The following is a 531,228-nucleotide window of genomic DNA, read 5'->3' on the forward strand; positions in this document are numbered from 1 at the left end:
ATACAGAGCAAAGCTCCATCACAGAGTCCCAAGCACAGCTCCACCACAGAGCACAGCTCTATCACAGAACACAGCTCCACCACAGAGCCCTGAGCGCAGCATCACCACAGAGCACACCTCCACCACAGAGCCCTGAGCATCGGTCCACCACAAAGCACAGCTCCATCACAGAGCCCTGAGCACAGCTCCACCACAGAGCACAGCTCCATCGCAGAGCAAAGCTACACTACAAAACCCTGAGCACAGCTACACCAGAGCCCATAGCATAGCTCAGCCACTGAGCCCACAGCATAGCTCCGCCACAGAGCCCGGAACAGAGCTCTGACCACAGAACTCAGCTCTACCACAGAGTCATGAGCACAGCTCCACCACAGAGCACAGCTCCACCACAGAGCCCTGAGCACAGCGCCAATACAGAGCACAGCTCCATCACAGAGCACAGCTCCACCACAGAGAACAGCTACATCACAGAGAACAGCTCCATCACAGAGCACAGCTCTATCAGAGAGCACAGCTCTATCACAGAGCACAGCTCTATCACAGGGCACAGCTCCATCACAGAGCTCAGCTCCATCGCAGAGCACATCTCCGCCACAAAGCACAGCTCCACCACAGAGCTCAGCTCCATCATAGAGCACAGCTCTATCACAGGGCACAGCTCCATCACAGAGCTCAGCACCATCACAGAGCACAGCTCCGCCACAGAGCACAGCTCCACCACAGAGCTCAGCTCCATCACAGAGCTCAGCTCCATCACAGAGCACAGCTCCGCCACAGAGCTCAGCTCCATCACAGAGCACAGCTCCGCCACAGAGCTCAGCTCCATCACAGAGCACAGCTCCGCCACAGAGCACAGCTCCACCACAGAGCCCTGAGTCCTCAACGCTTCCAGGAAAGCCTCTGCCACAGTGCCGGGGCGCTGCTCTCTGATAGTCACACTGCACCAAAGAATCCACTCTGGGATTCCTCAGCACCGCTCTGCGTATTTCAAAATCCATTCGACAGCCATCTCCTCGCGGAGGCAGCACAAAGCCCCAAATCCGGCAGAGGGATATCGCCTGACTTGAGGTTCAGCCACTTCATTCCTGGGCAGGTATCAGAGTGAGCCGCTGGCTCCGGGATAGGAGGACACTCAGCGCTTACTCAGCAGTGCAGATGTCCGAGCTGCAGTCCAGCATGGAAACGAGCAGGAGCCACCATCACTTCAGCCCAGCAGCACTGCACATACTAGCCTTCATTCTCAGTGAGTACATACTGGAAAAGGCAGTGATACTGCACGGGCACCGAGAGATTGGACATTTTACACAAACATAATGTATGGGGGGGGGGGGGGGGGGGTCTGTGGACTCAATCAAGGCAAATCTATTTTAAGGTTATGTCACAGGCTTGGAATGTGTTAAGAACATGTATAAAGGTATCAAAACCGACCAGCTAAGCATTATCCGCAGTTTTACACATATTAACCCTTGGAGAACTGAAAGATTTTTTTCCCGCTGGGTTCACGTTAAACGTTCCCATTGTGAACAGACTGAGACAGAGAAAGTATCGGATCTCATTGAGGGGAAGGGTGTCTTATCCTGCTCAGTAAGTGAACCGATTTATCGCCATTAATTGCATTTGGAGAAAGTACTGCAGTCTTCAGAGGGGAGACCCCAATGGCGTCCCCGGGTACTTCTGAATCCGGATTGAGGTAAAAGCAGACGGCACAATTTTATTTGTAAAGTAAGAAGAGGGATGTCAGAGGCTGCTTGCGGGAAATGTGTGTGGGACGTTAATGCGAGTCGGTCAGCTTGGCAGGGTTGTTAGCTGCGCCTGGCCGGGACATTGAAGTACAGCAGCCCCCTGCCCTCCTCCGTTTCACTGGCATCATTCGGGCTGAACATGTTTGACTTTCCCTCCTGCTAATCTCCCATTTGAAAGATGCAAAGGCTGCAACCATTTCCTTACATTTTCTAACAACGAATCATTGGCTTCACAGACCAGTCAATAAATCGTTACGGAACGAGTCGTGTTTAAATATTGTGTGTGTCTCGGGAAAAACAATGTTCATGGAGCTTTTTGTGCTTGGTGGAAATGTGAGACATCTTGTCACTTTTTCACAGATGTCCTTCCGGGGGCCGCTGCGGAACTGGAGACTGAGAATCTTTCCGGGCTTTCGACCGATCCCTATAAAGATATTTTTGTGGTTCGGGAAAACGGGACGACGTGCCTGATGGCGGAGTTTGCAGCGAAATTCAGTGTCGCCTACGATGCACGGGCCAGTAACTATGTGGATGTATGTGGAAACACTATACAACACATACACACAACATACAATACATACCATACAGCACATACACACAACATACAACACACACACACAACATACAACACATACACACAACATACAACACACACACCATAAAACACACATACACCATACAACACACACACACCATACAACACACACACCATACAACACACACACCATACAACACACACACACCATACAACACACACACCATACAACACACACACCACATACAACACACACACAGCATACAACACACACACCATACAACACACACACACCATACAACACCCACACACCATACAACACACACACAGCATACAACACACACACAGCATACAACACACACACCATGCAACACACAACATACAGCACACACCATACACCACACAACATACAACACACACCATACAACACACAGCATACAACACACACCATACAACACATGCCACACAACACACACATCATACAACATATAAGCCATACAACACACACCATACAATGCACACCATACAACACACGCGCCATATAACACACACACCATACAACATACACCATACAACACACACCATACAAAATGCACAGTATACAACACACACCATACAACACACACACGCCATATAACACACACACCATAACAACACACATAACATACAACACACCACACACACATGCACTACATACAACACACACCACACACAACATACAACACACACCACACACACAACATAAAACAAACAGAACAAACATGCAAAGAACCTCATACACAACACACACGGCACACACACAGCATGCAACAAATACACAACATACACCATACACGCCACACACAACATACAACACACACAAAACATGCAACATATGCACAACATACCACACATACAACATACCACACACAACACACACACAACATACAGCACTCAGACAAAGCATACATCACACACCCCGCACACACAACATATAACACACATAAAACATACACAACACTCACAACATACCACACACACCACAGAGCATACAACACACACCCAACATACAACATACACACACCAAAGCATACAACACACACACCACACACATTCGACAACGTCCTAATTGAAATTAGCAGACTAACAACCCCCCCCCCTTGTGTTCCAAAGAAACTAATTGTGTTAAATTGCTCTTAAGATATTCGCGCATTGTATCTTTCACTGATTTCACTGGCCTTGTTCATTTCACCTTTCAATTTCTCATTTGACACACGTTTGACTCCACGTTTGACCTTGTGTGGCCTTTAGCTGATTACAGAACAAGCCGGTGTTTCGATTCCACGTGGAGCAGAGGTGATGGGAAAATGTGGGAACAATGAGTCGGAATTGCAGATTTCCTGGCTGGACAGTGCTTACAGCTTCACGCTCTTTTTTGTGAAGGTAAATTGACTCTCCTCCACCACTGGAAGTAAAAGTGCCCAGAGAGACGCTCACTCCGCCAAGCTGCCTCTTGGGCAGAATCCGGCGAGTGAAGATGCCCGAATCCTGAGGACCAGCAGAGTAAAAAGGCAGAACAAATGCTGGCAGCGTGTGTGGAGAGATTGAGGGAGAGGGAAAGCAAGTCAGTGGCCCTTCATCAGGACTGGGAAAGTGGAGGTGTCAGAGGTTAGAGCCAGGGCTGTGTGGCACACGGACCAAAGGAAGGTCCTGTGAGAGGGCGGGGTTGGCTGCAGAGATTGGAGGGTTTAATCTCCGAGGGTCAGAAAGGGAAATGGAGATAGACAATCCCCCCCTCCCCCCACACAACTAATCGCAAAACATTGGAAAGAAAATGAAAGCATGGGGAGGGGAGTGACAGAGTTTCCACTCTGAAATGGTTAAACTCAATGTTGGGTGGGGACTGTGCCCAGTTCAAAGGCGATGACCTGCTCCCAGTTCCCTGATGAAAGGTCACAGACCTGGATAATCCTGTCGCCACAAAAGCTGCCAGACCCACGGTGTGTTCCCAGCATTTCTTGTATTTTCAGGATCCCGCAGGACTCCGTTTTTTCCCCCCATTCCCGGTCGACCAATCATCTCTCCAGGAGCCTAAACAAGCGAGTTGCAGTGGCAAATAACTTTGCAAATCCAGAAAGGTCCAGGTTAAGGACGGACGGAGCGCCTGTCAATGTGGCCAGGGCTGTGAGTGTTATTAAGGGGTTTGATTCGAGATCTGTAAAATAGGTATTTGATACAATCTGGTGCATTGTCGTCTTGTGATAGGACATCTTTGGACTTCTTACAGGAGACGCGCAACATGTCAACAAGGCAAGACCATTCCTGGAAAATTAACAAGCTTCAATTCGTTTACGACCTATCTGATCCCGGTCACTTCAAGGACGCGGCGAGCAGTGAGTCCGGTTAATAAGGTTCCCTCTCTGAACGCGGTGTTAAACCACAATTCTCGCCCCTTGCTTTCAAGATGTCACAATCACCCCCACTTCGTTAGGGATTTGGGAATGCGGTTGAAGTTACTGCTTCGAGATTCCCAACAGACAATTAAATATCATTGCTTCAACTGCACCACGAGCAGGTTTCATTGAGAAGCTGGGGCCATTCTTGGATTATCTTTAATATGTGCCTGGCCCCTGATCACCCACCGTGACTGAGCAGATTTGTGGAAAGGGCCAACTGAACTCAGTAACACATTCCCAGAACCATCACATCAGGAATGTGTGGATAGTACGATTTTAAAAAATTGAGTAGAAAAAATACACCAAACGGTGCACATTTCGGGCCGTCCAAAATTTCTGTTGACTATCTCACATTCTCGATTAGACATAAACTACTGCAGAGACCGGCTAGGAATGAAAGGTTAGGCTTAAATCACGCTGACAACATATTGTACATGGAATGAGCACTTTTCCACATTTAAGATGGTTTTTAACCATGAAATGTACCTTAGAATATTCACAAAATATTGCCCTCGCAAACATTTACCCCTGTAACCTGTCTTGTGTTTGGAGATATTTATAGCGTTCAGTCTATTTTAAATGGTGTTCTCTCTGTTGCAAGAGGGTTTTTTCTTTGGTGGGGGAGGTGTGTCGCTTGGAAATTGCCCCCGGATGAACGAGGATTTCTTTCTGCAGGCGGCAGGCACACTGCCACATCTCGCCGTCTGTCTCTCTTTGTCACCCCGGCGGGCAGGTCGTTCAAATGCGAGGCTCAGGAAACCATCTCCCTCATCTCCAGTGACCACCAGAAAGTGGTGACCATCATCCTGTCTCAGATCCACATCCAGCCGTTCGGCATCAAGCGCGACTTCATATTTAGCGAAGGTAAGAGCGGGACTCGCCCACACTGACCTTCGCTCGTCTTCAATTGTGACTTGGGGCGTTGGAAAGATTCGAATGTGGATAACTTTGTGATGAAGCATATGGTGCATTTATATTTAGAATTAGCTCCCAAAATATACCTGACCCAAGTCTCTAATTGTTTTTAAAGTATATCTATATTTATATAGGTTAAAAGTCGAACACAGATGCCGGCAGATGTTTGCATTTCCAGATGTTTATTTCTTGTTGCCTGTATTTTCTCCCTCAGCCTCGAAGTGTGTCGTGGACGAGCAGGAGCAGTTAGAGGAGACTCTGCCCCTGATTCTGGGACTGACCCTGGGACTCCTCATTGTCGTGATCCTGTCCGTGTACCACATCCACCACAAACTCACCGCCAGCAGCCAAGTGCAGCTACCCAGAGACAGGTCCGAGTACAAACACATGTAATCGAAGACAGCGAGGAGGAGGCGGAATCTCACAGCCAGATAGCACAAGCAAACCTGCTGCAGCTTCCCATTCCACCCACAACAGCCAATTGTCACCCATTCACCCGGAGAACCCTGTGTACAATGCAGGACTGTGTAAATACAAACGGCCCCGGTGTATTGCTGTACATAGTTTAAAGCTCTCGGTTTGATTGAAGTTAAGAATGGTATCCGCGGAGGCTGCAAAGGCATCCTCCTCACCAATACCGTCACATTAGATCAAAGCACCATTTAAAACGATTGCAAGTTTACGAATTCGATGTCAGTGTATAGGCATTACTTGTTGGAAAGTTACATTGCTGCAATTATTTCGAAACTGCCATTAATCAGAAGGTCCAATTGAATTCGGTTCCTTCACATGCTTTTTGCTGATATACTGTAGTCAGGGCAAGCTCGGATCATCAGTGAAATGTACATATTGTCATCGCTGTTTCAGGCCATTCAATCCGGGGAGGGGGGGGGGGGGGGATGCAAAATTGTTCAGCTCATGGTCCGGAATGCGAGTTTAGCTCATGAAATAAATCGAAATCATGTTTTTTTTAAACTGGTGTCTTGGGGTTTAATCTCTGGATTCATTCAGAATTGTTTTATTCTGCAGCCTGGGAGATAGCTTGCTTCGCGTTCTTGTTTTTAAGTTTGGGCGAACATATTGTACATTGGGGAACTTGAGCGCGGGTCCGGGGCTCAGGCTGAACGCCGCTTCACGGAGGTCGCTGCCGGGTTGAACACGGATCATCTACTACTCGGGAATGGTCGCGAATTCCCTCCGCTCCGGACAAGTGGCGGCTGGAAAGGTTCAGCATTTCAAACAGGGACTCACACCCGGTGCTTGTGTGGTCAAACATGTCAGAAAGTCTTGGTGACACCCTTCCAGTGTTCAGGAAAACAAGGTCATATTGTGAGGAGGTACAGAGAGGTAAGTTTTACACTTACCGATTCTTTTGGGGGCTGGTGGGGGAGTAAGGGGATCCTGCACAAATGCATCTTACAAATCGGTATATATATATGTTAAATCTATACCTTCGGGGAATATGCAGATAATCTCTAATATGCGTTAGGATCCATCTGGAATGTGGCTTGCTGCCTTGCTCGTCAATGGTTTCCTTTCTGTCCACACCTAGTTTATTATCTAGGTGTACAGCCCAGCTCATAGGCTGCCCTGGAATGAATATAGAAAGTGGTGGACAAAACTCAGCGGACCCGGCAGCAGCTGTGGAGTGAGACGGAGAAACAGAGTTAGCAAGACTCTTTCAGAATTCCAGCACCCGCAGTATTCCATGTTTGTTTCCCATTTAATAAGCGGCTCTCCCTGTTTATTTGGTTAATGGAGAATCTCCCCACCCACTCTCCCCATATCAGGACCGAGGAGGGGCTAAATCTCGGTAACTGCAATTTGGGGTTATTTGGAAACGCTCTGATCTTCCCATCTTACGAATGCAAGGCTATCGTTACCGGGGTTTGAAACAAAAGATTGCAAAAAAAAAGTTGGTCGAATTCAAGGGGATTTTAAAATTGGAAGTGATTAATTCGCTGCCAATTTTGCGGTGTTTCCTCTCACCCCCTCCCTCCCTCCAGAGCTTAACTAGTCCAGTTCAGGTCTATCATGTCCTGTGTGCTGAGCAATGAGGGTTCCCCACTGTTACTCACTCAGTTATACACGTGTAGGGAGGACATTTCATGATGTCAGTGCGATTTGACTGATTACCAGCTCCCAGTCATGAAGCTACTGTCGCCTGGAATGCTGCTGTCCATTCGTTTTAAATTCGGGAGGAACATTTAAACAGATGGCGCAGCACAATTCATATGAACTGTGGCGGATTGTTAGATGAAGAAAAATACATATTTAAATAGTAAGTCAAATGAACCATAGGTTTAAATGTATTGGTATGTTTTGTTCTGCAATATAATTAAAGGAATATACCATTCCATCAGTAAGCTAACCAATAAAACTGGTTGTACAAACTTTTCAATTTTGTTTTGAGTTTGCTGTTACATTAATGGGACTTATACTTCAAATTAAATCAAATGGATACAGTTTTCCTTTGCTAGTTTATACCCAGAATTGTAATTAAAATTGATGCACGTTCATTTTCTTCTAGGCATTTAAAAGTTTCTGTTAAGAGTCAGCAAAACAGGAATATAACGAGGACAATATTATCATCAAGACCTCGAACCTTTTGAAATTATATTAGTTACAGCTTCAAGTAGGAAACAATGTGAAATATATGTTCAGCACTGAATGTGCATAACACTTGTTCTCATTCTAAACCAAAATCAACCGTGTTCTAGTAATTGAGATATTTTGGTAGACATTCAACTGGAATGTGTCTTACAGGCGTTATGTCTATTTTTCATAATGAGGATAAATCATTTTTAAAAACGTAGGTGAAGAACATTATTTACATCACCTATCATATTCTGCTGTCGGGGAGAATGATTGTGTTGTATGAATGCACATTTCTTAAAACAACTGTTTGCCGCTAAAAGAAAATTATTCAAAGCAATTTTTGGTAAAAGGTTTAGTCTCCATTCCACTGCGATCAGTGGCCAATAATAAATAATGTGACCATTAACTTAGCAGCTTGTGTATCCTGCATATTCATAGCTGAACGCAGTCTGGGGGAAAAGTAAATTGCTTCTGTACTAACCAGTTGTCATTTTGTGAGACTTCAACATTTTCTTCATTGCGTCTGCCCTGGAGTAGAGTACTCAGTTTATTTTGTTCTGTCGCTGAGGAAAGCTGTATATATTCTTCATTTATAACATTTTTGGAGGGGTAGGTATCCTTAGGTTAGTACAAGTACAAATAGTCCATTATTGTTTTTTACTGACATATCTGGATGTATAATGACTTTTTGCTGATGAGGAGTAGGAGGAGGGGAGAGCGTCGGTAGTCGCTGTACTCAAAGCGTGGTGATTTTAATCCCGTGCCCCATTTTATTAACAACTCATCCATAAATATCACCCATAGATAGTTCCTGCGTTTGACATCTTAGAGTCAAGGCACTGACTTTCTTTCCACGTATTCTGCGCTCAACAGCCATAATTGTTTGTTGCCAGGTCCCAGCACCAACATTGGAGGAACAGGTCAGAGTGCAAACTCTATGGGGCACATTTTCTTTATCTGGCAACAATCTAATATGGTTCAATCACAACACGAGAAAGAAACGGGTGTCACCAATATTGTATTAAGCCACCTGAAAAGCAAAATTGCAGGTTAAGATTTTGAGAGTCTGTTTTATCCTCACATGCAGAATGCTGTGCAAGATGAGGCCGATATTACTGTTCTGCATTATTAACATTCCTTGCTACATCCATTTATCATGTGCATCCGTTTTATTTACTCACAAGTGCACTTTAGACACGTGCATTCTGTGAAACCCCATCATTTGATTGAAATGTAGCCACATGAAGCTTACTTGTAAAATCATTCTGGAGTGTTCATATATTGTCCTTCATTTACAGACAGCTCAAGTCATTTGATTAAGGTTCATTACTTGCTGGATCTAGTCGAGTGTCTTCACCACTTTGATAGCAGCCTGTCAAGGACAAGACTACCGAGAGTCATGCCCCATCTCTGAAGACGGTATACCGTTCAGCCAGAGCACCATGATATTTATTTTCTTTATTCTTTCATGTGATGTGGGTGTCACTGGCGAGGTCAGCATTTGCTGCCCATCCCCTAATTGTTCTTGAACTAAGCGGCTTGTTGAGCTGTTTCAGAGGGCACAGTCACACAACATAAGGATGCCAACTTTCCTTCCCTAAAGGACAATAGTGAACCAGGTGTTTGTTTTTTTACAACAATTGGTGATAGTCGGCATTACTGAGACTAGCTTTATATGCCAGGTTTATTTAATTAAATTTAAATTCCACCAGCTGCCCCGAAAAATAAAACATGACCGTCTCCTACGTTACAACAGTGAACACACTTCAAAAGTACTTAATCGGCTCCGAAATGCTTTTTATAAGGCTCAATTTACCTGCCTCAATGCTATTATCGACTGTAGGAAAAGTTTTCTTCAAGGGGCAATTTAGCCTGGCCAATCCATCTACCCTGCACATCTTTTGGGTTGTCGGTGTGAGACCCACGCAGACAGAGAGTATGTGCAAAGACTGCAGGACAAGTTAGTTAATCAATGAGGGCCTATCTTAATATTTGCTCATGAATGCAGAATATCATTGTATCTATTGGACTGATCAAGAAATGTTTTCATAAATTGGAATTCTTGGCATAAAGAAAATAGAATCAGGCAGAATAAAATGCGATAATGAGTATTGCCCTATTAAATCTTTGCTGTGATTAATCTGGTTCAACTGTACTTTTAATTCCAACAATAAATTGTTTTTATATGGAGCCTTGGTTGTAGTACACATGCAAAGGCATTTTACAGGAGCATCATAAAGTAAGATGTGACTCTGAACCACATAATGCAATATTATGGTAGATTGGTCAAGCAACATTTTATAGGAGGAAAGAAGTAGAGAGGTTGAGACAGAAAGTGCCGGAAAAACTCAACAGGACTGGCAACATCGGTGTAGGGAGAAACAGAGTCTACATTTCGAGTCCAATATGGCTTCCTTGGAATTGAAGAGAGGTAGGAATATGATGGAGTTTAAGCTGTTGCAATAAAGGCAAGGGGGTGATGGAAAGAGGTCAGGGCTAGGTAAAGGGCAGGGAAAACCAAATGACAAGGACGTAATGGAATAAAAGATGTAGCGAGTGGTAATGATGTTAATAAACGTGTGTGGGGTGGCAAGGAGAGGTAGTATCATTACCATTCCCTTTTGTTCCATGACACCGTTGTCATTTAATTTCCATCCATCTTCCAACCTATCCCTCTTTTGCTCCATCTACCCCATCCCACTTTTTTTAAACAACATAAAATCCCATCCTACCTCTCTTCAGTCCCAATGAACGCTTATATTGGAGTCGAGACATTAACTCGGTTTCTCTCTCCACAGATGCTGCCAGACCTGCTGAGTTCCTCCTACCAGTTCTATATTTATTTTAGATCTCCAGCATCTGGAGTATTTTGCTATTATAATTAGAGGGGCATAATGAGAGATTTCCGCAGTTTAGGGCTTGGGCAGATGAAGGCATGGCCTCCAGCGATGGAGTGATTAAATTCAGAGATGTGCAAGAGAGCAGAATTAGAGGAGATCTTGGAGAGTTGTAGGGTGAGTTTCGTCGATATTACAGAGATGGTGATGAGCAAAGTCATGGAGTGATTTGAAAGCAAGGATACAAAATTTAGATTTGAAATGTTGTTTAACCAAAAACTAGGTCAGCATGCGCAGGCATGATGTATGAATGGAACTTGGTGCGAGTTTGATTTCATAGACATTCATAACATCCATTCCTCATTGTTTACTTCCCTGATGGTACATCCAATTTTCTAGTTAATGGCAAAATTACTAGAACAAAGATAACCACAACAATCTTACAGCACCCTAGGTGGTATCATTTGATTGAATAGTTATACATGTTGTAAAGTGCAAACTTAGATATTTCATTGTGTTTTATGAATGTTGAGACAAAGCAATGGCATTAATTTTTTAATAAATAACCAGCATCATTTATTTCCTCTGCAGAGGTGCACAGGTTTCACTCTATTGCAGCACTATAGATTACTAAGTTTCCATCAAACTTTGCATGACTGTTAAAACATGCAACCACATTTAACAAACATCACATTAAATTTAATGTTATAAACATTCACCAACGAGTGGACAGCAGCAAAAATATTTTTTAAAAATCATAAAGTAACATGTGGTCAAGCAAATTATGTTAATGTATCAAAATGAACAAGTTATTTAATGTTAATGCAGTGCAAGTCAGAAACAAATTGTTTCAGTAAATAAATTTGGAACAAGTTCATTAATGTATGCAACTGAAAGCATTTCCTCCTACGAAGTGACAAACCACCACCCATGTAAAGGTATTGTTAATGTCCCTGAAAATATTCTCTTAATACTGATTGTTATCACAACAGTTACTTCACCACAAAATACTGTTAGTTTATCAGAGAGAAAAAAATGTAGATAAGATACAAATCCAATCCAAAATACATTGCACGTCTAGTGTGGAAAAAGTGCTTACCAAAGAAATAAAAGTCATTATCATAGAAATACAAATTCCATACATTTCACTGAGCAAGACCCTGCAGGAGAGTCCTGAATGCGTTGCAATCTATTACAATGTCTGAGCCTTAGAACCTGATATCAATTCCATCCCCTGCACATGTTGAAAGACAGACAAATTGGCATCCCGAGGAAACTAAGCTCCGGAGGGTACTGCTTGAAGTCACCAGCCAAGTCATGAGAAATACATCTCACGACCGCCTGATTGATTATACTGCGGCACTATGCACCTGAATTGGCACTCCAGCAGCTCAGGGAACTGGAGTACAACACATGTTACATATTCCTTTATTTTGCTTTGTGTATCTTTGACCAACAGTTTCAAGAAAGATCATAATCTGATTTCACTGTGATATCCTCCAATCGTCTTCATTCACATTTTCTGGTGCTATCGTTTAATTCTCATTTCAATGATGTGCTCGGAGGTCTTCTCCATTCAGCGATATCTGTATTGTCTCATAAGAGGCACAATACAAGACGGGGGCCCGGCTAGCTTGAGGAAAGAATGCTTTAATAATTCCGGTGCGGATGCCCTTTGTAAAGGATCCCTTACTAACATCAAATCCAGGAAGACTCGCAGCACAGATGAAGCCTAAAGTACATCAGAAGAAAAAAAACATGAAATAAAGGTTATAAAAATGGAGAATATTCCAGATTACTTTTTAAAAAATAAACATTTTATTGAGGTATTTATGGTTTTATAACAACAACAGAAGAAACAATGTACATACAAATAAAAACACAATGCAAAGGCAGTCTTCCTCCCTCACAGGTCCCACCTTTCTTACACACTAATCTAAACTAAACTAAACCCCAACTCCCCCCCCCCCCCCCAACCCTCTGCTGACGGTTAATTTTCCCCAAAGAAGTCGACGATCGGCTGCCACCTCCCACCTCCGGACGAACCCTGACATGGACCCTCTCAAAGCAAACTTGATTTTCTCCAGACAGAGAAAGCCAGCCTTGTCAGTAAGCCAGGTCTCAGACGTTGGGGGCTTTGAGTCCCTCCAAGCTAATAGTATCCGTCTCCGGGCTACCAGGGAGGCAAAGGCTTGAACGTCTGCCTCTTTCTCCTCCTGGATTCCCGGATCTTCCGACAGTCTGAAAATCACCACCTTTGGACTCGGTGCCACCCTTGTTTTTAACACCTTGGACATGACATCTGCAAACTCCTGCCAGAATCCCCTAAGCTTCAGGCATGCCCAGAACATATAAACATGGTTCGTTGGTCCCTCCGCACACCTTGCGTACCTGTCTTCTACCCCAAAGAACCTGCTCATCCGGGCCACTGTCATGTGTGCCCGGTGAATGACCTTAAACTGTATCAGGCTAAGCCTGGCACATGTTGTGGACGCATTGAGTCTACTCAACGCATCCGCCCAGAGACCATCCTCTATCTCTCCTCCTAACTCCTCTTCCCATTTGTGTTTCAGCTCCTAGGTCTGCATTTCCTCTGACCCCATGAGTTCTTTATAAATGTCCAAAACCCTCCCTTCTCTCACCCACATTCTGGAAACTACCCTGTTCTGTATCCCCCTTGGTGGTAAGAGCAGGAAGGTTGAGACCTGCCTGCATAGGAAATCTCGCACCTGCAGGTACCTAAACTCATTTCCACCCGTCAATTCAAATTTTTCCTCCAACTCCCTCAGGCTGGGGAAGCTCCCCTCTATAAACAGATCTCCCATTCTCTCGATCCCTGCTCTTTGCCATCTCCGAAACCCTTCATCCAGCCTCCCCAGGGTAAACGGATGGTTATTGCAGATTGGAGACCAGACCAATGCTCCCTCTGCTTCCACAGGTTTCCTCCATTACCCCCAGACTCAAAGGGCCGCCACCACCATGGGACTGGTGGAATACCGTGCCGACGGAAATGGCAGAGGCGCCGTTACCAATGCCCCCAAACTCCTGCCTTACATGATGCCGCCTCTACTCGCTCCCACATCGACCCACCCCCACCCACTTCGTAATCATGGCTATATTTGCCGCCCAATAATAATTACTAAAGTTTGGCAGCGCCAGTCCGCCCCCCCCCCCCCCCCCCCGGCTACGATGCAGCATCCCCTTTTACATTCGCGGGGTCTTATCCGCCCACACAAAGCCAGAGATCACCTTGTTAACCCGTTTAAAGAAGATCCGTGGAATAAAGATGGGAAGACACTGAAACACAAACAGGAATCTCGGGAGGACCGTCATTTTCACTGTCTGTACCCTCCAAGCCAATGATAGCGGGAGCATGTCCCACCTTCGGAAGTCTTACTTCATTTGGTTTACTACACAGGTCAAATTTAACTTATGTAGCCATTCCCATTCCCGTGTCACCTGGATGCCTAGGTACCAAAAGCTTCCCCCTACCACTCTAAACGGCAGCCCCCCCCAGTCGCCTCTCCTGCCCCCTTGCCTGGATTGCGAACATCTCACTTTTCCCCATGTTCAATTTACAACCCTGAAAACCGGCCAAATTCCCCCAGAATCCTCAATTTCTCTCATCTCTTCTAATTGGTCCAAAACATATAGTAGCAGGTTATCTGCATATAGCAAGACTGTGTTCCACCCTCCCCGAACCAGCCCCTTGAGGTTCTCAGTGCAATTGCCAGCAGGTCTCTGGCCAGCGTGAACAGCAGTGCGGAGAGGTGGCATCCCTGTCTCGTCCCCCGGTGCAGCCTAAAATAGCCCAATGTCAACCTGTTCATCCGTACACTTGCCATGGGCGCCTTATACAGCAGCCTAACCCAGTCGATGAAGCCCCGTCCAAACCCAAACCGCCCCAGCACCTCCCACAAATAATCCCATTCCACCCGATCAAATGCCTTCTCTGCGTCCATTGCGACCACTGCCTCTACGTCCATACCCTCTGGGGGCATCATGATTACATTCAGCAGCCTTCTTACGTTGGCCAGCAACTGCCTGCCCTTAACGAATCCCGTTTGGTCCTCCCCAATCATGTCTGGAACGCAGTCTTCGATCCTAGAGGACAAGATTTTGGCCAACAGTTGGCGTCCACATTTAATAAGGAGATCAGTTTATAGAACCCGCATAGCTCCGGGTCCTTAACCCACTTCAGGATCAATGAGATCGTGGCCTGTGACATCGTCGGAGGAAGCCCCCCTCTCTCCCTTGCCTCATTAAATGTCCTCCTCAGCAGCAGCCCCAGCATCCCAGAGAACTTTTTATAAAACTCCACTGGGTACCCGTTCGGTCCCGGGGCTTTACCTGACTGCATGGCCGTCAGCCCTTCTGCTATTTCATCCATCCCGATTGGGGCACCAAGCCCTTTTACCAACCCTTCGACCACCTTCAGGAACCTCAGCACCCCTAAGAATTGTCTCATCCCCTCCGGCCCAGCTGGGGGTTCCGACTCATACAGCCTCCTATAAAACACCTTGAACGCCCTATTAACCCCCACTGAATCTCTGACCTGGTTCCCATCCCTGTCCCTTACTTTCCCAATCTCCCTGGCTGCCTCCCTCTTTCTGAGCTGCTGTGCAAGTATTCTGCTGGCCTTCTCTCCATATTCATATATCGCCCTCCTCAGCTACCCCACCGCCTTCCCTGTAGTTAACACGCCAAACTCCACCTGTAGCCTCCATCGTTCCCTTAAAAGCCCTGCCTCTGGGGTCTCCGCATATCTCCGGTCGACCTGAAGTATTTCCCTTATCAGTCGGTCCGTCTCTGCTCTGTCTACCTTCGCCCTGTGGACCTGTATCGAGATCAGCACCCCTCTGACCACCACCTTCAGCGCCTCCCAAACCATTGCAGCCGAGGCATACCCCATATCATTAACTTCCAGATAGTTCTGGATACATTTCCTCACCCACCCGCACACCACCTCATCTGCTAACAGTCCGACATCCAATCTCCAACGTGGGTGTTGGCCCCCCTCCTCGCTCACCTGTAGGTCCACCCAGTGCGGGGAATGATCCGAGACCGTGATCGCTGAATACTCACTACCCCCGTCAGTACAGCCCTGTTCAAGATGAAGAAGTCGATCCGGGAGTACACTTTATGCACGTGCGAGTAAAAGGAGAACTCCTTCACTCTCGGCCGCCCAAACCTCCATGGGTCCATGCCCCCCATAAACCCCTTTAGCTCCTTTGCCATTACTGGCACCCTGCCTGTCCTTGAGCTCAACCGGTCTAGCCTTGGGTCAATGACTGTGTTGAAGTCCCCCCCCCCCCCCATGACCAACTTAAGCAAATCCAGATCCGGGATCTTCCCCAACATCCTCCTTATGAACTCCACATCATCCCAATTTGGCGCGTACGCATTCACGAGTTCCACCGGCAGCCCTTCCAGCTTTCCACTAACCATGATGTAACAACTTCCCACATCCGCAACTTTTCTTCCCGCCTCGAATGACACTCGCATATTAATCAGGATATCGACCCCTCTAGTCTTAGAGTCTAACCCCGAGTGAAATACCTGCCCGACCCATCCCTTCCTTAATCTAGTCTGATCGGTTACCCTAAGATGCGTCTCCTGTAACATTGCCACATCCGCCATCAATCCCCTCAAATGCGCAAAGACGCGTGCCCTCTTAACTGGCCCATTTAGCCCTCTAACGTTCCATGCGATCAGCCTGATTGGGGGGGCCTCTCATTCCCCCCCCCCCCTCTCCCATCAACAGAACAGTTCCCCCTTCACCCCCTCCCAATAACAGCACTATACAAACTGCCCCCTTCAACAAGCATAACATCCGCTCACCCTCCACTGCGCTTCCGTGAGCCAGCCCGCCCAGTTAGCTTGGTAGCCCCCGCCCATGGCGCCAGACATTTTCCTACTTATTGTTCCCCCCCGCTCGACCACACATATGCAAATGAAAACAATCCTAGCCCAGTTGACCAAAAGAAATACAAAGAAAAGCAAAAAAACCACATCGAAAATTCACACCTCCATCCCACATCAGTACAAATGCAAACGTTAACTTACACAAATATGCGGCAGCCCCAGGATCAATACAGAAGGCATTACAGATATAGTCCAAAATCAATTTTTTTTAAAACGTGAACGCTGCAGCAAAGTTCAAACACGTCAGTCCACTGCCAACCCTTTCCTTCTGGCGAAGTCCATCGCTTCCTCGGGCGACTCAAAGTAGAAATGTTGCTCCTCATAAGTGACCCAAAGACGGGCCGGATACAGCAGTCCAAACTTCACCGTCTTCTGATAGGGTTGACTTTATTTGGTTGAACCCTGCTCTTCTCCTGACTACGTCCGCGCGCAGATCTTGGTAGATACGCAGGATGCTATTCTCCCACTTACAGCTCCGTATCTGCCTGGCCCACTGCAAAATACTCTCCTTGTCCAAGTACCTGTGGAATCTCACCACCATCGCCCTCGGGGGGTCACCTACACTCGGCTTCCTTGCTAGCGCTCTGTGATCCCTGTCCACCTCCAAGGGTCGGATGAACATCCCATCCCCCATTAGCTTCTCGAACATGCCCACTATGCCCCTGCGTCCGCTCCTTTGGACCCCTCCGGGAGACCAACGATTCTCAAGTTCTGCCGGTGGGACGTATTCTTTAGATCCTCCACCTTCTCCTTCCTGGAGCCTTTTCTGCTGTTTTCTCAGCATCCCCACCTCCACCTTCATTGTTGTTTGGTGTTCCTCCTGCTCAGCCAGTGCCGTCTCTACTTTCTGGATCGCCCGATCTTGAGCATCCAGTCTATGTTCCAGCCGAGCGATCGATTCCTCAATCGGTCCAAGCATTCCTGTTTCTGCTTGGCGATGCCCTCTTGTATTAACTGCATCAGCTGCTCCGTCGGCCGCTGGGTCGTCGAGCCAGGACTCCGGTCATCCGCCGTGCTTTCTCCCGCTGCAGCTTCAATCCAGGCCCTCTCTGTTCGCCTATTTCTTCCTTTGCAAGCACTCCTGGTCCGCCTCTCCATGCACTGATGTGGGATTCCTCCTCACAATTACGTCCACCATCAATTTTCTGAGTAAAATCCGAGAAAAAATCGGGGAAAAGGTCCAAAGGTCCGACCCGAACTGGAGCCACCAAATGTGCGACCTACTCCTTCATGGCCGTCACCGGAAACGTCATTCCAGATTACTTTTTAACTGGAGGTTAGTGGCTTTCCCACCAAGACAAGAAGAGCAGTCACAGTTTCAAAAATGCAAGGGCAGAAGCACACCTTATGCCCCACATTGAAAGTTTAAGCCTCATGTGTCACAGGCCTCTCCCCACCTGACCACTAGCACCACCCAAATCCTCCCTTGGTAATTTATCGGAGTGCTGCTTCCCACGGGGAATGAGTGGGAGATTGACAGGTTTATATATGCAAAGCCTAGGCGATAAATTCCCCTTTGAGTTTTTGTGTGATCATAATTAGGAGTTTTCCTCTTGCCTTGGATCCCACATGGATGGCTGCTGCTTCAAGTTTCAATGGGGACTTTCAACTCCATCACTCTCCCTAACAGTCTTTCTAAATCTCTCTCTCCATATGTGTGTGTACGCGCCTCTCCCTCTTTCCCATATTGTTCCTCTCCCAATGTGTCCCTGTTGGGTCGGTTTAGCTCACTTGACTAGACAACTGGTTTGTGATGCAGAGAGCAAGGCCAGCAGCACGGGTTAAATTCCCATACTGGCTGAGGTTGTTCATGAAGGCCTCGCCCTCTCAATCATGCCCCTCGTCTGAAGTGTGGTGATCCTCAGGTTAAATCACCACCAGCTCTACACCTCAAAGTGGAAAGCAGCATATGGTCATCTGAGACTATAGTGACTTTACCTTACCTTTGTGCATCTGTTTCTGAAGCTATGTCATTCTCTCATTCTAATTTTTGAACCTTCCTGTTACTTTTAATGTCTGCCTTTGTGCTTCTCTGCTATTCTTCTGTATTCTGTGTGCATTTATCTATTCCTCTCTCTGCAATCCCTGTCTACCTACCATTCTCTTCCATTCGCTTCCAGTCTGTGTTTTTCTCTGGATTGAATTCTCTTTGCCTGTCTTTATCATAGAATTTACAGTGCAGAAGGAGGCCATTCGGCCCATCGAGTCTGCACCAGCTCTTGGAAAGAGCACCCTACCCAAGGTCAACACCTCCACCCTATCCCCATAACCCAATAACCCCACCCATCACTAAGGGCAATTTTGGACACTAAGGGCAATTTATCATGGCCAATCTACCTAACCTGCACATCTTTGGACTGTGGGAGGAAACCGGAGCACCCGGAGGAAATCCACGCACACACGGGGAGGATGTGCAGATTCCGCACAGCCAGCGACCCAAGCAGTTATCGATCTTGGGACCCTGGAGCTGTGAAGCAATTGTGCTATCCACAATGCTACCGTGCTGCCCTAAAGTCTTGTTCTTAGTTGTCTCTGGATCACTATCTTTCCTTGTGTGTGGTTTCCTCTCCCATGGCTTTTCTCTGGATCATGGTCTCTCCGTGCTATTTATCCTGTGTGAGCATATATATATATATATATATACACACACACACAGGTGTGTGTCTTTTTCCTGAGTGTTGCACGCTTTCTGATTTCCTGTCTAGCCCCAGCATTATTTAAGAATCCATCTTTAGAAAGTAGTGCTTCTATCAAAACATACCTTCATAAAATATTTCATAGTTCATATTTTGCTTTGGGGTTCTAAGGCGAGATTCTCTGGCCTTCCCGCGTCATGTTTCTCGGTGGCAGGAGCCAGCCCGCCGTTGGCCGGCAGCAGGATCATCTGGTCCCGCCGCGGTCAATGGGATTTCTCATTGAATCCATCCCTACTCTGCCGGGAAACCCACAGCAGGGGTGCGGCATTGGCAGGACTGGAAGATCCTGCTGGCGTGAACAGCCGGAAGATCTTGCCCTTTAAGTTACTACCCATAGCCTTTCTCTCTTCAAGTTTTAACCTGCACTGCACATTTGTAGCACCGCTTAAAACCTGAAGCATGTTCTCTGCAGTGAAAATACTCAAATTGCAACATGTGGCAAATTATAGATATAAGTGCTCGGTAAATTGAGAGGTAACTTATATCATGGCAAAGCCATGAACTTCAAATTTTCAGCTTTTCAGAGAGGCTGAGATATTTGATGACAAATGTGGTGAACCACTGTAATAGGAGATGCAAGGTCGGACCTGCACTACAGGTTCGCCGGTAGCTCCTGCCGGCTGGCTCCGCCCACGGAGAACTGTATAAATATGCATGACCTCCAGTTCCCTGCCATTTCGCCAGCTGCAGCAGGAGGCCACGCATCTCACTGCAATAAAGCCACAGTTGTACCCAACTTTAGCCTTTGTGCAATTGATCGTGCATCAATTTATTACAGTCAGATTTTCCACAGAATGGATATCTGAATTAAGCCCGATCGCCTGCAGCTGGATCCGCACTCGCCCGACGCCAGGACTTTGCTCACTGGCTAGCATGTTTTGAGGCTTACATCAACACGGCGGACCCCGCGCCAACGGAGGCTCAGAAGATAAATGTCCTGTACTCCAGACTGAGCTCCAGCATGTTCCCGTTGATCCAAGACGCCTCGAATTACACAAACGCAATGGAACTCCTTAAGGAACACTACGCGCAGAAGGCGAACACGCTCTTCGCCAGGCATGTACTCGCCACCCGCTCGCAACTACCTGCTGAGTCCATCGAAGACTTCTGGCGGGCCCTAATTCCACTCGTCTGGGACTGTGATTGTCAGGCCGTTACGGCCGCCAAACACGCGAATCTCCTCATGCGCGATGCCTTCGTGACGGGGATTGCGTCGGACCGCATCCAAGAACGATTACTGGAAGGGGCCATGCTCGAACTGGCGGAGACGAAAACCTTGGCGCACTCCATGACGGTTGCATCCTGTAACGTACAATCGTACCCCTCCCGCTGCGCTGCCCACCCTTCTACTCCTTCCTACCCCTCCTGGACCCCGCCGACGACTCGCTGGCTTTAAAAGCAGACCAAGGCAGGCCTGCAGCATGGTTCAATTCCCGTACCAGCCTCCCCGAACAGGCGCCGGAATGTGGCGACTAGGGGCTTTTCACAGTAACTTCATTTGAAGCCTACTTGTGACAATAAGCGATTTTCATTTCATTTCAATGGGAGCCACCATCTTCTCCTCCCGGGTCCATGTGCGACCAATGGGCGCCGCCATCTTGTCCCTCTTCGGCCACGTGTGCCCCATGGGTGCTGCCATCTTGTACCGACCCCGCAATGTGCGCACCATGGGTGCCGCCATCTTGTCCTGACCCCGCAATGTGCGCACCAAGGGCGCCGCCATCTTGTCCCCCACAGGGTCTCCGGATATCCCGACATCGGAACCGCACACACTCGCCACCCGAAGCATCCGATGGCTACCCGCAGCTCGCTTCGATGACGCTGGACCAATCTCACCCGCAAAACCTGGCCACCGCGTTGATGACGTTTAAAATCAACGGCCACGCGACCTCGTGTCTGCTGGACTCCGGGAGCACCGAAAGTTTTGTTCACCCAGATACGGTAAGGCGCTGCTCCCTCGCGGACTACCCTGCCAATCCAAGGATCTCCCTAGCCTCCGGATCCCACTCCGTCCCGATCCGAGGCTTTCCAGGTCCAGGGCGTAGAATTTAGTAACTTCCGCTTCTATGTCCTTCCTAATCTCTGCGCTGTACTCCTGTTGGGCCTGGATTTCCAGTGCAACCTCCAGAGCCTCACCCTCAAATTCGGCGGGCCCTTACCCCCCCCTTACCGTTTGCGGCCTCGCGACCCTCAAGGTCGATCCCCCCTCCCTTTTTGCCAATCTAACTGCGGATTGTAAGCCCGTTACCACTAGGAGCAGACGGTACAGCACCCAGGACAAGACTTTCATCAGGTCCGAAGTCCAGCGGCTGCTTAAGGAGGGTATTATCGAGGCCAGCAACAGCCCCTGGAGAGCCCAAGTGGTAGTGGTTAAAACTGGGGAGAAACACAGGATGGTCGTGGACTCCAGCAAGACCATCAATCGGTACACGCAGCTCGACGCGTACCCCCTCCCACGCATATCTGATATGGTCAATCAGATTGCGCAGTACCGGGTCTTCTCAACAATTGACTTGAAATCCGCCTACCACCAGCTCCCCATCCGGAAGTCGGACCAGCCATACACTACCTTCGAGGCGGATGGTCGCCTCTACCACTTCCTTAGGGTCCCTTTCGGTGTCACAAATGGGGTCTCGGTCTTCCAAAGAGAGATGAACCGAATGGTCGACCAGTACGGTTTGCTGGCCACCTTTCCGTACTTAGATAATGTCACCATCTGTGGTCATGACCAGAAGAACCACGATGCTAACCTCGATAAATTCCGCCGCACTGCCACTCTTCTCAACCTGACCTACAACAAAGAGAAGTGTGTGTTCAGCACGACTCGGTTAGCCATTCTCGGCTATATAGTCCAAAACGGACTTCTCGGGCCCGACCCCCAGCCGCATGTGACCCCTCATGGAACTTCCCCTCCCCCACTGCCCCAAGGCCCTCAAACGCTGCCTGGGGCTCTTTTCCTACTACGCTCAGTGGGTCCCAAACTATGCAGGCAAGGCCTGCCCACTGTGTAGAAGATTGTAGTTTAGTCGGGCAGCATGGTCGGCACGGGCTTGGAGGGCCGAAGGGCCTGTTCCTGTGCTGTACATTTCTTTGTTCTTTGTTCACTCATTCAGTCCACCCAATTCCCCCTCGCGGCCGAGGCACAACATGCGTTCGCCCGCATCAGAGCAGACATCGCCAAGGCCGGGATGCGCGCAGTGGACGAGTCACTGCCTTTCCAAGTAGAAAGCGACGCTTCAGACGTCGCCCTTGCCGCCACTCTAACCAGGCAGGCAGACCTGTGGCATTCTTTTCCTGCACCCTTCATCCCTCTGAAATTCGACACTCATCCATCGAAAAGGAGGCCCAAGCTATCGTTGAAGCTGTGCGGCATTGGAGGCATTACCTGGCCGGTAAGAGATTCACTCTCCTTACGGACCAATGGTCGGTAGCCTTCATGTTCAATAACACACAGCGGGGCAAGATCAAAAATGATAAAATCTTGCGGTGGAGAATCGAGCTCACCACCCATAATTACGAGATCTTGTATCGCCCCGGTAAACTCAACGAGCCCCCAGACGCCCTTTCCCGAGGTGCAAGTGCCAGCGCACAAGTGGACCAACTCCGGGCCCTACACGACAACCTTTGTCACCCGGGGGTCACTCGATTGTACCATCTGGTCAAAGCTCGCAATCTGCCCTACTCCGTCGAGGAAGTAAGGACAGTCACCAGGGACTGCCAGGTCTGTGTGGAGTGCAAGCCGCACGTCTACCGGCCAGACCATGTGCGCCTGGTGAAGGCTTCCCGCCCCTTTGAACGCCTCAGCGTGGATTTCAAAGTGCCCCTCCCCTCCACCGACCGTAACACGTACATTCTCAGTGTGGTCAATGAGTACTCCAGATTCCCCTTCGCCATCCCATGCCCCGATATGAAGTCTTCCACCGTCATCAAGGCCCTCAGCACCATCTTCGCTCTGTTCAGTTTCCCCGCCTACATCCACAGTGACAGGGGATCCTCATTCATGAGCGATGAGCTGCGTCAGTTCCTGCTCAGCAGGGGTATAGCCTCCAGCAGGACAACCAGCTGCAACCCCCGGGAAACGGGTAAGTAGAACGGGAGAATGGGACAGTTTGGAGGGCCGTCCAGGAACCTCCCAGCCTCTCGCTGGCAGGAGTCCTCCCTGACGCTCTACACTCCATCCGGTCACTATTGTGCACCGCCACTAATAACACACCCCATGAACGTGTTTTTACCTTCTCCAGGAAGTCCACATCCGGGTTGTCGCTCCGGACTTGGTTCGCTGCTCCAGGACCGGTCCTTCTCTGTAGGCATGTCCGACTCCACAAGGCGGACCCCTTGGTGGACAGGGTTCACCTGCTCCACGCTAACCCTCAATATGCCTACGTTGAGTTCCCCGACGGCCGCCAAGATACTGTCTCACTCAGGGACCTGGCACCGTCAGGTTCCACCCCAACACCCCCCCCCCCCCCCACCAATGCGCCACCCCTCCCACCGCGCCGCCAATATTGACCCCACCAGACCACCCCCCCTCCCCTTTTCCGCACAAGAGGACGAAGAGGACTTCGGCACGCTCCCGGAGTTCCCCGATGACTGGCCAGCATCAGCACCGCCACCATAGCCATCGGTGCCACCTGCACCACCGCCAGCACTGACTTCGCCGCCACCGTTACGCCGCTCCAAAGCACCGGATCGGCTGAACCTTTGACGGACTCCGGACCGTCAACATGGACTTTTCGTTCCCTACCACTGTACATAATTGCACTAATTGTATATAGTTTCACGTCACCCCCGCCGGACTCATTTTAACAGGGGGTGAATGTGGTGAATCACTGTAATAGGAGATGTAAGGTAGGACCTGCACTACAGGTTCGCCGGTAGCTCCTGCCGGCTGGCTCCACCCAGGGAGAACTGTGTAAATATGCATGACCTCCAGTGCCCTGCCATTTCGCCAGCTGCAGCAGGAGGCCACGCATCTGACTGTAATAAAGCCACAGTTGTACCCAATTTTAGTCTTTGTGCAATTGATCGTGCATCAACAAACAAATAATTAAACACAGGAAATTAAATTGGATAGGCAAGTTTAATTATTTGTTTGCAAATCTTGTAGGGCGGGATTTTCTGCGCAACCCACCACATGTTTTTCGATGACAGAGCTGGCCTACCAGCAGGTTCTTCTGGTCCTGCCATTGTCAGTGGGATTCCCCGTTGCATGCAGCCCTTATCGCCGGGCAACCCGAGGCGATGGTGTGCCATTGGTGGGGCCGGAGGATCCCGCTCGCGTGAACAGCCGGTAAATTCCGGCTGTAATTTCTTAATATCTTCACCTGCAGAAGTAACCTGTCTAAGCTAGTGGAGAATGCAAATAAGCAGTTAAAAATATTTTGCAAAGCCGACTTCCGGTGGCGACAATGGAGTGAGAGGTCGCATATTTGGCAGCTCCTGCTCATGGTGGTCTTTTTGTGGCCTTTACGTCGGTTTGTCGCAGGACGTTTGCAAGAAAAAGGTGTAGAAGTGGGAGCAGAGGAGAGTGACCCCTAGTTCATGGAGCTGCGGTCCAGAAGTGCTCGGAAAAATGCAAATCAGTTGGTTGAGGCGAGCGAGAAGCAGACAACGCACGCGGAGATGGCGGATGTGCAGGGTCTGGCCCTGTCGGCTCAGTGGTCAATGGACCAGTTGGTGAGTTTCCTGAATCAGAAGTTCACCCAACAGCGGAAGGCAAGTGCGGAGGACCAGGCCCTGGCGGTGGACTCGATCAAGGTGTTGGTTGACCGCGAGGTGACGAGACTGGAGGCCCAGGGACAGGCGATCCAGAGGCTGGAGGAGCTGGCAGGGATGCAGGAGGAACAGTTCACCTCGATGGCAGCAGAAATTGGGCTGACACGTGACCAGCAGAAATGACTGCTGGAGAAAGTGGACAACCTGGAGAACCGTTTTCAGAGGCAGAACATCCGATCGTGGGTCTGCCGGAGGGAATCGAAGGATCGGATATGTGTGTGTACATTGGGAAGATGCTGGAGAAGCTGCTTGGGGAAGGTGCATTCGACCGGCCTTTGGAGGTGGATCGGGCCCACAGGGCACTGATGCGCAAACCCCAGGGGTGCGAACCACCGAAGGCGATGGTGGTGAGATTGCATCGGTTCCTGGACAAGGAACGCATCATGAGGTGGGCCAGGCAGACAAGGCGATGCACTTGGGAAGATGTGGAGAGTCGGGTGTACCAAGACCTGGGAGCAGAGCTCGCAAAGAGGAGGGTGAGTTTTAATAAGGTCAAGTCAGCCCTGTATAAGAAGGGCAAAAAGTTTGGATTGGATTGGATTGGATTTGTTTATTGTCACGTGTACCGAGGTACAGTGAAAAGTATTTTTCTGCGAGCAGCTCAACAGATCATTAAGTACATGAGAAGAAAAGGGAATAAAAGAAAATACATAATAGGGCAACACAACATATACAATGTAACTACATAAGCACTGGCATCGGATGAAGCATACAGGGTGTAGCGTTAATGAAGTCAGTCCATAAGAGGGTCATTTAGGAGTCTGGTAACAGTGGGGAAGAAGCTGTTTTTGAGACTGTTCGTGCGTGTTCTCAGACTTCTGTACCTCCTGCCCGATGGAAGAAGTTGGAAGAGTGAGTAAGCCGGGTGGGAGGGATCTTTGATTATACTGCCTGCTTTCCCCAGGCAGCGGGACTACTGTACCCGGTCTGCCTGTGGGTGACCTAAGGGGTCCGGGAGTTGTACATTGGCTCGGCGGAGGAAGCAGCGGATTTTATGAATGAGAATGGACTGGCAGGAGAAGGATGACCTGGAACTTTGATTGAGGAGAACTGAACTATATTGTGAAAAACTTTCGTTTTTTCCCCCCCATTTTTCGGTTCTGTTTGGGGTTAGGCCGGTAACTGTGCTTTGTTCAGGGATGAGGGGTGGGCCTTTGTGTTCAGACCTTCGGAGGGATTGTTTGTTTGTTTTGACTTCTTGTCTTCGTTTTGACTGTTTGCACTAAGAGCGGGGGGGGGTGGGGGGGGAGAGAGGAATCAATGGGAGGTAGGATGCTAGGCGACATGGGCGGGGGCTGCCAGGTTAGCCGGGCGGGCTAGTTCATGGAAGCAAAGTGGGGGGCGAGCTGAAGATCGATGTGGGGGGTGCATGGGAGGGGTAGTGGGAGTGGGGACGTTGTGTGTGTGGGGGGGGGTATTATACTGCTGGCGGGGAGGGGGCTTTCAAAGTGGAGGAGGAGGAGGGTTGATGACGGTAGTTGCCCGACGGCGAGCAAGGGGAGATCCGGGACATGGGCCACAGACTGGCCGAGGAGAGGTTATGATTGATCGCCAGGGTAGGGGGAGACGGGGTGCCCCCCGACCAGGCTGATCAAGTGGAACGTTCGGGGACTGAATGGGCCAGTCAAAAGGGCCCGTGAGTTCGTGCACTTGAGGCAACTGAAGGCGTACATGGCCATGTGGCAGGAGACACATTTGAAGGTGGGGGAACAGATTAGGTTAAGAAGGGATGGGTTGGGCAGGTGTTCCATTCGGGATTAGATTCTAAAACGAGGGGGGTGCCGATCTTGGTTCATAATCGGGTGGCATTTGAGGTGGGGTGGCATTCGAGGTGGGGAATATAGAAACAGACCCGGGGAAGATATGTTATGGTTAGTGAGAAGTTGAAGCGAATGGCCATGGTATTGGTAAATATATACGCTCGGAATGGGATGACGCTGAGTTTGTTAGGCGGGTACCGGGGAAGATTCCGGACCTGGATTCACATCGACCGATTATGGGGGTAGATTTCAATACCATCCTGGAGCCAAGGCTGGACAGGTCTAGTGCCAGGTCTGGGAAGGTATCAGCACTGAAGGCGCTTATTGGTGGGAATGTATCTCAATTCGGGCCCAAAAGGAGAAGGCTGAGCTGGCGGAGTTGGACAGACTGGTAGGCGAGATTTTACAGGTGGACAGGAGGTATGCGGAGTCTCTGGATGACGGGCTTTTGAAGGAGCATCAGAGACTGCAGCTGGAATTTAGGCTCCTGTCCACAGGTAAGGCGGAGGGACAGCTGAGGAGAGTAAAGGGGGCGGTGTATGAATATGGGGAAAATGCCAGCAGGATGCTGGCGCACCAGCTGTGGAAACAGGAGGCGGCGAGAGAGATTGGGAAAGTGAAGGGTACAGGGGGGAACTTGGTTCTGGATCCGGCGGGGGTGAGCACCACGTTTCGAGAGTTTAATAGTAAATTGTATAAATCGGAACTCCCAGCCGGGGAGGAGGCTATGAAGCGATTTTTTGGGGGGCTGGAGTTCCCGAGGATCGATGAGAAGTTGGTGGAGGATTTGGGTGCCCCAATTGGGCTTGGGGAGGTTATAGATGGGTTGGGGGCGATGCAATCGGGTAAAGCCCCGGGACCAGACGGATACCCGGTTGAGTTTTATAAACGTTTTCTGGGCTGTTGGGGCTGCTCCTGGTAAAGGCTTTTAATGAATCAAAGGAGCTGGAAGGGCTCCCCCTAACGTTATCGCAGGCATCGATTTCCCTAATTTTGAAGCAGGATAAGGATCCAGAGAGCTGTGGTTCGTATAAGCCAATCTCCCTGCTAAATGTGGATGCGAAATGGCTGGCAAAAATCCTGGCCACACGCATAGAGGATTGTGTTCCTGCGGTAATAGGGGAGGATCAGACTGGATTTGATAAGGGACGACACCTGACGCCCAACATTAGGCGGCTCCTAAATGTAATAATGATGCCTGCGGAGGGGCGCGTGGTTGAGGTGGTGGTGGTCATGGATGCAGAAAAAGCCTTTGATCGGGTGGAGTGGAAGTATTTGTGGGATATTCTTGGAAGGTTTGGGTTCGGACAGGGATTCGTGGATTGGGTCCGGTTGCTATATTAGGCATCGGTGGCGAATGCAAGGACAAACCGGGTTCGATCAGAATATTTTAGCCTGTCCCGGGGGACTAGACAGGGGCGTCCACTCTCCCCACTACTGCTTGCCCTGGCCATAGAGTGTTTGGCAATGGCGCTGAGAGCATCGAACATTTGGCGGGGGATAGTGAGAGGGAGAGTGGAACATAGGGTCTCACTCTATACAGACGATTTGCTCCTTTATATAACAGACACGTTGGGGGGAGTTGCAGGAATTATGGGGATACTGGAGGAATTTGGTCGGTTCTCAGGTTACAAACTGAATATGAGCAAGAGTGAGGATATGAGCAAGGGGGCAGGAGAGGAGACTGAGGGAGATGCCGTTTAAAGTGTTGGGAGGGAGTTTCAGGAACCTGGGGATTCAAGTGGCACGGGACTGAGGTCAGCTTCATAAACTAAATTTGGGCAGGTTGATTGAGCAAATGAAAGGGGACTTCCATAGGTGGGAAGTGCTCCCGCTGTCATTGGCGGGGAGGGTAGACTGTGAAAATGACAGTCCTCCTGAGATTGCTGTTCGTGTTTCAGTGAATTCCAATCTTCATCCCCAAAACATTTTTTAGGAGGATGAATGGGCCGGGAAAACCCCGAGGGTGAAGAATGTCCTTGTTGAGCGGAGGATGTGGGGAGGGAGGATGGCCCTTCCAAACTTTATTAATTACTACTGGGCAGCTAATATATCGATGGTTAGGAAATGGGTAGTGGGGGATGTGTCGGTGTGGGAGCGAGTGGAGGTGGCATCTTGTAAGGGCACCAGTATGAAGGCTTTGTTAACGGCACCTAGACAGATATGAGTCCGTTCTCACCGACTCGGTACTTTACACGGCCAGTGGTAGTGGCAGCCCTGAGAGTGTGGGGGCAATGGAGGCAGCACCGATCTGTGACAATCACCGGTTTGCTCCGGAGGGCCTGGATGGAGGCTTCACGAGGTGGCAGCAGACAGGGATTGAGAGATTTGGAGATCTCTTCATTGAGGAGGGTTTCCCGAGCCTGGAGGAGCTAGAGGAGCAGTTTGAGTTACCAAGAGGGAATGGGTTCCGGTACCTGCAGGTACAGGATTTTGTTCGGAGGCAGGTCCCGAGCTTCCCTCGCCTCCCACTATGGGGTCTACAGGAAAAGGTGATGTCTAAAATAGGGATTGGGGAGGGGAGGGGAGGGTCTCGGAAATATACAAGGGACTGATGGAGTGGGAAGGGAGGTGAATTGGGGAGGTGAAGAGGAAGTGGGAGGAAGAGCTGCGAGGAGAGTTGGAAGTCGGCTTCTGGGAGAAGGCCCTGAGGAGAATCAATGCGTCCTCGTTGTGTGCCAGGCTTAGCCAGATCCAGTTCAAGGTGGTCCACAGGGCTCATATGGCTGTGGCCCAGATGAATAGGTTTGGAGGACAGATATGAGTCCTGCGAATCATGTACACATGTTTTGGGCATGTCCGAGGCTGAGGGGATTTGGCAGGAATTTTCAGATGTCATGTCAGAGGTCACCTCTGGACGGCAATATTTGGAGTGTCGGATGATCTGGCAGCCCGGGGGGGGTTTGGCCCATTGCCTCCCTGGTGGCCCGGAGACGGATATTGCTGGGATGGAGGGACTCAGAGCCTCCAAAGTCCGGTGTTTGGGTCAGTACATGGCAGGGTATTTTAGGCTAGAGAAAATTAAGTTTGCCTTAAGGGGTTCATTACAGGGGTTCGCTCGGAGGTGGCAGCCGTTCATAGACTTCTTCCAGGTAAATTGACCATCAGCTGAAAGGGATGGAGGGATGGGGGGGTGGGGGAGAAGGGGGAGGCACGGAAGTGACGAATAAGGGCAGGGAATTTAATGTCTGGCTCATTAGGGTTTAGGGCTGGGGGGAGTTGGGTCTGTTATTTTGGGGGGTTTGCGTGTGTTGAATGTCTCTGTTGTTTAAAATGTTAAAATTCTAAATGCCTCAATAAAGTATTTTCTAAAAAAAATATTTTGCAATAATATTTTATTTGATTGATTCCACGTTGTTTCTTTGGTTGGTTATTTCTAAATGGAAGTTGTTTGACAGAGCTGACTATTAATTCCTGGTTTCTGTGTGCTGATTGGCATAACTGTTTGTGATTTGTTGCCATTTAACTGCAAATTTCTTGAGCCAATCCAGTGCAAGGAATTTGCCTACACACCTAAAAATAAAGTTAAATATTTGCAGATTTGCCTAAAGACAAGATTGACCTCTAGTTAGAGCAGAAGATAAGCAAAGGACTAGAATTCAATTACCAACATTAATTACACTTCACAGGTAATCATCCTTGATCTAAAAGGTGGTGTATCCGCCACTCATAGTTTCAATTAAATTTCTTCTCAGCGTTTGAGTCATGCTCACATTGAAAAACTCAATGAAGATATTACATCACAGGAACACGATAGAAAGCCCCAATATGAATGATAAATAATATATCTTTAAGGTCTCAAAATCAAAAAAGGAACATGCAGTTTTAATTAAAACATGCCATGATGCGCAATTCTGACTTTACAAAATGCTGTACGAATTGATCATGAAGTGGCATTACAGAGTTGATGAGAGATTTATAGATATTGAATAACCTTTCTTGTCTAATTAGTTTGAGGATCTGATTTATATCAGATTTTCAGTTATGTCTATGGGCTTGATTTAAATCCACCCTGCCCAGGGGCAACACTAGCTGTCATGTAAACTACAGACCTCATTCTTGGAGCCACAATACATATTGGAAGCAGAGGGGTGCCTTATCAATGCTTACAAATTAGAGTCTGATTGAGCGCACCCATCAGCAACATAGTTTATTAAATACTGGGGCACCATTTTTAAAGGCAACCCCAATGCACTGAAGTTCATATGGACCCCCCCCCCCCCCCCCCATACCCAGGCAACAATTCCGACACGACCCGGGCATGAACACACTCCTCTTCTTCCCCCCCCCTCCCCCCCCCGAGCGATACACTCACCTGAGCTCCTCTGGGAGGCCTGCCCACCAAGTGCACACTGTAGTAGACCAGTTGTAATTCACATCAGACTGCCCTGATGCCGAGCCAAATGGACTTGCCGACGGGGAGGGGAGAGAATGATTCAGGCGCAAAGGCCTGATAATGATGTATAAATGTATATCGTAGAATCAGAGAATTAACAGTGCAGGAGGAGGCCATTTGGCCCATCGAGTCTGCACCGGCCCTTGGAAAGAGCACCCTACCTAAGCCTACACCTCCACCCAGTAACCCAACCTAACCTTTTTTGGACACGAAGGGCAATTTAGCATGGCCAATCCACCTAACGTGCACATCTTTGGACTGTGGGAGGAAACCGGAGCATCCAGGGGAAACCCACGCAGACACGGGGAGAATGTGCAAACTCCACACAGACAGTGACCCAAGCCGGGAATCGAACCTGGGACCCTAGAGTTGTGAAGCAACTGTGCTAACTACTGTGCTACCGTGGCCTGTATAGTGATGATGTTCCTGATGTCAAACACCGGGAATCCCATTACGACACTGGTAGGGGAGCGGGCCAATTACGTCATGCTTTACATTAGTATGAAACGCGATTTGGGTGCCTTAAGAGATTTTCCACTCCTGCCGCCAATCCCACCCTGCAAAACTGGTAGCAGAAAGTCCCCCACCTCACATGCTGTTGTGATGATGCTGATTGTTAGCAAAATAAAGGTAGGTTTAAGGGATTTATATTGGTAAACATTAGAAATAAAGTACAGTTTTAAGTGGGTTTAATTTAAAATTTCTGTGCCTGGAAGGGTAAAGTCTATAGTTAGATTCATGCTGGACAAATGTGTTTGTATGTATGGGGGTTGGTTTTAATTACAACTGTGATTCTATTATGCTTAGGGAGGCCTACAGTGTGAGAGTAAATGAACCAGCAGTGGTTGCTTAGCAACTGGGGCTTTGTAAGATAGGGAAGCTTTTAAGCCTTAGTTTAGTTAATTTAATTGCAGTTGGCGATATGTAGTGAGAGAGAAGGTGGCTCTCAGCTCTGCAAGAAGCAGTTGGTGTTAGAAGGCTAAAGAAGGAACATCTCTCTTAGTCTTGCGAGAAGAAACACCATACTATGGAGTAAAGGTTAGGAAAACAGATGCTGGAAACCTAAAGTCCAGCTAGTTAAGGAAACTAGAGAAATTAAGGGAAGTTTCCAAGCAGTCCGGAGTTAACAGAACAGATGAACCAGAGCAGATTACATTCAGTAAAATCACAGAGTTGAAAACGCATTGGGTTGTGAGAGGATGGAAAGATATCTTCAGTAGTGCTACGGTTTGTGAGAAATTACTAGTTTGGGAGCCATTATTTGAAACAATTGTGCAAATTGGTGGCTGGACCTCGGAGTTTGTGTGGAAGCCTTTAAGACAAAAGAAACCTGAAGAGAGAGGTGTAAAACCTGAAAGTGAAACCTTGATGGAAGTAGTGGAGGGAAAGCATAATTTAAAAGTGAAATTTGAAATTATTTGTCTGGAGGTCGGAGACAAGGCGGCTCACGGTATAAGAATCATCTGGGGGGATTTTGAGGAGAAATCCACAGACATTTACTTGGGTTCAGAGAGGAGTGAATCTTACCACAGTCATCTTGTGTGCTTTAAAGGGACTTTGTGGATTATTGAGACCATTGGAGCTTAATATATACTTTGCAATCCATGTTAATCTTAAAATTTGTGTGTAATTGTTAATCTAAAAGGGGAGTAAAGGATTATCGTATCATAATCCAATTTTTTTCATGCTAATATATTTTTTCTTGTTAAAACTAATTAGAGTCCTGTGATTCCATTCTTCCATGTTTAATTTGAAAAAGTTACAGTCTTTGAGCCAAGGTTATATTCTGGGATCTTCCCATCCAGTTATAACACCAACTGGGATAATAACAAGATCATGAACACTGCCCAGTGGTCAACCTGCTGAGTAAAATCTCATGGCATTGGCTTCAGACGCTGCCTCACTGGGAGCACTATTTAAGAGGCACTCACATTACAGCAAGCCATGTTCTACTGTAATCACTGGGTTTTCAAGGGATTTTTAAGTTTAGTAATGACTTGATTTTGCCTTTGATTGCCTTATGAACTTCTCACAGCTCAACATGGGTATCCATTGCTTTGGATGATGGAACAGCTGGAAGAGGAGGAAAAGCAGGAGGAGCAGCCCCAATAATCAGATGAAGACAGTAGGTGGGAGGGCGCTGCTCACAAAAGGCGTTATGCAGGCTACCATTGTCCAGTGCATATTCTACAACTGGACTCACTGATCCAGGCAGCTATGCTGTGCCAGTGACTGTCAAGTCATCACTGCCATTTGCCTAGGTTCCTAACAGACTGCTAACAGCGATACCAACTGCATCTCCCAGCTTACGGCACATAAGCAATACTGTGCTCCATAAAGTTTCTGACGGGGAATTCTGGGAGGGGGGGGGGGGGGGGGAGAAGGGGTTTGATGTTAATAATGGATAGGGGCGGGTCAGGCTCATGGGGCATGGCCCGGTGGTATGATGATGATGGATAAGAAGGTGGGGGAGGGGGGGGGAGGAGGGGGGGAGGAGAGTGAGAGACCCCCAGTTAGGATAGTCACGTGGAATGTGAGGGGGTTAGGAGGTCCAGTCAAGAGGTCAAGGGTGCTTGCGCATCTTCAAAGTTTGAAAGCCGATGTAGCAATGCTGCAGGAGACTCACATGTGGGTGAAGGACCAGGTGAGACTTAAAAAGGGCTGGGTTAGGTCAGGTGTTTCACTCTGGATTTGACGGAAGGGCTTGAGGGGTAGCGGTAATGGTCAGCAAAAGAGTACGGTTCCAGATGGAGAATGTGGTTGCAGATCAGGGGGATAGATATGTGATTGTGACAGGGGTGCTGGAGGGGAGGTTAGTGGCGCTGGTAAGTGTATACGGTCCCAATTGGGATGATGTGGGATTTGCGAAGAAGGTGTTTGGGGCCATCCCCGACGTGGACACACATGAAATGAGAGTGGGGAGGGGGGACTGGAACTTGGTGCAGGAGCCGAATATGCACAGGTCACGGCCGCGCTCGCTGGTCCCATCGGGGGTGGGGGGGGGGGGGGGGGGGGGCGAAGGCGCTGGCTGGGCTAATGGTGGAAATGGGAGGGGTGGACCCTTGGAGGTTTCTGCACCCGAGGGAGTACTCGTTTTTCTCAGCAGTCCATAAGGTATACTCGCGGATCAACGTTTTTGTGGTGGGGAAGGCTTTGCTGGCTGGGGTTAAGGGGTCGGAGTACTCGGCAATTGCAGTATCAGATCGTGCTCCGCATTGGGTGGCTATGGCACTGGAGAAGGGGGTAGCGCAGAGGGCCGGGGTGGAAATTAGATGTGGGACTGTTGGGGGACCGAGGGTTCTGTGAGAAAATTGAAAGGGTAATTGAGGAATATGTAGGTTTCAACTGTATGGGTGAGGTGGCGATGGCAGTTATCTGGGAGGCTCTAAAGGCGGTGGTGAGGGGTGAGGTGATCTCATTTTAGGCCAGGGTGGACAAAGAGAAGAGGTTGGAGCGGCAGAGGGTAATAGATGAGATGCTGGAGGTTATGCAGAAGATGGGGACCCAGCGAAGTTGGAAAAGAGGAAGGAACTATTGGCGAGCTTTGACCGACTATCTACCAGGAAGGCGGTGTGCCAACTCAGGCGAGCAAGGGGTGCAGTTTACGAGCATGGAGAGAAGGTGTAGTTAGCGGGTCAACTGCGGAGGGAGGCGGCGGGAAGGGAAATTGTTCAGGTGAGGGACAGGGCGGGGAAGTTGGTGGTGCCTCCGGAACTGATTAACAAGGTCTTTGAGGAATTCTATGAGAGGTTGTACAGGTCAGAGCCACCTGGGGGAGATCGGGAGATGCGGGAATTTCTAGATGGACTGGAGTACCCGAGGTTCAGGGAGGGGGACAGGGCTACATTAGAAGGAGCGATAGTGGAGCAGGAGATAAAAGATGCGATTGGGAGGATGCAGTCGGGGAAGGTGGCAGGGTTTTCGGTGGAATATTATAAAAAATTCAAGGACAAGCTGGCACCCCTGATGGTGGGGATGTTTGAGGAGGCGATAGGGAAGGGGGTGTTACCACAAACTTTGGGGCAGGCATCGATTTCCCTGTTGCTTAAAAAAGATAAGGATCGGACGGAGAGTAGGTCGTATAGGCCCATATCACTTTTAAACGTGGACGCAAAAGTATTGGCGAAGGTATTGACAGGTAGGCTAGGTGAGTGCCTCCCGATGGTGATCGGTGAAGATCAGATGGGGTTCGTGAGAGGGAGGCAGCTCTTTTCAAATGTTAGAAGGGTATTGAACATCGTTATGGCACCGGCAGAGGGGAAGGAAACAGTTGGTTGTGGCATTGGATGCCGAGAAGGCATTTGACCGGGTAGAATGGGGTAATTGATGGCTGTTCTGGAGTGGTTTAGGAATGGACAAAGATTTGTGGACTGGGTAAGGCTATTGAGTGTCCGCACCAATAACATCAGCTCGAGATACTTTTCTCTCCACGTGGGACCAGGCAGGGATGTCCTATGTCCCCCCTGCTGTTTGCACTCGCGATTGAGCCGTTGGCCATCACATTAAGATGTTCGAGAGTATGGAAAGGGATAGTGCGGGGGCGGGGGAGGTGTAGAGCATAGGGTGTCCTTATATGCCGATGACTTGTTGTTATACGTGACGGAACCGAGTGTGTCAATAGGGGAAATATTGGAGCTGCTTTGGGTGTTTGGGTCTTTCTCGGGGTAAAAATTAAACCTGGACAAGAGTGAGTGTTTTGTGGTGCCTCGGCCGTGGCTGGGGTGGAGGGGCTGCCATTCCGTAGGGCAGAGACTCACTTTAGATACCTGGGGATGCAGGTTGCCCGGGAGTTGGGGGGGGGGGTTCTGTAGGTGCAAAATTTCTAGTTTGGTGGGGAGAGTGAAAGCTGATCTAGCACGGTGGGATGGTCTCCCTCTGTCACTGGAGGTCGGGTGCAGGCGGTTAAAATGAACATGTTGCCACAATTTCTGTTTATTTTCCAATGCCTACCGATTTTCCTGGCAAAGGCATTTTTCAGAGAGATTGAAGGAATGATTACCTCGGAGGGAAGGTGGCCAGAGTTAGAAAGGTGCTGCGACAGAGGGGAAGGCAGACAGGGGATTTGGGTCTTCCTAACCTGATGTATTATTACTGGGCGGCGAATGTGGAGAAGGTGTGGAACTGAGTCAGAGGGGTTGTTTCCCAGTGGGTCAGAATGGAGGAGAGTTTGTGCAGGGGGTCGGGATGAAGGCACTAGCAACAACGCCGCTCCCGATGGCCCCGGGGAAATACTCAGGGAGTCCGGTAATAATAGCTTCATTGAGAATTTGGAGGCAGTTTCGTCAACACTTTGGGTTGGGGGCAGGGTCACGGGAAATGCTGATTCGGGGGAACCACAGATTTGAGCCAGGGAATGGGCTGGAAATTTTCGGAAATGGGAGGAGAAGGAGATTAAGACACTAAAAGATTTGTTTCTTGGGGGTTGGTTTGCAGGATTGAAGGAGCTGGAAGCGAAGTATGGGCTGGAGTAGGGGGAAATGTTTAGATACATGCAGGTTCGAGATTTTGCCAGAAAGGAGATACAGAGCTTCCCGGTGGAGCTGGCCTCCACATTGCTGGAGGAGGTGCTGACGACAGGGGGACTGGAGAAGGGGGTAGTGTCGGCGGTTTACGGGGCTATTTTGGAAGAGGAGAAGGCACCACTGGAACGGATCAAAGCAAAGTGGGAGGAAGAGTTGGGAGAGGATATGGAGGAGGGGTTCTGGTGTGAGGTGCTCCGGACAGTGAACACCTCCACCTCGTGCACGAGGTTAGGGCTGATACAGCTGAAGGTGGTATATAGAGCACGCCTCACAAGGGCGAGGATGAGCCGGTTCTTTGAGGGGGAAGAGGATGTGTGTGAACATTGCGTGGGGGAGCCCCGCAAATCACGTTCATGTGTTTTGGTCCTGTCCAAAGCTGGGGGATTACTGGAAGGAGGTTTTTAGGATAATCTCTAAAGTGGAACACGTGAAACTGGACCCAGGTCCTCAGGAGGCCATATTCGGGGTGTCGGGATTGGAAACGGATGTGGGGGCAAATGTTGTAGCCTTCGCCTCGTTGATCGGCCGAAGACGGATCCTGATGGGTTGGAGAGCAACCTCTCCACCCTGTGCCCTGACGTGGCGGGGGGACCTGTTGGAATTCTTGACTCTTGAGAAGGTTAAGTTTGAACTGAGGAGAAGGATGGAGGGGTTCTACAATTCATGGGCGTTATTCATTATGCACTTTTACGACTAGATAACATCGAACATTAGTTGGGGGGGGGGGATTGGGAGGGTTGGGGGAGGGGGACTGTATGTGTTAATGGTGACTGTGGGTGATTCCGGATTCCTTTTTGTCATTTGTTTATGTTAACATGTGGGCTAACGTTTGGGGGTTTGGTGGGAGAATGGGATCGTTGTTATTGATATGGGGATTGACATTATATTCGTTACAGCTTATTGTTTATTGTTGGTGGGTGCAGATTTGGGAGAAAATGTGAAAAAGGAGAATAACAATATTTTAAAAAATATATTTTCTGACAATCACAAGGCACTGTTAGCTGCTCAGGTGGGATGTTGATGCAAACTGGTATCAACAGGCACTTTGGAGGCGGTAGTCCTTTGTCCACCAAGCAGACATCTTTCCTGGAAGAGTGAACTGTTGGAGGATTGATCATCAGGGCACGAATGAGCACTATTTTCCAGGACTAACCAATACATCACCTTTCTCAGGCGAAGGACAGAACCCTGGAATTTGCAGCACTGACTCGGTTCCCTCGTCCCTGGGCATTTTTGACTGCATTCATGGAACCACCAAGATAAGCAAAATTAACCAACAGCTCCAGTCAATAGGAAATTATTCCACTAGATTTGTGTGATTACCACAGAAGGAGCAAGTAACGATTTCCTTCTGTAACACACATCTATCCTCCAACTCTTCATTCTCCCAAGAACGTAGGAGGATGGCTGGTTGTGGACCCCCCTACACATATGCCCGATAACACTCCTTAGCAACCATAGGAACTGGAGTAGATCATTCATCCTCTCAAGTCTGTCCTGCCATTCAGTTACATCATGGCTGTTCTGTATCCGAACTCCATCTACCCACCTCGGTTCCACACTACTTAATAGTGTGCACTTAATACACACTACTTGGCTAACAAAAATTTACCAGCTTCAACTTTGAAATTTTCAATTGAACCCCAGCATCAGCAGTTTTGGGGGAGAGATTTATAGATTTCCACTATTGTGATGTAGCCTTAATGGTCTAATTCTATTTTTAAGGTTATACTTGCTTGCTCTGGGCTGGCCGAACAAGAGAAATAGTTTTGCCCCATAGAACATAGAAAAATACAGCACAGAACAGGCCCTTCAACCCACGATGTTGTGCCGAACCTTTGACCTAGATTAATCATAGATTATCAAAGAATTTACAGTGCATCTGCAGAGGCACAATGGAGGAAGGCGCAGGGTGTACAGTATGAATATGGGGAGAAGGCGAGCAGATTGCTGGCACACCAATTGAGGAAAAGGGGAGCAGCGAGGGAAATAGGGGGAGTGAGGGACGAGGAAGGAGAGATGGAACGGGGAGCGGAGAGAGTGAATGAAGTGTTCAAGACATTTTATAAAAAATTATATGAAGCTCAACCCCCAGATGGGAGGGAGAGAATGATGGACTTTTTGGATCGGCTGGAAATTCCCAAGGTGAAAGAGCAGGAAAGGGTGGGACTGGGAGCACAGATCGAGGTAGAAGAAGTGGTGAAAGGAATTAGGAATATGCAGACGGGAAAGGCCCCGGGACCGGACGGATTCCCAGTTGAATTCTACAGAAGATATTTGGACTTGCTCGCCCCGGTACTGACGAGGACCTTTAACGAGGCAAAGGAAAGGGGACAACTGCCCCCGACTATGTCTGAAGCAACGATATCGCTTCTCTTAAAGAAGGAAAAGGACCCGCTACAATGCGGGTCCTACAGACCAATTTCCCTCCGAAATGTGGATGCCAAGGGCCTGGCCAAGGTAATGGCAACGAGAATAGAGGAATGTGTCCCGGGGGTGGTTCACGAGGACCAAACTGGGTTTGTGAAGGGGAGACAGCTGAACACGAATATACGGAGGCTGTTAGGGGTAATGATGATGGCCCCACCAGAGGGTGAAACGTAGATAGTAGTGGCGATGGATGCCGAGAAAGCATTTGATAGAGTGGAATGGGATTATTTGTGGGAGGTGTTGAGGAGATTTGGTTTTGGAGAGGGGTATGTTAGATGGGTGCAGCTATTGTATAGGGCCCCAGTGGCGAGTGTGGTCACGAATGGACGGGGATCGGCATATTTTCGGCTCCATAGAGGGACAAGGCAGGGATGTCCTCTGTCCCCATTACTGTTTGCACTGGCGATTGAGCCCCTGGCGATAGCGCTGAGGGGTTCCAAGAGATGGAGGGGAGTACTTAGGGGAGGAGAAGAACACCGGGTATCTTTGTATGCGGATGACTTGCTATATGTGGCGGATCCGGCGGAGGGGATGCCAGAAATAATGCGGATACTTGGGGAGTTCGGGGATTTCTCAGGGTATAAATTGAACATGGGGAAGAGTGAGCTGTTTGTGGTGCATCCAGGGGAGCAGAGTAGAGAAATAGAGGACCTACCGTTGAGGAAGGTAACAAGAGATTTTCGTTACCTGGGGATCCAGATAGCTAAGAATTGGGGCACATTGCACAGGCTAAATTTAACGCGGTTGGTGGAACAGATGGAGGATGATTTCAAGAGATGGGATATGGTAGCCCTGTCAATGGCAGGGAGGGTGCAGGCGGTTAAGATGGTGGTCCTCCCGAGATTCCTCTTTGTGTTTCAGTGCCTCCCGGTGGTGATCACGAAGGCTTTTTTTAAAAGGATAGAAAAGAGCATCATGGGTTTTGTTTGGGCCGGGAAGACTCCGAGAGTGAGGAAGGGAATCTTACAGCGTAGTAGGGATAGGGGGGGGCTGGCACTACCGAGCCTAAGTGAGTACTATTGGGCCGCTAATATTTCAATGGTGAGTAAGTGGATGGGAGAGGAAGAGGGAGCGGCGTGGAAGAGATTAGAGAGGGCGTCCTGTAGGGGGACTAGCCTGCAGGCTATGGTGACAGCCCCATTGCCGTTCTCACCGAGGAACTACACCACAAGCCCGGTGGTGGTAGCTACACTGAAGATTTGGGGACAGTGGAGACGACATAGGGGAAAGACTGGAGCAATGGGGGGGTCCCCGATAAGAAACAACCATAGGTTTGCCCCGGGGGGAATGGATGGGGGATATGGAATGTGGCAAAGAGCAGGAATAACGCAACTGAAAGATCTATTTGTGGATGGGAAGTTCGCGAGTCTGGGAGCGCTGACCGAGAAATATGGGTTGCCCCAAGGGAATGCATTCAGGTATATGCAATTGAGGGCTTTTGCGAGGCAACAGGTGAGGGAATTTCCGCAGCTCCCGACACAAGAGGTGCAGGACAGAGTGATCTCAAAGAAATGGGTGGGGGATGGTAAAGTGTCAGATATATATAGGGAAATGAGGGACGAAGGGGAGACTATGGTGGATGAACTAAAAGGGAAATGGGAAGAAGAGCTAGGGGTGGAGATCGAGGAGGGGCTGTGGGCAGATGCCCTAAGCAGGGTAAACTCGTCGTCCTCGTGTGCCAGGCTAGGCCTGATTCAGTTTAAGGTATTACACAGGGCGCATATGACTGGAGCACGGCTCAGTAAATTTTTTGGGGTGGAGGATAGGTGTGCGAGGTGCTCGAGAAGCCCAGCGAATCATACCCATATGTTTTGGTCATGCCCAGCACTACAGGGGTTTTGGATGGGGGTGACAAAGGCGCTTTCAAAAGTAGTAGGAGTCCGGGTCGAACCAAGCTGGGGGTTGGCTATATTTGGGGTTGCACAAGAGCCGGGAGTGCAGGAGGCGAGAGAGGCCGATGTTTTGGCCTTTGCGTCCCTAGTAGCCCGGCGCAGGATATTGTTAATGTGGAAAGAAGCCAAGCCCCCGGGGGTGGAGACCTGGATAAATGACATGGCGGGGTTCATAAAGCTAGAGCGGATTAAGTTCGTCCTAAGGGGGTCGGCTCAAGGGTTCACCAGGCGGTGGCAACCGTTCGTCGAATATCTTGCGGATAGATAGATGGGGGAAAAAAAAAGAAGGCAGCAGCAGCAACCCAGGATTGGGGGGATGGGGGGGGGGGGGGGGGGTGGGCGGGGGGGGGTGTAGCTTGTGACAAGGCAGTTGCCAATTAGGGTTAGTTTTCATTTTTGTTATTTAATATTTATTTATTTTTTGTTTTTTGTTTATATAAAATAGGTCATTGTTATCTGTGTTGTTATAATGTTGTGTAAAGGATGCACAATGTACTGTGTTGGTTGACCAAAAATTTTCAATAAAATATTTATTTAAAAAAAAAGAATTTACAGTGCAGGAGGCCACCCGGCCCATCGAGTCTGCACCGGCTCCTGGAAAGAGCACCCGACCCAAGGTCAACACCTCCACCCTATCCCCACAACCCAGCAACCCCACCCAACACTAAGGGCAATTTTGGACACTAAGGGCAATTTATCACGGCCAATCCACCTAACCTGCACATCTTTGGACTGTGGGAGGAAGCCGGAGCACCCGGAGTAAACCCACGCACACACGGGGAAGACGTGCAGACTCCGCACAGACAGTGACCCAAGCCGGAATCGAACCTGGGACCCTTGAGCTGTGAAGCAATTGTGCTATCCACAATGCTACCCTGCTGCCCTAAAGAACAAATTAATCGACACTATATCATTCTACCGTAACCCATGTACCTATCCAATAGCTGCTTGAAGGTCCCTCATGTTTCCGACTCAACTACTTCCACAGGCAGTGCATTCCATGCCCCCACTACTCTCTGGGTAAAGAACCTACCTCTGACATCCCCCCTATATCTTCCACCATTCACCTTAAATTTATGTCCCCTTGTAATGGTTTGTTCCACCCAGGGAAAAAGTCTCTGACTGTCTACTCTATCTATTCCCCTGATCATCTTATAAACCTCTATCAAGTCGCCCCTCATCCTTTTCTGTTCTAATGAGAAAAGGCCTAGCACCCTCAACCTTTCCTCGTAAGACCTACCCTCCATTCCAGGCAACATCCTGGTAAATCTCCTTTGCACCTTTTCCAAAGCTTCCACATCCTTCCTAAAATGAGGCGACCAGAACTGCACACAGTACTCCAAATGTGGCCTTACCAAAGTTTTGTACAGCTGCATCATCACCTCACAGCTCTTAAATTCAATCCCTCTGTTAATGAACGCTAGCACACCATAGGCTTTCTTCACAACTCTATCCACTTGAGTGGCAACTTTCAAAGGTGTATGAACAAAGACCCCAAGATCTCTCTGCTCCTCCATATTGCCAAGAACTCTACCGTTAACCCTGTATTCCGCATTCATATTTGTCCTTCCAAAATGGACAACCTCACACTTTTCAGGGTTAAACTCCATCTGCCACTTCTCAGCCCAGCTCTGCATCCTATCTATGTCTCTTTGCAGCCGACAACAGCCCTCCTCACTATCCACAACTTCACCAATCTTCATATCGTCTGCAAATTTACTAACCCACCATTCAACTCCCTCATCCAAGTCATTAATGAAAATCACAAACAGCAGAGGACCCAGAACTGATCCCTGCGGTACGCCACTGGTAACTGGGCTCCAGGCTGAATATTTGCCATCGACCACCACTCTCTGACTTCTATCGGTTAGCCAGTTTGTTATCCAACTGGCCAAATTTCCCATTATCCCATGCCTCCTTACTTTCTGCATAAGCCTACCATGGGGAACCTTATCAAATGCCTTACTAAAATCCATGTACACTACATCCACTGCTTTACCTTCATCCACATGCTTGGTCACCTCCTCAAAGAATTCAATAAGACTTGTAAGGCAAGACCTACCCCTCACAAATCCGTGCTGACTATCCCTAATCAAGCAGTGTCTTTCCAGGTGCTCAGAAATCCTATCCTTCAGTACCCTTTCCATTACTTTGCCTACCACCGAAATAAGACTAACTGGCCTGTAATTCCCAGGGTTATCCCTAGTCCCTTTTTTGACCAGGGGCACGACATTCGCCACTCTCCAATCCCCTGGTACCACCCCTGTTGAAGGGGAGGACGAAAAGATCATTGCCAACGGCTGCAATTTCATCTCTTGCTTCCATAGAATCCTTGGATATATCCCGTCAGGCCCGGGGAACTTGTCTATCCTCAAGTTTTTCAAAATGCCCAACACATCTTCCTTCCTAACAAGAATTTCCTCGAGCTTACCAGTCTGTTTCACACTGTCCTCTCCAACAATATGGCCCCTCTCATTTATAAATACAGAAGAAAAGTACTCGTTCAACTCGTTAAGTGGTGTCCTGAATATCGGCTACCTTAGTTGCTGGACTACAAATCCGGTTCCCATTCCCCTGCCAAATTAGTTTAAACCCTCCCGAAGAGTACTAGAAAACCTCCCTCCCAGGATATTGGTGCCCCTCTGGTTCAGATGCAACCCGTCCTGCTTGTACAGGTCACACCTTTCCCAGAATGCGCTCCAATTATCCAAATACCTGAAGCCCTCCCTCCTACACCATTCCTGCAGCCACGTGTTCAAATGCACTCTCTCCCTATTCCTAGCCTCGCTATCACATGGCACCGGCAACAAACCATAGATGACAACTCTGTCTGTCCTGGCTTTTAACTTCCAGCCTAACTCCCTAAACTTGTTTATTACCTCCACACCCCTTTTCCTACCTATGTCGTTGGTACCAATGTGCACCATGACTTCTGGCTGCTCCCCCTCCCCCTTAAGGATCCTGAAGACACGATCCGAGACATCCATGGCCCTGGCACCCGGGAGGCAACATACCTTCCGGAAGTCTCGCTCGCGACCACAGAATCTCCTATCTATTCCCCTAACCATTGAATCTCCTACTACTATTGCTTTTCTATTCTCCCCCCTTGCCTTCTGAGCCCGAGAGCCAGATTTAGTGCCAGAGATATGGCCGCTAGGGCCTTCCTCCGATAGGTCATCCCCCCAACAGCATCCAAAACGGTATACTTGTTTTGAAGGGGAATGGCCACGAGGGATCCCTGCACTGTCTGCCTGTTTGTTTTCTTTCCCCTGACTGTAACCCAGCTACTCTTGTCCTGTACCTTGGGTGTGGTTACCTCCCTGTAACTCCTCTCTATCACCCCCTCTGCCTCCCGGATGATCCGAAGTTCCTCCAGCTCCAGCTCCAGTTCCCTAACACGGTCTCTGAGGAGCTGGAGTTGGGTGCACTTCCCGCAGGTATAGTCAGCGGGGACACCGGTGGTATCCCTCACCACCCACATATTACAGGAGGAGCATGCAACTGGCCTAGCCTCCATTCCCTCTTACCTTTCAGAATAGAACTGCCCTGTGGACCAACTGGACCTCCGCCCTCCGACTCTGCTCCCAGTCAGCTGCGCTCTCTGTAAACTCCTGGCTCCCTTCTAGCTCTTTGCGGAAATATAGGAAACAAAATGAAAGGAGCACCTTACTCCCTCCTCACCTAACTCCCTCAGTCACCAAACTCTCACTATAGCACTCAAATGCACCAAATTCAGCACTCCCTCAGTCACCAAACTCTCACTATAGCACTCAAATGCACCAAATTCAGCACTCCCTCAGTCACCAAACTCTCACTATAGCACTCAAATGCACCAAATTCAGCACTCCCTCAGTCACCAAACTCTCACTATAGCACTCAAATGCACCAAATTCAGCACTCAGTGCAAACAAAGTCTGCACTGTAGTGGATCACTTTTATACTGTGAATCTACCCTCTGAAAACTGGCCTAATCCAATTAACTAATTAACAAGCTCCAGCTGCAAGTACCTACAAGTAGAATCTTTGCTTGAAGCTGATTGAAAATTTACCTTCTTCTAAATCAAACAGCAACTTTTAAGTTAATTAACTAAATAAAAGAAAGACTAGATTTGAGATAAAAATGAACTCTTATACTCCCTCAGTCACCAAACTCTCACTATAGCACTCAAATGCACCAAATTCAGCTCTCAGTGCAAACCGTCATCTATACTAACTACTCCTTTGATCATTTTAAATCTCAATTAGATCACCCCTTAATCTTCTATATTCAAGATAATGCAAGCCTAGACTATACAATCTGTCCTCATGATTAACCTTTTAGCCCTAGTATCATTCTGGTAAATCTGCACTCCAACCCCCTTAGGCCAATGGGCACAATTCAGTGGCTTCATTTTGTTCGAGCGAGACTAGGCTGGTGAGTAGCGGGAGAGATCAAAAACGAGAACCGTGCTGGGTGCCAAACTGTTTGCGATGCAACCAGCCTGCTTCTCTAGGCAAAATTGGGATTCCGCCATAGCCTGGTGTGAAACCAATAATCACCACTTAAGGCCTATTTCCATACAATTAACAGGAGCCACCCCATACCCAATGGCCTCCCGTCATTCATTGGCCTCCCCAGCAAGTAGTCACGCTGGCGCCGATTAGTATTCCTTTTTAAAAACATGAACCTGGCAGAAGGGCTGCTGCGGGGACCCTATGAGATGAGTAACCATCTTCACTCGCAGGCAATGAGCCCAGGGGCATTGGGCTTATCGTTCCTGTACTCGGGGGGATGTTGCCATGGGAGGCTAGATTCGGGGGGGGGGGCACTGCTATGGGAGACAACCGTGCCCGGGTCCTCCATGCCAACCCCTGGATCATTACGTACCCGTTTTTTGTAAGGGCCACGAAGAATCCAGCACGAGTTTTAAGGATACAAAATAATAACGTTTATTTACTATAACAATATATATATATAACAGTAGCAGTAACTTCCCTTGCTACCTTCTTCTTCCTGCTGGTTCCTGAACTGGCCAGCTTATTTATACTAGGAGTTTCTCCGCCCCCCTTATTGGGGAAGTTCATACTCCTGTAGGATTATGGGATAGTCATTAGTCCCCAGCCAATCGTAAGTAGGCAGGTTATAACATCCCTCCCCCCCAAAGTCCAAGGAATCCACCGAAGACCCTGGCGAAGGAAGGCGTCGAACTTGTTTGGCCGCAGGCCGGACGCCATTTGCACGCGGCGCTGGATCAGGCGGCGTGTAACGAGACGGAGACCGGCGCTTCCGTGATGAACGGCGCGGTTGTACATCCACGGCCTGTGGACCCGAGGATTCCCCCTCTGATTCATCCTGTGTCTCCATCTTGGAGTCAGAGTCTGCTGCCTCTGTCATGTCAGCGTCTCTATCTCCATTCGGTCCCGTAACGACCTGCGCAGGCTTCGAGTGAGGCACCAGTGGAAGATTTTGAGGACTACCTTCCCTTGTCTCTGGTCTTTGCGGCTGTTGAAATGAGCTCCGGGGGCGGGGAATCTTTTGAGGGGATGATCTTCTGGACCGGACGTGGTCTACATGTTTTCGCTGGAGACGACCCTGGGCTTGCACTTGGTAAGATATAGGGCCCGTTTGGCGAAAGATTACACCAGGAACCCATTGGGCACCACCAGCAAAATTCCGCACGAATACTGGGTCACCGGGCGCAAACTGCCGAATCGGACGATGCCGAGACAATCCCTGTCGTTCTTGTGTGCGGCGTACTTTTGCGCCAATGTCCGGGAAGACCATACTAAGGCGGGTGCGAAGTCTTCGGCCCATTAGGAGTTCTGCGGGAGCTACCCCAGTCACTGCATGGGGGGTGGTCCTGTACGTAAACAAAAAGCGAGCCAGTCTCGTGTCCATTGATCCGGAAGACTGCTTCTTTAGGCCTCTTTTGAATGTTTGCACTGCACGCTCTGCCAACCCATTTGAAGCCGGGTGGTAAGGGGCAGTGCGGATATGGCGGATGCCGTTCATCTTTGTAAACCTAGCAAACTCCTCACTCGTGAATGGAGTGCCATTATCCGTGACCAGCACCTCGGGGAGACCATGCGTACTAAATGATAAACGCATCTTTTCAATTGTTGCGCAGGACCTTGTCCCCTGCATCTTATGCACCTCCAGCCATTTGGACTGGGCGTCAATTAGTAGAAGGAACATGGATCCCTGAAAAGGGCCTGCAAAATCTGCATGCAAGCGTGCCCAAGGCCGCCCTGGCCATTCCCGGTGATGTATGGGCGCGGCCGGCGGAAGCTTCTGATGCTCCTGGCAAATGGAGCAGTTTTGGGCCACCTTCTCAATGTCGGTGTCGAGGCCTGGCCACCAGACATAACTCCGGGCCAACATTTTCATCTTGGTCACGCCCGGATGCCCATTGTGCAAGTCTGATAATATCAGCTCCTGGCCTTTTTCCGGGACAATCACACGCGTCCCCCACAAGAGGATGCCGTCTTCCACGCTGAACTCTGACAGCTTGGAGGAAAATGCCCGCAACTTGCCTGGGAGCTGTCTATGCTGCCCACCATACAGGACTACGTGCCGAACCTTTGACAAGACTGGCTCCGTCTGGGTCCACTCACGGATCTGTGATGCCGTGACAGGCAAGGTGTCCATAAAATTTAGGGTTGCAACCACCTCACTAGTCGTGGGGGTCGACATGGGGCCGGTCGATAAAGGCAATCGGCTCAGTGCGTCGGCATTTGCTATCTGCGTACCTGGTTTGTGCTCCAGAGAATACTCATATGCAGCAAGCAACAAAGCCCAGCGCTGGATCCGTGCAGAAGCAATGGGCGGTATTGGCTTATCCTCTTTGAAGAGTCCCAGCAGGGGCTTATGATCAGTCACGATAGTGAAATGGCGGCCGTACACATACTGGTGGAAGCGTTTCACCGCGAAAACCACTGCCAGGCCCTCCTTCTCGATCTGCGCATACTTTTTCTCCGCTGCAGTCAATGTGCGGGAGGCGAAAGCTATCGGTCGCTCGGCCCCGTTCTCCATTTTGTGGGACAGGACAGCCCCAATACCATACGGGGATGCATCACATGTGACGAGCAAAGGCTTTCCCGGATCATAGTGGGTTAGTAACCCAGACGACGACAATTGTTGCTTTACCTGCCGGAAAGCGGTTTCTTGCGGCTGACCCCAAACCCAGGTGTGATTTTTCTTTAGCAGCAGGTGCAAGGGGGCCAGCGTAGTTGCCAGATTGGGGAGGAACTTCCCGTAATAGTTTACGAGACCGAGAAAAGAATGAAGATGCAAAGTGTCAGTCGGGGTGGGGGCACCTTCTCTGCGACGGGGTGCAGACCCTCGCGGTCCACCCGATAACCTAGGTAGACTACTTCTTTTGCCTGAAATACGCACTTTGTGTGACGTAAATGGACTCCAGCCTCCGAAAGGCGTCTAAGGACAGCCTCCAGATTTTCCAAATGCTCTTGCTCCGACGTCCCTGTAATCAACACGTCATCTAGGTAGACAGCCACACGTGATAAACCTCTCAAAATGCCCTCCATAACACGTTGAAAAATTGCGCAGGCAGAGGATACTCCAAAGGGCAACCGTGTATATTCATACAGGCCCCGGTGTGTGTTAATTGTTACATATGGTCGGGAGGCAGGGTCCAGCTCCAACTGCAGGTAGGCGTGACTCATATCTAATTTTGTGAATGAGAGTCCACCTGCAAGTTTTGCGTAGAGATCCCCTATGCGAGGCATTGGGTATCGGTCGAGTCGGGAAACTGTATTCACTGTAAGTTTATAGTTGCCACACAAGCGAACTGTGGCATCTGGCTTCATTACTGGTACAATTGGTGCTGCCCAGTCAGCAAAACGGACGGGCCTGATAATACCCAAACTCTCCAAACGAGTGAGCTCCCCTTCTACCTTCTCGAGCAAAGCGTAAGGCACTGGGCGCGCCCGGAAATAGCGTGGCATGGCTCCTGGTTCAACTTGGATACGGGCTACGGCCCCTTTTATTTTCCCCAAACCAGGCTGGAATACATCTGGGTATCATCCTAGCACCTCAGTCAACCCTCCAGAAACTGTTTGGAGGATGTGCTGCCATTGCAACCGCAAATAGCGCAACCAGTCCCGACCCAACAGGCTGGGCCCATGGCCACGCACTACGATAAGTGGGAAACGCCCCTCCTGGCGTCCATAGACAACAGGGGTCATTGTAGTTCCTGCAATGTCCAGTGGTTCCCCCGTGTAGGTGGCCAACCTGGCCTGTGAGTCAGTTAATGTAAGGGTCTGTATACCCTGCTTGATGCGGTCGAATGTCCTCTGGGCGATCACGGAGACCGCTGCGCCAGTATCCAACTCCATCTCCAGCGGGTGGCCATTGACCCGTACTGTCACCTTAATGGGGGCCACACGGGGAGCTGCCACGCAATGCAGCTGCAGGCAGTCGTCCTCCGTCTCCACGTCCTCAGGAGTGGTCGCCGCAGGTTCATCCACATGGAAGGTACGGCCTCTGGGCTGGTCCCAGTTATGGCCCCTGGGCTGGTCCCAGTTTCGGTCGGAACGACGGCGCCTCTGGCGTCCCCAGGACCGCCGTCCGCGACGGGGTCGGCGCCTAAAGTCTGACACGGACATGGCTCCTCATCCATTGGCTCTGGAGAAGGCTCCCTTCGGGGAGGAATGTCCGATGGCCACTGGCGTCGGTCCGGTCGTTGCCCCGCCCAAGGTACCACAGGAGTGCAGGGGGACGTTTTTGGACGGAAAGGGTTGCACCCCAAGGCACGCACTTCCATTCCCTGTAGCTCCTGTACTCCTCGCTCTGCGCTCTCTCGGGACAAGACTATTTGTATTGCCTGTTGAAAAGTCAATGTTGGCTCCGCTAACAACTTTCTCTGGGTTGCTGCATTGTTAATACCGCAAACCAAACGGTCACGTAACATTATTGTTTGCCCGGAAATAGTAACGCATCCGTTGTGTGTACTGGTTCCAGCTTTCCAGCGCAGCATCAAAAACATCCAAACGTCCGTACAGAGGCATGGTATAATAGAAAACAACTTCCAACCTGTATCCAACAAAAATCCAGGGAGGTGGCTTCAGCAGTGTAGACAGCTATTCACTTTTGCCTTCGTCGCCAGTTTTGTAAGGGCCACGAAGAATCCAGCACGAGTTTTAAGGATACAAAATAATAACGTTTATTTACTATAACAATATATATATATATATATATATATATATATAACAGTAGCAGTAACTTCCCTTGCTACCTTCTCCTTCCTGCTGGTTCCTGAACTGGCCAGCTTATTTATACGAGGAGTTTCTCCGCCCCCCTCATTGGGGAAGTTCATACTCCCATAGAATTGTGGGATAGTCATTAGTCCCCAGCCAATCGTAAGTAGGCAGGTTATAACACCGTTCCAGGGGCAACCCTAGTGCCTGCCTGTCTACCCCCACTGATGTAGCCACGTAAAATGGCTGCTTCCCGATTAATTTGGCCAAAACCCGATTTAAAATGGCAAACCGGAAAGGCTGCTGGGAAAAGCAGGTAACAAGACACAAACGGACAGCTGCAGACAGAATAGCATATTCGGCTCTGGGGAAGTTGGCCCTGATCGATACTCAGGGCTATTAACAGCCCATCAACCCAGACATTTGCAGTACATTCAGGACTCTTAACAGCCCATCCACCCAGACATCTGCAGTTTAATCGGCTATCCCCGGGAACAAGTGCAACATATTAGCAATTGAATACCGGGCCAGACCTGTCGGCGCCTGCAGTGGCCGAAACAAAGGCCACCCCCCGATCGGGGAATCGCCTCGCAATTGGACGTATCGAACCCAGTGATTGGGAACAAGTCCAATCACTTGGGACTCAGGGTCAAGGGCCGCCCCGGGAGCCGGGAAGCCCCTGGGCCCTATAAAGTGAGGGGCCAAGTTAAGATCTCTCTCTCTCTCCCTTCTTCGCCTGCTCGAGACCTCCGCAAGAACAGCAACCGGCAACCGTAAGTTTGAGTCCAGCGATCGCTATCCGATAAAGACTCCTAGCCATCGACCTGTAGCAGCCTTTTGAACCCCGCTGGCCAGATCCGATTGGATAAGCCATTCGTTTCCCTGACCTGGTGCGCTCTTCCTAAAGTTAAGTATTGGCCAGTAGTGATAGGTTTATTATATAGATAGTAGGATTATTGTGTAAACATTACTTGTTGTATATAATAAATGACCATTGATTTCAATCTTACTAAGCGGTGTGCTGACTTATTAATCATAACTTGAACTTGAACCACGTGGTGGTATCAGAAAGATGCCTGGCGACTCGTGAGCAAAGGTGGCGTAATCAGAGCTAATAAACTAAGGCTAAAAAGAGCAACACTGACCACCCACAAGTCCCACTGACCACGGAGGTCTCTGGCCATGCGGCTCAATTTAATTACCAATAGGGATTTGTCAATTGTGCTCAAGGGAGCACTTCACACATCCCAAGTGGATCCCTGTAGATGGTCGTGCCATGTAGCATGTGGGGCTCATTGCCTAGCATTCCAATCACACCTTGATTCATGGACTGTGCGAGGCAGCACCACAGAAGCAATAGGCAACCTCCGAACACCCAGGGGATGGGCCCCAGCCCGGGCACATGTCCGCAGCCAAGGTTTGGCGACGTTCTGTTTGGGTATTTGGAGCACAGAGTGTGCGGTCCGTGGAGCAGAGCCCCTCCCCCTCTGCAGCTGGATGTGCGTGGGCAGGGCGTGTCCGTTCGGGGGGGGGGGGGGGAGAGGGGGGAGGGGCACGACCCATGTCAGTGGGATGGGTCATGGGGTTGGTGGTCGGCCTGCATCGCGGATCAAAAAGCCAGAGGCGTTATACTGGTTGTGGTGAGGGAATTTTATTTGTCTCGTACAAGTACACACCATTGTCCCACTCTCCCAAAGGTGCAGCCCCACTCTCTCAACCTTCCCCCCCCCCCCCCCCCCCCCCCACCCTCTCAGTGATCCTCAACGTGCTTGGCCTTCCTTGCTCTAGGTGTATCCCCAGGATGCACATCAGAGGGAGGCAGCCGCACGATCCTGGCGAATTGGCTGGCGAGCCTTCATTTGCGGCGTGACACCCGTGGGGCCTCGTTAAGTGGGCCAATTAACCTTGTATTGCATTGCTGGCCTTGCCGGGCCGAGCGCCGGGAAGCTCGTGGCACTTCTTGCTAGCTACCAAATATTTCCAGAGAATCTCGCCCGATTTCTCCTTCCTGAGGTGCAGATGGGGTCTAACCAGAGCTCTGTACACTTGGAACAAAGCCTCCTTTGTATTACTGTCTTCTAGAGATAAAGGCCAATACGCCATTAGTCCTTTTAACCACATCCTGCCTGAACAGCTCAGGTATAATCACCGGTGTGGGGTTACCTGGAACATTGCTGAGCAGGGCACTGCACTATTGAAGCAAACGGTTCAAGTGGCTGAATAAATCTGGGGGCTTGCTACAAAATGGGACGCACGAATGTGCGCTGCATCATTGTAGTGTGCTGCCTACTCCACCACCTGGAATTACGGAGAGAATTGCAGTTTCCTTGGGCAAAGCAATAGGAGGAGGCATCGTTTTAGATTTAAAGATTGGGGAAAGATGAGGGAGAAAGAGAGGAAAAAGGCCAGTGCAACTGATTGCAGCCACTGAGAGGTCAGGGAGTAATTTATGAGAGCACCACCTCTGGTGACCTACTCATTCTGAAATGTTGCATAAAGCCCCTCCTTGTTAACTCCCTAATCACTTCATTGAAGCTGGCCTGAAACCTAGGACAGGGAATGTTTATTTGGGCTCATCCCACTCCGTGTTAAAACCAAGCCCTGCTTGCTGAAAGCTAAATTTTATGTGATATTTGAAAGAAATAGTTTGGAAATTCCACCTTGTGTACATCCTTTAATCGTGGGGGCAGATTGTCTCGTATCCTCCTCATGGCTTGGAGAGGTGGCTCATTGAAGTACGGTGGTTCACCATCCACCATTTCTATTACCATGACACCAAGAGACCATATATCCACCTGAAAAATAATTTAATTTTGTCCATTAAAACACATAACAATAACCTAATATGTTGATCACAGCCACTGAAGCTATAGTCTGGATGGAATTCAAAGTTTAATGAGTCAATGTGGTTCCTGCAATTGATGATATAATTTAGAAACCAGAAAGTCTGGTTTCACGGAGAACCATGCTGCACAACCCCAGGTGGTCTTATCCTTACTTCAGTTCCATACGGTAATCTGGAGATCACCTCTGGTGCCATCCAGTATGGGGTTCCAACCAGGGACTTCCTCCTGGGAACTTCTTTTGACACTTGAGCACAGAACCCAAAATCTGACAATTTAATCTAAAAATAAAACATAAAATAGTCAAGTCAATTTCCTGTGCTAAATACCATTTACTATCATCCTCAAAGTTTTTCTTTTGGAAGTCAAACAACTTAAACTGTAAATGTTGGGAGTAAAGGAGTTCTGTGGTTGCTCACTGTTTATTAAATATATTAACATTCTATTAACCAAACCTGAAAGAGGGATACGTTGCTGAAGTTTTTAATCTTGCACTCATCATGACAAGAATGCCTAATTTCAAACTATCACAGCAATGATAAAGGATGCTGATTGGTTGGTACGCTGACTCCGTCTGGCCAAGACATTGCCAGCGAGAATGCGGCAGGAAAATATAGATTCCCTAAGCTCCCAAATAGTTCAAAAAAGGTGAAAGGCTTGAACATATTCCCTATGTTTGTAGAGAATGGGCCCCTTGTATGAATGTACGTCACTTCTACCGAGCCCCATTATGAGTTTGACTGATTATCATAAATTAATTGCTAGTGTATAGTTATTGGTACACTCAGGATAGTTCAGCCAGTGCTGCCAATTGTGAAATGACAAGTATTAATCACATTCCATTAATTACTTCATCATCCAATTATGACACAAATGGAGATATCTAATGGTATGAGGAAAAGCATCAAAAATATTGCTTACCCTGCCGTCACTGGTTAGAAGTATAGAGTCACTTTTTATATCCCTGTGGATAACCCCCTGAGAATGAAGGTATGCTAGAGCCTTCAAAACAGAAAAGCAAACTGTTGCTATTTGTTCTTCATTCATTCTGCAATTTAAACAAAAAACAATCATGGTTACAACCATTTGCTCTGAAATAGAAAAAAATTCCTTCCACTCTATCCCAACCTTTGCCACACAGCAGGTTTTTATTGCTGATTATATGAATTAATACATTTGCTATCGGGGTGGCTGGTGGGTTAGGGACCAAAGTTAGATTTTGTATTATTCCAACTCTATTCCAAATTGAATAAGGTTTGTTCAGGATCTGTTTTCCTCTCTCCTCCACCCAATGGAAATGAATAAAAATGACATTATTTAATTCTTTGATCGTATTTGACCAGCTTGCTGCTTGAACTTTCTAACGATATAGCTGTGCACTGTGAATTGTGTGCAATCAGTAAAACAAGGCAGACTTTCTATCCTGGATAATAGAGTTGGTTTTGATCTTAATGATTACCTGTGCTCTCCTCTTTGATGAATATACTCTCCTCCTTCCAATTGAACCAGACTAAAATTTTAATCTAATTTGCTCTTTCAAATATTGATTAGCCCGCTGTGGAACATCGGTCAGTGGTTCAGCTTTCATTTTACTCTTTGTTACATCCAAATAGTTCAGTATGTAATCTTTAATTTTTCTTAATACAATTTAGAAATGTAATTTGGACAAATAGAGGATTCATTGACACCTGGGGCAAAATTCTCCCGAAACGGCGCGATGTCCGCCGACTGGCGCCCAAAACGGCGCCAATCAGACGGGCATTGCGCCGCCCCAAAGGTGCGGAATGCTCCGCATCTTTGGGGGCCGAGCCCCAACATTGAGGGGCTAGGCCGACGCCGGAGGAATTTCCGCCCCGCCAGCTGGCGGAAACGGCCTTTGTTGCCCCGCCAGCTGGCGCGGAAATGACATCCCCGGGCGGCGCATGCGCGGGAGCGTCAGCGGCCGCTGACAGTTTCCCACGCATGCGCAGTGGAGGGAGTCTCTTCCGCCTCCACCATGGTGGAGACCGTGGCGGAGGCGGAAGGGAAAGAGTGCCCCCACGGCACAGGCCCGCCCGCGGATCGGTGGGCCCCGATTGCGGGCCAGGCCACCGTGGGGGCACCCCCTGGGACCAGATCACCCCGCGCACCCCCCAGGACCCCGGAGCCCGCCCACGCTGCCTTGTCCCGCCATTCAAAAGGTGGTTTAATCCACGCCGGCGGGACAGGCAATTTATCGGCGGGACTTGAGAATCGAGCGGGGGGGCCCGCCAACCGGCGCGGCGCGATTCCCGCCCCCGCTGAATCTCCGGTGCCGGAGACTTCGGCAACCGGCGGGGGCGGGATTCACGCCAGCCCCCAGCGATTCTCCGACCCGGCGGGGGGTCGGAGAATGAAGCCCATGGTGTTGCATGAAATTGAAATATGTTTACGGTTGAATATTTTGTCCAGGGCAAAATCCAAAGCATGAAACAATCATATTTTGCAAAACATAAAATACAGCAAAGAAAATGTAATTCTTAGGCTTTTAATTACAAAAAATAAATAATGATGTCAATAAGCCAACAGAAAAGGGTTTGGAAACGCAATGCAAAAAGTATCATTAACACACTGAGAGATGGTTCAGTGTATTCAATCAGCCAAATGACGTTACAAACCATCTGTTCAAAAAACTGACTACAGGAAAAATATGGGGGTTGAACTAACACGAACATTGCAAAGTTAAAACTGTAGTCAAAATATTGTTAAATATTTATTTTAAAAATCAAATTGCCACATTTAGAACATATTTCTTGTTTCCTTTCTTGATGTGAGGCTACATGGGTCACATTGTTTAATAATTCATATCAGCATGGCTGGTAAGGCCAGCATTTGTTATCCATCCCTAATTACCCTTTGATGCTCGATCAATAACTCCAGAAGCGAGATTGGAGACAATTGAAGACTTTATTACACTAGATGTTTCCCCCAGCAGCGCAGGTACAGAAGGCAGCTGCTGGGGAGACACGGGCTCTTATACTCCGCCTTACTGGGCGGAACCAGCAGGCAGGCTCAACCAATGAAAACAGTACCTCCTACACCAATGGTCTTACAGCATTACAGGGTACCGTAATACCTCTAATACCGACTACCACACCCTTGAACTGAGTGGCTTGCTGGGCCATTTCAGGGGGTATTTCATGCTGTGGGCCTAGAGTCATGTGTCGGCCAGACCAGGTAAGGATGGCAGATTTCCTTCTCTAAAGGACATTAGTGAACCAGCTGGGTTTTTATGACAATCGACAATAGCTTTGTGGTCCCAGAACATTAGCCTGGGCCTCTGGATTGGGCCTCTAGATAAAAATAGATTCAACAAGAAGGCAACTCCTAAATAATGCTCTACAGTTTTGTTAACTGAATCAATTGTAGAAGACAGAGCAGAATTTACATATTGCTGCTGGAAGCATGGTTGACATAGGACAAGTAGTAATTGAATCCGCTTTCACATTTTGTCAATTGACCAACACACCATTTAAATTTTCCCATTTACACTGAATGGACCCAATAAACAAGAGGAAAGGCTTGCAGAATTTTCAATATTCTACTGGGTAATTTCTGATATAACACTGGTTTTCGGCAAAGCTAAATTTGATGGTTATAAAGGCACCAATTACCAGCATGTTGTTACCATGGTAGCAATGTAAACTCGTTAAAACATTTGCAATTTTGAAATTAACTCCTTTCTGGCTGATAAAATCACCAAGCATAGACTAGGCTCCAGAGACCTTGGGCGGGATTCTCCGAACCCCCGCCGGATCGGAGAATCGCCGGGGGGGGGGGGGGGGGGGGGGGGGGGGCGTGAATCCGGCCCCCGAATTCTCCGGCACTGGAGATTCGGCGGGGGTGGGAATCGCACCGCGCCGGTCCCCCCCAGCTATTCTCCGGGCCCCCTGCAGGCGATTCTCCGGCCCACGATAGGCCGAAGTCCCGCTGCTTGTGTCAAAATTTAGAAACTCAGATCCTCCCAAAGAATAGGGGCGTCATTCTCCGACTCCTGCCGGGTCGGAGAATGGCCGTTGGCCGGCGTGAATCCCGCCCCCGCCGAAGTCTCTGGTACCGGAGATTGGGCGGGGGCGGGAATCGGGCCGCGCCAGTTGGCGGGACCCCCCGCTCAATTCTCCAGCCCGGATGGGCCGAAGTCCCGCCCAGAAATTGCCTGTCCCGCCGGCGTAAATTAAACCTGGTATTTACCGGCGGGACCAGGCTGCGTGGGCAGGCTCCGGGGTCCTGGGGGGGGCGCGGGGCGATCTGACCCCGGGCGGTGCCCCCACGGTGGCCTGGCCCGCGATCGGGGCCCACTGATCCGCGGGCGGGCCTGTGCCGTGGGGGCACTCTTTCCCTTCCGCCTCCGCCACGGCCTCCACCATGGCAGAGGCGGAAGTGACTCTCCCCACTGCGCATGCGTGGGAAACTTTCAGCGGCCGCTGACGCTCCCGCGCATGCGCCGCATTTCTGCGCCAGCTGGCGGGGCAACAAACGACATTTCCGTCAGCTGGCGGGGCGGAAATCCCTCCGGCGTCGGCCTAGCCCCTCAATGTTGGGGCTCGGCCCCCAAAGATGCGGAGCATTCCGCACCTTTGGGCCGGCGCGATGCCCGTCTGATTGGCGCTGTCTTTGGCGCCAGTCGGCGGACATCGCGCCGTTGGGGGAGAATTTTGCCCTAGATGTCTCAAGCTCTTGTATTCCATGCCAGACGACACACATTGCTTTTTCGATAAGCAAAGGTTGGACTGACCAATCTGATCCCACCCCACAGAAAAAGTGTGACAGGGTGACACAGTGGTTAGAACTGCTGCCTCACAGCACCAGGCACCCGGGTTTGATTCTGGATGGTTGGATTTGTTTATCGTCACTGAGGTACAATGAAAAGTATTTTTCTGTGAGCAGCTGAAACAGATCATTAAGTACATGAAAATAAAATAAAAAGAAAATACATCATGGGGCAACACAAGGTACACAATGTAAATACATAGAAAAGATTGGTACGATTATAAGAGATGTAAAAAGAGGATCTGTTTGGGAGAGTTCGCAGAGAGTTGCCACACTCCTGCCCAATCTTGGGACCTTTTTCTGGCCTTGGGTCTGACCTGGTCTTAGGTGGAGCCTTAGGTGGAGCTTGCACGTTCTTCCTGTGACTCTGTGGGTTTCCTCCAGGTGCTCTGGTTTACTCCCACAATCCAAAGATGTGCAGGTTAAACAGCTTGCCATGGTCAATGAATGGCGTTATGGGGATAGGGTGGGACGTGGGCCTAGGTAGAATGCTCTTTCGGAGGGTCGGTGCAGGCTCAATGGGCCGAATGGTCTCTTTCTGCATTGTAGGGATTGGGCCAACCGTTAGGCACCAGCAGCATCATGAAGAAATCCACACCTTACTTTGGCCCCGAATGTTTTGACTATATGAGCAAATGTATCGGCAGATGGCAGCAATGAGAATTTAACAGAGGTGAACATTGCGATACACACAATAAAAATGCTCAAAAGTTAACATTGTCTATTTTGAATCTTTATATTCCACTGCACACAAGGAAACTATCACAATTATTGTGATTGAAGAAGGCTTAGTTTCTCTGTCTTCAATCTAATTTTGCCAACATAGTTTAACGCAGTTCTTTAATTGAAACAAAATGCTGCAGAAAAAACGTAATTGCTGCATCATTGCATCTAAGATAATAGAAGTTAAACATAAAAAAGTTAATGAACTAGAGTTTTGATGGTGAATCTCCACAAAAAATGGGCTATTGCTGGTTCCCTAGAGGGACAGTGTGTATAGAGCTGAAAAGAAAATCTTGCTCGTGGCCTTATTGCTGCCCGCTGAGATTCCTTACTATCAAAAATAGTCACCTGACATTCTGCAGACATCAAGCGGCTATGAAATCAGAGGAAGCTGAATAACCCATCTCCTACTCATTTCAATGGAAAACGTAATCAACCTTCGGAAATTCAGAAAAAGTGAACTATAAAGTGTTAATAACTCGAGTGAGTTAGCGAGAATCTTTTGCAAAGTTCAAGAGTCACTTTTAATGACTAGTTACATGAACACAGCAAACTGAAAATGTAATCGCTTCTGAGTTTTAACAAAAAAGAGACTTGATACACATTCAGCTAATCATGCATATTACCCAACTGCTATAACAACTCCAAATATAATTTTGGGGTAAGGAAATGTAGTTTCTGGTAGGCCTGTTCAATTGTTGTGGAATATTACTGAGTGCTAAATATACACGTATATCTGAGAAAAACAAAAAGTTAGGAGGCATTTGAGTTATAAACTGAAAACAAAATTCCAATTAAGGGGCAATTTAGCGTGGCCAATCCACCGACCCTGCACATCTTTTTGTGGGGATGAGACCCACGCAGATACGGGTAGAATGTGCAAACTCCACACGGACAGTGATCCGGGGTAGGGGACCAGAGTCCTCAGCACCACTGCACCGCCCTGGAGTTATAAACTTATGGGCAATAATATGAAGCTGCAATGTTCAGTGTCATTAATGAAGAATCCTCGGCAGGATTCTCCGTCAGTGGATACTGGATTTGCGAAACGCGATTGGGCGGAGAATCGGCCGTGACGCCAAAATCAAGGTGGGCGCCAATACGTTCTCCACCTTACGCATAGTAAGCGCCTTTTGCATATTATTAGTGGTCCCGACCCGTTATTCTCCAGGGGCATGACAATACTCTACCTCCTATGGGGGGGAATTACCAACGGCAAGTTTCACTTGTGGTTTTAAAAATCGGGAAATAGGCGCTGTGGCTGATGAGGGAGAGAGAGGAGGTAGGACATGCAGAAGCATGACCGGGGGCTGCCAGGGTTGACTGGATAGAGGGGATCCTCAGCCAGGCCTGGGGGGGCAGCGAGGAGTGACAGGGGTGACCACGGAATTGACTGTGGAGTCGAGGTGACCCCCAAGGACCACCATTGCTGCAGGCTTTGCTGCGCACCCCACTGACTGCCCTCTGTGGCCCGTGGTTGTACAGAGTGACATCGGCTGTAAGGTTGCCCCCACCCCGCCACCCCATCCCACACCCTCCACCCCACCAACTCTCCCACCGCCCTCCCCCATCCAGCAGCCCACCCACCGGTGGGGCAACACACAGCCCATCCAAGGGCAACATACACAGTAGCCCCTGCAGGAGGGTGCCAGATGTGAGCCGCGGAGCGTACCGCTGGCATGGGTAGGGTCAGCCCTGGTACCCCTGGCAGTAGGGGCGGGCGCCAGGGGCCAAGGCACCCGCAGTGCCAGGCATCGATGGGGCTCGAGGTGCGAAGAGCAGAATGCCAGGTGGAAAGGCCGTGGGTAGATATGGGGACATAGGGAGGGAGGGGAGGTGGACAAGTGGGGGCAGGGCCTGCAGTGCAGACCAGTGCCACCATGTAGCCAGGTGGATCTGGTTGGGCACGGGGGTATGCACCATGCTAACATGTCTGCCTTTCACACCCTGAAGACAATGGACTTCGGAATTCAACCAGGAACCGCGGCCTTCATCCTAGACGCCGCAATCCTGGGGGATGAACTGAGCCTGTCTGAGCTGGAGCTGCTCGAGGAAGACGCTGAAGCGGAGCTTGCCCCAGAGGAACGGGAGGCAGCAGGTGAGGATGAAGAGCCGGCCGCCCCAAAGGCCGAGAGGAGGAGAAGGTGCCGCATGAGGCCCTGTATGTACCGGCAGTGCCCATCATTCAAGGACCTGCCAGATCGGGCATGTCGTCAAAGACTCCAGTTGAGCAGGAGTACAGTGCCAGGTCAAGGCGCACCTGGGGAGGACACCCGCTCCCGGTGGCCGTCAAGGTGACGGGCGCCCTGAATGTTTACATCACGGCGTCCTTCCAGGCGGCGAGTGGGGACCTGTCTGGAATCTCACAGATCTCAGTCCACAGGTGTATCTGTGCCGTCACGGAGGTCCTATATGGCCAAAACCTTCACCCCCAAGGCCTCCACCCCTGACGCCACCCATGTGGTGTTGGCCTGGGTGGCTCGCATGGTCAGCCCTGCCCCCTGCTCCTGCAGGCGGTACGAACTCTCCAATTGCATCTGCAGGTGCTGGATGGTTGTCGACACCCCCTCATCCAGTCCCTAGCTCTGCTACTGCATCTCCACTAAAGATAGGACCGCCCTTGCCAGAAGCCTGAAACCCATCCGGATGGCAACTAGTCCCTGGGGTCAGGCCACCCTCTCGGGGGTTCCTACCTCCACCTGCTGTACCATAGCACGTGTGTGGTGTGCGCCAGATGGTGCCCCAGGAGCCTCTTCACTAACATGCCCAACCGAGGTGAGTGTCTCTGGGATGGTGGAGGATGTTGGAGACAGTTGTGATGGAAAGTCAGTGTCATCCCCGGACTGGTGCTCTGGGGTGTCTCGGACTTCGGGTCAAGGGCTCCCATAGGTGTCCGTTTTCTCCTCCTCGCTGCTCTCCTCCTGGGGTTGTGGCTGTGGTCAGGGGTGGGGAGCAGCAGAATGGCCCGCCTCATTGCCAGGGGATCCTGTAAGACACAAGACAAGATGCATGTTTGGTTGGGCTGGCAGGTGGTGGTGGTGATTGGCTGGGGGGGGGGGGGGGTTGCGTGGATAGATTGAGCGGGGGGTGCATGTGGCGGTGGAGGGGGCGGCATGCAGGGGTGGTGGAGGGGGCAGCATGGGGGGTGGTGGATGTGGTGACACACATGCCATCAACCTCAACTCAGCGGGCTCTGACTTGCTCGCTGAATGCCGGCCTCCACCTCGGTGACCACCCTTCTCCCTGAGCCCAGCGATCAGGTCCAGTGTCCATTGTTCTGCTGCGATGAGGCGCTGCAGGTCTTGGAGTTCCCCCCCGTGGTCTTATCCCTCTCCCAGAGGTTGTGGGCTGACTACTCCTGAAGGTGGGGGAAGAGACAGAAAATGAGGAGTGTGAGTTGGATGCATCACTCAGCACAGGTGGCCGGTATGGGTGCTGCCAGGTGGTGCAGGGTGGGAGTTCGGTCGCCCTATAGGTGGGGGAGGGTGGGCGGGGTTACGGGTGTGTTGGTTAGGGATTGGCACAGTGCTGCTTACTCACGCTGGCCGTTCTGAGGAGGTTGTTCAGTTTCTTGCAGTACTGCTGGCCGGTCCTGGCAGTGTTGCCCATGGAACTCACAGCCTCTGCCACCTGCGCCCAGGCCCAGTGCACGGCTGCAGTGGCAACCTCCTCCCCTCCCTGACAGGGTGGCCCGCCTTTCCTCCACTGCATCCAGTAGAATCTATAGTTCCACGTCTGTGAACCGCGGGTGCCACTCTTCTTGCGGCCATCTTGACGGCTGGGGCGGTGTGTGTGGGGAGTGAAGTGCTTAAAAGCAGCTGAAGCTTGTCAGCCTCTCGAGTTTCAATCCTGACTCTGGCGAATCAGACATCGCTTTTCATTGGAATCGGTTATCTTTCCCATGGTGCCAGTGCTAGCCCATTAACAGTTGAATTGTTCTGGGAATGGCACCAATTTTCCCGTTGTCGAATACCACCCATTCAGTCGCGGCATCAACGCTTAGTCTCTGAAACTGAGGATCCCACCGCTTTAGCTTTTAAGCTTCAGTTGAAGTTCTTGCACATGGAGTTTTCAGTCATTGTCCATGATATTCGCAGAGGTGGGTTTTCTGTGATCAAGTGAGGAGTTTTGGTTGGGAAGTAAGTCTGGGTTTCCCCACATATTGTAAAATGTTTACCTCACCTGACCCTCATCCATTTTGGGGGATTAAAATTGCCCTCTTTGTATTGATGTACATCTGGCTGGAATTCCCCAGTTGTCGGGATTCACTTTTCCTGCCAGCAGTGCACTCCCGACAGCGGGTTTCACGGCAGAGTGGGGTACAATCAACAGGGGATCCCCCCTCACCACCACTGCATAAGTATTGCCCGCGTTTACACTCCTCCCCCCTTCTCCATCAGTAGCTACTCCCCTCTGCCATGCCTGCAAATTCCCTCCTCATTTCCTGTTCTCCACCTCCCACCACACATACATAGAACCACTCCCATGGGGCTACGACGAGGGCCCACCCTGGCACTACCCCATGGCACTTGTTGGCACTGCAAGGGTGGCAATCACACGCTTAAGTGATGGAATGCATTAGTGCTTGGAATGCACTTACCTCTTTGATGTGGTCAATGTTTGTAAACATTGGGGTTTCACCACTTCGAAACACTGATCCACGAAGAGAGATGAATGAATCAAGGCTGCAGCTGGTTTGTGGAAGCTGTCAATCTCAGCCCACTACTGGAAAGTTATGAATGGTTTGCAGCTAATGGATTTGCGGTGTTGAAACACAGGTCACAGCTGTTCTCCTTTGAGGAATGGACACGTGGAGCCTCCAGGTAAGTGTTACAGGTGTAATTTCATTCACCCACGCTGTCTGGACCGCTCTCTAGCTTCCACACAGGGGTCTCCTTTATGTGGAGGGGAGGGGGGGGGGGGGGGGGAGAAAGAAGTCTGTGGAGGGGGATCTTTTAGTCACAGGGGTCCCTGGAGGGTCTCCCTACTGCAGGTATCCTTGGGGAGTGGGGGTGTCTGCCCTTACAGGGGTCTCTGAGGGGGTCTCCTTATTGCAGAGTCCCTGGGGGGTCTCCCTATTCCAAGGGTCACGGGGGGGGGGGGGGTGGGGGGGGTGTCTCCCTATTACAGGGGTCTCTCTATTGCAGATATCCCTGGGGGGATCTCTCTATTGCAGATGTCCCTGGGGAGGCGTCTCCATAATATAGGGGTCCCTGGGGGAGTGGTCTCCCTCTTTAGGGGGTGCAGGTCAGGTCATCCCATACTTGGGAGAAGGAGGGCACCCAGGCAATCCAGGGTGTCTGGCTGCAGGACTTCACTATTGGGCCTTCCGCTCAAGATGGCAGCTTGATGGTATTCCTCACCATGCATAAATTTGCATGGCAAAGGATACTAATTGCATCCCGATTTGTGCTCCCAGGGTGATCATAAATCAGTTGCAATTCTCCTTTGACGGAAGAATCTCCCAAACGGAGAATTCACCCCACAATGTTTGGCCTCAATTACTTTCTGTGGTAGCAAATCCCACATGGAGACCACTCTCTGGTGAAGAAATTATTCCTCATCTCGGTCCTAACGGTCTACCCTGTATCCTTAGACTGTGACCCATGATTCTGGACTCTCCCACCATCTGGAACATTTTTCTTTCATCGACCTCGTCTAGTCTTGTCAGAATTTTACAGGTTTTATGAGATCACCCCCCCCCCCCCCCCCCCCCCCCCCCCAGCCCTCCTCATTCTTCTGAACTCCAGCGAATACAATCCTAACTGACTCAATCTCTCTCCATACGTCAGTCCTGCCATCCCAGGAATCAGTCTGGTAAACCTTCTCCGCAATCCCTCTGGAGCAAGAACATCCTTCCTCAGATAAGGAGACCAAAACTGCACACAATATTCCAGGTGTGGCATCACCAAGGCCATGTACAATTGCAGCAAGAAATCCCTGCTCATGCACTCGAATCCTCTCGTTATGAGGGACAGCATACTATTTGCCTTCTTTACCGCCTGCTGCACCTGCATGCTTACCTTCAACAACTGATGTATGAGGACACCCAGGTATCGTTGAACATTCCCCTCTCCTAATTTATGACCATTCAGAAAAATATCTGCTGTCCTGTTTTTGCCACCGAAGTGGATAACCTCACATTTATCCAAATTATATTGCATCTGCCAATCATTTGCCCACTCACTCAACTGACGAAAATCACACTGAAGGATCTCTGCCTCCTCCTAACAGCTCGCCTTCCCACCCAGTTTTGTGTTCTCTGCAAATTTGGAGATATTGGGTGCGATTCTCCCAAAAACGTTCAAAGTTAATTTGTGGTGGGTTTTTCAGAGAGTTTCCTGCCGGCTCTGCCGGTGGATTCCCCACCGTTATTAAATGACACTTAGTCACATTTTTGGGCCCTGGGGAATTTCTCACTGGTTTAGCCCACATTTAGAATTTTTTTTAACACTGGGGAGCTGAACTCCAAGATCGGGTCACCATTTTGAAAGGGTGTCCCAGTCTCTAAGTGAGCTTGCACCCTCACTCATGGGCAATGTCACCTGCTACACACATGGACACTAACCCCCCCCCCCCCCCCGCCCCCAAGTGAGGATACCTTGCTATGGGGTCCCTGGGGGTCCCCCCTCTTCAGCCCCCCCCTAAGCATCCTTACAGCACCCCCTCCTTTCTAGGACCCCCACCCACCACATCTCCCCGAGGCCACTACTTACCTGCCCTACACTCATCACCCTTCAAACCCCCCCTCCACCTGCATTTCATGGGCATGTCCCCCCTCGCCCCTGGCAATGCCACCCTGGCACCCAGGCTCCTGCTAACTTGGCAGTGCCATCCGGCATCTGGGCAGTGCCAGGGTGGCAGTGCCAAGGTGTCTGCTGGGCAGTGCCAAGGTGCCCGCCTTCGAGAGGGAGTGCCGGGGTACCACCCTGCACTTGCCTTGACCACCCTGGGGTCTCCGATAGCCCGGGAGAACCCCCTTGGTGCCGTCCTGCCTGGTCCACGTTTGTTTGGACCAGCACTGATCGGCGCCTGGCTGCAGCCTCCCTGGGGAGGCTGAACAATCGATGGAGGCCGGAAGATCCCACACAGTTAGGTTGTAAGTCAGTTTACGACTTACTTCCACGTGAGTCATTCGGTCCTGCCCATTTGTGGCGGGGTTCCGACGTTTCGCGGGACTTCAGAGAATCCCGGAAGGCACGGAGCCTGTCGGGAGGCTTGCTGCAAGCCTCTCCTGGCATTCTCCGGCCATGTTGTGCTCAAGCAAGAGCCCAACGCTGCCGGAGAATCATTTCCATTATATTTCATTCCCTCATCTAAATCATATATATATATATAGTGAATAGCTGGAGTCCCAGCAGCGATCCCTCTGGTACCCCACTAGTCACTGTCTGCCATCCCCGTTTATTTCTACTCTTTATCTCCTGTCTGCCAACCAGTTTTCTATCCATCTGAATACAGCACCCACTCTAATCTAATCTTTTATGGGGACTTTGTCAAAAGCCTTCTGAAAGTCAAAATAAACCACATCAACTGGCTCCCCCTCATCAACTCTATTAGTTACATCCTTAAAGAATTCCAGTAGATTTGTCAAGAATGATTTCCCCTTCATAACTCCATGCTGACTGTGTCCGATCCTGCCACTGTTTTTCAAGTGCTCTGCTATAGAATCTTTGAAAATGGATTCTAAAATTTTCCCCACAACCGGCGTCAGACTTATTGGTCTATAATTCCCTGGTTTCTCTCTACTCCCCCCCCCTTTTTTTAAATAGTGGGGTTGGATTAGCTATCCTCCAATCTGTAAGAACTGTTCCAGAGTCTATAAAATCTTGGAAGGTGACCACCAATGCATCCATTATTTCTTGGGCCACCTCCTTAAGTGCTTTGGGATGTAGATTATCAGGTCCTGGGGATTTATTGGCCATCAATCCTGTCAGTTTCCAAAACAATATTTCTCAGTTTTGCTGAATTTGGTGCATTTGAGTGCGATGGTGAGAGTTTGGTGACCGAGCGAGTATAAGGCTTCATTTTTATCTAAAGTTTAGTCTTTCTTTTATTTAGTTAATTAACTTAAAAGTTGCTGTTTGGTTAGAAGAAGGTGAGTTTTCAATAAGCTTTAAACAGGCTTCGACTTGTAGGCACTTGCAGCTGGAGCTTGTTAATTAGTTAATTGGATTAGGCCAGTTTTCTGAGGCTAGATTCACAGTATACAAGTGATCCCCTACAGTGCAGACTTTGTTTGCACTGAGTGCTGAATTTGGTGCATTTGAGTGCGATAGTGAGAGTTTGGTGACCGAGGGAGTGCTGAATTTGGTGCATTTGAGTGCTATAGTGAGAGTTTGGTGACTGAGGGAGTGCTGAATTTGGTGCATTTGAGTGCGATAGTGAGAGTTTGGTGACTGAGGGAGTGCTGAATTTGGTGCATTTGAGTGCGATAGTGAGAGTTTGGTGACCGAGGGAGTGCTGAATTTGGTGCATTTGAGTGCTATAGTGAGAGTTTGGTGACTGAGGGAGTTAGGTGAGGAGGGAGTAAGGTGCTCCTTTCATTTTGTTTCCTACATTTCCGCAAAGAGCGAGAAGGGAGCCAGGAGTTTACAGAAAGTGTAGCTGACTGGGAGCAGGGTCGGAGGGCGGAGATCTAGTTAGTCCACAGGGCAGCTATATTCTGTCAGGTAAGAGGGGATGGAGGCTAGGCCAGTTACATGCTCCTCCTGTAGGATGTGGGTGGTGAGGGATACCACCGGTGCCCCCACTGACTATACCTGCGGGAAGTGCACCCAACTTCAGCTCCTCAAAGACCGTGTTAGGGAACTGGAGCTGAAGCTGGATGAACTTCGGATCATCCGGGAGGCAGAGGGGGTGATTGAGAAGAGTTACAAGGAGGTAACCACACCCAAGGTACAGGACAAGAATAGCTGGGTTACAGTCAGGGGGAAAAAAACAAACAGGCAGAAAGTGCAGGGATCCCTCGTGGCCGTTCCCCTTCAAAACAAGTATACCGTTTTGGATGCTGTTGGGGGGGATGACCTACCGGGGGAAGGCCCTAGCGGCCAGGTCTCTGGCACTGAGTCTGGCTCTGGGGCTCAGAAGGGAAGGGGGGAGAATAGAAAAGCAATAGTTGTAGGAGATTCAATGGTTAGGGGAATAGATAGGAGATTCTGTGGTCGCGAGCGAGACCCCCGGAAGGTATGTTGCCTCCCGGGTGCCAGGGCCAGGGATGTCTCGGATCGTGTCTTCAGGATCCTTAAGGGGGAGGGGGAGCAGCCAGAAGTCGTGGTGCACATTGGTACCAACGACATAGGTAGGAAAAGGGGTGTGGAGGTAATAAACACGTTTAGGGAGTTAGGCTGGAAGTTAAAAGCCAGGACAGACAGAGTTGTCATCTCTGGTTTGTTGCCGGTGCCACGTGATAGCGAGGCTAGGAATAGGGAGAGAGTGCAGTTGAACACGTGGCTGCAGGAATGGTGTAGGAGGGAGGGCTTCAGGTATTTGGATAATTGGAGCGCATTCTGGGGAAGGTGGGACCTGTACAAGCAGGAGGGTTGCATCTGAACCAGAGGGGCATCAATATCCTGGGAGGGAGGTTTTCTAGTACTCTTCGGGAGGGTTTAAACTAATTTGGCAGGGGAATGGGAACCGGATTTGTAGTCCAGCAACTAAGGTAGCCGATATTCAGGACGCCAAAGCGTGTAATGAGGCAGTGGGGAAGGGAACACTGACAAAGGAGAGTACTTGCAGGCACGGAGATGGGTTGAAGTGTGTATAATTCAACGCAAGAAGCATCAGGAATAAGGTGGGTGAACTTAAGGCATGGATCGGTACTTGGGACTACGATGTGGTGGCCATCACGGAAACTTGGATAGAAGAGGGGCAGAAATGGTTGTTGGAGGTCCCTGGTTATAGATGTTTCAATAAGATTAGGGAGGGTGGGAAAAGAGGTGGGGCGTGACATTGTTAATTAGAGATAGTATAACAGCTGCAGAAAGGCAGTTCGAGGAGTATCACCCTATTGAGGTAGTATGGGTTGAAGTCAGAAATAGGAAAGGAGCAGTCACCTTGTTAGGAGTTTTCTATCGGCCCCCCAATAGTAGCAGAGATGTGGAGGAACAGATTGGGAAACAGATTTTGGAAAGGTGCAGAAGTCATAGGGTAGTAGTCATGGGCGACTTTAACTTCCCAAATATTGAGTGGAAACTCTTTAGATCGATGGAGGTGGTGTTTGTGCACTGTGTCCAGGAAGCTTTTCTAACACAGTATGTAGATTGTCCGACCAGAGGAGGGGCAATATTGGATTTAGTACTGGGTAATGAGCCAGGGCAAGTGATAGATTTGTTAGTGGGGGAGCATTTTGGAGAGAGTGACCACAATTCTGTGACTTTCACTTTAGTAATGGAGAGGGATAGGTACGTGCAACAGGGCAAGGTTTACAATTGGGGGAAGGGTAAATACGATGTTGTCAGACAAGAATTGAAGTGCATAAGTTGGGAACATAGGCTGGCAGGGAAGGACACAAGTGAAATGTGGAACTTGTTCAAGGAACAGGTGCTACGTGTCCTTGATATGTATGTCCCTGTCAGGCAGGGAAGAGATGGTCGAGTGAGGGAACCATGGTTGACAAGAGAGGTTGAATGTCTTGTTAAGAGGAAAAAGGTGACTTATGTAAGGCTGAGGAAACAAGGTTCAGACAGGGCATTGGAGGGATACAAGATAGCCACGAGGGAACTGAAGAAAGGGATTAGGAGAGCTAAGAGAGGGCATGAACAATCTTTGGCGGGTAGGATCAAGGAAACCCCAAGGCCTTTTACACATATGTGAGAAATATGAGAATGACTAGAGCGAGGGTAGGTCCGATCATGGACAGTAGCGGGAGATTGTGTATTGAGTCTGAAGAGATAGGAGAGGTCTTGAACGAGTACTTTTCTTCTGTATTTACAAATGAGAGGGGCGATATTGTTGGAGAGGACAGTGTGAAACAGATTGGTAAGCTCGAGGAAATACTTGTTAGGAAGGAAGATGTGTTGGGCATTTTGAAAAACTTGAGGATAGACAAGTCCCCCGGGCCTGACGGGATATATCCAAGGATTCTATGGGAAGCAAGAGATGAAATTGCAGAGCCGTTGGCAATGATCTTTTCGTCCTCACTGTCAACAGGGGTGGTACCAGGGGATTGGAGAGTGGCGAATGTCGTGCCCCTGTTCAAAAAAGGGACTAGGGATAACCCTGGGAATTACAGGCCAGTTAGTCTAACTTCGGTGGTAGGCAAAGTAATGGAAAGGGTACTGAAGGATAGGATTTCTGAGCATCTGGAAAGACACTGCTTGATTAGGGATAGTCAGCACGGATTTGTGAGGGGTAGGTCTTGCCTTACAAATCTTATTGAATTCTTTGAGGAGGTGACCAAGCATGTGGATGAAGGTAAAGCAGTGGATGTAGTGTACATGGATTTTAGTAAGGCATTTCATAAAGTTCCCCATGGTAGGCTTCTGCAGAAAGTAAGGAGGCATGGGGTAGTGGGAAATTTGGCCAGTTGGATAATGAACTGGCTAACCGATAGAAGTCAGAGAGTGGTGGTGGATGGCAAATATTCAGCCTGGAGCCCAGTTACCAGTGGCGTACCGCAGGGATCAGTTCTGGGTCCTCTGCTGTTTGTGATTTTCATTAATGACTTGGATGAGGGAGTTGAAGGGTGGGTCAGTAAATTTGCAGACGATACGAAGATTGGTGGAGTCGTGGATAGTAAGGAGGGCTGTTGTCGGCTGCAAAGAGACATAGATAGGATGCAGAGCTGGGCTGAGAAGTGGCAGATGGAGTTTAACCCTGAAAAGTGTGAGGTTGTCCATTTTGGAAGGACAAATATGAATGCGGAATACAGGGTTAACGGTAGGGTTCTTGGCAATGTGGAGGAGCAGAGAGATCTTGGGGTCTATGTTCATATATCTTTGAAAGTTGCCACTCAAGTGGATAGAGCTGTGAAGAAGGCCTATGGTGTGCTCGCGTTCATTAACAGAGGGATTGAATTTAAGAGCTGTGAGGTGATGATGCAGCTGTACAAAACTTTGGTAAGGCCACATTTGGAATATTGTGTACAGTTTTGGTCGCCTCATTTTAGGAAGGATGTGGAAGCTTTGGAAAAGGTGCAAAGAAGATTTACCAGGATGTTGCCTGGAATGGAAGTAGGTCTTACGAGGAAAGGTTGAGGGTGCTAGGCCTTTTCTCATTAGAACGGAGAAGGATGAGGGGCGACTTGATAGAGGTTTATAAGATGATCAGGGGAATAGATAGAGTAGACAGTCAGAGACTTTTTCCCCGGGTGGAACAAACCATTACAAGGGGACATAAATTTAAGGTGAAAGGTGGAAGATATAGGAGGGATATCAGAGGTAGGTTCTTTACCCAGAGAGTAGTGGGGGCTTGGAATGCACTGCCTGTGGAAGTAGTTGAGTCGGGAACATTAGGGACCTTCAAGCAGCTATTGGATAGGTACATGGATTAATTTGTAGATTTATTTGTTCTCAAGGGCAGCACGGTAGCATTGTGGATAGCACAATTGCTTCACAGCTCCAGGGTCCCAGGTTCGATTCCGGCTTGGGTCACTGTCTGTGCGGAGTCTGCACGTCCTCCCTGTGTCTGCGTGGGTTTCCTCCGGGTGCTCCGGTTTCCTCCCACAGTCCAAAGATGTGCGGGTTAGGTGAATTGGCCAATGATAAATTGCCCTTAATGTCCAAATTGCCCTTGGTGTTGGGTGGAGGTGTTGAGTTTGGGTAGGGTGCTCTTTCCAAGAGCCGGTGCAGACTCAAAGGGCCGAATGGCCTCCTTCTGCACTGTAAATTCAATGATAATCTATGATTAATCTAGGACAAAGGTTCGGCACAACATCGTGGGCCGAAGGGCCTGTTCTGTGCTGTATTTTCTATGTTCTATGTTCAACTGATACTGATCTTCTTCAGCTCCTCCCTCTTACTAAACCCTGCCTACCCCCAATATGTCTGGTATCTTATTTGTATCCTCCTTTGTGAAGACAGAACCAAAGTATGTATTTAGGTGGTCAGCAATTTTTTGTTCCCCATTATAAATTCCCCATTTTCTGACATTTGTCTTCACCGATCTTTTTCTCTTCAGATACCTATAGAAACTTTTACAGTCAATTTTTATGTTCCAGCAAGCTTACTCTCGACTCTATTTTCCCCTTCTTAATCAAGGCTTTTCACAGTAACTTCATTGCAGTGTTAATGTAAGCTTACTTGTGACAATAAAGATTATTAGTTTAAAAATCCCTTGGTCCTCCTTTATTGAATTTTAAACTGGTCCCAATTCTCAGGTCCGTTGCTTTTTTTGGCCAATTTGTATGCTTCTTTCTTGGATCTAATACTATCTCTAACTTCCTTTGTAAGCCATAGTTTGGCCACCGTTCCTATTTTACTTTTGCACCAGACAGGAATAAACAATTGTTGCAATTCACCATGACAACTGGATCCTTCTCCCCAATACCCCAACTTACCCGATAGGGGGTCCTCAACCCACCGACTTCATCCTATCTCATAAAAATAGGCCTGAACCCTGGCAGTGCCAATCTGGCACCTGAGCAACTTGGCACTGCCAGACAAGCACCCTGGAATTGCCAGAGTGGCACTGCCAGAGTGCCTGGATAGTGCCAAGGTGATCAGGTGGCAGCAAGAGTGCCAGGCTACCATCCTGACCAGAACACAACCACCCGGGGCCCTCCAATGGCCTGGGAGACCCTGGGAGAACCCCCCCCTCCCCACTGTTGAGATCTACCATACGGATTTAGTAGCACTTGCGAACACTAAAACTCAGTAGAAATTTGAGTTAACACTTCTCAGGTGCAAATAAGAATTGTTTTATTTGTCTCTATTGATTACAATTGAGAATCATTTAAAGTCTTATTCTCTAATAAGTCCAGCTAGCAAAGGACTCAAGAGAAGCAATTTTGTAGACAATTCAACTTTCAAATAATACAGAAATGATCTTCTTGCTTACGGCAAAATAGCTTGCATTTACTTCAAGAGTCAGAGTTGGAAAGTGAAAGTATAAAAGGTAGAGAGACTGCGAGTAAGTTAGATCGAAGTATAGATGATTCATGAAGTAAAAAAAAAATGGCCGTACGATATACCACGGTTATACTAAATCATATCAGACTTTCGCCATCTAGCTATACCCCGATGTAATCCTAATTGGTTTGGGTTAGAATCAAATAAGTTTAATTCGATGCTCAGCCGTCTGTCATTAATAGGCAACATTAACTTAAATGCATTCTTGTATGAGCTTTGGAATGCGATTCGGCTTCCTTATCGCATACAGCTTGAACCAGTTTCTTGCTGACTTGCTTGTTAGGACAATGGTCTCTATGCTGTTGCCATGGAGCTTGCCTTGTCCTTGGGTTATTTTATCTTGTTAGCTGCATATGAATGTCGTTTTTAATCTATAATGCTGTGTTCTGTTGAAGCTATGTTTTGAAATGCTGAATGTGTGTTTTGAAATGACCTGAGGTTATGAGTGAGTTTTTTTAAATGGTCAATAGACCAATGCTAAATAGCTATCTTTTAACTATCACTTTTACCTATTAGATGTATTAGAAAACAGCAGGCTTCTACACCCACCCAAAGTGCCATCACACCAGGTCCATGTTCGTGTGGACCAGTGGTAAACGGCATCATTGAGAGGTCTGGTAGGCATGGGTGTTCAATCATGGGTGATGGAGAATCCGGTGCAGCCATATTTAAGTGAGGCTAACTGCTCACTTAAATATGCAATGGGCAGGATCCAGATTTTCATATTTAAGTGAGCAGTTAACTTAAATATATAAATCTGGATTCCGCCCAGTGAGGGCAAGATCCAGATCGCGACGTCTTGTGAGATCTTGTTAAATCTCGTGAGGCGTCCCGAGCATCGTAAATCTTGTGAGGCCTCCCGTGAGATTTAACAGCATCGTTATGTTCCGAGCCGGGTGTAACAAGGCCGTTCGATTGGGCTCATATCATTTCATGCACTTTACTCAGGCCCGTCCAGTATTTCATTATTGGAGGTAACATTATCAGAAGGGCTAACGGGCAGAGAGTGGATGCAGCTCCTTTTATGCTACCATTGCCGAACAAATTGCTAACATCAGTTCCCACAAGGATTTCATTTGTACGGCTCAAACCAAATTAACTTTTTAATTAATTATGTTTGGAGCTAAACCACCTTATATTTTAAAATGTTTTAAGTTTTAGCTAGCTTCGGTAGCCAGTGAAATTCGGAGATTTGAAAACATACCTCGTATGTGTAACAATGTCTGTTAATGCACCACCTTCCAGAAACTCCATAACTACCCACAACTCATCTCCAACCAAGTAACTGTTGTACATGTCCACCACATTTTCATGGTGGTAATCACGCATAATGACAACCTGTATGTTGAAAAAAAAGCACAAAATCAGAAAATCATTGATCTCTGAAACAAATTAACCATGTAGTCAGCTTACATTTTAAAGTTGTATAATTGTGGGGTTTTGTGATTCCGCAGTGGTAATGCGCATATTACCACACAACATCCAGAATGCAGAAGATAGTGGTACGCTAAAGAGGACACTGGAGAGCCCAAAAGCTGCAATTTTCCAACTTAACATTGAGTAACAAAAGTCTTTATTCTGCACTTGTGCAGTCACAAAAAGCCTCGAGTGCCGAGTTCCATTAAAAATGAAAGAGGGTACAAATAACATGAATTTGGGATATTTTGCTCTGCACCATCAGAACAGGCAGGGATGTCCTATGCCCCCCACCCCCCTGTTGTTTGCGCTTGCGATTGAGATGTTGGCCATCACATTGAGGAGTTAGGAGGTGTGGAAAGGGGGCTGTTGAGCATAGGGTATCTTTGTATGCGGACGACTTGCTGTTGTATGTATCGGAACCGAGCGTGTCATGGGGGACAAATTGGAGCTGCTTTGAGTCTTTTTCGGGACATAAGCTAAATTTAGATAAAGCTGAATATTTGTGGTGTCTCGGCCAGGGGTGGGGGCAGGGGTGGGAGGGCTACCATTCCGTAGAGTGGGGACTTGCTTGAGAAATCTGGGGGAGCAGGTGGCACGGGGATGTGGGAGGAGGGGGGGGGGGGCTCCGTAGGTAGAACATTACTAGTCTGATGGGGAGGGTGAAAGCGGATCTGACAAGCTGGGATGGTCTCCCTCCGTCGCTAACAGGTCAGGTACAGGTAATTAAAATGGAGGTTGAAAAGATGATTACCTCGTTTACATGGGGGTGGGGGTGGTGCTGCCGAGACGACAGCAGTCAGGGGGATTGGGTCTTCCGAATTTACTATATTATCATTGGGCGGCGAACGCAGAGAAGGTGAGGAGCTGGGTTAGAGGGGGAGGGGGGTGGGGGACTCCCAGTGGGTTAGAATGGAGGAGAGTCTGTGTAGGGAGTCGGGGCTGAGGGCATTAGCAACAGCGTCGTTCCCGATGGCCCCAGGGAAATACTCAGGGAGTCCGGTAGTAGTAGCGACGTTGAAAATCTGGAGGCAGTTACCCTATCACTTTAGGCTGGGGGCGGGGTCAAGGGAAATGCCGATTCGGGGGAATCCCAGATTTGAGCCAGGGAAGTGGGATGGGAGTTTTCGGAGATGGGAGGAGAAGGGAGTCAGGGCATTAAAGGATTTGTTTCTAGGGGGCCGGCTTGCGGGATTGAAGGAGCTGATGGCGAAATATGGGCTGGGGCAGGGGGAAATGTTTAGGTATTTGCAGGTCCGAGATTTCGCTAAGAAGGAGATACAGAGCTTTCCGGTGGCGCCGGCCCCCACACAGTTGGAAGAGATGCTGGCGACAGGGGGAATGGAGAAGGGGGTGGTGTCAGTGATTTATGGGGCGCTTCTGGGAGAGGAGAAGGCACCGCTGGAGGGGATTAAGACAAAGTGGGAGGAAGAGTTGGGAAAGGGCATATAGGAGGGGTTGTGGTGTGAGGTGCTCAGGAGGGTGAATGCTTAAACTTTGCGTGCGAGGTTGGGGCTGATACAGCTGAAAGTGGTGTATGGGGCACACGTCACAAAGGTGAGGGTGAGCCAACTCTTTGAGGGGGTAGAGGATGTTTGTGAATATTGCGGGCGGAGTCCCGCAAACCACGTTCACATGTTTTTGTCCTGTCCAAAGTTGGAGGGATATTGGAGGGAGGTGTTCAGTGTAATTTTGAAGGTGGTACATGTGAGGCTTGAGCACGGTCCTCTGGAGGCCATATTCGGGGTATTGGAATGGCTGGGATTGGGTGCAGAGGCAGATGTTTTAGCCTTCGCCTCGCTGATTGCCCGAAGGTGGATCCTGTTGGGGTGGAGGTCAATTTCTCCACCCTGTGCCCTGGCGTGACGGGGGTATCTGTTGGCGTTTTTAACACTCGAGAAGGTGAAGTTTGAGTTGAGGGGAAGATGGAAGGGTTCTACAATTCATGGGCTTTGTTTAATTTGCACTTTCAAGAATCGGATGACATCAAACATTACAGGGGGGTTGGACAGTGTATGCTGTTTATGACTATGTATGGGTGGATGGTGGATTCCTGATTCATTTTCTTTGATGTTTGTATTTAAAATGTTGAGGGTTGTTTGGGGGTTGGTGGGAGGGAGGAATTGTTGGCCAGGGGGTTGACATTGTATTTGTTACCGTTGATTGTTTGTTGGTGGGTGTAAATTTAGGTGAAAATGTGAAAAAGGAGAATAAAAATATTTTTTTTTAAATGAAAGAAGGAGCACACCCGATCATTTCTCAAAGCATATAGCAGACAGCCAATTAGTCATGTGTGTCCTTCAGAAAATATTATAAATGAGAACAAAAGTAGCAAGGCAGAAGAAATTATCCTGCAGTACCAGTGGACAAAAACTAAGGGCGAGATGTTCTGCGCAACCCACAACGTGTTTTTCGGTGAAGGAGGCGGTCTGCCAGTGGGATCTTCTGGTCCCGCCGTTGTCAGCGGGATTTGCCGTTGAATGCACCTCTTGTCACCAGGAAACCCGAGGCGGGGATGCACCGTCAGTGGCAGCAGAATATCCCACCGGCGTGAACAGCCAATAAATTCTGCCCTAAAGCTTCAAGGTTCCGAGGATAAGCTCCCAATAGAACCTCTGTTAAAATGAAACTTGTTTTCCATATGGGTTGAAGAAAAGAAAGAAATCATGTGTATGAGAGAGGGTACATGAAAGAGAGAGAGATTCCCAAACAGATTTATGTTTTGCGGCTGTAAAGGAAGTATCTTCTGAACAGGTATTTTAAAAAGTGGGAATACCAAATGTCATGGGCCAGCTACATCTCAATATTCCATGTGACTTGTATGTAATTCAATTAATGTTTGTTCTATTGTAATAATTGTTTTTTGCATTCAAATTACTGTCAGATAATGTTTTCCTCAGGTTAGGCAATTAGGGTTATATGTAGCAATCGCTACTTCCTTCCCAGTACTGGCCACAGTACTTGGCTTTACCAAGTTTTATAAATCACTTTACTCAACAGTTTCACTTGCTGTCTAATCACTTTGGATAAAAATGCACATAGATGCCTCTTTTGGCTCCCTCACCTCCCCATGGGCCCCACTGCACCCTCAAGTCTATTCTCCAAGTGCATGCAACCAACACAGACAAATCAACATTCTCACATTAATACATGACCGAACCAAACTGTATCAGAGAGAACAGAATGGGTTTAATTTCAATCTCTGCCACTATTAGGATGTTCGGTTAGCTACTTCCCAGCACTTTTCACAGCTAACCACATTATTTCAAGGAATTACTGGACAGAAGAAAGTTAAGGATGCACAACGAGACTTTAAGCTTGGGCACGTTTCTTCAATCTATGCAGCTATCTCTACTTTTTAATCTCCAAGTTGATCTTAGCATATACTGGGCCTTTGACATCAATTGGCTGCCAGAGATAGGTGTGAAAATCCCTGCACCACATTGCCACATCTTTTGAGTTTTGCATGGCATAATTAATATGCAGAGAACCAGTTTTCATCACCATTTTAGGCAAGAGTGTTGTAACTCCGAGTTGAGAAAATTTCTCCTCAGCTCCTCTCTAAGTGTTTTGCCAATTATTTTGAATCTTTGACATCTAATTATTATTGACCCACTCGTCAGAGGAATAACCCGTCCCCATCTATTTTGTCAAACCCCCTTATCTTCGAAGCATCCAAGAAGTCAGATCTTAGCCTCCTCTGTTCCAAGGAGAACATTCCGAACTTTTCCAACCTTTCCCCAAACTGAACTCCCACATTTCTGGAAACCTCCTAGTAAACCTCCCTGTATCCCACTGAGAGGTGATGCCCAGAATTGTGTATCATACTTAGGTTGAAGTCAAACTTGTGATTTTTAAAGTTGTAGCACGATCTCTTGTATTCTTTTACTTTGTTTGTAAACCCAACTGATTTTTTTTTTTAATGCCTTTCTTATCCTGCCATCTGTAAGAAATTGTGTACTTGGACACACTGCTCATCTGCATTTCTCAAAATTGTGTACTATTTGTAGTACTGCAGAAAAAAGACATTTTGTTGAAGCTTTTCATCTTGCCCTCACAAGAACAATCGCAGGAGTACCAACGTCAGTGGAAACAACAACATTGTACTATACGAAGAGGGTGCTGATTGGTTGGCAAGTGGACTCTGATTGGTGAAGACATTGCCATGGAGAGTGCATCAGTTGATGGTGAATGATCATTAACTGCTGAGCAATTTTTGCAATTTAAACCAAGCAGCTTAATGCTGATTGGTCAAGGCACTGCCCTGTGACTTCCGGTTGCGGCTATGCGGAGCGAAGTCGCACGTTCGGCAGCTCCCGACAGAAACGGACTTTTGGGCTCTTTTTAGGGCCCCCAGCGGCATTTGTTCGACAGTTCCCAGTGTGGGAAGGTGTGAGTAACATTTCCCCAGCACTGTACGGATTGGACCAGAAGTGGAGCGGTGAAAAAAGTAGTTTTGGAGCAGCAAAAAGTGCGAGGGAGGAAAATCAAAATGGCGCTGGGTGGAGACCAGGCAGCGTGGGCGCAGGAACAGCAGGAGTTTCTCCAGCGCTGCTTCACGGAATTGAAGGCAGAGCTGCTGGAGCCGATGAAGGCTTCGATAGACAAGCTGCTTGAGACCCAGAAGGCCCAAGGGGCGGCGATCCGGGAGGTGCGGCAAAAGGCCTCGGAGAACGAGGACAAGATCTTGGGCCTGGCGGTGAAGGTAGAGGTGCACGAGGCGATGCATAAGAAATGGCAGGAGAAGTTTGAGGACATGGAGAGCCGGTCGAGGAGGAAGAACCTGCGGATTCTGGGTCTCCCGGAGGGGTCGGATGTTGGAGCATATGCGGTCACGATGCTGAACACGTTGATGGGTGCGGGGGCCTTCCCGGGGCCCCTGGAGCTGTAGGGGGCCAACCGAGTCCTGGCGAGGAGGCCCAAGCCCAACGAACCGCCGCGGGCGGTGCTGGTACAGTTCCACCGCTTCGTGGACAAGGAGTGTGTCCTAAGATGGGCAAAGGAGCGGAGCAGCAGATGGGAGAATGCAGAGGTCCGGATATACCAAGACTGGAGCGCGGAGGTGGCCAAAAAGAGGGCCGGGTACAATCGGGCTAAGGCAGCTCTGCATCGGAAGTAGGTGAAATTTGGAATGTTGCAGCCGGCGCGACTGTGGGACACTTTCAAGGACCGCCACCACTACTTCGAGACGCCGGAGGAGGCATGGACCTTTATCCAGGCCGAAAAGGTGGACTCGGATTGAGGGTTGGATGTGAGGGGATGTCGAGAGGGGATTGATGTGATTGTTGTGTTTTGGAGGGATGTTCTGTTCAGTTTGGTACTATTTTTCTTTGGGTGCTGGATGGGGTAGGGTGAAATGGTTCGTAGTGGGGGTTTAGTGAGAGTGCGGGCGTCAGTGGTTGGAAGAGGGGACCCCATTGGGGGGGGGGGGGGAGAGAAGGGAGGCCCGAGGTGAGGGAGCTGGGATCAGACTGCGAAAGGGAGCTGCACCTGAGGGGGTGGGGCCGGCTTGGTGGAAAGCGCGGGTTTTATTTTTCCCGCGCTAGGGAAGGAAGGGGGCGGGGTCAGGGGGAGGGGTGGTGCTGGAGAGGAGCGCCCGCTGATGGATAGGAGGGGGGGAATTCTCACACTGGGGGAGTCGATGGAGTGGCGGGAGCGGCCGGGGTCAGCAGGAGTCAGCTGACTTACGGGCGAGCTATGGGGGGAGCAACGCAGCTAGGGGGGGACCTAGCCCGGGGGGGGGGGGGGGGGGGGAAAGAAGAGGACTGGGTTGGCCAAAGGGGAGCTGGAGCCTGAAGAGAGAGTCGGGGCAGGGGTCTGCCACTGGGGGGAATGGAGAGTGTGGGAGGCGCAGGCACGCGGCTGGCCTAGAAAGGGAGATGGCTAATCGGCAGGGGGGGGCAGCCCCCGATCTGGCTGATAACTTGGAATGTGAGAGGCCTGAACGGGCCGGTCAAGAGGGCCCGTGTGTTCGCGCACCTGAAGGGACTGAAGGCAGATGTGGTCACGCTCCAGGAGACGCATTTGAGGGTAGCAGACCAGGTTAGGCTGAGAAAGGGGTGGGTAGGGCAGGTTTTCCACTCGGGGTTGGACGCAAAGAATCGAGGAGTGGCGATTTTGGTGGGGAAGCGAGTGTCGTTTGAGGCGCTGAGCATCACGGCAGACAATGGAGGTAGGTACGTGATGGTGAGTGGTAAGCTGCAGGGGCTGCAGGTGGTCTTGGTGAATGTGTATGCCCCGAATTGGGATGATGCCGGATTTATGTGGCGCATGTTGGGCAGGATTCCAGACCTGGAGGCAGGGAGCTTGATAATGGGGGAGGACTTTAATACGGTATTGGATCCGGCATTGGACCGCTCTAGATCCAGGACAGGTAAGAGGCTGGCGGCGGCCAAGGTGTTGAGGGGGTTTATGGACCAGATGGGAGGAGTGGACCCATGGAGGTTTGTTAGGCCGGGGGCCAGGGAATTCTCTTTCTTTTCCCATGTCCATAAAGCCTACTCCCGGATTGACTTCTTTGTTTTGAGCAGGGCACTGATCCAGAGGGTGGAGGACACGGAGTATTTGGCCATAGCCATCTCAGACTCCCACACTGGGTGGAGCTCGAGCTATGGGAGGAGAGAGACCAGCGCCCGCTGTGGCGCCTGGAGGTGGGTTTGCTGGCGGATGAGGTGGTGAGCGGGTGGATCCGGGAGTGCATTGAAAGATACCTAGAGGTGAACGATAATGGGGAGGTGCAGGTAGGGGTGGTCTGGGAGGTGCCGACGGCGGTGATTAGGGGAGAGCTAATCTCCACTAGGGCCCACAAGGAGGGGAAGGAAAGGAGAGAGAGGGAGAGGTTGAGGGGAGAGATTTTAAGGGTAGATAGGAGGTATGCAGAGGTCCCCGATGAGGGACTACTCAAGGAGCGACGAAGCCTCCCGACCGAGTTCGACCTATTGACTACCAAGAAGGCAGAGGTGCAGTGGAGGAAGGTGCAAGGGGCGGTGTATGAATACAGGGAGAAGGCTAGCCGGATGCTGGCACACCAGCTGCGGAAGCGGGAGGCGGCGAGGGAGATTGGGGGAGTTAGGGATAAAGGGGGGGAATCACGGTGCGGAGTGCGGTGGGAATAAATGGGGTATTTAGAGACTTCTTTGAGGGGCTGTATAGGTCTGAGCCCTCGACGGAGGAGGGGGGGGATGCGTCATTTTCTGGACCAGCTGAGGTTCCCGAGGGTAGAGGAGGGGCAGGTGGCGGGGATTGGGGCACCGGGAGGGCTGGAGGAGTTGACTAAGGGGCTGGGGAGTATGCAGGCGGGGAAGGCACCGGGGCCAGATGGGTTCCCGGTGGAATTTTACAGGAAGTATATGGACCTGTTGGGCCCACTACTAGTGAGGACTTTCAATGAGGCGAGGGAGTGGGGGGGGCCTACCCCCGACGATGTCCAGGGCGCTGATCTCGCTGATCTTGAAGCGGGACAAGGACCCTTTACAGTGCGGGTCGTAGAGGCCAATCTCGCTCCTCAACGTGGATGCGAAGCTGTTAGCGAAGGTGTTGGCTACCAGAATTGAGGACTGTGTTCCGGGGGTGATCCACGAGGACCAGGCGGGTTTTGTGAAGGGAAGGCAGCTAAACACCAATGTGCGGAAGCTCCTAAATGTAATCATGATGCCTGCAGTGGAAGGGGAAGCGGAGATAGTGGCGGCTATGGATGCGGAGAAGGCCTTCGATAGGGTGGAGTGGGGGTACCTGTGGGAAGTGTTGAGGAGGTTCGGGTTTGTGGAGGGGTTCGTTAGTTGGGTTAGGTTACTGTACGAAGCCCCGGTGGCGAGTGTGGCCACAAATCGGAAGAGGTCGGAATACTTTCGGCTGTACCGGGGGTCAAGGCAGGGGTGCCCCCTATCCCCTCTGCTATTTGCATTGGCAATTGAACCTTTGGCGATGGCTTTGAGGGAGTCCAGGAACTGGAGGGGGCTGGTGCGGGGGTGGGGGGGTGAGAGGAACACCGGGTATCACTGTATGCAGACGACCTGTTACCGTATGTGGCGGGCCCGGTGGGGGGGATGCTGGAGGTGATGCGGATCCTCAGGGAGTTTGGAGACTTTTCCGGGTATAAGCTCAACATGGGGAAGAGTGAGCTATTCGTGATACACCCAGGGGACCAGGGAAGGGGGATTTTCGAGCTTCCACTGAAGAGGGCGGAAAGGAGTTTTCGGTACCTAGGGATCCAGGTGGCCAGGAGCTGGGGGGCCCTACACAAGCTCAACTTGATGAGGCTGGTGGAGCAGATGGAGGAGGAGTTTAAAAGGTGGGATATGCTGCCACTCTCCCTGGCGGGTAGGGTACAGTCGGTGAAGATGACGGTGCTCCCGAGGTTCCATTTTATATTCCAGTGCCTCCCCATCCTGATCCCCAAGGCCTTTTTTAAGCGGGTCAGCAGGAGCATCATAGGGTTTGTATGGGCGAAAAAGACCCCGAGGGTGAGAAGGGTGTTTCTGGAATGGAGCAGGGATAGAGGAGGGCTAGCGTTGCCTAATCTGTGTGGGTACTACTGGGCTGCTAATGTGGCGATGATACGCAAGTGGGTAATGTAGGGGGCGTCGTGGAAGAGGCTGGAGATGGCGTCCTGTGTGGGCACGAACCTGAGAGCGCTGGTGATGGCATCGCTGCTGCTCCCGCCGACAAGGTACACCAGGAGTCCAGTGGTGGCGGCGACCCTCAAAATTTGGGGGCAGTGGAGGCGCCACAGGGGTAAGGCAGAGGCTTCGGTGTGGTCCCCGATCTGTGAGAACCATCGGTTTGTCCCGGGGAGAATGGATGGGGGGTTCCCGAGCTGGCACAGGGCAGGTATTAGAAGGATGGGGGACCTGTTTATAGATGGGACGTTTGCGAGCCTTGGGGCGCTGGAGGAAAGATTTGGGCTCCCCCCTGGAAATGCCTTCAGGTACATGCAGGTACGGGCGTTTGGAAGACATCAGGTGAGGGAATTTCCGCTGCTGCCAGCACGTAGGATCCAGGATAGGGTGCTCTCGGGGGTGTGGGTTGGAGAAGGCAAGGTCTCGGCGATCTACCAGGAGATGCAGGAGGAGGAGGAGGCCTTGGTTGAGGAGCTGAAAGGTAAATGGGAGGAGGAGCTGGGGGAGGACATAGACGAGGGTACATGAGCGGACGCCCTGGGTAGGGTAAATTCTTCGTCCTCTTGCGCCAGGCTTAGCCTGATACAATTTAAGGTTCTGCACAGGGCGCACATGACGGGGACAAGGCTGAGTCGGTTTTTTAGAGTGGAGGACAGGTGTGTGAGGTGTTCGGGGAGACCAGCAAATCATGCCCACATATTCTAGGCGTGCCCAGCGCTGGATGAGTTCTGGAGGGACGTTGCGAGTACAGTGTCTAAGGTGGTAAACACCCGGGTTAAGCCGAGTTGGGGGCTCGCACTATTTGGGGTATCGGACAAGCCGGGAGTGTAGGAGGCGAAAGAGGCCGGTATTCTAGCCTTTGTGTCCCTGGTAGCCCGGCGGAGGATTCTGCTACAGTGGAAGGATGCGAGGCCCCCAAGCGTGGAAGCTTGGATCAGAGACATGGCAGGGTTCATTAAATTGGAGAGGGTAAAATTTGCCTTAAGAGGATCTGTGCAAGGGTTCTTCAGGCGGTGGCAACCGTTCCTAGACTTTCTAGCGGAGCGTTAGGAGGTGGTCAGCAGCAGCAGCAACCCAGGGGGTGGGGGCGGGGGAGGTACTTGGTGTTTACTACTGTGTTTATTATAATTTAATGGGGGGCTTGTATATTGGGGGAATACGTGGCATAGCTATGTTTATTTATGTGTTCTTTGTTTTTTCTTATTTCTGTGAATTTCTGTGTTTGTTGAAAATGTAAAAAATTTGAATAAAAATATTTTTTTTTAAAAAAGGCACCGCCCTGCGGAATGAGCCAGCGAATGACTATCACTTATTTTGTTTAGCTGAAACAAGCACAATGTGTGCACATGTTCTTTCTGTCTGCACAGAACAGGGACCTGTGTCACTTCTAGCACACACCAATGTACTGCATTGCACACCCAACTGACAGACACAAATTGGTTGCTGGTATAATTTTTAGTACACTGAGGATTATTTATCAAATGTTGCCCAATCACATCTAATGGTTTTTAAAAAATATTTTTATTCTCCTTTTTCACATTTTCTCCCAAATTTACACCCACCAACAATAAACAATAAGCTGTAACAAATATAATGTCAATCCCCATATCAACAACAATCCCATCCTCCCACCAACCCCCAAACAACTGCCCTCATGTTAACATAAGCAAGTAACAAAAAGGAATCAGGAATCACCCATAGTCACCATTAACACATACAGTCACCCTCCCCCTCCACTAATGTTCGATGTTATCCAATTCTTGAAAGTGCATAATGAATAACGCCCATGAATTGTAGAACCCCTCCATCCTTCCCCTCAGTTCAAACTTAACCTTCTCAAGAGTCAAGAATTCCAGCAGGTCCCCCCACCACGCCAGGGCACAGGGTGGAGAGGTTGCTCTCCATCCCAACAGGATCTGCCTTCGGGCGATCAACGAGGCGAAGGCTACAACATCTGCCTCCGCACCCGTTTCCAGCCCCGGCTGGTCCAACACCCAGAATATGGCCTCCTGAGGGCCCTTATCCAGTTTGACGTGTACCACTTTAGAGATTACCCTAAAAACCTTCTTCCTGTAATCTTCCAGCTTTGGACAGGACCAAAACATATGAACATGATTCCCCCCCCCCCCCCCGCCCCCCCAACAACATTCAAACACTTCTTCTACCCCCTCAAAGAGCCGGCTCATCCTCGCCTTTGTGAGGTGTGCTCTACCACTTTCAGCTGTATCAGCCCCAACCTCGCGCACGAGGTGGAGGCGTTCACTCTCCGGAGCACCTCACACCAGAACCCCTCCTCTCCATACCCTCTCCCAACTCTTCCTCCCACTTTGCTTCGATCCCTTCCAGTGGTGCCTTCTCCTCTTCCAAAATAGCTCCGCTAACCGCTGACACTACCCCCTTCTCCAGTCCAATCAATCACATCTAATGTGAAATGAAAATCGCTTATTGTCACAAGTAGGTTTCAATGAAGTTACTGTGAAAAGCCCCTAGTTGCCACATTCCGGCGCCTGTTCGGGGAGGCTGGTACGGGAATTGAACCGTGCTGCTGGCCTGCTTTAAAAGCCAGCGATTTAGCCCAGTGTGCTAAACCAGCCCCTCATGTTGGACACTGTTTTGTATTATGCCAGCGTGGGTTGGTTGGGTACGATCTGTACTTGGCTAGTTGTAAACAACGGAAGGGACATGTTGTTTAATATGATCCATCAGTCTTTGAGATGCATGCCTTACATACCTCACTGGCAAATTACCCATTTGTGTGTTGGGCAGACTGTCCTTTTGGCTTGACATTGGCAACCTGTTAGTGGCGAATACCACTCCTGTTGCTACTGCATAGAAGCAACATGAAAGAGCTAGCTTCACCCATTGCTCAAACTTTAAGATACTTTGCTCATCTCCATGGCAATTACTCCACCAATCAGAGTCCATTTGCCAACCAATCAGCACCCTCTTCTCATACAGCATAACGGTGTTGTTTCCCCTGACATTGGCATTCTTGTGATTGCACTGACAAGTGTAAGATGGAAAGCTTCAACGAGATGTCTATTTTCAGCAATACTCAAGGTCTGTACTACCAAATGACCAATTGTACTATACGGTCTTTCCATACTGGCCATCCCAAAGTGTGTCAGTTCACACTTGCCTGTATTGAGCTCCATCTGTTGTGTTTCTGTTCATTTCACCCTCAAGGCTTACCAAGTTTCAATGCATCTGCAAACTTTTTCATCCAACCACACAATCCCAGGGTGCTTATAAAATGGACACCAGACTGACAATTGGAGAATATCAAGTTAATATTTTTATGTTTTTAGAATAAAAAAATAATGTCCCAAAGTGATCATACACAAAAAAATGATAAGGAAGCAGACACTGAACCATGCAGGAAGAGATTAGGAGGAGAGGCTGCAAACTGGATCGAAATTATGGGCTTTGAGAAGGTTATTGAAGGTGCAGGGAGAAGTGGGGGCAGATCAGGAGGGAGCTTCAGAGAATGGAATGTCACTAACAGTTGGCTGAAATGGTAGCACGTGCGTAAGTCCAGCGCAAAAGACCAAGGGTGTGAGTGGGATATAAATCTGAAGTAGTTGCTGAGATAAGGTGGGGTAAGATGATGCAGAGGAGGAAATTTATTTTAAACCACTGAGCCTAACCCTTTTCTTAAAAGAAAAAGCCCCTTTTTCTCAGATGAACCTCTGAGGACAATATTAACAGTGTCCACTGAGAAGGCCACAGAATAGAGACCATGGAGGAAGACGAGAGTGATGGAGGGCTACCTTGCTTGATGGGGTCCAGAAAAACAATTATGGGAGAAATATTTTTTCGGAATCGGGGCCAGCGCTGGTTTGATGCTGGTTTGTGATTCTCTGCCCCCTCCAAAATGGCGTTGTGACGCCCGCCGCGCGCAGTTGCAATGCCGTTGCTGCCTCATCGGTTGGCCCACTTGCGATGCTCCGCCTCCGGTGGGTTGAGTTCCAATGGCGCGGGACAAATGTGCTCACACAAATCGTGAACCCGGCATGGCGGCTGTGGACTGTGTCCAGTGCCGCCACACTCGGCCAGGATGCGTGACACTGGCCGGGAGGGGCTTCTGCGAGGGCTGGGAGGACTGGTGGGGATTGGCCAGCAGGTGGGTTGAGTCTGCGCATAGCTGGCGCCATGTTGCATGGTGTGACCCCTGCAGGTAGTCAGCCGTGCGCATGTGCAGCCTGTGACCCGGCCATTCTCCGGCCGTTTTCGGCGCAGGTGGCGGGAGTTTTGGTTGGCGCCAGTGCTAACCCCTCACCGGTACCGGAATCGGTGAGGGTTTTGCGACGATTTTTTTTCACGTATACCTCCCCACGGATTCTCTGTTCGAGCCGGCACTTAGTCACGGGAATGGAGAATCCTACTCAACATTTTTAGGGTACAGGTATGTCCAAAGTTTTATTTTGTTTTACTGTTTCTAGAAGCGAACAGACACTTCTGTGCATTTACAGCTTTTTCTTGTTTTATTCAAGATTTACCCCACTTGCAGTTCTTTTATTTATAATCTTTTATTTTTAATGCTGTAGATTTTAAGATTTCTGCACTAACCCAAAAGGGCACCTCTGGTACTTGAAATAATTTTGTTGTCAGTCAATTGCTGATTGAATGACAATATAGAAAATTTCACATCAAATCAAAAATAAAATGCACAATCTTATCCTCACAACCTATAGTTATGGGGCGCGATTCTCTGAGCCCCACGCCGGGCCGGAGAATTGCCGTGACCGCGCCACGACGCACGATTCGCCGAGGTGGGGAGAATCAGCGCCATTTGTGCTGGCGCGTTTGACGCGGCGCTGGCCACGGGCCACTGGAATCGGCGGGGCTGACGATTCTCCGGCCTGGATGGGCCCAGCGGCCGCGCGGAAAAAGCAGAGTCCCGCCGGCGCCGTTCACCCCTGGTCGCTGCCGGCAGAAACTCTGCGCGAAGGGTCGGGGGGCGGCCTGTGGGGCGGGGAAAAGCGCTCCTTCACCGGGGGGCCTCCGATGGGGTCTGGCCCACGATCGGGGCCCCCTGTGGAGGACAGAATCACTTGTCCCCGCGCCCGTTTCGCGCCGTCGTGAAACGCGATGGCGTTCATGACGGCGCGGACACTCTGCCTCCATTTTGGAGAATTGCCCTCATTGTTTTGGCAATCGAACATTCACATAAAAATAAAACAGGATGGTTCCTGGTTCTGAAAGCTCAAAACATTTAGTAATTAATCACAATCCATACGAGAAAGAATGAAGCAGCAGAGCACTATAACACTTCCAATTTGCATCAGCACATATGTCTTGATGGGGAAAACTCTGGTCAGATAATGACAAAGAGAAATAATTTTAATCAATCCTACTGGCCCAATCAAATTTTGAAAATTATTCATATTGAATCCAAGGATGTTCTCATGTATGAAAAAGACATTTTCTCTAACCTCGTTGAAGAGCAGTTCCCTCCTCTGCTGTTTCCTCAGGTCCATTTTCTTCACTGCCACTCGTTTCCCAGTGTGCTTCTCTGTTACAATACCAACGATGCCTGTGGAGCCTTCTCCGATCTTGATGAAGTTTTCCAAGTACTCCCGTGGATCACCTGTGTTAACCACGAGTTGCAGGGCAGCTCTGAACTGCTCATGGGATACACGTGTGGGCTGCTGTTGTGTCGACGAACTCCAGCTTGGATACTGGTAAGCACCTTGGTTAACATACTGAAAATTCGACTGAGGCGGCGCATTGTGATATTGAGATGTTTTGCAGTATGATGATGGAAAATAATGGCTAGATGTTGCGTAGATGGGGTTGGCTGGACACTGAGGTAGTTTTGATGGGCCTCGAGGATAGGTGTCTGACCAAGTCATCTGAGGACTTACACTCCTTTGTAGTTTTTCATAATCCACCTACAACACACACAAAAAAAAAACTAACGGATAATTCAATTAAGCTCATGTTCTTTCTAAAACCTTACAGCTTGCTGCAACCCAATAATCCCTATTGACATGGACTAACCTCTTTATGACAAAATGTACACAGTCTCAATGGAAGGCCTTAGACACTGCCTCATGATGTATCACAATTGCAAATAATTACAGCCACTGATTCATTCAATCAATCACTTTCACCAGTGGTGCTCGGGGATGGACAGGACATAAACGCAACACTATCAATTGCCAGCACCGCTACTGGCTGTCTGCCAAGAGCCCCCTGATCCATGTTAGTTAAATGCACATTAATCTGAATTTGGCAGAGTAATCAAGGACCCAACTGAACTGTGAAATTGAATTCTGCAGTGGAACATCATTTGCTCGCTTTATGTTAAGACAGCAGGAGAGAAATACTATGGCATCAATTTGTCACTGCTATCTGCTGTTAAGATGGAGAGGACTGAGTGTCCAATACGGTTAGATAACATTGTATTTTGGAGCTAACAGGAAACAAAATTATCATTGATAAAAGATCAGCATTTGAAGGAGAAATTCATTGCCCATCTCAAAATGGAAAATTTGATAGAAATTTGCATATTAAAAACCATGCTTTCTTGAATGATTCCCTTTCTTAACAGAGGCATGCCATTGCTGATAAGATAAATTATAGAGTTCCTCACTAAACTAGTATTCATATTAATGCTGTGTTAAAAACAGTGGTAAAAAAAAACACTGCTGTAGACTGTGGGGTGGCAGCACAGCAAACCAGGCAACATGCTGGATCATACTCTCGCGCATCTCAAGTTCATTACCCCCGACCCACTATATTGGTCGTATCTGAACTGTGGCACTCAAAGTTTGCAACCTGTTCTATGGTGTTCATTAACTCATTCCGCCTTATTTATAATTGCCGTTTGCTGGTTTTTCCTGTTTGAATTTAATGGCTTTGGAAATTTAGACCGAGTGATTCTTATCATAACTACGTCACTGATGGAATGATGGATCTGCTGTTTGAAATGTATGCCATTTAATAATAATAACAATCGTTTATTGTCACAAGTAGGCTTCAATGAAGTTACTGTGAAAAGGCCCTAGTCGCCACATTCCGGCGCATGTTCGGGGAGGCCGGTACGGGAATTGAACCCGCGCTGCTGGCCTTGTTCTGCATTACAAGCCAGCTGTTTAGCCCACTGTGCTAATCCAGTCCCATTTAATGGGAACATGGATTTAAAACTTGATATATGGCTTTCAAAAGTCCATTAGACACATCTATGGGCTCAATACCAGAAGCTTGGGCACCCTGCCATCACATGCTAAGCTGCATTGCTATAATGAGAGAACAACTGGAGGCCAGTCGAGAATGGAAGGAGGGTAAACAATCAGCAGGCTGCTCGTTTACACACACTAGCAGCTGTTTTCATTGCAGCATTGGTGTGGTCTTTGATGTCAGTCATGCAGTTCCCTTCAATTGGCATGGATAGTGTGCAGTTTAGGGTCAACAAGAAATTAAATAATAATCTTTATTAGTGTCACAAGTAGCTTACATTAACACTGCAATGAAGTTACTGTGAAAATCCCCTCGTCGCCACACTATGGCACCTGTTCGGGTACACAGAGGGAGAATTCAGAATGCCCAAATCACCTAACAAGCACGTCTTTCATGACTTGTGGAGAAAACCGGAGCACCCGGAGGAAACCCACGCAGACACGGGGAGAACGTGCAGACACCGCACAGACAGAGACCCAAGCTGGGAATAAACCCGGGTCCCTGGCATTGTGAAGCAACAGTGCTAATCACTGTACTACCATGCTGGCCAATGGGGTGAAGAATGAACCGAAATACACAGAATTGTTGGATAAATTAACTATTACTGCTTTCCATTATTGGATTAGAACCGCTCAAGTCACAAAAATAATTTAGACTCTCAATCATCATGGCTCAGTGGCATATGATGTGTAATTTTTGATCTAAAAGAAAATGTTCAGGATTTCTCACTAATTGGCAGTGTTCTGTGGAGATTTGTGCTGTAATATATTCTGCTCTAACGTGGCAGGATACAGGTTTGAGTGTGCAATTTCCCAGGATCCTAGCAATGTCATTAGGAAGCTTTGTTAAGTGGATGAAGGGCAATTCTTCATGGTAAAGTCTTAAAAGCTGGAAATCCAAATTACCTGGGCTGTTCTTACAAAGAAACCTCTTTGAGGTTCCCCGGAGCAGGTCAGAGGTTAGGAATCCTGCAGCAAACAACTTACCTCCCGACTCCTCAAAGCCTGCCCATCATCTACAAGGCATAAGTGAGGAGTGTGATGCAATATTTTTCCCTTGCCAGCATGAGTGCAGCTCTAACAACATTCAGAAGCTCGACACCATCCAGGACAAATCAATCCACTTGATTGACACCCTTTCCACAATCATTCACCCCCTCCAACACCGACACACAGTAGCAGATGTGTATATCATCTACAAGGTGCGCTGCAGGAACTCACCAAGGCTCCTTCGGTAGCACCTTCCAAACTACTACCATCTAGGAGGATAAGGGCAACAGAAACATTGGAACACCAACCACCTAGTAGATGTTCTCTTCCAAGCCACTCATCATCGTGACTTGGAACTGTATCACCGTTCCTTCACTGTCACTGGATCAAAGTCCTGGAACTCCCTCCCTAACAACACTATGGGTGTACCTACACCAGATGGACTGCAGTGGTTCAAGAAGGCAGCACACTACCACCACCTCAAGGGCCTTAAGGATGGGCAATAAATGCTGGCCTAGCCAGCGAAGCCCATATCCCACGAATAAATTAAAATCTTTGCGAAAGCTGGGAGCAGGTTGCCTTGCCCTTATCTTGTCATTGCAATGTGATGACGTGAGAAGCAGCTAAAATGAGGCAAGATGAATGAACGAAGTAGAACAAATTAAAAAAATTGTAGCTGATGTAATTTGGAATTTGTATTTAACATTTGTTTAATTTGTTTCTCCTAATAATCAGCATTCAACAGAATGGTATTTCCCTCCCCTTCCACCTGCAACTTATAAGTTTCCAAAGTAAATCAAATTAAATTCACATTTGCTAGATGTGTATTCCAAGGAAACTGTAAAGCAAGGCACAGAAATGATCAATGTTCAAATCTTTCCATTCTGCAAAACGGAGTCTGTTATTGTCAGTCAGCATGCTTGGGCACTTTTCACAAATAGTTGCATTATTTAAACAGAAAGAAAGTAGATTAAAACAAATGAAATCCTTCCTACTGTATATTTAGCATTTTCAAAATAGAAATTATTTTATATAGATATAGATATATACAACACATACACAAACATATTAATACACATGAAGTATAAGGCATTCTATTAAGAAAGCATTTGAGAAAACAAGAAACATTTTAGAGCTATTACCAGAGAACAGAAAATGGTACTATTACACAACAACAAAAGCCACCAATGTTTTGGTCAATTGCTGTATTAGTATGTCACTTCAGACCTGTGTAGTGAAAATATGCAATGCGTTTTTCTACTTAACTATGCTACTGCTCAATGTACATCAATAGTGTTTGCGTATTGCTGAGACTGATTCACTCCCCAAGGAAATCCTTTCACAGCTTGTAAATACAGCCTGCATTCAAGATCAAGTCAACAGTGAAGATTATGTCCTGACATGGCATATATCACAGAAAGCTCAGGAAAATAGAACTGATGCTGCAGAATGACTCCCGAGGGCTGTTTTTATTCCTGATCCACCACCATTAAAGAGGCAGTATGCCCCTTTTGCAACAGAACCAAATATCTGGCTGCAAAACGGTGAGTGGGCTATGACACCAAATAAATCTGATCCAGAAAATCTTCCTGGCAAATTAACATTAGATGGAAAAGCTTGCTCAACTATATATTTTTGCGGAGTGTCACCATAGTAACAGGCTTTTGTGTGACCCGAGGAAAAAGAGAAAAAGAACTACAGTGCTGCCCTGGGGTCTGCGACAGAACTTTGCTAAATCGACAAAAATCAGGCCTCTATTGCACAAGAAAAGAGCAAGGGGCATCTAGCAAAAATAACTAAGAGAATTGAATGCTTGTAATATAAGAGGAATGGGAGAAGGAGATAGGGCAAAGCAGAGCTGCTTCAGGAAGGTATGGTGGACTCCTTCCTGATTTGTGAGTCCTGTACATCCCTCCTCTTTTGGACCTCCAGCGTTGCATCAGAGAATCTGTCTGCCTTCTTGCTTGGTCCCTGAGCCATCCTGAAATCTACTGCCATTTGTTGGCTAGCCCAGTGCATACCTTCAATGGAAGTGGGTGAGTGCAGCCCACATATACTGATTCACAAAAATTGTACCAGATCAGCACAAATGCTGAAGTTTGAAGTTTGTTATTTTAGTGTTTCCACAAATTCAAATTATGGTAATAAGCCTTTGGGACCAAAGTTGTGAGCTAAAACCAGACCTTAAATGACACCCATTCAGCACCTGTTTTCACAAAAATAACCATCCCCGGCACCTTTGGCTGCTGTGCACTCAATGTTAATCTCTAGCCTCACCTTTCAAAAAGCCTTTGACCAGTTACCACGCAGGAGACTACTGGAGATAATTATTGAGTATAAAATTAGAGAACAGGAGACAAACTGGATTAACATAGTCACAACAGAAAATAGGAGTTTAGACAGTCTCTCGAGAATTGCTGGATGTAAAGTGGTTTCACATAGTGTTCTGTTCTGGAATTACTTCTATTCACCATCAACATCAGAGAGTTAGCTGCAGGACTAGACTAAATGGTGTCCAAATTTGCAGATTTACTAAAATAGGAATAAATAGTTGTGAGGATCAAAGGAAGCTACACGGGGATATTGATAAGATGGTTGAGTGGGTTAAATAAGACAGATGCAATTTAATATATTTATAAATGGCATGTGTTGTATTTTGGTTAAAGAAAACGGCAAAAATTATACTTTAAATGGAGGAAGGTTAGGTGATAAGAGAGAGTGGGGAGATTTGGGGGTTTAGGCTAGCAAGACTTTAAAGGAAACATAAATGACTTTAGATCATAAAAATGACAAACAGAAAATTACATTTTATGGCAAGAGGCATAAAATATAAAACTCGAAATTCAAGGTGAACCGACATAAAACGTTTGCAATTACGCCCACGGTTCATAGAATCTCTACAGTGCAGAAAGAGGCCATTTGGCCCATTAAGTCTGCACCAACTCTCTGAAAGACCACACTACCTAGGCTGTCCTAAGCCCATAACACCGCCTAACCTGCACATCTTTGAAATGTGGGAGGAAACCGGAGGACCCGGAGGAAACCCACGCAGACACGGGGAGAAAGTGCAAACTCCACACAGCCTTTGAAGCAGCTGTGTTAACCATTGTACTACCATGCCACCCCAGTGAGAATACCGCGTGCAGTTTTTGGAACTAATGGTATAGGGAAGCTGTATAATTCACCAGGAATTACAACAGATTCACTGGAATGCTGCCTGGTATGAGAAAATATAAGTATAAAGAGAAGCTTGAAAATTTGAGGCTATTTTTGTTAGAGCTAAGGCGATTACAGGCTGATTTGCATTCCGCTGTTTAAAATTAAGGTGGGATAGGGCTGGGTAGATAAAAACAGATCATTTAGTGGGACTCCAATTACAGCTGCACTCGGGCCCAAGCGGAAAAACCAAACGCCTATCCTGCTTTGGGCTGGAGTTGTGAGGCAACTGTGCTCACCACTGTGCATTGGTGTGTTATATATTGTAACCAATGTCCTTCTGTATAGTATGTCACATGATACGTGTTAACATCACTACAGGCACTTGGGAGATTTCCCTCTCTTTCACCTAGGACCATTAGCAAGCAACACCTCTGTAATAAACTCTGACAACTGGTTTATTAACTCTGAGAACATAACCTACATTAAGTAACCTACGGTGGATCAAACTGGTTATCCTTTACCTCTATTGTGAAGTAAAAGCAAAACCCCCTAAAATATAGCATGGTGGTTCTCAGGTAATAACCATGGTGGGGTCTGTACATGCACCCAGCTGTTGACGTCTTTATGTTCGTATTGAGGACTGCCATGGATGTGGATCTATACTTCATAATAGACCTAGTCACTGATAAATGCTCTGCTTACAACAGCTGAAACTGCTGGTGCATTTGACTAATAATAATTACAGACAGAAGATATTATTTTACTCCCAGTGGTCACAGGGTGAGGGTCCAATTAAGGGTAAAATGAAAGTCCTCTGACCCTGCTTTATTGGACCAAAATCCGTCTACTGAACTTGAAGAAATTTAAAGCTTTTCCACATGTCTCAGCTCAAAGAGGTGACACACATAAATCAGTGGTTTGAGCTCATGGGTATACTTTGCATCTTAAAGACTGAATGAATCACTCTTATCAGTGGAATCACTGCAGAAGAATTTGTGGCAGTCAACTGTAAAAGCAACAAAACACATCGCACGGTTTAGTCTAAGCCCATAAAATGGAGCTACTCATGGCCACTGCAGTTAAGGGGAGACTTTCACCACCACTGGACATTCCAAGTGCTTTACAGCCACTGAAGTACTTTTGAAAAAAAAAAACCTGATTCACTATTGTCCTTTAGGGAATGAAATCTGCCACCCATAACTGGTCTGACCTACATATGACTCCAGATACACAGCCATGACTCTTACAGCCCAGTTCCAGAGCAAGTAGGGATGGATAATAAATACAGGCCCATCCAGTGATGCCCACATCCCATGAACAAATTTAAAAAATCTTGTAAGTGAGAATCAAAAGAGATGATTTGAAAATTATCTGCTCTTTTGCAATTCTGTGACAGGTGTGGATTTTGAGATAAAGATGTGAGAGACTAATACATGTTAGGAGTATTTAAATCATACATGCCCCTCTCCAGTATGATCAAGTCCAAGTATTTTACAATATGTAATTGTCATTAAATGTTCAAGAGATCAAGAGTTCAGATAAGCAGGAAAGTATGTCTTCATGTGGGCAGTAAAAAATTACATTTTGTTTTGGAACATTAAAGGGAAAATCTGATTTTACATGCCTGGAGGGTGAGAGCTTCTTAGAGATACTTGTGATGGTTAAATCTCCTCTCTTTTAATGTTGTTCCACAAATTCAGCCATATTATTTTAGTGCCCCAATTCTTTTTACTATCACCTCAATGTGTCAGCCATCTGACGTGATGACGATATAAACACTTTATCAGCATGACTTAATCATAACATTCAGCCTCTGAGTCAGAAAGGACTTGAGAACAAAGCCTACATGAACATGACACTTTGCTGCAGTACTGACAAAGTGGTTCAACTGGGGCACCATCTGTTTATTGAAGAGCATATAAACATCCATTGCATTGTTCGAAGATGAGCAGAACATTTGTTTGGTGTGGTGGCTGACATTTATAATCACAGCCAACATAAAATATGATCTGATCATTTATCTCATTGTTGTTTGTAGGACCTTGCTATTCTGAAACTGGCTATCATTTTTAGCTGTGTTACAATGGGCGGGATTCTCCTGTCTCCCAGCTGCCTGTTTCTCAGCTGCGTGCCGTTCGCTGGTGGGGTAACCACCCCATGCTGCCCCGAAGACTGCTGGCAGTGGTGCGTTCCTGGCAGGAAAAGCGAATCACAACGACCGGAGAATTCCGGCCAATGTCTGTACTTTAAAAATAATTCACTGGGACGTTCTGAGGATGCGAAAAGTTCAATACAAGTGTAAGTTCTTTATTTTAAGAAAAATATTCAACCCAATGTGATTCTAAAGACGTATACACTAGAATCACACTTTTCTGCATGCCTTGTTTTTAAGATATCAAGCAACTGTTGAACGATTGTCCTCTAACAAGTATGGTGAAACTCCAGTTGAACACTGGGTGGTATTCAATGGAGACACCAGCTGGGTAGAGAGCTTGTGGGAGCCCGCAATGGATCTTTTAGGGAAGGCTACTGAATTAAGTGCTATTCAGATGCTTAACTGGACAGTGGCCGACCTTCACTAGCGATACACAATCAATACGCTTGAGTCCACGTGGAGTCATATCGATTCAGCTTTAATCAGATAGAACTGTACCCAGCAGCGGTGTTACAGAAGTGGAGGCTGCTGGGACGGCATCGGTTCTTATACCCTGCCTCTCAGGGCGGGGCTATTTCCATTGCCCAATGGTAGACCCCACGGTCTAGCCAATGGTTATTCCTCTCTCTGGTACCGCAATACCTGGTATTACCACATTCACCCCGTTAAAAAAAAGTCAGCGGGGTGATGGCCAGTATTACTGTCGCCTTTTCATGGGAGGACCAGGTATTGCAGGTACCCTGCTATCGAGGGTTGCTGAGAAAGTTCTTGCGTTGTTAATTTTCCTCATGGTGCTGCAATCAGACGATCGGGCGGCCTGGTCGTCCTACTGGAGAGTCTAAGTTTCGGTGGTGATCCTGGTGAGGGCCCCGTCAGTAGTGACTCCGGGAACGTGGTGTCTTCCTCCCAGGCAGTTTCTGGGATCCTTGATCCCTAGGCGGCGCTGTAAGGTCGAAAGATGGGCAGAAGGAAGGGGTGCCTGTATAGGGGGCGTCGGTGCCTGCTCGGCTCTGGGTCGGGGTTCTGGCGGCAGTACTGACCCTCCGGTCAGGTACGGAGGGGGGGGGGGGGGGGGGTGGCAGTGGCTCGGGCGCGCGTGGTGCTCCGGCGGGCGCCAGGTCCCGGAGGGAGACCGTATCTTGGCGTCCGTCGGGGAACGCTACGTAGGCGTACTGGGGGGTGGCATGCCACAGGTGGACCCTTTCGACAGAGCAGGTCCGACTTGTGCGCCCTCGCATGTTTCCGCAGCAGGACAGTTCCGGGTGTTGCTAGCCAGGTTGGGAGCGAGGTCCCCAAGGAGGACTTCCTGGAGAAAACAAGGAGACGTTCATGAGGTGTCTGGTTCGTGGTAGTACATAGCAGTGACCGAATGGAGTGCAGGGCCACTGGGAGGACTTCTTGCCAGCGGGAGACTGGGAGATTCCTGGACCGAAGGGCCAGCAGGACGGTCTTCCAGACCGTTCTGTTCTCCCTTTCTACCTGCCCGTTTCCCCGGGGGTTGTAGCTGGTCGTCCTGCTCGAGGCGATGCCTTTGCTAAGCAGAAACTGGCGCAGCTCGTCGCTCATAAAGGAGGACCCCCTATCACTGTGGGTGTATGCGGGGAAACCGAACAGTGTAAAAATAGTTTGGAGTGCCTTGATGACGGTGGTTGTGGTCATGTCCGGGCAGGAGATGGCGAATGGGAACCGGGAGTACTCATCAATCACGTTCAGGAAATACGTGTCGCGGTCAGTGGAGCCTGGGACGGTCGGGACGTGGCAGAACGGCTGTGGTTGCGCAGCGGGCAGCTGGAGGAATGGCTGAGGGTAGTCATTGGACACCGCGTTCACCGCGCGGGCGAGGCAGACCGCGGCATAGTGGCCTTTCTTGCCGCACCCTTTGCAGGTGACGGTGCGGGCAGCGCGCGCGCAGGTGATTCGCGCAGAAGAAGCAGCGTTGGCCGACGGCGGTAGCGGGGCGCCTTGCCGCGCACGCCTGCGGAGTTAGCGGGTAAGTCTGGGGGTTAAGCGGGTAAGTCTGGGGGGCTGCCGCGGCGGGGTGCCACGCAGCCCAGGGGGGCGCGGTGCGCGCGGGGGCGTACGCAAGGGCGTTTTTGTACGCCACGTCCATGGACCCTGCCAGGGCCCGGGCCTCGGTGAGGCCCAGCGTCTCCATTTCGAGCAGCCTTCGGCGAATGTCGGGGGAGATCATACCTGCCATGAAAGCGTCTCGAATTAAAAGTTCGGAGTGCTCGTTTGCCGTCACCGCTGGGCAGACGCAGTTTTGGCCCAGCACGATCAGTGCCCTGTAGAAATCTTCTAGCGTCTCATCTGGGCTCTGCCATCTCGTTGCCAGCAGGTGACGGGCGTAGACCTGATTAAGTGGACGAATGTAGTGTCCTTCCAGCAGTTCCATGGCTTTATCATAGTTCGCCGCCCCTTCGATCAGGGGGTAGATCGCCGGGCTGACCCGCGAGCGTAGGAGGTGCATTTTCTGCCTTTCCATGGGGGTGTCGGCAGCCGTCTCGAGGTAGCTCTGGAAGCATGCCAGCCAATGCTTAAAAATCTCGGTAGAGTTTTCTGCGTGCGGGCTGAGCTGAAGGCACGCCGGCTTGATGCGGAGATCCATCCTTCAAAAGTACTTATCTGATTAAATTGATACACAATCAATACGTTTGAGTCCACGTGGAGTCATATCGATTCAGCTTTAATCAGATAGAACTGTACCCAGCAGCAATGTTACAGAAGTGGAGGCTGCTGGGATGGCATCGGTTCTTATACCCCGCCTCTCAGGGCGGGGCTATGTACATTGCCCAATGGTAGACCCCGCGATCTAGCCAATGGTTGTTCCTCTCTCTGGTACCGCAATACCTGGTATTACCACAACTAGGATCAAGGATCCAGGGTCGGAGGTCCTGCATGCCAAGAGCTGAAAACCAGCCAGAGGCCAGCAGCTCTATTGAAGGCAGCATCAGTGGGGAGGTGGTGGAAGCTGCCTCTATGACAACAACATGAGTCCTGGTACTGTGGCTGGATCCCAGAATCAGGGAGTGGCTCTCAGAGGGCTCCCCTGTATCCCAGTGGCGCTCAGCGGGCACCCTCGTATCCCAATGCGGCACCGAGTGCATATGAATGAGGGAGCCGCCACTCCCCCAACCCCCCCCCATCAGATGTCCGCAAGCAACCCCACAGAGGCTTGCTTGTAATGCTCCCTATGTGGTGAGTCCCCCAGCTGCCACTGGGGTTAATACAAACAGCACTGGGATACAGCCCTCAAGTGGGCATTAGTTGCCACACAGGGGCCTTCCCACCACAGACTGAGGTGAGATGGAGGTGGGAAGGTAGCAGAGTGCCCATTCGCCTCCCTCCTGCCTGATTAAATGCGCCCCGCCATTAAACTCACCATTGAGGAAGTGGAGGAGGGCATTAAAATCTGCCCATTGTTTAAATATTTCTCCCTTATAACCTGAGTTAGTGCTTCCTCCTTCAGGTTTCTAGTGAGACAATATAGGCAAAACAACCATCAAAACTGTCCTCCAACTAAATAAATGGTGTGCCTCTGCGTATAAATGCCATTTTAGAAAGATTCACCATTATAACCTAATGGGCAATAACTTGACATCAAAATAATATTGCTGCTAGTCACACTCACTTTGATTTATTCACAAGTGGTATCACTAATTCAGGCAAATGAAAGAAGTGCAGATAAATTCAAAAATCCAAAAGTTGCAATTCGAATTGTAACATTCTGTCATTAGTTTCACAACAATGGCATCCACCCTGTAGCTCATCACTTAGATGCACTGAATGGCCTGAAGTTTCTTTATTTTCAAGTTACATAAGAACAAGATTTGTGACAAAACATATCTTTTTCAATTTGAGTACCCTTTTAATGGTGAAAGTGTTTGTTACTGTCAATCAACCTCTCTAGGACTGAAAATGAACTATTACGGGGGCGATTGTCCCATGCCATGCCGTCTGGGAGAATCGCTGTTCACGCCAGTTTTTCACGCGACGCCGGTCCAACGCCGTTCCGCCATTCTCCCAACCGGCGAGAATAGCTTCATCGAGGTTAGTGCCGCGCATGCCAGAGAATCTGCCGAGCAGGCAGTAGAGCTGATTCTCCCAGCCCCCTGCTATTCTCCGGCCAGGATGAGCCAAAGACCTGGGGTCACGCGTCGCCATTCACCCCTGCTAAATAAATTTGGCTGACGAAGCGGATGAGGGAGGTGAGTAGGCGGGCCCATCCCAGGAACCAGGAAGTAGCGTCCACGGCCGGTGATGGCGGGTGGGGTGGGGGGTAGGGGAGGGCTGTCCGAAACGTTTGCCGCGATCCCCCATGGGGGGGGGGGGGAGAAAGAGAGAGAGTAGTGAAGGGCGGATGTGGTTGGGGGGAGGGGGGGGGGGGGGAGTAGGGAAGGGTGGATGTGGTTGGGGGGAGTGGGGAAGGGTGGATGTGGTTGGGGGCGGAGTGGGGAAGGGGGGTGGGGAAGGATGGATGTGGTTGGGGGGAGGGGAGGGTTGGGATGGGCGACGACAGGGCTAAGGAGGATGGGCTGTGTAAAGGAGTACAGGGAAGGAGGGATGGAATAGGAGAAGGGGGTGGGGCTGGGGGATTGAGAAGGGGGTGGGGCAAATGATGCCACCATCCTGCCGGGTTGGGGAGGGCCCTCCACGGTTGCCTGCGGTACCGAGACCCCCAGCTGGAGTGCCGTGGCAGGAAGGTGGCGAAGACACCCTTCCAATTCGAGGGCATGGTGATGGGCTGTGTCCGCTGGCGCTGCGATGAGGAGGGATGGGTTGAACTGTGTGGGATACGGATACTGTGGGCAGGTGGCACGGTGTGTGTCTGAATGAACAATGACCAGGCAGCCGGGGCACCCATTCATCTAAAGGGCCCTGGCTGCCTACATGCCAAAGCACCCTCCTTACAAATGTCGTTGCCTCTCCCTCCCAAACCTACCCCCCCCCTTCAAGTTCATGATATATCCGCAGCAGCCATCGATGTTCGCCTCCGTGGAGGCAACGGCAGCCATGCAGATGCGCATCCGTCGTGGGCGAGCACGGCGGCTCAGGGAGGGTGCTGCAGAGGTGGGTGTAGCAGAGGGAGCGGCTGCGGACTGCCCTATGCCAGCTGCTGCTGCAGGCCATCACGCCCAACAAGTCCAAGAGGAGGCGGAGGGTGCGGATCGCCTCCACGTCGTCGTCCAGGAAGAGGGCGACGACACCAATCCTGATGGGTCACCAGGGGATGAGCACGAGCAGGTGATCGTGCCAAGGCGGCGGAGGCGTCCCATGCGTCATCAGGTGTACAGGGACCACATTTCCTTCGAGGACCTAACGGAGGCGGCATGCAGGAGGAGACTCCGATTGAGCTGTGAGACGGTCGGCCATATATGCCACCTAATGGCGCACCTGAAACCACGTGGAACTGGGGGAAGACATGCCATCCCAGTGAGGGTGAAGGTGACGGTCGCCCTGAATGTCTTCGCAACTGGCTCCTTCCAGCCGCCGAGCGGGGACCTTTGCGGTATCAGTCAGGCCTCGGTGCACCGGTGCATCCGGGCAGTCACCGACGGCCTTTATGCAGTTGCAGCACGATACATCAATTTCCCAGAGGACCACGCGCACCAGGCTGGCAGGGCATCGCAATTCGCCTCAGTAGCCGGCATCCCGATGGTACAGGGCGTCGTGGATGGTGTGCACATCAACCTGCGTGCACCAACGCGGGACAGGGACGTCTTCCTAAACAGGAAGGGCACATATTCGATGAACGTCCAGGTAGTGTGCGACCAGGGAATGAGAATAATGCACGTGTGCACCCAGTACCCGGGAAGCATGCATGACGGCTTTATATTGGCGCAGTCCTACATTGCCGCAATTTTCGAGGGTCACCCACCCTGGATGAGGGGCTGGTTGCTGGGCGACAGGGGTTATCCGTTGCGGCCGTGGCTGATGACACCCATACGGAGGCCACAGATCCAAGCTGAGAGCTGGTACAATGAGGCCCATGCAGCACCTAGGGGTGTAGGAGAGAGGTGCTTCGGCCTCCTTAAAATGAGGTTCCGGTGCCTGGACCGCTCAGGAGGCGCTCTGCAGTATGACCCCAACAGGGTCGGAAGGATCTTCGTCGCCTGTTGCGTCTTGCACAACATCGCCTAACAGAGGGGCGTTGTGATGGAGGAGGAAGAATCAGGTGAGCCCGAAGAGGCCAGCGACTCTGAACAGGAGGATGAGGAGGAGGAGGAGGAGCGGGAGGAGGAGGAGGGAGGATGGGAGGGCAGCGGGGCACAGACACATGGGGGCGCGGGATATGGCCAGGAGGCCGCACAAAGCCACCGTTTGGGACAGCGGGCATGCGATGCATTGATCGCCGCACGATTCGCACACTAGGGGAGGGCATCGTTGTTCAGGGTACTCACACCATTGACCGCGCGCACTGTCACCACCCAGCACCCTCCTCCCGCACCATCGCACAACCCTACCACACATGGCACCACTCTCAAGCAACACTACACCTGCGGTACCTTGTTACGGTCGGTAGATTTTGACTTCCGTAAGCGGGTATGAACAATGCCATGTTGGATGATGACAACTCGGTCTGCGCTGAGCTGTGAGCTACAGATTGCTACTAAATGTCTGACTCATGGCCATATCTGAACACCCACACCTCGGTGTCCCCTCTATGCGTCACGGACACTCCATCACATGTCCATGTGGGGCAGCGGACGTCGGTGCACTGAGGACGACGGCGTGTTTGGGGGAGGAGGGGGGGGCACTGCCGGCCTCACCCTTGCAATGATCCTCGAACACCACCGTCACTGGGCACCGTCACTGGGCACCGTCACTGGGTACCCTCACATCCCGCCCCCCCCCCCCCCCCCCCCCACCCGGCCCGGCACCGGATATAGGATAGACGCATGAAGGTTTGGTGTGACAACTTCTAATTGTGACATTGAAAGACACGTGCCCTAGCCCCTATAACTAATCTGTGCACTGCACCCGTGCCAACCTACTACGTGTCTAACATTTTGGCCTTATGGGCTCTACCACTACGTCTAGGTGTCTCCCCAGACGGTACATCAGGAGTGGAGGTGGACTGCTGAGAATCCTGCCCTTCGACGTGGCTCCCTGTCGGCGTGCGCTTCCCGGGGTGGCCCGGCCTGGATGGGTCAGGCTGCTCGGCGGAGTGCTGGATGGCATGATGCCACCCTCCTCTGCCCACTGCCCAGCAGATGCACCAGGGACAGGACGGCAGGAGTGTGAGTGTTCCGCTCCCTCCCTTGCAGTGGTTACTGGGCCAGGCACCGGGACCTCCTCCTCCCTCGGGGAGCCCGTTGGCCCCCGGGCCTCTCGAAGGGACGATGGTACGTGCAGAGCCAAGCCCCGTTGCTCCACCGACACCTCACGCTGCCAGTCCTGGAGGCCCGCTGTGGAATCGACCAAGGTCTGAACGTTCCCGGTGATGGAGCTGAGGGAGTGCGACATCCCTGTCAGGGACAGCGCTACCTCCCGCTGTGTCTGGCCGTCTCCATCCATCACATGGACAAGGCCGCCGATGCTCTCAGCGATGGCCTGCTGAGACTGTGCCAGACCCCAGAGCGCGGCGGCAATGTCCATGTGGCTCTGGCGCATGGCTGCCTGTGAGAGGGCAGCCTGTCAATGGCCACGGATGACACGTGCACACTAAGCCCCACGCCCTGAAGAACCTGACCCCATTGCCTCCATCGCGGACGCCACCCATGCGGTGTCAGCCTGGGTTGCAGCCATGACTGGCACCAGTCCCTGCTCCTGGACGCAAATGGACCCCTCCAGCTGCGTCTGCAGTTGCCGGAAGACAGCCGTCATCCCGTCGTCTGGTCCCTGGGGTAGCAAATGCATCGGCTCTGTGGATGGGCCTGAATTGCCCAGGGACCCGGGAGCTGTCTGGGTAGCAGCTGGGTGCTGGTCCTGGCCTGCCCTCCGACCGTCCAGCCCCTCGGCTGCTCCTACCTCCACCTGCTGTACCGATTCAGCTGTGTGGGGCGTACCAGGCTGTGAACCAGAAGCCTCGTCACTTACTTGCCCAACCGAGGTGGGTGTATCTGCGATGTTGGAGGGTGTGGGTGACAGCAGTGCCGTGGCCGCTAGGTCCTCGTCAGTCCCCAGCTCTGGTGTCTCCTGTGTGGAATCTTGGCCTGGTGCATTCAGACCACGGCCGATGCCAGGTGCCGTGCTCTTGTGCCTCGAATGTCGCGACGTCCTCTGTGCGTCACTGTCCGGCTCGCTGTCCCCTCCTCGTCCATCTCACTGTCATAAGAGTCATTACTGTGCGTCCTGACGCCTGTCTGTCCTCTTATGCATCAGGCCTCGATGGCCCGGCCTCAGAGGATGGCCCTCCTGCCCGTGATCGTTCCCCTCTGTCCCATGCGTCCCTGTGGCCAGAAGAGGTTGGGGCTGTACGGCGGCGGTGTGAACGGGCAGTTCCACGGCGGTGCTCGTGTGGCCCTGGAGAACACAGTAAAGCACGTTTCGTTAGACATGCAGGGTCATATGTGAGGTGGTGGAGGGGGTGTTGTGAGGGTGTGCACTGTGGGGGTGGTGCGGTGTCAGGCGGTGGGGTGTGAGGGTGTGGACTGTGGAGGTGGTGCAGTGTCAGGCGGTGGGGTGTGAGGGTGTGGACTGTGGAGGTGGTGCAGTGTCAGGCGGTGGGGTGTGAAGGTGTGGACTGTGGGGATGGTGCAGTGTCAGGCGGTGGGGTGTGAGGGTGTGGACTGTGGGGGTGGTGCGGTGTCAGGTGGTGGGGTGTGAGGGTGTGGACTGTGGGGGTGGTGCAGTGTCAGGTGGTGGGGTGTGAGAGTGTGAACTGTGGGGGTGGTGCAGTGTCAGGCGGCAGGGTGTGAGGGGGAGTGAGGGTACTGATGGGCTGAAGGACTGCATGCATACAGTGGAGCTTCGCCTCTGACCTGACACAATGCTACCTCCCGGCTGGTGGCTCCCCCAGCAAGGTCCAGTGCCCTTTGCTCATACACGGTCAGGGGGTGCAGCTCAGGTGATCCCCCTCCGGTTCTTGCACGCTCCCTGTAATTGTGAGCTGTCTTGCCCTTGGGGGGGGGGGGGGGGGGGGGGGGGGCGCGGGAGGGAAGATGAACCTCAGGGTTAGGCAGACATTGGCAGGACGCATACATGAACGCCACATTATCACAAGGTGGGGACACTACGACCCACGCCATAACACCTGCCCACTGGGTGGGGTGGGGGGTTCCACATGTGTCCCGGGTGCAACGTGGGATCCCAGCCACCCCCCCCACCCCCTGGCGTGGGCAGGGGGGGTGGGGGCGTTGTCCGGGGGGAGTGTCAAGTACTTACCCTCGCTGCCCTCGTGTGATCGTGCAGTTTCTTCCTGCACTGGTCTCCCATGCAGGGGATGTGCCCCACAGCGTGACTGCCGTCCCGACCTCTCGTCATCCACACCTCATGGTGCTGCATGGCTGCCGGTGTCCACGTCTGGGAAAGAGGATGGCCCGGCGCTCCTCCACTGCCTCCAGGTCGCTGTCCCGGAAGCGGGGAGCGGCGCGTCAGGGCTCATCCATGTCGGGCCCCAGTGTGTATGTGCCGATCCGCGCACTTCCTTATACGTAGCGCGGAGTCATCCTGGCGTCGCGCGATGATGCCTCTGATCCTGCGCAATGCCCACCGTGTTTATCGCGGCGCCGCTGCTGGCCCCTTTTCTGGCTGTGAATCAGTCGCGGCGGGGCCTGTTCGCGCCTTCGTGAAACGCGACGGCGTTCACGGCGGCGCGGGCACTTAGCCCCGCGATCGGAGAATCGCCCCCTACAAGTGTGAACTCTCATTTTGTCAAGTTTCAATTGTTGGGAATTTTACAAAATTTGCGAACATGAGGCAAATTGGATAAACACACTCGCAAAGGATTTAAGATTTAAAACAATAAAGTTTCCAAAACTGATTTGATATTGAGTTCACCCAATCTAATTTACCCTTCCTTTTCAGTCCTTACACTGTTAATTTCATAAACCTTCAATTTGATACATGGTTGCTTGCCCTGTTCACTCAGGTTCCAGATGTGTCTTTTCCCTCTCATTGCACCATTACCAACTCAGACTTCCAGCAACCTGTCAGGCAAAAAATGCAAAAGCTTAAACATGCAATTTTGTGGCACCTTGAGATGCCCTGCAATATCAAATTATGGCCTGGTAAAAACAAAATTAAACTTGCTACTTCGTCCAACTTATCTGGGCTGGAATTTTCTGGTCATCGGGATTCTCTTTTCCTGTCGGCAGGGCACCCCTGCCCGCAGGTTTCCCGGCAGCATGGGGTGGCATCAATAGAACATAGAACATTACAGCGCAGTACAGGCCCTTCGGCCCTCGATGTAGCGCCGACCTGTGAAACCACTCTAAAGCCCATTTATACTATTCCTTTATCCCTTATTTCAATGGGAAATCCCATTGACAAGGAGCGGGAAGAGAGAATCCCGCCCGCCAGCGAATGGCGCACTGCCGGCTAGGGGACCGGAGAATCCAGCCTCTGGGTTTCTTGTTTCATCATTGCGACAGAAATTTCAGAAAGCTACTCAATATTCAATTTAATATTCAACACAAAGATAAACAAGATCTCTTTAAAACAGAGATGAGGAGGAATTTCTTCAGCCAGAGGAAGGTGAATCTGTGGAACTCTTTGTCGCAGGAGGCTGTGGAGGCCAATTCACCGAGTGTCTTTAAGACAAAGATAGACAGGTTCATGATTAATAAGGGGATCAGCGGTTATGGGGTGAAGGCAGGAGAATGGGGATGAGAAAAATATCAGCCATGATTGAATGGCGGAGCAGACTCGATGGGTTGAGTGGCCTAATTCTGCTCCTATGTCTTATGGTCTTATGTTTAAAATCCTTTAAATTCTCACCATGACCCAATGACCTAAGTGCTGAGGACCCAGTGGAGGGTTAGGGCTGGGGGGAGGCTACCAATAGGCGCCGTTGCGGAGAGGAAGTGAGAATGTTGGGGTTGGCAATGCTCAAGGAAATGGTGTGGGGCCCAGGAGCACCCTTGTCCCTGCCACTTCCTATCCAGAATCTGAAGGGACAAAGAAAAAAGTTAAAAGAAAGAATGCCAAGCCAGCATCAAACGAGACAAGCTTACTATCCGGTCAATGCCAGCAGCAGGCTCCTGAATCTGGAGGGTTAAATGGAGGCCATCCAGTTCAGAAAGGTGAAGCTTGCAGTTCAAGGGAGCAAGAGGGTACCTCTATTTAACATATATGCCCTCCAATATTTTAAACTCACCATAAATTTGAAAATGTCCTCATCAACCGGGCTACCACTATAGAGGGGAAAGCCCTCCACCAGGTGGCCTGTGACCATGCAGGCGGGGAGGGCCTCAAAGCCTATCTGGAGTTTTGGCTCCCTGATCTGCCACCAGGAGGCCACCTCCCAGGAATCTGGCATGGTATCTGACACCTCAGGGGACCTGCAGGCAGCCTGGAAAATTCTAGTCTACCTGTGACTACAAGTCTTAAGTGGCCATTTAATCCCCTATAATCGGCTACCTGCTGCTCTTGTGTGAGCAACCCTTGTGCAAGGTGGTGTCGGCAAACTGAAACACTGGCTGGCCATGAGAATTTACATGTCTGGCCGCTTTCCTGCTCACCCTCATGTGTGACTAAAAATCTTGACCCAAAGGTTTCTCCAGCCTCTGTTGCAAAGTTTAGAACAAGATTGAAATTGTATGGGTGAAAGGACTAGCAACTTTCACTGTAACTTTATTGTTATTCCAATCCAGAGGGTTAAAAATCAAAGCCTCTGTTCGCTGTATGTAGAAGTCTTACAACACCAGGTTAAAGTCTAACAGGTTTGTTTCGATGTCACTAGCTTTCGGAGCGTTGCTCCTTCCTCAGGTGAATGAAGAGGTATGTTCCAGAAACATATATATATATAGACAGATTCAAAGATGCCAGACAATGCTCGGAATACGCAATGGAATAACCATTGTTTGCAGCAAACTACCCAGCCTTCAGAACAGTGACCACGACACCACACAACCCTGCCATGGCAATCGCTGCAAGACGTGCCAGATCATCGACATGAATACCACCATTACACGTGAGAACACCACCCACCAGGTACGCGGTACATACTCGTGCGACTCGGCCAAAGTTGTCTACCTCATACGCTGCAGAAAAGGATGTCCCGAAGCGTGGTACATTGGCGAGACCATGCAGGCACTGCGACAACGAATGAACGGACATTGCGCGATAATCACCAGGCAGGAATGTTCCCTTCCAGTCGGGGAACACTTCAGCAGTCAAGGGCATTCAGCCTCTGATCTCCGGGTAAGCGTTCTCCAAGGCAGCCTTCAGGACGCGCGACAACGCAGAATCGCCGAGCAGAAACTTATAGCCAAGTCCCGCACACGAGTGCGGTCTCAACCGGGACCTGGGATTCATGTCGCATTACACTCATCCCCCATCATTTGGCCTGCGAAATCCTACCAACTGTCCTGGCTTGACACAATTCACACCTCTTTAACCTGGGGTAACCCCATCTCTGGATCTGTAAAGATTTAATCACCTGCTAATGCTCGTATTCCAAGCATTGTCTGGCATCTTTGAATCTGTATATATATATGTTTCGGGAACATACCTCTTCATTCACCTGAGGAAGGAGCAGCGCTCCGAAAGCTAGTGACATTGAAACAAACCTGTTGGATTTTAACCTGGTGTTGTAAGACGTCTTACTGTGCTCACCCCAGTCCAACGCCGGTATCTCCACATCATCTGTATGTTGTTCATATATTCTGTCTGATCACACGGTTCATGTGAACATTACGTCTCTGCAATATTACTTATTTGAGTCAACGCTTATGTGCAGTCTGTTCTTGTTCCGCTCCCAATACTCAATTACAATTTAACAAGTTTGATCCACTTAATGATTATGTGGTGGATTTTGAGCCTGCACTCGCGGTGTGCAGGATCACAACACAGGCTCAAAATCCAGAGAGAATCGGAAAATGCGAATCTCTCTGGCGAGATTGTGAATTCCGATTTTGAACTCCCCCCGCCGGAAGAGTAACATAAAACACGTCCCGGCCGGAACCTTATTTTAATATATTAGCATGTTATTAGGGGGTACTCACTCTGGGACTTTCACCCTCACAGAATATTCATCGGGCGCCGGTCTGATGTCACATCGTTGTCATTTACAATAGCTTTACATAAACGTGAACCTGGCAAACTCAACTCCAAGGAGGATTTCAGAGGTGAGTGCTCATAGCAGCCGTCACCCTCCAGGGTGTTTAAAGCCCAAGGGGCACCTTGAGGACACGGGGGACTCAGGCAAGTTCAACTTGGGGCCGGGGGTGGGTTTCAGTATTGCGGATTCCGGGGCAGGGGTCGATCGCTTGCAGGTCTTACCTACCCTTCAAGTCGGGGTGACTTTGCTTTAAAGGCGTTTCAAGGCTGGAATGCAGGCAGCACTTTCCGTGTCCTCTTTGCTGGGCTTCTGTCCAAATCGCTGCTGAGGGAGTGCCATTCCATAGACGGAGCTGATAAGTGGGTGGGAGGAGGCAAATATAGAGGGTCAGCACATGGGGCCGATTGTGAGGTTCTTGGGTGGGGTTTCACGAGAGGCCAGGGCGGAGTAGGGACTCAGGAATGGGGAACATTCCTGCCTCATGGAGGCTTGAAGATCCTCTCACTGGGGGGGGGAAGATGACTCCAGCGTGAGTAGAACCCCACTGTGCGGTACGAGCAGCACTGTGAGAACAAAGGAGTTAAGCTGCATGGAAGTTCAAATCCACTTGTCAGGGAAGTTTGACTGTTAGGAATTAGTGTTGGGGTGGATAGCTAAGACTGGTCAACTCTACAGTCTTTGTTCAGTGGCACGGTGGAACAGTGGTTAGCACTGCTGCATCATGGCGCTGAGGACCCGGGTCACTGTCAGTGCGGAGTTTGCCATTCTCACGTTGCACAGGAATGACGCACTGAGTATACGCGTGGTTGCAAAGCATGGCGCCATAAAACGACAGGGTGGAGGATCTGCTGGTGAACAAAAGTGATGTTTAATACAAGAGCTATATTACAATGATAACCTATCTCAACTAGTGCCTAGGTTCACCCGTGCCGACAAGGTGCCTACAGTTCTTACTCATCCACACCCCCATGCTACGTCTAGATGTATCCCCAGGGTCTGTAGCTGAGTTTGAGGCAGCCTGCTGCCATCCATATCCTGTTACCGAAGAAGACCTTGACAGGCGGCCCCTGGGGATCCTGGGCCTTGAGGGTCTGGGCCTACTTTCAGGCACCACGGGTGTTGCAATGCTACCTTTCTTGGTGTGCTGGGCTGGAGGTGTCGCTTACAGGGAGGAGGGGTATTCGATGGCCTGGACACTCCCATGGCATCCAGGGTGGAGGGCCCCAGGTTACGATCCTTCTGATCTTCTTCCCTTCGGGTGCCCGGAACCCCTGTGCTCCGCCATGGGATAGAAGGGCAGCTAGAGTGAGATCCAGAAGCACGCAGTTCTCTGGAGCTGACACTCATGAATTGCCACTAGTGCCTGCACCATGCAGTTGAAGCCCTGCACCATACAGCTCACACCCTCAGCCCCAGAGGTCATGAGCTCAGACATGGAGTGGACATCCCCCACCATGGAGTGCACCTCCTGCGCTAAGGTCTCCACAGCAGACGCCACCCACGCAGTGTTTGTCTTGTTATGTATGAGTAACGGCATCATCCCTTTATTTTTATAATCTTTATTGTCACAAGTAGGCTTACATTAACTCTGCAATGAAGTTACTATGAAAATCCCCAAGTTGCCACATTCTGGCGCCTGTTCGGGTACATCACATAAAAGTTCAAAGGAACATCACCTTGACAATCACCGGGAGCGGGTGTCCTCCCCCCATACCCCCACGGTGCCAGGTTGTGCCATCATCTGTCGCACTGTCTCTCTGCTCAGCCCAAGTCTTTGAAGGCATGCCCAGTCCAGCAGGTCCTTGAATGACAGGCAGTGCCTGTACACAGGAGGCCTCCTTGGCACCTCCTCCAATCCGGACTTTTGGGCGACCGGCTTTCCAATCTCGGCAGCTGCTACCTGCCCCTCTGCGGTACGCTCCACTGCTGCAAGCTCTGCTGCTGCACTTTCCTCCTCGAGCAGCTCCAGCTTGTACAGCCACAAGACATCCCCCAGGACTGTGGCGACTAGCAGGAAGGCCTTCATTGCTGGTTGGATTCCAATATCCATTGTCTGCTGGGGGTGAAAGGCCAACATGTTGGTATTGTGCCTACCCCCGTGCCCTACCAGGTCCACTGGGCTATATGGTGGTCCCACTTGGCAACGCGGGCTCTGCCCCCGGGTGTCCTTCCCCATCCCCGCACCCCTGATCCAGTTGGTGCCCGGCAACGTGGGGGCTTCTGGCCCTGATGCCCGTCCTTGATGTCAGGGGTATCATCAGCTGGCACTGCCCTGCCAGTGGTAGGCTCCGCAGCCCTTGTAGCGCCTACATTGGGTGTTGCCCTGGGTGGGCCACCGGTGGGTGGCGGCTAGGGCGCCCATACAGCCTGTGTCACTCTGCAGAACCAGGAACCAGGATGGGTGGTCAGTGTGTGCACAGCAAGTGGCCACGGTAATGGCAGTCCGTGCCTGGACACTGCTCCACTCCCGTGTGGGGCACTCGTCACCCTCCCTTCCCTGGCCCTGGCAGGGCCCGCACCACCCACCCCAGCCAGTGTCCGTCCCAGCAGCCCAGTCGCTCCTTCCCGTGTCCTACCTCCTCTCTCCTTCATCAGTTGTGACGCTGGTTTCCGGATTTTTAAAAGCACAAGTGAACGCACCGTTGGGAACTCGGCCTATCGGAGGAAGAGAATTGCGGAGACCCCTGACAATACCCGGTCGGACCCGCTAATGATATCCAAACGTTCTTTACTGTACGTGTTCCAATACGCATTGACGCCACTACCGAGTTGACGGAGAATTGTGATTTGGCATCAAATCGGTGCCTGGTGCGATTTTGGCGTCAGAACAGATTCTCCGCCTAATTGAGTTTTGCGATATCCATGTCGGCCAACGGCGAATCCGGCCCAAGGTGACTCAGTGGATATAAATCAATGTCCACTTTCAGGTGATTCACCCCTGCTATTCGCTGGCACTTTGCCAGTGTTTTGGCCTCGTCGAGGCCACACTTAAGCCGATTTCCTGCACTGATGAGCTGAGCTCACCAACAGGACCGGCTCCTCGCAGGACAGATGCCATTTTGACCGGCTACTCCGGTCTCAACAGGCCTCCTCCTCCCCACTTTCAGGACCAACCCCTTTCAAACCCCCAATCTTTTTGTGCCTGCTGGTGGCCTCCTCACCCCCCCCTCTGATAGGCAAGGCCCCCCAGACCCAAACCCTGCCCGGGTGCCAGGGTACAACCCCACCGTGCCCCCAACCACCCAGGGGTACCTAATCGCCTTAAAGACCCAACCCCGGTGATGCCATCATGCCTGGTCCACGTTTGTGAAAAACAGTGCTAGACAACACCCGGTTGAGGTCTTGCAGGCGCAGCTGTTGACTCTTGGGTGCCGGGTGAAAGCGGCATCTGAGCAAGGGCACGATCCAGATAACCCCGGGCGAAACAAGTCGAGTGACTCACGATCAATCCGGCGTCTGGTGCGGAGCCCAATCTGGGGCTCACGCAGGGTTTACCCATTGCGCCCGGATCACACCCATAGAAAATCAGAGCAGTAGTCGGTTATTCGGCTCTTTGAGCCTGCTCCACCATTCAATATGATCATGACTGATCCTCTCTCTCAGTGCCACACTCCTCCATACCCCTTAACATCTTTAGAGTGTAACTGTCTATTTTGTTCTTAAATTCAATGATTTAGCCTCCACAGCCTTCTGTGGTAGAGAATTCCACAGGTTCACTACCCTGAGTGAAGAAGTTTCTCCTCATCTCAGTCCTAAATAGCATACCCCGTATCCTGAGATTGCCTTCTTGTTCTCGACCCCCACCTCCAGAGGAAACAACATCCCTGCATTCAGCCTGTCAGAATTTTAGACATTTCAATAAGATCCCCTCTCATTTTCCCAAACTCCAGTGAACACAGGCCTTTCCTCAAACGACAATCCTGCCATCCCAAGAATCAGTCTGGTGAACCTTTGTATTCCCTTTCTGGCAAATTTATCCTTCGTTAGGCAAGGAGGCCAAAACTGCACACCATATCCTGGTGTGGTCTCATCAAGGCCCTGTACAGATTCCACTAGCAACCTTATAATTCAGGGGCAGCACGGTAGCCTTGTGGATAGCACAATTGCTTCACAGCTCCAGGGTCCCAGGTTCGATTCCGGCTTGGGTCACTGTCTGTGCGGAGTCTGTACATCCTCCTCGTGTGTGCGTGGGTTTCCTCCGGGTGCTCCGGTTTCCTCCCACAGTCCAAAGATGTGCAGGTTAGGTGGATTGGCCATGCTAAATTGCCCTTAGTGTCCAAAATTGCCCTTAGTGTTGGGTGGGGTTACTGGGTTATGGGGATAGGGTGGCGATGCTGACCTTGGGTAGGGTGCTCTTTCCAAGAGCCGGTGCAGACTCGATGGGCCGAATGGCCTCCTTCTGCACTGTAAATTCTATGATTAAAAAAAAGAACAGAATTAAGGCAAGCACAAATTGCTCCCCCATTTTATAATTGGGCTGGTGTTTTGATCACATCAGTGGCTAGAGGAAACTGCACTTGCTATTATTTCCAAATATCATAATCACCCTACTTCTCTGCTGTTATCTTGCTCGATGCTGTGGCTGTGGCAATTAATGCAGATGGTATTTTCAGAAAGTGATAAAAAGATCCTGATCCATAGATGTTTACAGCACAGTAGGAGACCATTTGGGCCTCAGTCTTCAAGCCAGTCAACATCTTGGTCCATGGCCCTGGAGATTATGGCAGCACAAGTGAATATCTAAATTCTTCTTAAATGTTACAAAAGTTTCTGACTTCACTACGCTTTCAGGCAGGGAGTTCCAGGCTCTGATCCGCTCTAAATGAAAAACGTTTCTCCTCAACTCCCCTCTTAAGCCTTCTACCTCTTATCTTAAATCTCTGCCCCCTGGTTATTGATCCCTCTACTAATGGAAAAAGTGCCTTCCTATCCACCCTACCCATGCCTCTCGTAATTTCTATACACCTGTATCAGGTCCCCTCTCAAACTTTCCTGCACCAAAGAAAGTAGCACCAGTCTATCCAATCTTTCCTCATAGCTCAGACCCCCCAGCATCCTGGAAAATCCCCTTTTCACCCTCTCCAGTGCAATCACATCCTTCTTATAATGTACGCAGCACTCCAGTTGTGGCCTATCCAGCGTTCTATACAGTTCTAGCATGACCTCCCTGCTCTTGTATTCTATGCTTCAGTTAACAAAGGCAAATGCCTTCTTAACCACCCTATCTACCTGCCTGCCATCTTCAGGGATCCGTGGATATGCATTCCAAGGTCCCTCTGATCTTCCGTACTTTCCAGGGTCCTACCATTCATAATGTAATCATTTACCTTGTTCACCCTCCCCAAATACCTCACACTTTTCCAGGTTTTCCATTTGTCCTTGATTGGAGAGTAAAAATAAATGGCCAGTGATACTTTTAATATTCTGGTGATATGACATTATTTAGTTCCAACTGCATCCCTTCCATGTGCGTAGCTGTAGAAGATACTTTTGAAACTCATACTTTTGTTTGAAGAAATACTACACATTGAACAGTTTAAAAATAAGCCTGTGCATACAATTAGTAAGAGTCACAATCCTTGATAGCATAACTTGGTTGCTGATCATAACTGAACAGCTTGCATTGATCAGGACAGATGCAAGAACACTAAATTTCAAAAGGAACAATTTATACTACATGAGAAAAGGGTGCTAATTTGGTTCGCAAGTGGATAATTGGTTGAGGCTTAGCTATGGTGACTGTACCAGGGAACAGAACATGTCCAGGCTTTACACCTATTTCAATTGAACAAAAGTATGGGAGACAACTGTTCCCTGATGCATTCCTTTTGGAAACACCTTGATCAGAGTTAACATGCCTTTTTTGAATTTAAACAAAAGCTTGGGGAAATAACTGTTTCCTGGTGCATTCTCCATGGCAACGGCTAGATGAATCAGAATCCACTTGCCAACCAAATAGCAAATGCAGTATAAATTGTTAGTCTTTGACATTTGATATTCTTGCATCTATCCTGATGACTGCAAGACAAAAAGCAGGGGCGAGATTCTCCGACCCCCCGCCGGGTCGGAGAATCGCCGGGGGCTGGCGTGAATCCCGCCCCCGCCGGTTGCCGAATTCTCCGGCACCGCAGATTCGGTGGGGGTGGAAATCGCGCCGCGCCGGTTGGCGGGCCCCCCCGGCGATTCTCCGGCCCGGATGGGCCGAAGTCCTGCTGCTAGAATGCCTGTCCCGCCGGCGTGGATTAAACCACCTCTCTTATCGGCGGGACAAGGCGGCGCGGGCGGGCTCCGGTGTCCTGGGGGAGGCGCGGGGCGATCTGGCCCCGGGGGGGGCCCCCACAGAGGCCTGGCCCGTGATCGGGGCCCATCAATCCGCGGGCGGGCCTGTGCCGTGGGGGCACTCTTTTCCTTCCGCCTTCGCCACGGTCTCCACCATGGCGGAGGCGGAAGCGATTCCCTCCACTGCGCATGTGCGGGGATGCAGTGAGCGGCCGCTGACGCTCCCGCGCATGCGCCGCCCAGCAATGTTATTTCTGCGCCAGCTGGCGGGGCACCAAAGGCCTTTCCTGTCAGCTGGCGGGGTGGAAATCAGTCCGGCGCAGGCCTAGCCCCTCAAGGTTAGGGCTCGGATGCTCAAGGGGCGGAGGATTCCGCACCTCTGGGGCGGCGCGATGCTGGACTGATTCGCGCCACTTTTGGCGCCGGTCGGCGGACATCGCGTCGATTACGGAGAATTTTGCCCCTTATTCTGGTTTGAAAATCATCCCATGGCATTGCCCCTCCTAATTCTATAATCTTCTCCAGCCTCACAACCCTCCAAGATCTTTGTCCCATCAATTCTTGTCTCTTGCACATCACTGGCTTTTGCTGATTCTGCATTGGCGGCCGTGCTTTCAGTTTCCCAGCTCTGGAATTCCCTCTGTAAACCTCTCTGTCTCTCACTTTCTTTAAGATGCTCATTAATACCAACCTCTTTGACTGAGCTTTTGGACCTTTCCTAATATCTCATGTGTTCAGTGTCAACGTATGTTTCATATTGGTCCTGTGATGCACCTGGAGACATTTTAATTATTTTAAAGCTGCTACATATATGCAATTTGGAGTAAAAGGGAGAAATGGACAGCAAAGCCTACAGGCTGGGAAATGTATTGTCAGTGTGTCATCATGGCGAGGTTCCAATTTTAGAGCTGTCCTGCTGGAGACTAAAGTGCGAGTTGCCTACCCATCCTTTTAGTTGCAATACAAATGGGTTCCAGGTGAGACAGCTGGGAATAACTGCTTGATCTTTATTCCCAACAAAAATGGAAAAGCTAAACAGTGTTATATGTCAAACCGTTTTGTATAATGCACTGGCAGCATGGGGTTTCTGCTCTATAATTTCCTACAATGTTGGTTCTCAATCTCATCCTATTTAGGAATACACTTCTGAAAGATGCAGGAAAAGCTGGTAGTTCTGTTGGCCACTCATGCATTTCCTGGTAAGCAGATTAGAGCAGCACTGATTGATGAATGTGCAAAATCTGAATAAAATATAAAATGGTTCTGGGATTTGCAAAAACTCAAAAAATAAATTAGCAAAATGTACAGCATCCTAACCATATAATGCTAATATGATCTCCATGACATAAATTAAATATCTTCAGAACAATCAGGAGGAGGAAGAATTGTTCACAGATTTGATAGTTACTCTACTTTTTCACTTAATTATATTTGTAATATATAACTTCCTTACTTTTCAGAGTTTCTTTAAAAGGTTCATGACTGTATTTTTATTGTTGACTCTTTAAACCCATTAAGACCAAACGACTTTAGAAGAAAGCGTTTGTTTTAAAATTCAAAGAGTACAATTACATTTGAATCAGCTAATAAAAGCGGAGGGGGTGTTAAATTGAAACTAGGGAGGATGGAGATCCAATGAAATCAAACCACACAGTGCCACGCAGTGATGGAATGCAGATGTGAATACAAGTGTTGACGGTTTGAATATGAAAGTGGCCTTTACCTTCGGAATGGATGATACGGCCGTCGGCTCCGACAGCCTTGGATATGTGTATGAACTATATGCATGTCCAGTGGGATGTGTTGACTTAAATGCACTGGCAGCATATGGCACACTTGGTTCCTGCAGTCCAGATCCTGATTTTGATCTCTGTCTCATGGTCGGCTGAGGACTTGTCTGTATGACATAGGATGACTTTGGTCGTTTGTCCAAGTCTTCCCTTTGGGGTTCTGGACCCCAGTCTTTCTCTTTGTATTCCAATTTTTCCCTAGGAATTTCTCTTTGAGCATTTCTAGAAGGTGTACTTTGTTGGTGTCTCCTGTGAACTGGTGGTGATCTTTGAGCTCTTGGGGAGTCCCTGCTTGCCACAATGTGGTCTGTTGGCCTAATTTTTGACACCAAATATGTATAATAGTCTGGTGGCAATCTACCATAATCTGCCTTGTGTGCATTGTCTTCTAAATAATATGTTTCTACAGACCGAACTCTGTTAGAATCCTGGCCATTTTGTTGAGCAGCTTTGTTATATTTGAGATGTCTGTCCCAGTCTTCAGCATGATTGCTCTGTTCTTTGCATTTCCCTGCTGTAAAATCTTTTGAAGGTTCAATATCATATGAATGTCTGAGATAATAATGGCTGTAGCCATTTTCTTCAGGACTGCAGAGGCTATGATTGGAATTTTTCTGAGGTGGAGCAGGAGGACTCTCCCTACGTAGAGAGTTTGAACGAGTTACAGAAATATCATTGAACTCTTCCAAAAGGCCATTTAAAGAGGTGTCTTTCCATGCTCTGTTTCCTCTGACTATAGTCTGTAACAAAAAATAAATCAGTTAATAGAGATGGAGGGTACACTGAATCATGTTTAATATCAGAATACAGCAGTCAATGCTTTAAAGTTCAATGTAATCTTTTGCTTAGAACTTTTAAAAAATGTTTCTCTGAGAAAAATGTTGTTAACAATTTCAAATATTCACACCTATTCTCATTTTAAAATGTCTATCTGGTGTTAGGTTGTGTTGGGCCATCTGTTTGGCATGATCGGATAAGACCATCTATCCAATTCTTTCTACTTGGTCTCAAATATTTCAATGAGAACTGCCAATGAGGTGGTAGATGCCATTCATGTTTGATCAACTGGGCTGGGGTTTGGATGATCGGCAGATAGGGAATGTTAGGAACTCATTGGATTAAATTTTTAGAGTAATAATGGTACTCTCAGTGATGGACTTCTCTCTACAATATTCTTCCATTTGTTTCAGCCCTTTTCTTCAAAGCTGGTTTAGAAATAAAACTGCTACTGCTGAAAATTTGAAATAAGAAACAAAACTGCTGGAAATACACAACACATCTGTCATCATCTGAAAAACAAAGTAATCATGTAATGTTAGGAGTCAGCATCCTTCATCATGGACTTGCTATCTATTTCTAACATTTCCTCTTCTTCTATAAGGTTCTATCTGTCAAATGTGTTCTGTTGAATAATGTCATTGAAATGTTCAAATTAATTTTGATAGTACTTCAGTCACTGAAGTCAAATTGTGGGATAGTTTGAAAATATTATGAATAAAATCATCATTTTGTGTTATTGACATTACTTAATTTGAATTGTTAGAAAATCCAACTTTCACCACAAAAATGTCTGAATGATCAGATAGAGAAAAGAGCTAACGTTTCGAGTCCGTTGACTCTTTGTCAAAGCTTTGACAAAGAGTCATCGGACTCGAAACTTTAGCTCTTTTCTCTCCCTACAGATGCTGCCAGACTTGCTGAGATTTTCCAGCATTTTCTCTTTTATTTCAGATTCCAGCATCCGCAGTAATTTGCTTTTATCCTGAATTATCAGAAATGGGATAGGAAGAACAGCATAGAGAACTCAGCTTACACGGAAATCCCGTAGACATTCACAATTCGAAATGTCAAATTTAAACTTTCGGACAGCATTAAATATATTTGTTCAATACTATGCAACAATATGATTAGTATTTGTCAACAAGCATAAGTTGTTTGTTAGTCATTCTTCAAATGAAGATTTGGAGAACATGCAAATACGTTTTCTAATGTAGCCCTGGGAAACAATGGGAGGAAGCATTTCAATTTTCAGAACTTTTATTCCAGACCTTCTCCCCCTCCCTTCGAGTCCTCTCACCAGGGTTTTCAAATTAACGCATTTACATAAAATTTAGCAATGGTGCTGTGGTAAGAGCACTTCATTCCCCGTCTCCAAATAATAAAAATACATTTTAGTTTTCAGAAGCCATGTTGTAAGAAAGGTAGTTGAACTGATCTTTCCTGTCAAGACTGCAATGAATGCCCCAAACCAGACATTCACCATTGTTATGTTGATGATTGCTGAGTAATTCCAAAGCCGATCTTCTGTAACGCACTTTCCTTTGAACACTTCCTAGCATTTGCATAAGATAGGATTATAGTTAAACCACGTCAACACAGGAATGAATGTAGTTGTTCCACACGGTGTTCTATATTAGGTAGTACATTTAAAGAATATCACATGTCAAATTTGAATGATTATAAGAGTTACATTTCCAGGCGACAACCTTGCATAAATGTGGTTCCATTGGGGGAAAACTCCTCTCTCAATGGTGATAATTCCTTATGACTGATGCAAAAATCTGTATTCATTAAAAGTCTTGTGCATAAGATGTTGCACATTAAATGCTTAGGATGGTGCATTAAAACTGCCTGCAGCACAACAAATATCAAATCTTTCTCTTTAGCTGAAATACTTATTATATTGAAATATGATCAGGAAAGATTTCAGAGAAAAGCAACTAATTCAAATGCCGCAATTTCAACCAATCAGGCTGTCCAATTTAATTCCGAGCCGACTTTGTTTTCTGACCCAGTTGGATACGCAGCCATAGAAGTAACATTGACAGTATGAGAAACATACACAACTAAAATCATTGGGCAGTGGATAAATTCTGAGACGGAGAGGCAAGAGGAAGAAAATGAAGGTGAGAGGAAAGCATGGTAGGTGTTCTAATTTTCAGCATACTGCTGTGGAAAATGATATCAAGAGAGACCAAGAGCCAAGTGGGAAAGGAGTTTTCCAGCAACCCAGGGATTTCGAGCAGCTGTTGACAAATTCTACAGGAGGTCCAGAGAGTAAGGAGTTTTTACCATAGTCATATGGAATTGCAATACCCAGAGTGCACCATTTCAATACGCACAAGAGGCCACGTGAAATATGATAATCATGCTTCAGATATCAGACTAACGCTGTGCACACGACTGGTGATCGGCTAGTATCTATAAGTAAACATACTGTGGATGTCGACATATATGCCAACCATTGAAATCTTGAAGTAATCCTCCAAAACAACAGAAAAGGGCATCTTGAAACCCATCATACAAGGAACGTCCAGCTTCTGTCGCAACACAACGGACTTTCTACAGAAACTCAGCACCCATGGACCAGTTGAACCAGGAACATTCCTCGTCACAATGGACGTCTCGGCACTCTACACCAGCATCCCCCATGACGACGGCATTGCTGCAACAGCCTCAGTACTCAACACCGACAACTGCCAATCTGCAGACGCAATTCTGCAACTCATCCGCTTCATTCCAGATCACAACGTCTTCACCTTCAACAACAAGTTCTTCATCCAGACACACGGAACAGCCATGGGGACCAAATTCGCAACTCAATATGCCAACATCTTCACGCACAAGTTTGAACAAGACCTCCTCACTGCACAGGACCTTCAACTGACGTTACACATCAGATACATGGAAATTTTTTTCCTTTGGACCCATGGCGAAGAATCACTGAAACGACTACACAATGACATCAAACATTCCATCCCACCATCAGACTCACCATGGACTACTCTCCAAAATCGGTTGCATTCTTGGACACGCTCATCTCCATCAAGGACGGTCACCTCAGCACTTCGCTTTACCGCAAGCCCACGGATAACCTCACGATGCTCCACTTTTCCAGCTTCCACCCTAAACACATTAAAGAAGCCATCCCCTATGGACAAGCTCTCCGTATACACAGGATCTGTTCAAATGAGGAGGAGTGTACAGACATCTACAGACGCTGAAAGATGCCCTTGTACGAACGGGATATGGCGCTCGACTCATTGATCGACAGTTCCAACGTGCCATGGCAAAGAACGTGCCACAGCATCGACCTCCTCGGAAGACAAACACGGGACACAACTGACAGAGTACCCTTCATCGTCCAGTACTTCCCCGGAGTGGAGAAACTACGACATCTTCTTTGCAGCCTTCAACACGTCATCGATGAAGATGAACATCTTACCAGGGTCATCCCCACACCCCCACTACTTGCCTTCAAACAACCGCGCAACTTCAACCAAACCATTGTTTGCAGCAAACTACCCAGCCTTCAGAACAGCGACCACGACACCTCAAAACCCTGCCATGGCAATCGCTGCAAATCGTGCCAGATCATCGAAATGGGTACCACCATTACACCCACCAGGTACGCGGTACATACTCGTGCGACTCGGCCAACGTTGTCTACCTCGTACGCTGCAGGAACGGATGTCCCAAAGCGTGGTACATTGGCGAGACCATGCAGACGCTGCGATAATGGATGAACGGACATCGCGCGACAATTGCCAGGCAGGAATGTTCCCTTCCAGTCGGGGGACACTTCAGCAGTCAAGGGTTCGTACAAGGGCATTCAGCCTCTGATCTCCGGATAAACGTTCTCCAAGGCGGCCTTCAGGATGCGCGACAACGCAAAATTGCTGAGCAGAAACTTATAGCCAAGTTCCGCACACGTGAGGTCCTGGCCTCAACCAGGACCTTGGAATAATGTTGCATTACATTCATCCCCCACCATCTGGCCTGGGCTTGCAAAATCCTACCAACTGTCCTGGCTTGGGACAATTCACACCTCTTTAACCTGGGGTTAACCCTATCTCTGGATCTGTAAAGACTTAATTACCTGCAAATGTTCGCATTCAAAGCATTGTCTTGCATCTTTGACTTTGTCTATGTATATATGTTTCTGGAACATACCTCTTCATTCACCTGAGGAAGGAGCAGTGCTCCGAAAGCTAGTGTTTAAAACAAACCTGTGGGACTTCAACCTGGTGTTGTAAGACTTCTTACTGTACTAATGCCAGTGCAGCAAGGCCCCCCGGGCCCGATACCCGGTAGTGCCACCCGGGCACTCTGGCAGTGCCAGGGTAACACTGTCAAGTAGCCTGGGTGTGACTGGCAGTGTGAAGGTACCAGGGTAATATCCTGCCCGGTCTCTACCACCTGGAGTCTCCAATGGCCTGGGAGACTCGCAGATGCCGTTACGCCAGGTCCACATTTGTGTGGACCAGTACTAAATGGTGCCCTGACAAGGACTCCCAGGCACAGTTGTCGAGTCTCGGGCGCCGGGTGAATCTGGCGTCTGGGTATTCAAATGAGCCATACAGTTCATTTAAATATGCAGATCTGCAGACAAGATCCAGATCGCACCAGGTGGAGTGAATTGGGTGACTCGTGATTGGCCTGGCACGGAACCCCATTTTGGCCTTTCGCATGACTCACTCGGATTCACGCCGGCTGCAACGGGTCGCTGAAGTGCGCCCATAGGCTATAGACAGGACACTGGGAGAATTCCCTATTTCCTCTTTGAATAGTACTAGGGGTTGTTTCATATCCACTGGAGAGGTCAGGCGGAATCCTGGCACCTTAGACAATGCAGCTCTCCCTCAGTGCACTGTGCAGGTTAAGAATTGAGCTGGGAAGGGTGAAAACCACTGGAAAACATGCAAAAACATACAGAGTTTTAGCTGAGATTTGCTGGCAGACGTGAAGGGAGATGGAAAAACTTTGGCTGTCACACACCATAATGCTGCTGTGCATGGTATTGGTTGATCTAGGTGTATGCAAACTGTAGGAATACCCACTATTAAATTAATTTTCCCATCAATTGAAGCTAATCTTGAGGTGCAAAGACCACAGGGAAAATTCTATTTAATTTTCCTTAATGAGTTGTGGCCCCTAATTAATAACTACTTAATTAATTTTCACAGTTTTATACTGTTCTTAATATTCTGTAAAGGATTTCCGATTCAATTTGATTGAAGCATTCCTGGCTTCTTCTGTTCTCCACTGCTATTTTACAAACTGAATGTCAAGCTGCAGCGTGCTGAGTTCTAACACTGTCCTTTAGCATCTGAAATACAGGCTTATGCCCAGGTCTAGACTGATGGTCAGAAACTCTTTCTGCTCTGAAAGCTGTTGAGTTCCAAAATAAATAATCCCAGTCAGTCTTTGCAGTTGCCGCCAAGATAAACATGGTATAGTGTAAAATTGCGATAGCATGCAGTTGCATTACTGGTGTAAGCATAGACACAGGTACGACATTTGGAAAATGTTCCATCCCAACCCAAACGCTGTCCGAAGCACAAAACATCCCCCACTAAAAATGACAGCAAATACTTGTTTCACTGGTGGGGTAGCCTAAGACAAGGGGGGAAAGAACCATAACGCAGAGCCAGTCCACTCAAGAGACAAATTAGGGAACAATTTGTCAGGTAAAAAGTGATAGAAGTGTGGAACTTTCTCCCACAGCAATCAAAGGTGCTAGCTCAATTAATAATTTAAAATCCCAAATCAATACACTTTTGCTCAGGATCTGGAGCAAAAACTGTTGGATGGTGTTAAGATACAGATCTCCCTGTATGGTGGAAACAGGTCAGAGGAACAGAATGTCCAAAACCTATTCCTTTGTTCCAATTAATCTGGTATCATCCAAGCATGTCTGCACATAGCAATCCCTTTTACCTTTTTTTCTTGCTGGCTTGTACTTTTTGCCTCTTTTTAGAAAAGAAATACCCAGATTGCCACTGATCAAGTGATTTGTTTCAGAACACATGCTCTTTTGGGTAGACATCTGATACCTGCATGAACAAGGTGCTTGTGAAGGCCAAGGAGGCCTGAGAAGGTCAAATTCAGATCAAAGGAAATAGCTGCTATGGAGGTGTAGACATAATAAATCCCGTTAGGATTACCAGAATGCTGGTCCTGGTCCAGGCCTGCTTTTTCAGAGCAAGGTAATGAGCCCCTGCTGGGCGAGCCTCTGCCCATCAGCAGGGCAGCTCATATTCCACGTGTCCCATGGGGGGATGGACTAGTGTATCCCTGTGAGCCTCGTAAGGGCTATTACACTCCTCTCCCCCCCCCCTCCCCACCCAAGTTTGAACGTTCCGCTCCAGTGGCCAGCTGAGGGGGCCTTCTTCGCTGCAACACACTGTGGGTATTGATGGTAACGTACTTCCCTGATGCTGCATCTAATTCTAGTTGGAGATACGCTTGGCTCATGTCCAGCTTTGTGAACGATGGCCACTGGCCAACCTCACGTACAACTAGATTTCTAAATGCATCACATATTTAAGGTAAAATGTTGTCTTCACAGTAAATGTTATTTCATATTTTACGTATAAAGTTTCTCTTTAGTTTCAATCAAGAAATGTAACCTCACTTGTTTTTCCCTGCATTGAAAAAGCATTTAATGATTTTGCTCTCTCATGTGAGAGTACCTTTAAGAAATGGGTGTTTAAGAAATGTACCTTTAAGAAATGGGTGTTTATCAGTGATGTCAGTGTGTGGGTGGAGCTGGTCTGTCTGTCAGCTTTTTTACTTTCGTTTTAGGCTGTTTGTTGCAGTGTGTGTTTTAGTTTTGTTTCCAGTGTTGGAGCTGAAGCCAGACAAAGCAGGTGTACTGTTGATCTCTCTGCCATGAAACGATTATCTCTTGATCATTTGGTGAATTCAGAATTATAAATGTTCTCAGTAGTGAATGTAAACCTAATGTGCTTCTGTTAAAAGGTGTTTCTTTTGCCTTCTGGATGTTGTTTGGGAAGTTATTAAGGATTACTTAGTGTTGTATTCTTTGGGGGTTGCATTTGATTTAATGGTTGCTAAGATGTTCACTGTATGTTTTAAAAAGGTTAATTGAGTTCATAGAATAAACATTGTTTTGCTTTAAAAAATACTTTTCCATTTCTGCTGCACCACACCTGTAGAGTGGGCCGTGTGCTTCCCATACCACAATCTATTAAAAGTTGTGGGCCAGGTGAACTCCATGATACACTTTGGGGTTCTCTAAACCCTGGCCCATAACAGCTCGCAAATAGTAAATCAATCAAACAGGAATACAGTTATCTCACCAGCTTTAGTTAACCTGTTATTTTACCAGGCCACAAAATTTCACTTAAATATTTACAACCAACTACTTGAATACAGATAGCGTGATTACAGCACCATCTTGTATAAGTAAATTTTTAACCTCAATAAAATTACCAATGTTAATACCCACAATCACTCTTTCTTATAAAAGTACATTTATTAGCTCCAAGCATATTTATCAAGGTAAAGCACATTGAACTGATACAAGATGCAAAGACAAAAGGAAAATTCTAATCATCAAAGACGATCGAGTTTTAAATATCAATGTTTCACAATGTCATCGCATATTTACGAATTAAAGTCAAACGTTTTCAAGTGCCTGCCTTTCATTTCCATTTTATTGCTTTTGGAACTCTTCTGGGGGGTTTGTTCCAGATTTCAGTGACAGTGGCCATTTTTCATGAAGCTCCTTGTGCAGTCTGTTCTTTGATGATAAGCTGCAATGGTTGCAGAAAGACTTGCTTCCTCTCGGCAGCAGAATAAGACTCAAACCAAATTTACCATGAAAAATAGCAGAGTACATAATTAATAACCCTATCCTTTTAATGCCTCTCATCTATTGCAATGCACAAGTTCAACCACCCAATGCACAAAGTTATACCGTAGTAATTCTAAATGAACTGTTAATTGAAGGACAAGATGGCAACTGTTTCCAGCTCTCATTTTCAACACTTCATTCATTTAGATTGTAAATCATCTATGGTAATACTTTTACTTTTAATCATATTACATGAATTCCAAAACTATCAGATTATATTTATTTCCATTACATGCAAAATTTATAAGCATTTATTTTCATTAAACTGTAATCATACTTCATCTTCATGATTACCAGGAAAGAAAATCTAGAAAGGCTAAGGATGGATTTCATCCGTCCCCTACGGCGTCATTTGCGGTGGTTTCCTATTGTTCGCCACCCTCTGCTGCCAGGGAATCTGCAGCATGTGGTCGACGTTGGTGTTATCAGAAGTTCCCCCTGGGGGGGGGAGAATAGCTGAGAAATAGTATTTTATGTTAAAGTGACCCATATGGAATTAAAGCGGCATTTTGTAAGATAATTTTCCATCTTGTCCTTCAATTAAGATTTCTGGCATGGACTGATTCGGCAGAATGACCTGTTTCTGTACCATAAATTCTATGCAATTTACAAACAATCAAATGGGAATAGAATCATACAGTACAGAGGGAGGCCATTTAAGGTTTATAATATCTGTACGTGTCAATGGTTTGAAAAAGTGTTAGACAAGTTCTCCTACTCCACTGTTTTTTCCTCATTAGGGGTATCACAAGTTATGACAGTACTTTTTAGTGGCCCTCAAAACCACCCAGTTGCAACCAGGTTCAGACATGTTCTTGTCAGCCATGACATGATAGAAGCACCACTCTCAACCCGCCAACTGTCAGTACTGTACGAGCAGATATTTCCTCTAGTTACATATTGCTAATACTGAAGTCATTGTCTTCAGTCCTCACAGGAAACTTTGGTCCCAAGCCACTGGCCCCAACCATCACCCTGGCAACAGTTTAAAGCTAAACCAGACTGTTTTGAAACCTTGGATGCCACAGTTCACCACAAGATGAGGTTTGACCACTGAGCTTCTGCCTCTGGTTATCTGTTGCTGAAATCCTCATCCATGATATTCCTGAGGTACAGTAAGAAGTCTTACAACACCAGGTTAAAGTCCAACAAGTTCAAATCACTAGCTTTCAGAGCACTGCTCCTTCCTCAGGTGAATGAAGAGGTAGGTTCCAGAAACAAACACAACCGGGACCTTGGATTCATGTCACATTACATCACCCCCCACCATCTGGCCTGGCCTTGCAAAATCCTACCAACTGTCCTGGCTCTAGACAATTCACCTGGGATTACCCCCCTCTCTGGATCTGTAAAGACTTAATTACCTGCAAGGCTTGCATTCAAAGTATTGTCTTGCATCTTTGACTTTGTCTATATATATGTTTCTTGAACCTACCTCTTCATTCACCTGAGGAAGGAGCAGTGCTCCGAAAGCTAGTGATTTGAAACAAACCTGTTGGACTTTAACCTGGTGTTGTAAGACTTCTTCCTGTGCTCACCGCAGTCCAATGACGGCATCTCCACATCATTCTTGAGGTATACTGTAATGAGAATATGGTGGGTTTTGGTGCAATGAGATCCAATGGGCTGAAAGGCCTTTCCATCTGGACCTATGTTGTGACCTTGAGTTACAATGTAGCACTGCTGGTTGGATCCAAGATAATGTTCATTTGTTACTTAATCAATTCCCAATTAGATATCAAGACAGGTTATCTGGACCTGTTACAGAGCTGAAGGGACTTGAATGCATCATATTAAAGTAGCACAGACACTCTGGGCTAATGGTCGTTTTTACTATTTTTCCCCAGGACCTTTGAGATACCAATCTTCTAAATTGTGGTGGTGACCAGCAGCAATTAAGTCATACGTGTAAAATACAAAGCAAAAATAAATAGATACATTGAAAAAAGGCACCAGAAGCCTGGGAAAATGAAACACAATCATACTATACACTGATCCCCTCAGGAAAATTAATTTGTGACGATAATAATGACACGCATTTTCAAGAGCTCAAAATGGCTGACTGCTACTTCACTTCCGTACTCTTTTTACCTTTTAGGGGGAGATGGTGGCAGAGTGGGAATGTCACTGGACTTAATCCAGAGGCCCAAGCGAATGTTCTGGGAAGAAAAGAATCTTGAATTGGAAGGTGATCATGAAACCATCATCGATCGTCGTAAAAATCCATCTGGTTCACTAACGTCCTTTAGTAAAGGAAATCTTCTGTTCTCACCTGGTCTGGATCTCATGTGACTCCAGACCCACATTACCTCTTAACTGAAATGGCCTCAAAAGCCACTTAGTTCAAGGGCAACAAATGCTGGCCTTGCTGGCAATCCCACATTGAAGAATAAAATAAAAAGAATTAGACACAACATATTTCAGATAAAACAATCTGGGGAGCAGCATGTCAAGGTAATTTAAGCGGCTTTGAATAATTTCTGCAGCCTTAATGAGGGCCGTGGGGAAAATATACAACTCCTCTGGGCTAAGTTAAGGCAAAACTGCATTGAAAAACCAGGGAGGAGCAGACCTAAACGCTGCTCTCCAGAACTCCTATCCCAGTCGTCAGATGAAGATTAGCTGTCCTGGCTATCATGGTCGAGATCAGCCCTATCAACTTAGACCCGCTTGTCAAATTCTTCAAACCCTACTCACCCAGCCATCACCTGCATTAGAAACGTAACTGATGAGAGAATCATCAGGCCCCATTATCTCCAAGCAGGCACCTAATACAGATCTGTCAAGATGAAAATCATGGTTAGGAGAAATGTTAAATGTTTCTTACTTCAATATTTGAAGTTGATCAGTTTCATTATTTGAGAAAAATCTTGCATTTATATAGCATTGCTCAGATTCGTGAAAGTCCAACTTGCTTTACAACCAATAGATTAGTTGTGAAATGCAGCCTCTGTTGTTGAAAATGTGACACTTAGTACCTGTGAACGAGGGACCCCTCCGGTAGCCAACAAGTAAACATGACCACTGTCCCAGCTATTGCTGGTGATGAGGCCCTCAAATGGGCATTAGTTGCCGGGGGGGGAGGGGGTAGGAAGGCTGTCTACAAGCCTTCCATTCCAGACTATATTGGGGTAGAGGCAGGAAGGCAGTGGGGCTCCCTCCCACACCTACGCTTGCCTTTGTAGGAGGACATAACATTTGTCCATTGTGGTTGTGTTGGTTCAGGAAAGGAATGAAAGCCGGTTTAATAATTTACATTTACATAATGTCTTTAATGTTTGAATAGTTCCAGTTGCACTTAATGGGTTCGATTTTGAGCCACGTTAGCGGAGCACGGGAACGCAGGTGCGGACAGAAAACTCAAAATTGGGAAACACTATTCTCTGTGGAGAGATCGGGGCGGGATTCACCGAGCCCCCGCCAGGCCGGAAAATCGCTGGGGGGGGCGGCGGCTTGAATCCCACCCAGCCGCCTTTTGGCGGGGATGGGAATTGCGGCGTGCCAGTCGGGGGCCGTTGGCAGTGGCCCGCCCCGGCGATTCTCCGACCCGCGATGGGCTGAGTGGCCGCCTGTTTTCGGCGGCTCCCGCCGACGTGAAATACACCAGGTCCTTACCGGCGGGACCTGGCTCTGTGGGTGGCCTGTAGAGTCCTCGGGGAGGCATGGGAGCCCCCACGGTGGCCTGGTCCGCGATCGGGGCCCACCGATCCGCGCGCTGGCCTGTGCCGTGGGGGCACTCTTTCCCTCTGCGCCGGCCGGTATAACGGTCCGCCATGGCCGGCGCGGAGAAGAACCACCCTGTGCATGTGCTGATATGACGCCAGCACATGCTGGCACTCCCGCGCATGTGGCAACTCGCGCTGGCCGGCGGAGGCCCTTCGGCGCCAGTTGGCGCGGCGCCAAGCTCTTCGCGCCAACCCCGCTGGCGCCGGCCTAGTCCCTGAAGGTGCAGAGGATTACTCCTCGGCGCGGGTACGGCCCGCCGCACCGGTTAGGGAAGAATCCCGCCCTACGTTTCCCGATTTTCCATGCAGTTCATTGGTGACGTCACGAGGTTCATGCCCACAAAGGGCGATAATCTAATTTTAATATTTTTGAATAAATTTCAATGTAATCACCCAAACCCACCCATCCCATGAAGCCCCTCACTGAATATTCAATTGGTCACATGGTGAGGTTTACACCGACTATTTGAAGATGTGAGTCAGTCGAGGTGATCCCCCTGGGTGTACAAAGATCAGTATAGACTCAGGGGGGGGGGGGGGGAGAGAGGCATGGCCATGCAGTGACTTGGCACTGCCAGGTTGGCACCATATGTTGGCACTGTGTCAACCTGGCAGTGCCAATCTGTGCCAAGGGGCAGTGCCAGGGCGCACAGCCAGGTCAGGCCCTCTGGAGAGCCACATTTTTTTGTGGGAATTTCCCATTGTGTGGTGGGGTGGAAAATGCCCACGGGGGATGGCGAGAGCAGGCAGTCAGAGGAGGGAATCACTGGCGATACTTGGTGGAGGGAATGTCGATGATTGTGTGTGTGTGGGGCGGGGGGGGGAAAGGATTCTGGTAGTACCTCCGTGGTGGGGTGGTTGGAGTCGATCTTCAGTTCTGATTGGGGTGCCTCGATATCGGTGGCGATGGCCTTGCTCGCTCTATCAGACCCCACTCTGCCAGACTGATGCCGTAAATCACGCCCACTCATTTTCTTTTACTCAGAGACCTGGGGCGGGATTCTCCGACCCGTGCCGGGTGGGAGGATTGCTGGCGGGCCCCACGAATTACGCCATGCCGCCGCAACGCTGGCACGCGATTCTTCGCAGAGCGGAGAATTGGCGCCATTTGTGCCGGCGTAGTTGGCGCGGTGCTGGACGCGGGCTGCTCTAGCGGCCGTAAGAATTGGCCGAGCGGCCATAAGAAAAGAGCAGAGTCCCGCCATCGCCGTTCGAACCTGTTCTGGGCTGTCGGGATCTCGCTGTGTAAGGGTCGGGTGGTGGCCTTGGGGGCAGGGGGGGGGGGGAGTCCGACCTCGGGAAGGGGCCTCCGATGTGGCCTGGCCCGCGATTGAGGCCCACCCATCGGCGGGCCGGCCTCTGTGGCTGGGGGCTCCTTTCCTACGCGCTGGCCCCTGTAGCCCTGCGCCATGTTGCATCGGGGCTGGTGCGTTGAAGGAGGCCACTGCGCATGTTCTCATTGGCGCCGGCGCAACTGCACATGCGCGGATACCGCGGGGCACAGTTCGTGCTGGGATCTGCAGCTGGAGCGGCACGAATTGCTGCAGCGCTGTGCTGGAGAATTAGTCGTGGAAGCGGCCCGTTCACGCCATCGCAAAACTGCCGCGGGATGAGAGAATCAAGCCCCTGGAGCGGAAACTGGACTGTGCAGCTAGAGAGCGACACGCTAGCTTTCAGTCTGATCCTGACAGTTCGGAAAATTATGGTCAGATTCTGCCTAATAAATGCAAACAGAAAAGGAAACAGATGCCATGAAGGGAACCATTAAGAAAGTGGTTGAAAGTCTGAACAAACATATGTGTTTTGAGAAAGCTTTTAAAGGAGACAGTAAAATAGAAAGTAGAACAGAGTGAAAAATCAAGAAAGAAGAAAGGTGAGTGAAAAAAAGAGAAAGGAAATGAACGGGGAGAGAAGCAGACATGAAAGAAGTGTGGAAAGGAAAGAATGGGAGTGAGCATGAACGGGAAAGAGGAAGTGAGTTTTCACTCGGAAAAATTACAGTTAAAGAGAATAGTGCACTTTCACAAGTTATGGACAGAAGAATAATTTGGATTTCATGTCATTGGTTCATCTACATACGGTGTCGACTTGATGACAAACAGGAGGCGGAATTCTCCAGCCCCCCGTGAATCGCGCCACGCCGCTCCGATGCCGCGACACAATTCTCCGCAGTGCGGAGAATCGGCGGCGGCGTGGTCGGCGTGCCGCTGGTCGGGTTATGCGGCAACTCTCCGGTATGGGCCGGCTCACCGCTTCTCTGGCCCAGATGGGCCGAGTGGCTGTCATCAAAAAGCCGAGTCCCGCCGGCGCCATTCTAACATCCTCTGAGCCGGCGGGACCTCGGCGTTGAAGGGTCCGGGTGCAGCCTGTGGGGGAGGGGGAGGGGGGTCTCCGACACCGGGGGGGGGGGGGGCCTCCGTAGTGGCCTGGCCTGCGATCGTGGTCCACTGATCGGCGGGCTGGCCTCTCTGCCCCCGGCCTCCTTTCCTCCGCGCAGTCTCCTGTAGCCCTGCGCTATTTGGCGTCGGTGCCGGCGTGGGGAAGAAGGCCACTGCGCATGCGCTAGTTGGCGCTGGCCTAACTGCGCATGCGTGGACCCCGTGGCCGTCCTCGCCCCCTGTAGGCCGCAGAATGGGGTCCTGGAACGGGCGCCGACGCCGGAGTAAAACACTCCCGTTTTTACTCGCCGTCGGCACTTAGTCACCCGATGCGAGACTCCAGCCCAGGTTTTCTGCTCCGGAAGTGTAGTTAGGTGAATTCAATAGCCAAAATCGTATCCCAGAGTCATTTCAGGATTCTCTTTAAATAATGTACTTTCTGAAGGTCGTGAACTTAGTTACTTGTAGTCTTGTTACCAACAGGTCAGTTTTTTGTACTGGTAGATTTGAAGAGGAACAGGCTGGAGACCTAACAAAGTTGCAGTTTCCAGTTCTTAAAGGGTAGATGATGCTGCTCTTTCTGCAGGTGCTGTTGTGCCTCTTGCAGACAGCCCTTAAAAATTCAACATAAAGATCAACAAAGCAACCTTAGCATCTGGTTTTTCACAGCTCCCCTTTCTAAATATGGTGTTGGGCTTTGTTGAATAGCCACGACTTGGGTGTTTTTGTGTGGACATTCACCCCGGGAGTTTGGGACAATTACATTCTTTGTTTCTTAAATGACCTATTCAGCTCTGAACATCTTTTGTGGGTGATCTGAGGAGATAGTTAATGACATCTTCTTAGCTTGGAACTTGTCCTTTTGTCCGTTCAAGACAGTGTGGCAGTTTGAATTTACATAACAAGTCTTTGCAGCCATCTTTTGCAGCATTTTCATGTCCCTTTTTAAAGAAAACTCAGTTTCTGAAGATTCCACACTGATTATAGTTAATGTTTAAAAATTAGGAATGTGACATGCCTTCTGGGCAGGACAGATAGAAGAGATAGAAAGTGAAAAGGAAAAGGGGAGAGGCAGAATAGGAAAGGAGAGAAAAAAGAAAAAATCTTCTCCATGAACATACAAATCAGGAGCAGGAGTAGGCCTCTCGGCCTGCTCTGCTCTTCCATAAGATCATGGCTGATAATTGTAACTTCAATCCCACATTTGTGCCGACCCCTGAAAACCTTTCAACCCTTGTTAATCAAGGATCTATTCAGCTCAGCCTTACAAATATTCAAAGATTCTGCTTCCATTGCCTTTGAGGAAGAGAGTTCCAGAGATTCACAACCCTATGAAAGAAAACATTTCCAGAGAATGAGGCCGTGGTGGTTGTATTCTCTGCCATCAATGTGGGTATTGAAGGTACAGAAGACATATAAAAGGCTATAGTTAAAAGGTTTGAAAGGTGTTGTCGAAGGAGCTTGATTTGTTATGTTGTAGGTGTAACATAAGCGGCTTCCTTGTGGTGCACTTGACAAAGGAAGGTTCAGACGTGGAGATAACTTCAACACGTTTATTAAACTATTTACAGTTCTATTACTCGGGTTCGACACTACTGCTAACCCTACCATAGCCCTCCGTGTGCATCGTGAATGTCCATTGGTCGCGTCCTATCTAACTTATCTATTGGTTGAGTGTGTGTGTGATGTTTCTGGTGCTCCCTCTAGTGTCTAGCTAGCCTACATGCATTTACATTGATGCACATCACCACATCCCCCCTTTTTTATATGTTCATATTTTCTGTACACTTTAAGAAAATTGAACAAAGAACACACAAGTCATGGGAACAGTGATTAAACAATAAGTACAAATCATTTGTGTGAGTCCATAAACCATCAATCATCATGGTCAAATGTCTCTCTTGGTTATGAACGCCATCAACATCCCTGTGCCACAGGAATCAAGAAGTGGTCAAATCACTTCACTGTCTGATTTGGAGACTTTGTTTCCCGATGTTTGTGATGGTGCTGTCAGATGGCATCTTGCAGCTGATAAGGTGTTGACGTTGAAGAGGTACCATCAACAGTATCATTCAAGGTCATGGATGTGCCATATGTTGAAGTTGGATAAGACTGTACATACTGGTTCTGGCCACATGCTGTGCTGGAAGGGTGATTCTGCTGAGAACCGTTGAAGCTTGTCGAATTGGAAACAGAATTGCTGCTGGCATAAATACCTGGTAAGAATATGCCGTCTGGCCAGGCTGGGGTGCAGCAAATCCTTGGCTGTAACTAAGGCATCCAGTCTGTAGTGCAGATCGCGCTCGCGGTAGTCCTCCTTCGGTCTTGATTCCATTAGTGGGCAATCCGTAGTGCTGGCCTGTTTGAGAATATGCTGCATAGACTGTTGGCTGCAGCATGCCTGAATACTGGGTTTGTCCAGCATGAGCTGTCATTGGCTGCACTGCTGGTGTGGAAAAAATGTGTGGATATAGCTGCGGTGAATATTGGTGTATTACTCTTGGACTGTAGCCGCTGCTTGTTATTACTGACCCAGTATAATTGTTAAGTGATCCATCTCCTGTCGTTGTGGCATCTGCTGTCACGCTGAGCGTGCCATCACTGAGGTTGCGGCACTCCCTGTCTGGAGTAAAGTCCGATTTACGTGAATCAGAGTCGGCGTTTGGTTGCTCCCCATCTGGAGTCTGGTCTGTTTTAACTGACAGGTTTGTTTTGATGTCATTCCCTGGTTCAGTTTGAGGCATTGTGCTGTCATTCCAGGTGAAGGTTGTTTTACAGCTTTAAAAGATTTTTTCTTTGATTTGGTATGTTTCCCCTTTAAATGGGTGTGATCTGGGGCCTCTGACGTCATGACGCATGTGACGTAGCGCGTAGGAAGCGATTGCGCATGTGCAGATCGCCGTTCCTTTACCGATGGCCTTTTTCGTGATTGCGCATGCGCGGCGTCTTGCGCATACGGACCTTCCCGTTCTGCGCGCTTCTCGCGCAAGTGCAGTCCCTTTAGAAAGATGGCCGCCGACCAAAATCGTTCTCTGCTCCGGGATCTCGGCCTCGAGGTGAGTACAGGCGCTTCTCTTACCTTTTCTTGCTGGTTGGAGTGTGTTTTCCCCACAGTATTTGCTGAATTTGTCCAGGACTGCCTGAAAGTCGCTCCTGTTTTCCCCCTTGGAGAACTTGAATTTTACAAGATTTCTTCTGCTCTGGCACCGGCAATGGTGAGGGGAAGCTCTGTTTTTTCCGGATCGGCCACTTCTTCTAGTTCGGCTGCCACCAGGAAAATTTCAAACTTTTGCCGGAATGCCCGCCAGTTTTCGCGGAGATCGCCATGGCACTGGAACTGCTGCGGAACCCGGATCTCGAACATCTTGCCTGGGTATTACTGGTTGTCACTGTACGCTGAGGTATGGCTATGTGGATTGAAACAGTTCAGTCCTGGTACCATGATTTGTTATGTTGTAGGTGTAACATAAGAGGCTTCCTTGTGGTGCACTTGACAAAGGAAGGTTCAGACGTGGAGATAACTTCAACACGTTTATTAAACTATTTACACTTCTATTACTCGGGTTCGACACTACTGCTAATCCTACTATAGCTACCCAGACTGACTAACCAGCTGCTGCAATCCACGTGATGGGTCTAATATTGAATCAACCCTGTGTCTGTACTCACTGACTGTCTCCACTGGAAAGAGGCAGATTATGTGTGTGGTGTCCTTTATATATGGGTTGGTGTAATGACCCTCTGTGGTCGTGTCACCTCAGTGTGCATCGTGAATGTCCATTGGTCGTGTCCTATCTAACTGATCTATTGGTTGAGTCTGTGTGTGTGATGTTTCTGGTGCTCCCTCTAGTGTCTAGCTAGCCTACATGCATTTACATTGATGCACATCACCACAGAGCCTTGTTGAGTTGCTGCAGTGCATCTTGTAAATGGTACATACTGCTGCTACTGTGCGTCTGTGGTGGAGGGAGTGAAGAAAGGTTGAGGGCATGTCCTTTTTTAAGAGAATGTGATCACAGGGATGTTAAAAAGAATAAGGGATGGTGTTTGAGGAAAGGAAACCATTACAGCCAATTAGCAAAGCAGCCAGGAGGGGATCCTGAGTGGTCAGATGTCCAAGGCAGAGTGGATTAAAAAGACTGGAAATTAACAAGAAGAAGAAGAAAGGGAATGAGGAAAGAACAGGGAGAAATTGCACAATGGTAGTGATCAGACATGCACTGGGCTGAATTTTTGCTTTGAGAATCAAGATTAGGAACTATTTCCGTGACGTGAACCTATCACGGGGTGAAACTCCCACTCATTGGAATTTTGGCTGGAGTGCCCCTTTAATTGTGTTAAGTTTCCTGTCCAATTAAGGAAGGCAAGTGGCCTTTTGAGGCTGGAGGGCCAATCAGAGCCTTTCTAGTTTCAGAGGTGCACCCTGCTGTGAATTGTAAATACGGACAGGTTGGCTGGAAGATCCTAACCTTAGAGTCCCAGAAAATACTTCATACTTAAAGAAAAATATATAAGTTACATTCCATTTCTAGATTTAAAACACATTACACTCTAATCACACTTTGGATAAAGACGTTTCCCCTGTACTCCCTATTGCATGTAAAATATGGACAGCATGGTAACACAGTGTGTAGCACAGTTGCTTCACAGCTCCAGGGTCCCAGGTTCGATTCCAAGCTTGGGTCACTGTCTGTGTGGAGTCAGCTCGTTCTCCGTGTGTCTGCGTGAGTTTCCTCCGGGTGTTCCGGCTTCCTCCCACGTCCTGAAAGACGTGCTGTTAGGTGATTTGGACAATCTGAATTCTCCCTCGAGTGTGGTGAGTAGGGGCTTTTCATAGTAACTTCATTGCAGTGTTAATGTAAGCCTACTTGTGACAATAAAGATTATTTGAAAAAAAGTGACTATCTTATATTTACGGTCCCTGGTCATGTCTATCTTCAAGTGGAAATATTTTCTGAGCCGCTATACTATCAAACACATTCATGATCTTGAAGACCTCTATCAGGTCTTTTTTTTTTCCCGAGAAGAAGGCCAACCGATTCAATCTTTGCTGATCGAGAACCTCTCAGTTTTGGTATCATTCTAGTAAATCTTCTTTGCAACTTCTCCAATGCTTCTATATCCTTTTAAATCCTGAGTTAGATTGGGGGTCTCAATTGGGAACATGCAGCCACACATAACCCCGTTTTGTGTACTGAGGAGCTTCGCTTTCCTGAACTACTTAGTGTATCAAGAGATCGGGAAGCTGTTTTTAAAATGGTGTCCCGATTTCTGGAGCCCCAAAGCAATCCCAGAAGCCCCCCCACCCCCAAGCCCCAACGCACTATGGGAGGGTCCCCGGCCCCACCCCATACCCGCAACAACCGCACGGGCACACCGACCCAATGGCCACAGTGAAAAATATGCCAGCTTGACAGTGCCAACCTGGAACCTTGGCAGTGACAACTGGCAGTGCCAGGCTGGCACCACCAGGCTGGCACCTAGATGGCAGTACCAGGGTGCAGGCTGGCAGTGCAAGGGTGCCTGGGTGGCACCAGCAATGCCAGGGTACCACCTTGCCCAAAGGACATGCACCTAGAGCCTCCGATCCCCGTTTTTAGAGACTAGTATTGAACGGCGCTCAGCTGAACTCTCCAAGGTGAAGATACATCCCAACACTTCGGGTACGTCGGGAAACTGCACATTAAAGTGAGACTAGCTGTCTTGCTTTAACTTGCAGATTTGCCAAAAAGTGATCCCGGTTTCTGTTGGCCATGTTGCACCGCAGCACACTGTTTTTCAAGCGCAGTGTGTCCGTTTGATCATGCCCCAGAACATTTCAGAGCTCTTCATGTATGGTTTAATCAAGGTTCTGCACAATTTGAGATCATTTAGCTGATTTTCAATTCTATCCCTCGATACGAATGAATGCAGGTGCTTTGTTTGCCTTATTGTAAATTATTTTATTAATCTGCATCTATGTTGTGTATCTGTACTCCCACATCCTCCTACCCCTTCAACCCCTTTCAATGATAAAAAAATTTTCCTAGCACATTGCACTACCTTATATTTACCTGTGTTGAAATTAATTTGCCAATTGCATCCCAATTTTGCAAGTGAATTAATATCTAAGATACATGGTAATACTTGATGTGCCACATCAGACATGATGACCAGACTGGATGCACATGAAGTGTCATCATGCTCCTCTTATACCAGTGCCACAGGACATTTTACATTCAACTAAGCAGTGAACTTAAGCTTTTGTATCTCAATGAAAATGAAATGAAATGAAAATCACTTATTGTCACAAGTAGGCTTCAATGAAGTTACTGTGAAAAGCCCCTCGTCGCCTGTTCGGGGAGGCTGGTACGGGAATTGAACCGTGCTGCTGGCCTGCCTTAGTCTGCTTTCAAAGCCAGTGATTTAGCCCTGTGCTAAACCAGCTCAAGTAAAAGTCATCATCTCGATGCTGCACTGGAATGTCAGCTGGGTTTACATGTTTAAGACTTAATGTGACCTTCTGGCTGAGAAGTGAGAGAGAGCTACAACTGAACTGACGCGCTGATACACCATGACATATTGATCTGGTACAATGCTGTAATTCAAGACTTGATTTAATGGGATTACAACACTGCTACAAATGCTGAAAATGTTTTAAAGTTCATTAAGTATTGTAAACGTTAAAGTGCTTTTCTATTCCACAATTGGAGGTATAAGTTACGTATACATTTTCACAGAGCATAAAATAAATAAAAATACATCAACTTCACTTGCAATTATAAAATAACCTGCCAGAAAGAGTTGTCGTTGTTGTCTCATTCAATACATTCATGAAGGCAACTTTCTGATTCCCAATCAACGCAGAGGGATATGGGCACATTAAGGCGGATAGGTGATACAATGATGCTTGTTAGTTCTGTACATGGGTTGAAAGAGCAATGGAGATGTCAAATTAGCTATTCCTCATCTTTGACAGTTACCGTTTTTCAACTTGTTTAACATATGTGATTTTAAAAATATATATATTTTAAATGTGTACACTGATTTACAATTCAATGCACTGATTTACAAAACGTATTGAAGGTTCTCTTCATAAGGAACCTGAACATCAACACATCATTCTATATGTAACTGCCAGCTTATATATATATATTTATTCATTCATTCACAGATTGTGGATGTGGCTAACTAAGCCAGCATTTTATTACCCATCCCTGACTGCCCGTGAAAAAGAGATGTTAAACCACCTTCTTGAAAACAACGGTGAACAGTTTGCATGGCCATTTCAGAAGTAGCTGAGAGTCAACCGCATTACTCTCGAGTCTGGAGTCGCATATCAGTCAGACCAGCAAGGGTACCAGGGGCGTTTTACGACGGCGTGAACAGGCCGCTACCAGGACTAATTCTGGCCACTACAGGGGGCCAGCACGGCGCTGGAGCAGTTCACGCCACTCCAGCTGCCAATCCCGGCGTGAACTGTGCGCCGTGGAAATGAGGACATGCGCAGTGGCGCCGGCACCAATGCGCGCTTGCGCAGTGGCCTCCTTCAACGCGCCGGCCCCCTCACAACATGGCACAGGACTACAGGGGCCGGCGGGTAGGAAAGGAGGCCCCAAGCCACAGAGGCCGGCCTGCCGATCAGTGGGCGCCGATCGTGGGCCAGGCCACGTCGGGAGGCCCACCCCCCCAGGGTCGGAAGCCCCCTCCCCCCCCCCACAGGCTGCAACCCGGACCTTCAACGCTGAGGTCCCGCCGGCTTGAGCAGGTTAGGACTCGGCTCCTTTCTTCAGGCCCATTCGGCTGGAGAATCAGCGGGCCTGATGCGTAGAGCGGCCCGCGACCAGCGCCGCACCAACCACACCAGCGCCAATTCTCCGCTCGGCTTCGGGGCGGCGTGGCCCGTTCGCGGGGATTCTCCAGCCCGGCCCAGGGCTGGGAGAACCCCGCCCCAGATTTCTTATTCCCTGAAAGGCCACTAGGGAATCAGACAATCTAATAATTTCACGATCACATTACTGATCGTAGTTTTGTAATTCCAGTTTTATTTCAATAGCTGAATTTAAATTCCTCCAGCTGCCCTGGTAGGATTTGAACCCATGTCTCTGGATCATTAGTCCAGGCCTCTGGAATTCTAGGCCAGTAACGTAACTCATACCCAACATTTATTTCCATAGATAAACCTTCAACCTCATCAAAGAGCACCAGGTATCAAACGGAAGGAAAAAAAATAAAGGTTTGATCGCCACAAAATCAAAATGTCGACAGGGAATTCATGACAACTCATCTCCAAGTGCATTGCATGTGTTTTTTTGCTAAATTAAAAAGAAACTACACAATTCACACAAAAGTTTACCACCAATCAATCACAATTTGAAAAAAATAATAAACCCTGTATTCACTACATTTTAACAATTATATATTGTTTGGTATACTTCCTACATATGAAAAAACAAAATGATAAGCAATCCAAACCCCAAATGTGGAATAGCATGGTGTACATTGATATAAAAACAGAAAATGCTGATAAAATTCAGGAGGTCTGGCACCACCCTTAGAGAGAGAAACAGAGTTAACGTTGCGAATCCAGTATGATTCTTTTTCGGAACTCTAGCTCCTCAGGTTCTTCAATTCCTGCTGAGGTTTCCCAGCATTATCTGTTTTTATTTCAGATTTCCTTTATTGTAAAGATTGCTAACTTGTTTAATTGCTCAATGCATGTTCAAAAGGAATAGATTAATTAATTTGTAAAAGTTCTTAAATAGTTGCAGCAATTAACAGTTTGCACTCTTTGTAACAATACTTTTCAAATTTACATGTGAATAAACTATGCGGATGAAGTTTTAGTTCAAGTGGTAATAGAAACACGGAGCTTATTTCAGTGAAAGTACAGACTGTTAATATTGATTACAAGGGCAGCACGGTGGCGCAGTGGGTTAGCTCTGCTGCCTCATGGTGCCGAGTTCCCAGGTTCGATCACGGCTCTGGGTCACTGTCCGTGTGGACTTTGCACATTCTCCCCATGTTTGCGTGGGTTTCGCCCCCACAACCCAAAGATGTGCAGGCTATGTGGACTGGCCACACTAAATTGTCCCTTAATTGGAAAAAAATGAATTGTGTACTCTAAATTTATAATTAAAAAAAATATTGATTTCAGACTCAAGGCAGATATTAAAAATGGACAGAATAATACAACATAAATGCAGAGACTGTTAGAGTAAAATCATTAATGCACAGTTAAACAATCTGGAGTACAAAAATAAATCAGCTGTAACTATCATTTAAGGTCCACTTTCTTATTAGATTCCTCAACAGTAATTAAACGTACCCTGGCTGAAGGTTTCATGTATTGTGCACAGCTGTCATGGATCAAAGTAACCACCTAATCTTTAAAAGTAACATGTACTATTCCACAAGGCACGAGATACAATCCATTCAGCTAAAGTACTCTACTTCATCAACGCATGTTTCATCATCAGTATTGCTTTTGGACTTCAGTTGTATGTTTACTAGTAAGGTCCAGGTTTTCACCATGATGGAGCCTCTCCGTCATGACAATAATGGCAGACGCGCCTGCAAATTTCACCTAACATAGCACTTCCATTTTCATGTGATGGGAATGGGGGTGGTTCATGTCTCGTGCATACATAGTTTATGGATGCAGCTGGTCATTTAAATCATCATTTGCCGCCACTCAAACCGGGTTTCTGGCACATATATGAAACAGGACTTTTTGCAGCATAGGTGTCAGCCTTGGCACAATTGGTGGCACACATACCTTTGAAGCACAAGGTTCCTGGTACAAGTCCGACTCCAGAGTTTGAGCACAAAAATCAAAGCTGACACTCCAGTGCAGTGCCGAGGAAGCATTGCACTCTCAGAGATGCCATCTTCAGGATGACATGTTAAACTGAGGCCAAAATGCCTGTTCGGGTAGATGCAAATGATCTCCTGCACTATTTTGAAGAAGAGCAGGAGGGTTATCCCTGTGCCCTGGCCAATATTTATCCCTCAATCAACATCAAAAAAAATAGATCGCCTGGCCATTATCACATTGTTGTTTGTGGGAGATTTCCCAAACACAAATTAGCTCCTGCATTTCATACATTGAACTGTGGTCCAGTGGTTCCCAAATTTTTATGTGTTATGGGACACTTTTATATTATAAATTATTTTGAAGCCACACTTCCTATTTTCTCCAACTGAACTGCCCTCTAGCAAAAACCTTTTGTGCACAATTTACCGGCCTTGTTGTGCCTGACTTGGTGACGCAACAAGGCCGCTGAATCTCGCAAGAGGCCTCTCGCGATATTTGCGATGTTTGAAACGTCTTGCGAGATGTCACTATCCGGATCTCACCATCACTGGGTGAGATCCAGATTAGCATATAAGTGAGCCATTAGGCTCACACAAACATGGACCAGGCGTAACTGCACGTTCTCCCATGCCATTAGAGACCCCAGGGTGGTCGGCTTCTGGACAGGATGGTACCCTGGCACTCCCACTGGCACCCACACCTGGGCATTGCCAGCCAGCAGGGCACAGCCAGGGGTGCCAGGCTTCCCATGCCAGGGATACCTTTCCCATAAGAGATGGGGTGAGGGGAAAAGCGAAGAGCTGGTAAGAGGTAAGTTGGATACAGTGGGAGGGACTGTGGTGGCGTAACTGAAGGGAGTCGAAAGATCGGGGTGGCCTTTAAAAATGGTCCTCCGATCCGCGATTACTTTACCTGCACTGGCAAGCTATGATGCAAGTCGGCCTCAACTGGGCATTCCTCATTGAAGCCAAAAAAACAGCAAATTGCCTTGGAATAGCAGAGTCTTTTTGGCGCCGAGAAACACCCTGCTCAATGTGCCCGTTGAATATATACGATAAATATATACGATATTTTTTTTATTGAAAATGTACACAAATTAAATTTCCCATTAAAGATTTCAACTGTTAGGGCAGCACGATGGCCAGTGGGTTAGCACTGAGGCCTCACGGCGCCGTGGTCCCAGGTTCGATCCCGGCTCTGGGTCACTGTCCGTGTGGAGTTTGCACATTCTTCTCGTGTTTGCGTGGGTTTCGCCCCACAACCCCAAAATGTGCAGGCTAGGTGGATTGGCCATGCTAAATTGCCCCTTAATTGGAACAAATGAATTGGGTACACTAAATTAAAAAAAAAAATATTTCAACTGTTCTCAGTTTTTTAAAGTCTGCATTTCTCAATGTGAAAGTTCATAAATGAAGGAAATACTGAAAGCAGTTTCTTAGTGTGACACTACGACTGCCTCTGTGAACAAAGTCTCTTGATCTGGGAAGGAATTAATGACAGGACAACTTGCAGACCTTGCTCCATTGACAGGCACACCCTCCTTTTGTTTTTTACATCAGCTAGTGCCGAGAACAACAACTTGCACCGATAGGCTGTGGGAAACAATAATACGGCAATAGTGTGAGCTGAAATAGATGCGATACTTTTGTCCTTCAAGCGACTAGAATGTGTCCAGAGGCATCTCTGCAAACTTCAGTTTCAGTGTACAATCCACCCAGAATTCTGCAAATTCCACTTGTTCTTTTAATGACAACTTATTTGATGATTCAAAAAAAAAATTAACTAAATGGATCACGTACCCAGCCAAAGACTTCCATGCTAATGGAGGGGAGGTAGCATTCAATCTTCTCTTGAGTGTTTTAAGATGTGTGGAGATGGGGTTGAATATGGTATTTGGCAACAGGATTTGCTGATTGGATATCTCAATTACCACTTTTTCCTGCCAAAGGATCAGTTTTGATCTGAAGAATGTTCGAATTTCTTCCCTGCATTCTAATATTCAGCGCATTCAGATGGCTGAGCATAGACATGCAAGCTGAGCATATTAAATCATCACATATTAAATCCTTGTGTGGCAATTTGTGCAGAGCCGAAAACCCCTTTAGCATGTTAGAGAGCTCACAAATTTGAGAGAGGAACTTTCCTCGAGACAGCCATCGCACTTTAGTGTACATGAGTAAACCCTTGTACTCGGTTTCCATCTCTTCAGGTTTCCATCTCTTCACACAAAATAGTAAACAAGCACAATTTCAAAGGATGTGACTTTACATAGTCCAAATCGTTTATTGTCAGAAGTAGACTTCAATGAAGTTACTGTGAAAAGCCCTAGTCGCCACATTCCGGCGCTTGTTCGGGGAGGTCGGTTCAGGAATTAAACCCGCTCTGCTGCCTTGTTCTGCATTACAAGCCAGCTATTTAGCCCACTGTGCTAAACCAGCCCCTAAGGGATTCACAATACAGGATGCAGTGGCTGACCTGGATGTCAGGAATCTGCGGCTGGATTCGCCATTCCTGAGACTAAGTGTTGACGTTGGGGCAGGATCCATGAACTCCCACAACAGTAAAATTGGCGCAGCACCTGGACCGATTCACCGACTGTTGAGGGGCTGGCACCGTGTGCACCACGTGGAACACAATTGATTCCAATACGAAAGGGTGCAGGATTCGCCGGTTTTGCTGCAGCACTTCACTCCCCACAAACCATCCCAGCCAACAACATAGCAGCGAGGAGAGTGGCGCCAAGATTCACTGATGGCGAGCTTGAGACCCTCGTGGGCGCAGTGGAGGAGAGGCAGGCCACACTGTAACTCGGCCTGGAAAGGTGGCTTCCAGCTGCTGCCGTTCGCCATGCCTGGGCGCAGGTGGCAGAGGCGGTCAGTGCCGTCAGCAACATCGTCCGGACCGGCCTGCAGTGCCGGAACAAACTGCACGACCTCTTCAGGGTGACAGGGAGAGCAGGCAGCACTGTGCTCCTAAACATAACTCCATCGCACCACATGCCGGCACCCAAAGCAGCCGCCATGGCCAGGTGCCTAGGCCACTGAGGCCACCAGCTACCCACCCCCTGGGCTGCTCGAGTCGGACTGTCTAACACTGTCGTCCTCTGCTCCCCCGGACAGGGGAAGGCCACCCATAACCGCCGTTAGCGAGAGAAAACTGGTGGGGGACCGCCAGCTTTGATGGGCAGCGGGCAGAGCAGGGCGATACTACGCATCCTGGGACACCCGAGCAGCAACTGGGCCCATCCAGGCCCGATCGCCCCAGCAAAGGCCTGCCAAAGGGGACCCAGGTTGCAGGACGGGAATCACAGCAGACAGCCTTCACTCCTGATGTACCGTCTGGGGATCCACCTAGACATAGCGTTAGGACTCGTAAGGCCGGAAAGTTACACACCAGTTATGTTGGTACAGGTGCAGGGCATAGCTTAATTACAGGGGTAGTGCAAGTATCTGTAAATATTTGTGCACATTAAACACCTGTTAACACTGCCTCGGTGCTCTGTCAGATGGGTGGGCTGGTCTGGGTTGGCCAGAGATGGGATGTGGGGGAGTGGAAAATGGTGGACGTGTCGGTGGGGTGATGTGGTGCCCGACCCCATCACTGCCACCCCAGGGATCCGATGGCACCGTGTGATGGAATCACCAGCTCGCATTCAGGGATCACCCAGGTGGACAGTGGAAAGTCTACCCTGGGCAGGAGTCAGACGTTGTCATCATACGATGCAGAACACCAGAGCTCATCGCAGAGCAGGTTGTCATCATCCTCCATCCCATGGACTGGACCTGGTGTTACTACCAACACAGGGCCCACACCCCGTGGTGGCAGGTATGTATCATGGAGGAGGTTGCAGGTGGGGGGGTGAAGGGGTGGAATGCGATGTCCCTGTCCCCTGGTCAGTCCCCCCCTTCCATCACCACCCTCCCGGCCCAAGTCGGTGAACCAGGAGGCAATCAGAGCGTCCCGTGCGCGTTGGCCCTGGCGCACATGTCGTGTGGCCTCCCGTGTCTGCCTGGACCCCATGTCCTGCCCATCCTCCCCTTCCCCTGCACCCTACTCATCGGAGGAGCCCTGGCATTCATCATCCTCTGCTACGCGATGTTGTCAGGTCCATGCGCATTAACCGCATCTTCAGGATGCCGAAGCACCGCTCGATCACACCCATGGTCATTGTAGTGGGTCTTGCCGTTGATCTGTGGCCTCCAGATAGGCATCATTAACCACAACCGCAGTGGATAACCCCTGTCGCCTAGGAGCCAACCCCCAGCCTGTGGGGGGGGGGGGGGGGCGTCTCGTCAGGAATCAGAGTGTGTCAGGATGAAGGCGTCATGCACTCAGTCCGGGTATCGGGCGCAGACATGTGTGATGCGCATCTAATGGTCACATATCAGCTGTATGTTCATCGAGTGGAGCCCCTTTCGGTTTGTGTAGAATGGCCTGTCACTTGCAGGTGCTCGTAGGGGAGAATGCATCCCGTTGATCACCCCCTGGACCTGGGCATGTTGGCTATGGCGATGAACCCCGCTGCCCGGGCATCCTGGTGGGCTCAGTCCACATTGAAATGGATTTATTGTGCCGACCGGGTACACAGAACGTCCGTGAAGCACCTGTGCACCAAGCTCTGAAGGACCCCGGGGTGTAAAAGTTCAGGGCAACCGTCACCTTACCGTCCACTAGGTGTCCATCCCCATTCCTTCGCGCTTCCAGGTGCACCATGATGTGGCAGATATGCTGCACTGTCTCCCTGCTCAGCCAGTGTCTTCGATGGCATGCCCAGTCCGGCAGGTCCTCGAATGACAAGCGTTGCCGGTACACAAGGCCTCAAGCAGCGCCTCCTTTGCAACTCCTTCTCCATTCTGGGTGACTGTCTCCTGTTCCTCTGGGGCACGCTCCGCTGCTGCAGTTTCCTGCTCCTCAAACAGCTCCAGCTCATAAAGCCACAGGGCATTTCCCAAGGCTGCGGTGACTAGAGGAAGGCCACCATTGCTGGTTGAATTCCAATATCCACTGTCTGCAGGAGGTGAAAGGCCGACATGTTAGCATAGTGTGTACCCCTGTGCCCAACACGTCCAATGGGCTACATGGTGTCCCCTGTTGGCACTCTGGACTCTACCCCCACATGCCCCCCAATAACCTTGGCCTAGTCGGTGCCCGGCACCGTGGGGACTGTGGCCCTGGAGCCCATCCCTGTTGCCAGGGGTACCGTTGGCTGGCATAGCGCTTGCCAGCATCAGACTCCGCAGCACCTTCCTGTGCCCCTGTGGGTGTTGCCCTGAGTGGGCCGCATGATGCCTCGCTGTCGAGTGGCGGCCGGGAATGGTATTGCAGAGGTTGGGGTGTGGGGGTGATGGGGTGGAGGGTTGGGAGCTCCCATACGGCCGATATCACTCTGCAAAACAAAGGACAAGGTGGGTGGTCAGTGGGGTGTGCAGTAAAATGTCTGCCTTGCAGGCTGCGGCAATGGCGGTCCGTGCCTGGACACCACCCCAGTCCTGTGGGTGGTCACCCCAGTCACAAGGCCCATTCTCCCATCAAACCCCCAGCCCTGGCAGTGTCCGGCCCACAGTCGCACCTCTCCATGTCCTGCTTCCTCTCTCTCCCACATCAGCCATGATGCCGGTTTCACGATTTTTAAAAGCACAAGTGAACCTTGCCGTCAGGAATTCGGCCCATCGGAGGCAGAGAACCGCGGAGGCCCCGGAGAACACCGGGTTGGGCCCGCTAATGATATGCCAAGGATGTTTACTGTACGTGCATTCTGGGATGCATTAACGCCACTGTCAAGGCGATTTGGGATGAAATCAATGCCTGCTACAGTTTCGGCGTCGGAACCGATTCTCCGCCCAATCGTGTTTCCCGATTTCGGCGTCAGCTGACAAAGAATCCCGCCCCTGTTCTTTCACCTTACTCATTAAACCTTTGACATGGAATCAGTGCCGATGCTATTGCACTTGCTGCAGTTAAGATTGATTTCCTCCAGATAAGCAGTTGAAACACAAAAGATTTCCTCTCCGGTCACATGACCTGGAAATTATTTTCAAAAGAAGAAATTGCCTTTGATAGAATCCCCATCAACCTACCTGACATTGGCTAAGAGCTGGCAGTGTTCGATAATATCTGTGGAGTCAATTTTCAGGAAAAATCTTTGTCAAATTTTTAATTTCTCTTGAAGCACTCACTGTTCAATATCAGTTGACATTGCATCAATATCCCATTTTCATTGTCAGAAAGCTGAACATTGTTGATTCCTTTGGCAGCATCAGCTCCCAACAATACTTTTGCAAGCCAGCCAAATTATGTTTCGGCAATGGTGTACGGCATCTCCAATTTCGCTATGAGCTCAGCCATCAGGAAACTTGTTTCCTGTGCATTATCTTAAACGTACATGCACTCCATCACATGCTGATTTTCTTTTAGATTTTGTTCTCTCAGGCACTTGAAGTACTCGATATCATTGCTGGAGAGCGAACAATATTTTCTATTGAAATGGCACTTCAATGTACTTGGTATAATTGCAGCGTTTTAGAGCTTTTCCCTGCAAATTAAGAATTCTGGGACAGGGCAAGAGGCATCACAAGTCCACAATAACCCAACGTCGAGTAGCTGTCACTGTCCTGTCTAGGTACAAAACTCCCTTTTTACTCCTGAGATTCGATTTTTTTGAACACATTTGAATCAAAACGGGATTCTTCACTTGTCTTCAAGAACGTATGCATGGCAAACTGTGATCAAACACACACTACACAAGAAATACCCTGATGCATTATCTTACAAGCACAATTTTAGTTTTTCGGCTATACGAAACAGAAAATGAGACTTCTAAAGGGATATTCTTGACCCACCCTTCAGTTGCCTTCTAGATCTTTAGGGTTTCTTTTGGGGTCTCTTAAGACTACTAGGGCTCTTCCCGAGCACCTGGTCAATCAACAACAATCCAAACTGCGCACGCACACCCGTTCACAGCCAATGCACGCGCAGAAGGTGGCCGATGCTTTTCACAGTAACTTCATTGCAGTGTTAATGTAAGCCTGCCTGTGACAATAAAGATTATTAAAGAAAGCCCAAGGTTTGTCGGGCCTTGGAGATGCTGACCACAGACCTGAAGGCGAAGGTTAGCTTTCGGTTATTTACATTAACTTTTAATCATTTCTCTCTTCCAGTGACGGGGATGTGCTGAGAGGTCGCACATCAGGTGGCTCTCCTCCCGCGAACCTGAAAAATAGGCACTTTTTACCCGAAAAACGCCCGCAAATAATACAAATCATCCCACTAACAAAATGAAAGAGGAAGAAAGGATGCCAAACAATAGTCAGTCCAGAGGGCAAGGTGGAGACCAGGAGTGGAAAAAGCCTGGACAAAGAGCAAATGACCGAACCAGCTGTCGCACGAGGCGACAAAACTTGGACTTTGCGAGAGCGAGAGGCAGTGATCCGCTGCATGGGAAGCCCTCCCGCACATCAGGGGATAGGTGGAGGATGTTTCTCACAAGAGAATTGAGGAAACACGAGAGGAAACAAAATCGGATATACAAGCTGCGGTGAAGAGTGCGCTGCCTGACACTTTAGCGAGCATGCAGGTGGCCCTGCTCAAAGCCAAAAAGCGACTGGAGACCCAGGAGGCAACACTTAAAGATCTGGAGGGCTGCAACTGGCCAGGATGACCGGATCGTCACCCTGGAAAAGGAGGTGGCAAGGCTGGTCGCGACACAAGGGAACCAGAAAGGAAAAGTCGAGAACCAGGAGAACCAGTCGAGGCGGCAGGACCTGCGAATCGTGGGCCTACAGGAGGGGATCGAAGGTAGGAAACCCACAGACTATGTGGCCCAAATGCTGGGTAACCTGGTGGGAAGGGACAGCAGAATCCTGTTTTGGGCCAGGCATCCAAAAACCACAGCTGGGAAGGTCACAAGGTTCGGATCTGCCAGGACATTGGGGCTGTCATGGTCAAGCGCCGGGCTGAATTTAACAAATCAAAGGCCGCGCTGCACAGACACGGCGTGAGATCCAGAATGCTGTACCCAGCCAAGCTCTGGGTCAAGGATCAAGGCAGGAGCACTTTTCACGGTCCTGCGGACACGGAAAAGTTTGTCGCAGTGAACAGACTGCAGAAGTGGCGGCAGGAGCAGCAATGAAGAGCCTGCAGAATGAGACTTATAATACAATGTTTAAAAAAAAAAAAAATTCACCCTTTTACAGTCTGTACAGCCAACAGTAGACCATCGCCACAGTTACCAATTTACACGGGGAACATTGCCTCGTTTTGGAGACAAGAACGGTAAGAGAGGGAAGGATGAGCAAGTACTGCTAAGCACAGGGGAAGGTGAGGGGAATGGCAGGCAGGGAGCCTCGAGATCGGGCAACAGGAGAAAGTGCAACAAACCCCGGGAGGGGGGCCACCACACAAGTGAGGTAGCTAGCACCGGGATTCAAGCAGGAGAGAGGCGCTGTGGCATGTCTCCCACAGGGGGAAGGCACCTGGCACAGGAGGGTAGACAACGGGCATGGAGGGATAACTAGGGGAAGAAGCAGGGGGAAAGGGAAGGGGGTGTTTAGCTTTTAGTTACGGGGGGAAAAAAGATATCTTAAGGGAGAGATAGGTGAAGAAAGATAGGTGAAGACATTAGGCTGGCTACAACAGGCCACACGTGGCGACTTGGAACACAATGGCACTGCAAGCAATCACTTTGGAAGATCCCTGGACAAAGGGAAACCTCGGAGTGCAAGGGCTAACCAACATGGCAAAATCACAGTTGGCGACCATGTTGGATGCCCCCTGGACAAAGGGAAACCCCGGAGTGCAGCTGCCCGACCTCATGAGGAGAACAGTGACCGTGGACATCTTGGCTGGCCCCCTAATAAAGGGAAGCCCCGGAGTGCAGGGGCACGTCCAACAGCTAAGTATGGTTGATCTCGCAGGATCCCGTGGACCCATGGTGATTCACCCACCCAGGGGAGAAGGAGTTCTCTTTCTTCTCACAAGTACATAATGTCTATTCACGGATCAACTTTCTTGTAGTGGGAAAATCGGTACTTCCAGGGCTAGTAAGGGCGGAATACTACGTGATTGTAAACTCCAACCATGCTCCACACTATATGGTTGTGAGGTTGGGGAAAGGCAGTGCCCAATGCCCCACAGAGGTTGGACATGACCCTACTGGCCGATAAGGCTTTCTGCGAAAAATATCACAGGCCATATATGAGTATATTACTAATAACCAGAATGGGGAGGTCTCACCCTCCACGTTCTGGGAGGCACTGAAGGCTGTGATCAGGGGAGAAATCATCGTTAATAAAGCATGAAGAGATAGGGAAGAGAGGGCGGCTAGGCAACAGCTAATCGATTCCATACTTGAGGGAGACCGGAGATACTCCGAGGACCCAACCATTAAGCCCCTGGCAGAGAGGAAAAAGCTACAGATGGACTTTGACCTGCTCTCCATGAGGAAAGCAGTGTACCAGCTCAGCCAGGCATGGGGGACCCTGTACGAGCACGGAGACAAGGCTAGCCGACTGCTGGCTCACCAGCTGAGAAAGCAGGCAGCCACGAGGGAAATAGCACAGAGCAGGGATAGCAAAGGCGAATTAGTAGCAGAGCCGGACAAGATCAACAAGATGTTTGGGACGTTCTACATGAGGATGAAGCAGTTCCTTGATGGATTGGACCTGCCAGTCGTGGGGAGGCCTGGAAGCATCGCTAGAACTGAGAAACGTCAGAGTATGTGCTCTATGCAGGTGCGGAAGACGCCGGGAGCAGACAGGTTCCCAGCTGACTTCAAGAAAAGATTTGCAACAGCACTAGATCCGCACCTGCGGGAGATGTTCACTGACTCGCTGGCAAGGGGCATCCTGCCGCCTATGCTAGCACAAGCCTCAATCTCACCAATACTTTAAAAATGCGGGTCCTACAGACCCATCTCGCTGCTAAACGCAGACGTGAAAAGAGTAGCCAAATGGCTGTGTGCCAGACGGGCTTTGTCAAGGGTTGACTGCTACCATTGAACATCAGGCTCTTGCTGAACATGATCATGACCCCAACCGGGGAGAGAACACCTGAGGTGATTGTCTCCCTGGATGCAGAAAAGGCCTTTGACACAGTCGAATGGAAGTACCTTATAGAGGTACTGGAGCAGTTCGGGCTAGGAACAGGGTTCACCTCTTGGGTGAAACCTCTGTACAATGCTCCCACGGCGAGCGTACGGACAAATACCACCAGCTCTAACTACTTGCAGCTGCATAGAGGCACAAGGCAGGGATGCACATTATCCCTGCTGCTGTTCGCCCTAGCGATCAAACCTCCAGCGATCGCGCTTAGGACGGCAAAGAATTGGAAAGGGATCTGGAGAGGAGGCAGAGAGCACAGAGTCTCGCTTCATGCAGATGACTGGCTGCTCTACGTGCTGGACCCACAAAGCAGCATGGCGCTCTTGAAAGAGTTTGGAGCCTTCTCGGGTTACAAACATAACCTGAGCAAAAGCAGGATCTTCCCGGTGAACCCGCAAGGGGAAGGGCAGAGCTGAAGCGGCTGCCTTTTAAACAGACCGGACACAAATTCCACTACCTGGGGATTCAAATCGCTCACGACTGGACAGGGATCCACAAGTGGAACCTGACCAGCCTGACGGAGGAAGAAAAAAAGGACCTGCAGAGATGGAACACACTCCCACTCTCCCTGGCGGGGAGGGTGCAAACGATCAAAATTAACATACCGCCGAAGTTCCTCTTCCTGTTTAGATCCATCCCAATCTACATCCCCAAGGCCTTTTTCAATTCACTGTGGGGAGGGAAGAATGCAAAGATCCCAAAGAATGTATTGCAGAGAACAAGATCATGAGTGGCCTAGACCTCCCAAACCTGCAATATTACCACTGGGCAGTGACGGTGGAGAGAATAAAGGGGTGGATAAAGGAGCCAGAAGCTGAGTGGGTGTTTATGAAGGAGGGCTCCTGCAGAGGGACCGCCCTCTGGGCCCTAGCCACGGCAGCTCTCCCAACCCCACCTAATAAATATTCAACAAGCCCAGTGGTGGTAGCAACACTGATTGTGGTACCAATTGCGACAGCATTTCAATCTAATTGAAATGTCCGACAAAAGCTCCCATCTGCAATAACCACAGGTTCAAGATAGGATTGGGGGGGGGGGGAGAAGAGAGAGACTGACAGTTAGGGACTTTTACACTAACAACAGGCTAACAACGCTTGAAGAACTGAGAGAAAGATTCCAGCTGACGGGGGGGGGGGGGGGGGCAAAGAATTCGGGTATTTACAAATCAAAGATTTCCTACGAAGGGAAACAAGGACATACCTGCGACCACCACGACAATCACTCCTCAAGGACCTGTTGGACATCTTAGGGTAAGGGAACTGTGGTGACATGTACGGGCGACTGCTAAGGCAGGCCAACACACAACTGGGCGAGATGAGGGAGAAGTGGGAGGAACACTTGGGGTTTGAAATAAGGTGAGGACTCTGGAGCGAAGCACTGCCCAGGGTGAACTCCACCTCCACATTCACAAAGCTAATCCTAATGCGGTTAAAAGTGGTACACAGAGCACACTTAACCAGAGCCCAAATGAGCAGGTTCTTCCCAGAGGTGGAAGACAGATGCAAACGGTGCCAAGGCGGCCCCGCCAACCACGCCCATATGTTCTGGTCTTGCCCCAGACTTGCTGGGTTCTGGACAGCCTTCTTCGAGGCAATGTCCGAGGTGGTGGGGATGAGGTTGGAGCCGTGCAGACAGTGGCAGTCTTCAGGGTATCAGAACAGCCAGATTTCTTCATGGGGAGGAGGGCCGACGCCCTTGCCTCCCTAATCGCCCGCCGGGGAACACTGCTCTACTGGCAGTCAGCAGCACCACCCAAAGCTGCAGACTGGCTGTCCGATCTTTCGGAATTTCTCCAAATGGAGAAAATTAAATTTGTCATCTGTGGGTCGGAAGCGGGCTTCCGCAAAATGTGAGAGCCATTCACCCGGATGCTCCAAGACCTGTTTGTAGTTAACAGCTAGGCAGCCAAAAATCAGGAGGAGGAAGTCATGACACTGCAAGGATGGGGTGTGGGGGGGGTGGGTGGGGTAAGGGAAACATGGAACTCAACCAAGTCCAACAAGAGAAACATGAAACACAAGGGGGGGATGGGGTGCAGATGCAACAACCTGAACCAAAGAAGGGAAGAGGAAACGACAAAGAGAAAACACTGAGGTGGGAAGCAAAATGCAGGGGACCACAACTGCCACTGCTAATACTGCAAGGAGGAAAAAGAAAGGAAACGGTGATGTATGTGTGTAAATATATCGGAGAAGCCGACATGTGTGTTAAGTTTTAGTTTTACTTTTTATTTGTCTTTTGCTTTCTCTCTTTGTTTTTGTTTCATCGCCTAATGTTTGTTCAAATTTATATATCTGCTCTGTAAACCAACAACTCAATAATAACATTTATTAAAAAACCTTAATCATTTTGAATTTTATTTTGGGGCACACAGTTGGGAACGCTGGTGGTGTCATTGCTATAAAAAAAGTACTTGAAAACATTTTAAGATGCCCAGTAATTTTTAAAAAAGCACCATGGAAATCCGAAGTCTTTTCTTTCTAGAACAAATATTATTTTCAGGACAAATTTACAATCCCTCCCTTTGTGGTCCAAGAGGCATACCCATTCAGAAAAAAGCGTGCATTCATCCAGGTGGTCTTCATCACATGGTATATATACCACAAGCAGTTGGAAAATGGTTCTCAAGCTTGTTTTCTACTGCAGCCATAACCCCATACCATTTAGACGAGATGATCTACACAAGATAATTGAACCTGAGGTGTTATTTACTCACCGACTATGCTTGTTATTGCAGTCAGGTTTCAGCTGCAACCCAACATTAGTTAGAAGCAATCAAATACACAGTGAATTGCACATTAATGAGGTATGAATAGACGAACATAGAACATAGAAAATACAGCACAGAACAGGCCCTTCGGCCCACGATGTTGTGCCGAACATCTGCTTTAAATGCTCAAAACAGTAACTTTGTAATTATCTCTAATGGCATTCCCCCCTTCATGGGGATGTCAGCAGACTAAACTGTTGCTGCAGCTTAAGACCCACTTTGGCCAACTTGGACGCTTTATAGCGCCAATAAGCATTCAGGAAAATTATTGCCCCTTTGGTTTCCCATTCCATACTTTACAAAAAGAATGCTTGACAAGCGAAAAAAATAATTGATGTTTTAACTTAAATATCACGTAATTAATGTGGATAGGAAAGGAAACTCGTTCCATCTTGGTTCACTCATTTTGAAAGATACCCAACACAACATCTAGCTTAAAAAAAATATTGCTGGGTCTTTATATCCATTGCCCTAGCTGGAGATTAATTTCATGTATTGACAATTTTTTTTGCAAAGAATTCCTCAACATCATACTTAAATTTGCCTTTTTTTTAAAAAAGTAGTTTGAACTTTTGTCTTAATGTCAAGAATTCAACTTTTGGCTTTCTACACTATTTTTCAAAAATATACTTGGAAAACCAACTTTGGACAAAATCCATAAACTGGCCAATTTTATGCTAACTTTTAACACTCTTAATTCTTCGTGAGCATTTAGTAAATTCTAACCAATCCCTCAAACAGCACCCTTTTAAAAAAATCTGTACTACCACTCTGGGTGGCACAGTAGCACAGTGCTTAGCACTGTTGCTTCACAGCGCCAGGGACTTGGGTTCAATTCCCGGCTTGGGTCACTGTCTGTGCAGAGTCTGCACGTTCTCCCCGTGTCTGCGTGGGTTTCCTCCGGGCACTCCGGTTTCTTCCCACAAGTCCTGGAAGACGTGCTTGTTAGGTGAATTGGACATTCCGAATTCTCCCTCAGTGTACCCGAACAGGTGCTGTAGTGTGGCGACTAGGGGATTTTCACAGTAACTTCATTACAGTATTAATGTTAGCCTACTTGTGACACTAATAAAGATTATTATTATTCTATTTCACCTCCAGTAAAGAAGATGAGGCATTTTGTCTTGTGCTCATCAGGACAGTTCACAAGAATACCAATTATAAAGGGAACAACAATTCATACTGTGTGAGACACGAGTGCAGATTGGTTGGCTAGTGGACTCTGATTGGTGGAGACATTGCCATGAAGAGTGAACAAGCGAATGGCATACCATACACTTTTATTTAGTTGAAAAAGGAACGTGTGGACATGTTTCTTCTGTCTGCAAAGAGCAGGGCCCTGTGTGTGAATAAATGTAATTTCTAGCATGCAGAAGTGAGCCACACTGCAAGCTCAACTGATATCTCTTAAACTGGTCCAATCGCTTGTGGGGGGCACAGCTGTTCTCTGGTTCATTCGCCATGGCAATGCTTTGACCAGAGATTACCTGCCTGATTTGAATTTGAACAAAAGCCTGGTAGTTTACTGTTCCCTGGTGCACTGTCGAACCAATCAACATTCTCTATACAGGATAAATTGTTGTTTCCTTCACAACTTGCAAACTGTCCTGATGGGTGCAAAGAGGAAAAGCTTTGACAACATGTCTCCCTTTTTCAGCAAAACTCAAGTTCAATACCAAATGACCATTAAGTTGTGATTCTGAGTATTTTTGAAAGTCGATAATCCTTCACTATTTCTTAAATGCTTTTGTTAAGAATTGCGGAAAATTGACTTCCGGTGGTGGCTATGAAGGAGTAAGTCGCACATTTGGTGGCTCCCACTCGGGTCGGACGTTTGGACCTTCCCCCCCGATTTTTTACCGGACTTGACTTGGAAAATCTATGATAGAGGCAATTGTGTACTGGATTCTCACATCGGTGCATGGAGAGGCGGACTAGAAGTGCTCGCAAAGGCAGAAACAGACGGACAGAGAAGGCTTGGGCTGAAGCTGCAGTGGGAGAAAGCATGACGGATGACCGGAGCTCTGGCTTGTTGACCCAGCGGTCAATGGAGCAGCTGATGCAAGTTAACCAGGAGGGCTTCGCCATACAGAAGCAAGACTGCTTGGACCCGATTAAAGAGTCAATTGCGCGGCTGGAGCTTAGATTGGATGCCCAAGATCGGGCGATCCAGAAAGTAGAGAAGGCGCTGGCTGACCAGGAGGAACATCAAACTGCGGTGGAGGTGGAAGTGGGGCTGCTGAGAGACCAGCAGAAAAGGCTCCTGGAGATGGTGGCGAACCTAGAGAATAGGTGACAGAACTTTGAGAATCGTTGGACTCCTGGAGAGGTCCGAAGGAGCGGACGCTGGGGCATACATAGCGGGTATGTTTGAGAAGCTGCTGGGGGAAGGGACATTCTCCCGACCCTTGGAGGTGGACAAGCCGCAAATGGGAGACCCCCCCCCCCCCCCGAGGGCAATGGTGGTGAGATTCCACAGGTATTTGGACAAGGAGCGTATTTTACAGTGGGCCAAGCAGACACGGAGCTGTAAAAGGGGGAACAGTATCCTGTGGATCTATCAGGACCTGAGTGCGGAGGTGGCCAGGAGAAGAGCGGGTTCAACCAGATAAGGTGGACCGTTTTTAAGAAAAAGGTGAAGTTTGGACTGCTCTACCCGGCCCATCTCTGGGTCACGTACGAGGAGCAACATTTCTATTTCGAGCCGCCTGAGGAAGCGCTGGACTTCGCGAAAAGGAAAGGCTGTTGGCAGACTAAGAAATTTTAACTTTGTTGCAACGTTCATGTTTTAAAACGTTTCTCATTTTTCGTTCTGTGGACGTTATTTGTAATGCCTTCTGTATTGATTTGGGGCCAGTTGCAGAGCTGAGTGAGTTAAAGTTTACATTTGCACTGTTGGCGGATGGAGGTGTGTTTGTTAGATGCTGGATCTTTTGCTTGATCTTATCTTTGTTTTGCGTTTTTTTTTGTCGGGCAGTTGTGTTGGGATTGTCTTTCACTTGAATATGTGTGTATGAGCAGGGGGGAGGGAACAATAGGTGGACGAATGTCTGGTGCCAGGGGCAGGGACCACCAAGCTAGCTGGGCGGGCTAGCTCACGGAAGCGCAGTGGGGGGTGAGCAGATGTCAGGCTTATCGAAGGGGTCGATTTACTTTGTGCTGTTACTAGAGGGGAAAAATGTTCTGCTGACGAGGGAGGGACTTTTGCTAAGGAACAGAGAGGAGGTCGGGGGCGGTGGGTGCCTGGGGGCGTGGCGGTGGAGGCGTGGGGTGCGGGCTGGAGACTGGTCCAAGAAAGTGGATGGCTGATCGGCGAGGGGGGGGGGGGGGGGGAGGGCGATGAGCCCCCTAACTAAGCTGATCACCTGGAATGTACGAGGGCTAAATGGGCCGGTCAAAAGGGCACACGTGTTCGCGCATTTTGAGAGGACTGAAGGCAGACGTGGTAATGCTACAGGAGACGCACTTTAGAGTAGCTGACAAGATTACTCTGGACTGGACTCGAAGACTAAAGGGGTCGTGATCCTGATCAACAAGCGAGTAGTGTTTCAGGTGGGAAGAATAGTTTCGGATGTGGGAGGCCGGTACATTATGGTCAGTGGGAAATTGGAGGGGGTGCAGGTGATACTTGTAAATATGTATGCGCCAAATTGGGAAGATGTGGAGTTTATAAAGAGGATGCTGGGGAAGATACCAGACCTGGATATGCATACGTTGGTTATGGGAGGGGACTTCAACACAGTTATTGACCCTGGTTTAGAGCGGTCAAGCTCAAAAACGGGTGCCAGCAATGGCAAAGGAACTAAAAGGGTTCATGGAGCAAATGGGGGGGGGGGGGGGGGGGGGGGGGGGGGTTGGACCCATGGAGATTTGGGCGGCCAAGAGAGAAGGAGTTCTCCTTCTACTCTCACGTGCATAAAGTGTACTCCCGGATTGATTTTTTCACTTTGAGCAGGGCTCTACTGACGGGGGTGGTGGACACGGGGGACTCGGCGATCACAATCTCAGAGCATGCCCCGCACTGGGTTGACCTAAAGGTTAATAAAGACAGTAACCAGCGCCCGCACTGGAGGTTAGACGAGGGACTTTTAGCTGACGAAGAGGTGTGTGGGCGGCTGAGGAAGTGTATTCAGAACTACCTGGAATTCAACGACACAGGGGACGTTTCGGCAGCAGTGGTCTGGGAGGCATTGAAGGCGGTGGTTAGAGGGGAGCTGGACTTTTAAGGGAACGGCGGAGGCTACAGGCGGAGTTCGGCTTGTTAACCACAGGGAGGGCCGTAGAGCAGCTGAGAAAGGCGAGGGGGGCGATTTATGAGCATGGAGAGAAGGCAAGCAGAATGCTTGCACAGCAGCTTAGAAAGAGGGAGGCAGCCAAGGAGATAGGGAAAGTAAAGGATGGGGACGGGAGCCTGGTTGGAGACTCAGCAGGGGTGAATAAGGCGTTTATGGAGTTTTATAGTAGGCTGTATGGGTCGGAATCCCTACCTGGGCCGGAGTGGATGTGGCACTTCCTAGGGGGGCAGAATTTCCCGAAGGTGGATGGGGAGCTGGTAGAAGTGCTGGGGGCCCCGCCCGGGATGGAAGAGATAGCGGGGATCTGAAGGCCATGCAGCTGGGTAAAGCCCCGGGGCCAGACGGGTACCCAGTGGACACAGAGTCTCGCTCTACGTAGACGACCTGCTCCTGTATGTATCGGACCCAGCAGAGGGGATGGGAGAGACCATGAGGATTTGGGGGGAATTTGGCCGGTTTTCGGGGTATGAACTAAATATGGGGAAAAGTGAGATGTTTGCGATCCAGGCAAGGGGACAGGAGAGGCGACTGGGGGAACTGCCGCTTAGAGTAGTAGGGGGAAGCTTTCGGTACCTAGGCATCCAAGTGGCGAGGGAATGGAAACGGCTACACAAACTAAATCTGGCCCGACTAGTAGACCAAATGAAGGACGATTTTCGGAGGTGGGCCGCGCTCCCGTTGCCATTAGCTGGGAGGGTCTAGACGGTGAAGATGACGGTCCTCCCGTGATTCCTGCTTGCGTTTCAGTGTCTCCCCATTTTTAGTCCGCGGACCTTTTTTAAACGGGTCAACAAAGTGATCACTGGCTTTGTGTGGGCGGGCAAGACCCCACGAGTAAAAAAGGGGATGCTTGAGCGGAGCTGGGGAGAGGGCGGGCTGGCGCTGCCAAACTTTAGTAATTACAACTCGGCGGTGAATATAGCCATGATCAGGAAGTGGGGGGGGGGTTGGCATGGGAGCTATGGAGGTGGCTTCATGCAAGGGCACCAGCTTGGGGGCACTGATAACGGCGCCTCTGCCGTTCCTGCCGGCACGGTACGCCACCAGCCCTGTGGTGGTGGCAGCCCTGAGAGTCTGAGGCAGTGGAGGAGACATGTGGGAGCGGAGAGAGCATCGATCTGGTCTCCAATCTGTAATAATCACTGGTTTGCTCCGGGAAGGATGGATGGGAGATATGTTTATAGAGGGGAGCTTTCCTAGCCTGAGGGAGCTGGAGGAGAAATTTGGATTGGGGAGGGGAAATTAGTTTAGGTATCTGCAGGTGCGGGATTTCTTACGTAGGCAGGTTTCAACCCTCCCGCTCCTACCACCAAGGGGGATACTGGACAGGGTAGTTTCCAGAGTGTGGGTGGGAGAAGGGAAGGTCTCCGACATCTACAGGGAACTCATGGGGTCAGAGGGGACGCAGACGGAGGAGCTGAAGTGCAAGTGGGAAGAGGAGTTGGGCGGAGAGATAGAGGATGTTCTCTGGGCGGACGTGCTGAGTAGAGTCAATGCATCCACAACATGTACCAGGCTCAGCCTGATACAGTTTAAGGTTGTTCACCGGGCTCACATGACAGTGGCCCGGATGAGCAGTTCTTTGGTGCGGAAGATAGGTGTGCAAGGTATGCAGGAGGACCAGCGAACCATGTCCACATGTTCTGAACATGACCAAAGCTTAGGGGATTTTGGCAGGGGTTTGCGGATGTCATGTCCAAGGTGTTGAAAACAAGGGTGGCACCGAGTCCAGAGGTGGCGATATTCGGGGTGTTGGAAGATCCGGGAATCCAGGAGGAGAAAGAGACAGACGTTCTGGCCTTTACTTCCCTGGTAGCCCGGAGACGGATATTATTAACTTGGAGGGACTCAAAACCCCCGAAGTCGGAGACCTGGCTATCTGACATGGCTAGCTTTCTCTGTTGGAGAAAATCAAGTTCGCCTTGAGAGGGTCAATGTTAGGGTTCACCCGAAAGTGGCAACTGTTCGTCGGCTTCTTTGCGGAAAATTAATCGTCAGCAGAAGGGGGGGGGGGTTTAGCTTAGTTTAGTGTAGGACGTTAATAAAGGTGGGACCCGTAAGGGAGGAAGATGGCTTTTGCACTGGAAATGAAAATCGCTTATTGTCACAAGTATGCTTCAAATGAAGTTACTGTGAAAAGCCCCTAGTCGCCACATTCCGGCGCCTGTTCGGGGAGGCTGGTACGGGAATTGTACCATGCTGCTGGCCTGCCTTGGTCTGCTATAAAAGCCAGCTATTTAGCCCTGTGCTAAACCAGCCATATAAATTCATGTACATTGTTTATTTTGCTGTTGTTGTAAAACCAAAAATAACTCAATAAAATGTTTGTTTAAAAAAAAAGAATTGGGGAAAATTAAGAATTAAGAAATGAAATAGGGATAAAAGAAAATAACAGGGGAATGTCCGAAGGCATATTAAGATGCGAATTCGTACATCAGTGAGAAAAGCACATGTTTACCTACGTGACTAGTGGAAACCAATGGGAGTCTAGAAAAGGTAACTTCAAAGTTCAAAAGGTAACTTCAAGTGATAAGGAAATTAACACGTTTATGCAAAAGTCTGAATCCACATGGTGATAACATCAAAGGGAGAAAATGGTATATGGCACAATGACTTTGGAAAAAGGGAGACAGAGACAGAAACAGAAAGCTACCATCATTCACACCCAGCTGCAGAAACAGTCTCCCAAAAACAAGTTACTGCTAAACAGGCAGCGGTTAAGATCAAAACTCGAACCAAGCAGGTTTTACCTTTGCTGAAACTGAACACGGTTTTCCCAAACGTGGCCACAAAACCTGGGCGTGGTAATTATTTGATGGATTTAGCTCAGAGTTATATAATATTGGATGTTGTTTAGGAACAAAGGGGCGCCTCAGATTCAGGGAGTGTAGGTACTTGGAACCAAGGGGCAATTTCCTTCAATATTATATGTGTATCGTCTTCAGGGAACTTACGTGTTGTCGTGTGTGATGGTCCTTCCTGTCAGGTGTTTTTTTCCATCAAGCTAATAAATATTCTTTATTAATTGTTCAAACAATGACTGGACTATTCCTCCCTAGTTCACATTTTTTTTTCATATTATACCAAATTGAAAATATATATCATTAAGAACCAGTGTTCCATGTTACCCTTCTGGCTTTTGGAATTCTCTCGCATTTAACATAAGTGGGGTGCTTAACAGTTTCTAGAATTATTCTTTGGAAATGAAACGTTCACAAATTCAAATCTGGTGTTATTTGCCTTCTCCAACTTTCTTAGACACTCCAGAGGCTTTTCCAAAATCAACTACGTCTTCATAGTAGTCAATCAGCTTACTGTTGTTACATTAGAAGTGATCCGGCGACTTCCGGGTGCGGCAATGACCAGCTGAGTCGCACGTTTCGGCAGCTCCCAGTGAAACGGACTTTTGGGCTCTTGATAGCCCCAACGGCAATTTTGACGGCTAAAAACACTGTGCGGTAAACCAGAAGGGAATCCCCCCTGGACACGGATGAAAAAAGGAGGAGAAAGTGGCCGGATTGCAGTGGATCCTTTAGAACAGCGGCAAGGAAGGCAAGCAAAAACCAAGATGGCGTCGGAAGGTGGCAGTTTAACATGGGGCCCTGAACAACAAGAGTTCTTGAAATGCTGTGTGGAAGAGCTCAAAAAGGAAATGAAGAAAGAGCTGTTGGCCCCGATATTACAGGCGATTGAAGGGCTAAAGGAGGAACAAAAAACCCAGGAGCGGGAGCTTCGGGTCGTGAAGGCAAAGGCAGCCGAGAATGAGGACGACATACAGGGCCTGGTGGTGAAGACGGAGACGCATGAGGCACATCAGAAACGATGTGTGGAAAGGTTGGAGGCACTGGAGAACAACGCAAGGAGGAACAACCTGAGGATTCTTGGTCTTCCTGAAGGTGTGGAGGGAGCGGACGTCGGGGCATATGTGAGCACGATGCTGCACTCGTTAATGGGAGCGGAGGCCCCGGCGGGTCCGTTGGAGGTGGAGGGAGCATACCGAGTGATGATGCGAGGGCCGAGAGCAGGAGAAATTCCCAGAGCCATAGTGGTGAGATTCCTCCGTTTTAAGGATAGAGAAATGGTCCTTAGATGGGCAAAGAAAACTCGGAGCAGTAAATGGGAGAACGCGGTGATCCGCGTTTATCTAGACTGGAGTGCGGAGGTGGCGAGAAGGAGGGCGAGCTTTAATCGGGCCAAGGCGGTGCTTCATAAAAAGAAGATAAAATTTGGAATGCTGCAACCGGCAAGACTGTGGGTCACATATCGAGGGAGGCACCACTACTTTGAGACGGCGGATGAAGCGTGGACTTTTATTGTGGAAGAAAAACTGGAATGAGCGGGTTATTAAAAAGAACGTTTGAACAAAGTGGTGGGGCGAATGTGGGGGGGAAAAGAGGGGGGTTAAAAAGGGGGGAAAGAGGAGTTTTATGTACTAATCCTGCGATGTGGTAACTTTTCTCTCTCCCACAGGTGGTGATGGGGGAGGAGGGGAGGTGGAGGAGATGGGGCGTTGGCCATTGGGGGCGGGGCCAAGGGAGAAGCGCGGGCTTGGTTCCCGCGCTATGATAATCATGGCGGGTAAGAGAAGCAGGAAGGAGGGGGCGTCGCACGGTGCGAGCCGAGGTCACGGGGGGAAGCCGAGGTCGGCCAGAGTTTGCTGACTTCTGGGAGCAACATGGGGGGAGTAATTACGCTAGCGGGGGATCTAGCGGGGGGGGTGGGAGGGGGGAATTACTGGGTTGCTGCTGCTGGGGAGAGGGGGGAGCTGATATGGGAGGGGATGGGCGGGGGGGCACCGCCTGGGGGAGATACAGCTGCGTGGGAACCGGGTGAGGAGCTGGAAAAAGGTGATGGCTAATCGACAAGGGGGGGGGGGTAGGAAGCCCCCCAACCCGGCTGATCACGTGGAACGTGAGAGGGCTGAACGGGCCGATAAAGAGGGCACGGGTACTCGCACACCTTAAGAAACTTAAGGCAGATGTGGTTATGTTACAGGAAACGCACCTGAAACTGATAGACCAGGTTAGGCTACGCAAAGGATGGGTGGGGCAGGTGTTCCATTCGGGGCTAGATGCGAAAAACAGGGGGGTGGCTATATTAGTGGGGAAGCGGGTAATGTTCGTGGCAAAGACTATAGTGGCGGATAACGGGGGCAGATACGTGATGGTGAGTGGCAAACTACAGGGGGAGACGGTGGTTTTGGTAAACGTATATGCCCCGAACTGGGATGATGCCAATTTTATGAGGCGGATGCTAGGACGCATTCCGGACCTAGAGATGGGAAAGCTGATAATGGGGGGAGATTTTAATACGGTGTTGGAACCAGGGCTGGATAGGTCGAAGTCCAGGACTGGAAGGAGGCCGGCAGCAGCTAAGGTACTTAAAGATTTTATGGAGCAGATGGGAGGTGTAGACCCGTGGAGATTTAGCAGACCTAGGAGTAAGGAGTTCTCGTTTTTCTCCTATGTCCATAAAGTCTACTCGTGAATAGACTTTTTTGTGCTGGGAAGGGCGTTGATCCCGAAGGTGAGGGGAACGGAGTATACGGCTATAGCCATTTCGGATCACGCTCCACACTGGGTAGACTTGGAGATAGGGGAGGAAACAGGAGGGCGCCCACCCTGGAGAATGGACATGGGACTAATGGCAGATGAGAGGGTGTGTCTAAGGGTGAGGGGGTGCATTGAAAAGTACTTGGAACTCAATGATAATGGGGAGGTCCAGGTGGGAGTGGTCTGGGAGGCGCTGAAGGCGGTGGTTAGAGGGGAGCTGATATCAATAAGGGCACATAAAGGGAAGCAGGAGAGTAAGGAACGGGAGCGGTTGCTGCAAGAACTTTTGAGGGTGGACAGACAATATGCGGAAGTACTGGAGGAGGGACTGTACAGGGAAAGGCAAAGGCTACATGTAGAATTTGACTTGCTGACTACGGGCACTGCAGTGGCACAATGGAGGAAGGCACAGGGTGTACAGTACGAATATGGGGAGAAGGCGAGCAGGTTGCTGGCACACCAATTGAGGAAAAGGGGAGCAGCGAGGGAAATAGGGGTAGTGAGGGATGAGGAAGGAGAGATGGAGCGGGGAGCGGAGAGAGTGAATGGAGTGTTCAAGACATTTTATTAAAAATTATATGAAGCTCAACCCCCGGATGGGAGGGAGAGAATGATGGGCTTCTTGGATCGGCTGGAATTTCCCAAGGTGGAAGAGCAGGAAAGGGTGGGACTGGGAGCACAGATCGAGGTAGAAGAAGTGGTGAAAGGAATTAGGAGCATGCAGGCGGGAAAGGCCCCGGGACCGGATGGATTCCCAGTCGAATTCTATAGAAAATATGTGGACTTGCTCGCCCCGGTATTGACGAGGACCTTTAATGAGGCAAAGGAAAGGGGACAACTGCCCCCGACTATGTCTGAAGCAACGATATCGCTTCTCTTAAAGAAGGAAAAGGACCCGCTACAATGCGGGTCCTATAGACCTATTTCCCTCCTAAATGTAGATGCCAAGATCCTGGCCAAGGTAATGGCAATGAGAATAGAGGAATGTGTCCCGGGGGTGGTCCACGAGGACCAAACTGGGTTTGTGAAGGGGAGACAGCTGAACACGAATATACGGAGGCTGTTCGGGGTAATGATGATGGCCCCACCAGAGGGGGAAACGGAGATAGTAGTGGCGATGGATGCCGAGAAAGCATTTGATAGAGTGGAGTGGGATTATTTGTGGGAGGTGTTGAGGAGATTTGGTTTTGGAGAGGGGTATGTTAGATGGGTGCAGCTGTTGTATAGGGCCCCAATGGCGAGCGTGGTCACGAATGGACGGGGATCTGCATATTTTCGGCTCCATAGAGGGACAAGGCAGGGATGCCCTCTGTCCCCATTATTGTTTGCACTGGCGATTGAGCCCCTGGCGAAAGCGTTGAGGGGTTCCAAGAAGTGGAGGGGAGTACTTAGAGGAGGAGAAGAACACCGGGTATCTTTGTATGCGGACGATTTGCTACTATACGTGGCAGACCCGGCGGAGGGGATGCCAGAAATAATGCGGATACTTGGGGAGTTTGGGGATTTTTCAGGGTATAAATTGAACATGGGGAAAAGTGAGTTGTTTGTGGTGCATCCAGGGGAGCAGAGTAGAGAAATAGAGGACCTACCGTTGAGGAAGGTAACAAGGGACTTTCGTTACCTGGGGATCCAGATAGCCAAGAATTGGGGCACATTGCATAGGTTAAATTTAACGCGGTTGGTGGAACAAATGGAGGAGGATTTCAAGAGATGGGATATGGTATCCCTGTCACTGGCAGGGAGGGTGCAGGCGGTTAAGATGGTGGTCCTCCCGAGATTCCTCTTTGTGTTTCAGTGCCTCCCGGTGGTGATCACGAAGGCTTTTTTTAAAAGGATTGAAAAGAGCATCATGGGTTTTGTGTGGGCCGGGAAGACCCCGAGAGTGAGGAAGGGATTCTTACAGCGTAGCAGGGATAGGGGGGGGCTGGCACTACCGAGCCTAAGTGAGTATTATTGGGCCGCTAATATTTCAATGGTGAGTAAGTGGATGGGAGAGGAGGAGGGAGCGGCGTGGAAGAGATTAGAGAGGGCGTCCTGTAGGGGGACTAGCCTACAGGCTATGGTGACAGCCCCATTGCCGTTCTCACCGAGGAACTACACCACAAGCCCGGTGGTGGTGGCTACACTGAAGATTTGGGGACAGTGGAGACGGCATAGGGGAAAGACTGGAGCCTTGGGGGGCGTCCCCGATAAGAAACAACCATAGGTTTGCCCCGGGGGGAATGGATGGGGGATATGGAATGTGGCAAAGAGCAGGAATAACGCAACTGAAAGATCTGTTTGTGGATGGGAAGTTCGCGAGTCTGGGAGCGCTGACCGAGAAATATGGGTTGCCCCAAGGGAATGCATTCAGGTATATGCAACTGAGGGCTTTTGCGAGGCAACAGGTGAGGGAATTCCCGCAGCTCCCGACACAAGAGGTGCAGGACAGAGTGATCTCAAAGACATGGGTGGGGGATGGTAAGGTGTCAGATATATATAGGGAAATGAGGGACGAAGGGGAGACTATGGTAGATGAACTAAAAGGGAAATGGGAAGAAGAGCTGGGGGAGGAGATCGAGGAGGGGCTGTGGGCAGATGCCCTAAGCAGGGTAAACTCGTCGTCCTCGTGTGCCAGGCTAAGCCTGATTCAGTTTAAGGTATTACACAGGGCGCATATGACTGGAGCACGGCTCAGTCAATTTTTTGGGGTGGAGGATAGGTGTGCGAGGTGCTCGAGTAGCCCAGCGAATCATACCCATATGTTTTGGTCATGCCCGACACTACAGGGGTTTTGGATGGGGGTGACAAAGGTGCTTTCAAAAGTAGTGGGGGTCCGGGTCGAACCAAGCTGGGGGTTGGCTATATTTGGGGTTGCACAAGAGCCGGGAGTGCAGGAGGCGAGAGAGGCCGATGTTTTGGCCTTTGCGTCCCTAGTAGCCCGGCGCAGGATATTGCTAATGTGGAAAGAAGCCAAGCCCCCGGTGGTGGAGACCTGGATAAATGACATGGCAGGGTTTATAAAGCTAGAGCGGATTAAGTTCGTCCTAAGGGGGTCGGCTCAAGGGTTCACCAGGCGGTGGCAACCATTCGTCGAATACCTCGCAGAAAGATAGATGGAATGGAAAAAAGAAGGCAGCAGCAGCAGCCCAGGATCTGGGGGGGGGGGGGGGGGGGGGGGGGGGAGGAGGAACCAGAAGGACTCTCAGGGTTGTTAATATATACTGTATAATATGTATAGGTCGTTGCTACAGATAATTATATATTGGACTGTTAAATTATATTTTTGGAGAGTGTTACTTGTGATAAGGCAGTTGCCAATTAGGGTTAGTTTTCATTTTTGTTATTTATTATTTATTCATTTTTTGTTCATAAAATAGGTCATTGCTATTTGTGTTGTTATAATATTGTGTAAAGGATGCACAATGTACTGTGTTGGTTGACCAAAAATTTTCAATAAAGTATTTATTAAAAAAAAATGAAGTGATCCGGCTGGCCTCTGTGCTGTTCACCTTTCCCATTCACTGGGGTTTGGCAGCTCTCCGAGGCTCCTGTTAAAACTGCCTGAGTGGGTGGATGCTGAGATAGTAAAAAGTAATGAATCATCTGGCAGCCTTTTCACTTATTGTTTAGGAACAGGAGTTAAATTAATAATCAAAGTCTACTGTATTTGATTACTGTCTAATTAGTTGGTGTGTTTTGAAAAAGATGACATTGTGACATTGCTAATAACACTATTGTTTGGTTGTGGAAAATGAAAAATTGATGTAGCCGCTTCTTTGATCAAAACAGGAAATACGACTAAGCGGCACGAGGTGCAGTGGTTAGCACTGGGACTACGGCACTGAGGACCTGGGTTCGAATCCGAGCCCTGGGTCACTGTCCATGTGGAGTTTATACATTCTACCCGTATCTGCGTGGGTTTCACCCCCACAACCCAAAGATGTGCCTGTTAGGTGGATTGGCCATGCTAAATTGCCCCTTAATTGCAAAAAAATAATTGGGTACTCTAAATTTACAAAACCAAAAACCAGGAAATACTAAATTCACAAAACATCATTCAGCATCTCAGACAGCGAGATCAACATTAACCCTGCCGAGCATTGACCTATCTTTCACTTTCTGGCACTGACAGACCTGTTATTCATTTACTTAGACATAGGTATTCATAATTTGCAATCTCATATGCAGCCCAATGAGATTATCTTCTTAGAACATACAGGAGCTGCAATTTTCCCATGTGACAGTGAGTTTGTAAAACAAGTTGGAATGTGCGAGTTTATCAAATTGTGACGTGACCCATCATCAGCCTGACGTTTATTGCTAACTAAACGTCACACCTCTAATACAAAACAAGAAACTGTAACACAGGTAGGATACCTCAAATCCGGCTCCCCAAAAAACGGCAGTGTCTGAAGATTGGACGTATTTTCCTGTGCTCCAGCGATCCCTGATCCAGCTCAGAAAAGTTTGTGGAGTTGTCGAGGAGTGATTGTCTTTGCGCTCCTGAAGTTTCTTGTGCTCCAGTGAACCTTGACCCCACCCGAACCAGCTCAGACTGATCTGCACCACCCAACCTAAGCCTAAGCATCAAGAAAGGCACTTTGTCCTGGAGAAGATACCATCAGAGATTATGTTAATTTTTCACCCATCAATATCAGAGTCCTGATAAATAGCTATACAATACCATGATGATGTAGTTTTTAAAAATATCTTTGGAATTATTGTGGTATTCTGTAAAGAAGGGTGTGCGGGTGTGTGTCCATGCTTAATTAAACCAGGAGGAAAGTTATGAGTTTGTCTGTGAGAACGGAGAGATAATGAGGAAAAGGGGTGAGATTTATGTATTGGTAATGAGAGGTTCTGGTGAGTTTGGATTAACAAGTAAACAGGTCGGATCTAAAATTTGCATTAGAAGGTAAGTGAGGACTTGGCTTTTCAGCTGTAGAATTACAAAGAGACGTTTAGAAGTGACAAGGAAGTTCTACAACTTAAGGCTTATAGATAAACAATGGAAACATCAGAGGGTAATAGATGAGATGCACATCAGAGAGTAATAGATGAGATGCTGGAGGTAGACAGGAGGTATGCAGAAGATAGGGATGCAGCGCAGTTGGAAAAGAGGAAGGGACCCAGCGCAGTTGGAAAAGAGGAAGGAACTCCAGGCGAGCTTTGACCGACTATCGACCAGGAAGGCGGTACGCCAATTGAGGCGAGCAAGGGGGGCAGTTTACGAGCATGGAGAGAAGGCATGTTGGCGGGTCAGCTCAGTAGGGAGGCTGCGGCAAGGGAAATTGTCCAGGTATAGGACAGGGCAAGGAAGTTGGTGGTAGCTCCAGATCAGATTAACAAGGTCTTTAAGGAATGCTATGAGAGTTTGTACAGGTCCGAATGACCGGGGGGAGGCCGGGAGGTGCAGGAATTTCTAGATGGACTGGAGTACCCGAGGTTAGGGGAAGGGGACAGGGCTACATTAGAGGGAGCAGGAGATAAAAGATGTGATTGGGAGGATGCAGTTGGGGAAGGTGGCAGGGCCGGATGGGTTTCCGATGGAATATTATAAAAAATTCAAAAATAAGCTGGTACCGGTGATGGTGGGGATGTTTGAGGAGGTGATAGGGAACGGGGTGTTACCACAAACTTTGGGGCAGGCATCGATTTCCCTGTTACTTAGGAAAGATAAGGATCTGACGGAGTGTGAGACGTATAGGCCCATATAACTTTTAAACGAGGACGCAAAGATATTGGCGAAGTTACCGGCAGGTAGGCGAGAGGAGTGCCTCCCGAAGGTGATAGGTGAAGATCAGACGGGGTTTGTGAGAGGGAGGAAGCTATTTTCGAACATTAGGAGGGTATTGAACGTGGTTATGGTACCGGCGGAGGGAAAGGAAACAGAGGTGGTTGTGGCATTGGATGCGAGAAGGCATTTGACCGGGTAGAATGGGGGTACGTGATGGCAGTTCTAGAGCGGTTTGGAATTGGACCCAGATTTGTGGACTGGGTAAAACTATTATATAAGGAGCTGAGGGCCAGTGTCCGCACAAATATCATCAGCTCAGAATACTTTCCTCTCCAACGTGGGACTAGGCAGAGATGTCCTCTGTCCCCCCTGCTGTTTGCACTCGCGATTGAGCCATTGACCATTGCATTAAGAAGTTTGGGGGTATGGAAAGGGATAGTGCGGGAGGTGGGCGATCGAGCATAGGGTGTCCTTATATGCCGATGACTTGTTATTATACTTGCGGAACCAAGTGTGTCAATAGGGGGAATAATGGAGCTGCTTCGGGTGGGGTTTGGGTCTTTCTCAGGGTACAAATTAAATCTAGACAAAAGTGAATATTTTGTGGTGTCTCGGCCAGGGATGGGGACAGGGGTGGGCGGGGGCTGCCATTCCATAAGGCAGGGCTGACTCACTTTAGATACCTGGGGGTGCAGGTTGCTCGAGATTGGGGGGGGGGGCTCCATAGGTATAACATTTCTAGTTTGGTGGGCAGGGTGAAAGCTGATCTGGCAAGGTGGGATGGTCTCCCTCTGTCACTGGCTGGTCGGGTACAGGCGGTTAAAATGAATGTGGTGCCGCGATTCCGGTTTATTTTTCAATGCCTGCGATTTTCCTGCCAAAGGCATTTTTTTTTTATGGAGAGATTGAAGGGATGACTACCTCGTTCATATAGAGAGGGAATGTGGTCAGAATTAAAAAGGTGATACTACAGAGAGGAAGGCAGGCAGGGGGTTTGAGTCTTCCAAACCTGATGTATTATTACTGGGTGGCGAATGTGGTGAAGGTGTGGAGCTGGGTCAGAGGGGTTGACTCCCAATGGGTCAGAATGGAGGAGAGTTTGGGTAGGGTGTTGGGATTGAAGGTGCTAGCTCCTGACGGCCTCAGGGAGGTACTCAGGGAGACCGGTAGTAATAGCTTTGTTGAGAACTTGGAGGCAGTTTCGACAGCACTTTGGGGTGGGGGCAGGGTCAAGTGAAATGTCAATTTGGGGGAACCATAGACTTGAGCCAGGGAAGTGGGATGGAAATTTTCGGAGATGGGAGGAGAAAGGAATTAGGACAGACACTAAAAGATTTGTTTCTTGAGGGTCATTTTGTGGGATTGAAGAAGCTGGGAGCGAAGTATGGGCTGGAGCAGGGGGAAATGTTTAGACGCTTGCAGGTTCGAGACTTTGTCAGAAAGGAGATACAGAGCTTCCCAGTAGAGCCGGCTTCCACATTGCTGGAGGAGGTGCTGACGACAGGGGGACTGGAGAAGGGGGTAGTATCGGCAGTTTACAGGGCTATTTTGGAGGAGGAGAAGGCTAGAAGGGATCAAAGCAAAGTGGGAGGAAGAGTTGGGAGAGGGTATGGAGGAGGGATTCTGGTGTGAGGTGCTCCAGAGGGTGAACGCCTCCACCTCGTGTGTGAGGTTGGGGCTGATACAGCTGAAGGTGGTGTATAGAGCGCACGTTACAAGGGCGAGGATGCGCCGGCTCTTTGAGGGGGTAGAAGATGTATGTGAACGTTGCGGGGGGGGGGGGGGGGGGGGGGCTGCAAACCACGTTCATATGTTTTGGTCCTGTACAAAGCTGGAGGATTACTGGAAGAAGGTCTTTCGGGTAATCTCTAAAGTGGTGCACGTGAAACTGGACCCGGGCCTTCGGGAGGCCAGATTCGGGGCGTCGGATCAGCCGGGGTTGGAAACAGGCGCGGAGGCAGATGTTGTAGCCTTCGCCTCGTTGATCGCCCGGAGTTGGATCCTGTTAGGGTGGAGATCAACCTCTCCACCCTGTGCCCTGGTGTGGCGGGAGGATCTGCTGGAATTCTGGACCCTTGAGAAGGTCAAATTTGAACTGAGGGGAAGGATGAAATGAAATGAAAATGAAAATCGCTTGTCACAAGTAGGCTTCAAATGAAGTTACTGTGAAAAGCCCCTAGTCGCCACATTCCGGCGCCTGTTCGGGGAGGCTGAGGAGGGGTTCTACAATTCATGGGTGTTATTCATTATGCACTTTCGAGAATTGGATCACATCGAACATTAGGAGGATTGGGGGCTGGGGGAGAAGGACTGTATGTGTTAATGATGACTATGGGTGATTCCTGATTCCTCTTTGTCATTTGTTTATGTTAACATGCAGGCTAATGTTTGGGGGTTTGGTGGGAGAATGGGATCGTTGTTATTCAAATAGGGATTGACATTACATTCGATACTGATTATTGTTTATTGTTGGGTGTAAATTTGGGAGAAAATGTGAAAAAGGAGAATAAAAAAATATTTTAAAAAAAAGATAAACAAGGGAAGGTATATTGGGCGGGATTCTGTGATCCTGAGGCTAAGTGTTGACGCCGTCGGAAAAGCCGTCGCGTTTCTCGACGGAGTCAACATGGCCTCAGGATCAGCAATTCTGGTTCACGTCGCTCCAGCTGCTGATCCCGGCATCAAATGGGCGCAGCGGGATCCGCGCATGCGCAGTTGCACCAGCGCCAACGCGTGTATGCGCAGTAGCCTCCTTCATCGCGCTGGCCCGGACGCAACATGGCGCAGGGCTACAGGGGCTGGCGCGGAAGAAAGGAGGTCCCCAGCCAGATGTGATATGGTATGAATAAAGTAATGGCATGATGGGAAAACTGGTCAATGGGAAGACTGGTCAAAATGTTTGATACAATGTCAGGAATGCTGACAGTTCACCAGACCCCTATAACGAATGCTGACAGTTCACCAGACCCCTGTAAGAAATGGTGCCCTAACCATTCCAGACCCCTGTAAGACTGATGAGGACGACTCCGCATAACTTGAAGTCTGAATAAGATCAGAGAAGGTCAAGCCATTCCAAAATGCTTGACCTCGGCAACTCCTGATAAGACCAACTCGTCATAACCCAGGGCCGTATGAATAAGGCAAGGTAAGGTCAGGAGGAATAAGTCTCCTCCGACCTTTTAATGTTCCCTCCAAGGACAAGATAATGGTATGAGTGATGCGACAAAGAGCCCAAGAAGGTCAGCAAGGTTAGGTCTGTATTATGATATTGCTTACGTTTGTACTTCTGATCAAATTCCTGACTAAGCTGTAGTCACGCAATCCTGATAATGATAATGTATAAATACTGAGCTGATTCTCTGTGAAAGCGCGGACATGGGAAGGAATCAGCAGTTGTACTAAATGCTCTCTGACCTCAAGTTTCAGCATGCAGTCTCTTCGTAAATAAAGCGTTGTTATTTTGCCTTAACGAGCGATGTTGAATCTTTCCACGACAGTCCAGAAGCAGGAAAATATTGACTTCAACACAGAGAGGCCGGCCCGCCGATCGGTGGGCCCCGATCACGGGCCAGGCCTCATCAGCGGCACCCCCCTGGGGTTGGAACCCCCCCTCCCACCCCTCAAGCCGCCCCCGGACCCTTCCACGTCGAGTTCCCGCCGGCTGAGAGCAGGTGTGGACGGCGCCAGTGGGACTCGGCGTTTTTACGATGGCCGATCGGCCCATACAGGGCTGGGAATCTGTGGGCCGGCCGCGGAGAGTGGCCCCCAACCGGCGCAGTGCCAACCACGCTAGCGCCAATGGCGCTGATTCTTCACTCTGCGGAGAATCACGTGCCGGCGTGGCGCGATTTGTGCCAGTCGCAGGGATTCTCCGGCCCGGCCCCGAGCTGAGAGAATCCCGCCCATTTAATTTTACTGACTGAAAGTGTGGATTGGATTGGATTTATTGTCATATGTACCGAGGTACAGTGAAAAGTATTGTTGTGTGTTCAGTCCAGATGGTTCTATAGCCATGTAAAATGGCTGCTTCCCTATTAATTTGGCCAAAACCCGGTTTAAAATGGCTAACTGAAAAGGCTGATGGGAAAAGCAGGCAACAGGACACAAACGGACAGCTGCAGGCAGAATATCATATTCGGCTCTGGGGAAGTCGGCCCAGATCGATACTCAGGACTATTAGCAGCCCATCAACTCAGACATCTGCAGTTTAATCGGCTATCCCCGGGAACAATTGCAACATATTAGCAATTGAATACCGGGCCAGACCTGTCGGCGCCTGCAGTGGCCGAAACAAAGGCAGGTGAACGACCACCCCCCCGATCGGGAAATCGCCTCGCAATTGGACGTATCGAACCCAGTGATTGGGAACAAGTCCAATCACTTGGGACTCAGGGTCAAGGGCCGCCCCGAGAGGCGGGAAGCCCCTGGGCCCTATAAAGTGAGGGGCCAAGTTCAGATCTCGCTCTCTCTCCCTTCTTCGCATGCTCGAGACCTTCGCAAGAACATCAACCAGCAACTGTAAGTTTGAATCCAGCGATTGCTATCCGATAAAGACTCCTAGCCATCGACCTGTATCAGCCTTTTGAATCCCGCGGGCCAGATCCGATTCGATAAGCCATTCGTTTCCCTGACCTGGTGGGCTCTTCCTAAAGTTAAGTATTGGCCAGTAGTGATAGGTTTCTATATAGATAGTAGGATTATTGTATAAGTATTTATTGCTGTATATATAATAAATGACCGTTGATTTCAATCTTACTAAGCGGTGTGCTGACTTATTAATCATAACTCGAGCTTGAACCACGTGGCGGTATCAGAAAGATACCTGGCGACTCATGAGCAAAGGTGACATAATCAGAGCTAATAAACTAAGGCTAAATCCCATTACATTGAGAATTGCCTCATCTGCGCTCAGAACAACCCAGATAGATATGCCAAAAAGGCACATCTCAGCCACACCTGACCCGTTAATGGCCCCTGGACTAACCTCCAGATCGATTTTATAGGTCCATTGCTCCCTTGCAGGAATGGCTATAAATATGTTCTGGTGGTCATAGACACTTTTACAAAGTGGGTGGAAGCATTTCCAGCCCACACCAACACCGCGAAAACCACAGCCAAAATCCTAACCCACCACATTTTTACAAGATGGGGACTCCCCCGCAGTATTGAGTCGGACCAAGGTTCTCACTTTACGGGACGGGTCATGCAGAACGTCCTCACGATGTTTGGCATAACCCAAAAATTTCACATTGCGTACCACCCTCAGTCGAGTGGTATAGTGGAGTGCATGAATCGGACCCTAAAAACCACCCTTAGAAAAATGGTCCAACAGAACACCACCACCTGGGATTCGGTCCTCCCCTTTGCGCTGATGTTTTTGCATAACACTGTTTCCACCTCCACAGGTTTTACCCCACACACCCTCATGACCGGACGCCCCATGAAAGGGACAGAGTACTTGTTGGGTTTAGACCTGACCAGCCCTGAAGTTACGGCCCTCACCCATGAGAAAGCCGTTGAACAATTACTCGCAAATGTGAAAACGGCTCAGTTAGTAGCCGCTGTTAAACTGGGCACTAAAAGAAAACAGAGCAAAGCCTGTTTTGATAAGGCAGTGCATGCGACGGAGTATAATATAGGACAACAAGTGATGTTGTCTGTGTATAACCCCAGCACATTTCTGTCTCCGAAATACTCGGGTCCGTACTCCATTACGGATAAAGTAAGCCCATCGGTATATAAAATCAAATACCAAAATGGTAAGACTGCATGGTTTCACATAAACCAGCTAAAGGTTTATGGAGCACAGTCAAACCACGCCCACCACGTCATACTTGACGCAGCAGACCAAACACCGCCCACAGCCAACGTAACCACACCAACCCCTTCCACGTCCAGCCCAGACATGGACTCGCCCCCGACTCCACCCACAAAGTTCACACTCCGCCCCGGAACGCCCACAGACTGCAGCAGCACAGACAGCGACTGTGACTCTGACGACAGCCACAGCACGCCTCCCTACTATCCTGGTCCCACACCCAGCAACTCCGACTTCGACTCCAGTGACCCCTTCCTCATCACTTACTTAAATAAACCACACCACCGAACCACACGGACGACCCCGACTTTGTTCCCACCCAACTCGACCCAACTCATTGGCACCGCGACAACTCCTGCAGACTCGTCCGCAACGACGAGAGCGACCCCAACTCACACCACGCAGCCCTTTCCGCCCTAATTCACTCCAGAGTTTGGCACCCGGGAGAAGGTGACGACCTCGGGTCTGACTCCCGAGCCGCCAACCCCTTTGCGACCCTGTTCGCAACAGAGAACTGAGGTGTCCACATGATGATTTAAAGGAGGCACTTGGTGAAAAGTGTTGTCCTTCCTGATGGAACCTGCAGGATGTTTTCCGTTGTTTGTGTGTTTGTTTAATGTTGTTCGTCCAACAGGAGAATGTTCTCACCGCCACACACCCATTCACCTGAACTTTTTAACTTTTTCCCACTGAAACCCACCGCGCCACACGCCCATTCTGCTGAAACCTCTGAGGACTTGCCTCAGACACCCACCGACACCAGACGCTTGTCAGAGGAACTAGCTATTCAGCTGATACTTGTTCGGGTATCAGACGCCCGATCGTAACTGATCTTCTGATTTGACGGGAGATTCAGAACAGTAACCCCACCACGATGACTACACTTTTGTCCGTTCTTGTCGGTTGCTCAGGCAATGGAGAAATGGCGTGAGACCCGCCCTGCCTGGGGACCCCCCCGTTGGTCAAAAACGCTCGGGTAGGGAAGATACGGTATTGGTAGCCGTCCTACCCGGGGACTCCACCCAAATCGTACCCGTCGCGGCCCACACGCACCTCATTCGAACTCTACTTTCAAAAACCGTTTTATTTTATTTAGGCAACCTTTGGGTTGCTGCCAAATGCTATTTACATCCTAGAACATTTGGATGATAAACTTAGCACTGGTCCACCATTGGGAAGTGTGCCGTGTCCTAACATTTGTTTTGAAAAAAAAATGGGGGAGAAGTCACATATTGTGACCAATTATAAGGGTTTAACTGGCCCCAAGAAGGACAGACACACTAACACACCGGATATTAAACCAAGGTCGTTACAGATACTATGCTTGTTTTACAGAACTTCAGAAGCTCCAGGACCGGAGAAAAACAGAGAACACAGAGAAAGAAAAGAAAGAGGACAGCCATGAGGACTCCTTTCATCGTGCTCAACACTCTTTTTCTGAACATTTGGTTGCGCGGGAACGCGGACCCCATTACTCCAAACCCCCCTGCCGTTCATGTTTCACTGCCCCGCAGTACCGAGGGCCCAGTCACCAGCCACGCTGCATTATCCTGGTGTGCCAAGTTCATAACTTGGTACTCCCTATCGTACGTCATTGAGGCACTGTTAGCATTGGCCATACTCTGCTGTGCAGTACAGACCATGCGCCTCCGCAAGTGGAAAAGGAGAGCGTACCGCGCTCGAACCCCGGTATATCGGATCCGATCCCCGATATTCGGTTATGACCAGAACCCAGACCCCCGCGACCTATGAATAATGAAACATGCACTTGCGTTTTCCTGTAAATAAAAAGAAATGTATGGAAATGTATGATCCTGCGCTTGACTGCCAAGCCAGGAAAGAATATATGGAATATTATGATTGTTGTTGTATGTTTAGAGAGATAGGATTATGCAATGCTTGATGAGTTGTTTAGGTAAAGTTAGAGGTTCCCAGTTTTTTTTTTGGAGATACATGCCCCTGCCTGACATAGCGCCCTCAAGAATTGGTTAGGTAAATTTTTGTGCATAGCTAGGGTCAGAGTAGTGGCCATGTAGGAGGTGCCCCCCCCCCCCCCCCGGGTCAGGGAATGGAAGAAACAAATTTATGTGATCCTTCACGCTTCGCGTTAGGATCACAAGGCGGGAATTGTAGCCACGTAAAATGGCTGCTTCCCTATTAATTTGGCCAAAACCCGGTTTAAAATGGCTAATCAAAAAGGCTGATGGGAAAAGCAGGCAACAGGACACAAACGGACAGCTGCATGCAGAATATCATATTCGGCTCTGGGGAAGTCGGCCCAGATCGATACTCAGGACTATTAACAGCCCATCAACCCAGACATCTGCAGTTATACTCAGGACTATTAGCAGCCCATCAACCCAGACATCTGCAGTTTAATCGGCTATCCCCGGGAATAATTGCAACATATTAGCAATTGAATACCGGGCCAGCCCTGTCGGCGCCTGCAGTGGCCGAAACAAAGGCAGGTTAACGATCGGGGAATCGCCTCGCAATTGGACGTATCGAACCCAGTGATTGGGAACAAGTCCAATCACTTGGGACTCAGGGTCAAGGGCCACCCCGAGAGGCGGGAAGCCCCTGGGCCCTATAAAGTGAGGGGCCAAGTTCAGATCTCGCTCTCTCTCCCTTCTTCGCCTGCTCGAGACCTTCGCAAGATCAACCAGCAATTGTAAGTTTGAATCCAGCGATCGCTATCCGATAAAGACTCCTAGCCATCGACCTGTATCAGCCTTTTGAATCCCGCGGGCCAGATCCGATTCGATAAGCCATTTGTTTCCCTGACCTGGTGGGCTCTTCCTAAAGTTAAGTATTGGCCAGTAGTGATAGGTTTCTATATAGATAGTAGGATTATTGTATAAGTATTTATTGCTGTATATATAATAAATGACCGTTGATTTCAATCTTACTAAGCGGTGTGCTGACCTATTAATCATAACTTGAGCTTGAACCATGTGGCGGTATCAGAAAGATACCTGGCGACTCGTGAGCAAAGGTGACATAATCAGAGCTAATAAACTAAGGCTAAAAAGAGCAACAGTTCCATACGTGAAAAAACATAGGACATACATAAACCATAATGTAAATACATAAGCACAGGCACTGGGTGAAATATACGGAGTATCGTACTGTATAGTAGTGAAAATGTGTGAAAATCAGTTCAGTCCATAAGAGGGTCGGAAAATAGGAAAACATGAAAAATCTTTATAGAGTTTGAGAAGTTGAGGTCAAAGAGGTGTTTGCGGACAATGCAATCCGAGATGAAAGAGACAAAATCTATGTAAGGAAAGACGTTTAGCTGAGTTGTGGTGACTGTGTCAGGGAAATGTTCAATTCCAATTCTCTTTCCGCATCTAATAGTGCACTACGGCAGACTTTCGTCTGTTTCAAGAGCTAGTAATTCCCGGAAAAAGTTGCTAGTTGGTTGCCAGGGGTTTATAACTTGAGGGGCGTAACTCCACATCAAGCGTGACAGACCAGGAGTCTCTCCCACTCTTACCATCAGCCATTGACATGTTGGAAGGATTTGCAGGTAGACACACTCAACCTGTTTGACCATGTTATGAACAAACCTTCCTTGGTCATTATGTTCTGGGGTGGGGCTAAACCCGGAGCTTCTGGCTTAGGTTCAGAGGCACTACCACTGCGTCACAAAACCTCTAGGAGGGAATGTCATGAAACCCACATCTGTGCCTCTAGGAGCCTCCCCAGGTCCGCACCCCTGAATCATGGGGCCGGTCATCTCGGCGCCATGTTGCGAGCTGAGTGGGGTTGGCTGTGCAAGAGCTATTTAAGTGCTGCTCTATCTTGATAACAGGGGGCTGCCGAGTACGGTACCGGCGAATTGTCTGGCGAGCCATGATTTGTGGCGTGAAGCCCATGGGGCCTCCCTAAGTGGACGAATTAACCTTGGATTGTGGTGACAGTCTAGCCGGGGCAGATGCCAGGAAGCTTGCAGCAGTACCCACCTTGCTACAGCCCGACAAACCTTTTAATTGAATCTCCCCTGCTTCCCAAGAGAACACCTTGGAGGAGACCTCCGGGAATGCCATCGTGGATGCGTCACAGCTGTCATCCCCACCCTCCACCAGCACAGAGACACGCACCTCGGTGGGCAATGGAAGTGGTCAGGCTTCTGGGGCACATTCTGGTTAGCAGCTGGGTCCCAGTCAGATGCAGAGCCTCTGGACCAGGTTTACGCGGAGCTGAGGCAGACGTTAGGGTGCGGCCGCGATATTTAGAGGAGGGATGCCCGCCACCCTCCAGCATGTCCATAGCTGATTGAAGGAGTCCCAAAGGATATGGGCACAGGAGATGGCAGCGGCAATGTGTGGCGCCGAAGCCAACACTACTAGGGTGGCAACCGCAGTGGAGAGTCTGATGCGCAACCTCAGCAGCATGAGTGGAGGTGTCAAGGAAGTGGCTCAGTCAGTGACGGCCATGGATGAGGGCCTCGGCAGAATCTCCGGCTTGCTGGGGGATGTGACCCAGCACCAGGCGGCCCTTGATGAGGCGCTGTGCGACATGTCCCAGTTTCAGTTTGGTATAGCCAAGGCGCTGCGGAGCATGTCTCAGTCACTGAGGAGCATCGCTGAGGGCATCAACACTGCTGCAGACATTGGGGAGCCGCCGTCCCAGATGACACAAGGGCAGCTGGGGCTCAAACCAGCTGCCCCTCCGTCCCAAGGTGAACCCCAGGGCCCTATGGGCACCAACTGGGAGGAGGGGGCACTGGGTGCTAACCCGGACCCATCCTATGGCCACCGGAACCCTCCCCACCCCGAGTACCTCCCCTTTGACGATGCAGCATGTCGCAGTCACCACCCAAATAGTGTAGCACTATACATTTGCCACCGGAAGGCCCCAGAGGATGCCCGCCAGGGGCATCAAAGGTCACGGGATGCAGCTAGACGCAGCGGTAGAGTATGGAAGGCTAAGCACGTCGAGGATCACTGAGAGGGCACTGAGGGGGGTGGGGTGGGGGGGGGGGGGGGGGGAGCGAGAAGAGTATGCGTTGGGGGGGGGAGAAAGAGTGGGGCGACAACATTGGGAGAGTGGGGCAGTGGTGAACACTATTATGTGAGAGACATTAAAAAACCTTCACCACAATCAGTAGCATGCCTTTGTCATTTCTTCCGCAATGCAGGCCGACCACTAATCCCATGCCTCCTCCCCCAGATATGGGTGTCCTGGACTCCTGCCGCTCCCCCCCCCCCCCCCCCCCCCCCCCCGGCCCAGCCGGCACACCAGGTGATGGGTGTGAGCGAGCACTCAGCAGACAGGCAGGGGTCAGGCAATGGCATTGATTGAAGAGCACCAAATGCGGAATCACATTTTCAGCAGTCCGATGCACCCACCGCTCAATAACAGACCGGATGGTCGCATGGGCCTCGTTGCCCCTGGACCTGGGGTATCCCATAGATGCCTGGGCGTCTTGCTGGGCCTGGTCCATGTCAAAGTTAATACAGTCGGCTGCCCGGGAAAATAGGGCATCCATGACCTCTTGGATACACCTGAGGGCTGTAGTTTGCAAGTACGGAAGGACATGGCACAGATGCCTCATCATCAGTTTGTTCAGACGGAGCCTCCTGCGGCACACGCTGTTCAGCATCTGCTCGAAAGACCAGCGATGCTTGTACATCTAGGCCTGTCACGGGCCTCCCCCTCTGGGTCATCTCTGGCCTGATGGGTGGCCAGTTCCTCAGGGTGTGGGGGCAGAGTCCAGCACATGGGCTGCCTCCTCGAACCTCTGTGGGCGGTGCTGCCGCTGCCTTCTCCGGCACCTGGCCACCCGGCCTACCAGCAGCACCACTAGGGCAGGTTCTGCGGTGTCCAGAATATTGTCTATACCATTCGATATCTGTAAGGAATTGAAGAGGGTGTGAGACTGACAACTAGCGGTGTCTTCCACCCTGAAACCCTCCATTGCTCTCCTCCTCCCCCATACCTGGCATGCCCTGTCCACGCATACCCGGTTACAGTGGGGCCTCTGCTCACCGGACCCCAGACCTGTACCCCATACAACTGCACATAACGTTACCTAGACAGGGTGCAGGTCCGCTCCCCGTTGCACTCACTCACCCTCTGCCCATCCCATGGTTGTTTGCTACATCCATTGTGGATGTACCTGGAATTAAAAGTCTAATGATGACCGTGAAACCATTGTTGATTGTCACAAAAATCCATCTGGTTCACTAATGTCCTTTAGGGAAGGAAATCTGCCATCCTTACCTGGTCTGGCCTTCATGTGGCTCCAGAACCCCCAGACCCACAGCAATGTGGTTGACTTTTAAATGCCCTCTAAAATGGCCTAGCAAGCCACTCAGTTGTATTCAACCACTACGAAAACACAAAAATGGAATGAAGCCGGACGGACCACCCAGCCTCGAACCAGGCACCGGAAACAACAACGGCAAACCCAGCAATGCCAACCCTGCAAAGTCCTTCTTACTAACATCTGGGTGCCAAAGTTGGGAGAGCTGTTTCACAGACTAGTTAAGCAACAGCCTGACACACAGAATCATACCTTATAGACAATGTCCCAGACACCACTATCACCATTCCTGGGTATATCCTGTCTCACTGGCAGACAGACACAGCAGAGGTAGCAGCACAATGGTATACAGTCGGGAGGGAGTTGTCTTGGGAGTCCTCAACATAGACTCTGGACCCTATGAGGTTTCATGGTTTCAGGTTAAACATGGGCAAGGACACCTCCTGCTGATAACCATGTACTGGCTACCATCAGCTGATGAATTAGTACTCCTCCATGTTGGAGGAAGAACTGAGGATAGCAAGGATGTAGAGTAGGTAGAGAGGGCAGCACGGTAGCATAGTAGTTAGCACAGTTGCTTCACAGCTCCAGAATTGCAGGTTCCATTCCCGGCTGGGTCACTATCTGTGCGGAGTCTGCACGTCCTTCCCGTTTCTGCGTGGGTTTCCTCCAGGTGCTCCGGTTTCCTCCCACAGTCCAAAGATGTGTGGGTTAGGTGGATTGGCCATGCTAAATTGACCTTACTGTCCAAAAGATTTTAAGTGGGGGTTACTGGGTTACGGGGATAGGGTAGATATGTGGGCTTCAGTAGGGCGCTCTTTGTAAGGGCCGGTGCAGACTCGATGGGCCAAATGGCCTCCTTCTGCACTGTAAATTTTATGATTCTATGAATATGCCCCGCGTTGGGACTTCAATGTGCATCACCAAGAGTAGCTCGATAGTACCACCACAGACCGAGCTGGCCGAGTCCTAAAGGACATAGTTGCTAGACTGGGACTGCAGCAGATGGTGAGGGAACCAACAAGATGGAAAAATATACTTGACCTCATCCTCGCTAATCTGCCTGCTGCAGATGCATCTGTCCATGACCGTATCGGTAGAAGAAGTGACCACCACACAGTCCTTGTAGAGACAAAGCCCTGTCTTCACACTGAGGATACCCTCCATCATTGTGTGGTACTACCACCAAAACAGGGGATCAACCCTGGTTCAATGAAGAGTGCAGGAGAGCATGTCAGGAGCAACATCAGACATATCAAAAAATGTGGTGTCAACCTGGTGAAGCTACAACACACCTGTGTGCCAAACAGCATAAGTAGCAAGTAATACAGACAGAGATAAGCGATTTCACATCAAACGCATCAGATCGAAGCTCTGGAGCCCTGCCACATCCAGCTGTGAATGGTGGTGGACAATTACACAACACACTGGAGGAAGTCGCTCCACAAATATCCCATCCTCAATGATGGAGGAGCCCAGCACATACGTGCAAAAGGCAAGGCTGAGGCATTTGTGACAATCTTCAGCCAGAAGTGCCAAGTAGATGATCCATCTCGGTCTCCGCCGGAGGTCCCAGTATCACAGATGTCAGTCTTCAGTCAATACGATTCACTCCACATGCTATCAAGAAACGCTGAAGGCACTGGATACTGCAAAGGCTATGTGCCCTAACAATATTCCAGAGATAGTACTGAAGGCTTGTGCTCCAGTACCTAAGCTGTTCCAGTATAGCTACAACACTGGCATCTACCCAGCAATGGGAGAAATTGCCCAGGTGTATCCTGTACACAAGAAACAGGACAAATCCAAACCAGCCAATCAACGCCCTATCAGTCTACTCTCCATCATCAGCAAAGTGATGGAAGGAGCTATCAACAGTGCTATCAAGCGGCACATACTCAGCAATAACCTGCCCATGGATGTTCAGTTTGGGTTCCCCCAGTATTACTCAGCCCCTGACCTCATTATAGCCTTGGTTCAAACATGGAAAAAAGAGATGAATGCCAGAGGCGAGGTGAGAGGGACTGCCCTTGACATCAAAGCATTTGACTGAATATGGCATCAAGGAGCCCTAGCTAAACTGGAGTCAATGGGAATCAGGGGGAAACTCTCTGCTGGTTGGAGTCATACCTGGCACAAAAGGAAGATGGTTGTGGTAGTTGGAGGTCACTCATCTCAGATCCAGGACATCACTGCAGGAATTCCTCAGGGTAGTGTCTCAGGCCCAACCATCTTCAGCTGCTTCATCAATGACCTCCCTTCCATCCTAAGGTCAGAAGTGGGGATGTTTGCGTTTGATTGCACAATGTTCAGCACCATTCGAGATTCCGAAATTGGAGCAAGACCTGTACATTGTAGCCATGTAAAATGGCTGCGTTCCGATTAATCTGGCCAAAACCCAGTTTAAAATGGCTAACCCGAAAGACTGCTGGGAAAAGCAGCCAAGAAGACACAGGCAGGCAGCTGCAGACAGGTTTGCATATCCAGCTCTGGGAACGTAGCCCAGATCGATACCAGGAGGGCTATCAACAGCCCATCAACCCAGGTATCCGCAGTTTCATTCAGGACTGTTTACACCTAATCAACTCAGACATCCACAGTTAAATCGGCTATCCCCGGGAACAATTGCAACATATTAGCAATTGAATACCGGGCCAGACCTGTCGGCGCCTGCAGTGGCCGAAACAAAGACAGGTGAGCGACCACCCCCCAATCGAGGAATCACCTCACCATTGGACACATCGACCCCAGAGACTGGGGACAGAATCCAATCACTTGGGACTCAGGGTCAAGGGCTGCCCCGGGAGGCGGGAAGCCCCTGGGCCCTATAAAAGTGAAGGTCCAAGTTCAGATCTCTCTCTCTCTCATCTTCGCCTGCTCGAGACCTTCGGAAGACCAGCCACCGGTAGCAGTAAGTGTGAATCCAACGAACGCTATCCGGTAGAGACACCTAGCCACCGACCTGTAGCAGCCTTTTTGAATCCCGCGGGCCAGATTTGATTGGACAAGCCATTCGTTTCCCTGACCTGGTGGGCTCTTCCTAAGTTAAGTATTGGCCAGTAGTGATAGGTTTGTTATATAGAAAGTAGTATTAGGGTATTAATATTGCTTGTTGTATATAATAAATGACCGTTGTTTCAATCCTTACTAAGCGGTGTGCTGTGTTATTAATCATAACCTAAACTTGAACCACATGGCGGTATCATAAAGATACCTGGCGACTCATGAGCAAAGGTGACCTAAACAGAGCAAATAGACTAAAGCTAGAAAGAGCAACATAATTGGCGACTCCGCCGGGACCCGACTTAGAAGTGGAAAACCACTCCGGGAGAACCCCAACATTTTGAAATGGAATCCAATCGGAAACAAAACAAAAAAAAACCCACAAGTGTTCAAGCGGTTCTGGTTAATAATTCACAATTCGGAAGTGTGTATATGCATGCGTAACTAACAGGGTTATAAGGCAAAACTGATAGATTTTTTGTTGCGTCAAAACTATCGGCAGTTGGTATTTTGGAAATTAGCGCAAGCCGTACCCGTATCTACCACACCACCTTGACCCCCTGTTCCAAATTCGAACGTACCGAGCAGATAAGAGAGAGCCATGCAGGCAATGCAAGCGATGCAGCGCCTCATGAACTCCGAAGATTTTGCTGTCGCACCAGTCAGCAGCGTAGGAGCGGGACAGTGTCCCGTTTGGGAGGTGGAAATCCGCAAATTTCCGCAGGGCAAAGGATGGCCCGTGTGGAAGGATTTCTGCAGTAACGACGACTCAGGTCCTAGAAGTATAGGGCATACTTGGTGGGAGAACCTGAGTGAGATTCACAGAAAGAGTTTAGCGAAAGCGCGCAAGCCGATGGCAATAGTGTCCTGTCTGGCACAATTGCGAGGCACAGAGGAGGTCGTCAGGACGCTCCGCAAGGAAATAGAAGGCATACATCGGATAAGTAAAACCAATATATGTGAAATTGAGAAAGAGAACCAGGAATTGAAAGGGAAATTAGCAGCAAAAGACGAAGAGGTGGCTGACGCCAAACGGGGTCACCAATCTTGTCTGGCGCACTTGAGTAGTTTCCAGTCACAGTATGAGAAGGCTTATCAGGACCTGCAGCGTGCAGTCCTGGTAAAGAAAGAAACAGAAAACCAGTTAGAGAAGCTCCAGAAACAATGCAGTGATCTCAAGGCAGCCTTGAGAGCGATCCACGCCACAACAACGGAACAAAGGCAGAGTACTTTGGACCATGCAAGATGCCGAAAGCAGATTGCTGACTTGAAAGCACTGCTTTCTGTCCAAAAGGGATTTCAAGAAACCTTTGGGGAAGTTTAGAACAGGACGACGGCCCTGATTGGGAAGAATTGCAGGAGACAGCGCAGAGATATGTTCAGGGAGCATGTGCGCAGGAAAAACCCCAAAGGAGGAAAGCACCCCCACCCCCCACACAACAGATAATACAGGCTCCCATGAACCCTGTAACAACCCACCGCACCGCCACAGCAGACGAGGCGGAGGTCTTATATTCCACCCCCCTCACAGTGACCCAATTACGGGACGCGTGTGCCAAAATCACACCGTTCCTCCCCGCTTCAGACCCACACCATTTCTTTGCCACCGTCAAACACCAGGCGACCATGTACACCTGAATGAGAAAGAGCAGGTAAAGCTCACGGTCCTCAGCTTAGACCCATCGGTCGCAGCAGCCCTTCCCGACCCACAGAATGTAGGAGGAGGCACCCTTGCAGAAATGCATACCGCGATCCTGGATGCGATCGGGTACAACCGGGGCGACCCCGTAGACGGTCTGAATAAGTGCAGACAGAAAAAGTCTGAACACCCCACAGCGTTCGCAGGACGCTTGTGGATTCACTTCGAAGCCGTTTTCGGAAATGTAGACCGTGCCCATTTGTCCGCAGACAATATGGCCAAATGGACCCGCACCCTTATTTCCCATGCCACAGAGGCAGGACAAAAAGCCTGTACAAATTATGACCCCTCAGAGAAAGCCCACAATGAGAAATGGGTTTTAAAAAGATTGTCCCGCACCTGGGAGCAGTCTGTACAAAGTAAACCCACAGTTAAAAATCCTGAAGAACAGCAGGCAGAAGCAGACAAACCCGCAGTTAGGGAGCCCGAGGAAGAGCAGGCAGACATGCATCCAGTTAAAACGCACCAGAACCCCGCATGGGTAAACGAAGGAAGGAACAGCTCCCCACAGAAACCACCGGAATGTTACAATTGCGGACAATTAGGACATTACGCACGAGAATGTCAAGCCCCCCGAACCAGCAAAGAAACCAACAGCCCCGACCCCCCACCCAGGGAACCACACCCAAGGGAACAATGCACCAGAGAGCCTGCTCCACCTTATGTGCCTCAGGGGTCATGTTACAACTGTGAGCAGCCAGGACACTTCGCCCGAGATTGCAGGAGACCCCCACCAGCTAGACTAGCCCCCAGATATGAAAGAGAACACCACCCACAGCAGCTACAAGGTCCCAGCTGCCCCATGCAAACTGGGAGCGCTTACCCACCACTTCTCATGGCAGCGTTACCTCAGCAAGGCCACTTCATTTTTGTTTCACTCCTCCTTCCTTTCTTCTTTGGTTACGCTGCACTCCCTCCATATGCTAATTACACCCCAGCCCAAATGTGATTTACGATGTCCCGTATTCTGATGGAACCTGCAGAATGTTTTATGTTGTCTGTCTGTTTGTTAAATGTTGTTCGTCCTACAGGAGAATTTCTCACCGCCCCACACCCATTCACCTGAACTTTTAACTTTTCCCACTGACACCCACCGCGGCCACACGCCCATTCGGCCGATACCTCTGAGGACTTGCCTCAAACACCCGATCGTAGCTACTCTTCTGATTTGATGGTAGAATCAGAACAGTAACCCCACCATGATGACTACATTTTTGTCCGTTCTTTGGTCGCTCAGGCAGTGGAGAAACGGCATGAGACCCGCCCTGCCTGGGGACCCCCCCCCGTTGGTCAAAAACGCTCGGGTAGGGGAGATACGGTATTGGTAGCCGTCCTACCCGGGGACTCCACCCAAATCGTACCCGTCGCGGCCCACACGCACCTCATTCGAACTTTACTTTCAAAAACTGTTTTATTTTATTTAGGCAACCTTTGGGTTGCTGTCACATGCTATTTACATCCTAGAGCATTTGGATGATAAAGTTAGCACTGGTCCACCATTGGGAAGTGTGCCGTGTCCAAACATTTGTTTTGGAAAAAAAATGGGGGGAGAGTCACATACTGTGACCAATTATAAGGGTTTAATTGGCCCCCAAGAAGGACAGACACACTAACACATCAGATATTAAACCGAAGTATTTACACACACTACGCTTGTCTTACAGAACTCCAGAAGCTCCAAGTCCGGAGAAAACCAGCGAACACAGGAAAAGGAAAGAAAGAAGACAGCCATGAGGACTCCTTTCTTCGTGCTCAACATATTTTTGATGGACTTTTTGTTGCGCGGGAACGCGGACCCCATCACTCCAAACCCCCCTGCCGTTAACGCTTCACTGCCCTGTAGTACCGAGGGCCCAGTCACCAACCACGCTGCATTATCCTGGTGTGCCAAGCTCATAACTTGGTACTCCCTATCATACATCATTGAGGCACTGTTGGCATTGGCTATACTCAGTTGTGCAGTACAGACCATGCGCCTCCGCAAGTGGAAAAGGAGAGCGTACCGCGCTCAAACCCCGGTATATCGGATCCGATCCCCGATATTCGGCTATGACCAGACCCCAGCGACCTATAAAGAATAAAGAGTATTCGCGTGCATTATTCCTGTAAATAAAGAAATATACGGAACGTTTCATTTAAAAAAAAATGTATGATCCTGAGCTTGACTGCCAAGCCAGGAAAGAGTATATTAAATATTGTGATTGTTGTTGTATGTTTTAGGAAGATAGGATAATGCAATGTTTAGGAGTATAGAGTGTTTAGGTAAAATTAGAGGTTCCCAGTTTATTTTTTATATAGACACATGCCCCTGCCTGACATAGCGCCCTCAAGAATTGTTTAGGTAAATTTTTGTGCATAGCTAGGGTCAGAGTAGTGGCCATGTGGGAGGTGCCCCCCCCCCCCCCCCCCCGCAAGTCGGGAAACGAAGAGGACAAAAGTTATGTGATCCTTCACGCTTCGCGTTAGGATCACAAGGCGGGAATGTAGCCATGTAAAATGGCTGCGTTCCGATTAATCTGGCCAAAACCCAGTTTAAAATGGCTAACCCAAAAGACTGCTGGGAAAAGCAGCCAAGAAGACACAGGCAGGCAGCTGCAGGCAGGTTTGCATATTCAGCTCTGGGAACGTAGCCCAGATCGATACCAGGAGGGCTATCAACAGCCCATCAACCCAGGTATCCGCAGTTTCATTCAGGACTGTTTACACCTAATCAACTCAGACATCCACAGTTAAATCGGCTATCCCCGGGAACAATAGCAACATATTAGCAATTGAATACCGGGCCAGACCTGACGGCGCCTGCAGTGGCCGAAACAAAGACAGGTGAGCGACCACCCCCCGATCGAGGAATCGCCTCACCATTGGACACATCGACCCCAGAGACTGGGGACAGAATCCAATCACTTGGGACTCAGGGTCAAGGGCCGCCCCGGGAGGCGGGAAGCCCCTGGGCCCTATAAAAGTAAAGGTCCAAGTTCAGATCTCTCTCTCTCTCATCTTCGCCTGCTCGAGACCTTCGGAAGACCAGCCACCGGTAGCAGTAAGTGTGAATCCAACGATCGCTATCCGGTAGAGACACCTAGCCACCGACCTGTAGCAGCCTTTTTGAATCCCGCGGGCCAGATTTGATTGGACAAGTCATTCGTTTCCCTGACCTGGTGGGCTCTTCCTAAGTTAAGTATTGGCCAGTAGTGATAGGTTTGTTATATAGAAAGTAGTATTAGGGTATTAATATTGCTTGTTGTATATAATAAATGACCGTTGTTTTAATCCTTACTAAGCGGTGTGCTGTGTTATTAATCATAACCTAAACTTGAACCACGTGGCGGTATCATAAAGATACCTGGCGACTCATGAGCAAAGGTGACCTAAACAGAGCAAATAGACTAAAGCTAGAAAGAGCAACAACATATCCAGGCTTGGGCTGACTAGTGGCAAGTTACATTCGCGCCACACAAGTGCCAGGTAATGACCAACTCTTACAAGAGAGGATCTAACCATTACCTACAAGAGAGGATCTAACCATTACCCCATGACATTCAATGGTATTACCATCGCTGAATTCCCCCACAATTAATATCCTGGGAGTTACCATTGATCAGAAACTATACTGGACTAGCCACATTAATATTGTGACTACCACGGCAGGTCAAAGGGTAGGAATCCTGCGGCAAGTAACCCCCCCCCCCACCAAGGCCTGTCCACCATCTACAAGTAACAAGTCAGGAGTGTAATGGAATACTCTCCACTTGCCTGGATGAGTGCAGTTTCAAAAACACACAATAAGCTAGACACCATCCAGGACAAAGCAGCCTGCTTGATTGCTCTTCCCACACATTCAAACCCTCCACCGGCGACGAACAGTGGCAGCCGTGTGTACCATCTACAAGATGCACTGCAGTAACTCACCAAGTTTCCTTGGAAGCTGGGCCCTCTGGGGTACAATAGAACCCTGGGTCAGTTACTGGACTAGCAATTCAGAGACCTGGATTAATGGTCCAAGATACAAGTTCAAAACGTGCCATGGCATCTGTGAAATTTAAATTCAATTGATTAAATAAATCTGTAATAAAATGCTAATATCGGTATTGTGATGGTGACCATAATAGCAGATGATTGTTCATTCTTTCCTTTTAGGGAAGGAACATTAGAAATAGGAGCATGGGTAGACCACATGGCAGCTTGAGCCTGAACCTTCTTTCATTACAATCATGATTGATCATTGGTCTCAAACTCCATTTTGCTGCCTGCTCCCCACCTCCCTTGATTCCCCGAAAGGTCCAAATTCTATCTAGCTCAGCCTTGAATACATTCAACGATCGAGCATCCACAACCCCCTGGGGTAGTGAATTCCAAAGATTCACAGGCCATGAAGTGAAGAAAACTCTCATCTTAACCTAAATGATCATCTCTTTATCCTGTGACCGTTTGTTCTACATTTCCCAACTTGAGGAAAAAACTGCTGTGTCTACTCTGCCAAGTCTCTTCAGAATTTTGTATGTTTCAATGCAATCATTTTTATTCCTCTAAATTCCTAGAGTGTATAGGACCAAATTACTCAACCTCTCATTAGGATAACTCTCATATGCCAGGTGACAAATCTGGTAAATCTTTGTTGCACCACCTCCAATGCAGTATGTCATTCTTTAAATATGGAGAGCAAAACTGTACTGTCCTCCAGGTGTGATGTTACCAAAGACCTGCACAATTATAGCAGGACTTCCATATTCTTGCATTCCAATCCTCTTGAAATAAACATATGCATGCTATTTAATTGCTAGCCGTACCTACATTGCAGCTTTGCATTCCTTGTCTGAATGTACCCACTTCCTTCTGATCATTAACATTTACACATTTCACTCCTTTAAAAAAATATTTTGATTTCCTAGTCTGGCTACCAAAGTGAATAAACCTCACACTTCTCCACATTATAGCTGCCACCTTCTGCCTACTCACGTAATGTTGTCTATATCACATAGAGGCCCTTTTGTAGCCTCCTCAGAATTTACATTCCGATCTAATTTTGTCTTGCCAGAAAACCTAGATATATTACTCTTAGTCTCTTTGTCAAAGTCATTAGTATAGATTGTAAATAGCTGAAGACCCAACACTGATCCTTGTGGCACTCCACTAGTCACATCCTTCCAGTTTAAAAATTCCCCCTTTGTCTACTATTTGTTTTCTGCGCATTAACCAATATACTATCCACAACTCCATTTGTTTCAGAAAATCTGTCATCCTTACGTGGTCTGACCTATCCGTGACATCATATTCATTGCAATATGACTTGGTTCTGAACTGCCCTCTGAAATGACCGAGCAAGCCATTCAGTTGTACTCAAGAAGGCATCACCACTACTGTCGCAAGAACAATTAGTGATGGACAATAAATGTTGGTCTTGCTAATTATGCTCACATCCAATGAATAAGTAAAAAAAACCTCGGGACACAGAAAACAACAAGTAAGCAGCTCATGGCCAAGATACTTTGGATCTGGCTTCAGCTCACCAAAGTACTCTCAGCCCACCTACTGAAAGACTAAAGAAGTGCATATGTGAAAGGCATGGTAAACAATCCCGCACATAAGAGGTAATAATGTTGAACTATCACAGCTTAGAGTACGTTACACTTTAAAAGAAATGGGAATCATTCATGGAAGTGACTAACACCAGTAAGCCTGAATGAGTACTGAAGGCAGACCGGATATCTGCTCATTGTGTTCATTTTCTCCACTCAATTGACCCTCAATGTAATTTTTATGGTCCTATTAATGTACAATCTTTGCCCATCTGCGGCTGTTGCCTCCAGCCCCTTTCCTTCACTCTGAGATGATCTTATTTCTTTCTTTCCTGCCGTGACTCCCATTCATTTACTTCATTATTTTGACCTGCCACTCTTGTGACCCTATTCATTTATTTGCTTCTTTGCAACTCGTCCCTTCTCATTTATTGAATCCTTTTCACCTTGGATCACTCATCTGTTTACCTTTCTCGTTCCAGCCTCAGTCCTTCTTAATTATTTTCCTATTTCCAACTTGCTCATTTATTTCACTTTTAAAGACACTTTTCATCACCACAGGTAAGAAGTAGATCCACAAAACTCCATAAGCAATGCTATGCAATGGTCAACATCTATCCATAAACATAAATATTAAAAACCTTGTATACTATTCACACTTACTGTCCATGTTAACCCTACTTTGTGTTGATTTAGCTCAGTTGGCTAGATAGCTGGTTCGTGATGCAGAGCGAGGCCAAAAGCGCGGGTTAAAGACACGTACCTACCAGCTGAGGTTATTCATGAAGATCCTGCTTTCTCTAATTTGCCCTTCGCCTGAGGTGCGATGATCCTCAGATTAAATCACCACCAGTAACCTCTCCCCTTCAAAGGGGAAAGCAGCCTATCTATGATCACCTGGGACCATGGCGACTTCACTTACTTAGTGTTGCATGATTTTTAAGTCACATTTTCAAGGCCTATATTTATAATGAGAAACGCCATGCCGATATTGCATCATGGGGGAAAATGTAAATGTCGCCACAGTTCCAGAGGCTGTTCTCCTCTTGGAGAACTGACAGGTGGTGATTTAACCTGCGGGTCACCACAGCTCAGATGATGGGCAAGGTTGAGAAGGAGGTTCATGAATAGCCTCAGTCGGTACACAAATTGAACCCGCGCTGATGGCATTGTTCCGTACCTTATGCCAATAATTCGTAAATGTAAAAACCTATGTTTACATTTGCCTATCACACTGTAACTCTAAGTCATTTCTCACCAGGGGGCACATGGCACCAGCTTCTCAAGTTCTTCATGGTTTTTTTTCACCAAATCGTTCTTTTAAAACTGGCTTTTCACATCAACCTAGATGGTTTTAACCCAATCGAAGATTCAAAATGGAAATGGAAAGTGTGGGAAAACTCAGCAGGTCTGGCAGTGTTTGTGGAGAGAAAAAAAACAGAGAATTAACATTTGAGTCCCTATGCCTCTTCTTCAGAGCTGGAGAGAAGTAGAAGATTGGGAAACCACCTAAAGAATTACAAGGATAAAAAAATAATGTAACCTCAATCACAAAGATGACAAACAGTGCATTATCCTGCTATCTCAAGAAATTCTGAGAGGTTTGCTGGACACATGTTAAGTCTTAGGGTTATTTTGTTGAAAGGATCAAAACAGAGTTAAATAGACACTGTGCTACTAAGACATGCCTCTTTGAAGGTCTGGTTTTTGCACCTAATTTTGGCCCTAAGCTTTAATTAACATAATTTGAACTTGCCTGGAGGTGCGTAAACAGAACTTGCTAGTTTAATATTCAGGCGCTGAATGGATGCAATTTTCAAGGTACAGTAAATGTGGGCTCCACTCACTAGCTTTCACTGAAGGTGTGGAGTGTCCTGGCTGACACCCAGTGACAGGTTTCAGGATGGCTCAGGGACGGAGAGGGAGGGTGGGCAGATTCCTGTAAGCAGCATTGGAATTCCTGGAGAACCCCATGAGGAGGGTGTCCTCATCTACATAGAGTGAGTTCTCCTTAACACTCTGGTGTTGCTCTGTGATATCTCATATCCTGCTCCTATTTAATAATAATACTATTAATAATATTCTTTACTGTCACAAGTAGGCTTACATTAACACTGCAATCAAGTTACTGTGAAAAACAGCTAGTGGCCGCATTCCGGTGCCTGTTCAGGTACACAGAGGGAGAATTCAGAATGTCCAAATTTCCTCTTTTGGGAGGAAACCGGAGCACCCGGAGGAAACCCACGCAGACACAGGGAGAACGTGTAAACTCCGCACAGACAGTGACCAAAGCCAGGAATCGAACCCGGGACCCTGGTGCTGTGAAGCAACTGTGCTAACCACTGTGCTACCATGCTGCTTTAAGGTGCCCAACAAGGGAGAGTTGCACAGTGCCTACTTATTTTTAGGTGAAGTGTTCAGAGAATTTCCAGACTGTCATGACAAATTGCCCGAGAAAGGCTTGTGATGTGTCTCAAAATTCCTCATCAGATCTTCAGCAGCAAGTGAACAGTGATAGCTGAGTAATCCGTGAAGTAACATTCTAAAGCCTTGGTAACAACTTGCTTAATTTCAATCAGCTGCTTGCTGTTAGGAGAGAGCGTCAAGTCAAATGGTAGCCACCAAAATGTCATCCAGCCGCCTTAAACGAGCAGACAATCAGCTCCTTAATGATCCTCTAGTCGACGAAGTTCAAGCTTGTGCTAGAAACCAAAAAAGAGTTCCCATGCACTAAACGCGGGCCAATTTAGCGTTTGAACTTAACAGCCCATTATGGGAATCTCTCAAGTTCTTTAGTACCTTAAGTATCCAGGAAAAATCACTGCTCTTGTGTTTAGTGTTTGAGTCCTGTTGGTCCCTTTTATTCCCTGTCCAATACTTTTGTCACATGCTTATGGAATGGTTGAATGTTTGCATAATCTTTTGTACTTGCCCCCAACACTAGATGCTGCTGCTTTTCTTTCATGTTTCATCTGTCAGCTCAATTTCTGTTGGTGGCCCTTCAGATAAACTTTTCATTTTCAGGTTTTTCATTCGCCATAGACTCTACAATCAGCATCCACCTCCTGACTTCTCTCCAGAACGTTTATTCACAAGGTCCTCGCCTTCTACAACCTTTTTGTGGATGATTGCATTAACATAGCTGCTGTGAAGGAAACCTGGCTCACCGTGACAGCAATACCTCGGGCAAAATTCTCCGTTATCGGCGCAAAGTCCGCCGATCGGCGCAAAAAACGGCGCAAATCTGACTTGCGTCACGTCGGAAAAATGGTTCAAAAGTTTCCGGCCCGAAATGGGCTAGCAGCGACGTGACGGGATCCGCGCTTGTGCACGTGGTTCACGCCGTGCAGCAACATACACGCCGCACGGCGTGACGGCTCATAAGGCCGCGCTACTCCCCCCCACCCGACCGGAACACCCGACCGGAACACCCGACTGGATGGCTGGCCGCCGCTTAGCCCCGAGGTTCCAGTCACGGGATGTGGAGGCGCTCCTGGACGCAGTGGAGCAGAGGAGGGACGCCCTGTATTCCGGGCACGGACGCAGAGTTGCCCCACGCCACAGCCGGCGTCTGTGGAGGGAGGTGGCAGAGGCCGTCACCGCTGCGGCCCTGACACCACGGACAGGCACCCAATGCCACAAGAAGGTGAACGACCTCGTCAGAGCAGCCAGGGTGAGCCTTGCCCCCCCCCTGCCCGATATCCATATCCCCCATATCCCCCCTCCCCCATATCCCCCCTCCCCCATATCCCCCCGTCCCCCATATCATCCCCCCCCCATATCATCCCCCTCCCCCATATCCCCCCTCCCCATATCCCCCCTCCCCCAAGTGAATCCAGCCCTAACCTTAACCTCTGCAATGCACGCGCAACCGATGGCGTGCATTCATATACCTGCCTAACACTGTTGCCTTTTATCCCTGCCACCACCCCCACCCACTCCCCCACCACAGGAGAAGCGCGCACACAACAATAGGGAGCATGTGAGGACTGGAGGAGGCCCCGCTGATGAGAGGCCACTGACCGAACACGAGGAAAGGGCCCTGGAACTGGCTGGCGGACCTGAGGACCGGGAGGTTGCTGATGCAGAGGTCGGGGGCGTACTAGCAAGTGAGCCACCGACAGCCCGTCCCCATATCCCCCCTCCCCCATATCACCTGATCACTGCCTGCGTGTCTAACCATGCATGCTTCATTGTGTATCGCAGAGCAAACGTCGAGGAACCCATCCCCGCAGATGCAGACCGCCTGCAGGATGCCCCTCGGAGGCCACAGGAGACGGAGAGACCCGGACCCTCAGGCATGCGACGCCCACAGGATGCCCCTCGCACACTACGGGAGACGGAGAGACCCGGACCCTCCGGCATGCGACGCCCGCAGGATGCCCCTCGCACATCACGGGAGACGGAGAGACCCGGACCCTCCGGCATGCGACGCCCACAGGATGCCCCTCGCACACTACGGGAGACGGAGAGACCCGGACCCTCCGGCATGCGACGCCCGCAGGATGCCCCTCGCACACCATGGGAGACGGAGAGACCTGGAGCAACAGGGAGACGACACCCCCGTCACGTGCGGGAGCGACGACGCAGGCGTGTGCCACCCAGCGACGAGGGGGGCAGCCACAGGCCCCAGTCACATCCGAGCCAGGACACCACTACCCAGGACACCACTACCCAGGACACCACTACCCAGGACACCCCTACCCGGGACAGCACTACCCAGGACAGCACTACCCAGGACAGCACTACCCAGGACACCCCTACCCGGGACAGCACTACCCAGGAAGACGAAATACCGGACAGTGACTCAGAGTGGATGGGTGGAGACGAACCCCCACCCAAAAGTGCCATGGACTCAGAGTGGGACGAAGAGCACGACACAACGCCACTGCTGTCACCAACACCCTCCACCATCGCAGAAACACTCACCTCGGTTGGGCACTTTAGTGATGAGGCGTCTGGTACACTCACTGGTGTGCACAACACAGCCGTCCCGGTACAGCAGGTGGAGGTAGGAGCAGCAGAGGGGCCGGGCGGTCGGAGGGCAGCCCAGCCCAAGCGAACATCTGCCGCTCAGATGGATCCCGGGTTCCTGGAGTTTCCACACCCACACATAGATCCGATGCAACCACCGACCCGGAGACGAGCGAAGAGGGTGACGGCCGGCTTGCGGTGGCTGCAGTCGCAGGTGGAGGAGTCCACCCGCGTCCAGGAGCTGGAAGTGGTGCCGGTCATGCGTACCACCCAGGCCGACACCGCACGGGTGGCGTCCGCGGTGGAGGCAATGGGTGCGACGGTGTCAGACATAGGGAACGGTTTGCGAGGCCTGGGGCTTTCCGTGCAGGCGGCGTCTGTGGCCCAGGACATGGCTGCCCTCTCACAGGAGGCCATGAGCCAGTGACAGCGCCAGATGCGCTTAACACCATGGCCCAGTCTCAGCAGGCCATAGCCCAGTCTCTGCAGGCCATGGCCCAGTCTCTGCAGGCCATCGCTGAGGGCATCGGCGCCAGTGGCCATGTGCGAGCCGGCGTTGCACTGTCACAGACAGGGTTTGCCAACCCCCTGGGCTCCATGGCTGCAAACCTGCAGTCCCCTGTCGATACCAGCACGGGCCTCCAGGACTGGCAGCGCCAGATGCCGGGGGGGCGTCGGATGGCCAGTCCGTTCGATCATCATGCGGTGGTCGCAGACCACCTGTATGTTCATCGAATAGGTCCCCTTCATATTGGTGAACACGGCCCTGTTATCTGCAGATGGCCGCACGGCGACGTGCATCCCATCGATCGCGCCCTGGACCATGGGGAACCCGGCCACGGCAGAGAAGCCCACGGCCCGGGCATCTTGGCTGGCCCGGACCACAGGGAAGCGGATGTAGTGGTGCGCCATGGCATATAGGGCATCTGTCACTGCCCGGATGCACCAATGTCTGCGATATGCCGGACAGGTCCCCACTTGGTGCCTGGAATGACCCCGTTGCATAAAAGTTCAGGGCAACCGTAACCTTGACGGACACGGGGAGAGGGTGTCCCCCGCCAGTGCCACGCGGTGACTGGTGTGCCAGCAGGTGGCAGATGTGTGCCACGGTTTCCCGCCTCATCCGGAGTCTCCTCATGCATTCCCGGTCCATGAGGTCCTGGTGTGACTGCCGGGGCCGGTACACACGGGGCGCCCTCGGGTGCCTCCGTTGCCGTGGGGCCGCGACGTCCTCCTCCCCCTCCTCGTCCTGTCGGTCAGGTGTCCCTCCAGCCTGGGCGGCTGCCGCCTGCCCCTCTGCGGCAGCCTGCGCCGCCTCTCTGGCACGCTCCTCCTCATCCAGGGCAACATGGACATTAGTGGCTGCCGCCACGGCGGCCAACATCGCTGGATGATCGGAAAACATGACGGCCTGGTGGGAAGGGGGGTGAACGACGACATGTCATCATTGCCCATATCCCCTCCTTCCCCCCTGACAGGTGGCATGGACCGCATGGGTCCAACTGTTCGAGGCTGGCACCTGGCCAATTGGACCAACTCACTTGCCCCCCCCTTCCCCCTCCCCGGCACAGACCCCCTATCCTCCTCCCCGGCACGGACCCCCCCCCCCCTCCCCGGCACGGACCCCAACCTCCTCCCCGGCACGGACCCCCCCCCATCCTCCTCCCCGGCATGGACCCCAATCTCCTCCCCGGCACGGACCCCCCCCCATCCCCCTCCCCGGCACGGACCCCCCCCCCCCATCCTCCTCCCCAGCACGGACCCCCCCCATCCTCCTCCCCGGCACGGACCCCAACCTCCTCCCCGGCACGGACCCCCCCCCCCATCCCCCTCCCCGGCACGGACCCCCCCATCCCCCTCACCGACACGGACCCCAACCTCCTCCCCGGCACGGACCCCTCCCCACCCATCCCCCTCCCCAGCACGGAACCACCCCCCCCATCCTCCTCCCCGGCACGGACTCCCCCATCCTCCTCCCCGGCACGGGCCCCCCCATCCCCCTCCCCGGCACGGACCCCCCCATCCTCCTCCCAGGTACGGACCCCAACCTCCTCCCCGGCACGGACCCCCCCCCCCATCCCCCTCCCCGGCACGGACCCCCCCCCCATCCTCCTCCCCGGCACGGACCCCCCCATCCTCCTCCCCGGCACGGATCCCAACGTCCTCCCCGGCACGGACCCCCCCCCCCCATCCCCCTCCCCGGCACAGACCCCCCCCCCCATCCTCCTCCCCGGCACAGACCCCCCCATCCTCCTCCCCGGCACGGACCCCAACCTCCTCCCCGGCACGGACCCCCCCCCCCCCATCCCCCTCCCCGGCACGGACCCCCCCATCCTCCTCCCCGGCATGGACCCCCCCCCCATCCCCCTCCCCGGCACGGACCCAACCTTCTCCCCGGCACGGACCCCCAATCCTCCTCCCCGGCACGGACCCCCCTCCCGGCACTCCCCCGGAGCCCAGCCCACTCTAACCACCACCCCCCCCCCCCGCCGCACACACACACACACAACCCGAGACACACCTCTCCCCACACATTCAGACTGCGGCCACGCCATCGCCTGCCCAGCGGCCAACCCCCCAGGCCGTCACACACCTCCACGCTGGTCAGCGTGAACCTGGAGCACAAGTTCACGCCGATGAAAAGGAGGTTTGATTTACGTCGACGTGAACGGTCATCACGTCGACGGGACTTCGGCCCATCCGGAAGGGAGAATATCGGCAGGCCCAAAATCGGCTGCCTTGCGCAGACACGTGCCATTTTCCGACGTCAGCGGCGCCATTAACGCCCCGCCCACCTTTCTCCCTTCGGAGACTTCGGCAACCGGCGGGGGCGGGATTCACGGCGGCCATCGGCCATTCTCCGACCCGCTGGGGGGTCGGAGAATGACGCCCCTCGTCTCTCACTCGCCAAAGTGACCCTGTTTGGCGACAATTTCCACCACCTGCCCTACTCAAACCACTGTACACCTCATCATTAAATCTCCTCAGTCTTGAAAACCTCACCTCCTTTCACCCCTCCCACTTTGTTTAAAATTCTAATGCACTGTTACCTCAGAGGCCCCACCACACCACCAATAAGCCACAGTTGGTACACAGTGGCTAATCAATATCTGATCGGAAGCAATCATACCAAAGATATATAAGGATGGCGATTTCCCACATCAGCATGTGTTTCCTCAAACTACCATTAGCCAACAGGATATATTCCTGAACTACAAGAGGTCAAAACTGTGTATATCTTTTCTAGGTAATGAAGTTCCCCTCATTGACCATCTTGACCATTTACTTACCCAAAACGAAGCTGGACATGAGGGGGAGATTGGGCTGTGACAGAAAATGGATTTGAAAAGATAGATTTGAAATTGGCTTAAAGTAGGGAAAGATGCAAAGAGGTTTGGGAAGAGAGACCCTGGGGTAGGATGACTGAAGGCTCTGTCACTGATGTTGGGACAGAGGAAAGAGGGAGCAGTGTCCGTCAGAGGCAGAAGAACTGTGTGCGCATGTTAGCTAACACAGGACTGGAGAAGTATGGAGAATTTAATGGGACAAGTCCACAGGTGGACACATAGAGGAGGAATGGCATTTTGATATTCATATGCTGAGGGACAAGGAATCAAAATATTAACTGTCAGAAGGGAAAAGAGACAGAACAGAAATCAGTGATTGCACAGAGTGGGGGTTGAAAATATATATTCTACACCGGCTCACAATATTTTAAAAACAACTTAGGATGAACTAAACTGTGGTGACCTCAAGAGGGCAGCCTTACTTCATTTTCTGCAAAAAATGTTGGCTGAATTTGATTCTTATTCAATTTGTGTGTTTGTAGAGAAGAAACAAGGGTCTGACATACTGGAGACAAATTAGCCTAAGCTATACCCAAATATTAATTTTATAATTTCCTAACACTGTGAAATACATATAAATTTGAAGCATTTTAAATTAGCTTTATTTAAACTGTCAACACATGCATTTGTAGTTGCAGAAGATCAATGTGCTGATGTTTGGATGCCTCAAATTATATTCCGAGTTAGAGAAAAAGACAGCATTGTGGCAGGTGTGGTTTGAACTGGGCAAAAGCTTTCATCCATAAAGTCTGTGCAACACTCGTGTCCCACGACACAATACACAGAAGGCAAGCTTGAAACACTCCTCCAGAACTGCAAAAATATCTGAAATACAAAAAAGGGTCCTACCAAGTGTTGCCCTCTGTTTATTTTCTGTTACCACCTGTGTGAATGCCTTGATGTTCTCTGGCTAATACCTCATTTTATACACCATACTGCAGCAACCGGCAGCATTTTCTGTCCTGGTAACTTGCAATGCAATTCCAGATCAGGATTGGAAAGAAATCATCATCCAAAAGCACATTTTCTTGGGACATCAAAGACATATGAAACAAAAACACTTGAGCTGTAAACAGCAGGCACACTTGATCACCAAATATAATATTTTCCCTTTTAAGCAAGCGACTATTGACTCTGAAAATTCCGATAGCTTTCACCAACTGAAATTGAGCAGTGGGTTTGAAAGATCCTGAATATGCATGTTTCTTGCCGGGCAACGCATTACTGAAAATTCAGCAAAGGCTTCATGTTTCCACTACCAATTCAGGCCCGTGTTGGGCATTCACTTCATTACCAATTCAAATATTAATGCAGGAATTCTACATAAAAGGGGAGCCAGCAGAACACACGCAGTTTTCTAATCTTCTCATGTCAAAGGCCCATTAAAGGTCAGCTAGGTTCTCTTGTCGGGAACTGGAATTTTATAGTAGCCGCACTAATTTATTTCTCTGCCACACCTTGCCGACATATTGCGACTCCGGGACCCTCTGCACATTGCAATGGGATGCGTGAATACTTACATCACAAAAATATTGAAATAGCATAAATGATGGAACACGATTGTTGTTGGAAGAAGCCTAAATATATTTTACATGCAACATCATGGGTGGTGCTCATGTGATTGCCTGTCATCTACAACACACGTTTTCCTCTTTGAAAAACGTAGAAAACATGCCATTAATGCAGTACGTGCACTCTAGTTCTCATTCATTCAGCATTCACTGGGGATACATTAAACCAGATAGCTCTGTCTACTCACCCAAAATACTAAGGCTATCGTGACATCTCATATAATATCAATAATAATAATAATTGCTTATTGTCACAAGTAGGCTTCAATGAAGTTACTGTGTAAAGCCCCTAGTCGCCACATTCCGGCGCCTGTTCAGGGAGGCTGGTACAGGAAATGAACCCGCGCTGTTGGTCTTGTTCTGCATTACAAGCCAGCTGTTTAACCCAACCCAACTGTGCTAAACCAGCCCCTTTTATAGGTAGATTAAAGCTTTGGTAACCCACCATGGATTGCCACTTTGACATGGTGGAGAGGCTTCGGTGCACCGATGTTCTGTTGAGCCATGCCACCAGGAGCTCCCTGCTCAAGGTAAGGCCAGCCATGGTGACAGAGTCAAGGGGAGGTGCCAAAGTGCAATTCAAAATGTCCTTAATGGCAAAACGGATTAAAGAAAATCATGCGCCTCACTGGCTGCAAAGGTGGGAGAAGTCTGCAGCGGCAAGGTGGTCCCGGTGATTTGACGCATCCCCACGTTAAACAAATCATCCCAAAGTCCCCACGTTAAACAAAGTCCACACGCAATTTTCCACCAGGGTCCATTTGCCAAGTAATGTGGTGCTGGAGGTCGCTAGTCAAGTATATGCATATAGATGGTAGATGCCCAAAGGTCACTGAACACCTGTGTTGTGACAGGATTGCCTTTGGACAACAGCATCTGTGCCTAGCAGTCCTGTTCAGGATACCCAGTGCACAGCCCAATTGGGGAAGGGGCTAGAAAAAGTGCCCTAAAAATAGGTTGCCTCACTTTCCCTTAGTTGGGGAACCTGGAATCACTACCATTCTGGTCAAAGAAATTAAATTTTAAATTTTACAACTTGAATGTTAGAACACTACAGCAAAAACTGTCATATCACAAGTAATCCAGACTCCAAATTGGTATCACTGCCCTCAGTGAGAACTGACTTCCTGTTAGGAACGAATGTTGGCAATTTCGGATCATGTGCCGCATTGGGTGGACATAGTCTTGGAGAAGGAGACAGGGCAGAGGCCGCGGTGGAGATTGGATGTGGGGTTGCTGGGGGACCGAGGTTTTTGTGAAAAGATCGGGAGGGTAATTGAAGAATACGTGAGTTTTAACTGCACGGGGGAGGTATCACAGGTGTTGGTATGGGAGGCTCTGAAGGTGGTGGCGAGGGGGGAGGTGATATCGTTTAAGGTGAAGGTGGATAAAGAGGAGAGGGTGGAGCGGCAAAGGTTGATAGATGAGATGTTGGAGGTGGATAGGAGGCTGCGCAGATCCAGCACTTTTGGATAGAAGGAGGGGAGCTACAGGCTAGTTTTAATCGGTTGTCCACGAGGAAGGTGGTGCGCCAATTGAGAAGGCGGGGCATGCTGGCAGGCCAATTAGAAGGGGTGGCAGCGGCGAGGGAAACTGTCCAGCTGCGGGATAGGACGGGGAAATTGGTGGTGGCACCGGACCAGATCAATAGGGTGTTTCAGGAGTTTTCTGAAAATATGTATAGGTCGGAGCCACCGGGAAGGACCAGGAGATGCAGGAATTCCTGGACGGTCTGGAATACCCGAGGTTGGGGGAGGAAGATAGGACCACATTGGAGGGGTCGGTAGGGGAACAGGAGATAAAGGAGGCAATTGGGAAAGGTGGCAGGACCGGATGGTTTGCCAGTGGAGTATGATGGTGATAGTGGGGATGTTGGAGGAGGCGATAGGGAAGGGGGTTCAAAACAAGTGGCTCACCACCACCACCATCTTAAGGGCAATTAGGGTTTGGCAATAAATGTTGGCCAAGTCAGCGACTTCCACATTGCGTGGAAGAATTTTTGTAAAGACCTCAGTATGCTCAGCCCTATTTTCTCACCACACGGATGTCCACATCTCATCAATAAATTTTTTTAAAGTTGGTAACAAGAACAAAGCAATTGTTTCAACATCATACCATTTATTATATGTCTGGTGCGATGACAGAAAACATGAAAAGAAAACAGAGTTTTAAATATAACAAAAACGTTCCCATGCTAGCCACACTTCAGACTGATTTACAAAATTCATCTTCTGTTCACAATGTTAAGTTATGAAGTGTGGATTTTACAAACCCAGCTTAAACTGGCCATTCCTGGCTGTTCAAATGTTTTGAGTAGGCGGTTGATTCCTTAGAATACTACAAACCACAGGATTTTCCTCCCTCCTTTATTCGCAGTATCAGAAGTTTACACAGCATCTACTGCTGCATATCCTGAAAGAGTTAATCACAGATAAACATCCAGTGTATCAAGCGCTGTAAAATATAAACCTGACTGCCAACTTTAGTCAAGGAAATTCCCCGTCCAATTACTGCTTTTACTGAGCCTCTATTTTACAAAAATACTTCTATTAAAAGAATAATTCCAAAGAAAATGCTGGAAATTAACTAGTCGGCCAGCATTTGCTGCGAAATGGAAGGACTTGGTTTTGTTAGTGCTGACGCTTCATTAGGGCTTACGATGGTGCAGTGCTTTTCATTGGCCTGTCTCCGTTTCAGATATTAGTGTTGTGAATTTCTCGAGCTCGCAGCCTTTTCCTTCTCTCCGTCTGTTTAACATTATGCACAATGAACAGCATAACCTTTGCGCAAATATAAATCGGAAACTTTAATCAAGTATATGCTGATCTGTTTCAACTAACGGAAATCAAAAGGCAATTTTATCTTCCAGAGAGTACTGCAAGACCATTTCAATCTGTGCCTGTTCAACAAAAAGAGATCAAGAGCTACGGCATATCATATACTTTATGAGAGGTTATGGCATGTGCAAGCCTGTGTCCTAACACTCCATGGTGTTATCCAACTATCTGCATGCAAGTTCAAAAGCTGCTTTCTTTTTAATTGCAAGAACAAATGGAAATTTAACTACATACTTATTTTTGCTTTCTCCTTTCATTATATTTTGTCGTGGCTGATTTTAAACTCATATGCATTGTAATAGACACAATTTCATCCCATCCCCACAGAATTTGCAGCATATTGAACACTTAAAAAGGCCAAGCAGGCAGCACGGTGGCGCAGTGGTTAGCACTGCTGCTTCACAGCGCCGAGGTCCCAGGTTCGATCCTGGCTCTGGGTCACTGTCCATGTGGAGTTTGCACATTCTCCCCGTGTTTGGGTGGGTTTCGCCCCTGAAACCCAAAGATGTGCAGGGTAGGTGGATTGGCCACGCTAAATTGTCCCTTAATTGGAAAAAATTAATTGGGCACTCTAAATTTTAAAAAAAAGCCAAGCAGATAACATTTTTAAAGTTAATTTAGAAAGGTAATGCAACCTTTGGTACCGGCAAAGACTTAAATGCCTACACATTATCCTAAAATCTGGGGCTGTGAGCGTAATGTATTATGATGCATCAGACAGGCTGCTGTGGCACTTAGAATCTGAACTCTTGTGATAGGAAAGGCTGATTAAAGGTCTTGAAAACATGCAAATGAGGGTTTGGCCTAGAATGTATTTGAATCACCTCAGCAATGCTCCAGATGCTTTAGTCCTAAATATAGGGTACTGCACAAGAGGTTTCTTCCTTCCAGTGGGCCTTTGCTGGGACAGGCATATTGCTATTTTGCCGATTTCTGTGCAGCTGCTTGTTAGTCACTGATTCAGTGTCATATTGCTGTTGCCTGAGCAAGACAGTTATTGAGGCTAAGCAAGAGACTCAAAGCATCGACTTTCCCTTCTTGTTTCTCCAGGAAAGGGCCATTGTGTGTTACTTTCAGCAGACCAATGAACCCCCCTCTCCAAGTGCAGGAGGAAGATCGCAGAGAGCATGTAGTGTTTGCATCTGAAGAGGTTGATGAGAACTCACTGTTATGCTATCAAATATGTTAGGACCGAAGCAATTGTGGCTGGACACAGACCCAATGCCACACCTTTCCTGAACATTCATGAATATGACTCTGTTTGGACCTCTGTTGGCGGCCGTGGAGTGAATAGTCGTACACAGGGCAGTTCCAGCTTGAAGGCGTTAGTTTGGGAACTTTATATCCGTTAGGGGGGATAGTTCCGGCAGAAATGTGGTGCAAAAGGTGTAGAGGGAGAGATTCTCTCCAAGATTGGCATGTCTACTGGTTACCAGACCCGGCAAAACAGTTAAAGACCCGGCTAAGCAGTTGGGGGGGGGCCTGCGGCGCAGCAAGAATTGCGAGAATGGAGGGAGAAAGGACATCGCCAGTGGGAAAGCCCCAGTTGGAGCAGTTGATGGCATTCATCAAGGAAAAATTTTGCCAGCAAAGGAAGGAGATGTATGGTGACTGGTCGAAGGCCATTGAGGGAGTGGTAGCACCTCTGCAAGGATCGCTGGACAATGTGGAGAAGTGCCTTGAGGTGCAAGAGGTGGCGATACGTGAACTGGAGAAAGTGTTCCACGACCAGGGCGATTGGATTGTATCTTTGGAGGCAGAGGTGGGGATCCAGGGGGACCTATACAAGTTGCTGCGAGTGAAGTTGGAGGAGCAGGCGAACCGGTCAGGCGGCAGAACTTGCGAATTATGGGTCTGCCTGAGGGTGTGGAAGGAATGGGCACCACAAAGTATGCGTCGAGGATGCTGGCCGGCCTGGTAGGGGAGAAGGTGCTAGACGAGGCCCAAGCGGTGTACCGGGCCCACAGGTCCTTGAGGCAGAAGCCTAGAGTGGTGGAGCCGCTGCGGGCGCCGATTATGCGGTTGCGCAAGTTCATGGAGAAGGAGAAAATTTTGAGGTGGGCCAGAGCGAAGTGAGACTGTGAATGGGAGGGGAATCATGTCCAGATACATCAGGACAGAATCTGGAGAAGCGGAGTGGGGGATTCAACAGGGCCAAGGCTGTGTTGTATCAACTGAAAATTCGGTTTGGGGGGGTGGGCTGGCGCTGCCGAATTTGTGCAGCTACTACTGGGCAGCTAATGTGGCAATGATTTGGAAATGGGTAATGGCGGAAGAGGGTCGGCGTGGAAAAGACTGGAGGCGGCGTCATGTGTGGGTACTAGCCTGGGGGCACTTGTGACAGCACCATTGCCACTACCGCCGATGCGGTACACCACGAGCCCGGTGGTGGCGGTGACACTGAGGAACTGAGGGCAGTGGAGACGGCACAGGGGGAGGTGGGGGCCTCAGTTTCGTCCCCGATACGGAACAACCATAGGTTTGCACCGGGCAGGATGGATGGCGAATTCCTAAGTTGGCATCGGGCGGGAATTAAGAGGATGGGGGACCTATTCATTAACGGGACTTTTGCCAGTCTGAGGGCGCTGGAGGAGAAATTTGGGTTACCCCTGGGAAATGCCTTCAGGTATATGCAGGTCAGGGCGTTTGTGAGGAGGCAGGTAGGGGAATTTTCACTGCTGCCTGCCCGGAGGATACAGGACAGGGTGATTTCGGGTGTGTGAGTCGGAGAGGGTAAGGTCTCGGTGATTTACCAGGAGCTGCATGAGGTGAAGGAAGCCTCGGTGGAGGAGCTGAAGGGCAAGTGGGAGGAGGAGCTGGGTGAGGAGCTGGATGAGGGCCTGTGGGCTGATGCCCTGGGCAGGGTTAAAGCCTGATCCAGGTTAAAGTGGTGCACAGGGCGCACATGACAGGGGTGAGGATGTGTAAGTTTTTTGGGGTAGAGGACAGGTGTGTGAGGTGTTTGGGGAGCCCAGCAAATCACGCCCATATGTTCTGGGCGTGTCCAGCGCTTGAGGGGTTTTGGAGGGGCTTCACAAGGGTTATGTCCAGAGTCTTGGATACTCGGGTAAAACCGAGCTGGGGGATAGCAATATTTGGGGTGTCAGACAAGCCGGGAGTGCAGGAGCCGAAAGAGGCCGGAGTTCTGGCCTTTGCCCCTTTGGTCGCCCGGAGAAGGATCTTACTAATGTGAAGGGACACAAAACCCCAAGTGTGGAGGCTTGGATCAATGACATGGCGGGGTTTCTCAGGTTGTAGAAGATAAAGTTTGCCTTGAGATGGTCTGTGCAGGGGTTCTCCAGGCGGTGGCAGCCGTTCCTAAACTTTCTCGCGGAACGTTAGGTGGAGGTCAATGGCAGCAGCAACCCAGTGGGTTCTTTTTCTTGTTTTGGTTTATGTAAGGGGCGTTGGCACCATTTTTGTTCTTTGTTGGTTAGATAGTTTAATGGTTAGAGGATTAAGTTGCTTTGTGTGATGGCGTAATGCCCTTTTTATTTCTCTTTTGCATATTTTCTTTCCTTTCTGGAGTGTTTTGTAAAAATTTATTGGAAAAATTTTGAATAAACATATTTTTTAAAAAAGAAAATTCGGTTTGGGGTGCTGTACCTGGTGAGACTTTGGGTTACATCCGACGGGCGGAAGTACTATTTTGAGATGCCAGTCTGGGAGAGAAGTGAGAGTTGGTGTGAGATGGAGGAGCTAAAGCCACAAAAGTTGGGTATTATAGCTGTTCTGTGTTGCCGGAGGGTGGTGTGAGATATGTGAAAGTGAGTGGGGTGCTCGAGGGGACGCCAGTGGTGCTAGTCAACGTGCTTATAGTCAGGGGCTCGGATGGAGAGCAATTTGTTAGATGTGTTCAGGGCGGCAATATGTTGACAATCCAACCAGGGAGGGGATGATACTAGTCTTGGTATTGGGGAATGAGCCAGGCCAGCTGATTGATGTTTCAGTGGGGGAGCATTTTGGGCTTAGCTCCATAATTCCATTATATTTTGAGTAATTATGGATAAGGACAAGAATGGCCCGTGGGTGAGGGTGCTTAATTGGGCAAGCACCAATTACATCCAAATTAGACAGGAACTGGGGAATGTGGATTGAGAGTGGCTATTTGAGGGCAAATCTACCTCTGACATGTGGGAGGCTTTTAAAGGGCAGTTGACTGAAGTGCAGCACAGGCATGACCCCACAAAAATGAAGGATAGAAATGGCAGGATTAGGGAACCATGGATGATACGGGAAATTGTAAGCTTAGCCAAAATGAAAAAGGAAGCACATGATAGGCCTAGGCAGCTAAAAACTGACGAAGCCCTTGAGGAGTACAGTGAAAGTAGGAAGGAACTTAAACATGGAATTAGAAGGGCTAAATGGAAGCTCATGTCTTACCAATTTGATTGAGTTTTTTGAAGAGGTGACAAAGAAAATTAATGAGGGAAGGCTGTGGATGTAGTTTATATGGACTTTAGTAAGGCGTTTGACAAGATCCCACATGGCAGACTGGTACAAAAACTAAAAGCACATGGGATTAGGGGTGGGCTGGAGTAGAGGTGGAAGGGTGTTTTTCAGAACGGAGATCTGTAGCTCGTGGTGTTCTGCAGAGATCAGTGCTGGGATCTCTGTTATTTGTAGTATACATAAAATGATCTGGAGGAAAATGTGGTCTGATTAGTAAGTTTGCGGATGACATGAAGATTGGCAGAGTTGCTGATAGTGCCGTGGATTGTCAGAGGATACAACAGAATGTAGATAGATTGGAGACTTGGGCACAGAAAGGACAGATGGGAGTTTAATCCGGACAAATGCGAGGTGATGCATTTTGGACGATCAAATCTAGGTATAAATTATACTGTAAATGGCAGAACCGTTGGGTTCATACACAAGGATCTGGGCATGCAGGTCCACAGTTCCCTAAAATTGGCATCACAGGTGGCCAAGGCAATTAAGAAGGTATATGACATGCTTGCCTTCATCAGCCAGGGCATTGGGTACAGGAGTTGGGAAATCATGTTGTAGCTATATAAAACCTTGGTTGAGCTGCATTTGGAGTATTGTGTGCAGTTCTGGTCACATTATCAGAAGTATGTGGAAGCTTTGAAGAGAATGCAACGAAAGTTCACCAGGATGCTGCCTGGTCTCGAGGGTGTTGGCTATGAGGAGAGGTTGAATAAACTACGATTGATTTCACTGGAAAGACAGAGGCTACAGAATTATGAGAGGCATAGACAGGGTGGATAGTCAGAGGCTTTTTTAAAGGGTCGAAGTGGCAATTACAAGGGCGCACAGGTTCAAGGTGAGAGGGGGAAAGTTTAAGGAAGCTGTGCGGGGTAAGTTTTTCACGAGAGTGGTGGGTGCCTGGAACGCGCTGCCAGAGGATGTGGTGGAAGCAGGCACTAGCAACATTTAAGAGGCATCTGGATGGATACATGAATAGGGAGAAAACAGAGGGATACGGACCTAGTAAGGGTTTTTTAAAAAGTTAGAGCATCATGATTGGCACAGGCTTGGAGGCCCGAAGGGCCTGTTCCTGTGCTGTACTTTTCTTTGTTCAGACGGCTTCCCGGCGGAGTTCTATAAGGCGTTTGTGGCAGAGTTAGCACCTCATTTGTTGGGGATGTTTAGGGAGGCATTGGAGAAGGAGGAGTTGCCAGAGATGCTGACACAGACTGATGCACTATCAATTACGACGAGATGAGAGAAGAATGTAATCGAGGCTTTATTACACAGAGATGTGTGGCCTCCTACAGCAGCTTACGAAATGGCTGCTGTTCTGACAGCACACATATTTATACTCCGCCTCCTGGGCGGAGCCAGCAGGCAGGGATCTACCTCCATACCAGTAGTACAGGGGCCTTACCGTAATACCCATATATACAATATAATACAACAGTGGTGACTACCACACAGACGTTGATTACACTAATCCTGATTACACTAAATTTTTATAAAAATTTAATTTAGTTGTTAGCCAGATCTTGGTAGAAAGTTAGACGAATGGCAGGGAAGGGAGTGCAATGTTCCTCCTGCAGGATGTTTGAGGTGAGGGATGCAGTTAGTGTCCCTGCTGATTTTACCTGCAGGAAGTGTTGCCATCTCCAGCTCCTCCAAGACCGAGTTAGGGAACTGGAGCTGGAGTTGGAAGAACTTCGGATCATTCGGGAGGCAGAAGGGGTCATAGATAGCAGCTTCAGGGAATTAGTTACACCAAAGATTGGAGATAGGTGGGTAACTGTAAGAGGGACTGGGAAAAAGCAGTCAGTGCAGGGATCCCCTGCGGTTGTTCCCCTCAGAAACAAGTATACCGCTTTGGATACTTGTGGGGGGGGGGGACTTACCAGGGGTAAGCCATGGGGTACGGGCCTCTGGCACGGAGTCTGTCCCTGTTGCTCAGAAGGGAAGGGGGGAAGAGGAGCAGAGCATTAGTAATTGGGGACTCTATAGTCAGGGGCACAGATAGGAGATTTTGTGGGAGCGTGAGAGACTCGCGTTTGGTATGTGCCTCCCAGGTGCAAGGGTACGTGATGTCTCGGATCGTGTTTTCCGGGTCCTTAGGGGGGAGGGGGAGCAGCCCCAAGTCGTGGTCCACATTGGCACTAACGACATAGGTAGGAAAGGGGACAAGGATGTCAGGCAGGCTTTCAGGGAGCTAGGATGGAAGCTCAGAACTAGAACAAACAGAGTTGTTATCTCTGGGTTGTTGCCCGTGCCACGTGATAGTGAGATGAGGAATAGGGAGAGAGAGCATTTAAACACGTGGCTACAGGGATGGTGCAGGCGGGAGGGATTCAGATTTTTGGATAACTGGGGCTCTTTCTGGGGAAGGTGGGACCTCTACAGACAGGATGGTCTACATCTGAACCTGAGGGGCACAAATATCCTGGGGGGGAGATTTGTTAGTGCTCTTTGGGGGGGTTTAAACTAATGCAGCAGGGGCATGGGAACCTGGATTGTAGTTTTAGGGTAAGGGAGAATGAGAGTATAGAGGTCAGGAGCACAGATTTGACGTCGCAGGAGGGGGCCAGTGTTCAGGTAGGTGGTTTGAAGTGTGTCTACTTCAATGCCAGGAGTATACGAAACAAGGTAGGGGAACTGGCAGCATGGGTTGGTACCTGGGACTTCGATGTTGTGGCCATTTCGGAGACATGGATAGAGCAGGGACAGGAATGGATGTTGCAGGTTCCGGGGTTCAGGTGTTTTAGTAAGCTCAGAGAAGGAGGCAAAAGAAGGGGAGGTGTGGCGCTGCTAGTCAAGAGCAGTATTACGGTGGCGGAGAGGATGCTAGATGGGGACTCTTCTTCCGAGGTAGTATGGGCTGAAGTTAGAAACAGGAAAGGAGAGGTCACCCTGTTGGGAGTTTTTTATAGGCCTCCTAATAGTTCTAGGGATGTAGAGGAAAGGATGGCGAAGATGATTCTGGATATGAGTGAAAGTAACAGGGTAGTTATTATGGGAGACTTTAACTTTCCAAATATTGACTGGAAAAGATATAGTTCGAGTACAATAGATGGGTCGTTTTCTGTACAGTGTGTGCAGGAGGGTTTCCTGAAACAATATGTTGACAGGCCAACAAGAGGCGAGGCCACGTTGGATTTGGTTTTGGGTAATGAACCAGGCCAGGTGTTGGATTTGGAGGTAGGAGAGCACTTTGGGGACAGTGACCACAATTCGGTGACGTTTACGTTAATGATGGAAAGGGATAAGTATACACCGCAGGGCAAGAGTTATAGCTGGGGGAAGGGCAATTATGATGCCATTAGACGTGACTTGGGGGGGATAAGGTGGAGAAGTAGGCTGCAAGTGTTGGGCACACTGGATAAGTGGGGCTTGTTCAAGGATCAGCTACTGCGTGTTCTTGATAAGTATGTACCGGTCAGACAGGGAGGAAGGCGTCGAGTGAGGGAACCATGGTTTACCAAGGAAGTGGAATCTCTTGTTAAGAGGAAGAAGGAGGCCTATGTGAAGATGAAGTGTGAAGTTTCGGTTGGGGCGATGGATAGTTACAAGGTAGCGAGGAAGGATCTAAAGAGAGAGCTAAGACGAGCAAGGAGGGGACATGAGAAGAATTTGGCAGGAAGGATCAAGGAAAACCCAAAAGCTTTCTATAGGTATGTCAGGAATAAGCGAATGACTAGGGAAAGAGTAGGACCAGTCAAGGACAGGGATGGGAAATTGTGTGTGGAGTCTGAAGAGATAGGCGAGATACTAAATGAATATTTTTCGTCAGTATTCACTCAGGAAAAAGATAATGTTGTGGAGGAGAATGCTGAGCCCCAGGCTAATAGAATAGATGGCATTGAGGTACGTAGGGAAGAGGTGTTGGCAATTCTGGACAGGCTGAAAATAAATAAGTCCCCGGGACCTGATGGGATTTATCCTAGGATTCTCTGGGAGGCCAGGGAAGAGATTGCTGGACCTTTGGCTTTGATTTTTATGTCATCATTGGCTACAGGAATAGTGCCAGAGGACTGGAGGACAGCAAATGTGGTCCCTTTGTTCAAAAAGGGGAGCAGAGACAACCCCGGCAACTATAGACCGGTGAGCCTCACGTCTGTAGTGGGTAAAGTCTTGGAGGGGATTATAAGAGACAAGATTTATAATCATCTAGATAGGAATAATATGATCAGGGATAGTCAGCATGGCTTTGTGAAGGGTAGGTCATGCCTCACAAACCTTATTGAGTTCTTTGAGAAGGTGACTGAACAGGTAGACGAGGGTAGAGCAGTTGATGTGGTGTATATGGATTTCAGCAAAGCGTTTGATAAGGTTCCCCACGGTAGGCTATTGCAAAAAATACGGAGGCTGGGGATTGAGGGTGATTTAGAGATGTGGATCAGAAATTGGCTAGCTGAAAGAAGACAGAGGGTGGTGGTTGATGGGATATGTTCAGAATGGAGTACAGTTACAAGTGGCGTACCACAAGGATCTGTTCTGGGGCCGTTGCTGTTTGTCATTTTTATCAATGACCTAGAGGAAGGCGCAGAAGGGTGGGTGAGTAAATTTGCAGACGATACTAAAGTCGGTGGTGTTGTCGATAGTGTGGAAGGATGTAGCAGGTTACAGAGGGATATAGATAAGCTGCAGAGCTGGGCTGAGAGGTGGCAAATGGAGTTTAATGTAGAGAAGTGTGAGGTGATTCACTTTGGAAGGAATAACAGGAATGCGGAATATTTGGCGAATGGTAAAGTTCTTGAAAGTGTGGATGAGCAGAGGGATCTAGGTGTCCATGTACATAGATCCCTGAAAGTTGCCACCCAGGTTGATAGGGTTGTGAAGAAGGCCTATGGAGTGTTGGCCTTTATTGGTAGAGGGATTGAGTTCCGGAGTCGGGAGGTCATGTTGCAGCTGTACAGAACTCTGGTACGGCCGCATTTGGAGTATTGCGTACAGTTCTGGTCACCGCATTATAGGAAGGACGTGGAGGCTTTGGAGCGTGTGCAGAGGAGATTTACCAGGATGTTGCCTGGTATGGAGGGAAAATCTTATGAGGAAAGGCTGATGGACTTGAGGTTGTTTTCATTGGAGAGAAGAAGGTTAAGAGGAGACTTAATAGAGGCATACAAAATGATCAGGGGGTTGGATAGGGTGGACAGTGAGAGCCTTCTCCCGCGGATGGATATGGCTGGCACGAGGGGACATAACTTTAAACTGAGGGGTAATAGATATAGGACAGAGGTCAGAGGTAGGTTCTTTACGCAAAGAGTAGTGAGGCCGTGGAATGCCCTACCTGCTACAGTAGTGAACTCGCCAACATTGAGGGCATTTAAAAGTTTATTGGATAAACATATGGATGATAATGGCATAGTGTAGGTTAGATGGCTTTTGTTTCGGTGCAACATCGTGGGCCGAAGGGCCTGTACTGCGCTGTATTGTTCTATGTTCTATGTTCTATGTATGAAGAAGGGGAAGGATCTGCTGGACTGTGTGCCATACAGGCCCATTTGTTGAATACGGACATGAAAGTACTGGCTAAAGTTGTTGGCGGGAAGATGGAGGGATGTGTGCCAGGGGTGTTTCTGAGGACCAAACGGGTTTTGTAATGGGGGGGAGGTTATTGTTTCTATGTATGCGGAGAAGGGCTTTGGTTGAGTGGAGTGCAGGTGTTTATTTGAAATTTTGGGAAGGTTTGGGTTTGGACCGAAATTTGTAGCTTGGGTGCGTCTTTTGTATATATCCCTGATGGCAAGTGTACACACGAGTGAGATGAGTTCACCAAGTTTTGGACTGCACAGGGGAACAAGGCAGAGGTGCCCATTGTCGTCACTGTTGTTCGCGTCTGCGATTGAGCCCTTGGCGATGGCCCTTCTGGGGTCTATGGAGTGGCAGGGGATTGTGAGAGGGTTCAAGGAAAACTGGGTGTCATTATACACCGACGACCTGTTTTTGTTTGTGTCGGACCTGCTGGAGAGTTCGGGTAGGATCATGGGGCTATTGGAGAGTTTGGGGCCTTCTCTGGGTATAAGCTAAATGTCAGGAAGGGTGAGGTGTTTTCAGTGAATGCGGCGGGGCCAATTTTGCAGGTGTTGTCGTTTAGGGTAGCCGGGGAGAAGTTTAGGGATTTGGGGACTTGAGTGATGTGAGAATGGGCTACGATGCCCAGGTGGAATTTGACAACGTTAGTGGAGGAGACTAAGGGAGATTTCAAGAAATGAAAAAAAATGAAATGAAAATCGCTGTCACAAGTAAGCTTCAAATTACGTTACTGTGAAAAGCCCCTAGTCGCCACATTCCGGCGCCTGTTCGAGGAGGCTGGTACGGGAATTGAACCCGCGCTGCTGGCCTGTCTTGCTCTGCTTTAAAAGCCAGCTATTTAGCCCTGTGCTAAACCAGCCCCAGAAGTGGGATACGTTGCACCTGACATTAGCAAGTAGGGTGCAGGTGGTAACGATGAATGTGCTGCCAAGATTCCGTTTTGTTTTCCAGACCTTCCCAATCTTTCTCCTTAAGGCCTTCTTCTGGAGGTTGGAGGCAGTGATCTCGGAGTTCATATGGGCAGGAAGGCGTCGAGGGTAAAGAGGGTTCTGTTGCAGAGGCAGAGACAGAAAGGGAGGCTTGTACATCGATACATACATAGATACATACATAGAACATACAGTGCAGAAGGAGGCCATTCGGCCCAGAGTCTGCACCGACCCACTTAAACCCTCACTTCCATCGTATCCCCAAAACCCCCCTACCTTTTTTGGACACTAATTTAGCATGGCCAATCCACCTAACATGCACGTCTTTGGACTGTAGGAGGAAACCTGAGCACCCGGAGGAAACCCACGCAGACACGGGGAGAACGTGCAGACTCCGCACAGACAGTGACCCAGCGGGGAATCGAACCTGGGACCCTGGCGCTGTGAAGCCACAGTGCTAGCCATGTGTGCTACCGTGCTGCCCTTGTGCTCCTGAATCTGCTGCACTATTACTGGGTAATGAATGTGGAGAAGGTGAGGTGGTGGTTGGGGTTGGGGTGTGGGGCGTGGAGAGGGTCAACCTGGAGGAGGATTCCTGCAAGGGATCCAGTCATCCAGGTCATGGTGATGGCCCCACTGCCATTGGTTCTGGGGAGTATACGGTCAGGGTGTGGAATCAGCTGAGGAGACATCGATGTTGACGCCACTGTGTGAAAACCACAGGTTCACGCTCGGGGAGATGGATGGTGTATATGGGAAGTGGAGGGAGCATTAGGGACTTTACTCGAAAGGGACGTTTGCGGGTCTGGTTGTGTTGCGGGAGAGGCTCGAGTGTCTGAGGGGCAGTAAGTTTAGATATATGCAGGTGTGGTCTTTGCACGAAAAGAGTGGAGGGTATTTCCCAGGTTGGCGGAGTACATTTTACTGGAGCAACTGCTGCTCCTGAATGAGTTGGGGGAGGGCAGGATTGATGATGTACTGGAGGGCAGGATGGGGTGCAAGTGGTGAGGATCAAGAACAAATGGGAGCAGGAGTTGGGGGAGGGGGGGAAATAGGCTGGGGATTGTGGTGTGAGGCGATGCAGAGGGTGAACTCAACCTCCTCCTGTGCATGGACGAGCTTGATTCAGCTCAAGGTGGTGACTCAGGTGAGGATGAGCGTGATCTTCTGGGGGCGGGGTGGGAGGTGGCCGATGCGTGTGAGAAGTGTGGGCAGGGGCGTAAAGTCCTCTGGGGTTGCGAGATGGCATGTGGTGCAGTGGTTAGCACTGGGACTGCTGTGCTGAGGACCCGGGTTCGAATCCTGGCCCTGGGTCACTGTCCGTGTGGAGTGTGCACATTCTCCCCATGTCTGCATGGATTTCACCCCCCCAACCCAAAGATGTGCAGGTTAGGTGGACTGGCCACGCTAAATTGCCCCTTAATTGGGAAAATAAATAATTGGGTACTGTAAAAAAAAAATTTTTTTAATAATCTTCTGGAGTTGCAAGAAGCTGGAGAGATATTGTGGCCTTTGGGACATGATCTAAGATAGTGGGGTGGAGGTCAACCCAGACCCTATGGTGGCAATATTTGGGGTATCTGAAGTGCTGGAGCTTCTGGAGGGGAAGGGGGCCGATGTTGTGCCCTTCGCCTCTCTAATTGTGCGGTGATGGATCCTGTTAATTTGGAGGTCAGATAAGCCGCTGGGGGTTGGGGGGGAAGAGAGAAAAAAACGGGAAAACCTGTACAAATTGTGGGCTATGATTGTATGAAGTGTGTATTTTATATTTTGCTGTTTTTACACATGTTTGGAATAAAGTACTTTTTTAAAAAAAAATGAATATCACTCTGTTCTGTGAGCATAGAGATAGACCATAGGTTGAACAGGAGTAAAAGTTCTTTTATTAAAAATGTATTAATTCATGGGATGTGGAGTGATGCTGGTTGGCCAGCATTTATTGCCAAACCCTTATGCCCTTGAGGAGGCGGTGGTGAGACACCTTCTTGTACTTCTTAGTCCATGTGGTATAGGTACACCCATTGTATTGTCAGGGAGGAAGTTCCAGGATTTTGACCCAGCGACAGTGAAGGGACTACGATATATTTGCAAGTCAGGATGGTGAGCGGCTTGGAGGGAACTTCCAGGTGGTGGTGTTCCCATATGTCTGCTACCCCTGTCCTTCCAGATGGTAGAGATAAGTGGCGAATATTCCACCACACACCTGACTTTGGCCTTGTCGATTGTGGACAGGCTTTAGGGAGTCAGGAGGAGAGATACTCACCGCAGGACTCCTAGCCTGATTGCTCCTGTAGCCACAATATCTATATTTATCTAGTCCAGTTAAGTATCTCGTCAATGATAACCCCCCCAGGACATTGATAGTGGGGGGTTCAGCCATTAAATGTCAAGGGGTGATAGTTACGATTCTATCTTGTTGGAAATTGTTATTGTCTGGCCCTTGTGTGGTGTGAATGTTACTTGCCACTTGTCAGCCCAAGCCCGGATGTTGTTCAGGTCTTGTTGCATTTGGGCATGAACTGTGACAGGTTGTTGCTAAGAAATTGCCGCTTGATTGCATTTTTAAAAAAAAATTTAGAGTACCCAATTTATTTTTTCCAATTAAGGGGCAATTTAGCATGGCCAATCCACCTAGCCTGCACATCTTTGGGTTGTGGGGGCGAAACCCACGCAAACATGTGGAGAATGTGCAAACTTCACACGGGCAGTGACCCAGAGCCCCGGGATCAAACCTGGGACCTCAGCGCCGTCAGAGAGCAGTGCTAACAACTGTGCCACCGTGCTACCCTTTGATTGCATTGTTGATGACCCCCTCCATAACATTACTGATGATCAAGAGTAGACTGATGGGACGGTAACTGGCCGGGTTGGATTTGTCCTGTTTCTTGTGTACAGGATGTAATGAATGTAGGAATTTCAGGTATATATGGTATGATATGTATCTTGTGCAGTAATGGTTAAAAGCTTGGGGTAGTATGTGTAATCATTTACTGCAATAAGGGTTTTTTAAATCCTGGTTTAAAATACAGGCAGACAGTTTGGCTACAGAAGGGGTAATTAAAGCATAGGGAAAATGTGATCATCATTCATTCAAACCATGTATAGTGTTTAACTAAATAGGGCGAATGGAATTTTGTTTATTGAAAGAAGATTTCTTGGGGTTTAAATAATTGAGGGGTTGTGATTAGCCTTAATTTAGATGGTCATAGAGATGGGATAGAGATGATACAGGTAATAAAAGGCTCCAGGGGCTGCAGCAGTCAGGTGTTGAGTTTCAGTTTAGATTTTGTTGTGAACAGAACAGGAGCTTTTTACAAAATGCTGGGAAGCTAAACAGTAGTTTGGCACAGGCAAGACTGTGCAGGCTGTTTCCTGAAGGATCTCTCTCTCTCAAAGCAGTTTCTCCAATATATCTCTGGCCAGCAAGTATTCCTTTACTTGCTAAATGTATTTAAAAGTGGATTTTGACCTCTGATGGATTTTACTTGATTTGTGATAAAATATAGTAGTTAGGAGTTAAGGTGTTTCCTTTTACTGTTAAGCATTGTTTAACATGTAATTTTAAGCTATTTCTTACATAATGTTAAGATTAGTTTAACGCTATGTTCATAACAAAGTTTGTTTTAATATACCATATCCCCATTTGTGCATGGAGTCACTCCTGGAGCAAAGCAAACTTTCCTCACAGTCTTACAAATTACATAGAATATTGGAGTTTCTGTCTGGTATCCTAGCAAATGTTGGGGTCTGGTCTAAGATCGTAATATGGAAATACCTGAGCAATTTTCCACATTGCCGGGTAGATGCCAGTTTTGAAGCTGTGCTGGAACAACTTGGCTAGGGGCATGGCAAGTTCTGAAGCACAAGCCTTCAGGACTATTGCCGGAATCATGTCAGGGTCCATAGCCTTTGCAGTATCCAGTGCCTTCAGCCCTTTCTTGATATCATGTGGAGTGAATCGAATTCTATGAAGACAAGCATCTGTGATGCTGGGGATCTCCAGAAGATGCCGACATGGACATCCACTCGATATTTCTGGCTGAAGGTGGTAGCAAATGCCTCAGCCATATTTTTTTCACTTACTTGCTGGCCTCCCCCATCATTGAGGATGGGGATATTTATGGAGCCTCTTCCTCCAGTGAGTTGTTTAATTGTCCGCCACCATTCATGGCTAAGTTGGGTAAAGACAAATATTGCAAACCTAAGATGTGAACTGGAAAAAGTTGGCTGAATACAGCTAGTAGAAAGGAAAATTGTGGCAAATCAGTGGGAGGCATTTAAAAGTGAGAGTCTACAGGCACAGTACAGACATGTACCCAGAAAGAAAAAGGATTGCACTGCTAAATCGAGGGCACCCTGGTCATCCAGAAACACGCAGGGTAAGATAAAGCAGAAAATAAAGCTTAAGACAGCCACGGGGGAGGCGGTGGTGTGGTGATATTGTTACTGGACTAGTAATTCAGAGACCCAGTCACAAAAACTGGCCATGTAGTTGATAGTGAAAAGGATAGCTCTTGTCTCCAGAATTATATCAATGGTTTTGTTGAGTGGGCGGTAAAGTGGCAAATGGAATTCAATCCGGAGAAGTGTAAGGTAATGCATTTAGGGAGGGCAAACAAAGCTAGGGAACAAACAGTAAGTGGGAGGATATTGAGAGGGGTATAGAAAGGTAGAAACCTTGGCGTGCATGTCCACAGGTCTCTGAATGGGCACCACAGTAGTTAGCACTGGAGCCTCCGGACCCGGGTTCGATTCCAGCCTAGGGCGACTTGTGTGGAGTTGCACATTCGCCCCGTGTCTGCGTGGGTTTCCTCCGGGTGCTCCGGTTCCCTCCCACAGTCCAAAGACATGAAGGTTAGATGGATTAATGCACAGGGTTACGGGGATATAATAATATTTATTAGTGTCACAAGTAGGTTTACATTAACACTGCAATTAAGTTACTGTGAAAATCCCCTGGTTGCCACACTCCGGCACCTGTTCGGGTACACAGAGGGAGAATTCAGAATGTCTAATTCACCTAACATGCATGTCTTTTGGGTCTTGTGGGAGGAAACCGGAGCACCCAGAGGAAACCCACTCAGACACAGGGAGAATGTGCAGACTCCACACAGACAGTGGCCCAAGCCGGGAATATAACCAGGGTCCATGGTGCTCTGAAGCAACAGTGCTAATGACTGTGCCGCCTGATGCACTATCAATTACGACGAGACAAGAGTGGAGTCTAATTGAGGCTTTATTAAGCAGAGATGTGTAGCCTCCTGCAGCTGCTGCCGAAATGGCTGCAGCTCGGTGAGCGCACACATTTATACTCTGCCTACTGGGCGGAGCCAGCAGGCAGGGATCTACCCCCGTACCTGTAGTACAGGAGCCTTACCGTATTACATCTCGTATGTGATAGATACAACAGTTACCACACCGCCCACTGAGAGGGAATAGGCCTAGGTAGAGAGCTTTTTCGGAAGGTCGGTGCAGATTCGCTGGGTAGAATGGCCTCCTTCTGCATTATGAAGACAATTGGATCGCTTATGGTTGTGTTCCATTGAACAGAGGAGGCCGAAGTGTGGCCTATTCGAGGTGCACAAAATTATGAGGCGCCTCGATAGAGTAGACAGGAAAGACGTTCCCCAAAGATGAGGGATCAATTACCAGGGGGCATAGATTTAAGGTGATTGGTAGAACAATTAGAGGGAACAAGGGGGAAACTTTTTCACCCAGAGGGTATTGGGCGTCTGGAATTCACTGCCCGAATTGTTGGCTGAGGCAGAAATGCTCAATTATTTAAAAGGTACCCGGATCTGCACCTGAAATGGAACCTACAAGCCAAGGGATAGGTGCTGGGAAGTGGGATTAAAATGAGTGGCTATTTTCTTTATTTTGTTTTTTTTGTGGCTGGCGCAGACGCGATGGACTGAGCGGCCTCTTTCGATGCCGTAACCTTTCTGTGGTTCCATATTGAACCATATCTATTACTGTCAGTTTTATGATCATTATTTTACAGCAACCATGGTTCCAATATCACTTAAAAGCCCAAAAAACAGAAAGGATGATTGCTACCCATCCATCGTAACCAAGTCTATTCATTGCAGGCTTAGATATTCACCCCCTGAGAAACCTACATACAAGTGGTGAACTTCAACATGAGTTGTATGATCTCAGCATTCCCACACAAAGATTCTGGTGCCTGGATTAATCAAATAGTACTGCAGAATAGCCTTTTAATCCATTGCAGCCTGCTGTCTTCAACACAATCTGGTCTACAAAGGGGTGATGCAGGCTGCAGACAGTAACAATATTTACGAATTGCGGATGGTAACACCAATTAAGAGTCCGAAAATATTTTCAGTTAAGAGGCAGGACACAGCCAAAGCACAGCAGTCGTTTTCATGTTAATAAACCACTCACTCTTCTGCCCTCAACCTTGCAACAGGGATTCGAAGAACAAGCCTTTCTCATCAAGTATCTTAATTTACCTTGTAGAAAAAGAACTGTTAGCACATTACACATTATCAGAGTTCCCATGTTTTGAGTAATATTTTGGCAGAAGTACAAAAAAGTCCCAGGTTATGGTTAAGCTTGAATGCAGTATTTATGGGCTGTTTGTCACAAACTCTGTTCACAAGTTGTGACTATCTTATAGTTACGTTATAGATAAAAACATCTAACCTTTCAGTATAATAAAATTAAATGCAAAAGTCAATGCAGATCAGAACACACAGAATTGAACCTGTACCTGCATAGGATCTAAAATTTCAATATATTAAAATTAAATGCAAAAGTTAATGCTTCTCAGAAATTACGGCATGAAAAGAGCTGAACGTGTACCTTCATAGGAGCTAACTGTATAGGAGTTATACAGGATGGATCAACCACAGGTTTAGGTCTATTCGCTGTGTCTGCAAGCAAGCTCTGCCATTGTTGAGGAAGTCCTGTGAATTTCTGCTCGTGGTGGTCAAACCCAGTATGAACCCGATGTTCAAAGTTAGAAGGTGCGGAGATTTCAAGACGTTTCTTCTTCTTTCCAAACATACTGGAAAATCCTAATGGACCTGCAACAATATTAGAGCACAAGATGCTGTGAAGTGTTTGTTAATAACAATATGGCGAAAGGAAGAAAACAATATGGCGAAAGGAAGAAAACAGAAGTCACTTGTGCCATTTTAAGTGCAAAACCAGAGAAATGGGAAGGATAATGGTGCAGTCCAAACGGAACAAATAATGCACAAACTAGAAAACATATCAAAATGTGCATTACGAGAACTTAACATTTGTCTATTCTTGTGGATGCAAAAATATGAACTGAGGCAACTTTAAAGCAAATCATTTTAAGAAGTTAATGATGTACAGTACGCTCTCACTTTAAGACGGCCTGCTGAATGGTGTTTTGTTTTAAAGATGTCTATACTTAAGGGTCTTTTTCTCCGATTTACATTTCAATTTCCACTTTCATGTCATCATCACATAGGTTGCATGTCGGCATCACCATCAATAAAGAAATAGAACAGAACTAGACATTACTATTTTGTTTTCCTCCAACTTTATAATGTGCAGCAATTATGTTATTTGCTTAAAAACCATCAGGGGTCGAGCTTCTGTTTTGTGTGCAATTGGGAAAATGTGCCCAGAATAGGCTGAAGTTTGTGTCCCCGGTGGACGTGTTTTCAGCAGGGTGGAGGGGTGTGTAAGAAAGCTAAGGTGGCCAGCCCACCACCTTCTCGTCCACCCCTTAGTTGACCCCCATAATACACTAGGTGCGCAAGCGCCAAAATCAGTGTCTCATAGAATACTTTCGACTCATCCATGACAGGCACATAAGGTTGAAAAATGTAAAAGCAGAGCAGTGTGACATCAATGTAATAGGGAAGCTGACCCCATAAAACAGACACATAGGATTCACAGAACAATAGTCAAAACAGAATCATACAGCTTTATAAATGCATGTAATTCACCAACAATAATTCTTTGGTACCTCGCATATACAATTCCTAAAAGGTTAACAGACTTGTGATGCTGCGTAAAACTCCCTTATATAAGTAAGATTGGTATTTTGAAAAGGAAAAAAGGCTGGCATTTATATAGCACTTTTCCTATCTCAAAGTGCTTTAAAGCTAATGAAGTACTTTTGAAATGTAGGAGTGCTTTATCCATTTGCAATTAAAGGGTAGGATCAGCAAATAATTCAGCTTGGACAAATCATTGTACAGGCGGTTTACATTTAGCAGTTCGCACACTGCTCATAAATTTCTGTTTATACAAGTAAAAATGAAACCAAAGTATTTATGATGCTAAAATAGTGATGCTAACTGAAAACATTTCCATCAGTCTTTCCATTCCCCTAATGATGATCAATCAATCATTAGCAGGAAGAGGGCATATTTTCTGAACTCGCCTGTTGTCATATTTTGGTACGATTTTTTTAAAGTCCTAACAACGGTATCGTAACAACAACAACTTGTATTTTAACAAACAAATTGTTTTTCTGGACATGCATGTTTTTCTAAACTGTCCCCAAAATGTCATATAATCAGTGATTGTGTCACAAACTCGCAAGGTCCTTTTTGTAATCCCCTGAGATCCTAGTAACAGAATCTAATACACAAAGAGAACCAAATGGCCCATGGCACAGCAAACAAAATTGACGATCCAGAATACTACAATGTGGTTTCTCTTTTTGTTTCTGAATAGAGAACCTATTGAATCAGCATGTGCTTTGCTGGGATGATGATTTGAACAAAACTCAAGACGCTAATTAGAGACAGCCTAATATGCTTCCAATTATCAATTTATCCGAAAACATTTCTTCAGATGGAGCTCAAAAGTCAAACTTGAATAGCCTGTTTGTGCTGTGTTATGCAAACTACTGTTAAGAGGTGCTCTTAAATAAGCTGTGCATGAAAGCCAAGTCAAACTCAATGTAGAAACACATTGGAGGCTGGATTTACAAAGGTATCAGGCACTGACTAGAAATTTTCCACTCCAGTGCAGAGGGGGCAGATTTATGACTTGCACTTGAAGTTCCCAACTGTTTTGAAGGTTTTTATTAATTGTTTGTAAGGTCACTGCTTGTTACCATGTTGGTAAGGAACTGCATTCTTGGCAATTGTGAAGAAAAGGAGTAGAGAAACTTATGAGTATGCCTCTGTAGTCAACTGCAGAGTGCAACCTGCTGAAAATATAACAATGTCATAATCGGACAGTGGAAAAGGTTCAGAGGGAGCCTCCAGTGAAAGCTAATTTAAGTTAAAATCCAGTTTACTGTTAACCAAATTTGTTAATATTTTAATCTAGCAGTAAGTGCTCATCCTCCATTGGACTATATCATGTGAAGAAAAACAAAGGAGGGAAAGCCAGCTTATTTCAAGCATAGAAAGCATTTTGGATTACAGTGGCAATAAATTGTGCGAGTGACCTTCCTCCCGGTTTCTTCTCTGCTATACGCGAGCTTCCTTTCATCCAGGCAGTACTCCCTGCAACCCCCCCTACACACACACACACACTTATCCCTCCCCCTACCTCTCCTCCTGCCTTCCCTTTCGATCTGTCCCTCCCCCCACCCATTAGTTGCTGGTTGCAAACAGGTCTGTGAAGAGGTTTGTGGACTTCTTCCACATGTTGTGGAATCTCTCCCCGGACCCCCTTATCGCAAATTTTATTTTTTCCAGTTTCAGGAACTCGGCCAGATCGCAGAGCCACTTCGAGGCTCTGGTAGCGCTGCTGACTTCCAGCCTAGCAATCTGTGAGGCGAAGGCCAGGGAGTCCGCCCCCTTCCCTGCTCGGACACCCCGAAGACTGCCACAGATGGGCACAGCTCCACGAACCTTAACATGGCTTTGAAAAGGGCCGTTTAAAACTCTGAGTCTGGGACAGGACCAGAGCCGGGTCCCCCAGACACTGCTCACACTTATCCTTATCCTCAACCTCCTGGAAGAACCCACTCATGCGTGTCTTAGTAAGGAGCACTCTGTGCACCATCTTGAGGTGCATCTAGCTCAGGCCAGTGCAAGACGGGGTGGAGTTGATCCTGTGTAGCACCTTGATCCAGAGTCCTCCCCTTCATCTCCATGCCAGCTCCTTCTCCTGTTTTCGTCTGGTCTCATCCAGTGGAGTCCTGACCTTTTCCATGAATCATCCATAGATGTCACCCACTAACCAGTCCAGCCCTACTATTGTGTCCAGAAATGTGTATCCAGGTCCCTGGGGGAACGTTTTTGTCTCCTTGCGAAGAATGTCACGCATCTGCAGGTATCGAAGCTCGTTCCCTTTCGGGAATTGGAGTCTCTCTGTCAGTTGCCCCAGGGTCAGCAGTCTATCATCAACATACATGTCCTTCGCTCTCAGTGTCTCTCTGTCCTCCCTCTACGTCCCAAATGTGGCATCTATCCTCGCCGTTGTGGAGCTGTGGTTGTTGCAGATGGGGGACCACTATGGACATCTTGCCAAGCTTGTAATGGCACCTGAATAATTCCGGTCCTTAGTGTAGCCACTACCACCGGGCTCCTGGAGAGTGTGTGTGTATGTGTGTGTGGTGGTGATTGGGGGGTGGGGTAGCCTGCACTCGAAGACATGTCTCCGTGCAGAGGACCTGCTCCACTCGGACCAGGTTCGCCTCCGACGTCCTTAGCCACCTAGGGGTAGAATAGGAGGTTCGGTGGGGCCAGGCCTGCCATGTGTTGCTCTCGCTGTAAGATGGTCTTGCGTATCCGTGGAACTCCCCCCCCCCCCCCCCAGGGTTAACTAGTCGACCCTGGTGAAGAAGGATTTGGTGATGAAGATCAGGAATGATCTGAATACAAAGAGGAACCTAGGCAGCATGTTCATTCACCTCTTCCACCAGGCTGGAGAGGTTCCATTTGTGGAGCCTCTTCCAGGTGTGGGCCACTTGGATCCCCAGGTACCTGAACATGGTTTGGGTCATTTTAAACAGTAGTTCTTTCAGCTCCACTCCTCCCTCTCAGGGGTTCACCGGGAAGATTTCGCTCTTTTCCAGGTTGAGTTTGTAAGCCAAGAAGGCACTAAATTCTCCACGAAGTCCTGTTACCTTTCCTATGCTGGTTAGAGGGTTCGAGACGTAGAAGAGCAGGTCAGCCACATAGATTGAGACTCTATGCTCTCGGACTGCACAGCGGCAAATTTTGGAGTGGCGGTCGGCATCGCCACTGGGGGTAGCGGTTTGGTTGGGTGACCTGTATGACTTCCTGCGATTAGAGAAGATAAGTATGAGTTAAGGGGCTTTTTAGGGGGGTTTGAGGAAAGGTAGGGGATGTTTGTGAATGTGTTTGAGGGCCTGTTGGTCTGCGGGGTGAAAAAGGGGAAAATTCTGTACAGACTGTAGAGTTGATTGTTGGGAAATATGTTTCTCGGAGTGTTTATTCGCTGAACCTGTTTTGATACATGTTTGTAATAAAATATATTTAAAAAAAGAACTTGCGAGGACTTCCGGTTGCGGTGATGCACTGCTAAGCCGCACGTTTCGGCAGCTCGAGGAGGAAAAACCTACAGATTCTAGGTCTCCCCGAAGGAGCAGAGGGAGCTGATGTTGGGGCTTATGTGAGCACGATGCTCCACACGCTAATGGGAGCTGAGGCCCCAACGGGCCCCCTGGAAGTGGAGGGAGCGTACCGGGTCCTCGTGAGAAGACCAAAGGCAGGTGAAACACCAAGAGCAATAGTGGTGAAGTTCCATCGCTACATGGACAGAGAGATGGTCCTGAGCTGGGCCAAGAAGGCACGGAGTAGCAAATGGGAGAATGCGGTGATACGGGTGTATCAGGACTGGAGTGCGGAGGTGGCGAGAAGGAGGGCGAGCTTTAACCGGGCCAAGGCGGTGCTCCATAGGAAGAAAACAAAATTTGGGATGCTGCAGCCGGCGCGATTGTGGGTCACGCATCAGGGCAAGCACCACTACTTCGAGACGGCGGATGAGGCATGGACATTTATTCAGGATGAGAAATTGGACTAGACTTGAGAGTTTGATGTTTGGAGAGAAGCAGCGAGGTGGTGATATAGGAATGTAAAGTGGGGAAAGGGGAGGGCTATTGTACATCAATGTTGGACGGGGAATTTCTCTCCCCCGATGGGGGGGACACGAAGAAATGTGGGCGCAGGTGGAAAAAGGGACAGGGAAGGGGAATGAGGGAACTGTGCCATAGGGGGCGGGGCCGAGAGGAAAGCGCAGGTATTTTCCCACGCTATAGAAATTATAGCGGGAAAACGGGCGCAGGAAGGAAGGGAGCCCCACACGCAGGGAGGTCAAAGAGTGAACGGGGGAAGCCGAGGTCAGCCAGAGTTAGCTGACTTCCGGAAGCAATATGGGGGGAGTAACCAAGCTAGAGGGGGATCTAGCGGGGGGGAGGATTAACTGGGTTGCTGCTGCTGAGGGCAAGGGGGAGCTGGTAAGAGATGAGGTGACCGGGGCGGGAAGGCGCTGCCTGGGGGACGGACGGGTGCGCGGGACCTGGATGGGGAGATGGCCTAAAAAAGGGATGGCTAGTCGACGAGGGGGGGGGGGGGGTGAATGGCCCCCCAATCCGGCTGATCACGTGGAATGTGAGAGGCTTAAATGGGCCGATTAAGAAGGCACGGGTGTTTGCGCACTTAAAGAGACTGAAGGCGGACGTAGTCATGCTCCAGGAGACGCACCTGAAGGTGGCGGATCAGGTTAGATTAAGAAAAGGATGGGTGCGACAGGTATTCCACTCAGGGTTGGACGCGAAAAACAGAGGGGTGGCAATATTGGTTGGGAAACGTGTATCATTCGAGGCTAAGAATATAGTGGTGGACAGTGGGGGCAGATATGTGATGGCGAGTGGCAGACTGCAGGGAGAGGCGGTTGTGCTGGTGAATGTATATGCCCCGAACTGGGATGATGCGGGATTCATGAAACAAATGCTGGGACGTATCCCGGACCTGGAGGTGGGAAGCTTGGTAATGGGGGGGGGGGATTTTAACACAGTGCTGGATCCAGGGCTAGACCGGTCCAGATCCAGGACCGGGAGAAGGCCGGCAGCGGCCAAGGTGCTTAAGGGATTTATGGAACAAATGGGGGGAGTGGATCCCTGGAGATTCGCCAGGCCGATGGCTAAAGAGTTCTCTTTCTTCTCCCAATTCCATAAGGTATACTCCCGGATAGACTCTTTCGTTTTGGGAAGGGCACTGATCCCGAAAGTGGCAGGAACGGAGTACTCGGCCATAGCCGTTTCAGACCACGCCCACTCTGGCGACTAGATATGGGACTACTGGCGGACGAGGTGGTCTGCGGAAGGGTGAGGGGGTGTATTGAGTGATACCTGGAGGTCAACGACGATGGGGAGGTTCAGGTGGGGTAGTATGGGAAGAGCTGAAGGCAGTGGTTAGAGGAGAGCTGATCTCCATCAGAGCCCACAAGGGGAAACAAGAGGGCAAAGAAAGAGAGAGATTAGTGGGGGAAATTTTGAGGGTGGATAAAAAATATGCGGAGGCCCCAGACGAAGGGCAATACAGAGAAAGACGAAGACTACAGACGGAGTTTGACCTGCTGACCATGGGAAAGGCAGAGGCACAGTGGAGGAAGGCACAGGGGATGCAATATGAGTATGGGGAAAAGGCGAGCCAGCAGTTGGCCCACCAACTTCGGAAGACGATGGCGGCGAGAGAGGTCGGGGGAGTTAGGGACGAAACGGGAAATATGGAGCAGAGAGCAGGGAAAGTGAACGAGGTGTTCAAGACCTTTCATGAGAGGCTATATAAGTCCCAACCCCCGGGGGGAAAAGAAGGAATGTTACACTTTCTGGACCAGCTAAGGTTCCCGAAGGTGAAGGGGCAGGAGGTGGCAGGTCTGGGGGCGCCAATCGAGGTGGATGAGGTGATTAAAGGACTGGGGGACATGCAGGCAGGGAAGGCCCCGGGACCAGAAGGGTTTCCGGTGGAATTCTACAGGAAGTATATGGATCTGTTGGCCCCGCTCTTGGAGAGAACCTTTAATGAGGCTAAGGAAAGGGGGATGCTACCCCAGACAATGTCGGAGGCGACGATATCGCTAATCCTGAAACGAGATAAAGACCCGCTGCAATGCGGGTCATACAGGCCTATCTCACTCCTAAATGTAGATGCCAAACTGCTGGCAAAAGTGATGGCGCCAAGGATAGAGGATTGCGATCCCAGGGGTGGTGCATGACGACCAGACAGGGTTTGTAAAGGGGAGACAACTGAATGTTAATGTACGAAGGTTGCTGGGGGTGATGATGACGCCCCCACCGGAGGGGGAGGCAGAGATAGTGGTGGCGATGGATGCGGAGAAGGCATTCGATAGGGTGGAGTGGGACTATCTGTGGGAGGTGCTGAAGAGGTTTGGGTTCGGTGAGGGGTTTATTAGATGGGTCAGACTCTTATATGGGGCCCCGGTGGCAAGCGTAGTCACAAACCGGCAAAGATCGGGGTATTTTCGGCTACATAGGGGTACAAGGCAAGGGTGTCCCCTGTCCCCGTTACTATTCGCGTTGGCAATTAAACCACTGGCCATAGCGCTGAGGGATTCTAAGAAGTGGAGGGGGGTGCTTAGAGGGGGAGAGGAGCCCCGAGTGTCGCTCTACGCAGATGATCTACTGCTATATGTTGCGGACCCGGTAGAGGGGATGCCAGAAGTAATGCAGATACTTAGGGAGTTTGGAGAGTTCTCGGGATATAAACTAAATATGGGGAAGAGCGAGCTTTTTGTAATGCACCCCGGGGAACAGGGAAGGGGGATGGATGCTCTGCCGCTGAGGAGAGTGGAAAGGAACTTCCGATACCTGGGGATCCAGGTGGCCAGGAACTGGGGAACCCTGCATAGACTTAACCTGACGCGACTGGTGGAGCAGATGGAGGAGGACTTTAAGAGGTGGGATATGGTGCCGCTATCGCTGGCGGGCAGAGTGCAGGCAGTTAAAATGGTGGTCCTCCCGAGGTTTCTTTTCGTGTTTCAGTGCCTCCCCATTCTGATCACAAAGGCCTTTTTAAAAAAAATAGACAGGAGCATTACGAGCTTTGTGTGGGCAGGAAAGACCCCGAGAGTCAAGAGGGGGTTCCTGCAGCGTAGTAGGGACAGAGGGGGACTGGCGCTGCCGAGTTTGAGCGACTACTACTGGGCCGCCAATGTGTCGATGGTCTGTAAGTGGATGAGGGAGGAAGAGGGAGCAGCATGGAAGAAGCTGCAGATGGCGTCCTGTAAGGGAACAAGCCTAAAAGCGCTGGTGACGGCGCCGCTGCCGTTCTCCCTGAAAAGCTACACCACAAACCCAGCGGTGGTGGCAACCTTGAGGATCTGGGGGCAGTGGAGGCGACACAGGGGAGTGACGGGTGCCTCGGTGTGGTCCCCGATAAGGAATAACCACAGGGTTGTCCCAGGGAGGATGGATGGGGGGTTCCAGTGTTGGCAACGAGCAGGAATTAGGAAGCTGAGGGACCTGTTTATAGACGGGACGTTTGCAAGTCTGGGAGCGCTAGAAGAAAAATATAAGTTGCCCCCGGGGAACGCCTTCCGGTACATGCAAGTGAGGGCATTTGCGAGGCAACAGGTGAGGGAATTTCCGCAGCTCCCGACGCAGCGGATCCAAGATAGAGCGATTTCTGGGGTATGGGTCGGAGAGGGCAAAGTGTCCGAAATATACCGGGAGATGAGGGACGAGGGGGAGGCGATGATAGAGGAGCTGAAGGGAAAATGGGAAGAAGAGCTGGGGGAAGAGATTGAGGAGGGGCTATGGGCTGATGCCCTAAGTAGGGTAAATTCCTCGTCCTCGTGTGCCAGGCTTAGCCTGATTCAATTTAAGGTTCTACATAGAGCACATATGACGGGAGCAAGACTGAGCAGGTTTTTCGGGGTGGAGGACAGGTGTGGGAGGTGCTCGGGAAGCTCGGCGAACCACACACACATGTTCTGGTCGTGTCCGGCACTGCATGAGTTCTGGGGGGGGCGTGGCAAGGGTAATTTCAAAGGTGGTGAAGGTCCGGGTCAAGCCAGGCTGGGGGTTAGCTATATTTGGGGTTGCGGAAGAGCCGGGAGTGCAGGAGGCGAAAGAGGCCGATATTTTGGCCTTTGCGTCCCTAGTAGCCCGGCGTAGGATTCTACTCATGTGGAAGGAAGCGAAACCCCCAGGCGTGGAGGCCTGGATAAACGACATGGCAGGGTTCATAAGATTGGAACGAATAAAATTTGCGTTGAGAGTATCGGCTCAGGGGTTCTCCAGGCGGTGGCAACCGTTCCTTGACTATCTCGCGGAACGATAATGAAAAGATAGAAATGACAGCAGCAGCAACCAAGGGGGGAGGGGGGGAGCACTATTTTGTGTTTTTGCTATTTGTTTTTTTTTTAGTTGTTGTTGTTAGTTCACTATATTATTTAAATAATGTTATTTACCAGTTAATGTATAATCCCTTGTTGAGTTGTAAAAACGGAAACATTTTTGTTTGAAAAATTTTAATAAAATATATATTTTTTTAAAAAAGAACTTGCTTAATGTAGTGCCCCTGCCATCATGCTCTCTCTGGAACCCAAACTGGATTTGGATTTTGTTTATTGTCATGTGTACCAAGGTGTGAAAAGTATTTTTTTGCGAGCAGCTCAACAGATCATTAAGTACACGAAAAGAAAAGAAAAGAAATACAGAATAGGGCACCACAAGTTCTTTTTCACTTCACCATTGACATTGTGCACCATGACCATGCCTTAATAAGAAAGGCTCAACCCGGGTATCGAATTCCTGAAGTCCCAGTGCTGGGACTCTGATAGAATGCACCACTCAGAATGCAGGATGATTGTTATTTTATGTCTGTCACCTTCCATGGAGAGTAAACCTAGGCAGGGTGGACAGGGAGATTTGGCACATCCATTAATAGCCAGCATTGCTGTTGATGAGAAAACATTTTTTTTGCTTTATAACACAGCCCGATTATTGACTGGAAAAACAAGAGCACATGTTGTGCAGCCAAGGGTCGGATTTTCTGCCCCCCTCGTGGCGTGATTTCCAGTGGTGGGTCGCCATTGGCCAGCAGCGGGGTCTTCCGGTCCTGCCCATGTCAATGCCATTTTGTGTGAGTTTCCCATCCCGCCGTCAAGGAACCTGCCTTGCAGGGTGTCCTTCGGCAGGACTGAAAGATCCCTTTGGATGTAAGTGACAGAAAATCTGGCCCCTCGTATTTGCAAGTAAATGATTTCTGCTGTTACAATTTGCTGCAGCCCCCAGATTACTCAACAATAATCCATCTGCAAAATAGATCATGAAGCACTGCTTCAGCTTCGAACATTGGTCCTGCTTAAAAAGGATCTTTTGGAACATCCCTGACTAGCAATAGAAATCACGTGAATCTGCACTGAAGTACTTTTTTATAATTTGATGATTTTTACCTGAGCTTGCATTGAAGTTGATGGTTACCTGAAAGAAAGTCAAAACGACATCCTACTTCTGGAGATTTAGTGGTTTTAATTTTGAAATCTAGCACTTCGCTCGAGTTTTCTCCTATCTGACTCGGCTTGGGGAAACCCTAAGCATCAAAACATGTTCCAGAACAGACAAAAAGAAAAGCTGTAGAGCTAATAAAATACTGTTAATAAATTGGAATCATAAACATTGCTTTAATACAGGCGAACAACATGTTAATAACAGCAATACAGCACTAATGTGACCAGAAAGTCTTTGAAATTATTGAGGAACTTTCATTTGCCTTTATAATAAAATATAATGTATTCAAGACTCAGCATAATTATGTAACTTACATTTGAATAGAATCCTCATAAATAGAGGCAGGTTTCAAAGCGCTTACTCGGTGAACACTTGAGTAGGAAGAAAGACAAGGAAGGAGCCACGGGGCTGAAAGTATGATCAATGAGAAAGTTTCCAAAAGCATGGAAAGTGGAAGCAAGATGGAGGGTGGAAACAGTAGTTCACAACTGGGTTGAACAGAGAATTTTAGAAAGCACACTCGGGGGTGCGGCAAGGCTATGGAGGGATAGCGAGCCAGTGCTTGGCAAGAGCAGGGTGATGGAAGTGTGGGCCTTTGCATGGATGAGGATATGGCCGTGGCATTTATCAAGCCATGGATTAAGGTTTCAGCAGCGGAGGGGTAAAGGTATGGGTGGAGGCAAGCAAGAAGATACCATTTTACTTACATTATGTGGATTCTCAAAAAAATTATGGGTTAGCTATTTAGTTCTTCGCAAAGCATGTGCATTTTGATATATTAATTATTCAGATGGTTATTCATGAGCAGAGAAATTATGTCTGGATAAATCAACCTCTAGTAATAAGAGCCCCTAATTAAAAGGAAGGCAAAATGCATATTTTATTTGATGCACCTTTCTTATGAGAAAAAAATAAGGCTACCATGTTGAGATAAAAAATTAAGGACAACAACTCATTGTAAATTGAAAAGATTCAAACATTTCTGATTTAGTTCATTTCTAAAAAGCCATGTATATCAACATTTTAATTTCCAAAACAATGATTCTAATTCACAATAAGGTGGGCAAGCTTAGAGAATATAACGTTAATACTCCAACTCTTGGTACATTAAGATCTTTGTTGCTGAAAGCAATTTGATTAAATTTACTGATTAGGTAAATCTGCTTATATGTGCGATGCTTAAAGATATTTTATACTGGTGAAAAAACCATCACATTGCAGTAAAACACATGTTTCCACTAACCAGAGATGTGTAGCCCTTATCTGCACCTACATGAAGAGAAGGAGAACAAATTGTTTGGAAGTGTTATGTGAAAAAAGATTAGAGCTTAAAATTTATATTTTGGAATAACAGTGAAACATAAGTTAATAGGAGTTGCAAAGAATACATAATGGGTCCGATCTACGGGCCGCATTGTGCCAAAAGGCAGCATGGTGCAACCAGTAGATCCCTCTTCCGGGATCTACCTGACTCGCCACGCTCCCGAGATTTAACGCAGTCTCGCGAGATGCCACAATCTGAATCCGGCTCATTATGGGTGGGACCACTATTTTGCAAATTGCTTATTAGAGCGAGAAAGCTAGTCTCACTCTAATATGCATTTCCCTGAGGTATCCGAGGAACTGCGATCTAATCCCTTTGCCTCGGAGACCTCAGGTTCGCACCGTTCCAGCAAATGTACAACGAGGGGCGGGTAACAGTGTAAACCCCCCTCGGTCTGGGTCATTAACACTCCAATGTATAAAAGAAACATGACAATGTAAATGTTTAAGAAGGAATTGTAACGTAAAGAGCGATATGTGTGTAATGTTATCAAAATTGAATGGAAAAAAGTCAAGGGAATGTGTAACTCTGATGGAAATGTACAGTCAAGACAATTCGAAATGTTCTGTAATGTTTAGTATAGATTTTATGAATCAAGTATATTTTTTTGAAAAAAAAAAGAAGTCTGGTCTCCACAAATGGGGACCAGACGGAACGGCACTCGTGGGGGTCTCCCAGGGGACTGGAGGACCCCAGGTGCTTGCCCTTTGGGTAGAGTGGCACTATGGCAATTCTGGCACCACCCAGGAACCCTGGCAGAACCAATTGGGCACCTTGGCACTGCCAGCCTGGCACCCCAGCAATGCCACCTGGGTGCCAACTTGGTTTGGGGGTTCGGAGGTCACTCCGGTGGGTCGAGAGATCGGGGCACTATTTAAAAATGGCGTCCCGATCGCTCCCTGTACTGTGGAGTTCCGATGAGCGGAGCTGCTCAGTGCAGGAAATGGGACAAAGTACGGCATTAACGTGAGTTCCTGCTGAGGCCCTGAATCGAACCAGAGTCCGGGTAGTTAGCCAGGAGTTTCTCGGCACTACGAGCACCGGGAAACACCCGGCTGAACGCGTCAGCCCAAGGACTCTGTTCCAATTTGGTTAAATCGAGCCGAATAACTCAGGCTGTATTATAAAGTAGAAACTGAACACTACCTCCTCCAAGTGCTCCTCCAAGTCACACATCATTCTAACTTTGAAATATATCACCATTTCTTCATTGACGCTGGGTCAAATTCATGGAACTCTCTCCCAGATAGCATTCTGGGTGTACCCATATCACATACACTGCAGTGGCTTAAGGGCAGCACGGTTAGCACTGCTGCTTCACAGCACCAGGGTCCCAGGTTCGATTCCTGCTTGGGTTGGACATTCTGAATTCTCCCAATGTACCCGAACAGATGCCGGAATGTTGGGCCTCGGGTATTTTCACAGTAACTTCATTGCAGTGATAATGTAAGCCTTCTTGTGACAATAATAAAGATTAAAATTATTATTACCTTCTCAAGGACAATGAAGAATTGGCAATAAATGCTGGCCTTGCCAAATAACTTCCACACTCCATGAACAAATAAATACATTCAGAGGAACTCCCAGGATTTGGGTAATCTCGGATGACCAGTGCAATAATTGAATTCAGAGGATTGTGGTTTAAAACCGTGAGCAGATATCATTCGCGGCACGGTAGCACAGTGGTTAGCGCTGTTGCTTCACAGCGTCAGAGTCCCAGGTTCGATTCCCGGCTCGGGTCACTGTGTGCGGAATCTGCACCTTCTCCCAGTGTCTGCGTGGGTTTCCTCCCACAAGTCCCAAAAGACGTGCTGTTAGATGAATTGGACTTCTCCCTCAGTGTACCTGAACAGGCACAGGAGTGTGGCGACTAGGGGATTTTCACAGTAACTTCATTGCACTGTTAATGTAAGCCTGCTTATGACAATTTAAAGATTATCATTAGTTACCTAAGCGAGTATCAACTTCACAGGTCTATTCATCACCATCACTTCTTAATTGCTAAATGAAGTTTCAGATAGAATCTTTGTACCTGTAAATTAGGATAAACCTAATTGTTACTTTTACGTTAATGCAAACCAATTTCAGGTTTGCAATAACCTGGAAGTGCATTCACTCTGACTCGTGGGAAGGAATTCTCCAGCCATTGGGATTCTCTTTTCCTGCTGAGAGTGCATCCCCGCCAGCAGGTTTCGCTGTGGGACTGCAGACCCTGGGCGAAATTCATTCCAGCAGACTACTTCATATCACTTTGAGCACAGTAAAACTCTAGCTGAGTGATGCAGTACTTCCATGATACCCTTGTAGTTCACTGGACCCCCTTGCGGCTTTAGAAACTTATTGTTCAAAGCTTTTACTACGCATGCTTGCCCCTCTCCACGTATTGCCTCCAAATGCAACTTCTGCATAGCTGCTGTCCTGCAATCCTTTTTTAATAAATACATTTTAGAGTGCCCAATTTATTTTTTCCAGTTGAGGAGCAATTTAGCATGGCCATTCCACCTAAGCTGCACATCTTTGGGTTGTGGGTGAAACCCACGCAAACACGGGGAGAATGTGTAAACTCCACACAGACAGTGACGTGGAGCCGGGATCGAACGTGGGACCTTGGCGCCGTGAGACAGCAGGGCTAACCACTGCGCCACCGTGCTGCCCATGCCTTTCTGTCCTTTTCACATTTGGTTTCACATTTCACAGTTGGTTGCATACCTCCAGAAACTGGTATACAAAAAATAATATATGAACACCGCTGCATCAATTTCATACGAAAGGCCCATTAATGTGATATTTCTGCCATAAACAGAAAATATTTGATGACTTAAGGTGCCAGCACGATATTATAGTTTACTGTATAGTTGGAAGTTTAAATCCTTTCTGCAGCCATAAACAAATTTGAATCTGTATTCTTTATTGCATTTATCTTATAACAGAGACTAAATTAAAACACGCCAAATTATATACGATTTGTTACTGAAATCCAATCTTCCAAGACATAGATAGCTCTCTCTCTCTCACTTATATTGTTTCTGGAATATGGAGGGGAAGAAAATAAGAGAGGTGCTTTAGCCTACCTCCTATATGTCCGATACAAACTCTAGGGGTGGGATTTTCCTCCACCTGTGCATGGCCCGCCCCCCGCGCAGCATGATTTCTGGGGGCAGAGAAGGCTTGCCATTGCCCACCGGGGGATATTCCAGTCCTACCGATGACTACATCATTTTGTGCGGCTCACCCGTCCCGTGACGGGGAAACCTGCAGCCTTTGGCAGCACCAAAAGGTCCCGCCAGTGGGAAGGGCCAGAAAATCACCCTGGTGTAGTTTGTGCATTTTCTTTCAACGGTATTGATATATCTTACCTCTTTTTACCCACTGACTCCTTCAGAGTTCCATAATATGAGTTCTGTGATAAAGTGAAATTAATTTAGTGTAGCACCAGTGGTGAAGATCAACTGGCATACAGAATAATTAGGAAGTGCAACAAAAAAAAGGACAAGGGAGGGAAATACTATTAGAAAGAGAAAGCACAAAAAAGCCACAAGAAAGCAAGTCAAAGCAATGGAGAAGAACCAGAGAGAGTGAGAGTAAACAACAAAAAGAGACAAAGAATTAGAAGAAGTGATGAAACTTTCAGTAAGACACCTATCGGAAGACATTGACAATCTCCTTTTATGAGAAATGCTATGTCAACTACTAAGTTTAAAGAATTTCACTCAGAAAAAAAAGGGATTGGCAACACTCGTGTTAAATGTCCCACAACAATCTAAAACGTTGATTTTAATGGGAAGAATAAATATGTGGTAGTATGCATTAGGGGTCATGTGGGACTGTGAAGCCGTGATGTCATTGGCTGACAGATCCCGGGTCCTGGTTGGCTGTTGACCTCTAGCTCCGCCCTGAAGGCGGAGGATAAGAACCTGGAGTTCTCCCCCGCAGGCCAGTCAGCTACTGAACTGCGGGGAACTAAGTCACGCTTAATAAAGCCTCATCGACTTCATCTCTATTCGTCTCTCGTGAGTCTTTGTGCGCTACAATTTATTAAGCGTGCTTAAAAGAACTATGGAGCTCAGGATCATCCCGGAATGCCTGAGGATCAGCCCCAACGCAGTGAACTCAGCAGCAGTTTTCAAACACTGGCAGACTTGTTTCGAGGCCTACCTCTGAACGGCCCCCGGCTGGGTCACAGAAGACCAGAAACTACAGGTCCTGCACTCGAGGGTAAGCCCGGAAATTTTCCCTCTCATCGAAGACGCAGAGGATTACCAGACGGCGTTCGCAGCACTAAAAAGCATCTATGTTCGCCCAGTGAACCAGATCTACGCACGCTACCAACTCGCAACGAGACGGCAAAGTCCCGGAGAATCGATAGATGATTTCTACGCCGCGCTACTAATTTTGGGACGGGCCTGCAGCTGCCCGCCGGTAAACGCGATGGAACACACGGACATGTTAATGCTTGATGCTTTTGTGGCTGGTATGAACTCTTCCCAAATCCGCCAAAGACTTTTAGAAAAAGAGTCGCTAGGACTCTCAGAGGCACGGGCCCTTGCAGCCTCACTAGATGTGGCCTCGCGAAACGCCCGCGCCTACGGCCCCGACCGCGCGGCAGCCCCTTGGGCTCCGTGGACCCCCGTCGCGACAAACCCCCCCCTCCCCCCCACCCCACAGGCTTGCGCGGTTCAGATGCCAAGTCGTCCCGGGGGAGCCCGCTGCTATTTCTGCGGCCAGGCGAAACACCCCCGGCAGCGCTGCCCGGCTCGCGCAGCGGCTTGTAAGAGCTGCGGGAAAAAGGGCCATTTCGCGGCTGTGTGCCGGTCCCGGGAGGTCGCCGCGGTCCCCGGCGAACAAGGATTCCTGCGCGCTTCTAACGCTCCCCAACCCCCCCCAGCGCCCCATGGACGACCCGCAGGCGCAACCAGTTTGGGTCCCGGCCACCGCTGTCCAGCGCCCCATGTACGACCCGCAGGCGCAACCAGTTTGGGTCCCGACTACCGCTGTCCCCGGAGAACAAGGCGATCTGCGCGTTTCTGACGCTCCCCAACCCCCCCAGCGCCCCATGTGCGACCCGCAGGCGCCGCCATTTTGGGTCCCGGCCACCACGAGGGGAGATGGGGCGCCGCCATCTTGGGATCCCCCAGACCTGTGCGACGCATGGGGACGGCCATTTTGTCCACCCCCGCCGCCATCTTGTGATCCCCCAGCCATGTGCAATGCATGGGGGCGGCCATTTTGTTCACCCCCGCCGCCATCTTGGACGGCAACAACGGACCCCAGTGTCGACGGCTCCACGGGGTTCGAGGAAGAAGCTCAAACACTACGATCACGTCTGGCCTCAATGACGCTGGACCAAGCACGGCCCCGGACGCTCCAGACGACGACAACAACGGTGCTGATAAACGGGCACAAGACACCATGCCTGGTCGACTCCGGGAGCACGGAAAGCTTCATTCACCCCGACACGGTAAGACGCTGTTTTTTGACTATCCGTCCCAGTGCGCAAAAGATTTCCCTAGCTGCAGGATCCCACTCCGTACAGATTAAAGGTTTCTGCATAGTGACCCTAACGGTGCAAGGGAGGGAGTTTAAAAACGACAGGCTCTACGTCCTTCCCCAACTCTGCGCGCCCACATTACTGGGATTAGATTTCCAGTGCAACCTGCAGAGCCTAACGTTTCAATTCGGCGGCCCAATACCCCCACTCACTATCTGCGGCCTCGCAACCCTCAAGGTTGAGCCCCCATCCTTGTTTGCAAACCTCACCCCGGATTGCAAACCCGTCGCCACTAGGAGCAGACGGTACAGCGCCCAGGACCGGACATTTATTCGGTCCGAAGTCCAGTGGCTACTGAAGGAAGGCATAATCCAGGCCAGCAACAGTCCCTGGAGAGCACAGGTGGTAGTAGTCAAGACAGGGGAGAAGCAAAGGATGGTCATAGACTATAGCCAGACCATCAACAGGAACACACAACTAGATGCGTACCCTCTCCCCCGCATATCCGACATGGTCAATCGGATTGCCCAATATAAGGTCTTCTCCACCGTGGACCTCAAGTCCGCCTACCATCAGCTCCCCATCCGCCCAAGTGACCGCAAGTACACAGGCTTCGAGGCAGACGGGCGATTATACCACTTCCTAAGGGTCCCATTTGGCGTCACAAACGGGGTCTCGGTCTTCCAACGAGAGATGGACCGAATGGTTGATCAACACGGGTTGCAGGCCACGTTCCCGTACCTCGACAACGTGACCATCTGCGGCCACGATCAGCAGGACCACGACGCCAACCTCCAAAAATTCCTCCAGACCGCTAAAGCCTTGAACCTCACGTACAACGAGGACAAGTGCGTGTTTAGCACAAACCGGCTAGCCATCTTGGGATATGTAGTGCGCAATGGGATAATAGGCCCCGACCCCGAACGCATGCGCCCCCTCATGGAATTTCCCCTCCCGCACTGCTCAAAAGCCCTAAAACGCTGCCTGGGGTTTTTTTCATATTACGCCCAGTGGGTCCCCCAGTACGCAGACAAGGCCCGCCCCCTAATACAGACCACGACCTTCCCCCTGTCGACAGAGGCTTGCCAGGCCTTCAGCCGCATCAAAGCGGATATCGCAAAGGCCACGATGCGCGCCATCGACGAGTCCCTCCCCTTCCAGGTCGAGAGCAACGCCTCCGATGTAGCTCTAGCGGCCACCCTTAACCAAGCGGGCAGGCCCGTGGCCTTTTTCTCCCGAACCCTCCACGCTTCAGAAATCCGCCACTCCTCAGTGGAAAAGGAAGCCAAAGCCATAGTGGAAGCTGTGCGACATTGGAGGCATTACCTGGCCGGCAGGAGATTCACTCTCCTCACGGACCAACGGTCGGTAGCCTTCATGTTCGATAATGCACAGCGGGGCAAAATTAAGAACGACAAGATCTTAAGGTGGAGGATAGAGCTCTCCACCTTCAACTATGAGATCATGTATCGTCCCGGAAAGCTGAACGAGCCGTCCGAAGCCCTATCCCGCGGCACATGTGCCAACGCACAAATTAACCGCCTCCAAACCCTCCACGAGGACCTCTGCCACCTGGGGGTCACTCGGTTCTACCACTTTATAAAGTCCCGCACCCTCCCCTACTCTGTGGAGGAGGTCCGTACAGTCACAAGGAACTGCCACATCTGCGCAGAGTGCAAACCGCACTTTTTCAGGCCGGATGGTGTGCACCTGATCAAGGCTTCCCGTCCCTTTGAACGCCTTGGTCTGGATTTCAAAGGGCCCCTCCCCTCCACCGACCGCAACATATACTTCCTGAACGTGGTGGACGAGTACTCCCGTTTCCCCTTCGCCATCCCCTGCCCTGACATGACAGCGGCCACAGTCCTTAACACCATATTCACACTGTTCGGTTGCCCCGCATGCGTCCACAGCGACAGGGGGTCCTCCTTTATGAGTGACGAGCTGCGCCAGTTCCTGCTCAGCAACGCTATAGCCTCGAGCAGCACGACCAGCTACAACCCCCGGGGGAACAGGCAAGTAGAGAGGGAGAACGGCACGGTCTGGAAGACCGTCCTACTGGCCCTACGGTCCAGGGACCTCCCAGTTTCACGGTGGCAGGAGGTCCTCCCGGACGCTCTCCACTCCATCCGGTCGCTACTGTGTACTAGCACTAACCAAACGCCTCATGAGCACTTCCTTGTCTTCCCCAGGAAGTCCTCCTCTGGAACGTCGCTGCCGACCTGGCTGGCGGTCCCAGGACCCATCCTGCTCCGAAAACATGTGCGGGCGCACAAGTCGGACCCGTTGGTCAAGAGGGTTCGCCTCCTCCATGCGAACCCGCAGTACGCTTACGTGGAGTACTCCGACGGCCGACAGGACACGGTCTCCCTGCGAGATCTGGCGCCCGCCGGCAACACACACACCCTCCCGACACCAATCACCCCCTCCCTGCCACCGGCGCACCCCGCGAGCGCCCCCTTCCCGGGGGGATCGGTCCTCCTCCCAGGTCCGACCAGAAGTGAAGCGGAAGCAGAAACCGTAAGGCTCCCGGAGACGACAACACGGGAACAAGCACCACCACCGGGGCCGAGGCGATCGACGAGGACGACCAGACCGCCCGACCGACTTGTGGCATCAATGTAACATTACTATATTGTGGACTGTAACGAGAACGTTTTTCCTTTTCCCCCTTTTACTGTAAATAGTTCAAAACACAAAAAAAAAACAACCTCTGTACATGCAAAAGTTTTCCTCCCAGGACCAGCCTTGTAAACCCTTACCACCATACGAAGCACCACCCCGCCGGGTTCATTTTTAACAAGGGGTGAATGTGGTAGTATGCATTAGGGGTCATGTGGGACTGTGAAGCCGTGATGTCATTGGCTGACAGATCCCGGGTCCTGGTTGGCTGTTGACCTCTAGCTCCGCCCTGAAGGCGGAGTATAAGAACCTGGAGTTCTCCCCCGCAGGCCAGTCAGCTACTGAACTGCGGGGAACTAAGTCACGCTTAATAAACCCTCATCGACTTCATCTCTATTCGTCTCTCGTGAGTCTTTGTGCGCTACAAAATATAAGTGAATTGTTGGGAGATCATCATGTACAGTTATGGAAAATGGCAGGAAAATGTTAACTTAAACACACAAGGGTTTGTTCACAGCACCTTCAAGAGAAGAATTCTACATATGCTGACCCCGTGTAATGCAATACGTGAATACTGGAAGGAGGCCAGCTTCTTAATCCAGTTTCAGTCATTGCTTCTAATATATCCTTTTAAATAGAATGTATGATCACTTAATGCAGCAGCCACAAAGTAATTGTTTCCATTTTAAATCAATGAGATGTTCTATCGGGCGGCATCATAGCACAGTGGTTAGCACTGTTGCTTCATAGCACAGGTCCCAGGTTCGATTCCCAGCTTGGATCACTGTCTGTACAGAGTCTGCACGTTCGCCCAGTGTCTGCGTGGGTTTTCTCCGGGTGCTCCGGTTTCCTCCCACAAGTCCTGAGATGTGCTGTTAGGTAATTTGGACATTCTGAATTCTCCCTCAGTGTACCCAAACAGGTGCTGGAGTGTGGCGACTAGGGGGTTTTCCAAAGTAACTTAATTGCAGTAATAATGTAAGCCTACTTGTGACAATAATGAAGATTATTAAAAGGCTGTTCTGCCTCCAAAATGTCCCAAAGTCCCAGGATCCTTCCTCCACCGATACCAGATCCGTTGATGCGTCACCATGGTCTGAGAGCCTCCCTGGCTAATGCTCTGGAACCTTGGTGCTCCCAGGCTCTTAATTCAGAGACTCCATTCCAGATCTTTCAAGTGCTCCAAATACGTCACCCACTGTTGATATGTCAGTGTCCCTGATAATATGAATAGCTGAACAGCTCTACTCCTTTAAATCTGAAACTATTGCAATGGGTGATGTGCTAGCATCATGCAATAACACATGGTGTTACATCCATGTTATAAAGCAACACATCTGATTCACCATGGAAACAATTTACTGTCGTTCCAAATCAACTGCTATACTTCTGACATGCCAAATATTGTAGACTAATTCATATTTTTTGGAATAGATTAATGTTCCTGTCCCTGTATATCACTGTATCTGTGACTAAAGTACTGATTCATAGCACAACTAAAAGAATGAATCGCTTTAATTTTATACTATAGTTTTGAAGAGTCTGGCATTAGGCACGGCAGCACAGTGGTTAGCACTGTTGCTTCACAGCGCCAGGGACCCAGGTTCGATTCCTGGCTTGGGTCACTGTCTGTGCGGAGTCTGCATGTTCTCCCTGTGTCTGCGTGGGTTTTCTCCAGGTGCTCCATTTTCCTCCCACAAGTCCTGAAAGATGTGCTTGTTTTTTTTTTTTTAAATAATATTTTATTGAAAATTTTTGGTCAACCAACACAGTACATTGTGCATCCTTTACACAACATTATAACAATACAGATAATAATGACCTTTTTTATTTAAACAAGAACAAAAGAAAACAACAACAAATAAATAAATATTAAATAACAAAAATAAAAACTAGCCCTAATTGGCAACTGCCTTGTCTCAGGCCACCCCCCCCCCCCCCCCCCCACCCCCCACCCCCCAAGTTCTGGGCTGCTGCTGCTGCCTTCTTTGTTCTCCCCTATCTATCTTTCCGCAAGATATTCGACGAACGGTTGCCACCGCCTTGTAAACCCTTGAGCCGACCCCCTTAGGACGAACTTAATCCGCTCTAACTTTATGAACCCCGCCATATCATTTATCCAGGTCTCCACCCCCGGGGGCTTGGCTTCTTTCCACATTAGCAATATTCTGCGCCGGGCTACTAGGGACGCAAAGGCCAAAACATCGGCCTCTTTCGCCTCCTGCACTCCCGGCTCTTGTGCAACCCCAAATATAGCCAACCCCCAGCTTGGTTCGACCCGGACTCCTACTACTTTCGAAAGCACCTTTGTCACCCCCATCCAAAACCCCTGTAGTGCCGGGCATGACCAAAACATATGGGTATGATTCGCTGGGCTTCTCGAGCACCTCGCACACCTATCCTCCACCCCAAAAAATTTACTGAGCCGTGTTCCAGTCATATGTGCCCTGTGTAATACCTTAAACTGAATCAGGCTTAGCCTGGCGCACGAGGACGACGAGTTTACCCTGTTTAGGGCATCTGCCCACATCCCCTCCTCAATCTCCTCCCCTAGCTCTTCTTCCCATTTCCCTTTTAGTTCGTCCATCATAGTCTCCCCTTCGTCTCTCAATTCCCTATATATATCCGACACCTTACCGTCCCCCACCCATTTCTTTGAGATGACTCTGTCCTGCACCTCTTGTGTCGGGAGCTGCGGGAATTCCCTCACCTGCTGCCTCGCAAAAGCCCTCAATTGCATGTACCTGAATGCATTCCCTTGGGGCAACCCATATTTCTCGGTCAGCGCTCCCAGACTCGCAAACTTCCCATCCACAAATAGATCTTTCAATTGCGTTATACCTGCTCTTTGCCACATTCCATATCCCCCATCCATTCCCCCCGGGGCAAACCTATGGTTGTTTCTTATCGGGGACCCCCCCAGTGCTCCGGTCTTTCCCCTATGTCGTCTCCACTGTCCCCAAATCTTCAGTGTAGCTACCACCACCGGACTCGTGGTATAGTTCCTTGGTGAGAACGGCAATGGGGCTGTCACCATAGCCTGCAGGCTGGTCCCCCTACAGGACGCCCTCTCTAATCTCTTCCACGCCGCTCCTTCCTCCTCTCCCATCCACTTACTCACCATTGAAATATTAGCGGCCCAATAATACTCACTTAGGCTCGGTAGTGCCAGCCCCCCCCTATCCCTACTACGCTGTAAGAATCCCTTCCTCACTCTCGGAGTCTTCCCGGCCCAAACAAAACCCATAATACTCTTTTCTATCCTTTTGAAAAAAGCCTTCGTGATCACCACCGGGAGACACTGAAACACAAAAAGGAATCTCGGGAGGACCACCATCTTAACTGCCTGCACCCTCCCTGCCATTGACAATGCTACCATGTCCCATCTCTTGAAATCTTCCTCCATCTGTTCCACCAACCGCGTCAAATTTAGCCTGTGCAATGTGCCCCAATTCTTAGCTATCTGGATCCCCAGGTAACGAAAGTCTCTTGTTACCTTCCTCAACGGTAGGTCTTCTATTTCTCTACTCTGCTCCCCTGGATGCACCACAAACAGCTCACTCTTTCCCATGTTCAATTTATACCCTGAAAAATCCCCAAACTCCCCAAGTATCCGCATTATTTCTGGCATCCCCTCCGCTGGATCCGCCACATATAGTAGCAGATCATCCGCATATAAAGATACCCGGTGTTCTTCTCCTCCCCTAAGTATTCCCCTCCATCCCTTGGAACCTCTCAGCGCTATCGCCAGGGGCTCAATCGCCAGTGCAAACAGTAATGGGGACAGAGGACATCCCTGCCTTGTCCCTCTGTGGAGCCGAAAATATGCCGATCCCCGTCCATTCGTGACCACACTCGCCACTGGGGCCCTATACAACAGCTGCACCCATCTAACATACCCCTCTCCGAACCCAAATCTCCTCAACACCTCCCACAGATAATCCCACTCCACTCTATCAAATGCTTTCTCGGCATCCATCGCCACTACTATCTCCGTTTCACCCTCTGGTGGGGCCATCATCATTACGCCTAACAACCTCCGTATGTTCGTGTTCAGCTGTCTCCCCTTCACAAACCCAGTTTGGTCTTCATGAACCACCCCCGGGACACATTCCTCTATTCTCATTGCCATTACCTTGGCCAAGACCTTGGCATCTACATTGAGGAGGGAGATTGGTCTGTAGGACCCGCATTGTAGCGGATCCTTTTCCTTCTTTAAAAGAAGCGATATCGTTGCTTCTGACATAGTCGGGGGCAGTTGTCCCCTTTCCTTTGCCTCGTTGAAGGTCCTCGTCAGTAGCGGGGCGAGCAAGTCCAAATATTTTCTGTAAAATTCAACTGGGAATCCGTCCGGTCCCGGGGCCTTTCCCGTCTGCATGTTCCTAATTCCTTTCACCACTTCTTCTACCGTGATCTGTGCTCCCAATCCCATCCTTTCCTGCTCTTCCACCTTGGGAATTTCCAGCCGATCCAAAAACTCCATCATTCTCTCCCTCCCATCCGGGGGTTGAGCTTCATACAATTTTTTATAAAATGTCTTGAACACTTCATTCACTCTCTCCGCTCCCCGCTCCGTCTCTCCATCTTCGTCTCTCACCCCCCCTATTTCCCTCGCTGCTCCCCTTTTCCTCAATTGGTGTGCCAGCAATCTGCTCGCCTTCTCTCCATATTCATACTGTACACCCTGCGCCTTCCTCCATTGTGCCTCTGCAGTGCCTGTGGTCAGCAAGTCAAATTCCACATGCAGCCTTTGCCTTTCCCTATACAGTCCCTCCTCCGGTGCTTCCGCATACTGTCTGTCCACCCTCAAAAGTTCTTGCAACAACCGCTCCCGTTCCTTACTCTCCTGCTTCCCTTTATGTGTCCTTATTGATATCAGCTCCCCCCTAACCACCGCCTTCAACGCCTCCCAGACCACTCCCACCTGAACCTCCCCATTGTCATTGAGTTCCAAGTACTTTTCAATGCATCCCCTCACCCTTAAGCACACCCCCTCATCCGCCATTAGTCCCATATCCATTCTCCAGGGTGGACGCCCTCTTGTTTCCTCCCCTATCTCCAAGTCTACCCAGTGTGGGGCATGATCCGAAATGGCTATAGCCGTATATTCCGTTCCCCTCACCCTCGGGATCAATGCCCTACCCAACACAAAAAAGTCTATGCGTGAATAGACTTTATGGACATAGGAGAAAAACGAGAACTCCTTACTCCTAGGTCTACTGAATCTCCACGGGTCCACCCCTCCCATCTGCTCCATAAAATCCTTAAGCACCATGGCTGCTGCCGGCCTCCTACCAGTCCTGGACTTCGACCTATCCAGCCTTGGTTCCAACACCGTGTTAAAGTCTCCCCCCATTATCAGCTTTCCGGTCTCTAGGTCTGGGATGCGTCCTAGCATTCGCCTCATAAAATTGGCATCGTCCCAATTCGGGGCATACACGTTTACCAACACCACCATCTCTCCCTGTAATTTGCCACTCACCATCACGTATCTGCCCCCGTTATCCGCCACTATAGTCTTTGCCTCGAACATTACCCGCTTCCCCACTAATATAGCCACCCCCCTGTTTTTCGCATCCAGCCCCGAATGGAACACCTGCCCTACCCATCCTTTGCGCAACCTAACCTGATCTATCAGTTTCAGGTGCGTTTCCTGTAACATGACCACATCTGCTTTAAGTTTCTTAAGGTGTGCGAGTACTCGTGCCCTCTTTATCGGCCCGTTAAGCCCCCTCACGTTCCACGTGATCAGCCGAGTTGGGGGGCTTCCCCCCCCCCCCCCCTTGCCGGTTAGCCATCATCTTTTTCCAGCTTCTCGCCCAGTTCCCACGCGGCTGTATTTCTCCCAGACGGTGCCCCCCCGCCCATCCTTTCCCGCACCCACTCCCCCCTTTCCCCAGCAGCAGCAACCCAGTAATTCCCCCCTCCCCCCCCCCCGCTAGACCCCCCGCTAGCGTAATTACTCCCCCCATGTTGCTCCCAGAAGTCAGCAAACTCTGGCTGACCTCGGCTTCCCCCCGTGATCACGGCTCGCCCCGTGCGGTGCCCCCTCCTTCCTGCTTCTCTATTCCCGCCATAATTATCATAGCGCGGGAACCAAGCCCGCGCCTCTCCCTCGGCCCCGCCTCCCATGGCCAACGCCCCATCTCCTCTCCCTCCCCACCTCCCCCCATCACCACCTGTGGGAGAAAGAAAAGTTACCATACCGCAGGATTAATCATACAATACAATCCCTCTTCGCCCCCCCCCCCCCCCCCCACTCGTCCCACCACTTTGTCCAAACGTTCATTTTCGTAGTCCAATCATTCCAATTTTTCTTCTACAATAAAAGTCCACGCTTCATCCGCCGTCTCAAAGTAGTGGTGCCTCCCTTGATATGTGACCCACAGTCTTGCCGGTTGCAGCATTCCAAACTTTATCTTTTTTTTGTGAAGTACCGCTTTGGCCCGATTAAAGCTCGCCCTCCTTCTCGCCACCTCCGCACTCCAATCTTGATAGACGCGGATCACCGCGTTCTCCCATTTACTACACCGAGTTTTCTTCGCCCATCTAAGGACCATTTCTCTATCCTTAAAACGGAGAAATCTCACCACTATGGCTCTGGGAGCTTCTCCTGCTCTCGGTCCTCGCACCATAACTCGGTATGCTCCCTCCACCTCCAACGGACCCGTCGGGGCCTCCACTCCCATTAACGAGTGCAGCATCGTGCTCACATATGCCCCGACGTCCGCCCCCTCCACACCTTCAGGAAGGCCAAGAATCCTCAAGTTGTTCCTCCTTGCGTTATTTTCCAGTGCCTCCAACCTCTCCACAGATCGTTTCTGGTGTGCCTCCTGTATCTCCGACTTCACCACCAGGCCCTGTATATCGTTTTCATTCTCAGCTGCTTTCGCCTTCACGACCCGAAGCTCCTGCTCCTGGGTCTTTTGTTCCTCTTTCAGCCCTTCAATCGCCTGTAATATCGGGGCCAACAACTCTTTCTTCATTTCCTTTTTTATCTCCTCCACGCAGCGTTTCAAAAACTCTTGTTGTTCAGGGCCCCATATGAAACTGCCACCTTCCGACGCCATCTTGGTTTCTGCTTGCCTTCCTTGCCGTTGTTCCAAAGGATCCGCTGCAATCCGGCCACTTTCCTCTCCTTTTTCCATCCGTGTCCAGGGGGAACACCCTTCTGGTTTACCGCACGGTGTTTTCAGCCGTTAAAATTGCCGTTGGGGCTCCTATCAAGAGCCCAAAAGTCCGTTTCACAGGGAGCTGCCGAAACGTGCGACTCAGCTGGTCATCGCCGCACCCGGAAGTCGAAAGATGTGCTTGTTAGGTGAATTGAGCATTCGGAATTCTCCCTCTGTGTACCTGAGTAGGCGCAGAGTGTGGCGGCTCAGGGATTTTCACAGTAACTTCATTACAGTATTAATGCAAGCCTATTTGTGGCACTAATAAAGGTTATTATTAGGAATATTTCAACCCTTCAACATGCCAGGTGATTTAGAATTATTTCAAACCTCCCACAGGTTAGACAATCATTTGCTGCAGAAGCTGAAAGCATATTTTCACACCAAAGTGAATCTGTAGCTTCTCTCCTACATTCAGTGAGCCACCTGGCATGCAGGTATAAGCTCCCATATTGGCACCAAGGACTGGCATCTGAAACTACTGTCAAATCCGTTACGCATAAAAATAGGTGGCCTGACGCCTGTTTGAGACCCCTTGCCGAAACTAGCTGCCGCCAAGCTGTCTGAATTGAAGATGACCAGGTCACCAGTGCTGACCTACAAATGAAAGTCTGGCAGCATGTGGCACTTGCGTATATTACTCAAATGACCTGAGAACAAGTGATGATTCCTTCATCTCAAGGAAGCTTATAGGATAATCCAACACAACAGTACCATTTATCAGGTGTATGCTCGAAATACATGCCCCCATCAAGCTCTTCCAGTTACTGCTGAGTCATGTCAATTCCTCACATGAACCGTAGTTCAATCAGTTTCCCATATTTATTATACATTCAAGTTACAAATTAAAATGCATATCTTCAAAAGGTGCTTGTACATGATTGATAGTAACACAAGCTAGCTGCAACACACTTGATGGGTTTGCAGGTTGGGCATTTATCTGTCACAGTTCATGCAGTCCTGCAACTTGCAATATTTGATGACCAGCTCTCTTTTTTTAAAAATACATGCAGTGCGTACAATTGCAGAAAACCTTTCGCTGCTTAATATAAAAACTACATGGTCAATGCATGTATACCCCTAAAAAGACATGGTGGATGATTAATGCAATAGAATTCTCTCCTGGCACAGTAGCAAGTTGAACAGAAATGTGACAATTATCTATAAGGAATAGGAACAGTACAGCAAATTGGGAGGAAATGGAAGTGTCACAGTGAATCACTATGATTTCCTATAACATAATTAGTGTTCCAGCAAATCAAGGCAAATTCTAAGAAATTAGCGCATCATACTGAATAGCTCCAAGAAACAGACATCATTTCAAATTTTCTGCAAGAATTGAGTGTGACTGCAAGTGCACCGGATCCGATATTGCTCAAGTAATATTTTAAAATGTACCTACCAATTGGTAAATATTATCTTTATTCAAAACCCCAAATGCTTCTGCACAAAAAAGACCAGATAACTACTTAAAATAAGAAATGAATCATGGAAGATGGAAACATTTGGTGGAATGTGAAATGTTTCTGACTAATTGCCAGTTCAATTTACTTCAAAAAAATACTGGCAGAGATCCAACGATTATTATGGTGTGTCAGAAGATACAGAAAGTTCAGTGACTGATAATTGCTCTCCTGTGGCATTGCTCATGGAAAATAAATTCTCTTCCTAAAACTGTCAATATTTCTGTCCCATTCTCTTAATTCTTTGCCACCCTCTTTTACATTCAGCATGCATGCCATCTTTAGCTGTCTTCAGATATCACATTTCCTATGTTGCTCTGAAATAAATGTTCTTTCACTGATCTATTAAACTTCTATCTCTTCATATTATTTTTCTAAATGTTTTTTATTGGGTTTTTGAACAAAGTATATTTACCGTTATGTCCACAGAATAATATATATGAAGAGAAGAAAACACACAAGAAAGAAAAAAAACTGGTAGGGTACTATGCACTAGCTAAACAACAGCAACTCTGTACAATTGGCGATATTATTTTTACACATAAGAAGCATCTGTTTGTGGGGAGGGTGGAAACTGAGGAGGTACATATACATTTGGATGCCGGAGAAACAATTACATTGGCTTTTGTCCAATACAGAGAGGGCAATACGCAAATGGATCCGGTGTTTCATGTTTTTTTTAAGGCAAACACGGTGGAAATGGAGGCCAGAAGTCACAAGCACTGATGTAGGGAAGGTGGAGTCTGATGTGTTGGGTGCTCTGGATCCATGGAACACATACAGGCCACCAACACTTAAAATAGTGCAACACTATTTTATTAAGTTAGAAACTGTTGAACATAATATCACTGTGGGTTAACACGATGTTAGATTAAACTAAAGACCTATGCCTGTCCAAACCAGTCTATGCACTCAGCACATGGTGAGGATCTGTGCTGTAAGCTCTGTCCTTGTAGGAGGCTGCATCCCGAATGAGCGGGAACTCTGATGCCCCCTGTCTTTATAGTGAGTGTGCTCTAACTGGTGATTGGTCTTATTGTTTGCTTCGGAGACACCCTGTTTTTTGTAACGATACCGATTCGAAAAGGTGCCTTCGGGTCCTCGGTGTCAATATCGGGTAGTAGGTCCGCATCGGACTCGGTGACAGTGGATTGAATGGCCCGGACATTCCTGCGAGGCTGGCCGGAGCAATACGAATTGGCAGGCTGAGCTAATCTGCATAAAGCAGCATAGTGGCCAAGTTTGCCACATCACAGGCATTGTCGGGATTTGGCAGGGCATTATCGCTTTAAGTGGGCGGAGCCACAGTTGCCGCATGTTGTAGCGTCAGTACGTTCGCTGCGCCACCACGCATGCGCGGTGCAGTCGTACATGGTGCGCGCCTGCGCAGTACGTTCGTCGACGTTGCCGTCCCCTCGTTCGGTGCGCACAAGCACGGGAGTCCGTGAAAAGCGCGCGAAATGGCCGCCCTCATCCAGGCTGAAGCCCTGGAGCTGCTCGACCGCTTGGACCCGTTCTGCCTCGTGGGGACCTTGCCGCGCCGTTTCAGCCGCTTGGATGTGGGAATACCGACTAGTGGCGTGTTCGTGTAGCACACAGGTCTCGATGGCGGTCGCTAGGGTGAGCTGCATTACCTTGAGGAGCTGCTGGCGTAGGGGGTCCGACTGAACACCAAAAACGATCTGGTCGCGTATCATGGAGTCGGAGGTGGGCCCGTAATTACAGGACTGCACAAGGATGCGGAGGTGGGTGAGAAAGGACTGGAAAGGTTCATCCTTACCCTGCAAACGTTGTTGGAATACATAGCACTCAAAATTTTCATTCACCTCTATGTTGCAGTGAGTGTCAAACTTGAGGAGGACCGTCTTGAATTTTGATTTATCTTCATCATCAGCAAAGATGAGAGAATTGAAAATGTGGATGGCATGTTCCCCGGCCGTGGATAGGAAAAGACCGATCTTCTTGGTGTCCGAGGCATCTTCCCGGTCTGTGGCTTCCAGGTAGAGCTGGAAGCGTTGTTTGAATATCTTCCTGTTGGCCCCCAGGTTACCGGTGATGCGGAGCGGCGGCGGCGGGCGGACGCTGTCCATTTTGCAGGATGTCTGTATGCTGGTGGAAGACAGATCACTTGCAGGTAGGTCTAAGAAGTTCTAATATCCCTCAACTTCTGGTATCATGATGTGTTGGGTGCTCTGGATCCGTGGAACACAGACAGCCACCAACACTTAAAAATAGTGCAACACTATTTTATTAAGTTAGAAACTGTTGAACATACTTTCACTGTGGGTTAACATGATGTTAGATTAAACTAAAGACCTATGCCTGTCCGAACCAGTCTATGCACTCAGCACATGGTGAGGATCTGTGCTGTAAGCTGTAAGCTCTGTCCTTGTAGGAGGCTGTGTCAAGAGACACATCCTGAGTGAGTGAGACACAGACAGTGAGAATTTGAAACTTGGTAATTTGGTGCAGTGAGGTAACCAGGAAAGGTAAGTGATAAATCTAATTCTGTTGTTTTTCAGTTAAAAGTGCAGTGTAGATTAGTGTCTGATTGGCTGAAGCTGCCCCCACCCTAATTGCTGAGAGGCAGTTATCTGGCAGTCACCTGAGGCTTGTTTAGGGGCACAAAGGTACACATTGTATTCTTCTCATTGAAGTTTAAGTAGTGAGTCATTCTAAAGTCTGTATAAAAGACAGACAGAAAGCATACTTAGTAAGCGTTGCGCTGGTCAAGAGACACAGCTGGAGTGAGAATTTGAAACTTGGTAATTTGGTGCAGTTAGGTAACCACTAAAGGCCAGTGATAAATCTAATTCTGTTTGTTTTCCAGTTAAAAGTGCAGTGTAGATTAGTGTCTGATTGGCTGAAGCTGCCCCCCCCCCCCTAATTGTGTACCTGAACAGTACCCAGAATGTGACGACTTGGGGAGTTTCATAGTAACTTCATTGCAGTGTTAATGTAAGCTTACTTGTGACAATGAAGATTATCATCTCGTCGTGGTGGGACCTGTTGCGAACAGAAAATTTGGTGTTCCAGCCAAAACTCCATTCACTTTTAGCTGCACTGGAAAAACCCAGCCACGAAGGAAGAAGGAAGATTTCAGCCCTTATGATGCAAGGAAGGTCATTGATTAAGCAGCTAAAAATGCTTGGGGGAGCACACTGCCCTGGGGAACTCTGCAACAGAACTCTGCACCTGGGGCTGAGATGACTGACCTTCGTCCGTGCCAGGTATGAATCCAACCAGTGGAGAGTTTTTCCCCCAATTCCCATGGGCTCCAGTTTTGCTGGAGTTCCCTGATACTACTCGGTCAAATGCGGCCTTGCTGTCAATGGCGTTGCTCTAGAGAAGGTGGTGGTGAACCTCCCTCTTGAATCCCATAGGTCCGTGTGATGCAGGTACACCCAAAGTGCTGTTAGGGAGGGAGTTCCAGATTTTTGACACAGAATGAAAGAACGGCAATATAGCTCCAATTAGGATGGTGTGGTTTGAAAGGGATCTTGCAAGTGGTGGGGTTTCCATGTAGCTGCTGCCTCTGTCCTTTTAAGTGGTAGCAGGGGTTGGAAGGACCTGTCAAAGAAGTGCTGGTCTTGTAGATGATACACACCGCTGCCATTTTGCATTGGTTAAGGAAGTAAATGTTTCTCAAGTCTATCAAGTGGGGTGCTTCGTCCTTGATGGTGATGTGTTTTTAGAGTGTGTTGGAGCTGCACTCATCCAGACAAGTGGAGAATATTTCTTCACAATTGTGACTTGTGCCTTGTAGGTGATGGACAGGCTTATAAGAGTCAGGAGGTGAGTTACTCACCAGATAATTCCCAGCCTCTAGCCTACTCTTGTAGCCACAATATTTATAAGACTGGTTCAGTTCAGTTTCTGGTCAATGGTAGCCCCCAGGATGTCAATAATGGGAGATTCAGGTATGCTAATTGTCAAGGGGAGATAGTTAAATTCTCTCTTGTTCGAGGTGGTCATTGTCTGGCACGATTATTAGCTGTTACTCATCATACAAGTCTAAATGTTATCCATATGCAGCACATGTACACAAACTGCTTCAGTATTTGAGGAGCGCGAGTGGTATTGAATACTGTGCAATCACTGGGGTTGGGGAAGATGGATGCTGTAAAGCTCCAGTGTGTAAAGATAATGTTGGAGCCAGCCTTGAATCTCGCTCGATGTCCAAGTCTGGACCAGAAACACGGCAGACACAAAGGCCAGAAAGGCAAAAGAGTAAATTCAGAGGCAGCAATGAAGGGAAAGCAAACAGGAATGTTTAGGCCCCAGAGAAAGGATGAGCCTCTGAGGGAAAGCTTATTGGATTTTCAGCAATTGTTGTGTCATTTTATAGGTAAGCTCTGACATATTTTTTGCAAATTATAAGAGTTTTGGTGTTGTTGTTTTATTAGATATTCTATTTTAATGCGCGTTTGGTTGTTTCAACAAACAACACGGTACCACAAAAAATATTGGAAAAAAACTTTGGATTGATACATTGTGGCAGTTGCTAGTTTCTGGTTGTTAACTTTGGAATTGAAAAGAGCAATTTGATATATGCTTGCATAGTCTTGGTGGCTTGTGATGTGTGCTTTGCCTACTAGGAGAACCATGTGTGCGCAATTCTCAGGTCATCTGAGAATAGCTTCACTCTTCCGTTCCCTCTTACCCTAGCTTCACTTAAAACAGTCAATGGCCAAGCCCCAAACATACATGGATCGGTTTTCTGGAATTTTCTGCATAAACGTTTTGAAAAATTACATAAACCACATTTCTTAAGCATTCCAAATATTTTAAACAAAAAAGTGTTCAAGTAATGAGCTAGAACAGTTGAAAGACAATACAGTTCCTCAGTCCTGACCAGTCGGAAATATTACATGGAAAGTCTTCAATTTCATTGGCCAGCTCAATGGACCAAGATGCACCACCATAACACAAGATGGAAGTGCTCAAAGAAATCACAATAGCATGTAAAACTAAAGAAAATGAGAAATAAAAAAATTATGGCCTGGGAGAGAGGCGCTAAGCATATCAATGTTGCTGACTAGTTTGCTTTTTAGTTCCCCGAGGTTGAAAGGTAACACACAGCAGTAATCTGATGGATCTGTGCGCTGTAAATCTCAGTTGCTGTAAACAGCACCAGGGATGAGAAACTGAACAACACAGAAAGGTGATAAGATTATGTACCGAGCAATAGAAGGAGGTGGTAGTAAGGAACAGTGAAAACATGGCACGTGACAATGTAAGTGGGTGATAGCAAGGTACTAAGCAACAACAAGGGTGGCAACAACCTACTGAGCAACCTGAGAGCAGCCAAGAACCTGATTTATAAACTCAAATTTTCTATTCCCTAATGTGGACATCTGGGTTTGAGATTAAATGAATACCTGGTAAGGACCTGAACAGAGCATTGTCCAGAATTGTGCTAGTAACAGTGCCAAAAGACCAGTTTTGATGGAGGTTATCAATGACGAATTGAAATGCAGATTGAAAAACAGGCTGACTCTACTAAATATGGATAAACGGCCTTAGTGTCAATGATTTTGATAAAGTTCTCTTTTGTAGTACTGTCATCACATATATTCAGGCTGGCCTTCGGCCATATCGCCGGTAATACCCATGGGGAAGCTACAAGGTTCTGCTGTATTTGCTGGAACATCTTAGAGCTGTCTGCTGTTGTACATTTCCCAAAGGAAATAATGATTTATTTTCTGGTTTTGGTTTGTCTCTGTGTATGTATGTGTACGTGTTGTACGTATTCTTGTGTTACATTTGGTTAACACTGATACAATACTTCACCAAAAATGTTCCTCAACAGAAATATTACCCCTATCCCTCACTGTTTTTAAAAGAATTGTCTGACTCTTACAAATATGATAACAGAATTAAAATTAAAGCTGATGAAATATAGTTATGGAAGCATTAGGCAAATAAACATTTTAACATTTATCCTGCCAACAAGCTCCTTTACACAATCCAAAAGCCATGATTAGCTTCATAATGTCAACATAAATAAATGTACCGTATCTATCAAGAGTGAAAGCTGAAAGAAAACACAGGCTAAAATTTATTATACTATTCATGCTCATTTTCCAGGCAAAATAAATCTGCATTATTTTATATTATCCTACCTTAATTTATAGTGTGTTTTTCATTGGTGTTCAAGAAACAGGACTGAAACAAATCATTAAAATACTTTAAAAACACTCAACACTGACAGAGGAACCATTATGAAATACATTATAAATCAGTACAAAAGGGCAGATTATGCCAGTAAAATACTGTTTCAACTGCAAATAATTCAGCCAGACATTATTTAAATACCTCATGTAAATATTTTTTTCCTGTACAAAATACTTACCTCAATATTGCTGGAAAACAGGTATCAACAAAAGAACTTATACAGCTTCCCTACACTGCAGTTCGTCTGCAAAAAAAAAAAATCAGGAATTCCACATGAGACAGTGTGAAACAGAATATGTTGCCTGCCATTTATCTTGATGATCTATGCACCATATTATACCACTGAACACAGTACCTTCCTCACAGTCAAAGCTGCTCTCTCTGGCAACACTACAGCAGTGATGGTCATTTCCAGACAGCAGATTCACGCAATTCCTCAATAAATGAAAGGTTCAGATACAGAATTAGTCAGGTGGTATTAAAGATAGAACCAAATAAGATAAAAGGAAACACACAACAGACATCTGTTTATGTTCTGTTTTTAAAAGAAAAGAACCCACACAATTAGTACAATGCCCTTAACTGGGAGTTCTGGATGCAAATGAATCTGCTACCAAACCAGCTGATGTGTTGGCAGGCTGCATCAAACCAATGTGTGAGAAGCAGTTCAAGGGAGGTCACTCAACACATACCATACAGTCACGGTTGCTTCATGAATTGTGATATCAATGTTTTTGTTTTATTTTGATTTTATTCAAAGTACACAAATATAAACACGACAGCAATTGAGAAGAGCCTGTTTAAATTGGAGTAATTAACTTTCCCCTCTCAGGCAATTTCTCCACTGGATTTCCCCAGACTCTGCAGTATGATGAGATACTGTGGCTGGGAATTAAGCAGCAGATGCAGAATAGAGTTCTATACTGGTATTCTGATTATTCAGCTCCATGGATTAGCGAAACAAACTATGAAAGATCACTTATAATTTTATGCTAAATAAATGCAAGGAAGATTGCGCTTCAGCCATATTTGTTTCTCTTTAACAGAACACTTTCTTGTGGGGGAGGGAAAGGAACAAAAGCTTATATGCTCACTTGCACACGGCATTTTATGTATATGTATTCATGGAATTCAATACAATGAATCTTTCTGTAATAGTTTCATAATTCTGAACATTACAGTGTATTTGGAAAGTTCAGTGAATCATCATTTTGTACAGTCTCAGAAGGACCATGATGTAAATCAAATGGATTTACTTTGGCTACAAAAATATTCATTTTTTTTTCTAGTTGAAAACCTAAGAGCTGGAATCTGCCAATACCAAGCTATGACAAATATGCTGTCTTGTGAGTGAACAACTCATTGTAGCATCTCTCCAGTCAACTTCTCCCTTGGAGAGATTTACTATACAACACAGCAAGCAATTACATAGCTTCTCTCTGTGTGGGGCACTAATCAACAATTTCAAAAGCGTGTGATATAACGGAATGGCTAATTCCTGTTTGGATTGGATTGGATTTGTTTATTGTCACGTGTACCGAGGTACAGTGAAAAGTATTTTTCTGCGAGCAGCTCAACAGATCATTAAGTACATGAAAAGAAAATACATAATAGGGCAACACAAGGTACACAATGTAACTACATAAGCACTGGCATCGGATGAAGCATACAGGGGTGTAGTGTTAATGAGGTCAGTCCATAAGCGGGTCGTTTAAGAGTCTGGTGACAGCGGGGAAGAAGCTGTTTTTGAGTCTGTTTGTGCGTGTTCTCAGATTTCTGTATCTCCTGCCGATGGAAGAAGTTGGAAGAGTGAGTAAGCCGGGTGGGAGGGGTCTTTGATTATGCTGCCCGCTTTCCCCAGGCAGCGGGAGGTGTAGATGGAGTCAATGGATGGGAGGCAGGTTCGCGTGATGGACTGGGCTGTGTTCACGACTCTCTGAAGTTTCTTGTGGTCCTGGGCCAAACAGTTGCCATACCAGGCGGTGATGCAGCAAGGTATGATGCTTTCTATGGTGCATCTGTAAAAGTTGGTAAGAGTTAATGTGGACATGCCAAATTTCCTTAGTTTCCTGAGGAAGTATAGGCATTGTTGCGCTTTCTTGATGGTAGCGTCGACGTGGGTGGACAAGGACAGGTTTCTGGTGATGTGTACCCCTAGAGATTTGAAACTGCTAACCATCTCCACCTCAGCCCCGTTGATGCTGACAGGGGTGTGTACAGTACTTTGCTTCCTGAAGTCAATGACCAGCTCTTTAGTTTTGCTGGCACTGAGGGAGAGATTGTTGTCGCTGCACCACTCCACTAGGTTCGCTATCTCCCACCTGTATTCGGACTCGTCGTTATTCGAGATCCGGCTTACTATGGTCGTATCGTCAACAAACTTACAGATGGAGTTGGAACCAAATTTTGCCACGCAGTCATGTGTGTACAGGGAGTAGAGTAGGGGCTAGGTCCGCAGCCTTGTGGGGCCCCGGTATTGAGGACTATTGTGGAGGAGGTGTTGTTGTTTATTCCTACTGAGTAGGAGGTAATTCAGAGTGAAATGCCCAGAATTGGGGGACAAGTTAGCCTGTTTTATTCCCAAAAGTTCACATGCAGAACAGCAGCAGCAGCTGAATATTTTTTTAAAATAAATTTAGAGTACCCAATTAATTTTTTCCAATTAAGAGGCAATTTAGCATGGCCAATCCACCTAGCCTGCACATCTTTGGGTTGTGGGGGCGAAACCCACGCAAACACGGGGAGAATATGCAAACTCCACACGGACAGTGACCCAGAGCCGGGATTGAACCTGGGATCTCGGCGCCATGAGGCAACAGGGCTAACTCACTGCGCCACCGTGCTGCCCTATCAGCTGAATATTAAGCACATATGACCTACCTGCCTAACTGAATAATAAATTGTGGAAACCCAAAAATCTGCAGAGGTAAAAAATAAACAAAGAATTTTGATAAAAGAGGGAACATAAATATTCCCCAAACATTGTCCAATGCTTATGCAAATACAACTTCTTTAAGACCCATGGTTTTTGAAAACTGTCTTTTTTTGAAAACGTATTTTATTACAAACTTGTATCAAAGCAGGTTACAGCAAGTAAACACCCCTGGAAACATACTTCCCAACAATCAACTATACAGTCTGTACAGATTTTCCCCCTTTTTCACACACCCCTCTCCCCATCACCCACACCCCCAACGACGAATAGCTCCTCAAACACGGTCACAAACATCCCCCACCTTTTCTCAAACTCCCCCGCTGAGCCTCTTAACTCGTACTTTTCCTTCTCTTTTTAAAAAAATATGTTTTATTGAATTTTTTTTCCCAAACAACAATTTTTCCCCTCTTACAAAGCAAACGCAACAATAACAATACAGAAATTTTTAACAATACACAAGTAACAAAACCCCTTTATCTTTGACCTAAACTAAACTAACTCCCCCCCCCCCCCTTTGCTGCTGCTGGTCATCTGTCTTCCCTCTAACATTCCCCTAGGTAGTCGAGAAATGGCTGCCACCGCCTGGTGAACCCTTGAGCCGATCCTCTCAGGGCAAACTTTATCTGCTCCAGTTTAATGAACCCCGCCATATCATTTACCCAGGCCTCCAGTCCGGGGGGTTTCGCCTCCTTCCACATGAGTAGGATCCTGCGCCGGGCTACTAGGGACGCAAAGGCCACAACGTCGGCCTCTTTCGCCTCCTGCACTCCCGGCTCTTCCGCAACTCCAAATAGAGCTAACCCCCAGCCTGGTTTGACCCGGGCCTTCACCACCCGCGAAATCACTCCCGTCACTCCCTTCCAATACCCTTCCACTGCCGGGCACGCCCAAAACATATGTGCGTGGTTTGCCGGGCTCCCGCCACACCTCCCACATTTGTCCTCCACTCCAAAGAACCTGCTCAATCTTGCTCCCGTTATGTGTGCTCTATGTAGCACCTTAAATTGAATCGGGCTAAGCCTGGCGCATGAGGAAGAGGAATTTACCCTGCTTAGGGCATCAGCCCACATACCCTCCTCTATCTCCTCCCCTAGTTCTTCTTCCCACTTTCCTTTTAGTTCGCCCACCGACTCCTCCCCCTCTTCCCTCATCTCTCGGTAAATCTCTGACACCTTGCCCTCTCCGACCCACACCCCTGAAAGCACCCTGTCCTGTATCCCCTGTGTCGGGAGCAACGGAAATTCCCTCACCTGTTGTCTAGTAAACGCCCTCACCTGCATATATCTCAAGAAATTTCCCCGGGGCAACTTATACTTTTCCTCCAATGCTCCCAAGCTCACAAAAGTCTCATCTATAAATAAATCTCCCACCCTCCTAATTCCCAACTGGTACCAGCTCTGAAATCCTCCATCCATTCTTCCTGGGGTGAACCTATGGTTGTTCCTGATTGGGGACCTTACTTTGCCTTCTCTAACCGCAGAAGTTGTACAGGTCACCCAACCAAGCCGCTACCCCCCAGTGGCGATGCCGACCGTCACTCCAGCAAAATACATCGCCGTGCAATCAGAGAGGCGAAGGCCATGACGTCGGCCTTCCTCCTCTCCATGAGCTCCAGCTTCTCTGAAACCCCAAATATCGCCACTAAAGGGTCCGAGTCCACCTCCTCCTCCACTATCCTGGCTAAGACCGCGAACATTCCTGCCCAGAATCTTCCCAATTTTTCACAACCCCAAAACTTATGCGCGTGACTCACTGGCCCCCGCTCACACCTCTCACTCATCTGCTACCCCGTGAAAGAACTCTCATTCTCACCAGCTTAAACTGTATCAGGTTCATCCTTGCACAAGAGGAGGTCCTGTTTACCCTTCGCAGTGCCTCACTCAATACTCCCCAATTCTTCTCCATTCCCAACTCCGCTTCCCATTTCTCCTTGATCTTCACCACCCGCTCACCACCTTGCTCCCCCAGCCACCTATATATATCCCCAATTTTTCCCTCCCCTTCCACATCCAGAAGCAGCAGTCGCTCCAGCTGGGTGTATCCCAGCAACCTAGAGAACCCCCGGCTTAAAACCATGATTCTCGCACAGCGGCGTTAGCATCAACATCTCTTCCATCTTAAAATGTCTGCTCAGCTGATTCCATATCTTCACCGTGGACTGCACCACTGGGCTCCTTGAATACCTACTCTGAGCCATTGGCAATGCTGCCGTCACCATAGCCCTCAAACTAGACCCCTTACAAGACTCCTTCTCCATCCTAACCCACACAACCCCTTCTCCTTCCCACCACCGCTGCACCTTGTCCGCATTCACCTCCCAACAATAATGAAGCAAGTTCGGCAACGCCCCCCCCCCCCCCCCCCCCCCCCACGCTGCCTCTGCCGCTGTAGCAGGCTCCTCCCCATCCTCAGCATCTTCCCCGCCCATACAAAGTCCGAGATGATCATGTTCACTTTCCGAAAAAAGGCCTTTGGTATAAAGATCGGGAGAGCCTGACAGATAAACAAGAACTTTGGCAGAATATTAACCTTCACCACTTGGGCTCTCCCTGCCAACATTAAGTGCAGTGTATCCCACCTCCTAAGATCCTTCCTGGCCTTCTCCACCAGCTTCATTAAGTTCCACTTTTATGGAGCCCCGTCCATTCCCTCGCTACCTGAATCCCCAAATACCTAAACCTATCCCTAGCTACCGTAAATGGCATCCCCCCCCTAAATTAGCCCACTGTGCCAGTTCATTCACCGGGAATACCTCGCTTTTCCCTACATTTTAGCTTATACCCCGAGAACCCTCCAAACCTCCCCAACAGGCCCCTAATCCTTCCCATACTTTCCAACGGCTCCGAAACATACAGCAAGAGGTCATCGGCATAGAGCGCACCCGATGCTCCCTCTGTCCCCTCATTATCCCCTGTCACTCTGCTGGCCCCCTGAGAGCCATCGCCAATGGCTCTATGGCCAGTGCAAACAGCAGCAGCGACAGTGGGCACCCCTGCCTTGTACCCCTGTGTAAGTCAAAGCTTTGCAAGCTCATATCATTTGTCCTCACCCTCGCTCTTGGCACCACATACAGCAACCGCACCCATGCCACCAATCTCGGCCCAAACCCAAACCTTCCCAAAGCTTCGAACAAGTACCGCCACTCCACCCGATGAAATGCCTTCTCTGCGTCCATGGACACCACCACTTCTGGTACCAGAGCCCCCGACGGATTCATCACCACATTCAACAGCCGTCTTATATTACTCGCGAGCTGCCTGCCCTTCACGAAGCCTGGTTGATCTTCTGCAACCACCCCCGGGACACAGTCCTCCATCCTCCCCACCAACAACTTAGCCAATACTTTCACATCCATGTTCAATAGTGATATGGGTCTATACGACCCACATTCCACCGGATCCTTCCTTTTCTTTGGGATTAGTGTGATTACTGCCTGCTTCATCGTCTCCGGCAGCTCTACCTTCTCCAGTGTTTCATTAAACACCCCCAACAGATGTGGTGCCAGGTCCGCCGCAAATTCCTTATAAAATTCTGCTGGGTACCCATCCGGCCCAGGGGCCTTCCCCAACTACATACCCCTGATACTATCCAGCACCTCCCTCAGCCCCAGGGGCTCCTCCAACGCCTGCCCCTTTGCTTCCTCCACCTGGTCTAATTCCAGCTCGTCCAGAAACCGCCCCATGTCCCCCTCCCCTCCCCCTGGAACCACCTCATGAAGTCTCTGGTAATACTCTCTAAATGCCTCATTTATCTTCCCTGGCTCCGACACCACATCCCCAGCCCCAGTCCGTATCTTCAATATTTCCCTGGACGCAGCCTGCTTCCTCAGCTGGTGCACCAGCATGCAGCTCGCCTTCTACCCAGACTCATATTGCACCCCTCTTGCCCTACGCAGTTGCCCTACCGCCCTCCCCGTTGTCAGCCAATCAAACTGCCCCTGCAACTTTTTCCTCCTCACCAATCCCTCCACGGTGGGCACCCTCGAATATTCCCTGTTCACCTCCACTATCTCGCTCACTAGACAGTCATGTTTCGCCCTCCTTTCCTTATCCGCATGAACCATAAATAAAATAATTTCTCCCCGGACCACTGCCTTCAGTGCTTCCCAAAAAATGCCCGCCGACACATTCCCATTCTGATTCAACTCCAAATAATCCCTAATCGGCAACCGCACCTTATCACAAAAATCTCCATCCGCCAACAACCCTGAGTCAAACCTCCATGCCTGCCTCTGCTCTCATCCTGTTCTAAACCGAGATCTCCAGCCAGTGGGGTGCATGGTCCGAGATAAGTATCCCCGCATACTCTGCCCCCTCCACCCCACCCAAAATCTCCAGACTCACTACAAAGTAGTCAATCCTTGAATACACCTTATGGACATGTGAAAAGAAGGAATACTCCCTTCCCCCTGGGTTCTGAAAATGCCATGGGTCCACCATTCCCATTCTCTCCATAAAGCCCCCCAGCTCCCTCGCTATTTGTACTCTACCCATCGACCTGGGGCTCGACCTATCCACCCTCGGCTCTAGGACACAGTTAAAATTTCCTCCCATGATCAACTGGTGCATGGCCAAATCCGGGATTGCTGCCAGCAACCCCCTCATAAAACCCACATCATACCAATTTGGAGCATACACATTTACCAACACTACCGGTGCCCCTTCCAATACCCCACTCACAATCACATATCTCCCACCTGGATCCCTCACCTCCTTCGCACTTACAAATCCCATTTCTTTGCTCACTAAAATCGCCACTCCCCTCGATTTCAAACAAACCCCCGAGTGAAAAACCTGCCCGACCCACCCCTTCCTTAACTTAACCTGGTCCTTCACACGGAGGTGAGTCTCCTGCAGAAAGACAAGCCCCGCTTTCAAGCTCCTGAGGCGCGCAAACACCCGTGACCTTTTAATCGTCCCATTCAGTCCCCGGATGTTCCACGTTACCAACCTTACCGAAGGCTTGCGCCTCCAATTCCCTCTACCGTCTGTTATCTTCGCCACTTAACTCCCACCCACTTAATTCCACCTTATACCTAGCCCATCCCAGATGGCCCCTTTCTCCTCCCTTGACCATGTCATTTCTCACCCCCTGCCACGTCGCAGAAACCTTCCCCCCCCCCCCCCCCACTTCCCCTCTGCCTCCTCCCTCCCGGCCACAACCTCTTGGCCTTCTCCACCACCACCTCACTTCCGTTCACCAGCATAACCTGCTAGCGCAGCTGCCCCTTCCCAAAGGCACTTCCTGATGACCTCCCGTTCCCTCTCCCCCCCCCCAACTCCTCAGCTTAAGGAAGAAGGATCCCTGCTGACCTTACCCTCCTCCACCCAAACAAGGACTTCTCCTGAACTCCAGGCAGCCATCTCCAAAAGCAAACAAACAAATGTTAAACACAAACAGTCCCATAAAACAGGAGGGGGATGGGAACATCCATTCCCACAAACTTTTCACCCTAACTCCTTACAATCTCAACATTGAACAGCAAACCTCCCCCCCCCCCCCCCCCCTCAAAAAAAGGCAAAAATCCTCCATTCCCTCCACCCACTTCAAACATGCTCCCAACCATTACAAAGTGCCAGCACCCTGGTTCCCAAGCATTGTCCACTCAGTTCTCCCCCAGTTTATGCTCGGCCGCTTCTGGGGTCTTGAAATAATACTCCCGGCCTCCGAACGTCACCCATAATTTCACCAGGTAGAGCACCCCAAACCTGATCTGCCGCCGGTACAGCACCGCCGTGGCCTTGTTGAAACCTGTCTGCCGTTTTGCCAACTCGGCTCCGATGTCCTGATAAATTTGGATGTTATTTCCCTCCCAGTCGTAGGTACCCGTCTCCCTGGCACACCGTAGAATTTTCTCTTTCTCCACAAGTTAATAAAGTCTCACGATCACCGCCCGCAGCGGCTCCCCAGCTCTAGACTTCTGCCGCAGGGACCTATGTGCTCGGTCCACTTCAGGCGCCTTATCTAGCACCCCTTCTGCCACCAGCCCCGCCAGCACCTTCGAGACGTACCTCGTGGCACTCAACACCTTCCACTCCTTCAGGCAGGCCAACTATTTGCAGGTTTTTTCTTCTCGAGGTATTCTCCTGCTCCTCCACCTTTGCCCTCAATGTTTTACAGAGGTCTCCTAGGAGCCCCACCTCCGGCTCCAGAGCCACTACCGTATCACTGTGGTCCGAGATCACTCCTGCGATCTCCCAAATCTGTGACCCTTGCACCTCCAAACACCTCTCTCCACCCATTCCAGAGAACTCTTCAGGGGTGCCACAGCTTCTGCAATGGTCTTTGCATGATCTTCACACATTTCTTTCCTCGGTTTATGGAATTCCTCCTTGATAAAAGCCATCAATTCCTGTATTTGGGGCTTTCTAGCTTGCCCCTCCCCCGCCTGCATGTTGGAAGAGACCGTCTGTGCAGCACAAGACTGTTTCAACTTTCCAGCCAAATCTCTCAGTTTTCTGCTGGGTCTGGTGGTCAGAAGACATACCACTCCGGGGTAAACTACTCCTCTAACATTCACCTCTGCTTTTCATCAAAATTCCACCCAGTTCCGTGTAAAAAGAGCCATTCAGCCCATCGAGTCTGCACCAACCCTCCGAAAGAGCACCCTAAAGTAAGGAAAATTCCCCATCTAACCTTTGGACACTAAGAGGAAATTTAGCATGGCCAATCAACCTAACCTCCACATCTTTGGACTGTGGGAGGAAACTGGAGCACCCGGAGGAAACCCACACAGACATGGGGAGAACATACAAACACCACATAGTAATCAAAAATTGGCGTAATATCCTTCATGGGACCAACTGGGTGGGAATGCTCATCTTCCCCATGCTTCTTGCGGAGTACGAGCTACCCCGCTAGGGGCAGGGCATCTCAATTACTCAGTATATATAAAGTCTGCCAAAAGGCACCGACCAGAAGGAACCTGGTAGGGGTCTACCGGGAAGTGTATATATTTTGTTTGTAAATAAAACTGTTATTATTTTTACACGGTGTGGACTCCCTGTGCCCTTATTAAAATCAGAATCGAACCCGGGTCCCCGGCGTTGTCAGGCAACAGTGCTAACCACTGTGCCATTGTGCTACCTAAAACTTTTAATGCCAGATTTTTATCAAATTCCAAATTTCGCCATTTGACGTGGTGGGATTTGAACCCAGCTCCCCAGAGGATTGTGCTGTCACTTTGCGTTGTTAAGCCAGTGACATGGCTGAATTTTATTTTCTTAATTTTGCAGGATGTGGCTTTTGCTGGCTAGGCCAGCATTTATTGCCATTCAGAAGGTGGTAGTGAGCTGCCTTCATGAACCGTTGCAGTCCCTGAGGTGAAGGTTCATCACAGTGCAGTTAGGGAGGGAATTCCAGGATTTTGACCCAGCGAAAGTGAAGGAACAACAATATATTTCCAAATCAGGATGGTGAATGCCTTGGAGAGAAGTCTCCAGGTGGTGGTGTTCCTAGATATCTGCTGCTCTTCCCTCATCCATCTAGTTGGTAGCATTCATGGGTTTGGAAGGTGCTGCCTAAAGAATCTTGGTGAGGTTCTGCAGAGCATCTTGTAGATGGTAAACACTACTGCTACTGTTCGTCAGCAGTGGAAGGAGAGACTGTTTGTAGAAGGGGGCAGCAATCATGCAGACTGCTTTGTCCTGGATGATGCTGAGTTTCTTGAGTGTTGTTCGAGCAGCACTCATCCAGGCAAGTGGAGTTTATTCCATTACACTGCTGACTTGCGCTTTGTAGATGGTAGGTATGCTTTGCGGGGGTAGGGGGGTTTCAGCAGGACTCCTAGCCCTTAGCCTGTTCTGTAACCATGCTATTTATATGGCTAGTCCAGTTCAGTTTCTGATCGATGGTAACTCCCAGGATGTTGATAGTGGGGGATTCAGCGACAATAATGTCACTGACTGTCAAGGGCCAATGGTTAGATCCTCTCAATAATAATAATCTATATTATTGTCGCAAGGAAGCTTACATTAACGTTGCAATGAAGTCACTGTGAAAATTCCCTAGTCACCACATTCCAGTGTCCGTTCGGGTACAAGGAAGGAGAATTCAGAATGTCCAAATTACTTAACAGCACGTCTTTCGGGGCTTTCTGGCAGGTTATTTTATAATTGCAAGTGAAGTTGATGTATTTTTATTTATTTTATGCTCATTGAAAATGTATACGTAACATACCTCCAATTGTGGAATGGAAAAGCATTTTAACGTTTACAATACTTAATGAACTTTAAAACATTTTCTGCATTTGTAGCAGTGTTGTAATCCCATTAAATCAAGTCTTGAATTACAGCATTTTACCAGATCAATATGTCATGGTGTATCAGCGCGTCAGTTCAGTTGTAGCTCTCTCTCACTTCTCAGCCAGAAGGTCACATTAAGTCTTAAACATGTAAACCCAGCTGACATTCCAGTGCAGCATCGAGATGATGACTTTTACTTGAGCTGGTTTAGCACAGGGCTAAATCGCTGGCTTTGAAAGCAGACTAAGGCAGGCCAGCAGCACGGTTCAATTCCTGTACCAGCCTCCCCGAACAGGCGACTAGGGGCTTTTCACAGTAACTTCATTGACGCCTACTTGTGACAATAAGTGATTTTCATTTCATTTCATTTTCGTTGAGATATAAAAGCTTAAGTTCACTGCTTAGTTGAATGTAAAATGTCCTGTGGCACTGGTATAAGAGGAGCATGATGACACTTCATGTGCATCCAGTCTGGTCATCATGTCTGATGTGGCACATCAAGTATTACCATGTATCTTAGATATTAATTCACTTGCAAAATTGGGATGCAATTGGCAAATTAACTTCAACACAGGTAAATATAAGGTAGTGCAATGTGGTAGGAAAAATGTGTTATCATTGAAAAAATAAGTGTTGAAGGGGTAGGAGGGTGTGGGAGTACAGATATACAACATAGATGCAGATTAATAAAATAATTAACAATAAGGCAAACAAAGCACCTGCATTCATTCGTATTGAGGGATAGAATTGAAAATCAGCAAAATGATCTCAAATTGTGCAGAACCTTGATTAAACCATACATGAAGAGCTCTGAAAAGTTCTGGGGCGTGATCAAACGGACACACTGCGCTTGAAAAACAGTGTGCTGCGGTGCAACATGGCCAACAGAAACCGGGATCACTTTTTGGCAAATCTGCAAGTTAAAGCAAGACAGCTAGTCTCACTTTAATGTGCAGTTTCCCGACGTACCCGAAGTGTTGGGATCTATCCCTTTCACCTTGGAGAGTTCAGCTGAGCGCTGTTCAATACTCGTCTCTAAAAACGGGGATCGGAGGCCCTAGGTGCATGTCCTTCGGGCAGGGTGGTACCCTGGCATTGCTGGTGCCACCCAAGCACCCTTGCACTGCCAGCCTGCACCCTGGTACTGCCATCTAGGTGCCAGCCTGGCACTGCCAGGTGTCACTGTCAAGGTTCCAGGTTGGCACTGTCAAGCTGGCATATTTTGCACTGTGGCCATTGGGTCGGTGTGCCCTGTGCAGTTGTTGCGGGTATGGGGTGGGGCCGGGGACCCTCCCATAGTGCATTGGGGCTTGGGCGGTGGGGGGGCTTCAGGGATTGCTTTGGGGCTCCAGAAATCGGGACACCATTTTAAAAACAGCTTCCCGATCTCTTGATACACTAAGTAGTTCCGGAAAGCAAAGCTCCTCAGTATACAAAACGGGGCTATGTGCGGCTGCATGTTCCCCATTGAGGCCCCCAATCTAACTCAGGATTTAAAAGGATATAGAAGCATTGGAGAAGTTGCAAAGAAGATTTACTAGAATGATACCAAAACTGAGAGGTTCTCGATCAGCAAAGATTGAATCGGTTGGCCTTCTTCTCTGGAAAAAAAAAAAGACCTGATAGAGGTCTTCAAGTTCATGAATGGGTTTGATAGTGAGGTACCCTCAATAATGATGCTTAGAGATTAAACTGTAAAGAAGGCTTTATTAGGCTAATAACTATGCTACAGATTTGGACGAGAGCTGACTGCTATACAGACCATGAGGCAGGCCTTTATGTATGGCTCCCAGATGGGCGGAGCTAGAGGCGGAGTCCCCAGGGTTCCAAGCCTGGTCTTAAAAGGGACATCACCTTACATGATGATAAGGCAGTAACTGTTCATCACATTCACCCCCTGTTTAAAAAGGAGTCCGGCGGGGGTGAAGTGCCATCATAGCTCTATCCGTCTCGGCGGCCGGATCGTCCTCCTCGATCTCCTCAGTTCGGGCGGTGGTGCGGCGGGCACGGACGTCCCGGTTGAGGGCACATCCGGGAGCACAGCGGTCGGAGCTTCGGGTCGGGGCAGAGGAACTAGGCAGGGCCGGGGGTAGCGGAGCCGGCGCCGGCAGGGTGTGTAAAGGTAGGAGATCACGGTAGGAGCTCACCAACAGGTGGTAGGGCCGGAAGGGGGTGTGTTGTAGGGGGCGACGGGTCCTGCAGGGGAGCGGCGCGGGAAGGGGCGTCTGTGGTGGAGGATCCAGCGGGCGCCAGATCCCGGAGGGAAACCGTATCTTGCCTGCCATCGGAGTACTCCACGTAGGCATAACTGGGGTTGGCGTGGAGCAGTCGGACCTTTTCAACTAGGGGGTCCGTTTTATGGCTCCTCACGTGCCTCCGGAGAAGAACAGGTCCCGGAGCCGTCAGCCAAGGTGGAAGCGAGACCCCGGAGATAGACTTCCTGGGGAAGAGAAACAATCGCTCATGAGGGGTCTCATTTGTGGCCGTGCAGAGGAGTGACCTAATGGAGTGTAGGGCATCGGGTAGGACCTCCTGCCAGCGGGTGGTTGGGAGATTTCTCGACCGCAGGGCCAGAAGGACAGCCTTCCACACGGTCGCGTTCTCCCTCTCCACCTGCCCGTTTCCCCGTGGGTTATAGCTGGTCGTTCTGCTCGAGGCGATGCCTTTGCTGAGCAGATACTGACGCAGTTCGTCGCTCATGAACGATGTACCCCGGTCGCTGTGGATATAAGCAGGGAAACCGAACAGGGTGAAGATGCTGTGCAGTGCCTTAATCACCGTGGCTGAGGTCATGTCGGTGCAGGGAATGGCGAATGGGAAACGGGAGAACTCATCGATCACGGTGAGGAAATAGGCATAACGGTTGGTGGACGGGAGGGGCCCCTTGAAGTCCACGCTCAGTCGCTCAAAGGGGCCCGAGGCCTTCACGAGCCGAACCTTGTCTGGCCGATAGAAGTGCGGTTTGCACTCCGCACAGACCTGGCAGGCCCTGACCATGGCCTTGACCTCCTTGGTAGAGTAAGGTAGGTTGCGGGACTTGATGAAATGGACGAGCCGGGTAACCCCCGGGTGGCAGAGGTCATTGTGGATGGCTTGCAGGCGGTCCACCTGCGCGTTGGCGCATGTGCCGCGGGACAGGGCATCTGGGGGCTCGTTGAGCTCCCCTGGACGATACTTGATATCGTACGAGTAGGTGGAGAGTTTGATCCTCCACCTCAAAATTTTATCGTTTTTTATTTTGCCCCGTTGCATGTTATCGAACATATAGGCGACCGACCGTTGGTCGGTGACGAGGGTAAACCTCCTACCGGCGAGGTAGTGTCTCCAGCACCGCACAGACTCCACAATGGCTTGTGCCTCCTTTTCGACTGCAGAGTGTCGAATCTCGGAGGCGGTGAGGGTTCGGGAGAAGAACGCTACTGGTCTGCCTCCTTGATTGAGGGTAGCAGCCAGGGCGATGTCTGATGCATCGCTCTCTACCTGGAAAGGGATGGTTTCGTCCACCGCGTGCATGGCGGCCTTGATGATGTCGGCCGTGATGCGGCTGAAGGCCGATTGAGTCTCAGCCGAGAGGGGAAAAGTGGTGGTCTTTAGGAGTGGGCGGGCTTTGTCCGCATACTTGGGGACCCACTGGGCGTAATAGGAGAAAAGCCCCAAGCACCGTTTGAGGGCCTTGAGGCTGCGGGGGAGAGGGAGTTCCTTAAGGGGGCGCATGCGGTCGGGGTCGGGACCTAGGACCCAGTCTTCCACGACATAGCCGGCTGCTTCGAAGGCAGAATAGAGGCGGTCTTTTGGTCGGATGGGGAGCTGGTGGTAGACAGATTTGAGGTCGACCGTGGAAAAGACTCGGTATTGGGCTATCCGATTTACCATTTCCGCGATGCGAGGAAGGGGGTACGCATCAAGCTGCGTGAATCGGTTTATGGTCTGGCTATAATCCACGACCATCCGTTTCTTCTCCCCGGACCGGACTACCACCACTTGCGCTCTCCAAGGGCTGTTGCTAGCCTCGATGACCCCCTCTCCCAGTAAACACTGGACCTCTGACTTGATAAAAGCCATATCTTGGGCACTGTAGCGCCGGCTCCTGGTGGCGACGGGCTTACAGTCGGGAGTGAGGTTAGCGAATAGCAAGGGGGGTGCGACTTTCAGTGTCGCAAGGCAGCACACCGTGAGGGGGGGCAAGAGTCCGCCGAGCTTCAGTGTCAGGCTTCGGTGGCTACACTGGAAATCCAGTCCGAGCAGCAGGGGGGCACAGAGGTGAGGGAGGATATAAAATTTGAAACGGGTGTATTTGGCACCCTGGATCGAGAGATCCGCAATACAGTACCCCGTGAGTTGTACCGAGTGGGACCCAGATGCGAGGGCTATGGTTTGGGATGTGGGATGGGTGTGTAGGGAGCAGCGCCTTACCGTTTCAGGGTGGATAAAGCTCTCCGTGCACCCGGAGTCGAAGAGGCATGCAGTGTCGTGCCCGTTGACCTGGACCTGCACCATGGATTTCTGCAGGTGTTTTGGCCGAGTTTGATTGAGGGTGATCGCACCCAGTCGCGGGTAGTCGGAGTCGTAAAATGGCCGCTGCCGTTGGTCGCACGTGTCGGGTCGAGAAGATGGCGGCCGACCAGATGGCCGCTCCCATGATTCGCACGAGGCTGATGACGCGTCAGAAGAGGACATGTCGGGTCGGTGCGCAGCAGCATTGCGAGGCCTGCGGGCCTGAGAGCCTGATTTTCGGGCTGGCTGTTCTTTGTTTTTCTGGCCCCTGGGTCTGGCCAGGCAGACCCTCGCAAAGTGCCCTTTCTTCCCGCAGTCGCTGCAGATCGCGGAGCGGGCTGGGCAGCGTGGGCGTGGGTGCTGGCCCTGCCCGCAGAAGTAGCAAGGTGTGCCCCCATGGTGAGCGGGTCGCCGCGTGGCGCAGGCCTGTACTACGGGCGAGTCTGAGGAAGTCCGGGGGGGCTGGCAGAGTCCGCGGGGTACGTACCCAAGTTATGTCGGGCCACCTCCAGCGAGGAGGCGAGCGTTAGCGTCTCCTGGAGGTCTTTTTCCCCGTTTTCGAGCAGTCGCTGCCGGATGTAGGTCGAGCGGATGCCGGACACGAAAGAATCTCTGATGTGCAGGTTCATATGGACTTCCCCTGTCACATCCTGATGGTCACAGTCCCTGGCCAGCGCGGTGAGTTTCTCAACAACTCGTCGAGCGATTTCCCCCGAGCGCTGCCGGCAGGTAGAGAGCAGATGCCGGGCGTGCACCTCATTGACGGGTTTGACAAACCGCTTGCGGAGCAACTCAATCGCTTCCTCATAACTCGTCGCCTTTTCGAGCGTGGCGGAGATTCTGTGACTCACCCGGGCGTGGAGTTGACGCAGCTTGCGTGGCCCCAGGATGGGAGTCTCTGCGGAGTCCAGGTAGGCCTCGAAGCACCGCAGCCAGTATTTAAAATTTTCCTTTGCCTCCGGCGTTCGTGCTTCCAGATTGAGCTTCACTGGTTTTAGGCCTGCGTCCATCCTGAATCTAGTTTAGCCTAATAAATTGAGGTACCTTCAATAATGATGCTTAGAGATTAAACTGTAAAGAAGGCTTTATTAGGCTAATAACTATGCTACAGATTTGGACGAGAGCTGACTGCTATACAGACCATGAGGCAGGCCTTTATGTATGGCTCCCAGATGGGCGAAGCTAGAGGCGGCGTCCCCAGGGTTCCAAGCCTGGTCTTAAAGGGGACATCACCTTACATGATGATAAGGCAGTAACCGTTCATCACAGATAGTATAGCTGCACAGAAAATATTTCCACTTGAAGATAGACATGACCAGGGACCATAAATATAAGATAGTCACTTTTTTTCAAATAATCTGTGTTGTCACAAGTAGGCTTACATTAACACTGCAATGAAGTTACTATGAAAAGCCCCTACTCACCACACTCGAGGGAGAATTCAGATTGTCCAAATCACCTAACGGCACGTCTTTCGGGGCTTGTGGGAGGAAACCGGAGCACCCGGAGGAAACTCACGCAGTCACGGGGAGAACATGCAGACTCCGCACAGACAGTGACCCAAGCGGGAATCTAACCTTGGACCCTGATGCTGTGAAGCAACAGTGCTAATCACTGTGCTACCGTGCCGCCGGAGATGGTCAATGTTCGGCACTTATACGACATGAATGATACTTACCACTTGTCAGCCCAAACTTGGATAGTGGCCAGGTCTTCCTGCATTCCATTAGCAAATTTCCCACATGAACTTTTTTTAAAGTGCACCTTTGGAATTATGTTGGCCCACAAGTTAGCATGCACTCCTCCCTCCAAAATCTGGCACTGAACACTTTCTAGACTGATAAAAAGATACTCCTTTTCTGACTGAATGCCCAATATGACCACAGCAGATCCGCTATAACTATACTCACAGTTACAACTATTCATTCATATGGCACTATTCATTCATATGGCACCTTTAACAAAGTAAAATGTCCCACAGGATTAATATCAAACAAACTTGGCACCTATCCGTGTAAGATATTTTAGGACAGAGGACCAAAAATCAGAGTCAAAGAGTTAGGTTTTAAGGAGTGTCTTAAAGGAGAGAGAGAGGTAGAGGTGACGAGGGGTTTCCAGAGCTTCGGGTCTCAGCACCTTAATGCACAGCTGCTGATGGTGGAGCAAGTGGCCAGAATTAGAGGTATATAGATAACTTGGAGAGTTGGAGGTTTGGAGTAGATTAGAGATAAGGGGCAGAATTTTATGGTTCCCCACCAGCAGATTTGCATGGTGGAGGACCCATGAAAATTCTCAGATGGTCTTCCCATTGCCCTTCCACCCGTGCCCAACCTGTTCATAATTTCAAAGAGGAGACGAGGCTTCGGGCAGCCGGCCAGATCAGCTCTCGCTTGATTAAGGCATTTCAATGGCTACTTAAGAGCTGCTTCTCACCCAGCTTCAGGTCATCCAACTTGAGCCTCTGGCAGAAAGTGAGGGGGCGGCATGCTCGAAGCCCCCTTTCACATTAGGTACAAACCTCTCCCTCTACAAAAGTGTTCTTCAAACCTTTTTTCCGGGGACCCATTTTTACTAACCGGCCAACCTTCAGGACCCACGCCGGCCGATCTTCGCGACCCACGCCGGCCGACCTGCACGACCCACCATTTCCTCTTACCTTGTTTGCTGCTGACAAAAATAGAGGAAATGGTTTTGGGTCCCTTTGGCCCACGTACACGCTCCTCCAATGGAACCTGTTGGACGAAGGTGAATCCTTCCGGTGTTGGAAAGTATGGAGTCTCCACCTGTCCAAAGTTCTGCATTTTTGTCCTGTAAAATTTTATCAAATAAATCTCCCCCCGAACTTGTAAAGATAAAGAAAAATGAAATGAATAAAATAAATGCAAAAAAAAAAAAATAAATGAATAAAAAAAACAAAAAGCTGTGACTGTTTTTAAAAAAAACAACAAAAAACGGCTGCACTGCACATGCACACCGATGATCGGGCACGCATGCGCAGTGCGGCCGTATTTGTTTTACATGACCGTAGCCATTTGAAGGCCGCTTACAGCCGGTGTTATTAACAGCCGGCTGTTGCGCGCAGATTTGCACGATCTGGAGCGCCGCGACGGACGGCTCCGCGACCGTCCCGACACCCGCCCGCGACCCACCCGTGGGTCATGCCCCCAAGTTTGACAATGACTGCTCTACAAGGTCTGCCCCTCATGGGTGATTCCCCCCCCCCCCCCCCCCGCCCCAAATCACCCATCCCTCCGGGCCTCATTACCCTACTCTGCTGTGAAGCCCTCTGCTTACAGTCCCAGTCCTGGTCACTGCTACTAATGGTCCTGCTGGGACTATCGACTGGCCAGGAGTGCTTTCGAATAATGAAGTCTAAAGACACAATCAAATGAATGAGGATTTTAGTAGCAAATGAACTGAGGTGAGGCAGAGTTGGGTGGTGTTACAGAGGTGGAAATATGTGTTCTCAGTGATGGCACGGATTTGTGGTTAGAAGTTTATCTCGGGATCTAGGGAACAGGCAATTCTGGATTTGGTGATGTGTAATGAGGTAGACTTGATTAGGGAACTTAAGGTGAAGGAATCCTTAAGGAGCAGTGGCCACAATATGATAGAATTTACCCTGCAGTTTGAGAGGGAGAAGCTTAAACCATCTGTAACGGCCTTAAAATTAAATAAGGGTAACTACAAAGACATGAGGGAGGAGCTGGCCAGAGTTGTTTGGAAAAGGAGCCTAGCAGGGAAGACAGTGGAACAGCAATGGCAGGGGTTTTGGGGGTTATTCGGAAGGCACAACAGAAATTCATCCCAAGGAAGAGGAAACATGCTAAGGGAAGGACAAGGCATCCATGACTGACGAGGGAAGTCAAGGACAGCAGAAAAGAAAAAGAAAAAGCATATAAAGTGGCGAGGATTAGTGGGAAGCCAGAGGATTGGGAAGCCTTTAAAAGCGAGCAGAGGACAACTAAAAAATAAATAAAGGGGGAGAAGATGAAATAGCTAGTAATATAAAGGAAGAGTTTTTTTCAATATATAAAAGGTAAGAGTCGTAAAAATAGACATTGGACCACTGGAAAATGTAGCTGGAGAAGTAATAATAGGAAACAAAGAAATGGCAGACGAACTGAATAGTTACTTTACATCAGTCTTCATGGTGGAAGACATCAGTGGGATGCCAGAGCTCCAGGAGAATCAGGGAGCAGAGGTGAGTGCATTAACCATCACTAAGGCGAAGGTTCTGGGGAAACTGAAAGAACTGAAGGTGGATAAATCACCTGGACCGGATGGACTACACCGCAGGATTCTAAAAGAGATAGCTCAGGAGATTGTAGAGGCATTGGTGGTGATCTTTCAGGAAACACTGGAGTCAGGAAGGGTCCCAGAGTACTGGAAAGTGACTAATGTAACACCGCTGTTGAAGGGAGGGAGGCAGAAGGTGGGAATTATAGGCCGGTTAGCCTGACTTCGGTCATTGGTAAAACTTTAGAATCCATTATTAAAGATGAAATCGCGGAGATGCATGATAAAATAGTACTAGAGCCAGCACAGCTTCGTCAGGGGAGGTCATGTCCGACAAATCTGTTATGGAGTTCTTTGAACAAGTAACAAGTAGGTTAGACAAAGGAGAACCAGTGGACGTGATTTATTTAGATTTCCAGAAGGCCTTTGACAAGGTGCCGCATAGGAGACTGTTGAATAAGCCAATGGTGTTAAGGGTAAGATCCTGGCATGGATAGAGGATTGGCTGACTGGCAGAAGGCAGCGAGTGGGGATAAAGGGGTCTTTTTCAGGATGACAGCCGGTGACTAGTGGTGTGCCTCAGGGATCGGTGCTTTTCACAACTTTTCACAATATACATTAATGATCTGGAAGAAGGAACTGAAGGCACTGTTGCTAAGTTTGCAGGTGATACAAAGATCTGTCGAGGTCCAGGTAGTATTGAGGAAGCAGGCAGGCTGCTGAAGGACTTCAACAGGCTAGGAGAGTGGGCAAAGAAGTGGCAGATGGAATACAATGTGGAAAAGTGTGAGGTTATGCACTGTGGAAGGAGAAATAGAGGCATAGACTATGAGGAAATCAGAAGCACAAAGGGACTTGGAAGTCTTTGTTCACGATTCCCTTAAGGTTAACGTGCAGGTTCAGTCGGCAGTTAGGAAGGCAAATGCAATGTTAGCATTCATGTCGAGAGGGCTAGAATACAAGACCAAGGTTGTACTTCTGAGGCTGTATAAGGCTCTGGTGAGATCCCATTTGGAGCATTGTGAGCAGTTTTGGGCCCTGTATCCAAGGAAGAATGTGCTGGCCTTGGAAAAGGGTCCAGAGGAGGTTCACAAGAATGATCCCTGAAAGAAGAGCTTGTCATATGAGGAACGGTTGAGGTCTCTGGGTCTGTACTCATTGCAGTTTAGAAAGATGAGAGGGGGATCTTAGTGAAACTTACAGGATACTGCGAGGCCTGGATAGAGTGGATATGGAGAGGATATTTCCACTTGTAGGAAAAACTAGAACCAGAGGACAGAATCTCAGACTAAAGGGACGATCCTTTAAAACAGAAATGCGGAGGAATTTCTTCAGCCAGACGGTGGTGAATCTGTGGAACTGTTTGCCGCAGAAGGCTGTGGAGGCCAAATCACTGAGTGTCTTTAAGACAGAGATAGATAGGTTCTTGATTAATTAGGGGATATGGGGAGAAGGCAGGAGAATGGGGATGAGAAAAATATCAGCCACAATTGAATGGCAGAGCAGGCTCGATGGGCCAAATGGCCTAATTCTGCTCCTCTGTCTTATGGTGTTATGGGATCAAATGCAACAGCAATATGGTGATAGTCTCATTCAACCTCAGACAGTTGCCAGGGAGTCAATGTTGAGGGAACAGACTTTGTGGTGAGATCCAAAGAGAGCTGTGGGCTGGACCAGCACAGCAGGAAGGCAAAGTAAGAGCAAAACAAACTCAACCAACTGCCAAGTAAATGAGAGACAAAGTCTGCAATTATTGTATTGTGACCATAGAGGAGTCCACATGAGAGCTGTAGAGAAACTGGTTATATATTTATATTCACAACTATTTACACGATGTACACAGGCCTCAGTCGGGACTTCTCTGCTCGGCTCCCACTTGGGCCGAGCTTTTATACATAATAACATAATAATCTTTATTGTCACAAGTAGGCTTACATTAACTCTGCAATGAAGTTACAGTGAAAATCCCCTAGTCGCCACATGGTGTTCATTGCTCCGCAGATGGGGTCCTTGCCCCTCAGTGGGGAAGCTTGTACTCAACAAGACTCACGGGGAGACTAATTGGTCTGACTTCAAGGGTCTCGAAGGGTATTATCCATGTACCGCACAAATTAGTGTTCCTGGTACAGAACGTCATGAGACAGGAGTGCATATTTTGAATTTGGGCAAGGTCTTGACTTTATGGTCTACTTACAGTTACTGAAGTAAAAGTTTACTGTCTAATTTTCTGAGACCTTTAAAGGTGTTTGTAATAACCCTCATGAGGCCCATGGGTATACCCTAACTGATCTTCTTGTGGGACTCGTGGAATACAAGCTTCCCCACGATTGGGCAGGGGGCCCGTCCAGATGGGGTTTGGAAATGCCTTCTCCGGACTTCCCGAGAGCTATCACGCCTCGCGGGATCTAGCTAGATCTGGCGAGACATTGCGAGCTGGATCCTGGCCATTAAGTGAAGTCGGCTAATAAGCTGACTCACCTCTGCCAGCGCCGGATAGGATGGCCACCCGGCATCTACCGGCCTCGCCGAGGAGACCCCAGCCAGGCGCCACATAGTACTGGTCCCCACAAACGGTGACTAGGCGTAACAGTATCTGTAGTGTCTTCCAGGCAATCGGTGGATCCCGCGAGGTCGGCCTCCGGGCAGGGTGGCATCCTGGCACTGCTGGTGCTATCCGGCACTCTGACAGTGTCACTTGCGCACCCTGGCTATGCCACCTGGGTTCCAGTCAGGCACTGTCTGGGTGCCTAGGTGGCACTTCCAGGGTGCCAGGCTGACAGTACAAAGGTGCCACATTGAAATTGTGCCTGCACCAGGGATCAGGGCAGGGAGGGCCCTGCCCTATGTAGTGGGGTGCCCCCCCCCCCCCCCCCCCCAAGCAGGTGATCTAGGGTGTTGGGGAGAACTGGGGTTGTGTCGGGGGAGTTGTGCAATCGGGGCATCATATAAAACGTTTCCCGGTCCTTTCCTGCACTGAGGTGCTTCACTAGTCGGAGTTCCTCATTGCAGAAAATGCGGCTAAGTGTGGCCTCGGAGGGCATTCCCAACTTCGACACAAAAACAAGATAAGGGTGCTGGTAGATAGCGGGGTAGTTCCAGGTGCTACAAGTACCGGGAATGTCCTTACTATCCCACCCAGAACGGCAGTCTTATTTTGGCTATATGGCGCCCATCGTGTGTGCATGCCGTCATCGCAGCCATTTCCTGTGACCGTGAATAAACTGCCGTTTATTCAACTGCTCGGCATCTTGGGTCTTCATACTAGCAATGAGATAAAGCAGCAATTCAGATTCTGGACTTTCAGCTGCATTGGGATATTGCCACACAGCAACGCGATCAATAAGTTTTGAAAATGCCGCTCTTTAGAAAGTTAGAACTTTCAATGCAGACCTGGAAAATTGGGCCACATATGGTGAGCGAATGCGGTACTTTTTCCAAGCTAACGGCATCAATGGAGTAATCCTCCTGACTGACTTTGAGGTCCCAACCTTCGGCATATTTAGAAGTCCTTTGATGAACTTGTGGAGTTGGTATCCAATCATTATGACCTAAAAGCGTCCGTGATTATGCAACAGCACCAATTTAACACTGCTTTGCGGACTCCGGGGAGTCTGCAACATGCTTTCTAACATGGCTCCAAAGGCAAGTTCGATCCATCCCTTTCGGAGATGGTAACGTGCCATCTGGTGTGTGGGATTAACACACAACTCAGAGGCAGTTTGCGTTGACTTGAAAAAAAGCTATTGAACTAGCCCTGTCACATGAGAACGCTAAGAACCGGGTTCAAGAACTCCAGGGTTCCATAGACTACAGTGTCCATAGCGTTTGATGACCGCCATATAGGAGTGCAACGCCCTTCAGGTTCAGTGCTCGCATGACCAGATCACCACCAAAATAGCAAACAACTGCGCAATGCCATGTTTGGCTACCAAAGACCTGCGTGACACCTCCTCTGAGGACAACAGGGAGTATCAGCAACATTGCCAAGCCTGCGGTCGCAGAACTAAACCAAGGCCGCCAGAATTGGCAAAAAACACTCCGCACTGGGCAGACGATGAGATCACATTGAGCCAGGGCCTTGCAATGTGGCCCAGCTGGAGGAGAATATTTGATGCAGCTGAATTGCATCACGTCCCCTAAAGTCGCACCGATTTGGATTAGACTTCAAGTCAATGGATACCTCCTGGTAATGGAGATTGACATGGGGACTGCCATCTCCATCATCAGTCAGCAGATCGTCTGCCGACTTCACATGGGTATCCTGCCTTTGAAATTGCGCAATACCAAGTTCAGGGTAACAACATATACTGGGGAACCAATGAACGCTATAGGTACAACCTTGACAGCACCACGGCAGCAGACAGCCATACTACCACTAATAGTGGTACAGGGGCAGGGACTATTTGTTGATGTACCATTTGTCAATGTACTCTGTCGATTATTCTTTTGTCTACTATGTACATACTGTGTACGTTCTCTTGGCTGCAGAAAATACTTTTCACTATACTTCAGTACATGTGACAATAAATATCAATCATCAATCGACCCAATGTGCTGGCTCGTGATTGACTGCAAAAATGTCATCCGGACCGGCACAGATTTCCCAGGTGGACACCGGCAACCTGTACGAAGTCCTCAGGAAATATCCGGAGATATTCCAGGAGGGCCCGTGTAAAATAAACAGGACCAGGGCGAAGATTACATTGACCTGAGGCCCAGCCCAAATTCTTCAGAGCACAGCCAGTCCTCCACGCCTTGCTCGTGAAGGCGGAAACTGAGTAACAGTCCCTGGAAAGCTTGGGCATTATACGCCTAGTCCAAATTGCAAAGTGGGCTGCACCAGTGGTCCAGATGTTGAAACAGGTTCGCCTCTTTGACGATTATAAAGTGACCATGAACAAAGCCTCCCGTCTAGACCACTATCCCAATATCCCATGCTGCGCATGGAGGATCTGTACGCGAAGTTAGTTGGGGACGACTCGTACACAAAACTGGATTTGAGACACTCCTATCGCCACTGGAGCTAGATAAAGCATCTCAAGTATTTTTTTTAAAATATATTTTATTAAAGTTTTTTGGCCAAACATAACTACAATACGTAGTGTTTCTTTTACACAACAATAAAGCAATATAAATAACCGTGGCCAGTTTTAAACAAATAAATAAGTAATATATAAACAAAAACAAAAAACAAAACTAAATGGCAACTGCCTTGTCCAAAATAAATAATCTCAAAATACAATCCAACAATCCAATATACAATTACATATACCAAATACCTATACATATACAATAACATCCCTGAGAGTCCGTCCGATTCCTTTCCCCCCCCCCCCCTCCCCACTGGGTTGCTGCTGTTATCTACTTCTTTTCCATTCCCTCTATCTTTCTGTGAGGTAGTAGACGAACGGTTGCCACCGCCTGGTGAACCCCTGAGCCGAACCCCTTAACACGAACTTAATTCGTTCTAACTTTATGAACCCTGCCATATAGTTTATCCAGGTCTCCACACCCGGGGGTTTGGCTTCCTTCCACATTAACAATATCCTGCGCCGGGCTACAAGGGACGCAAAGGCCAACATGTCAGCCCCTCTCGCCTCCTGCACTCCCGGCTCTTCTGCAACCCCAAATATAGCCAACCCCCAGCTTGGTTCGACCCGGACCCCCACCACCTTCGAAAGCACCTTTGCCACCCCCACCCAGAACCCCTGTAGTGCCGGACATGACCAGAACATGTGGGTGTGATTCGCTGGGCCTCTCGAGCATCTCGCACACCTATCCTCTACCCCCAAAAATTTACTAAGCCGTGCTCCAGTCATACGCGCCCTGTGTAGCACCTTAAATTGTATCAGGCTTAGCCTGGCACACGAGGACGATGAGTTTACCCTACGTAGGGCATCCGCCCACAGCCCCTCCTCAATCTCCTCCCCCAGTTCTTCTTCCCATTTCCCTTTCAGCTCATCTACCATGATCTCCCCCTCGTCCCTCATCTCCCTGTATATGTCCGCCACCTTACCGTCCCCCACTCATGTCTCGGAGATCACTCTATCCTGCACTTCCTGCGTCAGGAGCTGCGGGAATTCCCTCACCTGTTGCCTCGCAAAAGCCCTCAATTGCATATACCGAAATGCATTCCCTTGGGGCAACCCATATTTCTCCGTCAGCGCTCCCAGACTCGCAAACGTCCCATCTATAAACAGATCTCTCAGTTGTACTACCCCAGCTCTTTGCCATGCTCCAAATCCCCCATCCATTCTCCCCGGAACGAACCTATGATTGTTTCTTATCGGGGACCGCACCGAAGCTCCCGTCCCTCCCCTATGCCGTCTCCACTGCCCCCAAATTTTCAATGTAGCCACCACCACCGGGCTTGTGGTGTATTTCTTTGGTGAGAACGGCAACGGCGCCGTCACCATTGCTTGCAGGCTAGTCCCCCTGCAGGACGCCCTCTCCAATCTCTTCCACGCCGCTCCCTCCCCTTCTCCCATCCACTTACACACCATTGAAACATTGGCGGCCCAGTAGTACTCACTTAGGCTCGGTAGTGCCAGCCCCCCCCTGTCCCGACTTCGCTGCAAGAATTCCCGCCTCACTCTCGGGGTCTTCCCAGCCCACACAAAACTCATAATGCTCTTCTCAATTCTTTTGAAAAAAGCCTTCGTGATCACCACCGGGAGGCACTGGAACACAAAAAGGAATCTCGGGAGGACCACCATTTTAACCGCCTGCACCCTATCTGCCAATGACAGGGACACCATGTCCCATCTATTGAAATCGTCCTCCATCTGTTCCACCAACCGTGTTAAATTAAGCCTATGTAATGTACCCCAATTCTTGGCTATCTGGATCCCCAGGTACCGGAAGTCCCTTGTTACCTTCCTCAATGTTCAGTTTATACCCTGAAAAATCCCCAAGTATCCGCATTATCTCTGGCATCCCCTCCGCCGGGTCCGCCACATATAGCAACAAATCATCCGCATACAGAGATACCCGGTGTTCTTCTCCCCCCCCCCCCTAAGTACTCCCCTCCACTTCCTGGAACCCCTTAGTGCTATGGCCAGGGGTTCAATCGCCAATGCAAACAATAACGGGGACAGAGGACATCCCTGCCTCGTCCCTCTATGGAGCCGAAAATAGTCAGACCCCCGTCCATTCGTGACCACGCTCGCCATCGGGCCCTATACAGCAACTGTACCCACCTGATATACCCGCCCCAAAGCCAAATCTCCTCAACACCTCCCACAAATAATCCCACTCCACTCTATCAAATGCTTTCTCGGCATCCATCGCCACCACTATCTCCGCTTCCGCCTCTGGTGGGGGCATCATCATTACCCCTAGCAGCCTCCGTATATTTGTATTTAGCTGTCTCCCCTTCACAAACCCAGTTTGGTCCTCATGGACCACCCCCGGGACACAATCCTCTATCCTCATGGCCATTACCTTGGCCAGAATCTTAGCATCCACATTCAGGAGGGAAATAGGCCTGTATGACCTGCATTGCAGCGGGTCTTTTTCCTTCTTTAGGAGGAGCGATATCGTTGCCTCTGACATAGTCGGGGGCAGCTGCCCCCTTTCCCTCGCCTCATTAAAGGTTCTCATCAGTAGCGGGGCCAGCAAGTCCAAATATTTCTTATAGAATTCAACTGGGAATCCGTCTGGTCCCGGGGCCTTCCCTGCCTGCATGCTTCCAATCCCTTTCACTACTTCCTCCGTCTCAATCTGTGCTCCCAGCCCCACTCTCTCCTGCTCCTCCACCTTAGGAAATTCCAGCTGATCCAGAAAGCACATCATTCTCTCCTTCCCGTCCGGGGGCTGCGCTTCATATAATCTTTCATAAAATGCCTTGAACGCTCCATTCACTCTCTCCGCTCCCCGCTCCATCTCTCCCTCCTCATCTCTCAGCCCCCCTATCTCCCTCGCTGCTCCCCTTTTCCTCAGTTGGTGGGCCAACAACCTACTCGCCTTCTCCCCATATTCGTACTGTGCACCCTGTGCCTTCCTCCATTGTGCCTCTGCCTTACCCGTAGTCAACAAGTCAAATTCTACATGTAGCCTTTGCCTTTCCCTGTATAGTCCCTCCTCTGGTGCCTCCGCGTCTTGTCTGTCCACCCTCAGAAGTTCTTTCAATAACCGCTCTCTTTCCCTACCCTCCTGCTTTCCTTTATGTGCCCTAATAGATATCAGCTCCCCTCTAACCACTGCCTTCAGTGCCTCCCAGACCACTCCCACCTGTATCTCCCCATTATCATTAAGTTCCAAGTACCTTTCAATACACCCCCTCACCCTTAAACACCCCCCCTCATCTGCCAATAATCCCATGTCCATTCTCCAGGGTGGAAGCTGTTGTTTTTCTTCCCCTATCTCCAGGTCCACCCAGTGTGGAGCATGATCCGAGATGGCTATAGCCGTGTACTCCGTCCCCGTCGCCTTTGGGATCAGTGCCCTTGCCAAAACAAAAAAATCTATTCGTGAAAATACTTTATGTACATAGGAGAAAAATGAAAACTCCTTACTCCTAGGTCTACTAAATCTCCAGGCATCTACTCCTCCCATCTGCACCATAAAATTCTTAAGCACCCTAGCTGCAGCCGGCCTCCTTCCGGTCCTGGACCTCGATCTGTCCAGCCCTGGGTCCAGCACCGTATTAAAGTCTCCACCCATTACCAACTTCCCCACTTCTAGGTCCTGGATTTGTCCTAACATACGCCTCATAAAATTGGCATCATCCCAGTTCGGGGCATACACGTTCACTAATACCACCGCCTCCCCTTGCAGTTTGCCACTCACCATCACGTATCTGCCCCCACTATCCGCCACTTTAGTCTTTGCCTCAAACATTACCCGCTTCCCCACTAGCATGGCCACCCCCCTGTTTTTTGCATCTAGCCCCGAATGAAACACCTGCCCCACCCATCCTTTGCGAAGTCTAACCTGGTCTATCAGCTTCAGATGAGTCTCCTGAAGCATAACCACATCTGCCTTAAGTTTCTTTAGGTGTGCGAGTACCCGTGCCGTCTTAATCGGCCCGTTCAGCCCTCTCTCATTCCACGTGATCAACCGGGTTGGGGGGCTCTTTACACCCCCCTCCCTTGACGACTAGCCATTTCCTTTTTCAATCCAGCTCCTCACCCGGTTCCTATGTAGCTGTATCCCCCCCCAAGGCGGCGCCCCCCCCCCCCCGCCCCGACCCCCCCCCCCTCCCATACCAGCTCCCCCTTCTCCCCAGCAGCAGCAACCCAGTTACCCCCCCCCCCCCCCCCCCGCTAGATCCCAAGCTAGCGTAATTGCACCCCCCATGTTGCTCCCAGAAGTCAGCAAACTCTGGCCGACCTTGGCTTCCCCCCGTGACCTCGGCTCACACTGTGCGAGGCCCCCTCCTTCCTGCTTCCCTGTTCCCGTCATAATTACCATAGCGCGGGAACAAAGCCCGCGCTTCCCCTTTTGGCCCCGCCCCCAATGGCCGGCGCCCTCCGCTCCTCATACTCCCTCACCCCCTCCCCCACGACATGGGGAAGAGAGAGAAGTTACAGGGTCGCAGGTTTAACAACTTGGGAAGTCCTCTCTTCCCCCTTTTCCCCCCTTCATCCCACAAATTCACCCCCCCACGTTTGTCCCAAACGTTCTTTTTCTGGCCCGCTCACTCCAGCTTCTCCTCGACTAAATGTCCACGCCTCGTCTGCCGTTTCGAAATAGTGGTGTTTCCCTAGATGTGTGACCCACAGTCTTGCCGGTTGCAGCATTCCGAATTTGACCTTCCTTTTATGCAACACCGCCTTGGCCCGATTAAAGCTTGCCCTCCTTCTCGCCACCTCCGCACTCCAATCTTGATATACGCGGATCACCGCATTCTCCACCTACTGTTCCGAGTTTTCTTTGCCCATCTGAGGACCATCTCTCTGTCCTTGTATCGGAGCAATCTCACAACTATTGCTCGAGGAATTTCTCCAGCCCTCTGTCTTCGCGCCATAACCCGATAGGCTCCCTCCACCTCCAGCGGACCCGTCGGGGCCTCCGATCCCATTAACGAATGCAGCATCGTGCTCACATATGCCCCGACGTCCGCCCCTTCTGGAAGACCAAGAATCCTTAAGTTCTTCCTCCTCGCATTATTCTCCAGCACCTCCAGCCTTTCCACACATCTTTTATGTTGTGCCTCGTGGATCTCCTTTTTCACCACCAGGCCCTGTATGTCGTCTTCATTCTCAGCAGCCATCTCCAAAGTATTTGACCATCGATACCCATAGGGGTCTATTCAAATATATCCCTTTAGGGTCTCATCTGCATGTGCGATATTCCAACAGGTGATGGAGGGCATCCTCCAGGGGCTACCAAAAGTGCAGTATACCTTGATGGTGTGCTCATTATGGGGCAACCGAGAAGGAACACTTGGACAATTTGGAAGAGGTCCTCAGGTGGTTCTCCCAAGCAGACGTACGTCTGAAGAGAGGCAAGTGTCTTTCAGTCGAACGTAGTCATGTACCTGGGTTACCACGTGGACAAGGATGGCATTCAGTGGAGGAGAATGTCCAGACCATAATGGGAGCCCCTACACCAGAAAACATGATCGAACTGAGGTCCTTTTTGGGGATCATGAACTATTACGGGAAGTTTATCCCAAATTTGGCCACCTTGCTGACACCTCTTCATGCACTATTGAAGGATCAAAGGTGGGTTTGGAGAGCACCACAAGAGGAAGTGTTTGCCAGGGTGAAGAGACAGCTGTTATCTTCCCAGCTGTTGACCCATTACGATCCTTCACAGCCAGTCGTCCTCACGTACAAGGCCTCACCATACCCATCGGTGCAGTGCTGTTCCTCCGATGGGATAACGGCACGGAAAGCGTAATAGTGTAGACTTCTAGGATTATGACAGACACAGAACACCTCTATGCCCAGATAGAGAAAGAAGGGTTGGCCGTGATATATACAGTGATAAAATATCAACACGTCTATGAACGCCAGTTCTTATCGTCATGGACCACAGACTTCTGCTGGGCCTCTTCAAGGAGGACAAGGGGAGGCCTCCCTGTAGCCTCAGCCCAAATCCAGTGCTGGGCTTTGTTGTTAGCGGCGTACAAATATACGTTTCAGCATCGCCCGGGGGAACAAATAGCACACGCTGACGCCCTCAGTCGATTTCCACTGCCTGTGAGCCCCCCCATTTCCACCAGTGACGGATGAAGACTTGGCGACAATGGATTTCATGGATACTCTGCCAGTGAAACTGCGTAAATTTGTATGTGGACCCAGAGGTATCCCATGTTGTCAAATTTCCAGCACATCATTTTGCATGGTGGAATACAGAGAAACCCCGCGGCAGCTTTGCAGCCCTACATCAGGAAGCAGCAGGAGCTTAGTGTAAAAGATGGTATCCTCCTATGGGGATCTCTCATGGTTGCCCTGCGGCCAGGACAAGAATGGATCCTGCAGCACCTGTAGAATGGACACCTAGGAACTTCAAAAGTGAAGATTCTAGCGAAGAGCTATGTCTCGTGGCACGGAATCGATGGCACCTGGTTTCTAGTCCTCATTGATGTCCACCCCAAGTGGCTAGTTTGCACCAGATGATCATCACCACTGGAGAACTACCAGGGAGACATTACGGCACTCCTTTAGTGCCCACTGGATACCTGAGGTATTAGTCACGGATAACAGGATCCCATTCATGAGCGAGAAGTTCCAATCATTTATGCCAATGGGATAAAACACATCCGGACTGCCTGCACCACCTGTCCTCGAATACTTTGGCGGAGCAGGCAGTTCAAACCTTCGAACAAGGCATGCGGAAACATACTGCATGCTGCCTGAATATGAGGCTTGTGAGGTTCCTGTGCCATTACTGGGCCATGCCTCATGTTGCAACAGTGGTAGCACCAGCACAGCTTTAATGGCCTGATGCCTCCGCCTACGCCTGACATTCCCAAGTGTTAGAAGGAAGGTAGAGTCAAATCGGGACATGTAAAAGAAATACCCCGGCCACTGAACGCCTGGGAGAAGCTTTAAATTGGGTGACATCGTAAATGTCCAGAGTTTTGGTGATGGCGCCAATTGGCTCCTTGGAATTGTGTTGGAAATAACAGGGCAAGTATCATACAAGGTGAGAACCTGAGGGAAGATTGCGGAAACATGTGGACCACCTAAAGGGGAGAGAGCCTACCTCAGATGAAGCTGTGCCAGGCACAACGGTACCTTCGTCGCCACTAGTACCATTACATAGTCAAGAGGCACAACACATCGTGGAGCAACATCCAGATGTAATGTCAATCCCTGTGGTAGTCACCACTTGTGGCATATTGTATGTATTACGGCACTGCCCATATATTAAGGGTACAACGGTAAATCCCTGCCTGCTGGCTCCGCCCAGCAGGCGGCATATAAATGTGTGTGCTCGCCGATGCTGCAGCCATTCTGGTTCCAGTTACAGGAGGCACAACATCTTGCTCAAGAAAGCCTTGATTGTTCCACCATTCTAGTCTTGTGGTAATTAACAGTGCATCAATTTATTGAGCAAGATTTTTCAAACGATGGATCTCCGCATCAAGCCTGATCGCCTGCAGCGGAGCCCTCAAGCAGCCAACGCTACGTCTACCTTTGACCACTGGCTAGCCTGCTTCGAAAGCTACCTCCGAACAGTCGCTGAAGAACCCTCGGACTCGCAGAAGCTCCAAGTCCTCTATTCATCCAGGATTTTCCACTCATCCGGGATGCGCCCACCTACTCCGAAGCGATGGAGCTGCAAAGGGACATTACGTTCGACCAGTGAATCAAGTCTACGCCAGGCACCTCCTGGCCACGAGACAGCAACTCCCCGGGGAGTCTCTGGACGATTTCTGGTGTGCACACCCTAGGTAGGAACTGTGATTGCCAGGCAGTTTCGGCAGTCCAGCACACCGAACATTTAATTAGAGATGCTTACGTCATGGCATGAAGTCTGCGTACGTCCGTCAGCGGCTACTGGAAGGGAGTATGCTCGATCTTGCGGGAACTCGGCAGCTCGCTAATTCGTTCGAAGTGGCCTCCCGCAACATTCAGTCTTATGCCCCCGACTGCGCGGCACCTTAGTGGGCATCGTGGGCCCCACCAGCTACAACCCCCAGGGAAACAGGCAGGTGGTGAGGGAGAACGGGACGGTTTGGAAGGCCGTCCTGCTGGCCCTGCAGTCTAAATATCTCCCGGTCTTCTGCTGGCAGGATGTCCTCCTCGACGTGCTCCACTCCATCCGATCGCTGCTCTGCATCGCGACTAACAGGAAGTCCACCTCCAGGGTCTCGCTCCCAACATGGCTGACAGTTCCTGGACACGACGCCTCCGGAAGCATGTGCGGACCCATAAGTCGGACCCCTTGGTTGAAAAGGTCCACCTCTTACATGCAAACCCGCAGTACGCCTACGAGGCACACCCCGACGGGCGCCAGGACACAGTCTCCCTCCGGGACCTGCACCCGCTGGATCCCCACCCACGACCTGACACCGCCCCCCCCCCCCGGTTGCCTCATTCACCCCTGCGCCACTTATCCTCCCTCCAACAAACCTCACCGCAGCCCCCACCCCAGCAGGATACGTCCTCCCACTGGATCTACTCAGGGGTGACGAAGACGAGGACAACACTCTCTCCCGGAGTCGCAGGTGACCAAGTCGGCGCCCACATCACCACCAGGACTGAGGCGATCGCAGAGGAGGGTCAAGGCCCCCGACAGACTTAACTTGGAATGTTTTCCACCACCCCTGCCGGACTCTTTTCTTTTTTTTTTTATAAACAGGGGGTGAATGTGGTAAATCCCTGCCTGCTGGCTCTGCCCAGCAGGCGGCGTATAAAAGTGTGTGCTCACCGATGCTGCAGCCATTCTGGTTCCAGCTACAGGAGGCACAACATTTTGCTCAATAAAGCCTTGATTGTTCCACCGTTCTCGTCTTGTGGTAATTGACGGTGCATCAATCCCCATATCAATAACAACGATCCCATCCTCCCGCCAAACCCCAAACATTGGCCCGCATGTTAACATAAACAAATGACAAAAAGGAATACGGAATTACCCATAATCACCATGAAAACATACAGTCCCCCTCCCGCAAACCCTCCCAGCCCCCAACCCCCGGAATGTTCGATGTGATCCAATTCTCAAAAGTGCACAATGAATAACACCCATGAATTGTAGAACCCCTCCATCCTTCCCCTCAGTTCAAATTTGACCTTTTCAAGCATTCCCCCGCTATGCCAGGGCACAGGGTGGAGAGGTTGACCTCCACCCTAACAGGATCCGCCTTCGGGCGATCAACGAGGCAAAGGCTATAACATCTGCCTCCGCCACCGTTTCCAACCCCGGCTGTCCTGACACCCGGAATATGGCCTCCCGAGGGCCCGGGTCCAGTTTCACGTGCACCACTTTAGAGATTACCCCAAACACCCCCTTCCAGTAATCCTCCAGCTTTTGACAGGACCAAAACATATGAACGTGGTTTGCGTTCCATGTCCCAACCCCCTACCAAAACTCTCCTCCATTGGGACTCCATTGGGAGTCAACCCCTCTGACCCAGCTCCGTACCTTCTCCACATTCGCCGCCCAGTAATAATACATCAGATTCGGAAGACCCACACCACCTGCCTGCCTTCCTCTCTGTAGTAGCACCTTTTTAATTCTGGCCACATTCCTTCCCCATATGAACGAGGTAATCATCCCTTCAATCTCTTTAAAAAATGCCTTTGGCAAGAAAATCGGCAGGCATTGAAAAATAAACAGGAATCGCGGCAGCGCATCCGCCTGTACCCGACCCGCCAATGACAGAGCGAGACCATCCAACCTTGCCAGATCAGCTTTCACCCTCCCCACCAAACTAGAAGTGTTGTATCTGCGGAGCATCCCCCAATCTCGAGCAACCTGCACCCCCAGGTATCTAAAGTGAGTCCCTGCCTTACGGAATGGCAGACCCCTCACCCCTGCCCCCACCCCAGGCCGAGACACCACAAAATATTCACTCTTGTCTAGATTTAATTTGTACCCTGAGAAAGACCCAAACACCCGAAGCAGTTCCAGTATTCCCCCTATTGACACACTTGGTTCCGCAAGTATAATAACAAGTCATCGGCATATAAGGACACCTTATGCTCTATCCCCCACCCCCGCACTATCCCTTTCCATACCCCCAAACTTCTTAATGCGATGGCCAATGGCTCAATCGCGAGTGCAAACAGCAGGAGGGGGACATAGGACATCTCTGCCTAGTCCCACGGTGGAGAGGAAAGTATTCTGAGCTGATGTTATTTGTGCGGACACTGGCCCTCAGCTCCTTACATAATTGCTTTACCCAGTCCACAAATCTGGGTCTAATTCCAAACCGCTCTAGAACTGCCATCAAGTACCCCCATTCTACCCGGTCAAACGCTTTCTCGCGTCCAATGCCACAACCACCTCTGTTTCCTTCCGCTCCACCGGTACCATAACCCATGTTCAATACCCTCCTAATGTTCGAAAAGAGCTGCCTCCCTCTCTCAAATCCCATCTGATCTTCACCTATCATCTTCGGGAGGCTCTCCTCTAACCTACCTGCCAGTACCTTCGCCAATATCTTTGTGTCCACGTTTAAAAGTGATATGGGCCTATACGATCCACACTCCGCCGGATCCTGATCTTTCTTAAGTAACAGGGAAATCGATGCCTGCCCCAACGTTTGTGGCAACACCCCCTTCCCTATCGCCTCCTCAAACTTCCCCACCATCAGCGGTACCAGCTTATTTTTGAATTTTTAAATAATATTCCACCGGTAACCCATCCGGCCCTGCCACCTTCCCCGGCTGCATCCTCCCAATTGCATCTTTTATCTCCTGCTCCATTATCGCCCCCTCTAATGTAGCCCTGTCCCCCTTCCCTAACCTCGGGCCCATCAAGAAATTCCTGTATCTCCCGACCTCCCCCAGGTGGCTCTGACCTGTACAACCGCTCAAAGAATTCTTTAAAGACCTTGTTAATCTGATCTGGAGCTACCACAAACTTCCCTGCCCTGTCCCTTGTCACAGCCTCCCTACGGAGCTGACCTGCCAACATACGGCCTGCCTTCTCTCCATGCTCGTAAACTGCCCCCCTTGCTCACCTCAATTGGCGTACTGCCTTCCTGGTAGATAGTCGGTCAAAGCTCGCCTGGAGTTCCTTCCTCTTTTCCAACATCGCTGGGTCCCTATCTTCTGCATATTTCCTGTCTACCTACAGCATCTCATCTATTACCCTCTGATGTTCCAACCTCTCCTCTTTGTCTAGCCTAGCCTTGAACGAGATCACCTCACCCCTCACCACCGCCTTTAAAGCCTCCCAACCACCTTTGACACCTCACCCATGCAGTTAAAACCTATATATTCCTCGATTATTTTTTCAATTTCATCACAGAACCCTCAGTCCCACATCTAACTCCCACCCTGGTCTCCATACCATCCCCTTCTCCAGTACCATATCCAGCCAATGCGGAGCATGATTTGATATTGCAACTGCCGAGTACTCCGACACTTGAACCCCAGCCAACAGCGCCTTCCCCACCATGAAAAAGTCAATCTGCGATTACACCTTATGGACTGGTGAGAAAAAAAAGAGTACGCCCGCTCCCTCCGGTGCAGAAACCTCACCCCTCCCATTTCCACCATTAGCCCAGCCAGCGCCTTGCACCCCCCCCCCCCCCCCCCCCCCCCCGGACGGGACCAGCGGGCGCGGCCGTTACCTGTCCAATTTTGGCTCCTGCACAGTTCCATTCCCCCCCCCCCTCATTATCAGTTTGTGCGTGTCCAAGTCGGGGATGGCCCCTCACACCTTCTTTGTGAATCCCACCTCATCCCAATTGGGACCATATACACTTACCAGCGCCACTAGCCTCCCCTCCAGTGCCCCTGTCACAATCACATACCTACCCCCCTGATCTGCAACCACCTTCTCCATCTGGAACCGTACCCTTTTGCTGACCATTACCGCTATCCCTCGAGCTCTTCTGTCAAATCCAGAATGAAACACCTGACTAACCCAGCCCTTTTTAAGTCTCACTTGGTCCTTCACCCTCAGGTGAGTCTCCTGCAGCATTGCTGCATTGGCCTTCAAACTTTTAACATGAACAAGCACCCTTGGCCTCTTGACTGGGCCTCCCACCCACCTCCCGTTCCATGCGACTATCCTAACTGGGGGTCTCTCACCTCTTTTTTCCCCCCCCCCCCCTTCTTATCCACCATCATCATACCCCCCCCCCCCCCCCCCCACACTTGCACACTTGTAGAAAGGCATATAATTAGTAGCCTTGTACGCTGCTTCATATTTCAAAGAGCAAGGGAATTATGCTTGGTGTCCTCACCTATATTTACCCACAATCAACATCACAGAAACGGATTATCTGGTCATTATCACATTGCTGTTTGTAGAGTATTACGGTGTACAAAGTGGTTGCCACAATGCCAACAAAGGAATGAAACCGGACGGGCCACCCGGCACCAGAAACAACAATGCCAAACCCAGCTCTGTCGTTCCTGCAAAGTCCTCCTTACTAACATCTGGGGGCTTGTGCCAAAGTTGGGAGAACTGACTCACAGATTAGTTAAGCAACAGCCTGCCATAATCATACCTTACAGACAATATCCCAGATACCACTATCACCATTCCTGGGTATGTCCTGTCTCACCGGCAGGACAGACCCAGCAGAGGTAGCGGCACAGTGGTATACAGTCGGAAGGGAGTTGCCCTGATAGAACATAGCATCAGCTCTGGTCTCATGGCTTCAGGTTAAACATGGGCACGGAAACCTCCTGCTGATTACCACGTACCATCCACCATCAGCTGATGAATCAGTATTCCTCCATGTTGAACACCACTTAATAATAATAATCTTTATTAGTGTCACAAGTAGGCTAACATCAACACTGCAATAAAGTCACTGTGAAAATCCCCTTTTCGTCACCCTCCGGTGCCTGTTCGGGTAAACAAGGGAGAATTCAGAATGACCAATTCACCTAACAGCTGATGGTGGACGGTATGTCTTTCAGGACTTGTGGGAGATAACCGGAGCACCCAGAGGAACCCACGCAGACATGGGGGGAACATGCAGACTCCGCACAGGCAGTGACCCAAGCCGGGAATTGAACCTGGGACACTGGTGCTGTGAAGCAACAGTGCTAACCACTGTGCTACCGTGCCGCCCATTGGAGGAAGCACTGAGGGTAGCAAGGGCGCAGAATATGCTCTGGCAGGGGGACTTCAATATTCATCACCAAGAGTGGTTCGGTAGTTCCACCACAGACCTAGCTGGCTGGGTTTAAAGGTGCAGCAGGTGGTGAGGGAATCACGAGGGAAAAACATACATTACCTCATCCTCATCAAGCTGCCTGCTGCAGATGCATCAGTCCATGACAGTATCTGTAGAAGTGATCACCACACAGTCCTTGTGGAGACAAAGTCCCATCCTCACATTGAGGATACCCTCCATCGTGTTGGCACTACCACTGTGCTAAATGGCATGCACTTCTAACAAATCCAGCAACTCAAGGCTGGAGATCCATGAGGGGCTGTGGGCCATCAGCAGCAGAATAGTATTCAACCACAATCTGCAACCTCATGGCCCAGCATATCCCCCACTCTCCCATTACCACCAAGCCAGAGGACCACCCTAGTTCAATGAAGAGTGCAGGAGAGCATGCCAGGAGCAACAAAAATGAGGCGTCAACCTGGTGAAGCTACACCACAGAACTATATGTGTGCCAAACAGCATAAGCAGCAAGTAATAGGCAGAGCTTAGTGATTCCACAATGAACGCATTAGATCGAAGCTCTGTAGCCCTGCCACATCCAGCCGTGAAAGGTGGTGGACAATTATACACCTTATTGGAGGAGGAGGCTCCACAAATATCCCCATTCTCAATGATGGAGGAGCCTAACAGATATGTGCAAAAGACAAGGCTGAGGCTGGCCTTTGCCTTCCTGGTAGCCCGGAGACGGATTCTGTTAATGTGGAGGGACTCAAAACCCCCGAGTGTGGAGACCTGGGTTAGTGACATGGCGGGGTTCCTCAGCCTGGAGCGAATAAAGTTCGCCTTGAGAGGGTCCTTGATGGGGTTCTCCCGGCAGTGGAAACCTTTCCTTGACTTTCTAGGGGAGCAGTAAGTGTCAGCAGCATCCTTGGGGGGGGGGGGAAGAGAGAGGAAGAGGGAGGGAGGGAGGACGACGACGACGACAAGGCTGAGGTATTTGCAACAATCTTCAGCCAGAAGTACCGACTGAATGATTCATCTCAGTCTCTTCTGGAGGTCCCCAGCATCACAGAGGTCAGTCTTCAGCCAATACGATTCACTCCACATGATCTCAAGAAGCGGCTGAAGGCACTGGATACTGTAATGGCTTGAGACCCTGACAATACTCCGGTAATAATACTGAAGACTTGTGTGCTAGAAATTGGCGCACGCTAGCCAAGCTGCTCCAGTACAGCTACAGCATTGACATTTGTTCGGCAATGTGGAAAATTGCCAGGTATACTGGACACAGGACAAATCCAACCCAGCCAATTACCGTTCGATCAGTCTACTCTCCATCATCAGCAAAGTGATGAAAGGAGTCATCAACAGTGTTACCAAGTGGCATTTACTCAGCAATAACCTGCTTACGGACGCTCAATTTGGGTTCAGTCAGGGTCACTCAGCTCCTGACCTCATTACAGCCTTGGTTCAAACATGGACAAAAGAGCTGAATGCCAAAGGTAAGGTGAGGGTGACTGCCTTGGACATTTAGGCAGGATTTGACCGAGTATGACATCAAGGAGCCCTGGCTAAACTGGAGTCAATGGGAATCAGGGTAAAACTCTCCACTGTTTGGAGTCACACCTGGCACAAAGGAAGAGGGTTGTGGTGGTTGGAGGTCAATCATCCCAGCTCCAGGACATCACCGCAGGAGTTTCTCAGGGTAGTGTCCTAGGCCCAACCATCTTCAGCTGCTTCACCAATGACCCCCCCCCCCCTTTCATCGTAAGGTCAGAAGTGGGGATATTTGCAGATGACTGCAAAATGTTCAGCACCATTTGTGACTCCTCAGATAATGAAGCAGTTCATGTCGAAATGCAACAAGACCTGGACGATATCCAGCCAGGTTTGGGCTGACAAGTGGCAAGTTACATTCGCGCCATACAAGTGCCAGGTAATGACAATCTCCTACAAGAGAGGACCTAACCACGGCCCCTTCAATGGCATTCCCAACCACTCTCCCTTCAATGGCATTACCATCGCTAATCCCCCATAATTAACATCCTGGGGGTTACCATTCATCAGAAACTGAACTGGACTAGCCATATTAATACTGTGGCTACCAGAGCAGGTCAAAGGCTAGAAATCCTATGGCGAGTAATTCACCTCCTGACCTGCCAAAGCCTGTCCACCATCTACAAGGCACAAGTCAGGAGTGTAATGAAATATTCTCCTCCACTTGCCTGGATGAGTGCAGCTTCAACAACACTCACAATGCACAACACCATCCAGGACAAAGCAGCCTGTTTGCTTGCTCCTCCTTCCACAAACATTCAAACCCTCCACCACTGATGAACAGTGGCAGCTGTGTATCATCTACAAGATGCACTGCAGGAACTCACCAAGGTTCCTTAGACAGCACCTTTCAAACCATGACCACTATCATCTAGAAGGACACGAGCAGCAGATACATGGGAACCTCACCACCTGGAGGTTCCCCTTCAAGTCACTCACCACCCTGACTTGGAAATATATCGCCGTTCCTTCACTGTCGCTGGGGCAACATCACAGTGGCACCCACATCCCGTAAATCAATAATAAATAAATAGATAACATCACAACATTGCAAACACTTAAAGTTCCTATTTGATTGTAAAATACTTCAGGATGCCTTGTGGTTGTGAAGGAATCTATACAATGAAAGTCATTATTTCCCCTCCTACATATCTAATTGTTGCAAATTTGGATCTTCGCTATAGTGATGCTAGTCATTGCTATATGTTATCAGTGGCTTGAACTTATGATGTCCTGTACTGCTATGACCCAACTATGTAACAGCACGACAAGTTATAACAGCAGTGCCCTAATTGTGTTCTAAACTGGGTATAAGGGCTTGCCTAATCTTTGATAATGCAGGCTGAGAAAATGTGTTAAGATGAGGTCAGATATAAAATAAATGAGATTAAGCTGTACCAATTGGACTCACCAAGAGCAATTAGTGCAACTTGTCCCCACCAAGTAAAACAAATGATTCCCCAGAGGCGAGGTCCTGCTTTCGTAATTTAAAGCAACTTCGAACAAGCCTCCTGTGTTTTATTGTTCCAAGCCTGACAAAACTCAGGCCTGACAGTACTCAGTTTAAAAGTCTGCCAGAGGGCTTCTACCTTTTTCTGTTCATTTCCCAGCATGCACAGTCCATGGGGAAGGTTTGTGCCAGACAACCCCTGCCGAGTGTCCAGAACCAAGGACCTCTCAACATAATGCGTACGAGCTGTTATCTATTATTGAGTCAGGCTAATGAATTATTTATTGTTTACAACTTTGGGGAAACCAATTGAATGCCTAGATCATTAGTATTTTAACCGTCTGACATCTCCAGCACTTTTCAAATAAACTTGTGAATACACTTTACTTGAGATGCCCAACATTTAAATAGTTAATCATTTCCAAACCCTTTTGAAACAAAAACAGCTAAAAGAAAATCTTGAAATATTAGTGTCACTTTTGTTCATCTTTTTTGAAACTCATATGCATAATAAGATGGTAAACAACGCACGGCATATTGGAAATAGGTTTTAACGAGATTTTAACTCACTCAAAAGCCACTTAGAGTGAATGGAAATGGGTCGCTTAAGGGTATGTGAGACAAGCAATTGTGGGGAGGAGGGTGAGGACAGGGGTTGATGTTCTGAGGTTTGGCAACATTCTGGGGGGCTTGGGCAGCAGCAGGATTGGAGTAGTTCTCAGATATTGCTGCAGTTGCTGGTGGTTTCTGACACTGGACATGGGTGTTTTACTTACTGAGTGATTCCAGAGATTCGGCAGTGCTTCGGAAGGGTCTCAATGTCTGGAAGGTTTGGCTTCAATCAATTAAGTCAACATTAGAGAGAGGTGTCTTAATCTGGGAACAGTGGGTCGAGTTACAAAAGTTGCAGAACTGAGGGCGGAGTAGTGAAGGAAAGGTTACAGAGATGTTAGCACGTGGACTTGAGCACATAATCTAGGCTGACACTTAAGGGGCGATTCGCTGAGCCCCGCGGTGGGCTGGAGAATTGACGCAACCGCGCCACGACGCCCTGACTCTGGCGCGCGATTCTCCGAGGTGCGGAGAATCGGCGCCATTTGCGCCGGCGTGTTTGGCGCGGCACTGGCCGCGGGCCGCTGGAATCGGCGGGGCCGCCGATTCTCCGGCCCGGATGGGCTGAGCGGCCGCGCCGATACGACAGAGTCCCGCCGGCACCGTTCACCCCTGGTCGCTGCCGGCGGGAATACTGCGGGAATGGTCGGGGTGCAGCCTGTTTGGGGGGGGGGGGGGGGGGGTTCCTCCGATGGGGTCTGGCCCGCGATCGGGGACCACCAATCGGCGGGCCGGCCTCTCCCCCTCCCCGGGCCTACTTTATGGCGTGACCGGCCCCTGAACACCGACTCCATCTTGAGTTGGGGCCGGCGCGCTAAAGAAGTCCCCTGCGCATGCGCAGGATGGTGCGGCCCAACTGCGCGTGCGCAGGATTGAGCTGGCCCAACGCGGCGGCGTTCACGACGGCACAAACTCTTGGGCCAAATATTGGACAATCGCCCCTTATAGTATTCTTTCAGTACCACAGTCTTTCGGTGAGATGATAAGCCAATGTGCCTGTTGCCCTCTTAGGTGGATGTAAACGATCCTGTGGCACTATTCAAAGAGAGAAGGGGAATTCTTCTAGTGCCCTGACCATCATTTATCCCTCAATCAACATCACTAAACAGATCAGGGCTAGACTATTGAAATCGACAGTAATGTGAATTGTGCAGTATCGATATGAGGCAGCTGCGCTGTTCTGCAACATCAGCTTTACCTCCAGCCATCAAACTAAAAATTGAACTCATTATCTGATCATTTATTTCACTGCAGACTGTGGGACTTTGCTAAGTAATAATAATAATCTTTATTGTCACAAGTAGGCTTGCATTAACACTGCAATGAAGTTACTGTGAAAATCCCCTAATTACCACACTCCAGCGCCTGTTCAGGTACACGGAGGGAGAATTCAGAATGTCCAATTCACCTAACAGCACGTCTTTCAGGACTTGTAGGAGGAAACCAGAGCACCCGGGGGAAACCCACGCAGACACTGGCAGAACGTGCAGACTCTGCACTGACAGTTACCCAAGCCGAACACCCTTTTATAAACACTGTAAGACACTTGCTGAGAAACCCATCACTTTAAAACTGCAACTCCAATATAATGGTTTGTACAATGAGAATGCTTAATTCTGTAGTGATTGGAAGTTGCATGTGGGTATTTGGTGAAATTAAAAGATGATTGTTTTCAGCGATTGAAAGGAAAAATGATGGCACTGTAATTGAATATTGTACATTCATGTCTCAAATGTATTCCCTTGAAAATGCCACCCCTTACAAAAGCTTTCCTAAAGGTCAATTTTACAGACTTCCTGACACAGATTCTCTTTTTTAAAAAAAAATTTAGAGTATCCTTCTCCCCCCCCCCCCCCCCCCCCAATTAAGGGGCAATTGTGCCTGGCCAATCCACTTAAACCCTGTAACAGATTCTCTCAAGGTTATTTACAAGGTTAAAAATGAAGTCGGAAGTGTTTTGTGGGCTTATCACATCAAGATTATATTTTGATATATTTTAAAGATATTTCAGCAATTCCTAGTCCCATTCATTGCTAACACATTTCCATAAAGGTCATTAATATGTACAACAGACAAATGTCAAAGATGGAGCAGTATATCACTGTACCTGCATTGGTTTGGAAAAAATGAATTTTAAACACTTGCCTTTCCTTAAACATTTCATCCAGTTGACTTTTAGAATACAGATATGAATTTTGTGTTGTTGAATGAAGTAGCAGCTGCTACAATGGTGATATGGTCTTTAAGATATGGAGGGGTATGCAAACAAAGGTGAAGATTTTAAAATTGAGACATTATTGGACAGGGAGCTGGTGATGGTCAGCAAGCACAGGATTGATGGGTGAATGAGGTTTGGAATGAATTAAGCAGAGGCTTGGATGAGCACTAGATTATATAGGATGGAAAAGAAGCCTGTGACGAGAGTGTTGGTGCGAACTACAACAAGAGTAATGATTTCAGCAGCAGATGAAACAAGACAGGGTCGCAGTTGAGTGAAGCAACGGAGCTAAAAGTTGGTAGTTTTGGTAATGGTGATACATAATTGGAAACTCATCTCAGAGTAAACACAGGACCGAGATTATGAGCAGTATTGCTCAGCTTTAAAAGTTTAGAGATGCAAACAGTGGACAGGGAAGCACTTTGTGAAGTTACGATGCCTTTCCTAGCTAGCAGCTCAGCAGCCGTTTGCTTCACGCTCTCAAATACCTAAATTCCCTTCCCGTATGATTATTACAGTCTGCTATTGTAATCAGAATTGTAAATAGTGCTCCTGCTGGATCCTGGTGTTCAAGCTGGATGACCATTTATGCTTGGCTCCATTTCTCTGGCTTTATAGCCCAAGATCATTGCTTTTTTCATTGCTTCACACTACTTGGTTTCACCAATTTATATATGAGCACGCTTGCATCTTTCCCTTGCACCATGACCAGTATAACACCATTCAGCTAATAGTTTTTATTAATTGTCATGACTTTACATTTCCCATTATAAATCACATTGACAGGCAATATCGCTTGCATTTCGCCCAGGTGTCTGACAAAAGCAATACAGGCCACGCTCTTGAGTTTTCAGCTGAGACAAAACATACAAAATGGAGATTCAATGTAATTGCACAGGTATATATGCTTCAGTGTGCAGATACAAACAACAGGATTTTAAATGTTTTGAGGCAACTCTCTAAGAGCCGGGGACACTTGATAGTGGATTGGTGCAAACACCAACATCACAAAACCATCTAGTGAGGAATTTTCTGCTACCGCGTGTTCACATCTTTTGCAGCTCCTCATATCTATTAGTGTTTTGTTCAGGCATAACTTGATTGAATTATAGAACCAGGGCGCTGACAAGAGCCCCGAGGGTCTTGCTGATAAGCAGGCTCCATTCTGAAATCTGGTCAATAAAGGCGGCTTCAATTTAATCTCTAGATATTTTAAAACGTTGTACAAGATAAAGATTGAGGGATTGATTTGCTGAAAACTTCCTTGGCAAGCATATTTAGCTACGTGTTTCCCAGTGCTCACAGTGCCGAGAAACACATGGCTATTCAATGCGAGTCACATTGCATAAAAGGCCTGTACGGGGAATGCGAGTCGAGGCCGCACATAGCCCTGTTTTGTACAGTGAGGAGCTCCGCTCACCAGAGGTCTCCAGTGTAGCAAGAGGTTGGGGCGCCATTTTTAAATGGAACACACTATTCCCCCACCCCCCAAAACCCACGCAGGGCACCACAGGCCTGATCACGCGTGTGCTCAAAAAATGCCAGCTTGGCACCGTGGCAATATCAACCTGGCACCAGGGCAGTGCCCATACTAGCTGGCACTGCCAGGGTGTCAGACTGGCACCACTTGAGTGCCCAGGTGGCACCAGCAGTGTCAGGGCATCACCCTGCCCAAACGGCTTACAGCTGAGGGCCTCCAATCCCCTGCGAGACCCTCAAGTGCCATTCTGTCTGGTCTCCATAGACGCTACAGCAATCCCTACTTGGGAGGTTTCCCATTTATATATTGGCTATTTTGTGAGGAAACACCGAGAAGAGTCCTTTCAAGACTAAGTGTAAGGTACTTGGAGCTTTTTGCACATTTTCTCCAAGCACTGCCTTACCAGACAGCTTAGGGGGAGAAGTCGCTCAGAGCTGCTGTGCTCCAAGCTGGCTTGAAGTTGCAAGTTCTCCAGAGGTCCTGCCCATGGTCTTTGCACTGCTGTAGTGTATTTTAATTAATCTACAACAATTGAGAAAATGAACAAAAATGCTCCATTACCAGGTGATCATCATTCTTGAGGTAAAGTTCAACTTCCACATGCCAGGCTCATCTTGTTTCCTATTCCTCTCCCTCTGAGATGACATGGATCCCTGTTATGCTAAGGTGTTTCAATACATAGAAAATAAGAACAGGAGGCCATTTGACCCTTCGAGCTTGCTCCGCCATTCATTATGATCATGGCTAATCATCCAGCTCAATAGCCTGATCCCACCTTTCCCCTTTGATCCCCTTCGCCCCAAGCGGTATATCTAGCGGCTTCTTGAAAACATACACAGTGTTTTGGTCTCAACTGATTTCTGTAGTAACAAATTCCACAGGCTGACCACTCTCTGGGTGAAGAAATTTCTACTCATCTCAGTCCTAAATGGTTTACCCGGTATTCTCAGACATGACGAAGAACACACAGTTCACTGTTAACAGGGTTCATGAGAGTTCTTGGTCACAAGTTATCCGCAACAGCTACTTCAATGTTGCAGGGAACAGTTAACTGAAAGTGGGTAAAAAATTGTAACAATCAATCAGAAACATAAACCAGCACACTGTTAAATAGACAAATCAAACAACAATTGAAAAGCTATTTATCTAGTGACTGTCCAGTCTTCTGTCCTTCCACCTTTACCCACTCTGTTCAATTTTTCCTTCTGATTCCTTCCTTGCACTTTGTATTACTGAGAGGGGCATGTTTGGCCCAGCTTTTCTATCTTGACCTCTGCTGAACATCAATTTATCCCAAGTTTGGCATGGAGTTTTTAAATTTAATAAACATATTTTGAAATTTCAAAATATGCTTATGAGATCAGTTCAGATTCTCTGCCAGAGTTTGCCACACATTGCACAAATTTGCAACTTAGAAACACAGACAGAAACAAAATGTCAATTTCAAGTCTTAGAATACTCCAATGCGGAGAAAAACAAAATGTTGACATTTTATCACCAAGCTAAACAGTATAGCGAATTCCTGTAAGATTAGCTCAACAGATTTCAAGAAAGTTTTTAATAATGATAACTTAGCAACAAATCACCTTTATGCCCCTCATAATCATTTGACTGGTTTGTTGCAATGCACTGCAACATTATTTGTGTTTTGATTAAATTGGAATCAGAAGATTACAAAATATAAATTTCTACAACCTTCATCGTAATATTTCCATTTGGGAGTATTTTGGCTATGTAAAAACTCTAATTCTTTAACCACTCTTCCATTATAAGAACAGTTACACAATAATGGTACAAATACTGTTCAATCACAACCTAAATAACCAGCCAGCAAATTATAGTGTAAAGAAAACCAGTCAAAAAGACTGCTGTTTCATGCCATTTGTCACAAATTGGGAACTATATTGGTTCATTTTGAGAAGCTTGCCAGCAACATTCAGACAGCTGCTGTTCGCACTTCAAGGGACACAGGTACTCAGTTCTGAATTTGCAGCATGAATTAATTCTCTTTGAAAAGGTAAAAGATTACTCTCACCAGTGTAAAATGGTGCTTCCAGTTAAACCAAATTTATGGAAAATTACAGGAAATTTCCCATGTTACAACAGTGACTGTAAGTCAAAAATATTGTACGGCTGTAAAGCACTTTGGGACCACTTGTACTCGTGAAAGGAGCGATGTAAATGTAAGCCTTTTCTTGGAATCTGTTACCCAGGGCGGGATTCTCTCATCCCGCGGCAGAGTGTCCACGCCGTCATAAACACCGTCGCGTTTTACAACGGCGTGAACGGGCCGCTGCCAGGACTAAGGGGCCAGCACGGCACTGGGCACTGCTCCAGCTGCCGATCCCGGCGCGAACTGTGCGCTGCGGGATCCGCGCATGCGCAGTGGCGCCGGCACTAACGCACGCATGCGCAGTGGCCTCCTTCAATGCGCAGGGGCCGGCACGTAGGAAAGGAGGCCCCCAGCCAGAGAGGCCTACCCACCGATCGGTGGACCCCAATCGTGGGCCAGGCCACATTGGAGGCCCCCAACCCCCCCCCCCCCCCTCCCACAGGCCGCCACCCGACCCTTCAACGCCAAGGTCCTGCCGGTTCAGAGCAGGTTAGAACGGCGCTGACGGGACTCGGATTTTTTCTTATGGCTGGAGAGTCACGGGAGAGGGGGTCGCGTGGAGCGGCCCGCGACTGGCGCCGCGCCAACTACGCCGGCACCAACGGCGCCGATTCTCCGCTCTGGAGAATCGCGTGCCGGCGTCAGGGAGGCGTGGCCCGGTCCAGGGCTGGGAGAACCCTGCCCCCAATGTTTAATTTCCTGGGAGACTTATGGTTGCACGCCAACATATCAATTAACCATCTGATCAAATGGGCATTTTGTAAATTTTTGAAGTTGGTTGCTCGAGACAATCTTTAAAATAAACTATTTCAACATTAAGGATTCGATGGATAAAGATTTGAAATCTTTCAGTTTAACTACTCTTATTCAGGTGCACTAAACTCCATTAGAAAGCATTGTCCAGAAACATTCTCACCTCAAGCGTTTACCAAAGAGCTAGGAGAAATGGGAAGTTACTTCATTGTAAGTTACTTCTTGTGATGTAAAGCAGTGTTTTACAAACTTTTTTCCGGTGACCCATTTTTACAAAATGGCTGCCTCTTGCGACTCAAAGAACAAAGAAAAAAAGAAGAAAAGTTCAGCACAGGAACTGGCCCTTCGGCCCTCCAAGCCTGCACCGACCAATCTTCTACACTTCAGGGGTCCGTATCCCTCTATTCCCATCCTATTCACGCCACGTTCACAATAGATTCTCTATAGTTAAATTTTAAAACATCACGTTCATTGTTGGCACTTCTGTATTCTTAAATGTTAAAAAATTGTAACTGAAAATATATTTACTATTTTTTGTTGTTATTTGGAAATCTAAATAACTTGTAATGAAAATCCCTGCCCAGATCAGTGTGCGAGACATTTGATCGCAGACTCCTGAGGTGTTTGAAGGGGAAATGAGGAAATTCTTGGAAACACGCCTGAATTTTGCGCTGATGGAGAAGGGGGGAGACTCATCATTGATCGCAAAGTCAGTCTCACTGAGAGAGCGACTGATCTCAAGAAAGTGAGCGGAGAGTGGCTCCCCATTTTAAATATACATCAAACCCCTTATGCACATACAGCATAACTTTAAACATAGATCTCTGATTGACAAGGTTAAGAGTAACTGAAACTCAACAGACATCAACAAGATTAACTGTCTCAGAAATTGAACCAACACCAACGTTAATGGTAACAGGAATTCAAGATTAATTGACAATGGCAACAGTGGCAGGCATTAAATATGCATCCCACTCAGAACATTAACCCTGAAGTAGGTCTCTTTGAGTGATCATTGACTCCATGCTTCCTATGAGCTGTACTTGAACAGATGCATTTGCCCTCCTGACTGGGATAGATGGCGTTCCCAAACCCATACCCATCGCCCCAGAGTCGAGTTCAGAATGGAGCAAATACAAATCAGCTTTGTGACAATGAACCAATTGAAAGGTGGGGAGATCCCCACAGGAGACACAGGAATTATCTGTGAAATCCTGTTTATGGCAATACTCCACCTATGAGTTACTGACTGGGGTATTTGTGGAAACATATTCCAGTCGGCAGTCACTTGGTCTTGGATGAGAGATGCAGGCCTGGAAAAAAAAGATTGCAAAGCACTGCTGGAAACTAACTTTGTGAAGAAGGACTATCTGCAGGAAATAAATTTAAAGGCAATTGATTTTTTTTCTTTTAAACTCTTCAGTTGTAGGTGAAGGTGCTGATTAACCTGGCTGATCAGGGAGGGATGGTCACAATTTTGGTCACAGGTTTGATTAAAGAAGAATCTGAAATGGTTGTTTGGTGGCACAGAACTAGAGTATTGCTGAAAAATGACATTTTATCAAAGCTTTTCATTTTGCACTCATCTGGACAATTGCAAGGATACTAATGTCAGGAGAAACAACTGTTTGAGGAGAGTGCCGATTGGTTGGCAAGTGGATTCTGATTGGAGAATGCACCAGTTCATGATGACTGACAGTTAACTGCAAAGTATTATTCAAAAATTTAAACAAGGCAGCTTGATTCTGATTGGTCAAAACATTGCTCTGAGGAATAAACCAATGAAAGGCAATCACTTATTTTGTTTAGCTGAAACAGACATAATTTATGTATATATTCTTTCTGACTGCAAAGAACAGGGCCCTGTGTATTAATATATGTAGTTTCCGGTACACACATGTGTCACACTGCAAACCCAACTGACAATCTTAAATTGGTTATCAGCGTAATTTTTAGCACACTGAGGATTATTTTGAAAATGTTGTCCAATCACAGAATTACATCTAATGTTGGATACTGTGTTTTGAGTTTTGCAAGCACAGGAGCACAGGCTGGTTGGGTATGGTCTATACCTTGCCCATTATGAACAGCAGAAGGGGTATGGTGTTTGATATGATCCATCAGCCTTTGGGACCTATGCCCTACATACCTAGCATCATACTGGAACTTGAATTCATATAGCACATTACGCGTTTGTGTGATAGGCAAAATGTCTCTTTGGCTTGTCGGCAGTATCCTGCTAGTGTCGAATACCGCTTCCGTTGCTACTGCATAAAAGCAGCTTGAAACAGTGAGCTTCAGCTATTGCTCAAATTTTAGGAATACCTCGTCCTTCCAGGATAATTTGAGTTAGACTGGGCTCCTTTATGGTTGAAAGTGACAGCCTTAGACCTGTTCATGTGTATGCATGGTATCCAGCACAAAATGATCTGATCAGGATAGCCATTATCCTGCAGGATGGCTTTGATGCACCCGCTTAATTTGAGCACAGGATGGAGCCCATTGAGGCACGCTGATATGGATATAAATAAAGCAAACCTATCAAAATATGCAAGGGATAGGAGGTTGGTGACATTCCATCGAAGACACATTTCTGATGGAACCAGCAAAGATGGTTACATAAACTGGGAGAGAGCATGCGAGAGGAAACGCAAGGGATAAAGAGCAAAAGCAATGGTGGGCGAGTGAAAGGAAGGGAGGGGGAGAGAAAAAAGAAGGGAGGGAGAGAGAAGAAGGGAGGGAGAGAGAGGAAGGGAGGGAGAGAGAAAGGAAGGGAGGGAGAGAGAAAGGGAGGGAGAGAGAAAGGAAGGGAGGGAGAGAGAAAGGAAGGGAGAAAGAAAGGCAGGGTGGGGGTGGATATATGTGAGTGAGGGCAGGCAGGAGGGTGAGTGAGCTGGTAGGAGGGAGTGCAGGAGGTAATGTCAGGGGGGGCAGAAGGGCAGACGGGGGAGGAAGGGAGGGATGTGGATGGACAGGAGGGCGGTAGTCAGGGGCAAAACCATGAAGTGATTTAATCGTGTGGGAATTCCAAATTGAGAAGCTGGAAGCTATGCAAGTTAACAAGGAAAGGGGTGGTGACAAGTTGGATTTGAATAGGATAGAGGCTGCAGAGTTTTGGATGAAAATTTTATGGAGTATGGAACATGGAAGACCAGCCAAGAAAGCTTCAACATAATTGAAACTGTTGTAACAAAAGCCATTGATAAGGCGTTGAGGAGTACAAATAGGGTTGAATAGTGTTATAGAGATGGAAGTAGATTGACTTTGTGCTGAGAAGAATAAGAGGTCAGAGCAGAGCTTAGGGTTCAAATGGGCAACACGGTTGCACAATGGTTAGCACTGTTGCTTCACAGCGCAAGGGTCCCAGGTTCAATTCCCTGCTTGGATCACTGTCTGTGCGGAGTCTGCACATTCTCCCTGTTCCTGCGAGGGTTTCCTCCGGGTGCTCCAGTTTCCTCCCACAAGTCCCGAAAGATGTGCTGTTAGGTAATTTGGACTTTCTGAACTCTCCCTTTGTGTACCCGGAACAGGCGCCGGAATGTGGCGACTAGGGGCTTTTCACAGTAACTTCATTGCCATGTAAATGTGGGTCTACTTGTGACAACAAAGATTATTATGAAAAAGGATGCTGAGTTGTGATCGGAATGGTTTAGCTTAAGTGTGTGGCTGGTAATAAGGATGGAAATTGTGGCAAGGCGACAGATTTTGCCGAGGGGGGGGGGGGGGGGGGGGAGAACAAAAACAATAAAGGGAAGAGCTAACAATGGCAGTCCTGAGAGGCAGAAGTATAAAACCAAACGAGAGCCAAAAAACCCAATGTTATCCAGCATCCTGGTGTGGAATTGGATGGTCAGCAATTTAGTGGGAATGTTTTTCAAGTTTCAAGAAGTGGATATCATGAATAAAATGAGTTCAAAGAGTACAATGGGGGTGATGAGAGAGAAAATGGAGAAAGATCAAAGTTCGGGGCAAGGGATTCTGAGGGAGATATTTGACTTGATAGTTACAGGGAAGGAGAGAAGAAGCAGCAGCGGTACCAGAGTGAATGTTCTGGTTGAATGGGGCTGGTTTAGCACACTGGGCTAATTAGCTGGCTTGTAATGCAGAACAAGGCAGTAGCGCAGGTTCAATTCCCGTACCAGCCTCCCCAAACAGGCGCCGGAATGTGGCGACTAGGGACTTTTCACAGTAGCTTCATTGAAGCCTACTTCTGACAATAAGTGATTATTATTAGTATTAATGTTCTATCAATAAGAAGTTCATGAACCTGTCACACTTTTTGAGAGAGATAAGGGGACAGCTGGAAGAATAGAATGTTTAGTTGGTAGGGGAATAGAAAGCCAGGATTTATCTTGGTCCTCAGATCATCCTAAAGTATCGGTGGTTTTGGTAGAAGACTTCTAGTGCTTGATGAGGATGAATGGTTAACCAGTTGAGTGCCAGAGTTGGTCAAATCTGTTCTCCTTAGACTTCAGGAAATGAAGAATGGATGTATCTGGTCATTAAGACCAGGAAGGAAGACAATAAATGATTTGCTGGAGACCAGAAAATCAAAGGTGAAGCTGAAGGTGAAGTTTTTTAAAATAATAACAATAATCTTTTGTCACAAGTAGGTTTACATTAATGCTGCAATGAAATTACCATGAAAAGCCCCTAGTCGCCACATTCTGGCGTCTGTTCAGGTACACGCAAGGAGAATTCAGAATATCCAAATGGCCCAACAGCAGATCTTTCAGGACTTGTGGGAGGAAATCAGAGCAGCCGGAGGAAACCCATGCAGACACGGGGAGAACATGCAGACTCCGCAGACAGTGACCCAAGCCGGGAATCGAACCTGGGACCCTGGCGCTGTGAAGCAACAATTCTACCGTGCCGCCCATGTGCTATGTGAGATTGAGCAGACTGCAGCAGTATTGTGGTGAATGGAGGATCAGAGACGAGGCAGTTTTGAGTTTGAAACCACAATTCTATGACGTTTGGTTGAGGAGACGGATATGAAAAAGATTTTTCCAGAGGAAGACAAAGAAGGAAGTGGGATTGGAAGAAGATGTGCAAGTGAGGCATGCAAGAAAGTGGAGAGAGATTGTCTCGTGAACACTGTGGATGTACGAAAGTCAGAACAAGACGTGACTGAATATGGGTGGAAGGGTTTATTATGGAGGGAAATGTTTAATGAGGACACAAGGTCAGATCAAGGTGAATCATTAGATATTGGAAATGCCAATTCCTTATAGCAGAGATAGCCTGAAGTAAATTAAAATCTAATTTTGCAGGAAAATCAGAAGGAATTGAAATTTAAAGAACAGGGCATCTGCATCGGTCCTCTATCTGCTACTCAATTTTAACCCATTCCTTTTTCATGTTCGATTATGGTACACCTAAAACAATATATTCGTGCGAGAGGAAGACATTATAAGTTCCACTTGAACTTACTAGGCTGTTTAGGGAGTTATAGAGAAGTTTTCCAGAGATTTTCCAAAATTAGTCAGAGGTTTTATTTTTTTTATTTTCTGAGAGAGCACAATTGAGGGATGGAGAGGTGTATGGGGCTGCCCCAAGTACAAAGAACAAAGAAACGTACAGCACAGGAACAGGCCCTTCAGCCCTCGAAGCCTGCACCGACCAAGCTGCCCGTCTAAACTAAAATCTTCTACACTTCCGGAGTCCGTATCCCTCTATTCCCATCCTATTCATGTATTTGTCAAGATGCCCCTTAAACGTCACTATCGTCCCTGCTTCCACCACCTCTTCTGGCAGCAAGTTCTAGGTACCCACTACACTCGGTGGAAAAAAACTTGCCTCGTACATCTCCTCTAAACCTTGCCTCTCGCACCTTAAACCTATGCCCTCTAGTAATAGACCCCTCTACCTTGGGAAAAAGTCTCTGACTATCCACTCTGTCTATGCCCCTCATAATTTTGTAGACGTCTATCAGGTCGCCGCTCAACCTGCTTCGTTCCAGTGAGAACAAACCAAGTTTATTCAACCTCTTCTCATAGCTAATGCCCTCCATACCAGGCAACATCCTGGTAAATCTCTTCTGCACCCTCTCCAAAGCCTCCACAGCCTTCTGGTAGTGTGGTGACCAGAATTGAACACTATACTCCAAGTGTGGCCTAACTAAGGTTCTATACAGCTGCAACATGCCTTGCCAATTTTTATACTCAATGCCCCAGCCAATGAAGGCAAGCATGCTGTATGCCTTCTTAACTACCTTCTCCACCTGTGTTGCCCCTTTCAGTGACCTGTGGACCTGTACACGTAGATCTCTGACTGTCAATACTCGAGGGTTCTACCATTCACTGTATATTCCCTACCTGTATTAGACCTTCCAAAATGCATTACCTCACATTTGTCCGGATTAAACTCCATCTGACATCTCTCCGCCAAAGACTCCAAACAATCCCAATCCTGCTGTATCCTCTGACAGTCCTCATCGCTAACCGCAGTTCCACCAACATTTGTGTCGTCCGCAAACTTACTAATCAGACAGTTACATTTTCCTCAATCATTTATATATACTACAAACAGCAACGGTCCCAGCACTGAACCATGCGGAAAACCACTAGTCACAGCCCTCCAATCAGAAAAGCACCCTTCCATTGCTACTCTCTGCCTTCTATGACCTAGCCAGTTCTGTATCCATCTTGCCAGCTCACCTCTGATCCCGTGTGACTTCACCTTTTGTACCAGTCTGCCATGAGGGACCTTGTCAAAGGCCTTACTGAGGTCCATATAGACAACATCCACTGCATTAGTCATCTTTGTGACCTCCTCGAAAAACTCTATCAAGTTAGTATGGATGAAGTGAGCTTGATGGGCCTGATTCTCCCATTATTCTTGTTCACTTAATAATCTTTAGCTACTACATGGAGCAAGTTTGCACCATTTAATTGCTCAGTTTAATTTTAGATGACCGGAGGGGTCATCGTATACCACTGCCCTAGATTTTGCACCAGTCCAATGTGTTTACTTGTAAAATTAATATTTAACAAGTGTATATGCAATGGCTTCCCCTCATTTTACTAAAAAAAAGGTTTCCCTTTGTAATTGTACCAAATTATTTGACTAGTTTTAGGGTTTTTGCAATTCGCTATCATATACAATATAACAAAGAAAATCTTACAAAAAAAAAGTCATCCACAGTGTCTCCCCAAATGACGAACTGTATTAACTCCAGTCCAGAGAGCTTACGTGTAGCTTCATAAGCACCAAAACTTAAGGCTCCAAAACATACAGACGGTGCTGCTGAAAGTAATTATGTAATTATGTAAAGCAGGATAATCAATCAACACAAGGCACTTGAAAGCTTCCCCCATTTAACCTCAGGGCCAACTCACTAGTTAGGGTATTGTTGAAAAAAGACATTTTGATGAAGCTTTTCATCTTGAACTGATCAGGTCAATTGCAATACACCAATGTCAAGGGAAACAATTTTATATGGTATAAGAGTGTGCTGATTTGTTGGCAAGTGGGTTCTGATTAGTAGAGGCATTGCCATGGAGAATGCACCAGTTAATGGCAACTAACAATTAATTTCGAAGCAGGTTTTGAAATTTAAACTGGGCAGCTTGACTCTGATTGGTCAAGACATTGCCCCGAGTGATGAACCAGCAAACAGCTATCAGTTATATTGTTTAGCTGAAATAGGTGCAATGTTCTTTCTGTCTGTGCTAGCGCCACATAGCACTTGTTATCCTGGATGCATTCGAAACATGAAGAATGGAATTTCAGTTGGAATCTTCCATTTTTACATTTTCTTTCCAAATCCCCCTCCCCCTTACAGGGTCACCTGTGAGAGTGCTGACTCTTGTTCTGCTGCTTGTTAACAGCACTACCGTAGCACAGTGGACAGCACTATTGCTTCACAGCGCCAGGGTCCCAGGTTCGATTCCCGGCTTGGATCACTGTCTGTGCGGAGTCTGCACATTCTCCCTGTGTCTGTGTGGGTTCCTCCGGATGCTCCAGTCTCCTCCCACAAGTCCCAAAAGACGTGCTGTTAGGTAATTTGGACATTCTGAATGCTCCCTCCGTGTACCCGAACAGGTACCGGAATGTGGCGACTAGGGACTTTTCACAGTAATTTCATTGCAGTGTTAATTTAAACCTACTGTGGCAATAAAGATTATATTATTATGCTACCGTACCTTTAAACCATTATTAGCACCTTCTTTAGTCTTTAACACTCCCATTGACACTCCCTCGAGTCCATGGCCGGGATTCTCCCCTACCCGGCGGGGCGGGGGGTCCCGGTGGGAGGGAGTGGCGTGAACCACTCCGGCGTCGGGCCGCCCCAAAGGTGTGGATTTCTCCGCACCTTTAGAGGCCAAGCCCTCACCTTGAGGGGCTAGGCCCGCGCCAGAGTGGTTGGCGCACCGTCGGCCGGCGGGAAAGGCCTTTGGCGCCACGCCAGTCGGGGCCGAAGGGACTCCGCCGGTCGGCAGAAGTCCGCGCATGTGCGGGGGCGTCAGCGGCTGCTGACGTCATTCCCGCGCATGCGCATGCGCGGGGGGGTGGGAGTTCAGTTCCGCATCGGCCATCGCGGAGGCTATGGCCGAAGCGGAAGCAAAAGAGTGCCCCCACGGCACAGGCCCGCCTGCGAATCGGTGGGCCCCGATCGCGGGCCAGACCACCGTGGGGGCACTCCGTGGGGCCAGATCGCCCCATGCCCCCCCCCCCAGGACCCCAGAGCCCGCCCGCACCGCTAGTCCCGCCCGTAAGGTAGGTGGTTTGATTCACGCCAGCGGGACTGGCATGACCGCAGCGGGACTTCGGCCCATCGCGGGCCGGAGAATCGCCTGGGGGGCCCGCCGACTGGCGCGCCGCGATTCCTGCCCCCGCCGAACTTTCGGTGCCGGAGAATTCGCCGGCCGGCGGGGGCGGGATTCACGCCGCCCCCCGGCGATTTCTCCAACCCGGCGGGGGGTCGGAGAATCCCGCCCCATGACATTTTTTATCAATCTTTCCTTGGGCTCCCAACTATCCCTGAACATCTACTCTACTCCACTTTCTCCACATCATTCTCCAACTATATAATCCATCACATTTCTACCCCTCCTCAGCTCATAAGTGATATGGACTCAAAATGTTAGCTCTGTTTCTCTATTCACTGATGCTGCCAGTCCTAAGATTCTTTCCAGCACTTTTTCTTTTTATTCCACAAGTGAACAAGTCACTTTCCTGCATGGCACTTTACTGGAATGAATCAAGAATGCCCAGCATATCTAGATTCTAAATCAAAGCACATAGTGAGGTTTTAAAAAATAGTACTGAGGCTACTGATTGTTTACCATTTCTTCTCAAATATTCATCATCCTCAAATGTTGGACCTTTACATACATTTAGGAATAATGCAGTATTATGAGGCACGTTTGCAGTAAACTTTACTACCACTCACTGTCGGCTAGTGCAAGTATCAAAAACACAATGTTAACAAATCCTAATGGGATTCTTATGGCAGGATTAGAGCGCTACTATTTAAAGATTGCCTTTGAAACACTAATCTTAATAGGACCTACAAGCACTACCTGTTTAAAAATTGATTGAACTATTTTGGTCAGTCTTTTTATAGAATGCGACTGTCCAACAAAATACATTATTAACTCTCCAATACTCATTACTCACCTGGGAAATGATGCATGCTCTTCCCTTACAGTAAAAGCCATACACTGTTTGGACTGTGTAAAAGTTCTGATTGAATAACGCTTATCCTGAAAAGCCAGTTTTACATCATTGTAGTTGTTCTGCAACATAGGACAGTGCAGGACTTAAGAGAATTTACATAACTGCTGAACTATAAAAATGTCTTCATTTAGGCACAGCATGCATGTTTTACACAATCTGATAACTTCAAAATTGACATGCGTCCAAAACTGCAGACGTTAGCAACTGACTGACAAAACAAACTACATTCTCCTGCGTTTCCATCTGACTGCAGATCACTCAGGATAGACAACAGGATACAGATTCCAATCAGCCAGGCATTTTGGTCAGAGTATTTCTGTCAGCATTTGGTCTTTACAGCTGTTTCCAAGAGTTACTTATGCATAAATGCAAATATCATAGAATTAAACAGCAGTAAACATTTCCAAGCCAATAAAGAAGATAATAAATCATTATCAACTGTCAAAGTCTTTAAGGTAACGGAATGGAAGATAGTACATTCTGGATTCAAGTGGTCTAAGGCCTCTTAGCATACAGAACGAAAGCACTGTGACTGACAGAACAACAGTTTGGTTTCCCCTTGAGACACAATATCGTTTTATCACTAATTCTAGATGCTTGGCATTGCACCTGCTACGGTTAGTAACTGAGCACTAGCTATATTGTGCTCAGATTTCACTGTGCCACGATTAGTGCTGATGTAATGTTATTTATTAAAGTCTTTGGGATTATTTTGCACAATGAGCTCTTTTGTTAGGTCTGCCAGTCTATCTAAATGCCTTACGTTATCGATGAATGAATATAGTATATGAGCACTGGACCCAAAAAAATGTAACCACCAGCTGTTTACAACTACAAATGGATCAAAATGGTATGTGCATGTTAGAAGCCTGCAGTACTTAACTCAGGAATTCTTCAGATAACCACTTCAACAAGCACTTATCCAAGCTTCTCAAGATAGGAAGTATAGTGTATTTCTTCATCACCTTAATTTAACAGTTATGGGGAAATTAACCCTTTCAGCACTAGTGCAGAAAACCACGATTTAGTCAAAATTTAAATTGCAACACAAAGTCTTGCCTTCGATCTTTGCTGTGCTGACTTGTCAGTGGGCTGGTTTAGCACAGGGCTAAAGAGCTGGCTTTTAAAGCAGACCAAGGCAGGCCAGCAGCACGGCTCAATTCTCATACCAGCCTCCCTGAACAGGCGCCGGAATGTGGTGACTTTTCACAGTAACTTCATCTGAAGCCTACTTGTGACAATAAGCGATTTTCATTTCATTTTCATTTTTCAACATTGATGATTACGTCGTATTGAATTTCAAGCTCTAAAAGCTACACAAAGGCCGAATGATAGTGTGACACTCCATAGACAGTTAACTCTGCCTCAATATTCTTTAAAAGTCAAAATTTACTTACAATAAAAAGAGATTTGCATTTCTCAGCACTTTTCACAAATTCAAGGCATCCCACAGTATTTTACAGTAAATGAAGTATTTTTCAAGTGTTTTTTTACTATTTTTTCATGGGATGTGTCAGTGGCAAGGCCTTGCTCTCTTGATAAATGCAGATCCATACAATGCACTACCTCAGTTTGTCTGGCATTCATATTTTTTCCATCTCCTCACCGAAGTATTTCAGTATTCTCTAAACCAGAATACATTTCTCCAACTTCAATAAACTCCAACATATCCAAACTTCTGATGCCCATATACTATCCAGCAGCATCAAGTCCCCACGCTATCCTGCCTACAATGACCTTCAGTCCCCCAGCACCTCAAATTTATAATCTTCATTTTAGTGGTTAAGTTCCTCATGACCCAAATCTCCTGATCTCTCAAACCTCCTTCAGCCCTGCACCAATCCCTGAAGCTCTCTGTGGTGCTTTGAGACAATACCAGGTAGACGGTAGTAACGAAAGACAAAGTGTTTATTGGCAACTAACAAGGGTAACTCATATACATGCACAGAGTGTCTGTACAGGTATTAACACTCAGGCTCCCGGGTTCACTCTGACCAGAACCCCACTCCCCATGCTTTTCCTATGACTCCTTTTCCCTCATGGACCGGGGTTTGCGTGCTCCAGCACAATAGGACCCGAGCCAATCACATGGACCACGAGAGCACGCCCCTTACAGGGGTCGCGCTACCAGACTCTCCATCGCTACTCCAAGCTCCTGTGCATTCCCTCCTCCATTTGTCTCACCATTGGCTACCAGCTCATCAGTCACAAGGGACTCACACTCTGTAATTCCCTTCCCATATAATTTTACCCGTCAGCTTTAAGAGCTTCCTTAAAACCCACCTCTGGTCACTCGCTCGTAATTTCTCCTTGTTTAGCTCAGCATCCTTGGCCCACTATGAGCACCTGGAGACATTTTTTCCTTATATTTCTTAAATGGTTAGAGATTGAGAAGTATTGATGTCCAAAGGGACCTGGATGTCCTTGTTCATGAGTCAATGTGCAGTAAGCAATTAGGAAGGCAAATGATATGTTGGCCTTTATTGCAAGATGATTTAAAGGTATCTTGCTACAATAATATAATATAGAGTCTTGGTGAAACCACAGTTGTGTATAGTTTTTGTCTCCTTACCCAAGGAAGGATATACTTGGAAGGTTGGTGGGATTATTTTATGAGGACAGATTGAGGAGACCGGGCCTGTATTCGAAGAATGAGAGGTGATCTCATTGAAACATACAAAATTGTCTCAGGGCTCGACAGGGAAGATACAGGAAGGATGTTTGCCCTAGCTGGGTGACCTAGAGCCAGGGGACACAGTCTCAGATTAAGGGGATAGTTCAAGTAGGACTATGATGCAGAGGAATTTCTTCAGTTGGGAGGGTGATGAATCTTTAGAATTCTCTACCCTAGAGGACTGTGGGAGCTCAGGTTGGAATGGCCATTCGCTGGTGGCGGGATTCTCTGGTCCTGTTGGCAGCCTACAGTGGCATAGGGCAGCTTCAATGGGAAGTCCTATTGACAGAGGCAGAAGAGAAACTCCCACTTCTACGAATGGCACACCATCTCCCATCACCGAGGAACATGTTGCTGGGAGACTGGAGAATCCAACCCCCAGTGTAGAAATGTGAACTGTAGTGGTTGTAAAAAGGTGAAAACCTTCCAATCCATCACTTATTCATTTCAAATGGAGACTCATTGAACAGCTTACCCAGCCTTAGACATGCATAACTCAACTTACAAAAGTGGACTACAAATTATAAATAGCAAAGCACTTTTCAGACTGCCAAAATGCATTTGCTCATTGCACCAGACACTTTAATTCACTGGATTTCAAATTCCAAGTACTGTACTTTGTTATCTTGATAAATGCAGATCCATACAAGTCACTACTCCACACACAGCATTTTAACTATCAGTACTGGATTTTCCTCTTCATGCACAGCAACAGTGAATGTGCTCATATCACAGAAAGCTTTCACACACTTCCTGAGGTTTGTCTAATACCTCGTTATGCCAGAGAAGTGCAATAAGTCAGTCACTGATCAGTTCTTAAGATTTGTCTCAAATAGCAGGCTTGCACCTTAATCAGTTACTGGCTCACTGACATCCTTAAAATGGAATCCAACAGCTACAGGTCAACAAACAGATCTCGTTTTCGAGGACTGATGTCAGCTGACAACGTACGCATGACAGAGTACGCAGATAGATGTGGAACCTGTGGTTCAACAAATCACACGGATAAATCTCCAAATTTAGCAAAATCAATTCTGACAAGATGGAAATGTGTTTAATTCCAATTGAGAGGATTCTCCGATGCTGTGTGAGAGGGGTAACAGTGTAGTGGACAAATCGTCATTTTACAACACTGCTGTTTGGTTCATTAAGTCAGTACCTCTGAATTGAGTTCAAAGCAATTCCCTCAGCCTGCTGACTCCTGGGTCACCAAAGTATTTGTTAATTCACTAAGAAGGCAAATGAAATGGAATGCAGCAAAGGTAACAGTAACATATATATGGAAAAGAACCAGCTGGATGATCGGCAGCAATAATTATATTCCCTTTCCGCTTTAGACTTCTCTGAGCTAACATAACGGATAGTTTCTCATCGTGTCTAATTAGAATCTTGAATAAAGAAATGTTGCATATCTCAAAATAGAAGCAATGTGGTCAGAAGACATCCAAGACACAAAAGCCTGCGCTTCAAATGCCATACACAAGACCGGTGACTACCTCCCTGGGTTCATAATGACCTTATCACCAGTAAAGTTTAGTATGAGTTGAGGTCTAGCCTGACGATCAAGATTCCAACTTTGATATCTCACAGAGCTGTTAACTCAGAAAAACAGAGCAGCCACTACCGTCCAGGAACGTCTTTGTCAATCACTAGGACAAAGACCCTGCTAAGCAACAAGATGGAATACAAAAACAACTGCATAACGTTCAAAGTTGCACTCAACAGTAATTCATGACATCACAGACACGTATGACAAAATGATAACCTATTTGTAAAGTCTATGAGAAATAAATGAAAGCATAAGATTCTACAGTTCTATCAGTTTCTCAAAGGGGTAGCCATTTAACTTGTTACCTACAATGAAAAACACTCCTTTGCATATAAATACTGTATTCCATCATCAAACTGTATTACTTTATTTGGAATTAAACAAAACCGTATAGACATTTCCTTTGACTTTGCTTGTGGTTGTGATCATGAAGCCAGAAAGGAATAACATTATTTTACTAGAGGCAAACAATTCTAAAATTCAAGTTTTTACTTGCATACAGTCATGAATATTTTGACAAAACCTTAATTACATACAAAAGGCCTGTATCTGTAATCAATTTCAGGACTCAATAAAAGAGCTACAAATTAACATCAGGGTTTTGTACCTCCAACCGTATGTCAATATGAATTTCAATTTGTTACCAGGATACTAAGGGATGACAGAAATTTCAATACCTCGCTATCTTTGGATCATTATGAATATGTATTTAAATTCACACTGGAGCTAATTAAATGCAAAGACTTCAAATATTCGGGACATTCAGTCTTGAGAGGAATGAGAGACATAACAGATTTCTCCATCAATGCAGCCAAAGCAATTGAGCACTTTTCTCCCCACCAGGATATCATGAGAGTCCCGGAAACTGCCCATAGCTCAAACTAACTTCACTCTGTGAAAATCATTAATTCCTGGTTTAATTATTGTGGTAGTCGGTATTAGGGGTTTTACGGTACCCAGGTTGATGCTGTAAGATCATTGATGTGGGTGGTACCGGAGACAGCAATATCATTCGTGAAGCCTGCCTGCTGGTTCCGCCCAGTAAGGCGGAGTATAAGAGCCTGTGTCTCCCTAGCAGCTGCATTCTGTACCTGCGCTGCTGGGGGTAACATCTAGTCCAATAAAGCCTTCAATTGTCTTCCAATCTCGCTTCTGGAGTTATTGATCGAGCATCAATTTATTGGACCAGATTTTAAAGAATGGAGCTCCGAATCAAGCCAGAGTATCTGCAACTCAGACCCCAAGTGGCAAACTCAGCGGCAACCTTCAAACACTGGCTGGCGTGCTTCAAAGTGTACCTCAGGACGGCCACGACTGAACCTACGGAGGACTAGAAACTGCAAGTTCTCCACTCAAGGGTGAGCCCAGAGATCTACACCCTCATCGAGGGTGCCTTGGTGACCCTAGACCAGTCTCGGCCCCGAACGCTCTCGACCTCGATGACGACCGTGCTCATCAATGGGCACGAAACATCCTGCCTGATCGACTCCGGGAGCACAGAGAGCTTCATACACCCCAACACGGTAAGGCGCTGTTCTCTTCCCATCCACCCAGTTATTCAAAAAATCTCTCTGGCTTCCGGGTCTCACTCTGTAGAGATCGAAGAGTTCTGCATAGCGAACCTCACGGTCCAGGGAAGGGAATTAAAAAAATTCCGACTCTACGTCCTTCCTCACCTCTGCGCTGCCACGCTCCTAGGGTTAGATTTACAATGTAACCTCCAGAGTTTAACTTTTAAATTCAGCGGACCTATACCCCCCCTCACTGTCTGCAGCCTTGCGACCCTCAAGGTCGATCTGCCTTCCCCTTTTGCGAACCTCACCCCGGATTGCAAACCCGTCGCCACCAGGAGCAGACGGTACAGTGCCCAGGACCGGACCTTCATTAGGTCGGAAGTCCAGCTGTTACTGAAGGAAGGTATTATTAAAGACCGGGGAGAAGCATAGAATGGTCATCAATTATAGTCAGACCATCAACAGGTAAACGCAGCTTGACGCGTACCCTCTCCCCCGCATATCTGATCTGGTCAATCAGATTTCACAATACAAGGTCCTTTCCACGGTGGATCTAAAATCTGCCTACCACCAGCTCCCCATCCACCCGAGCGACCGCAAATACACTGCATTCAAAGCAGATGGGCGGCTCTACCACTTCCTAAGGCTTCCCTTCGGTGTCATAAATGGAGTCTCGGTCTTCCAACGTGAGATGGGCCAGATGGTTGACCGGTACGGTTTGCAGGCCACGTTTCCGTACCTCGATAACGTCACCATCTGTGGCCACGACCAGCAGGACCATGGCACCAACCTCCGAAAATTCCTCCATACCGCAAAAATCCTTAATCTAACCTTCAAGGACAAATGAGTGTTCAGCACCGACCGTCTAGCCATCCTCGGCTACGTAGTGCATGATGGAGTTATAGGCCCAGATCTCGAATGCATGCGCCCCCTCATGGAGTTTCCCCTCCCCCACTGCTCTAAGGACTGAAACGCTGCCTGGGATTTTTTTCATATTATGCCCAGTGGGTCCCCAACTATGTGGACAATGCCCGCCCACTAATTCAATCCATGGTTTTTCCCGTCGGCAGAGGCCCGCCAGGCCTTCAGCCGCATCAAAGTGGACATTGCAAAGGCCACGATGCACGCAATCAATTAATCCCGTTCCTTCCAAGTCGAGAGCGAAGCGTCCGACGTAGTTCTGGCGGCCACCCTCAACCAAGCGGGCAGACCTGTGGCCTTCTTCTCACGTACCCGCCATGCTTCAGAAATCCGCCATTCCTCAGTTGAAAAGGAGACCCAGGCCATAGTAGAAGCTGTGCGGCACTGGAGGCATTACCTGGCCGGCAGGAGATTCACTCTCCTCACTGACCAACGGTCGGTTGCTTTTATGTTCGATAATGCACAGCGGGGCAAGATAAAGAATGATAAGATCTTACGGTGGAGGATCGAGTCCTCCACCTACAACTATGAAATCTTGTATCGTCCCAGGAAGCTAAACGAGCCTCCTGATGCCCTATCCCGCGGCACATGTGCCAACGCACAAGTGGACCGACTCCGGGCCCTCCACGAGGAACTCTGCCACCCGGGGGTCACTTGCTTCTTCCATTTCATTAAGACCCGCAACCTGCCCTACTCCATCGAGGAGGTCAGGACCACCACCAGGAACTGCCAAATCTGCGCGGAGTGCAAGCTGCACTTCTACAGGCCAGAGAAAGTGCACCCGATAAAGGATTCCTGTCCCTTTGAACGCCTCAGTATGGACTTAAAAGGGCCCCTCCACTCCACCGACCGCAACACAGTCCAAAGATGTGCAGGTTAGGTGGATTGGCCACGCTAAATTGCCCTTAAGTGTCCAAAATTGCCCTTAGTGTTGTGTGGGGTTACAGGGATAGGGTGGAGGTGTTGACCTTGGGTAGGGTGCTCTTTCCAAGAGCCGGTGCAGACTTGATGGGCCGAATGGTCTCCTTCTGCACTGTAAATTCTATGATAATCTTACGTACTTCCTGAATGTGATTGACGAGTACTCCCGGTTCCCATTCGCCATCCCCTGCCCCGACATGACCGCAGCCACCGTCATAAAAGCCCTCCACAGTATCTTTACACTGTTCGGTTTCCCCGCTTACACATACAGCGATAGGGGGTCCTCCTTTATGAGCGACGAACTGCGTCAATTCCTGCTCAGCAAGGGCATGGTCTCGAGCAGAACGACCTGTTCCAACCCCCGGGGAAACGGACAGGTAGAGAGGGAGAACGGAACGGTCTGGAAGACCGTCCTACTGGCCCTACGGTCCAACAATCTCCCAGTCTCCCGCTGGCAGGATGTCCTCCCGGATGCTCTCCACTCCATCTGATCACTGCTATGTACCACGACCAACCAGGAACCTCACGAACGTCTCCTTGTCTTCCCTAGGAAGACCTCCTCCGGGACCTCGCTCCCAACTTGGCTGGCAGCTCCTTGACCCATCCTGCTCCGCAAACACGTGCAAGCGCATAAGTCGGACCCATTGGTCGAGAGGGTCCACCTCCTTCACGCTAACCCTCAATACGCCTACGTGGCGTACCCCGACGGCCGACTGGATACGGTCTCCCTATGGGACCTGGCGCCCGCTGGGTCCCCACCCACACCGCCACCACCGACCCCACCCTCCCTCCCACTGGCGCACCCCACAGCCGCCTCCTTCCCAGGTGGATCGGTTCTCTCACTGGTCCCATCTGGGGGTGATGAAGCTGCCGAAGAAGCCGAAGCCACACTCCCAGAGCCACGGATGCCCGAGCCGGCGCCTGCATCACCGCCGAAACTGCGACGATCGCAGAGGATGACCAGGGCCCCCGACCGACTAATTGCTTCATTTTGAACGTAAATAAATACTGTAAATAGTTGCGACATGTAACGAGGCAAAACACTGTACTAATGTATACCAGGTACCATTATAACCTCAACCTCTACCACTGTATAACGCGAGACCACCTCCGCCGGACTCTTTTTTTAAAAACTGGGTGAATGTGGTAGTCAATTTTAGGGGTATTACGGTACCCAGGTTGACGCTGTAAGACCATTTGTGTGGAAGGTACCTGAGACAGCAATATCATTGGTGAAGTCGGCCTGCTGGTTCCACCCAGTAAGGAGGAGTATAAGAGCCTGTGTCTCCCTAGCAGCTGCATTCTGTACCTGCGCTGCTGGGGGAAACATCTAGTCCAATAAAGCCTTCAGTTGTCTTCCAATCTCGCTTCTGGAGTTATTGATCGAGCATCAATTTCATAGAATTTATCATAGAATTTACAGTGCAGAAGGAGGCCATTCGGCCCATCGAGTCTGCACCGGCTCTTGGAAAGAGCACCCTACCCAAGGTCAACACCTCCACACCTTATCCCCATAACCCAGTAACTCCACCCAACACTAAGGGCAATTTTGGACACTAAGGGCAATTTATCATGGCCAATCCACCTAATTAAATGGTTTCAACAAAGACAAGGAAGACGACATGATGAGACAGTAATGAATACAAAATTGTAGAGGTTTTAACTGCTGATTGAGATTTTCTAAGGCCTTGTCTAAAAATGTGTATTGTGGTGATGATTTGGCATAGCCTACTGGAGTACAAACATACAATTTCACATTAATCCTCTGATTACCAAGATCATTATTGATGGGGAAGTCCATATAGTACATTTGATTCAACAGTTTCTTGAAAGATTAGAGATTTTGGTCTCGATATTAATGACCACATGATGAATCAGAGAATGCAGTTAAATGCTTTAATATGGGGAGACTATCCCTCAGAGGCTGCGCATGTGCCCAGTGCTTTTATTGCGGTGGACATTGAGGTGGTTGAGTGTTCAGGCATGGGGAGAATTATGGAGGTATACCTTCCGAGCTCTGGGGCATCATTCGTGGAGGGGGGGGTCATATGGTTTAAATGGTTTCAACATAAGACAAGGAAGAAGGCAAGATACTCTTGAGGTGAGACCGGAGTGAGCTCAGGGGGCTCCACCGTCACCTGGTGCCGCCAATCCTGGAGGCCCACTCTCATCTGAACCAGAGTCTCAATGACCTCAACCATGGAGCACCGAGACTGCGTCACATCCCTCAGCGAGTGAGTCATGTCCCTCACTGCCTCGGTCATGTCCCTTTGGGATTGTGCTACATGCCCCTGTGACTGGTCCAGGCCAGTCAGCACCCGGCCAATGCTCTCTCAATGTCCTCACCCATGACCATCTGTAAATGGGTCAAGCTCTGGAGCGGCGCAGCAATGTCCATGGGGGCACCGTACATGGCTGCCTGAGACTGGTCTCCCCTGTCCTGAGTCTCAGCATCAACTGCCCAAAGCCTTGGAGATCTTGACTCACGGTTGCGACTTTTGATCCAAGGTTTCCACCGTGGACGCCACCCATTCAGTGTTGGCCTGGGTACCATGCACTGTCGACACCATCTCCTGCACCCAAATGTGGTTCGACTCCTCCAGATGCACTTGCAGACACTGGAAAGTTGCCGATACCCCGAGTCCCGAAAGACGTGCTTGTTAGGTGAATTGGACATTCTGAATTCTCCCTCAGTGTACCCAAACAGGCGCCGTAGTGTGGAGACGAGCGGATTTTCAGTCACTTCATTGCAGTGTAATGTAAGCCTACTTGTGACACTAAAAGATTATCTTGTAAATCCTGGCTGTATGTCTGCATCTCCGCCAGTGAAGGAATCATGGGCAGGATTCTGTGATCCTGAGGCTAAGCGTTGACGCCGTCGCGTTTCTCGATGGTGTCAACACGGCCTCAGGATCAACAATTCTGGCCCCTACAGGGGGCCAGCACGGCAGTGGAGTGGTTCACGCTGCTCCAGCTGCTGATCCTAGTGTGAACTGGGTGCCGCGGGATCCGCGCATGTGCAGTGGCACCGGCGCCAACGTGCGCACGCGCAGTGGCTTCCTTCAACACGCCGGCCCCGGCGCAGCATGGCGCAGAGTTACAGGGGCTGGCGCGGAAGAAAGGAGGCCCCAGCCAGAGAGGCCGGCCCGCCGATCAGTGGGCCCCGATCACGGGCCAGGCCATATTGGACCCCACCTTCCCCCCAACAGGCCGCCCCCCAACCCTTCCACGCCGAGTTCCCGCCGGCTGAGGTGTGGATGGCGCCAGTGGGCCTCGACTTTTTTACGACGGCCGCTCGGCCCACCCAGGGCCGAGAATCAGCTGGCTGGCCGCGTAGGGCGGCCCCCGACCGGCACCGCGCCGATTCACGCCGGTCGCAGGAATTCTCCGGCCCAGTCCCGGGATGAGAGAATCACGCCCCGTACTTTCCAGGAGGGTGATACCTGTCCGGACCACAGCTGCTTGTTGGGATTGGGCACTCTTCCAACTGCCCACTGCTTCGGGAGTTCATACCTGTATCGCAGCATGGGTGACGTGCGCACCAGAAGGTGATCCAGGAACCTCATCACTAAAATACCCCCCCCCCCCCCCCCCCCGGGGTGATAGCATCTGCAATGGTGGAGGGTGCAGGTGACAGAAATGACGAGAAGTTGCTGTATTCCCAGTACTCCTGGGTATGCTGGGGATGTGGCTGGGAGCAAGGTCCCCAGATAGACGGCCTGATTTGATGGTGATCCTGCAAGTCAAAAGCCAAGACATATGGTGAAATGATGGGAGGTCTGGGTGAGAGGGGTGAATCGCTTGCTATTGGGACATCAGTATACATTGGAAGCTCACTTGGTTGTCGCATGCCGACCTCCGTCTCGGAGTTAGCCCTTTCCTGCACTTCCTCGGCTAACTCCATCGCCCTCAGCTCCACGGCGGTTAGAGCCCTGAAGTCCAAGGTGCCCCCTCCAGTCTTCTTCCGCTCTCTTCTGTTCACAGAATTTACAGTGTAGAAGGAGGCCATACGGCCCATCGAGTCTGCACCGGCCCCTGGAAAGAGCACCCAACTCCACACTAACCCCGTAACCCAGTAATCCCACCTAACTTTTTTTGGACACTAAGAACAATTTAGCTTGTCCAATCCACCTAACCTGCACATCATTGGACTGTGGAAGGAAACCGGAGCACCCGGGGGAAACCCACACAGAGAGAGAAAGTGCAAACTCCATACAGACAGTGACCCAAGCCGGAAGCTGAAAGCAACAGTACTAACCACTGTGCTACCATGCCGCAGGAATAGGCTGCCTTTTCCTAGGAGACACATAAAAGGATATGGTGAGACGCATAGAAGCGAGTTACACAGGGGGACCTGTAGCTGGTGGCATGTGTGTGTACATGGTACCTGGCCAAAGAGGAGAATACAAGTGTTGAGGTTTGGTGCAGGGTGGAATATGAGGGAGATGCAGTCAGATGGGTCTATGATTGGCCTCTATGGGAGTGCGGGTGTGATGTGAGGAGTGAGGGACATGAGTGATGCCAGAGAAACAGAGGTGGCGACTCACAAGCTGCCCCAAGGAGCTCATGCATCTTCTTTCAACACCATGCCAGTCCGCCTGGTGAGGCTGACAGCACTGGCCGCCTCTGCCATCTCCACCCAGGCCCGGCTGACGATCGTGGCTGTAGCCTCCTGCCCACCCTGGGGAAGAGAGTGTCCCGCTTCTCCTCTACTGCATCCAACATTTGACCAAACTCTGACTTTGTGAATCTCGACGCCGCTCTCCTCTGTGCCATTTTCTTGGCTGGAATGTGTGTGGGGGGAGTGGAGTGCTTATAAGCAGCTCCAGCTTGTCAAGCTCTCCAGCACCAATTCCGACCCCAGCAACTCCGACACCGGCGGGAATGAGAATTGCTGTAGATTCATGCGGGCAGAGTGTCCTGAATTGCTTCACAAATAGCGCCACCAATTGGAACGTGAACCGCACACAATTCAGTCCCAGCGTCAAAACTCAGAGGGGTTCTCCATCCAGAGACGCTGGAATCCTAAAACGCGATTGGGCGGAGAATCGAATGTGAGCTGAAATATGTGGTCGGTGCTGGGCACCCGAAGGAATGCCATTTTCTGGTACCTCAACAGTGACGTCAATGTGCTCTACTCTGCTTGGACAGTAAACGCCATGGGCATATCATTAACGGGCCTGACCTGGTATACTCCGGAGCTCCCGCGATGCTCCGCCACTGCCTGGAGGGATTACCAACAGCAATTTTCACTTTTGGTTTTAAAAATTGGGTAACAGGCACCGTGGCTGCTGAGGGGGAAAGAAATATTCCCAGAAGCGCAACCGTGGGCTGCTGGCGGGGCAGAGGTTGGCCAGGTGCGGGCCACTATTGCCGCAGCCTGCAGGGCAGTCATCTTGCTGCGCTCCCCACTGATTGCCCACAAAGGGCTGTGATTGCACAGAGTAACATTGGCTGTATGGGTGCACCCCCCTAACCCCTCCCTCCACCCCACCAACAACCCCCCCTCCCATAATTGGACGCCACCTGCCAGCAGGGTATCACACGGCCCACCAAGAGCAATGCCCGCGGTAACCCCAAAAGGAGAACGCTGGACAGGGGCTACAGAGCGTACCGCTGGCATGGTAGTGGCAGCCACTGTTGACGCCTTTCTGGAGGCTACACACCATGCAGGGACCCGCTACAGTGACGCCCATGCCGCCACCAGGAGCATGATTGAGCAGTGTTTTGGCGTCCTGAAGATATGGTTTGGCTGTCTGGACCACTCTGGAGAGGCCCTCTAGTTTAGCGCTGGGAGAGTCTCCCACATTGTGGTGGTCTGCCGCATTCTCCACAACATCGCGCAGGCTGATGTAGGGGTGGTGAGGGGGGTGTTGTGAGGGTCGTGCCAAGCATGCCAAGGGAAACCGCCATGCAGCGGGGTCTCACTTGGTTGCTCAATGCAGACCTCCTCCTTGGTGACTGCGCTCTCTCTGTGCCCACCGACCAGATCCAGTGCACACCCCTCCGCTGAGGGGCCACAGGTCCAGCCGTCCAATTCCCGTCTTCTCTCGGTTAGACAATCGGATGCTGGCATCACGGGTGGGCAGCTGGTGGTTTTCGTGCCCAGTGCACCCGGCCATCTTGGCCGGTATGGGTGCTGGCATGTGGTGCAGGGTGGGGAGACTGCACACTGCCGGCCGTGAGGATCGGTCACCCATAGGTTTGGGGGTGGGTGATGGTTCCAGGTGTCTGGGACAGGTATTGGTGCCAGGGGCACAGTGCTGCCTACTCACCCTGGCTGCCCCGATGAGGTTGTGTAGCTTCTTTCGGCACTGCTTGCCAGACCTGGCTGTGTAGCCCATAGCGCTCAAGACCACTGCCACCTGCGCCCAGGCCGGGTGTACAGCGGAGGGTGGCAGCCTTCTTTCCACCCCGGGGAACAGGGTAACCCACCTCTCCTCTACGGCATTCAGCAGGGTTTCCAGCTCTGCATCCGCTATCTGGGATGCTGCCCTCCATGCTGCCATCTTGTTGGCTGGGATGATTGTGTGTGTGCGTGGGGGGACTGGAGTGAAAATATGCGGCTGCAGCTCGTCAGTCTCTCGAGTGGCAATCCCGACCCCGTCGAATCAGATAACATTTTTACATTGGAATTGATCGTGTTCCATGTAGCGCTGGTGCTAGCCCATTAACGGATTATGAATTGCTCCAAGACCGGCAGCTATTTAGTTGTCGTAGAAGTCCCCGATTCATTCCCAGTGTCAACACTAGAAAATACTGGACAATCTCAGCAGGTCTGACAGCATCTGTGGAGAGAAAAGGGAGCTAACGTTTCAAGTCTGGATGACGCGTTGTCAGAGCTAGAGAGAACTGGAAATGGGCTCAGATTTATAGCGTAGTGGGAGGGGGATCGTAGAGCCGTGGGGCTGAATAGGGGGCCAGTGATAGGTGGAGATGGACAAAGATGTTGAGTACAGATGATAAAAGGAGTGTAAATGGTGGCGATTAAGGCTATGAAGGGTGGCTGATAGTGGCACAAAGAGATTAGAATGTGTGAATGGCAGAACAAAGGTGAGCAGTGTGTCAAAGGGCAACTGGGAACAGTTGGCCCAAGTGGAGTGGGTGGGGGGAGGGAAACAATGGTGAGGGAAACACAGATAATAATCTTTATTATTGTCACATCAACTTCAGACTGTGAACCCTCTCCACCACATTTCCCCCATTTTTTTTCCTATCAATTTATTCAGCCCCACTGCTCCAACCCCCACAACAGTATAAATCTGACCCCATTTCCAATTCTTTGACAAAGAGTTATCCAGACTCGAAACATCAGCTCCCTTTTATTTCCACAGATGCTGTCAGACCTGCTAAGATTGTCCACTATTTTGTTTTTGTTTTAGATTCCAGCATCCACAGTAATTTGCTTGTGTCACTGGTTATGGGCGAGACGTTTTCAGAACCCCAAAATGTATCATGGAGTTCAACCAACCTCTCCCTTTAATGTATTTGTTGCTTCTCAGAGCACGTGGCTTTTCCCCTAGGTGTGGGATTACAATTATGGACACGTGGGTTTTTAAACACATAACACTGTTTATTCCATGAACTCAACTTAACATCTTAAATAAACATTGGATCGCTTGACACCCCTTACTTCAAAGATAACTCAGAAAATATTGCAACAGTAAATAACTCTTAACACCTTTAAACAGTATCACATCAGGTTAAAGGATATATATATTTTCTGTAGAATGGCAGAGATATATTAGCTTGGGTGACTTCAGCTCCAGCACCTTGCTTTCTTCCTGCAAACTGCAAAACTAAACTGCAAAACAAAACTGCAAAATGGCTGACCTGAGCTGAGCTCCACCCACTCTATGACATCACTGTTTTCTTAAAGGTACATTGCTTAAACATCCAGTTCTTAAAGGCACTCTCGCATGACACAATACTTAGTTTCTGAAATGGAGAAACCCGTCCTTAGTCTCCCAAACGGAGAATGTTGCCCTTGTCAAAGACCTTTAAACATGGTAGGACCTTTAAACTCACCTGGTTTACAGCAGCTAATGCTGTTAAAAAAAAAAAGCAGCGGTGGTTACTTCCCTTACATTCTGCAGTCCTTCAACACTAGGCCCCAGGGAGACACTGCACTTCCAAATCCCATCCGGCCTGAGTCAGAAGGTCAAGAGAGATAGGATCGCCTGCATTTTAAGATAACTTTCAGCTGTGTGGCAATGGGGTTCCTGGCTAATGGGTATAGGGTGGAGGCGTGGGCTTAAGTAGGGTGCTCTTTCCAAGGGTGAGTGCAGACCTCCTTCTGCACTGCAAATTCTATGATTCTATGAATTGCCACTGTATTGTACGTTACGGCCCAATATATTTTACTTGGGCTCCCAGTGTCCAATTGGAAAGCCAATTTAACATTCACCGCTTGCATGCCATTCTCAGAGCTCCAGGAACCAGGCAATGAAAGGGGGATGGGAGCTGCCAGATTCCCAGTGCAAGTGCAACTTACATGTCTCTGTGAGGTCAGCTGCTAACTCCACCATTCCATTCCCCTCAATCTTTTTAGATTGGTGGCAAGATTCACCGGGCTTGGGGGTAGCCTGAAAAAGAACAGGCTTCCATCTTGGGCGGGGTGAGGTGCCCCTATCAGAATCCCACATCTGATCCCTTTATGGTCCAGAGGCTGCTGAACATCGCCACCCTTTCCCCCCCAATACCCCGTTTTGGCCAACCAGACTTTCCCTACCCTCCCCGCCCTTCGGCCACTTAAACTTACATTGTCTTCTGGTTGCAGTGCATAGACTCATCAGGCTTCTTCCTGAAGTTCCATTGCAAGTCTTGATGCTTCATTACAAAGACTAGAGAAAGGCAGGGAAAACCAGCAGAAATAGGTCGTAACTGGGGAACCATGGGTACCATTCCCAGGGACGCAGAAGGATGGGAAAGATCAAACAACTCAGGGTGGAGTGCAGGTTGAGGGAGATTGGCCACCATCGGCAAAATCAGTTGCCATGGGAGGGGAGGAGAAGCCGGCAGTGTGGGGATGATTTCACTCTCCCCCACCAGTGGGTGTTTGGGGGTTGGGCTGTGAAATTCAGACTCATGTTGGATTTTTGCTGCAGTGTGCTTTGTATCATGTGACTTTCAGTAAGCTCTCCTACTGAAAATACAGTTCTCTCTCTTTCAACCAATTCCTCATCCTGCCTACCCAAAAAAGTGAAGAAAGGCGATTGACAGAATATTGGAATATGCTGGAATGTCAGAAAAACCATAACAAAAATTAAACATTGCGAACCATCTTTTAGTTAAGATAAACAGAAAGCACTGGAAAACTCAGCAGGTCTGGCAGCATCTACGGAGAGAAAAAACAGGGTCGCGATCTATCGGCTGCATTGTGCCCGAAAGGCGGCGCGGCCGATAGATGTTCTGTGACCTTGATCAACATGTGGAAGGATAACGTACAGAATACTATAAAAGTTATATAGGTTATATATAGGTTACTACTCGAGTTCTGTGAACTCTCCTGGAACTACCCAATGTGCGACTGTGCTGTTGTACGCCTTACTGCCAACTGCCAGTGTCCCATGTCCCGTGACCTACATCTGATGCCACCAGCTGGTTGGTGATCGCATTGATAACGATGTAAAATACGATTCATAGGCATATCACCACAGCCATCTTGGCACCTGGGTGACAGCGTGGCACCTGGGTGACAGCGTGGCACTGTCAAGGTGCCCAGGCAGCACTGACAGTGCCAGGCTAGCATTTTTCCCACACCGAGGATCTGGCCGGGGAACGCCCTGCACTTGTGAGGTGGGGTACAGGTGCCCACTGGACTCCTTTATAGTTGAGTTGGGGGGTTTGTGGGTCACATCGGGGGTTGACAGATTGGGATGCCATTTAAAAACTCCTCAGTGCAGGAAACAAGGCTAAGTGCGATCTTGGCGAGAAGTTGCCCGCTGTGGCCCCAAATTGCGACAGAGTCCCGATAGTTACTGTGGTGCTGCGAGCCGGAGAAACACCCGGCTAAAAGTGCTTGTCATGGGACTCTGTTCCAATTTGGCTAGATTGTGACCAGAGTTAACGTTTTGAGTCATATGACCTTTCTTCTGAACTATCTTTTAGCTACTGTTATAAGCTACACCAACTGATTCCAGTACTCAAAGCAATTACTAATTCTAGCCCCAAGTGCAAAAGGTATATGTTGAATTTAACTGTAGCTAATATCACTTGAGAGCAATTAGATCAACAGTAATTTAATACAGAGGCAAATCAATTTGTCTATGTGTGGTTAAAACTAAACCGTAGGGCAATGGATAATTTGTAAGATTTATAAACTGTGGAAGTATGCCAACATTACAATCCATATTCTTCAAAACTACAGCTGAAATCTCCATTGGAGTAGCTTGACTGAATTACATCAGTTCTTTCGTACAATCACAAGTTGAAAATCACAAGAAAGGATGGCCCGAAGCATGGTACATTGGCGAGACCATGCAGACGCTGCGACCTTCAAACAACCGTGCAACCTTAAAACAAACCATTGCTTGCAGCAAACTACCCAGCCTTCAGAACAGCAACCACGACACCACACAACCCTGCCATGGCAATCTCTGCAAGACGTGCCAGATCATCGACATGGGTATCACCATTACACATGTGAACACCACCCACCAAGTACGTGGTACATACTCATGTGACTCGGCCAACATTGTCTACCTCATACGCTGCAGGAAAGGATGTCCTGAAGCGTTGTACACTGGCGAGACCATGCAGACGCAGCGACAATGGATGAACGGATAGCATGCGACAATCGGCAGGCAGGAATGTTCCCTTCCAGTTGGGGAACACTTCATCAGTCAAGGGCATTCAGCCTCTGATCTGCGGGTAAGCGTTCTCCAAGGCGGCCTTCAGGACGCACGACAACGCAAAATCGCCGAGCAGAAACTTATAGCCAGGTACCGCACACACGAGTACGGCCTCAACCAGGACCTTGGATTCATGTTGCATTACATTCATCCCCCATCTGGCCTGGGCTTTCGAAATCCTACCAACTATCCTGGCTTGAGACAATTCACACCTCTTTAACCTGGGGTTACCCCTATCTCTGGATCTGTAAAGACTTAATTACCTGCAAATGCTCGCATTCAAAGCATCATCTTACATCTTTGACTTTGTCTACATATATGTTTCTGGAACATAGCTCTTCATTCACCTGAGGAAGGAGCAGTGCTCCGAAAGCTAGTGATTTGAAACAAATCTGTTGGACTTTAACCTGGTGTTGTAAGACTTCTTACTGTGCTCACCCCAGTCCAACGTCGACATCTCCACATCAAGTTGAAAAATAATGTGAAGAAATGTGGGACTGATCTTTTCTCATATTTTCTGCCTTTGTTTCCTCTGCCCTTTCAAACAGATTCACTGTGATGTGGTTCCAGAGATGTCAGTGGCCTCAAAATACTTCACCAATCTCCATGTGGAAGCTCAGACAACGAGTCTTTTCCAACCAAGGAGATCTTGAACTCATCTAGCTTTCACACAGGTGTGCTTCCTGCGCAGATCGTTGAGCAACAATTAAAAACCCTTAGCCAATTTCTCTCTCCCTAATCTGCAGATGCTGAGGCTGATTTAGTAACTCTACCAACTCCTTTCTAAGATCAGATAGCTCAGCAAAATGCAGAAATTGAATATCAGGGGCTGGTTTAGCACACTGGGCTAAATAGCTGGCTTTTAAAGCAGACCAAGGCAGGCCAGCAGCACAGTTCAATTCCTGTACCAGCCTCCCCGAACAGGCGCCGGAATGTGGCGACTAGGGGCTTTTCACAGTAACTTCACTGAAGTCTAGTTGTGACAATAAGCGATTTTCATTTCATTTTCTTTGTTGATGGTTCAGATGCTCACTGTAAACTCGAGACTTCAGTTTTGCTTGTCTAGTCTGAAGGGGGAAAATTCTGTCCAGGAAGTTGTCCTTGTGATACTTAAATCAAGAAGGGGGTTCTTCAGCAATCCGATTTATCAATTATCTGCTTCTATAACAGTATCAAAGGACCTTTTAATTGTATTATGTAATATTATAAACATAGGATTTCAGAGCAGGAGTAGGCTATTTGGCCCTTTGAGTCTGCTCCACATTCAATAAGATCGTGGCTGATTTGCGTATGGTCTCAACTACTCTTTCCTGTTTGCCCCCCATTATCCTCGATTCACACGTTGATCAAAAATCTGTCGAACTCTTGCCTTGAATAAAGTCGATCACCCAGCCTCCACTGTTCTCTGGGGAAATGAATTCCACAGACTTAACAATCATCAGGGAAAGAAATTTTCATCTCCGTCTTAAAAGGGAGACCTTTTGCATTTGAACTGTGTTGCCTAGCTCTAGTCACCCCCTACCCTATCAAGTCCCCTCAGGATCTTATATGTTTCAATAAGATTTACCTCTCATTCTAAACTGTGTATGGCTCAAGAAACCAAAATTATATGTTGGTAAAATGTGCATTTCATGACATGAAACACCGTCAAAGAACAAAAATGAACTGCTGGGACAGGGTACAGCTTGCTTCTGTTAACAGCAGTACCGCACCAAAATGAAAACCAAATGATGTGTAAGTATATGTCTGCTAGTTCAACTCATCTTTCCCAAGCTTACTAACAGTTCCTTGCAGTCAATGCTTGAAAATAAATCAGGGCTGAAGGATTGGTGACAATGCTATATTGCTATTCGTGGCAGGTTTACATTCCAGTCAGTATTGATTCTAACAATGGTTCTGACTGCAAGATACTGGAAAATTCTACCCAAGGAGCCCAATCCTACGATTGACCATGAACAATTGCAGAAGCACATCTCAGTTTAATGAACAGGAAACTAACATTTATAACAAGAATGTACTCTGGAAAAGTGTTTATTAACTATTGAACACAAATTTAGGTTTCTCTGATTATCTGCTAGTGAGGACAATTTTTCAAATGCACGGCTGGCTCCCAGATGTCTCAGGCCAGCAATCGCAACTGTGTGTGAAAAACATCATCTGTGACAGTTGTATCCAGCAGCCTTATTCTTCCACTTGGTGAAAGCCTGTAGCTGTTGTTACAATTAAAAAAAACATTTTAAAAGCTGTGGGTGAAGAAATAATGCAAACACAAATTAGAGGCTGCATATTATATCAGAACCCTGTAATCACCTTTCAATAATTCACTTTTTATTAAATGTTTGTTTTTACTTTGTGCAGCAAAATCAAACTGGGAATAACATCCATCTTCCATGCACTCTGCACGCAAAAACAAAATTTAATGTTAAGAGGAGAATGTAAAGTCTCTCAAATGTTACAATCATTGACAAATGACTAATGTTTCTCAATGACTTTTAAAATGTGTTTGATTGGGAGAAAGGAGATGACATTCTACTGCAGTCCCCAACACTTAAAGATCCGTGTTTAAAATGAGCATTCACTTATGTCAGCCAATAAATGATATCCATTGCCTGTTTGCATTTGATGTTAGTGCAATGCTGAGGGAGTGCTGCACTGTCAGGTGAGATGTTATACTGAGATTCTGCCTGCTTGCTCTTTCAGGTGGATAGATGTAAAAGATCACAAGGTCTATTTTGAAGAGATATCCACAATGTCCCAGACAATATTTGTCTCTTATTCAAATTACTAAAAGATTATCTGGGTCATTATAACGTTGATGTTTGTGGGAACTTGCTGTGCACATATCGGTTGACAAATTTCCTACCTAACAATGGGTACTTCATTGGCTGTAAAGTGCTTTGGGATGTCTTGAGGACATGAAAGGTGCTACATAAATGCAAGTCTTCCTTTTTGCTCAATTATCTTGTGTGTACTTAAGCCCTTTTTACCACTTCCAAGTGGTATGGGATTACAATTTGCTCGAAGCACCGACAACTGGTAGTTAAATTTCCTGTAGTCTTGGTTAGTTTCTTCAATGGTAAAGTACACTATTCTTGCTGATTGCTGTAATTGCATGACCACGTTATATCAGTCAATGTGTAGAGGAGGAAAACTGTGCTCACACAAAAGCGCCTGTTATTTGTGGTGGGGACTGTCCATAATTTTATGTTATTTCCAATTGACACCACCTCCCAGCACAAAGAAATCTGGCAGAAACGGTACAAGGTCAGGAGGAATTGAAGAAACTTGGCTAAAGCAAACAGGCAGGCTGAGGCAATAGCATAGGCAAATGAGATAGTCTAAGCAGGTTAAGGAAGCCTTCAGCACTATTCCGAATATGCAAAGAGCAAACGTGGAATCATTAACCCCAGTAACAATAAAACATACTAAGTAGCAACAGCTTTATTTATAGTACAGACTTCAGTACTAGTGGCACAATTAAGCTACTTATATATCAGTTTAATGAGATGCTGGAAAGTTGGCTCCTGAGGGTTTCACACTGCCAACAGCAACTCTAAAGAAAAAAAACTGTTGGATTTGCTAAGGTTGGCAGTCAAGAAGACCCACTTTTACTGAATCTTTCCAGCCAGCAATCTTAGTGAGTCTAGCAATTTTAATTTGTGGTTGCTGCTGGTTGTGTCAACCTCTCATATGGTGTTGCCAACAGCTCAGCACTCCGCTAAAGCCAATATAAAAACAAATTTAAAATCAAGGACACTAGTTTTAAAAATATCAGCAGATCCATCAGGGTTGATAAACAGATCAAAATAGTTAAAATTCCAGACTGCTAACCTGTCTTTTCTTTTTAAATCTCATGGCCTGTTGTGTATTCTTAACATTTTCCATTCTTATTGCCATTTTGATATACTGCATTGTAATATCCAAAACAGTATGAAAAAAACGAGTATCTGCACTGGTCTTAGTGTTATCATATCCTGTTATCTTTCAAAACTGCTAATGAATTCACAACTGCTGAGAACTCAGTGGCATATTTCACATGGTGACAATTTTTAACATCCCAAAGTAGATTGGAAGTGTTAAACTGAAATGATCCAACCCTGGAGCAGTTGGCCATCCAAATTCCAACCGTGTTACAGCCTTATCTGAAAACTCTAGTTACTGTTAATTACATAAAGTCACCAGGTCTTGCAAGCATCAGACTTTCTGCAGAGCACAGTTGCAATATTAGAAATTGCTTTTGAACACATTTCAATAAACATACTCAGATTTTAATAATCAAATTTCATTGCACGCATGATATATGCCAGCAGAAGCAGTGGCAATGGGCACAATTGATGTTTATTTAACTTAATCAAACCACATATTCAGCAAAATACAAAGAAATGAGAGGATCCTGGGTCAGCAAATACCCAGAATGGTTACAGGTAACTTCTAACATTGTAGAGGGGAGGAGCGGCACGGTGGCACAGTTGTAGTTGCACTGCTGCCTTAAAGCACCAGGTATCCCGGTTCAATTCCGGCCTTAGGTGACTACTGTCTGTGGAATTTGCGTAGGTTTCCTCTGGGTGCCCCGTTTTCCTCCCACAGTCCAGTGATGTACAGATCAGGTGCGGTTACGGGGATGGGGTGGAGGTTTGGGCCTAAGTAGGGTGCTCTTTCAGAGGATTGGTGCAGGCTCGATGGGCTGAATGGTCTCCTTCTGCAACGTAGAGATTTTAAGGGTCCTGGCGAGGAGGCCAAGGGCGAATGAACCACGCAAGGCCGTGCTGGTGAGGTTCCACTGCTTCACCGACAGGGAGTGTGTCCTGCGATGGGCGAAGGAGCGGAGCAGTAGGTGGGAGAATGCCGAAATCCGCATCTATCAGGACTGGAGTGTAGAGCTGGCCAAGAAGCGGGCAGGGTTCAACTGGGCCAAGGCAGTTCTCCACGGAAAGGGGGTGAAGTTCGGGCTGTTACAGCCGGCGCAGCTGTGGGTCACGTATCCGGACCGTCACCACTATTTTGTTACGCCGGATGAGGAGTGGACCTTGATCAAAAATGAGAAGTTGGACTCAAATTAATGGTTTGTAGCATGTTATGGGGGATGCTGGGGAGTGGGAGGGAGCGATGTTTTTTCTTTATGTGGGCTTGTTTGGGGGGGTTGTTCCCCGCATTTTCTTGGGGTTGTGTGGGCCTGTGGCCCTGGGCTTTCGGGGATTGGGGTGAGGCTGCAGGTGGAAGGAGCTGCGCCACAGGGGGCGGGTCGGCCCAGGCAGGTAGCACGGGCTTTTTCCCGCTAAAAGGGGGGGGGGGGGGGGGCGAGGCAAGGGCGGTACTGGCTTGGTGTCCACATTGGTTTAGAGGGAGGGTAGAGGGGGGGACTTTGCCACCCCACTTTAGTGGGGGGGGGGGGGGGGGGGGGGGGGGAGGGCTGGAAACTTTGAGAGGGAATCCATTAGGGGGATCGGAGACAGAGGCGGGAGCGGCCAGGGTCAGCAGGAGTCAGCTGACATACGGGAGTGCTTAATGGGGGGAGCAGGGGGGTTAAGCAGTTGCTTGGCTGGGGGAGGCAGGGAGTTGGGAGGGGGGAATTGGGTTGCTGCTGTGCTGACTGGGGGGGGAGTTGAAGGTAAGAGGGAGGGTCGGGGCGGGGAGCCTCCGCCTGGGGGGGAGAGTGCGGGAGGTGCGAGCACGTGGCTGGCCTAAAAAAGGAGATGGCTAGTCAGTGGGGGGGGGTAGACCCCCGATCCAGCTGATGGAACGTGGAACGAGAGAGGCTTGAATGGGCCGGTCGAGGACCCGGGTGTTTGCGCACTTAAAGGGGCTAAAGGCAGACGTAGCCATGTTACAGGAGACACACCTGAAGATCACAGATCAGACCAGGCTGAGGAAGGGATGGGTGGGGCAGGTCTTTCTCTCTGGGCTGTCGAGGTCGGGTAAGAGGCCGGCAGCGGCCAAGGTCCTGAGGGGGTTTATGGACCAGATGGGGGGAGTGGATCCGTGGAGGTTTGCCAGGCCAAGGGCAAGGCAGTTCTCCTTCTTCTCCCATGTGCACAAGGCCTACTCGCGAATAGACTTTTTTGAGGTAAGCAGGGCACTGATCCCGAGAGTGGAGGGGGCGGAGTATTCGGCCATTGCGATTTCGGATCACGACCCGCACTGGGTGGAGCTGGAGTTGGGGGAGGAGAGGGGCCAGTGCCCGTTGTGACGAATGGATGTGGGACTCCTGGCGGACGAGGAGGTTTGTGGGCCGGTTCGGGGGTGCATCCAAAGATATGTGGAGGCCAATGATAATGGGGAGGTGTCAGTGAGCGTGGTCTGGGAGGTGCTGAAGGCAGTGGTCAGGGGGGAGCTAATTTCAATCAGGGCTCACACGGAGAAGAGGGAGAGGATGGAGAGGGAGAGATTGGTGGGGGAGATACTGAGGGTGGATAGGAGATACGTGGAATCCCCGAAGAGGGGCTGCTGAGGGAGCGCCGGAGCCTCCAAACAGAGTTTGACTTGCTGACCACGGGGTTGGCTGAGGCCCAGTGGAGGAGGGTACAGGGATCAGTGTATGAGTATGGGGAGAAGGCGAGTTGGATGTTGGCGCATCAGCTACAGAGGAGGGAGGCGGCTAGGGAGATTGGGGAGGAGTCAGAGATAGAGGAGGGAACACGGTGCGGAGTTCAGCCAAAATAAATAAGGTCTTTAGGGACTTTTATGGTAAGTTGTACAAGTCAGAACCCTCGGGGGGGGGGGGGGGGGGGGGGGGGGGGATACGGCAGTTCCTGGACCAACTGAGGTTCCCGAGGGTGGAGGAAGGGCGGATAGAGGGTTTGGGGGACCCGATCGAGATGGAGGAGCTAGTTAAGGGGGTGGGGAGTATGCAAGCGGGCAAGGCCCCAGGGCCGGATGGGTTCCCGGTTGAGTTCTACAGGAAGTTCTCGGAGCTGTTGGGCCCATTGTTGCTGAGAACCTTTCATGAGGCGAAGGAAAAGGGAATCTCCCCCCCGACGATGTCACAGGCTTTGATCTTGCTTATCCTCAAGTGGGATAAGGACCCGCTGCAGTGTGGCTCTTATAGGCCAATTCCGCTCCTCAATGTGGATGCCAAGCTGTTGGCAAAGATCTTGGCCGCCAGGATTGAGGAATGTGTCCCAGGAGTGATACACGAGGACCAGATGGGGTTTGTGAAGGGCAGGCAGCTGAACACGAATGTGCGGAGGCTCCTGAATGTGATTATGATGCCCTTGGAGGGGGGGGATGCAGAAGTGGTAGCGGCAATGGACGCGGAGAAGGCCTTTGACTGGGTGGAGTGGGAGTACCTGTGGGAGGTGTTAGGCAGATTTGGGTTCGGGGAGGAGTTCATAGGGTGGGTTAAATTGCTGTACCAGGCCCCGATGGCGAGTGTATCGATGAACCGACTGCGGTCAGGGTATTTTAGGTTGTACCGTGGAACGAGGCAGGAGTGCCCTTTGTCCCCCCTGCTCTTTGCCCTGGTGATTGAGCCGCTGGCCATGGCGTTGAGGGAGACCAGAAACTGGATGGGGTTGGTTCGGGGGGGGGCACCGTGTCCCACTATATGCGGATGACCTGCTGCTGTACATTGCGGATCCGGTGGAGGGGATGGGGAGGTCATGCAGAACCTTAGGGCGTTTGGAGACTTCTCGGGATATAAGCTCAACGTGGGGAAGAGCGAGCTGTTTGTGGTGCATACGAGGGGCCAGGAAAAGAGGTTGGAGGAGCTACCACTCAAGGTGGTGGAGAGGAGTTTTCGGTATTTGGGTATCCAGGTGGCCAAGAGTTGGGGGGTCTTGCATAAGCTCAATCTGGCACGGCTGGTGGACCAGATGGAGGAGACTTCAGGAGGTGGGACATGTTGCCACTCTCCCTGGCGGTAGGGTGCAGTCCGTTAAGATGACAGTCCTCCCCAGGTTCCTGTTCGTCTATCAGTGCTTGCCCATTCTCATCCCCAAGGCCTTCTTTAAGTGGGTAAACAGGAGCATTATGAGATGGGGGGGGGGGATGCGGCAGTTCCTGGACCAACTGAGGTTCCCGAGGGTGGAGGAAGGGCGGGTAGAGGGTTTGGGGGACCCGATCGAGATGGAGGAGCTAGTTAAGGGGTTGGGAAGTATGCAAGCGGGCAAGGCCCCAGGTCCGGATGGGTTCCCGGTTGAGTTCTACAGGAAGTTCTCGGAGCTGTTGGGCCCGTTGTTGCTGAGAACCTTTCATGAGGCGAAGGAAAAGGGAATCTTCCCCCCCGACGATGTCACAGGCTTTGATCTTGCTTATCCTCAAGCGGGATAAGGACACGCTGCAGTGTGGCTCTTATAGGCCAATTGCGCTCCTCAATGTGGACAGGAGCATTATGAGATTTGTGTGGGCAAATAAGACCCCGAGGATTAAGAGGCTGTTCTTGGAGCACTGCCGAACCTGTGCAGCTATTACTGGGCAGCGAATGTGTCTATGATTCGGAAGTGGGTAATGGAGGGAGAGGGGGCGGCGTGGAAAAGGTGAGAGGCGGCGTCCTGTATAGGTATTAGCCTGGGGGCACTGGTGACGGCACCGTTGCCGCGTCCGCCGACGCGGAATACCACGAGCCCGGTGGTGGCGGCGACATTGAGGATCTGGGGGCAGTGGAGACGGCATAGGGGGGAGGGAGAGGCCTCAGTCTGGGCTCCGATACGCGACAAACATAGGTTTGTTCCAGGTAGGATAGATGGTGGGTTCCTCAGCTGGCACCGGGCGGGAATTAAAAGAATGGGGGATTTATTCATCGATGGGACTTTTGCCAGTCTGAGGGCGCTGGAGGAGAAATTTGGGTTACCTCCGGGAAATGCCTTTAGGTATATGCAGGTTCAGGCGTTCGTGAGAAAGCAGGTAGGAGAATTCCCGCTGCTACCTGCCCGGAGGTTACAGGACAGGGTGATTTCGGGCGTACGGGTCGGGGACGGTAAGATATCGGAGATATACCAGGAGCTGCAGAAGGCGGAGAAAGCCTCGGTGGAGGAGATGAAGGGCAAGTGGGAGGAGGAGCTGGGTGAGGAGCTGGATGAGGGCCTGTGGGCTGACGCCCTGGGCAGGGTCAATTCCTCCTCATCTTGCGCCAGGCTCAGCCTGATCCAGTTTAAATTGGTGCACAGGGCGCATATGACAAGGCCGAGGATGAGTAAGTTTTTTTGGGTAGAGGACAGGTGTGTGAGGTGTTTGGGGAGCCCAGCAAATCACGCCCGGACATGCCCGGCGCTTACGGAATTTTGAAAGGGCTTTGCAAAGGCTATGTCCAAGATCTTGGATACTCGGGTAAAACCGAGCTGGGGGACAGCGATATTTGGGGTATCGGACGATCCGGGAGTGTAGGAGTCGAAAGAGGCCCGAGTTCTGGCCTTTGCCTCCTTGGTAGCCCGGAGAAGGCTCTTGTTAATGTGGAGGGACGTGAAGCCCCCAAACGTAGAGGCTTGGGTCAACGACATGGCGGGGTTTCTTAGGTAGGAGAAGATAAAATTTGCCTTGCGAAGATCCTTGCAGGGGTTCTCCGGGCGGTGGCAACCGTTCCTTGACTTTCTCGCGGAACATTAGGTGGAGGTCAGTAGCAGCAGCAACCTGGGGGGGGGGGGGCGGGCTGATTTCTTTTTCTTTTTGTAAGGGGCGCATGCCCCACTTTGCTTTGAGATGGGTGTTAAATTGTTAATCGTTTAGAGGGTTAAGGTGTTTTGTTTTGTTGGCATATTGCCCTGTTTTCTTTGTATTATTTTCCTTTTTGGAGTATTTTGTAAAAATTATTGAAAACCTTGAATAAAAACATTGAAAAAAAACAACAAATGAATTGGAGCCTCCAGCTCCAATGTCTGCCCACCCTGATGTGGAAATGCCACCGTAGTTTCACACAAATTAGGATCAGGAACAGGCCACTCAGCCCTCAAGTCTGCTCTGCCATTCAATATGATCATGGTTGATCTGATTGAAACGTCAACTTCACATTCCCATATATCCCTGATAACCTTTCACTCCCTTGGTTAAGAAGAATCTATCAGCTCTGCCTTAAAAACATTCAAAGATTCTGCTTCTATTGCCTTTTGAGGAGGAAGGTTCTAAAGACTCTCAACGCTTTGTGAGAAACTCTCCCATTCGAGGTTTTAGTCCAGTAAACTGTCTCTGAACAGTTTACAATGCATTTACATCTTTCCTTAACTAAGGAAACCGAAACTGCACATGGTACTTCAGATGTGGTCTCACCAATGCCATGAAACTGAAACATTATAAACCTCTGTAATTTTGTATTTGGGCATGATCTCACAGCTGCATTGCACCCGACTCGGAATGTGAAACAGCCCGTAAATCACGTGAGGGGCCTCTCGCAGAATTTACCCGGCCCACAATGCCTCGTGAGATCTAATGCACATTGGATCTAAATTTCATTTTTGGTGCATCTCCACCAGAGCTGGGCAGCACAAGGGATCTAACAGCCTTGCCAAGGACACTCCAGCCATGCGGCGTTTAGCACAGGTTTCCACAAACGGGGACCAGGCAGAATAACACTGGGGAGGGGGTTTCCCAGGCAATCAAAGATTGCTGATGCCACCCAAGCACCATTGCTCTGCCAGCCTGGCACTGCCACTTGAATGCCAGCCTGGCACTGCCAGAGTTAAATTGTGTCCTTTAATTACTCTTGCAACAAACACTAACATTCTCTTAATTTTCCTAATCACTTGTATCTACATACTAGGCTTTTGTGACTCGGACACCCTTTTCCCTCCACACCTCAGAGCTCTACATCGCTCACATTACATTCCATTTTAAAGATTTTTTTCCAGTCACAACTTATTTATACCCCATTGTAGTGTAGCCACCTAAAATGGCTGATTCCCTATTAATTTGGCCAAAACCCGATTTAAAATGGCTCACCGAAAAGGCTGATGGGAAAAGCAGCCAACAGGACACAAACAGACAGCTGCAGACAGAATAGCATATTCGGCTCTGGGGAAGTCGGCCCAGATCGATACTCAAGACCATTAGCAGCACATCAACCCAGACATCTGCAGTTTAATCGGCTATCCCCGGGAACAATTGCAACATATTAGCAATTGAATGCCGGGCCAGACCTGTCGGCGCCTGCAGTGGCCGAAACAAAGACAGGTGAATGACCACCCCCCGATCGAGGAATCGGCCCATTATTGGACGTATCAAACCCAGTGATTGGGAACAAGTCCAATCACTTGGGACTCAGGATCAAGGGCCACCCCGAGAGGCGGGAAGCCCCTGGGCCCTATAAAGTAAGGGGCCAAGTTCAGAACGCTCTCTCTCTCCCTTCTTCGCCTGCTCGCGACCTTCGCAAGAACATCAACCAGAAACTGTAAGTTTGACTCCAGCGATCGCTACCCGATAAAGACTCCTAGCCATCGACCCGTATCAGCCTTTTGAATCCCGCGGGCCAGATCCGATTCGATAAGCCATTCGTTTCCCTGACCTGGTGGGCCCTTCCTAAAGTTAAGTATTGGCCAGTAGTGATAGGTTTCTATATAGAGAATATCATTATTGTGTAAGCATTACTTGTTGTATATAATAAATGACCGTTGATTTCAATCTTACTAAGCGGTGTGCTGACTTATTAATCATAACTCGAGCTTGAACCACGTGGCGGTATCAGAAAGATACCTGGCGACTCATGAGCAAAGGTGACATAATCAGAGGTAATAAACTAAGGCTAATAAGAGCAACAGTAGCCTCCTCATGTCCTCTTCACAACTTACTTTCCTCCCTACCTTTGTGTCATTAGCAAATTTAGCAACCATATTCAGTTCATTTATCCAAGTCATTTATATAAATTGTAAAAATTTGAGGCCTCAGCACTGATTCGTGTGGCACACCACTTGTTACACCTTGCCAACCTGAAAAAGGCTCATTTATGCCTGCTCTCTGCTTCCTGTTAGCTAGCCAACGTTACATCCAGACTATGAGCTTTTATTTTCCGCAATAACCTGTTAGTGTGGTGCTTTATCAAATGTGTTCTGGAAATCGGAGATTCCTCTTTATTCACAGCATTTGTTTCTTAGAACCATAGAATTCCTAAAGCACAGGAGGAGGCCATTGGGCCCAGTGAGTCTGAAAGAGCAGCCTACCTAGGTCCAGTCCCCTGCCCTATCCTCATATGGCCAATCCACCTAATGTGCACATCTTTGGACTGCAAACAACTCTAATAAACTCCGAGGCCCCGACCTTAGAGCTCCTGGCGGAGAAGAAAGAGCTACAAAGGAACTTTGATCTGCTCTCCACCAGGAAAGCAGTGCACCAACTCCGCCAGGCACGTGGGACCCCATACGAACACAGAGACAAAGCCAGCCGCCTGTTTGCACACCAGCTGAGAAAGCAGACAGCCACCAGAGAAATTGTACAAATCAGGGATACCAGAGGCACATTAGAAACAGAACAGGAAAAGATTAACAAAACCTTCAAGGCCTTCTACCAAGGGCTGTACACCTCAGAGCTCCCAATGGGGGAGTCTGGGATGAAACGGTTCCTTGATGGACTGGACATACCAGTCGTGGGGGTGGGCAGAAAACGGGGCCTGGAAGCACCACTAGCACTGGGAGAGATCATGGACAGCATTAGCTCCATGCAGGCGGGGAAGGCGCATACAAAAGAATTTGCGACAGCACTGGCCCCGCACCTGCACAAAATGTTCACAGACTCGCTAGCGAGGGGCACACTGCCACCTATGCTAGCACAGGCCTCAATCTCGCTGATACCTAAGAAAGATAAAGACCCAACAGAATGTGGGTCATACAGACCCATCTCACTGCTGAACGCAGATGCCAAAATACTGGCCACAACCTAGTCAAAAGGCTGGAAGACTGCGTACCAGAAATGGTCGCAGAGGACCAGACGGGTTTTGTCAAAGGTAGGCAGCTTACCTCGAACATCAGGCGCCTGCTAAACGTGATAATGACCCCATCCGGGGAGAGAACACCAGAGGTGATCGTCTCCCTAGACGCAGAAAAGGCCATTGCCATGGTCGAATGGAAATACCTCAGAGGCACTGGAGCGGTTCGGGCTTGGAACAGGGTTCACCTCCTGGGTAAAACTCCTATACACGCTCCCATGGCGAGCGTACTGACCAACAACACCAACTCCCGATACTTTCAGACAAGGATGCCCACTGTCCCCGCTGCTGTTCGCTCTAGCGATCGAACCATTAGCAATTGCTCTCTCAGCAGCAAAAAGCTGGAGGGGGATCCAAAGGGGCGGCAGAGAGCACAGAGTCTCACTCTATGCATATGACCTGCTCCTCTACATTTCGGACCCACAAAGCAGCATGGACGGAATCATCGCGCTCCTGAAAGAGTTTGGTGCCTTCTCGGGCTACAAACTCAACATGAGCAAAAGCGAGATCTTCCCGGTACACCCACAAGGAGGGGGGGCAGCACTAACGGGACTGCCATTTAAACAAGCCCGACACAAATTCCGCTACCTGGGGATCCAAATAGCCCATGACTGGAAAGAGATCCACAAATGGAACCTCACCATTCTGACAGAGGAAGTAAAAAGGACCTGTAAAGATGGAACACACTCCCACTCTCCCTCGCGGGGAGAGTTCAGACGATCAAAATGAACGTGCTGCCCAGGTCCCTCTTCCTACTTAGATCCATGCCAATCTACATCCCCAAGGCCTTTTTCAAAGCACTAGACAAACTAATCATGGCATTCGTATGGGGGGTGGAAGAATGCTAGGATCCCAAAGGAGGTCCTACAAAAAACAAAATCCAGGGGGGGCTAGCCCTCCCAAACCTACAATTCTACCACTGTGCGACGACGGCTGAGCGAATAAGGGGATGAATCAAGGAGCCCGAAGCCGAGTGGGTGCGCGCGGAAGAGGCCTCCTGCAAGGGGACCTCCCTCCGGGCCCTCGCCATGGCGGCACTCTCATCCCCACCCAAAAAACACTCCAGCAGCCCGGTGGTGATAGCCACCCTCCAGTCCTGGAACCAACTACGGCAGCAATTTGGCCTGACCAAAGTATCGGACAAAGCTCCCATCTGCAACAACCATAGGTTCACATCAGCGTTGACTGACGCCACCTTTAAAAAGTGGGGACAGAGGGCAACACAGTGGCGCAGTGGGTTAGCCCTGCAGCCTCACGTTGCCGAGGTCCCAGGTTCGACCCCGGCTCTGGGTCACTGTCCGTGTGGAGTTTGCACATTCTCCCAGTGTCTGCATGGGTTGCGCCCCCACAACCCAAAAAGATGTGCATGCTAGGTGGATTGGCCACACTAAATTGCCCCTTAATTGGAAAAAATGAATTGGGTACTCTAAATTTATTTTTTAAAAAGTGGGGACAGGACTGAGGGACACTGACAGTCAGGGACCTATAGACAGAGGCAGGTCGCAACAATGGACAAACTGACAGAGAAATTCCAGGTAGCCGGGGGAACGAGCTAAGGTACCTGCAACTCAAAAACTTCCTACGAAAGAAGACAAGGACATATCCGCAATCGCCATGACAGACGTTACTGAAAGAGTTACTGGACGCAAGTATCCTAGATAAAAGGAACTGTAGCGACATGTATGACCGACACAGTACTGGACGTGACAAAAAAGAAATGGGAGGAGGACCTGGGGATTGAAACAGGGTGGGAACTCTGGAGCAAAGCACTACATCGGGTCAACTCCACCTCCACGTGCGCAAGGCTCAACATGACGCAACTAAAAGTGGTACATAGAGCCCACTTAACAAGAACTCGTATGAGTAGGTTCTTCCCGGAGGTGGAGGATAGACGTGAACGGTGCCAAGGAGGCCCGGCCAACCACGCCCACGTGTTCTAGTCTTGCCCCAGACGTGCGGGGTACTGGACAGCCTTCTTCGAGGCAATATCCAAAGTGGTGGGGATGTGGGTGGAGCCATGCCCGAAAGTGGCGGTCTTCGGGGGTATCAGACCAGCCAGATCTATTCATGGAGGGGAGGGCGGACGCCCTTGCCTTTGCAAACCTGATCGCCCACCGCAAAGCTGCAGACTGACTGTCCAACCTCTCAGAATCTCTCCAAATGGAGAAAATCAAATTCGCCATCCGAGGGTCAGACGATGGCTTCCACAGAACGTGGGAGCCATTCACCCAATTGTTCCCGGACCTGTTTGTGGCCAACAAACAAGCAGAAGAATAGCCAGGTAGCCATGAAGCAGGGGAAAGTAGCCGAGGCGGGGGAGGAAGGGATAGACCCGGGGGGGGGGATAGCAGCTAAACCTAAGAGAAAAGGCGAACCACAGGAGAAGGGGAGGAGGCTGGGGGGGGGGGGGGGGGGGGGGGGGGTGGCAAGGGCATGACGGCCAGAGGGAGGGCATGGGAAACAATAATACACTTGGCATCTACAGGAGCAGAGAACAAGGAAAATCCAGGCAAAAGACGGGACGAACGGCTGAAGCGAGGCGATCGCGAGACGACAGCAGCAGCGAAAACCGTCCAGGAAAAGCAAGCGACAACACCAACACCAGATCCATTCGCGTATTGCCCTCTGTAATTGTTCTGTATTTGCTTCCCCGGCGCCCAAATGTATATGTACCCCCCCAGGTTCCCCACCTCCACAAACAGATGGCTGCTGATGTGCTAAAAACAATACTGCCGACTTCCGGTTGCGGCTATGCGGAGCTAAGCAGCACATTCGGCGGCTCCCACTAAAACGGACTTTTGGGCTCTCTTGAGGAGCCCCAACGGCAATATTTTCGACAACTTCCAGTGTGGAAAGGTGAGCAAGGCCCCCCCCTCCATAGTATATGGATTGGACCAGGAGTGGAGTGGTCAAAAAAGCGTTTTTGGAGCAGCGAAAAGTGCGAGGGAGAAGAAACAAGATGGCGGCGGGCGTAGATCAAGCGGCATGGGTGCAGGAGCAGCAGAAGTTTCTCAGGCGCTGCTTTGAGGAGCTGAAGAAAGAGGTGCTGGCACCAATGCTGACGGCGATCGAGGGGTTAGTGGAGACGCAGAAGGCCCAAGGGTCAGCGATCCAGGAGGTGCGGGAAAACCCACGGAGAACGAGGATGAGATCTTGGGCCTGGCGGTGAAGGTGGAGGCGCACGAGGCGCTGCACAAGAGGTGGGCGGAAAGATTCGAGGACCTGGAGAACAGGTCGAGGAGGAAGAATCTTTGAATTCTGGGTCGCCCTGAAGGAGTGGAGGGGGCCGATACTGGAGCACATGTGAGCACGATGTTCAATTCGGTGATGGGAGCGGGGACCTTTCCGAGTCCCCTGGAGCCAGATGGGGCTCATCGGGTCCTGGCGAGGAGACCCAAGGCCAACGAGCCGCCAAGGGGGGTAGTGGTGAGGTTTCACCGTCTCGTGGACAGAGAGTGTGTTTTGAGATGGGCCAAGAAAGAGCGGAGCAGCAGGTGGGAGAATACGGAGATCCGAATCTATCAGGACTGGAGTGCGGAGGTGGCAAAGAAGAGAGCTGGTTTTAATCGGGCCAAGGCGGTGCTCCATCGGAAGGGGGTGAGGTGCAGAATGCTGCAGCCAGCACGATTGTGGGTCACATTTCAGGATCGACACCACTACTTCGAAACGCCTGAGGAGGCTTGGACCTTTGTACAAACTGAAAAATTGGACTCAAACTGAGGGTCTGTGGGTATGGGGGGGGATGTTGGTTGTATACAGGGTTTTAACTATGCGTAGGGAATGTTCCATGGGTTGGGTGATGGATGGGGATGGGGGAAGAGATCGGATGGGGAGACTGTGAGAGAATGTGGGTGCCAGTGCTGGAGGGAGGGGAGGCCCGGGGATGGGGGAATTGGGATAAGGCTGCAAAAGGAGCTGCGCCAGAGGGGGCGGGGCCAGCTTAGGAAAGCGCGGGCTTTTTCCCGCGTTAGGGAAGGACGGGGGGGGGGGGGGGGGGGGGGTGGAGGAGCGCGCACTGACTGCTGGGGAAGGAGGGGGAGGGGGGATTCCCACACGGGGGGGTCAACAGGATGGCGGGGGACTTCCGGGTGCGGCGATGACCAGCTGAGTCGCACGTTTTGGCAGCTCCCGGTGAAACGGACTTTTGGGCTCTTGATAGGAGCCCCAACGGCAATTTTGACGGCTAAAAACACTGTGCGGTAAACCAGAAGGGAATCCCCCCTGTACACGGATGGAAAAAGGAGGAGAAAGTGGCCGGATTGCAGTGGATCCTTTAGAACAGCGGCAAGGAAGGCAAGCAAAAACCAAGATGGCGTCGGAAGGTGGCAGTTGAACATGGGGCCCTGAACAACAAGAGTTCTTGAAATGCTGTGTGGAAGAGCTCAAAAAGGAAATGAAGAAAGAGCTGTTGGCCCCGATACTACAGGCGATCGAAGGGCTAAAGGAGGAACAAAAGACCCAGGAGCGGGAGCTTCGGGTCGTGAAGGCAAAGGCAGCCGAGAATGAGGACGACATACAGGGCCTGGTGGTGAAGACGGAGACGCATGAGGCACATCAGAAACGATGTGTGGAAAGGTTGGAGGCACTGGAGAACAATGTAAGGAGGAACAACCGGAGGATTCTTGGTCTTCCTGAAGGTGTGGAGGGAGCGGACGTCGGGGCATATGTGAGCACGATGCTGCACTCGTTAATGGGAGCGGAGGCCCCGGCGGGTCCGTTGGAGGTGGAGGGAGCATACCGAGTGATGGCGCGAGGGCCGAGAGCAGGAGAAATTCCCAGAGCCATAGTGGTGAGATTCCTCCGTTTTAAGGATAGAGAAATGGTCCTTAGATGGGCAAAGAAAACTCGGAGCAGTAAATGGGAGAACGCGGTGATCCGCGTTTATCAAGACTGGAGTGCGGAGGTGGCGAGAAGGAGGGCGAGCTTTAATCGGGCCAAGGCGGTGCTTCATAAAAAGAAGATAAAATTTGGAATGCTGCAACCGGCAAGACTGTGGGTCACATATCGAGGGGGGCACCACTACTTTGAGACGGCGGATGAAGCGTGGACTTTTATTGTGGAAGAAAAACTGGAATGAGCGGGTTATTAAAAAGAACGTTTGAACAGAGTGGTGGGGCAAATGTGGGGGGCAAAGAGGGGGGTTAAAAAGGGGGGAAAGAGGAGTTTTATGTACTAATCCTGCGATGTGGTAACTTTTCTCTCTCCCACAGGTGGTGATGGGGGGAGGAGGGGAGGTGGAGGAGATGGGGCGTTGGCCATTGGGGGCGGGGCCAAGGGAGAAGCGCGGGCTTGGTTCCCGCGCTATGATAATCATGGCGGGAATAGAGAAGCAGGAAGGAGGGGGCGTCGCACGGTGCGAGCCGAGGTCACGGGGGGAAGCCGAGGTCGGCCAGAGTTTGCTGACTTCTGGGAGCAACATGGGGGGAGTAATTACGCTAGCGGGGGATCTAGCGGGGGGGGGGTGGGAGGGGGGAATTACTGGGTTGCTGCTGCTGGGGAGAGGGGGGAGCTGGTATGGGAGGGGATGGGCGGGGGGGGGCACCGCCTGGGGGAGATACAGCTGCGTGGGAACCGGGTGAGGAGCTGGAAAAAGGGGATGGCTAATCGACAAGGGGGAGGGGGGGTAGGAAGCCCCCCAACCCGGCTGATCACGTGGAACGTGAGAGGGCTGAACGGGCCGATAAAGAGGGCACGGGTACTCGCACACCTTAAGAAACTTAAGGCAGATGTGGTTATGTTACAGGAAACGCACCTGAAACTGATAGACCAGGTTAGGCTACGCAAAGGATGGGTGGGGCAGGTGTTCCATTCGGGGCTAGATGCGAAAAACAGGGGGGTGGCTATATTAGTGGGGAAGCGGGTAATGTTCGAGGCAAAGACTATAGTGGCGGATAACGGGGGCAGATACGTGATGGTGAGTGGCAAACTACAGGGGGAGACGGTGGTTTTGGTAAACGTATATGCCCCGAACTGGGATGATGCCAATTTTATGAGGCGGATGCTAGGACGCATTCCGGACCTAGAGATGGGAAAGCTGATAATGGGGGGAGATTTTAATACGGTGTTGGAACCAGGGCTGGATAGGTCGAAGTCCAGGACTGGAAGGAGGCCGGCAGCAGCCAAGGTACTTAAAGATTTTATGGAGCAGATGGGAGGTGTAGACCCGTGGAGATTTAGCAGACCTAGGAGTAAGGAGTTCTCGTTTTTCTCCTATGTCCATAAAGTCTACTCGCGAATAGACTTTTTTGTGCTGGGAAGGGCGTTGATCCCGAAGGTGAGGGGAACGGAGTATACGGCTATAGCCATTTCGGATCACGCTCCACACTGGGTAGACTTGGCGATAGGGGAGGAAACAGGAGGGCGCCCACCCTGGAGAATGGACATGGGACTAATGGCAGATGAGGGGGTGTGTCTAAGGGTGAGGGGGTGCATTGAAAAGTACTTGGAACTCAATGATAATGGGGAGGTCCAGGTGGGAGTGGTCTGGGAGGCGTTGAAGGGGGTTAGAGGGGAGCTGATATCAATAAGGGCACATAAAGGGAAGCAGGAGAGTACGGAACGGGAGCGGTTGCTGCAAGAACTTTTGAGGGTGGACAGACAATATGCGGAAGCACCGGAGGAGGGACTGTACAGGGAAAGGCAAAGGCTACATGTAGAATTTGACTTGCTGACTACGGGCACTGCAGAGGCATAATGGAGGAAGGCACAGGGTGTACAGTACGAATATGGGGAGAAGGCGAGCAGGTTGCTGGCACACCAATTGAGGAAAAGGGGAGCAGCGAGGGAAATAGGGGGAGTGAGGGATGAGGAAGGAGAGATGGAGCGGGGAGCGGAGAGAGTGAATGGAGTGTTCAAGACATTTTATAAAAAATTATATGAAGCTCAACCCCCGGATGGGAGGGAGAGAATGATGGGCTTCTTGGATCGGCTGGAATTTCCCAAGGTGGAAGAGCAGGAAAGGGTGGGACTGGGAGCACAGATCGAGGTAGAAGAAGTGGTGAAAGGAATTAGGAGCATGCAGGCGGGAAAGGCCCCGGGACCGGATGGATTCCCAGTCGAATTCTAGAGAAAATATGTGGACTTGCTCGCCCCGGTATTGACGAGGGCCTTTAATGAGGCAAAGGAAAGGGGACAACTGCCCCCGATTAGGTCTGAAGCAACGATATCGCTTCTCTTAAAGAAGGAAAAGGACCCGCGGGTCCTATAGACCTATTTCCCTCCTAAATGTAGATGCCAAGATCCTGGCCAAGGTAATGGCAATGAGAATAGAGGAATGTGTCCCGGGGGTGGTCCACGAGGACCAAACTGGGTTTGTGAAGGGGAGACAGCTGAACACGAATATACGGAGGCTGTTAGGGGTAATGATGATGGCCCCACCAGAGGGGGAAACGGAGATAGTAGTGGCGATGGATGCCGAGAAAGCATTTGATAGAGTGGAGTGGGATTATTTGTGGGAGGTGTTGAGGATATTTGGTTTTGGAGAGGGGTATGTTAGATGGGTGCAGCTGTTGTATAGGGCCCCAATGGCGAGCGTGGTCACGAATGGACGGGGATCTGCATATTTTCGGCTCCATAGAGGGACAAGGCAGGGATGCCCTCTGTCCCCATTATTGTTTGCACTGGCGATTGAGCCCCTGGCGATAGCGTTGAGGGGTTCCAAGAAGTGGAGGGGAGTACTTAGGAGGAGGAGAAGAACACCGGGTATCTTTGTATGCGGACGATTTGCTACGATACGTGGCAGACCCGGCGGAGGGGATGCCAGAAATAATGCGGATACTTGGGGAGTTTGGGGATTTTTCAGGGTATAAATTGAACATGGGGAAAAGTGAGTTGTTTGTGGTGCATCCAGGGGAGCAGAGTAGAGAAATAGAGGACCTACCGTTGAGGAAGGTAACAAGGGACTTTCGTTACCTGGGGATCCAGATAGCCAAGAATTGGGGCACATTGCATAGATTAAATTTAACGCGGTTGGTGGAACAAATGGAGGAGGATTTCAAGAGATGGGATATGGTATCCCTGTCACTGGCAGGGAGGGTGCAGGCGGTTAAGATGGTGGTCCTCCCGAGATTCCTCTTTGTGTTTCAGTGCCTCCCGGTGGTGATCACGAAGGATTTTTAAAAAAGGATTGAAAAGAGCATCATGGGTTTTGTGTGGGCCGGGAAGACCGCGAGAGTGAGGAAGGGATTCTTACAGCGTAGCAGGGATAGGGGGGGGCTGGCACTACCGAGCCTAAGTGAGTATTATTGGGCCGCTAATATTTCAATGGTGAGTAAGTGGATGGGAGAGGAGGAGGGAGCGGCGTGGAAGAGATTAGAGAGGGCGTCCTGTAGGGGGACTAGCCTACAGGCTATGGTGACAGCCCCATTGCCGTTCTCACCGAGGAACTACACCACAAGCCCGGTGGTGGTGGCTACACTGAAGATTTGGGGACAGTGGAGACGGCATAGGGGAAAGACTGGAGCCTTGGGGGGGTCCCCGATAAGAAACAACCATAGGTTTGCCCCGGGGGGAATGGATGGGGGATATGGAATGTGGCAAAGAGCAGGAATAACGCAACTGAAAGATCTGTTTGTGGATGGGAAGTTCGCGAGTCTGGGAGCGCTGACCGAGAAATATGGGTTGCCCCAAGGGAATGCATTCAGGTATATGCAACTGAGGGCTTTTGCAAGGCAACAGGTGAGGGAATTCCCGCAGCTCCCGACACAAGAGGTGCAGGACAGAGTGATCTCAAAGACATGGGTGGGGGATGGTAAGGTGTCAGATATATATAGGGAAATGAGGGACGAAGGGGAGACTATGGTAGATGAACTAAAAGGGAAATGGGAAGAAGAGCTGGGGGGAGGAGATCGAGGAGGGGCTGTGGGCAGATGCCCTGAGCAGGGTAAACTCGTCGTCCTCGTGTGCCAGGCTAAGCCTGATTCAGTTTAAGGTATTACACAGGGCGCATATGACTGGAGCACGGCTCAGTCAATTTTTTGGGGTGGAGGATAGGTGTGCGAGGTGCTCGAGAAGCCCAGCGAATCATACCCATATGTTTTGGTCATGCCCGACACTACAGGGGTTTTGGATGGGGGTGACAAAGGTGCTTTCAAAAGTAGTAGGGGTCCGGGTCGAACCAGGGAGTGCAGGAGGCGAGAGAGGCCGATGTTTTGGCCTTTGCGTCCCTAGTAGCCCGGCGCAGGATATTGCTAATGTGGAAAGAAGCCAAGCCCCCGGGGGTGGAGACCCGGATAAATGACATGGCAGGGTTGAAAAGCTAGAGCGGATTAAGTTCGTTCTAAGGGGGTCGACTCAAGGGTTCACCAGGCGGTGGCAACCGTTCGTCGAATACCTCGCAGAAAGATAGATGGAATGGAAAAAAGGCAGCAGCAGCAGCCCAGGATCGGGGGGGGGGGGGGGGGGGGGGGGAGGAACCAGAAGGACTCTCAGGGTTGTTAATATATACTGTATAATATGTATAGGTCGTTGCTACAGATAATTATATATTGGACTGTTAAATTATATTTTTGGAGAGTGTTACTTGTGATAAGGCAGTTGCCAATTAGGGTTAGTTTTCATTTTTGTTATTTATTATTGATTCATTCATTTTTTGTTTATAAAATAGGTCATTGTTATTTGTGTTGTTATAATATTGTGTAAAGGATGCACAATGTACTGTGTTGGTTGACCAAAAATGTTCAATAAAATATTTACAAAAAAAAAAAAAACAGGATGGCGGGGGAGGCCGGGGTCAGCTGACTTATGGGGGAGTAAAAGAGCTAGACATGGATGAAGCGGGGAGGGGGGGGGGGATATAGGGTTGCTGCTGCATTGGCCGATGGGGAACTGGAAACAGAAGAGGTGGTCGGGACGGGGGTCCCCCGTCTGGGGGACTGGAGGGTGTGGGAGGTGCGGGCACGGGACTGGCCTAGAAAAGGAGATGGCTAGTCGGCAGCAGGGGGGGGGGCGGCGCAATCCGGCTGATACCTTGGAATGTGAGGGGCCTGAATGGGCCGGTTAAGAGGGCCCGAGTGTCCGCGCATTTAAAGGGACTGAAGGCAGACGTGGTCATGCTTCAGGAGACACATTTGAAGGTGGCAGACCAGGTCAGGTTACGAAAGGGATGGGTAGGACAGGTATTCCATTCGGGGCTGGATGCAAAGAACAGAGGGGTGGCAATACTGGTGGGGAAGCGGGTGTCGTTTGAGGCCAAGAATATTGTAGTGGACAATTGAGGTTGAATCGTGGTGGTGAGCGGTAGGCTGCAGGGGGCGTGGGTGGTATTGGTAAACGTATACGCCCCGAACTGGGACGATGCTGGATTTATGAAGCGTATGTTGGGGCGTATTCCGGACCTGGAGGCAGGAAGCTTGATATTGGGGGGGGGGATTTAAACACGGTGTTGGACCCAGCATTAGATCGCTCCAGATCTAGGACGGGGAAGAGGCCAGCTGCGGCCAAGTTGCTTAGGGGGTTTATGGACCAGATGGGGGGAGTAGATCCGTGGAGATTTGCTAGGCCCCTGGCCTGGGAATTTTCTTTTTTTTCTCACGTACACAGAGCCTACTCCCGGATAGATTTTTTTGTTTTGAGTAAGGCGCTGATCCCGAAAGTGGAGGGAACGGAGTATTCGGCCATAGCCATCTCAGACCACGCCCCACACTGGATGGAGCTGGATTTAGGAGAGGAGAGGGACCAACGCCCGTTGTGGCGTCTGGATGTGGGATTACTGGCGGATGAGGAGGTGTGCGGGAGGGTGCGGGGGTGCATTGAAAGGTATTTGGAGGCCAACGACAATGGGGAGGTGCAGGTGGGGGTAGTATGGGAGGCGCTGAAGGCGGTGGTCAGAGAGAGTTAATCTCCATCAGGGCTCACAGGGAGAAGAGAGGGAGAAGAGAGAGGGCAGGGAAAGGGAGAGGTTAGTGGGGGAGATCCTAAGGGTAGACAGGAGATATGCAGAGGCTCCCGAGGAGGGACTACTTAGGGAGCGGCGAAGTCTCCAGACGGAATTCGACCTGTTGACCACAGGGAAGGCAGAGGCACAGTGGAGGAAAGCACAGGGGGCGACGTAAGAGTATGGGGAGAAGGCGAGCCGGATGCTGGCACATCAGTTCCGTAAGAGGATGGCAGCGAGGGAGATAGGTGGAGTCAAGGATAGCAGGTGAACTATGGTGTGGAGTGCGGTGAAAGTAAATGAGGCATTTAAGGATTTTTATGAGGAGCTGTATAGATCTCAGCCCCCAGCGGGGGAAGAGGGGATGCGACGATTTTTAGATCAACTGAGGTTCCCGAGGGTGGAGGAGCAGGAGGTGGCTGGTTTGGGGGCGCCAATTGGGTTGGAGGAGCTGGTGAAAGGACTGGGGAGCATGCAGGCGGGGAAGGTCAGATGGGTTCCCAGTTGAGTTTTACAGGAAGTATGCGGACCTGTTAGCCCCGTTGCTAGTGAGGACTTTCAATGAGGCGAGGGAGGCGGGGATCCTACCCCCGACAATGTCTGGGGCGCTGATTTATCTGATCCTGAAGCGGGACAAGGACCCACTGCAATGTGGGTCGTATAGGCCGATTTCGCTCCTCAATGTGGATGCTAAGTTGCTGGCAAAAGTGCTGGCTACGAGAATTGAGGACTGTGTCCCAGGGGTGATTCATGAGGACCAGACGGGATTTGTAAAGGGCAGGCAGCTAAACACCAATGTGCGGAGGCTCCTAAACGTGATTATGATCAATCGGTGGAGGGAGAGGCGGAGATAGTGGCAGCTATGGACGTGGAGAAGGCCTTTGACCGGGTGGAGTGGGAGTATCTCTGGGAAGTGTTGCCGAGGTTTGGGTTTGGGGAGGGGTTTATTAGTTGGGTTAAGCTCCGACATAGAGCCCCGGTGGCGAGTGTGGCTACGAATCGGCGGAGGTCGGAGTATTTTCGGCTGTATCGAGGGACGAGGCAGGGGTGCCCCTTGTCCCCCCTGTTGTTTGCATTAGCAATTGGGCCTTCAGCCATGGCATTAAGGGAGTCCAGGAACTGGAGGGGGGTGGTCCGAGGGGGAGAGGAGCATCGAGTGTCGCTGTATGCGGACGACCTGTTGCTGTATGTGGCAGATCCAGTGGAGGGGATGGTGGAGGTCATTCGGATCCTAAGGAAGTTTGGGGACGTCTCGGGCTATAAGCTCAATGTAGGGGACAGTGAGCTCTTTGTGGTGCATCCAGGGGACCAGGGAAGAGGGATAGACGACCTACTGTTTAGGATGGCGGAAAGGAGCTTTCGGTACTTGGGGATCCAGGTAGCTAGGAGCTGGGGGGCCCTGCACAAACTTAATTTGACGTGGCTGGTGGAGCAGATGGAGGAGGACTTCAAAAGATGGGATATGTTGCCACTCTCGCTACCGGGCAGGGTACAGTCGATTAAAATGATGGTCCTCCCGAGGTTTCTTTTCGTGTTCAGTGTCTTCCTATTATGATTACCAAGGCCTTTTTTAAGCGGGTAGGTAGGAACATCATGGGTTTTGTGTGGGCAAACAAGACCCCGAGGGTAAGGAGGGGGTTTCTGGAGCGTAGTAGGGACAGAGGAGGGCTGGCGTTGCCGAATCTGGGTGGCTATTATTGGGCAGCCAACGTAGCGATGATCCGTAAGTGGGTAATAGAGGGAGGGGGGCGGCATGGAAGAGGTTGGAGATGGCGTCCTGCAAAGGAACGAGCCTGAGGGCGCTGGTGACGGCACCGCTGCCGCTCTCGCCGACAAAGTAGACCACGAGTCCGGTGGTGGCGGCAACGCTAAAGATTTGGGGGCAGTGGAGACAACATAGGGGTGAGATGGGAGCCTCGGTGTGGTCCCCGGGAGGATGGATGGGGGGTTTCGGAGCTGGCATCGGGCAGGGATTAGAAGAATGGGGGATCTGTTCGTTGATGGGACGTTTGCGAGCCTACGGGCGCTGGGGGAGAGGTTCAAGTTACCCCCGGGAAATGCGTTCAGGTATATGCAAGTGAGGGCGTTTGTGAGGCGGCAGGTGAGGGAATTCCCGTCGCTCCCGGCACAGAGGATTCAGGACAGGGTGATTTCGGGTGTATGGGTCGGAGAGGGCAAGGTTTCAGCGATATATCAGGAGATGAAAGAAGAGGGGGAGGCTTTGGTAGAGGAGCTGAAGCGCAAGTTGGAGGAGGAGCTGGGGAGGAGATTGAAGACGGTCTGTGGGCGGATGCCCTGAGTAGGGTTAATTCCTCTTCCTCATGTGCCAGGCTCAGCCTGATACAGTTTAAGGTTATTCACAGAGCGCACATGACAGGGGCGAGGCTGAATAGGTTCTTTGGGGTGGAGGACAGATGTGGGACGTGCTCGGGAAGCCCGGCAAATCATGTCCACATGTTTTGGTCATGCCCGGCACTGGATGGGTTCTGGAGGGGTTTCGTGAGGACTATGTCCAAGGTGGTGAAAGTCCAGGTCAAACCAAGTTGGGGGCTGGCATCATTTGGGGTGTCGGACGAGCCGGGAGTGCAGGAGGTGAAAGAGGCCGGCATTCTGGCCTTTGCGTCCCTGGTAGCCCGGCGGAGGATCTTGCTATTATGGAAGTACGCAAAGCCCCCCAGTGTGGAAGCCTGGATAAATGACATGGCAGGGTTCATTAAGCTGGAGAGGATAAAGTTTGCCTTACGAGGGTCTGTGCAGGGGTTCTTCAGGCGGTGGCAACCGTTCCTGGACTATCTCGCGGAGCGCTAGAAGGAGGTCGGTCAGCAGCAGCAGCAACCCAGGGAGGGAGGGGGGGGGTTCTTTCGGGGGGGGGGGGGGGGGGGGGTTATCTGGGCGGGTGGGGGAGGGGTTTGTTCCAAGGGCAAGGGGTATTTGTAAAAAGCATACGGGAGGGTTAATATGTGCGGGAGAAACCCATTGTATAAGTTCTGTATTATGTTTGATTGATATGTTTATGTTTTGCTTTGTTCTTTTCTCTTTTTCTTTTCTGTTACGGGGGGGGGGGGGGGTTTAATTGGTTGAAACTTTTTGTTGGAAAAACTTTGAATAAACATATTTTTTAAAAAGACAATACTGCCAATTGTTGAGCTAGCACATAATACCCTACCAGTTATTTTATTCTAACTTTTTTTGTTGTTGTTTGTTTTATTTTTTGTGCGTGTTCCCTGCTCTTCTATGTATATATATGTATTCTATTCAGTAAAGGTAAATATACTTTGTTCAAAAACCCAATAAAAAACATTTGTACAAAAAAAACCTCCAATAAATTAGCTAAACATGATTTCCCTTTCGTAAAACCATGTTAACTTTATCTTGAATGTTTCCAAGTGCCCTGCGATTATGTCTTTAATAATAGCTCCTAACATTTGCCTATGACAGTTGTTAAGCTAACTGGCCTGTAGTTTCCTGTTTTCTGTCTCCCTCCTTTTTGAATAAAGGAGTTGCATTTGTTATTTTCCAATCCAATAAAACCTTCCCCGAATCAAGGGAATTTGGCAAAATAAAACCAACTATCTCCATAGCCACTTGTTTTAAGATCTTAGGATGAAGTCGATCAGGACACATGGACTTGTCAGTCTGCTGTTCCAACAATTTACACAGTACCACTTCTCTGGTGTTCATAATTTTTCTGAGTTCCTCCTTCCCTTTTCCTGGTTTACAGCTATTTCTGGAAGGTAACTTGTATCTGCTGCAATGAAGACTGATGCAGAATACCTATGGAATTCATTTCCGTCTCCTTATTTTCCATTGTTAATTCTCCAGACTCATGTCCCAGAGAACCAACACTCACATCATTAACTCTTTTCTTTTTTAATATCCAGAGAAATTCTTCATATCTTTTATATTTCTGGATAGTTTTCTCTCATACTTTTTCCCTCATTATTAATCTTTTAGCCATTCTTTGATGTTTCTTATACTCTGTCCAATCTCCTGACCTGCCAGTCACTTTTCTGCAATTATATGCTTTTCCTTTAAGTCTGATATTGGGCTGGATTCTCTAGTCCCCCAGCCGCGTGTTTCTCGGCAACACACTGTTCGCTGGCGGCGGGATTCTCTTTCTGCCGCTTGCCAATGGGATTTCCGATTGAAGCCACCCCACCCTGCCAGGAAACCAACGGGCGGGGATGCATTGCCAACAGGAGAAGAGAATCGGAATGTCTGCCACTGTATCTAAATTGACCTATCCCTTCATCTAATTAGTCAGTTCATTCTGGCTAGTTCTGCCTCCATGCTCTCAAATTGCCCTTATTTAAGTTTAAAACATTAATTTTGGACCCAAATATTTCACCCTCAAACTGAATGTAAAGTACAATCATATTATGATTGCTGCTATTCAGAGCCACCTTCATTATGATGCCATCAGTTAATCCTAACTTGTTGCACAATAACAGGTCTAGTATATTCTGCTTCCTGGTTGGCTCCAGAATGCGCTATTCTAAGAAACAATCCCCAAAACATTCTATGAACTTCTCATCTAGGCTACCTTTGCCAATCTGCTTTTTCCAGTCTATATGTAGAATAAAATCCCCCATGATTATTACCATACCTTTGTGACAGGTCCCATTATTTCTTCCTTTATACTGCATTGCACTGTATGACTACTGTCAGGGGGCCTGCACACAACTCCCATAAATGACTTCTCGTCTTTTTATCATTTCCCATAACTACCCAACCCGTTTGTACATCATGGTTTCCTGGACTTGCGTCACCCCTCTCTATTGTGCTAATACCATCATTAATTAACAGCACCACCCCGTCACCTCTTCCTAGCTTCCTGACCTTCCTAAATGTCATGTTTCCTCCAATATTCAGGTCCTAATCTATGTCATCCTGCAGCCATTTCTGGTAATGGCTATTAGATTGTACTCATTTATCTCTATTTGCACTATTCCTGGGCAGTCTCCTGAGATGACAGGTACCCCATGTGCTGGATCGGAAATCTGGTCAATGATGGAAGAGTGTCCATAATTAAGCCCCATTGGTTAGCCGCTGCAGCCAGGGGGGTAACCATTTCCACCATCAATCCAAGTCCTCCATGCTCTCATGGAGGGGCTCAAGTGGGAGTCCCGTCCCATTTCTGGGCTTCCCTTTTTCTAATGCACTACCTCAGGTGATTGGAAATTCAGCCCAGAGTGTTTTTCAGAATCCAGTGTGCACTTTTCATTTACAGACTTGTGAAGCTCATTGTACTAATCAAATACAATATTAATGCTAAATCGGTCAGATTCATATTCCTCACCTGTTATAATTCACACTAAAGGAAAATCAGCACCTGTAAGTAAAGAGCTCACAGATGAAGTTGTACATCACAATTAAGGTTTTAAATTCTGCTTGGATGTGTATATATGCTGAAGGCAGATGAAAACCGTTGAACATATCAACAGTAATGTAAACTTTCAGTGCTTCTCAGCAGAATCTGTTTATAAATCATATGAAGTCACCAAACCTGCTCAACTGCATATAAAAACTATGTATTGCAGGTACAGGAAAACGAAAATAAAGTCAGAAAACTCTTGCAGAATCTGTTGAGACAGAAACCCAGGGAACGAACCAATGGCCATGCCCAAACGTCAGCTCACTGCGGCACAGCATGGCCGATAAAAGCGGGGTGACCCCGACCCCGGGATCTACCCGGCTTGCAACGTCTCGCGAGCTCCAATGTGATCTCGCGAGAAGTTGTGATGCAAATCCCGCCCATTTTGGCAAATATGCATATTAGAGCGAGACAGTTAGTCTTACTCTAATGTGCAAATTACAGAGGTGGCTGAAGCTTTGGGATTCATCCCCTTTGCCTCGGGTGAGCGCCGTTCAACACTGATCCACCACAAACGTGGACCAGGCAGAACGGCACTCATGGGGGTCTCCCAAGGGATAGGAGGGCCCATTGGGTTAGGTGGCACCCTTGCATTGGTTGTTCCACCTGGGCACACTGGCACTGCCAAGGTGCCCAGGTGGTTTTGCCAGCTGGCATGGGCACTGCCAGGGTGCCAAGCTGGCAATGTTTTGCACGCGTGCGACTGGGCCAGGGATATCAGGGGGAAGTGATCCCTGAAATGGAATCCCCGAGACTTCCGGTTGCGGCTATGCGAAGTTAAGTCGCACATTCGGCAACTCTTGCAAAACACAGACCTTAGGGCTCTTTTAAGGGCCTTCAACGGCATTTTTTCTACATTTCCCATGGTGGGAAGGAGAGTACAATAGTTCCCCGACAGTATATGGCTTTTACCAGGAGCGGGGCGACTAAAAAAAAGTGGTGGTGGACCCGAAGAAGGTGCGAGGGAAGAAGAACAAAATGGCGGCGGGCGGGGACCAGGCAGCGTGGATGCAGTGGGCGCAGGAGCAACAGGAGGTTATCCAGCGCTGCTTCAGGGAGATTAAAGCGGACCTGCTTGAGCCGATGAAGGCTTGTATCGATAAGCTGCTGGAGACACAGACGGCCCAGGGGGGTGGCGATCCGCGAGGCCCGACAAAAGATCTCAGGAAACGAGGACGAGATCTTAGGCCTGGCGGTAAAGGTGGAGGTGCACGAAGCGCTCCACAAGAAATGGCAGGAGCGGTTCGAGGAGATGGAGAATCGGTGGAGGCGGAAGAATTTGCGGATTCTGGGCCTCCCGGAGGGGCTGGAGGGGCCGGACATGGGGGCCTATGTGGTCACCATGTTGAACTCGCTGATGGGAGCGGGGTCCTTCCAGGGGCCCCGGGAGCTGGAAGGGGCCCATAGAGTGTTGGCGAGGAGGCCCCAGGCTAACGAGCCCCAGCGGGCGGTGCTGGTGCGGTTTCATCGGTTCGCTGATCGGGAGTGTGTGCTCAGGTGGGCCAAGAAGGAGAGGAGCAACAGGTGGGAGAACGCGGAGGTTTGAATATACCAGGACTGGAGTGCGGAGGTGCCGAAGAGGAGGGCCGGGTACAATCAAGCAAAGGCAGTGCTGCACAGGAAGGGGGTGAAGTTTGGCATGTTGCAGCCAGCGCGACTGTGGGTCACCTACAAGGACCGGCACCATTATTTTGAGTCTCCGGAGGAGGCGTGGGCCTCTGTTCAGGCCAAGAAGTTGGACACAGATTGAGGGTCGGGATGGGCGTTTGGGGATTGAGGTTGATATGTTACTTTTTGAGGGGGCCTTGCTCTTGTTTTTTTTTTTCTTTCTGGTTCGGTGAGGGTGGTTAGGGTGGGTTGGGCACTGTTTTGGTTGGGTTGGTTGGGGGGCTCTTGGAGGGGGGTAGGCAAATGGAACAGGGGTGGATGGCCGGCAGTGAGATGGGGCCCCACAGGGGAGGGGGAGGCCCGAGTCGGGGGTGAGGGGACTGGGCCTGTAAAAGGAGCTGCGTCAGAGGTGGCGGGGTAGGTGGAAAGCGCGGGCTTTTTCCCGTGCTGACGACTGGAGGGGGCGGGGGCGGGGCCAGGAAGAGAGGGTTGTTTCCTGCGCTTGGGATGGGAGGGGGAGAGCCTTCGGATGGGGAATGGAAGAGGAGGTTGTGTCACACAATGGGAGGAGTCGAAGGAGAGGCGGGAGTGGCCGGGGTTAGCAGGAGTCAGCTGACTTGCGGAAGTGCAATGGGGGGAGTAAAGCAGCTAGGATGGGTCCTAGCCGGGGGGGTTGGGGGGAGGGGGGTAGGAGAGAGGAGAGAGAGAAATCGAGTTGCTGCTGCTATGGTCAAGGGGGAGCTGGAGCGAGTGGGGGGAGTCGAGACGGGGGTCTGCCGCCGTGGGGAACGGGTCGGACGTGGGGTGCGGGCGCGTGGCTAGCCGAGGAGGGGTTATAGCTAGTCGGCGGGGGAGGGGGCGGGTAGCCCCCTGATCCGGCTGATAACCTGGAATGTAAGGGGACTGAACGGGCCGGTCAAGCGGGCCCGCGTGTTCGCGCACCTGAAGGGGCTGAAGGCGGATGTGGTTATGCTCCAGGAGACACACCTAAAGGGGGCAGACCAGGTAAGATTGAGGAAAGGGTGGGTAGGTCAGGTGTTTCATTCGGGGCTGGATGCCAAAAATCGAGGGGTGGCGATCTTGGTGGGCAAGAAGGTGTCATTTGAGGCGCCGGGCATTGTGGCAGACAATGGCGGTAGGTACGTAATGGTAAGTGGTAAGCTGCAGGGAGAGAGGGTGGTACTGGTCAATGTGTATGCCCCGAACTGGGACGATGCGGGTTTTATGCGCCGCATGTTGGGTTGGATCCCAGAGTGGGGGGCCTGATAATGGGGGGAGACTTTAACACGGTGTTGGATCCGGCACTGGATCGCTCCAGGTCTAGGATGGGTAGGAAGCCGGCAGTGGCTAAAGTGCTGAGGGGGTTTATGGACCAGATGGGAAGGGTGGACCCTTGGAGATTTGCAAGGCCGGGGGCGAGGGAATTTTCATTCTTCTCACATGTCCATAAGGCTTATTCCCGGATCGACTTTTTTATTTTGAGCAGGGCGCTGATAGCGAGAGTAGAGGATACCGAGTACTCGGCGATAGCCATTTCGGATCACGCCCCGCATTGGGTGGACTTAGAGCTGGGGGAGGAGAGGGACCATTGTGGCGCTTGGAGATGGGGCTGTTGGCGGACGAGGTGGTGAGTGAGCAGGTCCGAGGAAGCATAGAGAGGTACCTGGAGGCCAACGATAACGGGGAGGTCAGAGTGGGGATGGTATGGGAGGCACTGAAGGCGGTGGTTAGGGGAGAGCTGATCTCCATTAGGGCCCACAAGGAGAGGAGGGAGCAGAGGGAGAGGGTGAGGCTGGTGGGGGAGATGGTGAGGGTAGACAGGAGGTATGCGGAGGTGCCCGAGGAAGGACTGTTGAGGAAGAGGCGCAGCCTTCAGGCCGAATTCGACCTGGTGACCATGAGGAAGGCGGAGGTGCAGTGGAGGAAGGCCCAGGGGGTGATATACGAGTATGGGGAAAAGGCAAGCCGGATGCTGGCGCATCAGCTTTGGAAGCGGAACGCAGCTAGGGAGATCAGTGGAGTTAAGGACAGGGGAGGGAGTGTGGTGCGGAGTGGGGTTGGCATCAATGGGGTCTTCAGGGACGTTTATGAGGAATTGTATCGGTCTGAGCCCCCACTGGAAGAGGGAGGGATGGGCCGTTTTCTGGACCAATTGAGGTTTCCGAAGGTGGAGGAGGGACTGGTGACGGGATTGGGGGCTCCAATTGGGCTGGAGGAGCTGACCAAAGGGATAGGGAGCATGCAGGCGGGGAAGGCACCGGGGCCGGACGGTTTCCCGGTCGAATTCTATAAAAAATATATGGACCTGTTGGGCCCGTTGCTAGTTAGGACCTTCAATGAGGGAAGGGAGGGGGGGGGGGGCTTTGCCCCCAACGATGTCCTGGGCACTGATCTCCTTGATCCTGAAGCGGGACAAGGATCCCCTGCAGTGTGGGTCTTACAGGCCGATTTCGTTGCTAAATGGAGATGCCAAGGTGCTGGCGAAGGTCTTAGCCACGAGGATTGAGGATTGTGTGCCGCAGGTCATCCACGAAGACCAGACGGGGTTCGTGAAGGGGAGGCAGTTGAACGTGAATGTGCAGAGGCTTCTGAACGTTATCATGATGCCGGCGAGGGAGGGGGAGGCAGAGATAGTGGTGGCAATGGACGCTGAGAAAGCCTTCGATAGGGTAGAGTGGGGGTACCTGTGGGAGGTGCTGAAAAGGTTTGGGTTTGGGGAGGGGTTTGTCAGGTGGGTTAGGCTGTTGTATGAGGTCCCGATGGCAAGCGTGGCCACGAACAGGATGAGGTCTGAGTACTTTCGGTTGCACCAAGGGACGAGGCAGGGGTGTCCCCTGTTCCCCCTGCTCTTCGCACTGGCGACTGAACCCCTGGCTATGGCACTGAGGGAGTCGAGGAACTGGAGGGGGTTGGTGCAGGTGGGGAGGAGCATAGGGTGTCGCTCTATGCGGAATACTTGCTGCTATATGTGGCGGACCCGGTGGGCAGAATGCCGGAGGTAATGAGGATCCTCAGGGAATTCGGGGATTTCTCGGGGTACAAGCTCAACATGGGGAAGAGTGAGCTGTTTCGTGGTTCACCCAGGGGACCAGGAGAGGGAGATTGGCGAGCTCCCACTAAAAAGGGCGGAGAGGAGCTTCCGGTATTTGGGGGTCCAGGTGGCCAGCAGCTGGGGGGCCATGCATAGGCTTAATTTCACAAGGCTGGTGGAGCAAATGGAGGAGGAGTTCAGGAGGTGGGACGCGTTGCCGCTGTCCTTGGCGGGAAGGGTGCAGTCAGTCAAAATGACGGTGCTCCCAAGGTTTTTGTTCCTGTTCCAGTGCCTCCCCGTGTTTATCCCGAAGGCCTTTTTTAGGCGGGTTAACAGGAGTATAATGGGGTTTGTGTAGGCGCGAGGGACTCCGAGGGTGAGAAGGGTGTTCCTGGAGCGGAGTAGAGATATGGGGGGGGGGCTGGCGCTGCCCAACCTCTGTGGGTACTACTGGGCCGCCAATGCGACGATGGTGCGCAAGTGGGTGATGGAGGGGGAGAGGGCTGCATGGAAGAGGCTGGAGACGACGTCTTGTGTGGGTACGGGTCTGGGGGCGCTGGCAACGGCACCGCTGCCGTTCCCTCCAAGGAGATATACCACGAGCCCAGTGGTGGCGGCTGCCCTCAAAATCTGGGGGCAGTGGAGGCGGCACAGTGGGGTGAAGTTGGGGCCTCGATGTGGACCCCAATACGGGGGAACCACCGGTTCGTCCCAGGGAGAACAGATGGAGGGTTTTCGGGTGGCACGGGGCAGGGATACTAAGGCTGGGGGACCTGTTTGTGGACGGGAAGTTCGCGAGCCTGGGTGAGCTGGAGGAGATGTATGGGCTCCCCCCGGGGAACACCTTCAGGTACTGACAGGTAAGGGCGTTTGCCAGGCGGCAGGTGGTGGAATTTCTGCGGCTGCTGCCACGCACAGTACAAGGTGCTCTCGGGGGAGTGGGTGGGAGTGGGTAAGATCTCGGAAACTTACCAGGTGATGCGGGAGGAGGAGGAGGCCTCGGTTGTGGAGGTGAAAGGTAAGTGGGAGGAGGAGTTGGGAGAGGTGATCGAGGAAGGCACGTGGGCAGATGCCCTTGGGAGGGTGAACTCTTCCTCATCGTGCGCGAGGCTCAGCTTCATACAGTTTAAGGTGCTGCACAGGGCACACATGACCAGGACAAGGATGAGCCGGTTCTTTGGGGGCAAGGACAGGTGGCTTAGGTGCTCAGGGAGCCCAGCAAACCACACCCATATGTTCTGGGCATGCCCAGCGCTGGAGGAATTTTGGAAGGGCGTAGCGAGGACGGTGTCGAGGGTGGTAGGATCCAGGGTCAAACTGGGCTGGGGGCTTGCAATATTTGGGGTTGCAGGGGAGCCGGGAGTGCAGGAGGCGAAAGAGGCCGGTATTCTGGCCTTTGCGTCCCTGGTAGCCCGGCGAAGTATTCTTATTCAGTGGAACGATGTGAGGTCACCAAACGTGGTATCCTGGATCAACGATATGGCGGGGTTTATTAAGTTGGAGAGGGTGAAATTCGCCTTGAGGGTCAGTACAAGGGTTCTTTAGGCGGTGGCAGCTGTTCCTAGACTTCCTGGCAGGAAGGTAGACATTGGTCAATGGCAGCAGCAACTTGGTGGGTGGGTGGGGGGGGGGGGGGTTTACTTTATTTTTGTTTTTGTTATTTACACTGGGGGGTCTGAAGGGGTGTATATATTTGTTGTGCTAAGTCAGGATGTTAATGTTAATTTATTATTTATGTACAGGGGGGAAGGGGGTATGGAGGGTTGCTTTTTTGGACTATGTTTTGTACTTAACCCCGTTGGGTTTCCTTTTTCATTTTGTTATTGATATTTTATGAAAACCTTAATAAAAATTATTTTTTTTAAAAATGGCATCCCGATCTCTCGCTACAATTGGGAGTTCCAGCCAGCGGAGTTCCTCCGTGTACAAAATGGGGCTATGTGCGGCCTTGGCCATGCATTCCCTGCTGAAGCCCCTTATGCAGCGCAAGTCGCGTTGTATATCCATGTGTTTCTCGGCACTGAGAGCGCCGGGAAACACGCGACTAAATGCCCCCTCTATGGGACTTTGTTCCCATTTAGTTGAATTGAGCCCTCAGTTAATGCTTCAGGTGGATGACCTTTTGCCTCCTCCCGTCACAATATCCCAGGCCTCCAAAACTCTTGCGATTTATTTCAATTTCGTCCACAAGTGTGACCCCATGCTTCCAGTTGCCTGTCACTTTAATTATCCACCTTGCTCCCACTCTGACCTCTCCATCCTTGGCTCTTGCACTGTTCCAATGAGGCTCAAATATAAACTCAAGGAAAAGCACCCCATTTTCCAATTAGGCCTTCCAGCCTGCTTGGCTAAACATCAAGCTCAACAATTTCAGACCATAACTTCTGTTCCCATTTTTTGTGTTTTTGAACAGCAGCTGTTGGTGGTCATTCTGCTTTCCCCTTTTACACCTCCTCCAGACCCTTTTTTTAACCTGTCTTAACTCCATATCTTTTTCCGTTGCACTATCATCACTTTTTTAACCTCTCCTGCCTTCCACTCCCATCCAGGCTAGAAACAACGTTTGTTCTTTCCTCTCCTCTTCACTTCACTTTCCCTGCCTTGCTTAAAGACTGCCCAATCTCGAAGTTCTGAAGTGTCAGCAAGCTTAACTTGGTTTCTCTCTCTATAGATGCTGCCAGATCAGCTGTGCATTTCCAGCATATTGGGTAACATTCTCCCCTTGTGCTGCTGGTAGGAAAGTTCCCGATGAGGCGGAGAATCCAGCGTTGTGATGAAAATGGGATTGGTGCCGGGCGCCGATCTGCTTCCAATACTCCGGACCCCGCTGGAGACAGCATTGAGGTCCGCACCCAACTCTATCTCTATTTGCCTTGCACAATCATCAACGTGCCGGGCACCATATTCTCCAGATCTGAATGATTCCCCGGTCCTCTGGGCTGGGAATCAAGTGTGCAAGAATTACTACTGGGCCTGACAAATGTGGTCCTGACACGGTGGGCCAAGGGGTAACTCTTTAAGGGAGTTCCCCCGAAGTCAACCTGAGGGCCACCCTTCCCCCCCCATAATGCAAGATTTGCCCACCCCCGCCCCACCAGTCAACACCCCACATCCCTCACCACACTCCCGCCAGAGACCCCCTAAGTAAAGATACACCACAGATACCCCAGAAAAGAGACCCCTGTCAGGAAGCCCACCAGAAAAGAGACCCCTGTCAGGAAGCCCACCAGAAAAGAGACCCCTGTCAGGAAGCCCACCAGAAAAGAGACCCCTGTCTGGAAGCCCCAGGAGAGAGACCGCTGTCTGGAAGCCCCAGGAGAGAGACCGCTGTCTGGAAGTTCGGGAGCAGTCCAGACAGAGGCAGTGAAAACAAATCACTGCTTTAACACTCACCTGGACAATACACATACTAGCTCAAATGCAGGAAATGGCACCTGTCAATTCCTGGAAAGAGAAAGCCTATCAGCTGGGTTTAAACCCCCTCAGATCTTTGATCTGCAAACCATTCATTCATTTATCTTTGATATTGATTTCAGTAAGCTGTGATTGACAGCTTACACACACACCAACTCTCAGCATTGTTCCATTCATCTTCCTTCATGGTTTGAGTAAATCTGAAGTGGCCTAACCACAATGTTTATAAACATCAAGCTTTAATTGACAACTCCTGTACATTTCAACCAGAGTTAAATGCTGTCAGTTTCTCGCTGACCATTTCAAAATCACTCGAGGTGATTGGAAAACACAATTCTCTGGCTGGGAGTGCAAATAAGGAAGCGATTTCCAATCCTTAGCCATGTAAATTTATGCACAGCAAGGATTACTAGGGCCTCCCTAGGGAATCACCTTATTGGGTCGCAATTTTGAGCTCCTCCTCCTCCCTCCCTGATTTTCTGGATTCCCCCTCACCCCCAGTAGCAGGGTGACACAACCGCCGCCCCTTCTCTCCCTACCCCCCCACCCCCTGAACAAAGGGATCCCGGCAGAGACCACTAAATAAAGGGACCCCTCCCCAGAGACTCTATCAATAAGGAGACCCCCCCAAGACTGACGCCTGTCAGGAAGCCCCAGAAGAGAGACCCCTGACTAGAAGCTAGAGAGCAGTCCAGACAGTGACAGTGAAAAGAAATACTGCTTGAACACTCACCTGGGCAATACATCTGCTGGCTCAGACATGGATTTTGGGGGCAACTCTCTTAAAGAGTTACCCGCTTGGCCCACCGCCAATGTCAATACCTGTAGTGATTCTCATCATTCCCGGCCCAGAGGACGGAAGAATTATGCAGGCCCGGAGAATATTGGGCGGGCCCAATAACTGGACACAAATAGGCCTGAATGAGTAATTTGCATCCTCCCACTGATGATGGTGCAAGGCAAAAAGGGATGAGTTGGGCGCGAACCTCGATCCTGACGTCAACGGGAAGCTGGTGCATAGGGAGCGCAAATGCTGATCCCATTTCCTTCACTACCACTGGATTCTCTGCATCACTGGGAACTCAGCGACTGACGCTGCGAGGCGGAGAACTTCGTCCAAAAGAAAGCAGGATTAAAGGTTTCACTGGCCCAATGCGACCCCCATCCCGGGGAGACAACCAACCTGACGCCCTCCAGCTAGCCCCAGCCCAACCCATAGCTCCTTCGAAGGAGCGCCCCCTCGCCACATCATCCTTGTCAGCGGCTGCTGTGCTCCTGGGCTAATTAGAGGTAACTGGAGAGGATGCTCAACTCCTTGCTCCCCCTTGGAGTCCATTGCACCTGGTGCCCGATTTTAACAACCAGTAGTCATTTGCACCCAGGTGACTTCCTTCTTTGGAGCGGGAGGAATACTGTTCGGCAGCTGAATTTGACCTTAATCTCACTAATGAGACTAAAGGAAATGCAAATGACCTGTGGGCAATTTCTCGTACTTTCTGATCATCAGCTGAAGGGGACTGGGAGAATTGGATACACTTTTGCACCTAGCGCAAATCCTGTTTTAGGGTTTAAGGTTTTCCCGCAATTCTCACGATATGGCAGGATTTGTGCCGGGCACAGCTCAGGTGGAGAATCATCCCCAACATTTCAGATTGATGACTTTTGATCAGAACTGGAACAAGTTGTGATCAGATGTTACTGAATTCAGTGTTGACTGGAAAAGTAAGATACAAAATTAAAAGACGAGTTTATGTTAAGCTTCATGGTAACAAGGTAGTTGTTAGGAAAACAAAGGTAGTGTTAAGGGATTTATCATTGTATGGTAAACATTAGAGATAAGGTATAGTTTTAGATGGGTTTAATTGAATGTTTCTATGCCGGAGAGACCTATAGTTAAGGATTCATGCTGGTCCCAGATGTTTGTGTTCGTTAATTTCCAACTTTGGTGGACTTGCTTTGGTGTAAAGAATAGAGTTATAGAGTTGCATGACAACTAGAGGCCCTTGTAAGGGGAAACACATTCCTTTCTTCTCTAACTTTAACTGGAGACTACAGCAGTTGGGGAAAGGTAGCAAGAGGGGGACTATCTATCTCAGCTTTGCTAGAAGAAAAACCATACAATTGAATAATGGTCAAGTCAGAAATCTGAAGCACAGCTACTTAAGGAAACTAGCGAAATGCTGAGCGTTTCCATGGAGCCTGAAGTGAGGAACTGGGAGCGGAACAGGATACTGTTCATTTCAAGTCACAGAACTGTAAAGGAATTGGCTAATGAGAAACCAGAAATATATCTGAAGTGGCTCTAAGGTTTGTGAGACGTTAATTCATAGAATCATAGAATTTAAATTGCAGAAGGAGGCCATTCAGCCCATCAAGTCTGCACAGGCCCTTGGAAAGAGCACCCTACTTAAGCCCACACTTCCACTCTATCCCCGAAACCCAGTAACCTCACCGTAACCCCAATTGAAATAATTGTGGAACAATCGGTGACTGGATATCAGAATGTGTGTGTGTAAAAGCAGTCAAGACAAAGAAATCCTAAAAGAGATAGTTCAAAGCCTGGAATGGATTCATTAGTAGAAGTGGAGCAGAAGCGCTGTTCAAAAGAATCCTTTGGAAAATGTGGAATGGATTTTGGAATGCAAACTGCAAATGAAAAGCCTTATTGTGAAAGAAGGTTTTAAAATGTTTTTTGGGGGGACTGAAGCTTAGAAACTCCCTATTAAAATCATCTGGGGTCATTGTGAGGAGAATTCCACAGACATTATCTTGGTTTCAAAGTGGAATGTGTGCTTGACCATAACCAACCTGCGTATTTAAAAGACTGTGTGCAAATGAGATTATTGTAGCTTCTAATGTACTATTTAATCTATGTTAATCTTAAAACCTTTGTGTACTTGTGAACCTAAGGGGGGACTAAAGGAATATTTGATAATCCATTTTTTCATGTTTAATAACTGTTTTTTCTTGTTTATTAAAAAATTAATTTTGACAGGATGTGGGCTTCGCTGGCTAGGCTAGCATTTGATGCCCATCCCCAATTGGCCTTGAGAAGGCACTGGTGAGCTGCCTCTTGAACCGCTGCATTCCATGCATATAGGTACACCTACTGTGCTGTAGGAAGGGAGTTCCTGGATTTTGACCCAGCGGCAGTGAAGGAGTGGCGATTTATTTCCAAGTCAGGATGGTGAGTGACTTAAGGGGAACCTCTAGGTAGTGGTGCTCCCATGTCCGTCTAGATGGTAGTGGTTGTGGGTTTGGAAGGTGATGCCTAGAGAACCTTAGTGAGTTCCTGCAGTGAATCTTGGAGATGATGCACACTGCTGCTACTGTGTGTTGGTGGTGGAGGGAGTGAATGTTTGTCGGAGGGATACCAATCAAGTGGGATTGCCCTGGATGCTGTCAAGCTTCTAGAGGCCTATAGGCTTTGCAGTATCCAGTACCTTCAGCCATTTTTTCATATCACGTTAAAACCTATTCGCGGTCCTGTAACTCTGATCCTCCACATTTTATATAAAAAAGTAAAAGTTCCAGTCTTTTGAGCCAGGGTACCATTCTGGATCTTCCTGTTTAGTTATACCATCAACTGGGATTGTAACAAATTGGGGGCTCCTCTGTGATTTAAAAACATGGAGAAAGGGTTACTGGATGTCGATTAGTAATAATTAGTTTGGAAATTTTGAAACATGGAAAGCAAATCACGGGATGCTGAATATTTAAACTTGTTCTGGGATTTATTGTCAAACAGGGATCAGTGAATCCTTAGTAAGTGGGGTACTGGAGAAAGGAATTGGAATTACTATGAGGTGTAGTGTACTGGTTGGAATTCAAATATTGGAAATTGCTAAGACTTTCCTAAAGATGGAAGATGTAACTGGCTGGTTTACAGAAAGTAACCAAACGTCAGCTAAGTGAATTGGAATTGGGGTTACCTGCAGGGGGAAGGAAAGCTGAAATTATTGAAAGCATAGAGAAGCATTTAAATGTAGAAGAGATGTCAAATGGAGCAAGTTTTCTGAAAAGGTGAGGCAACTGAATTGGCGAAAATTCAATCACAAAAAGAAATAGAAATTAAGGAATTAGAAAAGCAGGAAAGAGACAAAGAGCTTTTGAAAGGAAATTGTAAATGAAGAAAGTAACAATGGCATTTAAAATGTGGGCAGTTAAACCAGTAGGTTGAGTAAGGAGGTAGTTCTAGACATGAATCCATTGAGTAAATGTTTACATTTTTAAAAGCTCTTCCAAATTTTGAGGAAAAGCATTCTTTATTTCTTTTGAAAAGATAGCCAAGCAGTTGAAATGGGCAAAAGAAATTTGGACATTACGTTTACAAAGTAAATTGGTAGGTAGAGCTAGTGCGGTATTTGCATCATTGTCGGAAGAGGAATCTGTAGATTATGATGTAGTAAAGAAAGCTGTTCCCCGTCCGCATGAGGGATAGGGTGGAAGTGTGGGTTTGGGTAGGGTGCTCTTTCCAAGAGCCGGTGCAGACGTAATGGGCCGAAAGGCCTCCTTCTGCACTGTAAATTCTATGAATCAGTTCCTGAGGCATATAAGCAAAAACTTCGAAATGGAACAAAACAGCAGGGGCAAACTCATAGAGAGTGAAGCAAAATAATTATGACCATTGGATAGGGGCGTTAAAGATAGAGACAACATACAAAGCCCTTAGGGACATGATTCTTTTAGAATCATTTACAGATTCACTTCCTTTGGTTATTAGAGTGCATGTTGAGGAACAAAAAGCTAAAACTGCTAGACAGGCAGGAGAGCTAGCTGATTATTACAAATTGGTCCATAGAACCAAACCTTTCTTCTGTAATCTTTTGAAACATGAGAAGGATAGAAGGCGGGAAGGATAAAAGAAAACAAATAGTCAAGGAAGAGATGGAAGGTGTAAATAATTTTGCCAAGTGCTGTTGAGCGGGGGCATAATACCGTCTGATGGCTTCTCAGGGAAAATTGAAACGTCAGCAGCAGCAGCGACCCGTAGGGGAGTGGGGGTAAGTGCTCCGTTGGGAGGGTGTGGGAAGACTGAGGCACGTGGGGTCACGTCTAGTCAATTGCTATTGTATATTCTCTTTTTGCACTATGTTAATGTTCACTCTATTTTGCGGTGTTAGGATTATTACTATTTATGATGAAAAACTTTGCAAAACTTTAATCAAAAAAATATTTTTTAAAAGGGAAGAGATGGAACAGATGGAAATGGTCAGGAAATTTCACCTCAGATCAAAAAAGGAAGGTGCTGAGGGTGGAAGTGACATTTGGAAGCCTAAGTGTTTTCATTGTGGCTAAGTGGGACATATTAGGGCAGATTGTTGGAATTTAAATGGAAGGGTAGTTGCAATAGTAGGAAAGAAAGCATTTGAAAAGGAAATGGCTGTTAAAACTGTATCAGTGGTACAGGTGAAATATGCTCTTTTAGAATCAATGAGAAAGGGGAATATGTCTCAAGATAGTTCAGAGAATTATTTCAGCAGTGGCAAATTAAGGCAGTTTCAAATGGAGAAGTTTTCCCTTATTCATCTTCTAAATAAGTAAACAAATTAAAATTTTAAGAGATAAATGGGCAGGTTAATCATTTATGGTAGCTGATGATATATGAAGCACAAAGTATTAGTAAGAGGTATTAATGGAAGGGATGAACCTGTTTCTTTGTGTAAATTCAATTTCAAAAGTAATTTTGTAAATGGAATTGTTACAGTGGGAATTATTCCTAAATTATCTGTTTGAGGAATAGATTTCATCCGAGATAACGATTTGGCATGTGGGGACAATACTGTGATGACAACTGTATTGCAACAGGCAGTTGATCAGGGTGGTCTTAATAAACTTTTGACAACTACTGTGAGAAAAATGAGACAGAAAACAAGCAGTTGAAGGAAGACCTGATTAACACAGAAAATCAACTTTCACGTATGGAAGAGGAGTTTGCAAATGAAAAAAAGAGAACCAATAAGAGCAACTAGAATCAATCACAAATTTGACTTGGGGTTTAAACTGACTAAAGGATAAACTTGAAAAAACAAACTTAGCAAAGGTTGATCTTCAGTTAAACCTTGATGAACTTCAAGCATCAAACGTATTTATGAAGTATGGTGGAAAATGCATTGAACAAGAAAAGGAGGCTCTGGTAAATCAGAATGGGTTGGATACAAAATTTAAAAGCAAAACTAACGTACTATGAGAACTTTGGCAAGAACTTTGGCATGAAAAAATGAGATTTTTGAACTTCAAAGCAAAATGGCGGAAATTAAGTAGAAGATGGATGGTATGAAATGTCGCAATTCGAAAGTTGTTCCTATAAATAAAAACTCATTGTTAAATAGTGATCAAGTCGAACAAAGCACTGATCCATAATATCACTGATGTATCGAAGTCAGTAATGGATAATAAGAAAACAATAATAATGATAATCTTTATTAGTGTCACAAGTAGGCTTACATTAATACTGCAATGAAGTTACTGTGAAAAGCCCCTAGCCGCCACACTCCGGCACTTGTTCGGGTACACTGAGGGAGAATTCAGAATGGCCAATTCACCTAACAAGCACGTCTTTCGGGAATTGTGGGAGGAAACCGGAGAGTCCGCATGGAGAGTGACCCAAGCCAGGAATCGAACCCGGGTCCCTGGCACTGTGAAGCAACAGTGTACTGCCGTGCCGCCCATGAACTGAAGTACTTGCAAAATTGGGAAGTACGAATTGTCAACTAGAAATACGGAAATTGCAAATTGATCTCTCTGAGTCAATGACCAGAGCCTCTGATTTAAAAATGCTTGTCGGTGATACTACACAAGATGTAGTAGGTGGGGGAAAGGTAAGTGAACGGTTTGTCAAAGACCATTCAAACTCTACTGAAAACCAGGCTGAGATAATTCAGAACCTGTGCAAAAAAAAGTTGACGGATTAAAATGAACCATAAAACTTCAGGGAAAGGCTTGGCTCAAACAGAATTGAAAAGAACTTGTTTTTGAAATGGGACTGAGAGAAACAACAAGATCACAAAGAAATTAAAGAACAAACAAAGCAAGATTATGATACTATTCCGATTGAACACAAGAAGCATCTTAACAACATTCCTGAAACAGCAACGAGATCTTGAGTAGAGATGAGGTGTTAAGGCACAAACATGAAAATTTGACTGTAAAATCAAAATGCAAATTTACCACATTATTTGGAGAGTGGGTTTGAGAATAGAACTGTGGCTACTGTGAGAAAAAGGGCAATTGCACTCTAGACTTAAATGAAATATTATTTTATGAGTTAGAAACTGGAAATCAGAAGAAAAATGAGCACAAGACTTGAGTTATGTTAATGTTATCATGTATAGAGTCTAATTATACTGTTAAAGGTACTGCCTTTGTTTTGATTCAATCATTGAATTGTATATGATGTGTAATTGCGAACTAAGAAAATTACTTGTATGATGTCATAAGTTATGTGATAAGATATTGATCATGTTAAGTTGGTGTAAAGTGGATGTAACACCAGTATAAAGAAATCTTCATCATGAAGATTTATTTGTTTCAAAGGTGGAGGTGTTAGGAAAACAAAGACAGTTTTAAGGGATTTATATTTACACTGTTAAACATTAGAAATAGTTTTAGTTGGGTTTAGTTTTTACCTGAAGAATACCTGAGGTTATCACTGGAGTTTGGGATGGAAGCCGCCAGCGACACTGAAACAACACAGCAGTGGGCAGGGGCAGCATCTTCCAGCTTCAATGTCTTTGAGGAAGTCCATCTTCCAGCCGTAGCATGTTCCTGGAGATGCATCTTCTTTCTTCAACAGTAGGTCAATGATGTTGAGTGCCTTTTCAATATGGTACCTAGATATGACAGTGGGACATGCGCATAATTACTGAGGTTGGGGTGGAACATATGGCATGGTTTCCTATTGACCTCCACAATGGGAAACGCTACCCATCCCCATCCACACCATGGGACTTAGTCCAGATGGGAGAATTTCACCCTGGTTTCACCCTATTTGCATACATGCATTAACAAACTGAGTCACTAGATAGCGATCAGAGAGCAAAAAACAATTCTTGGCAATCTTTCATCAATGGAAAATGATGGACAAACAGCAAATATTTCAGAGAAGGTGTCTTCATATAACGCACCTCTGGTGGCTGAAAGGTGGTTTCTGCCACTAAAGCCAATAATGAAGCTTGCAATCAAAGAATGACCTTGCAGATGTCCTTGAACAGATGCAGAGGATGAAATAGAAACTACAGATGTAGAGAGCATGGACTGCCGGCTTTCCTTCAATCGCGCTTTTATGCTTTAGTGCTTTCAGAAAGTCAAGAATTACCACCTAATCAGCCACCACAGCTTGGGTGCAAGGACAAGAGGAAGAGCAGACCTCTAAAGAATAAGCAGTACCTTAAGTCCATGGGGATCAACTCAGATACTGGCACTATGGGGACCTTAGAAACTAACACAGAGTTGGGATCTGCATGTGGACAAGGAAATGTTTTAGATTGGCTTATGGTACAAGGACCAGAGCTCATAGATTTAGGCTTTTGGACAAGAGATGTGGGGAAAATGTGAGGAAGAACTTTTTTAGGTAGTGAGTGATAATAACCTAGAACTCGCTGCCCATGAGGCTGGTGAAAACAAAACCCATGAGTGGCACAGTGGTTAGCACTGCTGCCTCACAGCACCAGAGACCCAGGCTCAATTCCAACCTTAGGTGACTGTCTGTGTGGAGTTTGCACTTTCTCCCTGTGTCTGCGTGGTTAGGTGTGCAGGTTAGGTGGACTGGACCTAACTAAATTGCCCCTCAGTGTCCAAAGATGTCCAGGTTAGGTGGGGTTAGGGGATACGGCAGGGTATGAGTTTAGATAGAGTGCTCTTTCAGAGAGTTGATGCATACCTGACGGGCCGAACGTCCTCCTTCTGCATTGTAGGGATTATATGATCGAAATAATGTTTCTGTGCCTGGAAGGGGCATATGTTAGTTCATACTGACAATGATGTGGCATGTGTGGGGTTGCTTAGATTCCTATCGTGATAAAGAGAACTACTGCGAGAAGAGTGAATATAGTTGCTTGACAACTAGAAGCCCTTGTAAGGGAAAAGCTGTCCTTCTTTGGTTTTAGCTGGAAGTTGGGGACAGGCAACAAGAGGAGGATTATCTCTCTCAACCTTTCTAGAAGAAAAGCCATACAATTGAATAAGCCATACAATTGAATTAAGCTAGCACCAGAAATCTAAAGGACAGCTCTTTAAGGAAACTAGAGAAATGAAGAGGAGCTTCCAGAGAGCCAGACATTAAAGGAACAAAAGAGGAACTGGGAGCAGAACATTCATTTCAAGTCACAGAACTGTAACAAAGTTGGCTAGTAAGAAGTCAAAAATATATCTTAAGTGTTTCCAAGGTTTGTAATATTTTCCTACAGTTTGAGAGATGTTAGTTGGAATAATTGTGGAGCATCGGTGCTGGATATCAGAATTTGTGTGTGCAAAAGCAGTCAAAATAAAGAAATCCTAGAAGGGGGTGGTGTAAAACCACTAGAAGTGGGGCGGATGTTCTGTTCAAGAGTCTTTTGGAAAATATGGCGTGGACTTTAGAATGCAACCTGCTAATGGAAAGCTTTATTGCAAGAGAAGATTTTAAAATGGGTGCTTTGGGAGTGGAGGTTGGAAACTCTCATGTGACAATCATCCGGGGGGTTCTGAGGAGAAATCCATGTACACTAACTTGGGTTCAGAATGGAGTCCGTTTGACCACAGCCAATGTATTTTAGAAAATGACAGTGTGCCAATGAGACCCTTGTAGCTTCAAAAGTAGTGTGCCACCCGTGTTGGTAATTGTTAACCAAAGGGGGGGGGGGGAGATTAAAGGAGTATTGTATTATAATCCATTTTCTGGATTTCCGGTTGCAACTATGCCTAGGTAGGTCGCACGTTCGGCAGCTCCCGCCGGGAACGGACGTTTGGGCTCTTCAGACGGGCCCCAATGGCAATTGTTCGACGGCTTCCAGTTTGGGAAGGCGACAGCAAGGTCCCCCCGACATTATATGGATTGGACCAGGAGTGGAGCTGTTAAAAAAGTGATCCTGGTGCAGCGAAAAGTGCGAAGGAGGAAAAGCAAGATGGCGGCGTGTGGAGACCAAGCAGCGTGGGCGCAGTGGTCGCAGAAGCAGCAGGAGTTTCTTAAACGCTGCTTTGAGGAGCCGAGGACAGAAATGCTGGCGGCAATGAAGGCGGCGATTGAGAAGCTTGTGGAGACCCAGAAGGCCCAAGGGGCGTGGCGATCTGGGAGGTGCGGCAAAAACCCTCGGAGAACGAGGACAAGATCTTGGGCCTGGCAGTGAAGGTGGAGGCGCACGAGGCGCTGCACAAGAGGTGGGCGGAAAAAGTGGAGGACCTGGAGAATAGGTCGAGGAGGAAGAATCCTCGGATTCTGGGTCTCCCTGAAGGAGTGGAGGGGCTCGATGCTGGGGCATATATGAGCACGGTGCTCAATTCGCTGATGGGAGCGGGAGCTTTCCCGAGGCCGCTGGAGCTGGATGGGGCTCATCAGGTCCAGGCAAGGAGGCCCAAAGCCAACAAGCCGCCAAGGGCTGTAGTGGTGAGGTTCCACCGCTTTATGGACAGAGAGTGTGTCCTGAGATGGGCCAAAAAAGAACGGAGCAGCAGGTGGGAGAACATGGAGATCCGAATTTACCAGGACTGGAGAGCGAAGGTGGCTAAGAAGAGGGCTGGTTTCAACCGGGCTAAGGCGGTGCTCCAACGGAAGGGGGTGAAGTTCGGGATGCTGCAGCCAGCGCGATTGTGGGTCACGTTCCAAGATCGGCACCACTATTTTGAAACGCTTGATGAGGCATGGAACTTTATACAGACTGAAAAGTTGGACTCTAATTGAGGGTTTGTCGTGGGGGGATGTTTGCTGTGTTTACTGCATTTGGGGAATGTTCTTTTTGTTTGAGCGCTGGGTGGGGATGGGTGAATGGATTTGATGTGGGGGGTGTGGGCGTCGGTGTTGGAGGGGCAGGGTCCCACGGAGGAAGAGGGGGGGGGTGGAGGCCTGGGGATGTGGAGTTGGGGTAAGGCCACAAAAAGGAGCTGCGCCAGAGGGGGCGGGGCCGGCTCAGGAAAGTGCAGGCGTTTTACCGCGTTAGGGAAGGACGGGGCGGGGCCGGGGGAAGGGTGGTGCTGGAGAGGAGCGCACACTGACTGCCAACGGGTGGGGGGATTCTCACACTGGGGAGTTGATGGAATGGCGGGAGAGGCTGGGGTCAGCAGGAGTCAGGTTACTTACAGGAGTGTCATGGGGGGAGCAAAATGGCTAGATGAGGATCTAGCAGGGGGGGGGGGGGGGAGAGAGGAGAGGGAGGGGGAAACTGGGTTGCTGCTGCATTGGCCAAAGGGGAGCTGGAAGTAGGAGAGGTAGTCGGGGCGGGGGTCCGCCACCTGGGGGACTGGAGGGTGCGGGAGGCGCGGGCACGTGGCTGGCCTAGAAAAGGAGCTGGTTAGCCGGCATGGGGGGGGGGGGGCAAGTAGCCCCCCGATCAGGCTGATAACTTGGAATGTGAGGGGCCTGAACGGGCCGGTCAAGAGGGCCCAGGTGTTCGCGCACTTAAAGGGACTGAAGGCAGACGTGGTTATGCTCCAGGAGACGCATCTGAAGGTGGCAGATCAGGTTAGGCTGAGAAAGGGATGGGTAAGGCAGGTCTTTCATTCAGGGCTGGATGTGAAGAACAGAGGGGTTGCAATACTGGTGGGGAAGCGGGTGTCCAGCACTGGACCGTTCTAGGTCCAGGACGGGTAAGAGGCCGGCTGTGGCCAAGGTGCTCAGGGGAATTTATGGACCAGATAGGGGAGTGGATCCATGGAGGTTTGCCAGGCCGTTGGCCAGGGAATTTTCCTTCTTTTCCCACGTCCATCGAGCCTACTCCCGGATAGATTTTTTTGTTTTAAGTAGGGCGCTAATCCCGAAAGTGGAAGGAACGGAATATTCGGCCATAGCCATCTCGGACCACGCCCCGCATTGGGTGGAGCTGGAGTTGGGGGGAGGAGAGGGACCAGCACCCGCTGTGGCGCCTTGATGTGGGACTGTTGGCGGATGAGGGGGTGTGCGGGCGGGTGCGGGGGTGTATTGAAAGATATTTGGAGGCCAACGACAACGGGGAGGTGCAGGTGGGGGTAGTCTGGGAGGCGTTGAAGGTGGTGGTTAGGGGAGAGCTAATCTCCATTAGGGCCCACAGGGAGAAGAGAGAGGGGAGGGAGAGGGAGAGGTTGGTGGGGGAGATTTTAAGGGTGGACAGGAGGTATGCAGAGGCCCCCCGAGGAGGGGCTACTTAGGGAGCGACGGAACCTCCAGACGGAATTCACCTGTTGACCACGGGGAAAGCAGAGGCACAGTGGAGGAAAGCGCAGGGGGCGACGTACGAGTATGAGGATAAGGCGAGTCAGATGCTGGCACATCAGCTTCGCAAGAGGGAGGCAGCGAGGGAGATTGGTAGAGTTAAGGATAGAGGGGGGAATACGGTGCGGAGTGCGGTGAGAATAAACAAGGTATTTAGGGACTTCTATGGGGATCTGTACAGGTCTGAGCCCCCAGCGGGGGAGGAGGGGATGCGACGATTCCTAGATCAGCTGAGGTTCCCGAGGTTGGAGGAGGAGGAAGTGGCTGGTTTGGGGGCGCCGATTGGGCTGGTTAAAGGATTGGGGAGCATGCAGGCGGGGAAGGCCCCAGGGCCGGATGGGTTCCCGGTTGAATTCTACAGGAAATACGTGGACCTGCTGGGCCCGTTGCTAGTGAGGACTTTTAATAAGGCGAGGGAGGGGGGGGAACCTTGCCCCCGACAATGTCCAGGGCGCTGATTTCTTTGATCTTGAAGCGGGACAAGGATTCATTGCAATGTGGGTCGTATAGACCGATCTCGCTCCTCAATGTTGACGCTAAGTTGCTGGCGAAGGTGCTGGCTGCGGGAATTGAGGACTGTGTCCCAGGGGTGATTCATGAGGACCAGGCGCGATTTGTGAAGGGTAGGCAGCTAAATACAAATGTGCGGAGGCTCCTCAATGTGATTATGATGCCCTCATGGAGGGGGAAGCGGAGGTAGTGGCAGCTATGGATGTGGAGAAGGCCTTTGATCGGGTGGAGTGGGAGTATCTTTGGGAAGTGTTGCGGAGGTTTGGGTTCGGGGAGGGGTACATCAGTTGGGTCAGGCTGCTATATAGAGCCCCAGTGGCGAGTGTGGCTACGAACCGGCGGAGGTCGGAGTACGTTCGGCTGTACTGGGGGACGAAGCAGGGGTGCCCCTTATCCCCCTTGTTGTTTGCACTGGCAATTGAGCCGCTGGCCATGGCACTGAGGGAGTCCAGGAAATGGAGGGGACTGGTCCGGGGGGGGGGGGGGGGGGGGGCACCGGGTGTCGTATGCCGACGGCCTGTTGTATGTGGCGCGGATCCAGTGGAGGGGATGGCGGAGGTCATGCGGATCCTTAGGGAGTTTGGGGACTTTTTGGGGTACAAACCCAACGTAGGGAAGAGTGAGCTCTTTGTGGTGCATTCAGGGGACCAGGGAAGAGGGATAGATGAGCTACCGCTGAAGAGGGCGGAAAGGAGCTTTCGGTACCTAGGGATCCAAGTAGCTAGGAGTTGGGGGGCCCTGCACAAGCTCAATTTGACGCGGTTGGTGGAGGAGGATTTTAAAAGATGGGATATGCTGCCACTCTCACTAGTGGGTAGGGTGCAGTCGGTCAAAATGACGGTCCTCCCGATGTTTCTCTTTGTGTTCCAGTGCCTTCCCATTATGATCCCCAAGGCCTTTTTCAAACGGGTAAGCAGGAGCATCATGGGATTTGTGTGGGCGAATAAGACCCCAAGGGTGAAGAGGGTGTTTCTGGAGCGTAGCAGGGACGGGGGGGGGCTGGCGCTGCCGAATTTGTGTAGCTATTATTGGGTAGCCAATGTGGCGATGATCCGTAAGTGGGTAATGGAGGGAGAGGGGGCGGCGTGGAAGAGGCTAGAGATGGAATCCTGTGTGGGCACGAGCCTGAGGGCGCTGGTGATGGCACCGCTGCCGCTCACGCCGACAAGGTACATCACGAGTCCGATGGTGGTGGCAATGCTGAAGATCTGGGGGCAGTGGTGGCGACACAGGGGCAAGGTGGGAGCCTCAGTTTGGTCCCTGATTCGGGAGAATCATCGGTTCGTCCCGGGAAGGATAGACGGGGGGTTTCGGAGCTGGCATCGGGCAGGGATTAGAAGAATGGGGGACCTGTTCATCGATGGGACGTTTGCGAGCCTAGGGGCGCTGGAGGAGAAGTTTGGACTACCCCCGGGAAATGCTTTCAGGTACATGCGAGTGAGGGCGTTTGTGAGGCGGCAGGTGAGGGAAGTCCCGCTGCTTCTGGCACGTGGGATTCAGGACAGGGTGATTTCGGGTGTATGGGTTGGAGAAGGCAAGGTTTCAACGATTTACCAGGAGCTGAAGGAAGAGGAGGAGGCTTCGGTGGAGGAGTTATAGGGCAAGTAGGAGGAGGAGCTTGGGGAGGAGATAGATGAGGGCCTGAGGGCTCATGCCCCGAGTAGGGTTAATTCTTCCTCCTCTTGTGCCAGGCTCAGCCTAATACAGTTCAAAGTTACTCACAGAGCGCATGTGACAGGGGCGAGGTTGAGTAAGTTCTTTGGGGTGGAGGACAGATGTGGGAGGTGCTCGGGGAGCCCGGCAAATCACGTCCATATATTCTGGTCGTGCCCGGCGCTGGATGGGTTTTGGAGGGGTTTTGCGAGGACTATGTCCAAGGTGGTGAATGCCCGGGTCAAGCCGAGCTGGGGATTGGCATTATTCGGGGTATCGGACGAGCCGGGAGTGCAGGAGGCGAAAGAGGTTGGTATTCTGGCCTTTGCGTCCCTGGTAGCCCGGTGGAGGATTTTGCTACTATGGAAAGATGCGAAGCCCCCTAGTGTGGAAGCTTGGATCAATGACATGGCAGGGTTCATCAAGCTGGAGAGGATAAAGTTTGCCTTGCGAGGATCTGTGCAAGGGTTCCTCAGGTGGTGGCAACTGTTCCTAGACTATCTCGCGGAGCGTTAGGAGGAGGTCAGCAGCAGCCCAAGGGAGGGGGGGGGTTCTATTGGGGTGGCGTTTGGGTGAAGGTGGGGGGATTTTCCCTATTTGTGTTTTTAAATGTTATATGGGGGGGTTATTGTATATGGGGGAAATCCATTGTATAATTTCTGATTGTTGTGTTCTGGTTTTCTTTCTTTTTGTTGGGGGGGGGGGGGCATTTGTTGAAAAATTTGAATAAATATATATATTTTTTAAAATAATCCATTTTCTCATGTTTAACACTTAGTTTTTTCTTGTTGTTAAAACTAATTAGCAGTGAGAAATGATTAGTTGGCAATCTAGTTGTGAGAGAACCCTTGGGGATGAGTGACCATAATATGGTAGAATTCTTTATCAAGGTGAATAGTGAGGTAGTTGATTCTGAGACCAAGGTCCTGAACCTCAATAAAGGTAACGATGATGGAATGAAGCATGAGTTGGCTATGACGGACTGGGAAACATTACTGAAAGGAACGACAGCAGACAGGCAATGGCAGGCATTCAAGGAACCAATAGGTGAACTCCAGTTGTTTATTCCTATTTGGCGCAAGAATAGAAAGGGAACTATGGTCAAACCATGGCTTACAAGGGCAATTAGAGAGAGTGGTAGATTCAAAGAAGAGACATACAAATTAGCAAGAAAAAGCAACAGACCTGAGGTTTGGGAATAGTTTAAAATTCAGCAAAAATAGACCAAGGGATTGATTAAGAAGGGGAAAGTACGACTTCCGGGTGCGGCGATGACCAGCTAAGTCGCACGTTTCGGCAGCTCCCGGTGGAACGGACTTTTGGGCTCTTAATAGGAGCCCCAACGGCAATTTTAACGGCTAAAAACGCTGTGCGGTAAACCAGAAGGGAATTCCCCCTGGATACGGATGGAAAAAGGAGGGGAAAGTGGCCGGATTGCAGTGGATCCCTTAGAGCAGCGGCAAGGAAGGCAAGCAAAAACAAAGATGGCGTCGGAAGGTGGCAGTTTAACATGGGGCCCTGAACAACAAGAGTTCTTGAAATGCTGTGTGGAAGAACTCAAAAAGGAAATGAAGAAAGAGCTGTTGGCCCCGATATTACAGGCGATCGAAGGGCTAAAGGATGAGCAAAAGGCCCAGGAGCGGGAGCTTCGGGTCGTGAAGGCAAAGGCTGCCGAGAATGAGGACGACATACAGGGCCTGGTGGTGAAGACGGAGATGCACGAGGCACACCATAAACGATGTGTGGAAAGACTGGAGGTGCTGGAGAACAACGCGAGGAGGAATAACTTGAGGATTCTTGGTCTTCCTGAAGGTGCGGAGGGAGCGGACGTCGGGGCATATGTGAGCACGATGCTGCACTCGTTAATGGGAGCGGAGGCACCGGCGGGCCCGCTGGAGGTGGAGGGAGCATACCGAGTGATGGCGCGAGGACCGAGAGCAGGAGAAATTCCTAGAGCCATAGTGGTGAGATTCCTCCGTTTTAAGGACAGAGAGATGGTCCTTAGATGGGCAAAAAAAACTCGGAGCAGTAAGTGGGAGAACGCAGTGATCCGCGTATACCAAGACTGGAGTGCGGAGGTGGCGAGAAGGAGGGCGAGCTTTAATCGGGCCAAGGCGGTGCTTCACAAAAAGATAAAATTCGGGATGCTGCAACCGGCAAGACTGTGGGTCACATACCAAGGGAGGCACCACTACTTTGAGACGGCGGATGAGGCGTGGACTTTTATCATGGAAGAAAAATTGGAATGATCGGGTTATTAAAAAGAACGTTTGAAACAAAGTGGTGGGGCGAGTATGGGGGGCGAAGAGGGGGGTAAAAAGGGGGGAAAGAGGAGTTTTATGTTATTAATCCTGCGATGTGGTAACTTTTCTCTCTTCCACAGGTGGTGGTGGGGGGAGGAAAGGAGGTGGAGGAGATGGGGCGTTGGCCATTGGGGGCGGGGCCAAGTGGGAAGCGCGGGCTTTGTTCCCGCGCTATGATAATCATGGCGGGAATAGGGAAGCAGGAAGGAGGGGCGTCGCACGGTGCGAGCTGAGGTCACGGGGGGGAAGCCGAGGTCGGCCAGAGTTTGCTGACTTCTGGGAGCAACATGGGGAGTGTAACTATGCTAGTGGGGGATCTAGCGGGGGGGGGGAGGAATTATTGGGTTGCTGCTGCTGGGGAGAGGGGGGAGCTGGTATGGGGTGGGGTGGGCGGGGGGGCATCGCCTGGGGGGGGACACAGCTGCGTGGGAACCGGGGGAGGAGCTGGAAAAAGGGGATGGCTAATCGACAAAGGGGGGGGGGGGGGAGTAAAAAGCCCCCCAACCCGGCTGATCACGTGGAATATGAGAGGGCTGAACGGGCCGATAAAAAGGGCAAGGGTACTCGCACACCTTAAGAAACTTAAGGCAGACGTGGTTATGTTACAGGAGACGCACTTGAAACTGATAGACCAGGCAGGTGTTTCATTCGGGGCTAGATGCGAAAAACAGGGGGGTGGCTATATTAGTGGGGAAGCGGGTAATGTTTGAGGCAAAGACTATAGTGGCGGATAGCGGGGGCAGATACATGATGGTGAGTGGCAAATTAAAGCGGGAGACGGTGGTTTTGGTAAACGTATATGCCCCGAACTGGGATGATGCCAATTTTATGAGGCGTATGCTAGGATGCATCCCGGACCTAGAGGTGGGAAAGTTGGTAATGGGGGGGGGGATTTCAATACGGTGTTGGAACCAGGGCTGGACAGGTCGAGGTACAGGACTGGAAGGAGGCCGGCAGCAGCCAAGGTGCTTAAAGATTTTATGGAGCAGATGGGAGGAGTAGACCCGTGGAGATTTAGCAGACCTAGGAGTTAGGAGTTTTCGTTTTTCTCCTATGTCCATAAAGTCTATTCGCGAATAGACTTTTTCGTTTTGGGAAGGGCGTTGATCCCGAAGGTGAGGGGAACGGAGTATACGGCTATAGCCATTTCGGATCACGCTCCACACTGGGTGGACTTGGAGATAGGGGAGGAAACAGGAGGGCGCCCACCCTGGAGAATGGACATGGGACTAATGGCAGATGAGGGGGTGTGTCTAAGGGTGAGGGGGTGCATTGAAAAGTACTTGGAACTCAATGATAATGGGGAGGTCCAGGTGGGAGTGGTCTGGGAGGCGCTGAAGGCAGTGGTTAGAGGGGAGCTGATATCAATAAGGGCACATAAAGGAAAGCAGGAGAGTAGGGAACGGGAGCAGTTGCTGCAAGAACTTCTGAGGGTGGACAGGCAATATGCGGAGGCACCGGAGGAGGGACTGTACAGGGAGAGGCAAAGGCTACACGTAGAATTTGACTTGCTGACAACGGGTACTGCAGAGGCACAGTGGAGGAAGGCACAGGGTGTACAGTATGAATATGGGGAGAAGGCGAGCAGGTTACTGGCCCACCAATTGAGGAAAAGGGGAGCAGCGAGGGAAATAGGGGGAGTGAGGGATGAGGAAGGAGAGATGGAGCGGGGAGCGGAGAGAGTGAATGGAGTGTTCAAGGCATTTTATAAAAGATTATACGAAGCTCAACCCCCGGATGGGAGGGAGAGAATGATGGGCTTTCTGGACCAGCTGGAATTTCCTAAGGTGGAGGAGCAGGAGAGGGTGGGACTGGGAGCACAGATCGAAATAGAGGAAGTAGTGAAAGGAATTAGGAGCATGCAAGCGGGGAAGGCTCCGGGACCGGATGGATTTCCAGTTGAATTTTATAGGAAATATGTGGACTTGCTCGCCCCGCTACTGATGAGGACCTTTAATGAGGCAAAGGAAAGGGGACAGCTGCCCCCGACTATGTCTGAGGCAACGATATCGCTTCTCCTAAAGAAGGAAAAGGACCCGCTGCAATGCGGGTCCTATAGACCTATTTCCCTCCTAAATGTAGACGCTAAGATTCTGGCCAAGGTAATGGCAATGAGGATAGAGGACTGTGTCCCGGGGGTGGTCCACGAGGACCAAACTGGGTTTGTGAAGGGGAGACAGCTGAATACGAATATACGGATGCTGCTAGGGGTAATGATGATGCCCCCACCAGAGGGGGAAGCGGAGATAGTGGTGGCGATGGATGCCGAGAAAGCATTTGATAGAGTGGAGTGGGATTATTTGTGGGAGGTGCTGAGGAGATTTGGTTTTGGAGATGAGTATGTTAGATGGGTACAGCTGTTGTATAGGGCCCCGATGGCGAGTGTGGTCAGGAATGGATGGGGATCTGCATACTTTCGGCTCCATAGAGGGACAAGGCAGGGATGCCCTCTGTCCCCATTATTGTTTGCACTGACGATTGAGCCCCTGGCAATAGCATTGAGGGGTTCCAGGAAGTGGAGGGGAGTATTCAGAGGAGGAGGAGGAGAAGAACACCGGATATCTCTGTATGCGGATGATTTGTTGTTATATGTAGCAGACCCGGCGGAGGGGATGCCAGAGATAATGCGGACACTTCGGGAGTTTGGGGAATTTTCAGGATATAAACTGAACATGGGGAAAAGTGAGTTGTTTGTGGTGCATCCAGGGGAGCAGAGCAGAGAAATAGAGGATTTACCGTTGAGGAAGGTAATGAGGGACTTTCGTTACTTGGGGATCCAGATAGCCAAGAATTGGGGTACATTGCATAGGTTAAATTTAACGCGGTTGGTGGAACAAATGGAGGAGGACCTCAAGAGATGGGACATGGTGTCCCTGTCATTGGCAGGGAGGGTGCAGGCGGTTAAAACGGTAGTCCTCCCGAGATTCCTCTTTGTGTTTCAGTGCCTCCCGGTGGTGATCACGAAGGCTTTTTTAAAAGGATTGAAAAGAGCATCATGGGTTTTGTGTGGGCCGGGAAGACCCCGAGAGTGAGGAAGGGATTTTTACAGCGTAGTAGGGATAGGGGGGGGGGCTGGCACTACCGAGCCTAAGTGAGTACTACTGGGCCGCCAATATCTCAATGCTGAGTAAGTGGATGGGAGAAGAGGAGGGTGTGGCGTGGAAGAGACTGGAGAGGGCGTCCTGTAGGGGGACTAGCCTACAAGCTATGGTGACGGCCCCATTGCCGTTCTCACCGAAGAAATACACCACAAGCCCGGTGGTGGTGGCTACTTTGAAAATTTGGGGACAGTGGAGACGGCATAGGGGAAAGACGGGAGCCTTGGTGGGGTCCCCGATAAGAAATAATCATAGATTTGCCCCGGGGAGAATGGATGGGGGATTTGGAATATGGCAAAGAGCAGGAGTAACACAATTGAAAGATCTGTTTGTGGATGAGAAGTTTGCAAGTCTGGGAGCGCTGACCGAGAAATATGGGTTGCCCCAAGGGAATGCATTCCAGTATATGCAACTGAGGGCTTTTGCGAGGCAACAGGTGAGGGAATTCCCGCAGCTCCCGACGCAGGAGGTGCAGGACAGAGTGATCTCAAAGACATGGGTGGGGGACGGTAAGGTGTCAGATATATATAGGGAAATGAGGGACGAGGGGGAGGTTATGGTAGATGAGCTGAAAGGGAAATGGGAAGAAGAGCTGGGGGAGGAGATTGAGGAGGGGCTGTGGGCGGATGCCCTAAGTAGGGTAAACTTATCGTCCTCGTGTGCCAGGCTAAGCCTGATACAATTTAAGGTGTTACACAGGGCGCATATGACTGGAGCACGGCTCAGTAAATTTTTTGGGGTGGAAGATAGGTGTGCGAGATGCTCGAGAAGCCCAGCAAATCACACCCACATGTTCTGGTCATGTCCGGCACTACAGGGGTTTTGGGTGGGGGTGACAAAGGTGCTTTCGAAAGTAGTGGGGGTCCGGGTCGAACCAAGCTGGGGGTTGGCTATATTTGGGGTTGCAGAAGAGCCGGGAGTGCAGGAGGCGAGAGAGGCTGATGTTTTGGCCTTTGCGTCCCTAGTAGCCCGGCGCAGGATACTGTTGATGTGGAAGGAAGCCAAGCCCCCGGGGGTGGAGACCTGGATAAATGACATGGCAGGGTTTATAAAGCTGGAACGGATTAAGTTCGTCCTAAGGGCGGGGGGGGAGGAACCAGAAGGACTCTCAGGTCCGTTAATATATATGTATAATATGTATAGGTTAGTGCTATAGTTAATTGTATATTGGACTGTCAAATCATATTTTTGGAGAGTGTTTATCTGAGACAAGGCAGTTGCCATTTAGAGTTAGTTTTCGTTTTTTGTTAGATATTATTTATTTTTTGTTTATAAAACAGGCCATTGTTATTTATACTGTTATATTACTGTGTAAAGGATACATAATGTACTGTGATGGTTGGCCAAAAATTTTCAATAAAATATATTTTTTTTAAAAAGGGGAAAGTACAATTTGAAAGTAAACTAGCGGGGCATAAAAAAACTGATTGTAAAAGTTTCTATCGGCATGTAAAGAGTAAAAGATTGATTAAAAACTAATGTAGGCCACTTACAGTCAGAAATGGGGTAATTCATAACGGAACAAAAATGGCTGAAAACTAAATTCGTACTTTGCCTCGGTCTTCACAAAGGAAGACATGTACCAGAAGTTCTGAGAAGTAGAAGTTTTAGTGAAGAGCTGAAGGAAATTAGAATTAGAAAATAAATGGTTTGGGGGAAATTAATGGGATTGTAGGTGGATAAATCTCCAAGGCCTGATAATCGTCCACCCGAGTACTTAAGGAAGTGGCCCTAGAAATAGTAGATCAATTGGTGGTCATTTTCCAAAATTCTTTAGACTTTGGAATGGTTCCTACAGATTGGAGGGTAGCGAATGTAACCCTGCTATTCAAAAAGCCGGTAGAGAGAAAACAGGGAACTATGGACTAGTGAGCCTAACGTCGGTAGTAGGGAAGTTGCTGGAGTCAATGATAAAAAGATTTCATAGCACACTCAGCGTGGATACTTGGGTGTCCTCGTGCATCAGTCGCTGAAAGCTGAATTGTTGCCCTTCATAGCAAGAGGATTTGAGTACAGAAATAGAGATGTTTTATTGTAATTGTATAGGGCATTGGTGAGGCCACACCTGGATTGTGTGTGCAGTTTTGGTGTCCTTATCTGAGGAAAGATGTCCTTGCGATGGAAGTAGTGCAAAGAAGGTTTACCAGGCTGATTCCTGAGATGGCGGGACTGTCATATAAAGAGAGATGAAGTGGGTTAGGATTATTTTCGTTAGAATTTAGAAGACTGAGAGGGGAACTCAGAAAAACTTACAAAATTCTAAGAGGATTAGACAGGGTAGATTCAGAAAGAATGTTCCCAATGGTGGGGAAGTCTTAAGTATCTTTTTGTGGTTGAACAAAAAATAATCAGTATATGAAACTGTTTCCATTTCTATTTGTAAAGTATATCTTTGTACAAGCCAGAAAGTATATTCTTAGGCACCTTATTCCGTCATCCTTGGACATAGTCTATTGGCTAACTGCTAAAACGGTGTGTGACACAGCATGGAAGCACCAGCAACATTGTATAGAGAAGAAACCATTATTGAGGTCAACTAGACCCTATAACTACCCCTGATCCAGTAGCAGGCAGCAAGACCAACCAAAACCTAGCCCATGAACTGCTCGAAGGCAGAAACATACTGATGTGTTAAATTGTATGGGTCAATATTCACAGCAATCACTCTGATAAAGTCAAAGTACCGCTTGCACTGTGAGTTATAGCACTTTGTTCCACCAGGCTCACATTGTGTGAGAAAGGATGTAGTATTAAACTCAACAAACAGACTGCTTGAAACCCCAGTTAATATTGCACATACATTGTTATTGGGCAAATGTCATTAGAAAAGGGGCCAGTTTACTCCAATCAAATGAAGGACAATAATCCAAAGACATAAATCTTTTCACAATATACATTTTAATCATTTCACTGCCAATATGAACTTTTAGAAATAAGTAAAGTCTCTTTATAGGGTTGCCAACCCACCAAGATTGGCTTGGAGTCCCCAGGAATTGAAGGTCCATCTCCAGAACGTTGGTATGTGAAACCCTGGAGAAATATCATAAGGGCATCAAAGATAGATTTTAAGAATTTTTCTTTGAACATTCTCTTTTTGAAAATTGTGGCGGGGTGGGGGTGCTGTTTGGTTTATGTCAAGCATCATCCAATTAGATAATGAGTCTTTTTGTTTTCCAATATGCACAGGAAGGCCATTCGTGACAAGGTTGGGTGTGCTAGCTGACAAATTCCTAGGGTGTGGAAGAAAGTCATGTGATTAAACCTCAAAGAATACATTTAATTGCAGTCGGTACCCCATCTCTTTACTGCTGACACGTGAGGGCAAAATCTGTGATTTGGGGTATCTCGCTTTGTAATCAGAACTTGACTTCCCAAATTCCTTCTGATTCAAGCATTCAGTGCAAGAGATGAGAAAATTGATGAGTTGTGAAACTAAATTGCTCTTGCAGAAAAAAAATCCTCACGCTTTGAGGAAAATGAGAAAGAGATAGCCCATTCTCACATTCTGTCCAGCCCAACACTGTGAATCAGAGAAGTAAAATTATAATTGAATGTTGAGTTTGATCTAAGATTCTTCTTCTTTATTCCGTACCTGTAGTTTCAAGACAACAATGTGATCACACTTCTAGCCAATCATTACACCTGCAGTGCAGATCATCAGGGTAGGCTGAGCTCGGTTTTAATATGGAACCTCACAAAACAGCAACTGCATTGTTGAAATTAGCCTTTTTTTCCCCCAGAAAGACCCACATTATCTTAATGCTGTTAGGCTAAGTATGGACACGGTGCATTACAGTTTACAGCGGAAAATGCTGTGTGGTGCTTTATCCTTTATTTTCTTCCTCATTCTCGTTGATGGTTGAGCTCTCCAGACTCCTCCTCTCCTGAGTTGCCCAGCTGTTCAACACTACATTGCATAGTTCCATTCCAACTACTCGAACAAAGACGGTGCATCTTCTGAAATGGTTTTAAATCCTTTGATCACTTAACCATTTCACAAGATATAAATATGTCATTCCTTATCTGAAAGGTTCTTTATTTAAAGAAATTCAAAAGTTAGATAAGTGAAAGTGCCTAGATTGTGATGATTTGTTAATCTAATATCATGGAGGAATACGAACATGATTATTTGAGTTACTCCGACGCCGAAAGAGGTCAAGTCTTCTAACATGCATCACTCAGGGTGGTCAGTGATTTTTGAAAAAGAGCTTTCTTTGAAAAATCAAGGCTATAAATGGTATTTGACACTAATGAGCTCAAAGGGGTGCAAGTTATTTGCTGAAATCTTAACTATGTTTATACAGTATAATTAAATATCATAGTGTAGGAGATTCTCTCCTTTACATTGAACAGTGTCCCTATAAAAGGCAGAGATACACTTTTAGGCAAGTCAGCCCTCAATTCAGCATGAAAAAGGGAGAACGATACATTAGAGATATTAAAATGTTATGTCTGTTATCAGACAGATATAAATATGTAATTTAAATGTATACATTATCCAAAAATCAAGAAAAATTGAAGTCACAGTCAGGTATAGCTCCCAGTACAGAAACATTTACCTGGGAGAAGAGGATGTAAGAGGATCAGATATTATCTCTGTAGACAGATGATGTCTGGAGTCACATGTAAGCCCTCTGTCACCACGCTGCCATTTAGTAGGTCTCACACCATCATCCAAGACAGACCAGGTGAACTTCACCAACTCAGCAGGTTGAGGCTGTATAAGTTTTGGAATCATTTCCAACACTGAGCAATGTAGAATTTGATCTATCCAGTATATTGTCTATTTATTGTTGTTAAATTGTCAGTAGCTAAAGTACCTAATCATAAAAAACTGCCAGCAAAATTATTATTTTCAGGCACGTCAGCTGATGCTTCAATGTTTGTTCCATCAATTAACCCTTTCTACTAAAGAGTTGCATACTCACTGTTAAATATTGCTAATTATGAGAAAGTTGATAACCGATTGTTAGTTCATGACTTGATTTTCCACCTTTAGCTGCTTTGTCAAAGGTTAATTTCTTCATCAGTAGTATGTGATAATTGGTGGTTGGTAGAGTAAATTATAATGTAATCCCAAACTGGCTGATGAATGAGAGTTCAGTAAACCAAATTTAGACAGCATTCTCTTTTAGACATAGACTATAGTAGGAACTCCATAGAAGTTAAGGATTTGTCTATTGCCCTTTGTTGAATATTTTTCTCGGAGTATTATTTCCATGCTGCACCATCTTTCAATAATCTTTTTCAACTAAACTATCACATTTAAACTATAATCAACTGATTAATATTTACTTCAGAGAAACAGGCTCAGCTCAGAGGAGGTAGAGGAACAAATGAGGTGATCAGAGCACATCTAATGTCTACTATTGACTTTGTGGGCCAGAACTTTTTGGAGGAAGCTGGAAGATCAAATCAGGAAACTTCTGCTATTGGGCAATATTTGATAAATAATCCTGTGTGCCAAAATTTATGCTGACAACCAATTTAAGATTGTCAGATTGGATTGGGAGTGTGGCACATGCGTGTACTGGAAGCTACATTTATTGATAAATAAGGCCCTGTTCTTTGCAGACAGAAAGAACATGTACACACATTGCACCTGATTCAGCTGAACAAAGTTAGTGATAGCCATTTTCTCGTTCATTTCTCAGGGCAACACCGTGACCAATCAGAGTCAAGCTGACTGGTTTAAATTTTCAAACAATGTTTGCCAGTTAACTATCAGTCATCATTAACTGATGCATTTCCCCAGCAATGCCTCCACCAATCAGAGTCCATTGAGCACTCTCTTCTCATAAAGTGTACTGTTGTTGTTTCCCCTGACATTGGTATTCATGCAATTGTCCTGATAAATAGCTTTGACAATATGCCCCAAGTGCTCAAGTTCTGAACTACCAGATGATAATTTGAGTGTCATGAATGCATTGAATAGGTGATCTGTTACTAAGGCAATATGGGGAGTTTTACTTTTACGTTTTAACTAGTTGCATTAGCCTCTGGTTGAATTAAGAACTTTACTGCTCAACTTAAAAAGAAAAATTGGTGTGTGACTGGATATGGGTAGGTCAGGAAGCATGCACACCCGTTATCTAATCATTATGGTTAAGGGAAAGGAGTAATCCTGCCAACTTTGCAACAGAGGAATAGAGCTTCAAGACATCAGAGCTGCCTGTGTGCTCTGCTCAAAACAAAAAGTGAAATAAAAGCTGGATCGCACTACACACTTCCCTTCAAAGGGCAAGTTCGATAGGTTTTCATTATCTGAAAGGGCTTCATCGTAAATACAATCAAATTCAATTAGTAAAAATCACTGTTTTATTTGGAAGCACAAGGCAGAAAAATAGATTCAAGAATCAAAGTTTTGTTCTCATTGTTTAAGTGTTAACATGGGGTATGAGGGTGTTTTAGTATGTTTTGATGGGTTAATTATTATATTTTTAGCAATATGTCACAATGTGTAGATCATGTACTGTTTAGCAGTGTCTTTATTTCTAAAAAAAAAGGGATTTTTTTTTTATAGAGCCGAGATAGTTCATAGTTTCTGGTTTACGCAAATCAAACCTTCATTTGTAGTTAACAGCTGTTTTAAAGCAAAACAAAATACTTTGAGAAGATTGCATTGCACTTTCAATAAAACTATTCCAGTAAATACATCTCCAAATAAATCATTCTTCAGAAGCCTGAATAATGACTTACTAAGTGTACAATCTAATATCTAATTAAAGGTTGCACTTACTTCTTATTTTCATCTTTATATTTGATTATTTGTATAATTAAAACCCTACTTCTGGATCTAATTCCTCCCCCGCCCCCCCAACAGTATTATACTAAATAGAGAATCATCGAACATAGAATTTACAGTGCAGAAGGAGGCCATTCGGCCCATCGGTCTGCACCGGCCGTTACAAAGAGCACTCTACTCAGGCCCACGTATCTACCCTATCCCCGTAACCCCCACATAATGGTTTTGGACACTAAGGACAATTTAGCATGGCCAATACACCTAACCCACACATCTTTGGACTGTGGAAGGAAACCGGAGCACCCGGAGGAAACCCACGCAGACACGGGGAGAACATGCAGACTCCGCACAGACAGTGACTCAGCCAGGAATCGAACCTGGGACCCTGGAGCTGCGAAGCAACTGTGCTAACCACTATGCTACCATGCTGCCCAAAGTGGTCTGAATGATGCTCAAACAAAGAAGAAAAGTACAGCACAGGAACAGGCCCTTCTGCCCTCCATGCCCGTGCCGACCATGCTGCGCGATTGAACTAAAATCTTCTACACTTCCTGGGTCCGTATCCCACTATTCCCATCCTATTCATGTATTTGTCAAGATGCCCCTTAAATGTCACTATCGTCCCTGCTTCCACCACCTCCTCCGGCAGCGAGTACCAGGCACCCACTACCCTCTGTGTAAAAAAAACCTGCCTCGTACATCTCCTCTAAACCTTGCCCCTCTCACCTTAAACCTATGCCCCCTAGTAATTGACCCCTCTACCCTGGGGAAAAGCCTCTGACTATCCAACGTTTAACTGAGACAATTTTAAAGAAATTAAATTATTTTCTGTTCTCATTTTTGAGGGGCCGAGGAAACTATTCAAGTAGACCTTACTGCAACTACAATTGACCTTAAAAGCCAGCTACATTTTTTTTGTGCTGGAGTTCTTATACAAACTCATTTTCCAGTGGTATCATAAAATCGCGTCTGTACCAGCCCTCCGAATGAGCAACTCATCTTCGTTCCACTCACCCGCCATCTCACCATAACCGTGCACATTTTTCCTTTTCAATTAAATTCCCTTTTGAATGAGTCAGTTGAACTTGCCTCAACCACACTCTCAGGCAGAGAATTCCAGACCCTAACCACTCACTCTGTAAAGTTTTTCCTCATATCGCTATTGCTCCTTTAAGTACCAAAAATGCATGCCCTCTTGGAAAATCCAATATGACTTTTGTACAAGATACATGCCCCTTCTCACATGGACCTTGTAATTTTTAAACTAAAGATATCTGAAAATGACGTAATGAATTTCTAAATTTGAATCTTTTTAAATGGCTTAATTTTAACTATACTGTGGGAAAAATGCAGTTTGTTGCTTATCTATCTGGTCATGAATATAGTTGTATAACAAGTTTTTGGACCTGACTTTCTAATCCAACCGGTTTATTTGAAAAAAATGACCACTGTGATAGAACAAACACCATTACTGCCCATCATAGGAAAATTGCCAGTTAGTGACAAATTGTGGGAAACATTTTACTGCAGTGGCCTTGCAGGTTCAAACTAAAGTCCCAAAAAGATATGTGCCATGTCCTTGCCATTCAATTAAAGACGCTGTTGAGAGTACATTTTCTTAGAATTGTTAATATGTTTCCATAAAAATAATTTACAAGTTTTAGAGAACCACGTGGGTATAATTGGATTGCTCAATTATGGAAACCAGAATTGTATAACAAATTTCCTTCAGAAAATGTTTTTGACCTTTGCTTCTAGTATAAAGATACAGGGCGGGATTCTCCATTAGCCGACGTCAAAATTGCGAAAAGCAATTGAGCGGAGAATCGGCAGCCGCCTATTTGACACCAAATCGCAATTCTCCATCACCTCGACAGCGTTGTCAATGCAGTCTGGAAAGCACGTACAGTAAACACCGTTTGCATGTCTCCTGGGCCTCCGCGATTCTCCTCCTTGGATGGGCTGAGTTCCCTCCGGCATAGTTCACTTGTGCTTTTAAAAATCGTGAAACCAGTGTCGTAGCTGATGAGAGAGAGAGAGGAGAGAGGACAGAGAGGCGTGATTGTGGGCTTCCGTGCCGGTCACTGGCTGCACTGGGGTGACGGGGGAACGGGCCGTAAGGTCAGGATGACTCGCCACGGGGCGAGGGAGGTGTCCAGTCACGGACCGCCACTGCCGTAGCCTGAAAGGCAGCCATCTTTCTCTGCACCCCAATGACCACCCACCTTGGCTCCTGGTTTTGCAGAGTGACACTGGCCGTTTGGCTGCCACCCACCGACGGGGCATCAGCAAGCCCTCACAAGGGCAATGCCCACTGTAGCCCCTACTAGGCACTGGGCAGGAGCCGTGGCGTTTACTGCTGGCAAGGGCAGTGCTAGCTGATGGTACTTCTGGTAATAGGGGCAGGCGCCAAGGCTAGAGGCCCCCATGGTGCCGGGCAATGACAGGGCCCACAGTAGGCCCTTGGACCTGGTTTAGCATGGGGATATGCACGATGTTAACATGTTTGTCTTTCACCCCCTGCAGACAATGGATATTGGAATACAATCAGCAGTAATGGCCTTCCTGCAAGTTGCCGCAGCCCTGGGGGATGCCTTGTGGCTGTACGAGCTGGAGCTGCTCAAAGACGAGGAAGCTATAGCAGCAGAGTGTGCAGCAACGGAGCATGCCACAGAGGAATAGGTGCCAGCCTCCCAGAATGGAGAGCAAGCCACCCAACAGACTGATGAGGAGGTGCCAAGGAGGCACTGCATGAGGCCTGTGTACCAGCAGTGCCCGTCATTCGAGGTCCTGCCGGAAAGGGAAGCCACCGAAGACAACGGCTGAGCAGAAACAGTGCGACATATCTGCCAAATCAGAGCACACCTGGCACCGTGAGGGTATGGGGGAGGGCACCCATTCCTGGTGACCGTTAAGGTGACTGTCGCCCTGAACGTTTACGCCATGGGGTCCTTCCAGACGCCAAGTGGGGACCTGTCCGCGATCTCACAGACCTCGGTGCACAGGTGCATTCACGCCGTCACGGAGGCCCTATATGCCCATGTGGCACAATACATCCATTTCAATGTGCACTGAGCCCACCAGGATGCCCGGGCAGTGGGGTTCGTCGCCATAGACGAGATGCCCCGGGTCCAGGGGGTGATTGACGATATAAATGTCCCCCTATGATCACCTGCAGATGAGAGCCCGATACCCAGCAGTATGCACAACGCCTTCATCCTGGTTCACTTGACGATTCCATGTTCGAGACCCCCATCCCAGCTGGGTGGCTGGCTCCTGAGCGATGGGGGTTATCCACTATGGTCGTGGCTGATGACACCTATCCGGAGGTCGCAGACCAACGCCGAGACCTGCTACAACGACGCCCATGAAGCAACCAGGGATATGATTGAGCGGTGCTGTGGACTCCAAAAAGATTCAGGTGCCTGGGTCGCTCTGAAGGGTCCCTCCAATATGATTCTGAGAGGGTCGCACGCGCATCGTAGCGGTCTGTTGCGGCCGCCACAACATTGCGCAAAAGAAGGGAGACATGCTGGAGGAGGAAGATGAACGCCAGGCCCCATCCGACGAGGAGGATGCGGGAGAGGGGGAGGATGGACAAGACACGGCGCCCAGGCAGGCACACAGACCGTACGACATGTGCGCCTGGGCCAACGTGCACGGGATGCTCTGATCACCTCCAGGTTCATCATTTGGAAGAAGGGGGGTGTAGCCACCTGGGTTGGCCAATTCCCGACGTAAAATGGAGAACAGCAAAGGCTGAAGGGAAATTCAGCCAACACGGGCAAAAACTAGCAGGAGCAAGTTACTGTGTATTAGACTCTGCAAAAGCCCAGACAGCATCGATACAAGCAGCCATCTGCATGGTAATGTAGCAGCCATCTACATAGTAATGAGCGATCCCCGGGAACAATCAAAACATTTAAGGTAAACAAGGCCAAGCCAGACTCCTCGGCGCCAGCAGGAACCAACACAAAAGAGGTTAACGGACATTTAAAGACCGCCCAACGATCAGGGAACAGCTCCAGTATTGGAGAAATCGAACCAAGCGATTGGAACAAAGTCCAATCACTTGAAACCAGGTACAGGGTCCGCCCCGAAAGGCGGGAAGCCCCTGGGAACTATAAAGTAAAGCTCCCAAGTTCAAATCGTCCTTCTTGACAGGGTCACTCAGCAACGCGAACCAACCCTTGACAGTAACCTGTCCAGCTGCCTCCAAAGAATGTAAGTCTCAAGTCAACGCTCACTATGAGATAGGCGCTCCTAGCTACCAGTCCATACCAGCTTTGAATCCCGCAGACTCAGAACCTGAACGAAAGGCCATTTGTTCCTCTGACCTGGTGGGCCAGTCCGAAGCTAAGTATAGGCCTGTTAGTTATAGAAATAGCTTAGAAAGTAGAGTTTATGCATGAGTAACGATTTACTGTGTATAATAAATGTATTTTGATTTGAATCTTACTAATTGGTGTTTTGAGTTATTGATCATTACTTGAACTTGAACCTCGTGGCGGTATCATAAAGATACCTGGCGACTCTAGAGCAAAGGTTATAAAACAGAGCCAATTGAACCAACCAAAAGTTAGCAACATACAACTGCCGACATCCTGACGGGACCTGATCTAGACGTGGCTTAACCACTCCGGGAGAACCCAAAATTTGAATTAGAAATCCAATTGGGAACAGAAAAACCACAAGTGTTCAAGCAGTTCTGATCAATCCTCATAATTCGGCAGTGTGTTAAATGCATGCGTAACTAACAGGGCGATAAGGTAATACTGATAGATTTTTTGTTGCGACAAAACTGTCGGGAGTTTGTATTTCGGAAAATAGCGAAACCCGTACCTGTAATTACAGCACCGCCTTAGTCCCCCTCGTTCCAAATTTAAGAAAGCATTCAGATAGGAAAGATGGCATGCAGGCAATGCAACGCCTCATGAACCCTGAAGAATTGGCGGTCGCAGCGACCAGCAGCACTAGAGTAGGACAGTGTCCCGTATGGGAAGAAGAAATCAGGAAGTACCTCAAAGGGAAAGGATGGCCCCTTGGGAGCAAATTCTGTGAAAATGAGGAAACAGGTCCCGGGAGTATAGGACATACTTGGTGGGAGAACCTGAGCGAGATTCACAAGAAGAGCTTAGAAAAAGCTCGCAAGCCGATGGCAATAGTGTCCTGCATGGCACAATTGCGAGGCACAGAGGAGGTCGTTAGGACGCTCCGAAAAGAGATAGAAGGCATACATCGAATGAGCAAGGTCAATGTCAGTGAGGTAGAGAAAGAGAACGTAGAGTTAAGGAGGAAGTTGGCAGCAAAAGACGGAGAGGTGGATGATGCCAAGTGGGCACACCAGTCTTCTCTGGCGCACTTAAGCAGCTTCCAATCCCAGTATGAAAAGGCCTATCAGGACACGCAACGTGCAGTCCTGGTACGAGAGGAAACCGAGAAGCAGGTAGAGGCATTGCAGAGGCAGTGTAGTGACCTGAAGGCAGCGTTAAGAGCACTCCATGCTGCCACCACGGAGCAAAGACAAAGCTCATTAGACCATGCAAAGTGCCGGAAGCAGATTGCAGAGTTGCAATCTCTGCTTTCAGTTCAAAAAGGATTCCAGGAAACCTTTAGATCACAGCTAGATGAGGAAGACGGCCCTGATTGGGAAGAATTGAGTGAGACAGCGCAGAGATATGTTCAGGGAACATGAGCGCAGGGAAAGCCCCAGAAGAGAAAAGCGCCCCAACCCCCCACAGAGCAGATAGTTCAGGCTCCAATGAACCCAGTCACCACCCAGCCACATCGGACGCCAAGGAATTTCTGTACATCACCCCCTTAACAGTGACCCAATTATGGGATGCGTGCGATAAAAGCAAACCGTTCCTCCCCACCACTTCTTTGCAAGAGTAAAACAGCAGGCTACCATGTACGGCCTGGATGAGCGAGAGCATGTAAAGCTCACAGTTTTGAGTTTAGACCCTTCGGTCGTAGCAGCCCTCCCCGACCCACAGAATGTAGGAGGAGGCACCCTTGCAGAAATGCATACCGCGATCCTAGACGCGATCGGGTATAACAGGGGTGACCCCGTAGATGGCCTCAATAAGTGCAGGCAAAAGAAAACAGAGCACCCCACAGCGTTTGCTGGACGCCTGTGGATCCATTTCGCAGCAGTTTTCGGAGACTTAGACCGCGCCCATTTGTCCCCAGACAACATGGCCAAATGGACCCGCACCCTTATCTCCCATGCCACAGAAACAGGACAAAAAGCTTGTGCGAATTATGATCCCTCAGAGGAGGCTCATAATGAGAAATGGGTTGTAAAAAGATTGTCCCGCACCTGGGTGCAATCTGTTCAAAACAAACCCACGAATAAAAATCCCGAAGAACAGCAGGCAGAAGCAGACATACACGCAGTTAAGGCACACCAGAACCCTGCATGGGTAAATGAAGGCAAGAACAGCCCCCCACAAAAGTCACAGGAGTGTTCCAACTGTGGACAGTTGGGACACTTTGCAAGAGAATGCAATGCCCCACAAAAGCCACAGAGAGCACAGCAGGCAGGCACTCTGAATAAGAATAAGACAGAGCCCATACATAGTGCGAGCACCCTTTCAGATCAGACGGACCTGAAAGGAACGGACTGAGTGTGTTCGGGCTCCCCCGGTTGGGTGCGACACCCTTTGGGATAGGTCCGACCGACCAGTAGTTGCAGCCAAAATACGGGAACAGCCCATCGAGTTTCTCTGGGACACAGGAGGGTCTCGCACCATTAACAATTCCTCCACCATTTTTCAAAAGGACACGTGGCCCACTACAGCCACGATCACTCTCAGCGGCTTTACAGGCCACTCACAGCAGAGACACGTCACAGCCCCTGTACCTATTCAAATCGGCAACATCACCACTAAGCACCCCATAGTTTTAGTCTATCTACCCCACACAGCAGAACAAATTTTAGGCATAGATTTTATGAATTCCCACAACCTATCCTTTGATCCAGTCAACCAATGTGTCTGGAGAATGGCAAAATCCGCAAGAGCCCCCGCAACGCTCACCATAGGAGAATATGCAAACAGAATTAACGCAGGAGGCGAATTTTCGTTTGACCCGACTACGATTAGCACGGACAAACAGGTTAGGGCAGTTTTACAGAAGAACAGGACAGCATTCGCGACCCACAAACATGACTGTGGCTGGATGACTGGTTCAGTACAAATCACAGGACCTGACCCTAGACCCCAAAAGCAACATGGATTTCCCCAAGAGGCAGAGGGAGGAATCGCAAAAGTTATCGACAGCTTATTAGAGCAGGGCGTACTTATATCAGTAGCCTCCACTAATAATGCCCCGATTTGGCCAGTGAGAAAGCCCGATGGATCATGGCGACTGACCATCGATTATCGGGAACTCAACAAAATCACCCCCGCAGCAGCCCCCACAGTAGCCACAAGTCCCGAGACCATGCTCAAGCAGGGACTCAATTCCCAATACTTTACGGTTTTGGATATCAGTAATGGATTCTGGTCCATTCCATTGGCAAAGGCGTGCCAGTACAAATTTGCCTTCACCTTTAAAAATCAGCAGTACACGTGGACATGCCTTCCACAACTCCCCCTCCATTTTCCACTGACAGCTGGCAAATGGATTATCAACATTTTCTCGCCCTGAATGAATGGTCCGGTACGTAAACGACCTACTACTGCAGACAGACACTAAGGAAGAGCACATCGAGCTTCTGTCCGAACTCCTGGAACTCCTACAAGCAATTGGATGTAAAGTCAACCCCAAAAAGGCCCAGATTTTGGAAAACAAAATGATATATTTGGGTACAATTATCACGCACGGTAAACACGAGATCAAGCACAAAAGAATTGACTCGATTGCCAAATTGCCCCTTCCCCAGAACGTTTCAGCCCTCCGGTCGTTTTTAGGACTGGTTGGCTACTGCCGAAACCACATTGACGGTTTCGCCAGCAAGGCAGCACCCCTCTCAGACCTCCTAAAGAAAGGAGCCCCCTGGGAATGGCTTCCGCAGCATACGGATGCTGTGGACTCGTTGAAAAGAGCACTCATAGCAGCCCCCGCACTACAAGTTCCAGACCCGCTTTCCCCTTACGCTATAGAGGTAGCAAGCACAGACCACACCCTTTCGGCTGTGCTCCTCCAGGAACGGCACAAACAGTTAAGGCCCGTGGCTGTGGCCCAGGACGATGCTCTGGAGCAGGGATTTTCAGCCTGTGAAAGGCACCTGCTCGCAGCTTTCTGGGCAGTTCAGTATTTTTCTTACATAACCGGACTAAACCCCATCACAATCCTGACGGAACACACCCCCACCCAACTTTTACTGGACGTACGACTTAAGGACGGTACAGTCAGTCAAATAAGAGCAGCCAGATGGACCCTTCTTTTGCAGGGACGGGACATCACTGTTAAAAGGACCAAGACCCACACTTTTTTAGCCAATAACTTAAAGTACCCCGGAACCCCCCATGAATGTGAAATCATCTCACCACACAACACAGGCCCCTTTATTGCAAAAACACCACCCAGAAAGATAGGTAGTTCAACCCAGAGCCCCAAGCACACAGACACGTGCGAACCCATAAGAATATATGTGGATGGATCTTCCACAATATTAGAAGGGAAGCGCATAACAGGATGCAGCATTTATATCAAGGACGCGCCTTAGAAGAATTAGCAATAAAACTTCCAGGACACTTTGGCGCGCAGGCAGCAGAACCTGCGGCCATCGCATACATAGTGGAACACCCAGATTCCTTCCCCAGCCCAGCAGACATATATTCGGACAGCCTCTATGTCTGCAACAGCCTTACGGAATTCCTACCCCTGTAGAAAGCAAGAGGATTTGTTTCCGCAGATGGAAAACCCCTTCCCTCAGCCCTATTACTCCACCACATTTTAGAAAGAGCACAGAACAGGACCTTTGGAAAAGTTAAAGTTCGTAGTCACCATCGTTCCTCCCCCCCTGGAAATGTAAAAGCTGACGCATTGGCAAAAGCAGGTTCCAGGCACGGATATTTTTGGACACCCCCCGAAAGCGCTCCAGTGACTGCAGTTCAGGTCTCGCAGACGAATATAGAGGATTTAGTGCAGGCCCAGAAGCAGGATAGCAATCTCAGGGAGATTTTAAAGGAAAATTTACGGCACCTTACGATGGGTTTAAAAATGCTCTGACCACACATTGTTAAAAGACACCCTTTCTGTGGTTCCTGAACAGGCCAGGAATGAGCTCATTTGTTTGTTCCATGACAGTCATGAACATCAGGGAATTGATCCCACTACAGCCCACCTCAGGCAGCTCTGTTGGTGGCCGAGTTTAAAAGACGATGTAACTCACTACGTTGAGAATTGCCTTATCTGTGCCCAGAACAATCCGGGCAGATATGCCAAAAAAGGTGCTTAGTCACACCCGACCCGTTAATGGCCCCTGGACTAACCTCCAGATTGATTTTATAGGACCATTGCCCCATTGCAGGAATGGTTATAAATATGTACTCGTGTTGATAGACACGTTTACAAAATGGGTGGAAGCATTCCCATCCAGAACAAACACGGCAAAAGACCACAACCAAGATCCTAACCCACCACATCTTTACGAGATGGGGACTCCCCCGCAGCATTAAATCCGACCAAGGTTCCCATTTTACAGCACGTGTCATGAAGAAAGTCCTCACGATATTTGGCATGACCCAAAAATTCCACATCGCGTACCACCCCCAGTCAAATGGTTTCGTGGAGCGCATGAATCGGACCCTAAAATCAACCCTCAGAAAAATGGTCCAGCAAAACAACACCACTTGGGATTCAGTCCTCCCTTTTGCGCTGATGTTTTTGCGAAATACAGTTTCAACATCTACAGGTTACACCCCACACACCCTCATGACTGGACGCCCCATGAAAGGCACAGAATTTGTATTAGGATTAGATTTGACCAGCCCCGAAGTGACGGCCCTCACACACGAGAAAGCAGTAGAACAAATGGTACAGAATTTATTATTATTTTTTTTTAAATATATTTATTAAAGTTTTTTAACACACTTTTTCTCCCTTACAAACAATAACCCCCCCCTCGTAACAAAAAAAACCGAGAAATTGCGCAGAGCAAGATATATACATGGCAAAATGATATGTTTACACAGCTTTGTACACTGGCCCTCTCCCGTACGTGCCAGTTTCCCCCACCCTTCATGTTATCTCTTGCTCATCCACCCCCCCTCCCCCCCCCCCCCCCAAGGTTGCTGCTGCTGCTGACCGACCTTCCTCTAACGCTCCGCGAGATAGTCTAGGAACGGTTGCCACCGCCTGTAGAATCCCTGCGCAGACCCTCTCAAGGCGAACTTAATCCTCTCTAACTTTATGAACCCAGCCATATCATTTATCCAGGCCTCCAGGCTGGGGGGCTTTGCCTCCTTCCACATTAGCAAGATCCTTCGCCGGGCTACTAGGGACACAAAGGCCAGAATGCCGGCCTCTTTCGCCTCCTGCACTCCCGGTTCGTCCACTACTCTAAATATTGCTAGCCCCCAACTTGGCTTGACCCGGACTTTCACCACCTGAGATATTGCTCCCGCCACTCCTCTCCAGAACCCCTCCAGTGCCGGGCATGACCAAAACATATGGACATGGTTCGCCGGGCTCCCTGAGCACCTTCCACATCTGTCCTCCACCCCAAAGAACCTACTCAACCTCGCCCCCGTCAAGTGCGCTCTGTGGACCACCTTAAATTATATCAGGCTGAGCCTGGCACACGAGGAGGAGGAATTAACCCTACCTAGGGCATCAGCCCACAGACCTTCCTCGATCTCCTCCCCCAGCTCCTCCTCCCATTTACCCTTCAACTCTTCTACCAGCGCTCCCCCTCTTCTTTCAACTCCTGGTGTATTTCCGACACCTTGCCCTCCCCGACCCATACACCCGAGATCATCCTATCTTGAACTTCTTGTGCCGGGAGCAACGGGAATACCTTCACCTGTCGCCTCACAAAAGCCCTCACCTGCATATATCTAAAGGCATTTCCCGGGGGTAACTCGAACTTCTCCTCCAGTGCCCCTAGGCTCGCAAACGTCCCGTCGATGAACAGGTCCCCCATTCTTCCAATCCCCGCCCGATGCCAGCTCTGGAACCCCCCGTCCATCTTCCCCGGGACAAACCAGTGGTTACCCCTGATCGGGGATCACACCGATGCTCCCATTGCACCCCGGTGCCATCTCCACTGGCCCCAGATCCTTAGCGTTGCCGCCACCACCGGGCTCGTGGTATACTTTGTCGGCGAGAGCGGCAGCGGTGCCGTCACCAACGCCCCCAGGCTCGTTCCTTTACAGGACGCCATCTCCATCCTCTTCCATGCCGCCCCCTCTCCCTCCACAACCCACTCGCGGATCATCGCCACATTTGCTGCCCACTAGTAGCTCCCCAGGTTTGGCAGCGCCAATCCTCCTCGGTCCCTACTGCGTTCCTGGAACCCTCCCCTTACTCTCGGGGTCTTATTCGCCCACACAAACCATAATACTCCTGCCTACTCTCTTAAAAAAGGCCTTAGTGATCACGATGGGAAGGCACTGAAACACAAACAGAAACCTCGGAAGGACCACCATTTTGACCGACTGCACTCTACCCGCCAGCGAGAGCGGTAGCATGCCCCATCTTTTGAAATCCTCCTCCATTTGCTCCACCAACCTAGTCAGATTCCGTTTATGTAGGGTCCCCCAACTCCTGGCTATCTGGATCCCCAGATACCGAAAGCTCCCCTCCGCCCTCCTCAGCGGTAGGTCCCCTATCCCTCTTTCTTGGTCCCCCGCCTGTAATACAAAGAGCTCACTCTTCCCTACATTGAGCTTATAGCCCGAAAACTCCCCAAACTCTCTTAGAGTCTGCATGATCTCCACCATCCCCCCCATTGGATCCGCCACGTAGAGCAGCAGGTCATCCGCATATAGCGACACCCGATGCTCTTCTCCCCTTTGGACCACCCCCTCCATTTATTAGACTCCCTCAATGACATGGCCAATGGTTCGATCGCCAATGCGAACAACAGGGGGGACAGGGGGCACCCCTGCCTCGTCCCTCGGTACAGTCGAAAGTACTCCGACCTCTGCCGGTTCGTCACTACACTCGCCATCGGGGCTCTGTAAAGGAGCTTAACCCAATTGATAAACCCTCCCCCGAACCCAAACCTACGCAGCACTTCCCAGAGGTACTCCCACTCTACTCGGTCAAAGGCCTTCTCCGCGTCCATAGCTGCCACTACCTCCGCCTCTCCCTCCTCCGATGGCATCATTATCACGTTTAAGAGCCGCCGCACATTGGTGTTTAGTTGCCTGCCCTTTACAAATCCCGTCTGGTCCTCGTGGATTACCCCCAGGACACAGTCCTCGATCCTCGTGGCCAGCACTTTTGCCAGCAACTTTGCATCCACATTGAGGAGCAAGATCGGCCTGTACGATCCACATTGCAGTGGGTCCTTGTCCCGCTTTAGGATCAAAGAAATTGTCGCTTCCGACATTGTCGGGGGCAGGGTCCCCTCCTCTCTTGCCTCATTAAAGGTCCTCACCAGTAGCGGAGCCATCAGGTCTACGTACTTCCTGTAGAATTCCACCGGGAATCCATCCGGTCCCGGGGCCTACCCCGCCTGCATGCTCCCCAAACCCTTGCTCAGCTCCTCCAACCCAATTGATGCCCCCAAACCAGCCACCTCTTGCTCCTCCACCCTCGGGAATCTCAGTTGGTCTAGGAATCATCTCATCCCCTCTTCCCCCGCAGGGTGCTGGGATCTGTACAGCTCTTCATAAAAGGCCTTAAATACCTCGTTTATTTTCGTCGCACTCCGAACCGTGGCTCCCCTTCCATCTTTGACTCCCCCTATTTCCCTCGCTGCCATCCTCTTACGGAGCTGGTGTGCCAGCATCCGACTAGCCTTTTCCCGATACTCGTAGGTCGCCCCCTGCGCTTTCCTCCACTGTGCCACCGCCTTCCCTGTGGTCAACAGGTCAAACTCCGTCTGGAGCCGTCGTCTTTCCCCAAGTAATCTTTCCTCCGGGGCCTCTGCGTATCTCCTGTCCACGCTCAAAATCTCCCCCACTAACCTCTCCTTTTCCATACCCTCTGTCTTCTCCCTATTTACCAACACCACCCACGTCCCTTGCAGCTTACCGCTCACCATTACATATCGCCCTCCATTGTCCGCTACAATAGTCTTGGCCTCAAATGACACCCGCTTTCCCACCAATATTGCCACCCCTCTATTCTTCGCGTCCAGTCCCGAGTGGAATACCTGTCCTACCCATCCCTTTCTTAACCTGACCTGGTCCGCCACCTTCAGGTGTGTCTCTTGGAGCATGACCACGTCCGCCTTCAGTCCCTTTAACTGCGCGAACACTCGAGCCCTCTTCACCGGCCCATTCAGGCCCCTCACATTCCACGTTATCAGCCGGATTGGAGGGGCTCTCACTCACTTTGGCCCGGTTGAAACCCGCTCTCCGCTTTGCAACCTCCGTGCTCCAGTCCGGGTATATTTGGATCTCTGCATTGTCCCACTTACTGCTCCGCTCCTTCTTGGCCCATCTCAGGACCCACTCTCTGTCCGTGAGCCTGTGGAACCTCACCACCATCGCCCTTGGCGGCTCATTTGCCTGGGGCTTCTTCGCCAGCACCCGATGTGCCCCGTCCAACTCCAGCGGCCTCGAAGCGGCCTTCGTGCCCATCATCGCCTCGCGCATCGTGCTCGCGTATGCCCCGGCATCAGCCCCCTCCACTCCCTCAGGGAGACCCAGGATTCGCAGATTCTTTCTCCTCGATCTGTTCTCCAGGTCTTCGAGTCTTCCCGCCCACCTCTTGTGTAGCGCCTCGTTCTGCTCCACTCTCACCGCCAGGCCCACGAGCTCGTCCTCATTCTGACTGACTCTTTTCTGTACCTCCTGGACCTTAGCTTCGTGGGCCTTCTGGGTGATCCCGAGTCCTTCAATTGCCAAAAGCATAGGCGCCAACATCTCCTTGCGCATCTCCTCGCGCTGCTCCTCGAAGCAGCGCTTGATGAACTCCTGCAGCTCCCCTTTGTCCCTGGCCGCCGCCATTTTGTTTTCTTTCCCTCGCTTCTCCCGTTGCTCCAGTGCCGCTCCTTTGGCTATTCCACTTCTGGTCCGTTTCATAGAAGTTGGAGGGGGACCTCTCTCTTCCCTTCCCCACGGGTTGCGTCAAAAAAAAGTTCCGTTGGGGGTCCTCTAACGAGCCCGAAAGTCCGTGGTAGCGGGAGCTGCCGAATCGTGCGGCTTAGCTCCGCGTAGCCGCAACCGGAAGTCTGGTACAGAATGTTAAAACGGCTCAGCTAGCAGCCGCAGTGAAATTGGGCACAAGAAAGATGCAGAGCAAGGCCTGTTACGATAAGACAGTGCATGCGACTGAGTTCAGTGTAGGACAGCAAGTCATGCTCTCCGTATACAACCCCAGCACATTCCTGTCACCTAAATATTCGGGTCCGTACTCCATTGCGGACAAAGTAAGCCCTTCCGTCTACAAAATAAAGTATCCCAACGGAAAGGCTGCGTGGTTCCATATCAATCAGCTTAATGAATATGCAACAGTCTAACCACACACCACGTCATGCTCAACGCAGCAGACCATGCCCCGCCCACAGCCAACGTAACCCTACCCTCCCCCAACACGTCCAGCCCAGCCACGGACACAACCTCGACTCCACCCCCAAAATATACACTCCGCCCCGGAACGCCCACAGACTGCAGCAGCAGCGACAGCGACTGTGACTCAGACAATAGCCACAGCACGCCTCCCCAACAGGACCCACACCTAGCGAATCTGACCACGATTCAAGTGATCCCTTCATGATCACTTTCCTAAACAAACCCCACCACCGACCAAAAATGACGACCCCGATTCCGTCCCCACAGAACTAGACACCACCTTTTGGCACCGAGATAATTCATACCGACTCGTCCGGAATGACGAGAGGGATCCCAAATCACACCATGCAGCCCTATCCGCCCTGATACACTCGAGAGTTTGGCATCCGGGAGAAGATGACGACTTTGAGTCTGACTCCCAAAACGAGAACCCCTTTGCGACCCTGTTCGCAACCGATAACGGAGGTGTCCAGATGATGTTTTAAAAAGGAAGCGCTTGGGAGAAGACGGTGTCCTTTCTGATGGAACCTGCAACATGTTTAATGTTGTCTGTTAGTGTTATTGTTAAATGTTGTTTGTGAAATCGGAAATTTTTTCCGCGGCCCCACGCCTTATTTTTCGGCCGAAACCTCAGAGCTGGTCAGCAAGCCCATCAGCTGAAACCTCTTGAGAGCTTGCCAGACCCCCGTTCGTAACTGCCCTTCTGGTTCGAAGGAAGAACCAATACGGCAACCCCCCACGATGACTACATTTCTTGCCCGTTCTTGTCGGTTGCTCAGGCAGTGGAGAAACGGCATTGGGACCCGCCCTGCCTGGGAACCCCCCTCTGGTCAGCTACGCTCGGATAGAGCACACATGGCATTGGTCGCCGTCCTACCCAGGGATTCCATCCAAATCTTACCCGTCGCGGCCCATATGCACCTCATTTTGGAAATTTTGTTCAAAAACTTGTTTGTTTTCAGGTAACCCTTAGGTTGCCACCCTATGCTATTTACATCCTCAAACATTTGGATGGTAAATCGCACATCCTGCAAGACGGCTCGCACTGGTTCAGTATTTGTAAGTGTGTCTTGTCCTGAAATTCGGTTTTTGAAATAAAAAATGAGGGAGTCACACATAGTGACCAATTATAAAGGGAGTGATTGGCACTAAAGGACAGACAGGCTATCATACGAGATATTAAACCAAGATAGTAACAGACACTATGCTTGATCCCACAGAACTCCAGAAACAGAAGAGAAAGAAGAACCATGAGGACATCTTCCGTGTTGCTCATCACCCTAATGAACATTTGGTTGCGCGCGAACGCGAACCCCCTGACCCCAACCCCCCCAGTCGTTAATGATTCACTTCCCCATAGTACCCAGAGCCCAGTCACAAGCGACACCACACAATCTTGGTGTGACAGGTTTATAACCTGGTACTCCCTGCCCTACTTGATAGAATCCCTACTAGTATTGCCGATACTCTGCTGCATCGTGCAGACTATTCGTCTGAGGAAATGGAGCAGAGCCTACCGCGCTCGCACCCCGGTATATAGGATAAGATCCCCTATTTTCGGTTATGACCAGACCCCCGACCCCCGCGATCTATAATAAAGAACATTCGTTTGCGTTCCTTTTTGTGAATAAAGAAATGTTTCATGAGCGATTGTACAATCCTGAGCTTGACTGTCAAGCCAGGAAAATGTGAATAATGCTGCTATGATTCTGTGTATTGTTTAGGAAGTTAGTATGATTGAATGTTTGAGTGAGTGTAGTTTATTAAAGGACAGTTAGAGGTACCGTTTTTCATATTTTGTAATGCATGTCCCTGTTTTGACAAAGCGCCACTGAGAATTGTCAGTTAAAAAATTTGTTGCATAGTTATGGTCAGTGTAGAGGCCATAGAAGAGTGCTCGCCGGGTCAGGGAGTGTGCTCGCCGGGTCAGGGAGTGAAGAACAACGCAGTTATGTGATCCTTCACGCTTCGCGTTAGGATCACAAGGAGGGTGTATAGCCACCTGGGTTGGCCAATTCCTGACATAAAATGGAGAACAGCAAAGGCTGAAGGGAAATTCAGCCAACACAGGCAAAAACTAGCAGGAGCAAGTTACTGTGTATTAGACTCTGCAAAAGCCCAGACAGCATCGATACAAGCAGCCATCTGCATAGTAATGTAGCAGCCATCTACATAGTAATGAGCGATCCCTGGGAACAATCAAAACATTTAAGGTAAACAAGGCCAAGCCAGACTCCTCGGCGCCAGCAGGAGCCAACACAAAAGAGGTTAACGGACACCTCAAGACCGCCCAACGATCAGGGAACAGCTCCAGTATTGGAGAAATCGAACCAAGCGATTGGAACAAAGTCCAATCACTTGAAACCAGGTACGGGGTCCGCCCCGAAAGGCGGGAAGCCCCTGGGGACTATAAAGTAAAGCTCCCAAGTTCAAATCGTCCTTCTTGACAGGGTCACTCAGCAACGCGAACCAACCCTTGACAGTGACCTGTCCAGCTGCCTCCGAAGAACTAAGTCTCAAGTCAACGCTCGCTACGAGGTAGGCGCTCCTAGCTACCAGTCCATTCCAGCTTTGAATCCCGCAGCCTCAGAACCCGAACGAAAAGCCATTTGTTCCCCTGACCTGGTGGGCCAGTCCGAAGCTAAGTATAAGTCTGTTAATTATGAGTAGCGATTTACTGTGTATAATAAATGTGTTTTGATTTGAATCTTACTAATTGGTGTTTTGAGTTATTGATCATTACTTGAACTTGAACCTTGTGGCGGTATCATAAAGATGCCTGGCGACTCGAGAGCAAAGTGTATAAAACAGAGCCAATTGAACCAACCAAAAGTTAGCAACAGGGGGGACTGGCCAGGTACACAGGCACCGGATCCCACCCCTACTCTCTCCCTCCCTCGCCTGCGATCTGGGTCCCCGTTGGCGGGTATCTTCTGGGGCAACCGGGTCTGGATGGGCCCAGCTGCTGCTCGAGTACTGTGGTGTTCCGTCACCTCCCCTGCAGGAGTCACTGGCATGGGCCCATCACCCTCTCTTTCCTTGGGGTGCCCGATGGCCCCCGCGTTACTCCATGGGCCAGGGGTGTGAGCAGAACTATCCTCCAAGGCTCCCCCATAACCTGGTGCTGCCAGTCCTGGAGGCCCGCTCTAGTCTCAACTAGGGTGTTTATGCTCCCGGTCATGGAGCACAGGGTTGGACCATCTCCGTCTGGGACTGGGTCACATCACCCATTGGTCGTGCACCGCCTTCTCGGTTTGAGCCACATCAGCTCGTGGCTGCGCCATCTCCTTCTGGGACTGGGCCACCTCCCTCTGCGTCTTTGCCATGTCAGCCAGTGACTGGGAAATGCCACAGACATTCCCAGCCATGGCCTGCTGTGACTGGGCCATGCTTGGGAGCGCCGCTGTAATTTCCAGGTGTCTCTGGCACATGGTTGCCTGTGAGGCGGCAGCCCCGTCCTGGGCCACGGCCACCGCCTGCACAGAATACCCCAGTCCTTGGACATGCTGATCCATAGACAAAGCCGTCGCCCTCAATGGCACCACCGCAGATGCCCACCTGCACGGTGTTGGCTTGGGTGGCATGCATGGTCAGCATCACCTCCTGTTACTGCACACGGTTAGACTCCTCCAACTCCACCTGCAAAAGTGTTGGATGCTTGGTGACAATCCCTCATGTTAGTCCCTGGCTCTGCGACTGCATCTCGACAATCGATGGGACGGTCCGTTCCAGAAGCACAAAACTTGTCTGGACGTTAGTTAGTCCCTGGGATCGGCCCGCTCTCCAACCAGCCGCCCCCTCGGGAGGTCCTACCACTACCTGCTGTACCAGAGTAGCTGTGTGGTGAGCACCAGGGAGTGTCCCAGGTGCCCAGCCGAGGTGAGTGTCTCTGGGATGGTGGAGGGTGTTGGAGACAGAAAGTCAGTGTCATCCTCAGACTTGTACTCCAGGGTCACCAGAGTCTCGAGCGGATGGCTGCCATCCGAGCTGCTATCCTCGTTGCTGCTCGGCTCCCAGGGGGCTCCGGCTGTGGCACTGGCTGGCGGCGGGGACAACTGTTTTCCGCCCCATCTCCAACTGCTCCTGCAAGACGTCAGACAAGACGCATGTTTAGGCCGTGGGCGGTGGGGGTGAGCGTGTGGGTGAGGGGGGTGTTGAGGGGAGGGGCGGTTGACACACGTGTCACGGGGAAATCACAACTCAGCAGGGTCTCACTTCCTCACCCGTGGCCAAACTCCACCCGGCAACTGTGTTACCCACGGCACTCATGGCTTCTGCCATCTGTGCCCAGGCACGGCGAATGGCAGCAGCTGTCAGTCTCCTTCCCGGGCTGGGGTACAGGGTCATCCGCCTCTGCTCTACCGCATCCAGGAGGGTCTCAAGCTGTGCGTCCGCAAAACATGGGTCCGCACGTCTTGCTACCATCTTGTTGGCTGGATGGTGTGTGTGGGGAGTGCAGTGTGTCAGCCTCCTGAGTGAGAATTGTGAAACCGACTAATCCCGCACCGTTTCTCATTGAAATCGATTGAGTTCTGGTGCTAGCCCTTTATTAGGGGCTGATTTAGCACAGGGCTAAAGAGCTGGCTTTTAAAGCAGACCAAGGCAGGCCAGCAGCACGGTTAAATTCCCGTACCAGCCTCCCCGAACAGGCGCCGGAATGTGGCGACTTGGGGCTTTTCACAGTAACTTCATTTGAAGCCTACTTGTGACAATAAGCGATTTTCATTTCATTTTCAATAGCAGCTGAATCGGTCCAGGTGCTGCACCTGTTTTGCTCTCGTGGAGGTCTGTCCACGAATTCTGCGTTGGCGTCAACACTTAGTCTCAAACGGAGAATGCCGCCCATAAGGTGTGACATAACTAAATGGGAACATCGTCCCATCGGGAGCACGTTTAGCCACGTGTTTCCAGGCGCTCGCAGCACCTAGAAACGTTATCGAACGTCACTCGAGTTAGATAGGAGGCCTCAAAGGGGAACGCGGGCCGAAGCTGCACATGTCTGCACTGAGGAGCTCTGCTCACCGAAATTCCTTAGTGTAGCAAGAGATCGGGATGCGATTTTTAAATGATGTCCCGATCTCTGGAGCACTCAACGTGACCTCCCGACACCCCCGCCATGCCCCAACTCACTATGAGGGCGTCCCCCCGCGCACCGCCCCCCCCCCCCCCCCCAAAAAAATGATGCTTGCAGGGCACCCCTGGCCCGATCATCACCACGTGAAAAATGCCAGCTTGGCAGTGCCGCCTGCGCACCTTGGAACTGCCAGGCTGGGACCCAGGTGACACTTTTAGGATGCCTGGCTGGCAGTGCAAAGGTTGCCCAGGTGGCATCAGTGCTAGGCTACCACCCCTCCAAAAGGGCATGCACCTGGGGGGCCACCGATCCCCTGGGAAACCCCAATGTGTGCCACATGGCCTGGTCCCCACTTGTGGAGACCAGTACTGAACGCCACTTGCCCGAGGTCTCTGAGGTGAAGGGGATAGATCCCCACGTCTCGGATCCCTCGAAATCTGAATATCAGAGCGAGATTATCGGTCTCGCTCTAATATACAGATTTCCCAAAAAGTGATCCCGTCCATAATGGGCGGGATTTACCTCGCAACATCTTGCAAGATCATTTTGGATCTCGTCAGGTGTTGCAAGCTGGCTAGATCCCGGGAGCGGTGTCTCCTGGCTTCTACCGGCCATACTGCGCTGTGGCGTGTTTCTTTTCATGGGCATCGTGGCCGTTCGATCGTGCCCATAGAATTCCTTAATCAGCTCTGCTGATTTAAGCAGATTATCATATTTAAAATCTGCTTTGTACAATCTGCACTCAAGTCGTTTTCCAGTTAAAATCCCGTTTACCTTTTTCGGGTAAATTCTGGTAAGCTGCTGTAAATCACATTGTACAATGACAATGTTCTCACGCATTCAAATGATTTTGTCACTTCAATTCTAATCCTCGTGAACAGCCTTTTAATCAATGTTTTCCTAAGGAATCCACATCGATCATGTGGCAGTTGGGTTCATCCGCGAGGATTTATATTTACGTGATGTTTCCACTGTAGTGAAAATGTATAAATAAGCGTTATGCTCAGAGAGAGCACCTACAACACATTTGTCTAAATTCAACTCGAGCATGAATGCCCAGTAGGAGCAAGGAATCGTGGAATTACCTCGAAGATCTTCTGCTGGGCAACACGCACATTTTCTATAATTGTTCTGATAACTTCTATTAATTATACACTTCTAAATTAGTAAGTTTGCAGACGACACAAAGGTTGGTGGAATTGCGGATAGCGATGAGGACTGTCTGAGGATACAGCAGGATTTAGATTGTCTGGAGACTTGGGCGGAGAGATGGCAGATGGAGTTTAATCCGGACAAATGTGAGGTAATGCATTTTGGAAGGGCTAATGCAGGTAGGGAATATACAGTGAATGGTAGAACCCTCAAGAGTATTGAAAGTCAAAGAGATCTAGGAGTACAGGTCCACAGGTCATTGAAAGGGGCAACACAGGTGGAGAAGGTAGTCAAGAAGGCATACGGCATGCTTGTCTTCATTGGCCGGGGCATTGAGTATAAGAATTGGCAAGTCATGTTGCAGCTGTATAGAACCTTAGTTAGGCCACACTTGGAGTATAGTGTTCAATTCTGGTCGCCACACTATCAGAAGGATGTGGAGGCTTTAGAGAGGGTGCAGAAGAGATTTACCAGAATGTTGCCTGGTATGGAGGGCATAAGCTATGAGGAGCGATTGAATAAACTTGGTTTGTTCTCACTGGAACGAAGGAGGTTGAGGGGCGACCTGATAGAGGTATACAAAATTATGAGGGGCATAGACAGAGTGGATAGTCAGAGGCTTTTCCCCAGGGTAGAGGGGTCAATTACTAGGGGGCATAGGTTTAAGGTGAGAGGGGCAAGGTTTAGAGTGGATGTACGAGGCAAGTTTTTTACGCAGAGGGTAGTGGGTGCCTGGAACTCGCTACCGGAGGAGGTAGTGGAAGCAGGGACGATAGGGACATTTAAGGGGCATCTTGACAAATATATGAATAGGATGGGAATAGAAGGATACGGACCCAGGAAGTGTAGAAGATTGTAGTTTAGTCGGGCAGTATGGTCGGCACGGGCTTGGAGGGCCGAAGGGCCTGTTCCTGTGCTGTACATTTCTTTGTTCTTTGTTCTAAAAACAAAATAATGCTACAGAAGAAAATGTAAAATGCAAGGTGAAGGGGGCAGCACAGTAGCTAGCACAGCTCAAGGGTCCCAGGTTCGATTCCTGGCTTGGGTCACTGTCTGTGCGGATGCTGCACGTTCTCCCCATGCATGCGCGGGTTTCCTCCGGATGCTCCGGTTTCCTCCCGCAGTCCAAAGATGTGCAGGTTAGGTGGATTGGTCATGCTAAATTGCCCTCAATGCCAAAACAGGTTGGGTGGGATTACTGGGTTACGGAGATAGGGTGGAGGTGTGGGCTTGGGTGTGGTGCAGAGGCGATGGGCCGAATGGCCTCCTTCTGCACTGTAAATTCTATGAAATAAGTTATTCCCTGCAAGGTAATAAAAGTTAGAAAGTTTGTGTTTTGGAGCTCTGCGTCCTTTAAGGTTAATGCCAAATCAGCAGGGTGCTTCACCAGATTGAAGCTACAACACTAACTGTTATAACCTGCCTACTGACGATTGGCTGGGGACTAATGATTATCCCACAATCCTATGGGAGTATGAACTTCCCCAATGAGGGGGGCGGAGAAACTCCTACTATAAATAAGCTGGCCAGTCCAGGAACCAGGAGGAAGGAGAAGGTAGCAAGGGAAGTTACTGCTATGTATATATTGTTATAGTAAATAAACTTTATTATTTTGTATCCTTAAAACTCGTGCTGGATTCTTCGGGGCCCTTACAAAACTAACCCTCCATTTAGAGGTCACTAAATCTATTCAACTTATCCTGTCTGGTGTAAACAGGGCCGGTAAGTCATTAAAATGGCAACACAGGTTTCATCCTGTATTTGCAATGTCCTCGTGCCTGACTCCATTTTAACTCCGTAACAAGTGGTTAGATGGGGAGCAGGGAGCCTACTCATTATACAACAGTTGTGTTGTACAACAGTTGTGTCCCAATGATGTAATTGGTACCTCAATACAATCTTGACAGGCACAGACAGAAGGTCTACCCAGATTGAAATCCACCAATAAAATCCTGGCTGGACTGGTGGGTCACAGACCTTCTGATGCTGTATAGAAGGGGCACACAGCAAGCAGCAGAGTCATTGGATTTTCACAGTTTGCCAGGAGAATCCCCAGGAATTAGAATGGCTCAGGTCTCGTATTCAATTCCCTGTTGTGGTAGGATCTTTGCTTTGAACATCGCCAGAATTAAAATCAGAGCTTACATTTAGAGTGAAAATGACAAAACTGTGAACTGAGGAGAGTACAGTTGTGTTTTAACCTTGGCTTAGTTGGTGTCAAACAGCTGTTTGTGGGAATTTGCTGTCCATAATTTGGGTGTCACCTTTCCTACATTACAACAGTAACTACAGTTCAAAAAATACTTTGGTTACTGTAAAGCACTTTCGAGACCTCCCATGGTCATGAAAAGCACCATATAAATGCAGGACTTTATTTTTACCTCTTATCTGAAGTTTACAGATTGAGCAACATGTATTTTAGTTTAGAGTCGTGTATAGATTATCACAAAAAAGAACGTATCTATACACTTTGCACGTTCTGAAATTTGAAGAAGATCTATTCTGGGATCTCTGTAGAAAAATAGTGGGCTCCTTAATTAAGGTTGGGATATAAGAGAAGAAATCAAAAATAAGCATCTTGGACTATTGTATTAATATCACTAAAGTTATTAGGCTTACATGGAGGCTTTTGAGTATTTCCCTCCTGCACAACATTTACAGCAGGGAATAAATGTAGAGCATATCGCCTTCAGACGCAATTTCTGATCTACTATAATGATCTGCAGCTCAAGCATTCAAAACCACCATACCGTTCCCCCACCTAACATACTCTGCCAGCAAAATAGTGCACAAATAAGTTCCCATATACCTTTGCCTTCCCTCAGAATAGTTCTTTCTTTAGGCCACGCATACTTTCCCAAGATAACTCACAGTCCAAAGATTACTTTCTTCCCCAATGCTGCCACCACTTAACTCACTCCCCAGTAACAGTGATGTGGAGATATATATCTATATTTTTCTATATCTATATATATATATATATATATATAAAATGTGTTTCTGGAACCCACTTCTTCATTCACCAGAGGAAGGAGCTGCACTCCGAAAGCTAGTGACTCGAAACAAACCTGTTGTACTTTAACTTGGTGTTGTAAGACTTCCTACTGTGCCCAGTAACAGTGCCACTGCCTTTTCCCCAGTTCACAACCTACTCTCCAACTGTTCTTAAAACAAAACTGCCAAAAATGATGCGCAACTCTGTAGCCATGTAAAATGGCTGCGTTCCGATTAATCTGGCCAAAACCCAGTTTAAAACGGCTAACCCGAAAGACTGCTGGGAAAAGCAGCTAAGAAGACACAAGCAGGCAGCTGCAGACAGTTTTGCATACTCGGCTCTGGGAAGGTAGCCCAGATCGATACTCAGGGCTATCAACAGCCCATCAACCCAGGTATTCGCAGTTGCATTCAGGACTGTTTGCAGCCAATCTATTCAGACATCCACAGTTAAATCGGCTATCCCCGGGAACAATTGCAACATACTAGCAATTGAATACCGGGCCAGGCCTGTCGGCGCCTGCAGTGGCCGAAACAAAGACAGGTGAGCGACCACCCCCCGATCGAGGAATCGCCTCCCCATTGGACACATCGACCCCAGAGACTGGGGACAGAATCCAATCACTTGGGACTCAGGGTCAAGGGCCGCCCCGGGAGGCGGGAAGCCCCTGGGCCCTATAAAAGTGAAGGTCCAAGTTCAGATCTCTCTCTCTCTCCTCTTCGCCTGCTCGAGACCTTCGCAAGACCAGCCACCGGCAACTGTAAGTTTGAATCCAACGATCGCTATCCGGTAGAGACACCTAGCCACCGACCTGTAGCAGCCTTTTGAATCCCGTGGGCCAGATTTGATTGGACAAGCCATTCGTTTCCCTGACCTGGTGGGCTCTTCCTAAGTTAAGTATTGGCCAGTAGTGATAGGTTTATTATATAAATAGTAGTATTAGGGTATTAATATTGCTTGTTGTATATAATAAATGACCGTTGTTTTAATCCTTACTAAGCGGTGTTCTGTTTTATTAATCATAACCTGAACTTGAACCACGTGGCGGTATCATAAAGATACCTGGCGACTCATGAGCAAAGGTGACGTATACAGAGCAAATAGACTAAGGTTAAAAAGAGCAACACTCTAATGGTCATAAAAGGCATCCGGACACTCAATTCAGGATCCCGTGTTTCTACATGGAGATCATGTTGGACATGAATTCAGTTAGCTAAACCTTTCCATCCGTTTAAAGTAAATAAAATCAATGCTGCTAATTAATACATGACAAAATAATTAGGACAGAATATCAAACATGGGCTATTTAAATTAATTCCGGAAAGTAACTAAATAATAGAACAATATAATGAATCAGTTACATCTGAAAATGAATTGATTATTACTTCTGAAGATGTCTTTGAAGCACACTGGGCTATGACCTTACAAGATGTACCATATATGGTTTGATGTACTGTGAGATCAGGCTCCCATCTGATTGACACCATCTGTATGTTCATTTCACAGAGCAGTTGAACACTTCCTTGTTAAATTAACTGCAAGTTTTCCACGTTCCCTTTAATTAGCACATATCTTATTTTAATTAACATGATTCAAAATGGTTCATACATTACAAACAAAACAACATTTACTGGAATTAATTAGAAGATAAAACCTTAATTTAATTGCTGTACAACACTGTCCAGTCACTTTGTTACTAACAGTACTCCTGCAATGGCAGTTTATTCAGCATCTTAAAAGCATTTGCATAGGTTAGAATATAGGAACAGTAATAGACCATTCAGCCCCTTAAACCTGCTTGATCATTCAGTTATATCGTGATTGATGTGTATCTCAACTTCATTTACCAACCTTTGACTCGTAGCTCTTGCTATGGGACGGCACAGTGGTTAGCACTGCTGCCTCACAGTTCCAGGGTCCCAGGTTTAATTCTGGCCTCAGGTGACTGTCTGTGTGGAGCTGGCACTTTCTCCCAGTGTCTGCGCGGGTTTCCTCCGGGTGCTCCGGTTTTCTCCCACTGTCCAAAGAAGTGCAGGTTAGGTGCATTGGCCATGCTAAATTGCCCCTTAGTGTCCAAAAGGGTAGGTGGTGTTACTGGGTTCCGGGGATAGGGTGGAGGCATGAGCTTGGGTAAGGTGCTCTTTCCAAGGTCCGGTGCAGACCCGATGGGCCGAATAGCCTCCTTCTGCACTGTAAATTCTATGATCTATGATCTATTCTTATCTAACAATGAAATCTAACTCGACTCTTAAAATGTCAATTGATCCAGCATCATCAGGCAACATAATACAGATTTCAACAGTCTTTACAAAAAAAAAAACCTTCGTTTAAAAAAGAATTGGTATTTTTTAAAAAATTGGTGTACGAGGGTATATATATCTCTTTGTAACCAGTACCTCACCATTAAGAAGATGTTATATGCTGGTTTATTTGAAATCAATTGAAATTAAACAGATTATAAACAACAATTTGCATTAAGGGCTTCACAGAAATGCTAATAAAAAAATGGCACTGAGCCACATAAGGAGAGATTAAGACATATGACCAAAGATTTGGTGAAAGATCTTAAGAAACATCAGAGGAGGGGAGAGATAGAGGGGTTTGGGAGGTAATTCCATCGTTAAGGGCCATGGGCAGTTGAAGGCCTGGTGGAGTGATGAATATTAAGCAAAATGTCAGAAATGGAGTACAGACATCTTGAAGAGCTGCACAGTTGGAGCAGGTTACAAAGATAAGGAAGGGTGAGGCCATGAATGGATTTGCAAACAAGGATGAGAATTTTAAAGTTGTTGCATTGCTGGATCAGGAGCCATTCTAGGTCAACGAGCACAGTGGGTGGATGATCCAGGTGCAAGTTCGGTTAGCAGAGTTATGGGTGAGCTCAAGTTTATGATAAAAATGGGTGGCTAGCATTGGAATCACAGACCAGATGTAACAACAGCATAGGTGAGAATTTCAACAGCAGATAAGCTGAAGCAGAAATAGATGATGCCACAGAGATGAAAGTCAAAAACTTGGTGCCCTAGCCCAGGTCCAGATTCTCCCAGCTGCACCAAGTCTTGGGCTGAGGTTAAATGGGGTATACCTATACGACAAAAGAGGTCTAATTTAGACTCCAATAATACGGCACTAATGGGCTTAAATGAGTTGCTGCTAAGACCTCCTCACAAATGTCAAATTTTGTGGGTTGCAACTGTGCACTCTTGCTATTACAAGAGGCTCTTGTGCATAAATGCTTTTGTATGTTTGGAAATTCACTCACAGATAATAAATTTGAGATGTTTTAGAGCATAAGCAGGAATATTTAAAGAAAATTACTTTAAGTGAAAAGTCCAGGTTAACACTGCATTGGAATGTTATATTCTGTGGATGATTCAGAACCCAGGACAGCATGGAGGCACAGTGGTTAGCACTGCTACCTCACAGCGCCAGGGTCTCAAGTTCAATTCTGGGTGACTGTGTGGAGTTTGCACGTTCTCACAGTGTATGCGTGGGTTTCCTCCAGGTGCTCCGATTTCCTCCGATAGATGTGCAGGCTAGGTGTATTAGCTATGCTAACTTGCCCCTCAAGTGTCCAAATGTTAGGTGGGGTTACGGGTTTGGTGAGTAATGGACCTAGGTGGGGTGCTCTTTCAGTGCGTCGGTGCAGAATTGATGGGCCAAATGGCCTCCTTCTGCACTGTAAGGATTCTATGATATGATCCTATGATATATTGTGAGATGACTCTCTATTGCAGGATCTGGCCAATTTCTTGACACCATAAAATAATCAATTTTTATTTTTATTCATGTAGCATCTAACAAAATTCAAATCAATTTTTAAAAATTCGAAGTAGTACATAACTATAAACAGCAGTAACCCAACCAAGGATATGTACTTCTAGCCGATGGTTTATTGCTTAGGTAGCTTTAAAAAAAATAACATTTGACATAACTTTAACCAAAGATTCTAAATATGCAAGAAACAGATCAATCTTTTGTTGAGTGCCACATTTTCATTGTAAGACTGTTGTCTTCCAAAGTTGGACTGAAAGCACATCTAACCTTCTGCATTAACCTTCTGCATTAATATGTACACTGCAAGAGCAAAGTGCCTGTATAAAGGAGATATTACCGGTCAATCAACTTCACTGAAGGTAAATACATTATTGATCTAAAAAAAACTAACATCACAAAACAAACAAATCACAACACAATTGCCTTTTTAAACCACAGTACAACAAAACAATTATATCAGAGTTCAAAATGGCCCACATAGGCCTCTGGGGAGATGGTAGTTCAATATTCTAACTACAGAATCAGGCATTTGGTCTTCCACAGAGTGTCACTGTACACTTAAGTCAATCAAGATTCCCCCTGCCTGTGCTAAAAAGTCCATCAAAGTCACAAATAACATCCAATATGTCCCCCAAGACAAACTCCATTCTTCTCCATAGCAAATGTCAGGCTGAATGAGACTGTTCTCAACCTTGAGTCACATTTGACTCAGAGATGGTATTCTGACCACATATCTGTGCAATCACCAAATCTGTCTATTTTCACGTCTGTTACATCATCAGTATCACCCCAGCTCACCTGATGCTGAAATACTCATCCCATGTAGTTGTTACTTCTAGTCTTGGTTACTCTGCCGTTCTTCTGGTCAGCTTCCCATCTTCCACCCTTCATCACCTGAAATTATCCAACTGCATCAAATCCTGTTCACCCAGCAGCCCTGTGCTCGTTGACCTATATCGGTTCCCAGTCTAGCAATACTTTGATATTAAAATTCTCATCCTCATTTTCAAATCCTTCCATGGCCTCACCCTTCCATATATTTATTTGCTACTCCAGCTCTAAAGTCCTCTGAGATCTGTGCACTATTCCACATCTGCTTTCTTGCCCATCTTATCCCAATGACTTCGACACTGCTAGCCACACCATCAGTTGCCTGACCCCTCGCTCCGGAATTTCCTTCCTAAACCTCTTCATCTTTCTACATCTCATTCCTTCTTAAAGACACACATTAAAACCTGCCGCTTTGACCAAGCTTTTGGGCATCAGTCTGAATTATTTATAAGTGACCCAGATTCAAATTTTGTTTGATGCCACTCCTGTGAAGTACCTTGAGATGTTTTATTATGTTAAAGGTGTGCAAGTTACTGTTTTAGTGTATTTTTGCTACCTGTTTCTTTTTCTGTCAGTCAGGTTTGGGAATGAGCTAGATATGTTGAAACTATTCTTTCATTCAGCCATACAATTCTCGGCCTTTTGGCTAAGATCAAATGTAGTATCTGCTCTGCCTTTTGGCTCCGATCTGGTATGTCTCTCATGTGGGGACCATGAATTGAATTCAATTTGAATTTGAATTAGTTTTAGAAGCAGGCAAGGAGCTGGATTAGGGGTTCGCCCCTATCCACACTCTGAGCCCTGGCTTTGTAACTCAGAAAAAGTACAATACATATAGCACTTTTGAGCATTCATTACATGATAAACATTAGATAAATACAAGTTGTTGCTGCAGGTTTAGAGATCAGGCCAAAACTACTCACCAAAACATCAGATGGGCAAATATACAGAAAATAAGACTTTCTTCAGGAAATAAATGCCAGAGGTACACAATACAAAACTGCACAGCTACCCGAGACCATGAGACAAAGCCTTTTGGAAAATAGATCTGGGGCGGGATTCTCCCCTACCTGGCGGGGCGGGCCGTACTGGTGCAGAGGAGTGGCATGAACCACTCCGGCATTGGGCTGTCCGGAAGGTGCGGAATCCTCCGCAATGTCAGGGGCTAGGCTGGCGCCGGCGGGGTTGACGGCACGCCAGTCGGCGCGGAAGGGCTTGGCGCCGTGCCAACCGGCGGTAAAGGGCCTCCGCCGGCCGGCGCGAGTAGGCGCACGCGCGGGAGTGCCAGCGTGTGCTGGCGTCATCCCAGTGCACGCACAGGAGGGTTCTTCTCCGCGCCGGCTATGGCGGAGGTTGACAGCAGCCGGTGCGGAGGGAAAGAGTGCCCCCACGTCACAGGCCCGCCCGCGGATCGGTGGGCCCGATTGCGGGCCAGGCCACCGTGGAGACACCCCCTGGGGCCTGATCCCCGCCCCCCGAGGAGTCTGCAGGCTGCCCATAGAGCCAGGTCCCACCGGTACGGACCTGGTTTGATTTACGCTGGCGGGACCGGCCGAAAACGGGCGGCCGCTCAGCCCATCGCGAGCCGGAGAATCAGATTGGTAGCAGATCCCAGGTGAGTTTTAAAGTAGTGATGTTTTGTTCACTGCCTTTGTTTGGACTGAGCTTTAGCTTCCAAACAGAGCTCTCTCTTCCGGGGTGCTTTCTGACAGAGCTTTCTCTTCCGGGGGGGCTGGTCAGACAGAGCTCTCTCTTCTGGGGGGTGGGTCTCTTTATTTAGCAGCAGGCTGCCTCCACCTCTGATGTACATCCTGGGGACATTTTTAAAAATATTTCTATTCTGCTTTTTCACATTTTCTCCCAAATTTGCACCCACCAACAATAAACATTAAGCAGTAGAAAATATGTTAATCCCCATATCAACAACAATCCCTTCCTCCCACCAACCCTCAAACAACTGCCCGCATGTTAACATAAACAAAAAACAGAAAGGAAGCAGGAATCACCCTTGTCACCATTAACATGTACAGTCCCCCTCCCCCAATCCCCGCCATTAATGTTAGATGTTATCCAATTCTTGAAAGTGTATAATGAATAATGCCCATGAATTGTAGAACCCCTCCATCCTTCCCCTCAGTTCAAACTTAACCTTCTAAAGAGTCAAGAATTCCAACAGGTCCCCCGCCACGCCAGGGCACAGGATCTGCCTTCGGGCGATCAACAAGGCAAAGGCTACAACATCTGACTCCGCACCCGTTTCCAACCCCAACTGGTCCGACACCCTGAATATTAGACACAGCCATGGTTGCCATGCCCTCCCCTTAGCATGTTTCCTCCTCCTTGGGATGAATTTCTATTGTGCCTCCCGAATAACCCCCCAAAACTACTGCACCATCTTCCCTTCCAAGCAACTCTAGCCAACTCCTCCCTCATGTCCTTATAGTCATCTTTATTCAACTGTAATACCATTACATCTGATTCCACCTTCTCCCTCTCAAACTGCAGACAGGTGAGGTGGATTGGCTATGCTAAATTGCCACTTAGGTGTCCAAACGGTTAGGTGGGATTACTGGGTTACGAGGAGGGGGTGGAGGCGTGGGTTTAAGAAGGGTGCTCTTTCCAAGGGCCGGTGCAGACTCGATGGACCGAATGGCCTCCTGCACTGTAAATTCTATGATTCTATAATATTGTTGTCACTCCCTCCTAAGATTCCTTCACCTTAGGTTCCCTAATCAAGTCTGCCTCATTACACATCAACTCCAGAATTGTCAGTTTCCCGGTGAGCTCTACCACAAGCTGCTCCAAAAAAAAATCTCGTAGTCATTCCACAAATTCCTTTTCTTGGAATCCGCTACCAACCTGACTTTCCTAATCCACCTGGGATCTGCTACCAATCTGATTTTTCCAGTCCACCTGCATGTTGAATTCCCCCATGATTATTATAATATTGCCTTTCTTATGTGCTTTCTATTGCCTTTCTTATATGCTTTCTCTATCTACGGTTTTATTTTCTGCCCCACATCCTGACTACTGCTAGGGGGCCTGTGCATAACTCCCATCATGGTCTTTTTTCCTTTGCGATTCCTTAATTCTACCCAAATAGATTCTACCCTTCTGGTCCTATATTGCTTCTCGTTGTAGATTTAATTTAATTCCTTAAATTTAATTATTTTGGTAGGAGTAACAGCAAAAGGGATTATTATTTAAATGATAAATATTAAAACATGGGGCGGGATTCACGCCGCCCCCCCGGCAATTCTCCAACCCGGCGGGGGCTCAGAGAATCCCGCCCATTATCTTTTCCATCCCACAGCTGGACTTTACAGATTAACCAATTATCATCAATGGAACAATGCAAATTGTATTTTTATTCAAAATGGGCTATAACAGTTCCTATCAGTCAGGCCGCCACATCCCATTTTGGAGACTAAGGAGTAAAATTTCCACAGAGGTCCTGTCCGGATTTTACAGAACAAAACAAAGTGAATTTTCTTTAAAAACTGTGCTCACAAATTTTATGTTTCGCATTTTATAGTGTTGACAGACATTTCACAGTATGAACCATTAGTTATACCTTTCCTTGTACCCTTCAGTTTGATATTTAATGGGTTATACCTTGCTGGCGTACATGTTGACTGTGAGGAAAATGGGACCCTTTGGTCCTTGATCCTGCCGATCACAATATGATTTCAGGATTGAGAAAGAAAAGGAGAAATGAGAGAGAGAGAGAGAGGGGGAGGGGTGGGGGGGGGGGGGGGAGAGTTTAATTATTGTTACGTCAGGCACAGAAAGAGAAATAGAGTGGGAGAGAAAGATGAATTAAGAGGGAGAAAGAGACTGAAAAGTGAGAAAAAAATTAATTTTGGAAAGTTAAAAAAATATTGAGTTTTAACAGTGTGTTGGAATGAGGTTGAGCTGTTTTAACTGCCCTATTCAGTTAGAGACATTGCATTACAATGATTACATTGTTTAAAAGGTTAAGTTCCAGTCCGAACTTCTAGATGAGTGTTTAATGGGTAATAAATGTGCAAATCCAAGGCCAAGGACGAGACACAAGAGAAACAACTGTTTCAGCAGGAGATGGATAACCCTCTTGTGGGAAGGATTTTCTGTTTGGGAGACTGTGTTCCCCCACCGGAGCTGAATTGCACCTGATTTTTGCTCCCGCCATTTTGAGCGGGCAGCCCCAAAGTGTGTTCCCGCGCAGCTGGCCAACCCCAACGCCAACCCCACCCCCTCGCAGCATCACAATTCAGCCTCCCACCCCCTAAATAACAAAAACCCCCACAATACTACTCCCTAAATTAGGAGACCCCCCACAATAAAGATCAAGACATGATTGACAGCTCCTGGACCACATCAAGCAGAGTTAAGTGTGTTCTGTTAGTTTCACTACGACTTTAACTACTTCAAAGTTGCTCAAAGTCTTTCAACCGTGAAGGGAGAAGAATGAACAATGCTGACAGCTGGATGTGTGGAAGCTGTCAATCACAACCTAGTAAAATCAATATTAAAGAGAAATGAATGAATGGCATGCAGATCAAAGATGAGGGGGTTTAAGCCCAGCTGACTGGTTTTCTCTTTCCAGTAATTGACAGGTGCTGCTTCCGGTGCCTGAGCCAGGTGTCCTGCCCAGGTGAGTTTTAAAGTAGTGATGTTTTGTTCACTGCCTTTGTTTGGACTGAGCTTTAGCTTCCAAACAGAGCTCTCTCTTCCGGGGTGCTTTCTGACAGAGCTTTCTCTTCCGGGGGGGCTGGTCAGACAGAGCTCTCTCTTCTGGGGGGTGGGTCTCTTTATTTAGCAGCAGGCTGCCTCCACCTCTGATGTACATCCTGGGGACATTTTTAAAAATATTTCTAGTCTGCTTTTTCACATTTTCTCCCAAATTTGCACCCACCAACAATAAACATTAAGCAGTAGAAAATATGTTAATCCCCATATCAACAACAATCCCTTCCTCCCACCAACCCTCAAACAACTGCCCGCATGTTAACATAAACAAAAAACAGAAAGGAAGCAGGAATCACCCTTGTCACCATTAACATGTACAGTCCCCCTCCCCCAATCCCCGCCATTAATGTTAGATGTTATCCAATTCTTGAAAGTGTATAATGAATAATGCCCATGAATTGTAGAACCCCTCCATCCTTCCCCTCAGTTCAAACTTAACCTTCTAAAGAGTCAAGAATTCCAACAGGTCCCCCGCCACGCCAGGGCACAGGATCTGCCTTCGGGCGATCAACAAGGCAAAGGCTACAACATCTGACTCCGCACCCGTTTCCAACCCCAACTGGTCCGACACCCCGAATATTAGACACAGCCATGGTTGCCATGCCCTCCCCTTAGCATGTTTCCTCCTCCTTGGGATGAATTTCTATTGTGCCTCCCGAATAACCCCCCAAAACCACTGCACCATCTTCCCTTCCAAGCAACTCTAGCCAACTCCTCCCTCATGTCCTTATAGTCATCTTTATTCAACTGTAATACCATTACATCTGATTCCACCTTCTCCCTCTCAAACTGCAGACAGGTGAGGTGGATTGGCTATGCTAAATTGCCACTTAGGTGTCCAAGCGGTTAGGTGGGATTACTGGGTTACGAGGAGGGGGTGGAGGCGTGGGTTTAAGAAGGGTGCTCTTTCCAAGGGCCGGTGCAGACTCGATGGACCGAATGGCCTCCTGCACTGTAAATTCTATGATTCTATAATATTGTTGTCACTCCCTCCTAAGATTCCTTCACCTTAGGTTCCCTAATCAAGTCTGCCTCATTACACATCAACTCCAGAATTGTCAGTTTCCCGGTGAGCTCTACCACAAGCTGCTCCAAAAAAAAATCTCTTAGTCATTCCACAAATTCCTTTTCTTGGAATCCGCTACCAACCTGACTTTCCTAATCCACCTGGGATCTGCTACCAATCTGATTTTTCCAGTCCACCTGCATGTTGAATTCCCCCATGATTATTATAATATTGCCTTTCTTATGTGCTTTCTATTGCCTTTCTTATATGCTTTCTCTATCTACGGTTTTATTTTCTGCCCCACATCCTGACTACTGCTAGGGGGCCTGTGCATAACTCCCATCATGGTCTTTTTTCCTTTGCGATTCCTTAATTCTACCCAAATAGATTCTACCCTTCTGGTCCTATATTGCTTCTCGTTGTAGATTTAATTTAATTCCTTAAATTTAATTATTTTGGTAGGAGTAACAGCAAAAGGGATTATTATTTAAATGATAAATATTAAAACATGCTGCTGTGCAGAGAGACCTGGGTGCACTAGTGCATGGGTCACAAAAAGTTGGTTTACAGGTGCAATAGGTGATGAAGGCGGCAAATGGAGTTTTGTCCTTCATTGCTAGAGGGATGGAGTTTAAGACGAGGGAGATTATGCTGCAATTGTATAAGGTGTTAGTGAGGCCACACCTGGAGTAGTGTGTTCAGTTTTGGTCTCCTTACCTGAGAAAGGATGTACTGGCGCTGGAGGGTGTGCAGAGGAGATTCACTAGGTTAATCCCCAGAGCGGAGGGGGTTGGATTACGAGGAGGTTGAGTAGACTGGGACTGTACTCGAAGGATGCGGGGGGGGATCTTATAGAAACATAAAATTATGAAGGGAATAGATAGGATAGATGCGGGCAGGTTGTTTCCACTGGCGGGTGAAAGCAGAACTAGGGGGCATAGCCTCAAAATAAGGGGAAGTAGATTTAGGACTGAGTTTAGGAGGACCTTCTTCACCCAAAGGGTTGTGAATCTATGGAATTCCTTGCCCAGTGAAGCAATTGAGGCTCCTTCATTAAATGTTTTTAAGATAAAGATAGATAGTTTTTTGAAGAATAAAAGGATTATGGTGTTCGGGCCGGAAAGTGGAGCTGAGTCCAGAAAAGATCAGCCATGATCTCATTGAATGGTGGAGCAGGCTCGAGGGACCAAATGGCCTACTCCTGCTCCTAGTTCTTATGTTCTTCTTAACAATGTAACGCCGCCCCTCTGCCCATCCTTTCGATAGGGCACATATCCTTGGATATTTAGATCCCAACCCTGATCCCCTCACAGACATGTCTTTGTGATGCCCACAGCATCGTACCCCTCAATTTCAATGTGTGCAACAAGCTCATTTACCTTGTTTCGTATACTGCCCACATTTAGGTACACCACTCTTAATCCTGCATTAACTGTCCCCTCTATCGCTGTGCCTGAAATTAGATTCCTGCCGCTTTCTCTACTCGCTGTTCTATTATGTACAATATAGAGTAATTAAATAAGGTTAACTACAAAGACATGAGGGAGGAGGGAGCTGGCCAGAGTTGATTGGAAAAGGAGCCTAGCAGGGAAGACAGTGGAACAGCAATGACAGGAGTTTTGAGGGGTTATTCGGGAGGCACAACAGAAATTCATCCCAAGGAGGAGGAAACATGCTAAGGGAAGGACAAGGCATCCATGGCTGACAAGGGAAGTCAAGGACAACATAAAATCTAAAGAAAAAGCATACAAAATGGCGAGGATTAGTGGGAAGCCAGAGGATTGGGAAGCCTTTAAAAGCGAGCAGACGACAACTAAAAAAGCAATAAGGGGGAGAAGATGAAGTATGAGTGCAAGCTAGCTAGTAATATAAAGGAAGATAGGAAGAGTTTTTTTACAATATATGAAAGGTAAGAGAGGCAACAATAGACATTAGACCACTGGAAAATGTGGCTGAAGAAGGAATAATAGGAAACAAAGAAATAGCAGACAAACTGAATAGTTACTTTGCATCAGTCTTCACGGTGGAAGACACCAGTGGGATGCCAGAGCTCCAGGGGAACCAGGGGGCAGAGGTGAGTGCAGTGACCACCACTAAAGAGAAGGTTCTGGGGAAACTGAAAGGTCTGAAGGTGAATAAGTCACCTGGACCGGATGGACTACACCCCAGGGTTCTAAAAGAGATAGCTCAGGAGATTGTAGAGGCATTGGAAGTGCATGATAAAATAGGATTGAGTCAGCACAGCTTCATCAAGGGAAATCACGTCTGACAAATCTGTTAGGGTTCTTTGAGGAGGGAACAAAGAAGTTAGACAAAGGAGAACCAGGGGACATTTATTTAGATTTCCAGAAGGCCTTTGACAAGGCCTTTGCCGCACAGGAGACTGTTAAATAAGTTAAAAGCCCATGGTGTTACGGGTAAGATGCTGGCATGGATAAAGGATTGGCTGACGGGCAGAAGGCAGAGAGTGGGGATAAAGGGGTCTTTTTCAGGATGGCAGCAGGTGACTAGTGGTGTACCGGTCAGTGCTGGGACCACAACTTTCACAATATACATTACTGATCTAAAGGAAGGAACTGAAGGCACTGTTGCTAAGTTTGCAGATGATACAAAGATCTGTAGAGGGGCAGGTAGTATTGAGGAAGCAGGCGGGCTGCAGAAGGACTTCGACAGGCTAGGAGTGGACAAAGCAGTGGCAGATGGAATACAATGTGGAAAAGTGTGAGGTTATGCACTGTGGAAGGAGAAATGGAGGCATAGACAATTTTCTAAATGGGAAGATGCTTAGGAAATCAGAAGCACAATGGGACTTGGGAGTCCTTGTTCACGATTCTCTTAAGGTTAACGTGCAGGTTCAGTCAGCAGTTCGGAAGACAAATGCAATGTTAGCATTCATGTCAAGAGGGTGAGAATACAAGACCAGGGATATACCTCTGAGGCTTTTTAAGGCTCTGGTCAGACCCTATTTGGAGTATTGTGAGCAATTTTGGCCCCGTATCTAAGGAAGGATGTGCTGGCCTTGGAAAGGGTCCAGAGGTCCACAATAATGATCCCTGGAATGAGGAGTTTGTCATATGAGGAACGGTTGAGGACTCTGGGTCTGTACTCGTTGGAGTTGAGAAGGATGAGGGGGGATCTTATTGAAACGTACAGGATACTGCGTGGCCTGGATAGAGTGGACGTGGAGAGGATGTTTCCACTTGTAGGAAAAACTAGAAGCAGAGGACACAATCTCAGACTAAAGGGACAATCCTTTATAACAGAGTTGGGGAGGAATTTCTTCAGCCAGAGGGTGGTGAATCTGTGGAACTCTTTGCCGCAGAAGGCTGCGGAGGCCAAATCATTGCGTGTCTTTAAGACAGAGATAGATAGCTTTTTGATCAATAAGGGGATCAGGGGTTATGGGGAGAAGGCAGGAGAATGGGCATGAGAAAAATATCAGCCATGATTGAATGGCGGGGCAGACTCAATGGGTTGAGTGGCCTAATTATGGTCTTATGAAGCAGCGCCATCTTTCCAATCAGACATTAAACAGAGGTCCTGTCTACACCCTCAGGAAAGAGTAAAATATCCTACTGCATTAATTGAAGAGCAGCTCCCAATATTGACTTTGGCTGGAATATAATATCAATTCTGGGCATCACACTTCAGGGAGGTTGACAAAGCCTCTTGAGAGATTGCAGAAGGAATTTAGGAGAATTTGACCAAAGTAGTGGAGTTCAGTTATGTGGAGAGACGAGAGAAACTGGGGTTGTTCTCCTTAGAGCAGAGAAAATTGAGGGGAAATTTAATAGAAGAGTTCAAAATTATGTAGTATTTTGATAGAGTAAATATGGGAATACCATTGCCAATAGCTGATGGTCCGTAACCATGGGCAACAAGTAGAGATTTTGTTTTTAACAGCAAGTCATGATGTTCCAAAATGCAAGCTTTGACAGGCTGGTGGAAATGAGTAACAATTGTGAATTGGATAAATATTTGAAGGAGGAGAATTTACATGGCTGTGAGGAAAAAGCAACGAAGTGGAGTTAATTCAATTGGTCTTTCAAAGAGCCAGCACAGGTATGAAGGACCTCCTTCTCTGCTGAATTAGCCGACTGTTAATATCAAACTTCAAATAAAAAAGGTAGAGAAAATTATTTGCTAGTAATACTATGAAAATATCACAAAGGAAATTAGTTCCATCTTCTGAACATGAGAGCACTATTGACACAAACATGCCTGCCTCAACGACCATCGACCGGTGGCCCTGACGTCAGTTATCATGAAATGCTTTGAGCGGCTAGTCATGAGACAGATCACTGCCAGCCTCCCAGACGGTCTCGATCCACTGCAGTTTGCCTATCAGCTCAACCGGTCCACAGCAGATGCTTCTCCCAGGCTCTACAATCAACACTCGAACACCTCAACAACAAGGACACCTATGTAAGACTGCTGTGATGCATGATCAATTACACAAAGACGAGGGCAGGATGTAATCGACGCTTTATTACACTGAGATGTGTGGCCTCCTACAGCAGCTGACAAAATGGCTGCTGTACTGGGAGCACACATATTTATACTCCGCCAACTGGGTGGAACCAGCAGGCAGGGATCTACCCCCATACCTGTAGTACAGGGGCCTTACTGTAAAGCACCTATATCAACATCCTATATATACAATATATACATCAGTGGTGACTACCACATTCACCCCCTGTTAAAAAAATGAGTCCGGCGGGGCTGGTGGAGAACGATATACAGGAAGTTGTGTTTTAAAAGTACAGATAATATTACAAATTCAGGCTGTCCAGTGCCTTGATCTGTCGTTGAGCGCGCCGCAGGGCTGGTGGCAACTCCAGCGGCAGCTTGGTCTTCAGTGACTCTGGGAGCATGTTGAAATCCTCTTCATCCCCGGGTGTGAGCAAGGGGAGGACGGATTGTCCCAGAGTGGGGGCTGCGGTGGGGTGCGCCGGGGGAGGGTGGAACCAGCTGGTGCCAGGTCCCTGAGGGAGACTGTGTCTTGGTGGCCGTCGGGGTACGCTACGTAGGCGCACTGCGGGTTGGCATGAAGTAGCTGTACCCTCTCATCCAACGGGTCTGCTTTGTGGAGACTAACGAGTCTACGGAGGAGAATGGGTCCTGGAGCTGCCAGCCATGTCGGGAGCGAATCCCCAGAGGTGGACTTCCTAGGGATGGCAAAGAGACGTTTATGGGGGGTTTCATTCGTCGCGGTGCACAGGAGCGACCGAATGGAGTGAAGTGCGTCGGGGAGGACCTCCTGCCAGCGGGAGGCCGGGAGATTTCTGGACCGTAGCGGCAGCTGGATGGCCCTCCAGACTGTCCCATTCTCCCTCTCCACTTGCCCATTTCCCCTGGGGTTGTAGCTGGTCGTCCTGCTCGAGGCACTGCCCCTGTTCAGCAGGTACTGGCGCAGCTCTTCGCTCATGAATGAGGATGCGCGGTCGTTGTGGACGTAGGCAGGGAAGCTGAACAGGGCGAAGATGGTGTTGAGGGCTTTGATGATGGTCGCAAACGTCATGTCGGGGCATGGGATGGCAAAGGGGACCACACTGAGAAAGTACGTATTGCGGTCGGTGGAGGGGAGGGGCCCTTTGAAGTCCACTCTGAGGCGTTCAAAGGGGCGGGAAGCCTTCACCAGGCACGCACGGTCTGGCCGGTAGAAGTGCGGTTTACACTCCACCCAGACCTGGCAGTCTCTGGTGATCGCCCCGACTTCCTCGATGGAGTAGGGCAGTTTGCGGGCCTTGATGAAATGGTAAAAACGTGTGACCTCTGGGTGACAGAGATTGTCGTGCAGGGTCCGGAGTCGGTCCACTTGTGCGCTTGCACACGTACCTCGGGATAGGGCATGGGGGGGGCTCGTTGAGCTTACCGGGGCGATACAAAATCTCAATTGTAGGTGGAGAGCTCGATCTTCCACCTCAAGATATTATCGTTTTTGTTCTTACCCCGCTGTGTGTTGTTAAACATGAAGGCAACCAGCCGTTGGTCAGTGGGGAGAGTGAATCTCCTGCCGGCCAGGTAATGCCTCCAATGCCGCACAGCTTCAACGATGGCTTGGGCCTCTTTTTTGACGGAGGAGTGCCGAATTTTGGAGGCATGGAGAGTGCGGGAAAAGAATGCCACGGGCCTGCCTGCCTGGTTGAGGCTGGCAGCCAGAGTGATGTCTGATGCATCGCTCTCGACTTGGAAGGGGAGCGTCTCGTCGACCGTGTGCATCGCGAACTCACACAGGGGAAAAACCATACCACTGTCAGTACTGTGAATACAGATCTGCTGATGCTTCTAATCTGAAGACCCATGTGAAAACTAAGCACAGCAATGAGCTGCCATACAAATGTGACCACTGTCCTCAAACATTTTTGGATGACAAAGATCTGCAAAAGCATGCCACTTTATTTCAGGCACATAGGACCCATCAGTGCCCACATTGTGACCACAGAAGATCTAACTCTAGTGACCTTAAACGCCATATAATATCTGTACACACCAAGGAATTTCCACACAAATGTGAGGTGTATGATAAAGGATTTCATCGTCCTTCAGAGCTGAAGAAACATATGTCAACCCACAAGGGAAAAAAGCTTCATCAGTGCAGGCACTGTGATTTCAAAATTGCAGATCCTTTTATACTTAGCCGCCATATTCTTTCAGTCCACACCAAGGACCTTCCTTTTAAGTGCAAAAGGTGCAAGAGAGAGTTTCGACAGCAGAGTGAGCTTAAAAAGCACATGAAGACACACAGTGGAAAGAAAGTTTACCAGCGTGAATATTGCGAATATAGCACTACTGATGTTTCAGGTTTCAAACGTCATGTAATATCTATTCACACAAAGGACTACCCTCACCGATGCGAGTTTTGCAAAAAGGGTTTCCATAGACCATCAGAAAAGAACCAGCATATAATGCGGCATCATAAAGAGGCTATAATGTGACATACAGGAAAATGTTTTACACAATGTAATTAACACAATTAATTGGCACGGCTCGTGAACTGTTTCTCCTGGTCTCAACTTGAATGTTGTTTCTCAACCAACCTTTCGTTCTTTGTATTATATGTTTTTAAAAGGTATGACAGTTGGGCAGAGGAGTCAATTGTACAAATGTTTTGTTTTTTTTACAAAATCTGACTAGTGGTATTCTGGGGTTGCCATAAAAAAAAATTCTAAAAAAAAATTTTTTAAACGGGCAGCACGGTAGCATTGTGGATCGCACAATTGCTTCACAGCTCCAGGGTCCCAGGTTCGATTCCGGCTTGGGTCACTGTCTGTGCGGAGTCTGCACATCCTCCCAGTGTGTGCGTGGGTTTCCTCCAGGTGCTCCGGTTTCCTCCCACAGTCCAAAAATGTGCAGGTTAGGTGGATTGGCCATGATAGATTGCCCTTAGTGTCCAAAATTGCCCTTAGTGTTGGGTGGGGTTACTGGGTTATGGGGATAGGGTGGAGGTGTTGACCTTGGGTAGGGTGCTCTTTCCAAGAGCCGGTGCAGACTTGATGGGCCGAATGGCCTCCTTCTGCATTGTAAATTCTATGATCGCGGCCTTGGCGATGTCGGCCTTGATACGGTTAAAGGCCTGGTGAGCCTCAGTCTTCAGAGGAAAAACAGTGGATTGAATGAGTGGGCAGGCCTTGTCCACATAGTTTGGGACCCACTGCGCGTAATACGAAAAGAACCCCAGGCAACGTTTGAGGGCATTGGGGCAGTGGGGGAGGGGGAGTTCCATGAGATCGCATGCGATCGGGGTCGGGCCCCAGAACTCCGTTCTGGACCACATAGCCGAGGATGGCTAAGCGGTTTGTGCTGAATACGCACTTCTCCTTGTTATACGGGAGGTTGAGGAGAGTGGCGGTGTGGAGAAACTTGGCAAGGTTGGCGTCATGGTCCTGCTGATCGTGGCCGCAGATGGTGACATTGTCCAGGTACGGGAAAGTGGCCCACAACCTGTACCGATCAACCATTCAGTCCATCACCCGTTGGAAGACCAAGTTGGTGCCGCCGAAGAGACCCCTAAGAAAGTGATAAAGGCAGCCGTCTGCCTCGAACGCAGTGTATGGGCGGTCTGCCTCGCGGATGGGGAGCTGGTGGTAGGCAGATTTCAGGTCTACTGTCGAGAAGACCCGGTACTGTGCAATCTGATTAGCCATATCAGATATGCGTGGGAGGGGGTACGCGTAGAGCTGCGTGTACCGATTGATGGTCTGACTGTAGTCAACGACCATCCTGTTTTTCTCCCCAATTTTGACCACTACCACTTGGGCTCTCCAGGGGCTGTTGCTGGTCTCGATGATGCCTTCCTGAAGCAACCGTTGGACTTCGGACCTGATGAAGGTCCTGTCCTGGGCGCTGTACCGTCTGCTCCTGGTGGCACCTCCCACTGCCTCAGGGAGACAGACAGCATTATCAGAGACTCCTCCTACCCAAGCATTGCCTTCTTCCAGACCTTTCCATCAGGCCGAAGGTACAGAGGAATAGCTTTTTCCCCACACCAAAAGACTCAACGACTTCCCCTCGGACTGATCTGTTCCCTGTAAGAACATTATTCACGGCGCCCTATGCTGCTCTTGCTCATGTATTTGCTTTGTTTGTCCCCTTGTTCCGCACTGTAACCAATCACTGTTTGTCGATGTGCCATTTGTCAATGTTCTCTGGTGATTATTCTCTTTGTCTATGTACGTACTGTCTATTATCCCTCGGCCGCAGAAAAATAATTTTCACTGTACTTCGGTACATGTGACAATCAATCAAATCAAATCAAAGGATTAAATGGCCTCCTTTTGTGCTGTATAATTCTATAACTCACTGGGATTTTGGCAATATCTGTCATGAGCAAGTCATCTAACTTTAGAGTTACCCGCACAGCATAATGCACAGTTATAGTGAGAACCTGCGGCTACTATTTATTGTACTCAGATAACAATGATGATCATTGGCTTAAGCTTCACTCCAATATTCGATTAGGTTACTATACTATCTTGTATTTTGCTTCCAGCTATCTATTATTTTACCCATTTCCAGTCACAATTATCACATAGCATTGTTAGGTCGTGCACTGATGCACAATGCTCCAATGCTACAGGATTCATATATTAAACTAGTAACCATTGCAGGCCTGAAGCAAGCCTGACAGTAAGGTAGCATGGTAGCACAGTTGCTTCACAGCTCCAGGGTCGCAGGTTTGATTCCCGGCTTGGGTCAATGTCTGTGCGGAGTCTGCACGTTCTACCCGGGTGTGCGTGGGTTTCCTCCGGGTGCTCCAGTTTCCTCGCTCAGTCCAAAGATGTGCAGGTTAGGTGAATTGGATATGCTAAATTGACCCTAGTGTCAAAAACTAGGGCGGAGGTGTGGGGACAGGGCAGAGGTGTGGGGACAGGGCGGAGGTGTGGGCTTGGGTACGGTGCTCTTTCCACGGGCCAGTGCAGACTCGATGGGCTGAATGGCCTTCTTCTGCAATGTAAATTCTATGATTATGCTATTATAAAGAGGATTTGTGATCCCCATGCAGTTGCCAATTGTTACTGAGTATAGCCAATGAAGTACAACAAAATTTGTAAGATAATGACATCTTCGGGGCTGACATCAGCTATCCATTTATTTTTCTTAAAATGACTATGTAAACAATGTAATGTAAGAAATTTCCAACAATCTTTGAGAGCCAGCTGAGATGACTATGATCAGCATTAAACAGCTGCAACAATGCTAAGAATTCACCAGTGTTCAGCTGCACTCACTTGACAGTTTTATAGTCCAAATTCCTGTATTATTTGCTCTCTCTAGCAGCAGAGTGTAACTTCAGTAATGAATTGAACTTCTCCATTCTACTTACCAGCATTAGGTAAGTCACAGGATCAAGAAAAGGAAGAAGTGTGATGACAGCTGGTGCCAGTACACTGAAGCTTCGTAAAGCATGCCTTAGAATGTATTAAGAGCATTTAAGTCTGAAAACACAAGTTAGATTATGCGTAGAAGTAAAACAGCAGCTCGCTTGTTGAACAGCCAGTCTACAGGAAGCTGACTAATAGCTGGGACTCTCAGACCTGTCCCTCACTTTATAGTGCCAACGAGTCCTGGGACAACCAACCACCTTCACTCAGCAAAGTCGATGCTCCTTAAGTAAACAGACCACCATCAGGAGTTGACGGAAAAAATAAAGAGCTGCTAGCAGCCAGTGAAAGAATATACAGATAAAATGCTATGGCAGGAAAGATGGTGCCCCTCTCACTGTTCGCACATACTTTCCTTGGTTAGAATGATTGGCGAGGTCATTGTATGAAGATCAGTTTGAGGCAGCAGTGGGTTTCTTGGTGCAGACATATTTTTTGCTAAATGGAGAGTTCCTTACCCAGCATCCATTGCAGCAGAGAATCCACTTTATCCCTGGGGACAGAGCCATGCCAACAGTCAACCCAGAAACAGAATGGTTTCTCTCTTGAGTAAATAACACCTCATTCCACAAAAGCAATTTCAGGAATTGCACTGCTGCCACACACTGACGTCACAAGAGTGACAGGTCCAAGAGAATTTCGGGGCAGAAAGGAAGCAAGTAACAAGGGGATGTGTCATTGAAACATTCACTGAGTTGGGATCAGATATAGCAGCTTTGCAACAAGCAGCGTTCAGTGTTTTAAGTAGGAAGAAGGCTTGGTACATTGAAGGCTATCTATCGTTTATAATTTGCCAGCTTCTGTAGTTTTGAGTGCTTTTTGTATATTTTACCATGCAGGTTGGGATGTCTGTTTATACAGATTTTGTCGTATAACTAAGTGTTGAGTATCATCCTTGCCATGAACTAATGCCACCACCAATTCTTCGTTGTCCTCCATTCCTGACATTTTACAATTTTTAAAAATGCAAGTTACTCTGGAATTGAAAATTCCACTTCTGTAAGATCAGAACTCTATTGAACCTATTCATTAAGACAACATGAAAACATTTTTGTGAAATTCATCAAACCAGTATAAATAATTCAACTGTTCTACTCTTTAAAGAACACGATAGCCACATTAAGTTGTATAAATTAAAATAAATGCTGCACTGCATTACTGAAAGTGGGTCGTCAGTGTAGTCCGTTTTAAAGTCACATTTAAAGGATTGATGTAAAAGTGAGAACTTTTAATTTTGAGGCTTCCTTGTCAGCGTCTGTGATAATTCTGGATCTAAATTATACAACTTCTCAGTAATGGAGCAAAATCTTTTAACCCACGCTCAGAGTGATGGTACCAAATATGAAACTCCGGTTTCATACTTAATAATAGAACAATCGATTGAACAGTCAACTTTGACAAAGAGTCATCGGACTCGAAATGTTAGCTCTTTTCTCTCCCTACAGATGCTGCTGAGATTTTCCAGCATTTTCTCTTTCGTAGTCTATTGTACAAATTCTCCTGAAGTCTTTGAGAAAAAACAACTTACTGTCCCTCTAAGGGAGCACAGATTTTTTTGATTTTTTAAAAATGTCATGGACTGCCTGAACATTTTAGGATAGACAATTAGGTATGTCTCAGTGCCTCATGTTTGAATTTGTGTCAAAGAAAAATATCCACAAGAAGTGTAGTATGTTCAGTTATACAGATAATACAAAACAAGAAGCATGATGAAACAGCATGCGACAGTGATCCTGCAATGTATTTTCAATTATAATTAGACAGGAGCTGTCCTTCCATTTTGTTTTCAACAGCAGCATTAATTTTATTGGCCAAAGAATAGTTATGATGTGGAGATGCCAGTGTTGGACTGGGATGAGCACAGTAAGAAGTCTTACAACGCCAGGTTAAAGTCCAACAGGTTTGTTTTGAATCACTAGCTTTCGGAACACTGTTCCTTCCTCAGGTAAGTGAAGAGGTAGGTTCCAGAAACATATGTGTAGACAAAGTCAAAGATACAAGACGATACTTTGAATGCGCGTCTTTGCAGGTAATTAAGTCTTTACAGGTCCAAACGGAGCAACTGGAGAAAGGGACAGGTTAAAGAGGTGTGAATTGTCTCAAGCCAGGACTGTTGATAGGATCTCGCAAGCCCAGGCCAGATGGTGGGGGGTGAATGTAATGTGACATGAATCCAAGGTCCCTGTTGAGGCCATACTCATGTGTGCGGAATCTGGCTAGAAGTTTCTGCTCGGCGATTCTGCATTGTCGCGCATCCTGAAGGCCACCTTGGAGAACGCTTACCCAAAGGTCAGAGGCTGAATGCCCTTGGCTGCTGAAGTGTTCCCCGACTGGAAGGGAACATTCCTGCCTGGCGATTGTCATGCGATGTCCGTTCATCCGTTGTCGCCGTGTCTGCATGGTTTCGCCAATGTACCATGCTTCGGGACATCCTTTCCTGCAGCGTATGAGGTAGACAACGTTGGCCGAGTCGCACGAGTATGTACCACGTACCTGGTGGGTGGTGTTCTCACATGTAATGGTGGTACCCATGTCAATGATCTGGCATGTCTTGCAGAGATTGCCATGGCAGGGTTGTATGGTGTCATGGTCGCTGTTCTAAAGGCTGTCTAGATTGCTGCAAATAATGGTTTGTTTGAGGTTACACGGTTGTTTGAAGGCAAGTAGTGCGGGTGTGGGGATGACCTTGGCAAGATGTTCACCTTCATCGATGATGTGTTGAAGGCTGCGAAGAAGATGTCATAATTTCTCCGCTCCGGGGAAGTACTGGACGACTAAGGGTACTCTGTCGGTTGTGTCCCGTGTTTGTCTTCTGAGGAGGTTGGTGCAGTTTTTTGTTGTGGCGCGTTGGAACTGTCGATCGATGAGTCGAGCACCATATCCCATTCGTAGGAGGGCATCTTTCAGCATCTGTAGATGTCTGTTACGCTCCTCCTCGTCTAAGCAGATCCTGTGTATACGGAGGGCTTGTCCTAGGGGATGGCTTCTTTAAAGTGTTTAGGGTGGAAGCTAGAGAAGTGGAGCATCGTGAGGTTATCCATGGGCTTGAGACGCTACTTTGTGAGTTATTTTAATCTATCAAACATAGGATCAGCTTGTCATACCAGAAAGAGGTATTCTTTGTTTTAAAATGCTGTACTTTGATTTTAAACAATTTAAGCTCCAACATTTAAATTGTAATTGAATAGCCTGTACTGATTACAAAGAATAACAGTGCACAAATGTCAATAAGGATGGGTCTCTAATGTATCCAAGACAATTAATTGATGCTTAGGGAGTAACAAGATGGATGGGAGCCAAACCTAAGTAAAGCATAATCAAGTGGTGCCTCCATCCATGTGAAAACTGTTGTGTCTTATTTTGGTATAATCTGTGTCTGCTAAGATATCCCTTTATTGCCAACTCCTTTTGAAAATACTTTGCTTCATTGATCTTTGTGATTCTTATATTTCCCCATTTCCACTCTACTCACATAATGCATTTTCTGGACCCCATTTAATTCTGTGAAGCGTCATGGAGCAGCAACTGAACTCATCACCAGTGTTTCTTTAAGTTCCAATACTTTAGACAAGGGGAATCAGCTCAAAGTCAACAGCAAAACAATTAAGGGGAAAATATAAATTCCTCCAAGTGTATTATTTTTTTCGTAAAGCTATCAAAAACTAGGAATAAAAATGGCCTGTTAATGCAAAGTAGTTGCAAATGCAAAACCACTGAGTCAGAAGGAGCTTTGAGCCCCTTCAAAACGGTCTTACAACACCAAGTTAAAATCCAACAGATTTATTTGGAATCACTAGCTTTCGGAGCGTAGCTCCTTCATCAGGTGACCTAATGAAGGAGCTACGCTCCGAAAGATAGTGATTCCAAATAAACCTGTTGGACTTTAACCTGGTGTTGTAAGACTTCTTACTGTGCTCACCCCAGTCCAAAAGCGGCATCTCTACATCACTTCTAAACTGACGTGTTAAGTGCTGCACTGTCTGAGGTGCCAGCTTTCAGGTGAGGCATTAGAAGTTCCCAAAGGACCTCCAAATAAGAGCTTGGGAGTCTTGGAGAATTGAAATACTATTTATTCCTCATCCAACACCTCAGAACAGACTACCGGATCATAAATCTTTCTTTTTGTGGAATCCTGCTATTACATTTCCCTATGTTTTAGTAACTTTGCTGTGAAACATTGCGGAAAGTCCATTTATAGCGAAAGGCATCTTTGAAAATGCAGTTATTTCTTTCTTTACAACTCAGGAGTCAGGTTCTAAACTGGAATCTGGTGCACACTAAAGCTATGAGGTGTGTGGCCTTGTCCAGCAGGGAGCTCAACACAAGTTCAATTCTTATTGGGTGCATAAAACACAACTAAAATGTGAGAGAGAGAGACATAAATAAGTACTTGCATTTTTATTTATTAACAAAAATAAATAGTAGCAGAGAAAACATAGTTTTGTGAAAGGGAAATCATGTTTTTTTTTAAAACAAACAATTTTATTGAGGTATTTTTTGGCATTATAAAGTTACAGATGACAGAAATATGCAAACATCAACAGAAAACCAACATTTCAACCAAACCATAATGCACATACCCATTCCTCTCCCACCTACACTCCCCACCTGTTTATCCCTCCTACTCTACCCTAATCTGCCCCCCCCCCCCCCCCCCCCCTGCTGACGCTCACTCTCCCGCGAAGAAGTCGATGAATGGTTGCCACCTTCGGGCGAACCCCAAAACAGATCCCCTCAAGGCGAACTGGATTTGTCCCACACCCAGAAACTTGACATGTCCGAAAGCAATAGTCTTTGGGGGTTTTGAGTCCCTCCATGCCAGCAGTATTCGCCGTCGGGCTATCAGGAAAGCAAAGGCCAGAACATCGGCCTCTTTCTCCCCCTGGACTCCCGGGTCCTCCGAAACCCCGAATATTGCCACCTCTGGATTCATCACCACCCTTGTTCTCAGCACCCGGGACATGACATCCACAAATCCCTCCCAGTACCCCCTAAGCTTAGGGCATGCCCAAAACATGTGCACGTGGTTCATTGGTCCTCCCGTGCACTTGTCCTCTACCCCAAAGAATTTGCTCATCCGAGCCACCGTCATGAGAGCCCGGTGAACGACCTTAAACTGAATCAGGCCGAGCCTGGTACATGTTGCGGTTGAGTTTACCCTACTCAGGGCTTCCGCCCATACCCCATCCTCCATCTCCCCGCCGAGTTCCTCCTCCCATTTGAGTTTCAGCCCCTCTGTCTGGGACTCTTCCCCGTTCATGAGCACCTTGTAAATATCCCTCTCCTCCAGAGACTATTCTGTCCTGAATCCCTATTGGCGGGAGGCGTGGGAAGGATGGGACCTGTCTGCGTACAAAGTCCCGCACCTGTAAGTACCTAAAGTCATTTCCTCTTTCCAGCCCAGCTTTCTCCTCCAAATCCCTCAAACTCGCAAAGTTCCCCTCCAGGAACATATCACCCACCCTCCTCACCCCCACCCACCGCCATGCTCGAAACCCTCCATCCATGTTCCCGGGGGCGAATCGATGGTTATCACAAATTGAAGTCCAGACCGACGCCCCCACCTCCCCTGCAGACCTTCTCCACTGGCCCCAAATCCGCAGGGCCGCCCCCACTACCGGGCTGGTGGAGTACCTGGCCGGCGCAAGCGGTAGGGGAGCCGTGACCAGGCCTGCCAAACTGGTGCCCCTGCAAGGGAAATCATGTTTGACAAATTTATTGGCGCTCCATGGGGAAGTAACAAGCAACATGGATAAAGTGGATGTGTTGTATTTGATTTCCAGAAGGCCTTTGACAAGGTGCCACATCAAAGATTACGAGTTAAAATGATGTAGTGTCATGTGAATGGCCCTTTAAGAAAAGTGTGCTTTATCAAATGGCTGCAGTGATGTCATTGTGTGGGTGGAGCTGAGTTTAGTTTCGCTTTCAGTTGGAGAGCTGTATTCAAAGCAAGTAGATGTGTATTGATCTCTCTCTCTCTGCAATCTAAAGAATGTCTCCAGATCACTTGATGATTTCAAAGTAATACCTGTTTATGTAAGGAATGCAAACCTACTGTCTTTGTTAAAAAGGTTTTTTTGACTTATGGATGTTGTTTGCAAAGTTATCAAGGGTTATCTATAGAGTACTGTATCTTTTTTGGGGGTTATCAGTGTTGGTAGTTGGTAAGATGTTTACTGTGGGTTTATAAAATGTTAACTGGATTCATAGAATAAACATTGTTTAAAAATACTTTTAGTTCTCTGTTGCATCACACCTGTAAAGTGGGCCCTTGTGCTCCCCATAACCAAAATCTATTAAAAGTTGTGGGTCAGGTGAACCCCATAATATACTTTGGTGTTCTCTAAACCCTGGCCCATAATAGTAGGGGTACATATCAGCATATACAACTCACTAGCCAGGGTATTCCTCAGATCTACACCCGCTTCACAGTGAAGTTGTTCACTTTGGCAGGAAGAATAACAAAACGGAGGGGGCAATTCTCCGCAAAGATTTCGAAGTGTTGTAGCGAGCGAGAATTGCCGCGAACTTCCTGGCGCTCGGCCCAGCGAGGCTGGCAACGCTATTCAACGTTAATTGGTCCACTTAACAAGGCCTTACGGGCTTCACGCCGCAAATGAAGGCTCGCCAGCTGATTTGTCGGCACCGTGCTCACCAGCCCCCCGCTAACATGGTCGAGCAGCACTTAAGCTACACTTGCTCAACCAACCCTAGCCAGCTCACAACAATGACGCCGAGGAGACCAGCCCCAAGATTCGGGGGCATTGACCTCAGGAGGCTGCTAGGCACTGTGGAGCCCAGGAGGGATGTCCCGTCCCTGTCCCCCCCCCCCCACCCCCCGAGGGTCCAGGAGCAACCAGTGCTGCCTGGGACGAGGTGGCGGCAGCTGTGAGAGCTGAGACTGTGACCAGGAAGACTGGCCTCCAGTGCAGGAAGATGGTTAATCTGACAGCACAAGTGAGTAGACACCAATGTCACCCGAGCAACCGTGCCACCACTGAGACCGCCGCCCCCCCCCCCCCATGGGAGTGTCTACCCCACCCCACCCCCATGAACCAAGCGTGTGGCTAATGATTCCCCTTCCAGAAGAGCTCTCCCAGAATAATTGAGAGAAGGCCCAGACTGGCGGTGGGGTGCCAGACATCAGGATCCTCACCACCTTCGAGGAGCATGCCCTGGAGGTGACCGGTGAGGCCGAGGACAGAGCGGTCACCAACACGGAGGCTGGCAGATATAAGTGAGGAACCACCGGGCCTCACTCAAAGGACTTGTCAAACGAGATTTGTTATTGCCTTACTGACTGACCCATCCTTCCCATTGAACACATTCCATTTCCCCGCAGGTCTTCCAGCCAACAGTGCCGGTCCACCCCGGGCGGCACCCTCTCTAGCCTCCTAGGAAACCACAACACTTTACAGGTGCATTACAAAACAAAAGATGACACCAAGCTACATTCGGAGATATTAATGCAATTGGTCCAAAGTTTGGTCAATATGAGGACTTTAATACAGGGACAAAAAAAAACAGAAGCTTCATACAGCTGCAGTACCCTGAGCAAAGAACATTTCAGCAAATGTTTGAGGGTGGAGGAGGCAACTATTTATTTCTCAGCAGTGACTACAGAGCTCAAGAGCACTCCCAAAAATAACTTTGTTCTGTACAAAGCTACATACCAGAAGGCAAACAATCCTATCTGTTAACTGAAAGACACATTTTAACTTAAGAGTACTGAAAGAGTCCTTCCTGTTATTTCCTTCATTCCCATTTATTTTATTGTATTATTTTTGGTCTGTGGACCCATAATCGGCATGTGCCTTTAGGCAGAAGACTCTGTTGAAACAGCCTGCCTGCCAAAACACTCAGTTCCCATGTTTTGTATTTTGGCAAGAGGAAACCAAACTCTTTGGCACCCAGTGGATCTTAGGAACAATCTTTGTAGGGACTTGGTTTGATTGGTTAACTGGCAAGCGGGGGGGGTTGGACAGGGACAGAGTTCTAGGTGACAAGTGGTGGGTTGGACAGGGACAGACTTCTAGATGACAACAGTCAGTGACTGGTTCAAGCCCAGACAGAAGTTAAGCCTGAAGAGAAAGTCGACAATCTTGCCAGATAAAACCATCAGGTCTAGAAAGTAGAAGTACCAAAACAAAAGACTGAACTTCAGAAAGACATCAACTGAAAGTCATCCCAGTGCATCAAGGATTCTTATTGTTTTATTTTTATGAATATTTTTCTTTCCCTTTCCACCATCCCTTCCCCTTTGCTGTGTGTGTGTGTGTGTGTGTGTGTGTGTATGTATGTATGTATAAATGGGGAGAATTAGAAAGGGGGGGGGGGTTTGGGAAAGGGGCAGTAGATAGTCAGTTACATTTTTTGTCTGTGTAAATACAATACTGAACATAATAAAAGGTTAATGGTCGTTGTAGTTTATCAGGCTCAGCCAAGGATCTAGGGTATTTTAAATAAAATCTAATTTCACCTGTGTTGCACCTCCGGACCAAGTAGGGCTGGAATTGACCGCACACGAGCCCAGGGTTTATGACAACTTGCAAAGAAGAGCACGAATGACTGAATTTTGAAGAGTGTAGAACGGGAATCAAGCTGAGAACTGAAGGAAGTGCTGCAGCACTACTAATGAGCTAAAATACATATTGCAATCATTACCTGTTAACGATTTACAACTGGCATCCTGCTCGTGCTGTGATAGCCTTGTCACCACCCACAAATTTGGGATCTTTGTTACAAACCAATCTTTCCACATTCATGCTGGAAGATTTTTTTTAAACTTTTAGTCATGGAAAAGATTTCAAAAGCATTACTGCTTAAAATAAATAGTGTTTCTGGGTGCATGGCCTAGTTACATTTTGTTCAATGCCAGTATTTAAACTCCATATGTTGCTCCTTCGACCTTTCGTCATCGAATCATATTAGCATAATCCTCTATTTTTTCTCCTCTTGAGTTTTGTCTAGCTTCTCCATAAGTGCATCGATGCTACTTGCCTCAGTTACTCCTTGTGCTTGTGAGTTCTACGTCTTTACCACTCTTTGGATATCGAATTTGTTCCTGAATTCCTGATTGGATTTATTAATAATTATCTAATGGGATGGAATTTTTCCAAAAAAATGGCAAAGTGTCAATCTCGGCGCGAAAACTGGTGCGATTCCCACCGGCATGATCCAGACCACAGTTTTTAGGCATTTGGGAAAAAAAAAGCTGGCCCCACGTGAAAAACGGCATGCCTGAGGCGTAAACTATCTGATTCACCTGCCCCAAGGATCATCTGAGCACATTAATGAACCTGCACTTAAATCAGCTCCATAGCCCTTGCTGTCATTCCAGCCAGGAGGATGACAGCAAGGAACCCTGCTACTCGATTCACGGAGGGGGCCCTCACTCGCATGGAGGAGAGACAGGCAATAATATACCCCAAGGCTGACAGGGGACTCTCCAGCAAGATAACGATTCCCACTTGGGAATTACACCACAGGTCAGTTCCAGCAGCCTATACAAGAGGACAAGAAAGATGAATGACCTACTCCGTTCTGCCAGGTTAAGTACTCCCTTTTTTCCTCTCTGCACGCCACCTTGCTTTCACTCCTTGGAATGTTACCTTGATTCCACATGTTGCCACCTCACAGGACTTCTGCATACAACCACCCACAAGCTTCCTCACACACCCGGCACTCCGCTTCAGAATTCCTCCCTGCTTATGAGCAGTGCCTACACTTGCCAGGTATCATCGATAGCTGTCGCTCCAGGCCGCTAGCTCAGATCATCCCCATTTGTGATAAGCATGCCCACAACTGCCGCAAGCGAGAATATTCGGGTGGTGGGATGCCTGAGCTGTTGATCCTGACCCCTTTTGAGAGAAAGTCCTGGAGCTCTCAGGGGAGAAGCAGGTGTCGCCTGTGCTGAGATCGAAGTGGGCCTGTGAGAGAAAAGAGAAAAGGCGGCATGGTAGCATAGTGGTTAGCACTGTTGCTTCACAGCTCCCAGGTTCGATTTCCGGCTTGGATCACTATATGTGCAGAGTCTGCATGTTCTCCCTGTGTCTGCATGGGTTTCCTCCAGGCGCTCCGGTTTGATCCCACAGTCCAAAGATATGCAGGCTAAGTGGATTGGCTATGCTAAATTGCCCTTAGTGTCCAAAAAAGGTTAGGTGGGGTTACTGGGTTACGGAGATCGGGTGGAAGTGTGATCTTAAGTCGGGTGCTGTTTCCAAGGGCTAGTGTAGACTCAATGGGCCGAATGGCCTACTTCTGCACTGTAAATTCTATAATTCTATGAAGAGCCACTATATATTCATCCAAGTGAGTTAAGACCATAAGACCATAAGACATAGGAGCGGAAGTAAGGCCATTCGGCCCATCGAGTCCATTCCGCCATTCAATCATGGCTGATTTCAACTCCATTTACCCGCTCTCTCTCCATAGCCCTTAATTCCTCGAGAAATCAAGAATTTATCAACTTCTGTCTTAAAGACACTCAATGTCCCGGCCTCCACCGCCCTCTGTGGCAATGAATTCCACAGACCCACCACTCTCTGGCTGAAGAAATTTCTCCTCATCTCTGTCCTAAAGTGACTCCCTTTTATTCTAAGGCTGTGCCCCCGGGTCCTAGTCTCCCCTGCTAATGGAAACAACTTCCCTACGTCCACCCTATCTAAGCCATTCATTATCTTGTAAGTTTCTATTAGATCTCCCCTCAACCTCCTAAACTCCAATGAATATAATCCCAGGATCCTCAGACGTTCATCGTATGTTAGGCCTACCATTCCTGGGATCATCCGTGTGAATCTCCGCTGGACCCGCTCCAGTGCCAGTATGTCCTTCCTGAGGTGTGGGGCCCAAAATTGCTCACAGTATTCTAAATGGGGCCTAACTAATGCTTTATAAAGCTTCAGAAGTACATCCCTGCTTTTATATTCCAAGCCTCTTGAGATGAATGACAACTTCTATGTGTCCCAGACCATTGACCTGGCCAGGTCGATCTGAAAAGTCAGTTGGCCCTAAAACTATCTTCAGAACAGAGATGTTTCAGTTTGGTCCTGAAAGTTTCTCTCTCCAAAGATTCTGCACAGACAAAAGTAGAAGCCTGGTTGTCAACTTTATTCAGGATTGGTATTTGAAATATATTCATTTGCTTCAATGGAATATTGTGACAGGTTGAGGAAGTTAAGCTTTTGTCTTTTACTTAAGACCTGCTGTAACTGTAAAACCATTTCTTTGTTGCTATTGTGGTTAATTCTGTGTTTAAATTAAAGTTTATTTTAACATAAAAGATACCTATGGGTCAATGTCTCCTGTGGTGTATTAACATTTCCTCACAGTTTTGCAAATTGCAAATAGTTGGATTTTCGTCTGGGATCTTAACATGCCAAATTAAATGTTATTGTTGCTCACCACTTTAAACGCCTCAGAATCATCAACCCACCTCCCAGTGGATTGATGCTTCTTCCCATCGGGTCGTAGGTGTTTTCAGTGGGCCTCCATGCCTGACAGATGGTTAGGCCCTCTAAGAGCAAATGTTTCAATCGCAGTGATAGGGCGTGGACATGATTCAGTGAACCCATGTGGAATTTACACATTCTCCCCGTGTCTGCGTGGTCTCACACCCACAACCCGCCAAATTGCCCCTTAATTGGAAAAAAATAATTGGGCCCTCTAAATTATTCTTTTTTTTTAAAATTATTCCGTGAACCTTAGACCCTCATCCCCTCATCCTCCTCAAGAGCAAAGGGACAAAGAAATGTAGCGCAGAACCTCACTTAGACATTAGCCAGAGACAACGTGCTCACAGCGTACTGACAGGACTCAGATATAGCCAGCAGCTGAGAAGCGTCAAAGGCCATTCCTCACTGCGAGTCTTCATGCCCCTCCTGCATTTACCGAGCAGCAGGCACTCCCCAGCATCTGTTCAATATCTCGGCCAACTTCATCCCCTGATCGCAGATGGGTCACAAAGACCTGGGGGGTGGACATGTTGTTTTACAGTGAGCTTGTCTTCCTTCATGAAACAGGATGCGATGAGGGTGTGTTTAGCCCTCCTGACCAATGCACACCTTGGTCCCTACCTGGCCACCATTCTCAAGCTCTTCAGCAGACTCTTCCTCAGCATCCTCAGGCATGTCCATTTCATCCAATGACACGTCACCCCTCCAGTTGTCCTCAGGGAGCTCCTCACCCCATTGCAGAGCCAGGTTGAGGAGGCCACTGCAGGCCATGACAATGTGGGAAGCACTCTGGGGGATGTATTGAAGGGCCTGAACCTGACCGGTCAAGGCAGCGGAACTGCATCTTCAACAGGCTCGATGACAACCTGTGTTGCACTGTGTGCCTCATCATACCTGCTGTCCACAATGGCCTGTAGACTCTGCATCGGCGTCTTCAGCCATGTCCTGATGAGGTATCCTTTGTCCCCAAGGAGGCTAGCTCGCTGTCCAAAAGTCTGACCACCCGCCCTGGACTTTGTGACACTTAGCCTGGGGTGTCCTTCGAAGAATTCAGGGATCTGCGACTGGCCAAGGATGTAGCTGTCATGCACGCTCCCTGCTGGAAATGCCTTTGGTGGTCGCACTCCAGCTGGACATTGAGCGAGTAGAAATCCTTCCGGTTGATGAAGGGAATGCCCAGGTGTCACGGAGCACAGAGAGCGGCACAGGTGCAGTCAATCGCTCCCTGCGCCTGTGGCAAACCAGCTATGTGTCCAAACCTCATAGCTCCCTCATCCCGCCAGACCACATCCAGATCAAAGTGGATGTAGTCCAGAGCCTGTACAAACACTGCATCCTTGACTTCACCGATGCACGTATGTCTGTGAAATACCAAAGAGATCCCCGTGGAGCCCTGGAAGGACACCGTGGCATAGGATTTGATGGCTGCCATAACCTTGGCAGCCACAGGGAGCAGGTGTCCACCACTGCCACATGCCATCAATTCTGCAATGACATGGCACTGATGCAGCACAGTCTCCTTCGTGAGGCGGAGTCTTCAACGGCAGATGGTGACGGACAGCTCCATGAAGGACACTCGAGTCCGGTAGACCCTTGGTCTTCTTCGGTGCCTTCATGCCCTCCGAACACAGGTGCATCCTCTAGTCCCTGATCCTACCCTGCGGCCCCGTGGTTTGATCTGCAGGGTCTTCGTTCGGAGCCACTGCACGTTGCTGCTGAAGTCTATACTCCTCCAGTGTAGCGATTACTAAGATAGCCAATTCCACTGGTTCCATCCCAAGATCGCTCGGAATCCTGTGAGGGATGAGCGAGAAAGAGAGAAAGACAGAGAGTCAGTTTGGTGTCACTCCTGCGGACCATAATTATCCCGTCTGACTCATTGGCCTTACTGACCTGGAAGCAGCCCGGCCCAGAGGCTCAGCTCCAGAGCATGACTGACCCAGGCCTATGCCCTCACCCACTTAGACTTGCCTGTGTCTTCCATCTGGGTTTCCCCTCCCTTAAGTTCACTACTACTTGGGTGTTCTTACAGAAGGGTCATGTGCTTCCTCATCCCAACTCTCCAAGGTCAACTGGATGGTTATGTCTACCTGGCGGGTGATGCTGAATCCTGATGGGCAGGTGTTGGGGTCCCAGCAGAGAAGCAACCTCATTGCCACTTTATCTGTAACACCAAGCTTTGAGCTCTAAACACGGAGGATTATCCAATTCCTTGACTTTGGGACTATGGGGAGCTGACATTGCTGAGGGTTAACCTTTGGTAGCCAATTAGTGTCACGAGCATGAGTCTTAGGGATGTTAGAGGGCACAATTGCTATCTGCTTCAGGAGAGCCAGTGTTAATAGGCATCCTTCTTACTCAGATTGCACAATTTTGAGATATCGGGCAGAATTCTCCATTTGGGAGACTAAGTGTTCACGCGGGAGTGAATACTTGCAGTTCGCATACCGTTGGAGGTGCTATTTTCGGAGCAATTCAAGACATGCTAATGGACCAGCACTCTGCCCATGTGAATCTAGAGCAATTCCTCATTCCCACTGACGTCGGATTCGCTGGGGCTGGAATTGGCACCGCAGAACTTGACAAGTTGGAGTTGCTTATAAGCACACCACTCCTCTCACACTCTCATTCCAACCAAGATGGCACCACGAAGAGCAGCACCACGCTTCGCAGACCTCGAGAGAATGTTGGATGCGATGGAGGAGAGGTGGGACACCCTCTTCCCGAGGATGGGCAGGAAGCCACCGCCCGCGGTTGTCAACTTGACCTGGGCTGAAGTGTCCTAGGCACTCAGCGCTGGGAGCCTCACCAGGAGGACTGGCATGCAGTGCCGCAAGATGGAACGACTTCCTTATGGCAGCTCGGGTGAGCCACCACTTTTGTTCCCCTGGTATCACGCCTGTCCTTCACTTCTCATATCATACCCCCCTCTCATGGAGACCAATTAAAAAAAACCCTCTCATGGAGAGCAATAAAAACCCAAGTGCCTGCATCTCCGTCACATCCCACCCTGCACCAAACCCCAACACCTGTATTGTCCTCTTTGGCCAAGTGCCTTGCACATACATGCCACCAGCTACAGATTCCCCATGTAACTCGCCTCTCAAGTGTCTTACCATGTCCTTTAGGTGTCACCTAGGAAAAGACGGCTCATAACAGAAGAGAGCGGGATAAGACCAGAGAGGCATCCCAGACCTCCAGGCTCTCACCCCTGCCGTGCAGAGGACAATGGTGTTATCCGGGGAGGTGCAGGAAAGGGTTATCTCCGAGGTGGAGATCAGCATGCAACAACCAAGCAAGGCCCAAATGCAAAACGATGTCCCTATAAAAAGTGAGTCACCCTTCTCCCGCAAAGCACTCCTTCCCAAGATCTCACCATGAGCCTCAACTTTTATCTTGCAAGATCACCATCAGGTCATATCGGCCTGTCTGGGGTATACCAACCCCAGCACACCCCAGAAGACCAGTCCGGTGACAACACTGACTTCTTGGCACTGCATTCACCTGAACCCTCCACTATCGCAGAGACCATCACCTCAGTGGGGCATTTTAGTGAAGAGGCACCATCTGGTGCGCACATCACACATGCTGCAGTACATCAGGTGAAGGTATGAACTCCCAAGGTAGTGGACAGTCGGAAGGCTGCTCAATCCCAGGAAACAGCTGTAGTCCAGACAGGTATCATAATGCATGGTACTCAGGCCAACACGAATGGGTGGTGTCTGCGGTGGAAGCCTTGGGTGAAAAAGTCACAGACATGGGTCAAGGAGTCCAAGGCTTGGGGCGCACTGTGCAGTCAATGGCTGAGGCTCAGGACAGGGGAGCCCCGTCACAGGCAGCCATGTACCAGACCCACGTTGCTGCAGCGCTCCAGAGCTTGGCCCAGTCACAAAGGGTCATGACTGAGGACGTCAAGAGCATTGGCCAGGTGCTGACTGACCTGGCCTATTCACAGAGGGACATGGCCCAGTCTCTGTGCTCCATGGTTGAGGGCGTCAACACCTTGGTGGAGACGAGAACGGGCAGCGCCAGGTGACGGTGGAGCCTCCGGAGCTCACTTCAGTCTCATCTCCGTAGCATGGAGTAGCCCAGGGACCATTGAGCACCCCAAGGGAGGAGGTGGTGATGCGGACGGTGCCTCCCACAGGGGATGTGCTGGAACACCGCAGCACTTTCTGAACCCTCCCCCACCCACACTGGCGCGTCTGATGGGCAGGGGGTCGAACAGGGTGGCACCTGACACCCGAAAGTTGACCGGGCCCACTCGGGTCCAGGAAATCCTGAGGACAGTTGCCAAAGGCATCTCAATTCAGAGGTGCGATACATAGCAGGCCGCATCCACTTCGGATTGCTGTCTGGGGCCATATCTAGAAGGAGCGGTAGACCACATAAGATAAGTTAGACATTAGTTAAGCTGGCATGGATGCTGCATATAGGTTAGAGGTAGGAGCCAGGGCACAATGATGTATATAGTCACTATTAAACACTTTTTCACCAACATTCCGACCTGCCTCAATCCTTTGTCTGAAGGATGCAAGCGGTGGCTGGGCTGGGTGTAGAGGTTGTGCCAAGTGGGAGGTTGGTGGTGTGGGTATTGCAGATGGAGGATAGAATGGGGCAGGGCCCCAGGACAACTGAATGATCCACCTGGGGCTCACCCTCAGAGGCGGTAGGGAACAGGGCCAAAAGTATGAGGCAGTCTTGTAGGACAGCTTACCCAGTGAGTATCACATGACCGCTCACCATCTCCATAAATCACCCCCACCCCGCCATGAAAAGAATATATGGGCCGTGTGATGGAATGGCTAGCACACATGCAGGGATCATCAGGCAAAGGAAGGTGATCCTGAAGACAGGAGTCCGACTTTGTCAAACAAGGGGGGAGCACCAAGAGCTCATCTCACAGAGAGTTGTCATCATCCTCCGTTCTGTGGACAAGACCCGCTGATACTGCCTGCCCAGGGCCAACACCCTGCAGTGATGCTGGTAGGACCCTCAGAGGGAAGAGGAGGAACTGGAATGGTGGCATGGAGTGAAAGAAGGGAGGGCTGGGGGGATGTGAGTGGCCATGGGGGAAGGGTGAATCAGTTGAAGGGGTTCGGGTGGGGAAGAGTAGTGGGGCAGGGTGACGGTTGCCGGTAGCCAGGCCTCTTAGTTTGCAAATCTGGAGGTGGAGATTGTCCCATGTGTAGTGGCCCTGGAGCACACGTTAGTGACCTGCCATACCAGCCCGGGCTCCATGCCCGGTTCTTCCTGACCATCCTCCTCATTAGATGAGGCCCGGTTATCTTCCTCCTCCTCCAGTATGTCGCCCCTCTGCTGCGCGATGTTGTGCAGAACACAGCAGGCCAGCACGATGTTCGAGACCCTCCTGGGGCTATATTGGAGAGCCCCACCAAAGCGGTCCAGGCATCGTAAGTGTATCTTCAGGATGCAGATGCACCGCTCAATAACATTCCTGGTTGCTCCATGGGCATTGTTATCGCGGTTCTTGCATTGGTCTGGGGCATCCGGACAGACGTCATTAGCCCACCCCTCATCCGAGGGAACCAACGAGTGCATATGCATTATGCATGTTGTCTGGCTATAAGGCATGCATGATGTGCGGCTAGTTGTCTCACACCAACTGCACATTCAGGCGGTAAAAGCCGTGCCAATTGGTGAAGGGCACCCCCTGGTGAGCCAGTGCTCATAGAGGGACATGTCCATCGATCCCCCTTTGGACCTGGGGAATGCCAGCAATGGTAGCAAATCCTACTGCCCGGGCATCTTGGTGGGCTTGGTCCAGATTAAAGTTTATATTGTCTGCTGCCCAGGCACATAGGGCATCCGTCACATTGCAGATGGACCAGCAGGGTGGCGCCTGGTTGTGCGGTGGAGAGGGTCACGATGTGCCACCAATCGCCTCCATACTTAGAGGCTTGGCATGGGAAGGTCCTACAGGGGGTGAGTGGGAAAAGTGCGCGTTTGCTGAGAGTGCAGCTGCAGTGTGATGTGGGTCATGGGTGTGAGAAACAGGTTTTGACAACCTGCCCGGGGGCAGGGTGGATGGGAGCCGGAGCGCGGTGAACAGGCAGGGCTTGGAGACAGCTTGTGGTCCTGCAGATTGGACTACCTTATAGTGCACTTGTTAAGGCCTATGAAATTGTTGAGGCCTTTGCTCGAGAGGGACAGTGTGCCAGGGAGGCTGCCAAAGGCCACGGTGCCTGTATCCTTTGATTGAGGTGAGCTCTGCTATTCCCCTACAGTCAGGCAGCGCTACTTATGAGTGCACTGAGGAATGCCACAGACTGAACTTGGCCATGCCCATCCTCTAGATGGGTCAACTAGGGTCTGAGGGTTTCCTGAGGGGTTTCCTGGGTGGGTTCCCAAATGACCAGAAGCTCAGTGAACATTTACAGGACACAGTGAGCAGTCAGCAGAGTGAGCAACCATGGCCTTTAACTAGTACCAAATGGGTGCGGTAAAACAAATACTGAAGCAATGGCAGCCTGAGCCAGGCCATCCTGATCCCAAGGGGGACACCCCAAATCCACGGAGCAGTCAGCAAGTCACTCCTCGTTGCTCCCGCCAGCCCTGGCAGCCACCCAACAAGTGGTACAATTTTAAACATTTTTTAAAAACTCTGCACACCTTCTCTCTCCCCCCTCAGCAGCCATGGAGCCCAGTCCCAGTTTGTAAATACCTGTAGTAAACCACGCTCGCGTGACTTCTGCTTGGAAGGGATGAAGCATCACGGAGGCCTGGAGCATAGTGGGTCAAATGCGCTAATCATATTTAAATGAATACGAATGTTACTTTTGAATGCCACCGCAATGCGCAAACCTCATTATCGCTATCAGGAAAGGACTGGGAGCATGGTGCCCAAATTGGCACTGGCCGTGCATCTCGATTTTGGCCAGGCTGCTGATTCGCCACCCAATTGCGGTTTGCGTTTGTGGAATTGCGAGGTGGAGTATTTCACCCCTCATTGCTGTCATGCCTCAACACTTAAGCCTCCTGAGCAGCTACTCCATAGGTTGAGGTCCTCTGGGGTGGGCATCGTCTTGTTTTCATTTTCAGGGGCTCATCCTTCCAGCCCACTAGGCCTGGCTCTTTGATGCTCATCACACCCCACCCCCCACCTCATCCAGCCGCCGCCCCGACCCAGACTCCCACGCCACAGACAGCAAACTTACACAGAAATGAAAGCATTCCCACACAGCAGTGAAAGCAGACTTCTGGACCACCGACACCAACTGTGACCCCCACCCTGCGAGGACAGCCTCATGCCTCAACAGCTGTCCTCCTCTTTCTTTACCACTCCCCACACGTGAGCTGCCCAGTGGCATGTCCCCTTGGCCTCCCTGGTATTCAGTGCACATGGTGGTGCTCATCTCCTTCCTGCCTCTCAGAGGTCATAACACCTGGTTCCCATTTTTAAAAAGCAATAGCAATTTGTGACAATGTGATGTCACATCTGGTGAGTGGGAATATTTGCTGAGGGCTGAAGTAGCAACGCTAACCCCGCTAAGTAGGTGCTAATGGATTCAAATTCATGTTAATCTGGTTCATGCCCTTCCTGCGTGTGAACCCGATTGCGTCATCGGGGTGGGCCCAGGAAGAACGCGTTCTGAAATCTCACCGGCGCAAATCCCGTTTTTGACCTCTCACGCTATTTAGCAGTCATTACGGGATTTGCGCCCACAGCTAACTGGCCGCTAAATCACAGCCATGATCTCTAGTTTTGGAATTCTTCACAAGCGAAAACATTTTTCTATATCTACCCTTTCAAAAAGTTAAAAGTCCTACAGTAGTTCCTCACTCAGCCTTTTATCTTCTAGATAAAAGAGGCCCAGCCTCTTCAACCTTTACTGATAAGTGTATCTTCTCAGTCCTGGTATTAGCCTTGTGATTTGTTCACCAGTACCTCCACAAACTTAGGAAAACTAAAGTCAATGAGGAACAAGGGTAATATTCTCCAGTGAATGGAATCATAGCTGGCATAAAGGAAGTTGGTTATTGTGAAAATGTCTAACATAAATGATTCATGTGTTTTCATAGAACAACCTTTGGCTTGGGGAATGAATTGTTAAACACAAGTTGAGCAGGAATCATTGGTGATAGGTTAGCATAGAGGACGTTAAGAAATTGCCATTTAAAGGGTGGTCTGCGTTTATTTAATAAGGTCAGAGTTGTGGGAAAGTACAAAACAATGAGTGGCCCTTTCTGAGATTTGTGGTGGAGACAATGGGCGTCATTCTCTGACCCCCCGCCGGGTCGGAGAATGGCCGTTGGCCGCCGTGAATCCCGCCCCCGCCCCCGCCGAAGTCTCCGCTCCCGGAGATTGGGCGGGGGCGGGAATCCAGCCGCGCCGGTTGGCGGGACCCCCCGCTGGATTCTCCGGCCCGGATGGGCCGAAGTCCCGCCCAGGAATTGCCTGTCCCGCCGACGTAAATCAAACCTGGTATTTACCGGCGGGACCAGGCAGCGTGGGCGGGCTCCGGGGTCCTGGGGGGGGGCGCGGGGCGATCTGACCCCGGGGGGTGCCCCCACGGTGGCCTGGCCCGCGATCGGGGCCCACCGATCCGCGGGCGGGCCTGTGCCGTGGGGGCACTCTTTCCCTTCCGCCTCCGCTACGGCCTCCACCATGGCGGAGGCGGAAGAGACTCTCCCCACTGCGCATGCGCGGGAAACTTTCGGCGCCCGCTGACGCTCCCGCGCATGCGCGGGGAAACTGACAGCGGCCGCTGACGCTCCCGCGCATGCGCCGCATTTCCGCGCCAGCTGGCGGGGCATCTAACGCCATTTCCGCCAGCTGGCGGGGCGGAAATCCCTCCGGCGTCGGCCTAGCCCCTCAATGTTGGGGCTAGGCCGCCAAAGATGCGGAGACTTCCGCACCTTTTTGCCGGCGCGATGCCCGTCTGATTTGCGCCGGCTTTGGCGCCAGTCGGCGGGCATCCCGCCGTTGGGGGAGAATTTCGCCCAAGATGTCTACAGTTGTCCTCTTAGGGGTTTTAATTAATCAGAAAATGCTGGATACATTCAGCAGGTTGACAGCATCTGTGTAAAGAGAAACAGAGTTAATGTTGAGTCCATATGATTCTCCTACAGAACAGATGCTGCCAGACCAGCTGAGTTTATCCAGCATTTTCGGTTTGTATTTCAAATTTGCATCCATGGTATTTTGCTTTTATTTAAGTTACTCTTATCGTTTCCCAGAATAAAGGGGAGGTTTAGAAATTGCAGATGAATAGTTTGAATCTCTATCTGGACATAGAATCTGAAAGCAGCTTTGAGAAGCAGAGAGAAATCTACCAGGAGTTGTAGATAAGAAACAAAGGGCTATCAGAAACCAAGGGTGTTTTCTGATTTTGGAGTCACTCAGCAAGAAAGATGTGAGGCCCATTCTTGATCTGGGGTGTCCACAATTGTTAGATGTTGAAGGTGAGCTGGAGGAGCTAGGTGTTAATGAAGTGACCACAAGAAATCTCATATCTCAGAGAATAGCAGGGGCATCTTCAAAGTGAACTCCCGAGACCTATAACATGCCTTGGTTTGGTCCCAGGGGAATTAAACCTTTAAGATCCTATAAAAACTAGGGGAATTCTTGGGTGGAAATAGCAGTAGAATGGAGAGATATCCTATTGAGATTTTCAGGCTTAAAGAATAAATGTTTAAAAAATATAAGCTGGAATTCTCCACCACCTGCCACACAGTGAGCTCTCCCATGGTGCAGCCGAAGAGCCATTGGAAATTTCCATTCACATCAGCTGGACCGGAAAATTCCAGCCCTTGTGTTAAGTTAGTAGCATTTGCTTTGTTGAAAACGTGAAAGCTTGTGGCATAATCCTTTCAGTTAATAACTGGAATCTGAATTTCTTTTTAAAAGGTTACTGGTCTCCCTCAAGATCATAACATTATAGTCATGGAGGCCAATCATCTAGGTCCCAGAGTTTGTCTGGCAGCACCCAAGTCCAATTACTTTAGCTCCTTTATCAGTAACCTGCTCTCCAAGCAGTAGGGCTGTTTGCTGATGACTGCACAGCTCCATTCAAAATTCCTCAGATAGACAACATCATCAATATGCAGGGTGTCATCATTGACCAGGAACGTAAATAAATCAGCCACATAAATGGTATGGATACCAGAATAGGTCAGAAACTGGGTATGCTGTAGCGAGTAACTCACCTCTCACTCGCAAAACCTGTCTACTACCTATAAGACACACCTAGGACTGTGATGGGACACTCTCCACACGTCTGGTTGGGTGCAACTCCAACAACTCAAGAAGCTCAACATGATCTGGGACAAGGCAATCAATTTGATTGGCATCCTTTCACTGACTTTATTTAGATCCAATTTATCATTCACACACAAATAACCAAATCATGTTCATAACACGTACAGTTTTAACTTCACTGTAAAAACAATTACATTAACTAACGATGCATTGAATTAAATTGTATCATCTAGAGATATATGTTGATTCACAGAAGGCTTTTTAAAAATGTTTACAGCTTTACCTATAACGTTTATCATTCTATGTTTTGGTTTACTTCATAAATTTAATTATTTCACATACTTTCTATATACAATATCCCTGTGGAATAAAGTAACCCCATTCTCCTTTATGCATTTGTACTAAATGCTTCAAAAAGGCTATAGTAGCAATTAAAAGATTTTCAAAATGATCATCCAATCTGTTTCAGATGTACAAAGTTTCCAATTTTCCTATCTCTTCCTTCAAACAATAGAATTAAAGATGCAAGTTTCCTTTCACCTTTAGTAGGACTCGTTCAACCAGATTTCTACCAAGAACTATTTTGATATTCAGGAATAGGTTGCATATGACGCAGTGTACATTTGCAAAGACGTTTGAGGGGTGTTGTCAGAGGAATTTTTACATATTGACAACATAACTATTCAAAGAGTAACTTTGGTGGACTGAGAAAAGGCCATATACTAATAAATATATCAAATGAACCTTTAAGATCGTAGAACAAATATTGACACAGCTACTTAAATCAAACTTTGGTGTCAAGCAAACATAATTTGTCAGTTTAGACTGGAATTTAAATCCTCACACTTTGTGAACCTTATCTCAATTTCCCACACAAATCCAGATTCTTGGACATTTATAGACTTCTACAATGCAAAAGAAAACTCCAATTACATTTAGTCCACAAATTATGCACCATCCTTTGCAACAGTTCTGATCAGTTTTTGAGGTGTGGTATTAAGTTTCTATAGGATGGTTCAATGGAACACTATGGAGGCAGGGGGGGGCGCCGGTCAGAAGAGGAGGAGGAGGGGGGGGGGGGGGTGGCGGCCGGTCAGAGGAGGAGGCGGGGGCCGGTCAGAAGAGGAAGGGGCGGGCGGTCAGAAGGGGGGGGGGGGGAGGAGGAGGAGGAGGGGGAGGAGAAGGAGGAGGGAGGGGGAGGAGAAGGAGGAGGGTGGGGGGGGGGGGGTCGGCCGGTCAGAGGAGGAGGGGGTGCCGGTCAGCAGGAAGGGGAGGGCGGTCAGAAGAGATGGGGGGCCGGTCAGAAGAGATGGGGGGGCTGGTCAGAAGAGGAGGAGGAGGGGGAGGAGGAGGGGGAGGGGGAGGAGGAGGGGGAGGGGGAGGGGTCAGAAGAGGAGGAGGTGGGGGGGGGCAGCAGGTCAGAAGAGGGGGGGGGGCCTGCCAGTCAGAAGAGAAGGGGGGGGCGGTCAGAAGAGAAGGGGGGGCGGTCAGAAGAGAAGGGGGGGCGGTCAGAAGAGGAGGAGGAGGGGGAGGGGCGGCCGGCCAGAAGAGGGGGGGGGGCGGCAGGTCAGAAGAGGATGGGGGGGGGCCTGCCAGTCAGAAGAGAAGGGGGGGGGCGGTCAGAAGAGAAGGGGGGGGTCGGTCAGAAGAGAAGGGGGGGCCGGTCAGAAGAGGAGGAGGAGGGGGAGGGGGCGGCCGGTCAAAATAGGGGGGGGCGGCCGGTCAGAAGAGGAGGGGGGGGGCCTGCGGTCAGAAGAGAAGGGGGGGGCGGTCAGAAGAGAGGGGGGGCGGTCAGAAGAGAAGGGGGGGCGGTCAGAAGAGAAGGGGGGGCGGTCAGAAGAGAAGGGGGGGCGGTCAGAAGAGAAGGGGGGGGCGGTCAGAAGAGAAGGGGGGGCGGTCAGAAGAGAAGGGGGGGCGGTCAGAAGAGAGGGGGGGGCGGTCAGAAGAGAAGGGGGGGCGGTCAGAAGAGAAGGGGGGCCGGTCAGAAGAGGAGGAGGAGGAGGGGGAGGGGGCGGCCGGTCAGAAGAGGGGGGGGCGGCCGGTCAGAAGAGGAGGGGGGGGGCCTGCGGTCAGAAGAGAAGGGGGGGCAGTCAGAAGAGAAGGGGGGGGCGGTCAGAAGAGAAGGGGGGGCGGTCAGAAGAGAAGGGGGGGGCGGTCAGAAGAGAAGGGGGGGCGGTCAGAAGAGAAGGGGGGGGCGGTCAGAAGAGAGGGGGGTGGTCATAAGAGAGGGGGGGTGGTCATAAGAGAGGGGGGGTGGTCAGAAGAGAAGGGGGGCCGGTCAGAAGAGAAGGGGGGGCGGTCAGAAGAGAAGGGGGGGGCGGTCAGAAGAGAAGGGGGGGCGGTCAGAAGAGAAGGGGGGGGCGGTCATAAGAGAGGGGGGGTGGTCATAAGAGAGGGGGGGTGGTCAGAAGAGAAGGGGGGCCGGTCAGAAGAGAAGGGGGGCCGGTCAGAAGAGAGGGGGTGGTCAGAAGAGGGGGGGGGTCAGAAGAGAAGGGGGGGCGGTCAGAAGAGAAGGGGGGGGCGGTCAGAAGAGAAGGGGGGGGCGGTCAGAAGAGAAGGGGGGGGCGGTCAGAAGAGGAGGAGGAGGGGGAGGGGGGCGGCCGGTCAGAAGAGGGGGGGGGGCGGCCGGTCAGAAGAGGGGGGGGGGGCAGTCAGAAGAGGGGGGGGGGCAGTCAGAAGAGGGGGGGCAGTCAGAAGAGGGGGGGGCAGTCAGAAGAGGGGGGGGCAGTCAGAAGAGGGGGGGGCAGTCAGAAGAGGGGGGGGCAGTCAGAAGAGGGGGGGGGCAGTCAGAAGAGGGGGGGCAGTCAGAAGAGGGGGGGGCAGTCAGAAGAGGGGGGGGGCAGTCAGAAGGGGGGGGCAGTCAGAGGGGGGGGGCAGTCAGAGGGGGGGGGCAGTCAGAGGGGGGGGGCAGTCAGAGGGGGGGGGCAGTCAGAGGGGGGGGGCAGTCAGAGGGGGGGGCAGTCAGAGGGGGGGGGCAGTCAGAGGGGGGGGGCAGTCAGAGGGGGGGGCAGTCAGAGGGGGGGGCAGTCAGAGGGGGGGGCAGTCAGAGGGGGGGGGCAGTCAGAGGGGGGGGGCAGTCAGAGGGGGGGGGCAGTCAGAGGGGGGGGGCAGTCAGAGGGGGGGGGCAGTCAGAGGGGGGGGGCAGTCAGAGGGGGGGGGCAGTCAGAGGGGGGGGCAGTCAGAGGGGGGGGGCAGTCAGGGGGGGGGGGCAGTCAGGGGGGGGCAGTCAGGGGGGGGGGCAGTCAGGGGGGGGGGCAGTCAGGGGGGGGGGCAGTCAGAGGGGGGGGGGCAGTCAGAGGGGGGGGGCAGTCAGAGGGGGGGGGGCAGTCAGAGGGGGGGGGGCAGTCAGGGGGGGGGGGCAGTCAGAGGGGGGGGCAGTCAGAGGGGGGGGGGCAGTCAGAGGGGGGGGGGCAGTCAGAGGGGGGGGGGCAGTCAGAGGGGGGGGCAGTCAGAGGGGGGGGGGCAGTCAGAGGGGGGGGCAGTCAGAGGGGGGGGCAGTCAGAGGGGGGGGGGGCAGTCAGAGGGGGGGGGGCAGTCAGAGGGGGGGGGGCAGTCAGAGGGGGGGGGGCAGTCAGAGGGGGGGGGGCAGTCAGAGGGGGGGGGGCAGTCAGAGGGGGGGGGGCAGTCAGAGGGGGGGGGGCAGTCAGAGGGGGGGGGCAGTCAGAGGGGGGGGGCAGTCAGAGGGGGGGGCAGTCAGAGGGGGGGGCAGTCAGAAGAGATGGGGGGGGCAGTCAGAAGAGATGGGGGGGGCAGTCAGAAGAGATGGGGGGGCAGTCAGAAGAGAGGGGGGGCAGTCAGAAGAGAGGGGGGGCAGTCAGAAGAGAGGGGGGGCAGTCAGAAGAGAGGGGGGGCAGTCAGAAGAGAGGGGGGGCAGTCAGAAGAGAGGGGGGGCAGTCAGAAGAGAGGGGGGGGCAGTCAGTAGAGAGGGGGGGGCAGTCAGTAGAGAGGGGGGGGCCGTCAGAAGAGAGGGGGGGCCCGTCAGAAGAGAGGGGGGGCCCGTCAGAAGAGAGGGGGGGCCCCGTCAGAAGAGAGGGGGGGCCCCGTCAGAAGAGAGGGGGGGCCAGTCAGAAGAGAGGGGGCCAGTCAGAAGAGAGGGCACAAGAGAAGCGCATTAAATCCTACCCCTGATTCAGCTTGTAAACGATTTATATTTAGTTATTGAAATAACATGTATATAATAAGTCACTGATCAGAGAACCCAAGGTGCAGTGAAGTTTAAAATGGTGAATTACAGCAAAACATGTTTACATTGTAAATGTGTTCAATATACCCCACCATGCATGAGGCATCAGAGATAGCAGGATCTACAATATATTGTAATGTGTTCTTCAAATGACCACATTAAAGTTCTGTTACAATACAAATGTGTTACTGATTACAGATAGAAACACCAAAATCAGATAAATGCTCTTTTGTATTCTCAGAATAGCAAGAAACAGATAAAAATAAAACAAAATAATACATAAATCAAATATTGTACAGAATTTCAAGATATGGCCAGTCAAATGGAACTGCATTTTATATAATACAGGTACAAGGTAATCACCCAGCATTTGTGTCTTTGACAATTGCCCCCTAAAAAAAAAAATACCCAATCTCTTATATATATATCCAGTGTGAACATTTTTGTAAGTCACTCTTTTCATACAATGCTGATAGATAAACAACACAATTCCACTTCAAGCCGTGGCTGCAATACCGTGCTGCAGAATATGATGTACAAAGCTGGAGGGCACTGGAGAAAGCATATGCCAAAGAAATGCCAAACCTGCTTTTAAAGGGTTATCGCATTCAAGTGGAAGAATGGAACGAGACAGCAAAGAGGCTGCTCCTAAATAGGGGTTTTGATGGCACTTGTGGAGACCCGAGTGCTATTTAAATGGGAGAGAGGGAAGAGACACACTGACATTTAGGAGACCACGACCCCATTGCCCAGCACTGGCTTCAATAAGATCACCAGCACTGCACCTGTTCCTAACCAGGGGGTGCAATTAGAGCAGGATAGACAGCCGGCAGGCAGTCCAGCTGGGTATTTCAGCACCACACTCTTTGTCTGGAAGGCTGTGGAGAAAGTTAATATCATTCCCGTGTTAGACTAAAACAAAGCTGCTGCCAGGCTGCACTTTAACCGGTCCCCGAACACCAACCGCTTGATTGAACCATCAGGGACACGATGTCACGGCCATTTAAACAGTGTTCTGAAATAACACATTATAACCTTACCTTATTTTGGAAGATTAAAAGATATTTCCGTGGTACAATATCGGTCGCTCCCTCAACCGTTACTCCACGGTCGCCATATTCCGCTGTCCACACACCGTGAGGAGGTTGCCACATCCGGGCCGAGGAGAGGGGCGGGGCCAGGCACGCGGGGAGGGGGGGCGGCGCCAGTCACAGACAAGGATGGGGCCAGGCACGCGGGGGGGAACGAGGCGGAACCAGGCACGCGGGGGGGGGAAACGGGCATGCGGAGAAAGGGCGAGGCTGAGCACATCGAGGGCGAGACCAGGCACGCGGGAGATGGGGCGGGGCTTGCGATGTCAATGCGACGTCCTATCGCTGGACCGCGGGGGCACGGGCAGGGTGGGGAATGGGGCCGGTTCACGGGGAGAGGGCGTGGTTCACGGGGAGAGGGCGTGTCCTATGTGTGGCGCATGCGCGGGAGTGACGAGAAGGGATACTATGGAGCTGCAGTGGGCACGTGGTCCATTCACACCTCTGTGGCCCAGCACTTTGAAGCGACATTCAGAATACACCAGCATGCAGCTCATCAATTCCATAATCAAAAACCATCAGTTTCAAGATAGCTTTGTTAGATTGATTCATAATCATTCTATAAATCCCATTCAAAACATTTCCCAAACTTGACAACTTGTGTAATTTAGAATTGATCTTCTGCACCAAAGGATACTTTCATCTGTTCCCCCTTTATTTGTAGACCATGTCTAAGCAATCAAGTTTTAAAGGTATTCATCATTGAACCTGAGGAGTGACATTCCCAAGGCTAATGACCTGGGGACACAGGTTCTAATCCGACCATGGTAGTTGGTGGAATTTAAATTAAATTAATAAATCATCAACAATTGCAGAGCCATCTGGCTCTATTACAAACCCGGACCAGACACCAACACTCACAAGGATACTGGATATGAACCCAATTACTTTTTTTTAAATTTGTAAAACTGAGGAAAGGATACTTCATTCCAGAACCATGATTCCATGGAAGTGATTCCATGCAAAAATATGCCAACATTCCATGCAACAATATCCCAACATCTTCAAGCACAAGTTTGAACAAGACCTCCTCACCGTACAGGACCTTCAACCGACGTTATACACCAGATACATCGATGACATTTTTTTCCTTTGGACCCATGGTGAAGAATCACTGAAACGACTACACGAATACATCAATAAGTTCCATCCCACCATCAGACTCACCATGGACTACTCTCCAAAATCAGTTGCATTCTTGGACACACTTATCTCCATCAAGAACGGTCACCTCAGCACTTCGCTTTACCGCAAGCCCACGGATAACCTCACGATGCTCCACTTCTCCAGCTTCCACCCTAAACACATTAAAGAAGCCATCCCCTATGGACAAGCCCTCCGTATACACAGGATCTGCTCAGACGAGGAGGAGCGTAACAGACATCTACAGACGTTGAAAGATGCCCTCGTACGAACGGGATATGGCGCTCGACTCATCGATCAACAGTTCCAATGCACCGACCTCCTCAGAAGACAAACACGGGACACAACCGACAGAGTATCCTTCGTCGTCCAGTGCTTTCCCGGAGCGGGGAAACTACAACATCTTCTTCGCAGGATTCAACATGTCATCGATGAAGATGAGCATCTTGCCAAGGTCATCCCCACTCCCCCACTACTTGCCTTCAAACAAACGTGCAACCTCAAACAAACCATTGTTTGCAGCAAACTACCCAGCCTTCAGAACAGCGACCACAACACCACACAACCCTGCCATGGCAATCTCTGCAAGACGTGCCAGATCATCGACATGGATACCACCATTACATGTGAGAACACCACCCACCAGGTACGCGGTAAATACTCGTGCGACTCGGCCAACGTTGTCTACCTCATACGCTGCAGGAAAGGATGTCCCGAAGCGTGGTACAGTGGCGAGACCATGCAGACGCTGCGACAACGAATGAATGGACATCGCGCAACAATCACCAGGCAGGAATGTTCCTTTCCAGTCGGGGAACACTTCATCAGTCAAGGGCATTCAGCCTCTGATCTCCGGGTAAGCGTTCTCCAAGGCGGCCTTCAGGACGCGCGACAACGCAGAATCGCCGAGCAGAAATTTGAAAGAGTTATTGATATCACATGGGCAAGTTTGTGGAGATAAATTGGGAAGTACAAAAATGGCTATACATGATGTAGATGTGGGAAATGCTGTTCCAATCAAACAACATCCATATAGACTTAATCCTTTAAAATTGGCACAGGTTAACAAAGAGATTGAGAGTATGCTTAAAAATGGCATAATTGAAGTGGGTTGCAGCCAATGGAGCTCACCCATAGTGATGGTACCTAAACCAGACGGTACCCAACGGTTGTGTGTGGACTATAGAAAGGTGAATGCAGTTACAAGAACGGACTCTTATCCTATCCCACGTTTGGAGGATTACATTGAGAAAGTGGGAAAATCCGCTTTTATTTCCAAATTGGATTTACTTAAGGTTACTGGCAGGTACCTTTATCCGAAAGGGCGAATGAGATTTCAGCTTTTGTGACTCCAGATGGTATATACCAATTCAAAGTTATGCCATTTGGCATGAAAACGCACCAGCCACATTTCAACGGTAAACTAATATAGTTGTTTCAGGATTACCCAATTGTGCGGTATATACCGACGATCTGGTAGTTTTCTTCCAGACATGGAAAGAACATTTAAAACATCGTATGGAGTTCTTCGATCGACTTCAGGAGGCAGGTTTGGTGGTAAACCTCGCCAAAAGTGAATTTGGAAAAGCCCAAGTCACTTTGAGACAAAGGGAAATAATGCGATTTCTTGGCATGAGTGGATTTGATCAAACATTTGTGCAAAGGTTTTGTAGCATGATTGCTCCACTGATGGACTTGTTGAAGAAACGTCAAAATTTCAATGGACAGTGGAGTTTCAACATACATTTGACTGCCTGAAAGCTGTGGTAACCGATACTCCTGTATTGGAGAATTGCAAGGGAATCTGTGATCAGATTGAACTGAAGTATCTAACTTTAAAGAGAAATGCCGAGGCATAAAGGAATGGATGGATAATGCAGAGACTTTCTTGTTCAAAGAGACTGTCAATCGAGAAGGATTTCGGTTGGAGGAAGAAGAACAAAAAAAAAATGGACTATATTATACCTGTTTGCATGTGTTAGTTTTTTGGAACTGGTAAAGTGTTTTTACTGTGTGCATTTCTTAATTGATGGTGCAAAGGTGAAAAATGAAACCATCTTGAAGTTGATGGGGTTTTTTTTTCTTGGGGGGAGGTGTCATGTGAGAGTACCTTTAAGAAATGGATGTTTAAGCAATGTACCTTTAAGAAATGGAGCTGATCATATTACTGAAGTGATGTCAGAGGCCGGGGGGAGCTGAGCTCACTTCTGCTTTTGGTTTCAGTTTGAGGAGAAAGCTGGGAGTGTCTGTGTGTTTTGCTGAGAGCTGCAGGAAGAAAACACAGAGCTTGCTGAGAACTGCAGGAAGAAACAGAGCTGGTCTGTTGATGTCTCCAAAGACTATAAATATATTGAATGAAACCTCCTGTCTGTTTTTGAAGGTTGAAGTCTTTTGGATGTTTAAAGGAACAGTTTGAAGGATTATTTAGTGTTGTAGTCTTTTGGGGTTATCTTTGAAGTAATGGGTGTTAAGACCATAAGACCATAAGACATAGGAGCGGAAGTAAGGCCATTCGGCCCATCGAGTCCACTCCACCATTCAATCATGGCTGATTTCAACTCCATTTACCCGCTCTCTCTCCATAGCCCTTAATTCCTCGAGAAATCAAGAATTTATCAACTTCTGTCTTCAAGACACTCAACGTCCCGGCCTCCACCGCCCTCTGTGGCAATGAATTCCACAGACCCACCACTCTCTGGCTGAAGAAATTTCTCCTCATCTCTGTTCTAAAGTGACTCCCTTTTATTCTAAGGCTGTGCCCCCGGGTCCTAGTCTCCCCTGCTAATGGAAACAACTTCCCTACGTCCACCCTATCTAAGCCATTCATTATCTTGTAAGTTTCTATTAGATCTCCCCTCAACCTCCTAAACTCCAATGAATATAATCCCAGGATTCTCCGACGTTCATCGTATGTTAGGCCTACCATTCCTGGGATCATCCGTGTGAATCTCCGCTGGACCCGCTCTAGTGCCAGTATGTCCTTCCTGAGGTGTGGGGCCCAAAATTGCTCACAGTATTCTAAATGGGGCCTAACTAATGCTTTATAAAGCTTCAGAAGTACATCCCTGCTTTTATATTCCAAGCCTCTTGAGATAAATGACAACATTGCATTTGCTTTCTTAATTACGGACTCAACCTGCAAGTTTACCTTTAGAGAATCCTGGACTAGGACTCCCAAGTCCCTTTGCACTTCAGCATTATGAATTTTGTCACCGTTTAGAAAATACTCCATGCCTCTATTCTTTTTTCCAAAGTGCAAGACCTCGCACTTGCCCACGTTGAATTTCATCAGCCATTTCTTGGACCACTCTCCTAAACTGTCTAAATCTTTCTGCAGCCTCCCCACCTCCTCCATACAACCTGCCCCTCCACCTATCTTTGTATCATCGGCAAACTTAGCCAGAATGCCCCCAGTCCCGTCATCTAGATCGTTAATATATAAAGAGAACAGCTGTGGCCCCAACACTGAACCCTGCGGGACACCACTCGTCACCGGTTGCCATTCCGAAAAATAACCTTTTATCCCAACTCTCTGCCTTCTGCCTGACAGCCAATCGTCAATCCATGTTAGTACCTTGCCTCGAATACCATGGGCCCTTATTTTACTCAGCAGTCTCCCGTGAGGCACCTTATCAAAGGCCTTTTGGAAGTCAAGATAGATAACATCCATTGGCTCTCCTTGGTCTAACCTATTTGTTATCTCTTCAAAGAACTCTAACAGGTTTGTCAGGCACGAGCTCCCCTTACTAAATCCATGCTGACTTGTCCTAATCCGACCCTGCACTTCCAAGAATTTAGAAATCTCATCCTTAACAATGGATTCTAGAATCTTGCCAACAACCGAGTTTAGGCTAATTGGCCTATAATTTCCATCTTTTTCCTTGTTCCCTTTTTGAACAGGAGGGTTACAACAGCGATTTTCCTGTCCTCTGGGACTTTCCCTGACTCCAGTGACTTTTGAAAGATCATAACTAACGCCTCCACTATTTCTTCAGCTATCTCCTTTAGAACTCTAGGATGTAGCCCATCTGGGCCCGGAGATTTATCAATTTTTAGACCTCTTAGTTTCTCTAGCACTTTCTCCTTTGTGATGGCTACCATATTCAACTCTGCCCCCTGACTCTCCTGAATTGTTGGGATATTACTCATGTCTTCTACTGTGAAGACTGACGCAAAGTACTTATTTAGTTCCTCAGCTATTTCCTTGTCTCTCATCACTAGATTTTTTGGAGTCATTTTGGAGCAGCCCAACCTCTACTTTTGCCTCCCGTTTGTTTTTAATGTATTTAAAGAAACTTTTACTATCATTCCTAATGTTACTGGCCAGCCTACCTTCATAATTCATCCTCTCTTTCCTTATTTCTCTCTTTGTTATCCTCTGTTTGTTTTTGTAGCCTTCCCAATCTTCTGACTTCCCACTACTCTTTGCCACATTATAGGCTTTCTCTTTTGCTTTGATGCATTCCCTAACTTCCTTTGTCAGCCATGGCTGCCTAATCCCCCCTCTGATAACCTTTCTTTTCTTTGGGATGAACCTCTGTACTGTGTCCTCAATTACTCCCAGAAACTCCTGCCATTGCTGTTCTACTGTCTTTCCCACTAGGCTCTGCTCCCAGTCGATTTTCGTCAGTTCCTCCCTCATGCCCCTGTAGTTAACTTTATTTAACTGTAACACCTTTACATCTGATTCTACCTTCTTTCTTTCAAATTGGAGATTGAATTCTACCATATTATGATCACTGCCTCCTAAGTGTTCCCTTACATTAAGATCTTTAATCAAGTCTGGCTCATTATTGTGGTGTTGGGTGCTCTGAGGTACAGACGAACCAACACATTTGCGATTGGTACAACGCAGTTTTATTCCAACTAGTTATTTACACATCTGACTTGGTACTCAGCACATGGTGACTGTATGAATGTCTTGTTAATGAGGTCCTGGCCTTGTCCTGTCTCCAGATGGACTGGCCAGCTGGTGTTGTGTTTCTTGCCTTATACCGTGCCTGCTCTTGTCTGTGATTGTCTGTCGTGTTATGTGTGCTGATTGGTCTGTTGGTCTGTCTATCATGATGTGTGTGTTGTGATGTGTGTTTGAATATCATGACATCCCCCCTTTTTTACAAGATTATGTGCCTACGTGGTTATAAATATAAATGTGTCCTGAGTGCAGCTAAAGGTGTGTGTGCGTGATATTTACAGCATGTACATGTGGCGTAACTATATACAAGGGGCGATGTCAGCTGTGACATGCTAACGAGGTTGTACCATAACAAAAGAAGAAGAACGTTGAAATTTGGACCGATCAAACGAGGCCTGGAACGATAAAACAGTGACATGTTACAATACAGTAGTTGCTAAAATGTGACGTGTGAACAGTCTCATAAGTCCAGTCTAGATGGCGCTCACCTTGTTTGCATCCGGACGGACCCCTGACCGGGAGATATGGTCCCCCAGGAACTTCAATTCGGTCTGGCCAAAGGCGCACTTGGCTCGGTTGAGGCGCAGGCCATTTCCCGTATGCGGGGAAAAACGCGTTGGAGACGATGTATGTGCTCCTGCGGTGTGGTGGACCAGATGATGACATCGTCCACATATATGCGCACCCCTTCGATGCCTTCCATCATCTGCTCCATGATTCTGTGGAAGACCTCGGATGCCGAGATGATGCCAAATGGCATCCGGTTGTAACAGAATCTGCCGAAAGGGGTGTTGAAGGTACATAGCTTTCGGCTGGACGGGTCCAGTTGGATCTGCCAAAATCCTTTAGAAGCATCCAGTTTCGTGAATATCTTTGCTTGGGCCATTTCACTGGTGATCTCCTCCCGTTTGGGTATGGGATAATGTTCCCGCATAATGTTATTATTGAGGTCTTTGGGGTCTATACAGATGCGGAGCTCGCCAGAGGGCTTCTTGACACACACCATGGAGCTGACCCATGGCGTGGGCTCCGTGACCCTGGATAGGACCCCTTGGTCCTGGTGATCCTGCAGCTGCAGCTTGAGGCGGTCTTTAAGTGGCGCAGGAACCCTGCGAGATGCGTGAACGACCGGGATGGCGTCCGGTTTGAGGCAAATTCGGTAGGTGTATGGCAGTGTTCCCATGCCTTCGAATGCCTCCTGGTTGTGGGCGAGGAGCGATTGGAGCTGTGCGTTGAACTCTGCATCCAGGAAGTCAGACGTGCCGTCTGGAGAGAGAGAGAGAATTTGTTGCACAAGGTGGAGAGCCTTACATGCCTGTGCGCCCAGCAGGGAGTCCTTCGATGAGCCAACTATCTCGAACGAGAGTGTGGCCGTGTGTGTTTTGTGTGTCACCTGGAGCTGGCAGGATCCCATGGCCAGGATAACGTTCCCGTTGTAGTCGACCATCTTGCACCGGGATGGCTGGATTGGTGGTCTGACCTTCATGCCATAGAATGCTGACCATGCTATGAGGTTGGCAGAGGCGCCAGTGACCAGGCGGAAAGTGATCGGCGATCGGTTGACCGTCAGGCTGGCACTCCATTCATCGGCCGGATTGATGGTGTTGACCCGCTGCACATCAATGACCACAACCCGGAAGGCGTCTTGGTCATCTGTGTCGTCGGTTTGGATGTCATGATGTGGAGGCTGGATGGTCCGCACGTGTCTGCGAGGTTGTCGGCGATGTGGAAGATCCACAGGTTGAGCCGCTCGACAGTAGGCAGCGTAGTGGCCCATCTTGCCACAGCGTAGGCATTGTCGGGTTTTTGCAGGACATTGCCCTTTTAAATGTGCAGCTCCACAGTTGCCGCACGTCATGGCGTTCGTTACGCCACTGCGCATGCGCAGTTCGGTCTTGCGTCGGGCGCGCCTGCGCAGCACGTCCCTCAGTGTTGCCGTAGGTTTTGGCACGCACAAACGCGGGAGGCCTCAAAAAGCGCGCGAAACGGCCGCCCTCGTCCGGGCCGCGGGCCGGGAGAAACTCGATTGCCTGGATGCGTACGGACTCGTGGGCGGCCTGGCTTGCCGATTCGATCGCTTGGGACCCCCTCTGTGCCGATTCGGTCACCTGAAATTGGGCATAGCGGCTGGTCGCATTTTCATGCAGGACACAGGCTTCAACTGCAGGTGCTAAGGTCAGGCCTTTAATTTTTAGAAGCTGCTGGCGTAGGCCACTGGAGGCAACGCCAAAAACGATCTGGTCCCGGATCATGGACTCTGAGGTGGTGCCGTAACCGCAGGACTGCGCGAGTATGCGGAGGTGCGTCAGGAAGGACTGAAAGAGCTCATCCTTACCTTGTAGGCGCTGCTGAAAGACATACCTCTCAAAGCTTTCATTGACCTCAACGTTGAAGTGCTTGTCGAGCTTGAGGAGGACCGTGTCATATTTAGATTTGTCCTCACCTTCCGCGAACACCAAGGAGTTGTATAAATCGATGGCGTGCTGACCTGCGGTAGTGAGGAGCATGGCAATCTTTGTTTCGTCCGAGGTGCCCTGTTTTTCGTTGGCTCGCATGAACAGTTCGAATCGCTGCTTGAAGAGCTTCCAATTGGTGCCCAGGTTCCCAGCGACTTGCAACGGCTGCGGTTTGTTATGGGTGTCCATGGCTCAGGATAGCAGATTTGCCGGTAAGTATCGATTCACTCACTGGTACCATGTGGTGTTGGGTGCTCTGAGGTACAGACGAACCAACACGGTTGCGATTGGTACAACGCAGTTTTATTCCAACTAGTTATTTACACATCTGACTTGGTACTCAGCACGTGGTAACTGTGTGAGTGTCTTGTTAATGAGGTCCTGGCCTTGTCCTGTCTCCAGATGGACTGGCCAGCAGGTGTCGTGTTTCTTGTCTTATACTGTGTCTGCTCTTGTCTGTGATTGTCTGTCGTGTTATGTGTGCTGATTGGTCTGTTGGTCTGTCTATCATGATGTGTGTGTTGTGATGTGTGTTTGAATATCATGACAATTACATAACACTAAGTCCAGAATGGCCTGTTCCCTCGTGGGCTTCATCACAAGCTGTTCCAAAAAGCCCTCCTGTAAACATTCAATGAATTCCCTTTCCTTGGGTCCACTGGCAGCATTATTTACCCAGTCCACCTGCATACTGAAGTCCCCCATGATCACTGTGACCTTGCCTTTCTGACATGCACTTTCTATTTCGTGGTGCATTTTGTGACCCTGGTCCTGACCACTGTTAGGAGGCCTGTACATAAGATATTCAATGTTTGTTTTTTAAAGGTTAAATTGAGTTCATAGAATAAACACTGTTTTGTTTTAAAAACCATTTGTCCATTTATGCTGTATCACACCTGGAGAGTATGCCGTGTGCTTCCTGTGGTGTTGGGTGCTCTGAGGTACAGGTGAACCAACACGGTTGCGATTGGTACAATGCAGTTTTATTCCAACTTGTGGTTTACGGATCTGTCTTGGTACTCAGCACGTGGTGACTGTGTGAGTGTCTTTTTAATCAGGTCCTGTCCTTGTCCTGTCTCCAGATCGACTGACCACCAGGTGTCGTGTTTCTTGTCTTATACTGTCTCTGTCCTTGTCTGTGATTGGCTGTCGTGTTATGTGTGCTAATTGGTCTGTTGGTCTGTCTATCATGATGTGTGTGTTTGAATATCATGACATCCCCCCTTCTTTACAAGATTATGTGCCTACGTGGTTATAAATATGAATGTGTCCTGAGTGCAGCTAAAGGTGTGTCTGCGTGATATTTACAGCATGTACATGTGGCGTAACTATATACATGGGGCGATGTCAGGTGTGGCATGCTAACGAGGTTGTACCCTAACAAAAGAGGAAAAACTTTGAAGTGTGGTCCGGTCAAACGAGGCCTGGAACGATAAAACAGTAACATGTTACAATACAATAGTTTCTAAACGTTGAGGTGTGAACAGTCTCATAAGTCCAGTCTAGTAGATGGGCGACGAATTCGGGTTGACCGCCTCAAGGGTGGGTCGAGAACCACCGGCTGAGGTGCGAGCCTGGCCACGGGTGGCGACAGAAGTGGCATGGTATATGGCAGCTCCACAAAGTCACTATCAGGAACCCTTGGAGGACACGGCGTCTGTGTGTGGTTCCGTTGCGAGCGTGGAAGTAGGCGAAGGGCTCGCCGATTGCGCCTACGCACCGATCCATCCGTCATGCGTACCAGGAATGAGGTGGAGTCTTTTTCTTTTTATGTTTGTGGTGGTGCTGTCGGATGGCACCTTGTAGCTGATGGGTCGTAGACATTGAAGAGGTACCATCAACAATATCATTCAAGGTCATGGATGTGCCAGATGTTGAAGTTGGATGAGACTGTGCATACTGGTTCTGGCCACATGCTGTGTTGGAAGGGTGATTCTGCTGAGAAGCGTTGAAGCATGTCGCTTTGGAGACAGAATTGCTGCTCGCATCAATGTCTGGTGATAGTGTGAAACTAGAACCTTGCATCTGATAGGAATATGCTATCTGGCCAGGCTGTTGTGCAGCAAATCCTGGGCAGTAACTATGGCATCCAGTCTGTAGTGCAGATTGCGCTGGCGGTAGTCCTCCTTCGGTCTTGATTCGATTAGTGGGCAATCCGTAGTGCTGGCCTGTTTGAGAATATGCTGCATAGACTGCTGGCTGCTGCAGGCTTGAATACTGGGTTTGTCCAGCATGAGCTGTCATTGGCCGCACTGTCGGTGTGGAACAAATGTGTGGACATAGCTGTGGTGAAAATTGGTGTATTCCTCTTGGACTGTAGCTGCTGCTTGTTATTGCTGACCCAGTGTGATTGTCACGTGATCCATCTCCTGTCGTTGTGGCATCTGCTGTCACCCTGAGCGTGCCATCACTGAGGTTGCGACACTGCCTGTCTGGAGTCAAGTCTGGCTTACGTGAATCAGAGTCGGCGTTTGGTTGCTCCCCATCTGGAGTCTGGTCTGTTTTTTGTTGATGCTCCCCGTCCGGAGTCTTAGCAGGTTCACTGGAGTCAGCTGAGATTTCTTGAAGCTGCACTTCTGGAGTCGGAACATGCAGGAATGCATTGACTAGTGGAGAGGTTCGAGCAATTGAGGGTGGAAGTAGTGTGGTGTCACCGTAGTCACCAGTGGTCTCACCATGATCGTCGAGTGTCTCTGTACGCACTAGCTGAGGTCTGTCACTTTGCACCTTTTGCATGGGAAGTGGGATGCTGTCGTCACTCGTTTCACATACCGTGGGTAGATCCTCAGTAGCTGCTTGCTGTTCACTAGGGTTGGGTAAATTGTCAGAGTTTTCATCTGGTGGTGCAAACCATGTGGGTGGACTGTCATTGTCTTGCCGTTGTCCTTCATTTGGGCTTTTCTTCTTTGGAATTTTAAATCTTCCCCAGGGCATTACAGAACCTTGTTCATTTCCCTCAATTTCTCCCATATGTAGGGCATCAAATGTTGGATCCAATGTTTCTTTCGTCATTGTACTAATTTCCAAAGAACAGTCCGTTTCAATTTTCTTCTCAGTTACTTCATAGGTATCCTTTTCTAATGTACATGCCTTCATAGTCTCTGGGTCTGATTTTGCTGGGACTGGCATAGTCACAGTCTCTCTTTTACTGTTCTCAATTGCCCACATTCTACTCCCCAGACATAAATGCTTAATCTCTGGAGTTAATGTGGTACAATGGATAATCGGGTCAACCTTATCTGCATCTTCACCATCACTGGAAAGCACAATTGGTTCACTTGAAACTGCTGCGGGTTTTAAGTGCTTTATCTGGCTACTCGATGTCGGTGTTCTGAGGATTCTTGCTCCAATGTTCTGCTAATTTATCAGTGGAGTGTGCATAGGTTCAATGCGATTAATATTCCCATCAGGGTTTGAAGAGTCATTACTGACTAACTGCTGGTCTCTGAAGTTGGGACTTTGCGGTTTTGTGTTGAAGGGAGACAGTTGTCCCTGCTGTAGATATGATTCAGGTTGTGTTATTTCCATTAAATGAGGATCAATGTCTTGTCCATTTTTTCGATCCATACTAAAGCAATGGCAATTTTCAGTCTGCTCCTTGCAAGTTAGACATACAAGTAATTTCTTTAGCAAATCCTCAGCATCCTTCTGTGACTGTGCAGCATTATTAATATCTCTTCAGCGATAATGATCCTGAAGGTCAGCGCATAATCCTTTTTTCTTCGGGCTTGGAAGAGGCGATTCCTTTGGCTTGTCTTCATTTGGGCTTGAACAGTCATCAGCGCTGTGCCCTTCATTGTAGCATGATAGACCGTCATAGTCGTCCTGCTGTGCACTGGAGCGTGGTAGACTGTTATAGCCTTCTTGCTGTTTACGTGAGCATGGCAGACTTGCATCATCTGCCGCTAGTTGGTCAGAGGAGGTTGCTAGCTTCCGGTTGCGGCGATGACTAGCTGAGTCGCACGTTTCAGCACCTCCCATTGGAACGGACTTTTGGGCTCTTATTAGGAGCCCCAACGGCAATTTTTGACGGCTAAAACCATTGTGCGGTGAAATAGAAGGGAATCCCCCCGGAAATATATGGAGAAAGAAGAGAGTAGTGGCTGGATTGCAGAGGATCCTCAGGAGCAGCGGCAAGGAAGGGAAGCACGAAGCAAGATGGCGGCGGAAGGAGGCCGTTCGGTGTGGGGCCCGGAACAGCAAGAGTTCCTGCGGCGCTGTGTGGAGGAGCTGAAGAAGGTGGTGTTGGCCCCGATGCTACAGGCGATTGAAGGGCTAAAGGAGGCACAGAAGACCCAGGAGTTGGAGCTTCGTGATGTGAAGGCAAAGGCTGCTGAGAATCAGGATGAAATACAGGGCCTGGTGGTGAAGACAGAGACGCACGAGGCACTGCATAAAAGGTGTGTAGAGAGGCTGGAAGCCCTGGAGAATAACTTGAGGAGGAAGAACTTAAGAGTTTTGGGTCTTCCTGAAGGTGCAGAGGGGGCGGACGTCGGGGCATATGTGAGCACATTGCTTTACTCGTTAATGGGACCGGAGGCCCCGACGGGCCCCTTGGAAGTGGAGGGAGCATATCGAGTCCTTGCGCGAAGACCAAAGGCAGGAGAAATACCTCGAGCCATAGTGGTGAGGTTTCACCACTATAAGGACAGGGAGATGGTCCTGAGATGGGCGAAAAAGACACGGAGCTGCAGGTGGGAGAATGCGGTGACCCGTGTGTACCAGGATTGGAGTGCGGAGGTGGCGAGAAGGAGGGCGAGTTTCAATCGGGCCAAGGCGGTGCTACATAGAAAGAAAGTTAAATTTGGAATGCTGCAGCCAGCGAGACTGTGGGTTACACACCAAGGGAAACATCACTACTTCGAGACGGCAGAAGAGGCGTGGACATTTATTGTCGAGGAGAAGTTGGACTAGACTGGAGAGAGAAAGAGTTTCTGTAATAAAGTAGTGGGGGGATTGTATGGGACGGGGAAGGGGAAGGGGGCGGGAAATTTTCTCTATTCCCCTCGTTGGGGGGGGATATGGTGAACTGTGGACGCCGGTGGGGAAGGAGAGGGGGAAGGAGAGAGGGAGCTGCGCCATTAGGGGCGGGGCCGAGTGGGAAACGCGGGCTTTGTTCCCGCGCTATGGTAATTGCGGCGGGAAAGGGAGCGCAGGAAGGAGGGGGCCTCACACAATGGGGGGCCAAGGATAAACGGGGGAAGCCGAGGTCAGCCAGAGTTTGCTGACTTCTGGGAGTAACATGGGGGGAGCAATTACGCTAGAAAGGGATCTAGCGGAGGGGGGGGGGTTAACTGGGTTGCTGCTGCTAAGGGAAAGGGGGAGCTGTTATGAGGCGGGGTGGTCGGGACGGGAGGACACCGTCGGGGGGACAAACGGGAGCGTGGGAACCGGGTGAGGAGCTGGTCTAAAAAAGGGGATGGCTAGTCGACATGGGGGGGGGGGTAAAGAGCCCCCCGACCCGGTTGATCACGTGGAATGTGAGAGGGCTGAATGGGTCGATTAAGAGGGCAAGGGTACTCGCGCACCTAATGAAATTAAAGGCAGATGTGGTCATGCTACAGGAGACGCATCTGAAACTGGCGAATCAGGTCAGATTACGTAAAGGATGGGTGGGACAGGTATTTCATTCGGGCTTGGATGCGAAAAATAGAGGGGTGGCTATATTAGTGGGGAAACGGGTAGTGTTTGAGGCAAGGACCATAGTTGCGGACAGTGGGGGTAGATACATGATGGTGAGTGGCAGATTACAAGGGGAAGCGGTGGTTCTGGTGAACATATATGCCCCGAACTGGGATGATGCAAACTTCATGAAGCGTATGCTGGGGCGTATCCTGGACCTGGAGGCGGGAAAGTTGGTAATTGGGGGAGATTTCAACACGGTGCAGGATCCAGGACTGGACCGGTCCAGGTCTAGGACCGGGAGGAGGCCGGCAGCGGCCAAGGTGCTTAAGGACTTCATGGAGCAGATGGGAGGAGTAGACCCCTTGGAGATTCACTAGGCCCAGGAGTAGGGAGTTTTCCTTCTTCTCCCATGTCCACAAGGTGTATTCTCGGATAGACTTCTTTGTCCTGGGAAGGGCACTGATCCCGAAGGTGACAGGGACGGAGTATTCGGCCATAGCCATCTCGGACCATGCCCCACATTGGGTAGATCTGGTAGTAGGAGAGGAAAAGGAACGGCACCCACTCTGGAGATTAGATATGGGACTGTTGGCGGATGAGGGGGGGTGTATAAGGGTGAGGGGATGTATCGAAAGGTACCTGGAGATTAACGATGATGGAGAGGTTCAGGTGGGAGTGGTCTGGGAGGCACTGAAGGCGGTGGTCAGAGGGGAACTGATTTCCATAAAGGCCCATAAGGGGAAACAAGAGAGTAAAGAGAGGGAGCGATTGTTGAGAGAAATTTTGAGGGTGGATAGGCAATATGCAGAGGCTCCGGATGAGGGACTGTACAGGGAAAGACGAAGGTTGCATACGGAATTTGACTTGCTGACTACGGGCAGGGCAGAGGCACAATGGAGGAAGGCACAGGGAGTACAGCATGAGTACGGAGAGAAGGCGAGCCGGTTACTGGCCCAACAATTGAGGAAGAGAGGGGCGGCGAGGGAGATAGGTGGGGTGAGGGACGAGGAGGGTGAGATGGAACGGGGAGCAGAGAGAGTGAACGGGGTGTTTAAGGCATTTTATGAGAGGCTGTATAAGGCTCAACCCCATGGAAGGGAAGGAGGGAATGATGCACTTCCTGGATCAGCTGGAATTCCCGAAGGTGGAGGAGCAGGAGAGGACAGGATTGGGAGCACAGATTGAGGTGGAGGAGGTGGTAAAAGGGATTGGGAGCATGCAGGCAGGGAAAGCCCCGGGACCAGATGGGTTCCCGGTGGAATTTTATAGGAAATACATGGACCTACTAGCCCCGCTTCTGACGAGAACCTTTAACGAGGCCAGGGAAGGGGGGACGTCGGAGGCGACGATATCGTTGCTCCTGAAGAGGGACAAAGACCCGCTGCAGTGTGGGTCTTACAGGCCTATCTCCCTTCTGAATGTAGATGCCAAGCTCTTGGCCAAGGTGATGGCGACGAGGATTATGTTCCAGGGGTGGTTCACGAGGATCAAACTGGGTTTGTTAAGGGGAGACAGTTGAACACTAATATACGGAGGCTGCTAGGTGTGATGATGATGTCCCCGCCGGAGGGAGAGGCGGAGATAGTGGTGGCGATGGACGCTGAGAAAGCATTTGATAGAGTGGAGTGGGATTACCTGTGGGAAGTGTTGAGGAGATTTGGATTTGGAGAGGGGTTTATTGGGTGGGTTCAGCTTTTATATAGGGTCCCGGTGGCAAGTGTGATCACAAACAGGCAGAGATCTGACTACTTCCGTCTATATAGAGGGACATGACAGGGGTGTCCCCTGTCCCCGTTACTGTTTGCGTTGGCAATTGAGCCACTGGCCATAGCGCTGAGGGGCTCTAGGAAGTGGAGGGGAGTACTTAGGGGAGGAGAAGAGCACCGGGTGTCATTATACGCGGATGATTTGTTGCTGTATGTCGCGGACCCAGTGGAGGGGATGCCCGAGATAATGCAGACACTCAGGGAGTTTGGGGAATTTTCGGGATATAAACTGAATATGGGGAAGAGTGAGCTGTTTGTGATGCATCCTGGGGAACAGAGCAGGGGAATAGATGATTTGCTGCTGAGGAGAGTAACAAGGGATTTTCGGTACCTAGGGATCCAGATAGCCAGGAACTGGGGAACCTTACATAAGCTTAATTTAGGAAGATTGGTGGAGCAGATGGAAGAGGATTTTAGGAGATGGGACATGGTGCCCCTGTCACTGGCGGGCAGGGTGCAGGCGGTCAAAATGGTGGTCCTTCCGCAATTTCTTTTTGTGTTCCAGTGCCTCCCTGTGATGATTACCAAGGCTTTTTTCAAAAAAGTGGATAAGAGGGTTATGAGCTTTGTGTGGGCTGGGAAGACCCCAAGGGTTTCTGCAGCGTAGCAGGGATAGGGGGGGACTGGCACTGCCGAGCTTAAGTGACTATTATTGGGCCGCCAATTTATCAATGGTATGCAAGTGGATGGGGGAAGGGGAGGGAGCGGCGTGGAAAAGACTAGAGATGGCGTCCTGTAGGGGAACCTGCCTGCAAGCATTAGCGACGGCGTCTTTACCGTTCTCCCCGAAAAAGTACACCACAAGTCCAGTGGTGGTGGCAATACTGAAAATTTTGGGGCAGTGGAGACGACATAAGGGAGTGACGGGTGCCTCAGTGTGGTCCCCGATAAGGAACAACCATAGGTTCGTCCCGGGAAGGATAGATGGGGGATTTAAATCTTGGCAGCGAGCAGGAATTGCAAAATTGAAGGACTTGTTCTTAGACGGGACGTTCGCGAGTCTGGGAGCACTGACAGAAAAATATGGGTTGCCACCAGGGAATGCATTTCGCTATATGCAAGTGAGGGCATTTGTGAGGCAGCAGGTGAGGGAATTTCCGCAGCTCCCGGCGCAAGAGATCCAGGACAGAGTGATTCCGGGGGCATGGGTGGGTGATGGTAGGGTGTCAGATATATATAGGGAAATGAGAGATGAGGGGGAGACGATGGTAGAGGAGCTGAAGGGAAAATGGGAGGAGGAGCTGGGGGAAGAGATTGAGGAGGGGCTGTGGGCAGATGCCCTAAGTAGGGTAAACTCTTCGTCCTCGTGTGCCAGGCTCAGCCTGATACAATTCAAGGTTCTACACAGGGCGCATATGACGGGAGCAAGGCCGAGTAGATTTTTTGGAGTGGAGGATAGGTGCGGGAGATGCGCGGGAAGCCCGGCGAACGACACCCACATGTTTTGGTCATGTCCGGTACTGCATGGGCTCTGGGTGGGTGTGGCAAAAGTGATTTCAAAGGTGGTGGGGGTCCGGGTCGAACAAGGCTGGGGGTTGGCTATATTTGGGGTTGCAGATGAGCCGGGAGTGCAGGAAGCGAGAGAGGCCGATGTTTTGGCCTTTGCGTCCCTAGTAGCCCGGTGAAGGATTCTACTTATGTGGAAAGAAGCCAAACCCCCGGGTGTGGAGGCCTGGATAAACGACATGACAGGGTTTATAAAATTGGAGCGGATAAAGCACGCACTAAGAGGTTCGGCTCAAGGGTTCACCAGGCGGTGGTAACCGTTCCTTGACTACCTCGCAGAACGATAAGGGAAATGGAGTAGGTAGCAGCAGCAACCCGGGGGGGGGGGGGGGGGGGGCGGGGTGGGGGGGGGGGGGGCGGGGTGGGGGGGGCGGGGCGGGGGGGGGGCGGGGTGGGTGGGGCGGGGCGGGGGGGGGGCCCACGCGGGCCCTCAGGGGTTTCCTATAGTTGTTTGTATATTAGTTATTTATACCGGTATGTGGGACTTTATTGTCTTGGAGAGTTATTATTTTGTTATTGGCAGTTGCCGTTGAGTTAATATATTATTTATTTGTTTAAAAAAAAGAACGGTTATTATTATTTATATTGTTTTAAAGTTGTAAAAAGGGGGAAACCCTGTACTGTTCTAGTTTGACCGAAAGATTTTTGAATAAAATATATATTTTTTTAAAAGAGGAAGTTGCTAGACTCTCATGGTCTTGTTCCTGCTAGGACTGCGCATTGGAGTCTTGCATTGCTTCCCTCGTAGGGTCGGGAACCCTGAGCGTGGACCACGCTCTGTGTGGCAGCAGGCCGCTCTCTGTGGGCTTGTACCGCTTTCTGTCTCTTAATTTCAGGCTGCAGCATCATCCTGCACTGATGAGTTGGGACGTCATATCTGCTGGGTTGAAGATCCTCAGATCCGAAAAGTGAATCCGCATTTGCTTCGGATTCAATGTGGGGGTCGCCAATGTGCAACCTGAAAGGTTCGTCCGGGTCGTAGCTGTCTAGGACCATGGAGCTGTCATTGGGCTCGCGAGGTCCGGAAAAAATGTAAAGATCGGTATCGAAGTATTCGAGGTCGGAATCATCGGTTTGTGCGTAGATAACTGCTTGTTGCAGGGTTCTTCGGTGGTTAAATTCATTTCCTGGTTCAATTTGAGGCATTGTGCTGTCATTCCAGGTGAAGGAAGGTTGTTTTACAGCTTTTGAAGATTTTTTCTTTGATTTTGGATGTTTCCCCTTTAAATTGGATTTGGGACGTTTCCCCTTTAAATTGGTGCGGTCTAGGGCCAATGATGTCATGACGCGCGTGACGTAGCACGTAGGAAGCGATTGCGCATGCGCAGATCGCTGTTCCTTTACCGATGGCCGTTTTCTTGATTGCGCATGCGCGGCGTCTCGTGCATGCGCAAACGAACCTTCCGGTTCTGCGCACTTCTCGCGCAACTGCGCTAGTGTAATCCCTTTAGCAAGATGGCCACCGACCTCGACCCAAATCGTTCTCTGGTCCGGGATTTCGGCCTCGAGGTGAGTACTGGCGCTTTTCTTACCTTTCCTTGCCGATTGGAGTGTGTTTTCCTCACAGTATTTGACGAATTTGTCCAGGACTGCCTGGAAATCGTACCTGTTTTGCCCCTTGGAGAACTTGAATTTTTAAAAGATTTCTTCTGCTCTTGCACTGGCGATGGTGAGGAGAAACTCTATTTTTTCATCATCGGCCAGGTCTTGAAGTTCGGCTGCCACCAGGAAGAATTCAAATGTTTGCCGGAATCGCTGCCAGTTTTCGCGGAGATCGCCGTGGCACTGGAGCGGCTGCGGAACCGGGAGCCCGTACATCTTGCCTGGGTATTGCTGGTTGTCTCTGTACGCAAAGGTATGGCGGCAGGCATCGATCCACTCACTGGTATCATGTGGTGTTGGGTGCTCTGAGGTAAAGATGAATCAACACGGTTGCGATTGGTACAACGCAGTTTTATTCCAACTTGTGGTTTACAGATCTGTCTTGGTACTCAGCACGTGGTGACTGTGTGAGTGTCTTTTTAATCAGGTCCTGTCCTTGTCCTGTCTCCAGATCGACTGACCACCAGGTGTCGTGTTTCTTGTCTTATACTGTCTCTGTCCTTGTCAGTGATTGGCTGTCGTGTTATGTGTGCTAATTGGTCTGTTGGTCTGTCTATCATGATGTGTGTGTTTGAATATCATGACACTTCCCACACCACAATCTATTAAAAGTTGTGGGTCGGTTGAACTCCATGAAACACTTTGGGGTTCTGTAAACCCGGACCCATAACACTATAGAGGACAGTTTCGAAACATATGGATCCTGGGAAGCTGACTTCATTACCATAATAAAAAGATAACAACCCTTTGTGAGGATTTTATAATCATAACAGTGTTCCTTAAACTGCTAATAAAGTCACTTAGCGGGTTATAGTGTCAAAATATTTGACTGTTTTTCCAGATCCGACTAATCTTACGAGAATGTGCAAATGTGCAAACACACTTTCCTTCCATTGTGTTACTAAAATCTCTGCCTGGGCTTACATCCTTGACATCTGCCTACCATCAAGCTACCTCTTTGTCTGCAGGGGTATATTGTGGGTTAGACGGATTGCATTGAATGGGAAAGGTGTCCAGAGTGAGATGTTTGAAGTTTGACTGCATTATTCCCAGCATTCATCTAACAGGGAAGGCTAACTCTCTGAAGCTTCTGTGGAGTGGTGTACATCTAACCTTCAAATTAACCGTTGTGAATTTTACTGCAAGTAGCAATTATGAGGAATGCTTGTCAGGTTTGTATTCATTTATGTCTGCTATTTTGTATACAGTATTTCACTTCAACACTCCTTTAGGCAACTGGAACCATTTTCTCTGTGTTTACCCAGGGAACTCCATCATTGTTTAAAGACCTTAGTATGACCATGGAAGACATGTGCGACTCCTTGATTGATCGTAACAGGGTTTTTTGAAATTTGTAAGGATGTCTGTGCTTAACCATTTACTTTCTGATTGCTAAGAAAACAGTTTTAAAGACTTTTTGAACTAAAATTAACGGAGTTAGTTTGTGTTGAGCTAAAAACCCACCAGATAAAGATCTAAAAATATTTTGAAAAGTAAACCCACAGCCCAAGCTTTGCAACACACACATGCAAAAATTACAAGTTCTACAGCAGGAGGTTATACTTTTATCGAAAACAATTTTTCTGATTCGAGGCAGTAGAGAGTTCACTGTCTATGAATAATTTGCTGGTATCCATGGCTGAGGCAGATTCTTTTCATGGAGGCTTTGGATTGCCGGTGGAGTTGAGGCTGAGGTAAACTGAAGTTTCTGGAGACCATCTCTTGAAACCTTAATCAGTCTTTACCAAAAGTTGGATTGTAACTGAGGTCCATTTTAATGGATTTTCTCTATCTTTGTGGTGGCTTCCAAAATGTAGCAGAGATAGGGGACGGAATTCTCCATCGACTGACTCTGAAATAGAGAACGGAAATTGGGTGGACGCCACCTGACAGCGGGGCATCACTCAGCCGGCCCAAGGGCAATGCCCACAGTAGCCCCACAGGGGGTGCCAGATGGGAGCCACGGAGCATACCGCTGGCAAGGGATGGGTGCCAGGACCAGAGGCCCCCACGATGCCGGGCACCGACAGGGCCAGGGGTGCGGTGATGGGGGGCGGTGGTGGGACATGCGAGGGCAGGATCAACAGTGCCAACTGGGGTCACCATGTAGCCCATTGGACCTAGTTGGGCATGAGGATATGCACCAGCCAACAGGTTGGCCTTTCACCCCCTATAGACAACGGATATTGGAATTCAACCAGCAATGGTGGCCTTTCTCCTAATTACTGCAGCCCTGGGGGATCTCCTGTGGCTGTACCAGCTGGAGCTACTCCGGTTGAGCAGGGGGACAGTGCGACATATCAGCCGGGTCATGGCACACCTGGCACCGCAGGGGAATGGGGGAAGACACCCACTCCCAATGGCGTCAAGGTGAACCTCTACGCCACAGGGAACTTCCAGGCGCCGATTGGGGACCTGTCCGGGATCTCAGAGCCCGGTGCACAGGTGCACCTGCGCCGTCACAGAGGCCCGACATCCATTTTAGCACAATACATCCATTTCAATGTGGACCGAGCCCACCTGGATGCCCCGGCAGCAGGTTTCGATACCATCGCCGAGACGTCCCGGGTTCAGAGGGTGATCAACGAGATGCATATCGCCCTACGAGAACCTGCAAATGACAGGCCGCTCTACACAAACCAAAAGTGGTTCCACTTCATGAACAGAACGTGCAGCTGGTGTGTGGCCATCAGTTGTGCATCAGGCACGTCTGCGCCTGATACCCAGGAAGTGGGAGGGTCGCCCACATCGTGATGGCTTGTTGCATCCTCCACAACATCACGCAGCAGAGCGGAGACATGCTTGAGGAGCAGGATAAATGTCAGTCCTCATCTGATGAGGAGAATGTAAGGAGGGCGAGGATGGGCAGGGCATGGGGCCCGGGCAGGAATGGGAGCCGCACAACGTGTGCGCCAGGACCAATGTGCATATGATTGCTCTGATTGCCACCAGGTTCATTGACTGAGAGGGGGGAACTGGCTAGGGGAACGGACATCGCATTCAACCCCACACTAACCCCCTGCCCCTGACACCCCTCACCCCCCTCCACTCTGTATACCTATTTGCCGCACTACAGGGTGCGGGCCCTGGGTTGGCAGTAACAGAGGTTCTGGTCCTTGGGATGGAGGATGATGACAACCCGCTCTGCGATGAGCTCTGGTGCTCTGCATCGTTTGACAAAGTCTGACTCCTACCCATAATAGCACTTCCCACCATCCACCTGGGTGATCCCTACATGCGAGCTGGCTATTCCATCACACAGTCCCATCGAATCCCTGGGGTGGAGGAGGTGGGGGCAGTGTGGGGTGGGACACCAGAGCGGTGACCGCTGAGCCACAGTCCCTGGGTCAAGCCCACACCTAACATCTGTCCTTTCCCCACTCTGTGCTCCCTCTGCGGCCAGCCCAGACCAACCCACCCCTCACACCATTCTGTTAAAGCACCGAAGCAGGTTGTAACATAGTGCACAGATGTTTAATGTGAAAACAGATATACAGGTTTGTGCCCTAGCCCCTATCGCTAAACTGTACCCTACACCTGTGCCAACTTAACTTGCATCTACTTTTCGGGCCTTACAGGCCCTAACGCAATGCTTAGGTGGTTCCCAAATGGTACATCAGGAGTGGAGGCGGCCTGCTGTGATTCCCGCCCTGTGACATTGGTCCTCTTTGGCAGCCATCTTCTGGGGCGACTGGGCCTGGATAGGCCCGGCTGCTGCTCGGGTGTCCCAGGTGGCATGTTGTCACTTTGTTTTGCTCGCTGCCGATGCGCTGCGCCAGGGACAGGAGGGATGGAGCCAAAGTGTTGCGGTGTTCTGGCACCTCCCCTATGGGTGTCACCAGCACGGGCCACATCACCTCCTCCTCCCTCAGGGTGCCTGGTGGCTCCCGGGCTACTCATGGTACAGGGCTGTGAGCAGAGCTAACTCCTGAGGCTACCCCACCACCTGGTACTGCGAGTCCTGGAGGCCCACTGCCGTCTCAACGGAGTGGACTGGGTGGCTCACCTGGTCGACACCACCTCCTGCTCCTGCACATGGTTGGACTCCTCCAACAGCACTTGCAGGGTCCGGATGTTCACCAACAACCCCTCATGTAGTCTCCGGCCTTGCAACTGCACCTCCACGAGTGATGGGACTGTCCGTTCCAGAAGCCCGAAACCCATCTGGGCGGCAGCTAGTCCCAGGGATCAGCCATCCTCCAACCGTCCACTCCCTCTGGAATTCCTACCTCCACCTGCTGTACCAGAACATGTGTGAGGTGCGCACCAGATAGTGCCCCAGGAGCCTCTTCACTAAGGTACCCAACCAAGGTTAATGTCTCTGGGATGGTGGAGGTTGTTGGAGACACAGTGACGGGAAATCAGTGTCATCCCCGGACTCGAGCTCCGGGGTGTCCTGGGATGTAGGTCGAGGGCCCCCGTCCGTGTTGTTATCGTCCTTCTCGCTGCTCGGCACCTGGTGTTCTGGCTGTGGCTGGGGTCAGAGGCGGGCACACCAGATGGACCCGTCCAATCACAAGCGGCAAGATTGCACCGAGGGCCGGGTGGATAGTGGGGGTGTTGGGAAGGGGTGCAAAAGGGAGGTGGTGGTGGTGGTGGAGCAGGAGTGTGAGGGTGGTGTGAGGGTGGCATGGCGGAGGGGGTGGTGTGGGTATGAGGGTGGTGTGGGTGTGAGGGAGGTGTGTGGGTGGTATGAGAGTGGAGGTGGTGTGAGGGTGGTGTGGGGGTAGTGGTGGGTGTGTGGGTGGTGGGGGAGCTTCACACGTGCCATGGGGAACTGCAACTCATTGGGTCTCTCTTCCTCGTCCAATGCCGATCTCCACCCACTGGTGACTGCCCTTTCTTTGGGCTCTGCCGACCTCGTCCAGTGCCCTCTGTTCGGCTTCGGTGAGGGGCCGGCGGTCCCCCTCCAGACTTCTCCGTTTCCCAGCGGTTATGAGTAGCCTTCTCCTGTAGGGAGGGAGGCGAGGACATGGAAAACACACAGTGTGAGACAGTCCGACAATGCATGCAGCCCAAAGGCTAGATAGTTGGTGGTTTCAGTGGCCAGGGCACATGACCATGATGGCCAGTATGGGTGCTGACATGTGGTGCAGGATGGGGGCACAGCCACCCTCTGGGTGGGGGAATAGACTTATGGGTGTGTGGTACGGGGGTTGGTGCCAAGTGCACAGTCCTGCCCTGAGGAGGTCCTGCAGTTTCCTATGGCACTGCTGGCTGCCCAGATGGTGTTGCCCACGGCCCTGGCCACCTCCGCCACCTGCGTCTAGGCCTGGTGAACAGTGGCAGCTGGCATCCTCCTTCCCACCCCAGAGTTCAGCGTCGCCTGCCTTTCCTCCATACGTCCAGCAGGATCTCCAGTTCTGCATCAGTGAACCTCGGGGCTGCACGTCTTGCTGCCATCTTGTTGGCTTGGATGGTGTGGTGTGGGGAGTGAATGTGGATATGCGGCTGCAGCTTGTCAGCCTCCTAAGTGCCAATACCAGGCTCAGCGAATCCCGTACCCGTTTCTCATTGGAATCAATTGTGTTCTACATGGCACCGGTGCAAGCTTCTTAATAGTCGTTGAATCAGTGCATGTGTGGCACCGGTTCTGCTGTCGTAAAACTCCATGAATCCTGCCACGGTGTCAACACTTAGTCTCAGGAACAGAGAATCCGGCCGAGAGTTTTGAACTTGAGAGGGAGAGGGGAGAAAGAAGCTATTACTATTCCATTCACAGATTTCTTCCAGACCCTTAATAGCAGCTTGGAGCTGTAATAAAATACATATCACATCACTATTCTGGTCGCATGACTTCTCTCTCCAAAGTGATTTCAGACGGTAACTCATGACTGGACAGAGCTTGGTGTTATGATCTGCCAGATGGTAAGAGCCATGTGAACCAACTGCTAAAAAGGAAAACTGTTTCCTTTTTGTAATTTACTGCAAGAAAATAAGTATACTGAGATCAGGAGCCACAGATTTCAGTAACGTCACGGCGATTTTAAATATTAAACTGAAAACATTTATTAACAAAAGAAAAGAAAACTTTAAAACACAAGATTACATTTACAATTAGTCGAACATTATATTTCCCCAAAAGATTTTTACGCGGTTAGACTCACAAATAAACATCCCTTTAGGCAACAGTCCTGATAGATATTTAATCTATAAAATTTTAGCAATATTAATACAAGGTACCACTGTAACTTTGTGTGTGGTATTTCACAGGGCTTACCTCTTTCTCTCTCTCTCTCGATTGGCGGTTGAAATTCAAGACTTTAAACCAAAACTCTGCTTTCTGGACCAACCAAGTACTTCCCTAGGGTGGCTGAAGGCTGCTCACTTCATTTCTTCACACTGTTGCCCCAGCACCGAGCACTCCCTCGGATATCTTACATGGCCACACCTCAACATCAGCTCCAAACCTCTCATTAAGGTCGTGTTTCACTTTCATCTTTTCCCATTGCCCTTAGCTTTCTTTGAAATTTACTTTTCCCAGGATATAAATTATTTTATGTTCTCCTTATGGTCACCACTTTAAGGTTAAATAAAATGTAAGAACTTTGCCTTATTTATTTATGATCTGTTTTAAGTTGTAAACTCCTTCTTACCTCTATTTAAAATTCGACAGTGAAAACCCCAACTCGTCACCTATCTCCTAATGCAAATTGTTACCCATGTTGTGTTTCTCTGTAGAACATCTTGGAATTATTCACTGCAATGGCAAATTAACTTTAATATAGATAAGTGTAAAGTGATGCGTTATGGTTAGAGGAATAATGAGGCCAGCCTTTCACACCCAGCCCCTTTCATGACCTCAACTTTGTTGCCACTCCGTCTCCAGTTGAATTAAATTAGTCATATACACACAGCCCCACAATCCTGAATACCACATTAGACTCCAGAAATATTTTTAAAAATAAAATTTCCTTCATACCTCCAAGCTCATGGAAAACTGAACTGTCATAATTCCAAAAATACAGTTCCATTTTCTCAACCCATTTTGCATTACTTAGTATATTTATCTATCCACACAAAACTATGTGTATATGTCTCTGAAAGGTTGAAAATACTGGAGTCCAGTAAAGTTTCAGTTCAACTTTTGAAGCAGTTCTTCACATCAGTAGGTGTGAAATTCCATTGGAGGTTGTCTGGGCATATCTTAATCATAATTCACATTGGAAACTTCCAGAAACTATCCAGCTTGTAATACCACACATCAGGTGACCCGTGGCAGACATCTTAAGTCAGGGACTTTGCTTGCCTTTTTAAAGTCTCTTTAAAGCAGTTCTCATGACCAGCCAATGAAATTGTTGATTAATATTACACATTACAAATATTACAGTCCAAAGATGTGCAGGTTAGGTGGATTGGGCATCCTAAATTGCCCTTAGTGTCCAAAAAGGTTGGGAAGGGTTACTGGGATATGGGGATAGGGTGAAGGTGTGGGATTCGGTAGGGTGCTCTTTCCAAGGGCCGATGCAGACTCGATGGGCTGAATGGCCTCCTTCTGCACTGCAAATTCTATGATTCTATGCACATTTCACAATATCGTGGCAACATTTAATCGGTCATTCTAATAATGAGAAGAAATTTATTCACTCAAATGTTTGTGAATCTTTGGAATTCTCTACCTTAGCAGCTTGTGGATACTCAATTATTGAATATATTTAAAACTGGGCTTTGGAAAGCGCGGGGTTTTTTTGTTTTTCCCGCCCGTGGGAAGAAAGGTGGGAGGGGGAACTCCCACACGGGGAGGTCAATAGGATAGCGGGGGTAGCCGGGGTCAGCAGGTGTCAGCTGACTTACGGGAGTGACATGGGGGGAGCAAAAAAGCGAGACGGGGTCTAGCGGGGGGGGGGGGGGGGGGCGGGGAGGGAAGGGGGAGGGGGGGGAAAGGGTTGCTGCTGCACTGGCCGAAAGGGAATGGGACATAGAAGAGGTGGTCGGGACGGGGGTCTGGGGGACTGGAGGGTGAGGGAGGCGTGGACACGGGACTGGGCCAGAAAAGGAGATGGCTAGTCGGCAGGGGGGGGGGGGCGATGAGGAGCCCCTCCAATCCGGCTGATAACATGGAAGGTGAGGGGGCTCGAGTGTTCGCGCACTTAAAGGGACTGAAGGCGGACGTGGTCATGCTCCAAGAGACTCACCTGAAGGTGGCGGACCAGGTCAGGTTAAGACAGGGATGGGTAGGACAGGTATTCCACTCGGGACTGGACGCGAAGAATAGAGGGGTGGCAATATTAGTGGGAAAGCGGGTGTCATTTGAGGCCAAGACTATTGAGGTGGACAATGGAGGGCGATATGTAATGGTGAGTGGTAGGCTGCAAGGGACGTGGTGGTGTTGGTAAACGTATACGCCCCGAACTGGGATGATGCAGGATTCATGAAGCGCATGTTGGGGTGCATTCCGGACCTGGAGGAAGGAGGCCTGATAATGGGAGGGGACTTCAATACAGTGTTGGATCCAGCACTGGACCGCTCCAAATCAAGGACTGGAAAGAGGCCGGCGGCGGCCAAGGTACTTAGGGGGTTTATGGATCAGATGGGGGGCGTGGACCCATGGTGGTTTGCAAGGCCGCAGGCCAGGGAATTTTCTTTCTTTTCCCATGTACACAAACCTACTCCTGGATAGATTTTTTTGTTGTGGGCAGGGCGCTCATCCCGAGGGTGGAGGGGACGGAGTATTCGGCCATAGCCGTTTCGGACCATGCCCCGCACTGGGTGGAACTGGAGCTGGGAGAGGAGAGGGACCAATGCCCGCTGTGGCGGCTGGATGTGGGACTGCTGGCGGACGAGGTGGTGTGTGGGAAGGTGAGGGGGTGTATCGAAAGGTACTTGGAGGCCAATGACAATGGGAGGTGCGGGTGGGGGTGGTATGGGAGGCGTTGAAGGCGGTGGTCAGGGGAGAGCTAATCTCCATCAGGGCTCATAGGGAGAAGACAGAGGGCATGGAAAGGGAGAGGTTAGTGGGGGAGATTTTGAGAGTGGACAGGAGATACGCAGAGGCCCCGGAGGAAAGATTACTTGGGGAAAGACGACAGCTCAAGACGGAGTTTGACCTGTTGACCACAAGGAAGGCGGAGACACAGTGGAGGAAAGCGCAGGGGGTGACCTATGAGTATGGGGAAAAGGCTAGTCGGATGCTGGCACACCAGCTCCATAAAAGGATGGCAGCGAGGGAAATAGGGGGAGTCAAAGATGGAAGGGGAGCCACGGTTCAGAGTGCGACGAAAATAAACAAGATATTTAAGGCCTTTTATGAAGAGCTGTACAGATCCCAGCCCACAGCGGGGGAAGAGGGTATGAGACGATTCCTAGACCAACTGAGATTCCCGAGGGTGGAGGAGCAAGAGGTGGCTGGTCTGGGGGCACCAATTGGGTTGGAGGAGCTGAGCAAGTGTTTGGGGAACATGCAGGCGGGGAAGGCCCCGGGACCGGACGGGTTCCCGGTGGAGTTCTACAGGAAGTACATAGACCTGTTGGCCCCGCTACTAGTGAGGACCTTTAATGAGGCAAGAGAGGAGGGGACCCTACCTCCGACAATGTCAGAAGCGACAATTTCTTTGATCCTAAAGCGGGACAAGGACCCACTGCAATGTGGATCGTACAGGACGATCTCGCTCCTTAATGTGGATGCAAAGTTGCTGGCAAAAGTGCTGGCCACGAGGATCGAGGACTGTGTCCCGGGGGTGAATCACGAGGACCAGACAGGATTTGTAAAGGGTAGGCAGCTAAACACCAATGTGTGGCGGCTCTGAAACGTGATAATGATGCCATCGGTGGAGGGAGAAGCGGAGATAGTGGCAGCTATGGACGCGGAGAAGGCCTTTGACTGAGTAGAGTGGGAGTACCTCTGGGAGGTGCTGCGTAGGTTTGGGTTCGGGGGAGGGTTTATCAGTTGGGTTAAGCTCCTTTACAGAGCCCCGGTGGCGAGTGTAGTGACGAACCGGCGGAGGTCGGAGTACTTTCGACTGTACCGAGGGACGAGGCAGGGGTGCCCGCTGTCCCCCCTGTTGTTCGCATTGGCGATCGAACCATTGGCCATGTCATTAAGGGAGTCTAATAAATGGAGGGGGGTGGTCCGAGGGGGAGAAGAGCATCGGGTGTCGCTATATGAGGATGACCTGTTGCTGTACGTGGCGGATCCAATGGAGGGGATGGTGGAGGTCATGCAGACTCTAAGGGAGTTTGGGGAGTTTTCGGGCTATAAGCTCAATGTTGGGAAGAGTGTGCTCTTTGTATTACAGGCGGGGGACCAAGAAAGAGGGATAGGGGACCTACCGCTGAGGAGGGCGGAGGGGAGCTTTCGGTATCTGGGGATCCAGATAGCCAGGAGTTGGGGGGCCCTACATAGACTGAATCTGACGAGGTTGGTGGAGCAAATGGAGGAGGACTTCAAAAGATGGGACATGCTACCGCTCTCGCTGGCGGGTAGAGTGCAATCGGTCAAATTGGTGGACCTTCCGAGGTTTTTGTTTGTGTTTCAGTGCCTTCCCATCGTGATCACTAAGGCCTTTTTTAAGAGAGTAGGCAGGAGTATTATGGGGTTTGTGTGGGCGAATAAGACCCCGAGGGTAAGGAGAGGGTTCCTGGAACGCAGTAGGGACCGAGGAGGGTTGGCACTGCCAAACCTGGGGAGCTACTACTGGGCAGCAAATGTGTCGATGATCCGCAAGTGGGTTTTGGAGGGAGATGGGGCGGCATGGAAGAGGATGGAGATGGCGTCCTGCAAAGGAACGAGCCTGGGGGCGTTGGTGATGGCACCGCTGCCGCTCTCGCCGACAAAGTATACCACAAGCCCGGTGGTGGCGGCAACGCTAAGGATCTGGGGCCAGTGGAGATGGCACAGGGGTGCAATGGGAGCATCGGTGTGGTCCCCGATCAGGGGTAACCATCGGTTTGTCCCGGGGAAGATGGACGGGGGGTTCCAGAGCTGGCATCGGGCGGGGATCAGAAGAATAGGGGACCTGTTCATTGACGGAACGTTTGCGAGCCTAGGGGCACTGGAGGAGAAGTTTGAGTTACCCCCGGGAAATGCCTTTAGATATATGCAGGTGAGGGCTTTTGTGAGGCGACAGGTGAGGGAATTCCCGTTGCTCCCGGCACAAGAAATTCAAGACAGGGTGATCTCGGGTGCATGGGTCGGGGAGTGCAAGGTGTCGGCAATACACCAGGAGATGAAAGAAGAGGGGGAAGCGCTGGTAGAAGAGTTGAAGGGTAAATGGGAGGAGGAGCTGGGGGAGGAGATCGAGGAAGGTCTGTAGGCTGATGCCCTGGGTAGGGTTAATTCCTCCTCCTCGTGTGCCAGGCTCAGCCTGATACAATTTAAGGTGGTTCACAGTACTCACTTGACGGGGACGAGGTTTAGCAGGTTCTTTGGGGTAGAGGACAGATGTGGAAGGTGCTCAGGGAGCCCGGCGAACCATGTCCATATGTTTTGGTCATGCCCGGCACTGGAGGGGTTCTGGAGAGGAGTGGCGGGAGCAATATCTCAGGTGGTGAAAGTCCGGGTCAAGCCAAGCTGGGGGCTAGCAATATTCGGAGTAGTGGACGAACCGGGAGTGCAGGAGGCGAAAGAGGCCGGTATTCTGGCCTTTGCGTCCCTAGTAGCCCGGCGAAGGATCTTGCGAATGTGGAAGGAGGCGAAGCCCCCCAGTGTGGAGGCCTGGATAAACGATATGGCTGAGTTCATAAAGTTGGAGAGCATCAAGTTCGCCTTGAGAGGGTCTGCGCAGAGGTTCTACAGGCGGTGGCAACCGTTCCTAGACTATCTCGCGGAGCGTTAGAGGAAGGTCGGTCAGCAGCAGCAGCAACCTGGGGGGGGGGGGGGCACGTCTGGGGAGGGGGAGGGGGGGGTAGCTGCCTGGGGGGGTGGATGAGCAAGAGATAACATGAAGAGTCGGGGAAACTGGCACGTACGGGAGAGAGCCAGTGTACAAAGCTATTGCCATGTATATATCTTGCTCCGCGCGATTTCACGTTTCTTTTTTTTTTGTTAAGGGGGGGTCTTATTGTTTGTAAGGGAGAAAAATTGTGTTAAAAACTTTAATAAATATATATTTTTTAAAAAGAATATATTTAAAACTGAAATAGACATCTTATTGATATCTTAGGGAAGCAAGGGACATGAGGAGTGGACGGGTAAGTGGATTTGAAGCAGAAGATCAACCATGATTGCATTGAATGGTGGAGCAAGCTCGAGGAGCCATATGGTCTACTCCTGCTCCCTTTTCTTGCATTCTTATCTCTCACCCTATTCAGTCTTTTTCAATAAGCTCTCAATTCTTGTAACATCCGACTTCCGGTTGTGGCGATGCGGAGCTAAGCCGCACATTTCGGCAGCTCCCGCTAGAACGGACTTTTGGGCTCTCCGGAGGAGCCCCAACGGAACTTTTTTGATCGAATCCCGTGTGGGAAGGTGAAGTAAGGTCCCCCTTCCATCGTGTATGGAGGGGACTAGAAGTGGAAGGACAAAAAAAGAAGCTTTGGAGCAGCGGCAGAAACAAGGGGGAGAAAACAAGATGGCGGAGGGCGGAGATCGAGCAGCATGGGGGCCGGACCGGCAGGAGTTTCTCAGGCGCTGCGTGGAGGAGCTTAAAAAGGAGGTGCTGGCGCCAATGCTGTTGGCGATCGAGGGGCTGAAGGCGACCCAGAAGGTCCAGGCAGTAGAGCTCCGAGAGGTGAAGGAAAAAAACAATGAGAACGAGGACGAGATCTTGGGCCTGGCGGTGAAGATGGAGGCGCACGAGGCGCTGCACAAGCTGTGGGCCGAGAGATTCGAAGTCCTGGAGAACAGGTCGCGGAGGAAGAACCTCCGGATTCTAGGTCTCCCCGAAGGAATGGAGGGGGCTGATGCTGGGGCGTATGTGAGCACGATGCTCCATTTGCTGATGGGTGCGGAGGCCTCTCCGAGCCCCCTGGAGCTAGAAGGGGCTCACCGGGTGCTGGCGTGGAGACCCAAGGCTGGTGAGCCGCCAAGGGCGATAGTGGCGAGGTTCCATCGTTTCGCGGACAGAGAGAGTGTCCTGAGATGGGCCAAGAAGGAGCGGAGCAGTAGATGGGAGAATGCGGCGATCCGAGTTTATCAGGACTGGAGCGCGGAGGTGGCAAAAAGGAGAGCTGGCTTCAACCGGGCCAAGGCGGTGCTGCATAAAAAAAGGGTGAGATTCGGAATGCTGCAGCCAGCGCGACTGTGGGTCACGTATCAGGACCGACACCACTATTTCAAAACGCCAGAAGAGGCTTGGACCTTTATCCAAACATAAAAATTGGACTCGAACTGCGGGGCTGTGGTAGTGGGGGAGATGTTGATTATATACAGGGTTGTAAATATGGCTAAAGAATGTTTTACGGGTGGGACGATGAATGGGGATGGGGGAAGAGTTTTTGATGGGGGGACAGTGAGCAATGTGGGCGTCGGTGCTGGAGGGAGGTGAGACTAGGGGATGGGAGAATTAGGATAAGGCCGCAAAAGGAGCTGCGCCACAGGGGGAGGGGCTGTCTTGGGAAAGCGCAGGCTTTTTCCCGCGCTAGGGAGGGGGGGAGGGAGGAGCTCAAGGATGAGGGGGGATTTCCACACAGGAGGGGGTCAACGGGCAGGCGGGGGGGGGGGCGGGTTCAGCAGGAGTCAGCTGACTTATGGAAGTATTATGGGGGGAGCAAAAGAGCTAGATTTCGATCTAGCGGGGAGGGGGGGTGGGGAGGGAGGGAGAGGGAGTGACAATAGGGTTGCTGCTGCAATGGCTGAGTGGGAACTGAAAATGGAAGAGGTGGTCGGGGCGGGGGTTCCCCGTCCGGGGGACTGGAGGGTGCGGGAGACGCGGGCACGGGACTGGCCTAAAATAGGAGATGGCTAGTTGGCGGGGGGGGGGGGGGGGGTAGCCCCCCAATCCGGCTGATCACGTGTAATGTGAGAGGCCTAAATGGGCCGATTAAGAGGGCCCGAGTGTTCGTGCACTTAAAGGGACTGAAGGCAGATGTGGTCATGCTTCAGGAGACACATCTGAAGGTGGCAGATCAGGTCAGGTTAAGAAAGGGATGGGTAGGACAGGTGTTCCATTCGGGACTGGATGCGAAGAATAGAGGGGTGGCAGTATTGGTGGGGAAGCGGGTGTCGTTTGAGGCCAAGAACATAGTGGTGGATAACGGAGGCCGGTACGTGATTACGTGATGGAGAGTGGTAGGTTGCAGGGGACGGGGGTGGTATTGGTGAATGTATACGCCCCGAACTGGGACGACGCTGGATTCATGAAACGTATGTTGGGGCGCATCCCGTACTTGGAGGTAGGAAGCTTGATAATGGGGGGGGACTTCAACACGGTGCTGGACCCAGCGCTGGATCGCTCCAGATCCAGGACCGGAAAGAGGCCGGCTGCGGCCAAGGTGCTCAGGGGGTTTATGGACCAGATTGGGGGAGTAGATCCGTGGAGATTTGCCAGGCCTTTGGCCAGAAAATTCTCTTTTTTCTCCCATGTACACAAGGCCAACTCCCGGGTAGATTTTTTTGTTCTGGGCAGGGCATTGATCTCGAAAGTAGAGGGAACGGAGTATTCGGCCATAGCCATTTCAGAACACGCCCCGCACTGGTTGGAATTAGAGCTGGGGGAGGAGAGGGACCAACGCCCACTGTGGTGGTTGGATGTGGGACTGTTGGCAAATGAGGAAGTGTGCAGGAGGGTGCAGGGGTGCATCGAAAGGTATCTGGAGGCCAACGACAATGGGGAGATGCAGGTGGGAGTACTATGGGAGGCGCTGAAGGCGGTGGTCAGGGGAGAGTTAATCTCCATCAGGGCTCATAGGGAGAAGAGAGAGGGTAGGGAAAGGGAGAGGTTAGTGGGGGAGCTTTTAAGAGTGGACAGGAGATATGCAGAGGCCCCTGATGAGGGACTACTCAGGGAGAGGCCAAGTCTCCAGATGGAGTTCGACCTGTTGACCACAGGGAAGGCAGAGACACACTGGAGAAAGTCACTGGGGGCGATGTACGAATATGGGGAGAAGGCGAGCCGGGTGCTGGCACATCAGCTCCGTAAGAGGATGGCAGAGAGGGAAATAGGCGGAGTCAAGGATGGATGGGGAACTACGGTGCGGACTGCGGTGAAAGTGAATGAGGCATTCAAAGCCTTCTACGAGGAGCTGTATAGGTCCCAGCCCCCAGGGGAAAAAGAGGGGATGCAACGATCCTTGGACCAACTGAGGTTCCCGTGGGTGGAGGAGTAGGAGGTGGCTGGTTTGGGGGCGCCAATTGGGGTAGAGGAGCTGGTTACAGGACTGGGGAGCATGCAGGCAGGGAAGGCCCCGGGACCGGATTGGTTCCCGGTGGAATTCTATAGAAAGTATGTAGACCTGTTAGCCCCGTTGCTGGTAAGGACTTTCAATGAGGCAAGGGAGGGGGGGAACCTGCCCCCGTCAATGTCGGAGGCGACGATCTCTTTGATCCTGAAGCGGGATAAGGACCCGCTTCAATGTGGGTCGTATAGGCCGATCTCGCTCCTCAACGTAGATGCCAAGTTGCTGGCAAAAGTGTTAGCTACGAGGATTGAGGACTGTGTCCCGGGGGTGATTCACGAGGACCAGACGGGGTTTGTAAAGGGCAGGCAGCTAAATACCAATGTGCGGAGGCTGCTGAATGTGATTATGATGCCATCGGTGGAGGGAGAGGCGGAGATAGTGGCAACCATGGACGCGGAGAAGGCCTTTGACTGGGTAGAGTGGGAGTATCTCTGGGAAGTGTTGAAGAGGTTTGGGTTCGGGGGAGGGTTTATTAGTGGGGTTAAGCTCCTGTATAAAGCCCCGGTGGCGAGTGTGGTCACGAACCGGCGGGGGTTGGAGTATTTCCGGCTGTATCGAGGGACGAGGCAGGGGTGCCCCCTGTCCCCTCTGCTGTTTGCATTGGCAATTGAACCTTTGGCCATGGCGTTAAGGGAGTCGGGGAAATGGAGGGGGGTGGTCCGAGGGGGAGAGGAGCATCGAGTATTGCTGTACGCAGACGACCTGTTGCTGTATGTGGCAGATCCAATTGAGGGGATGGCTGAGGTCATGCAGACCCTAAGGAGTTTGGAGACTTCTCGGGCTATAAGCTTAATGTGGGAAAGAGCGAGCTCTTTGTGGTGCATCCGGGGGATCAGGGAAGAGGGATAGACGGCCTACCGCTGAGGAGGGCGGAAAGGAGCTTTCGATACTTGGGGATCCAGGTAGCTATGAGCTGGGGGGCACTGCACAAACGTAATTTTACGCGGCTGGTGGAACAGATGGAGGAGGACTTTAAAGGTGGGACATGTTGCCACTCTCGCTAGCGGGTCGGGAACAGTCGATTGAAATGGTGGTCCTCCCGAGGTTTCTTTTTGTATTCCAATGCCTCCCAATTGTGATTACCAAGGCCTTCTTTAAGGGGGTAAGCAGGAGCATTATGGGATTTGTGTGGGCGAGTAAGACCCCGAGGGTAAGGAGGGGGTTCCTGGAGCGTAGCAGAGATAGAGGAGGGCTGGCGTTGCCGAATCTGAGTGGCTACTATTGGGCAGCCAATGTGGCGATGATCCGTAAGTGGGTGATGGAGGGAGAGGGGGCGGCATGGAAGAGACTGGAGATGGCGTCCTGCAAAGGAACGAGCCTGGGGGCGCTGGTGACGGCACCGCTGCCACTCTCGCCGACAAGGTACACCACGAGTCCGGTGGTGGCGGCAACGCTAAAGATCTGGGGACAGTGGAGACGACACAGGGGTGCGATGGGAGCCTCGGTGTGGTCCCCGATCAGAGGTAACCACCGGTTTGTCCCAGGAAGGATGGACGGGGGGTTTCAGAGCTGGCATCGGGCAGGGATTAGAAGAATGGGGGACATGCAAGTGAGGGCGTTTGTGAGGCGGCAGGTGAGGGAATTCCCGCTGCTCCCGGCACAGGGGATTCAAGACAGGGTGATTTCGGGCGTATGGGTCGGAGAGGGCAAGGTGTCAGCGATATACCAGGAGATGAAAGAAGAGGGGGAGGCTTTGGTAGAGGAGCTGAAGGGTAAATGGGGAGAGGAGCTGGGGGAGGAGATTGAGGAGGGTCTATGGGCTGATGCCCTAAGTAGGGTTAATTCCTCTTCCTCGTGTGCCAGGCTTAGCCTGATACAATTTAAGGTTGTTCACAGAGCGCATATGACGGGGGCGAGGCTGAGTAGATTCTTTGGGGTGGAGGACAGATGTGGGAGGTGCTCAGGAAGCCCGGCGAACCATGCCCATATGTTTTGGTCATGCCCGGCACTGGATGGGTTTTGGAGGGGAGTTGCGAGAACAGTGTCTAAGGTGGTGAAAGTCCGGGTCAAGCCAAGTTGGGGGCTAGCACTATTTGGAGTAGCGGACGAGCCAGGAGTGCAGGAGGCGAAAGAGGCCGGGGGGAGGGATATCTCTTTCTGGGGGGGGGGGGGGGGGGGGGGGGGAAGAAAGAGGGAGGGATAGGGAAGGGGGTTCTTCGGGGGGGGGGGGGGCATCTGAGCAAGAAAATACATAAACGATCCGGAAAACTGATGTGTACAGGAGGAATCCAATGTACAAAGTTCTGTATCATATTGATTTGCCATGTTTATGTCTTGTTATGCGAGTTTTATCATCTTTTTTGTTACGGGGTGGGGGAGGGGGTTGTTTATATGGTTGAAAATTCTGTTAAAAATTCTTAATAAACATATTTTCAAAAAATAAAATAAAAAAAATTCTTGTAACATCCATGTAGATCTTTTCTGCACTAAATACAGTGCCTCTATGCCCTTTGCATAATACAGTTGGTGTAATAACGTTTAATGGAACTTCCCTGCTTTTCAGTTTTAGTCCTCCAGCAATGAATCCCAGTGCTATATTTGCATTTGTTATGGTCTTGTTAACCTGCCTTGCTATGATTCATAATTTGTGCATGTGTATCTCTGAATCCCTTCATTCCTCTACCCCATTTTGACTCTTATTTTCTAAGCTGGCCTCTTTATTCCTCTAACTATAATGCATCACTTATCTATATTAAAGTCAATTTGCCATTCACATGGCCATTCTGCAAGTTTAAAAGAATCTTCACCTAAGGACATCAGAGAATAAAAGGAAATTAGATATAAACCAGTGGTTAGGAGGACACAAGAGTCAAGGGTGGGCTTGTTAAAGAGGGGCATAATGATGGAAATTTTGTAGGAAGACTGCTTGTACAAGCAGAACTATTAATGCTGTCCATGACCATTGGGAAAGTTGTGTAAATAACTATAGAAGGTTTCTTCAGAAACTGGAGTTTTATGCTATCAATGCATGTGAAAGCCAAATGTAATTTTATAATTTATTTCCTTTCAACAATGAGTAGCAATTAAGCTCAATGTTAGCATGTTGGAATTAATTTTGTTAAGGAAGCAATTAAGTTCCATTTTATCCAATTTGGGGTCACAGGTGGGAAAACCTCTCAGGGCTTGGGTATCAGGAGAGCAAGCTGAGGAATACTAAGTAGGCTGTGTTTTCGGCAAACACAATGCATGCACCATTGTATGCTGAAGACAGACCCAGGTTAACGGCCACTATATTTCTAGCAATGTGCTACAGGACACATGCGCAGTCATCACTGGCCTTGGCAGCGAGAGCAGAAAATGTTGTGGATTTTGATCCTGGAGTGACAATGATGGACTTTGGAAACTCCATTTATAGGCACCTGGAAGGGAAGGATTTACAGGCAGGAAACTAAAATATTTTCCTTGTGGGATATTTTGCTGCAGTATGTTGGTCAGTGCTTCTAAACTCTATCTCACTACCCGAGCAGTGCAAGTGGATTGTAGGTTCCTGAGAGCATCAGACTATATTGCCTCTCTTCATTATTCCCTCTTTTGCCACTCTGAGTTCCAGTGATGTCACTGGATCTGTACACATGCACAGACCAGTGCACACGCGCAGACAGATATCAGCGGACATCTTGCATAATAATATTACATTGGCAGGAGACTCAGTCTGCTCAGAAACATTTCTTTAAAAATATCTTCACCTCAGACATGTCCAATTGACTTTGAATCAAGATAGTAAAGCCCAGGTGAGGCAGCATGGTGGCGCAGGGGTTAGCACTGCTGCCTCACGACACCGAGGTCCCAGGTTCGATCCCGGCTCTGGTCCACTGTCCGTGTGGAGTTTGCACATTCTCCCCGTGTCTGTGTGGGTTTCGCCCCCACAACCCAAAGATGTGCAGGGTAGGTGGATTGTCCACACTATATTGTACCTTAATTGGAAAAAATGAATTGGGCACTTAAATTTTTTTTATTTTATTTTTTTTTTTTAAAAAAAGGATAGTAAAGCCATGTTTTTCTTTACTGTATTTTCACAGAAGACTGGTTTGACGGACTTTGTTGAATTGGCTAAATTGGGAAAAAAGGGCGCAAATTTAAAGATTGATGATGCATAAGACATAATTGTTTGTACATCTTTCTGCAGCTCACAGCACTTTTCAAATAACCTTAAAGTTCAGTTGATGCCTTCTGCTTGTTGTATTCCAAGTTCATGCATCAAGAAGCTGTCTGCTCCATTTTAATTAGACTTTGTTCTGTCAATAGGATGAAATCTCTGTTCTTGCCATATAATAGTCTTCAGCTTAGAGAGTCAAGGTTTACTGAAAATGAACCCATTTAGAAATTACCTTCAGTGAATGTAAAGACCCAGCTACTAAGTTATACGCAACTTCATTTTAAATATTTCTTCCATGTTTCCTAGCAGTTAGACTTGGTTAGCTGGGATCTGAGAATCCAGACTGACAAACTCCCGAGCATTGGCACTGGATTATTGATTTTTTTCATTCTTAAAAAGTGAAATGCTTTGTTCTGCGCTTTCTGGATTTTTTGGACGAGATCCATCTTCTTGCGGGGCGGATTTGGACAGGATGGCAACCACGCATGCGCGGGTTGGCGCCGGCCAACCCGCGCATGCGTGGATGACGTCCGTTATGCGGCGCCGGCCGCATCATCTATGCGGCGCCGCTTTTACGCGGGCGCCAAGGCCTGGCGCGGGTAGATGACGCGGCCCCGATACTGGCCCATTGTCAGGGCCTGAATCGGTCGGGACCGGGGCCGTTCTGCGCCGTCGTGAACCTCGACGGCGTTCACGACGCCGCGGCCACTTCGGCGTGGGAGTGGAGAATCCCGCCCCTTTCCCGCCAGCTGGAGGGGCGGAAATTCGTCCGGCGCCGACGTAGCCCCTTAAGGTTGGGGACCGGCCCCCAAAGATGCGGAGCATTCCGCATCTTTGGGGCGGCGTGATGCCCGACTGATTTGCGCCGTTTTGGGCGCCAGTCGGCGGACATCGCGCCGTTTCCGGAGAATTTCGCCTATGGTTTTTCCACATCTGATTGGGACCTGCCATGTTGTGCAAAGGGCACGATTGGAAAAACCTACGATAAAACCCTGGACATGTTTCCCGTTGACCTAAATCCAGGAAGCGATTGCCACGGATTACGCAAAGGGCATGGAGGAAACAGTGCCAGAGAGAAAGGAAAGAGGGGAACTTTCTCTGGGTGGCCGCATTGTTAATACGCAAACCAAACGGTCGCGTAACATTTCTGACAAGGTCTCACCATAGTCACAGTACTCCGCAATCCTGCATAGCCTGGATAGAAAATCGGCAAGGGATTCTCCAGGGGTCCTCTCAGCGGTATTAAACCGGTTACGTTGGACTATCGTGGACAGGGTTGGGTTAACCAAGTACAAATATCGATACAAAAAACACCCCTGAGGACCTGCCCGAGCCCCCCCCCCCCCCCCCCCCCCCCCCCCCGGGTTGCTGCTGTTACCTTCCCATTTCCTTTATCGTTCTGCGAGGTAGTCAATGAACGGTTGCCACCGCCTGGTGAACCCTGGAGCCAAACCCCTTAGTGCGAACTTTATCCTTTCTAGTTTTATAAACCCTGCCATGTCATTTATCCAGGTCTCCACGCCCGGGGGTTTGGCTTCCTTCCACATAAGCAATATCCTTCGCCGGGCTACTAGGGACGCAAAGGCCAAGACATCAGCCTCTTTCACCTCCTGCACTCCCGGCTCTTCTGCAACCCCAAATATAGCCAACCCCCAGCCTGGCTCGACCCGGACCCCCACCACCTTCGAAAGCACCTTTGCCACCCCCCACCCAGAACCCCTGCAGTGCCGGGCATGACCAAAACATGTGGGTGTGGTTTGCTGGGCTTCTCGAGCATCTCCCACACCTATCCTCTACCCCGAAAAATTTACTGAGCCTTGCTCCGTTCATATGCGCCCTGTGCAAAACCTTGAACTGTATCAGGCTTAGCCTGGTGCACGAGGACGACGAGTTTACCCTTCGTAGGGCATCAGCTCACCGCCCCTCCTCAATCTCTCCCCCAGCTCTTCTTCCCATTTCCCCTTCAGCTCATCCACCATGATCTCCCCCTCGTCCCTCATTTCCCTGTATATATCCGACACCCTACCATCCCCCACCCATGTCCCTGAGATCACTCTGTCTTGAATTTCCTGCGTCGGGAGCTGCGGGAATTCCCTCACCTGTTGCCTCGCAAATGCACTCAGTTGCATGTACCGAAATGCATTCCCCTTGGGGCAACCAATATTTTTCCGTCAGCGCTCCCAGACTCGCAAACGTCCCGTCTACGAACAGATCTCTCAGTTGCACAACCCCAGCTCTCTGCCATGCTCCAAATCCCCCATCTATTCTCCCCGGGACAAACCTATGATTATTTCTTATCGGGGACTGCACCGAGGCTCCCGTCCTTCCCCTATATCGTCTCCACTGCCCCCAAATTTTTAGCGTTGCCACCACCACTGGACTTGTGGTGTATTTCTTAGGGGAGAACGGCAACAGCGCCGTCACCAGTGCTTGTAAGCTGGTTCCTTTGCAGGACGCCATCTCCAATCTTTTCCATGCCGCTCCCTCCCCTTCTCCCATCCACTTACACACCATTGAGATATTGGCGGCCCAGTAGTATTCACTTAGGCTCGTAGTGCCAGCGCCCCCCTATCCCTGCTACGCTGCAAGAACCCCCTCCTCACTCTCGGAGTCTTCTCGGCCCACACAAATCTCATGACACTTTTCTCAATTTTCTTGAAAAAAGCCTTCGTGACCATCACCGGAAGGCACTGAAACACAAAAAGGAATCTCGGGAGGACTACCATTTTGACCGCCTGCATCCTACCCACCAGTGACAGGGGCACCATGTCCCATCTCTTAAAATCCTCCTCCATCTGTTCCACCAATCTTGTTAAATTAAGCCTATGTAAGGTTCCCCAACCCCTGGCTATCTGAATCCCTAAGGACCGGAAATCTCTTGTTACCCTCCTCAGCGGTAAATCATCTATTCCCCTGCTCTGCTCCCCCGGATGCACCACAAACAACTCACTCTTCCCCATATTCAATTTGTACCCCGAAAATTCCCCAAACTCCCTGAGTGTCTGCATTATCTCAGGCATCCCCTCCACTGGGTCCGCAACATACAGCAATAAATCATCTGCATACAAAGATTCCCGGTGTTCTGCTCCTCCCCAGAGTACTCCCCTCCACTTCCTGGAGCCCCTCAGTGCTATGGCCAGGGGCTCAATCGCCAATGCAAACAGTAACGGAGACAGGGGACACCCCTGCCTCGTCCCTCTATGAAGACGGAAGTAGTCGGACCTCTGCCTGTTCATGATCACACTTGCCACCAGGGCCCTGTACAGCAGCTGTACCCATCCAATAAACCCTTCTCCAAAACCAAATCTCCTCAGCACCTCCAACAGATAATCCCACTCCACTCTGTCAAATGCTTTCTCGGCATCCATCGCCACCACTATCTCCGCCTCCCCCTCTGGTGGGGGCATCATCATCACCCCTAGCAGCCTCCGTATGTTCGTGTTCAGCTGTCTCCCCTTAACGAACCCAGTTTGATCCTCGTGGACCACCCCCAGGACACAATCCTCTATCCTCGTCGCCATCACCTTGGCCAGGAGCTTAGCATCTACATTTAAAAGGGGAAATGGGCCTGTAGGATCCACACTGCAGCGGGGTCTTTATCCTTCTTCAAAAGGAGCGATATCGTCGCCTCCGACATAGTCAGGGGCAACTGCCCCCTTTCCCTGGCCTCATTAAAGGTTCTCGTCAAAAGCAGGGCCAGTAGGTCCATATATTTCCTATAAAATTCCACCGCGAATCCATCCGGTCCCGGAGCCTTCCCCGCTTGCATGCTCCAAATCCCTTTTACCACCTCCTCCATCTCAATCTGTGCTCCCAGTCCCACCCTCTCCTGCTCCTCCACCTTCGGGAATTCCAGCTGATCCAGGAAACACCTCATTCCCTCCTTCCCTTCCGGGGGCTGAGCCTTATATAACCTCTCATAGAATGCCTTGAACACCCATTCACTCTCTCCGCTCCCCGTTCCATCTCTCCCTCCTCATCTCTCACCCCACCTATCTCCCTCACTGCTCCCCTCTTCCTCAATTGGTGGGCCAGTAGCCGACTCGCCTTCTCTCCATACTCATTGTACACCCTGTGCCCTCCTCCACTGTGCCTCTGCCTTACCCGTGGTCAGCAGGTCAAACTCCACATGTAACCTTTGTCTTTCCCTGTACAGTCCCTCCTCCGGTGCCTCTGCATATTGCCTGTCCACCCTCAAAAGTTCTTTCAACAATCGCTCCCTTTCTTTACCCTCTTGCTTCCCTTTATGTGCCCTTATGGATATCAGTTCCCCTCTGACCACCGCCTTCAACGCCTCCCAGACCACTCCCACCTGAACCTCCCCATTGTCATTAAGCTCCAAGTACCTTTCAATACACCCCCTCACCCTTAAACATACCCCCTCATCCGCCAATAAGCCCATATCCATTCTCCAGAGTGGGTGCTGTTCTTTTTCCTCTCCTACCTCCAGGTCTACCCAATGTGGAGCGTGGTCCGAAATGGCTATGGCCGTATATGCCGTCCCTGTCACCTTCAGAATCAGTGCCCTTCCCAAGACAAAAAAGTCTATCCGTGAGTATACTTTGTGAACATGGGAGAAAAATGAAAACTCCTTACTCCTAGGCCTACTAAATCTCCAGGGGTCTACCCCTCCCATCTGCTCCATGAAGTCCTTGAGCACCCTGGCCGCTGCCGGCCTCCTCCCGGTCCTGGACCTCGATCGGTCCAGCCCTGGATCAAGCACCGTATTGAAGTCTCCCCCCATTACCAACTTTCCCGCCTCCAGGTCCGGGATACGTCCCAACATACGCCTCATAAAATTTGCATCATCCCAGTTCGCGGCGTATACGTTCACCAGAACCACCGCCTCCCCTTGCAATCTGCCACTCACCATCACATATCTACCCCCACTGTCCGCCACTACGGTCATTGCCTCAAACAGTACCCGTTTCCCCACTAAGATAGCCACCCCCCTATTCTTCGCATCTAATCCCGAATGAAACACCTGTCCCACCCATCCTTTACATAGTCTGACCTGGTCTATCAGTTTCAGATGCGTCTCCTGCAACATAACCACATCTGCCTTTAATTTCTTTAGGTGTGCGAGTACCCGTGCCCTCTTAATCGGCCCATTCAGCCCTCTCACATTCCACGTGATCAGCCGGGTTGGGGGGGCTCTTTACCCCCCCCCCCCCCTTGTCGATTAGCCATCCCTTTTTTTAACCCAGCTCCTCACCCGGTTCCCACGTACCAGTATATCCCCCCGACGGTGCCCTCCCACCTCGACCACCCCATCCCATAACAGCTCCCCCTTCTCCTTAGCAGAAGCAACCCAGTTAACCCCCCCCCTCCGCTAGATCCCCCTCTAGCGTAGTTGCACCCCCCATGTTGCTCCCAGAAGTCAGCAAACTCTGGCTGACCTCGGCTTCCCCCTTATCCTCGGCTCCCACTGTGCGAGGCCCCCTCCTTCCTGCGTCCCTGTTCCCGCCATAATTACCATAACGCGGGAACAAAGCCCGCGTTTCCCACTCGGCCCCACCTCTAATGGCCGGCGCCCACAGTTCCTCATGATCCCCCCCCCCCCCCCGCCAACATGGCAGGGGGGGGGGAAAGAGAAAAGTTACAGGATCACAAAATTAACAAATTGAAAAATCATCCCCCCCCCCCCCCCGTCCCCTGTAATCACACCACCACTTTGTCTCAAAAGCTCTTTCTCTCGCCAGACTATTCCAGCTTCTCGTCCACAATGAATATCCATGCCTCTTCTGCCGTCTCAAAGTAGTGGTGCTTCCCTTGGTGTGTGACCCACAATCTCGCCGGTTGCAACATTCCAAACTGGACCTTCTTTTTGTGAAGCACCGCCTTAGCCCGATTGAAACTTGTCCTCCTTCTCGCCACCTCTGCACTCCAATCTTGGTATACGCGATCACCGCGTTCTCCCACCTACAGCTCCGAGTTTTCTTCGCCCATCTGAGAACCGTCTTTCTGTCATTGTAGCGGAGAAACCTCACCACTATAGCTGGAGGTATTTCTCCAGCCTTTGGTCTTCGCGGCAGAACTCGATAAGCTCCCTCCACCTCCAAAGGGCCCATCAGGGCCTCCGATCCCATTAGCGAGTGAAGCATCGTGCTCACATATGTCCCGACGTCCACCCCTTCTGCGCCTTCGGGAAGACCCAGGACTCTTAAATTCTTCCTCCTGGAGTTATTCTCCAGTGCTTCCAACCTCTCCACACACCTTTTGTGCTGTGCCTCGTGCGTTTCTGCCTTCACCACCAGGCCCTGTATTTCATCTTCATTTTCAGCAGTCTTTGCCTTCACGACCCGAAGCTCCAGCTCTTGGGTCCTCTGCTCCTCTTTTAGTCCTTCAATCGCCTGCAATATCGGGGCCAACAGCTCCTTCTTAAACTCCTTCTTCAGCTCTTCCACACAGCGCCGCAGGAACTCTTGCTGCTCCGGGCCCCATAGCAAACAGCCACCTTCCGACGCCATCTTGCTTTGAGCTTCCCTTCCTTGCCACTGCTCCAGAGGATCCTCCGCAATCCGGCCGCTATCCTCTCCCTTTTCCATGCGTGTCCAGGGGATTTCCCTTCTGGTTTACCGCACAGTGTTTTTGCCATTTAAATTGCCATTGGGGCTCCTATTAAGAGCCCAAAAGTCCATTCCAACAGAAGCTGCCGAAACGTGCAACTCAACTGGTCATTGCCGCACCCGGAAGTCAAGTAATAACATTTATTTACTTATAATATTTATACACATAGCAGTAACTTCCCTTGCTCCATACTCCTTCCTGCTGGTTCCTGAACTGGCCAGCTTTATTTATACTAGGAGTTTACTAGTGGTTTCTCCGCCCCCCCTCATTGGGGAAGCTCATACTCCCACAGGATTGTGGGATAGTCATTAGTCCCCAGCCAATGGTAAGTAGGCAGGTGATAACAATTTTGTTTTGGAATAACTCGTTTTAAAACTGCAGCAAGAACTGCAGGTGTTTGTCACTGTGCAGTCTGAGAGGGTCACAGCAGAGTCTGGGTAACACCAAATAGACCTGATTAACCAGACCGCAGAACAAACTGCCCAGGGACCCTTTCAACAGCTGAAGATGTCCGGAGCTGTGTGGATGTGCGCGGTTTTCCTGCTGCTGGGTGCTCTGTATTTATTCGGCTCGGTCGGTTTCGCGGTGTGCCTTATCCCTCCTCTCGTCTGGATTGTGTCGCTGACCCAGCCGGCTGCTCCTGTTAACTGCAAAGGCAGAGCCGTGCTGATCACGGGCTGTGACAGTGGCTTTGGACATGTCTTGGCCAAGCAGCTTGATGGGCTGGGGTTCCGTGTGTTCGCCGGCTGCCTGTCCCCCGACGGGCCAGGGGCACAGAGCCTGAAGAGTGAATGCTCCAGCCAGCTGAGCATCCTCAAACTTAATGTCACCCTGGACGAGGACGTGGAAAAAGCCAAGGAATTTGTGGAGGCCAATCTGCCGGGTGAAGGTACTTGCTGCAAATGTCATTTTATTTGGGGGAGAAAGGAAGAAGATAGGGCGAGGTTTTTGAGAACATTTGGGATTGTCAAGGGAGAGGTCTGTGGGCAAGCACAGTGAGAAGTCTCACAACACCAGGTTAATGTCCAACAGGTTTATTTGAAATCGCAAGATTTCCGAGCGCTGCTCTTTCATCAGGTGAAGTGGAGGCAGATTCACAATCACAGCATGTACAGGCAAAGATACAATTGCAAAATAATTACAGATTGGAATGTGAAGAATTGTTGGAATGTGAGTCTTTACAGGAACAAATTGAGTGGAGTGAGTGATAATCACAAGTAATCGAGGTGTGAATTGTCTCAAACCACGACAGTTAGTAGGATTCTGCAAACCCTGGCAGTATGGTGGGGTCACAAGTAATGTGACATGAACCCGAGATCCCGGTTGAGGCTGTCCTCATGTGTGCGGAACTTGGCTACCAGTTTTTGCTTGGTGACCACTCCACTGCCTCCCCTTAGCTCTGCAAATCTTTTTTGTCATGTTCTGTAGACTTCTAATTGAACTACAGAACATTTAATTTCAATAATTTATTGTGAAACAACCGCGTGATACAGATAACTCAGATAAATAAAATAATAAACTACTAACATGAATTAACTACTTTAGAGCTACTGCAAAATACTTCCATCCTCCAGCACAACAATGGGCAGCACGGTAGCATTGTGGTTAGCACAAGTGCTTCACAGCTCCAGGGTTCCAGGTTCGATTCCCGGCTTGGGTCACTGTCTGTGCGGAGTCTGCACGTTCTCCCTGTGTGTGCGTGGGTTTCCTCCGGGTGCTCCGGTTTCCTCCCACAGTCCAAAGATGTGCGGGTTAGGTGGATTGGCCGTGCTAAATTGTCCTTAGTGTCCAAAATTGGCCTTTGTATTGGGTGGGGTTACTGGGTAATGGGGATAGGGTGGAGGTGTGGGCTTGGGTAGGGTGCTCTTTCAAAGAGCCAGTGCAGACTCGATGGGACGAATGGCCTCCTTCAGCACTGTAAATTCGATGATAACATACTCCCAACTCCCCAACCACAGGGTCTCATGGTGGGTTTACACTGCCACTGACTGTGCTGATGTTGCACGACTGCGCTTTCATTTGTAAATCAGTGAGGAAGCTATTGAATGCCCTTCCCGCGTTCTGGGTACGCATATGGAATATATAGCGCTTGAAGGTTTCTTTTTTTTTTTTTAGGGGGGGCAGTGCCGATCAAAATGTTTAAGAAATTCTTCGAAGCTTTTGCTGTCAGCCTTGTTTTCAAAGACAAAAGTGTTGAAAATTTCAATTACTTGGGAACCTGCTACAGTGAGCAGCAATGCGATACACCTTATCGGCTGTGCCTGCACAACAAGGGCTGCAGCATAGTGTTTAAACTGTTGCTTAAACACCCTCCAATTCCCATCTGTTACTGGTAATCCGCAGCTGTTGAGGTTCCTTGAAACCTTCCATCCCAGGCTTCGAAGTTTTACCATGCATTAAGCACCAGATGCCAGTAGCTTGCAAGGTTAATAATAAAAACGCGTTTTCTTTCTTTTCCTTCAAAGTTATCGTTAGTGGTTTGGATTTTTTCACGCAGGATCATTGCGTTCTTAATAAATCATTAATCCCATGTCATGTTCTGTAGACTGGCCGAAGTGAATGATGAACTACAGAACATCTAGTTTAAATAATTTATTATGAAATAACTGCGTGATAAAGATAACTGTTAAATGAAATAATAAACTATTAACACTAATTAACTATTGTAGAGCTACTCAAAAATATTTCTGTCCTCCAGCACGACCTACTCCCAATTCCCAGCCACAAGGTCATGTGGTGGGTTTACACTGACACCTAGTGGTCAGAGGTTGTGCATAACGTTATGTGCAGACTTGCTGCATATCATCACATTTTTCACTTCCGACAACTATCTTATCACCTTTTGAAAGCCACAATTGAACCTGCCTCCATCATGTTCTCAGGCAATGCATTCCAGATCCTAACCACATACTGCAAAAAATAGTTTTCCCTCGTGTCAACATTGCTTCTTCTGCTAAACACCTTAATTCCTGGTCCTCTTGTTCTCGATCCTTCCACCAAAGGGAACCGTTTCTCCCTATTGACTCTGTCCTGACCCCTCTTAATTTTGAATGCCTATGTCAAAGTCCATATAATCTCTACAGTGCACTGACCCTCCGAAAGAGCACACTATGCACTCCCCCATCCTATCCCTGTAACTCCACCTGACCATCACATCTTTGGACACTATGGGACAATTTAGCATGGCCAATTCACCTGACGTACACATCAATGGACAATGGATGAAACCGGAGCATCCGGAGGAAACCCATGCAGACACTGGGAGAATGTGTAAACTCCACACAGACATTGACCCAAGCCAGAATTGAACTCGGGTCCCTGGCGCTTTGAGGTTAGCAGTGCTAACCACTGTGCCACTGTGCTGCCTTACCTCTCAAACTTCTTTTCTCCAAGAAGGAACAGTCCCAACTTCTCCAATCTATCCATGTAACTTAAATCCCTCAACTCTGGGACCATTCTTGTGATTTTCGTTCTGCACTCTCTCTAATGCCTTCACATCCTTCCTAAAGTATGGTGCCAAGAATGGGACATCGTACTCCAGTTGAGGCTAAATCAGTGTTTGTAAATATTTACTATGACTGCCTTGCCTTTGTACTCTATGCCCCTGTTTATAAATCCTAGGATCCTGTGTGTCATTATAATCACCTTCTTGACCTGTCCTGCCACCTTCAATAATGTTTGCACAGAAACCCTCAGGCCCCTTTGTTCCTGGGCCCTTTTAGAAGTGTACCCTTATTTTTATATTTCCTGTTCTTTGCACTTTAAAATCAGTTCACTGAGAGCCTGGGGGGTGTGCACTGAAGGAGAAGAAAGAGGCAACAGGCATGCCGACCTTTGTGAGAATGTGTGATTTTCAAGTTCCTTGTGCGAATGTCAGTTTTCTGAGTCTAAGCAGACCCAATGACCTTGAAGCATCTGCAAGTTTTCCATACAAAATCCATTCAATGTTCGTGTCTAAGATAGGAGCAGGAGGGAGCCATTCAGTTGCTCAAGCCAGTTTTGCCATTCAATAAGATAATGGACGATGCGTAATCCATCCATCTGCCTTGGCTACATATCCCTTATACATTTTGTTTGCAAAAATCTATCAATCCCAGATCTACGATAATTTATTAATTCAGCTAGCGTCTTTGGCTTTTTGTGGGAGAGATGTCCACATTTCTTGCACCCATTCCATGAAGAACTATGTCAGCCATGTGGTTCAGTTGTTAGCACTCTCATCTCTGGGCCGAGAGGCGCTGGGTTCACGTCCCTCTCTAGTATTTGAGCACAAACACCTAGGCTAATGCTCCATTGCAGTTGTGAGGGAGCATGACCCAAAAGGAGGTGCTGACTTCGCATGAAAAATGCTATCTAAATGCAAGTCTTTGTGTTCTTTTTTTTTTTCTAACATCATTCCTGAATGGTTTGGCTCTGAGTTTAAGGTCATGCCCTCTTGTCTTAGCCTCCCTCTGACCCCACTTCCTATCAGCAGAACCAAATTCCCTCAATCTAGCATATCCGTTTCTTCCTTTTCAGTTCCATTAGCAGTTTCAATCAAATCTCATCTTAACTTTTAATATACCAGGACCGACACACTCACTTGGGTCAATTGGCCAACTGTAGTTGCTGCATTCTGTAACCTATTTTTGCCTCAAGTCTTCAAATAAGTGTGACACTCTAGCTTGTCATATTCATTTGTAGTCTGAACCGTTTAACTGGACTGTGCTGTGGCCTTTTAATTTTTCTTTGTAGGTTTACACCTATTTTCCTGGGGATATTTAATGCCTTTTCTTTCCCTGAATAAATGATCGCATCTGGCAACTTTTTGTCGTCTCTCTCTTCGCAGCAAAGTTTAAATTTATTTTTGTTCTTACCTGTAGGCAAAAAATGTGACAGATTCATTAGGAATTTGGAACTTGCCATACTGCAACAAATTCTCATGATAAGTTTAACTGTTTCTTGGCTTGATCTACACAGACGAGCACTGAATGAATTCTGTTTACAATGTGCATTCTTGATAACTGTTTGCAAGACTCGCTGAACTGTATTGACATGCTGAGGTTTTATTTCAGGTTTGTGGGGATTAGTGAACAATGCTGGCATTTTCGGATGGGGTGAAGTAGAATGGAACAACATTAAGGTCTATCAAAGGCACGCTGACGTTAACTTGTGGGGAAGCATCCGGATGACTCTGTCTTTCATTCCACTTGTTCGACAATGTAAAGGTTGGTTCAGATATTGCGGTCGTCTTAATTTCAATCAAAGACTAACATTCAAAATCCCACCGCATTAATTGAGACCCATAGGCCTAATGTGGTAGGTAAGGCAAATGCTTCACCAAGTGTTTGCAACTACCCTCTACCAACCCCATAGCTGATTAAAAAGGCTAGGTATCCGTATAGGGAAATGTATCCTACTTGCATTCTGCTGTGTCTGCCAGGCATACATGATAGTATTTAGGACAGAATTACCAGAAGAGCTATATTAAAATAAAACTAGAAAGAAGCAGTAAAGAACATTGGCCAATAAGAGAGAATTGCGGGATGGGGAGGGGCCAGAGAGATGGAGAAATAGGCGGTGAAGGAGAGATGCACACATGAGATCAAGAAAGCTTACAATAACTGGACAATGCCTTCAAAATAACCCTTTGTGAGATAATAATAATAAGCACTTATTGTCACAAGTAAGCTTCAATGAAGTTACTGTGAAAAGCCCCTAGATGGGCAGAATTTGAGGTAAGACTTGATTCTGTTGTGTTTTACCCCCTCCCCTTTTTTCTGATAATTCCATGTGCCTCTCCCTCCTTTTTGCATCAGTCCGGGAGAAGGTAAAACTGGCAGGATGATGCCCTGCAGGATGATGCCACTGACCAGGCTTCCTACCTGCTCCATCTTTTATGTCTGACTGCATTAGGCAGGCGTGCTAGTTTTTCTGGAAAGTCTCCATGGTAAAACTGTACTCACAAATTCCTGATTTCCTTTCAATAATGTATTTGATGTAAGATTGAGTTGGTTAGGATTATACTTTCTGGAGTGTAGAAGAATGAGGGGAATCTCATAGAAACCTACAAAATTCTAACAGGACCAGACAGAGTTCGACGCAGGAAGGAATTCCCGATGGCAAGGGAGTCCAGAACAAGGATTCACAGTCCAAGGACCATTTTGGACTGAGATGAGGAGAAATTTCTTCACCCCGAGAGTGGGGTGCCTGTGGAATTCTCTACCACAGGAAGCAGTTGAGGGCAAAACATTGTATGCTTTCAAGAAGGAGTTAGATGTAGCTCTTGGGGGCTAAAGGAATCAAAGGCTAGAGGGGAAAGATGAGAACAGGTTACTGAGTTGGATGATCAGCCATGGTAATACAAAATTGCGGAGAAGGCTTGAAGGGCTGAATGGCCTCCTCCTTCTCCTATTTTCTATATTTCTATGAGGCTGTTTCTCATTGTCCTGAATTGATAGATATCAAATGTTTGTCCTCCCAATTTCTTCATCTACATGTGATTACATTTGTGACTTTCGCAATTTACTTTTGTTATAAAGTTCCAAATTGTGACAGTTACGTCATTAGATTGCTGAATCGGTGCAACCTTATCTTTATCAGATCTTGTCTTGTGTAAAATTATCACCTGATAGTTTGAGTAGTCTCCTCTTTCTGTGCTATGCGATTCTACATAACCTCCATCAATAAATTTATTCTGATCCATCAAAAATCACGGGTCTTTCTTCCTCTGAGATGCCTTGTTACTCTCTGAAAGGTTACATTGAAAGGCCTGTTTCTTCTTGTGTCCTCTTGTTTTCATCTGTTTTTAGTCTTCTGATATCTCTGTGCTCACAATTCCAATTATTATTGAATTAGCAGGTAAGGGGGAGGGAGGGGCACCCCTGCCTAGTTCCCCTATGCAACGGAAAGTACCCTGAATTTGTCTAATTTTTGCGCACACCCGCCTTCTGTTCCTGGGCCCAATGCCAAACCTCTCCAGTCCGCAAACAGATAGTTCCACTCCACACGGTCAAACACCTTTACTGCATCCAGCGCCATCACCACCTCCAACGACCTCCCCTCTGCCAGAGAAAGCACCACATTTGACAACAACTGCTTGCCCTTTACGAACCCCATCTGGCCTTCCCCAATTACCTGAGGGAGGCACTCCTCCAACCTGGGTGCCAGCACCTTCACCAAAATCCTGGCATCCACATTCAACAGAAATATTGGCTTATACGACTCACATTCCACTGGGTCCTTGTCCTTTTTAAGCAACACTGAAATGGATGCCTGTCCAAATGTCTCTGGAAGTACCCCCTGAGCCACCGCCCTCAAACATCTCCACCAATAGCAGCACCAGTTTATCCCAAAACCTTCTATGAAACTCCACCTGGACACCACCCACCCCTGTTACCTTACCCGTTTGCATCTTCCCTATTACCACCCGCACTTCTTCCATCCCCACTGGCTCCTCCAACCTGCCCTCTCCTCCTCTCCTACTTCGGGACACTCCAACTGCCCCAGAAACTCTCTTATATCTGACTCATCCTCTGGATGCTCTGACTCAGACAAATTCTTATAGAACTCCTCAAATGCCTTGTTCACCTGCTCCGGTTGCACCACCAACTCCGCCCTCCTGTCTTGGACCCGAACAATCTCTCTCGCAGCCATCTGCCGGCGGAGCTGGCCTGCCAACAAACAGCTGGCCTTCTCCCCATATTCGTACACATCCCCCCCCCCCCCCCCCCCCCCTCGCCCACCTCAACTTCCGAACCGTCTTTCCTGTGGACAGAAGGTCAAAGCCCGGGTGCAACTTCTTCTTCCTCACCAGATGATCTGGGGTCGGATCCTCCGCAAACCTTCCATCCACCTCCAAATTTCCTCTACCAATCGCTGCCGCTCCTCTCTTGCCTCTCTGTCCACCTGAGCCTTAATCGAGATGTCCTCATCCTTCACTACTGCATTCAACACTTCCCAGACCACTGACGGCTAAACCTCCCCGTTCCTATTAATCCCTGCGTGGTCATCAATCACCTTTCCTATTTTGGTACAAAAATGTGTCTGTCAATAACCTCCTGTCCAAACTCTATGCAGGCCTCTGTACCAGCCCCTTCTCCAGGACCATATCCACACAATGTGGAGCATGGTCCAAGATAATAATCAGTGAATACTCTGCCTTCCTCACCCTGGCCAACAGCGCCTTCCCATGACAGAAAACTCAATCCTAGAATACACATTGTGTACTGGTGAAAAGAACGACTACTCCCTATCCCGTGGGTGCAAAAACCTCCATGGGCCCGCATCTCCCAAGTTAATGTTTTGAATCCGTATGATTCCTCTTCACAGCTTTGGACTCTTTTCTGTAAAAGAGACATACAAATTTGAAACGTTAACTCTATTTCTCTCTCCACAGATGCTGCCAGACCTACTGAGAATGTCCAGTGTTTTCTGCTTTTATTTCTAATTTCCAGCTCCTGCAGTATTTTGTGTTTGTCTTACCAATATGTGTACAAGGCATATATGTAAGGATTTCCAGAGAGTTTACAGTGCAACCAGATGCACTCACAAAGTTAGCACTGTTGCCTCGCAGCGGCAGAGACCTGGGTTCAATTCCAGCCTCGGGTAACTGCCTGTGTGGAGTTTGCACATTCTACCAGTGTCTGCGTGGGTTTCCTCCGGGTGCTCTGGTTTCCTCCTACAGTCCCAAGATATCCGGATTAGGTGGATTGGCCATGTTGAATTGTCCCTTTGTGTCCAAAATGTTAGGTGGGGTGACAGGTTTCTGGAGGAGTGGGCCTAGGTAGGGTGCTCTTTCAGAGGGTTGGTGCAGATTTGATGGGCCAAATGGCTTCTATGATGCACAAAGGGAAACATTGGAGCAGGCAGGAGGATTTCATTTTCCCTCTTCCACTGGATTGGGCCAGCGAGCAAGCAGCAGCAGAAGCCTGGCAGAAATGAATTGGCCATAACATTTTCCCCCTCCTTTGGCACAGCTTTCTTTATTGCACAGCGGAGCTTCTAGATGGTTTACTTTTTGTTATTCTGAAAAGTAACTTTATTTTAATCCATTCCAGGTCGCTTTATTTTTCTGTCCAGCACGAGTGCATATATTCATACTCCAGCTTGTAGCACATATGTGATCACTAAGTGTGGTATAGAAGCATTTTCAGATTGTTTCAGGCTTGAAATGAAGAAATTTGGAGTAAAGGTAAGCCACCAAATTTTCATTTCGGGTAACCAAAAAGAGCAAATCAAAGGTTAATTCTGTTTTACTAAAGTACACTATTCCCTCCAGGTCAGTGTCATTGAGCCAGGGAACTATACATCAGCAACAAACATTCTGAAAGTACAGACAACTGAAGAGGTGTGGAATGAATTAAGTGACCCTGTAAAACGCGTCTACAGCAAAGAATACATCCAGCTTCTCATTGATAAAGTACAGAATATAATGAGCAGCAAATCACGGAATCCAACGGATGTTACAAATGCCATCATGGAGGCTCTGATATCTTCCAATCCCAAGGCAAGGTACCTTGTGGTTTCCATGGCTGAAAGGGTCATTATTTTTATGTGTGTCCACTTTCCGACCTGGTTCACAGATGCTTTTTTCTGTTCTCGCAGAGCATATTGTAAGCAAAACGTGCTGATTGCTTCTCAAATAAATAACTAAAATGAAGCAACCATGGTTTAAAATTTGGTGTTGGAGGTAGTAATGACGTAGTGGGATTTAATAAAAGCGTTGATAAACTTGTACTGCCTATAATCTTTACTACATTTTGTACTTGGACATTTATGTCATTGTCAAAAATGTAATTAAATATTTTTAAATCATGAATAGTTTTTATCAACCTCATCTTCCTTCAAGCATGACTAATTGTTATTTGCATTTTACAAAATATATTTTTGCTGGGCACTGGACGTTTTTTTTTTTTTTTTTTTTGAAAGCATTAACTAAGGTGGAATATTAGGATGTGCCTCTGCATGTTATTCATATGGAATTCCAGAAGACATTTGTTAAGACTGCCAATAAAATGAATGTATATGGATGCAGGCAATCAGTTGATACAAGCATGGAATTAAATGAGGAGACAAATTGACAGGATGTGGCTAATCGTGTCCTCCAGTTTTTCACTAATATTTATAAACTATTTTGATGGAAGAATAAATTGCTGTAAATCCGATTAGGTGATAAGGTAATAATATACAAAATTATGCCATATACATCGATCTAAGCGTGTAAGATTACCCCGTTTTTTTTGGCTAAAGATTATGAGCAGGATTCTCCATGTGGGAGACTATGTACTCCTGCCGGAGTTGCACCTGATTTGCACTCCCGCTGGCGAGGAATACCCGTGGGTATCCGACTGTCATTTTCAGCGGGATCCAGATAGCAAGGTCCCATGGTTGGCTATCGCCCCCCCCCCCCCCCCCCCCCCCCCCTCAGCGCAATTCAGCCCCCCGTACCAGCTGTAATTTTCTGGGTCACCCTTCGCTCTAGAATGGGGGTGACCCACTCTTTCCAGCCCCCCCCCCCCCCAACCAGTGACCCACTAAATAAAGAGACATCCCCAAAATAGAGACCCCCCCCCCCCCCCCCCCCCCCCCCCAAGAAGAGAAACCCCCTGTCTGGAAGCTAAAGAGCAGTCCAGACAGAGGCAGTGAAAATACACATTGCGTTAACACTCACCTGGGAATACACCTGCTGGCTCAGGCACAGGAAGCAGCACCTGCCAATTCCTAGGCTGTGATTGACAGCTTCCACATAGTATTTCGTGCATGAGTAGATATTACTGTGTGTGTAAATAAATAGTATTGACTTTGAACTAACTAACTGGTGTATTGGCTCTTTTGATCAATATTTGGGTTTGAACCTTGTGGCGGTATCGAAAGATACCTGGCGACTCTAGAGCAAACATAATTAGGATTATGGAAGGTGACCATATTGACCGCCATATTCAGAGCCAACCAAAGAGAGCAACATTTACTGGCGACACCGCCGGGACTCGACCTAGAAGTGGCCTAGTCACTCCGAGAGAACCCAAATTTGATTTGGAATCCAATTGAAAACAGAAAAACCAGACAATTACCACGCACGGGTTGTTTGGCCACATCTTCAGTCACCTTCTCGGTTTGAGTCTTATATTTTTAACTGCCCTTTTCGCAACAACTTGTTTTTCGGGGAAGACTCTCTGCAGCTGGGTGTGGCTGTGATGGTCGTTGCCTCTACTGTGTCCCTTTTTCCAGTTATTGTGCTTTGGATATATCATTCTTTCCCTTTGATGTTACCTACCTTGTGCACTCAGCTTTAAGTATGTAAGTGTCAATTTCCTTATCTCTCCACTTTAAAGTTACCCCTTCTACACCGCATTGTTTACTTCTAGTCACATATGTAAACATGTGCATTTCTCCCTGGTATGCTCATTTGCACAACAACACCCCTTCAGACAGCTGCCCTTTTCCATTCCTCTTTTTATTTTATTCTATCCCAATTTCATTTTTTAATCTGAATTCTGCCCAATTCTTAATGCTGTCCAGTAGTAACACCAGCTGGGATCGTAACACTGGCCAGTATTACATTGCTTTTTCTGGAAATTTTCTGAACACAAATTGGCTGTCACATTTCTAACATTACAAAATGACTGAAATTCGTAAAGGTTGCAATGCATTTTGGGACATCCTGAAGCTGGGCAACTCATGGTGTAGTGCCACCAGAGTAGGAAGTCTGCAACATCAGGCTGAAGACTCAAAGTAGTACTTCAAAATTTTTTACATTCTTACGAGAATTTTTTTATCGATGATTATTTATTCTATCTTATTAGTCAAAATAAGTGAACATAGAAAGTTCTTGAAAACAACATACAGCAGACACTAGAAATCTGAAGTAAAAAACAGAAAATGCTGGAAATACTCAGCAAGTCAGGCAGCATCTGTAGAGAAGAGAAGGAATGTTACTGTCGATGATCTGTCAGTGTATTGACATTTGGACTACAGGCTGCAATCTATTAAAAAACAAACAAAGAGTGAGTAACTTTCAAGGAGGCCTGAGGCGTAGAGACAGTCATCGGAAGGAGTTGGTGGGGAAGGGGTGGGTTTGGTGACAGTTGCCTATTCCTGATCCTAATTCATATTCATGTTATTTTTAAACCTATCAAGCCAAGTCCTTCTAGACACCCTCCTAAGTCTCATTTTGCCAGTATTTTAGGTGTTCCATTGCCTCATTCCCACCTGGGGAATTGGAAAATTTACACAAGCAATAAGGGCGCGATCATACAGCCTCATCGTGCCTAACTCAGTGATGTGACAAGGCCGTTAAAATCTTGCGAGAGGCCTCTGACAAGATCTCACGGGATGTCATGATCTGTATCTTGCCCTCACTGGGCGGGGATCCAGATTTGCATATTTAATTGAGCAGTTAGCTTCACTTAAATGTGTCTGCACCTGAGTGTCCCAAGGCCCAGAATCGAACACCCTTGCCTGGGAGACCTCGCTGTGGCGCTGTTTAGCAGTGATTCCCACAAATGTAGACCAGGCCTAATGGCACTTCAGGAGGTGATCGGTGAGGGAAGGGTAGCCTCAGGGAGCTGTTCCCGCAGAGGCCACACCAAAAAAACAAAGTCCCGTTTGAATGCGGGGTTGTTCTTGCCAATGCAGAGAAACACCCCCACTATTTGTGCCCAAAACAGGACTTTTTTTTCATTAAATCGCACCCTAAATATTTATGCCATTGCTTCAACTATAACTTTCCCAGTTCTATCTGTTCGCAGGAGAGTCAAAATGGTAGCTAGAATTTGAGCTGTAAACTAGCACACTAGAGCCCAGCCTAAAACCCACCATGTATGAATGGAACTGTAAGCAACAAGCAAGTTGTTTCAGGTGATATTTTGACTTGGTGACACGCAGCCAAAATGATATGCAACATTGAAACTATTTTTGAGTGCCAGCAACAAACACCGAGAGATTATAAATGTGGAGGGGAACGTGTGAACAATGCCAAAGGATTCTGCAGTGCTTCTCTTGGCCCCCTCGCTGATGTGCCTAACGTTTGTATCATTCTTGGTATAGCATAAGTACTGTGCAATAGTAAACAATAAGTCTCAGTCGAATCCTTGGTAGCTCTCAGATGGTTTAAGTTTCATCGATGGCACCAAACTTGTCTATCCCAGGCACAATTGATTACCTCCCTAAAAATGAACTTTTATATATGTGAATCGATAAATTGGCATCAAAAGAAAATATTCTTGCAGATTCTTAGTGACACAACATCAAGGACCACTAAATTGTTTGAAATCACTTAACAATAGCAGATATTGTCAGAAAATCAACAGAGAATAAATGCAATTTAACATGCTTACCAGATATATCTAGCTGCATAACATCAGCTGAGCAAGATATACATAAGAAAAACACGTAGAAAATAGAAGCAGGCGGAGGCCATTCGGCCCTTTGAGCAAGCTCTGCCATTCATTATGATCATGGCTGATCATCAAGTTCAATACCCTGATCCCGTCTTCCCCCCCATATCCCTTGATCCCTTTATCCCCAAGAGCTATATCTAATTCCTTCTTGAAATTACACAACGTTTTGGCCTCAACTACTTTCTGTGGTATTGACTTCCACAGATTCACCCACTCTCTAGGTGAAGACATTTTTCCTCCTCTCAGTCCTCAAATCTTTATCCCTTATCCTCAAACTATGACCTCTAGTTCTGGACTCCCCCCACCATCGGGAACATTCTATCTGAATCTATCCTGTCTAATCCTGTTAGAATTTAGTAAGTTTCTATGATATCCCCTCTTGCTCTTCGAAACTCCAATTAATATAATCCTAACTGACTTAGTCGCTTCTCATATGATAGTCCTGCCATCCGAGGAATCAGCCTGGTAAACCTTTCCTCCATAGCAAGAACATCCTTCTTCAGATAAGGACACTAAAACTGCACGCAAAACTCCAGATGTGGCCTCACCAATGCCCTATACAATTGCAGCAAAACATAGCTATTCCTATACTCAAATCTTCTCGCTGCAAAGGCCAACATGCCATTTGCCTTCTTTACTGCCTGCTGTATCTGTGCGCTTACTTTCAGCGACTGTTGCATGAGGACTCCAAGGTCTCGCTGAGTATCCACTTCTATAAATTTACACCCATTCAAATGTAATCTGCTTTCCTATTTTTGCTACTGAAGCGGATAACCTCACATTTATCCACGTTATACTGCATCTGCCATGCATGTGCCCACTCACTCACCCTGTCAAAATTCCACTGAAGCATCTCTGCATCCTCCTCACAGCTCATCCAACTACCCAACTTTGTATCATCTGCAAATTTGGACATAATACATCTCTCATCCAAATCATTAATGTACAAAATGTGAACAGTTGGGGGTCCTCGCTCAGATCTCTGCGGTATCCCACAAATCACTGCCAATCGGAAAAAGACCCATGAATTCCAAATTTTTGCTTCCTGTTTGCTAACCAGATTTATATCCATCTCAAGACTCTACCCGTAATCCCATACGCTTTAATCTTGCATAGTAATAGGTTCATGTGAGACCTTGTTGAAGGCCTTCTGAAAGTCTAAATAAACCACATCCACCGGTTCTCTCTGGTCAATTCTAGTAGTTACATCTTCAAAGAATTCTAGTAGATTTGTTAAGCATGATTTTCCTTCCATAAATCCATGCTGACTTTTTCTGATTGCACCACTGTTTCCCAAATGTTGTGCGATGAAATCCTTGATAATGGACTGCATAAACTTCCCTACTACCGACGTTAGGCTCACTGGTCTATACTTCACTGTTTTCTCTCTACCTCCCTTTTTGAATAGCGGACTATATTAGCTACCCTCCAATCTGTAGGAACCATTCTAGAGTCCAAAGAATTTTGGAAAATGACCACCAATGGATCTACTACTTCTAGGCCACATGCTTAAGTACTTGGGAGTGAAGATTATCAGGCCCTGGAGATTTGTCCGCCTTCAATCTCATTAATTTCCCAAAACCATGGGCTGGATTCTCTGATCCTGAGGCTAAGTGTTGGCGCCATCGTAAACGTGACGGCGTTTTACGATGGTGTCAACAGGGCCCCCAGGAGCAGTGATCCTGAGCCCTACAGGGGGCCAGCACGGCACTGGAGTGACTCACGCAGCTCCAGCTGCCGATATCGCGTCAAATGGGCGCCACGGGTCTGCGCATGCGCGGTGTGACCAGTGCGAATTTGCACATGCGCACTGCGACCGGCACGAACCCGTGCATGCGGCGAGTTTCCTTCTCCGCGCTGGCCCTGATGCAACATGGCGTAGAGCTACAGGGGGCCCGGCGCGGAGTAAAAGAGGCCCCCCACCAGGAGAAGCTGGGCCCGCTGATCGGTAGGCCCCGATTGTGGGCCAGGCCACGTTGGAAGCTCCCCCTGGGGTTGGAGCCCTCCTCCCCCCACCAGGCCGCCCCCCCCACAGGATGGACAGCAAGGTCCCGCCAGGTAGGACCACATGTGAACAGCACCGGCGGGACTCAGCCTATCTTGGCGGCCACTCGGTCCATCCCGCGCGGAGAATCGACCACGCGGCCCTCGACCAGCGCCGTGCCAACCATGCCGGGACCAATTCTCCGGTCACTGGAGAATCGCGGACCGGCGTCGGGGGGTCGTCGCGTGAATCGCGCCCGGCCCAGCGATTCTCAGACCCAGCCCGGGGTCAGAGTATCCCGCCCCATTTCTTTACTAATACTAATTTCCTTCAGCTCCTCACTGAAACCTGTGTTTCTCAGAATGTCCGTACATGATTCGTGCCTTCCTTTGTGAAGACAGAAGCAAAATATGAATTTAGTTCCTCAGCCATTTCTTTGTTACCTGTTATGAATTCCCCCGTTTCTGACATTAAAGAGCCTACATTAGTCTTTTTAAATCAATCTTCTTCTCTCTATATACCTATAGAAACTTTTTGGGTCAGTTTTTATGCTTCCCGCTAGCTTACTTCCAAATTGTATTTTCCTCTTCTTAATCAATCCTTGGTCCGCCTTTGCTGAATTTTAACCTGTTCCAATCCTCAGGTATAATGCTTTTTCTTGCCCTCTTCTTTGAATCCATACTATTTCTAATTTCTCCTGTAAGCCACGGTTTAGCCACAGTTCACTTTCTACTCTTGCACCAAATAGGAATAAACAACTTTTGGAGTTCATCTATTCATTCCTTGAATGCCTGCCATTGCCTGTCCACTGTCTTTCCTTTCATTAATGTTTCCCAGTCCGTCATAGCCAGATCTGATACACTGAATACAAAATACAATAAATAGAGATGTTGTGTCAGCTGTAGTTCTATTGGTAGCACTCTCATCTTAGCGTCAGCATTTGGAGGTTCAATTCCAACTCTAAAGACTTAAACACAAAAATCAAGGCTGGTGCATCAGGGAAGTGCTGCCTTTTGGCTGAAATAAATAACTGAGGCTCTGTTCCGCCTTAAGTTGGCAGGGGTGAAACACACAGTATAACGTTAGGGGCTAGGGCACAAACATGTCCACATATGATCACCGTTTCACAATAAACACCTGTTCACAATGTTTCAACTTGCCTCGGTGCTCTGTCAGAAATGGCCTGGGCTGGGCTGGCTGCGGAGGGGAAGCTGG

At 49.0% G+C, this 531,228-nt stretch overlaps 4 protein-coding genes and 2 pseudogenes across 16 annotated transcripts; 5 read left to right on the top strand and 1 right to left on the bottom strand.

The window, feature by feature from the left end:
• Positions 1-911: 911 nt before the first annotated feature.
• Positions 912-8,024, top strand: lamp5 (lysosomal associated membrane protein family member 5). Its single transcript, XM_072506233.1, has 6 exons — positions 912-1,243; positions 2,103-2,275; positions 3,568-3,699; positions 4,544-4,649; positions 5,388-5,576; positions 5,842-8,024. The coding sequence occupies exons 1-6, from the start codon at positions 1,156-1,158 to the stop codon at positions 6,018-6,020; spliced, it is 867 nt and encodes a 288-aa protein (XP_072362334.1). The 5' UTR covers positions 912-1,155; the 3' UTR covers positions 6,021-8,024.
• A 3,578-nt stretch (positions 8,025-11,602) lies between these two features.
• On the bottom strand, positions 11,603-469,798 carry pak5 (p21 protein (Cdc42/Rac)-activated kinase 5). 13 transcript variants are annotated; one of them, XM_072506279.1, is made up of 11 exons: positions 469,645-469,780; positions 258,592-258,657; positions 258,362-258,404; positions 223,583-223,806; positions 117,766-118,572; positions 88,546-89,004; positions 74,281-74,414; positions 54,418-54,544; positions 53,652-53,777; positions 53,314-53,448; positions 11,603-12,794 (listed from the first exon to the last, which is right to left on the bottom strand). In XM_072506279.1, the coding sequence occupies exons 4-11, from the start codon at positions 223,784-223,786 to the stop codon at positions 12,639-12,641; spliced, it is 2,148 nt and encodes a 715-aa protein (XP_072362380.1). In that variant the 5' UTR covers positions 223,787-223,806; positions 258,362-258,404; positions 258,592-258,657; positions 469,645-469,780; the 3' UTR covers positions 11,603-12,638. The 13 variants fall into 13 exon arrangements, with proteins under 13 accessions (XP_072362380.1, XP_072362386.1, XP_072362377.1 ...); XM_072506285.1 differs by lacking the exon at positions 469,645-469,780 and adding an exon at positions 379,598-379,752; XM_072506276.1 differs by lacking the exon at positions 469,645-469,780 and adding an exon at positions 316,337-316,610.
• On the top strand, positions 101,558-102,970 carry LOC140429162 (putative nuclease HARBI1; annotated as a pseudogene).
• Positions 427,751-427,951, top strand: LOC140430910 (U2 spliceosomal RNA; annotated as a pseudogene).
• On the top strand, positions 439,036-439,990 carry LOC140420563 (zinc finger protein 711-like). The gene has a single exon (XM_072504584.1). It carries the CDS (start codon positions 439,036-439,038, stop codon positions 439,798-439,800), a length of 765 nt encoding a protein of 254 aa, XP_072360685.1. The 3' UTR covers positions 439,801-439,990.
• A 45,203-nt stretch (positions 469,799-515,001) lies between the features above and the next one.
• On the top strand, positions 515,002-524,716 carry LOC140421530 (D-beta-hydroxybutyrate dehydrogenase, mitochondrial). The gene is made up of 4 exons (XM_072506323.1): positions 515,002-515,539; positions 519,705-519,857; positions 523,689-523,822; positions 523,910-524,716. The coding sequence occupies exons 1-4, from the start codon at positions 515,158-515,160 to the stop codon at positions 524,282-524,284; spliced, it is 1,044 nt and encodes a 347-aa protein (XP_072362424.1). The 5' UTR covers positions 515,002-515,157; the 3' UTR covers positions 524,285-524,716.
• Positions 524,717-531,228: the final 6,512 nt, after the last annotated feature.

The sequence above is a fragment of the Scyliorhinus torazame genome, chromosome 1 (genome assembly GCF_047496885.1).
Source record: "Scyliorhinus torazame isolate Kashiwa2021f chromosome 1, sScyTor2.1, whole genome shotgun sequence".
NCBI lineage: Eukaryota > Metazoa > Chordata > Chondrichthyes > Carcharhiniformes > Scyliorhinidae > Scyliorhinus > Scyliorhinus torazame.

Excerpts from the sequence above, each read along its gene's own strand:
- lamp5 (XM_072506233.1), top strand. The coding sequence starts at position 1,156 with ATGTCCGAGCTGCAGTCCAGCATGGAAACGAGCAGGAGCCACCATCAC. Across the intron at positions 1,244-2,102 it reads CATACTAGCCTTCATTCTCA|ATGTCCTTCCGGGGGCCGCT; the intron begins GTGAGTACATAC and ends ACTTTTTCACAG. Across the intron at positions 3,700-4,543 it reads TCACGCTCTTTTTTGTGAAG|GAGACGCGCAACATGTCAAC; the intron begins GTAAATTGACTC and ends GACTTCTTACAG.
- pak5 (XM_072506242.1), bottom strand. The coding sequence starts at position 379,748 with ATGCATCTCCAGGAACATGCTACGGCTGGAAGATGGACTTCCTCAAAG. Across the intron at positions 54,545-74,280 it reads GACATTGTTACACATACGAG|AATGAATGAAGAACAAATAG; the intron begins GTATGTTTTCAA and ends TTTAAATTGCAG. Across the intron at positions 53,449-53,651 it reads GATTACCGTATGGAACTGAA|GTGGATATATGGTCTCTTGG; the intron begins GTAAGGATAAGA and ends ATTATTTTTCAG.
- LOC140420563 (XM_072504584.1), top strand. The coding sequence starts at position 439,036 with ATGCATCGCTCTCGACTTGGAAGGGGAGCGTCTCGTCGACCGTGTGCA.
- LOC140421530 (XM_072506323.1), top strand. The coding sequence starts at position 515,158 with ATGTCCGGAGCTGTGTGGATGTGCGCGGTTTTCCTGCTGCTGGGTGCT. Across the intron at positions 515,540-519,704 it reads GGCCAATCTGCCGGGTGAAG|GTTTGTGGGGATTAGTGAAC; the intron begins GTACTTGCTGCA and ends GTTTTATTTCAG. Across the intron at positions 523,823-523,909 it reads TGAAGAAATTTGGAGTAAAG|GTCAGTGTCATTGAGCCAGG; the intron begins GTAAGCCACCAA and ends TATTCCCTCCAG.